Raw genomic sequence first — 565,488 nt, 5'->3', positions numbered from 1 at the left:
GCCGCACGTGTACGAGGTGTACGGAGCGGAGCCGCGCGTGTACGAGGAGTACGGAGCGGAGCTGTGTGTGTACTAGGTGTACGGAGCGGACCCGCGTGTGTACGAGGTGTACGGAGCGGAGCCGTGTGTGTACGAGGTGTGCGGAGCCGCGTGTGTACGAGGTGTACGGAGCAGAGCCGTGTGTGTACTAGGTGTACGGAGCGGAGCCGCGCGTGTACGAGGTGTACGGAGCGGAGCCGCGCGTGTACGAGGTGTACGGAGCGGAGCCGCGCGTGTACGAGGTGTACGGAGCGGAGCCGCGCGTGTACGAGGTGTACGGAGCGGAGCCGCACATGTACGAGGTGTACGGAGCTGAGCCGCGCATGTACGAGGTGTACGGAGCAGAGCCGCACGTGTACGAGGTGTACGGAGCAGAGCCGCGCGTGTACGAGGTGTACGGAGCAGAGCCGCACGTGTACGAGGTGTACGGAGCAGAGCCGCGTGTGTACGAGGTGTACGGAGCAGAGCCGCGTGTGTACGAGGTGTACGGAGCAGAGCCGCGTGTGTACGAGGTGTACGGAGCAGAGCCGCGTGTGTACGAGGTGTACGGAGCGGAGCCGCGTGTGTACGAGGTGTACGGAGCGGAGCCGCACGTGTACGAGGTGTACGGAGCGGAGCCGCGCGTGTACGAGGAGTACGGAGCGGAGCCGTGTGTGTACTAGGTGTACGGAGCGGACCCGCGTGTGTACGAGGTGTACGGAGCGGAGCCGTGTGTGTACGAGGTGTGCGGAGCCGCGTGTGTACGAGGTGTACGGAGCAGAGCCGTGTGTGTACTAGGTGTACGGAGCGGAGCCGCGCGTGTACGAGGTGTACGGAGCGGAGCCGCGCGTGTACGAGGTGTACGGAGCGGAGCCGCGCGTGTACGAGGTGTACGGAGCGGAGCCGCGCGTGTACGAGGTGTACGGAGCGGAGCCGCGCATGTACGAGGTGTACGGAGCGGAGCCGCGCGTGTACGAGGTGTACGGAGCAGAGCCGCGCGTGTACGAGGTGTACGGAGCAGAGCCGCGTGTGTACGAGGTGTACGGAGCAGAGCCGCGCGTGTACGAGGTGTACGGAGCAGAGCCGCGCGTGTACAAGGTGTACGGAGCAGAGCCGCGTGTGTATGAGGCATGTACGGAACGGAGCCGGGTGTGTACGAGGTGTACGGAGCAGAGCCGTGTGTGTACTAGGTGTACGGAGCGGAGCCGCGCGTGTACGAGGTGTACGGAGCAGAGCCGCACGTGTACGAGGTGTACGGAGCAGAGCCGCGCGTGTACGAGGTGTACGGAGCAGAGCCGCGCGTGTACGAGGTGTACGGAGCAGAGCCGCGCGTGTACGAGGTGTACGGAGCAGAGCCGCGCGTGTACGAGGTGTACGGAGCAGAGCCGCGTGTGTATGAGGCATGTACGGAACGGAGCCGGGCGTGTACGAGGTGTACTGAGCGGAGCCGCGTGTGTACGAGGTGTACGGAGCGGAGCCGGGCGTGTACGAGGCGTGCGGAGCGGAGCCGGGCGTGTACGAGGTGTGCGGAGCGGGGCGTGTACGAGGCGTACGGAGCGGAGCTGGGCGTGTACGAGGCGTACGGAGCGGAGCTGGGCGTGTACGAGGTGTACGGAGCAGAGCCGCGCGTGTACGAGGTGTACGGAGCAGAGCCGCGCGTGTACGAGGTGTACGGAGCAGAGCCGCGCGTGTACGAGGTGTACGGAGCAGAGCCGCGCGTGTACGAGGTGTACGGAGCAGAGCCGCGCGTGTACGAGGTGTACGGAGCAGAGCCGCGTGTGTATGAGGCGTGTACGGAACGGAGCCGGGCGTGTACGAGGTGTACTGAGCGGAGCCGCGTGTGTACGAGGTGTACGGAGCAGAGCCGGGCGTGTACGAGGCGTGCGGAGCAGAGCCGGGCGTGTACGAGGTGTGCGGAGCGGAGCCGGGCGTGTACGAGGCGTACGGAGCAGAGCTGGGCGTGTACGAGGCGTACGGAGCGGAGCCGGGCGTGTACGAGGCGTGCGGAGCGGAGCCGTGTGTGTACGAGGCGTACGGAGCGGAGCCGGGCGTGTACGAGGCCTGCGGAGAAGAGCCGGGTGTACGAGGCGTACGGAGCGGAGCCGGGAGTGTACGAGGTGTACGGAGCGGATGCTGCCCCTCTCCAGGAGCGATCACAGCAGCACGGCATGAGACGTTCTTGTACTACACAGACTGTCCTGACAGAACACAGCTCGTCAGGACATAGCCCCGACCTCCAGCGACAGCCGGACAGTCCCATTGGATCGGGGATGGTTGGGGGGTTTCTGTATATAAGTTGTGTGTGATAATTGTAGAATTATTAATGTCTTAGCATAAAATGATGGACCTGAGTGTTTGTGCCGGGGTCCACATGCATGGAGGGGTTGAGGCGGTGCTGGCTGTATTATGCAGACGGCATCTGCCTGTAACAGTAGTAACCAGAAACTACTAGAAACTCTGCACCAAAATGAAGCAAATCCTTATTCTGGGACCTTCGCCTTGTACGTAACACCCCCGGATCCGGTACAAGCCGGGCAGATGGTCTCATTCATGTCATTTTCTGCTTAAGGTTCTGCGGTTTTCTGGCAACTATAAAAAAGAAAAAGCGTAAAACAATATTTGTTTCTGCTGCATTGACATAAGTACAATCTTTCATTATATATAAATCTATTACACGTCGGGTCAATGCTGTAAAGGACAGTAAAGTGCCAGGGTTGTGGTTGTGGTTGTGGTTTTTGGGTCTCTCTACTTCCCTCCCAAAAATGCAATCAGAAACTTGTAACTACTGATCTCTCCACAAGAAAAAGCCGACAACTCCATCAATGGGATCATTTTATAAAATTAGGTCTTCGCAAGATGAAAATGGTCTCACAAACCACATTTTTTTTAAATGTTCATAAAAAATACCCAAACAAAAATAATAACCTTACTTTGATTTTTTTCCCCATTTTTCAATACTTTATGTGCTAAATTGAATGTTCTCATTCCTAACAACAACTAGTCCCACAAAACACAAGCCCTCCGTCTATGTGAATGAAAAAACAAAGTTATATTTTTTGGGAAAAAGGGGAGGAAAAAAACAAAAAATTGCTCTTGTCAGAATAATGTAATTGCTATATATATATTTTTTAAATTGAATAATTTTACCCCAAAATTGTGATCTCTTATAATATTATCATTCTTCATGCGAGATTAATCATTAGTCTGTAGATAAATCCAAACATCTGGGAGATGTAGAACAATATATCTCTGATTCTCTTCTGCCAGGATAAGCGCCTCCTTTCTGTTCTTTCTGTGATGGAGAAAACGCTTCAAAGATTCAGAAAGTCCGATGAGTTTTTGGAGCTTATTGTAAAGGGCCTTAATGACGACCTGGGAAAGAAACCACCAGAAACAAAGGATCCAACCAGGTAAGTTCTAATGATCCCGTCTGATAAAATGATCAGCTTTATTTCCATGGGATCGTTCTGTAGAAGAGATGGGACCTGCAGCATTTTGATCCTGAACTTCACTATGTATAGATGTAGCAAAGCTTAATGTGACAATTCACACAGCGCATTGATACATTGTCTCAGAAGGTTAGCTCTCATAACAGAATTAACATCACTTATAGTGGAACTAAACTTACAATTTGTTTTCAGAATTGTGAAAATTATGGCACTTTACAAAGCACTTCATTAGTTTCTTTGGCGTCATATCCATAAAATGATCATATTAAAGTGGCCTCCAGACCCTGTTTTTCCCAAGTGCAGGAGCGTTGCTGGGGTCCTAAGAGCTCAGGGACCCCAGCCCCAAAGTACATGTTTCCCCATATAACCTCCCTGCCACTTAAAAGAGGATTTATACATATATAATTACAGTATACCACTGTTACTAATCTAAAATACACTATACAAAGACCAATATTCCCAAAATTACTACTATACAAGGCCAAAATGATCCTGCTACACAATGTCCTCTACCATCACCACCACACAGTGAGTCCATATATGAAAGAAAACCCCGCAGGGTAAAAGACCATCAAAGGAGTCCAGGGAGTATAAAATCTATCATATTTATTCAGCTGTAGAACAATAGGATGATGGGGGAAGGGACACAACACATATGTGATTGTTAGACATGTAAGCCAAAAAAAGCAAGGCACGCAAGGAAGGGGCCATTCCAGGTATAATGGCTGTCTATAGTATCATCATGGGTATACTAAAATATCCCAAAATAGACACCGCATATATTCCACTGGGGGCAACAGTCATCATATGCAGGTGCATCTCACTAAATTAGAATATCACCAAAAAGTGAATTTATTTGAGTTCTTCAATACAAAAAGTGAAACTCCTATATTATATAGAGTCATTACACACAGAGAGATCTATTTCAAGTGTTTATTTCTGTTAATGTTGACGATTATGGCTTACAGCCAATGAAAACACAAAAGTCATTATCTCAGTAAATTAGAATAATTAACAAAAAACACCTGCAACGGATTCCTAAGTGTTTAAAAATGTCCCATAGTCTGTTTCAGTAGGCTCCACAATCATGGGGAAGACTGCTGACTTGACAAATGCCAAGAAGGCAGTCATTGACACCATCCACAAGGTCCCAGAGTTCCAATTTTCTTTTGGAAATCAAGGTCCCAGAGTCTGGAGGAAGAGTGGAGAGGCCACAATCCAAGCTGCTGAAGGTCTAGTGTGAAGTTTCCACTATCAGTGATGGTTTGGGGGGCCATGTCATCTGCTGGTGTAGGTCCACTGTGTTTTATCAACACCAAAGTAAGCGCAGCCGTCTACCAGGACATTTTACAGCACTTCATGCTTCCCTCTGCCGACAAGCTTTTTGGAGATGGAAATTTCATTCTCCAGCAGGACTTGGCCCCTGTCCACACTGCCAAAAGTACCAATACCTGGTTTAAAAACAACAGTATCACTCTGCTTAATTGGTCAGCAAACTCACATGACCTTAACCCCATAGAGAATCTATTATAGAGAATCTATGGGGTATTGTCAAGAAGAAGATAAGAGACACCAAACCCAACAAAGCAGACGAGCTGAAGGCTGCTATCAAAGCCACCTGGGCTTCCATAACACCTCAGCAGTGCCACAGGCTGATCGCCTCCATGCCACGCCGCATTGATGCAGTAATTGATGCAAAAGGAGCCCTGACCAAGTATTGAGTGCATTTACTGAACATACATTTCAGTAGGCCAACATTTTGGATTTTAAAAACATTTTTCAAGCTGATGTTATAAAGTATTCTAATTTACTGAGATAATGACTTTTGTGATTTCATTGGCTGTAAGCCATAATCAGTGGCGTACCGCCAATGGTGGCTGGCCACACCACTGCTATGGGGCCCGTGAGCCTCGGGCGAGCGAGGAGGATAGGTGAGTATTGGGGGGGGGTGGGAGGTTGCGGTGGAGGAGCGGGCACACGCCGTAGCGGCTGCTGTAGCTACCACGTGTGCCCGCTGCTAAAGGGACATGAATATTCCCTCTTCTCCACTTCCATGGGCGTGGAGAAGAGGGAATATTCATTCTCTTTAGTAGCGGGCACGGAGGAGCGCTGAGCCGTGGCTCCTGCTTACAGTGCCCGCTACTAAAGAGAATGCATATTCACGCTTGTCAACGCTCATAGTCCCGGCGTGGAGAGGAGTGAATATGCCGGCAGCAGCAGCAGCTCACCTCGGCAACTGAGAGCGCGCGCTGCTCAGATACCAACATGAGCGGCTGCAGACAGAAGACAGCAGCTCTGGAGCAGAGGTGAGGAAGGAAGGTGAGTATAAGTGTTTATTTTTTGTGTGTGCAGTGATGGGGCCACACATACCAGGATTGGGGGGTGAGGAGGCCACACATACTAGGATTGGGGGATGAGAGGGCCATGCATACCAGGATTGAAGGATGAGGGGGCCACACATACCAGGATTGGGGGATGAGAAGGCCACACATACCATTCTTGACCCCATTTCTGGCTATTGGATATTTCCCTGGATCTCGTGTATCCTGCTGCATATTGCTGTATATAACGTAGGCTTACGTCATGTGAACAATGGCCAAATAGCTGTTGGCTGAGAACTCGTCCTGTATGATAAAATCTGCATGGAGGTTCCTAATACGGCTTCCAACGAAGATGTGAAATCATCCAAATATGTATAAGAACTAGCGAGTGATAAAGGAGACAATGGCTGGTAGGTAATAAGTCATTACCTGTCTGCCAATATCTTCTTCTGGAAGACTTCAAGATATCATCTATTACATATTATTTTGAAAGAGCACCATGTAATACCACATGTGTCCTGGAGAGGCCACTACGTCCAGCAAAACACAGCTGATTGCTGAGGGTGGTCACTGCCAGACCCCCGACTATCAACTGATCGCCTGCAAGTCCTCATTTGGGGACAAGAGTTGTTCACACTTGGCATATTTTGTGATTCATGAGGGGAGGACAGTAGCCGGATATAGACTTTTTCTATAAAGTCAGATTAAAGGGGTTTTCAGGAATGTTTTTATGTAATATATAGGAGGTTCCCAGTGGTAGAGAAAACACACAGAGCTTTACTTTCTCCTGCTGCTCCAGCTCTGGATCTTCAGCGCTTCCTGTGCTCTATTGTGACTGGCTGCAGGGGTGATGGCTCAACTTCAGCACACATCATTGCTGCAGCCAATCACTGAGCTTAGAAGCCCTGTCGGCATGGCCCACTGAGCCAAGTGATTGGCTGCAGAACTGCAGTCATGATGTCACCCTTGAAGCCAGTGACTAAAGATCAGCGGCAGCGGTGAAGTGCTGGAACTGGAGCAGGAGGTAGTAAAGCTTCATCTCTTCTACTTAAGTGACGATTTCTAGGATTTATATTTAAGTGATGAAAAAAAAATTCAGAAATTTGTACCAAAAAAATAATAAAAATAATTTGCTTGTGTCGCCACTTTCCGAGATCCGAAAGCCGTGGCTTTTTCATGTTTCGGGAATGGGGCTGCGTGAGGGCTGTTTTTTTGCACCACAAACTGATGGTTATATTGATATCATTTTGGGGTATATACAATGTTTTGATTGCCTGTTATTATATATTTTTTTCTTGTTGCAACGACTGAAAATCTGTAATTCTGGCATTTTATGTAATTTTCTAGTTACGCCGTATACTAAATGGATTAATTTATTTTATATTTTGATGGATCTGACTTTTACAAACGCAGCGATACCAAATATGTGTATTTTTTAAATGTTTTATATTTCTTAATTTTTAATGGGGGGAAAACTGGGATGATTTGAACTTTTATACTTTTTTCAATTTTTTTTACTTTTCACTGTATTTGTTAGTCTCTTTAGGGGGCTTGAACCTGCAGTCATCTGATTGCTTGTGCTATATACAGCATTGCTATATATAGCAGAAATCACGGTGTCCTATGAACACTAGCAACAGGCTGGCTGTCACAGGAATACAGTGATGACAGACAGTGTGCGTTGATGGGGCCACACATACCAGGATTGGGGGATGAGGAGGCCATACATACCAGGATTGGGGGATGAGGGGGCCATGCATACCAGGATTGGGGGATGAGGAGGCCACACATACCAGGATTGGGGGATGAGGAGGCCACACATACCAGCATTGGGGGATGAGGAGGCCACACATACCAGGATTGGGGGATGAGGGGGCCACGCATACCAGGATTGGGGGATGAGGGGGCCACGCATACCAGGATTGGGTGATGAGGGGGGCATGCATACTAGGATTGAGGGATAAGGGGTGCCATGCATACCAGGATTGGGGATGAGGGGGGCCATATATACCAGGAATGGGAGATGAAGTGGCCATGCATACCAGGATTGGGGGATGAAGAGGCCATACATACCAGGATTGGGGGATGAGGAGACCATTCATATTAGGATTGAGGGATGAGGAGACCATGCATACCAGGATTAGGGGATGAGGGGGGCCATGCATGCCAGGATTGGGGGATGAGGGGTGCTATGCATAGCAGGATTGGTGGATGAGGAGTGGCCATGCATACCAGGATTGGAGAATGAGGGGGGGCCATGCATACCAGGATTGGGGGATGAGGGGTGTCATATGTACCAGGATTGGGGGATGAGGGGTGCCATACATACCAGGATTGGTGATGAGGGAGCCATACATACCAGGATGGTGAAATTTTCCAGTAGCTGCTGCATTTCCCACCCTAGGCTTATACTCAACTCAATACGTTTTCCCAGTTTTTTTGTGGCAAAATTAGGGACCTCGGCTTATACTCGGGTCGTCTTATTTAAAACATACGGTATTTTAAACTCAGTGAGTATGTGGTGCCCATAATACTGCAGGACTGTGTGGTGCATTATACTATATGGGGGCTGCATTTTACCCTTTGGGGTGTGAAATATACTGTATGGAGGACTATGGGGAGTGCATTACATTCTATCGAGGACCATGGGAAGTTCATTATACTATATGGAGGATTATGGGGGCTGCATTATACTATATGGAGGATTTTGGAGGGTGCATTATACTATATGGAGGATTATGGGTGGCATATTATACTATATGGAAGTCTATGTGGGGCCATTATGATATTTTGAGGGCTATGTGGGGGGCCGTTATACTGTATGAAAGCAATTATATGGTGTGAAGTTTTGTGTGGGGTCCATCATACTGTTTGGAGGGCTGTGTGGGGCCATTATACTGTTTGGAGGGCTAGTGTGGGCCATTATACTGTATGTAGGCCCATTATACTGTATGGAGGGCTGTGTGGGAGTCACAGTTGGGGGAATCATACAGTGTTAGGGTCACCATACTTTGCCTTGGGAGTTGAAGTGGGGTACAATAAGGTCATTATACTGTTCATGTAGAGGCTAATGTGGAGGAATGCACCATGGGGGTATCATACTGTGTTTGGGGGGCACTTTTATTGGCATCATACTTCATGGGGGCAATGAAAGAGGGATCTAGGACTTCAGTAGGAGGAAAATTAGAAAAACGAAGTAAAGGCTGGAAAGTTGTGAGATCGGCTCTTCTGTGACACAGACAAATATTTAGTTATTTTTTTGGTGCGGGGGGGTCCAATTAGAGCTTCTGCTATGGGGTCTCATGATTTCTATGTGCGCCCCTGGCCATCATCATCAACATTAATAGAAATAAACACTTGAAATAGATCACTTTGATTGTAATGACTTTATATAATATATGAGTTTCATTTTCAGCATTGAAGAACTAAAATAAATAAACTTTTTGATGATATTCTAATTCAGTGAGATCATAGAATCATAGAATGGTAGAGTTGGAAGGGACCTCCTGGGTCATCTGGTCCAACCCCCTGCTCAAAGCAGGATTCACTAGATCATCTCAGACAGATGTCTGTCCAGCCTCTGTTTGAAGACGTCCATTGAAGGGGAACTCACCACCTCTCGTGGCAGCCTGTTCCACTCATTAATCACCCTAACTGTCAAAAAGTTTTTTCTAATATCTAATCTGTGTCTCCTCCCATTTAGTTTCATCCCATTGCTTCTAGTCTTTCCTTGTGCAAATGAGAATAAAGATGATCCTTCTACAATGTGACAGCCCTTGACATATTTGTAGACAGCTATTAAGTCTCCTCTCAGTCTTCTTTTTTGTAAGCTAAACATTCCCAAATCCTGCAACCGTTCCTCATAGGACATGGTTTGCAGACCAGTCACCATTCTGGTCGCTCTTCTCTGAACTTGCTCCAGTTTGTCTATGTCTTTTTTAAAATGTGGTGCCCAAAACTGTACACAGTATTCCAGATGAGGTCTGACCAAAGAGGAGTAAAGACCGATAATGACTTCACGTGATCTAGACTGTATGCTTCTGTTAATACATCCCAGAATTGTATTTGCCTTTTTTGCTGCTGCATCACACTGTTGACTCATGTTCAGTCTATGATCTATTAGTATACATAAGTCTTTTTCACATGTACTGTTGCTTAGCTCTATTCCTCCCATTCTGTATATGCTTTTTTCATTTTTATTGCCCAGATGTAGTACTTTGCATTTTTCCCTGTTAAAGACCATTCTGTTGGTTGCTGCCCACTGCTCCAGTTTATTTAGGTCTTTTTGAATCCTCTCTCTCTCTTCTCTAGTATTAGCTATCCCTCCTAGCTTTGTGTCATCAGCAAATTTAATCAGCTTACCCTCAATTCCTTCATCTAAATCATTGATAAAGATGTTGAACAATACAGGTCCCAGGACGGAGCCCTGTGGTACCCCACTTGAGACATTCATCCAGCTGGATGTGAAGCCATTTACAACCACCCTTTGAGTCCGATCACTAAGCCAGTTATGAATCCACCTAACAGTTGCCTGGTCCATTGCATACTTGGTCATTTTTTCAATAAGGATGGTGTGAGATACTTTGTCAAATGCTTTGCTGAAGTCAAGATATACTATATCTACGGCATTTCCCTGATCCACCCAGTCAGTGATTCTGTCATAGAAGGAAATTAAGTTAGTCTGACATGACTTGTTAGTTACAAACCCATGCTGACTCTGGTTAATCACTTCATTCTTATCCATGTACTTACATACATGTTGTTTAATAATTTGTTCAAAGATCTTTCCTGGTATAGAAGTCAGACTCACCGGCCTATAGTTCCCTGGGTCCACCTTCTTCCCCTTTTTGAAGATAGGAACAACATTTGCTCTTCTCCAGTCTTCTGGGACTTCTCCTGTTCTCCAAGAATTTTCAAAGATTATGGAGAGTGGTTCTAAAATTTCTTCTACGATCTCCTTCAGTACTCTGGGGTGTAATTCATCTGGACCTGGAGACTTGAACTCATTTATGTTAGCTAAATATTCCCTCACAATCTTTCTGTTTACAGATAACTTGGATTCCTCTATTCCTTTAAAAGGACAGTGAAGATCAGTTGATGTTACATTTTCTTTCTGAGAGAAAACAGATGCAAAATAGGAATTAAAAAGTTTGGCCTTCTCAACATCCTCTCTTACCATTTCTCCATTTTCATCCTGTAAAAATCCTATAGCATCTTTGACTTTTCTTTTACTTTTGACATACCCCCAAAATCCTTTTTTATTGCTTTTGACATCTCTTGCAAGCCTTAATTCATTGTCAGCTTTAGCTAACCTGATACGTGCCCTGCAGGATCTGCAGACTGCATTATAATCTTCTTTAGATATGCCTCCCTCTTTCCATTTAATAAACATTTCTTTCTTTCTTTTTAGCATGTGTTTAAGTTCTGTGTTCATCCATCCTGGTTTCCTTAAAAGCTTCCCATTCTTCCTACTTTTCGGGATTGTTAACGATTGTGCTTTGAGAATCTCATTTTTAAAAATTTCCCATCCTTCCTGGACATTTTTGTCCTTAAGGACATCCAGCCATTGGATCCCTCCTATTCTCTTTCTGAGTCTCTTAAAATCTGCCTTTCTAAAATCTAACCTTGAAGTTTGAGTCTTCACATGTCTTCCTCCTCTAGTTATCCAAAATTCTATAATAGCATGATCGCTGCCTCCTAGGGTCCCAGCCACCTTTACCTCCTCAACCATTTCCTCCCTGTTTATAAGGATTAGATCCAAAGTAGCAGATCCCCTTGTTTTCTCCCCTACCTTTTGGAAGATAAAGTTGTCAGCAAGAGAGGATAAGAATTTGCTTGACCTGTTAGTTTTACTTGAGAGAGATTCCCAACAAATGTCTGGATAGTTGAAATCTCCCATGACCACTACGTCATATTTTTTGGAGAACTTGGTCATTTGATACATAAAGAGTTCATCCATATCTTCAGCTTGCCCAGGTGGCCTGTAGTAAATGCCTACAATGGTGTCTTTTCCGTTGTTCTCTCCTTGTATTCTTACCCAAACAGTTTCCACAGAACTCCCAGTCTCTGAAGCTTCAATCTCTGTGCAGATATACGCTTTTCTAACATACAATGCAACACCTCCTCCTCGTTTATCAAGTCTGTTTCTTGCAAATAAGTTGTATCCTTTTAGCCTTTTATTCCAATCATGTGTATCGTCCCACCAAGTTTCAGTGATTCCAATGACATCATATTCCTTTTCCTGCATTAGTAGTTCCAATTCTCCTTGTTTGTTGCCCATGCTTTGTGCATTTGTATAAAAACATTTTAGTTTGTGATTGGTTTCTCTTCCTCCCATATTTTTATTATTTAAATTGTTTTGTCTTTGTTCTTCCTTTCCACTTCCAGTAGCAGAGATCTCAATAGTATTTGTCAGCTGTATGGCTTTTTCTGGCCTTTTGCTTCCCTTCCCACATTGTTCTAGTTTAAAGCTCTTCTGATGAGTGTAGCAAGGCGACTTCCAAATACATGTTTTCCAGTCTTCGTAAGGTGCACCCCATCTCTAGCAAGTAGTCCATCGTATAGGTAATTCATTCCGTGATCCAGAAATCCAAATCCTTGTTGATGGCACCATCGACGTAGCCAGTTGTTCACCTGTAGAATCTTATTCCACCTCATTGTTCCATGGCCATCCACTGGGAGGATGGATGAGAAGACCACCTGCGCTCCCAATTCTTTCACTTTCTTGCCTAAGTCTTCAAAGTCACTGCAGATGGTTTCCAGGTCCTTTCTTGCGGTGTCATTTGTCCCCACATGTATTAGCAGGAATGGGTAGTGATCTGTAGGTCTGAAGAGTCTTGATATCCTGTCAGACACATCTTTAATTTTTGCTCCTGGAAGACAGCACATTTCTCTTGAGGTTATGTCTGGTCTGCAGATAGCGGCCTCTGTTCCTCTTAACAGGGAATCCCCCATAACCACCATTTTCCGTTTTTTCTTCACAACATTCTTCTTTCCCCATCCAGGAGGATTCTGAGGGCTTACAAGGTTATTCATTGCTGGCAAAGTCTTATTTTGCTGTATTTCTTCATGGTGCGTGAGAGCCTGGTACTGGTTCCTGAGCAGTATGGGTGCTGACTGCCTCTCGATCCTCCTGCTTCTGTGGGTCACAGGCTTCCATTCCTCTGTTTCGTCAGGTGCAGTTCGAATTTCTTCTCTTTCTGAATCATGAAGAGATAATTCTGCTCTGTCTAAGAACTCTTCACCTTCCTTAATGATTTTCAAGGTAGTTAACCTCTCTTCTAGATTTCGCAACTTTTCCTCCAACAGGGACACAAGCTTGCATTTCTGGCATGTGAAGTTTGGCTTTTCCACTGGCAAGTCTGTGAACATGTAGCAGGATATGCAGCTCACCAAATGGCTCCTGGACTCTTCCATGTTCTTATTGTTAATGTTCTGAAAACAGTGAAAAAAGCTTAAAAAAAAAATAAATAAAAAAAAGATGCACCTGTATATATAAGGGGTGTGGGTGCCATCATACTATAAGGGGCTATGGGAGTCATCATGCTATATATAAGGGGCAGTAGGGCCATCATATTATATAAAATGGGGAGTGGGTGCCAGAATACAGTTTATAAGGGGCTGTGGGGCCATCATACAGTATAAAGGGAGCTGTAGGGGCCATAATATAGTGTACAAGTGGGTGTGGGGGCCATCATACAGTATATATTGGGCTGCAGGGGCCATCATACAGTACTGTATATATGGGGCTGTGAGGGCCATTATACAGGATATAGGGAGTTGTAGGGACCATCATGCCAGTTATAAGGAGTTGTAGAGACCATCATGCAGTGCATAGGGAGCTGTGGGGACCATCAGACAATGCATAGGGAGCTGTGGGGACCATCATACAGGGCATAGGGAGCTGCGGGGACCATCATACAGGGCATAGGGAGCTGTGGGGGCCATCATACAGTGCATAGGGAGCTGTGGAGACCATCATACAGTGCATAGGGAGCTGTGGAGACCATCAGACAATGCATAGGGAGCTGTGGGGACCATTATGCAGTGCATAGGGAGCTGTGGGGACCATTATGCAGTGCATAGGGAGATGTGGGGACCATTATGCAGTGTATACGGAGCTGTGGGGACCATCATACAGGGCATAGGGAGCTGTGGGGACCATTATGCAGTGTGTAGGGAGCTGTGGGGACCATTATGCAGTGCATAGGGAGTTGTGGGGACCATTATGCAGTGCATAGGGAGATGTGGGGACCATCATACAGTGCATTGGGAGCTGTGGGGACCATCATACAGTGCATTGGGAGCTGTGGGGACCATTATGCAGTGCATAGAGAGCTGTAGGGTCCATTATGCAATGGATATAGAGCTGTGGGGTCCATCATACAGTGCATGGGGGAGCTGTGGGGACCATCATACAGTGTGTAGGGAGCTGTGGGGACCATCATATAGTGTATAGGGAGCTGTGGGGACCATCATACAGAGCGTAGGGAGAAGTGGGGACCCTGATACCAGTGCATATGGAGCTGTGGGTACCATCATACAGTGCATAGGGAGCTGTGGGGACCATCATACAGTGCATAGGAAGCTGTGGGGACCATCATACAGGGTAGGGAGCTATGGGGATCATCATACAGTGCGTAGGGAGCTGTGGGGATCATCATACAGTGCATAAGGAGCTGTGGGGACCATCATCCAGTGTATAGGGATCTGTGGGGACCATCATACAGTGCATAGGGAGCTGTGGGGACCATCATACAGTGTGTAGTGAGCTGTGGGACTATCATACAATATACAGGGTGCTATGGGGACACTCAGGACATTATTTCTTTTAAATGGGTGCATCATCAGAAATTTCTTCTTTCACCACCCCGAAATCATCGTCCATAGACTTGAAGAAGAACTTTGTATTGGGTGTAGTTTGATTGTGGCTTTAAGGGGACATTATTACTTAAAAGGGATACTCAACGGTATTTGTTGCTTGGAGGGAACACTTCAGATATTGAAACTTTCATAAGAGCATATCTGGCATTATTACTTGCTAGGTAGCACAGTGGGGCCTTTACTACTTTCTATGGGACGCTATTATTTTTATTGGTCCCCTCTATCTGGCACACAGTCTTTGTAGCATTAATTGGTGGAGGGTAATCATAGTAATGACATAATTTTTGAAGTATTGAGGTTCCTATTCCATGTCGGAAGAGCAGGCAGCATGGGGAGGTTGTGCAGGGTGGGAATAGATGGGGACGGTGCTGGAAATGTGAGAAGTCAGATGGTCTTTGTACAGTGTGTTTTTTATGCAGAGGCAATGGTCATATCATAATACTATGTACTCACTGTGTAGTGTTGATGGTAGAGGGCATTGTGTAGCGGGATTATTATTGCCTTGTATAGAAGTAATTTGGGGAATATTGGTCTTTCAGTTGTGTATTTTAGGTTAGCAACAATGGTGTACTGTAATTATATATTTATTGGTCCTCTTTTAAGTGGCGGGGAGGTTGTATGGGGAAACACCTACTTTGGCCCCTGATCTTTTAGGACCCTAGCAACGTCCCGGCATACAAGGGATATCGAGCACAAAGTGTTCTGGACGTTTCCTTTACAGTATGAAGCATTTTCCACACCGTATCCTTCCTCTGTAATATACTCCCAGGACTGGTGAGGCGCACTGTCGCTCCCTATTTCGCCATAACTCGGCCTCGGCACTGCAGTGCTGATCAGCAGGTCTGCTTACTTGTTCTTCGGTTTCGCGCACTATGTCTTCCACTACTGGCGCCCTTGAACCCTTGCACTCGTGGCTCCCACTAGTACATCATATTCAGTGCTGCTTTGGGGTCCGTAACTCAGCGTCCAATCCAAGGACCCTTCTCTGTAAGGCCACTCTGTCTCATCGGTCCAAAAAAGTCGGGCGCACTTCATGGCCGCCTCATATAGAATGAATGGAGCAGCATTTCAGCATGCGGACCACCGTTCCAATCTAAAGGGGGTGAAGGTTCCTGTAGATTGGAGCTTGTTTTCATTGGACAACCCCTTTAATTTTTCACACCCTGTTTCTGCATTTAAGTCTATTTTTTGGTAAATATTCGATGACCTGGTGTAATTTGTGATGTGTTGTTCTTCACCTGAGGTTGTATTGACCTCATTTTATAACTTCTAAGGACCAGACTTTTTTTTAATATATCCTGAATAGAACACAATAGAATTGTATGGAAAACATTATTGTGTTCTTCACAATTCAAGGCAACGTGTCCTTATGAGATCTTTTTCTTGAAGGTATATGGCCCTCAGGTTCTTTATCACCATGCAATCTGAAGAGCCAACTTGGACTAAGAGTGGCCACCACTGGGCATACACCATGGTGCAGCAAGGGCTAGCAATCTGTCCCTCCAATTGTGTGGGTACTTATTGCTTAGGGAATGCCAGTCCAATTCTTCTTTTTAAGAGGGTTCACTGTCTGTGCATCTCTGTGTCCGAAGAATATTAACCTGGTGTTACTGTATTACTGCTGTTCCAAGTGGCAAGCACATGGTTCTCTTAGAGACAGGACCCTTGTTTAACCCAAGTAGACTTGAATTGGAAAGGCCACTGGTCTGGACCAGGACTCTGGTTGTGTCCGGTGATGGCGGCATGCACGGTTTCTATGTACGTGTCTGTGTGTAGTCAGAAAAGAATTTCAGTGGTGGCCTAATAACTGCAAGGACCGACGGAGGTGTTGGACAAAGGTAAACGAGTGGCTGCAGAACGGTTGGTAAATGTGGGCCACTTCATGGGAATATTGGCCACTGATGACTGAGGCCTCCCTCCTGGTTTGGTCCTGGAGCCCCCCGGCCACTTGTTGAACATCTTTCCTGTTTTTTACTGTTACACAAGACCCTGTGTCTCCTGTATTATGCGGCTGCGTCCCGTTCTTCAGTCTTCTTTCTGTAGCATGGTGTGTACGACGTCCTGGATACAATGTTACTGCTCCATCACAGACTGAACCCCAGAACAATTGTCATGGAATTTGGTACCAGAGTTCTCTCTGTGTATGGAGCCCCCATATTTTGTGATTACTCTTATCATTCTCACGGTGTAAGGTGAAATCCAGAAAAAAAAACACACAAAACAATATATATATATATATAATAAATTTTTTTATTGAAATAGCAATAAGCAACATTGTAATGAAAATATTACTGGTCCTTTAAGAAATTAAACTATGGTCACAGTCACTCTCAGATTGGCCCCGGTGGAGACCACAAAACGAGCTGCGGTCATTGGGAACCACCTGAGAGTCATTGGGACCCAAAGATCCAGAAGAAGGCAAAGAAATCCCCCCAAAAGAATTCTGATTCAGGGGGGAAAAAAATTCCTTCCTAACCCCATTTCTGGCGATCGGATATTTCCCTGGATCTCGTGTATCCTGCTGCATATTGCTGTATATAACATAGGCTTACGTCATGTGAACAATGGCCAAATAGCTGTTGGCTGAGAACTCGTCCTGTATGATAAAATCTGCGATGGAGGTTCCTAATACGGCTTCCAACGAAGATGTGACATCATCCAAATGTGTATAAGAACTAGCAAGTGATAAAGGAGACAATGGCTGGTAGGTAATAAGTCATTACCTGTCTGCCAATATCTTCTTCTGGAAGACTTCAAGATATCATGTATTACATATTACATATTATTCTGAAAGAGCACCATGTAATACCACATGTGTCCTGGAGAGGCCACTACGTCCAGCAAAACACAGCTGATTGCTGAGGGTGTTCACTGCCAGACCCCCGACTATCAACTGATCGCCTGCAAGTCCTCATTTGGGGACAGGAGTTGTTCACACTTGGCATATTTTGTGATTCATGAGGGGGGGACAGTAGCCGGATATAGACTTTTTCTATAAAGTCAGATTAAAGGGGTTTTCAGGAATGTTTTTATGTAATATATAGCAGGTTCCCAGTGGTAGAGAAAACACACAGAGCTTTACTTTCTCCTGCTGCTCCAGCTCTGGATCTTCAGCGCTTCCTGTGCTCTATTGTGACTGGCTGCAGGGGTGATGGCTCAACTTCAGCACACATCATTGCTGCAGCCAATCACTGAGCTTAGAAGCTCTGTCAGCATGGACCACTGAGCCAAGTGATTGGCTGCAGAGCTGCAATCATGATGTCACCCTTGAAGCCAGTAACTAAAGATCAGCGGCAGCGGTGAAGTGCTGGAGCTGGAGCAGGAGGTAGTAAAGCTTCATCTCTTCTACTTAAGTGACGATTTATATCATTTATATTTAAGTGATGAAAAATAATTTGCTTGTGTCGCCACTTTCCGAGATCCGAAAGCCGCGGCGTTTTCATTTTTCGGGAATGGGGCTGCGTGAGGGCTCGTTTTTTGCACCACAAACTGATGGTTATATTGATATCATTTTGGGGTATATACAATGTTTTGATTGCCTGTTATTATATATTTTTTTCTTGTTGCAACGACTGAAAATCTGTAATTCTGGCATTTTATGTAATGTTCTAGTTACGCCGTTTACTAAATGGATTAATTTATTTTATATTTTGATGGATCTGACTTTTACAAACGCAGCGATACCAAATATGTGTATTTTTTAAATGTTTTAGATTTCTTAATTTTTAATGGGGAGAAAACTGGGATGATTTGAACTTTTATACTTTTTTCATTTTTTTTGTTACTTTTCACTGTATTTGTTCGTCTCTTTAGGGGGCTTGAACCTGCGATCATCTGATTGCTTGTGCTATATACAGCATTGCTGTATATAGCAGAAATCACGATCTCCTATGAACACTAGCAATAGGCTGGCTGTCACAGGAATCCAGTGATGACAGACACAGGGATCTTCAGTGATCAAGTCACGGGTGCGCCAATGAAGAGATGGAATGGTGCACCCCCTGCTGGCGCACATTAAATGCCGCTGTCACACACTGATAGCAAGATTTAATAGGCTAACTATCGTGGGCAGAGCTCCGCTCAACCTGCGACTGTTAGAGGCATATGATTGCTGAATAACACAGCCATCATCTGCCGAGAAAGATGCAGACTCGGCGTGTGAGCCTGCAAGAAATGCGGGGAGCAGAATTATGACGGATATAGTCCTTCATAAGTTAAGATGCATTTCTTAGTTAAAGAGTGACCGTCATTAACTGTATTTTCTAGACTATATGACGCACTTTTTAACAACAAAAAATCTTGCTGAGTATTGTGTGCGTCCTATAGACCAGAAGCAGCGTCCTATCAAGTATGCTTATCAGGTGTCTGGCACCTGCCGGAGCAGATTTCAGCTGATCGTGGGGGTGCCAGGTGTCAGACCCTCCGATCTCATACTGATCAGCTATCTTACAGATAGGTCATCAATTCTTAAGTCCCAAATAACCCTTTAAGGGGACTGGGAATGAAATCACCACCAAGGCACCAGCAGAATAATAAATATGTCCTTGTATAAACTGTTGGTTCATTATAAGCTCATTGTCTACACAATGCAGAAATGAATGATTTATACAGGGGCATCTTTATAAACTCATTACACAGTGGTATTTCACAATGATGGTGGTTTAGGGGCCTGAAATGAAGTGACGGGTTACCTTTAATACATACATGAACATTCACACACATACACACTCACCTCAACACACACATACATACACACACGGACACAAATACACACCTCTATACACATACAATAAACACACGTGCACACACCCCTTCTGTGCTGCAGTGCTCGGTAGACAAACACACAGACCAGGGACACAAAAACCATCACACAGCCACCCCGTTATTGATGGGGTCACAGACACACACATCTTCAGTGCTGGGGTCACAGACACACATCCCTTTGATGCTGAGGTCACACAAACAGACACAGACACACACCTTCAGTGCTGGAGCCACACACACAGCCCTTCAGTGCTGCATTTCAGGGGACATGTACACGTGTGCCAAACACACGTGCACACACCCCTTCAGTGTTGCAGTGATGAGGAAACAAGCACACACCCCATTAGTGCAGGGACACGCAAACCATCACACAGCCTCCCCGTTATTGATGGGGCCATAGAGACACACATCTTTATTGCTGGGGTCACAGACACACATCCCTTTGGTGCTGAGGTCACACAAACAGACACAGACACACACCTTCAGTGCTGGGGCCACACACACAGCCCTTCAGTGCTGCATTTCAGGGGACATGTAGACGTGTGCCAAACACGCGAGCACAAACCCCTTCAGTGCTGCAGTGTTGACGAAACAAGCACACACCCCATTAGTGCAGGGACACGCAAACCATCACACAGCCTCCCCGTTATTGATGGGGCCATAGAGACACACATCTTTATTGCTGGGGTCACAGACACACATCCCTTTGGTGCTGAGGTCACACAAAGACACAGACACACACCTTCAGTGCTGGAGCCACACACACAGCCCTTCAGTGCTGCATTTCAGGGGACATGTACATGTGTGCCAAACACGCGAGCACAAACCCCTGCAGTGCTGCAGTGTTGAGGAAACAAGCACACATCCCATTAGTGCAGGGACACGCAAACCATCACACAGCCACCCCTTTATTGATGGGGCCATAGAGACACAACCCCTTCATTGCCGGGGTCACAGACACATCCCTTTGGTGCTGAGGTCACACAAACAGACACACACCTTCAGTGCTGGGGCCACACACACAGCCCTTCAGTGTTGCATTTCTGGACACATGTACATGTGTGCCAAACACACGTGCACACACCCCTTCAGTGCTGCAGTGTTGAGGACACAAACACACACCCCATTAGTGCAGGGACACACAAACCATCACACATCCACCCCTTTATTGATGTGGTCACAGAGACACCCTTTCATTTCTGGGGTCACAGACACACATCCCTTTGGTGCTGAGGTCACACAAACAGATACAGACACACACTTTCAGTGCTGGGGCCACACACACAGCCCTTCAGTGCTGCATTTCTGGAGACATGTACATGTGTGCCAAACACACGTGCACACACCCCTTCAGTGCTGCAGTGTTGAGGACACAAACACACACCCCATTAGTGCAGGGACACACAAACCATCACACAGCCACCCCTTTATTGATGGGGCCATAGAGACACAGCTCTTCATTGCTGGGGTCACAGACACACATCTCTTTGGTGCTGAGGTCACACAAAAAGACACAGACACACACCTTCAGTGCTGAGGCCACACACACAGCCCTTCAGTGCTGCATTTCAGGGGACATGTACACGTGTACCAAACACACATGTACACACCCCTTCAGTGTTGCAGTGTTGAGGACACAAACACACACCCCATTAGTGCAGGGACACGCAAACCATCACACAGCCTCCCCGATATTGATGGGGCCATAGAGACACACATCTTTACTGCTGGGATCACAGACACACATCCCTTTGGTGCTGAGGTCACACAAACAGACACAGACGCACACCTTCAGTGCTGGGGCCACACACACAGCCCTTCAGCGCTGCATTTCATGAGACATGTACACTTGTGCAAAACACACGTACACACACCCCTTCAGTGCTGCAGTGTTGAGGACACAAACACCCACCCCATTAGTGCAGGGACACACAAACCATCACACAACCACCCCTTTATTGATGGGGCCATAGAGACACACCCCTTCATTGCTGGGATCACAGACACACATCCCTTTGGTGCTGAGGTCACACAAACAGACACACACCTTCAGTGCTGGGGCCACGCACACACCCCTTCAGGGCTGCATTTCAGGGGACATGTACACGTGTGCCAAACACACGTGCACACACCCCTTCAGTGCTGCAGTGTTGAGGACACAAACACACACCCCATTAGTGCAGTGACACGCAAACCATCACACATCCACCCCTTTATTGATGGGGCCATAGAGACACACCCCTTCATTGCTGGGATCACAGACACACATCCCTTTGGTGCTGAGGTCACACAAACAGACACACACCTTCAGTGCTGGGGCCACGCACACACCCCTTCAGGGCTGCATTTCAGGGGACATGTACACGTGTGCCAAACACACGTGCACACACCCCTTCAGTGCTGCAGTGTTGAGGACACAAACACACACCCCATTAGTGCAGGGACACGCAAACCATCACACATCCACCCCTTTATTGATGGGGTCACATAGACACCCCTTCATTTCTGGGGTCACAGACACACATCCCTTTGGTGCAGAGGTCACACAAACAGACACAGACACACGCCTTCAGTGCTGGAGCCACACACACAGCCCTTCAGTGCTGCATTTCAGGGGACATGTACATGTGTGCCAAACACACGTGCACACACCCCTTCAGTGTTACAGTGATGAGGAAACAAGCACACACCCCATTAGTGCAGGGACACGCAGACCATCAGACAGCCTCCCCGTTATTGATGGGGCCATAGAGACACACATCTTTATTGCTGGGGTCACAGACACACATCCCTTTGGTGCTGTGTTCACACAAACAGACACAGACACACACCTTCAGTGCTGGGGCCACACACACAGCCCTTCAGCGCTGCATTCCATGAGACATGTACACTTGTGCCAAACACACGTGCACACACCCCTTCAGTGCTGCAGTGTTGAGGACACAAACACACACCCCATTAGTGCAGGGACACGCAAACCATCACACATCCACCCCTTTATTGATTGGGTCACAGAGACACCCCTTCATTTCTGGGATCACAGACACACATCCCTTTGGTGCTGAGGTCACACAAACAGACACAGACACACACCTTCAGTGCTGGGGCCACACACACAGCCCTTCAGTGCTGCATTTCATGGGACATGTACACGTGTGCCAAGCACACGTTCACACACCCCTTCTGTGCTGCAGTGTTGAGGAAACAAGCACACACCCCATTAGTGCAGGGACACACAAACCATCACACAGCCACCCCTTTATTGAAGGGGCCATAGAGACACAGCCCTTCATTGCTGATGTCACAGACACACATCCCTTTGGTGCTGAGGTGACACAAACTGACACAGACACACACCTTCAATGCTGGAGCCACACACACAGCCCTTCAGTGCTGCATTTCAGGGGACATGTACACGTGTGCCAAATACACGTGCACACACCCCTTCAGTGTTGCAGTGATGAGGAAAGAAGCACACACCCCATTAGTGCAGGGACACGCAAACCATCACACAGCCTCCCCGTTATTGATGAGGCCATAGAGACACACATCTTTATTGCCGGGGTCACAGACACACATCCCTTTGGTGCTGAGGTCACACAGACACACACCTTCAGTGCTGGGGCCACACACACAGCCCTTCAGTGCTGCATTTCAGGGGACATATAGACGTGTGCCAAACACACGTGCACACACCCCTTCAGTGTTGCAGTGATGAGGAAACAAGCACAAACCCCATTAGTGCTGGGACACGCAAACCATCACACAGCCTCCCCGTAATTAATGGGGCCATAGAGACACACATCTTTATTGCTGGGGTCACAGACACACATCCCTTTGGTGCTGAGGTCACACAAACAGACACAGACACACACCTTCAGTGCTGGGGCCACACACACAGCCCTTCAGTGCTGCATTTCATGGGACATGTACACGTGTGCCAAACACACTTTCACACACCCCTTATGTGCTGCAGTGTTGAGGAAACAAGCACACACCCCATTAGTGCAGGGACACGCAAACCATCACACATCCACCCCTTTACTGATGGGGTCACAGAGACACCCCTTCATCTCTGGGATCACAGACACACATCCCTTTGGTGCTGAGGTCACACAAACAGACACAGACACACACTTTCAGTGCTGGGGCCACACACACAGCCCTTCAGTGTTGCATTTCTGGAGACATGTACATGTGTGCCAAACACACGTGCACACACCCCTTCAGTGCTGCAGTGTTGAGGACACAAACACACACCCCATTAGTGCAGGGACACACAAACCATCACACATCCACCCCTTTATTGATGTGGTCACAGAGACACCCTTTCATTTCTGGGGTCACAGACACACATCCCTTTGGTGCTGAGGTCACACAAACAGACACAGACACACACTTTCAGTGCTGGGGCCACACACACAGCCCTTCAGTGCTGCATTTCTGGAGACATGTACATGTGTTCCAAACACACGTGCACACAACCCTTCAGTGTTGCAGTAATGAGGAAACAAGCACACACCCCATTAGTGCAGGGACACGCAGACCATCAGACAGCCTCCCCTTTATTGATGGGGCCATAGAGACACACATCTTTATTGCTGGGGTCACAGACACACATCTCTTTGGTGCTGAGGTCACACAAACAGACACAGACACACACCTTCAGTGCTGGGGCCACACACACAGCCCTTCAGCGCTGCATTTCATGAGACATGTACACTTGTGCTAAACACACGTGCACACTCCCCTTCAGTGCTGCAGTGTTGAGGACACAAACACCCACCCCATTAGTGCAGGGACACACAAACTATCACACAACCACCCCTTTTATTGATGGGGCCATAGAGACACACCCCTTCATTGCTGGGGTCACAGACACACATCCCTTTCGTGCTGAGGTCACACAAACAGACACAGACACACACCTTCAGTGCTGGGGCCACACACACAGCCCTTCAGTGCTGCATTTCAGGGGACATGAACACGTGTGCCAAACACACGTTCACACACCCCTTCTGTGCTGCAGTGTTGAGGAAACAAGCACACACCCCATTAGTGCAGGGACACGCAAACCATCACACATCCACCCTTTATTGATGGGGTCACAGAGACACCCCTTCATTTCTGGGATCACAGACACACATCCCTTTGGTGCTGAGGTCACACAAACAGACACAGACACACACTTTCAGTGCTGGGGCCACACACACAGCCCTTCAGTGTTGCATTTCTGGAGACATGTACATGTGTGCCAAACACACGTGCACACACCCCTTCAGTGCTGCAGTGTTGCGGACACAAACACACACCCCATTAGTGCAGGGACACACAAACCATCACACAGCCACCCCTTTATTGATGGGGCCATAGAGACACAGCCCTTCATTGCTGGGGTCACAGACACACATCCCTTTGGTGCTGAGGTCACACAAACTGACACAGACACACACCTTCAGTGCTGGAGCCACACACACAGCCCTTCAGTGCTGCATTTCAGGGGACATGTACACGTGTGCCAAATACATGTGCACACACCCCTACAGAGTTGCAGTGATGAGGAAACAAGCACACACCCCATTAGTGCAGTGACACGCAAACCATCACACAGCCTCCCCGTTATTGATGGGGCCTTAGAGACACACATCTTTATTGCCGGGGTCACAGACACACATCCCTTTGGTGCTGAGGTCACACAAACAGACACAGACACACACCTTCAGTGCTGGGGCCACACACACAGCCCTTCAGTGCTGCATTTCAGGGGACATGTACACTTATGCCAAGCACACGTGCACACACCCCTTCAGTGCTGCAGTGTTGAGGACACAAACACACACCCCATTAGTGCAGGGACACGCAAACCATCACACAACCACCCCTTTTTTTGATGGGGCCATAGAGACACACCCCTTCATTGCTCGGGTCACAGACACACATCCCTTTGGTGCTGAGGTCACACAAACAGACACAGACACACACCTTCAGTGCTGGAGCCACACACACAGCCATTCAGTGCTGCATTTCAGGGGACATGTAGATGTGTGCCAAACACACGTGCACACACCCCTTCAGTGTTGCAGTGATGAGGAAACAAGCACACACCCCATTAGTGCAGGGACACGCAGACCATCAGACAGCCTCCCCGTTATTGATGGGGCCATAGAGACACACATCTTTATTTCTGGTGTCACAGACACACATCACTTTGGTGCTGAGGTCACACAAACAGACACAGACACACACCTTCAGTGCTGGGGCCACACACACAGCCCTTCAGTGCTGCATTTCAGGGGACATGTAGACGTGTGCCAAACACACGTGCACACACCCCTTCAGTGTTGCAGTGATGAGGAAACAAGCACACACCCCATTAGTGCAGGGACACGCAAACCATTACACAGCCTCCCCGTAATTGATGGGGCCATAGAGACACACATCTTTATTGCTGGGGTCACAGACACACATCCCTTTGGTGCTGAGGTCACACAAACAGACACAGACACACACTTTCAGTGCTGGCGCCACACACACAGCCCTTCAGTGTTGCATTTCTGGAGACATGTAGACGTGTGCCAAACACACGTGCACACACCCCTTCAGTGCTGCAGTGTTGAGGACACAAACACACACCCCATTAGTGCAGGGACACACAAACCATCACACAACCATCCCTTTTATTGATGGGGCCATAGAGACACACCCCTTCATTGCTGGGGTCACAGACACACATCCCTTTGGTGCTGAGGTCACACAAACAGACACAGACACACACTTTCAGTGCTGGGGCCACACACACAGCCCTTCAGTGTTGCATTTCTGGAGACATGTACATGTGTGCCAAACACACGTGCACACACCCCTTCAGTGCTGCAGTGTTGAGGACACAAACACACACCCCATTAGTGCAGGGACACACAAACCATCACACAGCCACCCCTTTATTGATTGGGCCATAGAGACACAGCCCTTCATTGCTGGGGTCACAGACACACATCCCTTTGGTGCTGAGGTCACACAAACAGACACAGACACACACTTTCAGTGCTGGGGCCACACACACAGCCCTTCAGTGTTGCATTTCTGGAGACATGTACATGTGTGCCAAACACACGTGCACACACCCCTTCAGTGCTGCAGTGTTGAGGACACAAACACACACCCCATTAGTGCAGGGACACACAAACCATCACACAACCACCCCTTTATTGATGGGGCCATAGAGACACAGCCCTTCATTGCTGGAGTCACAGACACACATCCCTTTGGTGCTGAGGTCACACAAACAGACACAGACACTCACCTTCAGTGCTGGAGCCACACACACAGCCCTTCAGTGCTGCATTTCAGGGGACATGTACATGTGTGCCAAACACGAGAGCACAAACCCCTTCTGTGCTGCAGTGTTGAGGACACAAACACACACCCCATTAGTGCAGGGACACGCAAACCATCACACAGCCTCCCCGATATTGATGGGGCCATAGAGACACACATCTTTATTGCCGGGGTCACAGACACACATCCCTTTGGTGCTGAGGTCACACAAACAGACACAGGCACACACCTTCAGTGCTGGGGCCACACACATAGCCCTTTAGTGCTGCATTTCAGGGGACATGTACACTTGTGCCAAACACACGTGCACACACCCCTTCAGTGCTGCAGTGTTGAGGACACAAACACACACCCCATTAGTGCAGGGACACACAAACCATCACACAACCACCCCTTTTATTGATGGGGCCATAGAGACACACCCCTTCATTGCTGGGGTCACAGACACACATCCCTTTGGTGCTGAGGTCACACAAACAGACACAGACACACACCTTCAGTGCTGGGGCCACACACACAGCCCTTCAGTGCTGCATTTCTGGAGACATGTACACGTGTGCCAAACACACGTGCACAAACCCCTTCAGTGCTGCAGTGTTGAGGAAACAAGCACACACCCCATTAGTGCAGGGACACGCAAACCATCACACAGCCACCCCTTTATTGATGGGGTCACAGACACACACATCTTCAGTGCTGGGGTCACAGGCACACATCCCTTTGGTGCTGAGGTCACACAAACAGACACAGACACACACCTTCAGTGCTGGGGCCACACACACAGCCCTTCAGTGCTGCATTTCAGGGGAAATGTACACATGTGCCAAACACACGTGCACACACCCCTTCAGTGCTGCAGTGTTGAGGACACAAACACACACCCCATTAGTGCAGGGACACGCAAACCATCACACATCCACCCCTTTATTGATGGGGTCACAGAGACTCCCCTTCATTTCTGGGGTCACAGACACACATCCCTTTGGTGCTGAGGTCACACAAACAGACACAGACACACACTTTCAGTGCTGGGGCTACACACACAGCCCTTCAGTGCTGCATTTCTGGAGACATGTACATTTGTGCCAAGCACACGTGCACACACCCCTTCAGTGCTGCAGTGTTGAGGACACATACACACACCCCATTAGTGCAGGGACACACAAACCATCACACAGCCACCCCTTTATTGATGGGGCCATAGAGACACAGCCCTTCATTGCTGGGGTCACAGACACACATCCCTTTGGTGCTGAGGTCACACAAACAGACACAGACACTCACCTTCAGTGCTGGAGCCACACACACAGCCCTTCAGTGCTGAATTTCAGGGGACATGTACACTTGTGCTAAACACACGTGCACACTCCCCTTCAGTGCTGCAGTGTTGAGGACACAAACACCCACCCCATTAGTGCAGGGACACACAAACTATCACACAACCACCCCTTTTATTGATGGGGCCATAGAGACACACCCCTTCATTGCTGGGGTCACAGACACACATCCCTTTCGTGCTGAGGTCACACAAACAGACACAGACACACACCTTCAGTGCTGGGGCCACACACACAGCCCTTCAGTGCTGCATTTCAGGGGACATGAACACGTGTGCCAAACACACGTTCACACACCCCTTCTGTGCTGCAGTGTTGAGGAAACAAGCACACACCCCATTAGTGCAGGGACACGTAAACCATCACACATCCACCCTTTATTGATGGGGTCACAGAGACACCCCTTCATTTCTGGGGTCACAGACACACATCCCTTTGGTGCTGAGGTCACACAAACAGACACAGACACACACTTTCAGTGCTGGGGCCACACACACAGCCCTTCAGTGTTGCATTTCAGGGGACATGTACACGTGTGCCAAATACATGTGCACACACCCCTACAGAGTTGCAGTGATGAGGAAACAAGCACACACCCCATTAGTGCAGTGACACGCAAACCATCACACAGCCTCCCCGTTATTGATGGGGCCTTAGAGACACACATCTTTATTGCCGGGGTCACAGACACACATCCCTTTGGTGCTGAGGTCACACAAACAGACACAGACACACACCTTCAGTGCTGGGGCCACACACACAGCCCTTCAGTGCTGCATTTCAGGGGACATGTACACTTATGCCAAACACACGTGCACACACCCCTTCAGTGCTGCAGTGTTGAGGACACAAACACACACCCCATTAGTGCAGGGACACGCAAACCATCACACAACCACCCCTTTTTTTGATGGGGCCATAGAGACACACCCCTTCATTGCTCGGGTCACAGACACACATCCCTTTGGTGCTGAGGTCACACAAACAGACACAGACACACACCTTCAGTGCTGGAGCCACACACACAGCCATTCAGTGCTGCATTTCAGGGGACATGTACATGTGTGCCAAACACACGTGCACACACCCCTTCAGTGTTGCAGTGATGAGGAAACAAGCACACACCCCATTAGTGCAGGGACACGCAGACCATCAGACAGCCTCCCCGTTATTGATGGGGCCATAGAGACACACATCTTTATTTCTGGTGTCACAGACACACATCACTTTGGTGCTGAGGTCACACAAACAGACACAGACACACACCTTCAGTGCTGGGGCCACACACACAGCCCTTCAGTGCTGCATTTCAGGGGCCATGTAGACGTGTGCCAAACACACGTGCACACACCCCTTCAGTGTTGCAGTGATGAGGAAACAAGCACACACCCCATTAGTGCAGGGACACGCAAACCATCACACAGCCTCCCCGTAATTGATGGGGCCATAGAGACACACATCTTTATTGCTGGGGTCATAGACACACATCCCTTTGGTGCTGAGGTCACACAAACAGACACAGACACACACCTTCAGTGCTGGGGCCACACACATAGCCCTTCAGTGCTGCATTTCAGGGGACATGTACATGTGTGCTAAACACACGTGCACACACCCCTTCAGTGCTGCAGTGTTGAGGACACAAACACACACCCCATTAGTGCAGGGACACACAAACCATCACACAACCATCCCTTTTATTGATGGGGCCATAGAGACACACCCCTTCATTGCTGGGGTCACAGACACACATCCCTTTGGTGCTGAGGTCACACAAACAGACACAGACACACACTTTCAGTGCTGGGGCCACACACACAGCCCTTCAGTGTTGCATTTCTGGAGACATGTACATGTGTGCCAAACACACGTGCACACACCCCTTCAGTGCTGCAGTGTTGAGGACACAAACACACACCCCATTAGTGCAGGGACACACAAACCATCACACAGCCACCCCTTTATTGATTGGGCCATAGAGACACAGCCCTTCATTGCTGGGGTCACAGACACACATCCCTTTGGTGCTGAGGTCACACAAACAGACACAGACACACACTTTCAGTGCTGGGGCCACACACACAGCCCTTCAGTGTTGCATTTCTGGAGACATGTACATGTGTGCCAAACACACGTGCACACACCCCTTCAGTGCTGCAGTGTTGAGGACACAAACACACACCCCATTAGTGCAGGGACACACAAACCATCACACAACCACCCCTTTATTGATGGGGCCATAGAGACACAGCCCTTCATTGCTGGAGTCACAGACACACATCCCTTTGGTGCTGAGGTCACACAAACAGACACAGACACTCACCTTCAGTGCTGGAGCCACACACACAGCCCTTCAGTGCTGCATTTCAGGGGACAAGTACATGTGTGCCAAACACGAGAGCACAAACCCCTTCTGTGCTGCAGTGTTGAGGACACAAACACACACCCCATTAGTGAAGGGACACGCAAACCATCACACAGCCTCCCCGATATTGATGGGGCCATAGAGACACACATCTTTATTGCCGGGGTCACAGACACACATCCCTTTGGTGCTGAGGTCACACAAACAGACACAGGCACACACCTTCAGTGCTGGGGCCACACACATAGCCCTTTAGTGCTGCATTTCAGGGGACATGTACACTTGTGCCAAACACACGTGCACACACCCCTTCAGTGCTGCAGTGTTGAGGACACAAACACACACCCCATTAGTGCAGGGACACACAAACCATCACACAACCACCCCTTTTATTGATGGGGCCATAGAGACACACCCCTTCATTGCTGGGGTCACAGACACACATCCCTTTGGTGCTGAGGTCACACAAACAGACACAGACACACACCTTCAGTGCTGGGGCCACACACACAGCCCTTCAGTGCTGCATTTCTGGAGACATGTACACGTGTGCCAAACACACGTGCACAAACCCCTTCAGTGCTGCAGTGTTGAGGAAACAAGCACACACCCCATTAGTGCAGGGACACGCAAACCATCACACAGCCACCCCTTTATTGATGGGGTCACAGACACACACATCTTCAGTGCTGGGGTCACAGGCACACATCCCTTTGGTGCTGAGGTCACACAAACAGACACAGACACACACCTTCAGTGCTGGGGCCACACACACAGCCCTTCAGTGCTGCATTTCAGGGGAAATGTACACATGTGCCAAACACACGTGCACACACCCCTTCAGTGCTGCAGTGTTGAGGACACAAACACACACCCCATTAGTGCAGGGACACGCAACCCATCACACATCCACCCCTTTATTGATGGGGTCACAGAGACTCCCCTTCATTTCTGGGGTCACAGACACACATCCCTTTGGTGCTGAGGTCACACAAACAGACACAGACACACACTTTCAGTGCTGGGGCTACACACACAGCCCTTCAGTGCTGCATTTCTGGAGACATGTACATGTGTGCCAAGCACACGTGCACACACCCCTTCAGTGCTGCAGTGTTGAGGACACATACACACACCCCATTAGTGCAGGGACACACAAACCATCACACAGCCACCCCTTTATTGATGGGGCCATAGAGACACAGCCCTTCATTGCTGGGGTCACAGACACACATCCCTTTGGTGCTGAGGTCACACAAACAGACACAGACACTCACCTTCAGTGCTGGAGCCACACACACAGCCCTTCAGTGCTGCATTTCAGGGGACATGTACACGTGTGCCAAACACACGTGCACACACCCCTTCAGTGTTGCAGTGATGAGGAAACAAGCACACACCCCATTAGTGCAGGGACACGCAATCCATCGCACAACCACCCCGTTATTGATGGGGTCACAGACACACACATCTTCAGTGCTGGGGTCACAGACACACATCCCTTTGGTGCTGAGGTCACACAAACAGAGACAGACACACACCTTCAGTGCTGGGGCCACACACACTGCCCTTCAGTGCTGCATTTCAGGGGACATGTAGACGTGTGCCAAACACACGTGCACACACCCCTTCAGTGCTGCAATGTTGAGGACACAAACACACACCCCATTAGTGCAGGGACACGCAAACCATCACACATCCACCCCTTTATTGATGGGGTCACAGAGACTCCCCTTCATTTCTGGGGTCACAGACACACATCCCTTTGGTGCTGAGGTCACACAAACAGACACAGACACACACTTTCAGTGCTGGGGCTACACACACAGCCCTTCAGTGCTGCATTTCTGGAGACATGTACATGTGTGCCAAGCACACGTGCACACACCCCTTCAGTGCTGCAGTGTTGAGGACACAAACACACACCCCATTAGTGCAGGGACACACAAACCATCACTCAGCCACCCCTTTATTGATGGGGCCATAGAGACACAGCCCTTCATTGCTGGGGTCACAGACACACATCCCTTTGGTGCTGAGGTCACACAAGCAGACACAGACACACACCTTCAGTGCTGGAGCCACACACACAGCCCTTCAGTGCTGCATTTCAGGGGACATGTACACGTGTGCCAAACACACGTGCACACACCCCTTCAGTGTTGCAGTGATGAGGAAACAAGCACACACCCCATTAGTGCAGGGACACGCAAACCATCACACAGCTTCCCCGTTATTGATGGGGCCATAGAGACACACATCTTTATTGCTGGGGTCACAGACACACATCCCTTTTGTGCTGAGGTCACACAAACAGACACAGACACACACCTTCAGTGCTGGAGCCACACACACAGCCCTTCAGTGCTGCATTTCAGAGGATATGTACACATGTGCCAAACACACGTGCACACACCCCTTCAGTGCTGCAGTGTTGAGGAAACAAGCACACACCCCATTAGTGCAGGGACACGCAAACCATCACACAGCCACCCCCTTATTGATGGGGTCACAGAGACACCCCTTCATTTCTGGGATCACAGACAGACATCCCTTTGGTGCTGAGGTCACACAAACAGACACAGACACACACTTTCAGTGCTGGGGCCACACACACAGCCCTTCAGTGCTGCATTTCAGGGGACATGTAGACGTGTGCCAAACACACGTGCACACACCCCTTCAGTGTTGCAGTGTTGAGGACTCAAACACACACCCCATTAGTGCAGGGACATGCAAACCATCACACTGCCACCCCTTTATTGGTGGGGTCACAGGCACACATCCCTTTATTGGTGGGGTCACAGACACGCATCCCTTTATTGGTGTGGTCACAGACACGCATCCCTTTATTGGTGGGGTCACAGACACACATCCTTGTAGTGCTGGGGTCACAGACACACTTCCCTTTAGATCTGGGGTCGCACAAACCTTCAATGCTGTGCCTACACACACACTCATATGCACGCACACCTACCTTCTTGCTGAATCCCAAAAAGTCTTCTCAGTTGATAATTGCCGGGCGTATGATAGTTACTCCACAGATCTCAGAACAGCCTTGAGGAAGGTCAGGAAGAAAGAAAACAATGCAGCTAATAATCATCTGGAAATATCATGGGGATGAGGACACAGTCCATACAGCACACACTGCAGATCTCTTCCTGATCTTACTCTGCTGTTTGTGCTGTGACACAATGCTGTGCAGCCAGTCCTCCTCCCTTTCTGATGTGAGCTGATCCCCAGCGTTCAGTGATGAGCTACTTACCTGGACTGGTCCTCTTCAAGCTGTGACACAAGATGGCTCAGGAATAGAACTTTGTACATTCTGTAGCAGTTATGATGTCATGTGAGGTCTATGATGTCATGTTCTTGGTGCTGTCATGTGCTTTGTGATGTCATCATAACGGACACTGCTGTTTTATGTATCAAGTTTACACTTCAGGAAATAAATTACTAAACAAAAAAGTCACAGACTGCAAATATCCCACAGCCCCATGTTATAATTCATGACAGCTATTTAAATGAACCTTTATTTTAATCCATATAACCTACTGCTATGTGAAAAAAACCTCGAGACCTGAACTGGAATTTAAATTGTCATGCATGCAGCATGTAAGAGCATGTTCACACATGGCCACTAACCAGAAAAAAACTAAGACAGAAATACAATACTCAAACACCCTGCAGTAAATAAATAAATCGCAATAGTGCATGAAAATAATAAAGCGTACTTAGTTAACATAATTTTGATCTAAATAATGCGAAAGCCATCCCGCCTCGTAACGGTGACCCTTATGGGACAGTCCTAACTCTAATATTTAAAACTTTACCGTTATTTGTGTATTGTGTTTCTGTCTTTGTCTTCTACTGCTATGTGAGTTACAGGAAAACACTGGACTAAAATCACTGACTGCGGTGGATTCCCCAATAAAATGTACATTTTATTTCCTTAAATAACATTTTCCTATACACACCTTACCTAATAATCGTGACATTTTGTGGAGCGTGCCAAATATTACCCTCCATTTAAAGTCTGCCAGCTGTGTTTTGTTGAACCTATTCACACTTGGTCGCAGACCAATACCACACTACAAGACCAGTGCCTAAAACCGTGATTTATACAGCTGACATGTGCCCACAACAGCCGCGGGTGGAATCGCGATCCACTTGCGGCTGTTAACATGTTAAATGCTGCTGTCTGTAGCGTCGGCGTCCCTGCCTCCTGCTAGGCAGGGACGCCGTTCCCCTCACCTCTCCGCTCCATGCCCGGCAGCTTCCTCACGCTCTGCTGGCAGCGCGCGCTGCTTCCCGGCCTCTGTGCTTAGGGCACGCGCGCGCTCTCCATCTCTTAAAGGGGCCGCGCGCACCGTCCTAAGGAGTCCCCGGCCAATGGCCGGAGGACCTCACCATATATAAGGCACCTCCTCCAAAATGGAGGTGCCTGAGCAATGTTGTTGCAAAGCCTTTCAACTCTGCTTCAGCCCTCAGGTCCCGTTACCAGATACCTGCCAGTTACCTGCCAGATCTCTGCTTGATACCTACCTGATTCCTGTCTATCTGCTTGCACTCCTGCGGTCCGACAGTCTGCCTTCCAACACCTGTCAGTCTGTCTATGGATCTGCCCGCCCACTCACCTGGGAGCGCTCACCTGCTACCTGCCTGCTAGCCTACCTGGAGGCTCTGCCGTCACTTGCCGTGACCACCTGCCTGTCCAGAGACTCCTGCCCGCTCACCTGGGAGCGCTCACCTGCTACCTGCCTGCTAGCCTACCTGGAGGCTCTGCCGTCACTTGCCGTGGCCACCTGCCTGTCCAGAGACTCCTGCCCGCTCACCTGGGAACGCTCACCTGCTACCTGCCTGCTAGCCTACCTGGAGGCTCTGCCGTCACTTGCCGTGACCACCTGCCTGTCCAGAGACTCTTGCCCGCTCACCTGGGAGCGCTCACCTGCTACCTGCCTGCTAGCCTATCTGGAGGCTCTGCCGTCACTTGCCGTGACCACCTGCCTGTCCAGAGACTCCTGCCCGCTCACCTGGGAGCACTCACCTGCTACCTGCCTGCTAGCGTACCTGGAGGCTCTGCCGTCACTTGCCGTGACCACCTGCCTGTCCAGAGACTCTTGCCCGCTCACCTGGGAGCGCTCACCTGCTACCTGCCTGCTAGCCTATCTGGAGGCTCTGCCGTCACTTGCCGTGACCACCTGCCTGTCCAGAGTCTCTTGCCCGCTCACCTGGGAGCGCTCACCTGCTACCTGCCTGCTAGCCTATCTGGAGGCTCTGCCGTCACTTGCCGTGACCACCTGCCTGTCCAGAGACTCTTGCCCGCTCACCTGGGAGCGCTCACCTGCTACCTGCCTGCTAGCCTATCTAGAGACTCTTATCCTGCTGTCACTTGCCGTGACCACCTGCCTGTCTAGAGACTCTTACCCTGCTGTCACTTGCCGTGACCATCCGCCTGTCAAGAGACTGTCCCCGTCACTTGCCGTGACCTCCTGCCCTTCTACCCAGAGACTGTCCCTGTCACTTGCCGTGACTACCTGCCCGCCTTCCCTGGGAGCCACCCGCTTCCTTACAAGGACTGCCCCTTTGTATAGTTGCTCTGAGGTTCCACCTCCCAGACCCGTTACACTGTCAATCTCTGACAGCGGCATTTAACAGCGCCGCGCCGGAAGCGCGTCACTTACCCCGCCCATCTGTGACCCCGTCACGTAATCGCGGGTCACTGATGGGTGGGCATGACAACCCTGGGTCTGCAGCAGACCCCAGTGATTGTCATGTACTGACTCTATGAGCGCCACCTAGTGGTCGGCGCTCATGGCACAGGAGCATTTCTGCTATATAGAGCTGATCTGCTCATCCCCTGTATGTAGCAGAGGTGATTGGACAGTTGCTGCTTCTAGTCTCCTAATGAGACTATAGAAGCAAGCAAAAAGTAAAAAAAAAAAAAAATGTTTTTAAAAATATTAAAAAAATGTAAAAATATATAAAAGTTTAAATCACCCCCCTTTCGCCCCATTCCAAATAAAATTCTAAAAATACCACCCACATACACATATTTGCTATTGCCGTGCTCAGAATCGCCCGATCTATCAATATAAAAAAATAATTAATCCAATCGGTAAACGGCGTAACGAGAAATAAATTCTAAACGCCAGAATTACGTTTTTTGGTTTCCGCAACATTGCAATAAAATGCAATAACTGGCAAAACATCGGATCTACCCCAAAATGGTATCAATAAAAACTTCAGCTCGGTGTGCAAAAAATAAACCCGGCCCCAGATCCCGAAAAATGGAGACGCTACGGGTCTTGTAAAATGGCGCCATTTTATTTTTTAATCATGGCACTTTGCAAAGCACTTCATTAGTTTCTTTGGCGTCATATCCATAAAATGATCATATTAAAGTGGCCTCCAGACCCTGCTTTTCCCCAGTGCAAGAGCGTTGCTGGGGTCCTAAGAGATCAGGGACCCCAGCCCCAAAGTACATGTTTCCCCATATAACCTCCCTGCCACTTAAAAGAGGATTTATACATATATAATTGCAGTATACCACTGTTACTAATCTAAAATACACTATACAAAGACCAATATTCCCAAAATTACTACTATACAAGGCCAAAATGATCCTGCTACACAATGTCCTCTACCATCACCACCACACAGTGAGTCCATATATGAAAGAAAACCCCGCAGGGTAAAAGACCATCAAAGGATTCCAGGGAGAATAAAATCTATCATATTTATTCAGCAATAGAAAAATAGGATGATGGGGGAAGGGACACAACACATATGTAATTGTTAGACATGTAAGCGAAAGAAAGCAAGGCACGCAAGGAAGGGGCCATTCCAGGTATAATGGCTGTCTATAGGATCATCATGGGTATACTAAAATATCCCAAAATAGACACCGCATATATTCCACTGGGGGCAACAGTCATCATATGCAGGTGCATCTCACTAAATTACAATATCATCAAAAAGTTAATTTATTTGAGTTCTTCAATACAAAAAGTGAAACTCATATATTATATAGAGTCATTACAGACAGAGAGATCTATTATATAGAGTCATTACAGAGAGAGAGATCTATTTCAAGTGTTTATTTCTGTTAATGTTGACGATTATGGCTTACAGCCAATGAAAACACTAAAGTCAATATCTCAGTAAATTAGAATAATTAACAAAAAGCACCTGCAACGGCTTCCTAAGTTTTTAAAAATGTCCCATAGTCTGTTTCAGTAGGCTCCACAATCATGGGGAAGACTGCTGACTTTACAAATGCCAAGAAGGCAGTCATTGACACCATCCACAAGGTCCCAGAGTTCCAATTTTCCTTTGGAAATCAAGGTCCCAGAGTCTGGAGGAAGAGTGGAGAGGCCACAATCCAAGCTGCTTGAGGTCTAGTGTGAAGTTTCCACTATCAGTGATGGTTTGGGGAGCCATGTCATCTGCTGGTGTAGGTCCACTGTGTTTTATCAAGACCAAAGTCAGCGCAGCTGTCTACCAGGACATTTTACAGCACTTCATGCTTCCCTCTGCCGACAAGCTTTTTGGAGATGGAAATTTCATTCTCCAGCAGGACTTGGCACCTGTCCACACTGCTAAAAGTACCAATACCTGGTTTACACACAACAGTATGACTCTGCTTAATTGGCCAGCAAATTTACCTGAACTTAACCCCATAGAGAAACTATTATAGAGAATCTATGGGGTATTGTCAAGAGGAAGATGAGACACCAGACCCAACAATGCTGTCGAGCTGAAGGCTGCTATCAAAGCCACCTGGGCTTCCATAACACCTCAGCAGTGCCACAGGCTGATCGCCTCCATGCCACGCCGCACTATGCAGTAATTGATGCAAAAGGAGCCTGACCAAGTATTGAGTGCATTTACTGAACATACATTTCAGTAGGCCAACATTTCGGATTTTAAAAACATTTTTCAAGCTGTTGTTATAAAGTATTTTAATTTACTGAGATAATGACTTTTGTGATTTCATTGGCTGTAAGCCATAATCAGTGGCGTACCGCCAATGGTGGCAGGCCACACCACTGCTATGGGGCCCGTGAGCCTCGGGGGAGCGAGGAGGATAGGTGAGTATTGGGGGGGTGGGAGGTTGCGGCGGAGGAGGAGCGGGCACATGCAGTAGCGGCTGCTGTAGCTACCACGTGTGCCTGCTGCTAAAGGGACATGAATATTCCCTCTTCTCCACTTCCATGGGCGTGGAGAAGAGGGAATATTCATTCTCTTTAGTAGCGGGCACGGAGCAGCGCTGAGCCGTGGCTCCTGCTTACAGTGCCCGCTACTAAAGAGAATGCATATTCACGCTTGTCAACGCTCATAGTCCCGGCGTGGAGAGGAGTGAATATGCTGGCAGCAGCAGCAGCTCACCTAGGCAACTGAGAGCGCGCACTGCTCAGATACCAACATGAGCTGCTGGCAGACAGAACACAGCAGCTCTGGAGCAGAGGTGAGGAAGGAAGGGGAGTATAAGTGTTTATTTTTTGTGTGTGCAGTGATGGGGCCACACATACCAGGATTGGGGGGTGAGGAGGACATACATACCAAGATTGGGGGATGAGGGGGCTATGCATACCAGGATTGGGGGATGAGGGGGCCATGCATACCAGGATTGGGGGGATGAGGAGGCCACACATACCATTCCTGACCCCATTTCTGGCGATCGGATATTTCCCTGGATCTCTTGTATCCTGCTGCATATTGCTGTATATAACATAGGTTTACTTTATGTGAACAATGGCCAAATAGCTGTTGGCTGAGAACTCGTCCTATATGATAAAATCTGCGATGGAGGTTCCTAATACGGCTTCCAACGAAGATGTGACATCATCCAAATGTGTATAAGAACTAGCGAGTGATAAAGGAGACAATGGCTGGTAGGTAATAAGTCATTACCTGTCTGCCAATATCTTCTTCTGGAAGACTTCAAGATATCATGTATTACATATTACATATTATTCTGAAAGCGAACCATGTAATACCACATGTGTCCTGGAGAGGCCGCTACGTCCAGCAAAACACAGCTGATTGCTGAGGGTGTTCACTGCCAGACCCCCGACTATCAACTGATCTCCTGCAAGTCCTCATTTGGGGACAGGAGTTGTTCACACTTGGCATATTTTGTGATTCATGAGGGGAGGACAATAGCCGGATATAGACTTTTTCTATAAAGTCAGATTAAAGGGGTTTTCAGGAATGTTTTTATGTAATATATAGGAGGTTCCCAGTGGTAGAGAAAACACACAGAGCATACTCAACTCAATACTTTTTCCCAGTTTTTTTGTGGTAAAATTAGGGGCCTCGGCTTATACTCGGGTCGTCTTATTTAAAACATACAGTATTTTAAAATCAGTGAGTACGTGGTGCCCATAATACTGCAGGACTGTGTGGTGCATTATACTATATGGGGGCTGCATTTTGCCCTTTGGGATGTGAAATATACTGTATGGAGGACTATGGTGAGTGCATTATATTCTATCGAGGACCATGGGAAGTTCATTATACTATATGGAGGATTATGGGGGATGCATTATAGTATATGGAGGATTATGGGGTGTGCATTATACTATATGGAGGATTATGGGGTGTGCATTATACTATATGGAGGATTTTGGAGGGTGCATTATACTATATGGAGGATTATGGGTGGCATATTATACTATATGGAAGTCTATGTGGGGCCATTATGATATTTTGAGGGCTATGTGGGGGGCCGTCATACTGTATGAAAGCAATTATACGGTGTGAAGGTTTGTGTGGGGTCGATCATACTGTTTGGAGGGCTGTGTGGGGCCATTATACTGTTTGGAGGGCTAGTGTGGGCCATTATACTGTATGTAGGCCCATTATACTGTATGGAGGGCTGTGTGGGAGTCACAGTTGGGGGAATCATACTGTGTTAGGGTCACCATACTTTGCCTTCGGAGTTGAAGTGGGGTACAATAAGGTCATTATACTGTTCATGTAGAGGCTAATGTGGAGGAATGCACCATGTGGGTATCATACTGTGTTTGGGGGGCACTTTTATTGGCATCATACTTCATGGGGGCAATGAAAGAGGGATCTAGGACTTCAGTAGGAGGAACATTAGAAAAGCGAAGTAAAGGCTGGAAAGTTGTGAGATCGGCTCTTCTGTGACACAGACAAATATTTCTTTATTTTTTTGGTGTGGGGGGGTCCAATTAGAGCTTCTGCTATGGGGCCTCATGATTTCTATGTGCGCCCCTGGCCATAATCATCAACATTAACAGAAATAAACACGTGAAATAGATCACTTTGATTGTAATGACTTTATATAATATAGGAGTTTCATTTTTAGCATTGAAGAACTAAAATAAATAAACTTTTTGATGATATTCTAATTTAGTGAGATGCACCTGTATATATATAATGGGTGTGGGTGCCATCATGCTATAAGGGGCTATGGGAGTCATCATGCTATATATAAGGGGCAGTGGGGCCATCATATTATATAAAATGGGGAGTGGGTGCCAGAATACAGTTTATAAGGGGCTGTGGGGCCATCATACAGTATAAAGGGAGCTGTAGGGGCCATAATATAGTGTACAAGTGGGTGTGGGGGCCATCATACAGTATATATTGGGCTGCGGGGGCCATCATACAGTACTGTATATATGAGGCTGTGAGGGCCATTATACAGGATATAGGGAGTTGTAGGGACCATCATGCCAGTTATAAGGAGTTGTAGAGACCATCATACAGTGCATAAGGAGCTGTGCGGACCATCACACAGTGCATAGGGAGCTGTGGGGACCATCAGACAATGCATAGGGAGCTGTGGAGACCATCATACAGTGCATAGGGAGCTGTGGGGACCATCATACAGTGTATAGGGAGCTGTGGGGACCATCATACTGTGTAGAGGGAGCTGTGGAGACCATCATACAGTGCATAGGGAGCTGTGGGGACCATTATGCAGTGCATAGGGAGCTGTGGGGACCATTATGCAGTGCATAGGTAGTTGTGGGGACCATCATACAGTGCATAGGGATATGTGGGGACCATCAGACAATGCATAGGGAGCTGTGGGGACCATTATGCAGTGCGTAGGGAGCTGTGGGGACCATTATGCAGTGCGTAGGGAGCTGTGGGGACCATTATGCAGTGCATAGGGAGTTGTGGGGACCATCATACAGTGCATAGGGAGTTGTGGGGACTATCATACAGTACATAAGGAGCTGTGGGGACCATCATACCGTGTATAAGGAGCTGAGGGGACCATCATACAGTGTATAAGGAGCCGTGGGGACTATCATACAGAGCGTAGAGAGCTGTGGGGACCATCATACAGTGCATAGGGAGATGTGGGGACCATCATACAGGGCATAGGGAGCTGTGGGGACCATTATGCAGTGTATAGGGAGCTGTGGGGACCATCATACCGAGCGTAGGGAGCTGCGGGGACCATCATACAGTACATAAGGAGCCGTGGGGACCGTCATACAGTGTATAAGGAGCCGTGGGGACCATCATTCAGTGCATAAGGAGCTGCGGGGACCTTCATACAGTGCGTAGAGAGCTATGAGGACCATCATACAATGCATAGGGAGCTGTGGAGACCATCATACAATGCATTGGGAGCTGTGAAGACCATCATACAGTGCATAGGGCACTGTGGGGACCATCATACAGAGCGTAGGGAGCTGTGGGGACCATCATACAGACCATAGGGAGCTGTGGGGACCATCATACAGAGCATAGGGAGCTGTGGGGACCATCATACAGTGTCTAGGGAGCTGTGGGGACCCTCATACAGTATCTAAGGAGCTGTGGGGACCATCATACAGTGTGTAGGGAGCTGTGGGTACCATCATACAGTGCATAGTGAGCTGTGGGTTCCATCATACGGAGCGTAGAGAGCTGTGGGTTCCATCATACAGAGCGTAGATAGCTGTGGGGACCATCATACAGTGCATAGGGAGCTGTGGGTTCCATCATACATGGCATAGGGAGCTATGGGGACCATCATACAGAGCATAGAGAGCTGTGGGGACCATTATGCAATGCATAGTGAGCTGTGGGGACCATCATACAGTGCATGGGGGAGCTGTGGGGATCATCATACAGTGTCTAGGGAGCTGTGGGGACCCTCATCCAGTATCTAAGGAGCTGTGGGGACAATCATACAGTGTGTATGAAGCTGTGGGGACCATCATATAGTGTCTAGGGAGCTGTGGGGACCATCGTACAGTATCTAAGGAGCTGTGGGGACCATCATACAGTGTGTAGGGAGCTGTGGGGACCATCATACAGTGTATAGGGAGCTGTGGGGACCATCATACAGAGCATAGGGAGCTGTGGGGACCATGTTACCAGTGCATATGGAGCTGTGGGTACCATCATACAGTGCATAGGGAGCTGTGGGGACCATCATACAGTGCATAGGGAGCTGTGGGGACCATCACACAGAGCGTAGGGAGATGTGGGGACCATGATACAGTGCATATGGAACTGTCAGTACCATCATACAGGGCATAGGGAGTTGTGGGGACCATTATGCAGTGCATACGGAGCTGTGGGGACCATCATACAGGGTATAGGGAGCTATGGGGATCATCATACAGTGCGTAGGGAGCTGTGGGGACCATCATACAGTGTCTAGGGAGCTGTGGGGACCATCATGCAGTGTATAGGGAGCTGTGGGGACCATCATACAGTGTGTAGTGAGCTGTGGGACTATCATACAATATACAGGGTGCTATGGGGGCACTCAGGACATTATTTCTTTTAAATGGGTGCATCATCAGAAATTTCTTCTTTCACCACCCCGAAATCATCGTCCATAGACTTAAAGAAGAACTTTGTAGTTGGGTGTAGTTTGATTGTGGCTTTAAGGGGGCATTATTACTTAAAGGGGATTCTCAACGGTATTTGTTGCTTGGAGGGAACACTTCAGATATTGAAACTTTCATAAGAGCATATCTGACATTATTACTTGCTAGGTAGCACAGTGGGGTCTTTACTACTTTCTATGGGACGCTATTATTTTTATAGGTCCCCTCTATCTGGCACACAGTCTTTGTAGCATTAATTGGTGGAGGGTAATCATAGTAATGACATAATTTTTGAAGTATTGAGGTTCCTATTCCACGTCGGAGGAGCAGGCAGCATGGGGAGGTTGTGCCGGGTGGGAATAGATGGGGACGGTGCTGGAAATGTGAGAAGTCAGATGGTCTTTGTACAGTGTGTTTTTTATGTAGAGGCAATGGTCATATCATAATACTATGTACTCACTGTGTAGTGTTGATGGTAGAGGGCATTGTGTAGCGGGATTATTATTGCCTTGTATAGAAGTAATTTGGGGAATATTGGTCTTTCAGTTGTGTATTTTAGGTTAGCAACAATGGTGTACTGTAATTATATATGTATAGGTCCTCTTTTAAGTGGCGGGGAGGTTGTATGGGGAAACACCTAGTTTGGGGCTTTGGCCCCTGATCTTTTAGGACCCTAGCATCGTCCCGGCATACAAGGGATATCGGGGGGCACAAAGTGTTCTGGACGTTTCCTTTACAGTATGAAGCATTTTCCACACAGTATCCTTCCTCTGTAATATACTCCAGGACTGGTGAGGCGCACTGTCGCTCCCTATTTTGCCATAACTCGGCCTCAGCACTGCAGTGCTGATCAGCAGGTCTGCTTACTTGTTCTTCGGTTTCGCCCACTATGTCTTCCACTACTGGCGCCCTTGAACCCTTGCACTCGTGACTCCCACTAGTACATCATATTCAGTGCTGCTTTGGGGTCCGTAACTCAGCGTCCAATCCAAGGACCCTTCTCTGTAAGGCCACTCTGTCTCATCGGTCCAAAAAAGTCGGGCGCACTTCATGGCCGCCTCATATAGAATGAATGGAGCAGCATTTTAGCATGCGGACCACCGTTCCAATCTAAAGGGGATGAAGGTTCCTGTAGATTGGAGCTTGTTTTCATTGGACAACCCCTTTAATCTTTCACACACTGTTTCTGCATTTAAGTCTATTTTTTGGTAAATATTCGATGACCTGGTGTAATTTGTGATGTGTTGTTCTTCACCTGAGGTTGTATTGACCTCATTTTATAACTTCTAAGGACCAGACTTTTTTTTAATATATCCTGAATAGAACACAATAGAATTGTATGGAAAACATTATTGTGTTCTTCACAATTCAAGGCAACGTGTCCTTATGAGATCTTTTTCTTGAAGGTATATGGCCCTCAGGTTCTTTATCACCATGCAATCTGAAGAGCCAACTTAGACTAAGAGTGGCCACCACTGGGCATACACCATGGTGCAGCAAGGGCTAGCAATCTGTCCCTCCAATTGTGTGGGTACTTATTGCTTAGGGAATGTCAGTCCAGTTCTTCTTTTTAAGAGGGTTCACTGTCTGTGCATCTCTGTGCCCGAAGAATATTAACCTGGTGTTACTGTATTACTGCTGTTCCAAGTGGCAAGCACATGGTTCTCTTAGAGACAGGACCCTTGTTTAAACCCAAGTAGACTTGAATTGGAAAGGCCACTGGTCTGGACCAGGACTCTGGTTGTGTACGGTGATGGCGGCATGCACGGTTTCTATGTAGGTGTCTGTGTGTAGTCAGAAGAGAATTTCAGTGGTGGCCTAATAACTGCAAGGACCGACGGAGGTGTTGGACAAAGGTAAACGAGTGGCTGCAGAACGGTTGGTAAATGTGGCCACTTCATGGGAATATTGGCCACTGATGACTGAGGCCTCCCTCCTGGTTTGGTCCTGGAGCCCCCCGGCCACTTGTTGAACATCTTTCCTGTTTTTTACTGTTACACAAGACCCTGTGTCTCCTGTATTCTGCGGCTGCGTCCCGTTCTTCAGTCTTCTTTCTGTAGCATGGTGTGTATGACGTCCTGGATACAATGTTACTGCTCCATCACAGACTGAACCCCAGAACAATTGTCATGGAATTTGGTACCAGAGTTCTCTCTGTGTATGGAGCCCCCATATTTTGTGATTACTCTTATCATTCTCACTGTGTAAGGTGAAATCCAGGAGAAAAATACACACAAAACAATATATATATATATATAATTAATTTTTTTATTGAAATAGCAATAAGCAACATTGTAATAAAAATATTACTGGTCCTTTAAGAAATTAAACTGTGGTCACAGTCACTCTCAGATTATCCCCGGTGGAGACCACAAAACGAGCTGCGGTCATTGGGAACCACCTGAGAGTCATTGGGACCCAAAGATCCAGAAGAAGGCAAAGAAACCCCCCCAAAAGAATTCTGATTCAGGGGGGAAAAAAATTCCTTCCTGACCCCATTTCTGGCGATCGGATATTTCCCTGGATCTCGTGTATCCTGCTGCATATTGCTGTATATAACATAGGCTTACGTCATGTGAACAATGGCCAAATAGCTGAGAACTCGTCCTGTATGATAAAATCTGCGATGGAGGTTCCTAATACGGCTTCCAACGAAGATGTGACATCATCCAAATGTGTATAAGAACTAGCGAGTGATAAAGGAGACAATGGCTGGTAGGTAATAAGTCATTACCTGTCTGCCAATATCTTCTTCTGGAAGACTTCAAGATATCATGTATTACATATTACATATTATTCTGAAAGAGCACCGTGTAATACCACATGTGTCCTGGAGAGGCCACTACGTCCAGCAAAACACAGCTGATTGCTGAGGGTGTTCACTGCCGGACCCCCGACTATCAACTGATCGCCTGCAAGTCCTCATTTGGGGACAGGAGTTGTTCACACTTGGCATATTTTGTGATTCATGAGGGGAGGACAGTAGCCGGATATAGACTTTTTCTATAAAGTCAGATTAAAGGGGTTTTCAGGAATGTTTTTATGTAATATATAGGAGGTTCCCAGTGGTAGAGAAAACACACAGAGCTTTACTTTCTCCTGCTGCTCCAGCTCTGGATCTTCAGCGCTTCCTGTGCTCTATTGTGACTGGCTGCAGGGGTGATGGCTCAACTTCAGCACACATCATTGCTGCAGCCAATCACTGAGCTTAGAAGCTCTGTCAGCGTGGGCCACTGAGCCAAGTGATTGGCTGCAGAGCTGCAGTCATGATGTCACCCTTGAAGCCAGTGACTAAAGATCAGCGGCAGCGGTGTGTGCTGGAGCTGGAGCAGGAGGTAGTAAAGCTTCATCTCTTCTACTTAAGTGACGATTTATAGGATTTATATTTAAGTGATGAAAAATAATTTGCTTGTGTCGCCACTTTCCGAGATCTGAAAGCCGCGGCGTTTTCATGTTTCGGGAATGGGGCGGCGTGAGGGCTAGTTTTTTGCACCACAAACTGATGGTTATATTGATATCATTTTGGGGTATATACAATGTTTTGATTGTCTGTTATTATATATTATTTTCTTGTTGCAACGACTGAAAATCTGTAATTCTGGCATTTTATTTAATGTTCTAGTTACGCCGTTTACTAAATGGATTAATTTATTTTATATTTTGATGGATCTGACTTTTATAAACACAGCGATACCAAATATGTGTATTGTTTAAATGTTTTATATTTCTTAATTTTTAATGGGGGAAAACTGGGATGGTTTGAACTTTTATACTTTTTTCATTTTTTTGTTACTTTTCACTGTATTTGTTCGTCTCTTTAGGGGGCTTGAACCTGCAATCATCTGATTGCTTGTGCTATATACAGCATTGCTATATATAGCAGAGATCACGGTCTCCTATGAACACTAGCAACAGGCTGGCTGTCACAGGAATCCAGTGATGACAGACACAGGGATCTTCAGTGATCAAGTCACGGGTGCGCCAATGAAGAGATGAAATGGTGCACCCCCTGCTGGCGCACATTAAATGCCGCTGTCACACACTGATAGCAAGATTTAATAGGCTAACTGTCGTGGGCAGAGCTCCGCTCAACCTGCGACTGTTACAGGCATATGATGGCTGAATAACACAGCCATCATCTGCCGAGAAAGATGCAGACTCGGCGTGTGAGCCTGCAAGAAATGCGGGGAGCAGAATTATGACGGATATAGTCCTTCATAAGTTAAGATGCATTTCTTAGTTAAAGAGTGACCGTCATTAACTGTATTTTCTAGACTATATGACGCACTTTTTAACAACAAAAAATCTTGCTCAGTATTGTGTGCGTCCTATAGACCAGAAGCAGCGTCCTATCAAGTATGCTTATCATGTGTCTGGCACCTGCCGGAGCAGATTTCAGCTGATCGTGGGGGTGCCAGGTGTCAGACCCTCCGATCTCATACTGATGAGCTATCTTACAGATAGGTCATCAATTCTTAAGTCCCAAATAACCCTTTAAGGGGACTGGGAATGAAATCACCACCAAGGCACCAACAGAATAATAAATATGTCCTTGTATAAACTGTTGGTTCATTATAAGCTCGTTTTCTACACAATGTAGAAATGAATGATTTATACAGGGGCATCTTTATAAACTCATTACACAGTGGTATTTCACAATGGTGGTGGTTTAGGGGCCTGAAATGAAGTGATGGGTTACCTTTAATACATACATGAACATTCACACACATACACACTCACCTCAACACACACATACATACACACACAAACACACAGACACAAATACACACTCACCTCTATACACATACAATAAACACACGTGCACACACCCCTTCAGTGCTGCAGTGCTCAGTACACAAACACACAGACCGTTAGTCCAGGGACACACAAACCATCACACAGCCACCCCTTTATTGAAGGGGTCACAGATACACACCCCTTCAGTGCTGGGGTCACAGACACACATCCCTTTGGTACTAAGGTCACACAAACAGACACCAACACACACCTTCAGTGCTGGAGCCACACACACAGCCCTTCAGTGCTGCATTTCAGGGGACATGTACACATGTGCCAAACACACGTGCACACACACCTTCAGTGCTGCAGTGTTGAAGACAGAAACACACTCCCCATTAGAGCAGGGACACACAAACCATCACACAGCCACCCCTTTATTGATGGGGCCATAGAGACACACCCCTTCATTGCTGGGTTCACAGACACACATCCCTTTGGTGCTGAGGTCACACAAACAGACACAGACACACACCTTCAGTGCTGGGGCCACAGACACAGCCCTTCAGTGCTGCATTTCAGGGGACATGTACACGTGTGCCAAACACACGTGCGTACACCCCTTCAGTGCTGCAGTGTTGAGGAAACAAGCACACACCCCATTAGTGCAGGGACACGCAAACCATCACACAGCCTCCCGGTTATTGATGGGGCCATAGAGACACACATCTTTATTGCTGGGGTCACAGACACACATCCCTTTGGTGCTGAGGTCACACAAACAGACACATGCACACACCTTCAGTGCTGGGGCCACACATACAGCCCTTCAGTGCTGCATTTCAGGGGACATGTACACGTGTGCCAAACACACGTGCACACACCCCTTCAGTGCTGCAGTGTTGAGGACACAAACACACACCCCATTAGTGCAGGGACACACAAACCATCACATATCCACCCCTTTATTGATGGGGTCACAGAGACACCCCTTCATTTCTGGGGTCACAGACACACATCCTTTTGGTGCTGAGGTCACACAAACAGACACAGACACACACCTTCCGTGCTGGGGCCACACACACAGCCCTTCAGTGCTGCATTTCTGGAGACATGTACATGTGTGCCAAACACACGTGCACACAACCCTTCAGTGCTGCAGTGTTGAGGACACAATACACACCCCATTAGTGCAGGGTCACACAAACCATCACACAGCCACCCCTTTATTAATGGGGCCATAGAGACACAGCCCTTCATTGCTGGGGTCACAGACACACATCCCTTTGGTGCTGAGGTCACACAAACAGACACAGACACACACCTTCAGTGCTGGGGCCACACACACAGCCCTTCAGTGCTGCATTTCAGGGAACATGTACACGTGTGCCAAACACACGTGCACACACCCCTTCAGTGTTGCAGTGATGAGTAAACAAGCACACACCCCATTAGTGCAGGGACACATAAACCATCACACAGCCACCCCGTTATTGATGGGGCCATAAAGACACACATCTTTATTGCTGGGGTCACAGACACACATCCCTTTAGTGCTGATGTCACACAAACAGACACAGACACAGACTTTCAGTGCTGGGGCCACAAACACAGCCCTTAAGTGCTGCATTTCTGGAGACATGTACATGTGTGCCAAACACACGTGCACATACCCCTTCAGTGCTGCAGTGTTGAGGACACAAACACACACCCCATTAGTGCAGGGACACACAAACCATCACACAGCCTCCCCTTTATTGATGGGGCCATAGAGACACAACCCCTTCATTGCTGGGGTCGCAGACACACATCCCTTTGGTGCTGAGGTCACACAAACAGACACAGACACACACCTTCAGTGCTGGGGCCACATACACAGCCCTTCAGTGCTGCATTTCAGGGGAAATGTACACGTGTGCCAAACACACGTGCACACACCCCTTCAGTGCTGCAGTATTGAGGACACAAGCACACACCCCATTAGTGCAGGGACACACAAACCATCACACATCCACCCCTTTATTGATGGGGTCACAGACACACATCCCTTTGGTGCTGAGGTCACACAAACAGACACAGACACACACCTTCAGTGCTGGGGCCACACACACAGCCCTTCAGTGCTGCATTTCTGGAGACGTGTACATGTGTGCCAAACACACGTGCACACACCCCTTCAGTGCTGCAGAGTTGAGGACACAAACACACACCCCATTAGTGCAGGGACACACAAACCATCACACAGCCACCCCTTTATTGATGGGGCCATAGAGACACAACCCCTTCATTGCTGGGGTCACAGACACACATCCCTTTGGTGCTGAGGTCACACAAACAGACACACACCTTCAGTGCTGGGGCCACCCACACAGTCCTTCAGTGCTGCATTTCAGGGGACATGTACACGTGTGCCAAACACACGTGCACACACCCCTTTAGTGCTGCGGTGTTGAGGAAACAAGCACACACCTCATTAGTGCAGGGACACGCAAACCATCACACAGCCTCCCCGTTATTGATGGGGCCATAGAGACACAGCTCTTCATTGCTGGGGTCACAGACACACATCCCTTTGGTGCTGAGGTCACACAGACACACACCTTCAGTGCTGGGGCCACACACACAGCCCTTCAGTGCTGAATTTCAGGGAACATGTACACGTGTGTCAAACACACGTGCACACACCCCTTTAGTGCTGCGGTGTTGAGGAAACAAGCACACACCTCCTTAGTGCAGGGACACGCAAACCATCACACAGCCTCCCCTTTATTGATAGGGCTATAGAGACACACATCTTTATTGCTAGGGTCACAGACACACATCCCTTTGGTGCTGAGGTCACACAAACAGACACAGACACACACCTTCAGTGCTGGGGCCACATGCACAGCCCTTCAGTGCTGCATTTCAGGGAACATGTACACGTGTGCCAAACACACGTGCACACACCCCTTCAGTGCTGCAGTGTTGAGGACACAAACACACACCCCATTAGTGCAGGGACACACAAACCATCACACATCCACCCCTTTATTGATGGGGTCACAGAGACACCCCTTCATTTCTGGGGTCACAGACACACATCCCTTTGGTGCTGAGGTCACACAAACAGACACAAACACACACCTTCAGTGCTGGGGCCACACTCACAGCCCTTCAGTGCTACATTTCTGGAGACATATACATGTGTGCCAAACACACGTGCACACTCCCCTTCAGTGCTGCAGTGTTGAGGACACAAACACACACCCCATTAGTGCAGGGACACGCAAACCATCACACAGCCGCCCCTTTATTAATGGGGCCATAGAGACACAGCCCTTCATTGCTGGGGTCACAGACACACATCCCTTTGGTGCTGAGGTCACACAAACAGACACAGACACACACCTTCAGTGCTGGGGCCACACACACAGCCCTTCAGTGCTGCATTTCAGGGAACATGTACACGTGTGCCAAACACACGTGCACACACCCCTTCAGTGTTGCAGTGATGAGGAAACAAGCACACACCCCATTAGTGCAGGGACACACAAACCATCGCACAGCCACCCCTTTATTGATGGGGCCATAGAGACACACATCTTTATTGCTGGGGTCACAGACACACATCCCTTTGGTGCTGAGGTCACACAAACAGACACAAACACACACTTTCAGTTTCTGGGGCCACACACACAGCCCTTAAGTGCCGCATTTCTGGAGACATGTACATGTGTGCCAAACACACATGCACACAACCCTTCAGTGCTGCAGTGTTGAGGACACAAACACACACCCCATTAGTGCAGGGACACACAAACCATCACACAGCCACCCCTTTATTGATGGGGCCATAGAGACAAAACCCCTTCATTGCTGGTGTCACAGACACACATCCCTTTGGTGCTGAGGTCACACAATCAGACACACACCTTCAGTGCTGGGGCCACCCACACAGTCCTTCAGTGCTGTATTTCAGGGGATATGTACACGTGTGCCAAACACACGTGCATACACCCCTTTAGTGCTGCGGTGTTGAGGAAACAAGCACACACCTATTAGTGCAGGGACACGCAAACCATCACACAGCCTCCCCGTTATTGATGGGGCTATAGAGACACACATCTTTATTGCTGGGGTCACAGACACATATCCCTTTGGTGCTGAGGTCACACAAACAGACACAGACACACACCTTCAGTGCTGGGGCCACATGCACAGCCCTTCAGTGCTGCATTTCAGGGAACATGTACACGTGTGCCAAACACACGTGCACACACCCCTTCAGTGCTGCAGTGTTGAGGACACAAACACACACCCCATTAGTGCAGGGACACACAAACCATCACACAGCCACCCCTTTATTAATGGGGCCATAGAGACACAGCCCTTCATTGCTGGGGTCACAGACACACATCCCTTTGGTGCTGAGGTCACACAAACAGACACAGACACACACCTTCAGTGCTGGGGCCACACACACAGCCCTTCAGTGCTGCATTTCAGGGGACATGTACACGTGTGCCAAACACACGTGCACACACCCCTTTAGTGCTGCGGTGTTGAGTAAACAAGCACACACCCCATTAGTGCAGGGACACACAAACCATCACACAGCCACCCCGTTATTGATGGGGCCATAGAGACACACATCTTTATTGCTGGGGTCACAGACACACATCCCTTTGGTGCTGAGGTCACACAAACAGACACACACCTTCAGTGCTGGGACCACACACACAGTCCTTCAGTGCTGCATTTCAGGGGATATGTACACGTGTGCCAAACACACGTGCACACACCCCTTTAGTGCTGCGGTGTTGAAGACACAAACACGCACCCCATTAGTGCAGGGACACACAAACCATCACACATGCACCCCTTTATTGATGGGGTCACAGAGACACCCCTTCATTTCTGGGGTCACAGACACACATCCCTTTGGTGCTGAGATCACACAAACAGACACAGACACACACCTTCAGTGCTGGGGCCACACACACAGCCCTTCAGTGCTACATTTCTGGAGACATGTACATGTGTGCCAAACACACGTGCACACTCCCCTTCAGTGCTGCAGTGTTGAGGACACAAACACACACCCCATTAGTGCAGGGACACACAAACCATCACACAGCCACCCCTTTATTAATGGGGCCATAGAGACAGAGCCCTTCATTGCTGGGGTCACAGACACACATCCCTTTGGTGCTGAGGTCACACAAACAGAAACAGACACACACCTTCAGTGCTGGAGCCACACACACAGCCCTTCAGTGCTGCATTTCAGGGGAGATGTACACGTGTGCCAAACACACGTGCACACACCCCTTCAGTGTTGCAGTGTTGAGGAAACAACCACACACCCCATTAGTGCAGGGACACGCAAACCATCACACAGCCTCCCCGTTATTGATGGGGCCATAGAGACGCACATCTTTATTGCTGGGGTCACAGACACACATCCCTTTAGTGCTGAGGTCAAACAAACAGACACAGACACACACCTTCAGTGCTGGGCCACATACACATCCCTTCAGTGCTGCATTTCAGGGGACATGTACACGTGTGCCAAACACACGTGCACACACCCCTTCAGTGCTGCAGTGTTGAGGACACAAACACACACCCCATTAGTGCAGGGACACACAAACCATCACACAGCCACCCCTTTATTGATGGGGCCATAGAGACACAACCCCTTCATTGCTCGGGTCACAGACACACATCCCTTTGGTGCTGAGGTCACACAAACAGACACACACCTTCAGTGCTGGGGCCACCCACACAGCCCTTCAGTGCTGCATTCCAGGGGAAATATACACGTGTGCCAAACACACGTGCACACACCCCTTCAGTGCTGCAGTGTTGAGGAAACAAGCACACACCCCATTAGTGCAGGGACACGCAAACCATCACACAGCCTTCCCGTTATTGATGGGGCTATAGAGACACACATCTTTATTGCTGGGGTCACAGACACACATCCCTTTGGTGCTGAGGTCACACAAACAGACACAGACACACACCTTCAGTGCTGGAGCCACACACACAGCCCTTCAGTGCTGCATTTCAGGGGAGATGTACACGTGTGCCAAACACACGTGCACACACCCCTTCAGTGTTGCAGTGTTGAGGACACAAACACACACCCCATTAGTTCAGGGACACACAAACCATCACATATGCACCCCTTTATTGATGCGATCACAGAGACACCCCTTCATTTCTGGGGTCACAGACACACATCCCTTTGGTGCTGAGGTCACACAAAGAGACACAGACACACACCTTCAGTGCTGGGGCCACACAAACAGCCCTTCAGTGCTACATTTCTGGAGACATGTACATGTGTGCCAAACACACGTGCACACTCCCCTTCAGTGCTGCAGTGTTGAGGACACAAACACACACCCCATTAGTGCAGGGACACACAAACCATCACACAGCCACCCCTTTATTAATGAGGCCATAGAGACACAGCCCTTCATTGCTGGGGTCACAGACACACATCCCTTTGGTGCTGAGGTCACACAAACAGACACACACCTTCAGTGCTGGGGCCACCCACACAGCCCTTCAGTGCTGCATTTCAGGGGAAATATACACGTGTGCCAAACACACGTGCACACACCCCTTCAGTGCTGCAGTGTTGAGGAAACAAGCACACACCCCATTAGTGCAGGGACACGCAAACCATCACACAGCCTCCCCGTTATTGATGGGGCCATAGAGACACACATCTTTATTGCTGGGGTCACAGACACACATCCCTTTGGTGCTGAGGTCACACAAACAGACACAGTCACACACCTTCAGTGCTGGGGCCACACACACATCCCTTCAGTGCTGCATTTCAGGGACATGTACACATGTGCCAAACACACGTGCACACACCCCTTTAGTGCTGCGGTGTTGAGAAAACAAGCACACACCCCATTAGTGCAGGGACACACAAACCATCACACATGCACCCCTTTATTGATGGGGTCACAGAGACACCCCTTCATTTCTGGGGTCACAGACACACATCCCTTTGGTGCTGAGGTCACACAAACAGACACAGACACTCACCTTCAGTGCTGGGGCCACACACACAGCCCTTCAGTGCTACATTTCTGGAGACATGTACATGTGTGCCAAACACACGTGCACACTCCCCTTCAGTGCTGCAGTGTTGAGGACACAAACACACACCCCATTAGTGCAGGGACACGCAAACCATCACACAGCCTCCCCGTTATTGATGGGGCCATAGAGACACACATCTTTATTGCTGGGGTCACAGACACACATCCCTTTGGTGCTGAGGTCACACAAACAGACACAGTCACACACCTTCAGTGCTGGGGCCACACACACATCCCTTCAGTGCTGCATTTCAGGGACATGTACACATGTGCCAAACACACGTGCACACACCCCTTCAGTGCTGCAGTGTTGAGGACACAAACACACACCCCATTAGTGCAGGGACACACAAACCATCACACAGCCACCCCTTTATTAATGGGGCCATAGAGACACAACCCCTTCATTGCTGGGGTCACGGACACACATCCCTTTGGTGCTGAGGTCACACAAACAGACACACACCTTCAGTGCTGGGGCCACCCACACAGCCCTTCAGTGCTGCATTTCAGGGGAAATATACACGTGTGCCAAACACACGTGCACACACCCCTTCAGTGCTGCAGTGTTGAGGAAACGAGCACACACCCCATTAGTGCAGGGACACGCAAACCATCACACAGCCTCCCCATTATTGATGGGGCCATAGAGACACACATCTTTATTGCTGGGGTCACAGACACACATCCCTTTGGTGCTGAGGTCACACAAACAGACACAGTCACACACCTTCAGTGCTGGGGCCACACACACATCCCTTCAGTGCTGCATTTCAGGGACATGTACACATGTGCCAAACACACGTGCACACACCCCTTTAGTGCTGCGGTGTTGAGAAAACAAGCACACACCCCATTAGTGCAGGGACACACAAACCATCACACATGCACCCCTTTATTGATGGGGTCACAGAGACACCCCTTCATTTCTGGGGTCACAGACACACATCCCTTTGGTGCTGAGGTCACACAAACAGACACAGACACTCACCTTCAGTGCTGGGGCCACACACACAGCCCTTCAGTGCTACATTTCTGGAGACATGTACATGTGTGCCAAACACACGTGCACACTCCCCTTCAGTGCTGCAGTGTTGAGGACACAAACACACACCCCATTAGTGCAGGGACACACAAACCATCACACAGCCACCCCTTTATTGATGGGGCCATAGAGACACAGCCCTTCATTGCTGGGGTCACAGACACACATCCCTTTGGTGCTGAGGTCACACAAACAGACACAGACACACACCTTCAGTGCTGGAGCCACACACACAGCCCTTCAGTGCTGCATTTCAGGGGAGATGTACACGTGTGCCAAACACACGTGCACACACCCCTTCAGTGCTGCAGTGTTGAGGAAACAAGCACACACCCCATTAGTGCAGGGACACGCAAACCATCACACAGCCTCCCCGTTATTGATGGGGCCATAGAGACACACATCTTTATTGCTGGGGTCACAGACACACATCCCTTTGGTGCTGAGGTCACACAAACAGACACAGTCACACACCTTCAGTGCTGGGGCCACACACACATCCCTTCAGTGCTGCATTTCAGGGACATGTACACATGTGCCAAACACACGTGCACACACCCCTTCAGTGCTGCAGTGTTGAGGACACAAACACACACCCCATTAGTGCAGGGACACACAAACCATCACACAGCCACCCCTTTATTAATGGGGCCATAGAGACACAACCCCTTCATTGCTGGGGTCACGGACACACATCCCTTTGGTGCTGAGGTCACACAAACAGACACACACCTTCAGTGCTGGGGCCACCCACACAGCCCTTCAGTGCTGCATTTCAGGGGAAATATACACGTGTGCCAAACACACGTGCACACACCCCTTCAGTGCTGCAGTGTTGAGGAAACAAGCACACACCCCATTAGTGCAGGGACACGCAAACCATCACACAGCCTCCCCGTTATTGATGGGGCCATAGAGACACACATCTTTATTGCTGGGGTCACAGACACACATCCCTTTGGTGCTGAGGTCACACAAACAGACACAGTCACACACCTTCAGTGCTGGGGCCACACACACATCCCTTCAGTGCTGCATTTCAGGGACATGTACACATGTGCCAAACACACGTGCACACACCCCTTTAGTGCTGCGGTGTTGAGAAAACAAGCACACACCCCATTAGTGCAGGGACACACAAACCATCACACATGCACCCCTTTATTGATGGGGTCACAGAGACACCCCTTCATTTCTGGGGTCACAGACACACATCCCTTTGGTGCTGAGGTCACACAAACAGACACAGACACTCACCTTCAGTGCTGGGGCCACACACACAGCCCTTCAGTGCTACATTTCTGGAGACATGTACATGTGTGCCAAACACACGTGCACACTCCCCTTCAGTGCTGCAGTGTTGAGGACACAAACACACACCCCATTAGTGCAGGGACACACAAACCATCACACAGCCACCCCTTTATTGATGGGGCCATAGAGACACAGCCCTTCATTGCTGGGGTCACAGACACACATCCCTTTGGTGCTGAGGTCACACAAACAGACACAGACACACACCTTCAGTGCTGGAGCCACACACACAGCCCTTCAGTGCTGCATTTCAGGGTAGATGTACACGTGTGCCAAACACACGTGCACACACCCCTTCAGTGCTGCAGTGTTGAGGAAACAAGCACACACCCCATTAGTGCAGGGACACGCAAACCATCACACAGCCTCCCCGTTATTGATGGGGCCATAGAGACACACATCTTTATTGCTGGGGTCACAGACACACATCCCTTTGGTGCTGAGGTCACACAAACAGACACAGTCACACACCTTCAGTGCTGGGGCCACACACACATCCCTTCAGTGCTGCATTTCAGGGACATGTACACATGTGCCAAACACACGTGCACACACCCCTTCAGTGCTGCAGTGTTGAGGACACAAACACACACCCCATTAGTGCAGGGACACACAAACCATCACACAACCACCCCTTTATTGGTGGGGTCATAGGCACACATCCCTTTATTGGTGGGGTCAGAGACACACATCCCTTTATTGGTGGGATCACAGACACACATCCTTTTAGTGCTGGGGTCACAGACACACATGCCTTTATTGGTGGGGTCACAGACACACATCCTTTTAGTGCTGGGGTCACAGACACACTTCCCTTTAGATCTGGGGTCACACAAACCTTCAATGCTGTGCCTACACACACAGTCACATGCACGCACACCTACCTTCTTGCTGAATCCCAAAAAGTCTACTCACTTGATAATTGCCAGATGTATGATAGTTACTCCACAGATCTCAGAACAGCCTTGAGGAAGGTCAGGAAGAAAGAAAACAATGCAGCTAATAATCATCTGGAAATATCATGGGGATGAGGACACAGTCCATACAGCACACACTGCAGATCTCTTCCTGATCCTACTCTGCTGTTTGTGCTGTGACACAATGCTGTGCAGCCAGTCCTCCTCCCTTTCCAATGTGACCCGATCCCCAGCGTTCAGTGATGAGCTACTTACCTGGACTGGTCCTCTTCAAGCTGTGACACAAGATGGCTCAGGAATAGAACTTTGTACATTCTGTAGCAGTTATGATGTCATGTGAGGTCTATGATGTCATGTTCTCGGTGCTGTCATGTGCTTTGTGATGTCATCATAACGGACACTGCTGTTTTATGTATCAAGTTTACACTTCAGGAAATAAATTACTAAACAAAAAAGTCACAGACTGCAAATATCCCACAGCCCCATGTTATAATTCATGACAGCTATTTAAATGAACCTTTATTTTAATCCATATAATCTACTGCTATATGAAAAACACTCGAGACCTGAACTGGAATTTTAATTGTCGTGCATGCAGCATGTAAGTAAGAGCATGTTCACACATGGCCACTAGCCAGAAAAAAAACGAAGACAGAAATACAATACTCAAACACCCTGCAATAAATAAATAAATCGCAATAGTGCATGAAAATAATAAAGCGTACTTAGTTAACATAATTTTGATTGAAATAATGCGAAAGCCATCCCGTGTCGTCACGGCGACCCTTATGGGACAGTCCTAACTCTAATATTTAAAACTTTACCGATGGCTTTCACATTATTTTGATCACAATTCTGTTAACTAAGTCCCCTTTGTTATTTTCATGCACTATTGCGGTTTATTTTACTGCAGGGGATTTGTGTATTGTGTTTCTGTCTTTGTCTTCTACTGCTATGTGAGTTACAGGAAAACACTGGACTAAAATCACTGACTGTGGTGGAATCCCCAATAAAATGTACATTTTATTTCCTTAAATAACATTTTCCTATACACACCTTACCTAATAATCGTGACATTTTGTGGAGCGTGCCAAATACTACTCTCCATTTAAAGTCTGCCAGCTGTGTTTTCTTGAACCTATTCACACTTGGTCGCAGACCAATACCACACTACAAGAACAGTGCCTAAAACCGTGGTCATCAGACGTGATCTCATATTACTGCCGTAAACATCCTGAAATTTTTGGGAACTGTCAAATATTATACTCCATTTAACCCCTTTAAAGCATGGGGCGTAATAGTACGCACTAGGCTATCACCCCCGGTTCAGTGAGGGCTCCGGCGCTGAGCCCCCACTGAACCGGGCACATGTCGGCTGATTTATACAGCTGACATGTGCCCCCAACAGCCGCGGGTGGAATCGCAATCCACCCGCGGCTGTTAACATGTTAAATGCCGCTGTCAATCTCTGACAGCGGCATTTAACAGCGCTGCGCCGGAAGCGCATCACTTACCCCGCCCATCGGTGACCCCGTCACGTAATCGCGGGTCACTGATGGGTGGGCATGACAACTCTGGGTCTGCAGCAGACCCCAGTGATTGTTATGTACTGACGCTATGAGCGCCACCTAGTGGTCGGCGCTCATAGCACAGGAGCATTTCTGCTACATAGAGCTGATCTGCTCATCACCTCTATGTAGCAGAGGTGATTGGACAGTTGCTGCTTCTAGTCTCCTAATGAGACTATAGAAGCAAGCAAAAAGTGTCCAAAAAAAATGTTTTTGAAAATATTAAAAAAAAATAAAAAATATATAAAAGTTTAAATCACCCCCCTTTCGCCCCATTCAAAATAAAATTCTAAAAATACCACCCACATACACATATTTGGTATCGCCGTGTTCAGAATCGCCCGATCTATCAATATAAAAAAGAATTAATCCGATCGGTAAACGGCGTAACGAGAAAAAAATTCTAAACGCCAGAATTATGTTTTTTGGTCGCCGCAACATTGCAATAAAATGCAATAACGGGTGATCAAAACATCGGATCTACCCCAAAATGGTATCAATAAAAACTTCAGCTCGGTGTGCAAAAAATAAACCCGGTCCCAGATCCCGAAAAATGGAGACGCTACGGGTCTTGTAAAATTGCGCCATTTTATTTTTTTAATTATGGCACTTTGCAAAGCACTTCATTAGTTTCTTTGGCGTCATATCCATAAAATGATGATATTAAAGTGGCCTCCAGACCCTGCTTTTCCCCAGTGCAGGAGCGTTGCTGGGGTCCTAAGAGATCAGGGACCCCAGCCCCAAAGTACATGTTTCCCCATATAACCTCCCTGCCACTTAAAAGAGGATTTATACATATATAATTACAGTATACCACTGTTACTAATCTAAAATACACTATACAAAGACCAATATTCCCAAAATTACTACTATACAAGGCCAAAATGATCCTGCTACACAATGTCCTCTACCATCACCACCACACAGCGAGTCCATATATGAGAGAAAACCCCGCAGGGTAAAAGACCATCAAAGGAGTCCAGGGAGTATAAAATCTATCATATTTATTCAGCAATAGAAGAATAGGATGATGGGGGAAGGGACACAACACATATGTGATTGTTAGACATGTAAGCCAAAAAAAGCAAGGCACGCAAGGAAGGGGCCATTCCAGGTATAATGTCTGTCTATAGTATCATCATGGGTATACTAAAATATCCCAAAATAGACACCGCACATATTCCACTGGGGGCAACAGTCATCATATGCAGGTGCATCTCACTAAATTAGAATATCATCAAAAAGTTAATTTATTTGAGTTCTTCAATACAAAAAGTGAAACTCCTACATTATATAGAGTCATTACAGACAGAGAGATCTATTTCAAGTGTTTATTTCTTTTAATGTTGACGATTATGGCTTACAGCCAATGAAAACACAAAAGTCATTATCTCAGTAAATTAGAATAATTAACATAAAACACCTGCAACGGCTTCCTAAGTGTTTAAAAATGTCCCATAGTCTGTTTCAGTAGGCTCCACAATCATGGGGAAAACTGCTGACTTGACAAATGCCAAGAAGGCAGTCATTGACACCATCCACAAGGTCCCAGAGTTCCAATTTTCCTTTGGAAATCAAGGTCCCAGAGTCTGGAGGAAGAGTGGAGAGGCCACAATCCAAGCTGCTTGAGGTCTAGGGTGAAGTTTCCACAATCACTGATGGTTTGGGGAGCCATGTCATCTGCTGGTGTAGGTCCACTGTGTTTTATCAACACCAAAGTCAGCGCAGCCGTCTACCAGGAAATTTTACAGCACTTCATGCTTCCCTCTGCTGACAAGCTTTTTGTAGATGGAAATTTCATTCTCCAGCAGGACTTGGCCCCTGTCCACACTGCCAAAAGTACCAATACCTGGTTTACACAACAGTATCACTGTGCTTGATTGGTCAGCAAACTCACATGACCTTAACCCCATAGAGAATCTATTATAGAGAATCTATGGGGTATTGTCAAGAGGAAGATAAGAGACACCAAACCAACAAAGCAGACAAGCTGAAGGCTGCCATCAAAACAACCTGGGCTTCCATAACACCTCAGCAGTGCCACAGGCTGATCGCCTCCATGCCACGCCGCATTGATGCAGTAATTGATGCAAAAGGAGCCTGACCAAGTATTGAGTGCATTTACTGAACATACATTTCAGTAGGACAACATTTCGGATTTTAAAAACATTTTTCAAGCTGATGTTATAAAGTATTTTAATTTACTGAGATAATGACTTTTGTGATTTCATTGGCTATAAGCCATAATGAGTGGCGTACTGCCAATGATGGCAGGCCACACCACTGCTATGGGGCCCGTGAGCCTCGGGGGAGCGAGGAGGATAGGTGAGTATTGGGGGGTGGGAGGTTCCGGCGGCGGAGGAGCAGGCACAGTCAGTAGTGGCTGCTGTAGCTACCACGTGTGCCCGCTGCTAAAGGGACATGAATATTACCTCTTCTCCACTTCCATGGGCGTGGAGAAGAGGGAATATTCATTCTCTTTAGTAGCGGGCACGGAGGAGCGCTGAGCCGTTCACCTGTTGGCATATTCACTCCTCTCCACGCCGGGACTATGAGCATTGACAAGCGTGAATATGCATTCTCTTTAGTAGCAGGCACTGTAAGCAGGAGCCACGGCTCAGCGCTCCTCCGTGCCCGCTACTAAAGAGAATGAATATTCCCTCTTCTCCACACCCATGGAAGTGGAGAAGAGGTAATATTCATGTCCCTTTAGCAGCGGGCACACGTGGTAGCTACAGCAGCCGCTACTGAGTGTGCCCGCTCCTCCGCCGCCGCAACCTCCCACCCCCCAATACTCACCTATCCTCCTCGCTCCCCCGAGGCTCACGTGCTACATAGCAGTGGTGTGGCCTGAGGGTGTTCACTGCCAGATCCCCGACTATCAACTGATCGCCTGCAAGTCCTCATTTGGGGACAGGAGTTGTTCACACTTGGCATATTTTGTGATTCATGAGGGGAGGACAGTAGCCGGATATAGACTTTTTCTATAAAGTCAGATTAAAGGGGTTTTCAGGAATGAGGGGTGCCATATGTACCAGGATTGGGGCATGAGGGGTGCCATACACACCAGGATTGGTGATGAGGGAGCTATACATACCAGGATTGGGGGATGAGGGGGCCACACATAACAGGATTGGGGGATGAGGGGTACCATATGTACTAGGATTGAGGGATGAGGGGTGCCATACATACCAGGATTGGTGATGATGGAGCCATACATACCAGGATGGTGATATTTTACAGTAGCTGCTGCATTTCCTACCCTAGGCTTATACTCAACTCAATACGTTTTCCCAGTTTTTTTGTGGTAAAATTAGGGGCCTCAGCTTATACTCGGGTCGTCTTATTTAAAACATACGGTATTTTAAAATCAGTGAGTATGTGGTGCCCATAATACTGCAGGACTGTGTGGTGCATTATACTATATGAGGGCTGCATTTTACCCTTTGGGGTGTGAAATATACTGTATGGAGGACTATGGGGAGTGCATTATACTATATGGAGGATTATGGGGGGTGCATTATACTATATGGAGGATTTTGGAGGGTGCATTATACTATATGGAGGATTATGGGTGGCATATTATACTATATGGAAGTCTATGTGGGGTCATTATGATATTTTGAGGGCTATGTGGGGGGCCGTTATACTGTATGAAAGCAATTATACGGTGTGAAGGTTTGTGTGGGGTCCATCATACTGTTTGGAGGGCTAGAGTGGGCCATTATACTGTATGTAGGCCCATTATACTGTATGGAGGGCTGTGTGGGAGTCACAGTTGGGGGAATCATACTGTGTTAGGGTCACCATACTTTGCCTTGGGAGTTGAAGTGGGGTACAATAAGGTCATTATACTGTTCATGTAGAGGCTAATGTGGAGGAATGCACCATGGGGTATCATACTGTGTTTGGGGGGCACTTTTATTGGCATCATACTTCATGGGGGCAATGAAAGAGGGATCTAGGACTTCAGTAGGAGGAACATTAGAAAAACGAAGTAAAGGCTGGAAAGTTGTGAGATCGGCTCTTCTGTGACACAGACAAATATTTCTTTATTTTTTTGGTGGGGGGGTCCAATTAGAGCTTCTGCTATGGGGCCTCATGATTTCTATGTGCGCCCCTGGCCATAATCATCAACATTAACAGAAATAAACACTTGAAATAGATCACTTTGATTGTAATGACTTTATAGAATATATGAGTTTCATTTTCACCATTGAAGAACTAAAATAAATAAACTTTTTAATGATATTCTAATTTAGTGAGATGCACCTGTATATATAAGGGGTGTGAGTGTCATCATACTATAAGGGGCTATGAGAGTCATCATGCTATATATAAGGGGCAGTGGGGCCATCATATTATATAAAATGGGGAGTGGGTGCCAGAATACAGTTTATAAGGGGCCGTGGGGCCATCATACAGTATAAAGGGAGCTGTAAGGGCCATAATATAGTGTACAAGTGGGTGTGGGGGCCATCATACAGTATATATTGGGCTGCGGGGGCCATCATACAGTACTGTATATATGGGGCTGTGAGGGCCATTATACAGGATATAGGTAGTTGTAGGGACAATCATGCCAGTTATAAGGAGTTATAGAGACCATCATACAGTGCATAGGGAGCTGTGGGGACCATCAGACAATGCATAGGGAGCTGTGGAGACCATCATACAGTGCATAGGGAGCTTTGGGGACCATTATGCAGTGCATAGGGAGATGTGGGGACCATTATGCAGTGCATAGGGAGCTGTGGGGACCATTATGCAGTGCATAGGGAGCTGTGGGGACCATTATGCAGTGCATATGGAGCTGTGGGGACCATTATGCAGTGCATAGGGAGTTGTAGGGACCATCATACAGAGCGTAGGGAGCTGTGGGGAGTATCATACAGTACTTAAGGAGCCGTGGGGACCATCATACAGTGTATAAGGAGCCGTGGGGACCATCATACAGTGTATAAGGAGCCGTGGGGACCATCATACAGTGTATAAGGAGCCGTGGGGACCATCATACAGTGTATAAGGAGCCGTGAGGACCATCATACAGTGCATAAGGAGCTGCAGGGACCATCATACAATGCGTAGAGAGCTGTGGGGACCATCAGAAAATGCATAGGGAGCTGTGGAAACCATCATACAGTGCCTGAGGAGCTGTGGGGACCATCATACAGTGCATAGGGAGATGTGGGGACCATCATACCGAGCGTAGGGAGCTGCGGGGACCATCATACAGTACATAAGGAGCCATGGGGACCATCATACAGTGTATAAGGGGCCATGGGGACCATCATTCAGTGCATGAGGAGATGCGGGGACCATCATACAGTGCGTAGAGAGCTATGAGGACAATCATACAATGCATAGGGAGCTGTGGAGACCATCATACAATGCATAGGGAGCTGTGAAGACCATCATACAGTGCATAGGCCACTGTGGGGACCATCATACAGAGCATAGGGAGCTGTGGGGACCATCATACAGAGCATAGGGAGCTGTGGGGACCATCATACAGTGTCTAGGGAGCTGTGGGGACACTCATACAGTATCTAAGGAGCTGTGGGGACCATCATACAGTGTGTAGGGAGCTGTGGGGACCATCATACAGTGTATAGGGAAGTATGAGGACCATCATACAGTATCTAAGGAGCAACGAGCTGTGGGGACCATCATACAGTGCATAGTGAGCTGTGGGGACCATCATACAGAGCGTAGATAGCTGTGGGGACCATCATACAGTGCATAGGCCACTGTGGGGACCATCATACAGAGCATAAGGAGCTGTGGGGACCATCATACAGAGCATAGGGAGCTGTGGGGACCATCATACAGTGTCTAGGGAGCTGTGGGGACACTCATACAGTATCTAAGGAGCTGTGGGGACCATCATACAGTGTGTAGGGAGCTGTGGGGACCATCATACAGTGTATAGGGAAGTATGAGGACCATCATACAGTATCTAAGGAGCAACGAGCTGTGGGGACCATCATACAGTGCATAGTGAGCTGTGGGGACCATCATACAGAGCGTAGATAGCTGTGGGGACCATCATACAGTGCATAGGGAGCTGTGGGTTCCATAATACAGAGCTTAGATAGCTGTGGGGACCATCATACAGTGCATAGGGAGCTGTGGGTTCCATCATACAGAGCATAGGGAGCTGTGGGGACCCTCATACAGAGCATAGAGAGCTGTGGGGACCATTATGCAATGCATAGGGAGCTGTGGGGACCATCATACAGTGCATGGGGGAGCTGTGGGGATCATCATACAGTGTCTAGGGAGCTGTGGGGACCATCGTACAGTGTCTAAGGAGCTGTGGGGACCATCATACAGTGTCTAGGGAGCTGTGGGGACCATCATACAGTGTATAGGGAGCTGTGGGGACCATCATACAGAGCGTAGGGAGCTGTGGGGACCATGATACCAGTGCATATGGAGCTGTGGGTACCATCATACAGTGCATAGGGAGCTGTGGGGACCATCATACAGTGCATAGGGAGCTGTGGGGACCATCATACAGAGCGTAGGGAGCTGTGGGGACCATGATACAGTGCATATGGAACTGTGGGTACCATCATACAGGGCATAGGGAGCTGTGGGGACCATTATGCAGTGCATACGGAGCTGTGGGGACCATCATACAGGGTATAGGGAGCTGTGGGGACCATGATACAGTGCATATGTAACTGTGGGTACCATCATACAGGGCATAGGGAGCTGTGGGGACCATTATGCAGTGCATACGGAGCTGTGGGGACCATTATGCAGTGCATACGGAGCTGTGGGGACCATCATACAGTGCATAGGGAGCTGTGGGGACCATCATACAGTGTGTAGTGAGCTGTTGGACTATCATACAATATACAGGGTGCTATGGGGGCACTAAGGACATTATTTATTTTAAATGCGTGCATCATCAGAAATTTCTTCTTTCACCTCCCAGAAATCATCGTCCATAGACTTGAAGAAGAACTTTGTAGTTGGGTGTAGTTTGATTGTGGCTTTAAGGGGGCATTATTACTTAAAGGGGATACTCAACGGTATTTGTTGCTTGGAGGGAACACTTCAGATATTGAAACTTTCATAAGAGCATATCTGGCATTATTACTTGCTAGGCAGCACAGTGGGGTCTTTACTACTTTCTATGGGATGCTATTATTTTTATAGGTCCCCTCTATCTGGCACACAGTCTTTGTAGCATTAATTGGTGGAGGGTAATCATAGTAATGACATAATTTTTGAAGTATTGAGGTTCCTATTCCACGTCGGAGGAGCAGGCAGCATGGGGAGGTTGTGCAGGGTGGGAATAGATGGGGACGGTGCTGGAAATGTGAGGAGTCAGATGGTCTTTGTACAGGGTGTTTTTTATGTAGAGGCAATGGTCATATAATACTATGTACTCACTGTGTAGTGTTGATGGTAGAGGGCATTGTGTAGCGGGATTATTATTGCATTGTGTAGAAGCAATTTTGGGAATATTGGTCTTTCAGTTGTGTATTTTAAGTTAGCAACAATGGTGTACTGTAATTATATATGTATAGGTTGTCTTTTAAGTGGCGGGGAGGTTGTATGGGGAAACACCTACTTTGGGGCTTTGGCCCCTGATCTTTTAGGACCCTAGCAACGTCCCGGCATACAAGGGATATCGGGGGGCACAAAGTGTTCTGGAGGTTTCCTTTACAGTATGAAGCATTTTCCACACAGTATCCTTCCTCTGTAATATACTCCAGGACTGGTGAGGCGCACTGTCGCTCCCTATTTCACCATAACTCGGCCTCAGCACTGCAGTGCTCATCAGTAGGTCTGCTTACTTGTTCTTCGGTTTCGCGCACTATGTCTTCCACTACTGGCGCCCATGAACCCTTGCACTCGTGACTTCCACTAGTACATGGGTCTCAAACTCGATAGAGTAAATGGGCCGCACTTAAAAAAAATTGTAAGCTGGCGGGCCGCATTCCTTTCAAATTTAATACAGTACAAAATTATTGTTAAACAATTATCTATTTGAACTACTATAACAATTCTCCATTACGTTACTATAATACTGCTAGGTTTAAACTTAACGGAAATTTGCCGGCTTACTCCACATGCTTATTTTAACAATCCAGTTTTCCACTTCAAGTGTCGCAGAATTCAGTCTGGCTGCTCAGTTGGCAGCATTTGCCAGATACGAGAATGTCAAGATTGGGCTTGAAATCATGAGTGTCGGCCAATCGCAATGTTGCACGAAGATGTTCATCTGTAAGTCTTGACCATAATGCTGATTTGTTAAGCTTCATTGAAGAGAAAAACTGTTCTTATACAGTACAGACCAAAAGTTTGGACACACCTTCTCATTTAAAGATTTTTCTATATTTTCATGACTATGAAAATTGTACATTCACACTTAGGCATCTAAACTATGAATTAACACATGTGGAATTATATACTTAACAAAAAAGTGTGAAACAACTGAAAATATGTCTTATATTCTAGGTTCTTCTAAGTAGCCACCTTTTGCTTTGATGACTGCTTTGCACACTCTTGGCATTCTCTTGATGAGCTTCAAGAGGTAGTCACCGGAAATGGTTTTCACTTCACAGGTGTGCCCTGTCAGGTTTAATAAGTGGGATTTCTTGCCTTATAAATGGGGTTGGGACCATCAGTTTTGTTGTGCAGAAGTCTGGTGGATACACAGCTGATAGTCCTACTGAATAAACTGTTAGAATTTGTATTATGGCAAGAAAAAAGCAGCTAAGTAAAGAAAAACGAGTGGCCATCATTACTTTAAGAAATGAAGATCAGACAGTCCGAAAAATTGGGAAAACTTTGAAAGTGTCCCCGAGTGCAGTTGCTAAAACCATCAAGCGCTACAAAGAAACTGGCTCACATGAGGACCGCCCCAGGAAAGGAAGACCAAGAGTTACCTCTGCTTCTTAGGATAAGTTTATCCGAGTCACCAGCCTCAGAAATCGCAGGTTAACAGCAGCTCAGATTAGAGACCAGGTCAATGCCACACAGAGTTCTAGCAGCAGACACATCTCTACAACAATTGTTAAGAGCAGACTTTGTGCAGTAGGCCTTCATGGTAAAATAGCTGCTAGGAACCCACTGCTAAGGACAGGCAACAAGCAGAAGAGACTTGTTTGGGCTAAAGTACACAAGGAATGGACATTAGACCAGTAGAAATCTGTGCTTTGGTCTGATGAGTCCAAATTTGAGATCTTTGGTTCCAACCACCGTGTCTTTGTGCGACTCAGAAAAGGTGAACGGATGGACTCTACATGCTTGGTTCCCACCGTGAAGCATGGAGGAGGAGGTGTGATGGTGTGGGGGTGCTTTGCTGGTGAGACTGTTGGGGATTTATTCAAAATTGAAGGCATACTGAACCAGCATGGCTACGACAGCATCTTGCAGCGGCATGCCATTCCATGCAGTTTGCGTTTAGTTGGACCATCATTTATTTTTCAACAGGACAATGACCCCAAACACACCTCCAGGCTGTGTAAGGGCTATTTGACCAAGAAGGAGAGTGATGGGGTGCTACGTCAGATCACCTGGCCTCCACAGTCACCAGACCTGAACCCAATTGAGATGGTTTGGGGTGAGCTGGACCACAGAGTGAAGGCAAAAGGGCCAACAAGTGCTAAGCATCTCTGGGAACTCCTTCAAGATTGTTGGAAGACCATTTCCGGTGACTACCTCTTGAAGCTCATCAAGAGAATGCCAAGAGTGTGCAAAGCAGTCATCAAAGCAAAAGGTGGCTACTTTGAAGAACCTAGAATATAAGACATATTTTCAGTTGTTTCACACTTTTTTGTTAAGTATATAATTCCACATGTGTTAATTCATAGTTTTGATGCCTTCAGAGTGAATGTACAATTTTCAAAGTCATGAAAATACAGAAAAATCTTTAAATGAGAAGGTGTGTCCAAACTTTTCGTCTGTACTGTACGTATGTACTTCCGAACATGGCCATGATCCTGGCAGCGGCTTTAAGAAGATTTGGAAATTTTTCTCGTGCGACAAACCTATAGCGATCTGGAACAGCAATGTCCATATACTTCTGTTTAAGAACAGCGTCGCATTGCAAGTCCACAATCTCCATCTGCAGATCTTCTGAAACACAAGCAATGTCTACCGCAAACGGAGTGGCAAAGAGTGTAAATTCAGCTTCAAGATCCTGAAACCCATGAAAACGTCTATCAAACTCTTGTAGTAACTGAGAAATTATATTGGAAGAGTAGTTCAAGCGTTCGGGTTCCGCTCGTACCAGCGACTGCACAGCTGAGAAATGAGCCAAATTGCCAGACTGCAGCTGCTGGGCCACATAGACAGCTACATCTGATTGCTTTTATACCAGCAATCATCATTGTAATCATCTGCTTTGGGCCCTGGAGCTTCAAGTTGAGTGCGTTGAGGTGTTCTGTGACATCTGTTAGAAACACTAAGTCAGATAGAAAAGCTGGGAAGGAAAGTTGGAAAGCGTCTTTATCTTTCAACGCCATAAAAATCTATCTCCTGTCTCAAAGCAAAAAATCTTTCCAACCCTCTTCACCGACTCAACCATCTGACCTCGGTATGCTACAGCAAGTCTCCATATTCACTGTCCATATCAGACAGGAATGAAGTGAACGGCCTATGGTTAAGACCTCTTGCCCGTATAAAGTTACCAGTCTTAAGCACAAAGTCCATAACTTCTTTCATTTGTACACTTTTTCCGCACAGCGCCCCCTGATGCAGAATGCGGTGTATAGCACTGAAAGGACCTGACAATGAACGCTGGCCTCGTTTTGCTTTCAATAATCCCACAACACCAATGTTTTCAGAACACATTGCTGGTGCCCCATCCGCTACCACAGACACCAGTTTATCCCATGGCGGTCCTGCTGGGTTACTACAACCTTCAAGTTCTTTAAAAATGTCCCGACCGGTCGTTGTGCCTTTCATTGGTAATAAATCCAATAATTCCTCGGTTATGTTTAGGTTTTCATCAACCCCACGAATGAACACAGCACAGTATGGAGTATCTGTTACCTTCAGTAAATGGTCGTGAATGATTTGCTCTCATGTTACTGAGTAACTCGCTTTTCCAGAAGCTTCACTTGACCTGTTAATACTTGGGAAGAAGTTTGGCTGTTTTTGAAGAGACGCTTTCAGCTGCTGAAGCTTTTCCTCTCTGTTTGCCAGACATTGCTCCATGCTGTCCTCCATGCTGCGTCATGTAATGTCCACGCACATTGTAGTCCTTAAGCTGCGACAAACTGAAGACAAATCAGACTCCGGGCTCTCTCTCCGACCTCTGTGACAAAATATAAGTTTTCCCACTTTTCATGAAATATTCGTTTTTCATCAGCAATCTTGCTCTTTTTTGATGACGATGCCATTTATGATGTTAAATAGGTGCTCTGTGTATTGAAAAATATGTCTGTTAGCAACTCCGTCCTGCTCCCATAGAAATGCATCATAGTCTGCGGGCGTATGCAGAGTATGGACTATAATGGTGCTGGCAGAGCGAACATGCGCTCTGTCGTGCATCGCCTACTTGAGGCAGACACTCGGACATAGTAGACTGCGTCCAGTAGGTGTATACGCCCGAAAATGATGCACGACAGAGCACACATTGACTCTGTCAGCACCATTATATATTCTATGGCCCTCGTCGGCACATACGTCCAAATCCCATTTTATATTGGTTCGGACATAAGCCCCGACGGGACCAACACACATGGGCAAGAACACAATGTGAAAGGGGCGTCAGCAATATATGAGGCTGCTGTGCTCTGCCCATACATTGCTTAGTTCACTGCCAGAGCAGTTTTCAGCTGATAAAGGGGTGTGCCGGGCGCCCGCACCCCACTGATCTCATATCACTGATTTATTCAATGAAGTGGCCATTTAATCATTAAAGGGGTTGTCAGACAATTTTATTTTGATGGCCTATCATTAGGACAGGTGATGGATATCTGATCGGTGGGATGCAACATCCAGCTCCCCCCACTGATCAGCAGTTCCCGGTGCCCGTGGTATGTGCTCACTTGCGGAGGGAACTACACAGCTCCATCAACTGCATAGTGGCCACGGCTCGGCACTTCATATCCACTCTTATTGAATAGGCGTAGATTTGCATTACCCAGTTGCAGCCATTATAAAGGATAGCCCATCAATATAAAAGCAATGGACAATCCCTTTAAGTCCTGCAGAATCTCTTTATGTAGTTTCTCACCATAGCAATGCCTTACATGTCAATATTAAAGAGAACCTGTAATGTCAGAAAACGCTATTTACCTGGAGATATAGAGTCAATCTGCAGGTAAATATCTTTACAATGCTACATGGCCGTCTTACTGTAAGTGCAGCTACCAGGAAAGAATTAACTTATTTCCTCCCGGGAGCTATGGGCTTTCAGTCATAGAAGTTACATTCATCACTCACAGCACTGCTCACTATACTGTAAGCACGCCCCAGAACTTTTGATTTTCTCCGCACAGATGCGCTGCACACTGAGCTGGCAACCCAAGTGCTGGAGCGTGCTTACAGCAACTACTCATAGTGTAGTAAGCAGGCTTAAGCAACTCCTTGCATGACTGAAAGCAAATGGCTCTTGAAAGAAATATAGTTCAGTTTCCCAGTAGCTGAACTTTTAGTAAAGCTGCCAGGAAACGTTGTAACACTATTTACCTGCAGATTATTCCTTTATCTGACGTTTTCAGCTATACCATTTTTGGTATATGGCTTTTTGATAATTTTTTATTCTACTTTCTGTCAGTATGATAGAAAAGCTACATTTTTCACATGTCAGTATCTCCAGTGCTGGAGACATTGATACACGTAGACCCATTCAAATGAATTGGTCTGTGCACATCTCAGTGTGTTTCCACAGACCGTGTGTCCATGTGCTCCACATACTGATATGGTAGTTTTTTTGTAGATGCACAGTCCGCAAAATGTACCACACGGATGACATCCGTGTGACACGTACCGATGCCTGGGAATCAGCGCTACAGTTAGCGCTGTTCCCAAACGCTGGGTGCTGAATGCTGCCCTCATCATGGTTCCCTGCTGGCGCTGCGATCAGCACTAGCAGGGACAATGATGACGGTAGTAGTGTCTGATCTCGCAGTGTCCACCTATAAAAATAATAAAATCCATATACTCACCTCTCCTAGGTGTCCCCCGCTGTAATCCTCTGACCGATGCTGCCAAGGAGCAGGAGAGAATGAGCTGCGCTCAGTGAGTGACAGGACACGGCTTCTGAGCTCAGCTCTGGAGCCACACATTCTCCCCGGCTCCTCGGTATCAGAGGATTACAGCGGGGGACACCTAGGAGAGGTGAGTATATGGATTTTATTGTTTTATTCTTAGTTTTACACAGGGACACAGCGGGAGCAGACACTACCACTACCCTCATCCTTGTCCCTGCTGGTGCTGATTGCAGCGCAGGCAAGGAATCATGATGAGGGCAGCATTCAGCACCCGGCGCTTGGGAACAGCACTAGCTGTACGCTGATTCCCTGGTGCCGGTATGCGTGATCCTGATGCAGCACATGGGCCGCACACGGATGCAACATGTAAAACGGATATCTCCGGTAACGGAAATATATTCGAAACCGGCCTAAAAAACAGGTTTTGTGGCGTTTTTTGGTGGAGATTATAGGAATCTACAGTACGTTTACTAAAGTCAGTTTTATTCACAAAAAAACTGCAAAATCAGTGTTTTCCCACTTTCTTATTGCTATGGGTGAAAAACGCTGCAAAAACGCTTTTGTTCAATGTCCCCGTTGGGGCATACGTTCAAACCCTACAAGAAAACGGGATACGGATATTTGTGCCTACAGGGCCATAGACTGTAATGATGTCGGCAGAGCAAACGTGTGCTCTGCATAATTTTTTAGGGAGTGCACGCCTACAGGAGGTGGACACTCAGACATAATAGACACTTCCGAAAATGATGCCAGCAGAACGCACGTTCGCTCTGTCGGCACCATTACAGTATATGGCCCCATAGGCACATATGTCTGAATCCCGTTTTGTGGGGGGGTCCGGACGTATGCCCCGACGGGGACATTGAGTATAATGTGAAAGCACAGTAAGCCAGGGATATGGTACAGATTTATACCACAAATGTGTACTTTTTTTTTTCACTTTCAAGTTTAGTAGCAGAATATTTTTATTTCATATTTTATTTAGATTTTTTTTATGTAGCTTTTAACTTTTACTTTATAGTCACTGATCTAATATCCTGCAATACTTCTGTACTGCAGAATATTAGGTCTGTCTGTCTTATATTGACAGTTCGCATGTAGGACCCTGCATATTCCTGTCCCCAAAGATGGCTAACCCAAAGGCCATTACTTGGCCTCAGGTTACCATAGGCTTAAGAGTAAGCCCCTCCCCTGAAATAGCCATCTAAATTCCGCTGTCACAATTGATGGCGGTATCTAAAGGGTTAAACGGCCGCGATCGGTGTTAATACCAATCGTGGCCGTTAAAGTAGGTTGTCAGCTGTGATGTACAGCTTACCTCAGCGGATGATAGTGTCGGCTCTGCATGTGAGCCGGCGCTATCATCTCGCTGTACACGCACAGCCACAGCGTATGTCACCTGCAACATCCAGCAATGGGGGGGGAAGTCACGCCTCCGCTCTCTGTGCACTGGCGTGATGTCATCACGCTGCGCCAGAGGAATTTCATAATGCAGGGCCGCAGCCACTACGGAGCGGCGCACTCCTCCTCTCTGCTAGGGTCAGACATGTGGTGCACCGCGGGCCGCAGATGCCTGCCTCAGGGGCCGCATGCGGTCCGCGGGCCGCGTGTTTGAGACCATTGAGTTAGCCAGATGTAACGCACAGACAAACACATGCCCTCTAATCGTATGTTACTTTATCTACTGACAAGGGTAACGGACACATATAGGCCATTATGCTCTGCGGTGTGGAACACATAACTACGGGAATGCGCAGTCACGGGTACGAGTGGCGCGGCGGCAATCAGTTTATCTGGCGTTTCAGTGTAAAGCACGTCACTTCCGGACATGCACACTAGGGGATGGACATTATCGGACCTCTAGCTCATGAGAAGTAGCACAGACGCTGTACATTATTGTAGACAGACTCAATTCTATATGTCCTATGACAATTCACCTTTAGGAATGGGAATGAGTCTCTTAGTCTGGGGAGGGTTTTTTTGCATGAAGTGGGATATTTAAACATGGACACCTGGCTATTAGGCACACTATGCTGAACATCATGAATTAACATCCCTGAATCAAGCCTCCTGATGAACCTGTTGAGGAAACACGTTGAGGCGGATTATTGAAACATTCTTTGATGAGTACCATACCCTTTCCTTTATATATACCCTGAGATATATCTGGTTTTATTTAATGTATCAGTGTATTTTTTGATATACACTACTGTTCAAAAGTTTGGGATCATTTAGAAAGTTCATTATTTTTGAAAGAAAAGCACATTTTTTTTCAATGAAGCTAACATTAAATGAATCAGAAATACACTCTATACATTGTTAATGTGGTAAATGACTATTCTAGCTGCAAACGTCTTGTTTTTATTGCAATATCTACATAGGTGTATAGAGGCCCATTTCCAACAACCACCACTCCAGTGTTTTAATGGTACATTGTGTTTGCTGTGTAAGAAGGCTAATGGATGTTTAGAAAACCCTAGAAAACCCTTGCACAAGTATGTTAGCCCAGCTGAAAACGGTTTGGCTGATTTGAGAAGTTATAAAATTGACCTTCCTTTGAGCTAGTTGAGAATCTGGAGCATTACATTTGTTTGTTCTATGAAACTGTCAAAATGGCCAGAAAAAGAGAACTTTCGTGTGAAACTCGACAGTCTATTCTTGTTCTTACAAATAAAGGCTATTCCATGCGAGAAATTGCCAAGAAACTGAAGATTTCCTACAACTGTGTGTACTACTCCCTTCAGAGGAGAGCACAAACAGGCTCTAACCAGAGTAGAAAGAGAAGTGGGAGGCCCCGCTGCACAACTGAGCAACAAGACAAGGACATTAGAGTCTCTAGTTTGAGAAATCGACGCCTCACAGCTCCTCAACTGGCAGCTTCATTAAATAGTGCACGTAAAACGCCAGTGTCAACGTCTACAGTGAAGAGGCGACTCCGGGATGCTGGCCTTCAGGGCAAATTGGCAAAGAAAAAGCCATAGCTGAGAGTGGCTAATAAAAGGAAAAGATTAATATGGGCAAAAGAACACAGACATTGGACAGAGGAAGATTGGAAAAAAGTTTTATGGACAGACAAATCAACATTTAAGGTGTTTGGATCACACAGAAGAACATTTGTGAGACGCAGAACAACTGAAAATATGCTGGAAGAGTGCCTGACGCCATCTGTCAAGCATGGTGGAGGTAATGTGATGGTCTGGAGTTGCTTTGGTGCTGCTAAAGTGGGAGATTTGTTCAAGGTAAATTGGATTTTGAATAAGGAAGGCTATCACTCCATTTTGCAATGTCATGCAATACCCTGTGGACAGCGCTTGATTGGAGCCAATTTCATCCTACAACAGGACAATGATCCAAAGCACACCTCCAAATTATGCATGAACTATTTAGGGAAGAAGCAGGCAGCAGGTATTCTATCTGTAATGTAGTGGCCAGTGCAGTCACCAGATCTCAACCCCATTGAGCTGTTGTGGGAGCAGCTTGACCGTATGGTAAGCAAAAAGTGCCCATCAAGCCAATCCAACTTGTGAAAGGGACTTCAGGAAGCATGGGGGGAAATTTCTCAAGATTACCTCAGCAAATTAACAGCTAGAATGCCAAAGGTCTGCAATGCTGGAATTGCTGCAAAGGGAGGATTCTGTGACGAAAGCAAAGTTTGAAGGAGAAAATTATTCTTTTTAATGAAAATCATTATTTCTAACCTTGTCAATGTCTGGACTATATTTTCTAATCATTTTGCAACTCATTTGATAAATAAAAGTATGAGATTTCATGGAAAACACAAAATTGTCTGGTTGACCCCAAACTTTAGAACGGTAGTGTATATCACAGTTAACTAGGGCTTCTGAGGTACAGCCACCCAGGGGTGGATTAAGAGTAGCAAGGGCCCCGGGCAGTTTAGAAGGCGCGGGCCCCCTCCACACACCTGATTTATCACGTGACATGTCACATGATCCCCTGTCATAGATCATGTGATAGTTCACGGGAAATTAATTTGGCACAATATTAATTGTGCTGCCTCATCTGAGAGCAGCACAATATTGGGGCAGATACCCTGATTCCAGCGATGTGTCACTTTTTCAGCTGCTTGTTGTCATTTTGAGAAAATCACCATTTTATCTGCTGCAGATCTAGCAGCTCTCTGAATGCTGCGCTCTGTATAGCCCCACCCACACCACTGATTGGCAGCTTTCTGCCCATGCTCAGTGTACACAGAAATCTACTGATCAGTGATGGGGGTGGGGTCCTACAGAACTTACTAGTCATCTAGTGATAATTACCTTCTGACAAATCAATGATTTTATCAAAACAACACTAAGCAGCCCAGTAAGTGACACATTACTGGAATCAGTGCCTCTAACCCTACACTATGCTGCTCTCAGATTAGGTGGCAAAAACCTGATGACAGATTCCCTTTAAAAGAGCTGTAAAGACAAAAAAGTTTGTATTAAAAAAAAATACAAGCCATTTGTGAAATTAACTTTTTTTCATTGTTAATTCACATTAGACTGTATCTTCAACACTTTTGTCAGCAGGTCTTATTACAGACTCTGAATAGGGCAGCTCTCTCCCTCTCCCTCAGCAGAAAGTCACAGCATGGTTAAAAAACGGGATCTTTTATGATTTTCTCATAATAAATAAAAAAGGACATGCAAGTCCTCCAAACTATTTTTTCTCTATAGGGGAGGTCCTAAATCTTTCTTGTTCTTTAGTTGATCACATGTCAAAAATGCAAAGCATTTACTATGAACTCGCCTAAAAAAATATACACTTGGAGAGTAATATCATCATCTGCATGTAAATATTCCTTGACTCTAAGGGCTCGCTCACACTGTCGTATAACACGGCCGAATGCTATGTGATGTTTTATCGGATAGGACTCGGCCCTATGTTATACTATGGGACAGTGCAGATCTGCGATTATTGGCATGAGAAAATAATCTCATTCGATATTCGGACCATGTGCACCCATACAAGTCTATGGGTGCACGTAAAACATTGGACTGCACTCGGATGTCATCCAAGTGCAGTCCGATGAACACTCACAGAGACTATGGAGAAGATGGAGAAATTAAGTTCTCCATCTTCTCCATATCTGTGCTGCGAGAGAATCGGATCACACTCAGTTGAAGCTCTGACAGAGTTTGAGCCCAGTGTCATTAGCATAATTGGCCCTATTCTCTTGCATGAGAGAATATATGGCTTAGTGAGTGGACCCTAAAACTGAATAGCAGTGACGGACAGGCACCTCACAAGCGGGATCCATGTAGCTCTCAGATGTCATGTAGGTAGGGCTTCATTCCATGGGGTAGGGCTTAATTTCAAGGTATATAAAAAAAAAGGACTTCAAATAAAAATTAAATGAACACAAAAAGCACTAATTGAATTATTTTTTTCGTATTTATGTTTGCAGCCCCTTTAAAAACCCTTTGAGGACCAAGGCACATATATGTCCCATAGTTTTAAACTGGAAAAAAATTTGATTGAATAAAATTTAAGGTCCTCGAAGGTTTAAGTAGGTCATAAATTCATATGAATACTTGCTCATACAATTGCACATGCCAAAAGATGAAGAAGAACAGAATCAAAAATATGACATTAAGTGGAGCACTTACAGGTATTCAAGGTGAAAGAGACCAGCAAAGGCATCGTCTCGAATGACAGTAAATGAGTTAGAATTCAGCAAGCTGAAAATGAAGACAGCAGGTTAGAAGCGAACCAGAGTTTATGGTGCTCAGAATTAGTCAAGCAGAATTTATTGACTGCTCTTGCAAAGCACTGAGACTCCCGCTGTGTATAGATGGCGCCGTGCGGCCTCCCGCTGTGTATAGATGGCGCACGGCGCTCCCCCCAGAGACAGCAGGAGGCCGCACAGCGCCATCTATACTCAGCGGGAGACCGCACGTAGCCATCTATACACAGCAGAAGGCCGCACGGCGACATCTATACTCAGCGGGGGGCCGCACGTAGCCATCTATACACAGCGGGGGGCGCACGTAGTCATCTATACACAGCGGGGGGCCGCACGGCGCCGTCTATACTCAGCGGGGGGCCGCACGTAGCCATCTATACACAGCGGGGGGCGCACGTAGCCATCTATACACAGCAGGAGGCCGCACGGCGCCCCTCCAGAGACATCAGGAGGCCGCACGGCGCCAACTATACTCAGCAGGAGGCCGCATGCAGTCATACACACACACAAACATATACAGACACGCATAAACACATTTGAAACACAAAAATACATACAAACAGACATCACACAATGACATCTGCCCACACACAAACAGACAGACATCACACACACACACACCTGCCCACACACACAGGCCAGCACAGGGAAGTTAACTGCTGCAGTGCTGGCCCGGCCGATGAAGAAGTAGCGGCGGCCGTTGCTGGGGGAGCGGTCCAGGCCCCCCCCCCTCCCGCCACTGCTACCGCTATGTGCCGCGGCGGCCCGCACACATAATAAGGGCAATCCGGCATTAGACACCATGCCTGGAGCCGCGGGCCCCCTGCAGGCTCGGGGCCCCGGGCGGTCTCCCTGCAGGCTCGGGGCCCCGGGCGGTCTCCCTGATTGCCCTCATTATAATCCGCCTATGCAGCCACCAGTGAGCGGGGGCACCATTATCGTCCCCTAGGGTGCCAACCTCCGCAGCTAGGCAGTATCTGCTTTGTTTAGGTAGGGGATCGGGTAAGGTAGTGACTATCAATTATTCAGCAGCATTATTGTTTACATCTGTTTATATACATCCACAGAAAGCCATTGAGCTTGTAATTTTGCTAGTATATATATATATATATATATTTATATAATAATGTTGTTAGTCCAGTTTTCAATGCATATATGTAAAAAAGGTTTAAGATTTCATTTTAGAGGGGTTTTCCCACAGTATTGTCCCCTACACACACAATATGGTACCATCCACCCCACCGACTACCCCACAGCTAATGAATAAATACTCACTGAGCCCCATTCTTGGTGCAGATACTAATGAACCCAGGACCTATGAGATATTTGCCACACAATAGGTAGCAGGGCTGTATCATCCATAGTGGCAGCCCTTGCGGCCTGTATGGTGCCCATGAATTGAGACGGCTCAGCACCGAGCACGCTCTCCCTACCCATCATCACAATTTCAGTGATATCGACTTTCCCATGGTGGGGATACCAGTGAATAGAATAGTAAATCAGGGAGTTGAAAGCTCGCCGATCCGCCATTCACCCTTCTCCTGTGAGTCTGAGACTCCGTGCACTGCAGGCACAATGGCGTCACTACATCACACCTGTAGTACGTAGCCTCAGTACTACTCACACTGCACAGACTGGAGAAGCGCAGCTCAGGAACAGAGATGGTTGAGTAGTGTGTGTTGTTTTTTTTTTTTTTATACCAGTAATTGTGGGGGCATCATTCTGTCTGGGAGCCCTCATTCTGGGCTAGATGGGCACACAGGAGAACAATTTCCTGGTGATGAGTCAGATAGGGATAAGTAAGTGAGTTCAGTCAGTTCATTCAGTCCATCTGGTTGCAGACTTGAATTGATATGGGGTTGTGTGCAGGAGGGAGACATCAAATAGTATGTTCTGAAGGAAAGCAAAGATATAATGGCAGTGGGAATCTGGATTCCAGGCAGGGAGCATAGTGGAGGCAAAGAGCCAGATAAGGTCCTTAACTCGGGCCAGGAGGCCTACTTAGATGGTACAGAACTTTGCCCTGAGTGGACAGTAGGCCTATTTAAAGAAGATTAAGTTAAGGAAGGATTCCATATCTTAAGCAAACAATTGTCTATACTAGAGAGGAAGCCACAGTATGGAGAACTGAAGATCCAGTGACCTAGAAAGGAGTGTGTGGCCCTCATCGAATGGACTTTCACATTACTAGTGAGGAGTCGTACCGATTCACCTCAGCCAGTGAGGTCCTCACAAATCAACTGGGAGCTGAGAGTAGGTCTGAGGGCCCATAGCGACACATCTCAACCTGTATGGTCCCCACAAGGGTGATGGGCCTTCCCATAATAGTTTACTGGACTGTTGTAGCTTGTAACTGACGCGCCCCCTGGGCCAGTGCTGTAGGGGATACCCGGAGCCGGATCTCGATGGGGGTAGTAGTCCTTGTGGCGGTGACCCGGTCCGTGCCCAGGGTGTCAAACTAAGTGGCAGTCTATGGCAACAGATGTTAACTTGATTGTTGACTACGCCACCCGTTGAGTGCGGCTTTGAAGCCGCCGCTGCAGAGCAGTCCACTGAGGCCGGTGGTATATGTGCAGCAGTGATGGTATAACCCCCAACGGGAGGGGTATGGCCTCAGGGCAGAAGGTGTAGATGATGGGGGTTGTGAAGATGCAGAAGGGAAGACTCAGAGTCAGGAGATGCAGTTCAGGGCTTTTACTTACTGGTGTTCTTTTGGTCACTCTGGCCTTGAGTGACCACCCGAGCCGTGCTGCGTCCACCAGGTCCTGGACTCGGCCAACCCCCAGGCAATTCTGGAGCGTGGTCCTGAGCTCCTTTCTGACTCTCCCTTCCTCTGGCCGTTCCCACCAGGGATCCACTTTTGGCCGGCTCCCTCGGGTCTCTTGGTGGTCAAGCCTCCTCTGGGCTCCCTGACCCTATGCTCGGTGTGCCTTTCTAGTGGATTTGGTGAGGGTCGTGGCAGATCCTGCCCACAACCTCCGGTTCCTGGTTAAGGTTCGTTTTGGCCTCTGCCAGCTTGGGTTCCGGTACCCTTGTGCGCCAACCCTTCACCCTTCTGTCCTTATTCTGGGATCTTGGGGTTCCTTCTTGTTTCCTCTCTAGGTCCTTCTGACTCCTCTCTCTCTCTCTCAGCAGGCTCTGTTCTGGAGCTGGGCCCAGCCGGAGCCACAGCTCCCTGTCAGCCCTCCTGGCTGAGCTCCTCTGCTCTGCTCCTCAGGCTAAAGACTCACTGACTGACTGACCCTGTTCTAAGATGGTGCCCACCTTATATACTCCCTCTATGTGTGAGCTCAGGTGACCAGCACCCAATGAGCTCCTATCTTTACCCAGACTACTCCCCCTATCTGCCCCTACACTACTGGGATGTTCCACCCCCCCTCCCACTCCAGCCAGGGACAGACGCTGTCGTACCTGCACATAAACTGGTGGGAGTACCGTCGTTCTGTCCCCCGGAAATGGGATGTATGTAGTGCATGCAGCCTACTAGCTCAGTTCCACACTCCATCCTTACCCGGGAGTGGAATACCACACCTCTGGCATGAGGTGTAATACCCCTGTAGCAGCCGAATCCTCAGGGTGCTACATTCCCCCCTGGTAAATCACAGCACGTCCTCGGGCTGTAAAAGAATAAAAACATCCACAAACATACAAATTTTCTTTCAAAAACATCATAAACATATAAAACATTATATATATATCATCAGCATAAAACTTTTCATATAAAACTTTTCATAGTAAACATTCTTGTTCCTCCGGCCACGGTGCAACTTGTGACCGGGTAAAGTGCAACAGTCTCTTGTAGTAAAAACAACAGTTTCCTATAAAACCGGTAGGGGGCGCCTTAGAAAGCGCAACTATATACAAGGGAAGGTATGGCCGCTCTCAGTCCTCGGCCAGTGGGATTAGAGATGGCTGCTCACAGTCCTCAGCCTGTGGGGAGATGGGACACACTGGAACAGTTCACTGGTCCCAACGGGGACTATAATGGTAACAGTTATTGTACCTTCACGGGTAACTATTTACAGTGCTCCTACTGTACTTTAGTAGCGACGTCCTCCAGCTCCTTCCTCCGTGTATTCTTCAGACCCGTCCGGGTCCTCTTGCTCCTCCTGACACCTCAGCTCTTTCTCTGTCAGTCGGTGCACATGAAGGGCATAGGGTCCTTTGGCACATTGGTGCCGGGTGAAGGTGACCTCATCACCCAGGTAAAGATCACGACCTCTGTGTCCCTCCGGTAGGTGGGACTCGACATCTCTTCTGGTCACGAAGATGTCGCCGGGGGTGTGATGATCTCGAATGAAGCCCCAACCGTGCTGCAACTGGAATTTAATTACAGTCCCGGTGGCACGGGGACCGTGGGCTGCATGGGGGTTCCTCCTGGTCCGGCTCTTCTGTTCTGCACTTTTTATTTGCAGCCGCTGCTCGCGGACCCGCCTCTCTCTTCTTTCTCGGTCAAAGGCTTCCAACTGCTGGCGGCAGCACTCTGCACGCTCCGCTGCAGCCGCCCGGGTTTCTTGAGTGAACCCGATGAGGTCTCCTCCTGCGGGGTCCCACTCAAACTGCGCTTCCTCCAGCGAGAGCGGGGTCATCTTGACGGGCGCCGGAACCGGGATTAGGGGCTCATCCAGGGGTCTTTCTTTCCGGAGTCGGGGATGGTGGAACTCCGGTGGCCACACAATGGGCTGCCCATCCGGGCATGTGTGCTGGGCAAATAGGTCTTCACCCAGGTGTGGCGCTGTGGACGTTGAGGGCGCTGTTTTGGTGGCGGCGCCCGGGTTCACCAGGCCTTGCGACCAGGCTTGGGGCACCCTGAATGTAAAGGGCACCGTGAAGACGGCGGCGCCCGGGGTCACTTGGCCCAGCGACCAGGCCGGTGGCTCAGTGGAGGTAGAGGGCGCTGTTGGTACTGCGGCGCCCGGGGGTACTCGGCCTTGCGACCAGGCCGATGGCGCTTCCTGTTTGGTCGCACTCTGATTTGAGGCGCGTGACGTCACGGGGAGCGCGGTCGCGGCTTCTGCTTGTGGCCTAGTCTGGAGCGGTAGCGGTGCGGCAACGGGCACGATCAGTGGGACTTCGGGCTCTGCGACGGGGAGCGGGGGTAGGCTTACGGTGGCTGGGCTTGGGGTAGTGACGTCCCCTTTACTTGCCTCCGTCTCTTCAGCTCCCTCTGCGGCGTCGTCTCCGGCCTCCGTCCCTTCTGCATCCTCTTCAGGGGCAGGCGTGCTCCTCGTTGCAGGTGGTGTGCTCCGCTGGCGGGTTCCAGCCTGCTGGGCCATCTCTCTGCTCCATGCGGCCAGTACGTCCCGCTGCACTCGGGCCATCCTCTGAGCCAAGCCCTCCAGTGCGGTCCGTGCATGCTCCCGATCTCTGGGGAGCTGCGCCAGGATCTCCACCAGGCCTTCTGGGGTTGTCGCTTGCAACAGGCTCCTGACCACTGGGTCGGTGCTGCCTGCCTCTCCCTCCATCTCCGGGTACGGCTCCTCCAGACTCCTCCAGGCTGCTCCCATCTTCTCTCTTTTGTTCTGTCTCCGCCCACATTGAGGGCGGTCCTGGGGCAACTTGGTGATTGTCAGTTCCAGGGGCAGACCCCTCACGCTGATGGACATCTCTAACATCACAGTCTCTGCTGGTGGGGGCGGTTTCCGCTTTTGGCGCCATTCCTTGACCTGGCCCACGATGGGAGGTGGCCTCTTGCCACCCTCCGACACGCCCATAATGGCGTCCGCTCTGCCAGGGCGGGAAATCTTCTGAAATGGCGGGAACCGCTTCCCAGTGGCGGGAAACTCCGTGGATGGCGGGAAAAGACTGCAGATGACGGGCAAATGGCGGGAAACGATCCGAGATGGCGTCCGATGGCGGGGACCCTCCGGAATTGGCGAGAGACTTCTTTTTGAGGTAAATGTGAACTTTTCTTCAGGCACGCAGTACCCGGTGGTTGCGGGCACGTTATCCTGCCGACTACGCCAAAGTTGACGCGCCCCCTGGGCCAGTGCTGTAGTGGATACCCGGAGCCGGATCTCGATGGGGGTAGTAGTCCTTGTGGCGGTGACCCGGTCCGTGCCCAGGGTGTCAAACTAAGTGGCAGTCTATGGCAACAGATGTTAACTTGATTGTCGACTACGCCACCCGTTGAGTGCGGCTTTGAAGCCGCCGCTGCAGAGCAGTCCACTGAGGCCGGTGGTATATGTGCAGCAGTGATGGTATAACCCCCAACGGGAGGGGTATGGCCTCAGGGCAGAAGGTGTAGATGATGGGGGTTGTGAAGATGCAGAAGGGAAGACTCAGAGTCAGGAGATGCAGTTCAGGGCTTTTACTTACTGGTGTTCTTTTGGTCACTCTGGCCTTGAGTGACCACCCGAGCCGTGCTGCGTCCACCAGGTCCTGGACTCGGCCAACCCCCAGGCAATTCTGGAGCGTGGTCCTGAGCTCCTTTCTGACTCTCCCTTCCTCTGGCCGTTCCCACCAGGGATCCACTTTTGGCCGGCTCCCTCGGGTCTCTTGGTGGTCAAGCCTCCTCTGGGCTCCCTGACCCTATGCTCGGTGTGCCTTTCTAGTGGATTTGGTGAGGGTCGTGGCAGATCCTGCCCACAACCTCCGGTTCCTGGTTAAGGTTCGTTTTGGCCTCTGCCAGCTTGGGTTCCGGTACCCTTGTGCGCCAACCCTTCACCCTTCTGTCCTTATTCTGGGATCTTGGGGTTCTTTCTTGTTTCCTCTCTGGGTCCTTCTGACTCCTCTCTCTCTCTCTCAGCAGGCTCTGTTCTGGAGCTGGGCCCAGCCGGAGCCACAGCTCCCTGTCAGCCCTCCTGGCTGAGCTCCTCTGCTCTGCTCCTCAGGCTAAAGACTCACTGACTGACTGACCCTGTTCTAAGATGGTGCCCACCTTATATACTCCCTCTATGTGTGAGCTCAGGTGACCAGCACCCAATGAGCTCCTATCTTTACCCAGACTACTCCCCCTATCTGCCCCTACACTACTGGGATGTTCCACCCCCCCTCCCACTCCAGCCAGGGACAGACGCTGTCGTACCTGCACATAAACTGGTGGGAGTACCGTCGTTCTGTCCCCCGGAAATGGGATGTATGTAGTGCATGCAGCCTACTAGCTCAGTTCCACACTCCATCCTTACCCGGGAGTGGAATACCACACCTCTGGCATGAGGTGTAATACCCCTGTAGCAGCCGAATCCTCAGGGTGCTACATAACAAAGTTATGTACCGCTACATGTAACCGTAAAGTTCCTGACTCTGCATAATGCAGAAGAAGCATTCATAAAGTGTTGAAAAGTTTAGTTTTGAACTTTGGTCTCCCTCATTCATCTCCATACTGTCTGGTCAGGGCCTGCCAGGTACAAAAGCAGCATGCGGTCTGCAGAGTTGGAGATATGACAAATATATATGTGTGTGTGTGTGTGTCTGTGTATATACACTGCTCAAAAAAATAAAGGGAACACTCAAATAACACATCCTAGATCTGAATGAATGAAATATTCTCATTGAATACTTTGTTCTGTATAAAGTTGAATGTGCTGACAACAAAATCACACAAAAATCATCAATGGAAATCAAATTTATTAACCAATGGAGGCCTGGATTTGGAGTCACCCCCAAAATTAATGTGAAAAAACACACTACAGGCTGATCCAACTTTGATGTAATGTCCTTAAAACAAGTCAAAATGAGGTTCAGTATTGTGTGTGGCCTCCACGTGCCTGTATGACCTCCCTACAATGCCTGGGCATGCTCCTAATAAGGTTGCGGATGGTGGGATCTCCTCCCAGAGCTGGACTAAAGCATCCGCCAACTCCTGTACAGTCTGTGGTGCAACGTGACGTTGGTGGTTGGAGCGAGACATGATGTCCCAGATATGCACAATCGGATTCAGGTCTGGGGAACGAGCGGGCCAGTCCATAGCTTCAATGCCTTCATCTTGCAGGAACTGCTGACACACTCCAGCCACATGAGGTCTGGCATTGTCCTGCATTAGGAGGAACCCAGGGCCAACCGCACCAGCATATGGTCTCACAAGGGGTCTGAGGATCTCATCTCGGTACCTAATGGCAGTCAGGCTACCTCTGGCGAGCATATGGAGGGCTGTGCGGCCCTCCAAAGAAATGCCACCCCCATACCATTACTGACCCACTGCCAAAACGGTCATGCTGAAGGATGTTGCAGGCAGCAGATCGCTCTCCGCGGCGTCTCCAGACTCTGTCACGTCTGTCACATGTACTCAGTGTGAACCTGCTTTCATCTGTGAAGAGCGCAGGGCGCCAGTGGCGACTTTGCCAATCCTGGTGTTCTGTGGCAAATGCCAAGTGTCCTGCACGGTTTTGGGCTGTGAGCACAATCCCCATCTGTGGACGTCGGGCCCTCATACCACCCTCATGGAGTCAGTTTCTAACCGTTTGTGCAGACACATGCACATTTGTGGCCTGCTGGAGGTCATTTTGCAGGGCTCTGGCAGTGCTCCTCCTGTTCCTCCTTGCACAAAGGTGGGGGTAGTGGTCCTGCTGCTGGGTTGTTGCCCTCCTACGGCCCCCTCCATGTCTCCTGGTGTACTGGCCGGGCTCCTTTATTGAGGGTGTCTTGATAGAACATTTTTCAAGATGATAATGCATCCTGCCATAGAGCAAAAACTGTGAAAACATTCCTTGAAAGAAGACACATAAGGTCAATGTCATGGCCTGCAAATAGTCCGGATCTCAATCCAATTGAAAATCTTTAGTGGAAGTTGAAGAAAATGGTCCATGACAAGGCTCCAACCTGCAAAGCTGATCTGGCAAGAGCAATCAGAGAAAGTTGGAGCCAGATTGATGAAGAGTACTGTTTGTCACTCATTAAGTCCATGCCTCAGAGACTGCAAGCTGTTATTAAAGCCAGAGGTGGTGCAACAAAATACTAGTGATGTATTGGAGTGTTCTTTTGTGTGTTTGTTTTTCATGATTCCATAATTTTTTCCTCAGAATTGAGTGATTCCATAATTTTTTTTCCCTCTGCTTGGTCTGACAACATCCGGGTCACCAGACAGCAGGAAGATTTTTTGGTCATGCTCAGTACATGACCAAACTATCTTCTCACTGTGCAGCGCTGACAGCCTGTATAGAACAGGGATGGTGCTCCATTCCTGTGCTATGCTGGCGATCAGAATAAAAAAAGTGAAAGTCTCATAGTGGGGCAAAGTAAACAAATAAAAAAACTGTCAGAAAGTGAAAAATTTTTTAAAAAAAAATTGTAAAAATATAAAAAAAAAAAAATAATAATAATCCACCAAAAATAAAAAATATAATGTACCCATCAATAAATATTATTATGAAAATAAAAAAAAACAATAAAAGTACACATATTTTGTATCGCCGCGTCCGGAACGACCTGACCTATAAAATTGTCCCACTAGTTAACCCCTTCAGTGAACACGGTAAAAAAAATAAATAAAGCATTGTTTTTTGCTTCATTTTTTATTATCATACCACCAAACAAAAAATGGAATAACACGCGATCAAAAAGACGAATATAAATAAAAATGGTACCGCTGAAAACGTCATCTTGTCCTGCAAAAAACAAGCCACCATACAGCTCCATCATCCGAAAAATCAAAAAGTTATGGCTCTCAGAATAAAGCGATGCAAAAAAATATTTTTTTTCTATAAAATAGCTTTTATTGTGTAAAAGCGCCAAAACATAGAAAAATGATATAAATGTGGTACCGCTGTAAACGTACTGACCCGAAGAATAAAGCTACCTCATCAATTTTACCACACGCAGCGTAGAATAAAAAAAAAAAAAAAAAAAAACAATTCCTGAATTGTTGGTTTTTGTTTATTCTGCCTCCCAAAAGCTGGAATAGAAAGCGATCAAAACATGTCACATGCCTGAAAATGGCACCAATAACAACGTCAACTCATCCCGCAAAAATCAAGCTGTTACATGACTGTCTGCCAAAATATGGAAAAATTATAGCTCTCAAAATATGGCGATGCAAATACTAGATTTTACAAAATATGTGTCTTTTAGTGTGTGACAGCTGTCAATCATAAAAACCCGATATGATTCTGGTATCTCTATAGTCGCACCGACCCGAAGAATAAGGTTGTCTAATCACTTATACCGCACTAGGAACGGCGTAAAAAATAAACGCTAGGGCTGGGGTTGGGGTTAGGGTTGTGCTAATGTTAGGGTTGGGGTCAGGGTTGGGCTAGGGTAGGGTTAGGGTTGGGGGTTAGGGTTGTTTTTTTTTAAAAAAAAAAAAAAAAAAAAAGAGATGATGATATGGTTACTAGTGTTGAACGCAAGTGCTCGCTACTTGAGTTTGCATCGGGTGCTCGGGTATGCATTGAGTATTGCGGGTGCTCGAGTCTCCGCCCCATATGCTTCGCGGCCAAAAAAACCTCGCGGGGATTGCCTGCCATGCACGAGCGATCCCCGCATGTTTTTTTTGGAGTGTCTAATAACCGTGAAGCATGCGAGCGGGGACTCGAGCATGTCACTCGAGCATGCACGATACATGGTGCATACCCATGTACCTGATGTAGACTCAAGTAGTGAGCACTTGCGCTCAAGACTAATGACAACTTATTCAATATGATGACCTAATGTCATCAAATTCTGTGTTGTACCTCTGGGTTCAAAATGTTCACTATACCCCTTGATAAAATCCTTGAGGGGTGTAGTTTCCAAAATGGGGTCACTTGTTGGGTGTTTCCACTATTTAGGCACATCAGGGGCTCTCCAAACGCGACATGGCGTCCGCTCTCGATTCCAGCCGATTTTGCGTTCAAAAAGTCACACAGTGCTCCTTCCCTTCTGAACTCTGCCGTGCGCCCAAACACTGTATTTTCCCCACATATGGGGTATTGGCGTACTCAGGAGAAATTGCACAAAAGTTTTTGGGGTCTATTTTTTCCTGTTACCCTTGTGAAAATAAAAAAATTGGGGCTAAAACATCATTTTTGCGGAAAAAGTTAGATTTTTTTATTTTCACGGCTCCATGTTATAAACTTCTGTGAAGCACCTGGGGGTTCAAGGTGCTCACCACACATCTAGATAAGTTCCCTGAGGGGTCTAGTTTCCAAAATGGTGTCACTTGCGGGGGGTTTCCACTGTTTAGGCACATCAGGGGCACTTCCGCTAATTATTCAAGCAAATTTTACAATCAAAAAGTCAAATGGCGCTCCTTCCCTTCCGAACCCTGCCGCGCGCCCAAACAGTGGTTTTCCCCAACATATGAGGGTATCTTCTAACTCAGGAGAAATTGCACAACAAACTGCATGGTGCAATTTCTCCTGTTACCCTTATGAAAATGCAAAAGTGGGGGCTGAAAAAACATTTTTGTGGGAAAAATGTGAAAATTTTATTTTTACGGCTCAATATTATAAACTTCTGTGAAGCACCTGGGCGTTCAAGGTGCTCACCACACATCTAGATAAGTTCCCTGAGGGGTCTAGTTTCCAAAATGCTGTCACTTGCGGGGGGTTTCCACTGTTTAGGCACATCAGGGGCACATCCGCTAATTATTCAAGCAAATTTTACATTCAAAAAGTCAAATGACGCTCCTTCCCTTCCGAACCCTGCTATGCGCCCAAACAGTGGTTTTTCCCCACATATGGGGTATCTGCATGCTCAGGGTAAATTGCACAACAAATTTTGGGGTCCATTTTTTCCTGTTACCCCTGCAAAAATAAAAAAAAAATGGGTCTAAAGTAACATTTTTGAGAAAAAAGTTAAATATTCCTGTGAAGCACCTGAAGGGATAATAAAGTTTTTGAATGTGGTTTTGAGCACCTTGAGGGGTGCAGTTTTTAGAATGGTGTCACTTTTGGGTATTTTCTGTCATAAAGACCCCTCAAAGTGACTTTACATATGATGTGGTCCCTAAAAAAATGGTTTTGTAAATTTTGTTGGAAAAATCAGAAATCTCTGGTCAACTTTTAACCCTTCTTTTTGGTTCCAAAATTGTGCTGATGTAAAGTAGACATGTGGGAAATGTTATTTATTAATTATTTTGTGTGACATATCTCTCTTATTTAAGGGCATAAAAATTCAAATTTTGAAAATTGCAAAATTTTCTAAATTTTCGCCAAATTTCCGTTTTTTTCACAAATAAACACAAGTGATATCGAAGAAATTTTTACCACAATCATGAAGTACAATATGTCACGAAAAAATAATCTCAGAATCAGGGGGATCCTTTGAAGCGTTCCAGAGTAATTACCTCATAAAGTGACAGTGGTCCGAATTGTAAAAATTGGCCTGGTCATTAACGTGCAAACCACCTCGGGTTGTAAAGGGGTTAAAAATGATGATAATCCTAATTGACCTAAAACTGGAAAGGTTTATTCTGATTTCATGTCAGATATTGAGTAAAACATGCAGATGTGTCTTTTTATATAGTGTCTGGAAACTTCTGGTTTCAAATGTATAAATCCAGGGGTGGGTTAAGGATAGCCAGGCCCCGGGCAGTTCAGACTGTGTGGACCCCCGACGGGTCACGTGACGGGTCATCATATACCTGAAACAGATTATTTCTGAAAAAAATAGCTGCTGAGTGAAACTATAACCAAAAAAAACATCAATTAATATAAAATTTACCTACAGTTAAAAGATTGTTTAAGCCATAGTATTGAACAGACCAATTGTAATATGTAACAAGTCTCTTTCCAATTGTCACAAGCTTTTCATATCGATAGTGCAGCACAAACACAGAATACTGTAGAAAACATTTACACTATCACATTTCCATTACAATAGAAACATCAGTCATTATATCAATAATAAAGTGTCAAATGTATAATGTAAAATAAATCTATATATATTTCATAAAGCTGCCAGGACCATAAACTGTAGAAAGTGTCCTCTCACTAAGCCTAAGCTCAAGCACACAGATAGTTTGGGGTTTGTTACTTGTTACATTTTATAGGTTAATTTGACCTTCAACCAATGGGACTTAGTAGAGATTTGTCTCTGGAAGCGTTACCCTTTTCCCCTGTATGATGCTGACCAATCATAAACTGGAGGCAACATGGAGGGAAAAGAAGAAAACCCCCCCAGATTAGGTAAGACCTGACCTTTTCTGTGTAATAGAAGACTTGTGTTTGAAGCACTACTCCAGGAACTTCGTTTAGTTGCACCATTCCAGCACTGAAATAATAAAAAACCAAAACACTAGACCGTAGCTTTAACCAGGTCACAAAACTCTCACTAGCGGTGATTACTGTGCAGGGGAGGAGAGCGGAGGTGTGTGATTCCATGTACTGCTCTGTATCTATCCCAGGCTGTGTGGAGTAATGTCCTGGGACCTGGGGTAAACGCTGAGCACTGTATGTGACACGTGCTGATCGGACACTGCAGCTCTCATCTCAGTCCTGTCCTGCTGCTGTGAGACTAGAGCTGCAGTGAGCGATCAGCATTTATCCCAGGTACCGGGAAGTTATTCCCCAAAGCCTGGGACGGATGCGGAGCAGTATATGGAATCTCACATCTCTGCATAGTAATCGCTGGAAGTGAGATTTTTTTTAACTAGTTAGACGTGTATTATATCAGATACAGAGAAAGCCAATTCTGATATTCTCTGGGGGTGTGCTTCTTATCCTCTGCATGACACCTCCTGCATATTATTGGACAACGTCATCCAGCGGAAAAGTAAACGCCCCCTTAGTTGAAGGGGAAATTGGCATAAAGTTTACAAGTTAATATCTCTGCAATGGAGATGAGAAATAAAAGAAACCATGTATTATTCATATCTTCAGACACTTGAATGTAAAGTAACTAGTTCCTCTTTAAAGGGAATCGTTTAATAATATGAACCTGGCTCAAACCACATATATAGACATGCAGATCCTTGAAACCTAAATCCAATGACAACTGTAGCATCAGCGTCTCTGCCCCTTGCTAGGCAGAGACGCCGTTCCCCTCACCTCTCTGCTCCGTGCTCGGCGTCCTCCTCCCGCGCTGCTGGCAGCGCGCGCTGCTTCCCAGGCACTGTGCTTAGGGCGCGAGCGCTCCCTCTCTCTTAAAGGGGCCGCGCGCGCCGTCCTAAGGAGTCCCCGGCCAATTGCCGGAGGATCTCCCATATATAAGTCACCTTCTCCAAAATGGAGGTGCTCGAGCAAAGTTGTTTGCACTGTGTCTTCCTGTGCTTCAGCCCTCAGGTCCCGCTGCTAGCCTGACTTCTCGTCCTGCCTGCCAGCCTGTTATCCATCAGTTACCTGCCTGTTACCTGCCTTGCCTGTCAGACCGCTCACCTGGGAGCGTCCACCAGTTACCTGCCTGTCACCTGCCTCGTCTGTCAGACCGCTCACCTGGGAGCTTCCACCAGTTACCTGCCTGTCACCTGCCTCGTCTGTCAGACCGCTCACCTGGGAGCGTCCACCAGTTACCTGCCTGTTACCTGCTGTCTCCGTCAGCCCGCTCACCTGGGAGCGCCCGCCAGTTACCTGTCAGGTATCCGCCTCGTCTGTCTGCCCGCTCTCCTAGGAGCACCTGCTTGCTTTCTGCCAGCCTGCCTGGAGATCCTGCCGTCACTTGCCATGACCTCCTGCCTGTCTACCCAGAGACTGTCCCCGTCACTTGCCGTGACCACCTGCCTGTCTACCCAGAGACTGTCCCCGTCACTTGCCGTGACCACCTGCCTGTCTACCCAGAGACTGTCCCCGTCACTTGTCGTGACCACCTGCCTGTCTACCCAGAGACTGTCCCCGTCACTTGTCGTGACCACCTGCCTGTCTATCTACCCAGAGACTGTCCCCGTCACTTGCCGTGACCACCTGCCTGCTTACCCAGAGACTGTCCCCGTCACTTGCTGTGGCTACCTGCCTGCCTTCCCTGGGAGTCACCCGCTTCCTTACAAGGACTTCCCCTTTGTATTGCAGCTCAGAGGTTCCACCTCACGGCCCCATTACAACAACTTTATATCTTTTATCTGTTGCAGCATACTCAAGAAATCAGTTTTGTAACTGGGCAATATGATAACTAGTGGGTGAGTGGTCTGGTGGGCGTTGTTTTCCTTAGACTAATTGTTGCACAGTTCCACTAATCATGTCATCATGCCCTGTGGGTTTGAGTGACATTATTTGCAAGAGCGGTGCCACTAACAGCTCTTTGTAAATTTCAGCATCCCTGATAATGCACAATAAGCCAGGTGTCTACCTTGGCTTCATGGGAACACTGAGCATGCCGGGTATGCAGCACGGACGCAGGACACAGCCAGCTGCGGAATTTGCAGAGAACCATCTGTGAAGGCTGGCTGTGTCCTGTCATCATTGCCTGCAGTTAATACACAGTGGCCTGATAAAGTTGGGGTGCATACGCCTGGCTGACTGCGCAATGTCAAAGAGCCAGTGGTAACAACGCTCTTCTAAATAATGTGACTCATGCTCACAGGGGTATAACGTGATTAGTGGGACAATTAGTCTGGGAAAACAACACCCCCACAACTAGTCCCCCACTACTTATCAAATTGCAAGCCCTGTTAAAAAACTGATTTTATGCATAGGCAGCAATTAATAAGCCCCAAAAAAAGCCTTGTAAGAAAGGTATAAAGGTATCAATAAATACGTGGTTACAGATTGGAGATCCTGACCGATTCCCTTTAAAGTTAAAATTTCTTGGAAATTAATAGACATGAATAATAGTGATGGGCGAGCACTAAAATGCTCGGGTACTCGTTGCTCGGGTCGAGCACATTGGAATACTCGGGTGCTCGACCCGAGTAATGAGCCCAATGTAAGTCTATGGGAAACTTGAGCATTTTTTAGGCGGCTCCCCCCAGCGGTCTGCAGAGGGCCTAAAAATTGCCCAAATCGATGGGAACAGTGCTCAAATAACAAGGGAACAGCATGGAGAAGACCCCTGGAAGCACTTCTGACTCCCATGTCACTGCTGTCAACAATGTTGTCAGAAGGTATTACGCCACTTTTACGGACTCACAATAAAACATATAAAAACGAAACCAAATGGATTTTCCTGGGAAATATGTTAAGGAACATCCTTTCCAGGGTAATGACTTGTATATAAGGCAAAACAAATAACCATAAACAAAAATACTCCTCTACACCATAGGCTATGTTCACACGTAGCGTTTTTGATGCGTTTTTGCACTTTTGTATTGCTTTCAACCTTGACATATGCATTCACCAGTAAATGTCATTTTAACATTTTACAACATTATCTGGCCATGTGGTGTGTGAGACATGATCAGACACATCCTGTTTCATTTATGAAGGAGGGACTCTGAAAGTCACAAAACCTATTTTTATAGGGCCATCAGGCGGCCTTTACTATTCTTAAAGGGCCAGCAATCGGCCCTCACTATTCTTAGAGAGCCATCAGCCGGCTATGCTTTGTTTTTCCCATTACTAAAGAGTGGGTCTCCTATAATGTTATTGCATATGCAGTGAGTGGCAGGGCTGCCTAAAATTTGGACGCACACCAATACCCCTTTGAAAATTTGGATGCACCCCAATACCCCTTTGAAGCAACTTAGAGGAGGGCCTCCTGAAAACAATGTTCCCATTATTAGGAAGTGTGTCTCCCATACTGTTTACCTATGCAGTGAATGCAAGGGTTGTCAAAAATTTGGAGGCACTCCAATGCCCCTTGGAAGAGACATGGAGGTCAGAGGGCCTCCTCAAAACAATGTTCCCATTATTAGGAAGTGGGTTTCCCATTGTGTTTGCCTATGCAGTGAATGCAAGGGCTGCCAAAAATTGGGAAGCACTCCAATGCCTCTTGAAAGAGACGCGGAGGAGGGCCTCATACAAAATGTTCCCATTAGAATGGAGCGGGTCTCCTATACTTGTAATGCCCATGCACTAAGTGTATGAGTGTATGGGCTGACAAACATTTACCCCTGGGGGGTATACATGAACATTTTTTTTTTACAGGCATCATAAACACCCTTTAAAAAAATTGGGTGGGTGTTGCATCACGGACCACGGTCACCCAGGTGATATGTGGTGGAGAAGGAGGAGAACAAGAGCAAATAGCCAAAATCAGGAAGCGTATACCCATGTGTGGGTGTGAAAAGGTGCATGGGAATCCACCTACCAAAAAAAGACACTGGATTTGAGTTTATGTTACGCTGCTATCATTCGGTGATGTTGAGAAGTCTGGTCCAATCCAGCCCTTGTTCATTTTTATAAGAGTCAGCCTGTCAGCATTTTCAGTTGACAGGCGGATGCGCTTATCAGTTATAATTCCACCAGAGGCACTAAAAACACGCTCTGATAAAACGCTAGCGGCAGGCAGGCCAGGACCTCCAAGGCGTAGAGAGCCAGTTCATTCCACGTGTCCAGCTTGGATACTCAATAATTATAAGGCACAGAGGAATCACGGAGGACGTTGGTACAGTCGGCAAGGTACTTCCTCAGCATCTTCCCAAACTTTGCACTCCTTCTGATAGTAACCAGCGCCTCAGGGCCTGTGCGATGGGAGGGGCTGAGAAAACTCTCCCAGAACTTTGAAAGTGTTCCCCTGCCTCTGTTGGAGTTGTCTCTCTCTCGACTGTACTGCCTGGTTGTCCAACGAACTGTGACCTCTGCCGCAAGCGTTTTCAGATCGGAATTTTTTTAATAGTTCCGCAACAAGGGCCTTCTGGTACTGTCCCATTTTTGTAGACCTGTCCGCCTCAGGAATAAGAGATATAAAGTTCTCCTTGTAGCGTGGGTCTAGAAGTGTCACCAACCAGTAATCACTGTCACCCAAAATTTTGAGAACGCGAGGGTCACGGGAAAGGCAGCATAACATAAACTCAGCCATGCGTGCCAGATTGCTAACAGGCAAGACTTCTATGTCCTCACCAAGAGGACGACTGACCATGCTCTCCTCCTCCTCCTCCCTGTCCTCAGGCCATGCACGCTGAACAGACGGTATGACAGTTGTAAAGGTAGTACCGTCTATAGCGCATGAAACTAGCTCCTGTTCTTCCTCCTCCTTTTCCTCATTGTCACCCAATCGACGTTGGGACGAGATGAGGCTGGGCTGTGTGTAATCACCCTGTATGGTTCCTTGCTCCATCTTATCGTGCTTCGCCTGCAATGCATCCTCTTTGATTGTGAGCAGAGAGCGTTTCAGAAGACAGAGAAGTGGGATGGTGAAGCTAATTATGGCATCATTGCGCTCACCATCTTGGTGGAGTCCTCAAAGTTTTGGAGGATGGTATAGATGTCTGACATCCTTGTCCACTCCTGAGGTCTTATGCGTGGAGTCTGAACTGAATACCGACGGCCTTGTTGATGCAGGTAGTCAACAACTGCCCTCTTTTCCTCACAAATCTTTCCCAACATCTGCAGTGTAGAGTTCCAATGCGTTGGGACATCACACACCAATAAGTGAGCCGGAAGCTGCAAACACTGCTGAAGCACAGCAAGGGCGGCGGAAGCTGTAGCCGACTTTCTAAAATGGGCACACAGGCGGCGTACTTTGACAAGCAGATCCGGCAGCTCTGGGTAGCTTTTGAGAAACCGCTGAAACACGAGGTTAAGCACATGGGCCAGGAATGGTACATTGCCTCACCTCAGAGCCGCCACCAGGTTCCGGCCATTGTCACACACGACCATGCCTGGCTGTAGGTTCAGCGGTGTCAGCCACAGATCTGCCTGCTCTTTCAGAGCTGTCCACAACTCTTCAGCATTGTGCGGTTTGTCACCTAAGCATATTAGCTTCAGCACAGCCTGTTGCCGCTTGGCCGAGGCAGTGCTTCCAGCTTGTGACTGATGTGGTCATTTCGGAGATGGAGGCTGAAGAGTAGGAGGAGGCTGAGGAGGATGAGGTGCAGGAGCAGTAGACTGTGGGGGCAACCCTGATTGACCTAGGGCCCACAATCCTCGGTGTCGGATGTGTTCCCTCCCAAGGTCTGGCTGGGTCCTGGCTTCCACTATGTTAACCCAGTGTGCCGTCAGCGACATGTACTGTCCCTGCCCACAAGCACTTTTCCACGTGTCCGTGGTTAGGTGGACTTTCCCTGTATCTGCATTGTTGAGGGCACTGCTAATGTTGTGGGACACGTGCTTGTGGGGACTGCACACTGGGAAAAATAGTGGCGGCTGGGGACTGAGTACCGAGGGACTGCCACTGCAATCAGGTTGCGGAAAGCTTCCATCTCCATGAGCCTAAAAGGCAACATTTCGAGCGCAAGCAATCGTGAAATGTGGGAATTTAGTTGGCTGCGTATTTGCGCTTACATACCAAGGACTGGGGTATGGACAACTGAACGCTGCGCTGGGACAAGGACATACTTGCTGATGGTGCTAGTTGAGAGTGTGCAACGACAGGTGCAGCGCAGGAGGCATCTTCGCATGGCATGCGCCATGGGCAGGGGATTGGCTTGCACGCACAACAGCAGAAGCAGTGGTGTCACCTGCAGACACTGTTCCTGGACCCTGGGATTCGGTCCACAATCTCGGGTGCTTTGCTGCCATGTGCCTGATCATGCTGGTGGTGGTCAGGCTGGTAGTTTTGCTACCCCTGCTGATGCTGGCCAGGCAGGTGGTGCAAATGGCCTTTTTGGGGTTATCGGCAGAGTATTTAAAAAACAACCAGTCTCGGGAAGACTTAACAGTTGTACTGGCAACTTCAGTAGTGTTGGTGTTACGGGGAACGGTTGCTCGCCTTCTGTCTGTGGTCACCTCACTGCTTTTTCCTGCCTGTTGGGGTGCTCTGCCTCCCTCCTCCTGTGTGCTGCTGTCCTTGCTCTGCATGTCCTCCTGCCAGGTTAGGTCAGTTACTATATCATTCACCACCTTGTCTTCCACTTCCGCACCCTGGTCTTCCTCCTGACTTTCTGGCAATTGTGTCTCATCATCATCCACCTCTTGTGACACTTTCCCACCGTCACCTTCGTATGACCGTGCCTGCTAAAATATTTGGGCATTGCTACATGCGATCTCCTTTTGCCCCGCTTAAAGAGGACCAGGTGAGACGTCCGAATCTATAAATGGAAAAGTGAACAGCTCTTCGGCGTGTCCAAGTATGGGATCAGTTGTCTCTGGGCACTCGGCATAGTGGGAGGAAGGAGGTTCAGGGTGAGGAATATGCAGTCCAGACTCACAGCTACTGAGACTTGACCGTGTGAAAGACAGGGTGGTAGTGGTGGCTTAGTGAAGGAAGCATTATTTGCTATCCAACCAATAGCCTTTTCACACTGCTCTGTGTTCAATAGTGGTGTATTGCGGTCCCCTATTAATTGGGACAGGAAGGTCGAGCGAGAAGATGTGGGTGTTTGTTGTGGCACAATTTCACGTTGCCCATGGCCTCGGCATGCACCATCACGTCCAGTTCCCCGTCCCTTCTCACGTGCCTTGCCCATTTTAAATGGAGGACAATATCTTCCACGCTCACTACAAATGGCTGAATTTGGAGCAAACTTATATGTGATCTGTGTGATGGACAAACCACAGTTTTAAATTGCTGGCCTGTAGGTAACTATTTTTAACAGCGTCGACCTCGTGTCAATAAGTTCACTGACACACTGCAACAAAATTTCAATGGAGGCCAAAAATGGCAGTATTTTCAGCACAATTATATGTGATCCGTGTGACGGACAAACCACAGTTTTAAATAGCTGGATTTTTAGCGCTTTAATATGGAAAGGACCTGGCTGTATTCTGCAGTGCCAACAAGCAAATGGCGCAGATAAACGGTGTTCTCTGGATTGCTTTTTAAGCAAATAATCAGGATTAAGATAAAAAATAAATTATTCCTGGCCCCTGATACTTGGGCCTATTTCTACAAATATCTGTAAAAGCACCAGCAGACAGAACTGGAATGGACCCTCTTGCTATGTGCACTGCAGTCTGCTATATACCCTGCCTGCCTGCTTAGCATGGCGGTGCCAGGTCTGATATAGACCTGATGACGCTGTGCGGCCAGCAATCACTGTAATGCAACAACCAACATGGCTGCGGCATTACAGTGTGTGGCAGAAAATCCCTGCATGTTGATTGGCAATATAAAGAGCGCCAAACATGCAGGGAGGGGACTCGAGCTCCCGCCGAGCAACCCCGGAAAGTGTCACAAGAGCAGTGAGATGCTCGGGCATGCACCGAGCAGTAGCGAGCATGCTCGCTCATCACTAGTTACGGTTCATTACAACATTCCACGCTAAAGCGACAGAATTACGTGACTGTCTTATCAAATCATGGCCCATCTTAATGGCTGACCCCATATTGGCAAAATATCTACCAGAGAGACAGCAAATCACCTTCAGAAAGGTAAAAAATCTCAAATGTATGTGTACCATGTGGTAGATGTGTGGCGTGTCCTAATGTCGAACATGCTAACTCTTTCACAGATTCCCAGGGCTCTAGGACCTATTACATCACCAAATCGATAACTTGTACTTCTAAAGCGGTGGTCTATTACGCGATATGCCTGTGTCCTAAAATCTATGTAAGGCTCACAACAAGACAACTTAAGACAAGAATACGTGAACACGTCCTAGGTATTGAAGCGGAGGTAAATGAAACTGATATTTCTACGTTAAAAACTATTCCCAAGCATTTTAGAATACACCATAAGTGTGACGCATCTAAACTTAAAGTTCGGGGTATTGACATGATCACCACTAATATTAGGGACGGTAGAGTGAGTCAACTATTGGCCCAGAAAGAGAGCAGATGGATTTGGACTTTAAAAGCACTCCATCCATTGGGCTTGAACGAAAATATTAGTTATGCCCCATTTCTCTGATCACCTATATCCACATTGTTTTAACTTTTTTTCTATTTCTTTAGTGTTCCTCCATGAGAGTTTGTCGTCTTTTTCTACCAAATATTCATAAAGGCATTACATGGTGATTGGCATGTTTGTATACGTGATATCTAAATTTATATCTGTGAATGATGTTGAGGACTTCCATTCTGCTATTGGATAACATGGACATAATTGCTGGCGCTGTATGGTCTCTCAAGATCTGTAACTTTTTTCTGTGTGCGCATTTTTTGTCCATACAGTTATTATTGTATATCTTTCGCTTTATAGATCAATATTTTGAGAGATATTTTCTTATATCTTATTATGCATTTATACTATGATCTCATATAATCATGTTATACTTCATGCTTTTCTTAAAGATATACTTTATTTGTTTTGTCATGGCCAATTAACTTCTCTGACTTATATATAATTGGCTATCGCCTATACCCCTTAGATATATATATACATTTGGGATGTGCAATTATTGACAGTTTACCCCATTATGCTTTTTTTCTCTCCGGTTGTATTTGACTATATATGTCTGTGGACTGGGCGGTACGCATGGCTTCACTGTTCTCTGTGGTGTCCTCGCTTGTCGTATCAATATGTGCTCCATGACGCCCGGTCACGTGGTTCCCCACGTGCTTGCGGCATCATGGATCATATGACGCGGTAGCCATGGATGCCGCAGTGTAGCGGTGATTGCCATGTGTCATGCCACGCCCTCCCTACACCCATTGGCGGAGAGACTACACCCCTCCTTTTCTATTGGCTCAAGGGTTTCTAAACCCTACCCACCTTCATTGACGCCACCTCCTGACGAAGGCAGCCGTGCTGAAACGCGCACCAGGGTGAGTGCCATTGAGGAGCGTGTTCACATCCACTGTGGCTGTAAGTATTCTATAGGATTCATGCTACACTCTTTTTGGTGCCGTTCTTTAATCTTTTTTCCTACTTAGGTGCATTTTCTAGGCTTTTATATCTATTAGGATATACTTTTACCCTGTAGCCTAAGAGGTCAGGGCACTGATACCACTTATAAAGATCTGCTACCCCCGGTATGAGCTATCTATATTAGTACCTATATATAGACAGCGGTATGACTAACCTCTTATATAGCAACTACTTCTGACCTACCTCATAAGCACCTGCACTTTTATTGAATGCTTCACTGCATTTTAACAATATATTCTTATTTTTTTGGCAGCCCAATTATGTATTTACATCAGAAAAGAATCATGTTTATTTGTCTCATGCTCCTCATTAGTGCTCCTCCATTGTTTTACTATTAACTGTCTCTGTGATTCATATTTTTTTCCTGTATAAATTATAATTAATACAATTTTGTAATTTTTTCACTATTATATGGGACTCTGACTTGAAGTTTTTTTCCTCTTGTTTCTTATGTATGGAGGACTATGTGGGGCCCATTATTCTGTATGGAGGACTATGTGGGGCCCATTATTCTGTATGGAGAACTATGTGGGGCCCATTATACTGTATGAAGGACTATGTGGGGCCCATTATTCTGTATGGAGGACTATGTGGGGCCCATTATACTGTATGAAGGACTATGTGGGGCCCATTATACTGTATGGAGGACTATGTGGGGCCCATTATACTGTATACTGGTCGGCCCACGACTTTGTCAAAGTTTTTCATTTTGGCCCTCTGCATGTTTTGTGTTTTACATCCCTGATGTAAAATCAGTATGGGTAATGTACATGGAAATGGCAATAATGGAAAGCTGCTAATTGGACTTTGCTACAAGCCTCCTAATATAGTTGAACACGTAGAGGATGATATGCTGCAACATATTAGAAAGGCAACAAAATAAAGTCATGGTCAAAAGTGTTGGATCCATTGAAATTGTTCCAGAAAATGAAGTCATTCTCCCAGAAAATTATTGAAATTACACTTTTTGTTATACACGTTTATTTCCTTTACATGTATTGGAACAACACAAGAAAACAGAGAAAAAAAGGCAAATTGAACATAATTTCACACAAAATAGGCTGAAAAAAATTGTTGACACCTTGCAAAAATTGTGGGTAAACAACTTTGTTTCAAGCATGTGAAGCTTGTTCAAACACAATTTTGGCAAGTAACAGTTGTGGACAATATGAAAGTCACAACTAAAACCAAATAAAAAAGGGAGAAGTTGATTCAATCTTTGCATTGTGTGCATATGTGTGCCACACTAATTTTGGAGAAAACAGAAAAAGGAGAAGAGAACTGTCTGAGGACTTAAGAACCAAAATTGTTGAAAAATATCAACAATTTCAAGGTTATAAGTCCATCTTTAGAGATCCACATGTTCCTTTGTCCAAGGTGCACAGATAATCAATATATTTACAACCCATACAGTCAAATATGGTGGAGGTTCAAAGGTGTTTTGGGGTTGCTTTGCTGCCTCCGACTGTGTGCAAGGCATCATGAAATCTGAAGATTAGCAAAGGATTTTGGGTCACAATATAGTGCCTAGTGTCAGAAAGCTGGGTTTGCGTCCTAGGTAGTGTTGAGCGAGCATGTTCTATTAACCCTTTCGCCGAGTATGCTCGGCCCGAGCTCCGAGTATTTACAGCTGCTCAGTGATATGTTTGAATCACTCCCATGTGCATGATTTGCAACTGTTTGACAGCTTTATTACATGTGAGGAATGTCCATTTCTTACACATTCCTCACATGTAATAAAGCTGCCAAACAGTCGCAAATCATGGACACTGGAGCGATTCAAACATAACACTGAGCAGCTGTAAATACTCGGAGCTCACCCTAGCATACTCGGAACAGAACATACTCGCTCAACACTAGTCCTAGGTCATGGATCTTACTGCATGACAATGAGCCCAAATATACTTCAAGAAGCACCCAGAAAATGGATGGAAACAAAGTGCTGGAGAGTTCAAACAAGCAATGAGTCTTGATCTAAATCCCATTGAACACCTGTGGAGAGATCTTAAAATTGCTGTATGGAGAAAAATATTAAAATTTGAGAGTCCTCAGTGGTTGATACCATTTTTTCAGTTAGCCATTAGTCAGTAAGCTTTCGAGACTACTCAGATCTCTTCAGCAGACATAGTATAACACAAAATCTGAAGAGTCACATATTTATACACAACAGGGCACAGGAATAATGCAATAGATAAGACAAGTGAAGTGAAGCAGAACTATCAGTATGGGAGAGGGATAAGCAGTTGTGGCCGTAAAAATGTGTGGACACAAGTAGATTTATTCTTTTTTTCGTTTTTTTGTGTGGTGATGAGAATTCATCCTTGTTTTAAATTTTTGCCCTGTCTTCCCTACATACAGACCCCCAGTTGGACATTTGGAACATATAATTAAGTTCATTGTGATGCAGCTGAAAGTACCTGGGATCTTGTGGTCCTGATGTGAGTTGGGAATCTTTATCTTGTCCGTGGTCTTTATAAATGGACGGGTTTTACATTTACAGTTGGTGAGGATGAATTTTATAAGTTTCACCACAAAGGTGAAACTATCCTCCCGGTCAGTTTGCTTTCCCTCCCAGTACCTTTTAATTCTAACAATGTTAGGTTTCTGGGAGATTATACTTGTTCCTTTTATTTTCGGTTCTCCTTAGCTTGCCTTCTTTGCCCTATATGAATGTGTTTTTCTTTCTCATTCAGGGTTTTCATATTTTACTTCATACTTTCCTTTCCCCTTGTTGACAGTGTGTTGCAGTGTCCCCTCTGGTTCCTCAGGAGGTATGAGAAACTCATCAACGACTTATTAGGGAGTTAGGTCTGTGGTGACGTTTTTAGTTGTACAGCTAGGGCATTTCTTGTCTGTACAGAGACTAGTTGGGTGTAGTTGCGGCATTCTCCCGTGTGGGTTCTCCGATGGTTATCAAGATGCGCTTTCTGTTTAAAACATTTCCCACATTTTGAACATGAAAAAGGCTTCTTCCCTGTGTGAGTTCTCTGATGTTTGAAAAGATTTGATTTCTTTGCAAAACATTTCCCACATTCTGAACATGAAAATGGCTTCTCCCCTGTGTGAGTTCTCTGATGCATATTAAGATATGATTTCTGGTTAAAACATTTTCCACATTCTGAACATGGAAAAGGCTTCTCCCCTGTGTGAGTTCTCACATGTTTGATAAGAGTAGATTTCTTTGCAAAATATTTCCCACATTCTGAACATGAAAATGGCTTCTTCCCTGTGTGAGTTCTCTGATGTTTATTAAGATGTGAATTCTGTCCAAAACATTTCCCACATTTTGAACATGAAAAAGGCTTCTTCCCTGTGTGAGTTCTCTGATGTTTATTAAGATGTGAATTCTGTCCAAAACATTTCCCACAATCTGAACATGAAAAAGGCTTTGCCCCTGTGTGGGTTCTCTGATGGTTGATAAGATTTGATTTCTCTGTAAAATATTTCCCACATTCTGAACATGAAAATGGCTTCTCTCCTGTGTGAGTTCGCTGATGGTTGATAAGAGTTGATTTCTCAGAAAAACATTTCCCACATTCTGAACATGAAAAAGGCTTCTCCTCTGTGTGGGTTCTCTGGTGTTTAAGAAAACTAGATTTATGGTTAAAACATTTTCCACATTCTGAACATGGAAAAGGCTTCTCCCCTGTGTGAGTTCTCTGATGTTTGATAAGAGTAGATTTCTCTGTAAAACATTTCCCACATTCTGAACATGAAAAAGGCTTCTCAACTGTGTGAGTTTTGTGATGCTTGATAAGATTTGATTTCTCTGTAAAACATTTTCCACATTCTGAACATGGAAAAGGCTTCTCCCCGGTGTGAGTTCTCACATGTTTGATAAGATTTGATTTCTTTGCAAAATATTTCCCACATTCTGAACATGAAAATGGCTTCTCCCCTGTGTGAGTTCTCTGATGTATATTAAGATTTGATTTCGGTACAAAACTTTTCCCACAATCTGAACATGAAAAAGGCTTCTCCTCTGTGTGGGTTCTCTGGTGTTTAAGAAAACTAGATTTCTGGTTAAAATATTTTCCACATTCTGAACATGGAAAAGGCTTCTCCCCTGTGTGCGTTCTCTGATGTGCGATAAGATTTGATTTCTCTGTAAAAAAATTCCCACATTCTGAACAGGAAAATGGCTTCTCTCCTGTGTGAGTTATCTGGTGCCTAACAAGACTTGATATCTGATTAAAACATCTCCCACACTTGGAGCAAGAAAATCTATTCTTCGCTGTGTGAATTTTTTGATGTTTAAAAAAAGACTTTTTGAGAAGAAAACGATTTCTATATTCTGAATGTGAAAATGGCTTCTTTGCATTAGGAGCAGTTTGTTTTTTAATGCTTATTTTGTGACTTTGATTTTCCTTAGTAGTCGGTAATGAATCAGAAGACGAGACCTGTTTCAAAGGATCAGATGGCAGATCTTTGCTGTGAAGGGATGATGGTAAATCTGGAGTAATGGCATTCACTTCAATTGCATCCTGTGGAATCTGAAAATTATCTGATTTGAAAATTGAAGATGTCAGCTGTCCCTCTGATCTCCTGGTACAGTCATCTGCCAAGAATAAAAACAATCATCATTTTTTAATAAAGAATCCTTGAATTTTATATTTTTGAACATTTCTACTTAAACGGTCCATTAAAAAAGGCAAGTTATATAAAAAAATTCACTTATTCACCAAGACAATGACCATCTAATAGAAAACCTCATAGGATGAAGCAGTGGAGCGTGGTGTTCAACTGTTTGTTCATTCTGGCTCCCAAATATGGAGTAAAAGGCGCAGGCTCTGTCCAGCCACTAAGATTAGGGTGCCTGGGACCTGTAGTACCATCCAGTCTGGCAGTATGGGTGTGTGTGCTGTCCAGCTGGAATAATCTGCTCCCTGCTTCAGCCATTTGGAAAGCACCGCACCCTACTAAAGCTGGAAGCATATTGCTGGAAGCTGCCAGATACAGCCTTGTTCTCCTCTGGTTCAGGCCTCTGTGCTCAGCTCCCGGCTTGTGGATTTGTTTCCTGTTGTGACCTCGGCCCGTTTACTGACTACTCGTGTCTTCTGATTTTGTATTTTCTCTGCCCTCCTGGTTCTGACCCGGCTACCTGACTATTCTTCTTTCCATCTCACTCCAAAGAATAGCAGGTAACACCGTGGCCCAAGCCTAGGGGTCTCTGTGTAGGTTCAGATCCATGTAGAGGGGTTAAAGGGTGATGATCAAAGTAATTTGTGAAATCTGTAAACAGGGTAGATAGTGACAAGCCTGTTCGTGGTAGCCATCTTTTGAGCATTCCTAATATCTAAATGGCGCTCCTTCCCTTCTTAACCTGCCATGTGCCCAGACAGTAGTGTACAACCGTATATAGGGGATTGTCAGATTCAAAAGAAGTTGGAAAATAATTTGTAAGGTCCATTTGTTTCCTATTATCCTTTGTGAAGAATTCCAAAGTTATCACCACATAAAGTGACACACGTCAGATTTGAAAAATGGGGCCTGATTAGAAACATAAAACTGCGGGAAGGGGTTAAATCAGAGGATTACAGAAGTTAAAAACTGTGACTATAGACAATAAAACATCGACTGAAATGATCAAACTGAACAGTCTTCATCAGAGAAAAATGAGTAACTAGTGGTGAAACCTCTCTGGGGTAATTGGAGTATGGGGCTCGGTGGCTCTTGGCAATCTAAACTATCATAAGAACCAATATTTTCTGTCAGATGAGTGTCAAGAAGAAATATTAGACATTTAAAGTGAACTTTTTTATAATACTGCAGAGCTGAGGTGTCTTAAATGTAGATCTCGGGCATTTGGAAGAGGTAATGGAGATCTTTTTGAAAAACTACCAGGGAGTTATAGAGTCACATAAGTGAGGCCGGCCGATCCCACCACAATGAAACTATCATAGAGAGGGAATTTGTAAAAAAAAGAAAGAATATAAAAACATGTAACATCCCCAACAACAACGTATGTATGAAGGGAGAAATCCAACACTAAACTGGAGTTGCACTCATTTATGGTGGACCATTTGGCTCGAACAAGCCGGAACCCCGAACACGAACCTGAATTTGAAATGCCGAACAAATTCGCTCAATACTATTTATGATGTGGAGTGAATCCATGAAACCAGGGCTCAAGCCAACACATCTCCTGCAGGCGTGAAAAAATGTATATTACAGCCATCAGCCACGCACAGCTTAGAGATATATCATGGCACAGGTGTAATGTTTTCTGTATAGTTTATCACAATCCAGTTTGAAGTTAGTTGGTTTTAAAATAAATTGAACAGTCAGGATAAAGGGAAACTCTGTAGTTATTGTACAGAAATTCACACTTGGCCTCACTGCACATTTAATGTTGTCGATCATAAAAGTGAAGTTTGGCCAAAAAGACTGGACCTGGTCTTGTAGGGACCATATGAGCACATTCAGCAGCACAGAAGGTAGATTCATCCAATAAGATATCAGGGATCTAGGAAGCCAACACCATCATTACCCTCCGCTTTCTCTTACAGGCCCATCATTATATTTTTCTTCAAGGGATTTTCTCACTAGTCAGCACATTCTACGTACGCTGTCATTTGGCTTTGTAGTTTACAGACCTGGGCAGGTAACGGTCAGCGTCTCCTAATCCCAGGGGGTAGGTGGATCCTCCAGGTTGTAAGTGCTACAGAAAAGGGCTTTCACAATTACACAAAGTAATCTGAATATTTTCGGACGGAGGAGAATGTTGTGGTCTAGCGGCAAAATGGTGATCACACGATTGTGATATGGCTGGACTACATCACCGATAAAGCAGCCACAGCCAGTGACTGAGAAGAATCTGTGACTTCTCTGCATTTAGTGGTTACTACTCACCTGGGTAGTCATATGTAGGAATCTCCTCTTTACACCGCTCATCACCCCTCACATATGTCTCTGTAGTATTAATATGGGTCAGATCTTCACCCTGAAACAAATATTATAAAAGTCAAAGACAGATGAAGAAGTCACATCTATGATCAGCTCTAATCCTGTTATCTCCACCGTTCTCATAACACAAATTTAAAACATAATAATGGTGGATAAAACAAGACTGAAGACAGGACCTTTACAGCCGTCTACACATCATAGGGGAAATCTCATGACATCTTCTCTCCATCTACCTGAAGAACATTGGTATCTTCTTGTTTACAGTCCTGTGGAAGAAGAGGATGGGGACATCTCTCTGGTGTTGTCCTCTTACTGGATAGATCTGGAGGAAACACATACAAGGACTGAATTCATTTTTTACATACAGATAATTATAGGCCGTGTGTATTTAGTCCTGTCTATTACCTGGTGATGTGAAGGGCTGGGGAACCTCCATCATGACGTCCTTGTACAGATCTTTGTGTCCTTCTAAATACTCCCACTCCTCCATGGAGAAATAGACAGCGACATCCTGACATCTTATAGGAACCTGACACATACAATGATACCGTCATCCCCCAGATCCCTTCATAGCATTACTGTATAATATCCCAGCATTCCCAGCAGTGTCACCTCTCCAGTCAGCAGCTCAATCATCTTGTAGGTGAGTTCTAGGATCTTCTGGTCATTGATGTCCTCATGTATCAGAGGGTGAGGTGGAAGCCCTGTGATTGGGCTCAGGGGTCTTCCCCATTCCTCAGACACAGGGTCCTGACAGCGCTCACTAGAGGTCTTCTTCACTACTGTGTAATCCTGGTTATGGAGAGACACATTAATAAATCTCACTACAGACATTTCCAGAGTCCTCACCTCTCCAGTTCTGTTCATCTGTTATTCCCATAGATAAGAATGATGTAATGGGACGTCATCAGAATCTCTCACCTCTCCAGTAAGACGGAAGAGGATCTCTAGGGCGAGGTGTAATATCCTCTCCGCCATCTTGTCCATCATTTTCCTGGATAAATCAGGAAAATTTTCTTATATAGATGATCTTCACTGAGAGGATCCGGTATTTTAGAGATCTGAATGAGAAAAAGATAAGCTGATGGATAAGACCATTTTTCACAGCTTACTAATTCTCCTACACATAAAGATGGAAATATTCTTTGACCTGATCTTCGCCCGGCTCTGTTCAATACATGATTTTACTAACTCTCCTCTTCCACTCTCTGATCACAACCTTCTTTCATTCTCTGTCAAGAACTGTCACCCTGCTCAAGACACCCCCACTTTCCACACTTATAGAAATATACATGCCATTAACACCCAGAAATTTATGAAAATGTTGCAATCATCATTGGCCCCAATCTCCTCCCTCTCATGCCCTGACTTTGAACTGAAGCATTATAACGAAACATTGCAATGCGCCCTGGATGAAGCCGCACCTCCTACACAGAGAACAACTCGGCACAGACGGCGACAACCCTGGAACACACTGCAAATACACTTTCTCCAGTGGTGCTCCAGGTGTGCCGAACGGCTGTGGACAAAATCTAATCTGGCCGAAGATTTCCTCCATTATAAATTTATGCTTAAAACCTATAACTCCGCCCTTCACCTCTCCAAACAAACCTACTTTAACAACCTCGTCATCTCATGGTCCAATAATCCTAAACACCTGTTTGACACTTTTCACTCTCTCCTTAATCAAACAGCACAGGCCTCAAACATCAACCTCAGCACTGACGATCAGGCCAATTATTTAAAAGAAAAAATTGACCATATCCGATAGGAAATTTTCTCTCAATCCCCAAATGTTATGCATACTCCTCCCTCCCACACTGCATCTTGCTAATTTTCTGACTTCAAACCAGTCACGAAAGAAGAAGTGAAAAGGCTCCTTTCTTCCTCTCGCTCTACCACCTGCACCAGTGACCCTATTCCCTCACATCTCCTTCAGTCCCTTTCTCCAGCTGTCACTACTCACCTAACTAAAATATTAAACCTCTACCTTTCATCTATTATTTTTCCCTCCTTTTTTAAACACGCCAGCATACATCCATTACTTAAAAAAACATCCCTCGACGAGAACTGTGCTGCTAACTACAGACCTGTTTCCAATCTTCCCTTTATCTCTAAACTACTCGAACAAGTGGTCCACTCCTGTCTAATCCGCTATCTCTCAGATAACTAACATTCTACTGAAACTGCACTCACTAAAGTTTCTAATGATCAACTAACAGTAAAATCTAATGGTCACTACTCCCTGCTGATTCTCCTGGATCTCTCTGCAGCATTCGACACTGTGGATCTACCTCTCTGACCGCTCCTTCACTGTGTCTTTTGTTGGCTTCTCTTCTTCTCCCCTTCCCCTTATTCTCGGGGTTCCTCAAGGATCAGTCCTAGACGCCCTTCTTTTCTACTTATACACCGCTTCTATTGGACAAAGAATTAGCAAATTCGGTTTTCAGTACCATCTCTATGCTGATGACACCTAATTAGACACCTCTTCTCTGGACATCACTCCTGCATTATTACAAAATACCAGTGATTGTCTTTCCGCTGTCTCTAACACTATGCCCTCCCTCTATCTAAAATTGAATCTGTCAAAAACTGGACTCCTCTTATTTCCTCCCTCCACTAACCTACCTGTGCCCGATATTGCCATTTCTGTTTGTGGCTCCATCATTACTCGCAAGCAACATGCCCGCTGTCTTGGGGTCATACTTGATTCAGATCTTTCCTTCACTCCTCACATCAAATCACTTGCTCGCTCGTGTCTTCTATACCTCAAAAACATCTCTAGAATTAGAAATTTTCTTTCCTTTGACTCTTACTGTAGCTCTTACTCATTCTCGTCTGGACTATTGCAACTCTTTACTTATCGGTCTCACCTACCGATACAACGATGTCTCTTCCCTGTGCCAGTCATTGCACTGATTGCTCATCCAATACAGAGTTCAATATAAACTTAGTGCTCTTACCCACAAAGCTATCCACGATTCAGCACCACTCTACATCTCCTCCCTCGTCTCAGTCTAGCAGAACGAAGGGCACTGGTAGGGTGGTAATGACTTAAAGCTGAAATCCTCAGTAAGCCGCACCTCCCACTCCCGTCTCCAAGATTTCTCGCATGCTGCACCAATTCTTTGGAATGCACTACCCAGGACAATTTGATTAATTCCCAATACCCACAGTTTTAAGCGTGCCGTAAAAACCCATTTATTTAGACTGGCCTATCACCTCAACATACTTATCTAACTGTCCCAGTTTTGGCCCATATTAAAATTTTCTTCAAAATCATGCTCATACCATCCATGCACTGCATAGCCTCTGTCTGTACTGTACACATACTGGCTGGCGATCAGTTCATGTAGTGTTATGTACTTACCCTATTTAGTATATTAAGGCTGTATTATACAATATATGTACATTTTACCTTTTGTGTCTCCCCTATTTCCTTATAGACTGTAAGCTTGTGAGCAGGGCCCTCACTCCTTTTAATATCTGAGTTATGCTTATTCTGTAAAGTCTGTATTGTCTGTGTAAGTCCCCCCTAAAATTGTAAAGTGCTGTGGAATATGTTGGCGCTATAAAAATTATTATTATAATTAAATTCAGATGTAAATCTCAGGCCCACTCTATTGATGTTGAGTTCCCTGACAAATTCAAAAGATTGTTCACTCGTCCCCGACCAGATGATAAAAATGTCATATATATATTTGTACCATACCCCAATATATGGATGCCATCACTTATGACCATCCCTGAATATTGTGGATTCCTCCCACCAGTCCAGGGATAAGTTAGCATATGAGGGGGCACAGAGGCTCCCCATCGCAGTACCCCTGAGCTGGTGGAAGTACTTCCCGTCAAAAAGAAAGAAGTTATGAGTAAGAGTGAATTTTAGAAGATCCTCCATGAAGTCATTATGTCTGCTACACTCTACTGATCTCGATTTCAGGAAATATCTTACTCCTCTGATACCATCCTCATGCGGTATATTACTGTACAAAGCCTCGATATCTAGTAAGGCCTGCTCCCCTACATGCATGTATACATGCTCGAGGGTCTACATGTAGGGGAGCAGGCAAAGGGAAAACCAACTCTAGAGGGACTATTCCAACTTCAAGACCTCAGGCGATACTATGGGAACATTACACTGTGTAGGGGCATCATACATCCTGCATAAGGGGGATAATGGGGGCATTACACTGTGTGGGGGCATCATACATCCTGCATAAGGAGCATAATGGGGGCATTACACTGTGTGGGGGCATCATACATCCTGCATAAGGGGCATAATGGGGGCATTACACTGTGGGGGCATCATACATCCTGCATAAGGGGCATAATGGGGGCATTACACTGTGTGGGGGCATCATACATCCTCCATAAGGGGCATAATGGGGGCATTACACTGTGGGGGCATCATACATCCTACATAAGGGGCATAATGGGGGAACATTACACTGTGTGGGGGCATCATACATCCTGCATAAGGGGCATAATGGGGGCAGTACACTGTGTGGGGGGCATCATACATACTGCATAAGGGGCATAATGGGGGCATTACACTGTGTGGGGGCATCATACATACTGCATAAGGGGCAAAATGGGGGCATTACACTGTGGGGGGCATCATACATACTGCATAAGGGACATAATGGGGGCATTACACTGTGGGGGGCATCGTACATACTGCATAAGGGGCATAATGGGGACATTACACTGTGTGGGGGCATCATACATCCTGCATAAGGGGCATAATGGGGGCATTACACTGTGTGGGGCATCATACATCCTGTATAAGGGGCATAATGGGGGCATTACACTGGGGCATCATACATCCTGCATAAGGGGCATTACACTGGGGCATCATACATCCTGCATAAGGGGCATAATGGGGGCATTACACTGTGTGGGGGCATCATACATACTGCATAAGGGGCATAACACTGTGGGGGCATCTTACATACCGCATAAGGGGCATAATGGGGGCATTACACTGTGGGGGCATCTTACATACTGCATAAGGGGCATAATGGGGGCATTACACTGTGGGGGGCATCATACATACTGCATAAGGGGCATAATGGGGGCATTACACTGTGTGGGGGCATCATACATCCTGCATAAGGGGCATAATGGGGGCATTACACTGTGGGGGCATCTTACATACTGCATAAGGGGCATAATGGGGGCATTACACTGTGGGGGCATCGTACATACTACATAAGGGGCATAATGGGGGCATTACACTGTGTGGGGGCATCATACATACTGCATAAGCGGCATAATGGGGGCATTACACTGTGTGGGGGTATCATACATCCTGCATAAGGGGCATAATGGGGGCATTACACTGTGTGGGGGCATCATACATACTGCATAAGGGGCATAATGGGGGCATTACACTGTGTGGGGGCATCATACATACTGCATAAGGGGCATAATGGGGGCATTACACTGTGTGGGGGTATCATACATCCTGCATAAGGGGCATAATGGGGGCATTACACTGTGGGGCAGTAAAGGGGCCCTGTACTATGAGAACAATACGTTTCCTCCCTTCCTGTCTCCATAGTTGGGTCGTATGTATCTATTATAGGAAACAGAACAAAAACCTTGATTCTTATAAAGGGGCAACACAAGACCCCAAAAGAGTCTCCGTGCTGAAGGGGTTAATGTCCCCTGCGCCCAGTAATGGGATCTCCACATACCTCCACCTGCAGAGCCGCCACCACATATATGGCTGCTCTGTGCGCACAGGAGCTGTGATGAGGTCACATGAGGGGAGGAGTCAGGGGTCACATGATCAGCGGCCTCAGTGGATGCAGGACTCTGCTGTGCTGGTTGTCATGGTGCAGGATGAGCTGAAGTTTATGTGTGGGGTCAGGAGGGGTTTACAGTGTGGATGTAGCAGAGCCGTGTGTACGAGGTGTACGGAGCAGAGCCGCGCGTGTACGAGGTGTACGGAGCGGAGCCGCGTGTGTACGAGGTGTACGGAGCGGAGCCGCGTGTGTACGAGGTGTACGGGGCGGAGCAGTGTGTGTACGAGATGTACGGAGCTGAGCCGCGTGTGTACGAAATATACGGAGCGGAGCCGCGCGTGTACGGAGCGGAGCCGGGCATGTACGGGGTGTATGGAGCGGAGCCGCGTGTGTCCGAGGTGTACGGAACGGAGCCGCATGTGTACGAGGTGTACGGAGCAGAGCCGCGTGTGTACGAGGTGTACGGAGCAGAGCCGCGTGTGTACGAGGTGTACGGAGCAGAGCCGCGTGTGTACGAGGTGTACGGAGCGGAGCCGCATGTGTACGAGGTGTACGGAGCGGAGCCGCGTGTGTACGAGGTGTACTGACTGGAGCCGCGTGTGTACGGAGCGGAGCCGCGCGTGTACGAGGTGTACGGAGCAGAGCCATGTGTATGAGGTGTACGGAGCGGAGCCGCGCGTGTACGAGGTGTACGGAGCGGAGCCGGGCGTGTACGAGGTGTATGGCGCGGAGCCGGGCGTGTACGAGGTGTACGGAGCGGAGTCGCGCGTGTACGAGGTGTACGGAGCGGAGCCGTGTGTGTACGAGGTGTACGGAGCAGATCCGGGTATACGGAGCGGAGCCGCATGTGTACGAGGTGTACGGAGCGGAGCCGCGTGTGTACGAGGTGTACGGAGCGGAGCCGCGTGTATACGGAGCGGAACCGCGTGTGTACGAGGTGTACGGAGCAGAGCCGCGTGTGTACGAGGTGTACGGAGCAGAGCCGCGTGTGTACGGGGTGTACGGAGCAGAGCCGCGTGTGTACGGGGTGTACGGAGCGGAGCCGCGTGTGTACGAGGTGTACGGAGCGGAGCCGTGTGTGTACGAGGTGTACGGAGCAGAATCGCGTGTACGAGGTGTACGGAGCAGAGCCGCGTGTGTACGAGGTGTACGGATCGGAGCAGCGTGTACGAGGTGTACGGAGCGGAGCCGTGTTTGTACGAGGTGTACGGAGCGGAGCCGCGTGTACGAGGTGTACGGAGCAGAGCCGCGTGTGTACGAGGTGTACGGAGCAGAGCCGCGTCTGTACGAGGTGTACGGAGCAGAGCTGCGTGTGTACGAGGTGTACTGAGCGGAGCTGCGTGTGTACGAGGTATACTGAGCGGAGCCGCGCGTGTACGAGGTGTACGGGGCGGAGCCGTGTGTGTACGAGGTGTACGGAGCGGAGCCGAGTGTATACGAGGTGTACGGAGCGGAGAAGCGTGTGTACGAGGTGTACGGAGCGGAGCCGCGTGTGTACGAGGTGTACGGAGCGGAGCCGCGTGTGTACGAGGTGTACGGAGCGGAGCCGCATGTGTACGAGGTGTACGGAGCAGAGCCGCGTGTTTACGAGGTGTACAGAGCGGAGCCACGTGTGTACAGAGCGGAGCCGCGTGTGTACGAGGTGTACAGAGCGGAGCCATGTGTAGGAGGTGTACGGAGCGGAGCCGCACGTGTACGAGGTTCACGGAGCGGACCCGCGCGTGTACGGAGCGGAGCCGCGCGTGTACGAGGTGTACGGAGCGGAGCCGCGCGTGTACGAGGTGTACGGAGCGGAGCCGCGCGTGTACGAGGTGTACGGAGCGGAGCCGCGCGTGTACGAGGTGTACGGAGTGGAGCCGCGCGTGTACGAGGTGTACGGAGTAGAGCCGCGCGTGTACGAGGTGTACAGAGCGGAGCCGTGTGTACGAGGTGTACGGAGCGGAGCCGCATGTGCACGAGGTGTACGGAGCGGAGCCGCGTGTGTACGAGGTGTACTAAGTGGAGCCGCGTGTGTACTTAGCGGAGCCGCGCGTGTATGAGGTGTACGGAGCAGAGCCGCGTGTGTACGAGGTGTACGGAGCAGAGCCGCGTGTGTATGAGGTGTACGGAACGGAGCCGCATGTGTACGAGGTGTACGGAGCAGAGCCGTGTGTGTACGAGGTGTACGGAGCAGAGCCGCGTGTGTACGAGGTGTACGGAGCAGAGCCGCGTGTGTACGAGGTGTACGGAGCAGAGCCGCGTGTGTACGAGGTGTACGGAGCAGAGCCGCGTCTGTATGAGGTGTACGGAGCGGAGCCGCATGTGTACGAGGTGTACGGGGTGTACGGAGCGGAGCCGCGTGTGTACGAGGTGTACGAGGCAGAGCAGTGTGTGTACGAGATGTACGGAGCGGAGCCGCGCGTGTACGGAGCGGAGCTGGGCATGTACGAGGTGTATGGAGCAGAGCCGCGTGTGTCCGAGGTGTACGGAACGGAGCCGCATGTGTACGAGGTGTATGGAGCGGAGCCGTGTGTATACGAGGTGTACGGAGCGGAGCCGCATGTGTACGAGGTGTACGGAGCGGAGCCGCGTGTGTACGAGGTGTATTGAGTGGAGCCGCGCGTGTACGGAGCGGAGCCGCGTGTGTACGAGGTGTACGGAGCAGAGCCGTGTGTGTACGAGGTGTACGGATCAGAGACGCGTGTGTACAAGGTGTATGGAGCAGAGACGCGTGTGTACAAGGTGTACGGAGCAGAGCCGCGTGTGTACGAGGTGTACGGAGCAGAGCCGCGTGTGTACGAGGTGTACGGAGCAGAGCCGCGTGTGTGCGAGGTGTACGGAGCAGAGCCGCGTCTGTGCGAGGTGTACGGAGCGGAGCCGCATGTGTACGAGGTGTACGGAGCGGAGCTGCGTGTGTACGAGGTGTACGGGGCGGAGCAGTGTGTGTACGAGATGTACTGAGCGGAGCCGCGTGTGTACGAAATATACGGAGCGGAGCCGGGCATGTACGAGGTGTATGGAGCGGAGCCGCGCGTGTACGAGGTGTACGGAGCGGAGCCGCGCGTGTACGAGGTGTACGGAGCGGAGCCGCGCGTGTACGAGGTGTACGGAGCGGAGCCGCGCGTGTACGAGGTGTACGGAGTGGAGCCGCACGTGTACGAGGTGTACGGAGCGGAGCCGCGCGTGTACGAGGTGTACGGAGCGGAGCCGCGCGTGTACGAGGTGTACGGAGCGGAGCCGTGTGTGTACTTAGCGGAGCCGCGTGTGTACGAGGTGTACGGAGCAGAGCCGCGTGTGTACGAGGTGTACGGAGCAGAGCCGCGTGTGTATGAGGTGTACGGAACGGAGCCGCATGTGTACGAGGTGTACGGAGCAGAGCTGTTTGTGTACGAGGTGTACGGAGCAGAGCCGCGTGTGTACGAGGTGTACGGAGCAGAGCCGCGTGTGTACGAGGTGTACGGAGCAGAGCCGCGTGTGTACGAGGTGTACGGAGCAGAGCCGCGTGTGTACGAGGTGTACGGAGCAGAGCCGCGTCTGTATGAGGTGTACGGAGCGGAGCCGCATGTGTACGAGGTGTACGGGGTGAACGGAGCGGAGCCGCGTGTGTACGAGGTGTACGGAGCAGAGCCGCGTCTGTATGAGGTGTACGGAGCGGAGCCGCATGTGTACGGGGTGTACGGAGCGGAGCCGCGTGTGTACGAGGTGTACGAGGCAGAGCAGTGTGTGTACGAGATGTACGGAGCGGAGCCGCGCGTGTACGGAGCGGAGCTGGGCATGTACGAGGTGTATGGAGCAGAGCCGCGTGTGTCCGAGGTGTACGGAACGGAGCCGCGTGTGTCCGAGGTGTACGGAACGGAGCCGCATGTGTACGAGGTGTATGGAGCGGAGCCGTGTGTATACGAGGTGTGCGGAGCGGAGCCGCATGTGTACGAGGTGTACGGAGCGGAGCCGCGTGTGTACGAGGTGTATTGAGTGGAGCCGCGCGTGTACGGAGCGGAGCCGCGTGTGTACGAGGTGTACGGAGCAGAGCCGCGTGTGTACGAGGTGTACGGAGCAGAGACGCGTGTGTACGAGGTGTACGGAGCAGAGACGCGTGTGTACGAGGTGTACGGAGCAGAGCCGCGTGTGTACGAGGTGTACGGAGCAGAGCCGCGTGTGTGCGAGGTGTACGGAGCAGAGCCGCGTCTGTATGAGGTGTACGGAGCGGAGCCGCATGTGTACGAGGTGTACGGAGCGGAGCTGCATGTGTACGAGGTGTACGGGGCGGAGCAGTGTGTGTACGAGATGTACTGAGCGGAGCCGCGTGTGTACGAAATATACGGAGCGGAGCCGCGCGTGTACGGAGCGGAGCCGGGCATGTACGAGGTGTATGGAGCGGAGCCGCGCGTGTACGAGGTGTACGGAGCGGAGCCGCGCGTGTACGAGGTGTACGGAGCGGAGCCGCGCGTGTACGAGGTGTACGGAGCGGAGCCGCGTGTGTACGAGGTGTACGGAGTAGAGCCGTATGTGTACGAGGTGTACGGAGCGGAGCCGTGTGTACGAGGTGTACGGAGCGGAGCCGCATGTGTACGAGGTGTACGGAGCGGAGCCGCGTGTGTACGAGGTGTACTGAGTGGAGCCGCGTGTGTACTTAGCGGAGCCGCACGTGTATGAGGTGTACGGAGCAGAGCCGCGTGTGTACGAGGTGTACGGAGCAGAGCCGCGTGTGTACGAGGTGTACGGAACGGAGCCGCATGTGTACAAGGTGTACGGAGCAGAGCCAGGTGTGTACGAGGTGTACGGAGCAGAGCCGCGTGTGTACGAGGTGTACGGAGCAGAGCCGCGTGTGTACGAGGTGTACGGAGCAGAGCCGCGTGTGTATGAGGTGTACGGAGCGGAGCCGCATGTGTACGAGGTGTACGGGGTGTACGGAGCGGAGCCGCGTGTGTACGAGGTGTACGAGGCAGAGCAGTGTGTGTACGAGATGTACGGAGCGGAGCTGGGCATGTACGAGGTGTATGGAGCAGAGCCGCGTGTGTCCGAGGTGTACGGAACGGAGCCGCATGTGTACGAGGTGTATGGAGCGGAGCCGTGTGTATACGAGGTGTACGGAGCGGAGCTGCATGTGTACGAGGTGTACGGAGCGGAGCCGCGTGTGTACGAGGTGTATTGAGTGGAGCCGCACGTGTACGGAGCGGAGCCGCGTGTGTACGAGGTGTACGGAGCAGAGCCGTGTGTGTACGAGGTGTACGGAGCAGAGACGCGTGTGTACGAGGTGTACGGAGCAGAGACGCGTGTGTACAAGGTGTACGGAGCAGAGACGCGTGTGTACAAGGTGTACGGAGCAGAGCCGCGTGTGTACGAGGTGTACGGAGCAGAGCCGCGTGTGTACGAGGTGTACGGAGCAGAGCCGCGTCTGTATGAGGTGTACGGAGCGGAGCTGCGTGTGTACGAGGTGTACGGGGCGGAGCAGTGTGTACGAAATATACGGAGCGGAGCCGCGCGTGTACGGAGCGGAGCCGGGCATGTACGAGGTGTATGGAGCGGAGCCGCGTGTGTCCGAGGTGTACGGAACGGAGCCGCATGTGTACGAGGTGTACGGAGCAGAGCCGCGCGTGTACGAGGTGTACGGAGCGGAGCCGCGCGTGTACGAGGTGTACGGAGCGGAGCCGCGCGTGTACGAGGTGTACGGAGCGGAGCCGCGCGTGTACGAGGTGTACGGAGCGGAGCCGCGCGTGTACGAGGTGTACGGAGCGGAGTCGCGCGTGTACGAGGTGTACGGAGCGGAGTCGCGCGTGTACGAGGTGTACGGAGCGGAGCCGCGCGTGTACGAGGTGTACGGAGCGGAGCCGCGCGTGTACAAGGTGTACGGAGCGGAGCCGCGCGTGTACGAGGTGTACGGAGCGGAGCCGCGCGTGTACGAGGTGTACGGAGCGGAGCCGCATGTGTACGAGGTGTACGGAGCAGAGCCGCATGTGTACGAGGTGTACGGAGCGGAGCCGTGTTTACGAGGTGTACGGGGCGGAGCAGTGTGTGTACAAGATGTACGGAGCGGAGCCGCGTGTGTACTAAATATACGGAGCGAAGCCGCACCTGTATAGAGCGGAGCCGGGCATGTACGAGGTGTACGGAGCGGAGCCGCATGTGTCCGAGGTGTATGGAACGGAGCCGCATGTGTACGAGGTGTACGGAGCAGAGCCGTGTGTGTACGAGGTGTACGGAGCGGAGCCGCGCGTCTACGAGGTGTACGGAGCGGAGCCACATGTGTACGAGGTGTACGGAGCGGAGCCGTGTGTGTACAAAGTGTACGGAGCCACGCGTGTGTACGAGGTGTACGGAGAGGAGCCGCGTGTGTACGAGGTGTACGGAGCAGAGCCATGTGTGTATGAGGTCTACAGAGTGGAGCCGCGTGTGTACGAGGTGTACGGAGCAGAGCCGTGTGTGTATGAGGTGTACGGAGTGGAGCCGCGTGTGTACGGAGCGGAGCCGCACGTGTACGAGGTGTACGGAGCATAGCTGCGTGTGTACGAGGTGTACGGAGCGGAGCCGCGTGTGTACGAGGTGTACGGGGCGGAGCAGCGTGTGTACGAGATGTACGGAGCGGAGCCGCGCGTGTACGAGGTGTGCGGAGCGGAGCCGTGTGTAGGAGGTGTACGGAGCGGAGCCGCACGTGTACGAGGTGTACGGAGTGGATCCGCGTGTGTACGAGGTGTACGGAGCGGAGCCGCGCGTGTACGAGGTGTACGGAGCGGAGCCGCGCGTGTACGAGGTGTACGGAGCGGAGCAGCGTGTGTACGAGGTGTACGGAGTAGAGCCGTATGTGTACGAGGTGTACGGAGCGGAGCCGTGTGTACGAGGTGTACGGAGCGGAGCCGCATGTGTACGAGGTGTACTGAGTGGAGCCGCGTGTGTACTTAGCGGAGCCGCGCGTGTATGAGGTGTACGGAGCAGAGCCGCGTGTGTACGGAGCAGAGCCGCGTGTGTATGAGGTGTACGGAATGGAGCCGCATGTGTATGAGGTGTACGGAGCAGAGCCGTGTGTGTACGAGGTGTACGGAGCAGAGCCGCGTGTGTACGAGGTGTACGGAGCAGAGCCGCGTGTGTACGAGGTGTACGGAGCAGAGCCGCGTGTGTACGAGGTGTACGGAGCAGAGCCGCGTGTGTACGAGGTGTACGGAGCAGAGCCGCGTCTGTATGAGGTGTACGGAGCAGAGCCGCATGTGTACAAGGTGTACGGAGCAGAGCCGCGTGTGTTCGAGGTGTACGAGGCAGAGCAGTGTGTGTACGAGATGTACGGAGCGGAGCCACGCGTGTACGGAGCGGAGCTGGGCATGTACGAGGTGTATGGAGCAGAGCCGCGTGTGTCCGAGGTGTACGGAACGGAGCCGCATGTGTACAAGGTGTATGGAGCGGAGCCGTGTGTATACAAGGTGTACGGAGCGGAGTCGTGTGTACGAGGTGTACGGAGCGGAGCCGCATGTGTACGAGGTGTACGGAGCGGAGCCGCGTGTGTACGAGATGTATTGAGTGGAGCCGCGCGTGTACGGAGCGGAGCCGCGTGTGTACGAGGTGTACGGAGCAGAGCCGCGTGTGTACGAGGTGTACGGAGCAGAGCCGCGTGTGTACGAGGTGTACGGAGCAGAGACGCGTGTGTACGAGGTGTACGGAGCAGAGACGCGTGTGTACGAGGTGTACGGAGCAGAGCCGCGTGTGTGCGAGGTGTACGGAGCAGAGCCGCGTCTGTATGAAGTGTACGGAGCGGAGCCGCATGTGTACGAGGTGTACGGAGCGGAGCCGCGTGTGTACGAGGTGTACGGTGCGGAGCAGTGTGTGTACGAGATGTACGGAGCAGAGCCGCGTGTGTACGAAATATACGGAGCGGAGCCGGGCATGTACGAGGTGTATGGAGCGGAGCCGCGTGTGTCCGAGGTGTACGGAACGGAGCCGCATGTGTACGAGGTGTACAGAGCAGAGCCGCGTGTCTACGAGGTGTACGGAGCAGAGCCGCGTGTGTACGAGGTGTACGGAGCAGAGCCGCGCGTCTACGAGGTGTACGGAGCAGAGCCGCGCGTCTACGAGGTGTACGGAGCAGAGCCGCGCGTGTACGAGGTGTACGGAGCGGAGCCGCGCGTGTACGAGGTGTACGGAGCGGAGCCGCATGTGTACGAGGTGTACGGAGCAGAGCCGCATGTGTACGAGGTGTACGGAGCGGAGCCGTGTGTACGAGGTGTACGGGGCGGAGCAGTGTGTTTACGAGGTGTACGGGGCGGAGCAGTGTGTGTACAAGATGTACGGAGCGGAACCGCGTGTGTACGAAATATACGGAGCAGAGCCGCACCTGTACAGAGCGGAGCCGGGCATGTACGAGGTGTACGGAGCGGAGCCGCGTGTGTCCGAGGTGTATGGAACGGAGCCGCATGTGTAAGAGGTGTACGGAGCAGAGCCGTGTGTGTACGAGGTGTACGGAGCGGAGCCGCGCATCTACGATGTGTACGGAGCGGAGCCGCATGTGTACGAGGTGTACGGAGCGGAGCCGTGTGTGTACGAGGTGTACGGAGCCACGCGTGTGTACGAGGTGTACGGAGAGGAGCCGCGTGTGTACGAGGTGTACGGAGCAGAGCCATGTGTGTATGAGGTCTACAGAGTGGAGCCGCGTGTGTACGAGGTGTACGGAGCAGAGCCGTGTGTGTATGACGGTGTACGGAGTGGAGCCGCGTGTGTACGGAGCGGAGCCGCGCGTGTACGAGGTGTACGGAGCATAGCTGCGTGTGTACGAGGTGTACGGAGCGGAGCCGCGTGTGTACGAGGTGTACGGGGCGGAGCAGCGTGTGTACGATATGTACGGAGCGGAGCCGCGCGTGTACGAGGTGTGCGGAGCGGAGCCGCGTGTGTACGAGGTGTACGGAGCGGAACCGCGTGTGTCTATGACGTGTACGGAGCAGAGCCGAGTGTGTACGAGGTGTACGGAGCAGAGCCGCGTGTGTACGAGGTGTACGGAGCAGAGCCGCGTGTGTACGAGGTGTACGGAGCGGAGCCGCGTGTGCGAGGTGTACGGGGTGGAGCAGTGTGTGTACAAGATGTACGGAGCGGAGCCGCCTGTGTACGAAATATACGGAGCAGAGCCGCACGTGTACAGAGCGGAGCCGGGCATGTACGAGGTGTACGGAGCGGAGCCGCATGTGTACGAGGTGTACGGAGTAGAGCCGTATGTGTACGAGGTGTACGGAGCGGAGCCGTGTGTACGAGGTGTACGGAGCGGAGCCGCATGTGTACGAGGTGTACGGAGCGGAGCCGCGTGTGTACGAGGTGTACTGAGTGGAGCCCCGTGTGTACTTAGCGGAGCCGCGCGTGTATGAGGTGTACGGAGCAGAGCCGCGTGTGTACGAGGTGTACGGAGCAGAGCCGCGTGTGTATTAGGTGTACGGAATGGAGCCGCATGTGTACGAGGTGTACGGAGCAGAGCCGTGTGTGTACGAGGTGTACGGAGCAGATCCGCGTGTGTACGAGGTGTACGGAGCAGAGCCGCGTGTGTACGAGGTGTACGGAGCAGAGCCGCGTGTGTACGAGGTGTACGGAGCAGAGCCGCGTCTGTATGAGGTGTACGGAGTGGAGCCGCATGTGTACGAGGTGTACGGAGCAGAGCCGCCTGTGTACGAGGTGTACGAGGCAGAGCAGTGTGTGTACGAGATGTACGGAGCGGAGCCACGCGTGTACGGAGCGGAGCTGGGCATGTACGAGGTGTAGGGAGCAGAGCCGCGTGTGTCCGAGGTGTACGGAACGGAGCCGCATGTGTACGAGGTGTATGGAGCGGAGCCGTGTGTATACGAGGTGTACGGAGCGGAGTCGTGTGTACGAGGTGTACGGAGCGGAGCCGCATGTGTACGAGGTGTACGGAGCGGAGCCGCGTGTGTACGAGGTGTATTGAGTGGAGCCGCGCGTGTACGGAGCGGAGCCGCGTGTGTACGGAGCAGAGCCGCGTGTGTACGAGGTGTACGGAGCAGAGCCGCGTGTGTACGAGGTGTACGGAGCAGAGCCGCGTGTGTACGAGGTGTACGGAGCAGAGCCGCGTGTGTACGAGGTGTACGGAGCAGAGCCGCGTGTGTACGAGGTGTACGGAGCAGAGACGCGTGTGTACGAGATGTACGGAGCAGAGACGCGTGTGTACGAGGTGTACGGAGCAGAGACGCGTGTGTACGAGGTGTACGGAGCAGAGACGCGTGTGTGCGAGGTGTACGGAGCAGAGCCGCGTGTGTGCGAGGTGTACGGAGCAGAGCCGCGTGTGTGCGAGGTGTACGGAGCAGAGCCGCGTCTGTATGAGGTGTACGGAGCGGAGCCGCATGTGTACGAGGTGTACGGAGCGGAGCCGCGTGTGTACGAGGTGTACGGGGCGGAGCAGTGTGTGTACGAGATGTACGGAATATACGGAGCGGAGCCGCGCGTGTACGGAGCGGAGCCGGGCATGTACGAGGTGTATGGAGCGGAGCCGCCTGTGTCCGAGGTGTACGGAACGGAGCCGCATGTGTACGAGGTGTACGGAGCAGAGCCGCGTGTGTACGAGGTGTACGGAGCAGAGCCGCGTGTGTACAAGGTGTACGGAGCAGAGCCGCGTGTGTACGAGGTGTACGGAGCAGAGCCGCGCGTGTACGAGGTGTACGGAGCAGAGCCGCGCGTGTTCGAGGTGTACGGAGCGGAGCCGCGCGTGTACGAGGTGTACGGAGCGGAGCCGCATGTGTACGAGGTGTACGGAGCAGAGCCGCATGTGTACGAGGTGTACGGAGCAGAGCCGCATGTGTACGAGGTGTACGGGGCGGAGAAGTGTGTTTACGAGGTGTACGGGGCGGAGCAGTGTGTGTACAAGATGTACGGAGCGGAGCCGCGTGTGTACGAAATATACGGAGCGGAGCCGCACCTGTACAGAGCGGAGCCGGGCATGTACGAGGTGTACGGAGCGGAGCCGCGTGTGTCCGAGGTGTATGGAACGGAGCCGCATGTGTACGAGGTGTACGGAGCAGAGCCGTGTGTGTACGATGTGTACGGAGCGGAGCCGCGCATCTACGAGGTGTACGGAGCGGAGCCGCATGTGTACGAGGTGTACGGAGCGGAGCCGTGTGTGCACAAGGTGTACGGAGCCACGCGTGTGTACGTGGTGTACGGAGAGGAGCCGCGTGTGTACGAGGTGTACGGAGCAGAGCCATGTGTGTATGAGGTATATAGAGTGGAGCCGCGTGTGTACGAGGTGTACGGAGCAGAGCCGTGTGTGTATGAGGTGTACGGAGTGGAGCCGCGTGTGTACGGAGCGGAGCCGCGCGTGTACGAGGTGTACGGAGCATAGCTGCGTGTGTACGAGGTGTACGGAGCGGAGCCGCGTGTGTACGAGGTGTACGGGGCGGAGCAGCGTGTGTACGAGATGTACGGAGCGGAGCCGCGCATGTACGAGGTGTGCGGAGCGGAGCCGCGTGTGTACGAGGTGTACGGAGCGGAACCGCGTATGTCTATGACGTGTACGGAGCAGAGCCGAGTGTGTACGAGGTGTACGGAGCAGAGCCGCGTGTGTACGAGGTGTACGTAGCAGAGCCGCGTCTGTATGAGGTATACGGAGCGGATCCGCATGTGTACGAGGTGTACGGAGCGGAGCCGCGTGTGCGAGGTGTACGGGGCGGAGCAGTGTGTGTACAAGATGTACGGAGCGGAGCCGCGTGTGTACGAAATATACGGAGCGGAGCCGCACGTGTACAGAGCTGAGCCGGGCATGTACGAGGTGTACGGAGCGGAGCCGCGTGTGTACGAGGTGTACGGAGTAGAGCCGTATGTGTACGAGGTGTACGGAGCGGAGCCGTGTGTACGAGGTGTACGGAGCGGAGCCGCATGTGTACGAGGTGTACGGAGCGGAGCCGCGTGTGTACGAGGTGTACTGAGTGGAGCCGCGTGTGTACTTAGCGGAGCCGCGCATGTATGAGGTGTACGGAGCAGAGCCGCGTGTGTACGAGGTGTACGGAGCAGAGCCGCGTGTGTATGAGGTGTACGGAATGGAGCCGCATGTGTACGAGGTGTACGGAGCAGAGCCGTGTGTGTACGAGGTGTACGGAGCAGAGCCGCGTGTGTACGAGGTGTACGGAGCAGAGCCGCGTGTGTACGAGGTGTACGGAGCAGAGCCGCGTGTGTACGAGGTGTACGGAGCAGAGCCGCGTCTGTATGAGGTGTACGGAGCGGAGCCGCATGTGTACGAGGTGTACGGAGCAGAGCCGCGTGTGTACGAGGTGTACGAGGCAGAGCAGTGTGTGTACGAGATGTACGGAGCGGAGCCGCGTGTGTACGGAGCGGAGCTGGGCATGTACGAGGTGTATGGAGCAGAGCCGCGTGTGTCCGAGGTGTACGGAACGGAGCCGCATGTGTACGAGGTGTATGGAGCGGAGCCGTGTGTATACGAGGTGTACGGAGCGGAGTCGTGTGTACGAGGTGTACGGAGCGGAGCCGCGTGTGTACGAGGTGTATTGAGTGGAGCCGCGCGTGTACGGAGCGGGGCCGCGTGTGTACGAGGTGTACGGAGCAGAGCCGCGTGTGTACGAGGTGTACGGAGCAAAGACGCGTGTGTACGAGGTGTACGGAGCAAAGACGCGTGTGTACGAGGTGTACGGAGCAGAGCCGCGTGTGTACGAGGTGTACGGAGCAGAGCCGCGTGTGTACGAGGTGTACGGAGCAGAGCCGCGTGTGTACGAGGTGTACGGAGCAGAGCCGCGTCTGTATGAGGTGTACGGAGCGGAGCCGCATGTGTACGAGGTGTACGGAGCGGAGCCGCGTGTGTACGAGGTGTACGGGGCGGAGCAGTGTGTGTACGAGATGTACGGAGCGGAGCCGCGTGTGTACGAAATATACGGAGCGGAGCCGCGCGTGTACGGAGCGGAGCCGGGCATGTACGAGGTGTATGGAGCGGAGCCGCGTGTGTCCGAGGTGTATGGAACGGAGCCGCATGTATACGAGGTGTACGGAGCAGAGCCGCGTGTGTACGAGGTGTACGGAGCAGAGCCGCATGTTTACAAGGTGTACGGAGCAGAGCCGCGTGTGTACGAGGTGTACGGAGCAGAGCCGCGCGTGTACGAGGTGTACGGAGCGGAGCTGCGCGTGTACGAGGTGTACGGAGCGGAGCCGCGCGTGTACGAGGTGTACGGAGCGGAGCCGCATGTGTACGAGGTGTACGGAGCAGAGCCGCATGTGTACGAGGTGTACGGAGCGGAGCCGTGTGTACGAGGCGTACGGGGCGGAGCAGTGTGTTTACGAGGTGTACGGGGCGGAGCAGTGTGTGTACAAGATGTATGGAGCGGAGCCGCGTGTGTACGAAATATACGGAGCGGAGCCGCACCTGTACAGAGCGGAGCCGGGCATGTACGAGGTGTACGGAGCGGAGCCGCGTGTGTCCGAGGTGTATGGAACGGAGCCGCATGTGTACGAGGTGTACGGAGCAGAGCCGTGTGTGTACGAGGTGTACGGAGCGGAGCCGCGCATCTACGAGGTGTACGGAGCGGAGCCGCATGTGTACGAGGTGTACGGAGCGGAGCCGTGTGTGTACAAGGTGTACGGAGCCACGCGTGTGTACGAGGTGTACGGAGAGGAGCTGCGTGTGTACGAGGTGTACGGAGCAGAGCCATGTGTGTATGAGGTCTACAGAGTGGAGCCGCGTGTGTACGAGGTGTACGGAGCAGAGCCGTGTGTGTATGAGGTGTACGGAGTGGAGCCGCGTGTGTACGGAGCGGAGCCGCGCATGTACGAGGTGTACGGAGCAGAGCCGCGTGTGTACAAGGTGTACGGAGCAGAGCCGCGTGTGTACGAGGTGTACGGAGCAGAGCCGCGCGTGTACGAGGTGTACGGAGCGGAGCCGCATGTGTACGAGGTGTACGGAGCAGAGCCGCATGTGTACGAGGTGTACGGAGCAGAGCCGTGTGTACGAGGCGTACGGGGCGGAGCAGTGTGTTTACGAGGTGTACGGGGCGGAGCAGTGTGTGTACAAGATGTATGGAGCGGAGCCGCGTGTGTACGAAATATACGGAGCGGAGCCGCACCTGTACAGAGCGGAGCCGGGCATGTACGAGGTGTACGGAGCGGAGCCGCGTGTGTCCGAGGTGTATGGAACGGAGCCGCATGTGTACGAGGTGTACGGAGCAGAGCCGTGTGTGTACGAGGTGTACGGAGCGGAGCCGCGCATCTACGAGGTGTACGGAGCGGAGCCGCATGTGTACGAGGTGTACGGAGCGGAGCCGTGTGTGTACAAGGTGTACGGAGCCACGCGTGTGTACGAGGTGTACGGAGAGGAGCTGCGTGTGTACGAGGTGTACGGAGCAGAGCCATGTGTGTATGAGGTCTACAGAGTGGAGCCGCGTGTGTACGAGGTGTACGGAGCAGAGCCGTGTGTGTATGAGGTGTACGGAGTGGAGCCGCATGTGTACGGAGCGGAGCCGCGCATGTACGAGGTGTACGGAGCAGAGCCGCGTGTGTACAAGGTGTACGGAGCAGAGCCGCGTGTGTACGAGGTGTACGGAGCAGAGCCGCGCGTGTACGAGGTGTACGGAGCGGAGCCGCGCGTGTACGAGGTGTACGGAGCGGAGCCGCGCGTGTACGAGGTGTACGGAGCGGAGCCGCATGTGTACGAGGTGTACGGAGCAGAGCCGCATGTGTACGAGGTGTACGGAGCGGAGCCGTGTGTACGAGGCGTACGGGGCGGAGCAGTGTGTTTACGAGGTGTACGGGGCGGAGCAGTGTGTGTACAAGATGTATGGAGCGGAGCCGCGTGTGTACGAAATATACGGAGCGGAGCCGCACCTGTACAGAGCGGAGCCGGGCATGTACGAGGTGTACGGAGCGGAGCCGCGTGTGTCCGAGGTGTATGGAACGGAGCCGCATGTGTACGAGGTGTACGGAGCAGAGCCGTGTGTGTACGAGGTGTACGGAGCGGAGCCGCGCATCTACGAGGTGTACGGAGCGGAGCCGCATGTGTACGAGGTGTACGGAGCGGAGCCGTGTGTGTACAAGGTGTACGGAGCGGAGCCGTGTGTGTACAAGGTGTACGGAGAGGAGCTGCGTGTGTACGAGGTGTACGGAGCAGAGCCATGTGTGTATGAGGTCTACAGAGTGGAGCCGCGTGTGTACGAGGTGTACGGAGCAGAGCCGTGTGTGTATGAGGTGTACGGAGTGGAGCCGCGTGTGTACGGAGCGGAGCCGCGCATGTACGAGGTGTACGGAGTATAGCTGCATGTGTACGAGGTGTACGGAGCGGACCCGCGTGTGTACGAGGTGTACGGGGCGGAGCAGCGTGTGTACGAGGTGTACGGAGCGGAGCCGCGCGTGTACGAGGTGTGCGGAGCGGAGCCGCGTGTGTACGAGGTGTACGGAGCGGAACCGCGTGTGTCTATGACGTGTACGGAGCAGAGCCGAGTGTGTACGAGGTGTACGGAGCAGAGCCGCGTGTGTACGAGGTGTACGGAGCAGAGCCGCGTCTGTATGAGGTGTACGGAGCGGATCCGCATGTGTACGAGGTGTACGGAGCGGAGCCGCGTGTGCGAGGTGTACGGGGCGGAGCAGTGTGTGTACAAGATGTACGGAGCGGAGCCGCGTGTGTACGAAATATACGGAGCGGAGTCGCACGTGTACAGTGCGGAGCCGGGCATGTACGAGGTGTACGGAGCGGAGCCGCGTGTGTCCGAGGTGTATGGAACGGAGCCGCATGTGTACGAGGTGTACGGAGCAGAGCCGTGTGTGTACGAGGTGTACGGAGCGGAGCCGCGCGTGTACGAGGTGTACGGAGCGGAGCCGCATGTGTACGAGGTGTACGGAGCGGAGCCGTGTGTGTACAAGGTGTACGGAGCCACGCGTGTGTACGAGGTGTACGGAGCTGAGCCATGTGTGTATGAGGTCTACAGAGTGGAGCCGCGTGTGTACGAGGTGTACGGAGCAGAGCTGTGTGTATGAGGTGTACGGAGTGGAGCCGCGTGTGTACGAGGTGTACGGAGCATAGCTGCGTGTGTACGAGGTGTACGGAGCGGAGCCGCGTGTGTACGAGGTGTACGGGGCGGAGCAGCGTGTGTACGAGATGTACGGAGCGGAGCCGTGTGTGTACGAGGTGTACGGAGCGGAACCGCGTGTGTCTATGACGTGTACGGAGCAGAGCCGAGTGTGTACGAGGTGTACGGAGCAGAGCCGCGTGTGTACGAGGTGTACGGAGCAGAGCCGCGTCTGTATGAGGTGTACGGAGCGGATCCGCATGTGTACGAGGTGTACGGAGCGGAGCCGCGTGTGCGAGGTGTACGGGGCGGAGCAGCGTGTGTACGAGATGTACGGAGCGGAGCCGTGTGTGTACGAGGTGTACGGAGCATAGCTGCGTGTGTACGAGGTGTACGGAGCGGAGCCGCGTGTGTACGAGGTGTACGGGGCGGAGCAGCGTGTGTACGAGATGTACGGAGCGGAACCGCGTGTGTCTATGACGTGTACGGAGCAGAGCCGAGTGTGTACGAGGTGTACGGAGCAGAGCCGCGTGTGTACGAGGTGTACGGAGCAGAGCCGCGTCTGTATGAGGTGTACGGAGCGGATCCGCATGTGTACGAGGTGTACGGAGCGGAGCCGCGTGTGCGAGGTGTACGGGGCGGAGCAGTGTGTGTACAAGATGTATGGAGCGGAGCCGCGTGTGTACGAAATATACGGAGCGGAGCCGCACGTGTACAGAGCGGAGCCGGGCATGTACGAGGTGTACGGAGCGGAGCCGCGTGTGTCCGAGGTGTATGGAACGGAGCCGCATGTGTACGAGGTGTACGGAGCAGAGCCGTGTGTGTACGAGGTGTACGGAGCGGAGCCGTGTGTGTACAAGGTGTACGGAGCCACGCGTGTGTACGAGGTGTACGGAGAGGAGCCGCATGTGTACGAGGTGTACGGAGCAGAGCCGTGTGTGTATGAGGTCTACGGAGTGGAGCCGCGTGTGTACGAGGTGTACGGAGCAGAGCCGTGTGTGTATGAGGTGTACGGAGTGGAGCCGCGTGTGTACGGAGCGGAGCCGCGCGTGTACGAGGTGTACGGAGCGGAGCCGCGCGTGTACGAGGTGTACGGAGCGGAGCCGCATGTGTACGAGGTGTACGGAGAGGAGCCGCACGTGTACGAGGTGTACGGAGCGGAGCCGCATGTGTACGAGGTGTACGGAGCGGAGCCGCATGTGTACGAGGTGTACGGAGCGGAGCCGCGTGTGCGAGGTGTACGGGGCGGAGCAGTGTGTGTACAAGATGTATGGAGCGGAGCCGCGTGTGTACGAAATATACGGAGCGGAGCCGCACGTGTACAGAGCGGAGTCGGGCATGTACGAGGTGTACGGAGCGGAGCCGCGTGTGTCCGAGGTGTACGGAGCAGATCCGCATGTATACGAGGTGTACGGGGTGGAGCAGTGTGTGTACGAGATGTACGGAGCGGAGCCGTGTGTGTACGAGATGTACGGCGCGGAGCCGCGTGTGTACGAGGTGTACAGAGCAGAGCTGCGTGTGTATGAGGTGTACGGAGCGGAGCAGCGTGTGTACGAGATGTAGAGGGCGGAGCAGCGTGTGTACGAGATGTAGAGGGCGGAGCAGCGTGTGTACGAGATGTACAGAGCGGAGCCGCGCGTGTACGAGGTGTGCGGAGCGGAGCCGCGTGTGTACGAGGTGTACGGAGCGGAACCGCGTGTGTCTGTGAGGTGTACGGAGCAGAGCCGCGTGTGTACGAGGTGTACGGAGCAGAGCCGCGTGTGTACGAGGTGTACGGAGCAGAGCCGCGTCTGTATGAGGTGTACGGAGCGGAGCCGCATATGTACGAGGTGTACGGAGCGGAGCCGCGTGTGTACGAGGTGTACGGGGCGGAGCAGTGTGTGTACGAGATGTACGGAGCAGAGCCGTGTGTGTACGAAATATACGGAGCGGAGCCACGCGTGTACGGAGCGGAGCCGGGCATGTACGAGGTGTACGGAGCGGAGCCGCGTGTGTCCGAGGTGTATGGAACGGAGCCCCATGTGTACGAGGTGTACAGAGCAGAGCCGCGCGTGTACGAGGTGTACGGAGCGGAGCCGCGCGTGTACGAGGTGTACGGAGCGGAGCTGCATGTGTACCAGGTGTACGGAGCGGAGCCTTGTGTGTACAAGGTGTACGGAGCCACGCGTGTGTACGGAGAGGAGCCGCGTGTGTACGAGGTGTACGGAGCAGAGCCATGTGTGTACGAGGTGTACGGGGCGGAGCCGCGTGTGTACGAGGTGTACGGAGCATAGCTGCGTGTGTACGAGGTGTACGGAGCGGAGCCGCGTGTGTACGAGGTGTACGGAGCGGAACCGCGTGTGTCTATGACGTGTACGGAGCAGAGCAGAGTGTGTACGAGGTGTACGGAGCAGAGCCGCGTGTGTACGAGGTGTACGGAGCAGAGCCGCGTGTGTACGAGGTGTACGGAGCAGAGCCGCGTGTGTACGAGGTGTACGGAGCAGAGCCGCGTATGCGAGGTGTACGGGGTGGAGCAGTGTGTGTACGAGATGTACGGAGCGGAGCCGTGTGTGTACGAAATATACGGAGCGGAGCCGCGCGTGTACGGAGCGGAGCCGGGCATGTACGAGGTGTACGGAGCGGAGTCGCGTGTGTCCGAGGTGTACGGAACGGAGCCGTGTGTGTACGAGGTGTACGGAGCGGAGCCGCGCGTGTACGAGGTGTACGGAGCGGAGCCGCATGTGTACGAGGTGTACGGAGCGGAGCCGTGTGTGTACAAGGTGTACGGAGCAGAGCCGTGTGTGTACGAGGTGTACGGAGCGGAGCCGCGTGTGTACGGAGCGGAGCCGCGCGTGTACGAGGTGTACGGAGCGGAGCCGCGCATGTACGAGGTGTACGGAGCGGAGCCGCATGTGTACGGGGTGGAGCAGTGTGTGTATAAGATGTACGGAGCGGAGCCGCGTGTGTACGAAATATACAGAGCGGAGCTGCGTGTGTACGAAGTGTACGGAGCAGAGCTGCATGTGTACGAGGTGTACGGAGCGGAGCCGTGTGTGTACGAGGTGTACAGGGCGGAGCAGCGTGTGTACGAGATGTACGGAGTGGAGCCACGCGTGTATGAGGTGTGCGGAGCAGAGCCGCGTGTGTACGAGGTGTACGGAGCGGAACCGCGTGTGTCTATGAGGTGTATGGAGCGGAGCCGCGTGTGTACGAGATGTACGGAGCGGAGCCTCGTGTGTACGAGGTGTGCGGAGCCGTGTGTGTACGAGGTGTACGGAGCGGAGCTGTGTGTGTATGGAGCGGAGCCGTGTGTGTACGAGGTGTACGGAGCAGAGCCGCGCATGTACGAGGCGTATGGAGCGGAGCCGCCTGTGTACGAGGTGTACGGAGCAGAGATGTCTGTGTACGAGGTGTACGGAGCGGAGACGTCTGTGTACGAGGTGTACGGAGCGGAGCCGCGTGTGTACAAGGTGTATGGAGCGGAGCCGCACGTCTATGAGGTGTACGGAGCAGAGCCGCGTGTGTACGAGGTGTATGGAGCAGAGCCGTGTATGTATGGAGCGGAGCCGCGTGTGTACGAGGTGTACGGAGTGGAGCCGTGTGTGCACGAGGTTTTTCCCTCATATCTTTACCATTTGGCGGTGTGACAATAATATTACATTTGTTCACCCACCATGCCGGCAGGTCCTATATTAGCCGGCAGGTCCTATATTAGGCCACTCCACCCACCGCTCTCTGCTGAATGTTGGTTCCTGGGCAGTTCACTCTGCTAGTGTCCAGTTTGTTGCTCCTGTTATACCTCGCACTCGTGTCTCTGACTCTTCCACCAGCTGCTGCGGTCCTGGGGACTACCATTGAGTAGTACCCGATGTCTACCAGCAGCCCATCCTATCCTCTCCACCAGAGGCTCTAGTGAAGACCTGGTAGACACCTAGTTATGCCCTCCAGGGTAAGCTCGGCCCGTGGCCCTGTGGGTCCACATCCACCAGCGTTACACCAAGTAACCGTGTGTACAATTACGGTGGCACAGCCTAATCATAGGTATAGGGGAACCTCCGCAGATGACTGCGCTGTTACTGAAAATCCCTATACAAAGATTAAGCCCACATTCACATGTTCAGTATTTGGTCAGTATTTTACAATAAAATTTGTAAGCCAAAACCTATTCTTTATAGTTCATCTCTCTTTGCAAATCCCTTCACTGGCTCCCAATTGCCCAGCGTATCCAGTTCAATCTACTAACACTGACCTACAAAGCCATCTATAACCTTTCTCCTCTGTTCATCTCTGAACTAATCTCCCAATATATTCCCTCATGTAATCTCCGGTCTTCCCAAGATCTCCTTTTCTCCTCCACACTTATTCATTCCTCACCCAATCGCCTCCAAGACTTCTCCCGAATTTCCCCCATCTTCTGGAATTCTGCGCCTCAACAAGTCCGATTATCTGCCACATTCGGATCCTTCAGACGGAACCTGAAAACCCATGTCTTCAAGAAAGCTTACAACTTGCAATGACCACGCTGCCGCCTCACCACCACCAGAGCTGCTGCAACCCCCCAACCTACTGTCTCCTTCCCCACCATCCTATAAATGTAAGCCCGCGAGGGCAGGGTCCTCTTCCCTCTGTACCAGTCTATCATTGTTAGGTCATTTACTGTAAGTGATATCTGTATTTCGTGTGTAACCCTTTCTCATGCACCATGGAATCAATGGCGCTATATAAAATAATAATATTTCAGTCTTGTGATTTTCCTGGATATTTAAGACCATTTAAGCGGACCCGTATAGACATTAATCTACGTATCCCTCTTATTCTATTGTTTTTTTATGCATATAAGAATTGTTCATGGGTACACACTTAATATATGTTTGCATGTGTAACTTTAGGTACATATTCTATATATATGTGTACAGTTATTATATTTCACATTGCACTTTATTTTTCATGCACATAGACAACTAATTCTGTCATAATATGTGCTTTTGTGTATATACAGAACAGACCAAACGTTTGGACACACCTCATTTAAAGATTTTTCTGTATTTTCATGACTATGAAAATTGTACATTCACACTGAAGGCATCACAACTATGAATTAACACATGTGGAATTATATACTTAACAAAAAAGTGTGAAACAACTGAAAATATGTCTTATATTCTAGGTTCTTCAAAGTAGCCACCTTTTGCTTTGATGACTGCTTTGCACACTCTTGGCATTCTCTTGATGAGCTTCAAGAGGTAGTCACCTGAAATGGTCTTCCAACAATCTTGAAGGAGTTCCCAGAGATACGTAGCACTTGTTGGCCCTTTTGCCTTCACTCTGTGGTCCAGCTCACCCCAAACCATCTCGATTGGGTTCAGGTCTGGTGACTGTGGAGGCCAGGTCATCTGGCGTAGCACCCCATCACTCTCCTTCTTGGTCAAATAGCCCTTACACAGCCTGGAGGGGTGTTTGGGGTCATTGTCCTGTTGAAAAATAAATGAGGGTCCAACTAAATGCAAATCGGATGGAATAGCAAGCGCTGCAAGATGCTGTGGTAGCCATGCTGGTTCAGTATGCCTTCAATTTTGAATAAATCCCCAACAGTGTCACCAGCAAAGCACCCCCACACCATCACACCTCCTCCTCCATGCTTCACGGTGGGAACCAGGCATGTAGAGTCCATCCGTTCACCTTTTCTGCGTCGCACAAAGACACGGTGGTTGGAACCAAAGATCTCAAATTTGGACTCATCAGACCAAAGGTCAGATTTCCACTGGTCTAATGTCCATTCCTTGTGTTCTTTAGCCCAAACAAGTCTCGTCTGCTTGTTGCCTGTCCTTAGCAGTGGTTTCCTAGCAGCTATTTTACCATGAAGGCCAGCTGCACAAAGTCTCCTCTTAACAGTTGTTGAAGAGATGTGTCTGCTGCTAGAACTCTGTGTGGCATTGACCTGGTCTCTAATCTGAGCTGCTGTTAACCTGCGATTTCTGAGGCTGGTGACTTGGATAAACTTATTCTCAGAAGCAGAGGTGACTCTTGCTCTTCCTTTCCTGGGGCGGTCCTCATGTGAGCCAGTTTCTTTGTAGCGCTTGATGGTTTTTGCAACTGCACTTGGGGACACTTTCAAAGTTTTCCCAATTTTTCGCACTGATTGACCTTCATTTCTTAAAGTAATGATGGACACTCGTTTTTCTTTACTTAGCTGCTTTTTTCTTGCCATAATACAAATTCTAACAGTCTATTCAGTAGGACTATCAGCTGTGTATCCAGCAGACTTCTGCACAACACAACTGATGCTCCCAAACCCATTTATAAGGCAAGAAATCCCACTTATTAAACCTGACAGGGCACACCTGTGAAGTGAAAACCATTTCCAGTGACTACCTCTTGAAGCTCATCAAGAGAATGCCAAGAGTGTGCAAAGCAGTCATCAAAGCAAAAGGTGGCTACTTTGAAGAACCTAAAATAGAAGACATATTTTCAGTTGTTTCACACTTTTTTGTTAAGTATATAATTCCACATGTGTTAATTCATATTTTTGATGCCTTCAGTGTGAATGTACAATTTTCATAGTCAAGAAAATACAGAAAAATCTTTAAATGAGAAGGTGTGTCCAAACTTTTGGTCTGTACTGTATATATCTGTAATAAATATAATATATAATATAAAATATATAATATAAAAAATATAATAATAGAGAAGTCCACAATGACAATGTGCAAAATAATGTGCAAACAGTGCAAAAGTGCAGGTATAATACTACTTGATGTCACAAAGTGACAAGTGCTATGATTTCACACATAAACTTTTCATATTTATATTTATTTTTATATACATAATTTTTTTCATTCTCTTATTATTTCTTCATTACCAATTTGGGGTATGTGCAATTTTTATTGTCATTAATACACACAGCTGTGCACTTTCATTTTTTTTTCATTTTTAGCACGTGTCACTTTGTGGTAACAATTTTAAACTATCTATTCAACTCTTTCAATTAATTGTTTTTCTTTTTTGTATTTTTTATTATTTATTTTTTATTTTTATCGTTTATTTTTAGCTTTCTTTATCATAGCACTTGTCACTTTGTGACATCAAGTAGTATTATACCTGCACTTTTGCACTGTTTGCACATTGTCATTGTGGACTTCTCTATTATTATATTTTTTATATTATTATATATTTTTTTATTTTTTTATTCTTAATCATATTGCATATCACTTTATGGCATTATATTTATTACAGATATATAAGTATACTTTTTGCACAAGTGACTGAACATGTACTGTGCCCATTGATCTATTTTCTCATCTATATACAAATTGCACATTATCACTTTAGGGGTGTATTACTGTTTATACATTCCTTTTTTCATTTTCATCTATTCCTTTGCCATTCATTTTTCACCATTTTCTTCACCTCCACTTACACCCACTCACACCACACTGTCTTTTCTCTTCTTTTATCTATATGCGTTCCAACTGTGGAGCGCACATTAACTCCGCCCACTTTAATGACGCTATATGCGTCTGTGGCGCCCTGCTACGCATTGGTGCCACAGATCCCAGAGGGGTGCATTGACGGATTTCTCCACAAGAGCCCCTCAGAGCATAAACACACCTCCATCCTACCACATCAGACCACCAGAGGGAGCCCGGATAGGGTTATATATATATAAGGAGGGTGGAGTTAGGCAGGCAGTCTGCTAGAGTACAGAGCTAAGTACAGATCCTAGTCAGACTCAGTGAGTCGAGTTCATCTAGTGAAAGAGTCTAGAGTGTAGCTCAGTGAACTCAGTAAGCTCAGGATAGTGAGCTTAAGGTGTGCCGACGCCATAAGAGCGGTGAAGAAGCAGTTAGCCTGCTGCTGTGTGTAGCCTAGTGAGGGCCCTGAGTAGGCCGAAGGCTAGTGGAGTGAGCAACATAGGGGGCAGAGGAGCTGTACCAGCTCACCCCAAAAGCATCTACCGGACACCGGGTCCGCGTCTACAGGGCCCTATATCCCCTGTAAAGACAACTGGAACCCCTGGAAGACTTCAGGTCCCAGGATCACCCAAGAGCTGATACATACCAGAGCCAGGAGTCACGGAGGCCCCGCAAGCAGGGAGAGTGATCTCCAACCAAAGGCCCTACCACAAGATCAGCCAGTGCAGGACAGAAACCAAGTTAGGCCTAGCTCCAAGCAGGTCAGAGACTTACTAAACAAAGACAAGAAACAGGAGGCCCTACACCCGCTCACTGGGGAGAGTCCTGATTTGCACCCCTCACCCTACAGTGCTCCGGAAGGTGCCTGAATTAACAACAGTAAAAGGTACTGAAGTGACTATCGTGTGTGTCCCTGTTCTTACTCTGACCTGGCTAGGTCCCCTCTGTCCTGCATCCCTGCACCCACGCTGCCCTGAGGCCCTGCTCCACCTGTGGGGAGCCATACCACCCAAGCTGCTTAACACCGGCCTCAGAGGACTGCTGCAGCGCTGGTGATCCTCACCAGGAACCACAGGTGGTGTCACGAACTTTCATTATCCCCTTTTGAAGAGTGACCCCAGGGTACAGGCCTGGGAAGCGACTACCGCGACATCCCCCAAGTCCATGCATTAAGGCCCGGGTGCCGAGTCATCCCCATCCCCTGGGCTCGTCACGTCATTTCCGCTTCTGCGTTCCAGGGTGACACGCACGCCGACACCGCCTTCTCCATATGCCCTGCGCTCTTTGGAGCCGCAGCTCACCATGGGGAGGCGGCGTTTGGCTTATTCAACATGGCGCCATACTCAAACACATGAGACCCATCAGGTATTTATTATGCACATTCATGATTGGCCCAATTCTTGTTAAATATCTCCTGTCTATTCTCTGACATCATATCATCGTTAAAGCCTCTGGCGAAACGCGCGTTGGATCTGGTCACTTGGGTCAGTATTGGCTATCTTACTTTCTCCATACATAGATTTGCTTTATATCACCTTTTCAATGACCGTGTAACTATGTTTTTGTCTCTTTAGACTTTACAATCAGCACTATGCACTTTAGCCTGTAATATATTTAGGGACCCTGTTGCACATTTATGTCTTGTTCTGGTTTATGATTGATTGATTTCTGTATGAACATAATGTAATAGCTACTACCCCTTTGTGACTTTTCTGTTGTGTTACTTTTCCCATACACACATAAATATAAATATATATATATTGTGACAGTGTCACTGGTTTTATATGTGAGGGGAGGTATGTGTCACTCAGGATGCTCTCCTGTGTGAACTAAGACCTACTTTATTTTTCTGCCAGCATGTTATATGCTGGTAGATTTACTCTGTTAAAGGGTGTGCGGTTTTATGGGAATGGCAAAGAGGGCGGGACGCCATTCCCCCTACCTCCCCTCAGGGTGTGGCTGAGCAATGTGTAAAAGCTCAGTCCTGTTTTTTTTTTCCTGTGAAGTGTGGTCTGGAGAGCTAAGTCTCCAGACAGTATTGTGGAAGCTGCAGAGCTTGTTACCTGTGCAGTTTATGCTACCGAGAGCGGGCGGAACCCGCTCAACTATGGACTGAGCTATACTTTGTTTTGTTTTTCCGTTTAACCCAGAGGGGTCTTGTTTATTTTTTCTGCGAAACCCTGCACGAGTTTATGCCAGACAATAAACCAGCAGAAAGGTAACCTTAGAACGTGTGTCCTGAGTCTGCCTCCTGGAGAGCCGAGCAAGTCGTCTTGCCACAGTTGGTGTGAGAGTGCGTGCAGGATTCCAGGAACACGTGTACCTGCCACAAAGACCGGTGGATGTCCTGGGTGAAGGCTGCCAGCCAGCCAGAGAAGTCCAGCAGCATGGAGGAGCTCGTTAAGCACCTGGTCCAGGCCCAGCAGAGCATGCAGCAGCAACACCTACAGGCCCAGCAGAGCATGTAGCAGCAGCACCAGGAGATGACCAAACTGTTGCTTCAGCAAATCCAGTTGCAGCAAAAGTCGCAGCAGCAGCACCAGCAGGAGGCGCAACAGCAGATACAGCTTTTGGCGGACGCCATCCAGAGCAGGGCGGCCGCCCCACCCCCAGGGCCGACTGATGATTCTCAGGTCAGGAAGGCGGTAAGGCGGGCCATGCAGAAGATGACCCCTGGGGATGATGTAGAAGCATTTCTGACTGTTTTTGAGAGGGTGGCTGATCGGGAGAGACTTCCACCAGCACAGTGGGCAGAGGTTCTGGCGCCATATTTATCGGGTGAACCCCAGAAGGTGTATTTTGACTTGGCGCTGCAAGATGCTAAGGAGTATCCCAAACTAAAGATAGAGATCTTAGCACGTCTGGGAGTAAATATGGCGGTGAGAGCCCAACGAGTTCATCACTGGGCGTATGCTAGCGACAAACCCCCTCGCTCGCAGATGTTTGACCTCCTGCACCTGGTTCAGAAGTGGCTACAACCGGAGTCCTCCACTCCGGCCCAGATGGTTGAGCGGGTGGTGATTGACAGATTCATGCATTCCCTTCCCAAGCCAGTACAGACCTGGGTTGCCCAGGGTGATCCCCAGAACGCAGATGACTTCATCGGCCTGGTAGTGAGGTACCAGGTAGTCGAGAGATCTCTTGGGAAACCGGATGCAGTCACTTCTCCCTACTGGGATACCGAAAGGGGGGCGGGTTCACCACGGAAGGACTCTAGAGCCACCACTGGGGGGGCGTCCCACTCCCACTGAAGGTGCCGTTAGAACAGTTGGTAAAGATCTAGTTTGCTGGTGGTGTCACAACCCTGGACATGTAGCAGCCAGGTGTCAAATATCCCCTGAGCCCATGGACTGCAGCCTAGGCAGGCGGGTCTCCTATTATGTCTATCCAGCCTGTAGCGTGGACTGTCGACCCGGTGAGGGGCCGCAGGCGTGTGCAGTGTCCATTAATGGAGTAAAAGTGCTTGGGCTGTTGGACTCCGGGAGTCTGGTGACCTTGATCAGAGCATCCCTTCCCCACCAGTTGATCCCTTCCAAAACCCTGGGCGTTCGGTGCATCCATGGTGACGCCAAGGACTATCCCGTGGCCACAGTAACAGTGGGGACAGACTGTGGTGCCCAGTCCCATGAAGTCGGGGTAGTAAAGGACCGGATACATCCCGTCATATTGGGCCGTGATTTTTCCTTATTCTGGGACTTGTGGGGGAAGGGAACTGGACTAAGTAGCATGGGGAAAATCCAGGTCCTTGAAGAAGAACCCCGGACGAAGTCTCAGATGGAGGAGTTCCCACTGTGCGTCCTTGTCGGTGATGAGGGTGAGATGGTGACCGAGGAGGCCGACCTCCCTGCGTTAGATATGTCCAGAGAGAACTTTTGGACTGCTCAAGTTCGAGACCTGACCTTAAAAGGGGCGTTCCTACCAGGTTACTGTATGTAATGGGGTTGCCCAAGAGCCAGGGGCCGACACCAGATTCCCCCACTTTGCAGTGCAGGGGGAGTTGCTATATCGGGTGGCCAAACTGAGGGGCGGTGAGATAGTGGAACAGCTGTTAGTGCCGGGGCCATACAGACGGCGGGTGCTACATATGGCCCATTCACATGTTCTGCGGGGACACCTAGGGGTCGAGAAAACTCAGGAGAGGATATTGAGAAGGTTTTATTGGCCAGGGTGTTATCGAAAAGTTCAAAACTATTGTAGGTCCTGCCCCACCTGCCAAATAACCGCTCCCTCCTTCCACTTCCGTAGCCCCTTAGTCCCACTACCTGTGATAGAGGTTCCCTTTGAGAGGATTGCCATGGACCTCGTGGGCCCCTTAGTTAAATCAGCTCGGGGCCACCAATATATCCTGGTCGTCATGGACTATGCGACTCGGTATCCGGAAGCGGTTCCCCTAAGGAACATGTCCAGTAAAAGTATAGCCCGAGAGCTGGTCCATATTTTTGCTCGGACAGGTCTACCAAAAGAGATTCTGACAGACCAAGGAACCCCCTTCATGAGCAAGGTGATGAAGGAGCTTTGCAGAGTCCTTCAGATAACTCAGCTTCGGACCTCGGTTTATCATCCACAGATGGCCGGCCTAGTAGAACGCTTCAACAAGACCTTAAAGGCGATGCTCAAGAAGGTTGTTGAAATGGATGGGCGAGACTGGGACTACCTGCTCCCATTTCTGCTTTTCTCGGTCAGAGAAGTTCCTCAAGCCTCCACTGGCTTCTCTCCATTTGAGCTCCTATATGGGCGGCATCCAAGAGGTCTCCTACACATCGCCAAGGAAACTTGGGAGGCTGAAGTCACACCACACCGGAGTATCATCGAACATGTCGCCCAGTTACAGGGGAGAATGTCAAAGGTGATGCCCATCGTGAAGGAACATCTCCTCCAGGCGCAGGAAGCCCAGGCGAGGGTCTATAACCGGTTGGCGAGACTAAGACAGTTCCAGCCCGGGGACCGTGTTTTGGTGCTGATCCCTACCGTCGAGAGCAAGTTCCTCGCCAAATGGCAAGGTCCATACGAGGTGGTGGAGAAAGTCAGCGAGGTTAATTATAAAGTCCACCAGCCTGGCCGAAGAAAGCCGCATCAAATATATCATGTAAATTTGCTCAAGCCGTGGCGGGACCGTGAACCTGTGGAAACTCCTTGCCTGGGAGCCGCACCAGAAGGCAAGGTGGAGGAGGTCACTATTGCAGAGACTCTATCACCGGCCCAGAAGCAACAGTGTCGAGAATTACTACAGCGGAATCGGGAGCTGTTCTCAGAGTTGCCGGGGCATACTCAAGTGGTAGAGCATGATGTGCTGACAGAGCCGCACGTACGAGTGAATCTGAAGCCGTATCAGATTCCAGAAGGACGCCGGGAGGTGATCTCGGCCGAGGTGAAGAGGATGTTAGACCTCGGAGTAATAGAGGAGTCAAAGAGTGGGTGGTTGAGCCCAATCGTCCTCGTGCCGAAACCCAATGGAGAGTGGAGGTTTTGTAATGACTACTGCAGACTGAATGAGGTATCCAAGTGTGACGCGTACCCGATGCCCCGTGTCGACAAACTCATCGAGAGGCTTGGACCGGCGAGGTACATCACCACTCTTGACCTGACGAAGGGCTACTGGCAGATCCCCATGTCCCAAATGGCTAAGGAGAAGACGGCTTTCTCGACACCTGATGGGTGTTTTCAATACACGCAGATGCCATTCGGACTACAGGGGGCCCCAGCCACTTTCCAGGGGGCTATGGATCGGATCCTAGCCCCACATAAGAAGTATGCCGCAGCCTACCTCGACGACATTGAGGTCTTTAGCCCAGACTGGGCTAGTCACCTACCTAAACTACAGGCCGTTCTGGACGCGCTAAGGAAGGCAGGATTTACCATAAATCCGAGAAAGTGTGCCATCGGAAAGGAGGAGGCCAAGTACCTGGGCTATGTTGTTGGGAGAGGCGAAATAAAGCCGCAAATCAAGAAAGTGGAGGCAATTCAAACCTGGCCGCAACCACTCTCGAAGAAGCAGGTGAGAGCATTCCTGGGAATGGTGGGATACTACCGGAGGTTTATCCCGAATTTCGCTATGATTGCCGCGCCACTAACGAATCTTCTAAAAGGCACCAAATCAATCATGGTGAAATGGACGGAAGAAACGGAGACCGCGTTTCAACAGTTGAAGCTAACACTGTGCAAGCAGCCGGTCCTGGTCTTCAAGAAAGAATTTGTAGTCCAGAGGGACGCTTCAGAGGTTGGTCTAGGGGCTGTACTCTCCCAAGAGATAAATGGGGAAGAACATCCCATTCTCTATCTAAGCCGAAAGCTGTCCTCCTGCGAGAAGAACTACGCCATAGTAGAGAAAGAGTGTTTAGCCATAAAATGGGCCGTGGATACACTGAAATATTACCTACTAGGCCGGAAGTTTAAATTAGTATCAGACCATGCCCCGTTGAGATGGTTGAGGGAGAAGAGGGGTAAAAATGCCAGGGTAACTAGATGGTTCCTAGGACTTCAAGAGTTTAACTTTCACGTGGAGCATAGGCCCGGGAAGTTACATGGGAATGCAGATGCCCTCTCTAGGATTCCCTGCCTGGTGTCAGAAGGTGCCCAAACCCCCGGCTTTGGGCAGAGGGGGGGAATATGTGACAGTGTCACTGGTTTTATATGTGAGGGGAGGTATGTATCACTCAGGATGCTCTCCTGTGTGAACTAAGACCTACTTTATTTTTCTGCCAGCATGTTATATGCTGGTAGATTTACTCTGTTAAAGGGTGTGCGGTTTTATGGGAATGGCAAAGAGGGCGGGACACCATTCCCCCTACCTCCCCTCAGGGTGTGGCTGAGCAATGTGTAAAAGCTCAGTCCTGTTTTTTTTCCCTGTGAAGTGTGGTCTGGAGAGGGAAGTCTCCAGACAGTATTGTGGAAGCTGCAGAGCTTGTTACCTGTGCAGTTTATGCTACCGAGATCGGGCGGAACCCGCTCAACTATGGATGGAGCTATACTTTGTTTTGTTTTTCCATTTAACCCAGAGGGGTCTTGTTTATTTTTTCTGCGAAACCCTGCACGAGTTTATGCCAGACAATAAACCAGCAGAAAGGTAACCTTAGAACGTGTGTCCTGAGTCTGCCTCCTGGAGAGCCGAGCGAGTCGTCTTGCCACAGTATATATATATTTTATTGTCTTTATCAATAAATGTTATATTTTATACTGCCCTAGTTCCTGTGTCACATATGTAGGTTATTATAGTTGCAGATACATGAACGTCTGATTATAGCACTATACTGACTTTGAGTAATTATCCAATAACTAGTGATCAGCAAATGATCTTTGGATAAGGGGTTAATCGAGCACGCTCAAGTATAACTGAGTATCTTTGGCGTGCTCGTATATCATGTTCGAGTCCCTGTGTCTGCATGATTTGCAGATGTTAGACAGCCTCAACACATGCAGGGATTCCCTGTTTATTGGGGAATCCTCACGTGTTGAAGCTGTTTAACAGCCGCAAATCATGCAGACACAGGGACTCGAACACAATATACGAGCACTCCGATGATACTCAGTTATGCTAGAGTGCGCTCTGTTAACCCCTTATCCGAGCACGTTCCCTCATCACTACCGATAACAAGATGCGGCCGGACAATCGCAGTAATGCCAGTAGAAAACATGGCTACAGCACTACAGTGTATGGCAGGCAATGCCCGAATGTATATTGGCCGTATAACAGACACAAGACATATGGGGCGCGGTCTAGAACTCCCCCGATACTCGTAATGGAGAGATAATCACTACTATCTACATTACTGTGCTGGAGCTAGGAGAGGAATAATGGCGCTGTGTGAGGACTTCTCTGGGCTTCTGTCCTTCATCCTGCAGTCGTCTGAATGGATCTAATGTGGACGGGAACCAGCTAAGCCGCATTCTGTCCACAGCTGTTACCTCACTGTTCACACCACACAGAGACCCCAAAAGAGTCTCCGTGCTGAAGGGGTTAATGCCCAGTAATGGGGAATCTCCACATACCTCCACCTGCAGAGCCGCCACCACACATATGACTGTTCTGTGCGCACAGGACCTGTGATGAGGTCACAGGAGGGGAGGAGTCAGGGGTCACATGATCAGGGGCCTCAGTGGCTGCAGGACTCTGCTGTGCTGGTTGTCATGGTGCTGGATGAAGTTGTCTACTAGATAGATAAAGTGTCTCTCCATAACCAGGATTACACAGTAGTGAAGAAGACCTCTAGTGAGCGCTGTCAGGACCCTGTGTCTGAGGGATGGGGAAGACCCCTGAGCCCAATCACGGGGCCTCCACCTCACCCCCTGATACATGAGGACATCAATGACCAGAAGATCCTAGAACTCGCCTACAAGATGATTGAGCTTCTGACTGGAGAGGTGACATTGCTGGGAATGCTGGGACATTATACAGTAACGCTATGAAGGGATCGGGGGATGACGGTATCATTGTATGTGTCAGGTTCCTATAAGGTGTCAGGATGTCGCCGTCTATTTATCCATGGAGGAGTGGGAGTATTTAGAAAGACGCAAAGATCTGTACAAGGACGTCATGATGGAGGTTCCCCAGCCCTTCACATCACCAGGTAATAGACAGGACTAAATACACACGGCCTATAATTATCTGTATGTAAAAAATGAATTCAGTCTGTTATGCACACGCCCGGACTGGCGTGTGCGTGATTAGTGATCCCACTGTACCATGAACCGAAGAGTGCCTGGAGGGGCATAACTAAGTATCAACCCGATCCGACCAAGGTCGCACGGCGGCTCAGTCGACTCCGTGCACCAGTGAGGAACCGAGCAGAGGGACCAGGTGCTACTCCAGGTCAGACCCCGGACACAGCTGTTGACCCACACTGGGGAATGCAGGAACAGGCAGGTTAGGCTGACATGCAGATAGGTGGGTATTGGCAGGCATGGCTGGTATGCAGACAGGTGGGTTTTGGCAAGCACGGCTGCTATGCAGACAGGTGGGTACTGGCAAGCACGGCTGGTATCCAGACAGGTGGGTACTGGCAAGCACGGCTGGTATGCAGACAGGTGGTTACTGGCAAGCATGGCTGGTATGCAGACAGGTGGTTACTGGCAAGCACGGCTAGACTGCAGACAGGGAGGTACTGGCAAGCACGGCTGGAGTGCAGACAGGGAGGTACTGGCAAGCTCGGCTGGCGTGCAGACAGGTGGATACTAGCAGGTTGGAGCGCAGGCTGGATAGGGTCCAGTACAGACTGGGATACAGGAACAGAGCCGCAGATGCGGTAGACAAGCAGAGTAAAGCGAAACCGCCGGAGCGGTGGACAAGGCAGAGCAGAGCGAAACCGCAGGTGCGGTGGACAAGGTAGCAGATCTGGTGAAGAAGAAGAAGAAACTGCTGACTGTCCTGAAAATATGGGGACTGGACACCCCTTGTACCTTAGCAGTCCCCTAGGATACACCATGCAGGATCTCCAGACCTGAGCGGGCACTAGATCTCTTGGCTCTGGACGACCTGTGAGTAAACCAGTCAGCACCTGGAATGTGAACTTCTTCATGTGTAATGCTCCAATCTGGAGCTTAATTTGTACAGACATATTTTGACTGTTTCTGCGTAGGGCTCGTCCTTCCGCTGACAATGCCCAAACTGACTTCTGGAGTTTTCGGACTGGAATCAAACACTGACTCTTCAAGGCTTTAAGCCCGAAACTTCCGGTTAATCCGAGGCTTTCACTTGCCATGGAGACAGTCATGGTCATCTGTGGAGAGGAAACACTAACGCCAAGGGCAGCCTCTCCTACAGGCCTAATGTCTTGGGATTCCCCAACCTTCGCTGGACAAAGACCGTCAGGGGGTCCCAAACAACTGCAGAGGGACCGCAATCCAATTTTGTGACTGAGTTCCGGCCTCTGCTTAGCCTGATGAACATGGTCAACCTTCATGGATTCAGTGCGGATAGCTGCCTCTACGGGCTTGGGAACAGGAGGTCTTTGGGAGGACAGAACCTGGCGTGATGGTTTACCTCTATGCCTTGCACGTCTGGACTGCCTCTTGAGGTTGGGAAGAGAAGTATTCTGTGGAGCATAGTTATCCTGTGTGGATTCTGGGTGGGCAGCTGTCTCTTCGGGCTGGAGAACTGGTAGGCTACCTACACACATTACTCATTGGGGCTGCTCCGGGATATTGGGAAGGGAAGCTTTAGCAGAGGCTTCAGGATTAGGGTCATCGAAGACCATTAGAAAGGCCACCAGGAAGGCCTGCAGGTCAGAGATGATAGGATCCCATGCTTCCCATAGGGGGGCGATCTATTTCAAGGCATCACCCGCTAGGTAGGACATCATAAATGCTACTTTAACCCGATCGGTAGGAAAATAGTGAGAATAGAACTTGAAATGCAGCATGCATTGCTCCACAAACACACGGCTTCGTTTTGGATCCCCATAGTACCGTGGCAGATCCGCAGGAACGAGTGTTGATAGCTCCATTTGGGCTGGTGCGTAAATCGCCTGGACCTCAGCTTGTGGAAAATTTTTTTCTTGGTGCACGTATTCGCCAGACAAGGATTCAAATGTCTCTGAGAGCGAAGGGCCGTGGGGCTCAACGGGAACCATGGCATGAGAAAACTGTTATGCACACGCCCGGACTGACTGGCGTGTGCGTGATTAGTGATCCCACTGTACCATGGGTACCATGAGTGCCTGGAGGGGCGTAACTAAGTATCAACCCGATCCGACCAAGGTCGCACGGCGGCTCAGTCGACTCCGTGCACCAGGGAGGAACCGAGCAGAGGGACCAGGTGCTACTCCAGGTCAGACCCCGGACATGGCTGTTGACCCACACCGGGGAATGCAGTACAGGCAGGTTAGGCTGGCATACAGACAGGTGGGTATTGGCAAACACGGCTGGTATGCAGACAGGTGGGTACTGGCAAGCACGGCTGGTATGCAGACAGGTGGGTACTGGCAAGCACGGCTGGTATGCAGACAGGTGATTACTGGCAAGCATGGCTGGTATGCAGACAGGTGGTTACTGGCAAGCACGGCTGGTATGCAGACAGGTGGGTACTGGCAAGCTCGGCTGGAATGCAGACAGGGAGGTACTGGCAAGCATGGCTGGAGTGCAGGCAGGGAGGTACTGGCAGGCACGGCTGGTGTGCAGACAGGTGGACACTAGCAGGTTGGAGCGTAGGTTGGATAGGGTCCAGTACAGATTGGGATACAAGAACAGAGCCGCAGATGCGGTAGAGAAGCAGAGTAAAGCAAAACTGCCGGAGCAGTGGACAAGGCAGAGCAGAGAGAAACCGCCGGAGTGGTGGACAAGGCAGAGCAGAGCGAAACCGCTGGTGCGGTGAGAAAGTAGAGCAGAGCGAAACCGCAGGTGCAGTGGACAAGGTAGAGCAAAGTGAAACCGCTGGAGCGGTGGACAAGGTAGAGCAGAGCGAAACCGCCGGAGCGGTGGACAAGGCAGAGCAGAGAGAAACCGCAGGTGCGGTGAGCAAACTGAGCATAGCGAAACCGCAGGTGCGGTGGACAAGGTAGAGCAGAGCGACACCGCCGGAGTGGTGGACAAGGTAGAGCAGAACAGGGCAGAAGGTGCAGGCAGAGAGGACAGGGCTCTGTTCACATGGAACAGACTGGAAAATACAGGAAGATGCTTAGAACACAGGAGGTAGATACGGAGGAAGGGAAAAGGGACAAGCAGAACCAGATACACACAAGGTACTTACAATGAAGTAGCTAGTGGACTCTAAACTCACAAACAGAAGTACAGAGACAACGAGTTGGAGTTAGGTGCAGGTTCAGACACTGCAGGAAAAGTGAAGGTACGGACATAGAGAGAAACAGGTAACAGGTTAGGAGACAGTTCAGACAAGAACTGACACTGGAACGAGATACAGGAACGAGCCTGGGTACTCAGCCCCCAGGAAGGCAGAAACAAACTAGAAGTCACAGGTAACAGTCCTGGGTATACAGCCCCCAGGGTGGCGGAAACAGACTAGCAGTCACAGATACAGGTAACAGAATCAGACAAGATGCAGAACAGGACCTGGCAACTCAGAGGCAAGGAGCACACTGATTGTTAGTGTTGCTCAGGCACCTCCTTCTGGGTGGGGGGGTTTAAATATCCAGTGACTCACAGCAATAGGCTGGGTACGCTTTAGGAGTGCGCCCACAGCAGCTATAAGAATCAGAAAGTAACTGGGCCACCGCCCTAAGCAATCAGACAAGACACATGCACACAGCATGTACTGGAGCAAGGTTTGCAGGCTGGACTGATCTGTAAGATTGCGGTCTTGTATGGTGAGAGGTGGTGCACTATGCAAGCACTGACGAGTGACTCTGACAAGTGATTCTGACGAGTGATTTTGACAAGTGATTTTGACGAGTGATTCTGACAAGTGATTTTGATGAATGATTCTGACGAGTGATTCTGACGAATGATTCTGATGAATGATTCTGAAGAGTGATTCTGAAGAGTGATTCTGACGAATGATTCTGAAGAGTGATTCTGAAGAGTGATTCTGACGAATGATTCTGACGAGTGATTCTGACAACTGATTCTGAGGAGTGATTCTGACAAGTGATTTTGACGAATGATTCTGACGAGTGATTTTGACGAGTGACTTTTACAACTGTAATAATAATAATAATAATAATAATATTAAAAAAAAAAAGTACCTGTTCGCTGATGGGACTTGAACACAAAAGTCTATGTCCCAAAGCCAGCGCACTAACCACTAAGCTATTAACTTAGCTGTAAAAACCTATGAGTTCTATTTGGTTATATGATTTTCAGTGCAAACTTGTCTAAAACTTATTGGGACTTATGCAGAGACTGCAAGCAAGCCAAATTCAAATCATGTTTGATTCTGATGTGTGAGTCTGATGTGTGACTTTCTTCAAACATCAGAATCATAATGACTTTTAGTCACCCTGAGTATTTTCATGGTTAATCTCATAAGACAAGAAAAGCTGCCAGCTACAATCACTTGACTGGATAGTTCAATGGTAAGGCAACAGTCTCTGAAACTACTTTGTCAGAGATCAAATCCTGACAGGCATAAGATTTTTTTTATTTTAATTATTCCTATTAAGCACACAAACTACAGGGGTGTTTTACTTTTAATATCTGACGTTCTGATTGTCATCCTGACGTGTTAAGAGTTTCGGACACGCTGTCTATTTGTATGGTAAATTACATAGCCAAACTAAATTGGGAGGCAAGAATTTACTACATATCTATTTCCAAGTGACTTTATATTTGCATAACTTCTTAAAGGGGTCTAATGATAAAATGTTTTTATTGTAAATTTTTATTTCCATCCACCCAAGTACTGGCTGCAAACTCCCAATTTACTTTTGCTATCTAATTTACCATGCAAATAGACAGCGTGTCCGAAACTCTTAACACATCAGGATGACAATCAAAACGTCAGATATTAAAAGTAAAACACCCCTGTAGTTTGTGTGCTAAATAGGCATAATTAAAAAAAAAATAAAAATCTTATTCCTGTCAGGATTTCAACTCTGACAAAGTAGTTTCAGAGGCTGATGCCTTACCATTGCACTATCAAGTCAAGTGATAGTAGCTGCCAGCTTTTCTTGTCTTATAAGATTAACCATGAAAATACTCAGGGTGAATAAAAGTCATTATGATTCTGATGTTTGAAGAAAGTCACACATCAGACTCACACATCAGAATCAAACATCATTTGAATGTGGCTGGCTTGCAGTCTGTGCATAAGTCCTAATGAGTTTTAGACAAGTTTGCACTGAAAATCATATAACCAAATAGAACTCATAGGTTTTTACAGCTAAGTTAATAGCTTATTGGTTAGTGTGCTGGCTTTGGAACACAGACTTTTGGGTTCAAGTCCTATTAGCGAACAGGTACTGTTTTTTTTATTATTATTATTACAGTTGTAAAAGTCACTCGTCAGAATCACTCGCCAGAGTCACTCGTCAGAATCATTCGTCAAAATCACTTGTCAGAGTCACTCGTCGGAGTCACTCATCAGAATCACTTATCAGAGTCACTCGTCAGAATCATTCGTCAAAATCACTTGTCAGAGTCACTCATCAGAATCACTTGTCAGAGTCACTCGTCAGAATCATTCGTCAAAATCACTTGTCAGTCACTTGTCAAAATCATTCGTCAAAATCACTCGTTAGAATCACTTGTCAAAATCATTTGACAGAATCACTTGTCAGAATTACGTGTCAGAATCACTTGTCAGAATCACTTGTCAGACAGGGTATTTAGCCTCAAACTGACATCATTCTGATGTTTGATTTTGATATCTGATCATGTCCTAAAATGGACACTGTAACAGAGACATATGTGAGGGGTGATGAGCGGTGTAAAGAGGAGATTCCTACATATGACTACACAGGTGAGTAGTAACCACTAAATGCAAAGAAGTCGCTGATTCTTCTCTTGGAAATATATATATGATGCGCCACATCAAAGGTAATTTGTATCTAATAAAATATAAGCTGGGTGACAGTTCTTTGTAAAACAACAACGATAAAGGATAAGACAAAATTACTTGGAGGGTGAGGGCTTTTTAGCTCCTTTACTTTAACCGGACAAAACCATCGGTCTGGAGGGATTTTTATACCATATAGATGTTTTTTTAGACTTAGATGCTTTTTAAAAACAAATAACATAAATAATGATGTAAATATGTAAGGCGCTTTCATGAATCTCCAGTTGATTGACAATTGAGATCAGAAGCAAATATTTAGCTCTTTTGTTCAGAACGGAACATGCATTATGGTTGTAGCTTTATTTTCTCCCATTCGATTAAAACTTGTGAACATTCGTCTTTTTTCATTCGTATTAACTATGTAAATATGTCAGATATTATTATTGTGCGATAACATGGAGATATATAGGCAAACAACAGAAGATTCCTAGGAGGATGGAAGGTCAGTGCCATGGGTGTCGAGAACGCTGCTCACCTTCCTTCTGCTGCAGATTTACTTCTGTTGAATCTGCTCAAAATATTCATCTGAAAGAGATTAAATGCTGGAAATATCTTCTGGTTTATCCAGCCTCAGAAAGCCTTTAATAATTAATAATAATAATAATTTTTATTTATATAGCGCCAGCATATTCCGCAGCACTGTACAATTAAGCGGGGACATGTACAGATACTAAATTCAATACAATTTAAGGACAGTTTAAACAGTTACATCAGGAGTGAGGTCCCTGCTCGCAAGCTTACATTCTACAAGGAAATGGTGGACACACTGGGTGAAAAGTGATTTGTTATTTCAGGTCAGGCAATTATAATAAATAGGGATATTCATGTAAAGCTGTATGATCCGGTCATCAGCCCATATGTTTAAGTGCAATACTCAAGTATTGAGTGCAGTTATCTTGTGCATGGAGAGTGTGGAGACAGATGAAGAGAAGGGAACAGATTCTGAATGATATTTAGAAGGAGGGAACAGGGGAAAGTTAATTTACTGAGTAGTTAAGGTGGTAGGATTGTTTAAAGAGATGGGTTTTTAAGGCGTGCTTTAAGACATCAGGGCTAGGCATCAGTCGGTTCCTCTGGGGTAGATTCCAGAGAACTAGCGCAGCATGGTAGAAGTCTTGGAGACGGAGATGCGAGGTTCTGATTATGGGGGATGTTAGTCTTAGGTCATTTCTAGAACGGAGGGCACGTGTAGGGCGATAGATAGAGACGAGAGAGGAGATATAAGACGGTGCAGAACTGTGGAGAGCTTTGTGGGTGAGAGCGATGATTTTATATTGGACCCTGTAGTCAATGGGCAACCAGTGTAATGACTGCCACAAGATGGAGGCATCGGTGAAATGACTGGACAGAAATACGACCCTGGCTGCCGCATTCAGGACGGATTAGAGAGGAGAAAGTTTGGTAAGAGGGAGACCGATCAGAAGAGAGTTGCAGTAGTCCAAACGAGAGTGAATCAGAGCGACTGTAAGACTTTTAGCAGTTTCCGAAGGGGTCGGATTCTGGAGATGTTTTTAAGATGCAGTTGACAAGAGCGAGTGAGTGATCGGATATAGGGAGAAAAGGAAAGGTTAGTGTCGAATATGACCCCAAGGCATCGGGCGTGCTGCTTGGGAGTTATGGTTGAACCCTCCAAGGTAATTTCGATGTGAGGTAGAGTTGGGTTAGTAGAGGGGAGAAACACAAAAAGGTCAGTTTTGGTGAGATTCAGTTTAAAATAGAGAGAGGACATGATGTTAGAGACAGCAGACAGACAATCCTTGATATTTTGTATTAGGGTAGGGGTGATGTTAGGGGGAGAAGTGTATAATTGGGTGTCATCAGCATAGAGATGATAATGAAACCCAAATCTGCTGATAGTTTGTCCAATAGGGGCAGTGTATAGAGTTAAGAGGAGGGGGCCTCTTCTCTCTGTACGTCTGTTTAAAGGGGGCTTTTAAACAGATGTATAGTGGGGAGAATAAGTATTTGATACACTACTAATTTTGCAAGTTTTCCCACCTACAAAGAATGGAGAGGTCTGTAATTTTTATCATAGGTATACTTCACCTGTGAGAGACAGAATCTAAAAATAAAAACCAGAAAATCACATTGTATGATTTTTAAACAATTAAATTGCATTTTGTTGCATAAAACAAGTATTTGATCACCTACCAATAAGCTAGAATTCTGGCTCTCACAGACCTGTTAGTTTTTCTTTATGAAACTGCGCTCATTACCTGTATTAACTGCAGCTGTTTGAACTCATTACCTGTATAAAAGACACCTGTCCACACACTCAACCAATCACACTCCAACCTCACCACCATGGCCAAGAATAAAGAGCAGTCTAAGGACACCAGGGACAAAATTTTAGATCTGCACAAGGCTGGGATGGGCTACAGGACAATAGGCAAGCAGCTTGGTGAGAAGGCAACAACTGTGGGTACAATTATTAGAAAATGGAAGAAACACAAGATGCCTTTCAATATTCCTTGATCTGGGCCTCCATACAAGATCTCGCCTCATGGGGTAAGAATGATTTTGAGAAAGGTCAGGAATCAGCTCAGAACTACAAGGGAGGACGTGATCAATGACCTGAAGAGAGCTGGGACCACAGTCTGAAACATTACCGTTAATAACACACTACGCCATCATGGATTAAAATCCTGCAGGCCATGCAAGATCCCCCTGCACATGCCAGCACATGTCTGGGAAACATCATTCTTTGGGGGTGCTTTTCTGCAGAGGGGACAGGACAACTGCACCGTATTGAAGGGAGGATGGATGGGGTTATGTATCGTGAGATTTTAGCCGACAACCTCCTTTGCTCAGTAAAAGCATTGAAGATGGGACGTGGTTGGGTCTGCCAGCATGACTTGATCTGAAACACACAGCCAGGGCAACTATGGAGTGGCTCCGTAAGAAACATTTCAATGTCCTGGAGTGTCCTAACCAGTCTCCAGACCTGAACTCAATATAAAATCTTTGGAGGGAGCTGAAACTCATGTTGCCCAGCGACAGCCCCGAAACCAGAAAGATCTGGAGAAAATCTGAATGGAGGAGGGGGCCACAATCCCCGCTGCAGTGTGTGCAAACCTGGCCAAGAATTACAGGAAACGTCTGACCTCTGTAATTGCAAACAAAGGTTTCTGTACCAAATATTAAGTTCTGTTTTTCTATTGTATCAAATACTTATTTCATGTAATAAAATGCTAATTAATTATGTAAAAATCATACAATGTGATTTTCTGGATTTTTTTTTATATTCTGTCTCTCACAGGTGAAGTGTACCTGGGAAATACAAGGAGGCCTTGTGTAGTAAGGTTGTAAGTCCATACTCTCAGTTTTGCACCGATTACCGCTGACCAATTCTTATTATTCTCTCTTTTCATGTTGTGTACATTATAATATTTAAGCCATATGACAAGAGCCTTGGGGCAGGGCCTTCATAACCCTTATCCCTTTTGCTGTATGAGGAGAAATTACTGGAAACCTCCGAGTATAGACCACTACTTTCAGAATGAGTTCCATCATTTAGACTGAATATAATTAGTTTGTCTCCTCTCTTTGTGTTATCCAGCAAACAAATGCAGGACAATTGTGACCTCTCTGAGCACAGGAGCGGCAGTTCAGTTTATTCAATAGTTTCATTAGGAAAGAAAATCCTCAGCTCTCACCGAATGTTGCAAATTATCCATTATTTTTTTAGTTAAAAGCCAGGAGTCGATTATAAGGGAAGGAAATATATGAAAAGTCCCCTTTTTATCCACTCCTAACTTTTTCTACATTCCCTTTTACAATTTTCCACTGAGGATTTAACTAGAAAAGACTGACGACGGCCAGCACTGATATATGAACCTACGAAAATAGTTTTGATTCATGAAAAATAAACTGCAGGAAAGTAGCATGAGGCGAAGTGTCATCTTCTGTTTTTGTTTTAAAGCCTACTGTTAGATTGTGGTCAGCGTTGCATCACTGTTTTTGTTAAAAAGCTAATTTTTCTGTATGCTTTGTAGTTTGGATGAAAACTTTTACATATTAAGGTTCTAAAATATCAGTAGCAGAGGCGTAGCTAGGGGTTTTGGTTCAGGGGGGGCGAAACTTCTGAGTAGGCCCCTAACCAGGTAATCCTGATTATAACTATGGTGGCGCACCCTAATAGTGGATGTAGGAGAACCTCAGCAGGTGACAGCGCTGTTACTAAAAATAATCTCTGCACTGATATTACCACCATATGGTGACATATATTGATAGATGCCAGTCCTGCAGAACATATAAGAGATCACAGTACAGTTATATATGGTGACTTACAGCTGACGTTCTTTCTGATTAAATTGTTCACTTTTCTCGTCTTTTCCATCTGGTCCAGACTGACACGACGACTTCTTCATCCAGGACTCAGAGTCTCAGGTCTGCAGAGATCACAACAAAGATACATTTGACTCCTTACATTTCAGGCACCGTCCCCCATCTATTCCGAACCTGCACAAACACCTCTTCCTGCTGATACCCCAATACTGAACCGCTGCTGCTGTATGTGTCCCTATAACTGCACCTACTGTGTGCTCTCTAGATGGTAAAACAAACCTCTAAAATATAGTAATGCTGTATGCAAGTGCCCTAGAAAACATTGCCAACATTTTGCCCCTAGAATGTTATAGTGCCCTCTGTGTGCCCCTCTCACTGTTATAATAACCTGAGTTCCCCTATAACGATAAGTGCCCACTTAAGATTTAATAATGTCCTGAGTCTCCCCCCATATACAGCCCCCTCTACACAGTATGATGCTCTCTTATACACAGTATAATTCCCCCTTACTGTATAGTACCCCCCACAGTATACTGACATCTTAGCAGCCTCCAAACTGATGTCTCCAACACTGTATGATGGCCCCCACACTGTGCAAAGACCCAACATTATCTCCCACACTGTATGATGGCCCCCACACTGTGCAAAGACCCCACATGTATGACCCAAATGTAATCCTCACACTGTATAAATAGCCCACATATAGTATAATGCCCCTCCCATAGGCAAAGTCTGTAGTATAATGTTCCCCCTCATAGGCAGAGTCTGTAGTATAATGTCCACCCCCCCATAGGCAGAGTCTGTAGTATAATCCCCCCCCCTCATAGGCCGAGTCTGTGGTATAATGTTTCTCCCCCCACCCCATAGGCAGAGTCTGTAGTATAATGTTCCCCCTCATGGGCAGAGTCTGTAGTATAATGTTCCCCCTCATAGGCAGAGTCTGTAGTATAATGTCCCCCCCTCATAGGCAGAGTCTGTAGTATAATGTTCCCCCTCATAGACAGAGTCTGTAGTATAATGTCCCCCCCCCATAGGCAGAGTCGGTAGTATAATTCCCCCCCCCCCTCATAGGCCGAGTCTGTGGTATAAAGTTTCTCCCCCCACCCCATAGGCAGAGTATGTAGTATAATGTCGCCCCCCTCTCACCCCCCGGCAAAAAATGACTAAGCAAATACTCACCTCTCCTCCTCGTTCCTTCACTGCTCCGAGTGCCGCTCCTGGCACGCACATCTTCAGAACAGCTGCCGGACGCCAAGTGATGAAGTCACTGATGTCAGACGCAGAGGGGACTGATGAGAGAGGGAGCATCGCGAGAGGGAACCATATACATGTTTGGAATGGGGAAAATGTTTTGACTGGAAATCAAAATTTATTCAACATAAGAGAAGTCACACAGGGGAGAAGACAATTTGTTGTGAAGATTGTGAGAAATGTTTTAGCGAAAGATCTTTTCTTTTTAGAGAAGCAACACAGGAGCAAAAACGTTTTCATTCTCACAATGTGGAAAATGCTTTAAATAGAAATGAGGCCTTGTAAAACATAAGAGAAGTCACACAGGGGAGAAGCCGTATTCATGTTCAGAATGTGATAAATGCTATAGTGATAAATCAAGTCTTGTGAGTAGTGTTGAGAAATATCGGGCATCGACCGATATTCGCTGTATCGGAGTTCCGATACTGAGTTCCGATACTTTTACAATATCGAATACCGGAATCGGAAGTTCCCATAATGCCTGCCCTCTGCAGTGTCTCTGAAGGATGACAAGCTGGATGGCAGCGCTCAGCTGCGATCCAGCCTGTCATCAGAATGCCATCCCAGCGTGAGAGAATTCTCCTGCTCAAGCGCTGACATTACATTATCTCCCTTACATTACAATTAAATGGAATAGCAGGAATTCATAATTTTTAAGACGTTAATGCCACAGCCATGGCGGTTGTGGCATTACAGTGGTTGCCCAAATCGATGGGAACAGTGCTCACAGTGAAACATGAAAAGCCGGCAATTCATCAGCGGCATATACAGGTACCCGACAATTTAGAACAGAAAGAATAGAGCTTCACACATAGATTAGATAGATAGAAACATGTTAGTCACATCTACTATATAATTGTCTTATCCCGTCTGTCTGTCTGTCTTTCTGTATGTCTGTCTGTCTGTCTGTCCTGGAAATCCCGGGTCGCTGATTGGTCTGGCCGCGTCCAATCAGCGATGCGGCATTTCTGAAAAACATGGCGGCCGTTAGCTGCTCATGTGTGGCACGGAGGTCAGCGGCGATGCAGCTGGGAGATGCAGCCGGCTACTCACAGCATAAGTCCCCCGACCGCAGGCGCCGCTGACCTACATGCGGCTATCATCGGGAGATCAGCGGCTATGGCCGCTTATCTCCCGAGGACAAGTGTGACGCCGATTCCCCTCCCCTCCTCTCCTCTCCTCTCCCCTCCACTCTCCTCCCGTCCCTCCCCCCGCTCGATCAGGACCCCGGCACCCGGCGTCATACTTACCCCTCCCCTCCCCTCCTCTCCCCTCCCCTCTCCTCTCCCCTCCCCTCTCTTCCCGTCCCTCCCCCAGCTCGATCAGGGCCCCGCCACCAGGCGTCATACTTACCCCTCCCCTCCCCTCCCCTCTCCTCTCCTCCCCCCTCCCCTCTCCTCCCGTCCCTCCCCCCACTCGATCAGGACCCCGACACCGGCGTCATACTTACCCCTCCCCATGCCTCCGCAGCAGCTCCTGTGTCTTCCGCTGATGCTCTGTGATGTCTCAGGTCAGAGGGCGCGGTGACGTCTTTACACCGCGTGCGCTCTCTCCTGACCGGTCACAGCGCACAGCGTCAACATGTGGGCTACGCTGGAGTCCAGAGAAGCAGCTGAGAAGGGAGGTGAGTATTGGATTTTTTTTTGTTTGTTTAGGGCCATAGGGGACCTGCATGGGGCACTATGGGGGGATGGATATACAGGGGATATGACTTCCTGCATGGGGCATTATATGGGGGGGAGAGGTGAAATCCTACATGGGGCATTATATGGGGGGAGAGGTGACATCCTACATGGGGCATTATATGGGAGAGAGGTGACATCCTGCATGGGGCATTATATGGGGGGAGAGGTCACATCCTGCATGGGCCATTATATGGGGGAGAGGTGACATCCTGCATGGGACATTATATGGGGGGAGAGGTCACATCCTGCATGGGGCATTATATGGGGGGAGAGGTGACATCCTACATGGGGCATTATATGGGTGAGAGGTGACATCCTGCATGGGACATTATATGGGGGGAGAGGTCACATCCTGCATGGGGCATTTTATGGGGGGAGAGGTGACATCCTACATGGGGCATTATATGGGGGAGAGGTGACACCCTGCATGGGGCATTATATGGGGGAGAGGTCACATCCTGCATGGGGTATTATATGGAGGGAGAGGTCACATCCTACATGGGGCATTATATGGGGGAGAGGTCACATCCTGCATGGGGCATTATATGGGGGGAGAGGTCACATCCTACATGGGGCATTATATGGGGGAGAGGTGACATCCTGCATGGGGCATTATATGCGGGGATGTGACATCCTGCATTGGGTATTATATACGGGGGATGTGACTTCCTGCATGGGGCATTATAAAGGAGGGTCGGGAGACATATGCTAGAATACCCGATGCGTTAGAATCGGGCCACCATCTAGTATATAATAAGTACAATGACAGTGTTGCTTACTGTACTTGTCATTTAGTGTAAAGGATTTATTTAAAAAAATATTAGTGTTTTCGTGCACCGTCTCTTTAAAAAAGCCGGCCGGCAATTCAGCAGCGGTACCCAACAATTTAGAACAGAAAGATAGAGCATCACACATAGATTAGATAGATAGAAACATGTCAGTCACATATATAAGAAGTACAGTGATAGTGTTGGTTATTGTACTTGTCATTTAGTGTTAAAATAAAAGATTTATTAAAAAAAAAAAAATTGGCGTGAGGTTCCCCCATAATTATAGTCTCTAGCGGAGGTTAAGCAGACAGCTGGGGCAGATGTTTGAAGCCTGGGAAGGGGGTAATACCCACGGAGCTTCCCAGGCTACTAATATCAGCCCCCAGCTAAATACCTAGTCTTTACTAGCTATTAAAATGGGGGACCCCCCCAAAAAATGACGTGGTGTCCCCCATATTTTAATAGCTAGCAAAGGCTAGGCAGACAGCTGGGGGCTGATATTAATAGCCCAGGAAGGGTGCCATAAATATTGGCCCCCTCCCAGGCTAGAAACACCAGCCGTCAGCCGCCCCAGAAATGGCGCATCCATAGGATGCACCAATTCTGGCACTTAGCCTCGCTCTTCCCACTGCCCTGTAGTGGTGGCAGTGGGGTAATAGGGCTGGGGTTGATGTCAGCTTATAATGCCAGCTGACATCAAGCCCAAGTTAGTAATGGAGAGGCGTCTATAAGACACCCCCATTACTAACCGCTTAGTCAAAGTTAAAAAAAAAACACAAACACCCAGAATAAAGTCCTTTAATTGAAATAAACACACAATTCTTTATTGTTCTAAATTAAACCATACTTACCGTCACGCCCATTCCAGCTGAAGCCAACGATCTCCTGCAATAAAAGTAAAATAATAAAGCAACATCATCCTTACCTTTCCATGGTTCCCACGACGGCTACAGCTCTGCTACATCGAGATGACAGGCTGGACCGCAGCAGAAAGCTGCCATCCAGCCTGTCATCCCGCAGATACTGAGAAGCGCAGGCATGCTTGCGCTCCTCAGTGTCTGGCTGTGACGGCATCCAGATGAGCCGACAATGAACTCAGCTCACCTCATGCACGTCACTGACAGTGTGGGAGAATTCTCCTGTGCATGCAGTGAGCGTGAGAGAATTCTCCTGCTGAAGCGCTGAGCGCAGGAGAATTTTCCCACGCTGTCAGTGACGTGCATGAGGTGAGCTGAGTTCATTGGACATGACCTCGGCTCATCTGGATGCCGTCACAGCCTGACACTGAGGAGCGCAAGCAAGCCTGCACTTCTCAGTGTCTGCGGGATGACAGGCTGGATGGCAGCTTTCTGCTGCGGTCCAGCCTGTCATCTCGATGTAGCAGAGCTGGAGCTGTCGTGGGAACCATGGAAAGGTAAGGATGATGTTGCTTTATTATTTTACTTTTATTGCAGGAGATCGTTGGCTTCAGCTGGAATGGGCGTGACGGTAAGTATGGTTTAATTTAGAACAATAAAGAATTGTGTGTTTATTTCAATTAAAGGACTTTATTCTGGGTGTTTGTGTTTTTTTTTTAACTTTGACTATGGGGTTAGTAATGGGGGTGTCTTATAGACGCCTCTCCATTACTAACCTGGGTTTGATGTCAGCTGGCATTATAAGCTGACATCAACCCCAGCCCTATTACCCCACTGCCACCGCTACAGGGCAGTGGGAAGAGCGAGGCTAAGAGCCAGAATTGGCGCATCCTATGGATGCGCCATTTCTGGGGCGGCTGACGGCTGGTGTTTCTAGCCTGGGAGGGGGCCAATATTCATGGCACCCTTCCTGGGCTATTAATATCAGCCCCCAGCTGTCTGCCTAGCCTTTGCTAGCTATTAAAATAGGGGGGACCCCACGTCATTTTTTTTGGGGGTCCCCCATTTTAATAGCTAGTAAAGGCTAGGTATTCAGCTGGGGGCTGATATTAGTAGCCTGGGAAGCTCCGTGGGTATTACCCCCTTCCCAGGCTTCAAACATCTGCCCCAGCCGTCTGCTTAACCTCCGCTAGAGACTAAAATTACGGGGAACCCCACGCCAATTTTTTTTTAAATAAATCCTTTATTTTAACACTAAATGACAAGTACAGTAACCAACACTGTCACTGTACTTCTTATATATGTGACTGACATGTTTCTATCTATCTAATCTATGTGTGATGTTCTATTCTTTCTGTTCTAAATTGTCGGGTACCACTGCTGAATTGCCAGCCGGCTTTTTTAAAGAGACGGTGCATGAAAACACTAATATTTTTTTAAATAAATCCTTTAACACTAAATGACAAGTACAGTAAGCAACACTGTCACTGTACGTATTATATATGTGACTGACATGTTTCTATCTATCTAATCTATGTGTGAAGCTCTATTCTTTCTGTTCTAAATTGTCGGGTACCGGTGTATGCCGCTGATGAATTGCCGGCTTTTCATGTTTCACTGTGAGCACTGTTCCCATCGATTTGGGCAACCACCTCCCCCAATACATTCTACATTATTGTTAGTTGTTTTCCTTCATGTAGAATTAACCTACAAGGAAAGAAAGGGTTTATTTTCATTCCGATATTTGTGTCCCATTGACTTGCATTGGTTTCCGGTATCGGAATCAGCGATATCCGATACCTTTTGAGTATCGGCCAATCCAATCCGATCCGATATTTCCTGATATCGGAAGGTATCGCTCAACACTACTTGTGAGACATCAGTGAATTCACACCGGGGCAAAGCCGCATTCATATTCAGAATGTGGGAAATGCTATAGTGATAAATCAAGTCTTGTGAGACATCAGTGGATTCACACAGGGGAGAAGCTGTATTCATGTTCAGAATGTGGGAAACTTTATAATAATAAAACACATCTTGCCACACATCAGTGGTGAAGCCATTTTCATGTTCAGAGTGTGGGGCATTTTTTACTGATAAATCATCTCTTGTTAACCATCAAAGCGTTCATACAGGATCAATGCCATATTCATGTTCAGAATATGGGAAATGTTTTATTAATAAATCAAATTTTGTTAGACATCAGTGGGTTCACAAGGAGGTGAAGCCGTTTACATGTTCAGAATGTGGGAAATGTTTTAGTCAGAAGTTGTAAGACATCAAAGAACTCACACAGGGGAGAAGCCATTTTCATGCAATAATGTCAGAAATATCTTACCAAGAAATCAAGTCTTAGGGTATGTGCTCACGTAGCGTTTTACAAGCGTATATGCTGCGGAATTTCCGCAGCATAAACGCTTGGGAAAAGCTTGGTAATCCGCCCCCCATGGTCCCCAATGACAAGCCGCAATGTCAATGCCCATGCTGCGGATTTTTCCGCAGCGTTTATGCTGCGCTCAAAAATCCGCAGCATGTCCATTAATTTGGCGGACACGCAGCGTAATCGCCGCCATTGACTTGCATTGAAACGCATAATATCCGTGTCAGTACATTTGTACACACGGATATTATGCGTTTCTATGTGCGGATGGTACCCAAGTCTGGAGGAGAGGAGACTCTCATCCAGACCTGGGTACCATAGAAACTGTAAAAAAAAGAATTTAAAATAAAAAATAAAGTTTATACTCACCTTCCGGTGTCCTCCCGGTGTTTTGTCTGCTCCTTCCGGTGTCTTTCACTGCTCGCGCTGTTGTGAAGGACCTGCCATGACATCACCGAGTCATGTGACCCATCACATGGCTCAATGACGTCACCACTGCGAGCATTGCAAGAGACCGAACGCAGCAGAGATAACACCGGGAAGACACGGGAAGGTGAGTATAATCTTTTTTTATTTTTTACCATTCTATTCTTTTTTTTAACTATTACTTGGTCACACTATATAAATCCATGCCGGTTGCATGGATTTATATAGTGTGAACAAGTTGTCAAGCACTTTCCAAGTGATGCTAAAATCGCTTGGAAAAGCGCTTGATAACCCGCATGCAGAAATGCATGCAAAGACGCTTGACAAACGCTTCTACCTGGCGGGAAAAACGCATGTAAAAAATGTTTTTCCTGCCAGGGAGAAGCGTAAAAAATATGCAGCATTTATGCATCGTGGGCACATAGCCTTAATAACTATTAAAAAACTCAAATATATCAGAGAAAACTTTCATCTACCCTATTCGGAGAGTGTTTTAATCAAAGCCAGCTCTAATTCTGCATCAGAAATCTTTTATCGGAAAACATTTCCAATTCCTGAATGTTTTACTCACAAATCAAATCTCCATTAAAAATAAATGGATTCATTCAGTGACAGCATTTTTTCAAGCTGTTTTATGTATTAAAATGATAATAGACATTCAATTTACAGTCAAAATAAATCATTGATGAGATAGGAAAAGATATAACATTGGTCAAGAACTTAAAGGGTTGTCCCCTTTCAGAAAATCCTCGTCCCATGCTGCCGTTTGTTATAAAATAACCATACACTCTTCACTCACCTTCTCTGGGTCCAACACTGAGTTTCTGGCTCTGCTCCCGGTGACCAGTATTGAATGCTGCGTTGACTTCATGGCAAAAGTGTGGCACCCAATCAGTGAGCTCAGCGACTCTGCACGTGTAGACTGAGCCCGCCCCATTCAGAGTTTCTGAGTTCTCTGATTGGCCGCCGCGCTGTCGACGTGGGGTCAGCACCGCAGCCAATACCAGACACCAGGAACAGGGGTAAAGACTTAGCGCTGGATCCTGGGACGGTGAGTAACGAGTGGTTGGTTATTTTATAACAAACTTCAGTTGGAGACGAAGATTTTCTAAAAGGGGATAACCCCTATAAAAATGTATATAAAAAAGTATTTGCCTTTTTGTAGTTTCTTTCAGTTTTATTTTTTTTGTCACATGTAAATGTTTGTGATCATCCAACTATTTTTACCATAAAATAAAGTTTAAACAAGTAACTACAAAATGCAGCTTCTAATTGATCATTCCATTTACTGAAGTTCAAAGATTTATACAAACCCTATAGATCCACCTTGTAAAAAAAGAATAATTGCTTTTCTAAACAAATAATTGGTCGTGCCATCCTCTACAGTAACAGATGCAAACCATTAGCTTGCGATAACCTGTAACCTGTGATGAGTTTTTTTACATCAATGTGGAGGAATTTTGGACACTTGCAGAATTGTTTTTATTCGGCTACATTGGAAGGTTCTCAAGCATAAACTGCCCGTTGAAAGTCTTACCACAGAATCTCAATGAAGTTCAAGTTAGGACTTTGACTAAGGCAATCCAACACCTTAGTTTTGTTTCTTTTTAGCCATTCAGAGAGAGACCAATTTCTGTGAATTTGTGATAGGGTTCAGAATACATGTTTCTGTCAATTCTGGTAACTCGACCACTTCTTGTAGAAGCAGCTCCACACCATCACAGTACCTCATTTGTCTCATTTTCTCCAGGTGTTCTCTGTTCTGGAGATTGCTACTTAACTGAGCTGTCTGCCATTGATCCCTGCCAGATGTAGTTTGTGCTTCCTGGTGAGTGTTTGCCTGGTTCTGTTCTGCTGAGTTCTGATCTTCCGCTGCCTGACCCTTTGTTATGACTATCCCTTCGTCTTGTCCTTTTGCCTTGATCCGCTCTCTCCTGGTATTTTGACCCCGGACCATTACCTGACTTATGTCTTTATCTATTCCCTATGGTTTTCTATGTGCTCTCTTGGTATTGACCCCGCAACGTCTGACTTCTCTGCCTCACGGTCTGTCCACAAGTAGTGACTAGTGTCACAAAACCTTTATGTTCTTTTTGGTCAGCCACGTTTTGCAACTCTCCCATGCAATTTCTGCCCATCTTTCTTATTGTGAAATTAAGGACATTTTACATTAACTGAGGAGAGAAACGAGGCCTTTAGTTCTTTAGACGTTCATCTTGGTTCTTTTGTGACATTCTGGATAAGTTCTAGGTGAAATTTTGGTAGGTTGGATCCTCCAAGGAAAATTCAACATGGTTCCAAATTTTTTTTCCATCTCACTCTCACTTTAATTCACTAGAATCCCCAGGGGCGGGCTGGGCCGGGTGGCAGAGGGCCAATTGCCTCCCCAGGCCGGTCCTCTAGCAGCGGTTTTGGGCCGCCCGGCTGTCAGCCATCGCCTCAGCCGGGCGACCCAAACTGTGCCGCCTGACTGCAATACTGCCGCGGCCACTCTCCTCTACGTGCACCCTCCCATCAGGGTGCGCGGCCTGATGGGAGGGCGCGCCGCCTGACAGGAGCTGCGGCGCTAGTGAAAGGGGGATGGCTCGTGGGCCCACAGGTAAGTAGGGATCAGCGCTGGAATGGCAGAGGTGAGTATTTATTTATTTTTTTAATCTGGGACTAATATACAATACACTATGCAGGGCCATATATACAATACCGAGCACTTTTCAGGGACATATATACAGTACAGAGCAATATGCGGGACCCTGTATACAGTACGGTGTCCAGAGCCCAAATCCAACGGGCTTCCAATTGTGCCAAACGTTGACTCCTCTTTCCACCTCTAGCAGTATTTGTAAGTAAATCTATACCCCGCACTTTAAGAAGTGTGCTGTCACAGTCATGATGTAATTGAAAGTGATGGGGAATGGTCCTAAGCGTCACTTAGGGCCATATATATAGTACGGAGAACTATGCAGGGCCATATATACAATATGGAGCACTATGCGGGGCCATATATATAGAACGGAGCACTATGCAGGGCCATATATACAGTACGGAGCACTATGCAGGGCCATATATATAGAACGGAGCACTATGCAGGGCCATATATACAGTACAGAGCACTATGCAGGGCCATATATATAGTACGGAGCACTATGCAGGGCCATATATATAGTACGGAGAACTATGCAGGGCCATATATACAGTATGGAGCACTATGCAGGGCCATATATATAGTACAGAGAACTATGCAGGGCCATATATATAGTACGGAGAACTATGCAGGGCCATATATACAGTACGGAGCACTATGCAGGGCCATATATATAGTAAGGAGAACTATGCAGGGCCATATATACAGTATGGAGCACTATGCAGGGCCATATATATAGTAAGGAGAACTATGCAGGGCCATATATACAGTACGGAGCACTATGCAGGGCCATATATATAGTACAGAGAACTATGCAGGGCCATATATATAGTACGGAGAACTATGCAGGGCCATATATACAGTACGGAGCACTATACAGGGCCATATATATAGTAAGGAGAACTATGCAGGGCCATATATACAGTACGGAGCACTATGCAGGGCCATATATATAGTAAGGAGAATTATGCAGGGCCATATATACAGTACGAAGCACTATGCTGGGCCATATATATAGAACGGAGAACTATACAGGGCCATATATACAGTACGGAGAACTATGCAGGGCCATATATATAGTACAGAGCACTATGCAGGGCCATATATATAGTACAGAGCACTATGCAGGGCCATATATATAGTACGGAGAACTATACAGGGCCATGTATATAGAACGGAGCACTATGCAGGGCCATATATATAGAACGGAGAACTATGCAGGACCATATATACAGTACAGAGCACTATGCAGGGCCATGTATACAGTACAGAGAACTATGCTGGGCCATATATATAGTACGGAGAACTATGCGGGGCCATATATACAGTACGGAGCGCTATGCGGGGCCATATATATAGAACGGAGCGCTATGCGGGGCCATATATATAGAACAGAGCACTATGCGGGGCCATGTATACAGTACGGAGCAATATGCAGGGCCATATATATAATACGCAGTACTATGCAGGGCCATATATACAGTACGGAGCACTATGCAGGGCCCTATATACAGTATGAAGCATTATGCAGGGCCATATATACAATACGGAGCACTATGCAGGGCCATATATATAGTACGGAGCACTATGCAGGGCCATATATACAGTACAGAGCACTATGCGGGGCCCTATATACAGTATGAAGCACTATGCAGGGCCATATATACAATACTGAGCACTATGCAGGGCCATATATACAGTACGGAGCACTATGCAGGACCATATATACAGTATGAAGCACTATACAGGGCCATATGTACAGTACGGAGCACTATGCAGGGCCATATATACAGTACGGAGCTCTATGCGGGGCCATATATACAGTACGGAGCACTATGCAGGGCCATATATACAGTACGGAGCACTATGCAGGGCCATATATACAGTACGGAGCACTATGCAGGGCCATATATACAGTACGGAGCACTATGCAAGGCAATATATACAGTATGGAGCACTATGCAGGGCCATATATACAGTACAGAGCACTATGCAGGACCATATATACAGTATGAAGCACTATACAGGGCCATATGTACAGTACGGAGCACTATGCAGGGCCATATATACAGTACGGAGCTCTATGCGGGGCCATATATACAGTACGGAGCACTATGCAGGGCCATATATACAGTACGGAGCTCTATGCGGGGCCATATATACAGTACGGAGCACTATGCAGGGCCATATATACAGTACGGAGCACTATGCAAGGCAATATATACAGTACGGAGCACTATGCAGGGCCATATATACAGTACGGAGCACCATGTAGAGCCATATATACAGTACGGAACTCTATGCGGGGCCCTGTATACAGTATGAAGCACTATGCAGGGCCATATATACAATACGGAGCACTATGCTGGGCCATATATACAGTACGGAGCACTATGTGGGGCCCTGTATACAGTACGGAGTAAATTTACTCAGCCTCAGAGCCAAAACCTCGGCCAATATTTTGATGTCTGTGGGTAGTAAAAATATTGGCCTATAAGAATCAGGTACAAGTGGATCCTTTTTTGGCTTCATGAAATGAGCTTGGTAAGCTATTGGCATCAGCAGCTTCATGGAAAGTGTGTAATACAAGGAAATTCACTCGAATGAGGCTCTGAATATTCTGTAACAACTCTTACTATGACAAAGCAATCTGATCTAAACAGATGCAATATGCACCTCAGTATATGGAGCTTCGAACAAGCCAGGATGCATTGAGGTAGAAGCTGTTGTAGCGTTTACCCTCCGTTTGCGACTTCCATCCATTGGTAAGGGACACAGCAGAAATTGAGTCCTTTTTCGGCAACAGGGTAATTGGCAATCACAGTTTCTGGATCTAACACCACCAGACTTCTTCCTTTTGGGGGATGCTCAAAGGAAGTTTATCAGAACTAGTCTTGCACTTCAGAAGTTTTGAAGGAAAATATCCAACGTGAAGTTACTGCTATACCCCCGATATTCTTGCCGATGCCTTCAGGAACATGGAACGCAACTTTGAAATGTGTCTGGCGGAAAACGAGTATCACTTCCAGCATGGCAAATGACGCAACCAATTATACATACGTCATGGTATATAGTATATTTTATTTTATTCAGATTACTTAATCTTAATGGAAATTACAACAGAATACATTGTTCTACATATTTTCAAAAGTTGTCAGGTTCATTTATGAAATGAGCCATTTGTTAATGATTTTGACCTCCTGAATTCAAATCTCACAATGAGAATTTTTAGTTGTCTCTTGTTTCTATGACATCAAAGAGTTTTCCTTTTACTGCTACATATAATGAAAGCTTAAAAGTTTCAGTACTTTGAAACATTATTATTTTTGCAAATATAAAAATGCAGAATATTTTGCTATGCCAATCTTCTGATATTTATGTAGAGGAAACTTAGCAACAATTCAAATAACTAAAACCTGTCTAAACACTATTGCGAATTATTGAGAGTTGCAGAAATTGCACTACAACATTTGCTCCTCAGTCAGTGACCACTCTTTCTTGCTTGTCTCTTGTACTCCTACACTGGATCATCTCTTACAATTGTATAACAGTAATCTGCAAGCATTGATGGCTTCCATTTTTCTTGATATCTTTCCTCCATAGCCGTAATATCTTGGTGAAATCTCTCACAGTGCTCTTCATTCACTGCTCCACAGTTTGGTGGAAAAAAGTCTAGATGCGAATGTAAGAAATTAATCTTTAAGGGCATGTTATAGCCAAGATCATTATATGTTTTGAGGAGAATTTCTCCCAATTTTTCATAGTTATCTACTCTGGAGTTTCCCAAAAAATTAGTTACCACTAATGTGAATGCTACCCATGCAGTCTTTTCATTGCCCTGCAATGGACAAACTGCTCATCTTGAAGAAGCTTAAGAATCTGAGGTCCAATAAAGAGTCCTTCCTTTATCTTTGCTTCTCTCAACCTTAGAAATGTATCAATGAGATACTTTTATGCTTTTGCATTTTTATCTATTGCCTTTACAAAGTTCTTCATTAGGCCCAACGTAATATGCAATGGTGGCAACAAAATCTTATCTAGGTCAAGAAGTGCTGGATGCAGGACATTTTTACTCCCTGGCTGAAGTGACTGTTGGAAAGGCAAGTCTTTTATTGTAGTGATATTCTCTTGCACAACTATTTCACTCAGAAAGAAGCAGTACTTTGTGTATCCAACCTGGAGACAAAGTTAGAGGGAAACCACCTTTAAGTCACCACAGAGGGGCTGCAAATGTTGGTCATAGTTCAGGCACCTCAACAGCTGTTTCATGTTGTTATAGGTTTCTTTCATGTGGACTGCATAACCTAATGGAATTGAAGGTAGCGGATGTTTTGGACGTTCGATGAAGAGCCTCCACTCCTCTGAATTATGACTTATCTTCAGAGCTTCCATTAAACTGTTCATGTTGTTACATAGACTGAAAAAAGATAATTAGCTCATATCACCTGATACTCACAGGAATCCCAGGCTCACGGATTAGTGTCCAGCATACACTTGCAAGGATATATAAGGAAGATAAAATCCGGTGCCACATGCGATAAATCCTTTTATTCCAAAATTAAAAATCACAACATGTCACTAGGAGGGGAACAACTGGACGCGTTTCGACGACACAGCCCCTTATTCATCAGTATCTTTTTATTTGCTAGTGTTTGTCTGAGAACGACGCTTACCACATATATGGCAGCCTCAGGCCACAGGAGATTGCAGAAGGCATCCGATCTCATTTCCTATGCTGTGGCTGCCATAGCAGTAGGGGAGTAAGGCACCATTTAATTGTATTATCACTGTATGCTCCAAAATGATACATAGCACTTCAATAACACTTGAAAGTTCACCAGTCTGTGACATAAAATGTCAAAGACAAAGAAAAGCTATATGATTATAATAAAATTTTAATTTTATTAAATTACATAATAAAAATTATAAAAGTGCAGACCATTAGATTGTGACTTTATCAGATTAGTAATATGCAGAAGTATATGTAAAATAAGAAAGAATTAATAAATTCTTAAATGCTAGTGCAATATATTATCCCTATATCTTAATAATTACCCGCAGTTTATATATCATTATTTAACCACTATTCCTATTTCATCACAGTTAAGCACCGCATAGGATCCTTATCAGGTAAACTTATTTCACTTGAATGAACATAGGGAATAGTAAATTTGTATACAAGTCAGTCCCCTTTTCCCCCGACGCGCGTTTCAGCGCTCTGGCTTCTTCCTTGCGGGCGTGTCTTAAGTGGGGGGCATGGCCTGGTTAAATATGTCACTGGACCAATCAGCTACAGATACGTTTTTACTCAATCAGCCATAGAAAATGGCATCTGACGTCATGAAGTGGGTGGTGTCGTTGGCGCATAACACTCCTGTGCCGCCCTATAAGGAAGTGATCTCCTTCATGTGCGAGGTGAACCACAAGCAGGATATGCTAGTGGTTACTATGATACGCACTGAGTTTGGTCTATGAGGTCCTCAGGAGACGCATGCGCACTACCGCCCATTATTACTTAGATGGTTCTCTGCGCTGTTTTTATATATGTTTGGATATTGAAGGGAGTAGTAGGGGGAAATAAAATAATTATATGTAGGAAAATGTTTGTATTACCAAAATAATCCAGACTATTTAGTATTTTTTGAATACTATATATGTGTTCAGATTACTATAAATTTTATACATTGTTATAGCCTATACCTATCACTAGGAAAACTGTACAACAAAAAGAGCCCATGGGAGAAGAATATTATTATACTTATTGTTTGGATAAGTGAAATTAGTATAGGAAAAATAATTTGCCCAAATGTGTGAAAAGAAATTGTGACTAAGGATGTATGATGGAAATGTCACGTGTTAAGCAGCAAATATGGAGAGGTGATGCTGAGAAATTGTAAGGAAAGAGCAAAAATATACAGACATGTAGAAGTGATGAAACGGGAATAGTGGATCAATAGAGAAAAGACTTTATATGATTTATAAACTGCGGGTAATTATTAACATCCAGGGAGAATATACAGTGCTGGCCAAAAGTATTGGCACCCTTGCAATTCTGTCAGATAATACTCAGTTTCTTCCTCAAAATGATTGCAATCACAAATTCTTTGGTGGTATTCTCTTCATTTAATTTGTCTTCAATGAAAAAAACACAAAAAGAATTGTCCTAAAGCCAAATTGGATATAATTCCACACCAAACCTAAAAAAGGGTGTGGACAAAAGTATTGGCACCCTTTGAAAAATCATGTGATGCTTCTCTAATTCGTGTAATTAACAGCACCTGTAACTTACCTGTGGCACCTAACAGGTGTTGGCAATAACTAAATCAAACTTGCAGCCAGTTAACATGGGTTAAAGTTGACTCAACCTCTGTCCTGTGTCCTTGTGTGTACCACATTGAGCATGGAGAAAAGAAAGAAGACCAAAGAACTGTCTCAGGACTTGAGAAACCAAATTGTGAGGAAGCATGAGCAATCTCAAGGCTACAAGTCCATCTCCAAAGACCTGAATGTTCCTGTGTCTTCCGTGCGCAGTGTCATCAAGAAGTTTAAAGCCCATGGCACTGTGGCTGACCTCCCAAGATGTGGACGGAAAAGAAAAATTTATGAGAGATTTCAACGCAAGATTGTGCGGATGGTGGATAAAGAACCTCGACTAACATCCAAACAAGTTCAAGCTGCCCTGCAGTCCGAGGGTACAACAGTGTCAACCCGTACTATCCGTCGACGTCTGAATGAAAAGGGACTGTATGGTAGGATACCCAGGAAGACCCCACTTCTTACCCCAAGACATAAAAAAGCCAGGCTGGAGTTTGCCAAAACTTACCTGAGAAAGCCTAAAACATTTTGGAAGAATGTTCTCTGGTCAGATGAGACAAAAGTAGAGCTTTTTGGGAAAAAGCATCAACATAGAGTGTACAGGGAAAAAAAGAGGCATTCAAAGAAAAGAACACGGTCCCTACAGTCAAACATGGCGGAGGTTCCCTGATGTTTTGGGGTTGCTTTGCTGCCTCTGGCACTGGACTGCTTGACCGTGTGCATGGCATTATGAAGTCTGAAGACTACCAACAAATTTTGCAGCATAAGGTAGGGCCCAGTGTGAGAAAGCTGAGTCTCCCTCAGAAGTCATGGGTCTTCCAGCAGGACAATGACCCAAAACACACTTCCAAAAGCACTATAAAATGGTTTTAGAGAAAGCACTGGAGACTTCTAAGGTGGCCAGCAGTGAGTCCAGACCTAAACCCCATAGAACACCTGTGGAGAGATCTCAAAATGGCAGTTTGGAGAAGGCACCCTTCAAATATCAGGGACCTGGAGCAGTTTGCCAAAGAAGAATGGTCTACAATTCCAGCAGAGCATTGTAAGAAACTCATTGATGGTTACGGGAAGCGGTTGTTCGCAGTTATTTTGGCTAAAAGTTGTGCAACCAAGTATTAGGCTGAGGGTGTCAATACTTTTGTCCGGCACTTTTTTGGAGTTTTGTGTGAAATGATCAATGATTTGATTTTTGCTTCATTCTCTTTTGTGTTTTTTCCTTGCAAGCAAATTAAATGAAGAGAATTATACCAAAGAATTTGTGATTGCAATCATTTTCAGGAAGAAACTGAGTATTATCTGACAGAATTGCAGGGGTGCCAATACTTTTGGCCAGCACTGTATTACACTAGCACTTAATCAGTTATTAATTCTTTCCTATTACACATATACTTCGGTATATTACTAACCTGATAGTCACAATCTAATGCTCTGCACTTTCCTGAGGTTTCCTTGTTTTTACATGATTTTTTGTAATCTTTTAAAAATATTTAAATTTGAGAGTCCTCAGTGGTTTATACCTTTTAATGACTAACTGAAAAGATAGTAACAGGTTGAAAGCTGGCTAACACAGTACAAAAAAAAATATATATATATATCGGGCCACCATCTAGTGTGTGTGTATGTATGTATATATATATATATATATATATATATATATATATACAGTGCCTACAAGTAGTATTCAACCCCCTGCAGATTTAGCTGGTTGACACATGCGGAATTAACTTGGCATTGTGACATTTGTACTGCAGATCAGCCTGGAAGTGGGAAATGCACTGCAGCAATTTTTTTTTTTTTAAAACGTAAAAAGTTAATTCAGAGTGTCATTTATTATTCAACCCCTCAAACCACAAGAATTAAAGTATTAAGAAGTAGTTCAGGCACCAAGAATAATGAGCTTCACATGTGTGGATTAAAGATCTCTTTTGCCAGCCTTTTCTGACTATTTAAGACCCTCCCCAAACTTGTGAACAGCACTCAGACATGGTCAACATGGGAAAGACAAAGGAGCATTCCAAGGCCATCAGAGACAAGATCGTGGAGGGTCACAAGGCTGGCAAGGGGTACAAAACCCTTTCCAAGGAGTTGGGCCTACCTGTCTCCACTGTTGGGAGCATCATCCGTAAGTGGAAGGCTTATGGAACTACTGTTAGCCTTCCACGGCCAGGACAGCCTTTGAAAGTGTCCTCCCGTGCCGAGGCCAGGCTTGTCCGAAGAGTCAAGGCTAACCCAAGGACAACAAGGAAGGAGCTCCGGGAAGATCTCATGGCAGTGGGGACATTGGTTTCAGTCAATACCATAAGTAACGTACTCCACCGCAATGGTCTCCGTTCCAGACGAGCCCGTAAGGTACCTTTATTTTCAAAGCGTCATGTCAAGGCTCGTCTACAGTTTGCTCATGATCACTTGGAGGACTCTGAGACAGACTGGTTCAAGGTTCTATGGTCTGATGAGACCAAGATCGAGATCTTTGGTGCCAACCACACACGTGACCTTTGGAGACTGGATGGCACTGCATACGACCCCAAGAATACCATCCCCACAGTCAAGCATGGTGGTGGCAGCATTATGCTGTGGGGCTGTTTCTCTGCCAAGGGGCTTGGCCATCTGGTCCGCATCCATGGGAAGATGGATAGCACGGCCTACCTGGAGATTTTGGCCAAGAACCTCCGCTCCTCCATCAAGGATCTTAAGATGGGTCGTAATTTCATCTTCCAACAAGACAACGACCCAAAGCACACAGCCAAGAAAACCAAGGCCTGGTTCAATAGGGAAAAAGTCAAGGTGTTGGAGTGGCCTAGTCAGTCTCCTGACCTTAACCCAATTGAAAACTTGTGGAAGGAGCTCAAGAATAAAGTCCACATGAGACACCCAAAGAACCTAGATAACTTTGAGAAGATTTGCATGGAGGAGTGGGCCAAGATAACTCCACAGACCTGTGCCGGCCTGATCAGGTCTTATAAAAGATGATTATTAGCTGTAATTGCAAACAAGGGTTATTCCACAAAATATTAAGCATAGGGGTTGTATAATAATTGACCCACACTTTTATGTTTAAAATTTAATAAAATTCAACTGAGCAACATAACTTTTTGGTTTGTAAGATTTATGCTTCTGTTCATAAAACCTACTCTCGTTTGCAGTTTGAAGGCTCTAACTTATTTGCATCTTATCAAACCAGCTAAATCTGCAGGGGGTTGAATACTACTTGTAGGCACTGTATATATATATATATATATATATATATATATATATATATACAGTATATAATATATATTTTATACTAGATGGTGGCTGTAGCGCCGGCGTCCCTGCCCTCTGCTAGGCAGGGACGCTGTTCCCCTCACCTCTCTGCTCCGTGCCCGGCGTCCTCCTCCCGCTCTGCTGGCAGCGCGCGCTCCTTCCCGGCCACTGTGCTTAGGGCGCGCGCGCGCGCTCTCCCTCCCTCTTAAAGGGGCCGCGCGCGCCGTCCTAAGGAGTCCCCGGCCAATGGCCGGAGGACTTCACCATATATAAGGCACCTCCTCCAAAATGGAGGTGCCCGAGCAATGTTGTTGCACTGTTCACTACTCTGCTTCAGCCCTCAGGTCCCGTTGCCAGTTACCTGCCAGCTTGCTGTCTTATTCCTGCCTGATATTCTGCTACCTGCCTGCTAGCCTGAGGTCCGACGGTCTGCCTTACAACTCCTGTCAGTCTGTCTAAGGACCAGCTTGCCCGCTCACCTGGGAGCGCACATCAGCTACCTGCCTGCTTGCCTGAGGTCCGACGGTCTGCCTTCCAACTCCTGTCAGTCTGTCTATGGACCAGCTTGCCCGCTCACCTGGGAGCGCACATCTGCTACCTGCCTGCTAGCCTACCTGGAGGCTCCGCCGTCACGTGCTGTGACCACCTGCCTGTCCAGTGACTCCTGCCCACTCACCTGGGAGCGCTCATCTGCTGCCTGTCTCCTAGCCTACCTGGAGGCTCTGCCGTCACGTGCTGTGACCACCCGCCTGTCCAGAGACTTCTGCCCGCTCACCTGGGAGCGCTCATCTGCCGCCTGTCTGTTGGTCTTCCTGGAGGCTCCGCCGTCACATGCCGTGACCACCCGTTTATCCAGAGACTCTCGCCTGCTCACCTGGGAGCTCACGTCTACCATCAGCCGCCACAGGTCGTACCAACCCTTTACCCAGAGACTGCCCCGGTCACTTGCCGTGACCATCTGCCCGTTCATCCAGAGACTGCCCCGGTCACTTGCCGTGACCATCTGCCCGTTCATCCAGAGACTGCCCCGGTCACTTGCCGTGACCATCTGCCCGTTCATCCAGAGACTGCCCCGGTCACTTGCCGTGACCATCTGCCCGTTCATCCAGAGACTGCCCCGGTCACTTGCCGTGACCTCCTGCCCGTTCTTCCAGAGACTGTCCCGGTCACCTGCTGTGACTGCCTGCCTGGTCGCCACCCGCTCCCTTACAAGGACCACCCCCTTGTATAGTAGCTCAGAGGTTCCGCCTCCCAGACCCGTTACAGTGGCCCGATTCTAACGCATCGGGTATTCTAGAATATGTATGCGGCCGACCGGGCGCGACTAATCAGCGAAGCAGTATTTAAATGGGTTGTGCACAGCTGGAAAGACACACAAGGGGGGTCCAAGTTGGACAGACACACAAGGGGGGGGCCCAGCTGGACAGAAACACAAGGGGGGACCCAGCTGGACAGACACACAAGGGGGGGCCAAGTTGGACAGACACACAAGGGGGGGGCCCAGCTGGACAGACACACAAGGGGGGGCCCAGCTGGACAGACACACAAGGGGGGGCCCAGCTGGACAGACACACAAGGGGGGGCCCAGCTGGACAGACACACAAGGGGGGCCCAGCTGGACAGACACACAAGGGGGGGCCCAGCTGGACAGACACACAAGGGGGGGCCCAGCTGGACAGACACACAAGGGGGGGCCCAGCTGGACAGACACACAAGGGGGGGCCCAGCTGGACAGACACACAAGGGGGGCCCAGCTGGACAGACACACAAGGGGAGGCCCAGCTGGACAGACACACAAGGGGGGGCCCAGCTGGACAGACACACAAGGGAGGCCCAGCTGGACAGACACACAAGGGGGGCCCAGCTGGACAGACACACAAGGGCGGGCCAAGTTGGACAGACACACAAGGGGGGGGCCCAGCTGGACAGACACACAAGGGGGGGCCCAGCTGGACAGACACACAAGGGGGGGCCCAGCTGGACAGACACACAAGGGGGGCCCAGCTGGACAGACACACAAGGGGGGGCCCAGCTGGACAGACACACAAGGGGGGGCCCAGCTGGAAAGACACACAAGGGGGGGCCCAGCTGAACAGACACACAAGGGGGGGCCCAGCTGGACAGACACACAAGGGGGGGCCCAGCTGGACAGACACACAAGGGGGGGCCCAGCTGGACAGACACACAAGGGGGGGCCCAGCTGGACAGACACACAAGGGGGGGCCCAGCTGGACAGACACACAAGGGGGGGCCCAGCTGGACAGACACACAAGGGGGGGCCCAGCTGGACAGACACACAAGGGGGGGCCCAGCTGGATGGACACACAAGGGGGGCCCAGCTGGATGGACACACAAGGGGGGCCCAGCTGGACGGACACACGAGGGGGGGCCCAGCTGGACGGACACACGAGGGGGGGCCCAGCTGGACGGACTCACGAGGGGGGGCCCAGCTGGACGGACACACGAGGGGGGGCCCAGCTGGACGGACACACGAGGGGGGGCCCAGCTGGACGGACACACGAGGGGGGGCCCAGCTGGACACACGAGGGGGGGCCAAGCTGGACACACGAGGGGGGAACCCTGGCTGGACACGCAAGGGGGGGGGCCCTGGCTGGACACGCAAGGGGGGGAGCCTTGGCTGGACACGCAAGGGGGGAGCCCTGGCTGGACACGCAAGGGAGGGGAGCCCTGGCTTGACACACAAGGGGGAGCCCTGGCAGGACACACAAGGGGGAACCAAGGTGGACCCAGGCAAAGGGGGGTGGGCAGGATGGGTATATGGGGGGCAGGCTTGACACATGGAGGCCAGGATGGATATATGGGGGGCAGGATGGATATATGGGGGGGCCAGGATGGATATATGGGGGGGGCAAGCTGGACTTATGGAGGCCAGGATGGATATATGGGGGAGGGGGGGCAGGCTGAACACATGGAGGCCAGGATGGATATATGGGGGGGGACAGGCTGGACACATGGGGGGCTAGGATGAATATGTGGGGGGGGCGGGCTCGATACACATGGGCTAGCATAAATATATGGAGGGGCACGCTGGATATATGGGGGGTGTCAGGATGGATATATGCAGGGGGTAAGGGCAGTATGGATATATGAGGGGAGAGGCTGGACACATGGAGGCCAGGATGAATATGTAGAGGGCAGGCTGGACACATGGAGGATATATGGGGGGGACATATGGGGGCGCAGGCTGGAAACATGGAGGCAAGGATGGATATGTGGGGGGGCAGACTGGCACATGGGGGGGCTAGGATGGGTATATGGGAGGGGGCAGGCTCGATACACATGTGCTAGGATAAATATATGGAGGGGTCACACTAGACAAATGGTGGCCAGAAGGGACATATGGGGGTGCCTGGCTAGACAAGGGACTTAATTACTGTTTGGGAGCCAGATTGAGGAACATACTTTATTAGTTTATGGTGACCAGTGGGGAACATTATTACTTTAGATTCCAATTATTATTACATTATTACTTCTGTAATATAATTTACTTTTTAGGAAATTGTTTTCCATGGGATGGGACAAAAGAGAGGTCCTGTTACTGTGCAGGACGGCACTATGTTGCTTTTTTTCTTCAACTGGTGTAGTGTAGAGGTCGGGGGGGGGGGGGAAGTGGGAATATTCTCTAGAAGAGATCAGTTATTAATAACTGTGTGTTATTTTCTGCAGAGATGATTCCTGGCTGGAAGAAGTGATGGCTGTCTGTGCCAGATGAAGAAGAAAAGCGAAGATGAAGGACTTCACCTAGAGACATCACTGGTGAGTCAGTGTATTACATGTACACTTACACTACACACGTGGTCAAAATTGTTGGTACTCCTCGTTTAATGAAAGAAAAACCCACAATGGTCACAGAAATAACTTCAATCTGATAAATTACAAATTTTTGAAAATGAAGAGATGAAGGTCAGACATTGATTTTCTGCTTCCACAGAATTTAAAAAAAAATTAACCTCTTCTTCTTAACTTAATATTTTGTTGAACCTTTTGAGGCAATCACTGCAATCAAACGATTCCTGTAACTGTCAATGAGACTTCTGCGCCTCTCGACAGGTATTTTGGCCGACTCCTCATGAGCAAACTGCTCCAGTTGTCTCGTGTTTGAAGGTTGCCTTTTCCAGAATGTTTCAGCTCTTTCCAAAGATGCTCCATAGGATTTAGGTCAGGGCTCATAGAAGCCACTTCAGAATAGTCCAATGTTTTCCTCTTAGCCATTCTTGGGTGTTTTTAGCTGTGTGTGTTTTGGGTCATTATCCTGTTGCTAGACCTGCGACTGAGACCAAGCTTTCTGACACTGGGCAGCACATTTCTCTCTAGAATCCCTTGATAGTCTTGAGATTTCATTGTACCCTGCACAGATTCAAGACACCCTGTGCCAGGTGCAGCAAAGCAGCCCCAGAACATAACAGAGCCTCCACCATGTTTCACAGTAGGGACAGTGTTCTTTTCTTGATATGCTTCATTTTTCCATCTGTGAACATAGAGCTGATGTGCCTTGCCAAAAACTTCAATTTTTGTCTCATCTGTCCATAGTACATTCTCCCAGAAGCTTTGTGGCTTGTCAACATGTAGTTTGGCAAATTCCAGTCTGGCTTTTTTACTATTTTTTTTTTCAACAATGGTGTTCTCCTTGGTCGTCTTACATGAAGTTCACTTTGGATCAAACAACGGTGGATAGTACGATCTGACACTGATGTTCCTTGAGCTTGAAGTTCACCTTTAATCTCTTTAGAAGTTATTCTGGGCTCTTTTGTTACCATTCATATTATCCGTCTCTTTGATTTGTCATCAATTTTCCTCCTGCACCCACGTCCAGGGAGGTTGGCTACAGTCCCATGGATCTTAAATTTCTGAATAATATGTGCACCTGTAGTCACAGAAACATCAAGCTGCTTGGAGATGGTCTTATAACCTTTACCTTTTAACATGCTTTTCTATAATTTTCTTTCTAATCTCCTGAGACAGCTCTTTCCTTTGCTTCTTCTGGTCCATGTTGAGTGTGGTACACACCATGTCACCAAACAACACAGTGAGTATCTGTAGCCCTATATACAAGCACAGTGAGTATCTGTAGCCCTATATACAAGCACAGTGAGTATCTGTAACCCTATATACAGGCACAGTGAATATCTGTAACCCTATATACAGGCACAGTGAGTATCTGTAACCCTATATACAGGCACAGTGAGTATCTGTAACCCTATATACAGGCACAGTGAGTATCTGTAGCCCTATATACAGGCACAGTGAGTATCTGCAGCCCTATATATAGCACAGTGAGTATCTGTAGCCCTATATACAGGCCCACTAACTGATTACAAGATTGTAGACACCTGTGATGCTAATTAGTGGACACAACTTTATTTAACATGTCCCTTTTGTCACATTATTTTCAGGGGTACCATCATTTCTGTCCAGGCCGATTTCATGAGTTTAATTTTTTTTTTAAATTCAGTGGAAGCAGAAAAGCAATGTCTGACTTTCATTTGTTCATTTTCATAGATTTTTAATTTATTATTACTTTTGTCAGATTCAAGTTATTTCTGTGACCATTGTGGGTTTTTCTTTCATTAAACGAGGGGTACCAACAATTCTGACCACGTGTGTATATAGTATATACAGAACTCCTGTGTATGTCACTGGTGATCACTATATTATGTATACACTATATACAGAGCTTCTGTGTATAATGTCACTTGTGACCACTGTATTACCTGTGCAATATATACAGAGCTCCTGTGTATAATGTCACTGGTGACCACTGCATTACCTGTACACTATATACAGAGCTCCTGTGTATAATGTCACTGGTGACCACTGTATTATCTGTACACTATATACAGAGCTCCTGTGTATAATGTCACTGGTGACCACTGTATTACCTGTGCACTATACACTATGTACAGAGCTCCTGTGTATAATGTCACTGGTGACCACTGTATTACCTGTACACTATATACAGAGCTCCTGTGTATAATGTCACTGGTGACCACTGTAATACCTGTACACTAAATACAGAGCTCCAGTGTATAATGTCACTGGTGATCACTGTATTACCTGTACACTGACACTCTATACAGAGCTCCTGTGTATAATGTCACTGGTGAACCCTGTATTACCTGTACACTGACACTATATACTGAGCTCCAGTGTATAATGTCACTGGTGGTCACTGTATTACCTGTACACTATATACAGAGCTCCTGTGTATAATGTCACTGGTGATCCCTGTATTACCTGTACACTGACACTATATACAGAGCTCCTGTGTATAATGTCACTGGTGATCCCTGTATTACCTGTACACTGACACTATATACAGAGCTCCTGTGTATAATGTCACTGGTGGTAATAACAGTGTTGTTAGTATTGTGGTTTGTATTCATGATCAGTATTGTAGTATTTGGTCACTTTGGGGTGGTAATATGTGGTCTGGTCATGGTGTGGCCGTATTTGTTCCTTGTATGTAGTATTATTCGGTCACTATGTGGTGGTAATATGTGATCTAGTCATGGTGTGGCGATATTTGTCTCTTTTGTAAGTGGTATTATTGGTGTTGATATAGTGGACTGTGTTGTGTATGGCAGTCATTTTGTTCTTGCTGATATTAACTAGGAAAAGATTTTTTTCCATTAGGCCACAGCCCCACCATCAGTATTCGGTCAGTATTTTTTCTCAGGAGTAGCTGCCAAAACCAGGAGTGGGTGATAAATACAGAATTGGTGACTTGTTTCTATTATACCTTTTCTCTGATTGTTCCTCACCTGGTTTTGGCTCCCACTCCTGAGAAAAATTACTGACCAAATACTGATAGTGGGGCCGCAGCCTTAGAGATTAAATACTTGGACCAGAGCGGCAGAGATGCACTTACAGGGGTTCTCTGGTGAAAACAAGTAATCACCTCTCCACAGGATCAGTGATGATATTGATTGGTGGGGGTCTGACTGCTGGGACACAATCGGCAGAATGTGGAGCTTTTCTCCCCATTAGACTGGAGCGGCATGTGAGATGCGACCACTCATCCAGTCATTCCCTCAGTGACTGTGAGCGCTGCTCTTTTTTGGAAGCTGCATTTTAAAATGGGGATAAGTGTCCTGTCAGGGATGAAACTTCCCCATTCTTCTGATAGGCGCCTTTTCCAATGTTCGGACCCAAACGATCAATAAGTGATCACCGATCCTGTGGATCCCATGGATCGGTGATAACTTGTTTTAACCAAAGAAGCCCTTTAATGCAAACTACCGTAATTGTACATCCCAGTTATAGTGGTGCACAGTAGATGTGCAGGAGCCGCCAGTCAATGCTCCACTATAACAGGGATAGCGGATAACAGATATTTGCATATGGCTGTAGGTGGGCCCCTAGAGTCAGTTCTCCCTGTGGGCCCCAGACACCCCAGTCCGACCCTGAGTATGTATATATTCTGTACTGTATGTATATAGGGTCAGTATGTATATATTCTGTACTGTATGTATATAGGATCAGTATGTACTGTATATATTCTGTACTGTATGTGTATAGGGTCAGTATGTATATATTCTGTACTGTATGTGTATAGGGTCAGTATGTATACATTCTGTACTGTATGTATATAGGGTCAGTATGTATATATTCTGTACTGTATAGGATCAGTATGTATATATTCTGTACTGTATGTATATAGGGTCAGTATGTATATATTCTGTAATGTATATATATATATATATATATAGGGTCAGTATGTATATATTCTGTACTGTATGTATATAGGGTCAGTATGTATATATTCTGTACTGTATGTGTATAGGGTCAGTATGTATATATTCTGTACTGTATGTATATAGGGTCAGTATGTGTATATTCTGTACTGTATATATATATAGGGTCAGTATGTATATATTCTGTACTGTATGTATATTGGGTCAGTATGTATACTATACTGTATGTGTATAGGGTCAGTATGTATATATTCTGTACTGTATGTGTATAGGGTTAGTATGTATATATTCTGTACTGTATGTGTATAGGGTCAGTATGTATATATTCTGTACTGTATGTGTATAGGGTCAGTATGTATATACAGTCATATGAAAAAGTTTGGGCACCCCTATTAATCTTAAGCTTAATGTTTTATAAAAATTGGTGTTTTTGCAACAGCTATTTCAGTTTGATATATGTAATAACTGTTGGACACAGTAATGTTTCTGCCTTGAAATGAGGTTTATTGTACTAACAGAAAATGTGCAATCTGCATTCAAACAAAATTTGAAAGGTGCATAAGTATGGGCACCCTTATCATTTTCTTGTTTTAAATACTCCTACCTACTTTTTACTGACTTACTAAAGCACTTTTTTTGGTTTTGTAACCTCATGGAGCTTTGAACTTTATAGCCAGGTGTATGCAATCATGAGAAAAGCTACTTAAAGTGGCCACTTGCAAGTTGTTCTCCTGTTTGAATCTCCTCTGAAGAGTGGCATCATGTGCTCCTCAAAACAACTGTCAAATGATCTGAAAACAAAGATTATTCAACATAGTTGTTCAGGGGAAGCATACAAAAAGCTGTCTCAGAGATTTAACCTGTCAGTTTCCACTGTGAGGAACATAGTAAGGAAATGGAAGAACACAGGGACAGTTCTTGTTAAGGCCAGAAGTGGCAGGCCAAGAAAAACATCAGAAAGGCAGAGAAGAAGAATGGTGAGATCAGTCAAGGACAATCCTCAGACCACCTCCAGAGAGCTGCAGCATCAACTTGCTGCAGATGGTGTCACTGTGCATCGGTCAACTATACAAGGCACTTTGCACAAGGAGAAGCTGTATGGGAGAGTGATGCGAAAGAAGCCGTTTCTGCAAGCACGCCACAAACAAAGTTGGCTGAGGTATGCAAAAGCACATTTGGAGAAGCCAATTTCTTTTTGGAAGAAGGTCCTGTGGACTGATGAAATCAAGATTGAGTTATTTGGTCATACAAAAAGGCGTTATGCATGGTGGCAAAAAAACACAGCATTCCAAGAAAAACACTTGCTACCCACAGTAAAATTTGGTGGAGGTTCCATCATGCTTTGGGGCTGTGTGGTCAATGCTGGCACTGGGAATCTTGTTAAAGTTGAGGGACGCATGGATTCCACTCAGTATCAGCAGATTCTTGACAATAGTGTTCAAGAATCAGTGATAAATATGAAGTTACAAAGTGGATGGATCTTTCAGCAAGACAATGATCCAAAACACCGCTCAAAATCTACTCAGGCATTCATGCAGAGGAACAACTACAATGTTCTGGAATGGCCATCCCAGTCCCCAGACCTGAATATCATTGAACATCTGTGGGATCATTTGAAGAGGGCTGTCCATGCTCGGCGACCATCAAACTTAACTGAACTGGAATTGTTTTGTAAAGAGGAATGGTCAAAAATACCTTCATCCAGGATCCAGGAACTCATTAAAAGCTACAGGAAGCGACTAGAGGCTGTTATTTTTGCAAAAGGAGGATCTACTAACTATTAATGTCACTTTTCTGGTGAGGTGCCCATACTTATGCACCTGTCAAATTTTGTTTGAATGCAGATTGCACATTTTCTGTTAGTACAATGAACCTCATTTCAAGGCAGAAACATTACTGTATCCAACAGTAATTACATATATCAAACTGAAATAGCTGTTGCAAAAACACCAATTTTTATAGAACATTAAGCTTAAGATTAATAGGGGTGCCCAAACTTTTTCATATGACTGTATTCTGTACTGTATGTATATAGGGTCAGTATGTATATATTCTGTACTGTATGTACATTTATAGAGATAAGCGATATACTGACCGTACACCTCGTACACGCGCGGCTCTGCTCCATACGCCTCGTACACGCGCGGCGGCTCCGCTCCGTACACCTCTCACACACAAGGCTCCGCTCCGTACACTTCGCACACGCGCGGCTCCGCTCCGTACACTTCGCACACGCGCGGCTCCGCTCCGTACACTTCGCACACGCGCGGCTCCGCTCCGTACGCCTCGTACACACGCGGCTCTGCTCCGTACGCCTTGTACACGCGGCTCCGCTCCGTACGCCTCGTACACGCGGCTCCGCTCCGTACGCCTCGTACACGCGCGGCTCCGCTCCGTACGCCTCGTACACGCGCGGCTCCGCTCCGTACGCCTCGTACACGCGCGGCTCCGCTCCGTACACCTCGTACACGCGCGGCTCCGCTCCGTACACCTCGTACACGCGCGGCTCCGCTCCGTACACCTCGTACACACGCGGCTCCGCTCCGTATACCTCGTACACACGCGGCTCCGCTCCGTACACCTCGCACACGCGGCTCTGCTCCGTACACCTCGTACACACGCGGCTCCGCTCCGTACACCTCATACACGCGCGGCTCTGCTCCGTACACCTCGTACACACGCGGCTCCGCTCCGTAGACCTCGTACACGCGCGGCTCTGCTCCGTACACCTCGTACACACACGGCTCTGCTCCGTAAACCTAGTACACACGCGGCTCTGCTCCGTGCACCTCGTACACACACGGCTCCGCTCGGTACTCCTCGTACACACGCGGCTCTGCTCCGTACGCCTCGTACACACGCGGCTCTGCTCCGTACACCTCGTACACACGCGGCTCTGCTCCGTACACCTCGTACACACGCGGCTCTGCTCCGTACACCTCGTACACACGCGGCTCTGCTCCGTACACCTCGTACACGCGCGGCTCTGCTCCGTACACCTCGTACACACGCGGCTCTGCTACATCCACACAGTAAACCCCTCCTGACCCCACACATAAACTTCAGCTCATCCAGCACCATGACAACCAGCACAGCAGAGTCCTGCATCTACTGAGGCCCCTGATCATGTGACCCCTGACTCCTCCCCTCCTGTGACCTCATCACAGCTCCTGTGCGCACAGAGCAGACATATATGTGGTGGCGGCTCTGCGGGTGGAGGTATGTGGAGACCCCATTACTGGGCGCAGGGGGCATTAACCCCTTCAGCATAGAGACTCTTTTAGGGTCTTGTGTTGCCCCTTTATAAGAATCATAAGGTTTTTGTTCTGTTTCCTGTAATAGATACATACGACCCAACTATGGAGACAGGAAGGGGGAAACGTATTGTTCTCATAGTACAGGACCCCTTTACTGCCCCACAGTGTAATGCCCCCATTATGCCCCTTATACAGGATGTATGATGCCCCCCACACAGTGTAATGCCCCCATTATGCCCCTTATGCAGTATGTATGATGCCCCCCACACAGTGTAATGCCCCCATTATGCCCCTTATGCAGGATGTATGATGCCCCCACACAGTGTAATGCCCCCATTATGCCCCTTATGCAGTATGTATGATGCCCCCACACAGTGTAATGCCCCCATTATGCCCCTTATGCAGTATGTATGATGCCCCCACACAGTGTAATGCCCCCATTATGCCCCTTGTACAGTATGTATGATGCCCCCCACACAGTGTAATGCCCCCATTATGCCCCTTATGCAGTATGTATGATGCCCCCACACAGTGTAATGCCCCCATTATGCCCCTTATGCAGGATGTATGATGCCCCCACACAGTGCAATGCCCCCATTATGCCCCTTATGCAGTATGTATGATGCCCCCCACACAGTGTAATGCCCCCATGATGCCTCTTATGCAGTATGTATGATGCCCCCCACACAGTGTAATGCCCCCATTATGCCCCTTATGCAGTATGTATGATGCCCCCCACACAGTGTAATGCCCCCATTATGCCCCTTATGCATGATGTATGATGCCCCCACAAAGTGTAATGCCCCCATTATGCCTCTTATGCAGTATGTATGATGCCCCCCACACAGTGTAATGCCCCCATTATGCCCCTTATGCAGTATGTATGATGCCCCCCACACAGTGTAATGCCCCCATTATGCCCCTTATGCATGATGTATGATGCCCCCACAAAGTGTAATGCCCCCATTATGCCCCTTATGCAGTATGTATGATGCCCCCACACAGTGTAATGCCCCCATGATGCCTCTTATGCAGAATGTATGATGCCCCCACAGTGTAATGCCCCTTATGCAGTATGCATGATGCCCCCACACAGTGTAATGCCCCCATTATGCCCCTTATGCAGTATGTATGATGCCCCCCACACAGTGTAATGCCCCCATTATGCCCCTTATGCAGTATGTATGATGCCCCCCACACAGTGTAATGCCCCCATTATGCATGATGTATGATGCCCCCACACAGTGTAATGCCCCCATTATGCCCCTTATGCAGTATGTATGATGCCCCCACACAGTGTAATGCCCCCATTATGCCCTTTATGCAGGATGTATGATGCCCCCACACAGTATAATGCCCCCATTATGCTGTTATGTAGGATGTATGATGCCCCCACACAGTGTAATGCCCTCATTATGCCCCTTATGCAGTATGTATGATGCCCCCCACACAGTGTAATGCCCCCATGATGCCTCTTATGCAGGATGTATGATGCCCCCACAGTGTAATGCCCCCATTATGCCCCTTATGCAGTATGTATGATGCCCCCACACAGTGTAATGCCCCCATTATGCCCCTTATGTAGGATGTATGATGCCCCCCACACAGTGTAATGCCCCCATTATGCCTCTTATGCAGTATGTATGATGCCCCCACACAGTGTAATGTCCCCATTATGCCCATTATGCAATATGTATGATGCCCCCACACAGTGTAATGCCCCCATTATGCCCCTTATGCAGTATGTATGATGCCCCCCCCACACAGGGTGTCGCTCCCATTATGCAGTGTGATGATGCCCCCCCCACACAGTGTAATGCCCCCATTATGCCCCTTATGCAGTATGTATGATGCCCCCACACAGTGTAATGCCCCCATGATGCCTCTTATGCAGGATGTATGATGCCCCCACAGTGTAATGCCCCCATTATGCCCCTTATGCAGTATGTATGATGCCCCCACACAGTGTAATGCCCCCATTATGCCCCTTATGCAGTATGTATGATGCCCCCCACACAGTGTAATGCCCCCATTATGCCCCTTATGCAGTATGTATGATGCCCCCACACAGTGTAATGCCCCCATTATGCCCCTTATGCAGGATGTATGATGCCCCCACACAGTGCAATGCCCCCATTATGCCCCTTATGCAGTATGTATGATGCCCCCCACACAGTGTAATGCCCCCATTATGCCCCTTATGCAGTATGTATGATGCCCCCCACACAGTGTAATGCCCCCATTATGCCCCTTATGCATGATGTATGATGCCCCCACAAAGTGTAATGCCCCCATTATGCCCCTTATGCAGTATGTATGATGCCCCCACACAGTGTAATGCCCCCATGATGCCTCTTATGCAGGATGTATGATGCCCCCACAGTGTAATGCCCCTTATGCAGTATGCATGATGCCCCCACACAGTGTAATGCCCCCATTATGCCCCTTATGCAGTATGTATGATGCCCCCCACACAGTGTAATGCCCCCATTATGCCCCTTATGCAGTATGTATGATGCCCCCCACACAGTGTAATGCCCCCATTATGCCCCTTATGCAGTATGTATGATGCCCCCCACACAGTGTAATGCCCCCATTATGCCCCTTATGCATGATGTATGATGCCCCCACACAGTGTAATGGCCCCATTATGCCCCTTATGCAGTATGTATGATGCCCACACACAGTGTAATGCCCCCATTATGCCCTTTATGCAGGATGTATGATGCCCCCACACAGTATAATGCCCCCATTATGCTCTTATGTAGGATGATGCCCCCACACAGTGCAATGCCCCCATTATGCCCCTTATGCAGTATGTATGATGCCCCCCACACAGTGTAATGCCCCCATGATGCCTCTTATGCAGTATGTATGATGCCCCCCACACAGTGTAATGCCCCCATTATGCCCCTTATGCAGTATGTATGATGCCCCCCACACAGTGTAATGCCCCCATTATGCCCCTTATGCATGATGTATGATGCCCCCACAAAGTGTAATGCCCCCATTATGCCTCTTATGCAGTATGTATGATGCCCCCCACACAGTGTAATGCCCCCATTATGCCCCTTATGCAGTATGTATGATGCCCCCCACACAGTGTAATGCCCCCATTATGCCCCTTATGCATGATGTATGATGCCCCCACAAAGTGTAATGCCCCCATTATGCCCCTTATGCAGTATGTATGATGCCCCCACACAGTGTAATGCCCCCATGATGCCTCTTATGCAGGATGTATGATGCCCCCACAGTGTAATGCCCCTTATGCAGTATGCATGATGCCCCCACACAATGTAATGCCCCCATTATGCCCCTTATGCAGTATGTATGATGCCCCCCCACACAGTGTAATGCCCCCATTATGCCCCTTATGCAGTATGTATGATGCCCCCCACACAGTGTAATGCCCCCATTATGCATGATGTATGATGCCCCCACACAGTGTAATGCCCCCATTATGCCCCTTATGCAGTATGTATGATGCCCCCACACAGTGTAATGCCCCCATTATGCCCTTTATGCAGGATGTATGATGCCCCCACACAGTATAATGCCCCCATTATGCTGTTATGTAGGATGTATGATGCCCCCACACAGTGTAATGCCCCCATTATGCCCCTTATGCAGTATGTATGATGCCCCCCACACAGTGTAATGCCCCCATGATGCCTCTTATGCAGGATGTATGATGCCCCCACAGTGTAATGCCCCCATTATGCCCCTTATGCAGTATGTATGATGCCCCCACACAGTGTAATGCCCCCATTATGCCCCTTATGTAGGATGTATGATGCCCCCCACACAGTGTAATGCCCCCATTATGCCTCTTATGCAGTATGTATGATGCCCCCACACAGTGTAATGTCCCCATTATGCCCATTATGCAATATGTATGATGCCCCCACACAGTGTAATGCCCCCATTATGCCCCTTATGCAGGATGTATGATGCCCCCCCACACAGGGTGTCGCCCCCATTATGCAGTGTGATGATGCCCCCCCCACACAGTGTAATGCCCCCATTATGCCCCTTATGCAGTATGTATGATGCCCCCACACAGTGTAATGCCCCCATGATGCCTCTTATGCAGGATGTATGATGCCCCCACAGTGTAATGCCCCCATTATGCCCCTTATGCAGTATGCATGATGCCCCCACACAGTGTAATGCCCCCATTATGCCCCTTATGCAGTATGTATGATGCCCCCACACAGTGTAATGCCCCCATTATGCCCCTTATGCAGTATGTATGATGCCCCCCACACAGTGTAATGCCCCCATTATGCCCCTTATGCAGTATGTATAATGCCCCCATTATGCCCCTTATGCAGGATGTATGATGCCCCCACACAGTGCAATGCCCCCATTATGCCCCTTATGCAGTATGTATGATGCCCCCCACACAGTGTAATGCCCCCATTATGCCCCTTATGCAGTATGTATGATGCCCCCCACACAGTGTAATGCCCCCATTATGCCTCTTATGCAGTATGTATGATGCCCCCACACAGTGTAATGTCCCCATTATGCCCCTTATGCAGTATGTATGATGCCCCCCACACAGTGTAATGCCCCCATTATGCCCCTTATGCAGTATGTATGATGCCCCCCACACAGTGTAATGCCCCCATTATGCCTCTTATGCAGTATGTATGATGCCCCCCACACAGTGTAATGCCCCCATTATGCCCCTTATGCATGATGTATGATGCCCCCACAAAGTGTAATGCCCCCATTATGCCCCTTATGCAGTATGTATGATGCCCCCACACAGTGTAATGCCCCCATTATGCCCCTTATGCAGTATGTATGATGCCCCCCACACAGTGTAATGCCCCCATTATGCCCCTTATGCAGTATGTATGATGCCCCCCACACAGTGTAATGCCCCCATTATGCCCCTTATGCATGATGTATGATGCCCCCACACAGTGTAATGGCCCCATTATGCCCTTTATGCAGGATGTATGATGCCCCCACACAGTATAATGCCCCCATTATGCTGTTATGTAGGATGTATGATGCCCCCACACAGTGTAATGCCCCCATTATGCCCCTTATGCAGTATGTATGATGCCCCCCACACAGTGTAATGCCCCCATGATGCCTCTTATGCAGGATGTATGATGCCCCCACAGTGTAATGCCCCTTATGCAGTATGCATGATGCCCCCACACAGTGTAATGCCCCCATTATGCCCCTTATGCAGTATGTATGATGCCCCCCACACAGTGTAATGCCCCCATTATGCCCCTTATGCAGTATGTATGATGCCCCCCACACAGTGTAATGCCCCCATTATGCCCCTTATGCAGTATGTATGATGCCCCCCACACAGTGTAATGCCCCCATTATGCCCCTTATGCATGATGTATGATGCCCCCACACAGTGTAATGGCCCCATTATGCCCTTTATGCAGGATGTATGATGCCCCCACACAGTATAATGCCCCCATTATGCTGTTATGTAGGATGTATGATGCCCCCACACAGTGTAATGCCCCCATTATTCCCCTTATGCAGTATGTATGATGCCCCCCACACAGTGTAATGCCCCCATGATGCCTCTTATGCAGGATGTATGATGCCCCCACAGTGTAATGCCCCCATTATGCCCCTTATGCAGTATGTATGATGCCCCCACACAGTGTAATGCCCCCATTATGCCCCTTATGTAGGATGTATGATGCCCCCCACACAGTGTAATGCCCCCATTATGCCTCTTATGCAGTATGTATGATGCCCCCACACAGTGTAATGTCCCCATTATGCAATATGTATGATGCCCCCACACAGTGTAATGCCCCCATTATGCCCCTTATGCAGGATGTATGATGCCCCCCCACACAGGGTGTCGCCCCCATTATGCAGTGTGATGATGCCCCCCCCACACAGTGTAATGCCCCCATTATGCCCCTTATGCAGTATGTATGATGCCCCCACACAGTGTAATGCCCCCATGATGCCTCTTATGCAGGATGTATGATGCCCCCACAGTGTAATGCCCCCATTATGCCCCTTATGCAGTATGCATGATGCCCCCACACAGTGTAATGCCCCCATTATGCCCCTTATGCAGTATGTATGATGCCCCCACACAGTGTAATGCCCCCATTATGCCCCTTATGCAGTATGTATGATGCCCCCCACACAGTGTAATGCCCCCATTATGCCCCTTATGCAGTATGTATGATGCCCCCACACAGTGTAATGCCCCCATTATGCCCCTTATGCAGGATGTATGATGCCCCCACACAGTGCAATGCCCCCATTATGCCCCTTATGCAGTATGTATGATGCCCCCCACACAGTGTAATGCCCCCTTTATGCCCCTTATGCAGTATGTATGATGCCCCCCACACAGTGTAATGCCCCCATTATGCCCCTTATGCATGATGTATGATGCCCCCACAAAGTGTAATGCCCCCATTATGCCCCTTATGCAGTATGTATGATGCCCCCACACAGTGTAATGCCCCCATGATGCCTCTTATGCAGGATGTATGATGCCCCCACAGTGTAATGCCCCTTATGCAGTATGCATGATGCCCCCACACAGTGTAATGCCCCCATTATGCCCCTTATGTAGTATGTATGATGCCCCCCACACAGTGTAATGCCCCCATTATGCCCCTTATGCAGTATGTATGATGCCCCCCACACAGTGTAATGCCCCCATTATGCCCCTTATGCAGTATGTATGATGCCCCCCACACAGTGTAATGCCCCCATTATGCCCCTTATGCAGTATGTATGATGCCCCCCACACAGTGTAATGCCCCCATTATGCCCCTTATGCATGATGTATGATGCCCCCACACAGTGTAATGGCCCCATTATGCCCCTTATGCAGTATGTATGATGCCCCCACACAGTGTAATGCCCCCATTATGCCCTTTATGCAGGATGTATGATGCCCCCACACAGTATAATGCCCCCATTATGCTCTTATGTAGGATGATGCCCCCACACAGTGTAATGCCCCCATGATGCCTCTTATGCAGGATGTATGATGCCCCCACAGTGTAATGCCCCCATTATGCCCCTTATGCAGTATGTATGATGCCCCCACAGTGTAATGCCCCCATTATGCCCCTTATGCAGTATGTATGATGCCCCCACACAGTGTAATGTCCCCATTATGCCCATTATGCAGTATGTATGATGCCCCCACACAGTGTAATGCCCCCATTATGCCCCTTATGTAGTATGTATGATGCCCCCCACACAGTGTAATGCCCCCATTATGCCTCTTATGCAGTATGTATGATGCCCCCACACAGTGTAATGTCCCCATTATGCCCATTATGCAGTATGTATGATGCCCCCACACAGTGTAATGCCCCCATTATGCCCCTTATGTAGGATGTATGATGCCCCCCACACAGTGTAATGCCCCCATTATGCATCTTATGCAGTATGTATGATGCCCCCACACAGTGTAATGTCCCCATTATGCCCATTATGCAGTATGTATGATGCCCCCACACAGTGTAATGCCCCCATTATGCCCCTTATGCAGGATGTATGATGCCCCCCCACACAGGGTTTCGCCCCCATTATGCAGTGTGATGATGCCCCCCCCCCACACAGTGTAATGCCCCCATTATGCCCCTTATGCAGTATGTATGATGCCCCCACACAGTGTAATGCCCCCATGATGCCTCTTATGCAGGATGTATGATGCCCCCACAGTGTAATGCCCCCATTATGCCCCTTATGCAGTATGCATGATGCCCCCACACAGTGTAATGCCCCCATTATGCCCCTTATGCAGTATGTATGATGCCCCCCACACAGTGTAATGCCCCCATTATGCCCCTTATGCAGTATGTATGATGCCCCCCACACAGTGTAATGCCCCCATTATGCCCCTTATGCAGTATGTATGATGCCCCCCACACAGTGTAATGCCCCCATTATGCCCCTTATGCATGATGTATGATGCCCCCACACAGTGTAGTGCCCCCATTATGCCCCTTATGCAGTATGTATGATGCCCCCACACAGTGTAATGCCCCCATGATGCCTCTTATGCAGGATGTATGATGCCCCCACAGTGTAATGCCCCCATTATGCCCCTTATGCAGTATGTATGATGCCCCCACACAGTGTAATGCCCCCATTATGCCCCTTATGTAGGATGTATGATGCCCCCCACACAGTGTAATGCCCCCATTATGCCTCTTATGCAGTATGTATGATGCCCCCACACAGTGTAATGCCCCCATTATGCCCCTTATGCAGTATGTATGATGCCCCCATTATGCCCCTTATGCAGGATGTATGATGCCCCCCCCACACAGGGTTTCACCCCCATTATGCAGTGTGATGATGCCCCCCCCACACAGTGTAATGCCCCCATTATGCCCCTTATGCAGTATGTATGATGCCCCCCACACAGTGTAATGCCCCCATTATGCCCCTTATACAGTATGTATGATGCCCCCCACACAGTGTAATGTCCCCATTATCCACCTTATGCAGGATGTATGATGCCCCCACTCAGTGTAATGCCCCCATTATGCCCTTTATGCAGGATGCATGATGCCCCCACACAGTGTAATGCCCCCATTATGCCCCTTATGCAGTGTGTATGATGCCCCCACACAGTTTAATGCCCCCATTATGCCCCTTATGCAGGATGTATGATGCCCCCACACAGTGTAATGCCCCCATTATGCCCCTTATGCAGTGTGTATGACCCCCCCCCCCCACAGTATAATGTTCCCCCAGTACCGCCTGAGGTCCTGCAGTTGGAATAATCCCTCTGGAGAATGTTTTTTCCTTTCCCTGCTCCCCTCCATATATACCCTCGAGCATGTATACATGCATGTAGGGGAGCAGGCCTTACTAGATATTGAGGCTTTGTACAGTAATATTCCGCATGAGGATGGTATCAGAGGAGTAAGACATTTCTTGAATTGAGATCAATAGAGTGTAGCAGACATAATGACTTGATGGAGGATCTTCTAAAATTCACTCTTATGCATAACTTCTTTCTTTTTGATAGGAAGTATTTCCACCAGCTCAGGGGTACTGCGATGGGTAGCCTCTGTACCCCCTTATATGCTAACCTATCCCTGGACTGGTGGGAGGAATCCTCAATATTCAGGGATGGCATCCATATATTGGGGTATGGTATAAATATATTGACTGCATTTTTATCACCTGGTCAGGGACGAGTGAACAATCTTTTTAATTTGTCGGGGAACTCAGCATCAATAGAGTGGGCCTTAGATTTACATCTGAATTTATTATAATAATAATTTTTATAGCGACAACATATTCCACAGCACTTTACAATTTTAAGGGGGACTTATATTGACAATACAGACTTTACAGAATAAGCATAACTCAGATATTAAAAGGAGTGAGGGCCCTGCTCGCAAGCTTACAGTCTATAAGGAAATAGGGGAGACACAAAAGGTAAAATGTACGTATATTGTATAATACAGCCTTAATATACTAAATAGAGTAAGTATATAACACCACATGAACTGGTCGCCAGCCAGTATGTGTACAGTACAGACAGAGGCTATTCAGTGCATGGATGGTATGAGCATGATTTTGAAGAAAATTTTAATATGGGCCAAACTGGGACAGTTAGATAAGTGTGTTGAGGTGATAGGCCAGTATAAAGAAATGGGTTTTTAGGGCACGCTTTAAACTGTGGGTATTGGGAATTAATCAAATTGTCCTGGGTAGTGCATTCCAAAGAATTGGAGCAGCATGCGAGAAATCTTGGAGACTGGAGTGGGAGGTTCGGATTACGGAGGATTTTAGTTTTAAGTCATTAGCAGAACGGAGGGCACGGGTAGGGTGGTAGACTGAGACGAGGGAGGTGATGTAGGGCGGTGCTGAATCATCAAGAGTTTTGTGGGTAAGAGCGATAAGTTTATATTGAACTCTGTATTGGATGGGCAATCAGTGCAATGACTGGCACAGGGAAGAGACATCGTTGTATCGGTTGGTGAGGAATATGACCCTGACTCCTGCGTTCAGGACGGATTGGAGAGGGGAAAGTTTATAAAGGGGGAGATCGATAAGTAAAGAGTTGCAATAGTCCAGACGAGAATGAATAAGAGCTACATAAGAGTTTTTACAGAGTCAAAGGTAAGAAAATTTCTGATTCTAGAGATGTTTTTGAGGTGTAGATGACACGAGCGAGCGAGTGATTTGATGTGAGGAGTGAAGGAAAGATCTGAATCAAGCTTGACCCCAAGACAGCCGGCATGTTGCTGGCGAGTAATGATGGAGTCACAAAACAGAAATGGCAATATCCGGCATAGATAGGTTAGTGGAGGGAGGAAATAGGAGTAGTTTAGTTTTTGACAGATTAAATTTTAGATAGAGGGAGGGCATAGTGTTAGAGACAGCGGAAAGACAATCACTGGTATTTTGTAATAATGCAGGGGTGATGTCCGGAGAAGAGGTGTATAATTGGGTGTCATCAGCATAGAGATGGTACTAAAAACCGAATCTGCTGATTGTTTGTCCAATAGGAGCGATATATAAGTAGAAAAGAAGGGCTTCTAGGACTGATCTTTGAGGAACCCCGACAATAAGGGGGAGGGGAGAAGAAGAGGAGCCAGCAAAAGACACAGTGAAGGAGCGGTCAGAGAGGTAGATCCACAGTGTCGAATGCTGCAGAGAGATCCAGGAGAATCAGCAGGGAGTAGTGACCATTAGATTTGGCTGTTAGTAGATCATTAGAAACTTTAGTGAGTTCAGTTTCAGTAGAATGTAAAGAGCGGAAACCAGATTGTAAAGGGTCAAGAAGGGAGTTATCTGAGAGATAGCGTATTATACAGGAGTGGACCAGTCGTTCCAGGAGTTTAGATATAAAGGGAAGATTGGAAACAGGTCTGTAGTTAGCAGCACAGTTCTGGTCGAGGGATGTTTTTTTAAGTAATGGATGTATGCTGGAGTGTTTAAAAAAGGAGGGAAAAATACAAGATGAGAGGTAGAGGTTGAATATTTTAGTTAGGTGAGTGGTGACAGCTGGAGAAAGGGACTGAAGGAGATGTGAAGGAATAGGGTGTAACGGGTCTGGGAGGCGGAACCTCTGGGCTACTATACAAGGGAGCGGTCCTTGTAAGGGAGCGGGTGGCGACCAGGCAGGCAGTCACAGCAGGTGACCGGGACAGTCTCTGGGTGTACGGGCAGGAGGTCACGGCAAGTGATCAGGGCAGTCTCTGGAAGAACGGGCTGGAGGTCACGGCAAGTGACCGGGGCAGTCTCTGGAAGAACGGGCTGGAGGTCACGGCAAGTGATCAGGGCAGTCTCTGGGTAAAGGGTAGGTACGACCTGTGATGGCTGAACCTCCAGGTAGGCTAGCAAGGCAGATGGAGGATGTGTGCTCCCAGGTGAGCAAGCGAGAGTCTCTGGAATAGCAGGTGGTCACAGCACGTGACGGCGGAGCCTCCAGGTAGGCAAGCAGGCAGGTAGCAGAGAAGCGCTCCCAGGTGAGCGGGCAAGAGTCTGGAATAGCTGGTGGTCACAGCACGTGACAGCGGAGCCTCCGGGCTGGCAAGCAGGCAGGTAGCGGAGAAGCGCTCCCAGGTGAGCGGGCAAGAGTCTGGAATAGCTGGTGGTCACAGCACGTGACAGCGGAGCCTCCGGGCAGGCAAGCAGGCAGGTAGCGGAGAAGCGCTCCCAGGCGAGCGGGCAAGCTGGTCCATAGACAGACTGACCGGAGTTGTAAGGCAGACCGTCGGACCTCAGGCAAGCAGGCAGGTAGCTGATGTGCGCTCCCAGGTGAGCGGGCAAGTTGGTCCTTAGACAGACTGACCGGAGTTGTAAGGCAGACCGTCGGACCTCAGGCAGGCAGGTAACAGGAAATCAGGCAGGATTAGGACAGCAAGCTGGCAGGAATCTGGCAGGTAACTGGCAAGGGACCTGAGGGCTGAAGCAGAGTAGAACGGTGCAACAACATTGCTCGGGCCCCTTCATTTTGGAGGAGGTGCCTTATATATGGTAAAGTCCTCCGGCCATTGGCCGGGGACTCCTTAGGACGGCGCGCGCGGCCCCTTTAAGAGGGAGGGAGGGCGCGCGCGCGCGCCCTAAGCACAGTGGCCGGGAAGGAGCGCGCGCTGCCAGCAGAGCGGGAGAGGGACGCCGGGCACGGAGCAGAGCGGTGAGGGGAACAGCGTCCCTGCCTAGCAGAGGGCAGGGACGCCGGCACTACAGTACCCCCCCCCCTTTAGGCCCCCCCTTTTTTAGGCCAGATAGAAATTTAGCTAGGATGAGAGGGGCATGGATGTTCTCCCGGGGCTCCCACGTTCTCTCCTCAGGACCAAACCCCTTCCAGTCTACCAGAAAAAAGGTCTTTCCTCTTACCCTTTTGGTGGCAAGAATGTTCTCTACCTCAAACTCGTCCTCAGCAGAAACCGGAGCAGGAGGCGTACCTGTAGACTTGGAAAAAGAGTTAAGCACCACGGGTTTGAGGAGAGATACATGGAAGGAGTTAGGGATCCGTAAGTTGGCCGGGAGTTTCAATTTATAGGCCACCGGGTTGATCTGACTGATGACCTCCAGAGGGCCGATGAACCGAGGTCCTAACTTGTAAGAAGGTATCTTGAGTCGAACATATTTAGATGAGAGCCAGACTTTATCTCCTGGACAAAATTGTGGAGGATCCAGGCGTTTTTTGTCAGCGTGTCTTTTCATACGCTCGGATGACAGAAGGAGTGCGGACCGGGTACTCTCCCATATGGAGGAAAATTTGCTAACGAGAGACTCCGCAGCCGGGTTGTCCACAGAGGTGGAGACAGGAAAAGGAATCCGAGGATGCTGACCAAAGACTACAAAAAACGGGGATTTGGAGGAGGATTCGCTCTCGTGATTATTATAAGAGAACTCGGCCCATGGTATGAGATCCACCCAGTCAGAATGGTGGGCATTAACGAAGTGCCGGAGGTAACTGGTCAGGTTCTGATTGATCCGCTCCACTTGACCATTGGACTGTGGGTGGTAAGCGGAAGAGAAGTCCAGGGTGACGTCTAGTAGTTTACAAGTGGCTCTCCAGAAACGTGAGGTGAACTGTACCCCACGATCCGACACGATGTGGAGGGGCAGGCCATGAACACGGAAGATGTGGCGGATAAAGTCTTTAGCCAGCTCGGGTGCAGACGGAAGGCCTGGCAGGGGAATAAAGTGAGCCATCTTGGAAAAGCGGTCAGCGACCACCCAAATGACCGTACAACCGGCAGAGACGGGGAGATCAGTTATAAAGTCCATTGCTATATGCTGCCAGGGGGCAGCAGGTACAGGAAGCGGAAGGAGGCGTCCGGCTGGCAGATGTCTCGGGACTTTGTTGCGGGCGCAGGACACACAGGCAGAAACAAAGTCTATTATGTCCTTGTGCAGGGTAGGCCACCAATAGTGCCGGGCAATAAGCTGGAGGGTCTTTTTCTGACCGGCGTAGCCAGCTAGTTTAGACGAATGGCCCCAGTGTAGGATCTTCTCCCGATCAGGTACTGAAACAAACGTCTTACCGGGAGGGAGACGATTTAGACTCACGGGAGCCACCTGCATTACTCTGGCGGGATCGATGATATGTTTAGGTTCTTCCTCGAGATCGGACACCAGAAAGGATCGGGACAAGGCGTCTGCTTTGACGTTTTTGTCAGCCGGGCGAAAATGAAGAACAAAATCAAAGCGAGCAAAAAACAAGGACCACCGGGCTTGGCGCGGGTTAAGTCTCTGGGCATGCTGGAGGTAAGCCAAGTTCTTGTGGTCAGTGTAAATTATTACCGGATGAAGAGCCCCCTCGAGTAGGTAACGCCACTCCTCCAACGCCAGCTTGATGGCCAATAACTCTCGGTCTCCTATGGAATAGTTGCGCTCAGAAGAGGAGAAGAGTTTGAAGAAGAAGCCACAAGTTACCATTCTCCCGGAAGATGATTTTTGAGTAAGTACCGCTCCGGCTCCAGAGGAGGAGGCGTCAACTTCCAGGAAGAACTGCTTGTTGCCGTCCGGGCGATGCAGCACCGGGGCGGAAGAGAAGGCCTGTTTTAGGGAAAGAAAGGCCTCCTCTGCTTCGGGCGGCCACTCTTTGGGATTAGTACCCTTACGGGTGAGCGCGGAAATTGGGGCAGTCCGGGAAGAGAAGTGCGGGATGAAGAGGCGGTAATAGTTGGCGAAACCCAGGAACCGTTGAATAGCCTTCAACCCCTCTGGTCAGGGCCATTTCTCGATGGCAGACAGTTTCTCAGGATCCATTTGTAGTCCGGTCTGAGAGATAATGTAGCCCAGAAACGGAAGTGAGGTCTGCTCAAAGAGGCACTTCTCATATTTAGCGTAGAGATGGTTCTGCCTGAGCCTGAGCAGGACCTGACGAACATCCCTCCGGTGAGTCTGGAGATCCGGAGAGAAGACCAAGATGTCGTCCAGGTACACCACTACGCAGGAGTAGAGAAGGTCCCGGAAGATGTCATTGACCAACTCTTGAAAGACGGCAGGAGCGTTACAGAGGCCAAAGGGCATTACCAGATATTCATAGTGGCCGTCCCGGGTGTTGAATGCCGTCTTCCATTCATCCCCCTGACGGATACGAACCAGGTTGTACGCCCCACGGAGGTCCAGTTTGGTGAAGATTCTAGCCCCCCTCAGACGATCAAATAACTCCGGAATGAGCGGAAGGGGGTACTTATTCTTCACCGTGATCTGGTTAAGGCCTCTATAGTCTATACAGGGACGGAGAGAGCCGTCCTTCTTTTTGACGAAAAAGAAGCCTGCTCCCGCCGGGGAGGTAGATTTCCGGATGAATCCCCTGGCCAGATTCTCCTCAATATATTCGGACATCGACCGGGTCTCAGCAGCGGATAATGGATAAATACGCCCACGGGGAGGAGAAGTACCAGGTAACAGGTCGATAGGGCAGTCGTATGGTCTATGAGGGGGTAGTGTCTCTGCCTCCTTTTTATTAAAGACATCAGCATAAGACCAATAAGGAATCGGAAGTCCAGGTAGATTAGCTGGGGTAGGAGAAGGACGGACGGGATGAACGGGAACCAGACAGGTCTTATGGCAGCCCTGTCCCCAGCGAAGGACTTCTCCGGTCTGCCAGTCAAGAACGGGTGCATGTTTCTGGAGCCAAGGTAGGCCTAGCAAGAGGGCGTGAGAGAGTCCAGGCAGAACATGGAAGGAGATACTTTCAGAATGCAGCATTCCCACCTGCAGAGTAATGGATTTGGTGATGAGTTGGATGGGGCGTGGTAAGAGCCCCCCATCCACGGCAGCAACAGACAAGGGTACAGCCAGAGGTTTGGTGGGGATGCGGTATTTCTCTACCAGGGACTGTGAAATAAGATTCCCGGCTGCTCCAGAGTCCAGTTGGGCTAGTTCGAAATAACGGTTCTCCCCGTAGACGATTGAAACTGACAACAGCAGGGATGGAGAGGATTTATTCTTGTCTAGGTGGACCTCTCTGAGCGAACCTAGACACAGGCGTTTCCCGACCTCTCCGGGCAGGCACGGATCCGGTGCTCCTTACTGCCACAGTAGAAGCAGGTCCCCTCGGCACGGCGTAAGTCCTGACGGGTCTTGACCATCTTGGTCTGGTCGACCTGCATAGGCTCAGGAGGGTGTACCTGGTTAGAGACAGAAGGAGTGACGGGTTTCTGAAAAGTAGGAGCTAGACGTGGTAACCTCCTCTCACGGGTGACCTCTCTGGCACGCTCCTGGAACCGTAGGTCAATCCGGGTGGCAAGAGTTATTAAGTCATCGAGAGTGGTAGGAATGTCCCGACCGGCAAGTTCATCTTTAATACGGCCGGACAGACCCTCCCAGAAGACGGAAACCAGAGCGTCGTTATCCCAGGCCAGCTCCGAGGCAAGGGTACGGAACCGTATGGCATATTGGCCCACGGTGAGATTTTCCTGACGGAGGCGTAGCAACGATGATGCGGATGAGGTCTTCCGTCCGGGTTCGTCGAAGACTTTCCGGAAAGCCGTGAGAAAAGCAGGCAAGTTGGACACCAGGGGGTCTCCTCTCTCCCATAGAGAATTTAGCCAGGCCAGGGCCTCCCCGGTGAGATGGGACATGATGAATGCAATTTTGGCTCGGTCGGAGTTAAACTGGTGGGACAATAGTTCAAAGTGCAGGGTGCACTGATTTATGAAGCCCCGAGCCTGGGCTGAGTCGCCTCCGAAGCGAGGAGGTGCAGAAAGCCGAGGTCCGGGGTAGGATATCATGGTGTTAGTGGACAGCGGAGCTGCCGGATTGCGAGACATGGCACTGGCGGAGGTTGTTGGTGGAGCAGTCAGAGTGTCCAGGCGAGTATTGACATTCCGCAGGTGACCCAGGATGGACTCCTGTTGGGACCTCTGACGGGACAGTTCATGACACAGGTCCGAGAGCGAGGGAGCTTGGGTGCCACCGGGTTCCATGGCCCGAGCAAACTGTAACGGGTCTGGGAGGCGGAACCTCTGGGCTACTATACAAGGGAGCGGTCCTTGTAAGGGAGCGGGTGGCGACCAGGCAGGCAGTCACAGCAGGTGACCGGGACAGTCTCTGGGTGTACGGGCAGGAGGTCACGGCAAGTGATCAGGGCAGTCTCTGGAAGAACGGGCTGGAGGTCACGGCAAGTGACCGGGGCAGTCTCTGGAAGAACGGGCTGGAGGTCACGGCAAGTGATCAGGGCAGTCTCTGGGTAAAGGGTAGGTACGACCTGTGATGGCTGAACCTCCAGGTAGGCTAGCAAGGCAGATGGAGGATGTGTGCTCCCAGGTGAGCAAGCGAGAGTCTCTGGAATAGCAGGTGGTCACAGCACGTGACGGCGGAGCCTCCAGGTAGGCAAGCAGGCAGGTAGCGGAGAAGCGCTCCCAGGTGAGCGGGCAAGAGTCTGGAATAGCTGGTGGTCACAGCACGTGACAGCGGAGCCTCCGGGCTGGCAAGCAGGCAGGTAGCGGAGAAGCGCTCCCAGGTGAGCGGGCAAAAGTCTGGAATAGCTGGTGGTCACAGCACGTGACAGCGGAGCCTCCGGGCAGGCAAGCAGGCAGGTAGCGGAGAAGCGCTCCCAGGTGAGCGGGCAAGCTGGTCCATAGACAGACTGACCGGAGTTGTAAGGCAGACCGTCGGACCTCAGGCAAGCAGGCAGGTAGCTGATGTGCGCTCCCAGGTGAGCTGGCAAGTTGGTCCTTAGACAGACTGACCGGAGTTGTAAGGCAGACCGTCGGACCTCAGGCAGGCAGGCAGGCAACAGGAAATCAGGCAGGATTAGGACAGCAAGCTGGCAGGAATCTGGCAGGTAACTGGCAAGGGACCTGAGGGCTGAAGCAGAGTAGAACGGTGCAACAACATTGCTCGGGCCCCTCCATTTTGGAGGAGGTGCCTTATATATGGTAAAGTCCTCCGGCCATTGGCCGGGGACTCCTTAGGACGGCGCGCGCGGCCCCTTTAAGAGGGAGGGAGGGCGCGCGCGCGCCCTAAGCACAGTGGCCGGGAAGGAGCGCGCGCTGCCAGCAGAGCGGGAGAGGGACGCCGGGCACGGAGCAGAGCGGTGAGGGGAACAGCGTCCCTGCCTAGCAGAGGGCAGGGACGCCGGCACTACATAGGGTCACTGGTGCAGGTGGTAGAGCGAGAGGAAGCAAGGAGTCTTGTCACTTCATCTTCCGTGACTGGTTCGAAGTCAGAAAATGATCAAGATACAATGTGGGAGGGAGGAGCATGCATAACATTTGGGGATTGAGAGAAAATTTCCTGTCGGATATGGTCAATTTTTTCTTTGAAATAATTGTCCAGATCGTCAGTGCTGAGGTTGTTGGTTGGGTCCTGTGCTGTTTGATTAAGGAGAGAATGAAAAGTGTCAAACAGGTGTTTAGGATTATTGGGCCATGAGATGATGAGGTTGTTAGGCTGCGTGCACACAATGCTTTTTTCATGCGTTTCCGCTGCGGAAACGCATCAAAAATGCATGGTAATCCGCACCCCATGGTCCCCAATGGCATTCCGCAATGTCAATGCACATGCTGCGGATTTTTCCGCAACGTTTCTGCAGCGCTCATAAATCCACAGCATGTTCATTAATTTTGCGGAAGCGCAGCGGAAGCCATGCCATTGGCTTGCATTGAGACGCATAGAATCCGTGTCTGTACATTTGTACAAGCGGATAATATGCGTTTCAATGTGCGGATGGTACCCAGTTCTGGAGGAGAGAAGACTCTCATCCAGACCTGGGTACCATTGTACCTGTAAAAAAAAAGAATAAAATAAAAAATAAAGTTTATATTCACCTGTCCGGCGGCCCCTGCAGCGCTTCTCCTTCCAGGACCTGAGATGACGTCGCGGTCATGTGACCGCAGGCTGTCTCGCGAGATGCCGGCAAGCCAGGAAGGAACCAGGAAGGAGCGCGACAGCACACACGGCGGCATCGGAGGTAAGTATAGCTTTATTTTTTTATTTTTACGTTCACACTGTATAAATCCATGCCGTTTGCATGGATTTATACAGTGTGACCTAGTTGTCAAGCACTTTCCAAGTGATGCTATCGCCTGGAAAGTGCTTGTCAGTCCGCATGCGGAAACACATGCGTTAACGCATGTGAATCCGCATGTATTCCGCATGTATTCTGCAGGAAAAATGCATGCACAATCTGCATGCGTTTTTTCCGCCAGGGAGATGCATAAATGCTGCAGAAATTTTCTGCTTCATTTCTGCATCGTGGGCACATAGCCTCAAAGTAGGTTTGTTTGGAGAGGTGAAGGGCGGAGTTATAGGTTTTAAGCATAAATTTATAATGGAGGAAATCTTCAGCCAGATTAGATTTTGTCCACAGCCGTTCGGCACACCTGGAGCCCCGCTGGAGAAAACGTGTTTGCAGCGTGTTCCAAGGTTGTCGCCGTCTGTGCCGAGTTGTTCTCTGTGTAGAAGGTGCGCCTTCATCCAAGGCACATTGCAATGTTTCGTTATAATTCTTCAGTGCAGAGTCAGGGCATGAGAGGGAGGAGATTGGGGCCAATGATGATTGCAACGTTTTCATAAATTTCTGGGTGTTAATGCCAATGTATATTTCTATAAGTGTGGAAAGTGGGGGTGTCTTGAGCAGGGTGACAGTTCTTGACAGAGAATGAAAGAAGGTTGTGATCAGAGAGTGGAAGAGGAGAGTTAGTAATGTCATGTATTGAACAGAGCCGGGTGAAGATCAGGTCAAAGAGTATTTCCATCTTCATGTGTAGGAGAATTAGTAAGCTGTGAAAGGCCGAAGGAGGAAGTTAGCGATAAAAGATGAGCGGCAGATGGGAAGAGGGAATCGCCTATTGGGATGTTAAAATCTCCCATGATGAGGGTGGGGATGTCATAGGATAGAAATTTTGGAAGCCAAGTGGCAAAGTGATCCACAAACTGACGGGAGGGGCCCAGAGGGCGATACACAACCGCCACTCGCAGGGAGAAGGGCCGGTAGAGTCTGACTGTGTGGACCTCAAAAGAAGGGATGAAAAGTGAGGGTACTGAGAATATAACCTGAAAAGTACATTTTATTTAAAGGAGCAGACCAACACCAATTATTACCAGTTGCCTTTCCTGCATGTACTGATCAAGAAGGATTGTAACGGGACCCTAGGGACACTCATCTACCAGAAACCTTCAAGCACTAATAAACTACTGAAGTGGGATAACCACCACCCCCATCCCCATAAAAAGAGGAAAATCCAAGGGACAATTTTTATGGTTGAGAAGGTACTGCTCGACTGTCACAGATTTTAATATACAGGCAATAGACCTGAACACCAGATTAAGGGATGAAGGGTACTCGTGGTACATTTTGGATTCCGCATCATCGTTTGCAGAAAAATGGTCTTATCCATCAGCTTATCTTTTCCTCATTCAGATCTCTAAAATACCGGATCCTCTCAGTGAAGATCGTCTATATAAGAAAATTTTCCTGATTTATCCAGGAAAATCATGGACAAGATGGTGGAGGGGATATTACACCTCACCCTAGAGATCCTCTTCCGGCTTACTGGAGAGGTGAGCGATTCTGATGACGTCACATTACAGCATTCTTGGAAATAACAGATGGACAGAACTAGAGAGGTGAGGACTCTGGAAATGTCTGTAGTGAGATTTATTAATGTGACTCTCCATAACCAGAGATTAATCACGGGGCCTCCACCTCACCCCCTAATACATGAGGACATCAATGACCAGAAGATCCTAGAACTCGCCTACAAGATAATTGAGCTGCTGACTGGAGAGGTGACACTGCTGGGAATGCTGGAACATTATACAGTAACGCTGTGAAGGGATCGGGGGGATGACGGTATCATTGTATGTGTCAGGTTCCTATAAGATGTCAGGATGTCGCCGTCTATTTCTCCATGGAGGAGTGGGAGTATTTAGAAGGACACAAAGATCTGTACAAGGACGTCATGATGGAGGTTCCCCAGCCCCTCACATCACCAGGTAATAGACAGGACTAAATACACACGGCCTATAATTATCTGTATGTAAAGAATGAATTCAGTCCCTGTATGTGTTTCCTCCAGATCTATCCAGTAAGAGGACAACACCAGAGAGATGTCCCCGTCGTCTTCTTCCACAGGACTGTAAACAAGAAAATCCAAATGTTCCTCAGGTAGATAGAGAGAAGGTGTCATGAGATCTCCCCTATGATGTGTAGACGGCTGTAAATGTCATGTCTTCAGTTCTGTTTTATCCATCATTATTATGTTTTATATTTGTGTAATGAGAATGGTGGAGATGGCAGGATTAGAGCTGATCATAGATGTGACTTCTCCATCTGTCAGTGACTTTTACAATATTTGTTTCAGGGTGAAGATCAGACCCATATTAATACTACAGAGACATATGGAAGGGCTGATGAGCAGTGTAAAGAGGAGATTCCTACATATGACTACTCAGGTGAGTAGTAACCACTGAATACAGAGAAGTCCCTGTCTGTGGCTGCTTTATCAGTGGTGTAGTCGTATCACAATCGTGTGATCACCATTTTGCCGCTAGACTCCAACATTCTCCTCTGTTCGAAAATATTCAAATTACTTTGTGTAATTGTGAAAGACCTTTTCTATAGAACTTACAACCTGAAGGATCCACCTACCCCCTGGGATTAGGAGACGCTGACCGTTACCTGCCCAGGTCTGTAAACTATAAAGCCAAATGACAGCGTACGTAGAATGTGCTGACAAATTAAAAAATCACTTGAAGAAAAATATGATGGGCCTGTGAGAGAAAGCGGAGGGTAATGATGCTGTTGGCTTCCTAGATCCCTGATATCTTATTAGATGAATCTACCTTCTCTCCCTTCTGTGCTGCTGAATGTCCTCATATGGTCCCTACAAGACCAGGTCCAGTCTTTCTGGCCAAACTTCACTTTTATGATCGACAACATTAAATGTCCAGTGAGGCCAAGTGTGAATTTCTGTACAATAAGAACAGAGTTTCCCTTTATCCTGACTTTTCAATTTCTTTTAAAACCAACTAACTTCAAACAGGATTGTCATAAACTACACAGAAAACATTACACCTGTGCCATGATATATCTCTAAGTTGTGCGTGGCTGATGGCTGTAATATACATTTATTCACGCCTGCAGGAGATGTGTTGGCATGGCTCCAGCCCTGGTTTCATGGATTCACTCCACGTCATAAATAGTATTGAGCGAATTTGTTCGGCATTTCAAATTCGGGTTAGTTTTCGGGGTTCCGGTTTGTTCGCGCCAAATGGTCCACCATAAATGAGTGCAACTCCAGTTTAGTGTTGGATTTCTCCCCTCATACATACGTGGTTGTTGGGGATGTTACATGTTTATATATTCTTTATTTTTTTTTACATATTTTTATTTATTTCACTCTTTATGATAGTTTCATTCTGGTGGGATCGGCCGGCCTCACTTATGTGAGTCTGTAACTCCCTGGTCGTCTTTCAAAAAGATCTCCATTACCTCTTCCAAATGCCTGAGATCTAAATTTAAGACACCTCAGCTCTTCAGTATTATAAAAAAGTTCTCTTTGAATGTCTAATATTTCTTCTTGACACTCATCTGCCAGAAAATATTGGCCCTTAGCGATAGTTTAGATTGAGAAGAGCCCCCGAGCCCCATACTCTAATTACCCCAGAGAGGTTTCACCACTAGTTACTCATTTTTCTCTGATGAAGACTGTTCAGTTTGATCATTTCAGTAGATGTGTTATTGTCTGTAGACACAGTTTTTGACTTCAGTAATCCTCTGCTTTAACCCCTTCCCGCAGTCAGTATTATGTTTCTAATCAGGCCCCATTTTTCAAATTTGACGTGTGTCACTTTATGTGGTGATAATTTTGGAATTCTTCACAAAGGATAATAGGAAACAAATGGACCTTACAAATTATTTTCCAACTTCTTTTGAATCTGACAATACCCTATATGCGGTTCTACACTACTGTTTGGGCACATGGGAGGTTGAGAAGGGAAGGAGCGCCATTTAGCTATTAGGAATGCTCAAAAGATGGCTAACATGAACAGGCTTATAACGATCTACCCTGTTTACAGATTTCACAAATTACTTTGCTCATCACCCTTTAACTCTTCTACATGGATCTGAACCTACACAGAGACCCCTAGGCTTGGGCCATGGTGTTACCTGCTATTCGGTGGAGTGAGATGGAAAGAAGAATAGTAAGGTAACCGGGTCAGAACCAGGAGGGCAGAGAAAATACAAAATCAGAAGACACCAGAGTAGTCAGTAAATGGGCCGAGGTCACAACAGGAAACAAATACACAAGCCGGGAGCTGAGCACAGAGGACTGAACCAGAGGAGAACAAGGCTGTATCTGGCAGCTTCCGGCAATATGCTTCCAGCTTTAGTAGGGTGCGGTGCTTTCCAAATTGCTGAAGCAGGGAGCAGATTACTCCAGCTGGACTGCACACACACCCATACTGCCAGACTCGATGGTACTACAGGTCCCAAGCACCTTAATCTTAGTGGCTGGACAGAGCCTGTACCTTTTACTCCATATTTGGGAGGCAGAATAAACAAACAGGTGAACACCACGCTCCACTGCTTCATCCTATGAGGTTTTCTATTAGATGGTCATTGTCCAGTGATTTTTTTTTTAATATAACTTGCCTTTTTTACAGACAATTTAAGTAGAAATGTTCAAAAATATAAAATTCAAGGATTCTTTATTAAAAAATAATAATTGTTTTTATTCTTGGCAGATGTCTGTACCAGGAGATCAGAGGGACAGCTGACACCTTCAATTTTCAAATCAGATAATTTTCAGATCCCACAGGATACAATTGAAGTGAATGCCATTACTGCAGATATACCATCATCCCTTCACAGCCAAGATCTGTCATCTGATCCTTTGAAACATGTCCTGTCTTCTGATTCATTACCGACTACTAAGGAAAATCAAAGTCACAAAATAAGCATTAAAAAACAAACTGCTCCTAAAGCAAAGAAGCCATTTTCACATTCAGAATATAGAAATAGTTTTCCTCTCAAAAAGTCTTTTCTTAAACATCAAAAAATTCACACAGCGAAAAATAGATTTTCTTGCTCCAAGTGTGGGAGATGTTTTAATCAGAAATCAAGTCTTGTTAGGCACCAGATAACTCACACAGGAGAGAAGCCATTTTCCTGTTCAGAATGTGGGAATTTTTTTACAGAGAAATCAAATCTTATCGCACACCAGAGAACCCACACAGAGGAGAATCCTTTTTCATGTTCAGATTGTGGGAAAAGTTTTGTACAGAAATCAAATCTTAATATACATCAGAGAACTCACACAGGGGAGAAGCCATTTTCATGTTCAGAATGTGGGAAATGTTTTATAGAGAAATCAACTCTTATCAACCATCAGAGAACACACACAGGGGAGAAGCCATTTTCATGTTCAGAATGTGGGAAATGTTTTGCAAAGAAATCAAATCTTATCAAACATCAGAGAACTCACACAGGGGAGAAGCCTTTTCCATGTTCAGAATGTGGGAAATGTTTTATAGAGAAATCAACTCTTATCAACCATCACAAAACTCACACAGTTGAGAAGCCTTTTTCATGTTCAGAATGTGGGAAATGTTTTACAGAGAAGTATACTCTTATTAAACATCAGACAACTCACACAGGGGAGAAGCCTTTTCCATGTTCAGAATGTGGAAAATGTTATAACCATAAATCTAGTTTTCTTAAGCACCAGAGAACCCACACAGTGGAGAAGCCATTTTCATGTTCAGATTGTGGGAAATGTTTTGTACAAAAATCATGTCTTAATATACATCAGAGAACTCACACAGGGGAGAAGCCATTTTCATGTTCAGAATGTGGGAAATGTTTTGCAAAGAAATCAAATCTTTTCAAACATCAGAGAACTCACACAGGGGAGAAGCCTTTTCCATGTTCAGAATGTGGAAAATGTTTTACAGAGAAATCAACTCTTATCAACCATCAGAGAACTCACACAGGAGAGAAGCCATTTTTATGTTCAGAATGTGGGAAATATTTTACAGAGAAATCAACTCTTATCATCCATCAGAGAACCCACACAGGGGCAAAGCCTTTTTCATGTGCAGATTGTGGGAAATGTTTTGGACAGAAATCACATCTTAATAAACATCAGAGAATTCACACAGGGAAGAAGCCTTTTTCATGTTGAAAATGTGGGAAATGTTTTAAACAGAAAGCGCATCTTGATAACCACCGGAGAACCCACACAGGGGAGAATGCCGCAACTACACCCAACTAGTCTCTGTACAGACAAGAAAGGCCCTAGCTGTACAACTAGAAACGCCACCACAGACCTAACTCCCTAATAAGTCGTTGAGGAGTTTCTCATACCTCCTGAGTAACCAGAGGGGAGGCTGCAACAAGGGGAAAGGAAAGTATGAAGTAAAATACGAAAACCCTGAATGAGAAGCAAAAACACATTCATATAGGGCAAAGAAGGCAAGCTAAGGAGAACCAAAAATAAAAGGAACAAGTATAATCTCCCAGAAACCTAACATTGTTAGACTTAAAAGGTACTGGGAGGAAAAGCAAACTGACCGGGAGGATAGTTTCACCTTTGTGGTGAAACTTTTATAAAATTCATCCTCACCTGTATACAGTGCCTACAAGTAGTATTCAACCCCCTGCAGATTTAGCTGGTTTGATAAGATGCAAATAAGTTAGAGCCTTCAAACTGCAAACGAGAGTAGGTTTTATGAACAGAAGCATAAATCTTACAAACCAAAAAGTTATGTTGCTCAGTTGAATTTTATTAAATTTTAAACATAAAAGTGTGGGTCAATTATTATACAACCCATATGCTTAATATTTTGTGGAATAACCCTTGTTTGCAATTACAGCTAATAATCATCTTTTATAAGACCTGATCAGGCCGGCACAGGTCTGTGGAGTTATCTTGGCCCACTCCTCCATGCAAATCTTCTCAAAGTTATCTAGGTTCTTTGGGTGTCTCATGTGGACTTTATTCTTGAGCTCCTTCCACAAGTTTTCAATTGGGTTAAGGTCAGGAGACTGACTAGGCCACTCCAACACCTTGACTTTTTCCCTCTTGAACCAGGCCTTGGTTTTCTTGGCTGTGTGCTTTGGGTCGTTGTCTTGTTGGAAGATGAAATTACGACCCATCTTAAGATCCTTGATGGAGGAGCGGAGGTTCTTGGCCAAAATCTCCAGGTAGGCCGTGCTATCCATCTTCCCATGGATGCGGACCAGATGGCCAGGCCCCTTGGCTGAGAAACAGCCCCACAGCATGATGCTGCCACCACCATGCTTGACTGTAGGGATGGTATTCTTGGGGTCGTATGTAGTGCCATCCAGTCACCAAACGTCACGTGTGTGGTTGGCACCAAAGATCTCGATCTTGGTCTCATCAGACCATAGAACCTTGAACCAGTCTGTCTCAGAGTCCTCCAAGTGATCATGAGCAAACTGTAGACGAGCCTTGACATGACGCTTTGAAAGTAAAGGTCTGGAACGGAGACCATTGCGGTGGAGTACGTTACTTATGGTATTGACTGAAACCAATGTCCCCACTGCCATGAGATCTTCCCGGAGCTCCTTCCTTGTTGTCCTTGGGTTAGCCTTGACTCTTCGGACAAGCCTGGCCTCGGCACGGGAGGACACTTTCAAAGGCTGTCCATGCCGTGGAAGGCTAACAGTAGTTCCATAAGCCTTCCACTTACGGATGATGCTCCCAACAGTGGAGACAGGTAGGCCCAACTCCTTGGAAAGGGTTTTGTACCCCTTGCCAGCCTTGTGACCCTCCACGATCTTGTCTCTGATGGCCTTGGAATGCTCCTTTGTCTTTCCCATGTTGACCATGTCTGAGTGCTGTTCACAAGTTTGGGGAGGGTCTTAAATAGTCAGAAAAGGCTGGCAAAAGAGATCTTTAATCCACACATGTGAAGCTCATTATTCTTGGTGCCTGAACTACTTCTTAATACTTTAGGGGGACCAAACAGAATTCTTTTGTTTTGAGGGGTTGAATAATAAATGACACTCTGAATTAACTTTTAACGTTTTTAAAGACAAAACAAAAACAAAATTTGCTGCAGTGCATTTCCCACTTCCAGGCTGATCTACAGTACAAATGTCACAATGCCAAGTTAATTCCGCATGTGTCAACCAGCTAAATCTGCAGGGGGTTGAATACTACTTGTAGGCACTGTATGTAAACCTGTCCGTTTATAATGACCACGGACAAGATAAAGATTCCCAACTTACATGAGGATTACAAGATCCCAGGTACTTTCAGCTGCATCAAATCTAATGTAATGTACTTAATTATATGTACCAATTATCCAACTGGGGGTCTGTATGTAGGGGAGACAGGGCAAAAACTTAAAACAAGTATGAATTCTCATCGCCACACAAAAAAAAGAATAGATCTACTTGTGGCCACACATTTTTACGGCCACAACTGCTTATCCTTTTCCGAAACTGATAGTTCTGCTTCACGTCACTTGTCTTATCTATTGCATTATTCCTGTGCCCTGTTGTGTATAAATATGTGACTCTTCAGATTTTGTGTTATACTATGTCTCATGAAGAGACCTGAGTAGTCTCGAAAGCTTACTGACTAATGGCTAACTCAAAAGATGGTATCAACCACTGAGGACTCTCAAATTGTAATATTTTTCTCCATACAGCAATTTTAAGATCTCTCCGCATGTGTTCAATGGGATTTAGATCCAGACTCATTGCTGGTCAGAACTCTCCAGCACTTTGTTTCCATCTATTTTCTAGGTGCTTCTTGAAGTATGTTTGGGCTCATTGTCATGCTGGAAGACCCATGACCTAGGACTAGTGTTGAGCGAGTGTGTTTTGTTCCGAGTATGCTCGGGCCGAGCTCCGAGTATTTACAGCTGCTCTGTGTTATGTGTGAATCACTCCCGTGTGCATGATTTGCGACTGTTTGACAGCTTTATTACATGTGAGGAATGTGTAAGAAATAGATATTCCTCACATGTAATAAAGCTGTCAAACAGTTGCAAATCATGCACATGGGAGTGATTCAAACATATCACTGAGCAGCTGTAAATACTCGGAACTCGGCCCGAGCATACTCGGCGAAAGGGTTAATCGAACATACTCGCTCAACACTACCTAGGATGCAAACCCAGCTTTCTGACACTAGGCACTATATTGTGACCCAAAATACTTTGCTAATCTTCAGATTTCATGATGCCTTGCACACAGTCGGAGGCAGCAAAGCAACCCCAAACCACCTTTGAACCGCCACTATATTTGACTGTATGGGTTGTAAATTCTTTATGCTGTGCACCTTGGGCAAAGTAACATATGGATCTCTAAAGATGGACTTATAACCTTGAAATTGTTGATATTGTTCAACAAATTTGGTTCTCAAGTCCTCAGACAGTTCTCTTCTCCTTTTTCTGTTTTCTCCATGCTTAGTGTGCCACACATTTTCACACAATGCAAATATTGAATCAACTTCTCCCTTTTTTATCTGGTTTTAGGTGTAATTTTCATATTGCCCACACCTGTTACTTGCCAAAATTGCATTTGACTAGGGGGTGCCGAAGCGGAAACAACGATCACATGGCCAATGATGTAGAAAACATGTATAAACTTTATTCAAAAAGATTTTTTACATAAAGAATAGAGCAGAGTGTCTAAGGAGACAAATCGGTGCCAAATCACCATACAAAACATTAAAACATAGATAAAAACAAGCAGGTAACACATAGGATGCCGGTATCTCGTCTCACAACTCCCTTCCTCCCCATTGTCAAATGTTTAAAGAGACTATAACGCATGTGAAGGGACAACATGAAAACAACCATCTATATGCTATAAATAGCTATATCTCAAAGATAGATATCCCTTCCCTTAGTATCTCACACGGTCAAAATCCAGCATAGTTACCTGAGTGGGAGACTGGGAACCTGCACGATGCGTGCTTCCCCAAAATTGCTTTTGAACAAGCTTCACATGCTTGAAACAAAGTTGTTTACCCACAATTTTGGCAAGGTGCCACCTATTTTGTCCGACCTATTTTGTGTGAAATTATGTTCAAAGTTGCCTTTTTTTTCTCTGTTTTCTTGTGTTGTTCCAATACATGCAAAGGAAATAAACGTGTATAACAAAACTTGTAATTGCAATAATTTTCTGAGAGAATGACTTCATTTTCTGGAACAATTTCAACACTTTTGACCATAACTTGTTTTTTTTGCCTTTTTAATTTGTTGCAGCATATCATCCTCTACGTGTTCAGCTATATTAGGAGGCTTGTAGCAAAGTCCAATTAGCAGCTTTGCATTATTGCCATTTCCATGTACATTACCCATACTGATTTTACATCAGGAATGTAAAGCGCAAAACATGCAGAGGGCCAAAATGAAAAACTTGGACAAAGTCGTGGGCCGACCAGTGTACAGTATAATGGGCCCCACATAGTCCTCCATACAGAATAATGGCCCCACATAGTCCTCCATACAGTATAATGGGCCCCACATAGTCTTCCATACATAAGAAACAAGAGGGAAAAACTTCAAGTCAGAGTCCCATATAACAGTGAAAAAATAACATTTTATTAATTATAATTTATACAGGAAAAAAATATGAATCACAGAGACAGTTAATAGTAAAACAATGGAGGATCACTAATGAGGAGCATGAGACAAATTAAGATGATTATTTTCTGATGTAAATACATAATTGGGCTGCCAAAAAAATAAGAGTATATTGTTAAAATGCCGTGAAGCATTCAATAAAAGTGCAGGTGCTTATGAGGCAGGTCAGAAGTAGTTGCTATATAAGATGTTAGTCATACCGCTGTCTATATATAGGTACTAATATAGATAGCTCATACCGGGGACAGCAGATCTTTATAAGTGGTATCAGTGTCCTGACCTCTTAGGCTACAGAGTAAAAGTATATCCTAATACATATTAAAGCCTAGAAAATGCACCTAAGTAGGAAAAAAGATTAAAGAACGGCAGCAAAAAGAGAGCATCATGAATCCTATAGAATACTTACAGCCACAGTGGATGTGAACACGCTCCTCAATGGCGCTCACCCTGATGCGCGTTTCAGCACGGCTGCCTTCGTCAGGAGGTGGCGTCAATGAAGGTGGGTAGGGTTTAGAAACCCTTGAGCCAATAGAAAAGGGGGTGTGTAGTCTCCGCCAATGGGTGTGGGAAGGGTGTGGCATGACACATGGCAATCACCGCTACACCGCCATCCACGGCAACCGCGTCATGTGAGCACATATTGATACAGCCAGTGAGGACACCACAGAGAACAGTGAAGCCATGCGTACCGCCCAGTCCACAGACATATATAGTCAAATACAAGCGGATAGAAAAAGAAACTAGCATAATGGGGTAAACTGTCAATAATAGCGTATCCCAAATGTATGTATGTATATATATATATATACAGTACAGACCAAAAGTTTGGACACATGTTCTCATTTAAAGATTTTTCTGTGTTTTCATGACTGAAAATTGTACATTCACACTGAAGGTATCAAGACTATTAATTAACACATGTGGAATTATATACTTAACAAACAAGTGTGAAACAACTGAAAATATGTCTTATATTCTAGGTTCTTCAAAGTAGCCACCTTTTGCTTTGATGACTGCTTTGCACACTCTTAGCATTCTCTTGATGAGCTTAAAGAGGTAGTCACCGGAAATGGTCTCCCAACAATCTTGAAGGAGTTCCCAGAGATGCTTAGCACTTGTTGGCCCTTTAGCCTTCACTCTGCGGTCCAGCTCACCCCAAACCATCTCGATTGGGTTCAGGTCTAGTGCCTGTGGAGGCCAGGTCATCTGGCGTAGCACCCCATCACTCTCCTTCTTGGTCAAATAGCCCTTACACAGCCTGGAGGTGTGTTTGGGGTCATTGTCCTGTTGAAAATTAAATGATGGTCCAACTAAACGCAAACCGGATGGAATAGCATGCCGCTGCAAGATGCTGTGGTAGCCATGCTGGTTCAGTATGCCTTCAATTTTGAATAAATCCCCAACAGTGTCACCAGCAAAGCACCCCCACACCATCACACCTCCTCCTCCATACTTCACGGTGGGAACCAGGCATGTAGAGTTCAACCATTCACCTTTTCTGCGTAGTACAAAGACACGGTGGTTGGAACCAAAGATCTCAAATTTGGACTCATCAGACCAAAGCACAGATTTCCACTGGTCTAATGTCCATTCCTTGTGTTCTTTAGCCCAAACAAGTCTCTTCTGCTTGTTGCCTGTCCTTAGCAGTGGTTTCCTAGCAGCTATTTTACCATGAAGGCCTGCTGCACAAAGTCTCCTTTTTACCAGTGTTGAGCATTCCGATACTGAAATATCGGGTATCGGCCGATATTCGCAGTATCGGAATTCCGATACTTAATTCCGATACTTTTACAATATCGTATACCGGAATCGGAAGTTCCCATAATGCAATGAGCCAGTTTCATTTTATTCAGCCAATGAGGATCCTAAGAAGTGTGGGCAGTTAAGGCATCTTAACTAATGGCATGGCTGTGATTGGCTGCTGAAATGATGTCATGATGCACTATAAAAGCCGCTGCCGCCATTTTGAGCTCACTCTGCTGTGAATTCAGTTAGGGATAGGACACTGTTGTTCTGAGGGACAGTTTTAGCTACCTATTTGGTCTATTCTGCTTTACCCAAGCTACTTTATAAATCGCTGTGCCTTGCAGCGCTACTGCACAGTTCTCTGTGCTGTTCACCGCTGTCTGCAAGGTCTCTGTGTGTGAGTGCAGCTCACCCTGTAGTGTGTGCTTCAGCCACGTCTGGTTGTAGTGCGCTCAGTGTGCATCACTGCCTCATACATTATCCTTTTTTGCTAATTGATAATTTTTCCTGATATCTCCTATTAGTGTGGTGGTTCCATCCGTATTCAGCTAAATTGGTTCCAAACACACTATATAGGAGTAGATAGAGAATTTTTTTTGGTCTTTCAGCGCTAGTGCACAGTGCTCTGCATCTGCACTGTTCACGCCTGTCTGCATGGTCTCTGTGTGTGAGTGCAGCTCACGCTGTAGTGTGTGCTTCAGCCACGTCTGGTTGTAGTGCACTCAGTGTGCGTCACTGCCTCATACATTGTCCTTTTTTGCTAATAGATCATTTTTCCTGATTTCTCCTATTAGTGTAGTGGTTCCATCCGTATTCAGCTACATTGGTTCCAAACGGCCCAAAAAGGAGGGAGGGGGAGGGGGCAGACTTGGTTGCCTGTAGCCTCCACTTCGGCACCCATTAGGAGCATGGCTCTTCCAAAATCCAAAGCGGGCGCTCCCAAGACTTGTAGTGCCTGGTCCTTTTTTGACACAGTTGCAGATGACATTTGCTTTGTCAAATGCAAGCTGTGTAATCAGAAGGTGAAAAGAGGGAAAAGTATCAGCAACCTCAATACGACAAATATGTGGAAACATGTGCGGACCAAGCACGTGGTGGAGTTACAAAAACACACTGAAGACCTAGGCCAACCTACAGCACCACCTACCACCTCTTCAGCTCGTGTTGTAGCCTCTTCCTCCAGCTCACACGCAGCTGGTTCGGCTTTCTCACAGGATCGCCATGGAAGAATCTCTGGCACTGTTGTACAGAGACACAGTGTAATTCCACCCACAGCACCACTTTCCCTGTCATCCTCACACTCCCAGGCCAGTCTACAGCCATCGTTAGCACAGGCATGGGAGAAAAGGCGCCCATACTCGGCAAACCACCCCCGAGCACAGGCTCTCAATGCTGGAATTGCTAAACTACTGGCCCTTGAAATGCTATGATTCAGGCTGGTGGAGACTGACACCTTCCGTAACTTTATGACATTGGCAGTCCCACAATACAACATGCCCAGCCGCTTTTATTTCAGCAGGCAAGCCGTCCCTGCCCTGCAACAGCATGTGGAGGAAAAAATTAAACATGCGCTACAAAACGCCGTCAGTAGCAAGGTCCACCTGACCACTGATGCGTGGACCAGTAAGCATGGACAGGGACGATACCTTTCCCTCACTGCCCATTGGGTAAATGTTGTGGAGCTGGGTACAGATCTTGAGAGTGGCGCTGTACGTGTTCTGCCAACTCCAAGGATTGCAGGAATCCAGTCTGTACACATTGACTCCTCCTCATACTCCAATTCCTCTGAATCAGCGCTGCAGGAGCCGTCACGGTCTACCTCCACATCGACCCGTGAACTGATGACCGATATGAGCACAGCCGTGGCCAAACGTCAACAGGCCGTATTAAAATTTATTTCTTTGGGGAATCGAAGCCACACAGCGCAGGAGCTCTGGAATGCCATCAAGCAGCAGAGCAACGTGTGGTTTGTGCCAGCGAATCTCCAGCCAGGCATGGTAGTGTGTGATAATGGCCGAAATCTGGTGGCAGCTCTGGGCCTATGCAACCTCTCTCACATCCCATGTCTGGCACATGTGCTCAACTTGGTCGTGCAGAGTTTTTTGAGGGACTATCCGGATCTTGATGCACTGCTTCACAAGGTCCCCATAGAGTGCGCTCACTTGCGGCGTTCCAGCAACGCAAGATCGCGCATTGCAGCTCTGCAGCGCCGATTATGTCTTCCGGAACATCGCATCATATGTGACCTACCCACCAGGTGGAATTCAACGTTACATATGTTGGAGAGGTTGTGTGAGCAGCAGGCAGCAGTAATGGAGTACCAGCTGCTGCAGGCGCAAACAAGTCGCAGTGCACGCCGTTCACACTTCACCACCACTGAGTGGGCCTCTATGAAGGACATTTGCCACGTTTTGCGTGCCTTCGATTATTCCACGCAGATGGCGAGTGCAGATGATGCACTAGTCAGCATGACTATCCCCCTTATCTGCCTGCTTGAAAAAACACTGCAAGCACTAAGGGACGAGGTTTTGGAGGATGAGGAGTCACAAATGCCATCTGCTTCTCTACAGTCTGCGCAACGTGGTTCCTCACAAAGGCCTAGGCAGGGGACACTCTGTGAGGAGGATGAGGAGGAAGACATCTGTCCAGAGGAGGGAGGTACACAATGCTCTAGTAGTCAGTATCTAGAGCGAGGGTGGGGTGATGCAGAGCAGGCAGAGATCACGCCTCAAGCAGGGGACAGCGTTTCTTGGCCAGTTGGCAGTCTGCAGCACATGGTTGATTTCATGCTGCAGTGCCTGAGAAACGACCGCCGCATCGCCCACATTCTCAACACGGCTGATTATTGGGTGTCCACCCTCCTAGATCCTTGCTACCGGGACAACTTACAAAGCCTCATAACACCGTTGAACCGGGAGCGTAAAATGTGGAGTACCAAGACGCACTGGTGCATTCCATCATGTTCTCCATTCCAACCGAGAGCAGTGCTGTTAGTGCTTTACAAAGCAGCTCAGTGCGTCGAGGCAGTGGAGGAAGCTCTGCACAAAGAGGGAGCAGAAGCAGCGCCTCAGCACAAGGCAAGACCAGTATGGCCCAAATGTGGCAAAGTTTTGTGTCCCCGCCGCCACAAATGTCTACACCATCACAGACGGCTCCAGTCAGCAGGAGGCAACGTTTCCGTCAGATGGTGACAGACTACATGTCTTGCCCTCTCAGTGTACTCCCAGACGGCTCTTCTCCCTTCAAGTTTTGGGTCTGTAAGCTGGATACATGGCCAGAGCTTAGCCAGTATGCATTGGAGGTGCTAGCTTGCCCTGCTGCTGGTGTATTATCGGAACGCGTCTTTAGTGCCGCAGGTGGTGTATAACAGACCGTCGCATGCGACTATCCTCCGATAACGTTGACCGACTTACTTTTCTCAAAATGAACAAGGCCTGGATCTCTCATGAATTTGCCAGTCCTCTTCCAGAATAAATAATTGGTTGGCAACAGTATCCAGGTCTCCTGTTGTGTTCATGTTTCTACCACCTGAACTGTAATCCCTGAGCTCCAACACCGCCAGTTGGCGCTCAGAAGTGCCATCTGCACAGTCAACACTTGCTGCCGTGTTATTGGGGTTCAGTAACGTCAGCTGTTCCCCTGCTGTGTGTCCGGCAAATTCTCCTGCTCTGTCCACATTCTCACTACTACAGATTTTAAAGTTGCTCCAATTACACCTCTGGCTCCTCTGTTTTCAGTATTATCCCTGAGCTCCAACACCGCCAGTTGGCGCTCAGAAGTGCTGTCTGCACAGTCAACACTTGCTGCCGTGTTATTGGGGTTCAGTAACGTCAGCTGTTTCCCTGCTGTGCGGACGGCAATTTCTCCTGCACTGTCTACATTCTCACTACTACAGATTTTAAAGTTACTCCAATTACACCTCTGGCTCCTCTGTTTTCAGTATTATCCCTGAGCTCCAACACCACCAGTTGGCGCTCAGAAGTGCTGTCTGCACAGTCAACACTTGCTGCCGTGTTATTGGGGTTCAGTAACGTCAGGTGTTCCCCTGCTGTGCGGACGGCAATTTCTCCTGCACTGTCTACATTCTCACTACTACAGATTTTAAAGTTGCTCCAATTACACCTCTGGCTCCTCTGTTTTCAGTATTATCCCTGAGCTCCAACACCGCCAGTTGGCGCTCAGAAGTGCTGTCTGCACAGTCAACACTTGCTGCCGTGTTATTGGGGTTCAGTAACGTCAGCTGTTCCCCTGCTGTGCGGACGGCAATTTCTCCTGCTCTGTCCACATTCACACTACTACAGATTTTAAAGTTGCTCCAATTACACCTCTGGCTCCTCTGTTTTCAGTATTATCCCTGAGCTCCAGCACCGCCAGTTGGCGCTCAGAAGTGCTGTCTGCACAGTCAACACTTGCTGCCGTGTTATTGGGGTTCAGTAACGTCAGCTGTTCCCATGCTGTGCGGACGGCAATTTCTCCTGCTCTGTCTTCATCCACTGTACTACTGATTTAAAACTTGCTCCAATCACACCTCTGGCTCCTCTGTTTTTAGTATTTACCCTGGCCTCCAATACCGCTAGTTGCTGCTCAGAAGTGCCGTCTGCACAGTCAACGCTTGCTGCCGTGTTATTGGGGTTCAGTAACGTCAGCTGATCCCCAGCTATGTGTCCGGCAAATTCTCCTGCTTTGTCCACATCCACTGTGCTACTGATTTAAAACTTGCTCCAATTACACCTCTGGCTCCTCTATGTTTAGTATTTACCCTGGGCTCCAATACCGCTAGTTGCTGCTCAGAAGTGCCGTCTGCACAGTCAACGCTTGCTGCCGTGTTATTGGGGTTCAGTAACGTCAGCTGTTCCCCTGCTGTGTGTCTGGCAAATTCTCCTGCTCTGTCCACATTCACACTACTACAGATTTTAAAGTTGCTCCAATTACGCCTCTGGCTCCACTCTGTTTTTAGTATTTACCCTGGGTTCCAGCACCGCCAGCTGTTTCCCAGCAGTGTCTTTGGCACGGGTACCCCTCCTGCCCAGCCTGGTTCCAGCACGTCAGCTGTTTCCGGGTAGTGTCAACGTCACTTTGCCTCCAATTCGTTGTCCTGTCGTGTTGCGGTCGGGTTAGCCGACTCTATGGTGCCTGCAGTTTAGGTGACTCCTATGTGGGCTGCGGGATCTGGCAATGAAGGCTGGTTCCATAGTGCCAATAGGACAAGCACCCCCTGTAGGACTGTGGGTTTTGGTATCTGCGGCCGGCTCGCGGCCTTGCAACTTTTTTTTTCATGGGTACCTTCTGCTACCCATCCGGCTTCCAGTGCCGTCAGCTGGTTCTCGGCAATGCCTTTGGCTTAGGTGCCTCCTCGGTATCCAAGTTCCACCAACGTCTGCTGGTCCTTGGTAGTACTTTCTGGCACAGGTACCTCCTGCTTAGTAACCGAGTTCCAGTACCGTCAGCTGGTCTTCGGTAGTTCCATTGGCTCTTGTACCTTCTGCTACCCATCCGGGTTCCAGTACCGTCAGCTGGTTCTCGGCAGTGTCTTTGGCACGGGTACTCCCTCCTGCCCAGCCTGGTTCCAGCACGCCAGCTGTTTCCGGGTAGTGTCAACGTCACTTTGCCTCCAATGCGTTGTGCTGTCGTGTTGCGGCCGGGTTAGCCGACTCTATGATGCCTTCAGTTTAGGTGACTCCTATGTGGGCTGCGGGATCTGGCAATGAAGGCTGGTTCCATAGTGGCAATAGGACAAGCACCCCCTGTAGGACTGTGGGATTTGGTAACTGCGGCCGGCTCGCGGCCTTGCAACTTTTTTTTTCATGGGTACCTTCTGCTACCCATCCGGGTTCCAGTACCGTCAGCTGGTTCTCGGCAGTGCCTTTCGGTTAGGTGCCTCCTTCGTGGTATCCAAGTTCCACCAACGTCTGCTGGTCCTTGGTAGTGCTTTCTGGCACAGGTACCTCCTGCTTAGTAACCGAGTTCCAGTACCGTCAGCTGGTCCTCGGTAGTTCCATTGGCTCTTGTACCTTCTGATACCCATCCAGGTTCCAGTACCGTCAGCTGGTCCTCGGTAGTTCCATTGGCTCTTGTACCTTCTGCTACCCATCCGGGTTCCAGTACCGTCAGCTGGTCCTCGGTAGTTCCATTTGCTCTTGTACCTTCTACTACCCATCCAGGTTCCAGTACCGTCAGCTGGTTCTCGGCAGTGCCTTTGGCTTAGGTGCCTCCTTCGCGGTATTCAAGTTCCACCAACGTCTGCTGGTCCTTGGTAGTGCTTTCTGCACAGGTACCTCCTGCTTAGTAACCGAGTTCCAGTACCGTCAGCTGGTCCTCGGTAGTTCCATTGGCTCTTGTACCTTCTGCTACCCATCCGGTTTCCAGTACCATCAGCTGGTTCTCGGCAGTTCCTCAGCCTTCTTGTACCTTCTGCTACATTTCCAAGTTCAAGCTTTTTGAAATGGTTCTTGGTAATCACACTGGATCTCCCTGACGAGGACCCTAAAGACGAGGACCCTGAAGACCAACCTGAAGAAGACGAGGACCCCGAAGACGACGACTCTGAACACGAGGACCCTGAAGACCACCCCGAAGAAGACAAGGACCCTGAAGACGACAACCCTGAAGACGACGACCCTGAAGATCACCCCGAAGAAGACGAGGACCCCGAAGATGACGACCCTGAACCTGAGGACCCTGAAGACCACCCCAAAGAAGACGAGGACCCCGAAGACGACAACCCTGAACACGAGGACCCTGAAGACCACCCCGAAGAAGACGAGGACCCCGAAGACGACGACCCTGAAGACGAGGACCCTGAAGACCACCCCGAAGAAGACGAGGACCCCGAAGACGACGACCCTGAAGATGACGACCCTGAAGACCACCCCAAAGAAGACCAAGAAGATGACCCTGAAGAAGTTGACCAAGAGGACAAAGAACAAGAAGACAACCACCAAGATACAGAAGAACAAGAGACAGAAAACCAAGAAACAGAAGTACAAGAAGCTGCAGAACAAAAAGCGGAAGAACATTAAGCATAAGACTAAAAATCAAAGCAAAAGATATTATCTAAATTATAAGCAGAAGATGACTAAGCAGTGTATGGGGGTGAGTCCGTTCCTCCTCGTGGTGCCCCTGGAAAAGACCTGCTGCTGCAGGCCAAACTGAATGCGGACAAATCCTGTTGTAAATCTTTTGTGACGGGCAGAACGAAAGGTGTAATGTTCAAACTTTTATAGATAACAACTACAGGAATGCCTGTCACAAATAAGAATATGATGAAGAAGAAGAATATGAAGAAGATGAAGAAGTAGAATATGAAGAAGAATAATAGTTGAATAAGAAGAATATGAAGAATGTAAAAAAAAAGAATAATACGAAGAAGGTGAAGAAGAAGTTGATGAAAAAGATGCTGATGCTGAGGATGATGAAGGAGAAAGTGTGGGAGTAGTAAAAAAGAAGGTGAAGAGCATGGAAGTAGTGAAACATAAATATCTGACAAAATATAAAAAAACTTAACATAGTCAATATTTCCGTAACTCAGAACGTCTTAAAAAAATATTAATTCCTGCTATTCCATTTGATTGGGCTAAACCTCTATGCCTTTATTGTCTCCCCCACCTCCCCCAATACATTCTACATTATTCTTAGTTGTTTTCCTTGATGTAGAATTAACCTACAAGGAAAGAAAGGGTTTATTTTTATTCCGATATTTCTGTCCCATTGACTTGCATTGGGTTCCGGTATCGGAATCGGCGATATCCAATACTTTTTGGGTATCGGTCCGATCCAATATTTCCCGATATCGGAAGGTATCGCTCAACACTACTCTTTACAGTTGTTGTAGAGATGTGTCTGCTGCTAGAACTCTGTGTGGCATTGACCTGGTCTCTAATCTGAGCTGCTGTTAACCTGCGATTTCTGAGGCTGGTGACTCGGATAAACTTACCCTCAGAAGCAGAGGTGACTCTTGGTCTTCCTTTCCTGGGGCGGTCCTCATGTGAGCCAGTTTCTTTGTAGCGCTTGATGGTTTTTGCAGTTGCACTTGGGGACACTTTCAAAGTTTGCCCACTCGTCTTTCTTTACTTAGCTGCTTTTTTCTTGCCATAATACAAATTCTAACAGTCTATTCAGTAGGACTATCAGCTGTGTATCCACCTGACTTCTGCACAACACAACTGATGGTCCCAACCCCATTTATAAGGCAAGAAACCCCACTTATTAAACCTGACAGGGCACACCTGTGAAGTGAAAACCATTTCCGGTGACTACCTCTTGAAGCTCATCAAGAGAATGCCAAGAGTGTGCAAAGCAGTCATCAAAGCAAAAGGTGGCTACTTTGAAGGACCTAGAATATAAGACATATTTTCAGTTGTTTCACACTTTTTTGTTAAGTATATAATTGCACATGTGATAATTCATAGTTTTGATGCCTTCAGTGTGAATGTACAATTTTCATAGTCATGAAAATACAGAAAAATCTTTAAATGAGAAGGTGTGTCAAAACTTTTGGTCTGTACTGTATATCTAAGGGGTGTAGGCGATAGACAATTATAAATAAGTCAGAGAAGTTAATTGACCATGACAAAACAAATAAAGTATATCTTTAAGAAAAGCATGAAATATAACATGATTATATGAGATTATAGTATAAATGCATAATAAGATATAAGAAAATATCGATCTATAAATGCGAAATATATACAATAATAACTGTATGGACAAAAAATGCGCACACAGAAAATAGTTACAGATCTTGAGAGACAATGCAGTGCCAGCAATTATGTCCATGTTATCAAATAGCAGAATGGAAGTCATCAACGTCATTGACGGATAGAAATGGAGATATCACGTATACAAACATGCCAATCACCATGTAATGCCTTTATGAAAATTTGGTAGAAAAAGACGGCGAACTCTCATGGAGGAACACTAAAGAAATAGAAAAAAGTTAAAATACAAAAAAAACTACCCAACCATACTAGATAAAAAGGTAAGACAAAATAGCTAAAACAATGTGGATATAGATCAGAGAAATGGGGCATAACTAATATTTTCCTTCAAGCCCAATGGATGGAGTGTTTTTAAAGTCCAAATCCATCTGCTCTCTTTCTGGGCTAATAGTTGGCTCACTCTACCTCCCCTAATATTAGTGGTGATCATGTCAATACCCTGAACTTTAAGTTTAGATGCATCACACGTATGGTGTATTCTAAAATGCTTGGGAATAGTTTTTAACGTAGAAATATCAGTTTAATTTACCGCCGCTTCAATACCTAGGACGTGTTCACGTATTCTTGTCCTAAGTTGTCTAGTTGTGAACCTTACATAGATTTTAGGACACAGGCATGTTGCATAATAGTCCACCGCTTTAGAGGTACAAGTTATCGGTTTGGTGATATAATAGGTCCTAGAGCCCTGAGAATCTGTGAAAGAGTTAGCATGTTCGACATTAGGACACGCCACACATCTACCACATGGTACACATCCATTTACTGGAGGTGGTCTTTTCATAAAATTAGGGGGAGTGGTAGGATAATAGTGGCTTCTCATAAGATGATCACAGAGATTTTTTGCCTTTCTGAAGGTGATTTGCTGCCTCTCTGGTAGATATTTTGCTAATATGGGGTCAGCCATTAAGATGGGCCATGATTTAATAAGACAGTCACGTAATTCTGTCGCTTTAGAGTGGAATGTTGTAATGAACCGTAACTAGTGATGAGCGAGCATGCTCGCTACTGCTCGGTGCTCGCCCGAGCATCTCACTGCTCTTGTGACACTTTCCGGGGTTGCTCGGTGGGAGTTTGGGTCCCCACCCTGCATGTTTGGCGCACTTTAGAACGCCAATCAACATGCAGGGATTTTCGGCCACACACTGTAATGCCGCAGCCATGTTGGTTGTGGCATTACAGTGATTGGCTGGCCGCACAGTGTCATCAGGTCTATATCAGACCTGGCGCCGCCATGCTAAGCAGGCAGGCAGGGTATATAGCAGACGGCAGTGCACATAGCAGGAGGATCCATTCAAGTTCTGTCTGCTGGTGCTTTTACAGGCAGCATGGTGGCGCAGTGCTTAGCACTGCAGCCTTGCAGCGCTGGGGTCCTGGGTTCAAATCCCACCAAGGACAACATCTGCAAGGAGTTTGTATGTTCTCCCCATGTTTGCGTGGGTTTTCTCCGGTTTCCTCCCACACTCCAAAGACATACTGATAGGGAATGTAGATTGTTAGCCCCGATGGGGACAGCGACAATAATGTATGTAAAGCACTGCGGAATATGTTAGCACTATATAAAAATAAAGATTATTATTTGTAGAAATAGGCCCAGGTATCAGGGGCCAGGAATAATTTATTTTTTATCTTAATCCTGATTATTTGCTTAAAAAGCAGTCCAGAGAATACCGTTTATCTGTGCCATTTGCTTGTTGGCAATGCAGAATACAGCCAGGTCCTTTCCATATTAAAGCGCTAAATATCCAGCTATTTAAAACTGTGGTTTGTCCGTCACACGGATCACATATAATTGTGCTGAAAATACTGCCATTTCTGGCCTCCATTGAAATTTTGTTGCAGTGTGTCAGTGAACTTATTGACACGAGGTCGATGCTGTTAAAAATAGTGACCTACAGGCCGGCTATTTTAAACTGTGGTTTGTCCGTCACACGGATCACATTTAAGTTTGCTCCAAATTCAGCCATTTGTAGTGAGCGTGGAAGATATTGTCCTCCATTTAAAATGGGCAAGGCACGTGACAAGGGACGGGGAACTGGATGTGATGGTGCATGCCGAGGCCGTGGGCAAGCTGAAATTGTGCCACAACAAACACCCACATCTTCTCGCTCGACCTTCCTGTCCCAGTTAATAGGGGACTGCAATACACCACTATTGAACACAGAGCAGTGTGAAAAGGCTATTGGTTGGATAGCAGATAATGCTTCCGTCACTTAGCCACCACCACCACCGTGTCTTCCACGCGGTCAAGTCTCAGTAGCTGTGAGTCTGGACCACATATTCCTCACCCTGAACCTCCTTCCTCCCACCATGCCGAGTGCCCAGAGACAACTGATCCCACACTTGGACAGGCTGAAGAGCTGTTCACTTTTCCATTTATAGATTCGGACGTCTCACCTGGTCCACTTGAAGCGGGGCAAGAGGAGATCGCATGTAGTGATGCCCAAATATTTGAGCAGCCACGGTCATACGAAGGTGACGGTAGGAAAGTGTCACAAGAGGTGGACGATGATGAGGTACAATTGCCAGAAAGTCAGAAGGAAGACCAGGGTGCGGAAGTGGAAGACAAGGTGGTGAATGATATAGTAACTGACCTAACCTGGCAGGAGGACATGCAGAGCAAGGACAGCAGCACACAGGAGGAGGGAGGCAGAGCGCCCCAACAGGCAGGAAGAAGCAGTGTGGTGACCACAGACAGAAGGCGGGCAACCGTTCCCCGTAACACCAACACGACTGAAGTTGCCAGTACAACTGTTACGTCTTCCCGAGTCTGGTTGTTTTTTAAATACTCTTCCGATAACCCCAAAAAGGTCATTTGCACCACCTGCCTGGCCAGCATCAGCAGGGGTAGCAAAACTACCAGCCTGACCACCACCAGCATGATCAGGCTCATGGCAGCAAAGCACCCGACTTTGTGGACCGAATCCCAGGGTCCAGGAACAGTGTCTGCGGGTGACACCGCTGCTTCTTCTGCTGTTGTGCATGCAAGCCAATCCCCTGCCCATGGCGCATGCCATGCGAAGATGCCTCCTGCCCTGCACCTCTCGTTGCACACTCTTAACTAGCACCATCAGCAAGCATGTCCTTGTCCCAGCACAGCGTTCAGTTGTCCATACCCCAGTCTTTGGAATGTAAGTGCAAATACGCAGCCGACGCCCCACAGGCCACACTATTAAATTCCCACATTTCACTACTCTTGCGCTCGAAATGTTGCCTTTTAGGCTCATGGAGACGGAAGCTTTCCGCAACCTGATTGCAGTGGCCATCCCTCTGTACTCGGTCCCCAGCCCCCACTATTTTTCCTGGTGTGCCGTCCCCGCATCACAGAAGCATGTGTCCCACAACATCAGCAGTGCCCTCAACAATGCAGATACAGGGAAAGTCCACCTAACCACGGACACGTGGAAAAGTGCTTGTGGGCAGGGACAGTACATGTCGCTGACGGCACACTGGGTTAACATAGTGGAAGCCGGGACCCACCAGATCTTGGGACGGAACACATCCTCCCAATGCCGAGGATTGTGGGCCCTAGGTCAATCAGGGTTGCCCCCACAGTCTACAGCTCCTGCACCTCATCCTCCTCCTACTCTTCAGCCTCCATCTCCGAAATGACCACATCACTCATAAGCTGGAAGCACTGCCTTGGCCAAGCGGTAACAGGCTGTGCTGAAGCTAATATGCTTAGGTAACAAACCGCACAATGCTGAAGAGTTGTGGACAGCTCTGAAAGAGCAGGCAGATCTGTGGCTGACACCGGTGAACCTACAGCGAAGCATGGTCGAGTGTGACAATGGCCGGAACCTGGTGGCGGCTCTGAGGCAAGGCGAGCTCACACATGTACCATGCCTGGCCCATGTGCTTAACCTCGTGTTTCAGCGGTTTCTCAAAAGCTACCGGAGCTGCCGGATCTGCTTGTCAAAATACGCCGCCTGTGTGCCCATTTTAGAAAGTCAGCTACAGCTTCCGCCGCCCTTGCCGTGCTTCAGCAGCGTTTGCAGCTTCCGGCTCACTGATTGGTGTGTGATGTCCCAACGCGTTGGAACTCTACACTGCAGATGTTGTGAACGATTTGTGAGAAGAAGGCAGTTGTTGACTACCTGCATCAACAAGGCCGTCGGTATTCAGTTCAGACTCCACACATAAGGCCTCAGGAGTGGATCCCGCTTCTCTGTCTTCTGAAACGCTCTCAGCTCACAGTCAAAGAGGATGCATTGCAGGCGTAGCACAAGAAGATGGAGCAAGGAACCATACAGGGTGATTACACACAGCCCAGCCCCATCTCGTCCCAACGTGGATTGGGTGACAATGAGGAAGAGGAGGAGGAAGAACAGGAGCTAGTTTCATGCGCTATAGATGGTACTATCTGTACAACTGTCATACCGTCTGTTCAGCGTGGATTGCCTGAAGACAGGGAGGAGGAGGAGGAGAGCATGGTCAGTCGTCCTCTTGGTGAGGACATGGAAGTCTTGCCTGTTAGCAATCTGGCACGCATGGCTGAGTTTATGTTATGCTGTCTTTCCCATGACCCTCGCGTTCTCAAAATTTTGAGTGACAGTCATTACTGGTTGGTGACACTTCTAGACCCATGCTACAAGGAGAACTTTATATCTCTTATTCTTGAGGCGGACAGGTCTGCAAAAATGGGGCAGTACCAGAAGGCCCTTCTTGCGGAACTATTAAAAAAATTCCCATCTGAAATTGCTGGCGGCAGAGGTCACAGTTCGTTGGAGAACCAAGGAGTACAGTCGAGAGAGACACAACTCCAACAGAGGCAGGGAAACACTGTCAAAGTTCTGTGAGAGTTTTCTCAGCCCCTCCCATCGCACAGGCCCTGAAGCGCTGGTTACTCTCAGAAAGAGTGCAAAGTTTGGGAAGATGCTGAGGAAGTACCTTGCCGACTGTACCAATGTCCTCCTTGATTCCTCTGTGCCTTATAATTATTGGGTATCCAAGCTGTACACGTGGAATGAACTGGCTCTCTATGCCTTGGAGGTCCTGGCCTGCCTGCCGTTAGCGTTTTATCAGGGCGGGTTTTTAGTGCCTCTGGTGGAATTATAACTGATAAGCGCATCCGCTTGTCAACTGAAAATGCTGACAGGCTGACTCTTATAAAAATGAACAAGGGCTGGATTGGGCCAGACCTATCAACACCACTGAACGATAGCAGGGTAACATAAACTCAAATCCAGTGTCTTTTTTTGGGAGGTGTATTCCCATGCACCTTTTCACACCCACACATGGGTATACGATTCCTGATTTTGGCTATTTGCTCTTGTCCTCCTCCTTCTCCTCATCCTCCACCACATATCACCAGGGTGACCATGGTCCGTGATGCAACACCCACCCAATTCTTTTAAAGGGTGTTTATGATGCCCGTAAAAAAAATTTTTTATACAGTATGTTCATGTATACCCCCAGGGGTAAATGTTTGTCAGCCCATACATTCATACACTTAGTACATGGGCATTACAAGTATAGGAGACCCACTCCATTCTAATAGGAGCATTTTTTTATGAGGCCCTCCTCCGCGTCTCTTCCAAGAGGCATTGGCGTGCCTCCCAATTTTTGTCAGCCCTTGCATTCACTGCATAGGCAAACACAATGGGAGACCCACTTCCTAATAATGGGAACATTGTTTTCAGGAGGCCCTCTGACCTCCGCGTCTCTTCCAAGGGGCATTGGAGTGCCTCCAAATTTTTGACAACCCTTGCATTCACTGCATAGGTAAACAGTATGGAGACACACTTCCTAATAATGGGAACATTGTTTTCAGGAGGCTCTCCTCTAAGTCGTCTCAAAGGGGTATTGGGGTGCATCGAAATTTTCAAAGGGGTATTGGGGTGCATCCAAATTTGGGGCAGCCCTGCCACTCACTGCATAAACAATAACAGTATAGGAGACCCACTCTTTAGTAATGGGAACAACAAAGCATAGCCGGCTGCTGGCCCTTTAAGAATAGTAAAGGCCGCCTGATGGCCCTATAAAAATAGGTTTTGTGACTTTCAGAGTCCCTCCTTCATAAATGAAACAGGATGTGTCTGATCATGACTCACACACCACATGGCCAGATAATGTTGTAAAATGTTAAAATGACATTTACTGGTGAATGCATATGTCAAGGTTGAAAGCAATACAAAAGTGCAAAACCGCATCAAAAACGCTACGTGTGAACATAGCCTATGGTGCGGAGGAGTGTTTTTGTTTATGGTTATTTATTTTGCCTTATATACAAGTCATTACCCTGGAAAGGATGTTCCTTAACATATTTCCCAGGAAAATCCATTTTGTTTTTGTATGTTTTATTGTGAGTCCGTAAAAGTGGCGTAATACCTCTGACAACATTGTTGACAGCAGTGACCTGGGAGTCAGAAATGCTTCCAGGGGTCTTCCCCATGCTGTTCCCATGCCATTTGAGCACTGTTCCCATCGATTTGGGCAATTTTTAGGCACTCTGCACACCGCTGGGGGGAGCCGCCTAAAAAATGCTCAAGCTTCCCATAGACTTACATTGGGCTCGTTGCTCGGGTCGAGAACCCGAGTATTCCAATGTGCTCGACCCGAGCAACGAGCACCCGAGCATTTTAGTGCTCGCCCTTCACTAATATTCATGTCTATTAATTTCCCCTAAATTTTCATTTTAAAGGGAACCGGTCAGGATCTCCAATCTGTAACCACGTATTTATTGATCCCTTTATACCTTTCTTACAAGGCTTTTTTTGGGCTTATTAATTGCTGCCTATGCATAAAATCAGTTTTATAACAGGGCTTGCAATTTGATAAGTAGTGGGGGACTAGTTGTGGGGGTGTTGTTTTCCCCAGACTAATTGTCCCACTAATCACGTTATACCCCTGTGAGCATGAGTCACATTAGTTACAAGAGCGTTGTTACCACTGGCTCTTTGACATTGCGCAGTAAGTCAGGCGTATGCACCCCAATTTTATCAGGGCACAGTGTATTAACTGCAGGCAATGATGACAGGACACAGCCAGCCTTCACAGACGGTTCTCTGCAAATTCCACAGTTGGCTGTGTCCTGCGTCCGTGCTGCATACCCCGCATGCTCAGTGTTCCGATGAAGCCAAGGTAGACACCTGGCTTATTGTGCATTATCAGCGATGCTGAAATTTACAAAGGGCTGTTAGTGGCACCGCTCTTGCAAATAATGTCACTTAAACCCACAGGGCATGATAACATGATTAGTGGGACTGTGGAACAATTAGTCTAAGGAAAACAGCGCCCACCAGACCAGTCACCCATTAGTTATATTTCAAGTCCAGTTGCAAAACTGATTTCTTGGGTATGCAGCAGCAGATAAAAGATATAAAGGTGTCATTGGATTTAGGTTTCAAGGACCTGCATGTCTATATATGTGGTTTTGGCCAGGTTCATATTATTAAATGATTCCCTTTAAAGAGGAACTAGTTACTTTACATTCAAGTGGCTGAAGATATGAATAAAACATGGTTTCTTTCATTTCTCATCTGCATTGAAGAGATATTTACTTGTAAACTTTACGCCAATTTTCCTTTCAACTAAGGGGGCGTTTACTTTTCCCCTGTATGACGTTGTCCAATAATATGCAAGAGGTGTCAGGCAGAGGATAAAGAGCACACCCCCAGAGAATATCAGAACTGGATTTCTCTGGATCTGATATAATACACGTCTAACTAGTTAAGAAAAAAATCTCACTTCCAGCAATTACTATGCTGAGATGTGTGATTCCATATACTGCTCTGCATCCGTCCCAGGCTTTGGGGAATAACTTCCCGGTACCTGGGATAAATGCTGATCGCACACTACAGCTCTCGTCTCACAGCAGCAGGACAGGACTGAGATGAGAGCTGCAGTGTCCGATCAGCACGTGTCACATACTGGAAATATGATACTGTAAATGTTTTCTAGAGTGTGTTGTGTGCTGCACTATTGATATGAAAAGCTTGTGACAATTGGAAAGAGACTTGTTTACATATTAAATTTGGTCTGTTCAATACTATGGCTTAAACAATCTTTTAACTGTAGGTAAATTTTATATTAATTGATGTTTTTTTTTGGTTATAGTTTCACTCAGCAGCTATTTTTTTCAGAAATAATCTGTTTCAGGTATATGATGACCCGTCATGTGACCTGTCGGGGGTCCACACAGTCTGAAGTGCCCGGGGCCTGGATCATTATGCCTTTTAACAATTCTGGACTGCCCATATAATTGGAAGTTGTTTTTTTTTTATTAACATCTGAGTTAATTTGAGACACACCTATTGATGTTTTTAAATGCACACCTGAAACACACTGCTTCTTTGTGTAGCATCATGGGAAAGTCTAAAGAAATCAGCCAAGATATCAGGAAGAGAATTGTGGACTTGCACAAGTCTGGCTCATCCTTGGGTACAATTTCAAGATACCTGAAGGTGCCTCGTTCATCTGTACAAACAATTATACGCAAGTACAAAAAAGATGGGAATGTCCAGCCATTATACCGCTGAGGAAAGAGATGGGTTCTGTGTTCCAGATATGAACATGCTTTTTTCTGATATTTGCATATCAACACAAGGACAAAAGAAAAAGACATTGTGAAGATGATGGCGGAAGCTGATAAGAGTGTGTCAATATCCACAGTGAAATGAGTAGTGTATCAACATGGGCTGAAAGGCCACTCTGCCAGGAAGAAGCCATTACTCCAAAAGAAACATAAAAAAGACAGATTAATGTTTGCAAATGCACACAGGAACATAGACCTTAATTTTTGGAGACGTCCTCTGGTCTGATGAAACTAAAATTTAACTTTTTGGGCATAATGACTATCGGTACGTTTGGAGGAAAAAGGGAGAAGCTTGTAAGCCTAAAAACACCATCCTAACTGTGAAACACAGGGGTGGAAGCATCATGGTGTGGGGTTGTTTTGCTGCAGGAGGGACTGGTGCACTTCACAAAATAGATGGCCGTGAAAACCCGGGGTTTTCAGACAACACAGGGTGAGGGTTAAACAGTGTGGCAATACTTTATTGAACCACAAAATAGGGCAATAAACACATAGAACAGTCCCAGCAAGTACACAAGATGGTGCAAATTACAGAATCCTCACCCTTCCACTGGCCCATCTGGGATAGAACAGTCGCGATTTTGGGGCTTCCAGGGCTGACTACCCCCACTAGTGGCACCCCGCATTTTGCGTGCCCCCAAAGAGAGGAGGTAATGACAAGCTTAGGAAACTAGCCGAGGGCAGTGAGATCTGGGGCCAGGTGACCTGTTTGTCCCAACCTGGATTCTTTAAGACGTCTCTGAGGGTTCAGCAATGGTCAATGGAGCCAATCTGTATTCCTCCAGCTGGGGCCGAAGTCCCCTAAGCTGACATGCTCACCGAATAGAGACAGAGACCCCCTTTTTATTGATCACAATTGTCCTTGCAGCCATCATTCACAAGTCAAGGGTCAGGGATGAAGGTGGAAAGAGCTCATGTTTGAGCATTTAATCAACTTGAATAGTTTGTCCTCTATTGCTCGGCAAATCAACAACTCCCTTTAGCTGGTATAATATGTAATCAGCATATTATCAAACAGTATTGCTCACCCTATCTTGCAAGATTTGCAGACAATAAGTTGTAGATCATCTTAACTCAAGTGTCAACAATCAGGATTATTCAAACAATAGTCTGTGTTAATCAACCACAGAAGATCACAGGTTAAAAAGTCAACATAAAAATAAAGGTATATTTCTCTTGCCATCAGAAAGTATGTCTGGCATAATTAAGAAGAAAAGCTGTGTTGTCACAATGACATCATGAGAAAAAAAGATTATGTGGCAATACTGAAACAATATCTCAACACATCAGCCAGGAAGTTAAAGTTTGGGCGGAGATGGGTCTTCCACATGGACAATGACCCGAAGTATACTGCCAAAATGGTAACAAAGTGGCTTAAGGGTAACAAAATCAATGTTTTGGAGCGGCCATCACAAAGCCCTGATCTCAATCCTATTGAAGATTTATGAGCAAAGCTGAAAAGACAGGTGCGAGTAAGGCGACCTACAAACCTGGATCAGTTACACCAGTTTTCTCCGGAGGAATGGGCCCAAATTCCAACCAACTATCGTGAGAAGCTTGTGGAAGGATATCTCAAACGTTTGACCCAAGTCATTCAGTTTAAGGGCAATGGTACCAAATACTAATGAAATGTATGGAAACTTTTGACTTTGCAGTAAGTAATAAAAATGCCTTAAACATTCTCTCTCTCTCTCATTATCCTGGCATTTGGCAAATATTGCAAATTATTGTAATCCTAATTGACCTGAAACGGGAAAGGTTTATTCTGATTTAATTTCAGATATTGAGAAAAACATGCAGATGTGTCTTTTTATATAGTGTATGTAAACTTCTGGTTTCAACTGTATATGTGTTATATTAAATTAACTCACAGCTGACGTTTTCTTTCTGATGTAGTCATTCACTTTTCCCGTCTTCTCCATCTGGTCCGGGCCGATATCACGACTTCTCCAGCAATGACTGCAGAGATTACAACTAAGACACATCTGACTTCTCACACCTCCAGCACCGTCCCCATCTATTCCCAACCTGCACAAACTCCTCATTCCACTGTCACCCCAATGCTGAACCGCTGCTGTGTCCCTATTCCTGATCCTCTTAGTGCCCACATAATAATGCCAACCAATGTGCCTCTTACAAAGTAAAATGCCTCCTTTGTGCCCTTAGATGGTAAAACTGTGCTCCCGAAAACAGTGCCCACATTTTTCCCATAGAAAATAATAATGCCTCCAGTGGGCACATTTGGCATTCACAATACCCTGAGTGTCCCTATATTAATTATGCATCTTAAGTGCACACTTAAAATGTAATAATGTCCCAAGTCCCCCATATATATTTCCCCTCTATACAGCATTATGGCCCCTACAGCTCCCACATACACAACATGTTGGGCCCACCGCTCCCTATACACAGTATGATGGCCCCCACAGTAGTTCTCCTACACTGTATGATGGCCCCCAGTAGTCCCTACACACTGTAAATGGCCCCCAGTAGTCCCCTACACTGTATGATGGTCCCCAATAGTCCCCCACACTGTATAATGGCCCCCAGTAGTTCCCCCACACTGTAAGTGGTCCCCAGTATTCCCTCCACACTGTATGGATGGCCCCCAGTTTCCTCCTACACTGTGTGGATGGCCTCAAGTAGTCCCCCTCACTGTATGGATAGCTCCCTGTAGTTCATTAGTCCCCCTACACTATGGATGGCCCCCAGTCTTTCCACACAGCGCATGGATGGCCCCCAGTAGTCCAGTAGCCCCTTACACTGTATGGCTGGAGCTCAGTCTTCCCCCCACAATGTATGATGGCTCCAGTAGTTGCCTCACACTGTGTGGATGGCCCCCAGTAGTCCCCCCTTGAGCGCTATTAAAATAAAAAGAAACATCTTATACTCAACCATGGTTCCCGAAAGTCCGCTGGCAGACCGGACCAAGGCATGAGAGGACCAATAGGGTGATATCATCATGCTGGGGCATGTAGAATCCACTTTGTCCTATCTCCCTACTTTTCTGTAGACCACAGGATTAATCGTTAAATCGACCTGCAGTCTACAGAATGTGAAGCGGAAGTGCAGAGAGATCATGTGTCCCCGCTCCACTGCAGTTTAACCAGATCGGCGCACTGCACACAGTGATAGTTTAGAGTAGCAGTTTCTCCGGGTGGGCCTGTCTGAGCAAGGAACCAGGAGCGACGCATCCTCTCCCCCCCAGTAGCTATGCTACCGCATTTGTTACAATTTTGTAGATATCCTAGAGATGAAAAAGTTCAAGGGTGATTTGAGAGGTTTTCCAACTCTAACTCTTATGCATAAAATTTGGTGGCCCTGCAAGAAATGGTTGAGAATGGATGTGTACTCGAAATATACTTCTATGTGGACCAACCCCTATTTGAAAGAATTACAAAAGGTCGGAGGGCTTTGGGACATGGAAAAGTAAGGGAATGAAATATCTACACCAATTATACGTGGAAGGGCACTTTTGCTCATCCGAATATTTAAAGCAAACTTTTAATTGGGATAACTCAGAATTTTTCAGATATTTACAATTGCGTCACGCCGTTAGAGCTCAGGAGTCTATCTCAGATTTGACCATTTCTCTTAATGGGATACTGGACTCAGTAATAAATGCAAAGAACATGAGAGATCTTATCTCTCTGATGTATAATTCTCTGCTATTAAAGATTGTGGGAGATCTTCTGGCTACAATTAAACCTAAATGGGAGAGGGATGTGAGATTAGTCACTCAGGAGGAGTGGGAGGAAAGCCTGGAGTCACCAGGAAAATTATCTATAAATTGGACCCAAAGAAGATCTCAATTATTTCTTTTACACAGAGCCTATAGAACTCCTAGAACACTGTTTAGAATGGGCATTAGAGCAGATGATCGGTGTCCATGGAGGGGAGGAAGGGGCAGATTTCATCCATATGTTCTAGCTCCCAAGGTATGTGTGCTGGGTATGTGGAGGAGGCTAGGGATTTGCCTCCTATACAATTGCCAATAGCCAAGATTCTATATCATACTAGAAAGACTATACATAGGCATTGGTTGGCAAGCAATGCTCCCTTAATAGAAGAAGTAGTGGAGCTTTAAACAGTACTATTCTAATGGAAAAACGGGTCTATATAAAAAGGGGCCACAGCTAAATTTGGGAAACAGTGGGGGGATTGGGTTAAATGCTCAAGTGTGGCGTTGGATGAGTTGGTCAGAGACATAATATTTAACATGCTAGTTCTTTAATAGCAACATAATAGGACGGATAGAATGTTGTGCAATTCATGATACATTTAGTATTTCTACATCAAGGAGGGACGATAGTCTTATGCAAAATCAGATGGGTAAGGGATGAAAAGGGGGGGTTCTGGAGGGGAAGGTTGAGGGTGTTTTTTTAAATCCTGTAAATGTGATGTTTTATTATATGTTATATTTTCTTTATCAAACAGTCTGTAAGATTTGTATCAAACCTCCGATGCCGGCGCCATTCTAGCGGTGTCGGCACGTGCGTTCCCGGGGCTCATGTGAGGTTGTTACGTCGTCTGAGCCCAGTGAGTGCTGGAATCACTGTCTCCACCTTCAGAAAAATCGAACATGAGGAAATCTGAGAGCAGCTGCAGCCCTGGCTCCCTGTTGATGTTCAATATGTCCGAAGGTGGTGACAGGTGATAGTGAAGTCAGCACTGACTGGGCGCAGGGCTCATGTGATGTAACAACCCCGGTAATGTGAGTCCCGACACCGCTGGAACGGCGCTGGCATGGGAGCTGAGTATGAGTGTTTTTATTTTAACTAGGCCAAACATGAGGAATGACACGGGTTGTCCTAGTAGTGAACAACCTCTTTAAGATTGTACAACTTTCAGTTAAAACATTTCCAACATTCTGGACATGGAAAAGGCTTCTCCCCTGTGTGACTTCTCTAAAGTTTATTAAGAGTTTATTTTCAAGAAAAACATTTCCCAAATTAAGAATATAAAAAAAGCTTCTACCCTGTGTGACTGCTCTGGTGACTAAGAAGAGATGATTTCTTCACAAAACATTTCCCACTTTCTGAACATGAAAAAGGCGTCTCCCCTGTGTCAGTTCTCTGATGTCTGATAAAACTAGTCATGTGTGGAAAACATTTTCCACATTCTGAACATGAAAAAGGCTTCTCCCCTGTGTGACTTCTCTGATGTCTGATAAAAGTTGATAACTGTGTAAAACATTTCCCACATTCTGAACAAGAAAAAGGCTTCTCCCTTGTGTGAGTTCTCTGGTGTATAACAACAGATGATTTCTGGTTAAAATATTTCCCACATTCTGAACATGAAAAAGGCTTCTCCCCTGTGTGAGTTCTCTGGTGTATAACAGCTGATTTCTGGTTAAAACATTTCCCACATTCTGAACATGAGAAAGGTTTCTCCCCTGTGTGAGTTCTCTGATGTCTGATAAAAGTTGATAACTGTGTAAAACATTTCCCACATTCTGAACAAGAAAAAGGCTTCTCCCTTGTGTGAGTTCTCTGGTGTATAACAGATGATTTCTGGTTAAAATATTTCCCACATTCTGAACATGAAAAAGGCTTCTCCCCTGTGTGAATTCTCTGATGTCTGATAAAATTAGTCATGTGTGGAAAACATTTTCCACATTCTGAACATGAAAAAGGCTTCTCCCCTGTGTGAATTCTCTGATGTCTGATAAAACTAGTCATGTGTGTAAAACATTTCCCACATTCTGAACATGAAAAAGGCTTCTCCCCTGTGTGAGTTCTCTGGTGTATAACAGCTGATTTCTGGTTAAAACATTTCCCACATTCTGAACATGAGAAAGGTTTCTCCCCTGTGTGAGTTCTCTGATGTCTGATAAAAGTTGATATCTGTGTAAAACATTTTCCACATTCTGAACATGAAAAAGGCTTCACCCCTGTGTGAATTATCTGATGTTTGATAAAACTAGTCATGTGTGGAAAGCATTTCCCACATTCTGAACATGAAAAAGGCTTCTCCCCTGTGTGAATTCTCTGATGTCTGACAAAACTAGTCATATGTGGAAAACATTTTCCACATTGTGAACATGAGAAAGGCTTCTCCCCTGTGTGGGTTCTCTGGTGGCTCTTAAGACTCTTTTTCTGGCTAAAACATTTCCCACATTCTGAACAGGAAAAAGGCTTCTCCCCTGTGTGTGTTCTCTGGTGAATAACAAGATTTGATTTCCTGCTAAAATATTTCCCACACTTGGAACAAGAAAATCTGTTCTCTGTCGTATTAATTTTTTGATGTATAGGAAAAGACTTTTCGTGGGGAAAACTATTACCACATTCTGAACGTGAAAATGGCGTCTTTGCTTTAGGAGCAGTTCGTTTTTTAATGCTTATTTTGTGACTATGATTTTCCTTAGTAGTCGGTAATGAATCAGAAGACAGGACCTGTTTCAAATGATCAGATGACAGATCTTTGCTGTGAAGGGATGATGGTATATCTGCAGTAATGGCATTCACTTCAATTGTATCCTGTGGGATCTCAAGATCATCTGATTTAAAAATTGAAGATGTCAGCTGTCCCTCTGATCTCCTGGTACAGTCATCTGCTATGATAAAAATCAATTATTATGTTTCAATAAAATATCCTTGAATTTTATATTCTTTAACATTTCTACTTAAACGCTCTGTAAAAATATGAATTATTCAGCAAGACAATGACAGTTCACAATCTAATAGAAAACCTCATAGGATGAACCTGTTATGTTGGGAAAAATAATACCAATAAAAAGTTCCACTCATTCCGCAAAGAACAAGCCCCCACTCAGGCCTATCATCTGTCGGTGGAAAAACGGAGGTTTCCACATTATTAGTGTCTCAAAGGCTCTTGAAGAGCAACATGGCTTCCATAAACCAATTAAGCAATATCTGCTCTCCCAAAGTAAAATCTCCCCCTCACTTCAGAGCCTTGCAGTGTGCTCAAACCACATTTAGCCTCCATGTATTTGGCATTACTATAGTGAGAAGAACCCATTTAATTTACAGAGTGTGTCTCCTGGAGCACAATCTGGGCACTATGTGTTGGGTAACAAAATGGCAAATGTGCAATTTTCACTCTATAACATCCACTGCGTGCTAATTTCTGGAAAGAGGCTGTGGAGTCAAAATATTCCCTACTTCTAAAGAGTAATTCATTCAGGGTTATAATTTCTAAAATGGAGTCACTTTATGGGGATTTCTACTGCTCTAGTTTTCAGCCTTTTGTCATATTATGGCTTCTGCAAATGGTGGGTCCCATCTCCTTTGGGTTCTGCTCCTGCGAGGTCTGCTTCTGTCACCAGGTGCCATCTTATTCATCCTGCAGGCAGCGCTGGTGATGGAGGAGACATCAGAACCAGAAGCTCTGGGCGGCCCAGGCCCTGTCCAGCCACTAAGATTAGGTTGCCTGGGACCTGTAGTACCATCCAGTCTGGCAGTATGGGTGTGTGTACTGTCCAACTGAAGTAATCTGCTCCCTACATCAGCCATTTGGAAAGCACCGCACCCTACTAAAGCTGGAAGCATATTGCCGGAAGCTGCCAGATACAGCCTTGTTCTCCTCTGGTTCAGTCCTCTGGGCTCAGCTCCTGGCTTGTGTATTTGTTTCCTGTTGTGACCCCGGCCCGTTTACTGACTACTTTTGTGTCTTCTGATTTTGCATTTTCTCTTCTCTCCAGGTTCTGACCCGGCTACCTGACTATTCTTCTTCTCATCTCACTCCACCGAATAGCAGGTAACACCGTGGCCCAAGCCTAGGGGTCTCTGTGTAAGTCCAGATACGGAGAAAACGGAGTAGATCGCGCCAAGCCTGTTCATGGTGACCATCTTTTGAGCTGTCAGGTGACCATGAACAGCGCCCCCAATACATTGTATCTGAAATATATTCCAGCAAAATCTGCATTCAAATAGCTAAATGGCGCTCCTTCCCTTCTTAACCCTCCGTCAGGGGCAATATGTTTCATAACGAGTTTAGGGGCATTGCGCCTGTCAGGCACAGCCTAGAAAATTGACTATATTTTCCTTTTTTTTAAATTTCAATGCTCTAAAAGTGATCAGTTACCTTAATAGGAATGTAATAAATGAGAATACACATAATCAGGTGGAAAAAAAATGTTTACTAACCAGACAAACCACTGAAAATAGAGAAATGAAACTAAGTGAGCTGCGCCTGTCAGATCAATTGCCCCTGACGGAGGGTTAACTCTGCCATGTGACCAGATAGTAGGATATAACCGTATATAGGGTATTGTTGGTGGAAGGTGGAAAATAATTTGTAAGGTCCATCTGTATCTTATTATCCTTTGTGAAGAATTCCAAAGATATCACCATTTAATGTGACACACGTCAGATTTAAAAAATGGGGCCTAATTAGGAACAGAAAACTGGCTGCGGGAAGTGGATTAATCAGAGTATTTTGGGAACTAACCACTGTAGTCGAAAACTGTAAGTATAGACAGTAACATCTACTGAAATGATCAAACTCAACAGTCTCCATCAGTAAGAAGTGAGTAACTAGTGGTGAAACCTCTCGGGGGTAATTAGAGTATGGGGCTCGGTGGCTCTTGGCAATCTAAACTATCGTAAGGGACAATATTTTCTGTCAGATGAGTTTCAAGATGAAATATTAGACGTTCAAAGAGAACTTTTTATAATAGTGCAGAACTGAGGTGTCTTAAATTTAGCTTAGAGATATATCATGGCACAGGTGTAATGTTTTTTATGTAGTTTATCGCAATCTTGTTTGAAGTTAGTTGGTTTTAAAATAAATTGAAAAGTGAGGATAAAGGCAAACTCTGTTGTTATTGTACAGAAATTCACACTTGGCCTCACTGCACATTTGATATTGTCGATTATAAAAGCAAAGTTTGGTCAAAAAGACTGGACCTGGTCTTGTAGGGACCATATGAGCACATTCAGTGGCACAGAAAGGACTTTTAATGCCCAAAGTCATTTGAACAGTTTTGTTTTGGGTCGAGGAGAATGTTGTGATCTAGCGGCAAAATGGTGATCACACAATTGTGATACAGCCGGACTACACCACTGATAAAGCAGCCACAGCCGGTGATTGAGAAGAATCTGTGACTTCTCTGCATTTAGTGGTTACTACTCACCTGGGTAGTCATATGTAGGAATCTCCTCTTTACACCACTCATCACCCCTCACATATGCCTCTATAGTATTAATATGGGTCGGATCTTCACCCTGAAACAAATATTGTAAAAGTCACAGACAGATGAGAAGTCCCATCTATGATCAGCTCTAATCCTGCCATCTCCACCGTCCTCAGTACACAAGTATAAAACATACAATACTGGTGGATAAAACAAGACTCAACACAAGACCTTCACAGCCGTCTACGCATCATAGGGTGTAACGGGTCTGGGAGGCGGAGCCTCTGAGCAACAATACAAGGGGGCGGTCCTTGTAAGGAAGCGGGTGGCTCCCGGGGAAGACGGGCAGGTAGTCACGGCAAGTGACAGGGACAGTCTCTGGGTAGAAGGGCAGGTAGTCACGGCAAGTGACAGGGACAGTCTCTGGGTAGAAGGGCAGGTAGTCACGGCAAGTGACAGGGACAGTCTCTGAGTAGAAGGACGGGTACTCACGGCAAGTGACAGGGACAGTCTCTGGGTAGAAGGACAGCAGACAGGTGGCTGGTGAGAGCTCCCTGGTGAGCGGGCGAGAGTCTCTGGACAGGCAGGTGGTCACGGCAAGTGACAGCAGAGCCTCCAGGTAGGCTAGCAGACAGGTAGCAGGTGAGCGCTCCCAGGTGAGCAGGCAAGAGTCTCTGGACAGGCAGGTGGTCACGGCAAGTGACGGCAGAGCCTCCAGGAAGGCTAGCAGGCAGGTAGCAGGTGAGCGCTCCCAGGTGAGCGGGCAGGCTGGTCCATAGACAGACTGACAGGTGTCGGAAGGCAGACCGTCGGACCGCAGGCTTGCAAGCAGGTAAACGGATATCAGGCAGGTATCAAGCAGGAATCTGGCAGGTGACTGGCAGGTAACTGGTAACGGGACCTGAGGGCTGAAGCAGAGTGAAGGCTTTGCAACAACATTGCTCGGACACCTCCATTTTGGAGGAGGTGCCTTATATATGATGAGGTCCTCCGGCCATTGGCCGGGGACTCCTTAGGACGGCGCGCGCGGCCCCTTTAAGAGAGGGGGAGCGCGCGCGCGCGCCCTAAGCACAGTGGCCGGGAAGCAGCGCGCGCTGCCAGCAGAGCGGGAGGAGGACGCCGGGCACGGAGTGGAGAGGTGAGGGGAACAGCGTCCCTGCCTAGCAGGAGGCAGGGACGCCGACGCTACAGTACCCCCCCCTTTAGGCCCCCCCCTTTTTTAGGCCAGACAGAAATTTATCAAGGATGAGAGGGGCATGGATGTTCTCACGGGGCTCCCACGTTCTCTCCTCAGGACCAAACCCCTTCCAATCTACCAGAAAAAAGGTCTTTCCTCTTACCCTTTTGGTGGCCAGAATGTTCTCTACCTCAAACTCGTTTTCAGCGGAAACCGGAGCAGGAGGCGTACCTGTAGACTTGGAAAAAGAGTTAAGTACCACGGGTTTGAGGAGAGATACATGGAAGGAGTTAGGGATCCGCAAGTTGGCCGGGAGTTTCAATTTATAGGCCACTGGGTTGATTTGTTTGATAACTTCTAGTGGGCCGATGAACCGAGGCCCTAACTTGTAGGAAGGAATCTTGAGCCGGACATACTTGGACGAGAGCCAGACTTTATCTCCAGGACGGAATTGTGGAGGATCCAGGCGTTTTTTGTCAGCGTGTTTTTTCATCCGCTCGGACGACTGAAGGAGTGCGGATCGGGTACTCTCCCAAATGGAGGAAAATTTGCTAACGAGAGATTCCGCAGCCGGATTGTCCACCGAGGTGGAGACGGGAAATGGGATCCGAGGATGCTGACCGAAGACTACAAAAATCGGGGATCTGGAGGAAGATTCGCTCTCGTGATTATTGTAAGAGAATTCGGCCCATGGCAGGAGATCCACCCAGTCTGAATGGTGGGCATTAACGAAGTGCCGGAGGTAACTGGTCAGGATCTGATTGATCCGCTCCACTTGACCATTGGACTGTGGGTGGTATGCGGAGGAGAAGTCCAGGGTGACGTCTAGCAGCTTACATGTGGCTCTCCAGAAGCGTGAGGTGAACTGAACCCCACGATCTGACACGATGTGGAGGGGCAGGCCATGGAGACGGAAGATGTGGCGGATAAAGTCTTTAGCCAGCTCGGGTGCAGACGGGAGGCCTGGCAGGGGAATGAAATGAGCCATTTTGGAAAAGCGGTCAGCGACCACCCAAATGACCGTACAATCGGCAGAGACAGGGAGATCTGTTATGAAGTCCATTGCTATATGCTGCCAGGGGGCAGCAGGTACTGGAAGAGGAAGGAGGCGACCGGCTGGCAGGTGTCTCGGAACCTTGTTGCGGGCGCAGGACACACAGGCAGAAACAAAGTCTATTACGTCCTTGTGCAGGGTAGGCCACCAGTAGTGCCGGGTGATAAGCTGGAGGGTCTTTTTCTGACCGGCATGGCCAGCAAGCTTAGACGAGTGACCCCAGTGTAGGATCTTCTCCCGATCAGGTACCATTACAAACGTCTTACCGGGAGGGAGACGATTTAGACTCACTGGGGCCACCTGCATTACTCTGGCGGGATTGATGATGTGTTTAGGTTCCTCCTCAAGATCAGACACCAGGAAGGATCGGGACAAGGCGTCAGCTTTGATGTTTTTGTCAGCCGGGCGAAAATGAAGAACAAAATCAAAGCGAGCAAAAAACAAGGACCACCGGGCTTGGCGCGGGTTAAGTCTCTGGGCAGTCTGGAGGTAAGCCAAGTTCTTGTGGTCTGTGTAAATTATTACCGGGTGAAGAGCCCCCTCGAGCAGGTAACGCCACTCCTCCAATGCCAGCTTAATGGCCAATAATTCTCGGTCTCCTATGGAATAGTTGCGCTCGGAAGAGGAGAAGAGTTTGGAGAAGAAGCCGCAAGTTACCATTCTCCGGAAGACGATTTTTGGGTAAGTACCGCTCCGGCTCCAGAGGAGGAGGCGTCAACTTCCAGGAAGAATTGCTTGTTGCCGTCCGGGCGATGCAGCACCGGGGCGGAAGAGAAAGCCTGTTTTAAGGAAAGAAAGGCTTCCTCAGCTTCGGGCGGCCATTCTCTGGGATTAGTGCCCTTACGGGTGAGCGCAGAGATTGGGGCAGTCCGGGAAGAGAAGTGCGGTATGAAGAGGCGGTAGTAGTTGGCGAAGCCCAGGAACCGCTGAATAGCCTTCAACCCCTCTGGTCGAGGCCACTTCTCGATGGCAGACAGTTTCTCAGGATCCATTCGTAGGCCGGTCTGAGAAATTATGTAGCCCAAAAACGGAAGCGAGGTCTGCTCAAAGAGGCACTTCTCATATTTAGCGTAGAGGTGGTTCTGCCTGAGCCTGAGCAGAACCTGACGAACATCCCTCCGGTGTGTGGGGAGATCCGGAGAGAAGACCAAGATGTCGTCCAGGTACACCACTACGCAGGAGTAGAGAAGGTCCCGGAAGATGTCATTGACCAACTCTTGAAAGACGGAGGGAGCGTTACAGAGACCGAAGGGCATTACTAGGTATTCATAGTGGCCGTCCCGGGTGTTGAATGCCGTCTTCCATTCATCCCCCCGACGGATACGGACCAGGTTATACGTCCCACGGAGGTCAAGCTTGGTGAAGATTCTAGCCCCCCTCAGACAGTCAAATAATTCCGGAATGAGCGGAAGGGGGTATTTATTCTTCACCGTGATCTGGTTAAGGCCTCTATAGTCTATACAGGGACGGAGTGAGCCATCCTTCTTTTTGACGAAGAAGAAGCCTGCTCCCGCCGGGGAAGTAGATTTCCGGATGAATCCCCGGGCCAGATTCTCCTCAATATATTCTGACATGGATCGGGTCTCAGCAGCGGACAAAGGGTAAATGCGCCCACGGGGAGGAGTAGCGCCGGGCATCAGGTCGATTGGGCAGTCGTATGGTCTATGAGGGGGTAATGTCTCTGCCTCCTTTTTATTAAAGACGTCCGCATACGACCAATAAGGAGCCGGAAGACCAGGTAGATTGGCTGGAGTAGGAGAAGGACGGACAGGATGGACGGGAACTAAACAAGTCTTATGACAGTCCTGTCCCCAGCGAAGGACTTCTCCGGTCTGCCAATCAAGCACGGGTGCATGTCTCTGAAGCCAAGGTAGGCCTAGCAATAGAGCGTGAGAGAGTCCAGGCAGAACATGAAAGAAGATGCTCTCAGAGTGCAGCATTCCCACCTGCAGGGTTATGGATTCGGTGATGAGTTGGATGGGATGTGGTAAGAGGCCCCCATCCACGGCAGCGACAGATAAGGGTACAGCTAGAGGTTTGGTGGGAATGCGGTATTTCTCTACCAGAGACTGAAAAATGAGATTTCCGGCAGCTCCAGAGTCAAGTTGGGCTAGTTCAAAATAACGGTTCTCCCCACAGATGATAGAGACCGACAGCAACAGAGATGGAGAGGGTTTACTCTTGTCTAGGACAACCTCTCTGAGCGATCCTAGACACAGGCGTTTCCCGACCTCTCTGGGCAGGAACGGATCCGGTGCTCCTTACTGCCACAGTAGAAGCAGCTCCACTCGGCACGGCGTAACTCTTGACGGGTTTTGACCATCTTGGTCTGGTCGACCTGCATAGGCTCGGGTGAGTGCGCCTGGGGAGTAGCGGGAGAAGGGACAGGTTTCTGAAAGGTAGGGGCTAGACGTGGAAACCTCCTCTCATGGGTGACCTCTTTGGCGCGTTCCTGGAACCGGATGTCAATCCGGGTGGCAAGAGTTATTAAGTCGTCGAGAGTGGTAGGTATGTCCCGACCGGCGAGTTCATCTTTAATACGGCCGGATAGACCCTCCCAAAAGACAGACACCAGGGCGTCGTTATCCCAGGCCAGCTCCGAAGCAAGGGTACGGAACCGTATGGCATATTGGCCCACGGTGAGATTTCCTTGATGGAGGCGTAGCAGAGATTATGCGGATGAGGTCTTCCGTCCGGGTTTGTCGAAGACTTTCCGGAAAGCCGTGAGAAAGGCTGGCAGGTTGGACACCAGGGGGTCTCCTCTCTCCCACAGAGGATTTAGCCAAGCCAGTGCCTCCCCCGTGAGATGGGACATGATGAAGGATACTTTGGCCCGGTCGGAGATAAACTGGTAGGACAGGAGTTCAAAGTGCAGGGTGCACTGGTTTATGAAGCCCCGAGCTTGAGCGGGGTCGCCTCCGAAGCGAGGAGGTGCAGAAAGCCGGGGTCCGGGGCAGGATGCCATGGTATTGGTGGGCAGCGGCGCTGCCGGGCTGCGAGTCATGACACTAGCGGTGGTTGCTGGTGGAGCAGTCAGAGTGTCCAGGCGAGAGTTGACATTCCGCAGATGACTCAGGATGGACTCCTGTTGGGACCTCTGACGGGACAGTTCATGACATAGGTCTGAGAGCGAGGGAGCTTGGGTGCCACCGGGTTCTATGGCCCGAGCAAACTGTAACGGGTCCGGGAGGCGGAACCTCTGAGCAACTATACAAGGGGGCAGTCCTTGTAAGGAAGCGGGTGGCTCCCGGGGAAGACGGGCAGGTAGTTACGGCAAGTGACAGGGACAGTCTCTGGGTAGAAGGGCAGGTAGTCACGGCAAGTGACAGGGACAGTCTCTGGGTAGAAGGGCAGGTAGTCACGGCAAGTGACAGGGACAGTCTCTGAGTAGAAGGACGGGTACTCACGGCTTCTACCCAGAGACTGACAGGGACAGTCTCTGGGTAGAAGGACAGCAGGCAGGTGGCTGGTGAGCGCTCCCTGGTGAGCGGGCGAGAGTCTCTGGACAGGCAGGTGGTCACGGCAAGTGACGGCAGAGCCTCCAGGTAGGCTAGCAGGCAGGTAGCAGGTGAGCGCTCCCAGGTGAGCAGGCAAGAGTCTCTGGACAGGCAGGTGGTCACGGCAAGTGACAGCAGAGCCTCCAGGTAGGCTAGCAGACAGGTAGCAGGTGAGCGCTCCCAGGTGAGCAGGCAAGAGTCTCTGGACAGGCAGGTGGTCACGGCAAGTGACAGCAGAGCCTCCAGGTAGGCTAGCAGACAGGTAGCAGGTGAGCGCTCCCAGGTGAGCAGGCAAGAGTCTCTGGACAGGCAGGTGGTCACGGCAAGTGACGGCAGAGCCTCCAGGAAGGCTAGAAGGCAGGTAGCAGGTGAGCGCTCCCAGGTGAGCGGGCAGGCTGGTCCATAGACAGACTGACAGGTGTCGGAAGGCAGACCGTCGGACCGCAGGCTTGGAAGCAGGTAAACGGATATCAGGCAGGTATCAAGCAGGAATCTGGCAGGTGACTGGCAGGTAACTGGTAACGGGACCTGAGGGCTGAAGCAGAGTGAAGGCTTTGCAACAACATTGCTCGGGCACCTCCATTTCGGAGGAGGTGCCTTATATATGATGAGGTCCTCCGGCCATTGGCCGGGGACTCCTTAGGACGGCGCGCGCGGCCCATTTAAGAGAGGGGGAGCGCGTGCGCGCGCGCCCTAAGCACAGTGGCCGGGAAGCAGCGCGCGCTGCCAGCAGAGCGGGAGGAGGACGCCGGTCACGGAGTGGAGAGGTGAGGGGAACAGCGTCCCTTCCTAGCAGGAGGCAGGGACGCCGACGCTACATAGGGGAGATCTCATGACACCTTCTCTCCATCAACCTGATGATCCTGAGGAGCAATGGGATCTTCTTGTTTACAGTCATGTGGAAGAAGAGGATGGGGACATCTCTCTGGTGTTGTCCTCTTACTGGATAGATCTAGAGGAAACACATAGAGGGACTGAATTCATTCTTTATATACAGATAATTATAGGCCGTGTGTATTTAGTCCTGTCTATTACCTGGTGATGTGAGGGGCTGGGGAACCTCCATCATGACGTCCTTGTACACATCTTTGTGTCCTTCTAAATACTCCCACTCCTCCATGGAGAAATAGACAGCGACATCCTGATACCTTATAGGAACCTGACACATACAATGATATCGTCATCCCCCCGATCCCTTCATAGCGTTACTGTATAATGTCCCAGCATTCCCAGCAGTGTCACCTCTCCAGTCAGCAGCTCAATCATCTTGTAGGCGAGTTCTAGGATCTTGTGGTCATTGATGTCCTCATGTATCAGGGGGTGAGGTGGAGGTCCTGTGATTGGGCTCGGGGGTCTTCCCCATCCCTCAGACACAGGGTCCTGAGAGCGCTCACTAGAGGTCTTCTTCACTACTGTGTAATCCTGGTTATGGAGAGACACATTAATAAATCTCACTACAGACATTTCCAGAGTCCTCACCTCTCCAGTTCTGTCCATCTGTTATTCCCATAGATAAGAATGATGTAATGTGACGTCATCAGAATCTCTCACCTCTCCAGTAAGCCGGAAGAGGATCTCTAGGGTGAGGTGTAATATCCTCTCCGCCATCTTGTCTCTGTCCATATCCCTCTTTGATGGGTAAATCAGGAAAATTCTCTTATATAGAAGATCTTCACTGAAAGGATCTGATATTGTAGAGACCTGAATGAGAAGATGATGAGCTGATGGAACATCATAAAAATCCTGTGTAATAATACAATTACTGGAGATAATAAGGGGAAACATATGAGGAGATTTATTATTACAGTATTTTGTTTTCTTGTATACATCTAGTAATAAAACCTATATATTTTAGGCCACAGACAACAAGCAGTTTCTTCCTCGGAGTCTGCAGCTAAACACCTTTCTCACAAGATGGTGGTCTGATAGTTTTATGAGATGGTTGTTTGTTCTCGGCCCCGACCCTTTCACAACTCCTGTCTCCTGGTTTAATCGGAAGAGAAACACATAATGAGAACCTGGCTTACACCTCTGGGGTTTCACAGATGCGGCATTGATAAATGTCCACCATGTAAATATGCCGAACACAAGAAATAGATTTAATCACATTAAATAAAACATTTCATTACACTATGTATCACCTGCAGCAGAGAATTTGTAGTATATTGTATTCAGTGTCTGGGATGTAATGTCAGATATGTCGGCTGCACCTCCTGTAAATAAGGCAGAGAATTAATGAGCACATAGGAGACCCCACTAATCCCGCGGCCATTAACCCCTCCAACATTCCTAAGAGAACACAATGGTGACTGAAAGAACTTTCAGTTTTGTGGCATTGAAAGGGTAAATAGTTCAGGTGGAGGGAGATGGCAGAGGAGCATTGCTGAACCGTGAAGCTTCCTGGACTCTAAGGGTAAATCCATCGTACCGGAGGTTGTAAAGAGAAGGACGGATCTGATCTTACATTACTAGACAGGTGAAGGGGCCATATTGTGATGACCGGTGACTACCTCTTGAAGCTCATCAAGAGAATGCCAAGAGTGTACAAAGCAGTCATCAAAGCAAAAGGTGGCTACTTTGAAGAACCTAGAATATAAGACATATTTTCAGTTGTTTCACACTTTTTTGTTAAGTATATAATTCCACATGTGTTAATTCATAGTTTTGATGCCTTCAGTGTGAATGTACAATTTTCATAGTCATGAAAATACAGAAAAATCTTTAAATGAGAAGGTGTGTCCAAACTTTTGGTCTGTACTGTACGTATTAGTACGCCCTGGGCTGTAAAGGGGTTAAGACCCGTAGTGGTGGAGATTGGTTCCCATGGTGAAACATTAAGTGCTTGGATGGATTTTTACCTACAGCCTCTGGTTCAGGAAACTCCGAGTTACATTAGGGATTCAAAATTCATAGTGACCATTTTTGATAAATTTGAATGGCCAAAAAACTTTGGATGATTGTCCTGTGATGTGGTGGCATTATACCCCCTCAATTCCACACCATATTGCTTTAGCATGTTTAACCTACCACCTTGACACATACAGTTCGTACACTATAGAAATAAAAGAATTTCTGGTCATAGCAGTACAGTTCCTCTTAGAGCGTAATTATTTTAGCTTTGATAAAAGTTTTTTTTTACAGAAAAGAGGAGTCAGCATGGGCAGTAAATTTTCTCCTTCGCTAGTCAACATAGTGATGTGTAGGTGGAAGGAGCTTTTCATTTACCATAATGATAACACATATAGTGGACACATTGTGTGGTACGGTAGATTTATTGATAACCTCCTCCTGGTGTGGGGGGCACACAGGAGGAGGTGGTACAATTTGTACAGTACATCAACTGCAATCATTTTAATCTTAAATTCACTTAGTTCTACCATTCATCCAAAATTACTTTTTTGGATCTCGAACTTGAGGCTACCAAGGAGAAAGAATTGGTCAAAATTAATCCCCACAGAAAATCTACAGCCTCAAATTCTATTCTATCAGCTAAATGTTGTCATCCGCCACATATTAAGAGAAATATCCCTTACGGTGAGCTAATACGAACAATACGAAATTGTTCAGATAACATCACTTTTCAGAAGGAATCAGAAAAAATTTGTACCAGACTATCCAATAGGTGCTATCCCGAGTGGTCTTTAAGAAAAGCGAGTAGAATTGTCTCCAATATAAATCGGAAAGATATACTCCGAAATAAACAGAAAAATAACATTAACACATTGGATACTAGGGTAACGTTTTCTACCACCTATAGTCCTCAGTATAATAAAATTACATCTAGAATTAAAAAGTATAACCCTATTATATATCAGAGCAAGAAACTAAAAAACCTACTTTCTAATGCCATCCGCTTTGTAGCCAGGAAAGCGCCCGCTCTGGGAACCATCCTTTCTCCTAGCTTATACACCAGTGAGACTAATACTGTACAACCAAATTGGCTCAGCACAAAAGGTTTCTTCAGATGTGGAGCCAATCGGTGCAAAGCGTGTCTACATGCGGTTAAAACAGATCGTTTTATGTCCTTAAGTAATGATAGAGAATATAAAATTCATGATTTCCTCAATTGTAATTCATCAGGGGTTATATACCTTATAGAATGCACCTTGTGTAAGGTCCACTATGTGGGTTGTACCACAGGTGCGCTGAAAGTCCGTATCAGAAGACATCTTTCTGATGCGATTAATTTGGAAGCCATAAATACATCAGCAGTATCGAGGCATTTTGCGAGAGTTCATAAAAGTGACGCCTCATTCTTTAAATATATGGAGATAGAGAAGGTATATAGATCCACACGAGGGGGGGATCATAAGTGCAAACTTCTGAACCGGGAGTCCCGGTGGATTTTCACATTGGATACCACAGGGGTTAAATTCAAGACAGGATCTGATACTGCAGTATTAAGAAATATAATTCTGCATTTATTTCCATGCATGTACACTGGGTACGGAAAGTATTCAGACCCCTTTACATTTTTCACTCTTTGTTTCATTGCAGCCATTTGGTAAATTCTAAAAAGTTCATTTTTTCTCATTAAAGTACACTCTGCACCCCATCTTGACTGAAAAAAACAGCAATGTAGAATTTTTTGCAAATTTAATAAAAAAGAAAAACTGAAATATCACACGGGCATAAGTATTCAGACCCTTTGCTCAGTATTGAGTAGAAGCACCCTTTTGGGCTAGTACAGCCATGAGTCTTCTTGGAAATGATACAAGTTTTTCACACCTGCATTTTGGGATCCTCTGCCATTCTTCCTTGCAGATCCTCTCCAGTTCCGTCAGGATGAATGGTAAACGTTGGTGGACAGCCATTTTCAGGTCTCTCCAAAGATGCTCAATTGGGTTTAGGTCAGGGCTCTGGCTGGGCCAGTCAAGAATGGTCACATAGTTGTTCTGAAGCCACTCCTTTGTTATTTTATCTGTGTGCTTAGGGTCATTGTCTTGTTGGAAGGTGAACCTTTGGCCAAGTCTGAGGTGCAGAGCACTCTGGAAGAGGTTTTCATCCAGGATATCTCTGTACTTGGCCGCATTCATGTTTCCTTCAATTGCAACCAGTCGTCCTGTCCCTGCAGCTGAAAAACACACCCATAGCATGATACTGCTGTTATGATCTGCTACAAGAACTAAGGAAAGAGAGGAAATCTGTCCATACAATAGGACTAAGCTGATTCTCTACGATGCAGCGGGCAAACTGTTCCTTGTGAACAGACCCGTCTTCGTCCGCGGCTTGTCTGAACGCAGACCTATAGATTAAAGGGAGGGGTCCCTTATCTGCATCTCCAGAAGTTTCCCATTTCTCTATTATACTCTTCAAATTACATTTTGAGACTTTCTCCTCCTGTTGTTGCACATATTTTTTTTCCCTTCATCTGCACAGGTATCATTAATCTATCAACTATAATGGCCGTACCAGGTCCTGCAGGTCCTGTATCACGCACACATGACGTGGGCAGTGCACGGCATGCCGCTAGTTTTTATTCTGAGTGCTCTTATATACGGTGGTAGTTTTACACAATGTTGAGCCTGTGATCTGCAGAGTGAAATGTCTGACTACTAGAACAGAAGTATACGGCAGATTCTACAGCATGGATACATAAAGGACGTCCTGGGGGAATATACCTCCCTCCAACACTCGTCCAGTCCCTGCCTCACACTAGAGACATTTATAATAACTCCAGGACTATGGAGCTGGTCATTTTCTCATAATCTGTGGCCATTATTAGTGATCTCGCATTGTACGGTAATATCACCCTGGAGGTTGTGTTGTATTTAGTGTAATAGCGCCATCTAGAATATACAGTATATATCAGGCGATACCATGCTTTCTATAGTTAGTCGTCTTCTGTGACCTCTATAGCTATCTATTATACTTTATATTTCTTTATAATAATTTATAATAAATTACTCGATAGTTTTACAGCTTTATGATGTTTATTAATCTGCTGTAATTATAAAAGAAAGTCCAACCTTACAGTGGACACAGGTGGAAGTGTCCTCCATGATGGTGTAGGCTGAGGTAGAGCAAGTATATAGTCAGTGGGGGATCAAGATGACCAGTATTCCCCAGGGTTCCTTGTTATCAGGGAGGGACCCGGTGTATGCAATCAAAAGATCTTGTCCTCTGACCGGCTGTGTGCCATCAACAGGTAATGATCCTCTTTCCGGCTGTGTGCCATCAACAGGTAATGACCATCCGGCAGTGCGCCATCAACAGGTAATGACCCTCTGGCTATGGCCATCAATAGGTCATCACCCTCCGGCTGTGTGCCATCAACAGGTAATGACCATCCGGCAGTGCGCCATGAACAGGTAATGACCATCCGGCTGTGTGCCATCAACAGGTAATGATCCTCTGCCCGGCTGTGTGCCATCAACAGGTAATGACCCTCTGGTTATGGCCATCAATAGGTCATCATCCTCCGGCTGTGTGCCATCAACAGGTAATGACCATCCGGCAGTGCGCCATGAACAGGTAATGACCATCCGGCTGTGTGCCATCAACAGGTAATGATCCTCTGTCCGGCTGTGTGCCATCAACAGGTAATGACCCTCTGGCTATGGCCATCAATAGGTCATCACCCTCCGGCTGTGTGCCATCAAATGTTTTTATCTTCTGTCCAGTTTTGTGCCATCAAGAGGTAATGACTCTCCAGCTGTGGGCCATCAACAGGTCATCACCCTTCGGCATTTAGGCTTCTTGTCTTCTGTAAGATGCGATTCTTGAGTCTCCTGATGTTAAAAAATGTTTAAAAAATCACCGATTAAACTAATAATCTATCTAGTACATAAGCATCACAATTTATAATCTATCTAGTTCATAAGTATGACAATTTAGCTCACAGAACATACACTATGCTAAAACATTAGACCCTACAAGCAGAAATTTGCTAAACTAACATAAATATAACTGACAAATCAGTAGAAAAATCGCTACCAATGGCACAGCTCTCTTCACATCAACCTGTAACCATAGTAGATAAGAAATAGAGGACAATGCTCATAGTCAGTTATCAACAATTCGGCATGGGGCATCTCACCAGAGACATTATAATATCTAGTAGATTATAGATGGCAATAGAATTTACCAACAAGCACATAGTACGCCAAACTCAAGTACATAGTATGCCAAACCTCGACACGTTTTCCTAAAATAGGGATAAGCACTCCTGATATCCAGAAGATATATATAACCATATCATATTATTGATACAAAATATAAATGCACAGAGTCAATAAAATCACTTAAAAACACCAAACCCCATCCTTACTTTGCAAGATACCTATTCCAAAGGTGTATCTAGGTTTTCTGGCACCCGGTGCAGCAGGGGCTGGCTGGCACATTTTAGCCTGGGGGGCAAGCACACAGCAGTGGCCCATGAGTAGCGGCCCATCCTTAACATGTTTATTACCAGATGCATCATAAGCCTATATTCACACGACCGTATTGTCTAAGTGTTGCCCGTGAAAAAAGTTGACAGCACTTGGACCAGTTCAGATGAGTGTTTGTAGTGGTCAGACATAGTACATATTATTCTTATGTATTACTATTTTTAAAGCAGATATACCTTTTTAGAGATGTAGTACCAGGGGCGGACCTACCGCCCGTGCAGCCGGTTCATTGAATGGGGGCCCCCGAGGGAGAGGGGGCCCCTCCAGCCTCCAGCAGGGCCGCCATCGTGGCATGACTGCACTGACTCCAGCATGGGGCCCTCGGAGCCCCCCTCTTGTGCCTCTCCTCATGGGCCCCCCCCCGCAGGACCCCCCGCCGTCACATGACCGGAGATGTGCCTGCGCTCAGCATGGGCCCCATGCTGAGCGCAGGGACATCTCCGGTCATGTGACGGCGCCGGTACAATACTTACCCCTCCCCGTGCCTCCGCAGCGTCTGCCGCGTCCTCTGACTGTGACGTCTCAGGTCAGAGGGCGCGGTGACTTCTTTACACCGCGCGCTCTCTCCTGAGCTGTCACATCACAGAGCGGGAAGACGTGCGCAACGCTGGAGTCCGGATCAGCAGCAAGTAAGTATTTGATTTTTTTTTTTTTATGTATGGGGGCATGGGGCATTTAATGTTGGGGGGAGAGTGGGTGTGACATCCTGCATGGGGCATTATATGGGGGGGGTGACATCCTGCATGGGGCATTATATAGGGGGGGGATTGGCATCCTGAATGGGGCATTATATGGGGGAGGGGGGAATTGACATCCTGCATGGGGGAATTATATGGGGGTGGGGGGGAGGGATGTGACATCCTGCATGGGGCATTATAAGAGGGGAAGGGGGAAGTGACATCCTGCATGGGGCATTATAAGAGGGGAAGGGGGGAAGTGACATCCTGCATGGGGCATTATAAGAGGGGAAGGTGGGAAGTGACATCCTGCATGGGGCATTATAAGAGGGGAAGGGGGGAAGTGACATCCTGCATGGGGCATTATAAGAGAGGGGGGGCGTGACATTCTGCATGGGGCATTATAAGGGAGGTGGTGTGACATCCTGCATGGGGCATTATAAGGGAGGGGGAGGGGGGAATTTACATCCTGCATGGGGCATTATATAGAGGGTGGGTGTGTGACATACTGCATGGGGCATTATAAGGAGGGGGGGGTGACCTCCTGCATGGGGCATTATAAGGGAGGGGGTGGTCTGACATGCTGCATGGGGCATTGAAAAGGGGGGAAGTGACATCCTGCAAGGGGCATTATATGGGGGGAAGAGGTGACATCCTGTATGGGGCATTTTATGGGGGGTAGATGTGACATCCTGCATAGCGCATTAAAAGGGGGGTGTCATCCTGCATGGGGCATTATAAGGGGGGAACAGCTTGCATGGAGCGGTACATGGGGGCCAATATTCTGTATGGAGAGTTATATGGGGACCAGTATCCTGTATGGAGCATTATATGGGGACCAGTGTCCTGTATGGAACATTATAAGGGGGTCAGTATCCTGTATGGAGCATTATATGGTGCCCATATTACTGCATGGAGGACTATACTGTCCGGTCTGCACTGTGCACTATGAGGATTCGCCGGTTTCTGAGCTATTGTAGAATTTACAATAGATATCGCTTGTGTAATGGGGCATTATAAGGGGGGAACAGCCTGCATGGAGCGTTATATGGGGGCCAATATTCTGTATGGAGTGTTATATGGGGGTCAGTATTCTGTATGGAGCGATATATGGGGGACAGTATTCGGTAGGGAGCGTTATATGGGGGCCAGTATTCTGTATGCAGTGTTATATGGGGACCAGTATCCTCTATGGAGCGTTATATGGGGACCAGTATCCTGTATGGAGCATTATATGGGGACCAGCATCCTGTATGGAGCATTATAAGGGGGTCAGTATCCTGTATGGAGCATGATATGGTGCCCATAATACTGTATGGAGGACTATACTGTCCGGTCTGCACTGTGCGTTGTGAGGATTTGCCGGTTTCTGAGCTATTGTAGAATTTACAATAGATATCGCTCATGTAATGTAGTAAGTGAAATCCTTGGCCTTGTACTATATATATATATTTCTCTGCGGTATCTGTGCATCATGAATCATGGTATGTGTTAAAGGGGCCCACTGAAACTCTGTCACCCAGGGCCCACAAAAACCTGGAGCCGGCCCTGGGGGTAAGTATAACAAGTTGTATTTTTTTTTACATACAATTAATTAACTTGGAGTGGGGGGAATCAGAGATGCACGGGGGGGATGAGAGATGCACTGGGGGGGGGGGCCCACTACAGTCTGTGTCCGCCCCTGTGTAGTACGCTGTGTTTTTCTGCACTCCTAAAATAACATATCAGCAGAGTAAAGGTGGTCACACATAAGCCCAGGTCTGCTAGATAGATACCTATGAATTATTATTTTGTATATGTTTTCAAACATACTTGATCAATGAAATCTTCATTGTAAACTTCAACTCCACATAATAGTATATGATGTAGCAGTCACTAATTATCTTGAGTGCTTCGTCTGATGTCCGTGCACATAGTATACATAGTATACCACATACAGTACAATATATATAGGAGAATATACAGTATGACTGGTATATAGAGACGAGCAATTTGTAGAACCGTGGTCCAGTGGTCAGATGAATATTCTGTGGCTGCTGAACAGGAGCCACCACATAGTCTCCTTTTTACAGCCCCACATAGCCTTCCATATACTGTACAGTGTGAGCCCCACATAGCCTCCTATATACAATGTGAGCCCTCACACAACCTCCTATATGAGTATGAGCCCTCACATAGCCTCCTATATACAATGTGAGCCCTCACACAACCTCCTATATGAGTATGAGCCCTCACATAGCCTCCTATATACAATGTGAACCCTCACACAACCTCCTATATGAGTATGAGCCCTCACATAGCCTCCTATATACAGTATCAGTCCTCACACAGCCTCCTGCATATAGTGTGAGGACCCACACAGCCTCCTGCATACAGTGTGAGGACCCACTGTGTGAGTACAGTGTGAGGACTGGTCGTCGGATATGTTGCACGCTTATTGAGATGTGTTATTGACAGCTCTATCATTTTTCTTGCCACTGTCTTGTTAAATATACAGGTTGGATACATTTGGTGTTCATGCCATATAAATTCCTGTTTATAACGAGTACATATTTATGATAGGTAGCTTTGTTTTTCTACCATTGGCAGGCATTAACTGGATTTTAGGTCCTAGTGACGTTTTATATCTATTTTACCTACGTATTCATTAAAGGTTATGTTTTAACCTCGTTCACTACTTTAATTGCTTCATATTACCTTTATTGAGTGGTGACCTGTATGATAGTGTGTGAGCACCAGCTCCAGGCGTCCCTGAAGAGGGGCAGGGAAAAAGTAAAGGGGGCAGTGGAAAGGGGGTTTATCCAAGGAGGGGTGAGTTCAGCAGAGTATGAGAGACAGACTCATCCTAAACCAGAGGTCTCAAACACGCAGGTCGCATGTGGCCCTTCAGACTGGTTCATGCGGCCTGTGTGCACCATAGACCCCGATCGCGGCCCGGTCCAGGAGCTGCCGACAGCTGCACTTTAGTTCAGTGTATTGCTGCGCAGAGACCGGCTCTCTGCATGATACAATACCAATGCCAGCCACCGGCCTATCAGAGGCCAGCAGCGGACATCCGCGTCCCAGCGCAGCGGTGCATGACATCACTAACATGGGTAGATGTCAGCTGCTGTCCTCTGATAGGCCGTGGCAGGCATTGGTCTCTGCGCAGCAATACATTGAACTAAAGCGCAGCAGCCGGAAGCTCCTGGACCAGGCCGCGATCGCCAAGGGGTCTATGGTGTCTGCGCCCGCATATGCAGAAAGGACACCGAGGGAACGGAGGACAGGTGAGAAGAGACTTTTTTTTTTTTTTATATATATGCATGTGAAGAATGGAACAGCGGACATTCCTACAATATAGGGACCTGAATGGGGACATTCCTACAATATGGGAACCTGGATAGGAACATTCCTACAATGTGGGACCTGGATGGGGACATTCCTACAATATAGGGACCTGAATGGGGACATTCCTACAATATGGGGACCTGGATAGGAACATTCCTACAATGTGGGACCTGGATGGGGACATTCCTACAATGTGGGACCTGAATGGGGACATTCCTGCAATATGGGGACCTGGATGGGGACATATCTACAATGTGGGGACCTGGACATGGACATTCCTACAATGTGGGGACCTGGATGGGGACATATCTACAATATGGGGAACTGGATTGGGACATATCTACAATGTGGGGACCTGGATAGGAACATTCCTACAATGTGGGGACCTGGATAGGAACATTTCTACAATGTGAGGACCTGGATGGGGGACATTCCTACAAGATTGGGACATTATAACAAGATGGGGACCTAGATGGGGGATATTATGACAAGATGGGGACCTGGATGGGGGACATTACGAAAAGTTGGGGACCTGAATGGGGGACATTACGACAAGATGGGGACCTGGATGGGGCATTACTACAAGATGAGGACCAGGATGGTGCATTACTACAAGTTGAGGACCAGGATGGGGCATTACTACAAGATGAGGACCAGGATGGTGCATTACTACAAGATGAGGACCAGGATGGGTCATTACTAAAAGATGAGGACCAGGATGAGACATTACTACAAGATGAGGACCAGGATGAGGCATTAGATGAGGCATTACTACAAGATGAGGACCAGGATGAGTCATTAACACCTTTACAACCCAAGGTGGTTTGCACATTAATGACCAGGCCAATTTTTACAATTCTGACCACTGTCATTTTATGAGGTAAATACTCTGGAATGCTTCAACAGATCTCCCTGATTCTGAGATTGTTTTTTTGTGACATATCGTACTTCATGATTGTGGTAAAACTTCTTCGATATCACTTGCATTTATTTGTGAAAAAAATGGAAATTTGGCAAAAATTTTGAAAATTTTGCAATTTTCAAAATTTGAATTTTTATGCCCTTAAATCAGAGAGATATGTCACACAAAATAGTTAATAAATAACATTTCCCACATGTCTACTTTACATCAGCACAATTTTGGAACCAAAATTTTTTTTTACTGGGGAGCTATAAGGGTTAAAATTTGACCAGCGATTTCTCATTTTTCCAACAAAATTTAGAAAACCATTTTTTAGGGACCACATCATATTTAAAGTCACTTTGAGGGGTCTTTATGACAGAAAATACCCAAAAGTGACACCATTCTAAAAACTGCACCCCTCAAGGTGCTCAAAACCACATTCAAGAACTTTATTAACCCTTCAGGTGCTTCACAGGAAATTTTGGAATGTGGAAGAAAAAAATTCACATTTAACTTTTTTCACAAAAATGTTACTTTAGACCCAATTTTTTTTATTTTCGCAGGGGTAACAGGAAAAAATAGACCCCAAAATTTGTTGATCAATTTCTTCTGAGTAAGCAGATACCCCATATGTGGGGGAAAACCACTGTTTGGGCGCACGGCAGGGTACGGAATGGAAGGAGCGCCATTTAACTTTTTAAATGTAAAATTTGCTTGAATAATTAGCGGACACCATATTGCATTTGGGGAGCCCCTGATGTGCCTAAAAAGTGGAAACCCCACACAAGTGACCCCATTTTGGAAACTAGACCCCTCAGGGAACTTATCTAGATGTGTGGTGAGCACATTGAACCCCCAGGTGCTTCACAGAAGTTTACAACATTGAGCCGTAAAAATAAAATTTTCACATTTTTCCCACAAAAATGTTTTTCAGCCCTCACTTTTGCATTTTCATAAGGGTAACAGGAGAAATTGCACCATGCAGTTTGTTGCTCAATTTCTTCTGAGCAAGCAGATACCCCATATGTGGGGGAAAACCACTGTTTGGGCGCATGGCAGGGTTCGGAAGGGAAGGAGCGCCATTTGACTTTTTAAATGTAAAATTTACTTGAATAATTAGCGGACGCCATATTGCATTTGGGGAGCCCCTGATGTGCTATTATACCACTATTATACCACTGATAATCATACTATGTTTATGGCTAGGTACCCATTGGGGTTGTATCCGTGCGCCAAGTATATGTTTTCGTTATCTGATATATATTACATTCAGTATAATGTGTGTTACTCATTTGACACTTTGTAATATAGGTACCTTGCAAACCAGATAGGGTGAAGTTTAGGACCGCATACAGGTCTAGTAACCCCATAAGTATTTATATTATACCTGTGTGTAATTATTATACTTTGGTGCCGGAACTTTCTATGTCATCTACTTGCTGTACTATGAGTACCTTGTGACCACACTGCCTCATTTTTAATGGGGTTTTCCTTTTGGTTTTAGGAGCTTAACTGTCAATTTATGGGGTGTCTAATAGTTTTTTGTGACAATAAAGATTTTTTTCGATTTAATATATTTATTGAGTATTTGATCTCTTTATTTATTTACTAATTTGAATATGAGGAATGAGAATTAATATATCGCATTTTGGATATCCTCAATTTTTCAATTGTATATATGCATATATCTGAGATGAATCTTAGTATCCTTTTTTGCTTACAATTGTTTGTTTTTCTGGTGGATATAGGTTCTACAATGGACTTTCGCAGTCGAGATGCTAATTGGTCCACAAAACTTACAGACATTTTTGGTAATGGGGACACAGCCATGGGTGAGTCATCATCGCAACAGTGTCATGAATTACAAAATAGTCTTTCCAAACTCCTATATAAACGTACCAGAACCTGGTGGAACAAGGCTTCACTAGAGCAATATCTCAGTAAAGAAATTATCCCTAGAGGACTCCGGATACAGGTATTCCCATCATTTCCTATAGACGATGTTAACTTTAAATTACGATGGGAGGAAGCAAGTAAGAACTGTTCACGCATTATGCTCGAACTCCTGATAGGTCATGATAAAAAACAATTGGACAATCAGGAAATAGAAATTGAGGGTATACAAAAAGAGTTGAAAAAAACATTATCTAAGGAGGCATGGGATACTTTAGATAAAGAACTCATGAAGGATCTTGATAAATGGGAGCAAGAAATTAAGCATTACAAAATGAAAAAATTCCATCGAGGCACATTGGACTATAAAAATGGGCGCGTCTATAAATGGTATCAAGGCCAACCCTCTGCTCGAATATCTCGCCCCCAGTCTAGACATAGCTCGATCTCTTCTAGCGACAGTTCTTCTGCGGTTCATTTTTTGGACATGCGCCAAACATCGGAAGACGATCCAGATCCAAAAGAACCAAACGGACGAATGGTAACCCGTTATACAGCCTCCAAGAATTACAAAAAGAATCAGGGACCTCAATGGAGGAAACGTTAAAGCGGGATGAACTCAAGGTAATTAATTTATCTGACAAAGTTCTTAGTACTGGACAAATAGAGGTATTAGAGAAGGGATTGACCTTCTCACCTGTGGCTAATTTTGATTGTTTTACGACCATAAAGGACGTTCAACTTTTTGGCCGTAAACTTATGCTCAAGAGATATTTCTCTGGATCACAAGATGAGTTTTGTCGTGATGCCACCGTGAGGAAAAAGAGGCTATTTTAGCTCTAGATTCCCTTCTAAAGGAGCAGGAAGATATACCTAACTTCCCAACCTTTGTAAAGAAAAAATCAACGACCTTTCCCCCTCTGTCCGCCTGTCCCCCAATTGAGTTATTCACGAGATTGGTTACACAGGATCTGAGAATGCTTCCTAGCTATAGATCCCATGATAACCTTAATTATAAACAAAGGATTGCCTTAAAGGAACTTAGAACAATGAATGACATAGTCATTAAGAGGGCGGACAAAGGGGGAAATGTCATTATTTGGCCGACTGATAAATATGAAAAAGAAGTTTATCGACAACTTTCAGATACATCTTGTTACCGGAAACTTGATTATAACCCAACATTGAAGTTTTGTAAGGAATTGGTTACAATTTTGGAAACTGCGGTGGATCAGAATATTATCCCTAAATCCATACTTGACGGCCTAATTGCCAAAAATCCCATCATACCTAGACTGTACCTTCTCCCGAAGGTTCACAAAGACACCACCGATCCTCCTGGATGACCAATAGTGTCAGGAAGGAATGGATTATGTGAGCCGGTCTGTAGATTTTTGGATTATTATCTTAAACCATTAGTGCAAAATTTGCCATCTTACATTAGGGACTCAACGGATCTGCTGGTCAGACTCCAGGACATTGCACTGGATTCCAATACCATTATGGCCACTGCAGACGTTGAGTCCCTATATACGTCTATTAATCATGATGATGGACTAAAAGCAGTAAAATTTTTTCTTGATTCGACTAATATGGAGTATCAACTGATTGAATTGTTGCTTCAGTTGGTGCGTTATGTTCTTACGCATAACTTTTTCCTTTTTAAGGATCGGATATATTTACAGAAGAGGGGCACGGCTATGGGGGCGTCTTGTGCGCCCTCATATGCGTGCCTCTTCCTAGGATATTGGGAACACTATATCGATTTTCCGGACTATGAAGATGGGGCGGTCCATATGTGGGTCCGCTTCATTGATGATGTTTTTCTGATATGGCAAGGAAGTGAACAAAATTTAAGATGCTTTCTTGAGAAATTGAATGACAATAGGCAGAACATAAGACTGACATACTCTTTGAGCCCTGTGGAAATAGACTTTTTGGATATACATATCAGAAGGAGGAGTGATGGTTATATTTCAACCGACATTCATAGCAAAAAAAACGGTAAATTCCTTATTAAATGCTAAATCCTCCCATCCTCCTCAAGTGATTAAATCAATCCCAACGGGACAATTCCTTCGGGCTCGGAGAGTATGTTCCTCGGATGTCCTGTTCGAAGGTCAGGCTAGCGAATTGAAAAAGCGCTTTAAAGCCCGTAATTATAATTCTGATATTATCCAACAGGGCTACATGAGGGCAAAGGCAACCCCAAGAGAACAGCTGTTGAGGAAAAGTAGAAAGGACAAAGACGATCAGGTGAGACTGATTACACCTTACCATACACATTGGAGAGAAATGGCGGCAATTTTCACCAGATATTGGCCCATTCTCTTATCAGACCCTGTTCTTAAAAACATTATTTCTCCAAAACCTCTAATAACTCCTAGAAGATCTAAGAATCTGACTGATATATTAGTGAGGAGTCACTATATACCACCCTCAGTAGACGGCCCTTTCTCTGGCCATGTAAAACCAAAATGGGGCTGCTATCCTTGCGGCTCGTGCAGTGCCTGTTCACAGATAGATAGGGCATTTACTTTCCATGACTCTCCAAATACTCGTAATTTCAAGATCCTCCAACGGTTAACCTGTCGATCTATTAATATTATTTACTGGGCAATTTGCCCATGTAAATTGATCTATGTTGGATTAACGTCAAGAGAGTTTCGTGTGAGAGTTCTGGAACATCTGAGAGACATTAAAAATGCGGCAAAAATGACAGATCCGGAACAAATAGTAAAGCTTAAAAATATCCCAAAACATTTTCGCGAATCTCATAATTGTAACTGGCGGCTTCTACGTTTTCGAGCAATAGATCAGATCCATTTAGGAGCAAGGGGAGGTGATGCCAGAAATCTACTTTATAAAACAGAGACTAAATGGATTACTATTCTTGACACTATTAAACCAAAAGGTCTAAAAGACTCAGTGAGTTTTGCACCATTTCTGGTATAATTACCTTTTATAATTACCCTTTATAGGACTAGTTATCATGATGTTGTTGCGACTGTGGCTGTCCCAATTTAACTGTGTTTATGCTTTGTTACATTGCTATTCCTGGTCTATTTGTGTTTCTCATTTAGATTTAATATGGTGGAGCTGTATTATTTATGCTGCTATATGGCATGTTATCATATGGGGTAGTGATTTATATTTATTAAATAAACTTTGTATGACATGGATTAAGCAATGGTATTGGTATACTGATATGGTTATGTCACTTTTTACATACAGTCTGATTCTTATATAATTGGTGTTAACTTGAATATTTATTATTATTATCTCCTTTTACTCTTTAAGATTGTGATTCGGACTGAACAGTATCTCGCCATTCAAGAAACTTAGTTCATCTACCTCAATATGAAACATCTTTGTAATCGTCTGTTTATGCACTGCCTAATAATGTTGATTTATGTCTATGGGAAAAGGGCAACATTGCCCATACTTAAAATGGGGCTCGCACACACCCTGTGAGGTGCGCGTGCGCACCGCATCATTGGGGCCTCGCCGGGCGAGAGCGATGCGCAATGAGCGGTGCGCGCGCCCAATCACGCAGGGTAACCAGATGTGTTGTGCCCACATTTGTTCATAAATGACCAGGTCTGGCACTGCCTCCGTTCCCCCCGACAAAGCAGCACGCGAAACGCGCGTTGGGGTACGAGGCAGTGTGGTCTTCTCACTTACTTGGTAATCAATGTCTACCATATTTACTTGTGGCCACTATGGTCTATTATACCACTGATAATCATACTATGTTTATGGCTAGGTACCCATTGGGGTTGTATCTGTGCGCCAAGTATATGTTTTCGTTATCTGATATATATTACATTCAGTATAATGTGTGTTACTCATTTGACACTTTGTAATATAGGTACCTTGAAAACCAGATAGGGTGAAGTTTAGGACCGCATACAGGTCTAGTAACCCCATAAGTATTTATATTATACCTGTGTGTAATTATTATACTTTGGTGCCGGAACTTTCTATGTAATCTACTTGCTGTACTATGAGTACCTTGTGACCACACTGCCTCATTTTTAATGGGGTTTCCCTTTTGGTTTTAGGGGCCTAACTGTCAATTTTATGGGGTGTCTAATAGTTTTTTGTGACAATAAAGATTTTTTTGATTTAATATATTTATTGAGTATTTGATCTCTTTATTTATTTACTAATTTAAATATGAGGAATGAGAATTAATATATTGCATTTTGGGTATCCTCAATTTTTCAATTGTATATATGCATATATCTGAGAGGAATCTTAGTATCCTTTTTTGCTTACAAATGCACCATGTATCACAGGTGCTCAAGTGAAATGCTCGAGTCCCCTCCGCATGTTTCACGGTTATTAGACACCCCCAAAAAAACATGCGGGGATCGCTCGAGCATGACAGGCAATCCCCGCGAGGTTATTTTGTCCGCGAAGCATATGGGGCGAGACTCAAGCACCCGCGATACTCAATGCATACCCGAGTACCCGATGCAAACTCAAGTAGCGAGCACTTGTGTTCAACACTAGTGTTGAGCCACCCCCATAGTGTTCGAGTTCGGTTCGGTTCGTCGAACACCCGTGTGTTCGCCGAACTGTTCGTCGAACACCTTCGAACACTGTTAAAACCAATGGCAGGCAAACAAAAACACATAGAAACACATAGAAAACACCTTCAAAGGTGTCCAAAAGCTGACAAACTGCTCAGAAGACATAACTAACACATGGAAAAGTGACAAGTACATATAGTCATGCGAAAATAAAAGAGGTGGAGGAGTAAAAGGAGGGGGAGACACAGATATAGGCATGTCATGCCCTTCTAAAATCCAAAAAGTGAGAAGCCGACACGGCCAGTCCGCTCCTGCCCGTGCCACCTCCGTGTCGCCGGGTTTGTGCCAGAGCCGCGGTGAACCCTGATGGCCAGCCCCCCTCTCCCAATACTGGTGCCTGTCCGCTGGTGGGTCGAGCGAGCCCCCCTGTGGTGGAGGCAGCTCTAAGCTTTTTAATTTAAATTGTCTCTCTAATTTGAATGAATACACTTTAAATCCATTTACAAGGATCTATTGGAGGGCAAGTCTCATGCCAACAGCCGCGTAATTCCAGCTCCAGTAGCGTCCACTAAAGCTGCTGCAGTTAAAAAGCTTTTATAAGGATCGAGCTCGGCTGTCCACCGCAAGGCATCCTACTGCCAGTCCCAGCCCCTATGCCTTGGGGTGCCTCCTGATGCTCTTCACTGAGTATCCCATGGTCCCGAAGCATTTCCTTTGAAAAAATTAAGTGTCTAAACTACAGGTGGTGTAGCTTGCTTAACAGCCGGGATAATCCGCTGACTAGCAGACACTGCTACTAGGCACAAAGTATTTCCTGGGCTAGATGCAGTTAAAAATTTGTAATTAGATACTCTCGTTGGATGCTGAGAAAGCATTCCATAGAGTCTCCTGGCACGCCATATATGATTCTCTTAAAAAGCTTGGGGTAGGGGTCTAGGGGACCCTTTTATAGCCAAAATCACGGCCCTGTATCACAATAAGTCACCTAGGCTGAAGATAAATGGAACTGTAGCACCCTGAGGGCTCGGTTGCTACAGAGGTATTGCACCTCACCCAGAGGTGTGATATCTCACTCTCAGGTAAGGATGGAGTGTGGATCAGGACCCGACACCTGCATGCATTACACCACATTGCCGTGGGGCAGGGCGACCAATATGCCTCTGAGATGGACACGACAGTCCCTGTCCCTGGCTGGAGTGGGGGGAGGGAACACTGAGGAAGGGGAACCCTGTAGTGCAGGAGCAGGGAGGAAGCAGTTCCTGGGTGCATTGAGAAGGGAGTATAAAAGGTGGGCACCATCTTAGTTCAGTGCAGAGAAGTCTGAGCAGAAGTGGCAGGGAGCAGGGGCTCTGCATGAGCTCTGCTCCGGAGGCGGGCCTAGTAACAGAGGCCCAGGCCTGGAAGAGGGAGAAGGAAGGAAGAGGAGCGGAGAAGGCTCCAGGAACGAGGAATGAAGGGATCCCAGGGGTGCGGACGGGCGAGTCGCCACCGCACGCCCGAATCCACCTGCGTGGAGGGGTCAGGCCAAAGGGGGAGACCGGTCCCCGAAACTAGTGGAGGCAGGAAACGACCCTCAGCTAGAAACTGGAGGCTGTGACATTTTATGTGGCGCAGCCCCTCGCTACACCCGCTAGGAAGGCACCACATAGGGTCAGGGAAACTGGCGCCAAGTTTACCAAGAGGAGGCCCGAGGCAGCCGGACAGAAGGGTTGGTAAGAAAGGCCAGACAAAGGACACACAAAGGGGGTCCTGTGAAGCGCTCCAAAGTTATCTGGGAGTTGTCTGAGCCCCTCACCTGGTGAGCACAGTACGACGTGGGCAGCCGTTACCTGCAGACGTGGTCTGGATAATAAGAACTGTGAGTAAAGGCCCTGGACTGCATCACTGACTCCGTGTCGTTACTGCTGCTGCCCTGCACCATCACCCCCATCCTCCGCATACACTGCCCTGAGGCTATACTCCTCCCGTGGGGAGTTATGCTACGCTCTGCTGCACCCACAACACCAGCCTCAGCGGTCTGCCCTGCAGCGGCGGTTCACTCTGACCGCAATCCACGGGTGGCGTAGTCGGACATTTAAACATCAAAACCACATAAATAGTTCCGCCACTAGTTTGACCACCCTGAGCCACGGAACCGGGTCGCCGCCACGAAGACTACAACCACCAGCATCCACCAAAAAGGGTCCGGCTCCGGGTGTCCCAAGGCCCAGGGGGTGCATCAGAACATTTTCATCACCTTTCACAATCACCAATGGGACAAGGCAGGGATGTCCTCTGTCCCCTCTCTTATACATCCTAGTGACGGAGCACCTGCTCTCATCAATTCGCCATAACCCCAATATTAGGTGGATTGAGGTGGGAGGCACCGAGTACAAGTGCTCTCTATTTGCTGATGATGTCCTAGTATATATCACTCAATCACATATATCCATCCATGCTGTTATGGCTGAAATAGATCACTTTGTTACATGGTCAAATTTTAAAATCAATGCAGCGAAGTCTGAGGCCCTCGATGTCTCCCTCCCCAAATCCATATAGGATTCCATCCAGTCCAACTTTCCCTTTGCCTGGCCCTCACAGGGTATCAAATACTTAGGAATTCCTATTCATAGAGACCTCTCCCATCTATGTTATCTTAATTTTGGGCCCTTTATTGAACAACTCCATACAGACCACGGTTGGCAAGTTAGAACTGTAAGATTCACTACGTGAACCACTGGTGTTTTGTGGAAAAGCACATGTACACTGCGTTCCAAATTATTATGCAAAAAGTGTTTAGGAGTGATAAGGGAAGAATTTGTTTGTTTGTCACTTAAACTCATTGATGGTGATGTGTGTCAGGGCTCTTTATATCACTGTAAGCAATTGCAGACACCTGTGCTAATTAGTTTGGCAGGTGTGTCCAATGAAAGGCAAGACTACTTAAGAAGGCTGTCTCACATTATTAAGCAGCCTACATTTTCTGCCAAAATGGGAAAGAAAAAGGATGTGTCGGCTGCTGAGAAGCAACAAATTGTGGAGTGTTTAGGTCAAGGCATGACTACAATCAACATTGTGCGATGATCAGGATGAAGTGTCTTGGCAATCAAGAAGTATGTAGCTGATTCACAGTACACACGTGTGCGTGCTGATAAGGGCAAATTGAGGACTCTTTCCTACAGGCAATTACGTCAGGTTGAAAGAGCAGCGGCAAAAAAGCCTTGTCATAGCAGCAGACAAGTTTTTGAAGCTGCTTGTGCCTCCAACGTCCCCCGAACAACAAGATGCAGGGTCCTTCAGAGGTTTGCAGCTGTGCATACGCCATCCTGTCGACCTCCTCTATCCACTTCACACAAGCAGAAACGGCTCCAGTGGGCCAAACATTACATGAAGACTGATTTCAAAACTGTTTTGTTCACGGATAAGTGCCGTGCAGCGCTCGATGGTCCAGATGGATGGAGTGGAGGATGGTTGGTTGATGGACACCCCACGCAAACACGGCTACAGCGCCAACAAGGAGGAGGTGGAGTAATGTTTTGGGCTGGAATCATGGGGAGAGAGATTGTCGGCCCCTTTAGGATCCCTGAAGGCGCTAAAGATGAACTCCATAATGTATGTGGATTTTCTCAAACAGCACTTCCTGCCATGGTTCAAGAAGAAGAACCGTGTATTTCACAGCAAGATCATTTTTCTGCATGATAATGCACCATCTCATGCTGCACATAAAACATCTGCATCTCTGGCTGATATGGGCATAAAAGGGGATAAACTTATGGTGTGACCCCCATGCTCCCCTGACCTGTACCCCATTCAGAACCTTTGGAGCATCATTAAAAGGAGTGTCTATGATGGCGGGAGGCAGTTCACATCTAAGCAACAGCTCTGGGAGGGTATTCTGTCCTCATGCAAAACAATTGAAGCAGAAACCATCCAAAACCTGACAAATTCAATGGACGAGAGAGTTCAGAAGCTCCTTTCGAACAAGGGGTCCTATGTGAAAATGTAACATCACCTAGAATAAAGTTTTGAGTTGAAAACTGTTTGATTTCAGTTTCTAACAACCTGCTAATGCTTATAATTTCAAAAATGACCATTTTTTTGGTCTTTATTAAAATGAAAAGGTTGATCGAAAAGTTTGGGGGATCTAAGAGTGTGGCAACCCAGTAGTCATGATTACTTCGAATTCTGACAATATGAGGGTCATGCTGCAGGTAGTGCAGCAAGAAGGCACTTATGTGTCTTGCGCATCTCGGAGCCCCAAAATTATTTTCCGGGCTAGATGCACTAAAAATTATTATTAATTTTAAATCTGGTGAAGCTTTAGTATAGATGGCCTAATAGGATCAGTGCTGCACACTGCTACAAAGCCCAAATTATTTTCCAGCCAAGATACAGATAAACATGATTAGTAATTTGAAAGCTTAAAACGGTTGGTAGGGTGATTTTAACCAATCATCAAGCTTTTACTCTCCCCAGGATGACACAGGGGTAGAAAAGTCGTTTCGGATCTGACGCGCCCCTGGGCCTGTGTCGCGCTGCGTTGCGCACGTGGGAGCCTACCCGGAGCCGGATCAGTGGAGGGTTGTAGTCTCGTGGCGGTGACCCGGTCCGTGCCCAGGGAGTCAAACTAGACGGCTGTCTATTAGTAGTAAATAGTTGATGACTACGCCACCCGTTGAGTGCAGCCAGGGAGCTGCCGCTGCAGGGCAGACCGCCGAGGCCGGTGGTAGGATTGTGCAGCGTGATAGTATAACCCCCAACGGGAGGGGTATGGCCTCAGGGCAGCCGACGTGGATGATGGGGGTAGCAGGAACCACTCAGAGACGGTACGGTGTAGTTCAGGGTCTTTACTGGTAACAACGATAGACCCTCCCGGAGTACTTGCTAGCAAACGGGGCCTGGTCAGTCTTTGAGCAGATGGGATCTCCCCTGGCCAGGCGTAGTTGTAGGCCTCCCAAACTGACTGTACTCTTCTGGCTACCTTGCTAGAAGCTGATGTAAGTAGCCCACGTCCCTGAGTGTACCGTGTGGTGCTCACCCGTATGGCCGGTGACTCGGGGCCTTCTAATGGCTTCCGCTTCACGATGGCGGTGCTGGTCCCACGCGTGTGACCGTGCCTTCGGGCTTCTGGGCCAGAGGACCTGAAATCCCCTGCCTGACGGATTCTGCTGCTGGGTAGGAGTTAGTCCCCACAGCCTCGGACTCCGGGTCCGGTAAAGAATCTTCTTAGTCAGGGCGAACTCTACAGCTGCCAGCCCCTGACTCCTTGTAACTCTGCTGTTTCCTATGCTGCTTCTTGTCTCCACTCTCCTTGTCTGACTCACCCTGCCTCAGCCCCGGGTTTATACAGGGGAAGTTCTTCCCCTCCCAAGACTGGGCAGGAGGTGTGGCATGCACAGGATCCCTGACCAAAGGACCTCCCACCTGCTCTCAGACATAACATTACATTACTGTGGAAAACCAGACCCCTGGGGTGCCACACATCCATGATTTGTTCATCTTTATGAACGTGAGTCTGTCTACATTATCAGTGGGGAGCCGCGTGCGCTTATCTGTCAGCACACCACCAGCAGCGCTGAACACACGTTCAGACAGAACGCTGGCTGCGGGGCATGACAAGATCTCCAAGGCGTAAGTGGCTAGCTCCGGCCATTTATCCAGATTGGAAGCCCAAAAAGAGCAAGGGTCCAGTGACACAGTCGTGGCTTCAATGTTTACTTGGAGATACTCCTGTACCATCGTCTCTAGGCGTTGACTATGTGTCAGACTTCTTGTCTCCTGTGGCCTTGCAAAGGATGGGCTAAAAAAGTGGTGAAATGATTCCGCAAAATTGATGTTACCAGCAGATACTGTGGTTCTGTTACGGTTTGAGTGCTGAACACTTGACGGTCCCACGGTTGGCAAGTTGGAACTGTGAGATTCACTACGTGCACCACTGGTATTTTGTGGAAAAGCACATGTAAGATTCTGCAACAGTCTCTGCTGATACTCCTGCATGCGTGCATCCCTTTCTATGGCAGGAATAATTTCTGCAAATTTACTTTTGTACCGGGGATCTCACAGTGTGGCAACCCAGTAGTCAGGATTATTTCTAATTCTCACAATTCGAGGGTCATGTTGCAGGTAGTGCAGCAAGAAGGCACTCATGTGTGTTGCGCATCCAGGAGCACCAAGTCCCTGTTGTGTTGATGGCGAGGTAACAATCATGCTTCCTTCCTCTGTCCTCTCCCCCCGACCTCGCACAACAGAAATGTGATCAAGGTCTCCCTCATCTGATGAGTCTTCCATCAGTTCGTCCTCCACTTCTTCCTGGGCTCCTGCACCTTCCTCACTAGTTTGGCTGCTACCATGCGCCCTGGTAAAACCATCTCCCCCACCCTCACATGCCTGCCGCCTTGGTGCTGCCGACCGTCTGGACCTTGCAGATATTAGCCCTTCCGCATACAACTCCTCCTCCTCTACTTCCTCCACCTCCTCTTGTGCCACCACCTGACTCCGAATTCTGTTTAACATGTGCTCCAGCATGTAAATCACCGGAATAGTCATGCTGATAATGGCATCGTCAGCACTAAACATCTTCGTCGCCATTTCAAAACTGTGCAGAAGGGTGCATAGGTCCCTGATCTGAGACCACTCCTCCAGCGTGATTTGCCCCACCTCTGAATCTCGTTGGCCCAGGCTATACGTCAGAACGTATTGCACCAGGGCTTGTCGGTGCTGCCACAGTCGCTGCAACATGTGCAGAGTTGAATTCCACCGGGTAGGCACATCGCATTTTAGCCGGTGAAGTGGCAGGCCCAACGACTTCTGTAGAGATGTAAGTCGCTGAGCTGCGGGATGCAAACGGCGGAAGTGAGCACACAGCGACCGTGCCCTCTGCAGAAGGCCATCTAGTCTGGGATAGTGGGCTAAAAATTGCTGGACAACCAGGTTCAACACGTGAGCCATACAAGGCACGTGTGTGACATTGCCCCGGCGAAGGGCCGCACCCAGGTTTGCAGCATTGTCGCACACGGCCTTCCCTGGTTTCAGGTCCAGTGGAGACAACCATTCATGAAATTGGTTCTCCAGAGCTGACCACAACTCCTCAGCTGTGTGACTCACATTTCCCAGACATTTCAATGTAAAAACCGCCTGATGACGTTGAGCCCTACTGCCAGCATAGTAAGGAGGTGTGCAGGATCCCTTCTGCGCAGTTAGAAAGATTGTGGCATGACCAGACAGGCTTTGGGTGGAGGTGGAAGACCGAGAGGAGGTTGAGGAGGCAGAAGCAGTGGAGGAACTTTGACATAAAGAGGATTGACGCACAACTCGTGGGGACGGCAAGACTTGGACAGCAGCCCCTTGTCCTGCTGTCACCATAGTTACCCAGTGCCCAGTCAGCGACATGTAACGCCCCTGTCCATGCCTACTCGTCCAAGTGTCTGTGGTGAAATGCACCCTGTCACACACAGAGTTTCTCAAAGAAGCAGTGATGTTGTGTGCGACATGCTGGTGGAGCGCAGGCACACCTTTCTTTGAGAAGTAGTGCCGACTGGGCATCTGGTACTGGGGCACTGCGACGGACATAAGGTCTCGAAAATCCTCTATGTCCACCAGGCGGAAAGGCAGCATTTCTGTAGCCAAGAGCTTGCAGATGGTGAAATTCAACCTCTTAGCTTTCTCATGGCTAGGAGGAAATGGTCTTTTACTTGTCCACATCTGAGGGACCGAGGGCTGGCTATTGTGCTTAGACGGGGTTGATAAGGGTGTCCCCGGCAAACTGCCGGTCTGTGAGGAAGATGCAGGCGGACATGTTAGGTTGCCTTGATCCAAAGGTGGTGCTATCGATGTCGGACAGCGCTCAACACCAGCTGGTGTTACCACCTCCAAAGAAAATGATGACCTGCCAATCACGCTGGCTGTTGCGGGTAAAGAGGTGGCAGGTCTGCGCCCCAAAACAGGTGTGACTGCTGTCCCCCCAGTCACAGAGGATGAAGAGGCCGCGGATGCACAAGATATGGCAGACGGTGGTTGGCCCGGCCGGCTAGACCGCATTGTAGCACACTGAGCTTCCCACTGCAACTTATGCTTCATGTCCATGTGCCGGTTCATGCATGAAGTACTCAAATTATGTATTTTTTGGCCTCTACTTAGCTTTTGCTGACAAATGTTACAGATAACACGAGTTGGGTCATCTTTATCGATCTGAAAAAATGCCCAGACTATGCAAGGCTTAGCACCCATGCGACCTGAAGTGCCACCACGACTTGTGGTGAGAGGCAGAGTTGTGTTTGAGGATGCAGTTGTTGACGTGCTTCCAGTACTACGTCTCTGTCCAGGAAGGCGCAACCTGACCTCGTCGTCACTAGCATCTTCCTCCACCTCCTCTGCTGACCTCATCTCTTGGCTGACTGTGGGTTGACAGTAAGTGGGATCTCCAACCTCATCATCATCACCCTGTGCGTTATCACACCCGTCGTCCTCAGAGCCAACCTGTTCCTGCCCTGACAAAAAACTAAAGTTGTCGCTCCAATCAGGTATTTGAGTCTTATCATCGTCTACATTATGGTCAGAACCTTCTGCGTCTGGTCCTGGATCCGACTCATAAAGATTCTGGGCATCAGTGCAGATCATTTCCTCGTCTGGATTCACAGAAGCGCTGGAGTCGACCTCTGATTCCCAGGCTATAGTATGAGTAAACAGCTCTGCAGACTCAACCATCTGTTCTACCTCATACTCAGACGGGCAGCTGGAGATTTGGGAGCTGTGAGGAAGCAAGTGCGATTGGGGTGACACCTTTGAGGACTGGAGTATTTGTGATGTTGAAGTTGATGTGGAGGAGAGCCCACTTAAAGGAGCACTTGATATCCGTTGAAGCACCTGCTGTTTTTGTGTCTCATCTGGAATTTGTAGCGATTGGCGTGGCCGTAAGAAAGGGATCTTATCACATTGTCCGCTAAAAGAAGTAGACATTTTAGTTTGGCTGGAAGATGGTCTTTCTTCTGCAGATGTTACTGTTGCTTTAACACCTACCCCACGGACACAACCTTTTTTCCCCTTCCCAACACGCCTATTCCCCTTTCCACCACCAGCAGGCCTTTTTCCACTCATTTTGGTGATTAACTAATTCACAACTCTGGAGTTGTTTGCACAAAAAAGCAATGGATGGGAACCGAGCAGAGCTGAGTGGCCAAACTGTGGTATTAGGCCAAAACTATTGGCTGGGTTAGATGCAGAAAAAAATTATATTCAATTTGCAACCTGATGGAGGTCTGTATAGATGGATTAATAGAACAAGTCCCACACACAGCTAGAAGCCCAATATTTTTTCAGAGGTAGATGCAGAAAAAAATATATTCAGTTTGCAACCTGATGGAGGTCTGTATAGATGGATTAATAGAACAAGTCCCACACACAGCTAGAAGCCCAATATTTTTTCAGAGGTAGATGCAGAAAAAAATATATTCAGTTTGCAACCTGATGGAGGTCTGTATAGATGGATTAATAGAACAAGTCCCACACACAGCTAGAAGCCCAATATTTTTTCAGAGCTAGATGCAGAAAAAAATATATTCAGTTTGCAACCTGATGGAGGTCTGTATAGATGGATTAATAGAACAAGTCCCACACACAGCTAGAAGCCCAATATTTTTTCAGAGGTAGATGCAGAAAAAAATATATTCAGTTTGCAACCTGATGGAGGTCAGTATAGATGGACTAATACAACAAGTCCCACACACAGCTAGAAGCCCAATATTTTTTCAGAGGTAGACGCAGAAAAAAATATATTCAGTTTGCAACCTGATGGAGGTCAGTATAGATGGACTAATACAACAAGTCCCACACACAGCTAGAAGCCCAATATTTTTTCAGAGGAAGATGCAGAAAAAAATATATTCAGTTTGCAACCTGATGGAGGTCTGTATAGATGGATTAATAGAACAAGTCCCACACACAGCTAGAAGCCCAATATTTTTTCAGAGGTAGATGCAGAAAAAAATATATTCAGTTTGCAACCTGATGGAGGTCTGTATAGATGGATTAATAGAACAAGTCCCACACACAGCTAGAAGCCCAATATTTTTTCAGAGGTAGATGCAGAAAAAAATATATTCAGTTTGCAACCTGATGGAGGTCTGTATAGATGGATTAATAGAACAAGTCCCACACACAGCTAGAACCCCAATATTTTTTCAGAGGTAGATGCAAAAAAAATATATTCAGTTTGCAACCTGATGGAGGTCAGTATAGATGGACTAATACAACAAGTCCCACACACAGCTAGAAGCCCAATATTTTTTCAGAGGTAGATGCAGAAAAAAATATATTCAGTTTGCAACCAGATGGAGGTCAGTATAGATGGACTAATACAACAAGTCCCACACACAGCTAGAAGCCCAATATTTTTTCAGAGGTAGATGCAGAAAAAAATATATTCAGTTTGCAACCTGATGGAGGTCAGTATAGATGGACTAATACAACAAGTCCCACACACAGCTAGAAGCCCAATATTTTTTCAGAGGTAGATGCAGAAAAAAATATATTCAGTTTGCAACCTGATGGAGGTCAGTATAGATGGACTAATACAACAAGTCCCACACACAGCTAGAAGCCCAATATTTTTTCAGAGGTAGATGCAGAAAAAAATATATTCAGTTTGCAACCTGATGGAGGTCAGTATAGATGGACTAATACAACAAGTCCCAAACACAGCTAGAAGCCCAATATTTTTTCAGAGGTAGATGCAGAAAAAAATATATTCAGTTTGCAACCTGATGGAGGTCTGTATAGATGGATTAATAGAACAAGTCCCACACACAGCTAGAAGCCCAATATTTTTTCAGAGGTAGATGCAGAAAAAAATATATTCAGTTTGCAACCTGATGGAGGTCTGTATAGATGGATTAATAGAACAAGTCCCACACACAGCTAGAAGCCCAATATTTTTTCAGAGGTAGATGCAGAAAAAAATATATTCAGTTTGCAACCTGATGGAGGTCTGTATAGATGGATTAATAGAACAAGTCCCACACACAGCTAGAAGCCCAATATTTTTTCAGAGGTAGATGCAGAAAAAAATATATTCAGTTTGCAACCTGATGGAGGTCAGTATAGATGGACTAATACAACAAGTCCCACACACAGCTAGAAGCCCAATATTTTTTCAGAGGTAGATGCAGAAAAAAATATATTCAGTTTGCAACCTGATGGAGGTCAGTATAGATGGACTAATACAACAAGTCCCACACACAGCTAGAAGCCCAATATTTTTTCAGAGGTAGATGCAGAAAAAAATATATTCAGTTTGCAACCTGATGGAGGTCTGTATAGATGGATTAATAGAACAAGTCCCACACACAGCTAGAAGCCCAATATTTTTTCAGAGGTAGATGCAGAAAAAAATATATTCAGTTTGCAACCTGATGGAGGTCTGTATAGATGGATTAATAGAACAAGTCCCACACACAGCTAGAAGCCCAATATTTTTTCAGAGGTAGATGCAGAAAAAAATATATTCAGTTTGCAACCTGATGGAGGTCTGTATAGATGGATTAATAGAACAAGTCCCACACACAGCTAGAAGCCCAATATTTTTTCAGAGCTAGATGCAGAAAAAAATGATATTCAATTTGCAACCTGATGGAGGTCAGTATAGATGGACTAATAGAATGATGCTATGCCCAAAAGATTTTACTTCACTAGGTGCAGTAAAAAAATTGGTATTCTATACACAGGTGGTATATCTTGCAACACAGATAGGCTACTCCACTGACTAACACACTCTGGAATAGGCCAAAAAGGATTAGCTTTGCTAGATTCAGCCAAATGCTGTGAAAAAAACTTGCACAGCACTGGCACAGACCTGCCTGGCAAAAACTGATAGGAACTGATGTAACCTAGTCCTGAAAAGGACTCCAATTACAATTAGTCTTTACTCCCACAACCTATCTATTTAAGAGCACAGACCTGCCTGATAAAAGTCGTAGGAAATGCTGTAACCTAGTCCTTAAAAGGACTGCAATCACAACTATTCCCTACTCCCAAGCTATCTGTAGATTTGTGCGAAAATTGGCTTGAAATTAACAAGGTATAGCGCACACAGCAACAGCGGTGCCGTCTAACACGCAGCTGCAGCAGTGAGAAAATGGTGGCGACGGGGAAAATGGCTTGGTCTTATAGGGCAAGGACGTGTGACATACACTGCCAATGACACATGCCCTTGCTTGTGTGAAAAAAAGCACTTCGCTCCGTGTGTGCGCTGCTGATAGGCTGACAGATTGCACCTCCCCACTGCAAATGCGGGAAAGAGAAAAAAAAATGGAGATCTTCATTGTTCCTGCAGAGAGCCATCCCCTGCCCCTCCCCCCACCCCGCTGTACACTCAAACTGCGTATTAACATTAATTTTCATCATTACTGAGAAAAAATCCAGTTATGATTTTGGTGCACGAACAGTTATCGAACATAACCTCGAACAGCCGAATTTTTCTCAAATTGTTCGTGTTCGCCGAACGGCTCGAACACCGCCCAAAACAGCTCGAATTTGAGATTGGCGAACAGTTCGAGTAGAACAACGCTCATCTCTATTCAACACTAGTTGCCATATCGTCATATTTTTTTTTTGTAAAAAAAAACAACCCTTACCCCCAACCCTAACCCTACCCTAGCCCAACCCTGACCCCAACCCTAACATTAGCACAACCCTAACCCCAACCTCAGCCCTAGTGTTTATTTTTTACGCCATTCCTCGTGCGGTATAAGTGATTAGACGACCTTATTCTTCGGGTCGGTGCGACTACAGAGATACCAGAATGATATCGGGTTTTTATGATTGACAGCTGTCACACACTAAAAGACACATATTTTGTAAAATCTAGTTTTTGCATCGCCATATTTTGAGAGCTATAATTTTTCCATATTTTGGCCGACAGAGTCATGTGATGGATTTTTTTTTGCGGGACAAGTTGACGTTTTTATTGGTGCCATTTTCAGGCACGTGACATATTTTGATCGCTTTCTATTCCAGCTTTTGAGAGGCAGAATAAACAGAAACCTACAATTCAGGAATTGTTTTTGTTTTTTTATTCTACTCCGTGTGTGGTAAAATTGATAAGGTAACTTTATTCTTCGGGTCAGTACGTTTACAGCGGGCCCACATTTATATAGTTTTTCTATGTTTTGGCGCTTTTACACAATAAAAGACATTTTATAGAAAAAATTATTTTTTTGCATCGCTTTATTCTGAGAGCTATAACTTTTTAAATTTTCGGATTATGGAGCTGTATGGCGGCTTGATTTTTGCGGGACAAGATTACGTGTTATTCCATTTTTTGTTTGGCGGTATGATGATAAAGTATTGTTTTTTGCTTTTTTTTTTTTTTTTTTTTTTACCGTGTTCAATGAAGGGGTTAACTAGTGGGACAGTTTTATAGGTCAGGTCGTTCCAGACGCGGCGATACCAAATATGTGTACTTTTATTGTTTTGTTTTTTTTCATAATAATATTTATTGATGGGTACATTATATTTTTATTTTTGGTGGATTATTATTATTTTTTTTTTTTTTAATATTTTTACAATTTTTTTTAAACATTTTTTTCACTTCCTGAGAGGTTTTACACTTTTTTACTTTGTCCCACTCTGGGACTTTCACTTTTTTTATTCTGATCGCCTGCATAGCATAGGGATGGAGCACCATCCCTGAGCCATGCAGGCAGTCAGCGCTGCACAGTGAGAAGATTGTTCGGTCATGCACTGCGCATGACCAAACAATCTTCCTGCTGTCTGGTGACCCGGATGTTGTCATGACGATATCGGGTCATCATGGCAACACCCGGGAAGCCGCGGCAGACAGCGCTGGAGGCCGGAAGAGGAGGCGAGTATTGCGATCCCCTCCCCTTGCCACCGCAATAATGCGATCGACTTCGATCGCAGCATTGCAGGGGTTAATGTGCCGGGAGCAGTGCGGGACCGCTCCCTGCACATAGTACCGGGTGTCAGCTGTGACAATCAGCTGACACCCGGCGGCGATCGCGCCCGCACAGCCTGTGTGCGCGCACGATCGCCATGACGTACTAATACGGGTCAGGCTCTTGAAGCCCAGGGCACAGACGCGTATTAGTACGTCATGGGCTGTAAAGGGGTTAATACAAGATGAGGACAAATTCAAAAGGTGTATAGAAAAAAAAATGATATCACTAAAAATGTCATTTTGTCATGCAAAGAATGCGGACCATCTACCCAGCCGAGTTTGAGACCCTTGCTTTATAAAGTATCTTTGCTTAACACACAGTTGTTTCTGAGAAGCTAATGATAGCAAATGATCAGGCAATATTTTCTGTGCATTTTCCCATTTCATTCTACTTGTGCCTCCTTTTCGCAAACATTCTGTTGCAATTTTTGGGTTAACTCCTTTATTTTGGATTTTATCTTATTGATCTCCCCTATGCATATTCCCCGTACATATGCTTTCATAGCATCCCATATAAATCTCGTAGATGACGACCCATTATTAAAACGAAAATATTCTAAGATTCTAGAGCTAAGAGTAGGACCAATTAGTTGCAGCCAAAAAGGATTGATGTGCCGTGTATATTCCCCCGGAGACCTCACAACACCCATCTGCAGTTGTACTTGTATAGGCGAGTGGTCAGAGACACTCCTTGGCAGATACCTCACCGATTTAATATAGGGTATGATTGATTCAAAGCCAATAGCTTGGTCTATTCTTGACAAAGAATAATGGGAGGCGAAGTAACAGGAATATTGTCTGACATCAGGGTGCCGTATTCTCCATAGGTCCACTATGCCTACCTCCTCTAGCAGATAATGTAGAGATGTATATTGTGCATTTTGAAAAATATTTCCAGTATGGAATTTATCCCAGAAAGGGTGGAGGTAGGTGGTAACATCCCCTCCCCCTGCGAGGTTTGGATTTAGGAGGATGTTAGTTTTAGATCAGTTGCAGAACGGAGGGCACGGGAGGGGTGATAGACAGAAATGAGGGATGAGATATAGGGTGGTGCAGAACTGTGGAGGGCTTTATGGGTGAGAGAGATGAGTTTGTATTGTATTCTGTGGTGAATGGATAACCAGTGCAATGACTGGCACTGGTTAGAGGCATTGGTGAAGCGGCCTGATAAAAATACGACCCTGGCTGCTGCATTCAGAATGGATTGGAGAGGAGAGAGTTTGTTTAGAGAGAGACCGATTAGAAGAGAGTTGCAGTAGTCCAGACGAGAGTGAATAAGAGTGACAGTAAGAGTTTTTGCAGTATCAAAGGTGAGAAATGTGGGGTTCTGGAGATGTTTTTAAGGTGCAGGTGACATGAGTGAGTGAGTGATTGTAGCCCAGTCAAGAGAGCTTGTAAAAGAACTTCTACATGATGTTTCAAGGATGGAAAGAGACTGCCATCTACTGGCCAGACGCAGTCAAGCGGAACCAAGATATGCAAGGGAAGTTGCAGGGAGAGCAAGTTCAGACGCTGGACCTGATCAGGTGACTTCCAGGAAGGAGTTCCGCAAATTAAGAGGCCAGCGCGCCAAACCTGAGGGGTCTTTGGCGCCAAGCAGCAGAAAGGAGCAGATGTGTTCCCTGCGTCCTGAGAAACCCCGCGTGACAGGCCTAAGCTAGAGGCCTGTGAGGTGCCACAGCCGGGCACCGGTAAAAGAGCTCCGGATATCTCGCGGATGTTACCTGAGTGTTGTGCCTGCTGAGGAGACTAGGAACCTAATTGCGGTGCTGAGTGAGTTCGCGGAACCTGACGTCGCCCGCCGACAGACGAGGCCTGGACCCCCCTATCCAAGGCTCGAGAGACTGCCTCCAACAGCCAAGCAGAGAGGAGTTGAGAGACGGTTGCCCCAGGAAAGTCACGGCAGCGGAAGCGGAGGAGCTGCATACGTGAACAGGGCCGTCACTTCCACTGTTCACCCACAGTACCGGGGACAATTGGGTTTAGATAATCAGGTTGGTAGGGGACCGGTCTGGCTCCGTGAGCAAGAACGAGCCTTTCCCTAGGTGGAGGTACCTGGACTAAGCGGCCCCGGAGGCTGTACCTTTGAGTTGACTTGTTGATTGTTTATGTTTATTACCATGTTTTCCTCCCGGTTTAGAGAGACATTTGTCCCTGCGGACTGACAGTAGACAGACTCTATTGTATATAGTTATGCATCTATTTAGGTACTCCCTATTGGTTTTATACAAAACCCACTTCTACTTCTACCTCAGACCTCAGAAGCAAAACCTGTCTGGAGTGGCTCTCCTGGAGGTCCAACACAGGATCTCCATGCCCTGCAGCCACCCCAGGGCCTACGTTGAGGGTTTGGGACAGGTCCCTCTTGCTGCTGAACTGCCTCTTTTTCTATTTTCCTACCAAGCTGTCTACATGCATAATGTCTCTTTGATGTTTTTATAATTTTGTACTATTTATCTGCAACGTTTAAGAATCAGAGCCTCCCATAATGGGAAGATTGATGATTGTTGTGAAAAAGCATATAAAAAGTCTGTACCATGTTTTGCTCTCTTTGCAGCCCGCGGACGTGCGGTGTTTCACCAGGGGGGAATGTGGCGCCCCTGAAGGTTCGGTCGCCACAGGGGGGTACTGCATCTTGTGAAAGAGGTGTTGTATCTCCTCTCCCAGGTAAGGATGGAGTACCTGTCAGGACCCCACCTCATAACTCAACACTACACACTCATGTCCTATGGGGGGCTAGTATGCACTAGTGTGCTGCCCCAGCAGGATAATGGAGATGAGGGAACCAAAGATAGGGGGAACCAAGTAGTGGGTGAGGGTGGAGGACGCACTTTTAGGTTACACTTGTAGATACAGTACATATTTAATGGCCAGCCATCTTAAGTTCAAGGTTGTTTGATTGTGGTCTTCACAGCTGGCAGTTGCCTTGTGTAGGAGCCTGCAGCGTGCTGGAGATGCACGGTCCTCGTGCTCTGGCCTTGAGACGAGGAGCGGGTTAGAGTTAACGGAGGTCTCTACCCGGTCAAGGTCCCTGCTTAAGAAGGCCTGGAGGGGAGCTGAGGAGGAGAGCTCCGCAGGCAAAAGGATCCCAGGGAATACGGACAGAGTGGCATACGCCACCTGTACTCTCCATTTTGGCCTAGTTAGAGGGACTCCTGCTGCAAGAGGGGTACTGGCCCCCAATATCTGACTTTGTTACTTCACGTCTCAGTCGGAAAAGCCCGGAGGCTAAGTGGTTCCCACTGGGTAACGGACGGAGCGGAGTCGCCACCCATGCCCTTGTTCTGTGTATAGCCAGAGGGAGACACAGCCTTGCAACACGCACCGCACACGGACAGGAGAGGCCCAAGGGGGAGATTTCTAGGAACACGCTGGTGCTGGGGGTCCTGATAGACGCACCTGAACTACCGGGGTGTGCCGAACCCCCTTCTCTGGTGGCCACAGCACGCCATGAGGAGCAAGGAGAAGCCTTGCAGCTGACCTCTAACAACGTGAGTAAAGCTTGGAAGACTACATTCATTACCTCCGGTCCATTATTGCAGCGCGACACCACACCGCACCACTGCACCTACTACGACTCCCCTCATCCTCCTTTTTCCTCTGCCCTGAGGCCCTGCTCCGCCTGTGGGGAGTAGTACTACCATCGGCTGCCACAACATCCCGCCTCAGAGGACTGCAGCAGCGCTGGTGGCGCATCACCAGACACCACAGGTGGCGTAGTCGTTTATCCACTCATAATTGCCACTCATCAACTGGCTACTATTTTTAATGTGTGCGCCCTGGGCACGGACCGGTCCGAGGCCGCGACTGCATCCCCATTCTACCAACTGGGCCCGACGTCCGAGTACACCACTTTCCAAGGGAGGGCTAGCCGCTACTGAAACAGCTAGTGGCGGGTCACACAAGGGCGGGACGTAAGCGTAAATGCAAACAAGTACCCAACACAGAGCAAAAAATGGCATTATTAGAGTCACCTGTTTGGAATCTCTCTAGCTACATCTTATCTGAGAGTCAAATTTCTCTCCTGGCTAAAGGCCTGAGCTTTTCACCTTCTAACGAATTCGACATTTTCAGAACAATTCTGGATGTTAACAAACTAGCACGTAACCTCACCATCCGATGTCATTTTATGGACATGAAAAATCCACAGAATACAGCTTCAGAAGAAGTTTCTCCTAGGACAAGCCAGGATTCCATGTTATTATTCACAGAACAACAGTCTTTATTACAAATGAAACAATTCGAGACGGAATCTTTAATTCCAAATGTAAATTTAAATGACGACTTTCGGGCTGGTAATCCTTTCTTTTACCCACTTCAGTCCAGACCATTGGTTCTGGATCAGTTCCAGGACTTAATTGAAAAAGAACTAGTGGATAGTGTTGAGCCACCCCCGTAGTGTTCGAGCTCGGTTCGGTTCGTCGAACACCCGTGTGTTCGTCGAACTGTTCGTCGAACTGTTCGTCGAACACCTTCGAACACCGTTAAAACCAATGGCAGGCAAACAAAAACACATAGAAACACATAGAAAACACCTTCAAAGGTGTCCAAAAGCTGACAAACTGCTCAGAAGACACAACTAACACATGGAAAAGTGACAAGTATATATAGTCATGCGAAAAGAAAAGAGGTGGAGGAGTAAAAGGGGGGGGAGACACAAATATAGGCATGTCATGCCCTTCTAAAATCCAAAAAGTGAGAAGCCGACACGTTCAGTCCGCTCCTGCCCGTGCCACCTCCGTGTCGCCGGGTTTGTGCCAGAGCCGCGGTGAACCCTGACGGCCAGCCCCCCTCTCCCAATACTGGTGCCTGTCCGCTGGTGGGTCGAGCGAGCCCCCCTGTGGTGGAGGCAGCTCTAAGCTTTTTAATTTAAATTGTCTCTCTAATTTGAATGAATACACTTTAAATCCATTTACAAGGATCTATTGGAGGGCAAGTCTCATGCCAGCAGCCGCGTAATTCCAGCTCCAGTAGCATCCACTAAAGCTGCTGCAGTTAAAAAGCTTTTATAAGGATCGAGCTCGGCTGTCCACCGCAAGGCATCCTACTGCCAGTCCCAGCCCCTATGCCTTGGGGTGCCTCCTGATGCTCTTCACTGGTCCCGAAGCATTTCCTTTGAAAAATTTAAGTGTCCAAACTACAGGTGGTGTAGCTTGCTTAACAGCCGGGATAATCCGCTGACTAGCAGACACTGCTACTAGGCACAAAGTATTTCCTGGGCTAGATGCAGTTAAAAATTTGTAATTAGATACTCTCGTTGGATGCTGAGAAAGCATTCCATAGAGTCTCCTGGCACGCCATATATGATTCTCTTAAAAAGCTTGGGGTAGGGGTCTAGGGGACCCTTTTATAGCCAAAATCACGGCCCTGTATCACAATACGTCACCTAGGCTGAAGATAAATGGAACTGTAGCACCCTGAGGGCTCGGTTGCTACAGAGGTATTGCACCTCACCCAGAGGTGTGATATCTCACTCTCAGGTAAGGATGAAGTGTGGATCAGGACCCGACACCTGCATGCATTACACCACATTGCCGTGGGGCAGGGCGACCAATATGCCTCTGAGATGGGCACGACAGTCCCTGTCCCTGGCTGGAGTGGGGGGAGGGAACACTGAGGAAGGGGAACCCTGTAGTGCAGGAGCAGGGAGGAAGCAGTTCCTGGGTGCATTGAGAAGGGAGTATAAAAGGTGGGCACCATCTTAGTTCAGTGCAGAGAAGTCTGAGCAGAAGTGGCAGGGAGCAGGGGCTCTGCATGAGCTCTGCTCCGGAGGCGGGCCTAGTAACAGAGGCCCAGGCCTGGAAGAGGGAGAAGGAAGGAAGAGGAGCGAAGAAGGCTCCAGGAACGAGGAATGAAGGGATCCCAGGGGTGCGGACGGGCGAGTCGCCACCGCACGCCCGAATCCACCTGCGTGGAGGGGTCAGGCCAAAGGGGGAGACCGGTCCCCGAAACTAGTGGAGGCAGGAAACGACCCTCAGCTAGAAACCGGAAGCTCTGACATTTTATGTGGCGCAGCCCCTCGCTACACCCGCTAGGAAGGCACCACATAGGGTCAGGGAAACTGGCGCCAAGTTTACCAAGAGGAGGCCCGAGGCAGCCGGACAGAAGGGTTGGTAAGAAAGGCCAGACAAAGGACACACAAAGGGGGTCCTGTGAAGCGCTCCAAAGTTATCTGGGAGTTGTCTGAGCCCCTCACCTGGTGAGCACAGTATGACGTGGGCAGCCGTTACCTGCAGACGTGGTCTGGATAATAAGAACTGTGAGTAAAGGCCCTGGACTGCATCACTGACTCCGTGTCGTTACTGCTGCTGCCCTGCACCATCACCCCCATCCTCCGCATACACTGCCCTGAGGCTATACTCCTCCCGTGGGGAGTTATGCTACGCTCTGCTGCACCCACAACACCAGCCTCAGCGGTCTGCCCTGCAGCGGCGGTTCACTCTGACCGCAATCCACGGGTGGCGTAGTCGGACATTTAAACATCAAAACCACATAAATAGTTCCGCCACTGGTTTAACCACCCTGAGCCACGGAACCGGGTCGCCGCCACGAAGACTACAACCACCAGCATCCACCAAAAAGGGTCCGGCTCCGGGTGTCCCAAGGCCCAGGGGGTGCATCAGAACATTTTCATCACCTTTCACAATCACCAATGGGACAAGGCAGGGATGTCCTCTGTCCCCTCTCTTATACATCCTAGTGACGGAGCACCTGCTCTCATCAATTCGCCATAACCCCAATATTAGGTGGATTGAGGTGGGAGGCACCGAGTACAAGTGCTCTCTATTTGCTGATGATGTCCTAGTATATATCATTCAATCACATATATCCATCCATGCTGTTATGGCTGAAATAGATCACTTTGTTACATGGTCAAATTTTAAAATCAATGCAGCGAAGTCTGAGGCCCTCGATGTCTCCCTCCCCAAATCCATATAGGATTCCATCCAGTCCAACTTTCCCTTTGCCTGGCCCTCACAGGGTATCAAATACTTAGGAATTCCTATTCATAGAGACCTCTCCCATCTATGTTATCTTAATTTTGGGCCCTTTATTGAACAACTCCATACAGACCACGGTTGGCAAGTTAGAACTGTAAGATTCACTACGTGAACCACTGGTGTTTTGTGGAAAAGCACATGTACACTGTGTTCCATATTATTATCCAAAATGTGTTTAGGAGTGATAAGGGAAGAATTTGTTTGTTTGTCAGTTAAACTCATTGATGGTGATGTGTGTCAGGGCTCTTTATATCACTGTAAGCAATTGCAGACACCTGTGCTAATTAGTTTGGCAGGTGTGTCCAATGAAAGGCAAGACTACTTAAGAAGGCTGTCTCACATTATTAAGCAGCCTACATTTTCTGCCAAAATGGGAAAGAAAAAGGATGTGTCGGCTGCTGAGAAGCAACAAATTGTGGAGTGTTTAGGTCAAGGCATGACTACAATCAACATTGTGCGATGATCAGGATGAAGTGTCTTGGCAATCAAGAAGTATGTAGCTGATTCACAGTATACACGTGTGCGTGCTGATAAGGGCAAATTGAGGACTCTTTCCTACAGGCAATTACGTCAGGTTAAAAGAGCAGCGGCAAAAAAGCCTTGTCATAGCAGCAGACAAGTTTTTGAAGCTGCTGGTGCCTCCAACGTCCCCCGAACAACAAGATGCAGGGTCCTTCAGAGGTTTGCAGCTGTGCATACGCCATCCTGTCGACCTCCTCTATCCACTTCACACAAGCAGAAACGGCTCCAGTGGGCTAAACATTACATGAAGACTGATTTCAAAACTGTTTTGTTCACGGATGAGTGCCGTGCAGCGCTCGATGGTCCAGATGGATGGAGTGGAGGATGGCTGGTTGATGGACACCCCACGCAAACACGGCTACAGCGCCAACAAGGAGGAGGTGGAGTAATGTTTTGGGCTGGAATCATGGTGAGAGAGATTGTCGGCCCCTTTAGGATCCCTGAAGGCGCTAAAGATGAACTCCATAATGTATGTGGATTTTCTCAAACAGCACTTCCTGCCATGGTTCAAGAAGAAGAACCGTGTATTTCACAGCAAGATCATTTTTTTGCATGATAATGCACCATCTCATGCTGCACATAAAACATCTGCATCTCTGGCTGATATGGGCATAAAAGGGGACAAACTTATGGTGTGACCCCCATGCTCCCCTGACCTCTACCCCATTCAGAACCTCTGGAGCATCATCAAAAGGAGTGTCTATGATGGCGGGAGGCAGTTCACATCTAAGCAACAGCTCTGGGAGGGTATTCTGTCCTCATGCAAAACAATTGAAGCAGAAACCATCCAAAACCTGACAAATTCAATGGACGAGAGAGTTCAGAAGCTCCTTTCGAACAAGGGGTCCTATGTGAAAATGTAACATCACCTAGAATAAAGTTTTGAGTTGAAAACTGTTTGATTTCAGTTTCTAATAACCTGCTAATGCTTATAATTTCAAAAATGACAATTTTTTTGGTCTTTATTAACATGAAAAGGTTGATCGAAAAGTTTGGGGGATCTAAGAGTGTGGCAACTTCGAATTCTGACAATATGAGGGTCATGTTGCAGGTAGTGCAGCAAGAAGGCACTTATGTGTCTTGCGCATCTCGGAGCCCCAAAATTATTTTCCGGGCTAGATGCAGCTAAAAATTATTATTAATTTTAAATCTGGTGGAGCTTAGTATAGATGGCCTAATACGATCAGTGCTGCACACTGCTACAAAGCCCAAATTATTTTCCAGCCAAGATACAGATAAACATGATTAGTAATTTTAAATCTGGCGGAGCTTATTATAGATGGCCTAATAGAATCAGTGCTGCACACTGCTACAAAGCCCAAATTATTTTCCAGCCAAGATACAGATAAACATGATTAGTAATTTGAAAGCTTAAAACGGTTGGTAGGGTGATTTTAACCAATCATCAAGCTTTTACTCTCCCCAGGATGACACAGGGGTAGAAAAGTCATTTCGGATCCATGATTTGTTCATCTTTATGAACGTGAGTCTGTCTACATTATCAGTGGAGAGCCGCGTGCGCTTATCTGTCAGCACACCACCAGCAGCGCTGAACACACGTTCAGACAGAACGCTGGCTGCGGGGCATGACAAGATCTCCAAGGTGTAAGTGGCTAGCTCCGGCCATTTATCCAGATTGGAAGCCCAAAAAGAGCAAGGGTCCAGTGACACAGTCATGGCTTCAATGTTTACTTGGAGATACTCCTGTACCATCGTCTCTAGGCGTTGACTATGTGTCAGACTTCTTGTCTCCTGTGGCCTTGCAAAGGATGGGCTAAAAAAGTGGTGAAATGATTCCGCAAAATTGATGTTACCAGCAGATACTGTGGTTCTGTTACGGTTTGAGTGCTGAACACTTGACGGTCCCACGGTTGGCAAGTTGGAACTGTGAGATTCACTACGTGCACCACTGGTGTTTTGTGGAAAAGCACATGTAAGATTCTGCAACAGTCTCTGCTGATACTCCTGCATGCATGCATCCCTTTCTATGGCAGGAATAATTTCGGCAAATTTACTTTGTACCGGGGATCTAACAGTGTGGCAACCCAGTAGTCAGGATTATTTCTAATTCTCACAATTCGAGGATCATGTTGCAGGTAGTGCAGCAAGAAGGCACTCATGTGTGTTGCGCATCCAGGAGCACCAAGTCCCTGTTGTGTTGGTGGCGAGGTAACAATCATGCTTCCTTCCTCTGTCCTCTCCCCCCAACCTCGCACAACAGAAATGTGATCAAGGTCTCCCTCATCTGATGAGTCTTCCATCAGTTCGTCCTCCACTTCTTCCTGGGCTCCTGCACCTTCCTCACTAGTTTGGCTGCTACCATGCGCCCTGGTAAAACCATCTCCCCCACCCTCACATGCCTGCCGCCTTGGTGCTGCCGACCGTCTGGACCTTGCAGATGTTAGCCCTTCCGCATACAACTCCTCCTCCTCTACTTCCTCCACCTCCTCTTGTGCCACCACCTGACTCCGAATTCTGTTTAACATGTGCTCCAGCATGTAAATCACCGGAATAGTCATGCTGATAATGGCATCGTCAGCACTAAACATCTTCGTCGCCATTTCAAAACTGTGCAGAAGGGTGCATAGGTCCCTGATCTGAGACCACTCCTCCAGCGTGATTTGCCCCACCTCTGGATCTCGTTGGCCCAGGCTATACGTCAGAACGTATTGCACCAGGGCTTGTCGGTGCTGCCACAGTCGCTGCAACATGTGCAGAGTTGAATTCCACCGGGTAGGCAAATCGCATTTTAGCCGGTGAAGTGGCAGGCCCAACGACTTCTGTAGAGATGTAAGTCGCTGAGCTGCGGGATGCGAACGGCGGAAGTGAGCACACAGCGACCGTGCCCTCTGCAGAAGGCCATTTAGTCTGGGATAGTGGGCTAAAAATTGCTGGACAACCAGGTTCAACACGTGAGCCATACAAGGCACGTGTGTGACATTGCCCCGGCGAAGGGCCGCACCCTGGTTTGCAGCATTGTCGCACACGGCCTTCCCTGGTTTCAGGTCCAGTGGAGACAACCATTCATGAAATTGGTTCTCCAGAGCTGACCACAACTCCTCAGCTGTGTGACTCACATTTCCCAGACATTTCAAAGTAAAAACCGCCTGATGACGTTGAGCCCTACTGCCAGCATAGTAAGGAGGTGTGCAGGATCCCTTCTGCGCAGTTAGAAAGATTGTGGCATGACCAGACAGGCTTTGGGTGCAGGTGGAAGACCGAGAGGAGGTTGAGGAGGCAGAAGCAGTGGAGGAACTTTGACATAAAGAGGATTGATGCACAACTCGTGGGGACGGCAAGACTTGGACAGCAGCCCCTTGTCCTGCTGTCACCATAGTTACCCAGTGCCCAGTCAGCGACATGTAACGCCCCTGTCCATGCCTACTCGTCCAAGTGTCTGTGGTGAAATGCACCCTGTCACACACAGAGTTTCTCAAAGAAGCGGTGATGTTGTGTGCGACATGCTGGTGGAGCGCAGGCACACCTTTCTTTGAGAAGTAGTGCCGACTGGGCATCTGGTACTGGGGCACTGCGACGGACATAAGGTCTCGAAAATCCTCTGTGTCCACCAGGCGGAAAGGCAGCATTTCTGTAGCCAAGAGCTTGCAGATGGTGAAATTCAACCTCTTAGCTTTCTCATGGCTAGGAGGAAATGGTCTTTTACTTGTCCACATCTGAGGGACCGAGGGCTGGCTATTGTGCTTAGACGGGGTTGATAAGGGTGTCCCCGGCAAACTGCCGGTCTGTGAGGAAGATGCAGGCGGACATGTTAGGTTGCCTTGATCCAAAGGTGGTGCTATCGATGTCGGACAGCGCTCAACACCAGCTGGTGTTACCACCTCCAAAGAAAATGATGACCTGCCAATCACGCTGGCTGTTGCGGGTAAAGAGGTGGCAGGTCTGCGCCCCAAAACAGGTGTGACTGCTGTCCCCCCAGTCACAGAGGATGAAGAGGCCGCGGATGCACAAGATATGGCAGACGGTGGTTGGCCCGGCCGGCTAGGCCGCATTGTAGCACACTGAGCTTCCCACTGCAACTTATGCTTCATGTCCATGTGCCGGTTCATGCATGAAGTACTCAAACTATGTATTTTTTGGCCTCTACTTAGCTTTTGCTGACAAATGTTACAGATAACACGAGTTGGGTCATCTTTATCGATCTGAAAAAATGCCCAGGCTATGCAAGGCTTAGCACCCATGCGACCTGAAGAGCCACCACGACTTGTGGTGAGAGGCAGAGTTGTGTTTGAGGATGCAGTTGTTGACGTGCTTCCAGTACTACGTCTCTGTCCAGGAAGGCGCAACCTGACCTCGTCGTCACTAGCATCTTCCTCCACCTCCTCTGCTGACCTCATCTCTTGGCTGACTGTGGGTTGACAGTAAGTGGGATCTCCAACCTCATCATCATCACCCTGTGCGTTATCACACCCGTCGTCCTCAGAGCCAACCTGTTCCTGCCCTGACAAAAAACTAAAGTTGTCGCTCCAATCAGGTATTTGAGTCTCATCATCGTCTTCCTCATTGTCTTCACCAACAGGAGTTACAGTTTGGGAATGAGGGTCTACATTATGGTCAGAACCTTCTGCGTCTGGTCCTGGATCCGACTCATAAAGATTCTGGGCATCAGTGCAGATCATTTCCTCGTCTGGATTCACAGAAGCGCTGGAGTCGACCTCTGATTCCCAGGCTATAGTATGAGTAAACAGCTCTGCAGACTCAACCATCTGTTCTACCTCATACTCAGACGGTCAGCTGGAGATTTGGGAGCTGTGAGGAAGCAAGTGCGATTGGGGTGACACCTTTGAGGACTGGAGTATTTGTGATGTTGAAGTTGATGTGGAGGAGAGCCCACTTAAAGGAGCACTTGATATCCGTTGAAGCACCTGCTGTTTTTGTGCCTCATCTGGAATTTGTAGCGATTGGCGTGGCCGTAAGAAAGGGATCTTATCACATTGTCCGCTAAAAAAAGTAGACATTTTAGTTTGGCTGGAAGATGGTCTTTCTTCTGCAGATGTTACTGTTGCTTTAACACCTACCCCACGGACACAACCTTTTTTCCCCTTCCCAACACGCCTATTCCCCTTTCCACCAGCAGCAGGCCTTTTTCCACTCATTTTGGTGGTTAACTAATTCACAACTCTGGAGTTGTTTGCACAAAAAAACAATGGATGGGAACCGAGCAGAGCTGAGTGGCCAAACTGTGGTATTAGGCCAAAACTATTGGCTGGGTTAGATGGAGAAAAAAATTATATTCGATTTGCAACCTGATGGAGGTCAGTATAGATGGACTAATAGAACAAGTCCCACACACAACTAGAAGCCCAAATATTTTTTCAGAGGTAGATGCAGAAAAAAAATATATTCAGTTTGCAACCTGATGGAGGTCAGTATAGATGGACTAATAGAGAAAGTCCCACACACTGCTAGAAGGCCAAATATTTTTTCAGAGCTAGATGCAGACAAAAAATTATTTTGAATTTGCAACCTGATGGAGGTCAGTATAGGTGGACTAATAGAACAAGTCCCACACACTGCTAGAAGGCCAAATATTTTTTCAGAGCTAGATGCAGAAAAAAATTATATTCAGTTTGCAACCTGATGGAGGTCAGTATAGATGGACTAATAGAACAAGTCCCACACACAGTTAGAAGCCCAAATATTGTTTTAGAGGTAGATGCAGAAAAAAATTATATTCAGTTTGCAACCTGATGGAGGTCTGTATAGATGGATTAATAGAACAAGTCCCACACACAGCTAGAAGCCCAATATTTTTTCAGAGGTAGACGCAGAAAAAAAATATTTTTAATTTGCAACCTGATGGAGGTCAGTATAGATGGACTAATAGAGAAAGTCCCACACACTGCTAGTAGGCCAAATATTTTTTCAGAGCTAGATGCAGAATAAAATTATATTCAGTTTGCAACCTGATGGAGGTCAGTATAGATGGACTAATAGAACAAGTCCCACACACAGCTAGAAGCCCAAATATTTTTTCAGAGGTAGATGCAGATAAAAATTATTTTTAATTTGCAACCTGATGGAGGTCAGTATAGATGGACTAATAGAGAAAGTCCCACACACTGCTAGAAGGCCAAATATTTTTTCAGAGCTAGATGCAGATAAAAATTATTTTTAATTTGCAACCTGATGGAGGTCAGTATAGATAGACTAATAGAACAAGTCCCACACACAGCTAGAAGCCCAAATATTTTTTCAGAGGTAGATGCAGATAAAAATTATTTTTAATTTGCAACCTGATGGAGGTCAGTATAGATGGACTAATAGAGAAAGTCCCACACACTGCTAGAAGGCCAACTATTTTTTCAGAGCTAGATGCAGAAAAAAATTATATTCAGTTTGCAACCTGATGGAGGTCTGTATAGATGGATTAATAGAACAAGTCCCACACACAGCTAGAAGCCCAATATTTTTTCAGAGGTAGATGCAGAAAAAAAATATATTCAGTTTGCAACCTGATGGAGGTCTGTATAGATGGATTAATAGAACAAGTCCCACACACAGCTAGAAGCCCAATATTTTTTCAGAGGTAGATGCAGAAAAAAAATATATTCAGTTTGCAACCTGATGGAGGTCAGTATAGATGGACTAATAGAGAAAGTCCCACACACTGCTAGAAGGCCAAATATTTTTTCAGAGCTAGATGCAGAAAAAAATTATATTCAGTTTGCAACCTGATGGAGGTCAGTATAGATGGACTAATAGAACAAGTCCCACACACAGCTAGAAGCCCAAATATTTTTTCAGAGGTAGATGCAGATAAAAATTATTTTTAATTTGCAACCTGATGGAAGTCAGTATAGATGGACTAATAGAGAAAGTCCCACACACTGCTAGAAGGCCAAATATTTTTTCAGATCTAGATGCAGATAAAAATTATTTTTAATTTGCAACCTGATGGAGGTCAGTGTAGATGGACTAATAGAGAAAGTCCCACACACTGCTAGAAGGCAAAATATTTTTTCAGAGCTAGATGCAGAAAAAAATTATATTCAGTTTGCAACCTGATGGAGGTCAGTATAGATGGACTAATAGAACAAGTCCCACACACTGCTAGAAGCCCAAATATTTTTTCAGAGCTAGATGCAGAAAAAAATTATATTCAATTTGCAACCTGATGGAGGTCAGTATAGATGGACTAATAGAATGATGCTATGCCCAAAAGATTTTACTTCACTAGGTGCAGTAAAAAAATTGGTATTCTATACACAGGTGGTATATCTTGCAACACAGATAGGCTACTCCACTGACTAACACTCTGCAATAGGCCAAAAAGGATTAGCTTTGCTAGATTCAGCCAAATGCTGTGAAAAAAACTTACACAGCACTGGTACAGACCTGCCTGGCAAAAACTGATAGGAACTGATGTAACCTAGTCCTGAAAAGGACTGCAATTAGTCTTTACTCCCACAATCTATCTATTTAAGAGCACAGACCTGCCTGATAAAAGTCGTAGGAAATGCTGTAACCTAGTCCTTAAAAGGACTGCAATCACAACTATTCCCTACTCCCAAGCTATCTGTAGATTTGTGCGAAAATTGGCTTGAAATTAACAAGGTATAGCGCACACAGCAACAGCGGTGCCGTCTAACACGCAGCTGCAGCAGTGAGAAAATGGTGGCGATGGGGAAAATGGCTTGGTCTTATAGGGCAAGGACATGTGACATACACTGCCAATGACGCATGCCCTTGCTTGTGTGAAAAACAGCAGTTCGCTCCGTGTGTGCGCTGCTGATAGACTGACAGACTGCACCTCCCCACTGCAAATGCGGGAAAGAGAAAAAAAAATGGAGATCTTCATTATTCCTGCAGAGATCCATCCCCTGCCCCTCCCCCCACCCCGCTGTACACTCAAACTGCGTATTAACATTAATTTTCATCATTACTGAGAAAAAATCCAGTTATGATTTTGGTGCACGAACAGTTATCGAACATAACCTCGAACAGCCGAATTTTTCTCAAATCGTTCGGCTCGAACACCGCCCAAAACAGCTCGAATTTGAGATTGGCGAACAGTTCGAGTAGAACAACGCTCATCTCTACTAGTGGAATTAAAGAATGAATTATCTTCTACTAATCATTTGGACTCTAATCTGACATATAGAGAAAAAGACGCTCTGAAAAAATTAAAGGATAATTCAGACATACTAGTCCGCTCAGCGGATAAAGGTGGCACTATAGTACTGAATGCAGGATTGCATAAAAAATTGAATTTGATGGATTTAGAAAATAGGGATGTTTATTTGGAGTTAGCTAGAGATCCTACTGTTGAGTTTAATGCTGCTATGTATAATCTATTAAACGAAGGTTTGCACTGAGGGGCCCTAAAAAAAAATTAATGGAATATTTATACGTAGATCACCCAATTGTTCCAGTTTACCATTCGCTGCCAAAAATACATAAAAATATTTTCCCACCACCTTTAACCCCTTTACTACCCAAGGTGGTTTGTGTAGCACCCTGAGGATTCGGCTGCTACAGGGGTATTACGCCTCAACCCAGAGGTGTGGTATTCCACTCCCGGGTAAGGATGGAGTGTGGAACTGAGCTCAGTAGGCTGCATGCACTACATACATCCCATTTCCGGGGGACAGATCAATGGTACTCCCACTAGAGAAATGTGCAGGTACGACAGTGTCTGTCCCTGGCTGGAGTGGGAGGGGGGTGGAACATCCCAGTAGTGTAGGGGCAGATAGGGGGAGCAGTCTGGGTAGTGCTAGGAGCTCATTGGGTGCTGGTCACCTGAGCTCACACATAGAGGGAGTATATAAGGTGGGAACCATCTTAGATCAGGGTCAGTCAGTCTGTCAGTCTTTTGTCAGAGTAGAGTCAGAGGAAGAGAGCAGAGGAGAAGAGCAGCTCCAAGGCCCAAAGAGAGAGAGGAGAAAGAAGGACCCAGAGGGGGAGAAGAGAGAACTCCAAGAACCCAAGATTAGATCAGAGGGTGAAGAGTTGGCACAAGGGTACCGGATCCCAAGCTGGTGGAGGGCACTAATCCTTAGCCAGAGACCGGAGGTCGTGGGCAGGATCTGCCACGACCACCCACTAAATCCACCCGGAAGGCAAACCAAGAATAGGGTCAGGGAACCCAGAGACAAGGGTTTACCAACAAGAGGCCCAAGGGAGCCGGACTTAGGTGGATCCCTGGTGGGGAAGGCCAGAGAGAAGGAACGTCAGAAAGGGAGCTCAGGATCACGCTCCAGAATTGCTTGGGAGTTGGCCGAGTCCAGGACCTGGTGGACGCAGCACGGCTCGGGCGGTCACTCAAGGCCGGAGTGACCAGCATAACAGCAGTAAGTAAAGACCCTGAACTGCACAGCCCGACTCTGAGTCTCATTACCATCCTCACTGCACCTCCACAACCACCATCCTCTACACCTGACCCCCTGAGGCTATACCCATCCCGTTGGGGGTTATACTATCAGAGCTGCACAAACACCACCAGCCTCAGAGGACCCTGCTGCAGCGGCGGCCGTATTGACCGCAAATCAACGGGTGGCGTAGTCGACACAAAAGAACATCCAGTAACATCTGTAGGACTGCCACACACGGAGCTTGACACCCTGGGCACGGACCGGGTCACCGCCACTCGGAGACTACAACCCCCATCTGATCCGGCTCCGGGTATCCCCCAAACAACACTGGCCCAGGGGGCGCGTCAACTTTGGCGTAGTTGGCAGGATTACGTGCCCGCAACCACCGGGTACTGCGTGCCTGAAGAAAAGTTCACCGTTACCTTAAAAAGAAGTCTCCCGCCGGTTCCGGAGGGTCCCCGCCAACGGACCCCATCACAGGTCGTTTCCCGCCGGTTGTCCGCCATTTGCAGCTTTTTCCCGCCATCCATGGAGTTTCCCGCCACTGGGAGACGATTCCCGCCATTTCCAAAGATTTCCCGCCTTGGAAGAGCGGACGCCATTATGGGCGTGCCAGAGGGTGGCAAGAGGCCACCTCCCATCGTGGGCCAGGTCGAAGAATGGCGCCAAAAGCGGAAACCGCGCCCACCAACAGAGACTGTGATGCTGGAAGTGTCCATCAGCGTGAGAGAACTGCCCCTGGAACTGACAATCACTAAGTTGCCCCGGGACCACCCCAAATGTGGGCGGAGACAGAACAAGAGAGCAAAGATGGGTGTCGCCTGGAGCAGTCTGGAGAGAGCGCACCCGGAGACAAGAAGTCTGGAGAGGAGTCCAGAGAAAGCCTACCCGGAGATGGAGGGAGAGACAGGCAGCACCGACCCAGTGGTCAGGAGCCTGCTGCAAGCAACGACCCCACTAGGCTTAGTGGAGATCCTGGCACAGCTCCCCCGAGACCGGGAGTGGGCACAGACTGCGCTGGAGGGCCTCGCACGGAGGATGGCCCGGGTGCAGCGAGAGACGTTGGCGGAGTGGAGCCGAGAGATGGCCCAGCAGACCGAAACCCGTCAGCGGAGCACGCCACCCGAGACGAGGAGACAGACCGCCTCTGAGGATGGTGCAGGAGGAGTGAAGGCCGGAGACGGCGCCGAGAAGGGAGCCGAACGGACGGAGGCAGGTAAAGGGGACGTCTCTACCCCGAGCCGGGAAACCGTGTACCTGCCCCAGCTCCCCGTCGCAGAGCCCGAAATTCCCCCTGCCGTGCCCGTCGCTGCATCGTCACCGCCGCAGACTAGGCCTCAACCGGAAACCGCGGCCGCGACCCCTGTGACGTCACGCGCTTCGACCCTGAGCGCGGCAAAGCAGGAAATACCATCGGCCTGGTTGCAAGGCCTAGCACCCCCGGGCGCCGCCATTCCAACAGCGCCCCCTACCTCCGCGGAGCCACCAGCCTGGTCGCAGGGCCGAGTAACCACGGGCGCCGCCGTTCTTACGCTGCCCTTTTCCTTTAGCGTGCCCCAAGCCTGGTCGCAAGGTCTGGTCAACCCGGGCGCCGCTACCACCACAGCGCCCATAACACCTAAAGTACCGCACCTGGGTGAGGACCTGTTCGCCCAGCATACGTGCCCGGATGGGCAGCCCTTTGTATGGCCCCAGGAGTACATTCAGCTGGAACTCCAGAGAGCAAGGCCCATGTGCGAGCCCCTGATTCCGGCTCCGAAGCCTGTAAAGAGGACCTCACCCCCGCTGGAGGAGGCACAGTTCGAGTGGGACCCCACCGGAGGAGACCTCATGGGGTTCACTCAAGAAACGCGGGCAGCCGCAGCAGAGCGAGTGGAGTGCTGCCGCCAGCAGTTGGCAGCCTTCGAGCAAGAGCGGAGAGAGAGGCGGGTCCGGGAACAGCAGATGCAGATAAGAAGCGCGGAGCAGAAGAGCCGGACCAGGAGGAATCCCCGTGCAGCTCATGGTCCCCCTTCCACCGGGACTGTGATTAAATTCAACCTGCACCATGGGTGGGGCTTCATTAGAGACCATCATACCCCCGGCGACGTCTTTGTGACCCGCAGAGACGTAGAAAGCCATCTGCCAGAGGGACACAGAGGTCGTGACCTGTATGTAGGGGACGAGGTCACGTTCACCCGGCACAAATGTGCCAAAGGACCCTACGCCCTCCATGTGCATCGCCTGACGGAGGAGGAGCTGCGGTGTGAGGAGGAGCAAGAGGACCCGGACGGGTCTGAAACTGAAACCAACCAACAAGAAAGAGCAGGAGGATGCCGTCGTTGAAGTACGGTAGAGAGAGACTGTATAAAGTTGCCCGTCGGGGTACCAAGAACTGTTACTTATTTAAAATATGTTCCCCGTTGGGACAAAGTGTGAACTGATGCCCGTGTGTCCCTAGTTCCTAATAGCTGGCCGAGGACTGAGAGCGGCCATATCCCCTTTGTATATAGTTGCGCTTCCTAAAGCGCCCCCTACTGGTTTTATGGGAAAACCATTTTTCTTCAAGAGACTGTCGCACTTTACCCGGTCACAAGTTGCACCGTGACCGGAGGAACCAGCGACAGGAATGTTTACAAGAATGTTATTTATGAAAACGTTTTATTGCTGATATATATATGATGTTTTATATGTTTATATGTTGATGTTTATGAAAAATAATTGTATGTTTTGGATGTTTTTATCTTTAACAGCCCGAGGACGTGCTGTGATTTACCAGGGGGGAATGTAGCACCCTGAGGATTCGGCTGCTACAGGGGTATTACGCCTCAACCCAGAGGTGTGGTATTCCACTCCCGGGTAAGGATGGAGTGTGGAACTGAGCTCAGTAGGCTGCATGCACTACATACATCCCATTTCCGGGGGACAGATCAATGGTACTCCCACTAGAGAAATGTGCAGGTACGACAGTGTCTGTCCCTGGCTGGAGTGGGAGGGGGGTGGAACATCCCAGTAGTGTAGGGGCAGATAGGGGGAGCAGTCTGGGTAGTGCTAGGAGCTCATTGGGTGCTGGTCACCTGAGCTCACACATAGAGGGAGTATATAAGGTGGGAACCATCTTAGATCAGGGTCAGTCAGTCTGTCAGTCTTTTGTCAGAGTAGAGTCAGAGGAAGAGAGCAGAGGAGAAGAGCAGCTCCAAGGCCCAAAGAGAGAGAGGAGAAAGAAGGACCCAGAGGGGGAGAAGAGAGAACTCCAAGAACCCAAGATTAGATCAGAGGGTGAAGAGTTGGCACAAGGGTACCGGATCCCAAGCTGGTGGAGGGCACTAATCCTTAGCCAGAGACCGGAGGTCGTGGGCAGGATCTGCCACGACCACCCACTAAATCCACCCGGAAGGCAAACCAAGAATAGGGTCAGGGAACCCAGAGACAAGGGTTTACCAACAAGAGGCCCGAGGGAGCCGGACTTAGGTGGATCCCTGGTGGGGAAGGCCAGAGAGAAGGAACGTCAGAAAGGGAGCTCAGGATCACGCTCCAGAATTACTTGGGAGTTGGCCGAGTCCAGGACCTGGTGGACGCAGCACGGCTCGGGCGGTCACTCAAGGCCGGAGTGACCAGCATAACAGCAGTAAGTAAAGACCCTGAACTGCACAGCCCGACTCTGAGTCTCATTACCATCCTCACTGCACCTCCACAACCACCATCCTCTACACCTGACCCCCTGAGGCTATACCCCTCCCGTTGGGGGTTATACTATCAGAGCTGCACAAACACCACCAGCCTCAGAGGACCCTGCTGCAGCGGCGGCCGTATTGACCGCAAATCAACGGGTGGCGTAGTCGACACAAAAGAACATCCAGTAACATCTGTAGGACTGCCACACACGGAGCTTGACACCCTGGGCACGGACCGGGTCACCGCCACTCGGAGACTACAACCCCCATCTGATCCGGCTCCGGGTATCCCCCAAACAACACTGGCCCAGGGGGCGCGTCATTTGCACATTAATGACCAGGCCAATTTTTACAATTCTGACCACTGTCACTTTATGAGGTAATTACTCTGGAACGCTTCAACGGATCCCCCTTATTCTGAGAATGTTTTTTCGTGACATATTGTACTTCATGATTGTTGTAAAATTTCTCCGATAACACTTGCATTTATTTGTGAAAAAAACTGAAATTTGGCAAAAATTTTTGAAAATTTAGCAATTTTCAAAATTTGAATTTTTATGCCCTTAAATCAGAGAGATATGTCACACAAAATAGTTAATAAATAACATTTCCCACTTGTCTACTTTACCTCAGCACAATTTTGGAACCAAATTTTTTTTTTATTAGAGAGCTATAAGGGTTAAAAGTTGACCAGAGATTTCTCATTTTTCCAACAAAATTTACAAAACCATTTTTTTAGGGACCACATCACATTTGAAGTCACTTTGAGGGGTCTTTATGACAGAAAATACCCAAAAGTAAGACCACTCTAAAATCTGCACCCCCAAGGTGCTCAAAACCACATTCAAGAAATTTATTAACCCTTCAAGTGCTTCACAGAAATTTTTGGAATGTGGAAGAAAAAAATTAACATTTAACTTTTTTCACAAAAATGTTACTTTAGACCCATTTTTTTTTTTTATTTTCACAGGGTTAGCAGAACAAAATGGACCCCAAAATTTGTTGTGCAATTTCCCCTGACCACGCAGATACCCCATATGTGGGGAAAAACCACTGTTTAGGCGTACGGCAGGGTTCGGAAGGGAAGGAACACCATTTGACTTATTGAAAGTAAAATTTGCTTGAATAATTAGCTGACTCCATGTTGTGTTTGGGGAGCCCCTGATGTGCCTAAACAGTGGAAACCCCTCACAAGTGACACCATTTTGGAAACTAGACTCCTCAGAGAACCTTTACAGAAGTTTATAACATGGAGCCATGAAAATAAAAAATTATGTTTTAGCCCCAATTTTTTTATTTTCACAAGGGTAAGAGGAGAAAATAGACCCCAAAAACTTTTTGCAATTTCTCCTGAGTACGCCAATACCCTATATGTGGGGAAAATACAGTGTTTGGGTGCACGACAGAGTTCAGAAGGGAAGGAGCACTGTGTGACTTTTTGAACGCAAAATTGGCTGGAATTGAGGGCGGACGCCATGTCACGTTTGAAGAGCCCCTGATGTGCCTAAATAGTTGAAACCCCCCACAAGTGACCCCATTTTGGAAACTACAACCCTCAAGGATTTTATCAAGGGGTATAATGAACATTTTGAACCCGGTACGACACATAATTTGATAACATTAGGTCATCATATTGAATAAGTTGTCATTAGTCTTGAGCGCAAGTGCTCGCCACTTGAGTTTGCATCGTGTACTCGGGTATGCACCATGTATCGCACGTGCTTGAGTGACATGCTCAAGTCCTGCCCACATGTTTCACGGTTATTAGACACCCAAAACAAACATGCAGGGATTGCTGGTGCATGGCAGGCAATCCTCGCACGTTTTTTTTGACTGTGAAGCATATGGAGCAGAGACTCGAGCACCCGCGATACTCAATGCATACCCGAGCACCCGATGCAAACTCAAGTAGCGAGCACTTGTGCTCAACACTAGTCGCCATATCGTCATCTTTTTTTTTTTTTGCTTTTGAAAAAAATCCCAACCCTAGCACAACCCTAACCCTAGAGTTTATTTTTTACATCGTTCCTTGTGCAGTATAAGTGATTAGACGACTTTATTCTTTGGGTCGGTGCGATTACAGCGAAGCTCATCAAGAGAATGCCAAGAGTGTGCAAAGCAGTCATCAAAGCAAGAGGTGGCTACTTTGAAGAACCTAGAATATAAGACATATTTTCAGTTGTTTCACATTTTTTTGTTAACTATATAATTCCACATGTGTTAATTCATAGTTTTGATGCCTTCAGTGTGAATGTACAATTTTCATAGTCATGAAAATAGAGAAAAATATTTAAATGAGAAGGTGTGTCCAAACTTTTGGTCTGTACTGTACGTATTAGTACGCCCTGGGCTGTAAAGGGGTAAAGACCCATAGTGGTGGGGATTGGTTCCCATGGTGAAAAATTAAGTGCCTGGATGGATTTTTACCTACAGCCTCTGGTTCAGGAAACTCCGAGTTACATTAGGGATTCGAAATTCATAGTGACCATTTTTGATAAATTTGAATGGCAAAAAAACTTTGGATGATTGTCCTGTGATGTGGTGGCATTATACCCCCTCAATTCCACACCATATTGCTTTAGCATGTTTAACCTACCACCTTGACACATACAGTTCGTACTCTATGGAAATAAAAGAATTTCTGGTCATAGCAGTACAGTTCCTCTTAGAGCGTAATTATTTTAGCTTTGATAAAAGTTTTTTTTTTTTACAGAAAAGAGGAGTCAGCATGGGCAGTAAATTTTCTCCTTCGCTAGCGAACATAGTGATGTGTAGGTGGAGGAGCTTTTCATTTACCATAATGATAACACATATAGTGGACACATTGTGTGGTACGGTAGATTTATTGATGACCTCCTCCTGGTGTGGGGGGCACACAGGAGGAGGTGGTACAATTTGTACAGTACATCAACTGCAATAATTTTAATCTTAAATTCACTTAGTTCTACCATTCATCCAAAATTACTTTTTTGGATCTCGAACTTGAGGCTACCAAGGAGAAAGAATTGGTCAAAATTAATCCCCACAGAAAATCTACAGCCTCAAATTCTATTCTATCAGCTAAATGTTGTCATCCGCCACATATTAAGAGAAATATCCCTTACGGTGAGCTAATACGAACAATGCAAAATTGTTCAGATAACATCACTTTTCAGAAGGAATCAGAAAAAATTTGTAACAGACTATCCAATAGGTGCTATCCCGAGTGGTCTTTAAGAAAAGCGAGTAGATTTGTCTCCAATATAAATCGGAAAGATATACTCCGAAATAAACAGAAAAATAACATTAACACATTGGATACTAGGGTAATGTTTTCTACCACCTATAGTCCTCAGTATAATAAAATTACATCTAGAATTAAAAAGTATAACCCTATTATATATCAGAACAAGAAACTAAAAAACCTACTTTCTAATGCCATCCGCTTTGTAGCCAGGAAAGCGCCCGCTCTGGGAACCATCCTTTCTCCTGGCTTATACACCAGTGAGACTAATACTGTACAACCAAATTGGCTCAGCACAAAAGGTTTCTTCAGATGTGGAGCCAATCGGTGCAAAGCGTGTCTACACGCGGTTAAAACAGATCGTTTTATGTCCTTAAGTAATGATAGAGAATATAAAATTCATGATTTCCTCAATTGTAATTCATCAGGGGTTATATACCTTATAGAATGCACCTTGTGTAAGGTCCACTATGTGGGTTGTACCACAGGTGCGCTGAAAGTCCGTATCAGAAGACATCTTTCTGATGCGATTAATTTGGAAGCCATACATACATCAGCAGTATCGACGCATTTTGCAAGAGTTCATAAAGGTGACACCTCATTCTTTAAATATATGGAGATAGAGAAGGTATATAGATCCACACGAGGGGGGGATCATAAGTGCAAACTTCTGAACCGGGAGTCCCGGTGGATTTTCACATTGGATACCACAGGGGTTAAATTCAAGACAGGATCTGATACTGCAGTATTAAGAAATATAATTCTGCATTTATTTCCATGCATGTACACTGGGTACGGAAAGTATTCAGACCCCTTTACATTTTTCACTCTTTGTTTCATTGCAGCCATTTGGTAAATTCTAAAAAGTTCATTTTTTTCTCATTAAAGTACACTCTGCACCCCATCTTGACTGAAAGAAAACAGAAATGTAGAAATTTTTGAAAATTTAATAAAAAAGAAAAACTGAAATATCACACGGGCATAAGTATTCAGACCCTTTGCTCAGTATTGAGTAGAAGCCCCCTTTTGTGCTAGTACAGCTATGAGTCTTCTTGGAAATGATGCAACAAGTTTTTCACACCTGCATTTTGGGATCCTCTGCCATTCTTCCTTGCAGATCCTCTCCAGTTCCGTCAGGATGAATGGTAAACGTTGGTGGACAGCCATTTTCAGGTCTCTCCAAAGATGCTCAATTGGGTTTAGGTCAGGGCTCTGGCTGGGCCAGTCAAGAATGGTCACATAGTTGTTCTGAAGCCACTCCTTTGTTATTTTAGCTGTGTGCTTAGGGTCATTGTCTTGTTGGAAGGTGAACCTTTGGCCAAGTCTGAGGTGCAGAGCACTCTGGAAGAGGTTTTCATCCAGGATATCTCTGTACTTGGCCGCATTCATGTTTCCTTGCAACCAGTCGTCCTGTCCCTGCAGCTGAAAAACACACCCATAGCATGATACTGCTGTTATGATCTGCTACAAGAACAAGGAAAGAGAGGAAATCTGTCCATACAATAGGACTAAGCTGATTCCCCAAGATGCAGCCTGTTCCTTGTGAACAGATCCGCCTTCGTCCGCGGCTAGTCTGAACGCAGACCTATGTATTTAAGGGAGGGGTCCCTAAAAGAACTAAGGACTGGGACAAAATTGGACACCTCCTGGCAGAAGTAGTAGCAGAACAAGACAAACAGACAAAAGTACTTAGTGGTCCAAGGACCAAACAAACTAGAGAGATACAGTAGGTACAAAGCACCTGGCTAGATTAAGAGTCAAAGTAACACTGAAGTCCAGCAAAGCCTGAAGGGCGGAGCTGGAATAAAGAGGCAGAAGGTCACGTGACCACAAAATAGAAAAAACTAACAGGAGGGTTCTAACAACTGCCACCACCATGTTTCACTGTTGGGATTGTATTAGGCAGGTGATGAGCAGTGCCTGGTTTTCTCCACACATACCACTTAGAATTATCACCAAAAAGTTCTATCTTTGTCTCATCAGACCAGAGAATCTTATTTCTCAGAGTCTGGGAGTCCTTCATCTGTTTTTGAGCAAACTCTATGAGGGCTTTCATATGTCTTGCACTGAGGAGAGGCTTCCGTCTGGCCACTCTGCCATAAAGGCCCAACTGGTGGTTGATAGTTGACTTTGTGGAACTTTCTCCCATCTCCCTACTGCATCTCTGGAGCTCAGCCACAGTGATCTTGGGGTTCTTCTTTACCTCTCTCACCAAGGCTCTTCTCCCACGATTGCTCAGTTTGGCTGGATGGCCAGGTCTAGGAAGACTTCTGGTGGTCCCAAACTTCTTCCATTTAAGGATTATGGAGGCCACTGTGCTCTTATGAACCTTGAGTAATGCAGAAATTCTTTTATAACCTTGGCTAGATCTGTGCCTTGCCACAATTCTGTCTCTGAGCTCCTTGGGCAGTTCCTTTGAGCTCATGATTCTCATTTGGTCTGACATGCACTTTGAGCTGTGGCGTCTTATATAGACAGGTGTGTGCCTTTCCAAATCAAGTCCTATCAGTTTAATTAAACACATTTGGATTCCATTGAAGGAGTAGAACCATCTCAAGGAGGATCACAAGGAAATGGACAGCATGTGACTTAAATATGAGTGTCTGAGCAAAGGATCTGAATACTTATGACCATGTGATATTTCAGTTTTTCTTTTTTAATAAATTTGCAAAAAAATTCTACATTGCTGTTTTTTTTCAGTCAAGATGGGGTGCAGAGTGTACTTTAATGAGAAAAAAATGAACTTTTTAGAATTTATCAAATGGCTGCAATGAAACAAAGAGTGAAAAATTTAAAGGAGTCTGAATACTTTCCGTACTCACTGTATGTATCTATATACACTGCTCCAAAAATAAAGGGAACACTTAAAACAACAGAATATAACTCCAAGTAAATCAAACGTCTGTGAAATCAAACTGTCCACTTAGGAAGCAACACTGATTGACAATCAATTTCACATGCTGATGTGCAAATGGAATAGACGATAGATGGAAATTATTGGCAATTATCAAGACACCCTCAATAAAGGAGTGGTTCTGCAGGTGGGGACCACAGACCACATCTTAGTAACAATGCGTTCTGGCTGATGTTTTGGTCACTTTTGAATGTTGGTTGTGCTTTCACACTCGTGGTAGCATGAGACAGACTCTACAACCCACAGAAGTTGCTCAGATAGTGCAGCTCATCCAGGATGGCACATCAATGCGAGCTGTGGCAAGAAGGTTGGCTGTGTCCAGAGGCTGGAGGCGCTACCAGGAGACAGGCCAGTACACCAGGAGATGTGGAGGAGCCCGTAGGAGGGCAACAACCCAGCAGCAGGACCGCTACCTCCGCCTTTGTTCAAGGAGGAACAGGAGTAGCACTGCCAGAGCCCTGCAAAATGACCTCCAGAAGGCCACAAATGTGCATGTGTCAGCACAAACGGTTAGATACCGACTCCATGAGGGTGGTATGAGGGCCCGACGTCCACAGATAGGGGTTGTGCTCACAGCCCAACACCATGCAGAACGCTTGGCATTTGCCACAGAACACCAGGATTGGCAAAGTCGCCACTCACGCCCTGTGCTCTTCACAGATGAAAGCAGGTTCACACTGAGCACATGTGACAGACGTGACAGAGTCTGGAGGCGCCGTGGAGAGCGACATCCTTCAGCATGACCGGTTTGGGAGTGGGTGAGTAATGGTGTGGGGTGGCATTTCTTTGGAGGGCCGCACAGCCCTCCATGTGCTCGCCAGAGGTAGCGTGACTTCCATTAGGTACTGAGATGAGATCCTCAGACCCCTTGTGAGACCATATGCTGGTGCGTTTGGCCATGGGTTCCTCCTAATGCAGGACAATGCCAGACCTCATGTGGCTGGAGTGTGTCAGCAGTTCCTGCAAGATGAAGGCATTGAAGCTATGGACTGGCCCGCCCGTTCCCCAGACCTGAATCCGATTGAGCACATCTGGGACATCATGTCTCGCTCCATCCGCCAACGTCACGTTGCACCACAGACTGTTCAGGAGTCGGCGGATGCTTTAGTCCAGGTCTGGGAGGAGATCTCACCAGAGACCATCCGCAACCTCATCAGGAGCATGCCCAGGCGTTGTAGGGAGGTCATACAGGCACGTGGATATATATATATATATATATATATATATATATATATATGCCTTTTTGTCATTCTAGTAGTAGGGCCATAATTAAGATATGATTTGTTGAAACGCGTAGGTCTGTAAGCTATGATAGTTGCACATTTGCTGTATTCTTTGTGGAGCAGTGTTTTATATGGCTAATAAAAGCTAAGTTTTAATATTTTTTCTACTAAACAAACCTTCACGCTGGATCATTTGCACTTTTCCCTTGTCTGACTACACTTACGTTTCGCCCTGGTACCACTTATCTGCATCTCCAGAAGTTTCCTATTTCTCTATTATACTCTTCAAATTACATTTTGAGACTTTCTCCTCCTGTTGTTGCACATATTTTTTTCCCTACATCTCCACAGGTATCATTAATCTATCAACTATAATGGTCGTACCAGGTCCTGCAGGTCCTGTATCCCGTACACATGACGTGGGCAGTGCACGGCATGCCGCTAGTTTTTATTCTGAGTGCTCTTATATACGGTGGTAGTTTTACACAATGTTGAGCCTGTGATTTGCAGAGTGAAATGTCTGACTGCTAGAACAGAAGTATACGGCAGATTCTACAGCATGGATACATAAAGGACGTCCTGGGGGAATATACCTCCCTCCAACACTCGTCCACTCCCTGCCTCACACTAGAGACATTTATAATAACTCCAGGACTATGGAGCTGGTCATTTTCTCATAATCTGTGGCCATTATTAGTGATCTCGCATTGTACGGTAACATCACCCTGGAGGTTGTGATGTATTTAGTGTAATAGCGCCATCTAGAATATACAGTATATATCAGGCGATACCATGCTTTCTATAGTTAGTCGTCTTATGTGCCCTCTATAGCTATCTATTATACTTTATATTTCTTTATAATAATTTATAATAAATTACTCGATAATTTTCCAGCTTTATGATGTTTATTAATCTGCTGTAATTATAAAACAAAGTCCAACCTTACAGTGGACACAGGTGGAAGTGTCCTCCATGATGGTGTAGGCTGAGGTGGAGCAAGTATATTGTCAGTGGGGGATCAAGATGACCAGTATTCCCCAGGGTTCCTTGTTATCAGGGAGGGACCCGGTGTATGCAATCAAAAGATCTTATCCTCTGACCGGCTGTGTGCCATCAACAGGTAATGATCCTCTTTCCGGCTGTGTGCCATCAACAGGTAATGACCATCCGGCAGTGCGACATCAACTGGTCATCACCTTCCAGCTGTGTGCTATCAACAGGTAATGACCATCCGGCAGTGCGCCATCAACAGGTAATGACCCTCTGGCTATGGCCATCAATAGGTCATCACCCTCCGGCTGTGTGCGATCAACAGGTAATGACCATCCGGCAGTGCAACATCAACTGGTCATCACCCTCCAGCTGTGTGCCATCAACAGGTAATGACCATCCGGTAGTGTGCCATCATCAGGTAATGACCCTCTGGCTATGGCCATCAGTAGGTCATCACCCTCCGGCTGTGTGCCATCAACAGGTAATGACCATCCGGCAGTGCGCCATGAACAGGTAATGACCATCCGGCTGTGTGCCATCAACAGGTAATGATCCTCTGTCCGGCTGTGTGCCATCAACAGGTAATGACCCTCTGGCTATGGCCATCAATAGGTCATCACCCTCCGGCTGTGTGCCATCAAATGTTTTTATCTTCTGTCCAGTTTTGTGCCATCAAGAGGTAATGACCCTCCAGCTGTGGGCCATCAACAGGTCATCACCCTTCGGCATTTAGGCTTCTTGTCTTCTGTAAGATGCGATTCTTGAGTCTCCTGATGTTAAAAAATATTTAAAAAATCACCGATTAAACTAATAATCTATCTAGTACATAAGCATCACAATTTATAATCTATCTAGTGCATAAGTATGACAATTTAGCTCACAGAACATACACTATGCTAAAACATTAGACCCTACAAGCAGAAATTTGCTAAACTAACATAAATATAACTGACAAATCAGTAGAAAAATCGCTACCAATGGCACAGCTCTCTTCACATCAACCTGTAACCATATTAGATAAGAAATAGAGGACAATGCTCATAGTCAGTTATCAACAATTCGGCATGGGGCATCCCACCAGAGACATTATAATATCTAGTAAATTATAGATGGCAATAGAATTTACCAACAAGCACATAGTACGCCAAGCTCAAGTACATAGTATGCCAAACCTCGACACGTTTTCCTAAAATAGGTTCATCAGAAGCACATACTAGACAGTGATACTTAGCAAAGCGTTCATAGATATATGCGCCATATGATAAGGTGCTAAAGTGCAAGTGTGTGACAAAATATCCATTCGATTTCAGGTGCAATGCTGCATTGTATGTAGTAAGATGGTGCCCATCAGACAGCATGTATAGGACTAACCTGTGATGAAGACACGAGCAATGGGAAAGTTCAAGCAGTTGCCTTCTCAATCTTCCTCGCCTCTAAGACATCTAAGGAAACATCTTCTCCTCTTGATTTTGGGTGGAGGTGTTGTAGGCATTTCAGGCTCTGGCATTCTAGGTTCTGACATACTAGGTTCTGACATGGTAGGTTCTGGTGTTCTAGGTTCTGGTGCTCTTGGCTCTGGAATTCTGGGTTGTTGGCTTCTCTGAAAAATCAGTAACCTCTCTTTATGCTCTGTGGAACTTCGAGCTCTTCTTCCTATATTGTTGTGAGGGATCGTTCTGAACGCCTCTTTATAGTTGCAACTAGGAACCTTTTTCGCATCCTGCGGTGCAGGAGCCATGGATGGAGTAGAACATTTGCCATTGGGCAGGACAGGTGTTCTCCTGGAGTCTTGCTCCTGAATCTGAGGGATGCAAATCGGCTCCTTACAAGCACTTTGTTCCTTCAGAATGGTTTTGTTCTCATGAGTTTTCTGATTGTTTCACCAGGTTCAGACATTGCCCACTTGCTCAGGACAAGACTTAAGGCCAAATACTCTAGTATTGTCAGTAGTGTCATCACCGCAACAAAAACTGCGTCACGGAAGAGCCAAAGAGGAAGATTGATGGAAGCTTGATAGGTGCTTCTCCTGAGATCCACGGGTAGTGGGTCATCCTATAATAAAGAAAAAAAACATAATAAAGTCCTGTATTTTTATACCCAATCCAGTCAAACAGAGAGCCCTTGTTAATATACAGTGATGGATACATTATCAAGCAACTTTCAGAAATATCCCATTGAGAAGATCAGGAAGAAGTTTGGGATTCACCTCCAGGGTCCATGGAATATTATTTACAGTTGGACTTTCATATGACTGACGGTCACGTGTCCAGTATGAGAAGTCCTGCAAGAGGCGATATTCTCATTAGCTGATCCTTGTGACCTCCATATTGATGAGAACATACTCGCCCTCAGTGTACTGTAATGTGGGGGGTAGAGCAACGTAAAGCACAGAAATGATAGGGTGATACTCATCATCTCCAGAGGTCTCTCAGCACCAAGGTATGGTCAATGAGATACAAGCTGCAGATGGGCCGAGGCTTCTAATATACCCAGGGGTGACATCACAAAGCCCTCTGTGACATCATTGCACAGTTCTATCCATCATGTCACTGATACTTTGGACCTAACTAAATGTCTAAAAGAGAACCCTTCCACATGATTTCCAATCACGGAGCAGCTTCAGTTTTTCAAGAAAAGTTTAAAAAATATAATCTGTGCTGTGATTGGTCACAATGGCACATGAAGCAGAACGTCTTTAGATCTTTTAAAGGGAAAGTGTCAGCAATTTTTTTACAATTGTAAAATTGTAAAGTATTTATATTTATATATAAATACACATATATATTTAAAAAGGTTTCAATGGTATAAAATCTGAAAAAATATTTTAACTGTTTTAATGTTTTCATCTTGTAAACACTAGGGGGAGCAGCTGCTGACATTTCCATGAAAACAGAACACAGCTAGCTCGCATTACGACTGCAGTAAAAGTGGGCGGGATCTGCTCACATGGGTGTGATGTCACTCCTCCCCTTCTGGGCATTTGCAAAAAGGTAAATGAGACTGTAGTTTAGGATCACAGTGCGGAGCGATCACTGGTGACTGCAAAGTGATATATAAGGGACAACACCAAAGTCATTAATCACTACAAGGACAAGGCAGGAATGTGGGAGTCAGAGGGGTCACCCCACACTTATATCCCCTCTGACTGTCACTTCCTAAGCTCCTTTCCCTGCCATAACCTCTTATTCCCGCAGGTAAATTCTTACAGGACCCTCCTCCCCATCCCCTTCCCCTGCCGCAGCTGATTCTAAACGTCCTCCATATGTAATAATAGACAGGTACTCACCGGCAGCCTATGGTAATTCACAGGGTAGAACAGGGTACAGCACAGAAACAATATGGCGATCCTCATTGTCTCCAGGGGGTATCTCAGCACCAAGATATGGCCAATGAGATATGAGCTCCAGGTGGATGGAGCCCCCTTATATACCCCAAGGGTGACATCACAACGCCCTCTGTGACATCATCACCCACAACATTCCGTCACATGACATCACCCAGCACCAGCATCATGTGACCCAGCGTAAATAGAAATGGTCCCTGTTGCCTATAGCAACTATTCAAAACTAAGTTTAAACTTTTCCAACAGCTAAAGGCGGCTCTGTGATGGCAGTTTCTTCTTGTGGACGGTTGTGATAAATCTGCAGAACATCTACATAACGCGACATGTAGAAAATCCTGTCTTTTCCCCTCTGTTCTTCCTCTGGTGCTACAGAGACGGATAGAAGGAGCTTTTCCAGACCTTACAGTGCACAATATGGGACCTAATCACTGATATCCCAGATCTCCTCAGTACAAGCATACCGCCAACCTATGAGGACTAGAAAGAGGGCGAAACCATGCGGCACGCGTAGTCTGACCACACCCCTATCCACACCCCAAGCTACTCCCATTACCATGTCTTTCTCCCCCGGCAGGAAGAGTTATCAGAGGGGCGGTGGCAGTGAGGGACATTCAGCAGAAACTCGGGACTGCAGGGCATAGACCTAAATCCGGGACTGTCTGCTGTATCCAGGACGGCTGGGACTAGAGATGAGAGGATCGACTCATGGGACTCAGGTCCAGCATCCAGGTCAGTGGTAATTGGTGGCTGGACGGGAGGCCCTGTCGCGGCTTTAGATTAGCCCGGGCTGCTGCAATATCATCTGTGCGTCCTGCTCTTCTCTAGTTGGGACCTGTGGATTATTTTTTGTTCCCTCATTCACAGTCGGACCCTTCAGAACTTTCTCATCTCTGTGTAGTTTCACTATATGACATCTGGCTTTTTTGTGTCTGTAAGGCCGTGTTCACACGTAGCATAAATACTGTGCACCAATCTACACAATAACAATCTCCTCTGGTTATTGCATCTTTGGTGCACTATTTTAGGCTTTTTCCCCCTTATTTGATGCATTTTGGTGCAGATGTGAAACCGCGTTTTTAATTGTTTTTTACAGTACAGAAAAGCTTTGATTCTGCACTTAAAAAAGTATCTGCAGTTTCTTACAGACGTTTTTTTATACTCCACATAGAAGTCTATAGAGGAAAAAAAAATCACCAAAACCGCACAGGGTGGGGGCAGGGTGAGGGACACTGAGGGCAGAATGGAGGCATGGGGGGGTCGAATGGGAAACATGGAGGCAGAATGGGAGACATTGGGGGCAGAATGGAGTCACATTTGGGGAGAATGGAGTCATATTGGAGGCAGAATGGAAACACATTGAGGGCAAAATGGAGACATGGGGGGCAGAATGGAGACGGGGCAGAATGGAGACAGGGGAGAAGAATGGAGACATGGGGGGCAGAATGGAGACGGGGCAGAATGGAGACAGGGGAGAAGAATGGAGACAGGGGGGCAGAATGGAGACAGGGCAGAATAGAGACCGGGGGGCAGAATGGAGATAGGGGGCAGAATGGAGACAGGGGGCAGAATGGAGACAGGGGGGCAGAATGGAGATAGGGGGCGGAATGGAGACATGGGGACAGTATGGAGACATTGGGGGCAGAATAGAAACCAAAGGGCAATGTGGATGGAGACAAGGGTGGCAGAATAGAAACATGGGGGAAGAATGGAGACAGGGGGGCAGAATGGATACAGGGGGGCAGAATGGAGAGGGGGCAGAATAGAGACCGGGGGGCAGAATGGAGATAGGGGGCAGAATGGAGACAGGGGACAGAATGGAGACATTGGGGGCAGAATCGAAACCAGAGGGCAGTATGGATGGAGACAAGGGTGGCAGAATAGAAACATGGGGGCAAAATGGAGACAGGGGAGAAGAATGGAGACAGGGGGGCAGAATGGAGACGGGGCAGAATGGAGACGGGGGGCAGAATGGAGATGGGGCAGAATAGAGACCGGGGGGCAGAATGGAGATAGGGGGCAGAATGGAGACATGGGGACAGTATGGAGACATTGAGGGCATAATAGAAACCAAAGGGCAGTATGGATGGAGACAAGGGTGGCAGAATAGAAACATGGGGGAAGAATGGAGACAGGGGGGCAGAATGAAGACGGGGCAGAATAGAGACCGGGGGGCAGAATGGAGACAGGGGGCAGAATGGAGATAGGGGTCAGAATGGAGACGGGGCAGAATAGAGACCGGGGGGCAGAATGGAGATAGGGGGCAGAATTGAGACATGGGAACAGTATGGAGACATTGGGGGCAGAATAGAAACCAAAGGGCAGTATGGATGGAGACAAGGGTGGCAGAATAGAAACATGGGGGAAGAATGGAGACAGGGGGGCAGAATGGAGACGGGGCAGAATAGAGACCGGGGGGCAGAATGGAGATAGGGGGCAGAATGGAGACGGGGCAGAATAGAGACCGGGGGAAGAATGGAGATAGGGGGCAGAATGGAGACATGGGGACAGTATGGAGACATTGGGGCCAGAATAGAAACCAGAGGGCAGTATGGATGGAGACAAGGATGGCAGAATAGAAACATGGGGGCAGAATGGAGACAAGGAGGACAGAATGGAGACATGGAGGGAAGAATAGAAACATGGGGGGCAGAATGGAGACGGGGGCAGAATGGAGACATTGGGGGCAGAATAGAAACCAGGGGGTAGTATGGAGACAAGGGGGGCAGAATGGAGACAGGGGGGCAGAATGGAGTCACATTGGGGGAGAATGGAATCATATTGGAGGCAGAATGGAAACACATTGAGGGCAGAATGGAGACATGGGGGGCAGAATGGAGACGGGGCAGAATGGAGACATGGGAGAAGAATGGAGACAGGGGGGCAGAATGGAGACGGGGCAGAATAGAGACCGGGGGGCAGAATGGAGATAGAGGGCAGAATGGACACAGGGGGCAGAATGGAGACAGGGGGGCAGAATGGAGACGGGGCAGAATAGAGACCAGGGGACAGAATGGAGATAGGGGGCATAATGGAGACATGGGGACAGTATGGAGACATTGGGGGCAGAATAGAAACCAAAGGGCAGTATGGATGGAGACAAGGGTGGCAGAATAGAAACATGGGGGAAGAATGGAGACAGGGGGGCAGAATGGAGACGGGGCAGAATAGAGACCGGGGGGCAGAATGGAGATAGAGGGCAGAATGGAGATAGGGGGCAGAATGGAGACGGGGCAGAATAGAGAACGGGGGGCAGAATGGAGATAGGGGGCAGAATGGAGACATGGGGACAGTATGGAGACATTGGGGGCAAAATAGAAACCAGAGGGCAGTATGGATGGAGACAAGGGTGGCAGAATAGAAACATGGGGGCAGAATGAAGACAAGGGGGACAGAATGGAGACATGGAGGGAAGAATAGAAACATGGGGGGCAGAATGGAGACGGGGGCAGAATGGAGTCATTGGGGGCAGAATAGAAACCAGGGGGTAGTTTGGAGACAAGGGGGGCAGAATGGAGACAGGGGGGCAGAATGGAGACAGGGAGGGCAGAATGGAGACAAGGGGGACAGAATGGAGACATTGGGGCAGAATAGAAACATTGGGGCAGAATGGAGGCAAGGGGGGCAGAATGGAGAAAGGGGAGCAGAATGGAGACATTGGATGCATAATAGAAACATGGAGGCAGAATAGAAACATGGTGGCAGAATGGAGACGGGGCAGAATGGAGAGACATTGGGGCAGAATGGAGATGGGGCAGAATTGAGACGGGGCAAAATGGAGACATTGGAGGCAGAATGGAGAGACATTGGGGGCAGAATGGAAACATGTTGCAAAATAGACACATGGAGGCAGAATGGAGACGTGGGCAGAATGGAGAGACATTGGCAGAATGGAAAGAAATGGGGGCAGAATGGAGAGACATTGGGGCAGAATGGAAAAACATTGGGGCTGAATGGAGATACATTGGGGGCAGGATGGAGAGACATTGGGGGCAGAATGGAGTGACATTGGGGGCAGAATGGAGACATGGGGCAAAATAGACACATGGAGGCAGAATGGAGACGCGTGCAGAATGGAGAGACATTGGCAGAATGGAAAGAAATGGGGGCAGAATGGAGAGACATTGGGGCAGAATGGAATGACATTGGGGCAGAATGGAGAGACATTGGGGGCAGGATGGAGAGACATTGGGGGCAGGATGGAGAGACATTGGGGGCAGGATGGAGACAAATGGAAACATGGGGGCAGGATGGAAACTATGGAGGCAGAATGGAGACAATGGGGGCAGGATGAAGACAATGGGAGTAGGATGTGGGACATTATTACTGTAGGGGCTAATTAAAGGATATTATTACTGCTGTAATGTATTTTATTTTTGAGGATACTGTTTTCTGTGGGGGGTTCATGTTACTGTGCAGGGCGGCACTATATCACTTTTTTTCTTCATCTGGTGTAGTGTAGAAGTTTGGGAAATATTGGGGAATGTGCTCTGTAAGCTGCTCTAGATGACTGTGTTATTTTATGCAGAGACGAGTCCTGGCGAGAAGAAGTGATGGCGGTCTGCGATGGATGAAGAGGAAAAGTGGAGATGAAGGACTTCAACTAGAGACATCACCAGTGAGTCAGTGTGTTATCTGTACACTGACACTATACACTGTATACTATACACAGAGATCCTGTGAATAATGGCACTATTAGTAATGGTAATATTAGTATTCTGTTTTTGTATTAATGCTCAGTATGGTAGTATTCGGTCACTATGTGGTGGTAATATGTGATCTGGTCATGGTGTGGCGGTATTTGTCCCTTGTCCACTACAGGATATTGGCCCCTCATGCCGTCCACATGGAGTTTGTTTCCGTCCTCTTGAGACTGTGCTGCGAGATATAGCAAACCTTCTTGTGACGGCTCGTATGGATGCCGTCCTGGCAGAGCCAGACCACCTGTACAACGTGAATGGGCCGCCTCATGTTACCCACAATTACCAAGACACAACAGAAATGGAAAACTAGAGAAGTCAGGGAGGAGGAAGAGAGAGGAATTGTCTGTAGCAATGTCATGCTCCAGGATTTGATCCCTTCAGTTTGTGCTCTGTGGTCGGCTTCTCTTTCTGCCGAGCCACATGACACACACCTTTTCACTGGGTGTTTGGGTTATGCTTTTCTGGCTGCAGCCTGCTTAGCTTTACACATTTGTATTTTTATTTGGATGCCTATCACATTTTGGGTGCAGCTTTATAGTCTGCGTTTCCTGCTGGTGATAGATTCATTTGGATATTCTGACTTTCTGTTGATATTAGGAGCTAGGGTTTTTCACTTTGCTGTTTATTTGCTATACTTTGCACTTTTCTTCTTTTTATCATTTGAAAATAGGCAGTATATTTGTTAACTGTAATTGCTGTATTCTTTGTTTGGTATTTTGTTTCTTACTTTACTTGCTTTGGGATTATTCCTTTGTTCAGCACACTTCTCTTCTTTTAGATAATTCACTCTCTGCTCTGCCCTATGGTTCTTTAGGAGGAACGTGAAGCAACTTGTCTGCCTCTTAGGCAGTTAAGGCCATAGTTGCCATCTCCTAGTCTGTGGTTAGGTCTATCTCTTCACCCGCAGGTACCGCTGGGGACTGTGTAGTCAAGGTATCTAGTCTGTACAGGAGCAAGCAGGGTCAGTTGTAGTTTTTAGTGTTTAACCTATTTTCCCAAGTAAGTTGCTACACAAGCATAGATAAACTAGGAGTTGTTAGGAGCATTCAGGGTGAGCCACTATTGATAGGGGGCGCTGACGCGCCCCTGGGCCTGCTGTGTCGTGCGGCATCGCGCGCACGGGGGCTTACCCGGAGCCGGATCAGATGGGGGTAGTAGTCTCGTGGCGATGACCCGGTCCGTGCCCATGGAGTCAAACTGAGCGGCAGTCTTAGCAGTAGATGTTAGAATGTTCAACTACGCCACCCGTTGAATGCGGCTATGAAGCCGTCGCTGCAGGGCAGACCGCTGAGGCCGGTGGTACGGATGTGCAGCGTGGATGGTATAACCCCCAACGGGAGGGGTATGGCCTCAGGGCAGCAGATGTGGATGATAGTGGTAGTGATGGTGCAGCAAGGAAGCTCAGAGACGTGTGGTGCAGTTTCAAGGCTTTTACTCACAGGTGTTGCTCCGGTCACTTCGGCCAGCAGTGACCACCCGAGCCGTGCTGCGTCCACCAGGTGCGGGACTCGGCCAACTCCCAGGCAGTTCCAGAGCGTGGTCCCAAGCTCCCCTCTATTCCTTCCTACAGGCCGTCCTCACCAGGGACCCCCCTTTGTCCGGCTCCCTCGGGTCTTTTGGTGGCGAAACCTTTCCCGGCTTCCCTGACCCTATGCGTGGTTTGCCTTCCTGGTGGATATGGTGAGGGGTCGCGCCAAAACTTGTCCACGACCTCCGGTTCCTGGCTAAGGATGTTTAGCCTCTACCAGTTTGGGATCCGGTACCCTCTGCTGCCAACCCTTCACCCGTCTTAGTTCACTTGTGGGATCTCAGGGTTCCCTCTGCTTGTGTCTCTGGGCCTTTCACTGGGTTTTTCCTCTTCTTCCTCTTTCTCTGCGCTTCAGGCCTGGCCCTGGAGCTGGGCCCAGCCGGAGCCACAGCTCCCTGTCAGCCCTCTCTGGCTGAGCTCCTCTCTGCACAGGCTCTCCTCTGAACAGGACCCTGTCTAAAGATGGTGCCCACCTCTTATACTCCCTCTGACACCCGAGCCCAGGTGACTAGCACCCAATGGGCTCCTTCCTATGCCCAGGGTCCCTCCCCTGACTGCTCCTACACTACTGGGATGTTCCTCCCCCCCTCCCACTCCAGCCAGGGACAGACGCTGTCGTACCTGCACATCTACCTAGTGGGAGTACCGTTGTTCTCTCCCCCGGAAATGGGATGAGTGTAGTGCATGCAACTAACTGAGCTTGGTCCCACACTCCATCCTTACCCGGGAGTGGAATACCACACCTCTGGTTTGAGGTGCAATACCCCTGTAGCAGCCGAGTCCTCGGGGTACTACAGCGCCATTGCGTTATCTTAGGGTGCCAACCTCCACCATCATGTAGGGACAGACCAGGGTCAGAGTAGTGCTTCTACCTGTCTGAATTTGGATCTGCCAGGTTCAGGTATTTGTTCCCCTTGTTCGTACGCTACCAATGTACATGGGCTTGTGCAGTCATAATAGGCCACTATCTGCACCATTCCCTCTTTCGGGGTGTCTCGCTGTTCCTCTCCCGGGCTCCTGTTGTCACTTTCATCTGCACCAGAAGAGGTGACATTGATTCACAATCACTTCTGCCCCTAACTAGACAGATCGATGTCCCTGACATTTAAGTGACTCGTGGTTATACAGTAAAAGTGTGTGAAGATGTCGGACACAGTCCCAGAAGACTTTTACAGTTTGTGTCATTATAACATGTATAATGGTTGAGCAATGTTTAATGCTGAATTTAATGTAATATCTCCCATCAGAGCTGTAGTAGATTGGACATCTGGGTAAGGAAGACTTAACAGTCAGCTGGCCCTACAGATGGGTGGAGTGTTTGGAAGTAAGAAGAAAGTTTCTTCCTGCTTAGAGAAGTCAGCACTGGAATGAGTAGTGAGGTGACGCCAAATACAGAGAGTGTGACAGATGAGGCCGCATAGTGAGGAGTGTGAGACTGGAAGGAAGCAGAACAGAGATAGCAAGATTCTGTAACTGGATCCAGTGGCAGAGTAATATGGCCAGAGCAGCCTGTACCCTGTGTGGTGAAGTGGACTATAGACAGAAAGAGGTCAGCTGCACTGGATACGGCCAGGAGCTTAAGGAGGTAGAGCTGTGGGTTAGCGGGTAACCCTGAGACAGCACAGGCAAAGTAACATAGTAACATAGTTTTTAAGGTTGAAGGAAGACTAAGTCCATCTAGTTCAACCCATAGCCTAACATGTTGATCCAGAGGAAGGCAAAAAAAAACCATGTGGCAAACACTAAGCTCCACATTGGGGAAAAAAATTCCTTCCCGACTCCATACGACAATCAGACTAGTTCCCTGGATCAACGCCCTATCAAGGAATCTAGTATATATAACCTGTAATATTATACTTTTCAAGAAAGGAATCCATGCCCTTCTTAAATTTTATTAGTGAATCACTCATTACAACATCATGTGGCAGAGAGCTCCATAGTCTCACTGCTCTTACAGTAAAGAATCCCCGTCTGTGATTATGATTAAACCTTCTTTTCTCCAGACATAGAAGATGCCCCCTTGTCCCCGTCTCTGGCCTCAGAGTAAAAAGATCAGTAGACAGGTCTTTGTACTGTCCTCTCATATACTTGTACATAGTAATAAGATCACCCCTAAGCCTTCGTTTTTCCACAGTAAATAACCCCAAGTGTAATAACCTGTCTTGGTATTGCAGACCCCCCAGTCCTCTAATAAGCTTTGTCGCTCTTCTCTGCACCCTCTCTAGTTCAGCTATGTCTTTCTTATACGCCGGAGACCAGAACTAAACACAGTATTCTAAGTGTGGTTGCACTAGTGACTTGTATAGAGGTAAAATTATGCTCTCCTCATGAGCATCTATGCTTCTTTTAATGCATCCCATTATTTTATTTGCCTTTGCAGCAGCTGCCTGACACTGGCCACTAAACGTGAGCTTGTCGTCCACCAATACACCCAGGTCTTTTTCAGTTACAGTTTTGCCCAGTGTTTTACAATTAAGCATATAATTATACATTTTATTTCCTCTGCCCAAGTGCATTACCTTACATTTATCCCCATTAAAGTTCATTTACCATTTATCAGCCCAAGCTTCTAGTTTACATAGATCCTCCTGTAATATAAAATTGTCCTCCTCTGTATTCATTACCCTGCAGAGTTTAGTGTCATCTGCAAATATTGAAATATTACTCTGTATGCCCCCTACAAGGTCATTAATAAATATGTTAAAAAGAAGGGGGCCCAATACTGACCCCTGTGGTACCCCACTGTTAACTGAGACCCAGTCTGAGTGTTTTCCATTAATAACCATCCTTTGATTCCTATCACTGAGCCAATTCTTAACCCACATACATATATTTTCCCCTATCCCCATTGTTCTCATTTTATGTATCAACCTTTTGTGTGGAACCGTATCAAAAGCTTTTGAAAAGTCCATATACACAACATCCACTACATTTCCTCGGTCCAGTCCGGAACTTGCCTCCTCATAAAAGCTGATCAGATTAGTCTGACAGAAACGGTCCCTCACAAACCCATGTTGATATTGGGTCATGAGGTTATTCTTCTTCAGATACTCTAGTATAGCATCTCTTAGGAAACCCTCCAGGATTTTACCCACAGTAGAGGTTAAGCTTACTGGCCTATAATTTCCAAGTTCAGTTTTTGTCCCCTTTTTGAATATTGGCACCACATTTGCTATACGCCAGTCCTATGGTACAGACCCTGTTATTATGGAATCTTTAAAGATTAAAAATAATGGTCTATCTATGACGTTACTTAATTCCTGCAGTACTCGCGGGTGTATCCCATTGGGGCCCGGGGATTTGTCAACTTTAGTGATTTTTAGACGCCGCCATACTTCCTGCTGGGTTAAGCAAGTGACATTTAATGGAGAATTTTTGTTATCACTGATCATGTTTTCTGTCATGCGATTTTCTTGTGTAAATACGGTTGAAAAAAAATCATTTAGCATATTGGCTTTTTCCTCATCCTCATCCACCATTTCCCCCAGACTATTTTTAAGGGGGCCAACACTATCATTTTTTAGTTTTTTACTATTTATGTAGCTAAAGAATATTTTGGGGCTATTTTTACTTTCTCTGGCAATGATTCTCTCTGCCTCAATCTTTGCTGCCTTGATTTGGTTTTTACAGAATTTATTTAATTTTCTATATTTATTTAATGTCTCATCACTACCTACTTGCTTTAGTTCTCTAAATGCTTTCTTTTTCTCACATATTGCGCCCCTTACAGTTCTATTTAGCCATAGTGGTTTCCTCCTATTTCTAGCATGTTTATTCCCATAGGGTATATATTGTGCACAGGTCCTATTCAGGATGCTAATAAATGTCTCCCATTTGCTTTGTGTAGCTTTATGTCTCAGGATATCGTCCCAGTTTATTGCACTAAGATCATCTCTCAACCGTTGGAAATTTGCCTTCCTGAAGTTTAGTGTCCTTGAAACCTCTCTACTACACATCTTATTAAAGGTTACATGAAATTGTATTATTTTGTGATCACTATTACCCAAGTGACCCCCAACTCGTATATTTGATATGCGGTCTGGCCTGTTGGTTAATATTAGGTCTTGCAGTGCCCCCCTTCTTGTTGGGTCCTGAACCAGTTGTGAAAGGTAATTGTCTCTCATAGTTGTCAAAAACCTATTACCTTTGCTTGAACTACAGGTTTCTGTCCCCCAATGTATTTCAGGGTAGTTGAAGTCCCCCATAATAATGACTTCTCCTTGAGTCGCTGCTTCATCTATTTGCTTTACGAGGATATTCTCCGCTGCTTCCATTATTTTTGGAGACTTATAACAAACCCCTATCAGTAATTTATTATTTTTTCCCCCTCCCCTTATCTCCACCCACAGGGACTCTACATTTCCATTAGATTCATATATATCCTCCCGCAAGATGGGTTTTAAGGATGATTTTACATATAAACAACCCCCCCCCCCATTGTTTGTACGGTTATTTCTGAACAGACTATAGCCCTGTAAATTAACTGCCCAGTCATGGTTCTCGTCCAGCCACGTCTCAGATATCCCCACCATGTCATAATTATTTTCCAACAAAATTAATTCTAATTCCTCCATTTTGTTGGTGAGGCTTCTGGCATTAGTGTACATGCATTTTATGTATCTCTCTGTACCTCTATTCCTTCTTACTTTATTGACTGTTCTAACCCCACCCCCAATTTCTTTATTTGTGCCCAGGTCACTATCTGCACTATCTTCCCCACCTATAAAATGAATACCCTCCCCCCAATCCCTAGTTTAAACACTCCTCCAACCTTCTAGCCGTTTTCTCCCCCAGCACCCATTGAGGTGCAGCCGGTCCCTAGCGTAGAGTCTGTAGCCAACTGAGAAGTCAGCCCAGTTCTCCAGGAACCCAAATCCCTTCTTCCTTCACCAGTTCTTGAGCCACTTATTTATCTTCCTAATCTCCGGTTGCCTCTCTGGCTTGGCACATGGTACCGGTAGTATTTCAGAGAATACCACCTTGGAGGTCCTTGCTTTCAGCTTGCAGCCTAATTCCCTGAAATCATCTTCAAGGACCTTCCATCTACCTCTACCTTTGTCATTTGTTCCAATGTGCACCATGACCGCTGGGTCCTCACCAGCCCCTCCCAGTAATCTGTCAACCCGATCAGCGATGTGCCGGACTCGAGCGCCAGGTAGGCAGCACACTGTTCGACGATCCCTGTCTTTGTGACAGATTGCCCTATCTGTTTCCCTAATAATTGAGTCCCCCACTACCAGCACCTGCCTGTCCTGCCCTGCTCTCCTATTTCTTGACACTCCTCTGGCTTTCAGGGGACATGTCTTGCTGAAGCAGTGCTACCCCTGTACCGTCACCCCCCTCATATGCCAACTTTGCAAACTTATTGGGGTGTGCCAGATCATGACTAGCCTCCCTGGTACTCTTCCCTCTACCCCCCCTCACTGTCCTGCAGCTCCCTACTGCCACCCTCCCCCACATCTACCCCAGTGAGCAGCAGACTCCTTTCCATATTGTCAATGGACAGTACGACTGAAGAGAAGGTAACGTGTAGGCTACACCTGGGAGTCATAGTGAGTAAATACTGGATTTTCCAGGCTGGGGCAAGGGAATTACTGGAAGAGCAGTGGTCAGTGAAGGGCAGAAAAAAGGAATGGAGTTTTCAGGCCCAGCAACTGTACTGCTTTAAAGTCATTTACAAGTGAAGCACCACCACCAGGATATAAAATGATTCTGCCTCTATGTAAAACAGATGAAGATGTGAGTAATAAGTGTTGTGGCTGCTATCTCTTGTACAGGCGTTACACCAGTTTCATCAGTGTGAGGAGCTGGCCACGGACTAAAGACTATTGGACCAATGGACGTAGAGCAGAGTGCACGTCTCTAAGGGATACAGACTTTTTCCAGCACGGAGCACTGGTTATGTCGGTCTTATTGTTGTGTTTTATTGGAGATTTGCTTGCTCATGAGATTGAGGTGCACGGGTCTCTCCTGGAGAGCGTTCAGTGTCGGGAATCACTGTTTCCATTCAGTAATAGTAAGCAGAGAAAAACATGCAAGCTGGATCTTATGTATCCATAAGGCCAGACACAAAATTGGTAATCAGGTAAATCAATCGTTCCATTACTCTTGTTAGTCTCTCAGAGGCCTCAATTGAGTCATTGTTTCATATGAGACTGTACGTTCACTCTTGTGGTATGTTCATTTGTAAATGCCTGCTGAGTATATATTGCATCAGCCCACTGCAGTTTACTAATTACACAATTTAGGACAAATATGCTGGTTAGTTGAACAGTGAAGTATCACCTCCCCCCAACTTCTCCAATCCTGTGGAGGAATGTCCTGAATGGGAACTGTGGGTATAAAGTCTCTGACTCCCACTCCAGAGGGTCTCTTCAGTAACAGTCCAAAACACCATGGCTCCATCTGGTGGAATGCAGGTCTGCTCCTCTGCCCAACACTGAACCCACAAATAAGTTTGGAGAACCCCAGTTGAGACTGTACTATATGTTGCTGGAGTTAGATAGATGTTCTGCGGTCATGGTATCCATCGTCTTTATGTGATGAACTATGTATGTGAGAACTGTAGTTGCTGACTGGATACATGTGCGATGGACGTGATATCTGTTGTCTGGACTAGCATGAACTGTAACCAGGGCTGGACTGGAGAAATGGGACCATAGGCGGATTATAATGAGGGCAATCCGGGCGACCGCCCAGGGCCCCGAGCCTTCAGGGGGCCCGAGGCTCCGGACGGGGAGTCTATGGCCGGATTGCCCTCATTATATGTGCGGGCCGCGGCGGCACATACCGGCAGCAGTGGTGGGAGGGGGGGGGGCCCGGACCGCTCCCCCAACAGCGAGCGGCTACTTCTTCATCGGCCAGGCCAGCACTGCAGCAGTTAACTTACCTGTGCTGGCCCGGCCGCGTCACTGCTAGGAGACACGGCCCTGTGCGCGGCCGTGTCTCCTAGCTGTGACGTCACACGGTGTGCGCCCGGCCTGCACTGCTGCCCCAGAGAAGTCAGAGCAGGCAGGAGGAATGGAGCCGGGGGATGGTGAGTCTGTCTGTCTGTCTGTCTGTGTGTGTGTGTGTGTGTGTGCGTGCGTGCGTGCCTGCGTGCATGTATGTATGTATGTATGTGTGTGTGTGTGCTGGTGTGCAGGCAGATATCATTGTGTGATGTCTGTTTATATGTATTTTTGTGTTTCAAATGTGTTTATGCGTGTATGTATATCTGTATATGTTTGTGTGTGTGTGCGTGACTGCGTGCATGACTGAGTGCGGCCTCCTGCTGAGTATAGATGACTGCGTGCGGCCTCCTGCTATCTCTGGGGGGGGGCGCCATGCGGCCTCCCACTGTGTATAGATGGCGCCGTGCGGCCCCCTGCTGTGTATAGATGGTGCCGTGCGGCCCCCTGCTGTGTATAGATGGCGCCATGCGGCCCCCTGCTGTGTATAGATGGCGCCGTGCGGCCCTCTGCTGTGTATAGATGGCGCCGTGCGGCCCCCTGCTGTGTATAGATGGCGCCGTGCGGCCTCCTGCTGTGTATAGATGGCACTGTGCGGCCCCCTGCTGTGTATAGATGGCGCCGTGCGGCCCCCTGCTGTGTATAGATGGCGCCGTGCAGCCCCCTGCTGTGTATAGATGGCGCCGTGCGGCCCCATGCTGTGCATAGATGGCGTCGTGCGGCCCCATGCTGTGTATAGATGGCACCGTGCGGCCTCCTGCTGTGTATAGATTGCTACGTGCGGCCTCCTGCTGTCTCTGGGGGGGAGCCGTGCGGCCTCCCGCTGGGTATAGATGGCTATGTGCGGCCTCCTGCTGTGTATAGATGGCTACGTGCGGCCTCCTGCTGTCTCTGGGGGGGCTACGTGCGGCCTCCTGCTGTGTATAGATGGCTACATGCGGCCTCCTGCTGTCTCTGGGGGGGCGCCGTGCGGCCTCCTGCTGGGTATAGATGGCTACGTGCGACCTCCCGCTGTGTATAGATGGCACCATGCTGCCTCCCGCTGTGTATAGATGGCACCGTGCTGCCTCCCGCTGTGTATAGGTGGCACCGTGCTGCCTCCCGCTGTGTATAGATGGCACCGTGCTGCCTCCCGCTGTGTATAGATGGCACCGTGCTGCCTCCCGCTGTGTATAGATGGCTACGTGTGCTCAATATTGAGTCATACAATTAATGTAAGGCTATGTGCCCACGATACCGAAATGTTCCGGATTTTTTTTGAGCGTTTCTGCATCTCCCTGGCAGAAAAAACGCATGCGGATTGTACATGCGGATTTTACATGCGCATTGTACATTCGTTTTTCCTGCCAGGGACAAGCGGATGTGAAGCGTTCTTCACATGCATTTCCGCGTGCGGGTTGACAAGCGCTTTCAAAGCGATTTTAGCATCACTTGGAAAGTGCTTGACAACTTGGTCACACTATATAAATCCATGCAACCGGCATGGATTTATATAGTGTGCCCGTAAAAGAATGGTAGAAAATAAAAAAATATATACTTACCTTCTGATGGCCTGCCGACGTCAGCAGTCGCGTGACCCGTCACATGACTAAATGATGTCACGGCAGGTCCTTTTCAGACCATCGCGAGCTGCCGGCAAGCCAGGACGCATCGGATAAAGACACCGGGGGCCATCAGAAGGTAAGTATAATATTTATTTTTTATTTTATTCTTTTTTTACAGGTTCTACGGTACCCGGGTCCGGAGGAGAGTCTCCTGTCCTCCACACCCGGGTACCATCCGCACATTGAAACGCATGGAATCCGCATGTACAGATGCAGTGATGCGGATTCCATGCGTTCTAATGCAAGTCAATGGCGGCGAAAACGCAGCTCTTCCACAAAATAATTGGTAATGCTGCAGATTTTACCGCAAAGATAATCCGCAGCGGAAATTTCCGCAGCATGTACACAGCACATGCGGATTATCATTGGGGAACATGGCAGACCTTCTACCAAGCGTTTTTTAAGCGTTTCTGCAGCGGAATTGCCGCTGCGGAAACGCTTAAAAAATGCATAGTGGGCACACAGCCTAAAAAGAAAATATTATAATTAATATTGTGCCAAATTAATTTCACGTGAACTATCACATGATCTATCACAGGGGATCATGTGACATGTCAAGTGATAAATCAGGTGTGTGTGTGTGTGTGGGGGGGGCCCGCGCCTTCTAAACTGCCCGGGGCCCTTGCTACTCTTAATCCACCCCTGAATGGGACATCGGACAACTCTTCGGTGGGCCCAGATCTTTGGCGTGTCCCCGAGCAGGACATAGAGTGGGCCCACTGGTTTCAACTGAATGTATATCCGAGGACACACATTCAATTGAAATGTATTGGTGTTCCATGGGGGATACAAAAGGGAGGTCCTGTTACTGTGCAGGGCTGCACTACATCGCCTTTTTTCTTCATCTGGCGTAGTGTATAAGTCAGGGAATAAGTGGAGACCGTGCCACCTGACGAAGGCTGGTTCGAAATGCGCGTCAGGGGTGGACGCACTAATAGTTAGAGCTCCTGCATATTTGGTGTCCAAAGTATTTCATAATGCTAATTGTTTGGTGCATTAGCATAGTTCTAGTGGGATAATTTGTCACATATACCTTGATAACGCTATTTATTGGTATAACGGCAGGATTTCTTTTTTATGACATAGTATTCCTTTACATCTGTTATGATAGTGTGACACCCCAGGGGTCTGGTTGCCACAGTAATAGAGATATTATGTCTGAGAGCAAGTGGGAGGTTTCTCTGGTCAGGAGCCCTAAGCATGCAACACGGCCCACCCAGACCTAGGAGGGGAGGAATCTGCCCTTATAAACTGGGTCTGGGGCGGGATTAGGTGAGACAGAGCCTGCAGAACAAGCAGAGCAGTCAGAGCCTGGAAAGGGAAAGTGACAACAGGAGCTCTGTAGGAGCAGGAGCGAGTGCCAGAGGCTGGAAGCTAGAAAGCTCGCCTTGGCTGAAGACACTAACCCGGACACGGAGTCCGAGGCTGTGGGGACATCCAGGTCCAGCAGCAGAATCCAACCGGCAGGGGATTCCATGTCCTCTGGCCTTAGAAACCCGAAGGCACGGTCACAAGCAAGGGACCAGCACCGCCATTGTGAAGCGAAGGCTAACGGAAGGCCCCAAGTCACCGGCCATACAGATGAGCACCGCACGGTATACTCAGGGACGTGGGCTACTTCTACCCGCATAGAGCAAGGTAGCCAGGAAAGAGTGCAGATAGTCTGGGAGGCCTACAACTCCACCTGGCCAGGGGAGATCCTGCTTGCTCACAGACTGACCAGGCCCCTACTGCTAACCAGTACTCCCGGGAGGGTCTGCTTTATACCATCAGTAAAGACCCTGAACTGCACCACACGTCTCTGTGATTCCTTGCCGCACCAGCACCATTACTACTGGGACGCTCACACCATCACTCCCATCATCCACATTAGCTGCCCTGAGGCAATACTTCTCCCGTGGGGAGTTATCCCATACTCGGCTGCGCAAACAACATCAGCCTCAGCGGTCGGCAGCGCAGCGGCGGTCCCCACTGACCGCAATCCACGGGTGGCGTAGTCGGACATTGCTCTTACTTAAGGCCGCCACTGGTTTGACCGCCCTGGGCACGGACCGGGTTACCGCCACGGAGAACTACAACCCCCAGCGATCCGGCTCCGGGTATCCCCCTGCACAGCACAGGCCCCAGGGGGTGCGTCAACTTTGGCGTAGTCGGCAGGATTTCGTGCCCGCAACCTCCGGGTACTGCGTGCCTGAACAAGAGACTTTTATACTTACCTGTGGGGAAGTTTCCCGCCGTCCGGAGTCGTTTCCCGCCATCCGGAGCCGATTCCCGCCATCAGACGCCATCTTGGACCGTTTCCCGCCGTCTTCTGCCTTCTTCCCGCCATCCGCAGCTGCTTCCCGCCTTCGGACGCCATCTTCGGGACGCCGCGCGGGAAGAAGAGGGGCGTGGACGGCGAAAGCGCGCGAGATCCGAAGCTCCGCCCCACGCTCCGCCCCACACTCCGACGCTGCGTAAGGTCCTGGAAGGAAGGAAGAGCGACGCTGACGTCATCGGAGCGCGACGCCAGGTCCTCAACCCCGACGATCGACTGTGGAGCCGCGGCCTACGGAAGAAGAGCATCGCAAGGTAGGCCACGGTCCACTAGGGGGGAAGGAGGATGTCAGACACCGAGGGGAGCTCCACCACCACACCGGCCGCCAGCGCAACCGCTGCAGCGGTCATGCCATTCACCATGCCCTATATCCCGGGGGCAACCTGGCTACCCCAGTACTCAGGAGAGTCACATACCCTGAGTGACTTTAGGGAAAGACTTGATAGCCTCTTCCAGGTATACCCCCTCACAGAAGAGCAAAAAGTGAGCATTCTGGTGGCCCAGTTAATCGGGGCAGCCCAAAGGGAGGTAAAGTCCTGGTCACCTGGGAAGAAGAGGACTGTCAGAGAGATACTAGCCCGGCTGAAAGACACGTTTGACACCCGCACCTCAGCCGAGATAAAACTAATATTTTATGGGTGCAAACAACGGGCACATGAAAGTATAAGAGACTATGCTCTAAACCTACAAGAGGCCCTGAGAGCCATTAAGCAGGCAGACCCTGACAACGTGGGAAATGAAGACAAGCTGTTGACCGAACAATTTATAGAGGGTCTAATGTGCAATGCCCACCGAACCCAGTTGCGGGCAATGGCCTTACAGGACCCTGACCTGGACTTTGCACAGTTCAAGGACAGAGCCATCCGGGTGCTCTGAGAACCAGCACCAGGTGGCGCTGTGACCCACAGGCGCCCTGCTATCACTTATTACCAGGACACGGCGCCCTTGTCTGCAGGGCCTGTGGGAGCTGATGCGCAGGCTTTGAACAATGACCCGGCAACAGACCTGCACCATCAGGTCCAAGAGCTGACTAAGAGTGTTGCCGCGCTAACCAGAACTGTGCAGTCTTTACAGGTCTCTTCTCCAGAAAAGATCCAGCTGGCATCCGGACCGGAGGACGTTCCGTGGCGCCGACTGAGGAGGACCCCACCGGCCAGAGGAAGACCCCACCGACCAGAGGAAGACCCAGCGACCGGTACAACGAGGACGGACGACCAATCTGCCGCCGCTGCAATCAACCCGGACATATGGCAAGGTACTGTCATTTAAACGGGCACAACCTGGGGTAGAGGGCCAACCCCCAGGCATAAGATCATCAGGCCCATCGAACTGGCGTGAAAAATATGTAGGGGGACGTCCGGTCTTGCCTGTGGTACTGGATGGCATTCCTATGAGTGCCCTACTAGACACCGGGTCACAGGTCACCACCATCCCGTACGTGCTCTTCAAGCGGAACTGGAATGACTCGGACATAACCCGCTACCCAGATGACGACCTGAGCATTATCGCCAGCAATGGTCAGCCCGTGCCACAGATAGGATTTAAGGAAGTGACCATCAAGGTCGGTAAAGTTGAACTGCCGGCACAAGGACTGATCATTGTGGACATTGACCGTCGCGAGAGTCACCCAAAAATAACCCTAGGTACTAATGTAATCGAAAACTGTCTTGCAGAGGTGATTCTTATTTTGCAGCAGGTTGCCAAGAACGCCAGTTCCAGCCAGCAGCGTGTGCTCCAAAAAGAGATCCGGGCACTGATGAAGCGGCAACAAGTGGAACTATCTGGTGGTGAGATAGGTAGCGTCAGAATGTGTGACCCGTTCCCTATTGCCATGCCCCCGAAAAGTGAGATGATGATTTGGTGCCGGGCAGCTATTGGTCTAAGAGGTAGAGACTACCAAGCAATGGTAGAACCCGTCTACTCAGACCATTTTGACAGCACGGGGGGTGGTCGATGTACGCCATGGGAGGGTGCCCGTCCGCATCATAAATATCGGGGAGAGAGAAGTATACCTGCCCCGGTATGCCACGCTAGCCAAATTGTTCACCATCAACCAGAACTCTGTACAGGCCGTGGAACCCTTGCCTCCATCTCAACCAGAAGAGGGTAACGGCTCTAAGAAACCAATGGAGGACTGGTGTCAGCAACTGCATTTGGGTACTGACTCCACTCCCTCACACCAAAAACAGGGAGTCTATCGGGTGGTTCAAGAGTACGAGAGAGTGTTTAGCAAACACCCGTTAGACTTTGGGCGAGTAAAGGGGGTAGAACATCACATCCCAATGGGAGACCACCCTCCTATAAAGGAGAGATACCGACCCGTACCCCCTGCACACTATCAACACGCCAAGGGGATGCTAAAAGACATGAAGAAGACTGGGGTAATTAGGGACAGCTGTAGCCCCTGGGCAGCTCCACTAGTCTTAGTGAAAAAGAAAGACAACACCATGAGAATGTGTGTAGACTACAGGAAGGTCAACCGTATCACACACAAAGATGCGTACCCGTTACCAAGGATAGAAGAGTCCTTAGCTGCATTAAAATCTGCTAACTTCTTCTCTACTTTGGATCTCACTAGCGGGTACTGGCAGGTTCCTGTAGCAGAGGCGGACCGGGAGAAAACCGCATTCACCACCCCAATGGGACTCAGCGAATTTAACTGTATGCCGTTCGGGCTCTGCAACGCACCAGGAACCTTCCAACGGTTGATGGAATGCTGTCTGTGACACCGGAACTTCGAGACGGTCCTATTATACCTGGACGACGTCATCGTCTATTCCAAGACCTATGAGGACCATCTGGAACACCTGGCAGAAGTGTTTGAAGCCCTGGCAAACTATGGCCTAAAGGTAAAACCCTCAAAGTGTCATCTACTGAAGCCAAAGGTACAATACCTGGGACACGTGGTGAGTGCTGACGGAGTAGCCCCCGACCCTGACAAGATCACCGTGATTAAGGACTGGCCAAGACCATCCAGCATAAAGGAAGTGCGGCAGTTCCTCGGGTTGGTAGGCTACTACCGAAGATTCATTCCCGGTTTTACCAAGAAGGCAGCTCCTATGCAGGACCTCCTGATATGCCAGTCCAGGAAGGCCAAAAACCAGAAGCCACCCTTCAAATGGGAAAAGCTGGAAGAGGAGTCCTTCCGCCAGCTGAAGATGGCCCTCACGGGGGATGAAATCCTGGCGTACCCTGATTACAGCCAGCCCTTTATCCTCTACACGGACGCAAGCAACATCGGGCTAGGAGCCGTACTGTCCCAGATCCAGCAGGGGAGAGAACGGGTAATTGCTTACGCCAGCCGAAAACTGCGACCCACGGAAAGAAACCCTGAGAATTACAGCTCGTTCAAGCTAGAGTTCCTGGCAGTGGTGTGGGCAGTAACCGAACGTTTCAAGCATTACCTTGCCTCTTCCAGGTTCACCGTGTACACGGACAACAACCTGTTGACACACCTGGACACTGCAAGACTGGGTGCCCTGGAGCAGAGATGGATGGCCCGCCTGTCCAATTTTGAGTTCACCATCAAATACCGGGCAGGACGCTCCAATACCAACGCGGACGCCCTGTCCAGGATGCCAAACCTACCTGACGAAGGGGAGGATCCAGAAGAATTGGAAGAGTTCGAACTCCCTGCGTTTCAACGTCATGGGATTACCCAGTATTCCCACCGTGTGAGGGGCCAGCGAACCGCTACGTTCAACCCCTTACCCCACTACAACTGGGCGGAGACGCAAGATAGTGACCCCGCAGTCCGTCTAGTGAAGGAGATGCTGACCCAGGCTGACGCCCGCCTGGACCCAGACGCTCCGGAAGAGACCAAGCAACTGTGGACGGAGAAGAGCAGACTGTTTCTCTACAAGGAGAAGTTGTGCCGCAGAATGGTCAATTCCCGGACACATGAGCTGATCTGGCAGGTGGTGGTACCGAGACGGGACGCGGCTATGGTGCTGGAGGCCTACCACAATGGAGCCGGGCACTTCGGATGGAAGAAGCTGGAGTTCCTGCTGCGTGAACGGTTCTACTGGATAGGCATGAGAGGAGCCATTGAGAGGTGGTGTAGAGACTGTGGCCCGTGCAATCTAAGAAGAAAGGACCGTGCCAGCCAGAGGACTTCCCTGCAGCCCATCATCACCAGGCAGCCGCTGGAACTGGTCGCTCTGGACCATGTTAAACTGGCTCCAAGCAGAAGCGGGTATGTCTACGCCCTAACCATCGTGGATCACTACTCCCGATTCCTAGTGGTGGTCCCCGTCAAAGACTTAACAGCACAAACAGCAGCTAGAGCCTTCCAGCTGCACTTCTGCCGCCCACACGGGTACCCGGACCAAGTGCTGACGGACCAAGGACCAGCCTTCGAAGCGGAGGTCTTCCAGGAGTTCTGCAACCTGTATGGCTGCAAGAAGATAAGAACAACACCCTATCACCCCCAAACCAATGGACTCTGCGAGAAGATGAACCAGGTGGTGATAGATCTGCTAAAAACATTGCCCCTGGAAGAACGCAGTCTGTGGCCTGAGAAACTGCCCGATCTGGTGGACCTGTATAACCACATCCCGGTAGGTTCCACCAACTGTACCCCAGCTTACCTAATGCGAGCAAGACCTGGTAAGCTGCCTGTTGACCTGGATATGGGAGTCCTGATATCCGAGGACACCTCACCAGAGACAGACTGGGATACAGAACGGCAGCAGCAGTACCGGAAAGTACAGGAGAGCGTCGAGCGAAGTCTCTGTCAATCAAGAGAAAGGCAGGAGAGAACTTATAACCAACATGCTCCCGCTGTTCCCCTGGTACCTGGAGAGCAGGTCTTGAAAAGAAAAAGGCGGCTCCATAAGTTGGACGACCAGTGGGAAAAGGACCCGTACACCGTACTGCCCTCAAGCCACCATAATCCAAAGGTGTACGTCATCAGCAAGGATGGAGGAGAGACCACAGCCACTGTCTCCAGAGACCACCTGAAAAAGTGCCCCGAGAAGTTGCAAAGCACGGATGAAGATCAGGAAGACCCTCAACCCGTAGAGGAAAAGGAGGAAATGATCACCACCGTACTCGGAGACTTTCCCCGGTCCTGGACACAAGTAAACAACGCTATCGTGGTGCCCATCCTCACCTTTCTCCAGCCAGCCCCTCAAGTGCCTACAGAAGACCAGGTAGAGCTGGAAGAGCAGCCGGCCCAGGAGGCAGAAGAGTCCACACCAGCAGCACAGGAGAATCATCCCTCTGCTAGTAGTGAGCCTGCCGTGCCCCTAGTGAGCCAAAGAGTGCGCAGACAGCTGCCCAGCTTACCCATAACACCTCCTACACCCTGTAGTGCAGGACCAGTTAGTGAGCTCCGTAGGTCCACTAGAGTCACTAGAGGTCAAATGCCCGCTCGCTGGAGAATATAACTAATGCACTGTGAGTTTACCTGTTTCTTGAAAATGTTTATGGTTTATGTTTGTTGCCTGTTATTAATTATGTTTCTCAGTTACCCTGCAGATTTATTTGGACTAACAGGTTATGGACACTGGATAACCGGAACAATCTTGTAGATAGTTGCACCATTTGTGCCTCTTGTGAAGACGGCCGCGGAAGAGAAAACCTGTCTGGCGTGGCCTACTTGCGGCCCAAAGTAGCTAGCTCCAGCCTTGCAGCCACGCCCAAGGACAACGCAAGGGGTTTGCTTTGGACAGGTCCCCTACTTCGCTTAAAGCTTCACCTTGGGTGATATGGACACCCGGTTGCGGACACGCCGTGACCTTTAAAGAACTAAAGCTTCTTGTAAATATGTTATTGTGTTATTGTTATACCCTGTATTTATGTTTCTTTAAAAAATGTGTTTAGTCCCGGAGTACTAAAATTTACTAGGGGGGAATGTGACACCCCAGGGGTCTGGTTGCCACAGTAATAGAGATATTATGTCTGAGAGCAAGTGGGAGGTTTCTCTGGTCAGGAGCCCTAAGCATGCAACACGGCCCACCCAGACCTGGGAGGGGAGGAATCTGCCCTTATAAACTGGGTCTGGGGCGGGATTAGGTGAGACAGAGCCTGCAGAACAAGCAGAGCAGTCAGAGCCTGGAAAGGGAAAGTGACAACAGGAGCTCTGTAGGAGCAGGAGCGAGTGCCAGAGGCTGGAAGCTAGAAAGCTCGCCTTGGCTGAAGACACTAACCCGGACACGGAGTCCGAGGCTGTGGGGACATCCAGGTCCAGCAGCAGAATCCAACCGGCAGGGGATTCCATGTCCTCTGGCCTTAGAAACCCGAAGGCACGGTCACAAGCAAGGACCAGCACCGCCATCGTGAAGCGAAGGCTAACGGAAGGCCCCAAGTCACCGGCCATACGGGTGAGCACCACACGGTATACTCAGGGACGTGGGCTACTTCTACCCGCATAGAGCAAGGTAGCCAGGAAAGAGTGCAGATAGTCGGGGAGGCCTACAACTCCACCTGGCCAGGGGAGATCTTGCTTGCTCACAGACTGACCAGGCCCCTACTGCTAACCAGTACTCCCGGGAGGGTCTGCTTTATACCATCAGTAAAGACCCTGAACTGCACCACACGTCTCTGTGATTCCTTGCCGCACCAGCACCATTACTACTGGGACGCTCACACCATCACTTCCATCATCCACATTAGCTGCCCTGAGGCAATACTTCTCCCGTGGGGAGTTATCCCATACTCGGCTGCGCAAACAACATCAGCCTCAGCAGTCGGGAGCGCAGCGGCGGTCCCCACTGACCGCAATCCACGGGTGGCGCAGTCGGACATTTTTCTTACTTAAGGCCGCCATTGGTTTGACCGCCCTGGGCACGGACCGGGTTACCGCCACGGAGAACTACAACCCCCAGCGATCCGGCTCCGGGTATCCCCCTGCACAGCACAGGCCCAGGGGGTGCGTCAATAGTACATATGATAATGTATATGATATTTGATATATACTATTATTAATGTTCCTATGTTGCGTGCCCCTTTTTTCCACAGTTTGTCTTCACACGTGGATGTGTGTCCTATTCCCCCCTGCCCTGTTCATGTATATTTTTATCCATCAATAAATTTTCTACTTTTGAACATTGAAACAAAAGAGGAAAAAAAAGTCAGCTCAACTTACTCAGACATCAGGTGCACGGAACAGCCGGCAGTGCCCCGGGAGATTAGCAGGAAAAAACAAGGAGTGATCCGGCATCCAAAAGTCTTCTTTAATATCAATAATCCTATATTAGAAAACTATTTTAAAAATCATATGCAGAGAAGTCACAGCCCCCACAGGAGGAGGTGATGTACAGACGAGTTTCAGACCTTATGGTCCTTAATCATTGTATGATGTGACTTTTCTGCATATGATTTTTAAAATAGTTTTCCAATATAGGATTATTGATTTTAAAGAAGACTTTTGGATGCTGGATCACTCCTTGTTTTTTCCTACTTTTGGACATTACCCTGGACTATTGCTCGTCATTTTTTGTCTCCGTATATATGTATTTCATGACGAGTTGTCCACCTGAGTCCTTCAATACCTGCATGTGTATTATGCCATTATATAACCTTTGATTTTTTTATACTGGGTTTAACATGCTACTATTTCCTATGAGTTATTACTAAGAACTAACAGGCAGGTAATTGCTAACTACCTGCCTGTTTTAGCCGGTGGCGACTCAGATCGCTCCTGAACTGCTCCTAACAGCAATTCTGGTGTTTCACGTCAACAGGACAGCTCTTCCTTTTCCTATCTGCTCTGTCATGGAGGCATGACTGCCAACTTCATGCTGATTGGCAGCCGGCTCCCTGCTGTTAGGCAGCGGGGAGCCAGCTGTCAGTCAGCATGACACCAGCAGTCATGCCCCATCAACAGAGCAGAGCGGGAGCTGGAGAATCACCTGCAGGAGCGGGCTGTGACCACTGTTAGCAGGCAAAGATCGGCCTGTAAGTTCTTAGGTCCACGGTAAAAAAAAAAAAATAGTCCCGGACAACCCCTTTAAATATTAAGGAGCAGGAATTCTCCGAATGATTCTATAATCAAAAGAACATAAAATTCTCTCCTGCCCAGTCAGTCTGCCCGGTCTGTTACACCATGATTACCAAAACTTCGACTCATTTCCCTGCCCATTTATTATAACCACATACCCGACTCTGCTTGACCCGTTTCCAGGTCATTGTGTTGTCTGACTACACTTACGTTTCTCCCTGGTACCACTTATCTGCATCTCATACTCTTCAAATTACATTTTGAGACTTTCTCCTGTTGTTGCACATATTTTTTTCCCTTCATCTGCACAGGTATCATTAATCTAATCTATCAACTCTAATGGCCGAACCAGGTCCTGCAGATCCTGTATCCCGTACACATGACGTGGGCAGTGCACGGCATGCCGCTAGTTTTTATTCTGAGTGCTCTTATATACGGTGGTAGTTTTACACAATGTTGAGCCTGTGATCTGCAGAGTGAAATGTCTGACTGCTAGAACAGAAGTATACGGCAGATTCTACAGCATGGATACATAAAGGACGTCCTGGGGGAATATACCTCCCTCCAACACTCGTCCAGTCCCTGCCTCACACTAGAGACATTTATAATAACTCCAGGACTATGGAGCTGGTCATTTTCTCATAATCTGTGGCCATTATTAGTGATCTCGCATTGTACGGTAATATCACCCTGGAGGTTGTGATGTATTTAGTGTAATAGCGCCATCTAGAATATACAGTATATATCAGGCGATACTATGCTTTCTATAGTTAGTCATCTTATGTGCCCTCTATAGATATATATTATACTTTATATTTATTAATAATAAAATTACTCGACACTTTTTCAGCTTTATGATATTTATTAATCTGCTGTAATTATAAAAGAAAGTCCAACCTTTCAGTGGACACAGGTGGAAGTGTCCTCCATGATGGTATAGGGTGAGGTGGAGCAAGTATATAGTCAGTGGGGGTTCAGAATGATCAGTATTCACTAGGGTCCCTTGTAATCAGGGTGGAACCTGGATGTGTCCCATCAAAAGTTATTGACCCACTGTCCAGCTGTGTACCATCAACAGGTAATGAACCTCTGGCTGTGGGCCATCAATAGGTCATCACCCTCCAGCATTTAGCCACCCAGAAATCTGAACTTCAAGTTTATCGTCATCTGTAGGATGTGAACCACAGATGGTTACGATGCTGATGACATCAGTAGGTATCCCTCAAATCTGTGATGGATCGGGAATAGGTGAGATGCAAGCGATGGAAACTACAGGCAGATGTTTTCTCAATCTTTTTTGCCTCTTAGACATCTGCAGAAAATTCTTCTCCTCTCGATTCTGTGTTGCAGTATCGTGGGCTTTCTAGGCTCCAGCATTCAAGGTTCTGAATCTCTAGGCTCTGGTATTCTTGGTACTGGTGTGCTCAACTCTGGCGTTCTCGGCTCTGAAATTCTAGGTTATTGGTTATTGGTTTCATTCAAAGATCAGAAACCTCTTTTTGCTCTGTAGAACTTCGAGCTCTTCTTCTGCTGTAATATGGTACAGTATGGACCCAGACAATATCACTGAAACCCTCTTTATAGTTGCGTCTAGGAACTTTATTCGCATCCTATGGTGCAGGAGCCATGGATGGACCAGAACATTTGCCATTTGGCAGAACAGTTATTCTCCTGGAAACTTGCTCCTGAATCTGAGGGAAACAAATTGGTTCCTTACAAGTACTTTGTTCTTCCAGAATGTTTTTGCTCTTAGGAGTGGGTTTTATAGTTGTTTCACCAGGTTTAGACTTTGCCTTCTTGCTCAGGACAAGCCTTAAAGCGCACATGTGAGCAGGACTGTGCTTAGTAAACTACATACACTGACCGGTGGGCGCCATTACACTGAGTAAAATGATACCTTTGTTGATGAAATCCGTCCAGAGGTTCTTTTGTAATCTTTATTTTCAGTTCTGCCATAATGATATGCTCTTGCTCTGGGGTGGGACTTTAGGGAGGGGCTGTAAGTGGTGCTCTCATTATGTATTCCTATCTCTGGGCTCTGACAGGTCACTGTGCTTCTGCTTCTATTTTAAATATTGCCTTTGTAATTTCTCTGTCAATTTGAAATTTACATCCCCCAAAATGGCCGCCGGGGCCCGCGCATGCGCAGTAGCATCTTTCGGTTGCTGGGTGCCATATTGCTGCAGGCAAGTTTCTTTTTCCTTTAGCAAAATGGCAACTGCGTGTGTGCAGTAGCATCTTTCGGCCACCGAAAGATGCTATTGCGCATGCGCGGGCCTTTGCTGCCATTTTGGGGATGTAAATTTCAAATTGGCAGAGAAATTACAAAGGCAATATTTAAAATATTAGGCCGGCGACTGAAAGCACAGTGACCTGTCAGAGATAGGCATACATAATGAGAGCACCAGCTACAGCACCTCCCTAAAGTCCCGCCCCAGAGCACGAGTATCTTATTATGGCAAAACTGAAACTAAAGATTATAAAAGAACCTCTGGACGGATTTCATCAACAAAGCTATCATTTTACTCAGTGTAATGGCGCCCACCGGTCAGTGTATGTGGTTTACTAAGCACAATCCTGCTGACAGGTGCGCTTTAAAGCCAAGTTCTCTAGTATTGTCACAAGTGTCATCAGCGCAACAAAAACTGTGGCACAGAAGATCCAAAGAGGAAGCTTGATGGAATCTTCAGAGGAATTTTTCCAGGGAACCGCACGTAGTGGGTCATCCTGTAATAAAAAAAAAAACATTTAGAAATTCTCTTATACATAATCTAATCAACCAGAGAGCCCTTGTTATTATACAGTCATGGATAAAATATAAAGCAGCTTCATGAAAATCCCATAGAGAAGATCAGGGAGAAGTTTGGGATTTACCTTGAGGGTCCATGGAATATTGTTTATGGTTGGACTTTCATATGATGGGCGGTGATGTATCCAGTATGAAAAGCCCTGCAAAAGGCGATAACATTAGCTGAACCTTTGTGACCCCATATGGATGAGACCATACTCAACGTCAGTGTACTGTGAAGAAGGGAGTAAAGCAACGTAAAGCTCAGAAATGGATAGTATAATACTCATCATCTTCAGGGGTCTCGCAGCAACAATTGAAAAAATGTAAAGCACTAAAGTTTTAATTTAAAAAAAAAAATCTTTTAATGGTAATAAAATATAAAAATTGTAAAAGTTTTGATATTTTCAACTTTTAAACACTAGGGGGAGCAGCTGCAGACATTTCCCATGAATCTAGTGTAGTGTTAGATTGCATTAAGACTGCAGTAAAAGTGGGCGGGATGTGCTCACATGGTGTGATGTCTCCTCCCCTCTTTTTCTGGTCCTTTGCAAAAAGATAAGTGAGAATATAGTTTAAGGTCACAGTGCGGAGACATTCTGTTGGCTGCTGCAAAGTGATACCAAGAGGTAAACAGTGTAAAACTGTAAAGGGCAGGTAGGATCCAGCATTAATTAAAAGCCTTAGGCACGTTCATAAATTCATATAAAACCGTTACCGGAAAAACACCATCTATAATATAACACTGCAAGCGTGCCTCTGTCTGAAGCCTCGATAGACTGCGCATGCGCGACGCGCTGTCTGGCTCCAGACAGAATCACCCATCCAGCCGTTACAGGTAAGAGGAGTGTATGGCGCCGGAGATCGCGGTATGCGTAGGCACTGAACGCATACCGCGATCTCCGACGCCATACTTACATACTTAGCTGACCGGGAGAAGTGTTGCCGCAGCGCCTTTCTTCGCCGGAGACCGGGGCAGGAGTGGGGTGCCGGATCGGCGCATACACATAGCGCTATCTTGCGCCATTTTACTGAAGACACATTTGCAGTGTGTCTTCAGCAAAATGGCGCCGGACAGCGCGGTGCTCCGTCGCCACACTCCTCCCCCGGCCTCCGGCAGAACAGGACGCAGCAGCGCTGGAGCACAGAGAAGAAAGGTGAGTATAACTGTTTCTTTTTTTGTATGTGTGTACAGTGTGAAAGGGATGAGGGGGCCACACATACCAGAATTGTGGGGTGAGGGGACCATGCATACCAGGATTGTGGGGTGGGGGGATCAAGCATACCAGGATGAGGGGTACCACGCATACCAGGATTGGGGGGTGAGGGGACCATGCATACCAGGATTGGGGGGTGAGGGGTACCACACATAACAGGATTGGAGGGTGAGGGGTACCACACATGCCAGGATTGGGGGGTGAGGGGACCATGCATACCAGGATTGGGGGGTGAGGGGACCATGCATACCAGGATGAGGGGCACCACACATACCATTATTGGGGGGTGAGGGGACCACGCATACCAGGATTGAGGGTTGAGGGGACCATGTATACCAGCATTGGGGGGATGAGGAGACCATGCATATCAGGACTGGGGGTGAGGGGACCATGCATACCAGGATTAGGGGGTGGGGGGACCATGCATACCAGGGTTAAGGGGTGAGGGGACCATGCATACTAGGATTGGGGGGTGAGGGGACCGTGCATACCAGGATTGGGGGGTGAGGGGACCATGCATACCAGGATTGGGGGGTGAGGGGACCATGCATACCAGGATTGGGGGGTGAGGGGACCATGCATACCAAGATTGGGGTGTGAGGGGTGCCATGTATAACAGAATAGGGATGTGAGGGGTGCCATGCATACCAGAATAGGGATGAGGGGTACCATACATACCAGGATAGGAATGCGGGGTACCATGCATACCAGGATGAGGGGTACCATACATACCATGATAGGGATGAGGGGTACCATGTATGCCAGGATTGGGGATGAGGGGTACTATGTATACCAGGATTGGGGATGAGGGACCCATGCATACCAGGATAGGGATGAGGAGTGCCATGCATACCAGGATGGGGATGAGGGGTGCCATGCATACCAGGATGAGGGTGAGCGGCCCATGCATACCAGGATCTGGGATACCATACATACCAGGATAGGGATGAGGGATGGGGTACCACACATACCAGGATTGGGGGTGAGGGGTGCCATGCATACCAAGATTGGGGGTGAGGGGTGCCATGCATACCAGGATTGGGGGTGAGGGGTGCCATGCATACCAGGATTGGGGGTGAGGGGTGCCATGCATACCAGGATTGGGGGTGAGGGGTGCCTTGTATACCAGGATTGGGGGTGAGAGGTGCCATGCATACCAGGATGGGATGGTGGGGACAGGATGGGGGCAGCACAAATACCAGGAGGGGGGCAGCACATACCAGCATGGGAGACCATATACCAATAAAAATGCTTGCCACCCGGGCGTAGAACGGGTTGAATAGCTAGTAGGTTATAATTGGCACGTGTGGTATCCATGAAAAAAACGGATGACACACGTAACTCAGACACGTACATGTGAAGGGGGCCTTAGGCTGATCAGAGGAGTGCACAGTCAGAAAAGGAGGCTGTCACAATTAGAGATGAGCGGTGTTCGACTAGAACTGTTCGCCAATCTCAAATTCGAGCTGTTTTGGGCGGTGTTCGAGTTGTTCGACGAACCCGAACGATTTGCAAAAAATTCGGCTGTTCGAGGTTATGTTCGATAACTGTTCGTGCACCAAAAGCGTGTCCTGCATGTCTGGCGCTATTTAGAGCACCAATCATGCAGGGATTGTCTGCCACTCACTGTAATGCCACAGCCATGGTGGTTGTGGCATTAGAGTGATTGCCCAAATCGATGGGATCAGTGCTCACAGTGAAACATGAAAAGCCGGCAATTCAGCAGCGGCGTACACCGGTACCTGACAATTTAGAACCGAAAGAATAGAGCTTCACACATAGATTAGATAGATAGAAACATGTCAGTCACGTATATAAGAAGTACAGTGACAGTGTTGCTTACTGTACTTGTCATTTAGTGTAAAGGATTTATTAAAAAAATATATTAGTGTTTTCATGCACCATCTCTTTAAAAAAGCCGGCCGGCAATTCAGCAGCGGTACCCGACAATTTAGAATGGAAGGAATAGAGAATCACACATAGATTAGATAGATAGAAACATGTCAGTCACACATATAAGAAGTACAGTGACAGTGTTGATTACTGTACTTGTCATTTAGTGTAAAGGATTTATTAAAAAAAATATTAGTGTTTTCATGCACTGTCTCTTTAAAAAAGCCGGCCGGCAATTCAGCAGGGTACCCGACAATTTAGAATGGAAGGAATAGAGCATCACACATAAATTAGATAGATAGAAACATGTCAGTCACATATATAATAAGTACCGTGATAGTGTTGGTTACTGTACTTGTCATTTAGTGTTAAAATAAAGGATTTATTTTAAAAAAAATTGGCGTGGGGTTCCCCCTAATTTTAGGCTCTAGCGGAGGTTAAGCAGACGGCTGGGGCAGATGTTTGAAGCCTGGGAAGGGGGTAATACCCACGGAGCTTCCCAGGCTACTAATATGAGCCCCCAGCTGAATACCTAGCCTTTACTAGCTATTAAAATGGGGGACCCCCCAAAAAAATGACGTGGGGTCCTCCCTATTTTAATAGCTAGCAAAGGCTAGGCAGACAGCTGGGGGCTGATATTAATAGCCCAGGAAGGGTGCCATGAATATTGGCCCCCTCCCAGGCTAGAAACACCAGCCGTCAGCCGCCCCAGAAATGGCACATCCATAGGATGCGCCAATTCTGGCACTTAGCCTCGCTCTTCCCACTGCCCTGTAGCGGTGGCAGTGGGGTAATAGGGTTGGGGTTGATGTCAGCTTATAATGCCAGCTGACATCAAGCCCAGGTTAGTAATGGAGAGGCGTCTATAAGACACCCCCATTACTAACCCCATAGTCAAAGTTAAAAAAACCCACAAACACCCAGAATAAAGTCCTTTAATTGAAATAAACACACAATTCTTTATTGTTCTAAATTAAACCATACTTACAATCACGCCCATTCCAGCTGAAGCCAACGATCCCCTGCAATAAAAGAAAAATAATAAAGCAACATAATCCTTACCTTTCCATGGTTCCCACGACAGCTTCAGCTCTGCTACATCGAGATGACAGGCTGGACCGCAGCAGAAAGCTGCCATCCAGCCTGTCATCCCGCAGACACTGAGAAGCGCAGGCATGCTTGCGCTCCTCAGCGTCTCTCTGTGACGGCATCCAGATGAGCCGAGTTCATGTCCAATGAACTCGGCACACCTCATGCACGTCACTGACAGCGTGGGAAAATTCTCACGCTGAAGCGCTGAGTGCAGGAGAATTCTCCCACGCTGTCAGTGACGTGCATGAGGTGAGCTCATGTCCAATGAACTCATTAACTCGGCTCATCTGGATGCCCTCACAGAGAGACACTGTGGAGCGCAAGCAAGCCTGCGCTTCTCAGTGTCTTCGGGATGACAGGCTGGATGGCAGCGTTCTGCTGTGGTCCAGCCTGTCATCTCGATGTAGCAGAGCTGAAGCTGTCATGGGAACCATGGAAAGGTAAGGATGATGTTGCTTTATTATTTTTCTTTTATTTCAGGAGATCGTTGGCTTCAGCTGGAATGGGCGTGACGGTAAGTATGGTTTAATTTAGAACAATAAAGAATTGTGTGTTTATTTCAATTAAAGGACTTTTTTCTTGGTGTTGTGTTTTTTTTAAATACTTTACTAGAAATTCATGGTGGTCATGTCTAATATTGGCGTGACCCCATGAATTTCGGGCTTAGGGCCAGCTGATAATGCCAAGCTGGCCCTAACCCCTTTATTACCCAGTGAGCCACCGCACCAGGGCCCTGGATGAGTTGGGTACAGCGCCAGAAGATGGCGCTTCTATGAACGCGCCATTTTCCGGGGCGGCTGCGGACTGCAATTTGCAGCGGGGGTGGCCCAGAAAGCTTGGTCCTCCCTGCGCTGCGGATTCCAGCCCCCAGCTGCCTAGTTGTACCTGGCTGGACACAAAAACAGGGCGAAGCCCCACGTCAATTTTCTTTAAATTATTTCATGAAATAATTAAGAAAAAAAGGGCTTCCCTACATTGTTGTGTCCGGCCAGGTACAAATAGGCAGCTGTTGGTTGGGGGCAGCCCGTTCCTGCCTGCTGTACCTGGCTGGACACAAATATAGTGCGAAGCCCCACGTCAATTTTTTTTTAATTATTTCATGAAAGAATTAAAAAAAAAAGGCCTTCCCTATATTGTTGTGTCCGGCCAGGTACAAATAGGCAGCCGGTGGTTGGGGGCAGCCCATTCCTGGCTGCTGCACCTGACTGGACACAAGTATAGTGCGAAGCCCCACGTCAATTTTTTTTTAATTATTTCATGAATTTCCTGAAGTAATTTAAAAAAATTGAAGGGGGACTTCGCCCTATATTTGTGTCCAGCCAGGTACAGCAGGCAGGAACGGGCTGCCCCCAACCACCAGCTGCCTATTTGTACCTGGCCGGACACAACAATATAGAGAAGGCCTTTTTTTCTTAATTATTTCATGAATTTCATGAAATAATTAAAAAAAAAATACGTGGGGCTTCGCCCTATTTTTGTGTCCAGCCAGGTACAACTAGGCAGCTGGGGGCTGGAATCTGCAGCGCAGGGAGGCCCAAGCTTTCCGGGGTGGCAAATTGCAGTCCGCAGCCACCCCGGAAAATGGCGCGTTCATAGAAGCGCCATCTTCTGGCGCTGTACCCAACTCATCCAGGGCCCTGGTGCGGTGGCTCACTGGGTAATAAAGGGGTTAGGGCTAGCTTGGTATTATCAGCTGGCCCTAAGTCCAAAATTCATGGGGTCACGCCAGTATTAGACATGACCGCCATGAATTTCTAGTAAAGTATTTAAAAAATACACAACACCCAGAATAAAGTCCTTTAATTGAAATAAACACACAATTCTTTATTGTTCTAAATTAAACCATACTTACCGTCACGCCCATTCCAGCTGAAGCCAACGATCTCCTGAAATAAAAGAAAAATAATAAACCAACATCATCCTTACCTTCCCTTGAATCCCACGACAGCTTCAGCTCTGCTACATCGAGATGACTTGCTGGACCGCAGTAGAACGCTGCCATCCAGCCTGTCATCCCGCAGACACTGAGAAGAGCTGGCATGCTTGCGCTCCTCAGTGTCTCGCTGTGACGGCATCCAGATGAGCCGAGGTCATGTCCAATGAACTCGGCTCACCTCATGCACGTCACTGACAGCGTGGGAAAATTCTCACGCTGAAGCGCAGAGTGCAGGAGAATTCTCCCACGCTGTCAGTGACGTGCATGAGGTGAGCTCATGTCCAATGAACTCAGCTCACCTCATGCACGTCACTGACAGCGTGGGAAAATTCTCCTGCACTCAGCGCTTCTGCGTGAGAATTCTCCCACGCTGTAAGTGACGTGCATGAGGTGAGCTGAGATCATTGGACATGAACTCACCTCATGCACGTCACTGACAGCGTGGGAAAATTCTCACGCTGAAGCGCTGAGTGCAGGAGAATTTTCCCACGCTGTCAGTGACGTGCATGAGGTGAGCTGAGTTCATTGGACATGAGCTCACCTCATGCACGTCACTGACAGCGTGGGAGAATTCTCCTGCACTCAGCGCTTCAGCGTGAGAATTTTCCCACGCTGTCAGTGACGTGCATGAGGTGAGTTCATGTCCAATGATCTCAGCTCACCTCATGCACGTCACTGACAGCGTGGGAAAATTCTCCTGCACTCAGCGCTTCAGCGTGAGAATTCTCCCACGCTGAAGCGCTGAGTGCAGGAGAATTTTCCCACGCTGTCAGTGACGTGCATGAGGTGAGCCGAGTTCATTGGACATGACCTCGGCTCATCTGGATGCCGTCACAGCGAGACACTGAGGAGCGAAGCAAGCCTGCTCTTCTCAGTGTCTGCGGGTTGACAGGCTGGATGGCAGCGTTCTGCTGCGGTCCAGCCTGTCATCTCGATGTAGCAGAGCTGGAGCTGTCCTGGGAACCATCGAAAGGTAAGGATGATCTTGGTTTATTATTTTATTTTTATTGCAGGAGATCGTTGGCTTCAGCTGGAATGGGCGTGACGGTAAGTATGGTTTAATTTAGAACAGTAAAGAATTGTGTGTTTATTTCAATTAAAGGACTTTATTATGGGTGTTTGTGTTTTTTTTTAACTTTCACTATGGGGTTAGTAATGGGGGTGTCTTATAGACGCCTCTCCATTACTAACCTGGGCTTGATGTCAGCTGGCATTATAAGCTGACATCAACCCCAGCCCTATTACCCCACTGCCACCGCTACAGGGCAGTGGGAAGAGCGAGGCTAAGTGCCAGAATTGGCGCATCCTATGGATGTGCCATTTCTGGGGCGGCTGACGGCTGGTGTTCCTAGCATGGGAGGGGGCCAATATTCATGGCACCCTTCCTGGGCTATTAATATCAGCCCCCAGCTGTCTGCCTAGCCTTTGCTAGCTATTAAATTAGGGGGGACCCCACGTCATTTTTTTGGGGGGTCCCCCATTTTAATAGCTAGTAAAGGCTAGGTATTCAGCTGGGGGCTGATATTAGTAGCCTGGGAAGCTCCGTGGGTATTACCCCCTTCCCAGGCTTCAAACATCTGCCCCAGCCGTCTGCTTAACCTCCGCTAGAGACTAAAATTACGGGGAACCCCACGCTAATTTTTTTTTTAATAAATCCTTTATTTTAACACTAAATGACAAGTACAGTAACTAACACTATCACTGTACTTATTATATATCTGACTGACATGTTTCTAACTATCTAATCTATGTGTGATTCTCTATTCTTTCTGTTCTAAATTGTCGAGTACAGATGCTGAATTGCCGGCCGGCTTTTTTAAAGAGACAGTGCATGAAAACACTATTATTTTCTTAAATAAATCCTTTACACTAAATGACAAGTACAGTAACCAACACTGTCACTGTACTTATTATATATGTGACTGACATGTTTCTATCTATCTAATCTATGTGTGAAGCTCTATTCTTTCTGTTATAAATTGTCGGGTACCGCTGCTGAATTGCCGGCCGGCTTTTTTAAAGAGACGGTGCATGAAAACACTATTATTTTTTTTAATAAATCCTTTACACTAAATGACAAGTGCAGTAACCAACACTGTCACTGTGCTTCTTATATGTGTGACTGACATGTTTCTATCTATCTAATCTATGTGTGATGCTCTATTTCTTCTTGTCTAAATTGTCGGGTACCGGTGTATGCCGCTGCTGAATTTGCCGGCCGGCTTTTTTAAAGAGAGTGTCTTCTGAGCAGTTTGTCAGCTTTTGGACACCTTTGAAGGTGTTTTCTATGTGTTTTTGTTTGCCTGCCATTGGTTTTAACGGTGTTCGACGGTGTTCTAAGGTGTTCGACGAACAGTTCGACGAACAGTTCCTCGAACATCCCGGTGTTCGACGAACCGAACCGAACCCGAACACTATGGGGGTGGCTCAACACTAGTCACAACCTCCAAAAGTGAACTATAAAAAAAACTTGACCAGCTCCTCCGAACAGAATAAAGCAAGTGTGAACAGGTGCAAGCTGCCTTAAGCTACAAGACTGCAGTCACTTTATGTGACTGCAGACTTGTGAATCCTCACATTGCACGCCCTGCTCGCTGTGAGGATTTTCAGGTGTCGGGTGTGTGACCACAAGCATGTGATACGCATACTTCTACTTCTGGCCACATTCTGACTAGACTGTGTTCGGCTGCACTCAATTCACATCGGGCACCGACACCTGAGAATCCTCACAGCGCGCACAGAGAAATTGCAGGCTTGTAGCCTAAAGCTGGACAACCCCTTTAAGGTTGTTTTTCTTTTTCTTAAAACAAACCCTGTCCCCTGTAAAATTTTCAAGAAGGTTGGAAATTCTCTTTAAAGGAATTTTCCTTTAAATGTATGTTATTTACATACTTGCAGTCATGTGCGGACGAGACTCATCTTGCTCCACTCAATATAAGAGAATTGAAAGAATCTGGATGAGACTAGTCGGCATGTGACTGCAAGTATGTAAATCGCATACATGAGGTCAAGTGACCGCCCTCCCGCATTAAAATACAGGAAAATCGAGACAGTGTGTGGAAATCGTGACAGTGTGATAATTCAGCTGTCTGCAGTCAGAGTAACTGCAGACTTTTCTCTTGTGACCAGAAAACAACTATAAGAGAGTAAAGGATATTTCCGGGCATATGGGATTGATGACCTCTCTACATATACAGGATAGGTCATGAAAAGCAGATAGGTGGGGTCTGACAGCTGGTGCCCCCATCGGTCAGCTGTTACAAGCTCCGGAGCAAGCGCAGCTCTATCCAGAGTGTAGTGGCCTCTGCCAGTCGCTGCTGGTACTGTAGTCACTACTATTCAAATGAACAGGAGCTGAGCTGCAGAACCAGCAGCAGCCGCTCAGTAATGCCGCCTGAGCAAACAGCTGCTCTTGGGGGCGCCAGGTGTCGGACCCCCACTGATCTGCTATTGATGACCTATCCTGTAGATGTAGATAGGTCATCAATACTGTATGCCCGGACATCCCTTTATATCTTATAGGGTTTTCTGCTTGCAAAAGAAAAGTCTGCAGTCTCTCTCTGTGACAGCTGAATTATGACGCAGTGCGATATGGCAATACTGTATGCCCAGACATCCCTTTATATTTTGTTAAACTCAAATACCCGGAGGGCCAAAATGAAAAGCTTGGACAAAGTTGCAAGACAACCGTGATATTTATTTAAAAAATGTCTACAATTGAGGAAGTTTTCCCTTATCAAATATAACATTGAATAGTCCTCCATACAGCATAATGGCCCCGCATAGTCCTTCATACAGTATAATGGCCCCGCATAGTCCTCCATGCAGAATAATGGCCCACATAGTCATCCATACAGTATAATGGCCCCACATAGTCCTCCATACAGTATAATGTGTCCCACATAGACCTCCATGCAGAATAATGGCCCCACATAGTACTCCATACAGTATAATGGGTCCCACATAGTCCTCCATGCAGAATAATGGCCCCACATAGTCCTCCATGCATAACAATGGCCCCACATAGTCCTCCATGCAGAATAATGGCCCCACATAGTCCTCCATACAATATAATTGGTCCAGCATAGTCCTCCATGCAGAATAATGGCCCCACATAGTCCTCCATGCAGAATAATGGCCCCACATAGTCCTCCATACAGAATAATGGCCCCACATAGTCCTCCATACTGAAAAATGGGCCCCACATAGCCCTCCATATCAGAATAATGGGTCCCACATAGTTCTCCATACAGTATAATGGGCCCCACATAGTGTTCCACACAGTATAGTGGGCCCCACATAGTGCTCCATACAGTATAATGGGCCCCACATAGTGCTCCATACAGTATACTGGCCCCACATAGTGCTCCTTCAGTATAATAGCCCCACATAATCCTCCATACAGTATAATGGGCCCCACATAGTGCTCCATACAGTATACTGGCCCCACATAGTGCTCCTTCAGTATAATGGCCCCACATAATCCTCCATACAGTATAATGGGCCCCACACAGTGCTCCATACAGTATAATTGGCCCCACACAGTGCTCCATACAGTATAATGTGGCGCCCCTGAGGGTTCAGTCGCCACAGGGGTACTGCTCCTCAGACCGAGGTGTGGTATCTCCTCTCCAAGGTAAGGATGGAGTACTACACAGGACCCCTGCCAAGGACTCAACACTACACCACTCCAGTTCAGGACAGGGATCTAAAGCCCTGGGTCTGAATGGAGGCGTTGGGGGGAACCAAAGTAAGGGGGAACCAAGTAGTGAGTGAGGGTGGAGGAAGCACTTTATAACACACCTTAATAGACTCATATATAAACAGAGGCCATCTTTAGTACCGGGTCTTTGGTCGCAGTTCCCTGGAGTGGTTAGTCAGTACAAGCTGCAGCTGTTCTAGGATTCTGTGATTCCCGGTCTCAGGCCTCGAGACTGGGGATTGGGGCAGAGTTGAGTTATAGCCAGCTCTGTTCCAGGTCTTAGTCCACACAAGAAGGCAAAAGAGGGGAGCAGAGGAGATAGGCTCCACAGGCGAAAGGATCTCAGAGGGTGCGGACGGAGCGGAGTCGCCACCTGCATGCCTCATTCTGGCTTAGTCAGAGAGACCCTGCCGCAAGAGGGGGTACCGGTCCCCGATTATCTGACCTTGCACTTCACGTCTCTGTCAGAAAAGTCCGGAGGCTTATGTGGATCCCAGGGGGATACGGACGGAGCGGAGTCGCCACCTGTATCCTCTAATCTCCGTTTATCCAGAGGGACCCGGCCTTACAACAAGTTCTCACCACTAGTCACCAATAAGGGCACCCAGTCGGTCTGGGGGCTACACGCCACCCGTAAAGGGCATCGCAGTACCCGTACGGGACTCAGTGGGGAACACAAGGAGGGAGAAGGAGAATTAAGAGAAGAGAGGAACACACTAGAGCTTGGGGTCCTGTCAAGTGCACCTGAAGTACTTGGAGTGTGCTGAACCCTGTGGCGCCAAGGGGATGGGGACTACTCGGTGCCCGGGCCTTAATGCCTGTTCTTGGGGGATGTCGCGTTGGTCGGCTCCCGGGCCCGTACACTGAGGTCTCTCTTAAAAAGGGGAAAATTAAATGTCAAAGTTCGTGACGCCACCTATGGTGTCTGGTGAGGATCACCAGCGTTGCGACCGTCCACTGAGGCCGGTGTTGTGGCAGCTTAGATGGAATCACTTCCCACAGGCGGATCGGGGCTTCAGGGCAGCGTAGGAGTTGGGAATGCAGGACCGAGGGGACCCAGCCAGAGTAAGAAGGGGAAGCACACACAAAAGTCACTTCTGTACCTTTACTGGAAATAGTTCAGGAACACTCCGGAGCTCTGTAGGGTGAGGGGTGCACGTCCGGATTCTCCCCAGTGAGCGGGTGTACGGCCTCCTGTTTCTTGCCTCTCTGTAGTAAGTTTCTGACTTGCCTGGAGCTAGGCCTAACTTATTTTCTGTCCTGCATCGGCTGATCCTGTGGTAGGGCCTTCTGTTAGAGTACACACCCCCTGGTATATGGGGCCCCGGTAACTCCTGACCCTGGTATAACAGTCAGCGTTTGGTATTCCTGAGACATGTAGTTCACCAGGGGTTCTGGTTGTCCTCTGCTGGGTGTAAAGAATCCCTGCAGACTCGGACCCGTTGTCCGGTATATGGTTTCTGGGGTGAGCTGGTAAAGCCCCTCTGCCCCCAATGCTACTCGCTCCTCTAGCCTTCGGCCTACTCGGGCCCTCACTAGGCTATACACACTGGCAGTTAGCTGGCTGCCTCTTCTACTGCTCTCTGAGTGTCAGCAACGCTCCTAGCTCACTTAACTCGAGATGCTTGAGTCTGACTGAGCTCCACTGCAGACTGACCTGTTTCTCTGTGTCTCACTCTGCAGGAACTGGCTGTGGACTCCAGACTGTTCTGTCTCCACTCACTTCCTGAGGAGAACTAACTCACAGACCGCCTCTGCCTAGCTCCACCCTCCGTATTTATATCCCTATCCGGACTCCCTCTGGTGGACTGAGGTAGGGTGGAGGTGTGTGTATGCTCCGAGGGCCTCTTGTGGAGAAATCCTTTAATACACCCCTCCAGGATCTGTGGCTCCATGCACAGCAGGGCATCACATTCCCCCCTAGTTGAACTCAGCACTCCCGGGCTGAAGCACATTTTGTAACAACAACAATAACAGGCTTCCCTTTATGGGAGGTTAGGACACTTGAACATTGCATAACCAGAACATGGATAAATATACATATATAGTTCAATAAACAGTAGGCAATGAGCAACCAGAAAGTCCAAGTCACTTCCGGAGAGGTTGCGCAAAGGGGCACTCAGGGAGTGCAAATATGTACAAATAAAGTCTTTGAGCTGCACATAGTCCTCAGCCACAGAGTTCTTAGATACCCAAGCGGGTAATGGGAAGCAAATAAGTAAAGTGTCCGTTTCACTTGGATTGTCCATTAGAGGGGCAAGGTATAAGCTAAAGGCCTGTAAAAGGCAATAAATACATAGCTATACATACACAGGATAATCCAATAATATACAGTATTATACAATACAATACCATACCCCAGGGATAACTATCTACATCTGTCGGGGTTTAACTATTTTACTTAGTGTACCTGACAGGGAGTTGACCTTTCATGCTACGTGTAGATCTGCGTAGTGCGGTGGTCTGTGTAGTGTCAGTGTTTCTCTCAGCTACCCTGTTTGTTCTACTAGTGATGGTATTGAAAAACTGCCTTAACCTCGCTAATGGGCTGGCAAGTTCACCATTGGCTGGGCCTTCTTGCTCTGTTTCTGCCGGGGATCCTTCTTCCTGGGATTCTTCCTGAGCAGGCTTTTCTGCGGCACTAGGCTCTTCTGCAGCACTTAAAGGTTCAACTTGCTGTGGAGGGTCTTCTGGCTGTTGGAAGAATTGGAGTACTGGAATTATGACTGCTCCTCCGATTTGAGGCCAATCTGCCGAGAAGTCTCCTAAATCAGTATGTATTACTGCTTCATCAGGTTCCTCCGGGAAAATGAGAGGCACTTCTTCTTGGGGTTTTAGCAGATCTGGACACAACTTCAGGTGGTCCCTAGATACTGTTGCAGTTGTTCTTCCTCCATCTTTGCTGATCAGACATGTCTTCCTGTTGTCAAACCTTGAATTCAACACAGTGTAGGGTTCTCTCTCCCACTGGTCATCAAGCTTGTGGTTCCTCCGCTTCCTTTTCAATACCACTTCTCCTGGTGTGACTGGTTCTGCTGGTGCACTTCTGTTGTATTGTGCTTCTTGTTTATCCCTCACCCGAGTGAGACTGTCTTCGACACATGCTTGTGTGGCACCCCAGGGGTCTGGTTTCCACAGTAATAGCAATATTACGTCTGTGAGCAGGTGGGAGGTCTCCTGGTCAGGAATCCTATGCATGCCACACCTCCTGCCCAGTCCTGGGAGGGGAAGAACTTCCCCTATATAAAACTGGGGCTGAGGCAGGGTTAGTGAGAAGAGAAAGAGCAGAGAACACAGACAGAGACACAGTCTGGTCTGGAGAGGAGCAGCTATAGGAAAGAAAGATCAGGAGCTCAGTGGGAGCAGTGCTAAAAGAGAATCAGGGGCTGGAAGCTGTAGAGCTCGCCCTGATTGAAGAGTTCTTACCGGACCCGGAGTCCGAGGCTGTGGGGACTAATCCTTACCCAGCAGCAGAAACCGCCCGGCAGGGGATTTCAGGTCCTCTGGCCAAGAAACCCGAAGGCACGGTCACACGCAAGGGACCAGCACCGCGACGTGGAGCGGAAGCTACCAAAAGGCCCCGAGTCACCGGCCATACGGGTGAGCACCACACGGTACACTCAGGGACGTGGGCTACTTTTACCCGCCTCTAGCAAGGTAGCCAGAAGAGTACGATTAGTTGGGGAGGCCTACAACTCCGCCTGGCCAGGGGAGATCCCATCAGCTCACGGACTGACCAGGCCCCGATCGCTAGCCAGTACTCCGGGAGGGTCTACCTTGTCACCAGTAAAGACCCAGAACTACACCGCACCGTCTCTGAGTGGTTCCTGCTACCCCCCTTCAAACACGTCGGCTGCCCTGAGGCCATACCCCTCCCGTTGGGGGTTCTACCAGCTACGCTGCACAACCTTACCACCGGCCTCAGCGGTCTGCCCTGCAGCGGCGGCTTCATAGCCGCATTCAACGGGTGGCGTAGTCGAACACCGTACCATCTTCTGCTAAACTCTGCCACTTAGTTTGACTCCCTGGGCACGGACCGGGTCACCGCCACGAGACTACTACTCCTATCTGATCCGGATCCGGGTAGGCTCCCGCGTGCGCAACGCTGCGCGACACAGGCCCAGGGGCGCGTCACTTGTACTCTTCTGTACTGCTCCTGTCTGGTCGTGTCCCAGTCTTCAGTGGTCACATCTGCTTCTGGTTCTACAACACCAAGCTCCAGGTCCATGGGCAGCTTTCTTGGTCTTGCTCGCATGAGATATGCCGGAGTGCAATTGGTGGAACTTACTGGTATGTGATTATACAGATCCACTAGGTCAGGTAGTAGGTCTGGCCACTGGTTTCTCTCTTCTAGTGGTATAGTCTTCAGTAGATCGATGATGATGTTATTCATCTTTTCAAAGAGACCGTTAGTTTGGGGGTGGTACGGTGTAGTCCTGATCTTTTTACACCCGTACAGATGGCAGAACTCTTTGAACAATTCAGCCTCAAAGGCCGGGCCTTGGTCAATCAGTACCTGCTCAGGGTATCCATGGGGTCTGCAGAAGTACGCTTGGAACGTCTTCGCTGCTGTCTTTGCTGTCAGGTCTTTGACAGGGGCGACCACCAGGAACCTGGAGTAGTGATACACCATGGTCAGGGCATAGGCATATCCTGACCGGCTGGGTGACAACTTGACATAGTCCAGGGCCACGATCTCCAGGGGTCGAGTCGTCTTGATGGGCTGCAGGGGTGCCTTCTGGCTGCTGTAGTCTTTTCTTCTGAGGCTACAGGGTCCACAGTCTCTGCACCACCTTTCAAAGGAGCTGCACATTCCCACCCAGTAGAATCGACACTTCAACAGGGTCTCTAGCTTTTTCCAGCCAAAGTGCCCCGCCTGATCGTGGTAGGCCTCCAACACCATCTGGATGTCCGCCTTGGGGACCTCTATCTGCCATACCATCTCATGGGTTTTTGGATTGACGTACCTCCGGCACAGCTTCTCACGGTAGATAAACAGCCGGCTTCTCTCATTCTACAGCTGTTTTGCTTGGAGAGATGCATCCTTCTCCAGGAAGGAACCTTCTTGGGTTATCAGCTCTTTGATACGGCTGACAACCGGGTCACTGTCCTGGGTCTCTTTCCAGCTGTGGTGAGGCAAAGGGTTTAACGTCTTACCACGCTGCCTCCTGGAGGCTCGTTGCTCATGGATCATCCCATTCCGATGAAAGGCAGGTAGCTCAATCTCTTCCAGGTCATCCACTTCTTCTTCTGTGTCTGACTGGTGAGGCATCCTGGACAAGGCATCGGCGTTGGCGTTCTTGCGGCCCGCCCAGTACTTTATTGTGAATTGGTAGTTTGACAGCCGAGCCATTCATCGTTGTTCCATGGCTCCCAGCTTGGCTGTTTCAAGATGAGTTAAGGGGTTATTGTCAGTGTAGGCAGTGAACTTGCTGGAGGCTAAGTAGTGCTTGAACCTTTCTGTGATGGCCCAGACCAAGGCCAGGAACTCTAACTTAAAGCTGCTATATTTCTCTGGGTTCCTTTCAGTCGAGCGGTGCTTCCTGCTTGCATATGCGATGACTTTCTCCTGGCCATTCTGCTTCTGACTTAGGACAGCTCCCAATCCTTCATTGCTGGCATCAGTATACAGCAGGAACGGTTGGCTGTAGTCAGGGTAGGCTAGAATCTCATCACCTGTCAGAATCTCCTTCATTTCTTGAAATGATTCAGCCTGTTCTTTACTCCAGTGGAATGGGGGATTTCTGCCCTTGGGGGACTGTCCTACCAGGAGGTCTTGCAGAGGCGCTGCTTTCTTAGTATAGTCTTGTACAAACCTCCGGTAGTATCCTATCAGTCCCAAGAACTGACGCACCTCTTTGAAGTTCTTCAGCTCCGGCCATTTCTGTATGGCAGTTACCTTCTCCGGGTCTGGTGCTACCCCTTCTGGGCTGACAATGTGCCCCAGTTATTGTACCTTTCTCTTGAGCAGGTGGCACTTTGAGGGTTTCAACTTCATCCCATACTGGGACAGTGACTCAAATACCTCTGCCAGGTGCTTCAAGTGGTCCTCATACGTCTTGGAGTACACTATCACGTCATCCAGGTATAGCAACACAATCTCGAAGTTGCGGTGTCCCAGGCAGCTCTCCATCAATCTCTGGAACGTTCCAGGGGCATTGCAGAGTCCAAACAGCATACTGTTGAACTCGCAGAGTCCCATTGGGGTGGTGAAGGCCGTCTTCTCCCGATCCTCCTCAGCCACAGCTACTTGCCAGTACCCACTAGTAAGGTCAAGGGTGGAAAAATAATTTGCAGACTTTAAGGCAGCCAGGGATTCCTCAATACGGGGTAAAGGGTATGCATCTTTATGTGTAATGCGATTTACTTGTCTGTAATCTACACACATTCTCATGCTTCCATCCTTCTTCCTGACTAGAACTAGGGGAGCTGCCCAGGGACTACGAATATCCCTTACTACCCCTGCCTTCTTCATGTCATGCAACATCTCCTTGGCTTTCTGGTAGTGTGCTGAAGGTATAGGCCTGTACCATTCCTTGATGGGGGGATGGTTGCCTGTGGGGATGTGATTTTGTTCCCCCTTAATCCTCCCAAAGTCAAGTGGGTGTTTGCTGAATACCTGCACGTATTCCTGAACCACCCAGTGTACTCCTTGTTTCTGGTGGGCAGGAGTGGTGTCTGTCCCAACGTGGAGCTGTTGACACCAATCCTCAACCTGTGTTGTAGGATCATTATCCTCCACTTGGTCTGGGGAGATTAAGGACTCCGCCGTGTGAATAGAGTTATTATTTACAGTGTAAAGTTTGGCAACAGTGGCATAACGTGGTAATCTGACCCCGTCTTCCCCATAGTTGAGAAGACGGACGGGCACCCTCCCATTGCGTACATCTACTACCCCCCTGGCAGTTAAGAGTGTAGGTCTGTGTTCTGAGCTAAGGGGTTCTACTACCGCCTGGTAGCTATGTCCTTTAAGACCTATTGCTGCTCTACACCAGATAAGCATTTCACTCATTGGGGGAATCACAATGGGTACGGGGTCTGTTACCTGCACCACCGGTTAGCTTTACTTGCTGCTGGTACATCAGGGCTCGAATCTCCCTCTGGAGTGCTCTCCGCTGCCCCGGTCTGGCGGTGTCAGCAAGCTGTTGGAGTAAAAACACAACCTCCTCCAAACAGTTACCCACAATGTTAGTGCCTAGTACTACATTCAGTCCATTTTCCTCATTGACAGTCTTCACTACAATGAGCCCCTCGTCCTTTAACTCCACTCTCCCCACTTTTACTGCTACATTCTTAACCCCAAGTAGGTCAAGAGGGAGGCCGTTAGAGGCATATACTGAAAAGTCTGGGTTTGGGGGTTGGAGACTGTCCATGGACCAGTATTTGCTATAGAGGATATCAGGTATGATTGTTACCTGGGATCCGGTGTCCAGCAGGGCAGGTATCGCAATGCTGTCCAGTATGATGGATAGGAAAGGTCTTCCTCCCACGAACCTGTGGTGCCAGTGTGAGGGGCCTGCTGAGTCTATTCCTGGGTGTTGGCCCTCAGACCCAGGGTTTTCTTGTTTAAAGGACACTGGTGCACTGTGTGACCTGCCTTCTGGCAGCGGTGGCAGACGAACTCTTGGTGACGATGGCGCTGGTTGTTGGTCCTTCCTGGGGGCGGCGTTGTCCTGCTCCGGGTTGGCGATGTCCTCCTCCGGAGTGGCAACGTTCTCCTTCTCCTCCGGTTCATCCAGGGGACATCCTCAGGGCAGTCGGCTAGCAGGATATTTCCCTCCGTCTCTGGCTACGTCCGTAGTTGCAGGGCACTCATTACAGTGGCCAGGTTTTTGGTCAGCTGGCGCACTTCTGAGCGCAGACAGTCCAGCTCAGTAGGGGGCGCTGCCTGCACTTTTGCTTCAGCAGCCAGCGGGGAAAAGGTGGGTGCTGCTGGCGTTGGAGTGGCCCCACCCTGGTAACGTTGGATTGCAGTATCTGCCGACTCTAGGGGTTGCAGTCCCTTTATAGCCATATCCTTAAGGGTGTCAAAGGTAGCATCTGGATGATCCAAGGACCACCAACGCACAGTCCTGCTCTCCGCTTGGGACCTCAGCCCCTGGACAAATTGTTCTTTTAGCATTTTACTCTCATTTGTTATGCTAATTGGACTAACCTGTTTTAGAGCTCGCAGGGCCCCTTGTAAACGGCAAGCATAGTCCCGAACGCTGTCCTTCGGTTTCTGAGAGCATTGGTAGAACCTCATCTGGAGGTCTGCTTCAGTGCGGTCCTCAAAGGCAGTCTGTAATTTTTTGAAAATTGCGGACACTGACTCCTGGTCTGCGGCCGACTTCTCTCTCCGCAGTACCAGTCAATTGTCCCACAACAACTGCTGCTCTTTGTTTGCCCGTCATAGAATACATGTCCAGGATGCTGCATATTTTGCGCTTGAATCCAGACAGGGTGTCTGGCTTGCCGCTGTACTGGGGGAGCCACTTTGCTCCAGGCATGTATGGTAAAGTCAATGGTACGATAGGGGCTACAGGCCCTGGTGATGGAGCGTCTGCTCCGTCTTGCGCGGCGGCGGCCGCGGGTGCATCATCGGGGCTGTCAGCCTGGGCCGCGACGTCGGGTTGTTGCTGCAACATCTTGGCACCCCCCTAGTGAACCGTGGCCTACCTTCCTTCTGTAGGCCGCTGCTCCGCAGGTGGCTGTCTTCTGGTAGGACCTTGCGTCACTTGCGTCCGACGTCAGGGCGTCCTCTGGCTCCTTCCAGGACCTGACGTTTCCTGATTCGACGTCAGGGGCGGGGCGTGTCCTCGACTTCGCGCGCTTCCAGCGGTTACGCCCTTCTTCTTCCCGTGCGGCGACCGGAAATATGACGGCCAGTGGCGGGAAACTCCAGAAAATGGTGGGAAAATCTTCACCACTGTGAGTTTTACAGTTTCTTAAGGCGCACAGTACCAGGTGGCAACGGGCACGCAATCCTGTTCGTGACGCCAGTTAGAGAGATGTGGCGCCCAGGGGATGGGGACTACTCGGCGCCCGGGTCTTAATGCCTGTTCTTGGGGGATGTCACGGTGGTCGGCTCCCGGGCCCGTACCCTGGGGTCTCTCTTAAAAAGGGGAAAATGAAATGTCAAAGTTCGTGACGCCACCTGTGGTGTCTGGTGAGGATCACCAGCGCTGCGTCCGTCCACTGAGGCTGGTGTTGTGGCAGCTTAGATGGAATCGCTCCCCACAGGCGGACGAAGGCCTCAGGGCAGCGTAGGAGTTGGGGATGCAGGACAGAGGGGACCCAGCCAGGTCAGAGCAAGAAGGGGAAGCACACACAAAAGTCACTTCTGTACCTTTACTGGAAATAGTTCAGGAACACCCCGGAGCGCTGTAGGGTGAGAGGTGCACGTCCGGATTCTCCCCAGTGAGCGGGTGTATGGCCTCCTGTCTCTTGCCTCTCTGTAGTAAGTTTCTGACCTGCATGGAGCTAGGCCTTACTTGGTTTCTGTCCTGCACCGGCTGATCCTGTGGTAGGGCCTTCTGTTGGAGTACACACCCCCTGGTATATGGGGCCTCGGTAACTCCTGACCCTGGTATAACAGTCAGCGTTTGGTATTCCTGGGACATGTAGTTCGCCAGGGGTTCCGGTTGTCCTCTGCTGGGTGTAAAGAATCCCTGCAGACTCGGACCCGTTGTCCGGTATATGGGTTCTGGGGTGAGCTGGTAAAGTCCCTCTGCCCCCAATGCTACTCACTCCTCTAGCCTTCGGCCAACTCGGGCCCTCACTAGGCTATACACACTGGCAGTTAGCTGCTGCCTCTTCTGCTGCTCTCTGAGCGTCAGCAGCGCTCCTAGCACTCTTAACTCGAGCTGCTTGAGTCTGACTGAGCTCCACTGCAGACTGACCTGTTTTTCTGTGTCTTACTCTGCAGGAACTGGCTGTGGACTGCAGACTGTTCTGTCTCCACTCACTTCCTGTGGAGAACAAACTCACAGACCGCCTCTGCCTAGCTCCACCCTCCGTATTTATATCCCTATCGGGCTCCCTCTGGTGGACTGAGGTAGGGTGGAGGTGTGTGTATGCTCCGAGGGCTTCTTGTGGAGAAATCCTTTAATACACCCCTCCAGGATCTGTGGCTCCATGCACAGCAGGGCACCACAAACCCCATCCTGGTGGCCGCAACACGCCGTGTGACAGCAGAGAGAAGCTCTGAGCTGAACCACTACACCTGTGAGTAAAGACTTGGATGACTTTAACCTTTGTCTCTGTCTGTTCCTTACTCCGCGGCTCTGCACCCGCCAACGCTCTATTCCACGCTCTCTCTCTCTCTATGCTGCCCTGAGGCCTTGCTCCACCTGTGGGTAGCCGTACCATCTGAGCTGTCTGAACAGCGGCCTCAGAGGACTGCCACAGCGCTGGTGACCCTCACCAGAAACCACAGGTGGCGTAGTCGAACAACCACTCATCCAGAAGCCCATAATTTTTCATGTGACAGCCCTGGGCACGGACCAGGCCAAGGCCACTACGACATCCCCCACAACTACAGGCCCGCCGTCCGAGTTCACCTACCCAGGGAGGGCTAGAGCATCACAACTTGGCGTAGTCGGCAGGATTTCCTGCCCGTGGCAACGGCAAAAGTCTATACCCATTGCCAACGGCTACTGTGCGCCTTTCTAAAGACTGTATTTTCACATTCCATGTGGCACCCGCCCAAGAAGAACGGACGCCATTATGTGCAGGGAAAACAACAACCTCTTAAGACCTCCCACCGTGGGCAAGGTTCTCAAATGGCGCCAAAAATACAGACTGCCCCTTGCTTCAGAGACTGTCTTCATGGATGTGTCCGTCAAAACAGATGGGACGTCCCAGGGAATGCCCGTCTGCAAGCAGCCATTGAACCGCCCCTGAAAGAGGAGGAGAAAGAGAGGGAGACAAGGCGTGGTTCGAGCAAGTCTAGACAGACCACACCTGGAGGCGGCAATGGAAGGAGACCAGGAATCACCCTCCGCCGCTGGCCCACCGCCAACCACCTCCCTCACCCTGGAGGGATACAGCACTCGATTAGCACCGGAGGAGGCCGAGTTCCTCCGCGGCGAGACGCAGAACTTGACCCGGAGAGTGGAAGAGGCCCAGCGGAGAGCAGTCGAGGAATGGAGGAAGGAGATGTGGGAGAAGCTTGCAGCCCGACACCCGGAGGTTCCGCGCCCTGTCAGCGATACTCCAGCCCCGGCGGAAATGGAACAAGACCAGGAGGCCGCATCCAGCCTAGGAGCGGGTAAGGAAACAACCCCTGTCCCGGGCGCCAAGTGCGTCAACCTCCTCCTAGACTTCCTGCCGCCACCTCCATCCCCGGGCGCTACCCTTTGGGAGCAGCTACTAATCCCGGACCGTGAGGCCTAAGCTGTCGCAGACTCCGGAAGCCTACTGCCCCTCACACTCCAGGAGCAGTCACCACCTGCCCTCGCCTGGGTGTACTCACACACCAACCCGGACTGGTCCGCCAAGATGGAGGACCAACAGCGGCCCCCGCTAACACCGTTACCAGCACCCCCGGTTACAAGCCCAAAGGGAGAGGAGTTTAGATGGGACAACCGAGGGGGGGATCTAATGAGGTTTCCCCGGGAGACCCAAGCTGACTCAACAGCAGGAGGAGTATTGCCGGCATGAGCTCCTCCAGCTAGAGCGATAACGGCATGCACGGAGGGTCCGCTGCGAGCAGCTGGAGGTGCGGTCAAAAGCCGCTAAGGCCCAAGCCCGCCAGGCGCAGGCCTCCCGCTTCAGCCCCCGGGAGGAAGGACTCATAGTCAGATTCCACCAGGAGGCGGGATGGGACTTTATCCGCAGCCCCCAGTTCGTTCAAGACGTGTTTGTAAATAGGCGGGACGTGGAGCCCCATCTGGAGGAAGGAGACCCTGACCGCAACCTATACCCGGGAGACTTGGTCTCCTACACCCGCCACCACGGGGTGCGCGGGTGGTACGCCCTGGAGGTACGCCGGGTGTTTAAGGAAGACGCCTCTCCGCGCGTTCCCACAAGTAACCGGTCAAGATCAGTGGGAAAGCATGAGTCATACCCCCGGTGGGGATACCACCTGTAATGCAGCCTCTGCGGCTGAACTTCCTTGTTATTGTTTTTTTTTTTTGTTCTCCTTGTTGCCGTTCATTTTGAAAAGACGTTATGCCAGCGGACGGTGAGCAGTCAACAGACTGGATTGTAAATAGTTGTAAATAGTGCTCCCTATTGGTTTTATATGTGCAACAACAGACCTCAGAACAAAAACCTGTCTGGATGGCACCATTGGAGGTCCAACTCAGGATCGCCATGCCCTGCGGCCACTCCAGGCCCTACGTGGAGGGTTTTCTTTGGACAAGTCCCTTATGCTGCTGAGCCTGCACTTGCACAAGAATTTCTACTGTTTTTCTATATTTATATAATGTCTTAATATATATTTAATCTGCAACGTTTAAGAAAAATGCCTCCCATAATGGGAAGATTGTTTCTGTTGTTTACAAAAGCATTTAAAAATTTTTGAAGTCTGAAATATACCATGTATTTACTCTATTGCAGCCCGCGGACATGCTGTCTTTCACCGGGGGGGAATTTGGTGCCCCTGAGGGTTCAGTCGCCACAGGGGTACTGCACCTCAGACCGAGGTGTGGTATCTCCTCTCCAAGGTAAGGATGGAGTACTACACAGGACCCCTGCCACGCACTCAACACTACACCACTCCAGTTCAGGACGGGGATCTAAAGCACCATAGTGCAACCCTGGGTCTGAATGGAGGAGCTGGGGGGAACCAAAGTAAGGGGGAACCAAGTAGTGAGTGAGGGTGGAGGAAGCACTTTATAACACACCGTAATAGAATCATATATAAACAGATGCCATCTTTAATAACGGGTTTTTGGTTGCAGTTCCCTGGAGTGGTTAGTCAGTATAAGCGGCAGCTGTTCTAGGATTCTGTGATTCCCGGTCTCAGGCTTCGAGACTGGGGATTGGGGCAGAGTTGAGTTATAGCCAGCTCTGTTCCCAGTCTTAGTCCACACAAGAAGGCCCAGGAGGGGAACAGAGGAGATAGGCTCCACAGGCGACAGGATCTCAGGGGGTCGCCACCTGCATGCCTCATTCTGGCCTAGTCAGAGAGACCCTGCCACAAGAGGGGGTACCGGTCCCCGATTATCTGACCTTGCACTTCACGTCTCTGTCAGAAAAGTCCGGAGGTTTATGTGGATCCCAGGGGGATACGGACGGAGCGGAGTCGCCACCTGTATCCTCTTATCTGCGTTTTTCCAGAGGGACCTGGCCTTACGCCAAGTTCTCACCACCAGTCACCAATAAGGGCACCCAGTCGGTCCGGGGGCTACACGAAACCCGTAAAGGACATCGCAGTACCCGTACGGAACTCAGTGGGGAACACAAGGAGGGAGAAGGAGAAGTAAGAGAAGAGATGAACACACTAGAGCTTGGGGTCCTGTCAAGTGCACCTGAAGTACTTGGAGTGTGCTGAACCCCATCCTGGTGGCCGCAACACGCCGTGTGACAGCAGAGAGAAGCTCTGAGCTGAACCACTACACCTGTGAGTAAAGACTTGGATGACTTCAACCTTTGTCTCTGTCTGTTCCTTACTCCGCAGCTCTGAACCCGCTAACTCTCTATTCCACGCTCTCTCTCTCTCTATGCTGCCCTGAGGCCTTGCTCCACCTGTGGGGAGCCGTACCATCCGAGCTGTCTGAACACCGGCCTCAGAGGACTGCTGCAGTGCTGGTGACCCTCACCAAAAACCACAGGTGGCGTAGTCGAACAACCACTCATCCAGAAGCCCATAACTTTTTATGTGACAGCCCTGGGCACGGACCGGGCCAAGGCCACGATGACATCCCCCACAACTACAGGCCCGCCGTCCGAGTTCACCTTCCCAGGGAGGGCTAGAGCGTCCCAATAACAGGGCCCTACATTGCTTATTATATACTGTATAATGGTCACACAGTGCTCCATACAGAATAATGAGCCCCACATAGTGCTCCATACAGTAAAATGGGCCCCACATAATCCTCCATACAGTATAATGGCCCCACATAATCCTCCATACAGTATAATGGGTCCCACATAATCCTCCATACAGTATAATGCCCCCACATAGTCCTCCATGCAGAATAATGGTCCCACATAGTCCTCCATACAGTATAATGGCCCCGCATATTCCTCCATACAGTATAATGGCCCCACACAGTCCTCCATACAGTATAATGGCCCCACATAGTCCTCCATACAGTATAATGGCCCCACATACTCCTCCATACAGTATAATGGCCCCATATAATCCTCCATACAGTGTAATGGTCTCACATAGCCCTCCATACAGAATAATGGGCCCCACATAGTACTCCATACAGGATAATGGCCTCGCATAGTCCTCCATACCGTATAATGGCCCCACATAATCCTCCATACAGTATAATGGCCCCACACAGTGCTCCATAGAGTATAACAGGGCCCTACATTGCTTTCCATACAGTATAGTGGCCCCACATAGTGCTCCATACAGTATAATGGGCCCCACATAGTGCTCCATACAGTATAATGGGCCCCACATAGTGCTCCATACAGTATAATGGGCCCCACATAGTGCTCCATATAGTATACTGGCCCCACATAGTGCTCCATACAGTATAATGGCCCCACACAGTGCTCCATACAGTATAATGGGCCCCACACAGTGCTCCATGCAGTATAACAGGGCCCTACATTGCTTTCCATACAGTATAATGGCCACACGGTGCTCCATACAGAATAATGAGCCCCACATAGTTCTCCATATAGTATAATGGGCCCCACATAATCCTCCATACAGTATAACTGGGCCCTACATTGCTTTTGTGGCGCCCCTGAGGGTTTAGTCGCCACAGGGGTACTGCACCTCAGAATGAGGTGTGGTATCTCCTCTCTTAGGTAAGGATGGAGTACTGCACAGGACCCCAACCACACACTCAACACTACACCACTCCAGTTCTGAAGGGGGCCTAATGCACCATAGTGCTGCCCCGGGCCTGAATGGAGGAGTTGGGGGGAACCAAAGATTAGGGGGAACCAAGTAGTGAGTGAGGGTGGAGGAAGCATTAATCTACAGCACTTAACTAGAATCATATATAATCAGAGGCCATTTTAGCAACAAGGTCTTTGGTCGTGGGTCTTTCTGTCGGCAAGTCAGCACAAGGCTGCGGCAGGCTGAGGGTCCACGGTTCCCAGTCTCAGGCCTCGAGACGGGGGGTCGGGGCAGAGTTATAACTGGCTCTGTCCCCGGTCAGGGTCCAACTAAGAAGGCCTAGGAGGGGAGCAGAGGAGACAAGCTCCACAGGCGAAAGGATCTCAGGGGGTGCGGACGGAGCGGAGTCGCCACCTGCATACCTCATTCTGGCCCAGCCAGAGAGACCCTGCCGCAAGAGGGGGTACCGGTCCCCAATTATCTGACTTTGCACTTCACGTCTCTGTCGGAAAAGTCTGGAGGCTTATGTGGATCCCAGGGGGATACGGACGGAGTCGCCACCTGTATTCCCTAACCTGAGTTTATCCAGAGGGACCCGGCCTTACACCACGTTCTCACCACAAGTCACCAAAAAGGGCACCCAGTCGGTCCGGGAGCTTCAAGTTACCCAAAAAGGACATTTCAGTACCCGTACGGGACTCAGTGGGGAGAAGGAGAGAGAAGGTGAAGTAGGAGAAGAGAGGGACACACTAGAGCGGGGATCCTGTCAAGTGCTCCTGAACTACCTGGAGTGTGCTGAGCCCCACCCTGGCGGTCGCAGCTCGCCGTGTGACAGCAGAGAGAAGCTCTGAGCTGAACGATCAAATCTGTGAGTAAAGACTTGGATGACTGCAACTACTGTCTCTGTCTGCTCTTTCCTCCGCGGCCCTGCACCCGCCAACGCTTTACTTCACTCTCTCTTCTCTACGCTGCCCTGAGGCCCTGCTCCATCTGTGGGGAGCCGCACCAGCTAAGCTGCCTGAACACCGGCCTCAGAGGACTGCCGGAGGGCAGGTGATCCTCACCAGAAACTACAGGTGGCGTCACGAACATTCCCCTTTTTCCTACACAACCCCCCCCTCCTTCTTTTTCCCTTTTTAAAGAGTGACCCCAGGGTACGGGCCCGGGAGCCGACCACCGCGACACCCCCCCCCCCCCCAAGGTCAGGCAAGCAACAACTAAGGCCCGGGCGCCGAGTCGTCCCTCCCCCAATCCCTTGGGCGCGTCATCTCCCATACAGTATAATGGCCCCACATAGTCCTCCATACAGTATAATGGCCCCACATAGTCCTCCATACAGTTTAATGGGCCCCGCATAGTCCTCCATACAGTATAATGGCCTTGCATAGTCCTCCATACAGTATAATGGCCTCGCATAGTCCTCCATACGGTATAATGGACCACACATAGTGCTCCATACAGTATAATGGTCTCACATAGTGCTCCATACTGTATAATGGGCCTCACATAGTCCTCCATACAGTATAATGGGCTCTGCATACTCCTCCATACAGTATAATGGCCCCACATAGTCCTCCATACAGTATAATGGCCCCATATAGTCCTCCATACAGTATAATGGTCTCACATAGTCCTCCATACAGTATAATGGGCCTCAGATAGTCCTCCATACAGTATAATGGGCCCCACATAGTCCTCCATACAGTATAATGGTCCCACATAGTCCTCCATACAGTATAATGGCCCCACATAGTCCTCCATACAGTATAATGGGCCCCGCATAGTCCTCCATACAGTATAATGGCCTCGCATAGTCCTCCATACAGTATAATGGCCTCGCATAGTGCTCCATACTGTATAATGGACCACACATAGTGCTCCATACGGAATAATGGTCTCGCATAGTGCTCCATACTGTATAATGGGCCTCACATAGTGCTCCATACTGTATAATGGCACAACACAGTGCTCCATTACAGACCTCCCTTGAAATCCTGACTATAGCCGTGCTTAAAAGGAGACCATGATTTTCACTAACTGCAGCAATACTGTGGCATCGCTGTATATAGCACAAGCTATAAGTGAAAAGCTATTTTAAAAAGTTTTAAAAGATATTTTAAAAAAACAACATTAAAGTTCCAATCGCCCCCATTTTCCTGCATTAAAAATAAAGATATTAAAAAATTTAAAAAATACACATATGAGATATCGCTGCATTCAGAAAAGTTTGATCTATCAAAATAAAACCACAAGCAACATGATTCGTAAACACCATAAAACAGAAAAATATTCAAAAACGCCAAAATAACATTATTTTCTGCAATACCCCTAAAAATGCTGTAACAAGTGATCAAAATGTCATATCCATTCCAAAATGGTATCAATAAAAATATAGAAACGTTACGGGTCTCGGAAAATGGCGACAACCCAAAAATGGTTTTATTTCAAACTTCTGATTTATTTTCACCCGTAAAATAATGAAAGAACTGGACTTGTTTGGTGTCGCTGTAATCGTACCGATGAGCAGTATCACACTGCAAGGTCATTTTTACCACAAAATGTACACTGTAAAAATAATTTCCAAGAAACTATGTCAGATTGCGTGTATTTCTCAATTTCACCGAACTTGGAATTTTTGTTTCCTGTTTTCCAGTACAAAGTGGTAAAATCAATGGTGTCAATCAAAATTACAATTCGTCCCCCAAAAAACAAGCCCTCATATGTCTATGTGGACAGAAAAGTAAAAAAGTTATGGCCGTGGGAAGAAAGGGAGGAAAAAACTATAGTTCAAAAACAGAAATTGGCCCTGACAGGAAGGGGTTAACTGCTTCTGCACTCTGGAGCCCGAGAGATTAGAGCTTTGGGTTTGGGCATATTTAAGTATTTGTTGCAGCATTTCCTCGTACCAACAATGTGAATGAGATTCCTGAGGCCTCGTGCACACGCTGCTTCTTTTTTCCTTGCAGATTAGAAGCAGTTTTATATTTGCAGCCTGTCAATCCATTCAGCGATTTACATCAGATGCATGGGGGGGGAAATGCAAGTAAAAAATACGGTAAAAGTGTGCGAATTTATGTTATGTTGTGTTTTTCCTGCCACAAGACGTTTTTGGTTCAGAAATGTCTGCAGAAAGTACTTAACGTGTGCACATACAGCACAGACCAAAAGTTTGGACACACCTTCTCATTTAAAGATTTTTCTGTATTTTCAGGACTATGAAAATTGTACATTCACACTGAAGGCATCAAAACTATGAATTATCACATGTGGAATTATATACTTAACAAAAAAGTGTGAAACAACTGAAAATATGTGAAATCGAAGAAGGAAAATTATATTATCCAAAAGATAATAGTCCTCTTAATATAGATCAGCCTGAACAATGTACGGCCATAGTCAAATTAGACGTCCTTACAAAGGGTTTTACTCTAAACATGGGAGATGTCTCAGGTAAGGGTCATGAATGTGAATGTTTATGGTGTTATCAAAAGAATGGACCCCTGGAAGGCGATGTGAAGTATATCCATAAAATACACCCAGAATGTGCAAAGTATGGGGACAGATGGGAGAAAAGGTTTGGATTTGATGATAAACTTAGTTTGATGAAATGTGAAAATTTGGTGGAAGAAATAGGAAAGTGCAGTGAGAAATTAAAAAAGTCTGGACTTACAAGTGCAAATATATGGTTGTGTGAAGCCTGAAAGAGAGAAAATGGCCGACATGCCGAAAAATATTATAAAGACAAAAAGAAGGATAAAAAGGGACTGGTGTTAGTAATACAGGATGGGTGTGATATTGTCCTCACACAGAAAGACTTGAATGAAGAACAGGGTTATAGAGGTAGGGGAGAGGTAGAGGAAGAGGTAGGGGAGTGGGCCACAAAACATCTTGTTGGCATTGCAGGAAGATTGGGCATTTTCTTCGAGAATGCCCTGACAGACAAAAAATAACCCAGATGGCACAAATGCCACAAAATATGCAGTAGTAACTCAGGATAATGTCCTGATGGCCAAAGCACCCCGAAACACCTATCAGCACAAGCAGCCATCGCAACATACTGACATTACATGAGACTAGTCTTATTGACCTACAAATCCTCAAAGAGATGCAACAAGCATCCCCAAAATCTGAACAAACTACATGGGTAATAAAAGGTGCTATCTTCAAAGATGGCATATACGTATCTGCAGAAAACAAATATATATTGCCCAGTAACCTCTTTAGATGTGCTGCAGTATTGAGCCATAGCACAGGAGAGATGGTAAAGATCATAAAGTATTTACAGCATGCGACTTTACTAACTACTCAAAGTTTTGTCTCACCTGCTTTCTTGTCCATTATTGGAAACATTGTCTGTCGTAAGTGTTGAAGTAGAATACACCTGAGTGTTATTGTCACCTGGCATGTTATATGTTATACCAAATCTCTTAAGATGCCTGATTGACTCATTTCACAAGTTATTATATAATATTGGCTAAGTGTCTGTATGTCAGTGTTCATGATAGATATTGATTTTTATAGTTGTTGGCTACATGTGTGATAGGCACCGGACCGCAGGGCCTAGACCCTCCAGTATGCCGGGCATGGGTCGGATACTCTCTGCGGTCCCCTGGTCGCAAGGACGGTGGTGGCTGTGCCCGACGCCTGGAGCTGCGGAGTCACATTTGTAGGGAGACATGGCTGCGGGGGTTAAACGTCGTTCTCCTGTGCCTTCACAGTGGTGTACGATGTGGTTTACATTCCCTATGGTGTTTTGGTGATGGAGGGAGACAGGGTTGAGGGAGAGAAGTAGGCGAGAGGTATTGAAGCCAGGAGACTTTGGCAACGGTAAAACAGATGGTAACTTTTTACTCGTTCACAGCCAAAGAAGAGTATAGTACAGGCAAGCACGTGCTGGTGGTAAAACAGTTCTTTATTACAGATAAACATCCGGCAATGGAGACAGAGCAATGGGAAAACAAATGAGTAGCTTACAAGTAAGTCCCTCTATGTGTCTAATGTCTGGTGTCCAGTACTGACGCTATAGAGGTTCCCTGCCGATTCTCTATCCATATTAGGCCTCACTGTCCCATCCCCACTATCCATCATATTACATGAAGTGCAAATACAGAATGACGTTATCCCCACAGTCCTCTGTGTGTAACCACCAAAGGCCAAATGTAGCTCCTGCGTCCTGGGCACACCTGCAATAGCAGGAGACAAATGTGTGCTCTAGAGCAGTGGTCCCCAACCTTTTTTGCACCAGGGACCGGCTTCAAGGAAGACCATTTTTCCATGGCCCGGCAGGGTGGGGGTAGGGAAGGGGAGGGGCTTTTGTCATATGAGGGTGGGGTTATGGAGGGATTTGGAGTTTATTGCATACTTATCATACAGCCTAGACCAGGTCCCCGCCAGGAGCCCCACATAACGTGCTGTACCGGGAGCTGCATCACTGAGGCCCCGTCACGCCCTGCAGCAGGATGGGGCAGCTGTGTCTTGAGAGCTGCTGTTCAGCTGCATTCACTTCATCCTGCTTCAGGACCTGTGGTGACATCAGTCATGTGACCTTGATGTCATCACAGGTCCTCTATTGGTCTACCCTGCGGGAGTCTAGAACAGCGGGCAGCATCCACTCCACATTGTGCTCTGAGCTGGCGCCGCGGACCGGCAAAACCCCCCAACGGCCAGGTCCTGATCCGCGGACCGGTGGTTGGGGACCCCTGCTCTAGAGGACCAGGCAATCACTCACCCCGATTGGCAGACGTTTTGCTCCCTCATGTTTGGTCCTCAAGTTAGCTGCTCCGTTTGAAGGTTGATAGGAACAAGGGAAAGAATCCCCTACATGCTTGACTGTGTAATGATGCTCACTGAGCTTCTCTTAACTCCCATTATAGACTCTGTCTTCCCCCTCTCCTCCTCTGTAGTCTACATCTTCTTCTCTCAGACCACCACTGTTCACTTGGCAACCTGCCTTGGTGAAGAGGATATTAACTGTTTCTGTACAAACTAGTATTAAAAGTGCTAAATCCCTATGACATTAATATACATTTAACGAATACAGAGTTTTCTAGGAATAATAATAATAATAATTTTTATTTATATAGCGCCAACATATTCTGCAGCACTTTACAATTAAGCGGGGACATGTACAGACAATAAATTCAATACAAGGTGAGACAGTTTAAACAGTTACATTAGGAGTGAGGTCCCTGCTCGCAAGCTTACATTCTACAAGGAAATGGGGGGGACACAATAGGTGGAAAGTGCTTGTTGTTTCAGGTCTGGCAATTATAATAAGTCGGGATTGTCATATAAAGCTGTATGATCCGGTCATCAGCACGTATGTTCAAGTGCAATACTCAATTGCCGAGTGCAGTTATCGTGTGCATGGAGGGTGTGGAGACAGATGAAGAGAAGGGAACAGATTCTGAATAGTATTTAGGAGGGAACAGGGGAAAGTTAGTTTACTGAGTATTTGAGGTGGTAGGCTTGTTTAAAGAGATGGGTTTTTAAGGCGTGCTTTAAGACATCAGGGCTAGGCATCAATCGGTTCGTCTGGGGTAGAGCATTCCAGAGAACTGGCGCAGCACGAGAGAAGTCTTGGAGACAGAGGTACGAGGTTCGGATTATGGGGGATGTTAGTCTTAGGTCATTTGTGGAACAGAGGGTACGTGTAGGACGATAGACTGAGATGAGAGAGTTGATATAAGGTGGTGCAGAACTGTGGAGAGCTTTGTGAGTGAGAGCAATGAGTTTATAGTGGACCCTGTAGCGAATGGGTAACCAGTGTAATGACTGGCACAAGGTGGAGGCATCAGTGAAACGGCTGGACAGAAATACGACCCTGGCTGCCGCATTCAGGACAGATTGGAGAGGGGAAATTTTGGTAAGAGCGAGACCGATCAGAAGAGAGTTGCAGTAGTCCAGACGAGAGTGAATAAGAGCGACAGTAAGAGTTTTAACAGTTTCAAAAGTGAGAAAAGATCGGATTCTGGAGATGTTTTTAAGATGCAGGTGACAAGAGCGAGTGAGTGATCGGATATAGGGAGTAAAGGAGAGGTTAGTGTCGAATATGACCCCAAGGCAGCGGGCGTGCTGCTTGAGAGTTATGGTTGAACCCTCCAAGGTAATTTCGATGTTAGGTAGAGTTAGGTTAGTAGAGGGGGAAAACACCAGAAGTTCAGTTTTGGAGAGATTCAGTTTAAGATAGAGGGAGGACATTATGTTAGACACAGCAGACAAACAATCCTTGGTATTTTGTATTAGGGTAGGGGTGATGTCAGGGGAAGAAGTGTATAATTGGGTGTCGTCAGCATAGAGATGATACTGGAACCAAAATCACCTAACTCTGGGTTAAGTTGTCTCTCTGTTTCCGGATAAATAGACCCCATGTCATGATACACTCAGGTGGGACAATGTTGACTGTACTGAAGGTTTTGCTCCGATCCTACACCTATTCCAACACATTTGGTTACCTTACTTTCTGTTACCTCAGCAAAAATCCTTCAAGAGAATAGATGTGGAATCAGACTGTACATTAGCAGAATAATTGGCTAAGATAACAACACTCAAATAAGTCTCTACCCCTATTTTTTTCTCAGGAGAACTCCTACCGAAACCTGAGGTTGTGAAACGTGCTGACTGGGTCCTTGTGAAGGTGATAAAGAAGAAACACTGGCACCAGCCTAAGTGGGAAGGTCCTTACCAAGTCCTATTGACCACTCCCACTGCTGTCAAAATTGCTGAACGTACATCACGGATACATCTGTCCCACTATTAAAAGGGTTGACGGAAGTCTAGGGAAAGTTAGGCAGGGAACAAACCCAGTCTCCTGAAGCATAAACCCGGCTACAAAGGGGGGTTCTCCAAAAGGGAGAATTCATCTCAAACCAGTGAAGACACCCACTTCCATTTTCCCGGTGGATGGAGACAGGGTAGGCAGTAGAAGAAAAAAAAGATGTACTAGGGACAGTTATTTTGGGAATCCTACACATGGTTATGGGAAATTGGAAGGTAATAGATCCAGCAGGGTGGGAAAGTCCAGAGGGTTGGAGAGGTTTAGATTTAATAATTTAAATCTCATTTTTGAAGTAGGTCAGATGGTCACCTTTTTGATGGACTTCTGCCTGTTATATAAAGGACGTGAAGATGGAGAACAAGCTGCCAAACTAACTGGGTCAGAAAAATATGTTTGTGTTATAAACCAAAATAACAGGGGAGTCCGAATGTTTACTAGTTGGTCCCTTGCTAGATGGACAACCAAGACTATGGGTATAAAATTTATGGCCACACAGATTTGAAATCCAGGTTCCTCATTAGGAAAAAATAAACTTCCCGTTGCACAAAAAAGGATGATTGTAGAAAAATTAGTATTAATCTTAAAAAAAAACTAAGATGAGAGACCAAAGGTTATATGGTATTGGATCTGATGCATCAGGAACAGACCCAATAGGACATTTCTACATAGAAGTTCAGAATAATACCAAAACACGCCCCAAGGAAAGTATGTCAGAAAGAACCATAATGGAGTCCATGGGTCCCACAGTTGGGTTCACTAACTTAATCTATGAAGATAAACTAGCTCTAGAGACAATCTATGAGGAGAAAAATGAATGGTTAGAATTGCTTAGATATACTGCAAAAAGCCTTAACAAACTAAACTGTGTAGCTTGAGCAACAGCCAGACCACAGCTAGGTACTGTCCCTTTTCCCCTACATGATCAGGAGGACCCAGAAGGGTTACAGTACATAATTAAACTATATGGAAAACTTCCTGTCCCCTCAGATAAGGAAAGAAAATGCAAAACATTATCACTTTTATTTCCTCCACTTAAAAAAAACAGATATCCAACAACAGGTGATTGCTTATCCTGGTAACTATACTTGTTTCAGTCTTCCTGGGAACGGACATGACGAACTCCAGGACGACTTTTGTAGAGAACTAATCAATGTTTCCCACAACACCAACTACTCAGTCATATGGTCAAAACGGACCACCCTGAGAGAAGACATATGGTGGTCATGTGGTGACAAAAGAATACCAGCCAGATTGCCGTATGGTTCTAAAAGGGATTGTGCGGTTATCCAGCTAGTCATGCCCTTCCACCTATTGTCAACAGGAACATGGTCAAAGGTATGTGGTGGGAGTAGACAGAAGCGTGACACCCCCCCGAGAATCCTTAGATTTTAGTGTATACATAGATGACATTGGAGTTCCCAGAGGAGTGCCCAACGAATACAAGGCTAGGAACCAGGTAGCAGCTGGGTGGGAGTCCATCATATGGTGGGTGACAATAAATAAAAATGTAGACTGGATAAACTACATATACTACAACCAACAGAGATTTGTTAATTACACTCGAGATGCAGCTAAAGGGATAGCTGAGCAGCTAGGACCAACTTCCCTCATGGCTTGGCAGAACAGAATGGCATTAGGCATCCTCTTAGCAGAAAGAGAAGATGTCTGTAGTATGTTGGAGGATTTTGTTGCAATTTCATCCCTAATAATACTACAGCTCCTGATGGTAGCATCACCAATGCCCTTGATGGACTGACTGCCCTATCTAATAAACTGGCTGAGAACTCTGGATATGTTGACAATTTTTCTTCCTGGATTGAAGGATGGTTTGGGAAATGGTCTGGCCAGGTCACTTCCGCGCTGATATCTCTGGCCATTGTGGCCAGTGTACTCCCTGTTTGTGGCTGTTGTGCTATACTGTGCATTAGTGGACTCGCACAAAGACTTATTGACTCTGCCATAACAAAGACTATGTATCGAGGAATGGAGACTTTGGAACCTGATGATAATGATTCTGAACATTATACCTTCCCCGAAAATAACCAAGACTCTGAAATCCGATGGGTCCTGTGAAAACCGTAAGAAGAGAACAAAAGCCCTGATGGGTACAGAGATGTGATATTGAAATTTACAAAAGGGGGGAATGTTATAATCATTTTTGTAATAACTATATAATGTGTGTCTATATATATGTGTGTGTGTATATATATATACAGTATATATACAGTATATATAGTTTTACTGAAAGGTCCTAGAATGAGTGGAAAGTAGACAGATGTTATCTTTGCGGTCAGAAACAACTGACTCTGAGATGTGTAGAGACACTAATCATTTCTTTGGAGAAACAGGATGCTTAGAATATAATCTATAGTCGGCTGCAAGAATTCATTTCCGTTGCCTCTTATCTGATTTTGCATTATATATATACTAGAAATAGGCCCGATGTTATTGCATGGGGAGTGCGGTGAAATGAACCTCTGTGTACCCTTAGTGGTGCTAACAGGAGCAGTGGCCATGTGTCCCACCATTTGCGCTTTCCAGCATCCCTGTTCTATATCATCCTTCCGCATTTGTGTCTTGTATTTGTGGCATCATTTGACGTCGTTCACACCTGTGCACTGTCTCTTCCTTGTTGTGTGCTGTATTTTGGGATCTGGTGTTGTGTTTCTTGAGTGATGGTCACTATGTGGTGTCTCCTGTGTGCGGGTTTACACTATATGGTCTCTTGGAAGCTGTTGTGACTAGAATTGGATGTGGTCCATTGTTTTGTGTAGTTTGATGTGTGTGTGATTGTCCGTTTCCAAGGTGGAGCAAAAAAACAGAAAGGAAGTGAAAGGATCCAATTTATTATCATGTCACAAATAATGGCAAAGCTTCATACTTTACATAATAGGAACAGAAAGACAATCCATAGAAATGTTATTAGATTCTATTTTTATGTATTAGATAGATAGATGGAACTATGAAACCTGAAAGACATACTGATAGGATGTTTAGATTGTGAGCCCCAATGGGGACAGTGCTGCAAATGTATGTAAAGCACTATGGAATTAATAGTGCTATATAAATGAATCAATATTATTATATGATATAAATATATTATTTATGTATATATGGTGAAACAATGTAAGTATGTATCTATAATGTCTCCTCAATCTATATATATATATATGATATGTCTAAGGGGTAGCGCTTCTCCTTATGGAGAGTGACACACCGGCTCTGGCACGTCAAGGTAAGGAGGCTTATTCGCCATGCAATGCTTCTCTGGGAAATTGAATATGCAAATTGCCTCTTCAGAGAAAAAGACCTCAGTCCAGAGCCTCTCACCAGCCAAATCAGTTCTCATACTTTGCACTGACGAGGGCCGACAGCCCGAAACGCCGTGTCTGCAAATTGAGATTCTGATTTGGCTTTTATCCTAAGTCATATTGCACGACTCGTTAAAGGGTTGATTGTGACTTGTAGGATTGCTGCTTCCAATAGGTGGCGCTATAGAGTACAAGTCCTCTTTTTCTCTGAAGAGGCAATTTGCATATATATATATAACAACATTAACAAACATATACAGTGCTGGCCAAAAGTATTGGCACCCCTGCAATTCTGTCAGATAATACCCAGTTTCTTCCTGAAAATTATTGCAATCACAAATTCTTTGGTATTATTCTCTTCATTTAATTTGCTTGCAAGGAAAAAACACAAAAGAGAATGAAGCAAAAATCAAATCATTGATCATTTCACACAAAACTCCAAAAAAGGGCCGGACAAAAGTATTGGCACCCTCAGCGTAATACTTGGTTGCACAACCTTTAGCCAAAATAACTGCGAACAACCGCTTCCGGTAACCATCAATGAGTTTCTTACAATGCTCTGCTGGAATTGTAGACCATTCTTCTTTGGCAAACTGCTCCAGGTCCCTGATATTTGAAGGGTGTCTTCTCCAAACTGCCATTTTGAGATCTCTCCACAGGTGTTCTATGGGATTCAGGTCTGGACTCACTGCTGGCCACCTTAGAAATCTCCAGTGCTTTCTCTCAAACCATTTTATAGTGCTTTTGGAAGTGTGTTTTGGGTCATTGTCCTGCTGGAAGACCCATGACCTCTGAGGGAGACCCAGCTTTCTCACACTGGGCCCTACATTATGCTGCAAAATTTGTTGGTAGTCTTCAGACTTCATAAAGCCATGCACACGGTCAAGCAGTCCAGTGCCAGAGGCAGCAAAGCAACCCCAAAACATCAGGGAACCTCCGCCATGTTTGACTATAGGGACCATGTTCTTTTCTTTGAATGCCTTTTTTTTTTTCCCTGTACACTCTATGTTGATGGTTTTTCCTAAAAAGCTCGACTTTTGTCTCATCTGACCAGAGAACATTCTTCCAAAACGTTTTAGGCTTTCTCAGGTAAGTTTTGGCAAACTCCAGCCTGGCTTTTTTATGTCTCGGGGTAAGAAGTGGGGTCTTCCTGGGTATCCTACCATACAGTCCCTTTTCATTCAGACGCCGACGGATAGTACGGGTTGACACTGTTGTACCCTCGGACTGCAGGGCAGCTTGAACTTGTTTGGATGTTAGTCGAGGTTCTTTATCCACCATCCGCACAATCTTGCGTTGAAATCTCTCATCAATTTTTCTTTTCCGTCCACATCTAGGGAGGTTAGCCACAGTGCCATGGGCTTTAAACTTCTTGATGACACTGCGCACGGAAGACACAGGAACATTCAGGTCTTTGGAGATGGACTTGTAGCCTTGAGATTGCTCATGCTTCCTCACGATTTGGTTTCTCAAGTCCTCAGACAGTTCTTTGGACTTCTTTCTTTTCTCCATGCTCAAGTCAACTTTTCTCCATGCTCAAGAGGTTGAGTCAACTTTAATCCATGTTAACTGGCTGCAAGTGTGATTTAGTTATTGCCAACACCTGTTAGGTGCCACAGGTAAGTTACAGGTGCTGTTAATTACACGAATTAGAGAAGCATCACATGATTTTTCAAAGGGTGCCAATACTTTTGTCCACCCCCTTTTTAGGTTTGGTGTGGAATTATATCCAATTTGGCTTTAGAACAATTCTTTTTGTGCTTTTTTCATTGAAGACAAATTAAATGAAGATAATAATACCAAAGAATTTGTGATTGCAATAATTTTCAGGAAGAAACTGAGTATTATCTGACAGAATTGCAGGGGTGCCAATAATTTTGGCCAGCACTGTATATGTATGTGTTTAGCTATGATGTATGTACTGTATGTACTAAAAATATAGAATTATTTAACCCCTTAACAACATTTGACGTACTAATATGCGTCTGTGCCCTGGGACTTAACACTAGAACTACTGATGGAGTCATTTTGACTCCTTTCGTTTTTTATTTCTCTTCTGTGACTACATTTTTCAGAATTCCGGCTTGAAACTCGGTGACTTTTCCTCAAATATGATGTGAAAAAAGATTTTGTGAGAATAAATAATTTTGGTGAAAAATTTGCGCGTTTTTTTCAAAATTTACCAAGAACTACTGAAGGGAGTCATTTTGACTCCCTACTATATTTTGAGGTCCTTTTGTCACTAAATGTTGCTATAAAGTTTTGTGCATAATTTTTTCACTCTGTCTTATTTACCCTGATGTTCATATAGATGTAGTTCAATTTACATGTCAACTTTTCACATTTTCCTTGTGTTTTACCTGCTTGTATTACTGTGTAATGCTGAACAAAATAGCTTGTTTACTCTAGGCTCTTATCTTATGCTAATGAAGGGTGGTGTTTTTCTAAGGTCCTAGCAGGAGACAGTATTCTGGATAGTAACTTTACTTTCAGTTCAGCTGAAGAGACAAAGAGAACAGACGCAGACATACGAGCTCTGAAGACTCATACAGGTATGAATTGTTATGAAATAGTTTAGCTGTCTGTCAACTGATTCAGCCCACCTACTTTTGAAGGTGGCAGAACAGTTATTATTTCTTTTAGTTTTCATTTCATTTCTATTTTTCAGCAGGGAACTATATAGAATTATGGAATTTGTGAGGAATATGGAGAGAAGACGTTTGATAAAGCCTCAGGATATTCTGGCTACTTTCCAATCCATACCGGAGGATGAATCGGAATCCGAATTGCAGGAACATGTATTTGATTCTGACAGTGATGAAGATTTCATTCCTCAGAACATATCAAGTGAATCTGAAGACTCAGAAGGAACAAATCCAGAAGGTAAGTAGTTATGTGTATTTATTTGTTCTTCCACACACTGAGTTAGGGCCTGTGCACACTAGCAGAATTCTGGCTGAATAGCCATCTGGATATTCTTGCCGCAATACAGGCCGTACCTGCCCGCTCATGCCTGAAGCTCCGCTCCGAACCCCGGGCTGGAGCCGCTGTCAGGGACAGAGCAGCGCTTGCTTACACGCGAGCACGGCTCCGTCCCAGACAGCGGCTCCAGCCCGGGGTTCGGAGCGGAGCTTCAGGTATGAAACTCCGCTCTGTACCTGAGCGGGCAGGTACGGGCCGGATTGTGGTGAGAATATCCGGTCGGATATTCCGCCGCTAATCCAGCCAGTGTGCACGGACCCTTACAAAACAAAAATTCTAAATATTCATCAACTTTTTTACAGATATTCCAAGCACATCAACTGGGGATCGGGCTCATGCAGTTATGTTGCCTCGTGACCATCCTCCTAGTCGTGGACAGAAAAAATCAGCAAAACGTCCCAGAAATGAAAGAACAACAGATAACGATGGCGGCGAAGGTAATGCAACAACAAACACCAGAGAAGGCGAATCTGAAGGAATACTAGTTTCAGCGGATGGTATTCAATGGAAACCTGTTGAAATTGGAGAACACTTGCCTGGTAGGCGTGACAGCCAAAATATTCTTCGAGAAGCACCTGGCCCTACAGGATACGCCAGAAGAAATATCATTATCGATAGTCCTTTGAGCGCATGGCGTTTATTTTTTGATTCATATATATTGACACATATAAAGAACTGTACGCTTGCAGAAGCATGCAGGAACAATAATTTACAGTTTACTCTATCTGATGAGGAGCTAGATGCATTCATTGCGATATTCTATGCTCGTGGAATATCTGGCACGAACCGTCACTCGATTAGCAGTATTTGGTGCAATGACTGGGGAATACCGTTTTGCAAAGCGACAATGTCTAGGGACCGCTTTGTTGAAATTATGAGGTTTCTCAGATTTGATGAGAAATCTACTCGATCGGAGAGACTGCAAACGGACAAGTTTGCTCTATTTTCTACTGTGTGGGACAGGTTTATTGAAAATTGTATTGCGTGTTACAAACCTGGCCCATACATAACGGTGGTTGAGCAACTTTTCCCAAGCAAAACTAGGTGTCCATTCATGCAGTACATGCCTTCCAAACCAGATAAATATGGCCACAAATATTGGCTAGCTGTTGATAAGAGGAGCAAATATCTGGCAAATGGCTTCCCTTATCTAGGCAAAGATGACACACGCCGTGCTGAGGACCGTTTAGCTGACCATGTGGTAATGAAGTTATTGGACCCGTTTTTGAAAAAAGGTCGCAATGTTACAACCGATAATTATTTTACTTCAGTAAAATTAGCTAAACAGCTAAAAAGCTAAGGAACAACCATCATGGGAACACTGAACAAGATAAGGCGAGAAGTGCCTAAAGAAATAAAATCCATGAAAGAGGAATTGTACAACACTAAAGTGTTTAGAAATGAAGACAATTTTACACTTACAGTATATCAAGGAAAGCCCAACAAAAATGTTGTCATTTTGAGTTCCGTCCATCCAGATGTTGTTGTTGCGTCTGATTCCGCTAAAAAAACTCCAGAAACGGTAAAGTTTTACAATGAAACAAAATATGGAGTAGATGTAGTGGATCAGATGGCACGAAAATATACCACACGAACATGCACAAGGAGATGGCCTGTTCATGCATTTGAAAATGCCTTAGACTTTGCGGGTATAAATGCATGGATAATATTCAAGGAGATTACCCACCAAAAAATGTCACGCAAGGCATTTTTGCAAATGCTTGTGAGAGAGTTGAGTGGTCCTTATGTCACAGATAGGGAAAAGGGTTCCACGTCCCAAGTTTCTACATGCTCAGAAGTGATGGTTCAAACAAAATTTTGCCAGATCAAAGAAAAGTGCAAGAAAAATAGATCTGTCGGAAATTGTAAGACTTGTGGTAAGTCTTTGTGTGGGCAATGTACTGCCATAAATCAAAGGCAATGCCTAAAATGCGAAACACCAAATGTTTAGAAGGTGAATTCTGCGCCATATTTTCATTTTTATGCTCCTCCACCTACATTTTCTCTGCTTTTTGTTCTTCAGTTGTTGTTTATATGTGTGCACTTGAATAAAAAAAAATGTTTGAAAAACGTCTATTATAATTATTGTTATTTTCTGTAGAAAAATAAGAAAAGCAGAAAAAAAACAATCAAAAGCATTACTGTTGGATCTCACAATAATAATACATTACAAAAAATATAATTATTAATAAATAACCACAAATTAAACTCTAAAAATAAACGAAAACAAGCAAGGAGTCAAAATGACTCCTTTCAGTAGTTCTAGGCGGGGTCACGAGTCCAGTAGTCCTAGTGTTAAAGCGCTTGATAACCCGCATGCGGAAATGCATGCAAAAACGCTTGACAAACGCTTCTATATGGCCGGAAAAACGCATGTAAAATCCGCATGCGTTTTTCCTGCTAGGGAGATGCGGAAAAAATCTACAGCATTTCTGCATCGTTGGCACTTAGCCTTAGGAGGTATTTTTGTCCACTTTGATCTTAATGAACAACATGGAGCATATAGTGGCTACTGTGATCCATTTACTAACAAGGATTTCATCTTCAAGTTCTAAAGTGGGAAAAAGCTGGATTCTCAGACTCCCAGGAATTATTTTTTGATCTAGATAATTCTCAAGTGAAGTTTTGGTCCACCAAAGTTTGGTTTTCTTGAATAATAGATTTTTGTATTGATGTATGGTTTCTTTATTTGAGGTGGAGGTGTCACTAAAACCACATGTACTACCTTTTTTAAAAATGTCTATAGCCTTAGATTGCCAGACCTGTTCTCTGCCTTTAAGATCCATTTTGGATTTAATCAAACAATTTTTTACTTGGACACTCTGTAACGACAGAAATAATTCAGATATCAAAAAACGTCCAATATCACTAAGAATTTAAATTCAGTGGTCACCCTACATGTGGAACAGCATAAAAAAAAACTTCCTGAACTGTTGGTTTTTGTTTATTCCTCCCAAAAATTGGAATAAAAAGCCATTAAACAATGTCACATGCCAGAAAATGGCACCAATAAAAACTTCAAATTGTCCGGCAAAAAGCAAACCTTTACATGACTTTGTCGGTCGAAATATGGAAAAATTATAGCTATCAAAATATGGCGATGCAAAAACTAGTCTTTGCAAAAATAAGTGTATTTTAGTGTGACAGCAGCCAAACATAAAAACCCGATATAAATCTGGTATCACTAATCGCACCGACCCAAAGAATAAAGTAGTCTAATCACTTACCGTATTTTTCGGACCATAAGACGCACTTTTTTCCTCCCAAATTTTGGAGGAAAATGGGGGGTGCGTCTTATGGTCCGAATGTTGGGGGTGGGTGGTGTTTATATATGTGGGGTGTGGGGGGAGCGGTAGCGGTGGAGGAGCGGGGCACAGGAGGCAGCAGCCGCCCGCTGCAGCCTACACTGTCCCTGCTGCTAAAGAAAATGAATATTCACTGCTCCCCACGCCCCATGGGACGTGGGGAGCACTGAATATTCATGCTCCTTAATAGCGGTACACAGTGTAGCCACGCTGCGGCTCCTGCTGCTGCCGGAATCACCTGTGCACTCTGTTAAAGGGCATGAATATTCAACCTCTCTCCACGCCCATGGGCGTGGGGAGGGTTTGAATATTCATGCCCTTTAATGAGCGAGCACAGGAGATAGCCAGCAGCAGCCGCAGCGCAGCTCCGCTGTGTGCCGCTATGAAGGAGAGTGAAGTCACTGCTCCCCGTGCACACAGTCCCGGCGTGGGGAGCAGTGTCTTCCGGCAGCTGAGCTTTCTATGTGAGCCGCGCATCGCAGTGACGTCATGCGCGGCTCACATGGAAAGATCAGTGCAGGCAGACAGGACGCAGCGCTGGAGGAGAGAAGAGAGGTGAGTAGGAGTGTTTATTTTTTTTTAATGTGCAGCATGATGGGGATTAGGGGTGCCTTGTATACCAGGACAGGGATGAGGGGTGCCATGCATACCAGGACAGGGATGAGGGGTGCCATGCATACCAGGACAGGGATAAGGGGTGCCATGCATACCAGGACAGGGATGAGGGGTGCCATGCATACTAGGACAGGGATGAGGGGTGTCGTGCATATCAGGATAGGGATGAGGGGTGCCATGCATACCAGGATAGGGATTAGGGGTGCCATGCATACCAGTATAGGGATGAGGAGTGCCATGCATACCAGGATAGGGATGAGGGGTGCCATGCATACCAGGATGGAGGGATGTCAGGCATACCAGGATGGGGATGGGGACCACATATAAAAGGAAGGGGGGCGGCACATATATCAGAATATGGGATATTGTCAGAATTGGGGGACATTACCCCTATACCAGTGTCAGCAGAAGACCCCCTCCCCCTTAAAAGTGCATCATGACCACATTTTTTGCTTACATTTTTTTTTTCCTCCTCTAAAACCTAGGTGCGTCTTATGGTCCAGTGCATCTTATAGTCCGAAAAATACGGTATACCACATGAGGAACGGTATAAAAAATAAATAAAATCAATTCTTTACCTGCTGCTGATTTGTTCATTCTGCCTCCCAAAGATCGCAGGATGGCTCAGCTCACATTTATCCTGTATTCTGCGCTGAGGGCTTACACCGGGGTTTCTGTGTAAATCTCTGAAATACATGATTCAGATGGAACCCCCTGCGGAAGACTCCCTGTAATGAGTCAGATGGAGGCAACGTGGACGCAGTCTTGCCTGTGATCCCACGGTGTCTGTCTTTTAATTAGATGTGCATAAAAGTGCCATTAGCCACAGTTTTGTGAACCTCTGAAAAAAAGGACAGCGCTAAACAGAGGCCAGATAGAGTCCAGAGAAACTCTGCTGCCTCTTTATAGTGAATAGATCCCTTGGGGTAGGGTTAGGGTTGTGTTAGGGTTAGGGTTGGGGTTAGGATTAGGGTTACAGTTAGGACTAGAGTTGTGTTAAGGTTAGGGTTATGTTAGGGTTGGGATTTTTTCAAAAGTAAAGAAAAAAATGATGAGGATATGGCGATGTCACGGGTGTGTCGCCACGAAGATCGTCACGATTACACAGCCTGACTTCTCGCAGCTGAGTTTTTGGTGCTTTGTGTTTTTCGGCAGTGAGGGAGTTAATTCTCTCTCTCTCTCTGTGCTAGAGGAGGTCCAGCCTCGCCCAGCTGCAATCAATGCTGCTGTAGTGAGACTCCTTCAAATGCCTGCCGGTCTGTTAGGGAAGTGTCGGTGAAAGCATTTCATGCAGACTAACAGAGCGGATCGTGGTATTTGGAGTTTCAGAGATAAGTGTATTCGGAGAGTTTTTTCCCTTCCTCGCTTTATCATTTATCTCCTTTCCCGTTGGTGTTCCCTCTGTTGTAGTTGTGTAGTTTTTGTATGCAAGGTGGTTTTGGTTTTTCCCTTGTACTGTCTCGTTCATCAAAGTACTGAGTGTGGGCATATTATTACTTAGTCCCCTTTTGTTGTGATCGGGGTCCTTCTCAGGACTAGATTACTTAGGTGCAGGGATCCTCAGGAGGTAGGGGTTACGCTGGCGGCCTGGACCTCTGTACCTTTAACAGTACCTCCAGGTAGAGGGATTAGTCAGGGCCCCAGCTTAGGGTCAGCTTAGGCCCCCTACCTCCAGTACACAGAGACAGCGTGACAGGCGACTAGTGTTGAGCGCAAGTGACATACATAACATAGTAACATAGTTTGTAAAGCCGAATAAAGATTTGCGTCCATCAAGTTCGACCTGTTAGTTCTGTAATTGCTAAAGTTGATCCAGAGGAGGGCAAAAACCCCAAATGATTTATCCAATCTTCACCTGAGGAAAAATTCCCTCCCGACTCTGAAACCAGCAGTCAGAATAAATCCCTGTATCAACCTACTATTTTATTTTATTTTTAAGTATATGCTGAAATCTGCCTGGTATCTAGAAATGCATCCAGTCCCCGCTTGAACTGGTGTAGTGAATCTGACATTACCGTCTCCTCACTCAGTGAATTCCATATTCTCACTGCTCTTACCGTAAAGAACCCCTTCCTATGCTGGTGCTGGAACCTTTTCTCTTCCAGTCTTAGTGAATGCCCTCTTGTTACCGTAATATCCCTCCTTTTGAACAAATCCCGGGCAAGATCTCTATACTGTCCCCTAACATATTTGTACACATTTATTATGTCCCCCCTCAACCTTCTCTTTTCCAGGCTGAATAGTCCTTGTTTTGCCAACCTCTCTGGGTATTGCAGTCCCTCCATTCCCTTTATTAATTTTGTTGCCCTCCTTTGTACCTTTTCAAGCTCATTTATATCCTTTCTATATATTGGGGCCCATAACTGAGCACAGTATTCCAAGTGTGGTCTGACCAGAGCTTTGTACAGTGGAAGAACAATGTTCTCATCCTTTGCAGCTATACCTCTTCTGATACATCCCATTACCCTGTTTGCCCTTACAGCAGCTTCCTGACTTTGGGCACTCCAATTTAGTTTGCTATCAATTAAGATGCCCAAGTCCTTCTCCATCTCTGAATGCCCCAATGATTTCCCATTCAGTGAGTACTGGTGACTTCCATTTTTCCTTCCCATATGTATGACCTTACATTTCTCCTCGTTAAACCTCATTTGCCATTTAATGCTCCACCTACCCAGCTTATCCAAATCCCTCTGTAGGTCTGCACTGTCCTCTTTTGTATTAATTGTTTTACATAACTTTGTGTCATCTGCAAATATTGATATTTTACTATTTATCCCGTTGACTATGTCGTTAATAAAGATATTAAATAACATTGGGCCTAGTACAGACCCCTGTGGTACTCCACTAGTGACGCTTACCCAATCTGAGTATATTCCATTTATAACCACCCTCTGCCTTCTATGCTTTAGCCAGTTAGCTACCCACTTGCAGACATTTTCCCCCAGCCCCATCATTCTCATTTTGTATACCAACCTATTATGTGGCACGCTATCGAACGCTTTTGAGAAGTCGAGATACACGACATCCATTGGTTCCCCCTGATCTACTCGAGAGCTAACCTCCTCGTAGAAGTCAATCAGGTTTGTTTGGCAGGAGCGATTCCTCATGAATCCATGTTGGTTCGGGATTAAAAGATTATTAGCATCAAGATGCTCCGTAATTGCCTCTTTAATGAAGCTTTCAAAAATTTTGCCCACAACGGACGTCAGACTCACCGGCCGATAGTTTCCGGCGTCACTTTTCGCTCCCTTTTTGAATATTGGCACTACATTCGCCTGTCGCCAATCAAGTGGTACAGACCCAGTCTCAGAGTCCTTAAATATAAGATATAACGGTCTATCACATTACTTAGTTCCCTTAGTACCCGTGGGTGTATGCCATCAGGTCCTGGTGATTTGTTCATTTTAATGTTACTGAGGCGTTTCTGTACCCCAGCTTGGGTTAGATTTGTCATACTTAGTGGAGGATTAAGCTTGTCACTTCTCATTTCTCCTGTTAGTTCTATTTCCTTTGTGAAAGTTGTCGAAAAAAAATTATTTAATAGATTAGCTTTATCCTCATCTTTCTCTATGATTTTGCCTTCCTCACTTTTTATCGCTCCAATATTATCCGATTTAATCCTTTTACTATTTGTATACGTAAAGAACAGTTTGGGATTTGATCTACTTTCCCTAGCAATACGTTTCTCTGTTTCCTCCTTCGCTATTTTTATTTGTTTTTTACAGGTTCTCGTTTTTTCCTTGTAACACATTAGTGCCTCCTTACTGTTTTCCTGTTTTAATCTCTTGAATGCCTCTTTTTTGCTATTTAACGCCCCTTTTACGTTCTTGTTCAACCATATTGGTTTCCTCTTATTTCTGGCCCTTTTATTCCCATATGGTATATACCTCTCGCACTGAGTATTCAGAATTCTTTTGAAGGTTTCCCATTTACTATTCGTATTTCCTTGATTAAGAACTTTGTCCCAGTCAATAAGTTGAAGGTTTTCTATCAGCTGATCAAACTTCGCCCTCCTAAAGTTTAATGTTTTTGTTGTTCCCTTATTGATAACCCTACTGAAGGGCATTTTGGTGTTTTCAGAAATACTGCTGATACCACTACGTCACTAGAAAGTCAGCGGGAACTTAAGGAGATAATTGTCAGGAAGAAAGTGTTTAGGTTCATGGAGAACTGGGCTGACTTCTCTGTCGGCTACAGGCTGCACCTCAATGGGGAGAAAGCAGATGTGCTGGGGAAAAAAAATGGTCAGATGGATGGAGGAGCTTTCAAACTAGGATCTGGGGGAGGGAGGGTAGCCGTGCAAATAAGGGGGTAGAATAGACAGAGTGAAACATTCAAGGAAAGTAAGGAGGCGAGTAGCAGTAATAAATGTGCTAATAGTATTAAATGTCTGCAGGCAAATGAAAGAAGTCTTGAAAACAAAATGAATGAATTAGACTCTTAGGTCAGCCGCAGATTACAGAAACCTGGTTGGATGAAAGCCATGACTTGGTGTCAAACATAGATGGTTACACTACATTCAAATGGATAGGAAAGAAAAATAGGTAGACGGGTGGGTATTTTCGTTAAAACCAACTTAAGACCTCAAGCTCAATGACGACATGGGGGGCAGTTTCGACAATGTACAGCACACATGCCCAACTCTTGGTGATTATATTTGACCCACGACACCAGAACCACCACACCTATGTGGGGCCATTATTCTGCATGGAGGACTTTGTGGGATCCATTTTACTGTATGGAAAGCTTTGTGGGGCCAATCATACTGAATGGAGGACTTTGTGGGGCCCATTATTCTGTATGGAGGACTATGTGGGGCCCATTATACTGTATACTGGTTGGTCCACAACTTTGTCCAAGTTTTTCATTTTGGCCCTCTACATGTTTTGAGCTTTACATCCCTGATGTAAAGTCAGTATGGGTAATGTACATGGAAATGGCAATAATGGAAAGCTGCTAACTGGACTTTGCTACAAGCCTCCTAATATAGCTAAACATGAAGAGGATGATATGCTGCAACAAATTAAAAAGGCAACAAAAACAAGTCATGGTCAAAAGTGTTGGATCCCTTGAAATTGTGCCAGAAAATGAAGTAATTCTCCCAGAAAATTATTGCAATTACATGTTTTATTATACACGTTTATTTCCTTTGCGGTTATTGAAACAGCACAAGAAAACAGAGAAAAAAAAGGCAAATTGAACATAATTTCACACAAAACCACATAAAATAGGTCGGACAAAATTATTGACACCTTGCCAAAATTGTGGGTAAACAACTCTGTTTCAAGCATGTGAAGCTTGTTCAAACGCAATTGTGGCAAGTAACAGGTGTGGGCAATAAGAAAATCACAACTAAAACCAGATAAAAAAGGGAGAAGTTGATTCAATCTTTGCATTGTGTGCATATGTGTGGCACACTAAGCATGGAGAAAACAGAAAAAGGAGAAGAGGACTGTCTGAGGACTTGAGAACCAAAATTGTTGAAAAATATCAATAATTTCAAGGTTATAAGTCCATCTTTTGAGATCCGGATGTTCCTCTGTCCAATGTGCAACATAATCAATAAATTTACAAACACATACAGTCAAATATGGTGGAGCTTCAAAGAGGTTTTGGGGTTGTTTTGCTGCCTCAGGTCAGGTACCTTGACTGTGTGCAAGGAATCATGAAATCTGAAGATTAGCAAAGGATTTTGGGGCACAATGTAGTGCCTAGTGTCAGAAAGTTGGGTTTGCGTGCTAGGTCATGGGTCTTCCAGCATGACAATGACCCCAAACATACTTCAAGAAGCACCCAGAAAATGGATGGAAACAAAGTGCTGGACAGTTCTGACTAGCAATGAATCCGGATCTAAATCCCATTGAACACCTGTGGAGAGATCTTAAAATTGCTGTTTGGAGAAAAACTTTAAAATTTGAAAGTCCTCAGTGGAGGATACCATCTTTTCAGTTAGCCATTAGTCAGTAAGCTTTCTAGACTACTCAGGTCTTTCATCAGGCATAGTATAACACAAAATCTGAAGAGTCACATATTTATACACAACAGGGCACAGGAATAATGCAATAGATAAGACAAGTGACGTGAAGCAGAGCTATCAGTTTCGGAAAGGGATAAGCAGTTGTGGCGGTAAATATGTGTGGACACAAGTAGATCTATTCTTTTTTTCTTTTTTTGGGTGGTGATGAGAATTCATCCTTGTTTTAAGTTTTTGCCTGGTCTCCCCTACATACAGACCCCCAGTTGGACATTTGCTACATATAATTAAGTACATTACATTAGTTGTGATGCAGCTGAAAGTCCCTGGGATCTTGTGGTCCTGATGTGAGTTGGGAATCTTTATCTTGTCCGCGGTCATTATAAATGGATGGGTTTTACGTACACAGTTGGTGAGGATAAATTTTGTAAGTTTCACCACAAAGGTGAAACTATCCTCCCGGTCAGTTTGCTTTCCCTCCCAGTACCTTTTAATTCTAACAGTGATGAGTTTCTGGGAGATTATACTTGTTCCTTTTATTTTTGGTTCTCCTTAGCTTGCCTTCTTTGCCCTATATGAATGTGTTTTTGTTTCTCATTCAGAGTTTTCATATTTTACTTCATACTTTCCTTTCCCCTTGTTGAGAGTGTTTTGCAGCCTCCTCTCTGGTTCCTCAGGAGGTATGAGAAACTCCTCAACGGCTTATTAGTTAGTTAGGTGTGTGGTGGCATTTTTAGTTGTGCAGCTAGGTTTTTTTTCTAGTTTCTACAGAGACTAGTTGGGTGTAGTTGCGGCATTCTCCCCTGTGTGGGTTCTCTGGTGGCTATCAAGATGCGCTTTCTGGTTAAAACATTTCCCACATTTTGAACATGAAAAAGGCTTCTCCCCTGTATGAGTTCTCTGGTGCTTATCAATATCTGATTTCTGGTTAAAACATTTCCCACATTCTGAACAAGAAAAAGGCTTCTCTCCTGTGTGAGTTCTCTGATGTTTGATAAGACTTGATTTCTCTGTAAAACATTTCCCACATTCTGAACATGAAAAAGGCTTCTCCCCTGTGTGAGTTTTGTGATGTTTGGTAAGAGTTGATTTCTCTGTAAAACATTTCCCACATTCTGAACAGGAAAATGGCTTTTCTCCTGTGCGAGTTCTCTGATGGTTGATAAGAGTTGATTTCTCTGTAAAATATTTCCCACATTCTGTACAGGAAAATGGCTTCTCCCCTTTGTGAGTTCTCTGATGTTTATTAAGATATGATTTGTGTCCAAAACATTTTCCACAATCTGAACATGAAAAAGGCTTTTCCCCTGTGTGAGTTCTCTGATGTTTGGTAAGATTTGATTTCTTTGCAAAAGATTTTCCACATTCTGAACATGAAAATGGCTTCTCCCCTGTGTGAGTTCTCTGATGTACAATAAGATTTGATTTCTCTGAAAAACATTTCTCACATTCTGAACAGGAAAATGGCTTCTCTCCTGTGTGAGTTCTCTGATGGTTGATAAGAGTTGATTTCTCTGTAAAATATTTCCCACATTCTGAACAGGAAAATGGCTTCTCCCCTGTGTGAGTTCTCTGATGTATACTAAGATACTGTACAAAACATTTCCCACAATCTGAACATGAAAAAGGCTTCTCCTCTGTGTGGTTTCTCTGGTGCTTAAGAAAACTAGATTTCTGGTTAAAACATTTTCCACATTCTGAACATGGAAAAGGCATCTCCCCTGTGTGAGTTCTCTGATGTATATTAAGATTTGATTTCTGGTTAAAACATTTTCCACATTCTGAACAGGAAAATGGCTTCTCCCCTGTGTGAGTTCTCTGATGTGCGATAAGATTTGATTTCTCTGTAAAACATTTACCACATTCTGAACAGGAAAATGGCTTCTCCCCTGTGTGAATTCTCTGATGTGCGATAAGATTTGATTTCTCTGTAAAACATTTACCACATTCTGAACAGGAAAAAGGCTTCTCCCCTGTGTGAGTTCTCTGGTGCCTAACAAGATCTGATTTCTGATTAAAACATCTCCCACACTTGGAACAAGAAAATCTATTCTTCGCTGTGTGAATTTTTTGAGGTTTAAGAAAAGACTTTTTGAGAGGAAAACTATTTCTATATTCTGAACGTGAAAATGGCTTCTTTGCTTTAGAAGCAGTTTGTTTTTTAATGCTTGTTTTGTGACTTTGATTTTCCTTAGTAGTCGGTAATGAATCAGAAGACAGGACCTGTATCAAAGGATCAGATGACAGATCTTTGCTGTGAAGGGATGATGGTAAATCTGGAGAAATGTCATTCATTTCAATTATATCCTGTTGGATCTGAAAATTATCTGATTTGAAAACTGAAAATGTCAGCTGTCCCTCTGATCTCCTGGTACAGACATCTGCCAAGAATAAAACCAATTATTATTTTTAATAAAAAATCCTTGAATTTTATATTTTTGAACATTTCTACTTAAACTCTCCATAAAAAAGGCAAGTTATATAAAAAAAAATTCACTTATTCACCAGGACAATGACTGTCTAATAGGAAACTTCATAGGATGGATCAGTAGAGCGAGTTCCACTGTTTTTTCATTCTGCCTCCAAAATATGGAATAAAAAGCCACCAAACAATGTTATGTAGGCGAAAATAATACCAATAAAAACTTCTACTTATTTGACAAAAAACAAGTCCCCACTCAGATCCATCATCTGTCAATGGAAAAACAGAGGTTTCCATATTACTAGTGGCTCAAAGGCTCTTGAAAAGCAACATGGCTTCCATAAACCAATCCAGCAATATCCACTCTCCCAAAGTCAGATCTCCCCCTCACTTCTGAGCTTTGCAGTAGTTTATGTGCCTAAGTCACATTCAGCATCCATGTATTTGGTATTACTATAATGAGAAGAACCCACTTAATTTACGGTGTGTGTCTCCTGGAGCACAATCTGGGCACTATGTGTTGGGTAATAAAATAGCATATTTGCAATTTTCACTCTCCAACATCCACTGCGTGCTAATTTCTGGAGAGTGACTGTAGAGTCAAAATAGTCACTTCTCCTATAAATTAATTCACTGAGGGTTATAATTTCCAAAATGGAGTCACTTTATGGGGATTTCTACTGCTTCTGCAAAAGGTGTGTCCCAACTCCTCTGGGACGTCTACTTCTCCTCCTGCTTCGACTTGTGTGAGGTCTACTTTTGACACCAGAAGCCGCCTTATTCATTCTGCAGGCGGCGCTGGTGATGGAAGAGACGTCAGAACCAGAAGCTCTGCGAGGCGCAGGCTCTGCGCAGCCACTAAGATTAGGGTTGCAGGGACCAGTAGTACCATCCAGTTTTGCAGTATGGGTGTGTGTGCTGTCCAGCTGGAATAATCTGCTCCCTACTTCAGCCATTTGGAAAGCACCGCACCCTACTAAAGCTGGAAGCATATTGCCGGAAGCTGCCAGATACAGCCTTGTTCTCCTCTGGTTCAGTCCTCTGTGCTCAGCTCCCGGCTTGTGTATTTGTTTCTGTTGTGACCTCGGCCCGTTTACTGACTACTCTTGTGTCTTCTGATTTTGTATTTTCTCTGCCCTCCTGTTCTGACCCGGCTATCTGACTATTCTTCTTCCCATGTCACTCCACAGAACAGCAGGTAACACCGTGGCCCAAGCCTAGGGGTCTCTGTGTAAGTCCAGATCCATGTAGAGAGGTTAAAGGGTGATGAGGAAAGTAATTTGTGAAATATGTAAACGGGGTAGATAAGACAAGCCTGTTCGTGGTAGCCATCTTTTGAGCTGCCAGGTGACCATGAACAGCGCCCCCAATACATTGTGTCTGCAAACTATTCCAGCAAAATCTGCATTCCTAATAGCTAAATGTCGCTCCTTCCCTTCTTAACCTGCCATGTGCCCAGACAGTAGTGTACAGCTGTATATAGGGTATTGTCAAATTCAAAAGAAGTTGGAAAATAATTTGTAAGGTCCATTTGTTTCTTATTATCCTTTGTGAAAAATTTCAAAGTTATCACCACATAAAGTGACATCTGTCAGATTTGAAAAATGGGGCCTGATCATCTGCACATTCTGCGTACGCTGTCATTTGGCTTTGTAGTTTACAGACCTGGGCAGGTAACGGTCAGCATCATCTAATCCCAGGGGGTAGGTGGATCCTCCAGGTTGTAAGTTCTATAGAAAAGGGCTTTCACAATTTCCCAAAGTAATCTGAACATTTTCGGACGGAGGAGAATGTTGTGGTCTAGCGGCAAAATGGTGATCACACGATTGTGATACAGCCGGACTACACAAACGATAAAGCAGCCACAGCCGGTGACTGAGAAGAATCTGTGACTTCTCAGTATTCAGTGATTACTACTCACCTGGGTAGTCATATGTAGAAATCTCCTCTTTACACCGCTCATCATCCCTCACATATGTCTCTGTAGTATTACTATGGGTCAGATCTTCACCCTGAAACAAATATTGTAAAAGTCACAGACAGATGGAGAAGTCACATCTATGATCAGCTCTAATCCTGCCATCTCCACCGTTCTCATTACACAAATATAAAACATAATAATGGTGGATAAAACAAGACTGAATCCAAAAATACAAAACCTTTACAGCCGTCTACACATCATAGGGGAGATCTCATGACTCCTTCTCTCCATCTACCTGATGATCCTGAGGAACATTGGGATCTTCTTGTTTACAGTCCTGTGGAAGAAGAGGATGGGGACATCTCTCTGGTGTTGTCCTCTTACTGGATAGATCTGGAGGAAACACATACAGGGACTGAATTCATTCTTTACATACAGATAATTATAGGCCGTGTGTATTTAGTCCTGTCTATTACCTGGTGATGTGAGGGGCTGGGGAACCTCCATCATGACGTTCTTGTATAGATCTTTGCGTCCTTCTAAATACTCCCACTCCTCCATGGAAAAATAGACGGCGACATCCTGACACCTTATAGGAACCTGACACACACAATGATACCGTCATCTCCCCGATCCCTTCATAGTGTTACTGTATAATGTCCCATCATTCCCAGCAGTGTCACCTCTCCAGTCAGCAGCTCAATCATCTTGTAGGCGAGTTCTAGGATCTGGTCATTGATGTCCTCATGTATCAGGGGGTGAGGTGGAGGCCCCGTGATTAATCTCTGGTTATGGAGAGACACAGTAATAAATCTCACTCCAGACATTTCCAGAGTTCTCACCTCTCCAGTTCTGTCCATCTGTTATTTCCATAGATAAGAATGATGTAATGTGACGTCATCAGAATCTCTCACCTCTCCAGTAAGCCGGAAGAGGATCTCTAGGGTGAGGTGTAATATCCTCTCCGCCATCTTGTCTCTGTCCATATCCATCTTTGATGGGTAAATCAGAAAAATTTTCTTATATAGAAGATCTTCACTGAGAGGATCCGATATTGTAGAGACCTGAAGGAGAAAAAGATAAGCTGATGGAACATTATAAAAATCCTGTGTAATAATACAACTATTGGAGATAATGAGAGGAAACATATAAGGAGATTTATTATTTTACAGTATTTAGTTTTCTTCTTTATATCTAGTAATAAAACCTTTATATTTTAGGACACATACAACAAGCAGTTTCTTCCTTGGAGTCTGCAGCTGAATACGTTTCTCATAGACGCACTGTCAGGGAAATATTGAGAAAATATTAACAATTTCTCCCAAACCCCTCTTAAACAGTGTATAATATTTCGTCAAACCCCATTAATGCGGATACAACATCATAGTATAGAGCAAGTATATATACAAATTGAAGAGAGGCGACACCTACTAGCCTCCTGGATGGTATTCAAAGGTAGGAATTCAAAAGTGTGGAGATATGGTGACACTGGTTACTTGGGTCTGCAGAAAAGAGCAGAGAGTGGCAGACTCAGAGTTATCAGCTGAGAGGGACTGTGGAGGCAGAGATAGACCGAATAGAGCTGGACGTAGCATACCTGTGACCCCTAGTTCCTGGTTATAAGGTGGTACTGCACGTAGTGGCTTAGAGGAACGCGGTGTCCACCGCTAGTTCCTGGTGCTGTGAGCGTTGTCAGGGGCAGGATGGTATCAGCTGACCAATTGCCACCAATCCCGCAGTGCTGTGTAGTGTGCACTTCGGAAGTGCACGTGTGACGTCACCGGAAGTGACGCGTTGCTCCCAGGAAGCTGTGCGTTCCGCAGGCTGGTGTAAATGCGTTCCAGTGAGCCGGAAGTTTGAGTGCCAGGGAGAGAGAATGTGCGTTGCACCAGTATAGAGCATAAGACCCAATGGGCATGAGGCAGAGCCTTTGTTGGAGTGGAGAAGGATCCAGGAGAGGGGACAAGAGTGTGCCAGAGAGGAATAATCTGCAATAAAGGATACAATATATGAGTAGGATATGGAGATCAAAACATGTATATTATTGACCTATTCAAATTGAAGACCACATTTCCAAATGTCAAATACATTTCAACATAGGGTCACATAAAATCCCTGGGTGACAAGTTTCTCTATACCAATTGTTCAATGAGAACCAAACTCCAATCATAAAAAAACCTTATATAAAAAGCCAGTAGTTCATAGTCCCTATTAAGGCCTTTCGACTCTAAGAACTGTAATTCATGAATCCAGTAGGCTTATCTACGTTTGAGAAGGCTCACTCGGTCGCTTCCCCGACGTGGTGTCAAAACTTGTTCCAATAACTGGTATTTGAATTGAGAAATACTATGTCCTGCCGTGATAAACTGTTGGGGAATGGGTAACATTAGGTTTTTGCACCAAATTGTGGACTTGTGCTTTGAAATCCTATCCATTATGGGCTGTGTCGTCTCCCCCACATAGATTCGGCCGAATGCACATTTAATAAGATATACCACATATGAACTGTCACATGTAAAGTACCCTTTGATGTTGTATATTTTGCCAGTTTGTGGGTGATGAACAATGCTACCCCTGAGGACATTGTTGCATTGACGACATTGGAGACATGGGAATGTGCCCATTTTGGGATTCTGCAAAAAACATTGTTTAGGACCTAGGTACGCTGCGCCCAAATCGGCACATACCAGAGAGTCTCTAATATTGGTTGCTCTCTTAAAACACGGTAGGAAGGGTTGTTGGAACGCAGGGATCGTGGAATAACCGGTTTGTAAGATGTTCCTGTGTTTCCTAATGGTTTTATGTAAGATGTAGGCGAAGGGCTGTAACGTGTGAACAAAGGGGATTCTGTCCTTCTGTCCTGTTTGGACGATCAGTTCTGGAATTCGACGCCTGGGGATGCAAGAAGCTAGGTGGATAGCCTCGTTCAGTGAATTTGGTCGACATTTCTTGTAACCTCTGATTGCGGATAGTTTCACTGGACACAATCCGTTTGACCCTCTGAAATCGTGATGTAGGTATAGATTTCTTCATCGACCTTGGATGATTGCTAGAAAAGTGTAATAGGCCATTGAGATCGGTGGGCTTGGAATAGTGGTCAGTTAGGTGGCCCTGTGTATCCTTGATCACCATGGTATCAAGGAAACTAACACGGCTTGAATCATATGTCATGGTGAAGCGTCTTGAAACCACAGACGTTTAATGTTGTGGGATTGATTGCATCAGATAAATGTCTTCTAATACATTTTTTTTAGCGACTCTGACGTGCATCCCACATATTATAGTTTACTCACTATACATTCTATTAAATGCACTGCTCAAAAAAATAAAGGGAACACTCAAATAACACATCCTAGATCTGAATGAATGAAATATTCTCATTGAATACTTTATTCTGTACAAAGTTGAATGTGCTGACAACAAAATCACACAAAAATCATCAATGGAAATCAAATTTATTAACCAATGGAGACCTGGATTTGGAGTCACCCCCAAAATTAAAAGTGGAAAAACACACTACAGGCTGATCCAACTTTGATGTAATGTCCTTAAAACAAGTCAAAATGAGGCTCAGTATTGTGTGTGGCCTCCACGTGCCTGTATGTCCTTCCTACAACGCCTGGGAATTCTCCTGATGAGGTTCCGCAAACTCCTGGACAGTCTGTGTTGTAACGTGACGTTGGTGGATGGAGCAAGACATGACCCAGCTTTCGTCCTTCTCCATCACAGCAACATCCCTTTAAAAACATATAAAAACTCGATACTGAGACTCTTGATCACGTCTGCTAGAGCATGTATTCCCTCGCTATGGAAAAGTAACACTATCCCGACAATCTCACTATGGTTCTCCAAAATAAATGAGATTATGTTAAGGGAGGAGCTCACCTACACGATCAATAACTCCCATGATAAATTTTATAAAACATGGTCCTACTGGAGTTTAAATCTTCCGCTGATAACTTTCCCCTATGAGGTCAAGGTAAAGTCTATACTTCAGGAGCCTCTCTGACGTTACCCTAACCCTTTTACCCATACATCCCTTCCCCCACTTCCCTTTGTCTTTCTGTATATTTGTGTTTTTGGTTTTAACTACTCGTTTTTTCTTTTATAACCCTTATTTGTTAACCAACATGAATATGTAATGACTTAATGTTTAAGTCAGAGTCACCACGCTGGTATATCCTAAAACACATTGAACCAATGTTCTACCAGCGACTCTACTTTGGATTGTGTTAACTTCTTTCATTTTGTTTTCAAATGTTTTGGAAATACTGGTTATTGTTATGGTTATGTGGTCATGTTTGACCTACTACTTGTTACACAACTAGTACCCGGCGTTTGTATTTGTATTTCCTTTTCAAAACTTAATAAAGATAAATTTATGAAGGATAACCAAGTCACAATGCGTTTGATATTTGTTTCTTGAAAAAAAAACTAGGTGAAAGTTTTCCGCCTTTTTGGATACAAAACTCAAACAAAATATGTAAAAGAATTTACAAAGTCTGGAGGATGGATCTGAGACATCGAAAAAACTAAGTTTGAAAGAGATATCAAAGACGAGTCAAATTCAATTTACACATGGAAATGAAAAACCAAGAGCTACTGTTCTGAAATACAGGTCGCACAATAAATTCAAAGGAAATAGAGGAGAGCGGAGGTCAGCTTCACAAATCCTAATGTGTCCATGGGTTCCTCTAATTATAATTCTCTGAGGACTTATCTGATGTATCAGTGGGATCAACTAAAGACAGATGGAACAAAAATAAATTCTCAAGTATTCCCCACAATTCAGCACAAAACAACAGGCCGGAAGAAAGCTCAAATGTGACCGGACATGTGCGTTCCATGCTGGAGTGCATCACGGTCTCCTATCTGCGAATGCGCATGTCCGGAAGCATGCGTTCCACGCTGGATCGCATAATGGTTTTGGATTGCATACCACCAACATAGAAAAGTCCTATCTCTGAGATCAGCGTCATGGGAGACTAAAAACAAGTATTTCACATCCTCCCATCATGCAATAGGCACGTAGATCTACTTTATCACTACATAAAATATGGGATGATGGCCCACAGTATATTCCTAAATGATCACATTAGACCCCCATTGCATAATTAGAGATACACAAGGATCATCACATTTGCTAGTTACTAAATAGTATATGTAGGATATAACTGATAAGAAATAATTCTGATATAGAAGCTCAGATATCTCGATGACGTACAATAATATGTGAACTCCAATCACTGGGAACTGAGTAGCAATGAATAGAGTATAAAATCCAAAATGTAATCCGGAATGGGGCTGTATTCACACAAAACAAGCATAGGAAATTGGCTCATTCAGTCCCTTAGGGTCTAGTCAATCCAGTCTGGAAATCCACTCACTTTCCTTTTTGAGGATATATCTATTGTGATCACCTCCTATCACATTGGGTTTAACCACATCAATGATACAAAAGGAGATGTCTCTGGTTTCACCTCGATGTACACTATTCATGTGTCTCGCTAATCGGGTGTCCTGACCATGGTATATGTCATTCAAATGCCCCCCACCCTCCTCCTAGACTCCCTCTTGGTCTTGCCTACATAATCTGTCCAAACACAAAAAATAAAACAAGAACCGGCAACTTTGTACGGGGAAGACAATTGGTCCAGGAATAGTGTACCGATGTCATACAATAAAGAAGTACGTTTTACGGACCGGTGAGTGCTACCCTTTCTTCTTATTTGCTTACATGTTACCTACATAATCTAGGGGGCAGGTGCATGTGGCCATATATACAAGTCCTGAGGTTTTACAGTTGGAATAACCCCTCTGAAAAAAGTTTTTACTCGTGGAGGAACTCGAGAAAGATTTACATGGTCTCATCCAATTACATGTACAACATTCTCCACATCTAAAGAAACCACAGATTCTTCTATCTAGCCAAGTCCCCTTGGGTGCAGTTTTTTGGTAGAAACTATGCACTAAACGGTCCCTAATTGACCAACCCTTTCTGAAAGTTATTGTGGGAGTAGATCACACAGCACCCTCCGAGCTGGGTCGGCCACAAGTATATCCCAGGTCACTCTGATTGTCATAAGTTTTTCTTACTCGTGCTACCCCATCTTTTTCTTGGTCTCTTGGTTAGGTATGGAGGAGTCTGTTTCTCCCATTTTTCTGCAAACGATGATGTGGAATCCAAAATGTACCATGAGTACCCTATAATCCCTTAATCTGGTGTTCAGGTCTATTGCCAGTATATTCTATTGCCAGTATATTAAAATCTGTGACATTATGGCAGTACCTTCTCAACCATAAAAATTGACCCTTGGGTATTCCTCTTTTTATGGGGATGGGGTGGTGGCTATTCCACTTCAATAGTTTATTAGTGCTTGTAGGTTTATGGTAGATGAGTGTTCCTAGGGTCCCATCCCGTTCTATCTAGATTAGTACATCCAGGAAAGTCAACTGGTTATAATTAAACTCCGATGTAAATCTCAGGCCGACTCTATTGATGTTCAGTTCTCTGACAAATTCAAAAGATTGTTCACTCGTCCCTGACCAGATGATTAAAATGTAGTCTATATATTTGTACAATACCCCAATATATGAATGCCATCACTTATGATCATCCCTGAATATTGTGGATTCCTCCCACCAGCCAAGGAATAGGTTAGCATACGAGGGGGCACAAGGGCTCCCCATCGCAGTACCACTGAGCTGGTGGAAGTACTTCCTGTCAAAAATAAATAAGTTATGAGTAAAAGTTAATTTTAGAAGATCCTCCATGAAGTCATTATGTCTGCTACACTCTATTGATCTCGATTTCAATAAACGTCTTACTCCTCTGATACCATCATCATGTGGTATATTACTGTACAAAGCCTCGATATCTAGTGAGGCCTGCTCCCCTACATGCATGTATACATGCTCGAGGGTCTACATGTAGGGGAGCAGCCAAAGGGAAAACCAACTCCAGAGGGATTATTCCAACTGCAGGACCTCAGGCGGTACTGGGAGAACATTACACTGTGTGGGGGCATTACACATACTACATAAGGGGCATAATAGGGGCATTACAATGTGTGGGGCATCATACATACTGCATAAGGGGCATAATGGGGGCATTACACTGTGTGGGGGGCATCATACATACTGCACAAGGGGCATAATGGGGGCATTACACTGTGTGGGGGGCATCATACGTACTGCATAAGGGGCATAATGGGGGCATTACACTGTGTGGGGCATCATACATACTACATAAGGGGCATAATGGGGGCATTACACTGTGTGGGGGCATCATACATACTACATAAGGGGCATAATGCATTACAATGTGTGGGGCATCATACATACTGCACAGGGGGCATAATGGGGGCATTATACTGTGTGGGGGCATCATACATCCTGTATAAGGGGCATAATGGGGGCATTACACTGTGAGGGGGCATCATACATACTACATAAGGGGCATAATGCATTACAATGTGTGGGGCATCATACATACTGCACAAGTGGCATAATGGGGGCTTTACACTGTGAGGGGGCATCATACATCCTGCATAAGGGGCATAATGGGGGCATTACACTGTGTGGGGGCATCATACATCCTGCATAAGGGGCATAATGGGGGCATTACACTGTGTGGGGGCATCATACATACTGCATAAGGGGCATAATGGGGGCATTACACTGTGTGGGGGCATCATACATACTGCATAAGGGGCATAATGGGGGCATTACACTGTGTGGGGGCATCATACATCCTGCATACGGGGCATAATGGGGGCATTACACTGTGGGGGCATCATACATCCTGCATAAGGGGCATAATGGGGGCATTACACTGTGTGGGGGCATCATACATCCTGCATAAGGGGCATAATGGGGGCATTACACTGTGTGGGGGCATCATACATCCTGCATAAGGGGCATAATGGGGGCAGTACACTGTGTGGGGGGCATCATACATCCTGCATAAGGGGCATAATGGGGGCATTAAACTGTGTGGGGGCATCATACATCCTGTATAAGGGGCATAATGGGGGCATTACACTGTGTGGAGGCATCATACATCCTGCATAAGGGGCATAATGGGGGCATTACACTGTGGGGGGCATCATACATCCTGCATAAGGGGCATAATGGGGGCATTACACTGTGTGGGGGCATCATACATCCTGCACAAGGGGCATAATGGGGTCATTACACTGTGTGGGGGCATCATACATCCTGCACAAGGGGCATAATGGGGTCATTACACTGTGTGGGGGCATCATACATCCTGCATAAGGGGCATAATGGGGGCATTACACTGTGTGGGGGGCATCATACATACTGCATAAGGGGCATTACACTGTGTGGGGGCATCATACATCCTGTATAAGGGGCATAATGGGGACATTACACTGCGTGGGGGCATCATACATCCTGCATAAGGGGCATAATGGGGGCATTACACTGTGTGGGGGGCATCATACATACTGCATAAGGGGCATTACACTGTGTGGGGGCATCATACATCCTGTATAAGGGGCATAATGGGGACATTACACTGCGTGGGGGCATCATACATCCTGCATAAGGGGCATAATGGGGGCATTACACTGTGTGGGGGCATCATACATCCTGCATAAGGGGCATAATGGGGGCATTACACTGTGGGGGGGCATCATACATCCTGCATAAGGGGCATAATGGGGGCATTACACTGTGGGGGGGCATCATACATCCTGTATAAGGAGCATAATGGGGGCATTACACTGTGTGGGGGCATCATACATCCTGCATAAGGGGCATAATGGGGGCATTACACTGTGTGGGGAGCATCATACATCCTGCATAAGGGGTATAATGGGGGGCATTACACTGTGGGGCATCATACATCCCGCATAAGGGCATAATGGGAGCATTACACTGTGGGGGGCAGTAAAGGGGTCCTGTACTATGAGAACAATACGTTTCCTCCCTTCCTGTCTCCATAGTTGGGTCGTATGTATCTATTACAGGAAACAGAACAAAAACCTTATGATTCTTATAAAGGGGCAACACAAGACCCCAAAAGAGTCTCGGTGCTGAAGGGGTTAATGCCCCCTGCGCCCAGTAATGGGGAATCTCCACATATCTCCACCTGCAGAGCCGCCACCACATATATGGCTGCTCTGTGCGCCCAGGAGCTGTGATGAGGTCACAGGAGGGGAGGAGTCAGGGGTCACATGATCAGGGCCTCAGTGGATGCAGGACTCTGCTGTGCTGGTTGTCATGGTGCTGGATGAGCTGAAGTTTATGTGTGGGGTCAGGAGGGGTTTACAGTGTGGATGTAGCAGAGCCGCGTGTGTACGAGGTGTACGGAGCGGAGCCGCGCGTGTACGAGGCGTGCGGAGCCGCGCGTGTACGTTGCGTACGGAGCGGAGCCGCGCGTGTACGTTGCGTACGGAGCGGAGCCGCGCGTGTACGAGGCGTACGGAGCGGAGCCGCGCGTGTACGAGGCGTACGGAGCGGAGCCGCGCGTGTACGTGGCGTACGGAGCGGAGCCGCGCGTGTACGAGGCGTACGGAGCGGAGCCGCGCGTGTACGAGGCGTACGGAGCGGAGCCGCGCGTGTACGAGGCGTACGGAGCGGAGCCGCGCGTGTACGGGGCGTACGGAGCGGAGCCGTGCGTGTACGGGGCGTACGGAGCGGAGCCGCGCGTGCACGAGGCGTACGGAGCGCAGCCGCGCGTGCACGAGGCGTACGGAGCGCAGCCGCGTGTGTCCGAGGCGTGCGGAGCCGCACGTGTACGAGGCGTACAGAGCGGAGCCGCGCGTGCACGAGGCGTACGGAGCGGAGCCGCGCGTGCACGAGGCGTACGGAGCGGAGCCGCGCGTGCACGAGGCGTACGGAGCGGAGCCGCGCGTGCACGAGGCGTACGGAGCGCAGCCGCGCGTGCACGAGGCGTACGGAGCGCAGCCGCACGTGTACGAGGCGTGCGGAGCCGCGTGTGTACGAGGCGTACGGAACGGAGCTGCGCGTGTACGAGATGTACGGAGCCCAGCCGCGTGTGTACGAGGTGTACGGAGCGGAGCCGCGTGCACGAGGCGTACGGAGCGCAGCCGCACGTGTACGAGGCGTGTGGAGCCGCGCGTGTACGAGGCGTACGGAACGGAGCTGCGCGTGTACGAGATGTACGGAGCCCAGCCGCGTGTATGAGGTGTACGGGGCGGAGCAGCGCGTGTACGAAATGTACGGAGCAGAGCCGCGCGTGTACAAGGTTTACGGAGCGGAGCCACACGTGTATTAGGTTACGGAGCAGAGCCGCGCATGTGTACGAGGCGTATGGACTCCGGCGATGACACCGCACCTTTCCAGGGACATGACAGCTGATCAGTACAGCTGTCACGTGCCCCTAACAGCCACAGGTGCAGTTGCGATCCATCCATGGCTGTTAACATGTTACAGGGAATTTGTCACCCCTGGGACCTATCTGACCTCTAATATTGGGATCCAGGTGATAGAAGTATGAATCTATACTCACCTGTATGTCCCATATTAGAGGTCTATTTGCTGTGTAATAGCTTTTTATTAAATTAGTTTTGGCAAGCTTCACGCCTATTAGCTTCCTTTCCTTATCCCCCCTCCTCCCCTGCTCGTCACAGGGGCCTGTGACGTGCAGTTCCCGGCCGGATCCCGCGCCTGCGCAATTTGCCCTGTATGGACGGCGCTCTTCTTCCTGCCATCTGTGTAGCCAGGTGGAGCAGGAAACTTGTGCGCAGGCGCCGGTGAGTCACAATTGTGAAATTGCACTTTTTTTGCAATTTCACCACACTTTGAATTATTTTCCTGTTTTCCAGTACACAATATGGTAAAACCAATGGTGTTGTTCAAAAGTACAACTCGTCTTGCAAAAAACAAACCCTCACATGGCCATTGACGGAACAATAAAACATTTATGGCTCTGGAGAGAAAGGGAGCAAAAAACGAAATGGAGAAGCCCAAAGTGGTAAAGGGGTTAATATCAAATAATTATAAAAAAAAAAAATAGAAAAGCGTTAGAAAATATTTGTTTTTATTTCTTTCATATAGGAATCGAAGAAAACCAGCGTATGGATCTTTTCCAGCCTGGGTGCCGGGTTATCTGGGCCCATCCATCCAGTGTTGTTCATATGGTGCGAAATCCCTTCCCAGATCCCCTGAATTCCTACCTGGGATGTAAATTCCCTCAGGACCGACCCGCTGAATTCACGTCTTATCAATGAACATTTACATTTTGTTCATATTTATCCGGAACTTTTCGAAAACCGTTTAAATGGTTAACATTTCTGATTAATTCTATCATTTATTTCAGTTAAATGTACAATATAGATTTTTGGCAATGTTCACACTCTGCATCTGAGGCTGAATGGTCCACAATGTACATTATATAATCATTGTCATAGATCATTTTATAGAGAAATTCATAAACATTTTGAAATATAATAAATAGATAGTGTGGAGACATGAGGGTCAGTGGGTGGTCTCATCTTTAGAAAACCATATGGACCACGGCTCACCCCACTGAACGCCCGCTCTCCTTTCCCGTGGACACTACTCAGACCAGACAGGGTGAGGGTAACACAGTGCGCCAATAACTTATTGCACCAACACCAGCCGGTCACATACAATACAGCCCCAGCAAGTACATAAGATTGTGCAGATGACATAATCTCACCTTTCCGCTGGCTCTGAGCAGCTGTGACTTTGGAGCGTCCAGGGCCGACTATCCCAACTTCTGGCCGGCAACCAGGGAGGAGGTAGCGGCAAGCTTAGGAAGCTGAGTGAGTGCAGTGAGGTACATAGCCAGGTGACCTGATTGTCTCAACCTGGATTCTCCAGCGTCTTTGAGGGGTCAGTGATGATCAGTGGAGCAGATCTGTGTTCCTCCAGCTGGTCGGTGGCTTGCTGTAGAGTGTGTGGGAAAAGAGGCAGATGCTACTTTTCTAGGTCACACCTCATATTCAGGTATTTTCCCACTGGATTGGGAGAAGGTCGTCTCTCATTGCTCCAGTGTTCATAGTTTGTCCTTCAATATTTGCAGAACAACCTTGAACTCACTAATACAATAGGTAGACAGCAAAACTAACAATGATCAATCTGTCAGTTAGCATGTGCCTTTGTTCCACGATGACAGCAGGACAATAAGCTGCAGGGGGCGCTATAATCTGTACACAGCAGCCATTCAAGATTCCAACAATTATTTACATCTACAACTAGAGTCACCAACAATAGCTCATGTCCCTGTGCCGACTGACTAATTGCATTTGGCAGAATTAAGAAGAAATGCTGGGTCCTCACATAGATATATATATATAAATATTCAACTATATACAGTATATATAGATATGGACATAAAGTTCAAGTACAGTTGAAACCAGAAGTTTACATACACTATATAAAAAGACACATCTGCATGTTTTTCTCAATATCTGACATGAAATCAGAATAAACCTTTCCCGTTTTAGGTCAATTAGGATTACCATAATTTATAATATTTGCCAAATGCCAGAATAATGAGAGAGAATGTTTTAAGGAATTTTTATTATTTACTGCAAAGTCAAAAGATTCCATACAGTACATTTCATTAGTATTTTGTACCATTGCCCTTAAACTGAATGATTTATGTCAAGCGTTTGGAATATCTTTCCACAAGCTTCTCACAATAGTTGGTCGGAATTTGGGCCCATTCCTCCTAACAAAACTGATGTAACTGATCCTGGTTTGTAGGTCGCCTTGCTCGCACCTGCCTTTTCAGCTTTGCCCATAAATTTTAAATAGGATTGAGATCAGGGCTTTGTGATGGCCACTCCAAAACATTGACTTTGTTATTCTTAAGCCACTCTCTTACCATTTTGGCAGTATGCTTCGGGTCATTGTCCATTTGGAAGACCCATTTCCGCCCAAGCTTTAACTTCCTGGCTGATGTCTTGAGATGTTGCTTCAGTATTGCCACATAATCTTCTTTTCTCATGATACCATCTATTTTGTGAAGTGCACCAGTCCCTCCTGCAGCAAAAAAAATCTACAACATGATGCTGCCACCCCCGTTTTACAGTTGGGATGGTGTTCTTATGCTTCCAAGCTTCTCCCCTTTTCCTCCAAACGTAACGATGGTCATTAAGCCCAAAAAGTTCTATTTTAGTTTCATCAGACCACAGGACATGTCTCCAAAAATTAAATGAGTTGTCCAGTACTTTTTACTATGGCCCAAATGTATTTACCCTGTTAAGATAAGGGTTTTTGTAAATACTTTTCGTTGTCGTTCTGACCTGTGAGCGGCGCTATCGCTGGCCACTCTCAAGCATCACGTGACCCCCAACTGCAGCCGGCTCTTCCTTCTGCTGATGTCACGTCAAGTGAGGTGAGACATCAGTGACAAGGTCCCCGCATTGGATAACGGGCTGTGGGCAGGGTTACCCTGCGAGTCGCACCCAGCATCCACTGCACGCTTTCCCAATGAGGAGAGGGAAAGTGCGCGGTGGATGCTGGGTGTGACGCTCGGGGTAACCCCACCCACAGCCCATCACTCACTGTGGAGCGCAGCACTGAGTCACGCCCGGCTGCAGCCAGAATTTGACGTGACATCAGTGGATGTCAGAGCCGGCTGCAGCCGGGGGTCACCAGAGCGGCCAAAAGGACAACGAAAGGTATTTACAAAAACCCTTATCTGAACAGGGTAAATACATTGGGGGATATTTGGGCCATAGTAAAAAGTACTGGACATCTTTAAGGTCTTTGCTACTGTGCAGATTTGCTAACATTAATCTGGCTCTTTTATGTTTCTTTTGCAGTAATGGCTTCTTCCTGGCAGAGTGGCCTTTCAGCCCATGTTGATACAGTACTCATTTCACTGTGGATATTGACACAATCTTACCAGCTTCCGTCATCATCTTCACAAGGTCTTTTGCTTTTGTCCTTGGGTTGATATGCACATGTCGGACCAAAGCAAGTTCATCTCTGGGACACAGAACCAGTCTCCTTCCTGAGCGGTATGATGGCTGGACATTCCCATCTTGTTTGTACTTGCGTATAATTGTTTGTACAGATGAACGAGGCACCTTGAGGTATCTTGAAATTGTACCCAAGGATGAGCCAGACTTGTGCAAGTCCACAATTCTCTTCCTGATATCTTGGCTTATTTCTTTAGACTTTCCCATGATGCTACACAAAGAAGCAGTGTCTTTCAGGTGTGCATTAAAATACAGCCACAGATGTGTCTCTAATTAACTTTGCAGTAAGTAATAAAAATGCCATAAAACATTCTCGCTTCCTCATTATTCTGGCATTTGACAAATATTATAAATTATGGTAATCCTAATTGACTTAAAACGGGAAAGGTTTATTCTGATTTCATATCAGATATTGAGAAAAACATGCATATGTGTCTTTTTATATAGTGTATAGAAACTTCTGGTTTCAACTGTACATAGAACTTTATTCACACAGATACAGTTGAAACCAGAAGTTGGGCCCCGCTTTATGTATAATTTGATCTCATTGTTTCCTTATTGTCTTAATTAATTCACTTAGACGGGCATTTTATAGGTAGCTTTTAGACGGGTAGCTACCTTCTGTCCTCGAATCATCATGATTTTATTATGTCTTGCTAATATCTTAGGCCTAATATATCAGGCCTTCTTGCCCCTTTTGGGGGCATGATTAATTTTTACATATTACTGACTTAGACATGTAAACATTAGTTTATCTTAGATCTCTTGCTATGAATTTTTATATATTTTTAATCATGATGTCCATTAGATACATATATACCCGCAATTATGTGCTCACTTGCCCTATATTGATTATTTTATATTGATATGCTGTTCTCCAGCACATGTCACTTTATCTTAGTATGCCTGTGCACTTGTCACTTTATCTTAGTATCCCTGTGCACTTGTCACTTTATCTTAGTATCCCTGTGCACTTGTCACTTTATTAAAATGCCTATTGATTTTCACATATGTGTTATTTGCTGTATTTTCAGCACTAGTCACTTTTTTGCCCCTATGGTAATGCCACTACATGGAGATAACTTTAAAGGGCATTATCATTTTTTCATTCTTATCCTATCCTACTCTTTCCTGGCACCGGCCCTGGTGCCGGTCCATTCATATAACTTTAATTAGCATCTTCACTTTCACCACACTCATCATTGTATTCACTTTCCACCAGTAAGAGGCTAGGCAGCTTTATTTATTCTTTATTTTTCATATTTTCAAAGTGATTTATTACACATCATTATGTTTCTCATTAGATATAATCCCCTCAGTGTATCATTGTGCATCATTTTCCCTGCAACACGGCCCCCCTTAAATTATTCTAATATATTCATAACTCATCATTTCATAATCTATAATTCATTATATACCTACAGTACAGACTAAAAGTTTGGACACACCTTCTCATTTAAAGATTTTTCTGTATTTTCATGACTATGAAAATTGTACATTTACACTGAAGGCATCAAAACTATGAATTAACACATGTGGAATTATATACTTAACAAAAAAGTGTGAAACAACTGAAAATATGTCTTATATTCTAGGTTCTTCTAAGTAGCCACCTTTTTGCTTTGATGACTGCTTTGCACACTCTTGGCATTCTCTTGATGAGCTTCCAGAGGTAGTCACCAGAAATGGTCTTCCAACAATCTTGAAGGAGTTCCCAGAGATACTTAGCACTTATTGGCCCTTTTACCTTCACTCTGCGGTCCAGCTCACCCCAAACGATCTCGCTTGGGTTCAGGTCTGGTGACTGTGGAGGCCAGGTCATCTGGCGTAGCACCCCATCACTCTCCCTCTTAGTCAAATAGCCCTTACACAGCCTGGAGGTGTGTTTGGGGTCATTGTCCAGTTGAAAAATAAATGATGGTCCAACTAAACGCAAACCGGATGGAATAGCATGCCGTTGCAAAATGCTGTGGTAGCAATGCTGGTTCAGTATGCCTTCAATTTTGAATAAATCCCCAACAGTGTCACCAGCAAAGCACCCCCACACCATCACACCTCCTCCATGCTTCACGGTGGGAACCAGGCATGTAGAGTCCATCCGTTCACCTTTTCTGCGTCGCACAAAGACACGGTGGTTGGAACCAAAGATCTCAAATTTGGACTCATCAGACCAAAGCACAGATTTCCACTGGTCTAATGTCCATTCCTTGTGTTCTTTAGCCCAAACAAGTCTCTTCTGCTTGTTGCCTGTCTTTAGCAGTGGTTTCCTAGCAGCTATTTTACCATGAAGGCCTGCTGCACAAAGTCTCCTCTTAACAGTTGTTGTAGAGATGTGTCTGCTGCTAGAACTCTGTGTGGCATTGACCTGGTCTCTAATCTGAGCTGCTGTTAACCTGCGACTTCTGAGGCTGGTCAATCGGATAAACTTATCCTCAGAAGCAGAGGTGACTCTTGGTCTTCCTTTCCTGGGGCGGTCAACATGTGAGCCAGTTTTTTTGTAGCGCTTCATGGTTTTTGCAACTGCACTTGGGGACACTTTCAAAGTTTTCCCAATTTTTCGGACTGACTGACCTTCATTTCTTAAAGTAATGATGGCCACTCGTTTTTCTTTACTTAGCTGATTTTTTCTTGCCATAATACAAATTCTAACAGTCTATTCAGTAGGACTATCTGCTGTGTATCCACCTGACTTCTGCACAACACAACTGATGGTCTCAACCCCATTTATAAGGCAAGAAATCCCACTTATTAAACCTGACAGGGCACACCTGTGAACTGAAAACCATTTCCCGTGACTACCTCTTGAAGCTCATCAAGAGAATGACAAGAGTGTGCAAAGCAGTCATCAAGGCAAAAGGTGGCTACTTTGAAGAACCTAGGATATAAGACATATTTTCAGTTGTTTCACACTTTTTTGTTAAGTATATAATTCCACATGTGTTAATTCATAGTTTTGATGCCTTCAGTGTGAATGTACAATTTTCAAAGTCATGAAAATACAGAAAAATCTTTAAATGAGAAGGTGTGTCCAAAATTTTGGTCTGTACTGTACATCGTTTCCTATTGAGTTCCCCTTTTTGTATTATTGCATCATTTCATCTACACAACCCTTAGTAATCCATTGATTTCAATCCGCATTTATCTGCGTCACAGAGACAGTGTGCATGCTCCGCTCTCGATGTCTCCGGGACTTCTGATGGCGCTCATCACATGACCCGCTTGCGTTCCACGCTTGCGGTCATTGGGCGCCGGAAGGAAGATTCTCATTCAAAGAAGCAGGTACAACAGCGTCATGCATCTATTAAGTCTCACATGAGTCGGGCACTCTGGGACTCCCATTGGCCACCTTTATATTTAAATATTTTAGTCACCCTCCACCCTGACACGCCCCCGGAAGAAGCTGGCAGCAAAACGCGCGTCGGGGTGAGAGGACACAGCTGGTGACTTCTTCCACCGTCCAGGATTACTACGCTCAGCCTTACATACAAGTGTCACCTCTAGGTTACCCTCTGATTATACCTATAGGCATTTGCCATTCATATCCCTAGGCTCCCATACCAATGTTGCATCTATGCCTCACTTGTTCACTACACGAACACTGATCCTAATCACTTAGCATTATCCCTGTCAGGTCTATACTGTATGCATTTGCATTTGATATTTGTACTTTCTGGTTTGGAATTTTTTTGCTATCTAAGGCCCCTTTCACACGTTCATGTTTCTAGTACGTGTGGTGACAGTTTCTACGCGTACTGGAGACACTGACACATGTAGACCCATTCAAATCTCTGTGTCTGCGCACGTCAGTGTGTTTTTACGGATCATGTGCTCCACACGCTGACATGTCAATTTTTTTGCGGATACACGGTCCTCAAAACGTCCCACATGGATGACATCTGTGTGTTATCAGTGTGACACGTACCGGCGCCAGGGAATCAATGCTACAGTTTGCGCTGTTCCCAAGCGCCAGGTGCTGAACACTGCCCTCATCATGGTTACTGCCGGCACTGCGATCAGCACCAGCAGGCACAATGATGAGGGTAGTAGTGTCTGCTCCCCCAGTGTCCACCAGTGTAAAAATAAGATTAAAATAATAAAATTCATATAGTCACTTGACCAGAGATGTCCCCTGCTGTAATCGAGTGACTGCTGACGCTGAGGAGCCGAGGAGAATGAGCTCAGGAGCGGTGTCCTGTCACTCAATGAGTGCAGCTCCGGAGCCGCTCGCTGGAGCAAGTCATTCTACCAGGCTCCTCTGCTGAATGTCCCTCACTACCAGCGCCCCTATGACAATGACTCGCCCCCTGGGCCGTGGGGCACTCGGATCCGGGTAATAGGGGGAACGATGGGAGTAGTAGTGGCAACCCGGTTCCGTGGCTCAGGGTGGTCAGGCCTGTGGTAGTCCGTTATGTGCTGATGTTTATGTCCGACTACGCCACCCGTGGATTGCGGTTATTAGGAACCGCCGCTGCATGCAGACCGCTGGGGCTGATGAGGTGTGCAGCTAGGGTAGTGTGACTCCCCACGGGAAGAGTGCGGCCCCAGGGCAGTATAGTGGATGGTGGGAGTGATGGTAGTGAGAGTCCCAGTGCTGGTAGTGCTGGAGGAGCAAGGAGCACACAGACAACAGGTTGCAGTCCAGGGTCTTTACTAGAACAGGTAAACTGACCCACAAACAGTCCCGGCTAGGAGGGGACCTGGATGTCTGAGAGCAACGGGGAAATTGGCCCTGGTCAGGGTGAGGGTGTAGGCCTACCGTGCTTTCTGCGCACCTTCTGGCTATCTCCGCCTGATAGGGTAACAGCCCACGTTTCCGAGCTTTCCGTGTATTCTCGCCTGTATGGCCTGCGATGTGGGTTCCTTTCTGCTCCCAGCCTTGTACGGCTTTACTGGTCCCTTCGGTTGTGGCAGGGCCTCCAGGCTTCTTAGGCCAAGGAATATACAGTCCCTTGCGGACTGGTTCTCTGCTGGGGGATGTGGAATCCTTCCAGCCTCAGACACCAAAGTCTGGTAAAGTCAGTCTCTGATTTGCCAAGACAGGCCTGCTTCGCCTCTTGTCTCTGGCTGGTGGCTCTCCTACTGCCACACTTCCTCTTAGGTGCAATCAACTTTCTGTCCCTGCTCCACTCTGGGACACGTCTCAGTGCTGAGACAGGCCATCCAGTTCTCTCTAACCCTGCCCCCAGTACCAGCTTTTATAGGGGCAGCCTGCTCCCCCTACTGGCCTGAGACAGGAGGCATTGCATGCTAATGTTCCCCTGACTAGAGAACCTCCCCCTTGCTCTCAGACACAGCTTTAATTACACTTGTGGCATCCAGGCCAGGGTGACACATTCCCCCCTAGTGAAATTTAGTACTCCGGGACTAAACAATAAACAAGGACAATATGCATAACCATAAAACAATAACAGAGAGACGACGCACAGATTGAGTTCTTAAGGTCACAGTGTGGCCTGTGACCGGGTGTCCATGTCACCAGAACAAAGGGAGCCTTAACCAGGTGGGGGTCTGTCCTACCCCAAGTCCTTTACAGTCTTAGTTCATTCCTGGGTTAGGCTCTGAACGCAGTCCATACAAGTTCCCGGTTATAAAAAGTCCATAACCTTTGAGTCCTTACGGTAGCTGCAAGAAACTGAAACACAGAATTACCAAACATGCATGTAACTTGGCAAACAATTCAACATTTGGCAACAGGGTTATTTACAATCTTAGTACACTCTATATCTTCCAGCGAGCGGGTATCTGTCCCTTTGTGCTCCTGGTTGACCTACGTAGCCCACTGTCTGGTGGTGGACCAACCTGGCTTTCCCCACTAGCGTTAGGGGTACAGCTACCAGCTGGGTGTACAGGTAGGGCAGGCAGCTGTCTGCGGGTTCTTTGGCTTACCGCAGGCATGGCAGGCTCACTGTCAGCAGAGGGTTGACTCTCCTGGGCTGCTGGTACAGGCTCTTCTGCCTCTGGAACCGCTTGCTCCTCTTCACCTTCCGGCTCTGGTGTTGGTTGTTGCTGTGCCGGTTGCAGGAAATGCAGGACGGGTACCACTATGGCATCATTTATGCGAGTCCAGGACTGAGGGAACTCTCCGAGAACGGTGCTGATCTTTTCTTCCTTGTCCTCTGCGGGTTCAAGGTCACTCTAATCCTCTTCTGCACTACGGAGTTGCTCGGGGCATCTTTTGAGGTGGTCTCTGGAGACGACACTAGTGGTTTCTCCTCCATCCTTGGTGATTACGCACACCTTTGGGTTGTCGTGGTCAGACTGCAGTACGGTGTAGGGTTCCCTTTCCCACTGGTCGTCCAACTTATGTAGCCTTCTTTTTCGCTTTAGGACTTGCTCATCAGGTTCTAGGGGACCAGCAGGGGCATGTTGATTGAAGAGTCTTTCTTGCTTCTCTCTCACCTGGGCCAGGCTCTTCTCCACACTCTCCTGTACCTTCTTGTACTGCAGTTGCCTTTCCGCATCCCAGTCCGCATGCGAGGAGGTGTCCTCAGGTATTAGGACTCCCATCTCCAGGTCTACGGGCAGCTTACCCGGTCTGGCTCGCATCAGGTAAGCCGGGGTGCAGTTTGTAGCATTCACCGGGATATTGTTGTATAGGTCTATCAGGTCCGGCAGTTTTTCTGGCCACAGGCTGCGTTCCTCCAGGGGCAACGTCTTCAGGAGATCAATGACTATATTGTTCATCTTCTCACACATCCCGTTGGTTTGTGGATGGTAAGGCGTTGTCCGAATTTTCTTACAGCCATGGAGGTTGCAGAACTCCTGGAAGATTTCAGCCTCGAACGCTGGACCCTGGTCTGTCAGGACCTGTTCCGGATACCCGTGTGGACCGCAGAAATATTGCTGGAAGGCTCTGGCCGCTGTTTGGGCTGTCAAGTCCTTTACCGGGACCACCACTAGAAAACGGGAATAGTGGTCCACGATTGTCAGGGCATAGATGTATCCTGACCGGCTTGGAGCCAATTTGACGTGGTCCAGAGCTACCAGCTCAAGAGGCTGCGTGGTGACGATGGGCCTCAAGGGTGTCTTCTGGCTGGTGCGGTCCTTCCTCCTTAGGTGACAAGGGCCACAGTCTCTGCACCATTTTTCTACAGCTCCTCTCATGCCGACCCAAAAGAACCTTCCTCTTAGTAGGAACTCCAGTTTCTTCCAACCGAAGTGTCCCGCTCTGTCATGGTAAGCCCCCAGGAGCATAGCTGCATCCCGCCTTGGGACCACGACTTGCCAGATCAGCTCGTGCGTCCGGTGGTTGACAATCCTTCTGCACAACTTGACTTCGTAGAGGAACAGCTTGCTCTTCTCCTTCCATAGCTGCTTGGCTTCCTCTGGGGCATCTGGATCTAGGTGGGCATCTTCCCGGGTCAGCAGATCTTTCACCAGGCGGACTGCAGGGTCACTATCATGGGTCTCGGCCCAGCTGTGGTGAGGTAGGGGATTCATCATCACAGTTGTTAGATCCTCCTCCTTCATGCGGTGAGAGTGTTGAGCGGCTCCATACCGGTGAAACGTGGTGAGTTCTACCTCCTCCAGCTCTTTTGGGTCTTCGTCACCTTCAGGTAAGTGAGGCATTCTTGATAGGGCGTCCGCGTTGGCGTTGGTTTTGCCTGCCCGGTACTTGATCACGAAGTCATAGTTGGAGAGACGGGCCATCCACCGCTGTTCCAGGGCACCCAGTCTTGCATTGTCCAGGTGTGTCAACAGGTTGTTGTCTGTGTACACGGTGAACTTTGCGGAGGCCAGGTAATGCTTGAAGCGTTCCGTCACGGCCCACACCACCGCCAATAATTCTAGCTTGAAGGAGCTGTAATTCTCCGGGTTCCTCTCGGTGGGCTTCAGCCTCCGACTGGCGTATGCGATCACCCGTTCTCTGCCCTGTTGGTTTTGGGACAGTACGGCTCCCAGTCCCACATTACTGGCATCTGTGTGGAGAATGAAAGGCTGGCCGTAATCAGGGTAGGCCAGGATCTCATCCCCCGTGAGGGCCATCTTTAGCTGGCGGAAGGACTCCTCTTCCGGTTTATCCCACTTGAAGAGTGGCTTTTGACTTCGGGACTTAGACTGTCCGATCAGGAGGTCCTGCATAGGAGCTGCCATCTTAGTGAACCCGGGGATGAACCTTCGGTAGTAGCCTACCAACCCGAGAAACTGTCTCACCTCTTTGATGTTCGAGGGGCTTGGCCAGCTCTTGATTGCCGTGACCTTGTCAGGGTCGGGGGCCACTCCTTCCGCGCTTACCACGTGCCCTAGGTACTGGACCTTTGGTTTCAGCAGGTGACACTTCGATGGTTTCACCTTCAGGCCATAGCCTGCCAGGGCTTCGAACACCTCAGCCAGGTGCTTGAAATGGTCCTCGTAGGTCTTCGAATAGACGATCACGTCGTCCAGGTAAAGGAGGACCGTCTCGAAGTTTCGGTGCCCTAGACAGCATTCCATCAGCCGCTGGAAGGTCCCTGGTGCGTTGCAGAGCCCGAAAGGCATACAGTTGAATTCGATCAGTCCCATCGGGGTGGTGAAGGCGGTCTTCTCCTTGTCAGCCTCTGCCACAGGAACCTGCCAGTACCCGCTAGTAAGGTCCAAAGTAGAAAAGAAGTTAGCAGATTTTAGTGCGGCTAAAGACTCCTCTATTCTAGGCAGCGGATATGCGTCTTTGTGGGTGATACGGTTGATTTGTCTATAGTCCACGCACATTCTCATGGTGCCGTCTTTCTTTTTCACCAGAACCAAGGGGGCTGCCCAGGGGCTACAGCTATCTCTAATGACCCCAGCTTCTTTCATCTCTCTTAGCATGCCCTTGGCGTTCTGATAATGTGCAGGGGGTACAGTCCTGTGTCTCTCTTTTATTGGTGGGTGGCTCCCTGTGGGGATGTGGTGTTCTATCCCCTTTACTCTGCCGAAGTCTAGCGGGTGCTTACTAAAGACTCTCTCGTACTCCTGTACCACCCGGTAGACTCCTTGTTTTTGGTGCACGGGAGTGGAGTCAGCACCCACGTGGAGTTTCTGGCACCAGTCCTCCTTTTGTTTCTGGGAGCCATTACCCTCCGCCTGTGGAGATGGAGGCAAGGGTTCCACGGCCCTGATAGCTTTGTGTTCGACAACAAACAGTTTGGCGAGTGTAGCGTACCTGGGTAAGTGTACTTCCCTCTCCCCAATGTTGAGGATGCGGACGAGCACCCTCCCATGACGGACATCAACCACCCCCCAGGCTGTCAAAATGGTGGGCCTGCTGTCTGAGTACACGGGTTCTACCATGGCTTGGTAGTCTCTACCTCTCAACCCGATTGCAGTCCGACACCAGATCATCATTTCACTTTTGGGAGGCATGGAAATGGGGAATGGGTCACTCAGTCTTACGCTACCGATCTCACCACCAGACAGTTCTACCTGCTGCCGTCTCATCAGGGCTTTTATCTCCTTGTTGAGGACTCTCTGTTGGCTGGAACTAGCATTCACCGCCACCTGTTGTAGAATTACAATTACCTCTGAAAGACAATTTTCAGTTACGTTAGTACCCACAGTTATTTTAGGGTGACTTTCATGACGGTCAATGTCCACAATAATCACTCCCTGTGCCGGCAGTTCAACTTTACCAATTTTAATGGTCATCTCCTTGAACCCCATCTGCGGCACGGGTAAGCCATTACTGGCGATGATGCTCAAGTTACTGTATGGATACCGTGTGATATCAGCATCAGTCCAATACTGCTTAAAAAGTACATAAGGGATTGTGGTTACTTGCGACCCAGTATCCAGCAAGGCGCTCATGGGGAGACCGTCCAGCACCACGGGTAAAACCGGGCACCCCCCAATGTACTTATCACGCCAATTATAAGGGCCTGGTGATCTTATGCCTGGGGGTCGGCCCTCTGCCCCAGGTTGGACCCGTTTAAATTACAGTACCTGGAAATGTGTCCGGGCTGGTTGCATCGACGGCAAATGGGCTGTCCATCCTCTGCGTAGCGGTCTGTGGGCCTCCCTCGGAACGACGGGATCCTCCTCTGTCGATGCCATGAAGAAATACAGCAAGATAAGACTTTGCCAGCAATGAATAACCTTGTAAGCCCTCAGAATCCTCCTGGATGGAGAAAGAAGAATGTTGTGAAGAAAAAACGGAGAGTGGTGGTCATGGGGGATTCCCTGTTAAGAGGAACAGAGGCCGCTATCTGCAGACTAGACATAACCTCAAGAGAAATGTGCTGTCTTCCAGGAGCAAAAATTAAAGATGTGTCTGACAGGATATCAAGACTCTTCAGACCTACAGATCACTACCCATTCCTGCTAATACATGTGGGGACAAATGACACAGCAAGAAAGGACCTGGAAACCATCTGCAGTGACTTTGAAGACTTAGGCAAGAAAGTGAAAGAATTGGGAGCGCAGGTGGTCTTCTCATCCATCCTCCCAGTGGATGGCCATGGAACAATGAGGTGGAATAAGATTCTACAGGTGAACAACTGGCTACGTCGATGGTGCCGTCAACAAGGATTTGGATTTCTGGATCACGGAATGAATTACCTATACGATGGACTACTTGCTAGAGATGGGGTGCACCTTACGAAGACTGGAAAACATGTATTTGGAAGTCGCCTTGCTACACTCATCAGAAGAGCTTTAAACTAGAACAATGTGGGAAGGGAAGCAAAAGGCCAGAAAAAGCCATACAGCTGACAAACACTATTGAGATCTCTGCTACTGGAAGTGGAAAAGAAGAACAAAGACAAAAAAATCTAAATAATAAAAATATGGGAGGAAGAGAAACCAATCACAAACTAAAATGTTTTTATACAAATGCACAAAGCATGGGCAACAAACAAGGAGAATTGGAACTACTAATGCAGGAAAAGGAATATGATGTCATTGGAATCACTGAAACTTGGTGGGACGATACACGATTGGAATAAAAGGCTAAAAGGATACAACTTATTTGCAAGAAACAGACTTGATAAACGAGGAGGAGGTGTTGCATTGTATGTTAGAAAAGCGTATATCTGCACAGAGATTGAAGCTTCAGAGACTGGGAGTTCTGTGGAAACTGTTTGGGTAAGAATACAAGGAGAGAACAACGGAAAGGACACCATTGTAGGCATTTACTACAGGCCACCTGGGCAAGCTGAAGATATGGATGAACTCTTTATGTATCAAATGACCAAGTTCTCCAAAAAATATGACGTAGTGGTCATGGGAGATTTCAACTATCCAGACATTTGTTGGGAATCTCTCTCAAGTAAAACTAACAGGTCAAGCAAATTCTTATCCTCTCTTGCTGACAACTTTATCTTCCAAAAGGTAGGGGAGAAAACAAGGGGATCTGCTACTTTGGATCTAATCCTTATAAACAGGGAGGAAATGGTTGAGGAGGTAAAGGTGGCTGGGACCCTAGGAGGCAGCGATCATGCTATTATAGAATTTTGGATAACTAGAGGAGGAAGACATGTGAAGACTCAAACTTCAAGGTTAGATTTTAGAAAGGCAGATTTTAAGAGACTCAGAAAGAGAATAGGAGGGATCCAATGGCTGGATGTCCTTAAGGACAAAAATGTCCAGGAAGGATGGGAAATTTTTAAAAATGAGATTCTCAAAGCACAATCGTTAACAATCCCGAAAAGTAGGAAGAATGGGAAGCATTTAAGGAAACCAGGATGGATGAACACAGAACTTAAACACATGCTAAAAAGAAAGAAAGAAATGTTTATTAAATGGAAAGAGGGAGGCATATCTAAAGAAGATTATAATGCAGTCTGCAGATCCTGCAGGGCACGTATCAGGTTAGCTAAAGGTGACAATGAATTAAGGCTTGCAAGAGATGTCAAAAGCAATAAAAAAGGATTTTGGGGGTATGTCAAAAGTAAAAGAAAAGTCAAAGATGCTATAGGATTTTTACAGGATGAAAATGGAGAAATGGTAAGAGAGGATGTTGAGAAGGCCGAACTTTTTAATTCCTATTTTGCATCTGTTTTCTCTCAGAAAGAAAATGTAACATCAACTGATCTTCACTGTCCTTTTAAAGGAATAGAGGAATCCAAGTTATCAGTAAACAGAAAGATTGTGAGGGAATATTTAGCTAACATAAATGAGTTCAAGTCTCCAGGTCCAGATGAATTACACCCCAGAGTACTGAAGGAGATTGTAGAAGAAATTTTAGAACCACTCTCCATAATCTTTGAAAATTCTTGGAGAACAGGAGAAGTCCCAGAAGACTGGAGAAGAGCAAATGTTGTTCCTATCTTCAAAAAGGGGAAGAAGGTGGACCCAGGGAACTATAGGCCGGTGAGTCTGACTTCTATACCAGGAAAGATCTTTGAACAAATTATTAAACAACATGTATGTAAGTACATGGATAAGAATGAAGTGATTAACCAGAGTCAGCATGGGTTTGTAACTAACAAGTCATGTCAGACTAACTTAATTTCCTTCTATGACAGAATCACTGACTGGGTGGATCAGGGAAATGCTGTAGATATAGTATATCTTGACTTCAGCAAAGCATTTGACAAAGTATCTCACATCATCCTTATTGAAAAAATGACCAAGTATGCAATGGACCAGGCAACTGTTAGGTGGATTCATAACTGGCTTAGTGATCGGACTCAAAGGGTGGTTGTAAATGGCTTCACATCCAGCTGGATGAATGTCTCAAGTGGGGTACCACAGGGCTCCGTCCTGGGACCTGTATTGTTCAACATCTTTATCAATGATTTAGATGAAGGAATTGAGGGTAAACTGATTAAATTTGCTGATGACACAAAGCTAGGAGGGATAGCTAATACTAGAGAAGAGAGAGAGAGGATTCAAAAAGACCTAAATAAACTGGAGCAGTGGGCAGCAACCAACAGAATGGTTTTTAACAGGGAAAAATGCAAAGTACTACATCTGGGCAATAAAAATGAAAAAAGCATATACAGAATGGGAGGAATAGAGCTAAGCAACAGTACATGTGAAAAAGACTTAGGTATACTAATAGATCATAGACTGAACATGAGTCAACAGTGTGATGCAGCAGCAAAAAAGGCAAATACAATTCTGGGATGTATTAACAGAAGCATACAGTCTAGATCACGTGAAGTCATTATCGGTCTTTACTCCTCTTTGGTCAGACCTCATCTGGAATACTGTGTACAGTTTTGGGCACCACATTTTAAAAAAGACATCGACAAACTGGAGCAAGTTCAGAGAAGAGCGACCAGAATGGTGACTGGTCTGCAAACCATGTCCTATGAGGAACGGTTGCAGGATTTGGGAATGTTTAGCTTGCAAAAAAGAAGACTGAGAGGAGACTTAATAGCTGTCTACAAATATGTCAAGGGCTGTCACATTGTAGAAGGATCATCTTTATTCTCATTTGCACAAGGAAAGACTAGAAGCAATGGGATGAAACTAAATGGGAGGAGACACAGATTAGATATTAGAAAAAACTTTTTGACAGTTAGGGTGATTAATGAGTGGAACAGGCTGCCACGAGAGGTGGTGAGTTCCCCTTCAATGGACGTCTTCAAACAGAGGCTGGACAGACATCTGTCTGAGATGATCTAGTGAATCCTGCTTTGAGCAGGGGGTTGGACCAGATGACCCAGGAGGTCCCTTCCAACTCTACCATTCTATGATTCTATGATTCTATGACATCCTTCGGACTTGAAGCCAGCTCGATGGGTCTTGACGGGTCCACTTGCAACGCCTGGACGGTCCTGGTCAACGCCGCGACGCTCCTGGTTAGCTCCTGGACTTGGTGGTGCAGGCCTTTCGACGGGGCTTGGTTCAGGGCCTGTGCATCAGCCTCCACGGAGTCCATAGAGGAGAGCGCCTTCTCCTGGTGGTAGGTGATAGCAGGGCGCCGGGGGTTTATAGCGCCACTGGTTGCAGATTCACGGAGCACCCTTATGGCCCTGTCCTTAAATTGGGCAAAGGTCAGGTCGGGGTTCTGAAAGAACATGAGGCGCAGTTGGGCCCTGTGGGCGCTAGACAGCAGACCTTCTATGAATTGTTCTGTTAGCAGCTTATCGGTTTCCTGCACACTGCCAGGGTCAGTTTGTTGAATAGCCCTCAAGGCTTCCTGCAGATTTAGAGCATAGTCTCTGATGCTGTCCTGTGCCCGCTGCTTACATCCATAGAACCTCATTTTAATCTCAGCGGAGGTACGTGTATCAAAGGTACCCCGCAGCCGGGCCAGAATACCCTTCACAGTCCTTTTCTCCTCAGTGGGCCATGATTTTACCTCCCTTTGGGCTGCGCCAGTTAACTGCCCTGTCAATATGCTGACCTTCTGCTCCTCTGTCAGGGGGTAAACCTGGAACAAACTGTATAGCCTTTCCTTAAAGTCAGTTAGGGCATGGGGCTCCCCTGAGTACTTGGGCAACCAGGCCGCTCCAGGGATGTAGGGCAAGGAAAAGGGCATCACCGCTGCTGCAGCTGCGTTGGTGGTAGTGCGCGCCTCTGTGTCCGACATCTTCCTCCCCCCTAGTTAAGCGTGGCCTACCTTCCGACGATCCTTTTCTGTAGGCCGCGGCTCTGCTGCTGCTGCTATGGACGAGGACCTGGCGTCGTGTCCTGATGACGTCAGCGTCGCTCTCTCTCCCTTCCAGGACCTTGCGCAGCCTCGGTGCGGTTTTGACGTCCACGCCCCTCTTCTTCCCGCGCAGCGTCCTGAAGATGGCGTCTGATGGCGGTAAGCAGCCGCGGATGGCGGGAAGACGGCAGAAGACGGCGGGAAACGGTCCAAGATGGCGTCCGATGGCGGGAATCGGCTCCGGATGGCGGGAAACGACTCCGGACGGCGGGAAACTTCGCCACAGGTAAGTTACAAAAGTCTTTTTCAGGCACGCAGTACCCCGTGGTTGCGGGCACGAAATCCTGCCGACTACGCCAAAGCTGACTCGCCCCCTGGGCCGTGGGGCACTCGGATCCGGGCAATAGGGGGAACGATGGGAGTAGTAGTGGCAACCCGGTTCCGTGGCTCAGGGTGGTCAGGCCTGTGGTAGTCCGTTATGTGCTGATGCTTATGTCCGACTACGCCACTCGTGGATTGCGGTTATTAGGAACCGCCGCTGCATGCAGACCGCTGGGGCTGATGAGGTGTGCAGCTAGGGTAGTGTGACTCCCCACGGGAAGAGTGCGGCCCCAGGGCAGTATAGTGGATGGTGGGAGTGATGGTAGTGAGAGTCCCAGTGCTGGTAGTGCTGGAGGAGCAAGGAGCACACAGACAACAGGTTGCAGTCCAGGGTCTTTACTAGAACAGGTAAACTGACCCACAAACAGTCCCGGCTAGGAGGGGACCTGGATGTCTGAGAGCAACGGGGAAATTGGCCCTGGTCAGGGTGAGGGTGTAGGCCTACCGTGCTTTCTTCGCTCCTTCTGGCTATCTCCTCCTGATAGGGTAACAGCCCACGTTTCCGAGCTTTCCGTGTATTCTCGCCTGTATGGCCTGCGACGTGGATTCCTTTCTGCTCCCAGCCTTGTATGGCTTTACTGGTCCCTTCGGTTGTGGCAGGGCCTCCAGGCTTCTTAGGCCAAGGAATATACAGTCCCTTGCGGACTGGTTCTCTGCTGGGGGATGTGGAATCCTTCCAGCCTCAGACACCAAAGTCTGGTAAAGTCAGTCTCTGATTTGCCAAGACAGGCCTGCTTCGCCTCTTGTCTCTGGCTGGTGGCTCTCCTACTGCCACACTTCCTCTTAGGTGCAATCAACTTTCTGTCCCTGCTCCACTCTGGGACACGTCTCAGTGCTGAGACAGGCCATCCAGTTCTCTCTAACCCTGCCCCCAGTACCAGCTTTTATAGGGGCATCCTGCTCTCCCTACTGGCCTGAGACAGAAGGCATTGCATGCTAATGTTCCCCTGACTAGAGAACCTCCCCCTTGCTCTCAGACACAGCTTTAATTACACTTGTGGCATCCAGGCCAGGGTGACACAACAACTCCTCCTGACAGGGGAGAAAGAAATGGTAAATGGCATGGCTAAAATTTGCCTCAACATCCGTCCCTCTTTCTATTCTACTTGTACACACACGGCTCCGCTCCGTACACCTCGTACACGCGTGGCTCCGCTCTGTACACCTCGTACACGCGCGGCTCCGCTCCGTACGCCTAGCACAAGCGCGGCTCCGCTCCGTACTCCTCGCACACGCGCTGCTCCGCTCCGTACGTCTCGTACACACAATTTTGGGCAAAGTAGCAGTGTGTGGTACTCATTGTATTAGGCTCATTGTATTAGGCTGCATCTAGCCTGGAAAATAATTTTGGGCATAGTAGCAGTGTGTGGTACTCATTGTATTAGGCCATCTATACCAAGCTACACCTGCTTTGAAATTAATAATAATTTTTAGCTGCATCTAGCCCGGAAAAATACCAAGCTCCACCAGCTTTGAAATTAATAATAATTTTTAGCTGCATCTAGCCCGGAAAATAATTTTGAGCCTGTAGCAGTGTGTGGTACTCATTCTATTAGGCCATCTATACCAAGCTCCACCACCTGTGTATGTAATAAAATTGTTTTACTGCTTCTAACCCAGCCAATCCTTTTGGGCTAGTACCACAGTTTGGCCACTCAGCTCTGCTCGGCTTCCATCCATCGTTTTTTGTGCAAACAACTACAGAGTCGTCAATTAGTTAACCACCAAAATGAGTGGCAAAAGGCCTGCTGCTGGTGGAAAGGGGAACAGGCGTGTTGGGAAGGAAAAAAAAGGTTGTGTCCGTGGGGTAGGATTTAAAGCAACAGTAACATCTGCAGAAGAAAGACCATCTTCCAGCCAAACTAATATGTCTACTTCTTTTCGTGGACAATGTGATCCAATCCCTTTCTTACGGCCACGCCCATCGCTACAAATTCCAGATGAGGCACAAAAACAGCAGGTGCTTTAACGGATATCAAGTGCTCCTTTAAGTGGGCTCTCCTCCACCTCAACTTCAACATCACAAATACTCCAGTCCTCAGAGGTGTCACCCCAATCGCACTTGCTTCCTCACAGCTCCCAAGTCTCCAGCTGCCCATCTAAGTATGGGGTAGCACAGATGGTTGAGTCTGCAGAGCGGTTTACTCATACTATAGCCTGGGAATCAGAGGTCTGCTCCAGAGCTTCTGTGAATCCAGACGAGGAATAGATCTGCATTGATGCCCAGAATCTTTATGAGTCAGGTCCAGGCCCAGATGAAGAAGGTTCTGAGCATAATGTAGACCCTTGTTCCCAAACTGTAACTCCTGTTGGTGGAGACAATGATGAAGACAATGATGAGACTCAAATACCTGATTGGAGTGACAACTTGTGTTTTCGGTCAGGGCAGGAAGAGGTTGCCTCTGAGGATGACGGGTGTGAGAACACACAGGGTGATGATGACGAGGTTGGAGATTCCACTTACTGTCAACCCACAGTCAGCCAGTCAATGAGGTCAGCAGAGGAGGTGGAGGAGGATGCTAGTGGTGACGAGGTTAGGTTGCGCCTTCCTGGACAGAGACGTAGTACTGGAAGCACGTCAACAACTGCATCCTCAAACACAACCTGCCATCTCTTTACCCGCAACAACGCCAGTGTGATTGGCAGGTCATCATTTCATTTGGAATTGAAACACCAGCTGGTGTTGAGCACTCTCCGACATCGAGAGCACCACCTTTGGACCAAGGCAACCTAACTTTTCCGCCTGCATCTTCCTCACAGACCGGCAGTTTGCCGGGGACACCCTACTCAACCCCGTCTAAGCACAACAGCCAGCCCTCGGTCCCTCAGATGTGGACAAGTAAAGGACCATTTCCTCCTAGCCATGAGAAAGCTAAGAGGTTGAATTTCACCATCTGTAAGCTCTTGGCTACACAAATGCTGCCGTTCCGTCTGGTGGACACAGAGGATTTTCGAGATCTTATGTCTGTCGCAGTGCCCCAGTACCAGATGCCCAATCGGCACTACTTCTCAAAGAAAGGTGTGCCTGCGCTCCACCAGCATGTCGCACACAACATCACTGCTTCTTTGAGAAACTCTGTGTGTGACAGGGTACATTTCACCACAGACACTTGGACGAATAGGCATGGACAGGCATGGACAGGGGCGTTACATGTCGCTGACTGGGCACTGGGTAACTATGGTGACACCAGGACAAGGGGCTGCTGTCCCCACAAGTTGTGCGTCAATCCTCTTTATCTCAAAGTTCCTCCACTGCTTCTGCCTCCTCAACCTCCTCTCGGTCCTCCACCTACACCCAAAGCCTGTCTGGTAATGCCATCCGCCTTCTAACTGCGCAGAAGGAATCCTGCACACCTCCTTACTATGCTGGCCGCAGGGCTCAACGTCATCAGGCGGTTTTTACTTTGAAATGTCTGGGAAATGTGAGTTACACAGCTGAGGAGTTGTGGTCAGCTCTGGAGAACCAGTTTCATGAATGGTTGTCTCCACTGGACCTGCAACCAGGGAAGGCCGTGTGCGACAATGCTGCAAACCTGGGTGCGGCCCTTCACCGGGGCAATGTCACACACGTGCCATGTATTGAACCTGGTTGTCCAGCAATTTTTAGCCCACTATCCCGGACTAGATGGCCTTCTGCAGAGGGCACAGTCGCTGTGTGATCACTTCCGCCGTTCACATCCCGCAGCTCAGCGACTTACATCTCTACAGAAGTCGTTGGGCCTGCCACTTCACCGGCTGAAATGCGATGTGCTGACACGGTGGAATTCAACTCTGCACATGTTGCAGCGACTGTGGCAGCACCAACAAGCCCTGGTGCAATACGTTGTGATGTATAGCCTGGGCCAACGAGATCCAGAGGTGGGGCAAATCACACTGGAGGAGTGGTCTCAGATCAGAGACCTATGCACCCTTCTGCACAGTTTTGAAATGGCGATGAAGATGTTTAATGCTGACGAAGCCATTATCTGCATGACTATTCCGGTGATTTACATGCTGGAGCACATGTTAAACAGAATTCGGAGTCAGGTGGTGGGACAAGAGGAGGTGAAGGAAGTAGAGGAGGAGGAGTTGTATGCAGAAGGGCTAACATCTGCAAAGTTCAGACGGTCGGCAGCACCAAGGCGGCAGGCATGGGAGGGTGGGGGAGAGGGATTAACCAGGGCGCATGTTAGCAGCCAAACTGTTGAGGAAGGTGCAGGAGCCGAGGAAGAAGTGGAGGACGAACTGGCGATGGGCATGGAAGACTCATCAGATGAGGGAGACCTTGATCACATTTCTGTTGTGCGAGGTTGAGGGGAGAGGGCAGAGGAAGGAAGCATGATTCTTACCTCGCCACCAACACAACAGGGACTTAGTGGTCCTGGATGCGCAAGACACATGAGTGCCTTCTTGCTGCACTACCTGCAACATGACCCTCGGATTGTCAGAATTCAAAATAATCCTGACTACTGGGTTGTCACACTCTTAGATCCCCGGTACAAAAGTAAATTTGCAGAAATAATTCCTGCCATAGAAAGGGATTCACGCATGCAGGAGTATCAGCAGAGGCTGTTACAGAATCTTACATCTGCTTTTCCACAAAACACCAGTGGTGCACGCAGTGAATCTCACAGTTCTAACTTGCCAACCGTGGGACTGTCGAGTCTTCAGCACTCAAACCGTAACAGAAACACAGTATCTGCCGGTAACAGCAATTTTGTGCAATCATTTCACCACTTTTTTAGCCCAACCTTTGCAAGGCCACAGGAGACAAGAAGTCTGACACATAGTCAACGCCTAGAGACGATGGAAAAGGAGTATCTCCAAGTGAACATCGAAGCCATGACTGTGTCACTGGACCCTTGCTCATTTTGGGCTTCAAATCTGGAAAAATGGCCAGAGCTCACCACTCACACCTTGGAGATCTTGTCGTGCCCCGCAGCCAGCGTTCTCTCTGAACGTGTGTTCAGCGCTGCTGGTGGTGTGCTGACAGATAAGCGCACGCAGCTGTCCACTGAGAATGTAGACAGACTCACGTTCATAAAGATGAACAAATCATGGATCCGCAAGGACTTTTCTACCCCTGTGTCATCCTGGGGAGAGTAAAAGCTTGAGGATTTGGTAAAATCACCTCACCAACCGTTTTAAGCAATTCTGGGGCAATTGATGCCACTTAAGTGGTGTCTGTGCCACAATTTTTGGAAAAAATGGAGACTCCTTTTGGAGTCCCCTTGCTGTGTTTTACGTGACGTTGGCATCGTCAATTCCAGGTGGGTTGGGTCGCCCCCCCCCCCTTTTAACTGTAAGAAACTACATACACTATGGCTTGGGGTAACACAGATGGTTGAGTCTGAAGACCTGTTTACTCAGAGGTCTGCTCCAAAGCTTCAGTGTCTGCTAGTCAGCGTAGAATTTTTAACTGCATCTAGCCTAGGCAATACTTTGGGCGTAGTAGCCCAGCTGCGAAGCAAGCTGCACTGCCTGTGTATCTAATAAGAATTTTTAAATGCATCTAGCCTAGGCAGACTGTGAAGACCCCCAACCAAACCCAGACGCTCAGCCCCCCTACCGCCCCCCTTTCCTTGACAATACAATAATGTAACTCTTACAACTGGATGGGTGAGGATCGGTCACAGCTTTATTAACTCTTTATACTCATTCCATTATAAAGGCATTTTATTTCTAAAATAATTCAGCTTGTTGCAGCATGCCCTGGGTCTCCACACCGGCAAGTTGGCCAACAAGTGTAACTCTCCAACATGTTCTTTCTATTTCCAGGCCACGGAGGATCCTGCGTACTCGTATGCAGGACTCTGACCCCCATCCATCACTCTTAACGCTTGTTCCACTCCGTCCTGGAGTCCTGACAGGAATATGTCCAGTCCAATATCCATTAAGTGAACACCGTCGGGCCGTATGAGGCCTGCTTTATCTCCTTCCAGTTGTCGGTGTTGTATCACTACACAGCCTCTGTCTCTTCTAAATTTTGCCATCCCAATATTTATTACCCGCCTTGTCCGTTCGATGGCCGTGATGTCTCGCGCACCTTGCCATACCGCTATCGGCACAATCTCTGACCATACTATAGTTAGTTTTGTGAAAAATTCTGTGAAGCGCTCAGTGTCTAGTTTCATTATTGCCATTAGTTATGCGCTCTTGTGATGACCTAGGTCGTTTCCCCTGGCCTGTATAACTAAGATGACCGGACCTCTTGCCTCTTTCCCTACCTTGATTACCTCCATTAGTACCCGTGGCCATAGCAGGCCTCCAATACCTCTCCAGTTGAAATATGTGTTAAGAAACTAATTTCCTCCCGCCTGGGCGGATTTTCGCCCTTTTTCTGCCAAATATATATACGAGTGGCCTATCACCCACACTGTTGGCTTAGCATCACCTGTAAAAGAAACAAACCACGTTAGGATAACAAGTCCGATCTTATGTATCTCGCCAAACACGTGGATCGCCATCTCCCTATCCTCTGAACTTCCGTTTCTGACAGTCCTGCTCTTGCTGCTTCCGTGGCCGCGCCTATGCGGAATGAGTGTGTCCCATAATCTTTGGGGTGGTTCCCTGCCGATGTTATGCATTTATTAAATATAGCTTGGAACTGGTATCTTGATAATGGCATTCAATCAATGTGTGATAGGAAGAAATTACTTTGTGATCTGATGGTTATATATGTTTTTACTATTGTTACCCAACTCAGTGTACCGTTTGTGGGTTGTAGAAGTACCCAAGTGCCCCTGCCCGCTGGAACTGTTTTCGATTGACGTATGCGTAGAAGTATTGCATTATTGGCTATGACTACGTCCTGGTGTAATAAGCCTGCACTGGTGGTAATTTTGGATTGAGGGACTAATTTGCTTATGCATAGCGTCTCGAAGAAGGCGATCGCAAATGCAGTAGACAGTAGTGTTGCTTCAAATTGTGAGTGTCATGTTAATGGTGTTAGGGATATGATGTGAGAAATCAGTTTTAGAGACACGGAACGGGACGTCTACACTCGACTTGGCTGACCCCTTTTCCACCCTTTTATGGATTGTCTGATGATGAATCTCTTTGTCACATCTCCCCAATTCAGTAGTTGGAAGTGAAATGCTACTCCGGTCAGACACCGCTGCGCTGACGCCCCTGATATGCCCCTCATCATTAGCTGGTGGAGAAATTCTATGGTGACTTGTAATCTGGCTTGTTCACATTGGTCAACCCGTCTGCCTGCTACTAGTCGTGTCCACTCTTCCCATGCCTTACCGTATGCTTGCCACGTCGACGGGGCAACTGACGCTCTGATTAATGGCATCAACTATTCGCCACTAGATCCCATAGGGAGGGTGGGCAACTGTTGCCCGATGGGTGGGCGTTGGGGATAAGCTCTGTGAAAATCTGCCAATTGAATTGTGATGAAGCGTTAGCAGCAGCTTTAGACCCCTCAGCATCGTGGCTAACACGGACCCATACATTGTGTTTTAGGCACAGGAATGCTAGCCGGCGTAGTAGGCCTAGCACTGGGAGAGACGATGATGCCATCTTATTAATGCAGTGCGCTAGGCTGGTGTTTTTTGTTATGAAGCATATATTTTTGTTAGCCAGGCGTGCGCCCCATATTTCTATTGCTACCACTATTGGGAAGAAAAATTATTTTCCGGGCTAGATGCAGCTAAAAATTATTAGTAATTTCAAAGCTGGTGGAGCTTGGTATAGATGGCCTAATACAATGAGTACCACACACTACTACTATGCCCAAAATTATTTTCCAGGCAAGATGCAGCTAAAAATTATTAGTAATTTGGAACTGGTGGGGCTTAGTATAGATGGCCTAATAGCATGAGTACCACACACTGCTACTATGCCCAAAATTATTTTACAAGCAAGATGCAGCTAAAAAATATTATTAATTTCAAAGCTGGTGGAGCTTGGTATAGATGGCCTAATACAATGAGTACCACACACTGCTACTATGCCCAAAATTATTTTCCAGGCAAGATGCAGCTTAAAATTATTATTAATTTCAAAACTGGTGGAGCATGGTATAGATGGCCTAATACAATGAGTACCACACACTGCTACTATGCCCAAAATTATTTTCCAGGCAAGATGCAGCTAAAAATTATTAGTAATTTGAAAGCTGGTGGAGCTTAGTATAGATGGCCTAATAGAATGAGTACCACACACTGCTAATATGCCCAAAATTATTTTACAGGCAAGATGCAGCTAAAAATTATTATTAATTTCAAAGCTGGTGGAGCTTGGTATAGATGGCCTAATACAATGAGTACCACACACTGCTACAGGCCCAAAAGGTTTTACTTGGCTAGGTGCAGTAAAAAATTTGTATTACATACACAGGTGGTGTAGCTTGCAACACAGATAGGCTACTCCACTGACTAACACACACTGCAAGAGGCTCAAAAGGATTTGCTTAGCTAGATTTAGCCAAATGCTGTGAAAAACACTTGCACAGCACTAAAACAGACCTGCCTGGTAAAAAGTGATAGGAACTGATGTAACCTAGCCCTCAAAAGGGCTGCAATTACAACTAGTCCTTACTCCCAACCTATCTGTCGATTTAAGAGCACAGACCTGCCTGCTAAAAGTGCTAGGAACTGCTGTAACCTAGCCCTCAAAAGGGCTGCAATTACAAACTAGTCCCTACTCCCTACACCTTTCTGTCTATTTAAGAGAAAATTTGCTTGCAATTCAGTTACACAATATAGCGCTAACAGCAGCAGCAGTGCCGTCTAACACTCAGCTGCAGCAGTGAGAAAATGGTGGCGACGGGGAAAATGGCTGGGTCTTATAGGGCAAGGACATGTGACATACACAGCCAATGACACATGCCCTTGTTTGTGTGAAAAAAAGCACTTTGCTCCGTGTGTGCGCTGCTGATAGGCTGACAGACTGCACCTCCCCACTGTAAATGCGGGAAAGAGAAAAAAAAATGGAGATCTTCATTATTTCTGCAGAGATCCATCCCCTGCCCCTCCCCCCGCCCCGCTGTACACTCAAACTGCGTATTAACATTGATTAACAGTATTACTGTGAAAAAATCCAGTTACGATTTTGGTGCACGAACAGTTATCGAACATAACCTCGAACAGCCGGATTTTTTTCAAATCGTTCGGGTTCGTCGAACGGCTCGAACACCGCCCAAAACAGCTCGAATTTGAGATTGGCGAACAGTTCGATTCGAACACCGCTGGGAGGAACAATTTAATGATCAAGACATTGGTGTTAAGATAAGAGAAGGTTGGGGAAAAACCTGTAAAGCAATAACTTATGAAATGTGGAGGGAAACCCAATTTAAGATCATTCATAAAGCAAGATCCGCCTTTGATCTCCCCAAAACGCCCCTTAAACCTGATAGAATTACTTATTGTCCTAAATGTAAAATTCTTTCTATGGTCTTGTTACATGGACTTTTGCTGTATCCAGAATTATGCATCTGGGGGGCTATTCTAGATTGCATTAAAGAAATGTGGAACTTTAAAACACAACTCCCTCTTGTTTGTTTAAGATCCCCCATTATTATTATATGTTTTGGTTCTATTGGCAAAGCGTATGTTACTAGGTTGTTGGTTGGAACCTTCAATCCCGACTTTACAGGATTTTATCTCACAATTAAATCTATTATATCTAGAAAGAATAGACGCAGAAAAAAATAAACTCACGAGCAAATACTTTGTTAAATGGAAAAGTTTTATTGGAAAACACTGTAATCAAGAAGAAATCACACATATTGTAACGCCGTTTGTTAACTCTGTTTGGTGTCACACTGAGACATTGAGAGGGTCCCTAGGAAAACTCCTGCAAGACCCAACAGATGATTCTGCAAATATTGTTTGATACATAAGAATCTATTGGGAAAAGTAATAGATATTAGAACACATAATGAGAAACCAACTTGCATAAAGGTGTGAAATGGTTAGACAAAGATTAATAATGAATAGCATGTAGATCAGGGAAAGGAAGGAGGATGAGAATAAGAACAAATTAGAAAGGAAGGATTGATCCATGTCACAACGTATGGCTGAAAGCTCAAGAATCAACAGCAAGACCCATTTGGATTGATTTTTTCTTGTGTTTATGTTTGGATGTGTTTTGAATTATCTTTACAATAAAAACAATAAAATGTTTTAAAAAAATAATAATAATAAAACTATGGGAGGCCATGAAGGCCTATGGTAGAGGAACACTTATAAGAGATATTATTAGATACAAAGCTAAAACTAAATAATTCACACAAGATTTCCAAAATGGGGTGCAACAGGCTGAGGTGCAATACACCCTAAACCCATCAGCTGGTAATGGCCGGGAGTAAGAGGCAGCTCAGAGATTATTTCATGATCATCTTATCTCTAAGGCAGAAAACAAGCAGTTCTTTACAAAGAAAAATATTTTTAACAGGGGGAAAGTGTGGAGCATCTTCTTTATACCGTAGATAAATCACAGGAGGGTCCATCTTATGTCACGGAAAATAGAGACACCACAACAGGAAACAATAATGTGCTAAATGCCTTTCATACTTACTATTCTAATATTTATGAATCAAGATTTAGAGGAAATGAGGATGAACTTGGATTGTTTCTTGAGGATAAAAAATTACCTAAGTTTAAAGAGGAAAGTAGCTCCTAGGAAATCCACTGACAATGTCTGATCTTGAGGATGCATTACAGTCCCTTGCTAATGAAAAGGCACCCGGCTCTGATGGACTGTCATGAGTTTTTAAAAAAATATAAGGATCTCCTAATCCCTAAACTATGAGATACTTTTAATGAAGCATTAGAATAGGGTCACATACCAAAATCTACGAATGAGGCAATTGTAGTGATCCTTTTGAAACCAGGGAAAGACCTGCTGTCATATCGTCCCTTTTTTCTTCTATCGGTAGACACTAAAATTATTGCAAAGGCCCTGGCAAATAGATTGTTTCACATTATTACAGAGATTATTCATCAGGATCATAATTGCATGTGAAACAAGAGGAAAGAAGGAAATAATGTATGCTATGCAAAGAATAATAACATGATTTTAGCAAACAGCAAAAATGAAGTAACTATAAAAGTAATTATAGCATGGATATCGATATGTCCTTTACAGCGGAAGCTGGTAAGATTGTGTCAATATCCACCATGAAACGAGTACTGTATCAACATGGGCTGAAAGGCCACTCTGCCAGGAAGACGCCATTACTCCAAAAGAAACATAAAAAAGGCAGATTAATGTTTGCAAATGCACACAGGAACACAGACCTTAATTTTTGGAGACATGTCCTGTGGTCTGATGAAACTAAAATTGAACTTTTTGGACATAATGACCATTGTTGCGTTTGGAAGAAAAAGGAAGAAGCTTGGATGCCTAAGAACACCATCCCAACTGTGAAACACGAGGGTGTCAGCATCATGTTGTTGGTTTGTTTTGCTGCAGGAGGGACTGGTGCACTTCATAAAATAGATGGCATCATGAGGAAAGAACATTATGTAGCAATACTGAAGCAACATCTGAAACATCAGCCAGGAAGTTAAAGCTTGGGCGGAAATGGGTCTTCCAAATGGACAATGACCGAAAGCATACTGCCAAAATGGTAACAAAGTGGCTTAAGGATAGCAAAGTCAATGTTTTGGAGTGGCCATCACAAAGCCCTGATCTCAATCCTATTGAAGATTTATGAGCAAAGCTGAAAAAGCAGGTACGAGCAAGGTGACCTATAAACCTGGATCACTTACACCAGTTTTGTCAGGAGGAATGGGCCCAAATTCCGACCAACTATTGTGAGAAGCTTGTGGAAGGATATCCCAAACGTTTGACCCAAGTCATTCAGTTTAAGGCTAAGTGCCCACAATGCAGAAATGCTGCAAATTTTTTCCGCATCTCCCTGGCAGGAAAAATACATGTTAATTTTACATGCATTTTTCCTGTCAGGTAGAAGCGTTTGTCAAGAGTTTTTGTATGCATTTCTGCATGCGGGTTATCAAGCGCCTTTCCAAGAGATTTTAGCATCACTTGGAAAGTGCTTGACAACTTGGTCACACTATATAAATCCATGCAACCGGCATGGATTTATATAGTGTGACCAAGTTAATAGTTAAAAAAAAGAATAAAAATGGTAAAAAATAAAAAACAAACATTATACTTACCTTCCGATGGCCCCCGGTCTTTCCTCCGATATCTTGTACAGTTCGCAATGGTGTAAAAGGACCTGCGGTGACATCATTTAGTCATGTGACAGGTCACACGACCGCTGACGTCAGCGGTCGCGTGACCTGTCACATGACTAAATGACATCACCGCAGGTCCTTTTACACCATTGCGACCCGTACAACTGACCGGACGCATTGTACAGGAGATCGGGGGCCATCGGAAGGTAAACATAATATTTATTTTTTATTTTAAATTCTTTTTTTAACAGGTACTATGGTACCTGGGTTAGGAGGAGAGTCTCATCTTCTCCAGACCCGGGTACCATCCGCACATTGAATTGCTTAAGATCCGCATGTGCACATGTAGTGATGCGAGTAGTAAGCGATTCAATGCAAGTCAATGGCGGCAATTACGCTGCATGTCCGCAAAATTAATGGATATGGTGTGTATTTTTCCGCAATGATAATGGGGACCATGGGGCACGTATTACCAAGCATTTTGTAAGCGTTTTCGCTGTGGAAATTCCGCTGCAAAAATGCATGAAAAACGCATATTGGGCACGCAGCCTAAGGGCAATGTTACCAAATACTAATGAAATGTATGTAAACTTTTGACTTTGCAGTAAATAATAAAAATTCCTTAAAACATTCTCTCTCTCTCATTATTCTGGCATTTGGCAAATATTATAAATTATGGTAATCCTAATTGACCTAAAACCGGAAAGGTTTATTCTGATTTCATGTCAGATATTGAGAAAAACATCATATGTGTCTTTTTATATAGTGTATGGAAACTTCTGGTTTCTACTGTAGGTGATATCCAGAAGTCTACTGATCCTATTCTGAACATTATTGGATAGTTTGGAGAATGGTCAGGACTGTCCATTAATTGGGATAAGTCGGTTATTCTACCATGTGATGATATCCCTGATTCCAGCATATTAGAACATACACGAATACAAAGGGTTGAGAAATTCTAATACCTTGGTATAAATATAACAATAAGATCTCCGGATTACATTGTACTGAATCTTTATCTTCTTCTGGAAAAGTATAAAAAGAAAATCGATGTGTGGTGGAGATTACCATTATCAGCTGTAGGAAGAGGGAACTTATTAAAAATGATATTGATGCCCCAACTCTTATACATTCTGCATAATGCCCCTATTTGGATCCATAATTCCCATTTTCAGAAAATTCATAGCAAGTTTCATTCTCTTATATGGAAAAAGAAATCGTCTAGGATAAAATGTGAATATCTACAAAGTGACGAGGAATCTGGTGGATTGGCGATTCCTAATGCACTAATATATTATATTGCAACATTTGGGTGGGTGGCAAAGCGCTGCAAACCCAAATAGTATTAAGGGGTTAATTACCTCAGGACACCGTGGAATATTCCTATTTATATAGTGGAACTGAATGACCTCGCACACAAGAAATCACTATACCCTACACTTGCTCTACTCTACAAGGTCTGGGATAGGGGTAAAGATATAATGGAAATAGGAGACGGCAATGAATCTACACCTATATGGTTTAATAATAAATATGCAGAGGTCTATAAATTAGAGGGATTCCGGAGTTGGGTGGATAAAGGAATATATACGATATAAAACATATTGTCTGAAGGGATACTTAAGTGCTTTGATCAATTTTGGTTGACAAATAAACAATTGTATAAATATCTATAGTTTCGGCATTCATTTAATGCACAATCAAGATGGACGCCCTTTTGGGTAGAAAATAATACTTTTGTTAAGTTGGTATTAGAGAAGGGAAATACTAAGGGTCGTATTTCTGATATTTACTGAGTCCTTCTTGATAATTATTTTAAAAAATTTCCTTCTGCAGCTAGACAAAAATGGATGGAGATATAGGTTCAATTTCTGAGGATTAGTGTTGAGCGAGTAAGTTCTGTCCGAGTATTTACAGCTGCTCGGTGATATGGTTGAATCGCTCCCATGTGCATGATTTGCGACTGTTTGACAGCTTTATTACATGTGAGGAATGTGTAAGAAATAGACATTCCTCCCATGTAACAAAACTGTCAAACAGTCGCAAATCATGTACACAGGAGCGATTCAACCATATCACCGAGTAGCTATAAATACTCGGAGCTCGGCCCGAGCATACTCGGCGAAAGGGTTAATAGAACATACTCGCTCAACACTACTGAGGATCAATGGAGAGCGGTATTAGAACTGGTTCCCCAATTATCTTTACATGAGGCTCAGAGATTCTCCCAGATCATATTAATACATAGGAAATATAAGACGCCTAGATTCCTATGTAACATAGGATACCGGACTGCTGCTGAATGTCCAAGATGTAACATGGATGCTGCGGCCTATTACATCCGCTATGGGAATGCCGGGAGTTAGGTAAATACTGGAAAGGAGTTCTGTCTATTATAAAGAGGGTATATAAAATAGATATTCAACCAGACCCCACAAAATGCCTATTAGGTATATTAGAAGATGATATGGAATTTGACCCAATTTCAATAGGGATTTCACGTATTTTATTTCAAGCTAGGAAACATATTGCATCCAAATGGATTAACCCCTCACCTCCAGAAATTAGTGAACTCAAAAATAGGATAAATAATATTATCAGATTAGAAAAAGGGGTATATAAAAAACAAAACTGAATGAATACATTTGAGAAAATATGGGGCTTATGGTTGGATACACCGGGAATGTCATCAAGGGGGTTATTGTTGGAGAGACAATGACTTATGGGAGAAGGGTATTGGCGAGGTCTAATGTTTCATTGTAATGTACAGTATATTGGAATTCCTTAAATGTGGTATGGGTAATATAGCACACCTATATGTGTATAGGATTATAATGTTTATTACAATATTATGGTTTTATAAGAAATTTCAAGAACGTAGAATGTTAATTGTAAGATATAGTCACTGCAAGTTATCAGACGGTAATGGGCAAGCTGAAAGGATATATAGGAGAGATGCATATGTCATCCCTATGGTATGTTATTTTATTATTGTATGTACTGGTTTCTTGTTTTGTAAAAAAAAAAAAAAAAAACCTAATGAAAAAAATCTCAAAAATTTATTGGATTAAAAAAAAAAAAAAAAGATTAGAAAAAAGGCTTCTCCCCTGTGTGAGTTCTCTGGTGCTTTACCAAAGCTGATTTATGGTTAAAACATTTCCCACATTCTGAACATGAAAATGGCTTCTCCCCTGTGTGAGTTCTCTTGTGTTTATTAAAATATGATTTATGGTTAAAACATTTCCCACATTCTGAACATGAAAAAGGCTTCTCCCCTGTGTGGGTTCTCTGGTGGTTTTCAAGATTGATTTTACGATTAAAACATTTCCCACATTCTGAACATGAAAAAGGCTTCTCCCCTGTGTGGGTTCTCTGGTGTTTATTAAGATGTGATTTATGGTTAAAACATTTCCCACATTCTAAACATGAAAAAGGCTTCTCCCCTGTGTGGGTTCTCTGGTGTTTATTAAGATGTGATTTATGGTTAAAACATTTCCCACATTCTAAACATGAAAAAGGCTTCTCCTCTGTGTGAGTTCTTTGGTGATTAACAAGATTTGATTTCTGGGTAAAACATTTCCCACATTCTGAACAGGAAAAAGGCTTCTCCCCTGTGTGAGTTCTCTGATGCTTAATCAAAACTGATTTTTGGTTAAAACATTTCCCACATTCTGAACAAGAAAAAGGCTTCTCCCCTGTGTGGGTTCTTTGGTGACTAACAAGATCTGATTTAAGGTTAAAACATTTCCCACATTCTGAACATGAAAAAGGCTTCTCCCCTGTGTGGGTTCTCTGGTGACGAACAAGATCTGATTTAATGTTACAACATTTCCCACATTCTGAACATGAAAAAGGCTTCTCCCCTGTGTGGGTTCTCTGGTGGATATTAAGAGGTGTTTTCCGGTTGAAACATTTCCCACATTCTGAACATGAAAAAGGCTTCTCGCCCTTGTGGGTTCTCTGGTGATTAACAAAAACTGATTTCTGGTTAAAACATTTTCCACGTTTGGAATAAAAAAATCTATTCTCCGCTGTGTGAATGTTTTGATGTTTAAGAATAGACTTTTTGAGGGTAAAACTGTTTCCATTTTCTGAATGTGAAAATGACTTCTTTCCTTTAGGAGAAGTTTGTTTTTTAATGCTTATTTTATTTTGATTTTCCTTAGTAGTCGGTAATGAATCAGAAGATAGGACCTGTTTCATAGAAGAAGTAATGGTATTCACTTCAATTGTATCCTGTGGGATCTCAAGGTCATCCAATTTAAAGATCTCCTGTCCATCTGATCTTCTGGTACAGTCATCTGCCAAGAAAAAAAAAACAATTATTAATTTTGAATAAAATATCCTTGAAATTGATATTTTTTAACATTTCTACTTAAAATGTCTAAACAATCAGATCCCTGGGCTACATGCTAATCCAGGGAAATGAAGAAATACATGCTCAAGTTTAAAAATCAATTTTATTAGACACAAATCTAAAAAATAGAGGATTTTAAATATTCCTCTATTTTTTAGATTTTTGCCTAATAAAATTGATTATTAAACTTGAGCATATATTTCTTCATTTTCCTGGACTAGCATGTAGCCCAGGGATGTGTTTGTTTAGATTAATTTAGAAGTGGTATGCAATCTTTATTTATTTTTCTATGGGATTCTTGTGTTAATTGTACTTAAAATGTCTGTAGAAATTGGAAGTTATTGACAGAATGACAGTTCACAGTCTAATAGAAAACCTCATAGGATGAACCAGTAGAGCGTGGTGTCCAACTGTTTGCTTATTCTGTCTCCAAAATATGGAATAAGAAGCCATCAAAAAATGTTATGTAGGCAAAAATGATACCAATAAAAACTTCTACTCATCTCACAAAAAACAAGCTCCCACTCAAGTCAAGGATTCCACATTATTAGATTCTCAAAGGCTCTTTAGAATCAACATGGCTTCCATAAACTAATCCAGCAAAATCCGCTCTCCCGAAGTCAAATCCCCCCTCGCTTCTGCGTCCAAACAACATTTAGCATCCATGTATTTGGCAATACTATAGTGAGAGGAACCCACTTAATTTAAGGTGTGTGTCTCCTGGAGCTCAATCTGGGCACTATGCGATTGGTAAAAAATGGCCAATGTGCAATTTTTTCTCTCCAACATCCATTGAGTGCTAATGTTCAGAAAGTGCCTATGGAGTCAAAATAATCAAAACTCCTATAGATTAATTCACTGAGAGTTATAATTTCCTAAATGAAGTCACTTTATGGGGATTTCTACTGCTTTGGTTTTCTGACATTTTGTCATATTACGGCTTCTGCAAATGGTGTGTCCCATCTCCTCTGGGATCTTCTCCTGCGAAGTATGCTTCAGTCACCAGGAGCCGCCTTATTCATCCTGCAGGCGGTGCTGGTGATGGAGGAGACGTCAGAACCAGAAGCTCTGGGCGGCGCAGGCTCTGTCCAGCCATTAGGATTCGGGTGCCTGTGACCTGTTGAATCATCCTGTCTGGCAATATGGGTGTGTGTGCTGTCCAGCTGAAGTAATCTACTTCAGCTAATTGGAAAACACCACACCCTACTAAAGCTGGAAGCATATTGCCGGAAGCTGCCAGATACAGCCTTGTTCTCCTCTGGTTCAGTCCTCTGTCCTCAGCTCCCGGCTTGTGTATTTGTTTCTGTTGTGATCCCGGCCCGTTTACTGACTACTCTTGTGTCTTCTGATTTTGTATTTTCTCTGCCCTCCTGTTCTGACCCGGCTATCTGACTATTCTTCTTGCCATCTCACACCACAGAACATCAGGTAACACCATGGCCCAAGCCTAGGGGTCTCTGTGTAAGTCCAGATCCATGTAGAGGGGTTAAATGGTGATGAGCAAGACAATCCCTGGGATCTAGAAAATGGAGTAGATAGCGCCAAGCCTGTTCGTGGTAGCCATCTTTTTAGATGTCAGATGACCATGAACAGTGTCCCCAATATATTGTGTCTGTAAACTATTCCAGCAAGATCTGCATTCATATAGCTAAATGTTGCTCCTTCCCTTCTTAACCTGCCATGTGTCCAGACAGTAGTGTACAACCGTATATAGGGGATCGTCAGATTCAAGAGAAGTTGGAATATTATTTGTAAGGTCCATTTGTTTCCTATTATCATTTGTGAAGAATCTCAAAGTTATCACCTCACCACATAAAGTGACACACGTCAGATCTGAAAAATGAGACCTGATTAACAACACAAAACTGGCTGCGGGAAGGGATTAAATCAGAATATTTTGGGCACCAACTACTGTAGTCAAAAACTGTGACTATAGACAATAACACATCTACTGAAATGATCAAACTCAACAGTCTCCATCAGTAATAAATGAGTAACTAGTGGTGAAACCTCTCTGGGGTAATTAGAGTATGGGGCTCGGTGGCTCTTGGCAATCTAAACTATTATAAGGGACAATATTTTCTGTCAGATGAGTTTCAAGAAGAAATATTAGACATTCAAAGAGAACTTTTTATAATAGTGCAGAGATGAGGTGTCTTAAATTTAGCCCTCGGGCATTGGGAAGACGTAATGGAGACCTTCTTTTAAAGACTACCAGGGAGTTACAGAGACACATAAGTGAGTCAGGCCGATCCCACCACAATAAAGGTATTATACAGAATGAACCTGGAAAAAAATACAGAATAAAAGATATGTTACATCCCCAATAACAACGTATGTATGAGGGGAGAGCTCCAACACTAAACCGAACTTGCACTCATATATGGTGGACCATTGGAGCTACTATAACTCCTGAGCAGAAGAGTAGAGAAAGTATTAGCGCCCCCATTTCAGGAGAGATTGTGCAGTAATCTGAATTCTTTAGGATTGAAAACATAACGAAATTTATGACGTGGAGTGAATCCATGAAACCAGGGCTGGAGCCAACACATCTCCTGCAGGGGTGAATAAATGTATATTACAGCCATCAGCCACGCACAGCTTAGAGATATATCATGGCACAGGTGTAATGTTTTCTGTATAGTTTATCACAATCCTGTTTGAAGTTAGATTTAAAATAAATTTTAAAGTTTAGATAAAAGGAAACTCTGCTGTTATTGCATCATTACCCTCCGCTTTCTCTTACAGGCCCATCATATTTTTCTTCAAGTGATTTTCTCACTTGTCAGCACATTCTACATACGCTGACATTTGGCTTTGTAGTTTACAGATCTGGGCAGGTAACGGTCAGCGTCTACTAATCCCAGGGGCTAGGTGGATCCTCCAGATTGTAAATTCTACAGAAAAGGTCTTTCACAATTCACAAAATCATTTGAACATTTTCAGATGGAGGTGAATGTTATGCTCCAGGGGCAAAATGGTGACCACACGATTGTGATACAGCCGGACTACCGAACTGATAAAGAAGCCACAGCCGGGGACTGAGAAGAATCTGTGACTTCTCAGCATTTAGTGGTTACTACTCACCTGGGTAGTCATATGTAGGAATCTCCTCTTTACACCAATCATCACTCCTCATATATGTCTCTGTAGTATTAATATGGGTCAGATCTTCACCCTGAAACAAATATTATAAAAGTCAAAGACAGATGGAGAAGTCCCATCTATGATCAGCTGTAATCCTGCCATCTCCACCGTTCTCATTACACAAATATAAAACATAATAATGGTGGATAAAACAAGACTGAATACAAAACCTTTACAGCTGTCTACACATCATAGGGGAGATCTCATGACACCTTCTCTCCATCTACCTGATGATCCTGAGGAACATTGGGGTCTTCTTGTTTACAGTCCTGTGGAAGAAGAGGACGGGGACATCTCTCTGGTGTTGTCCTCTTACTGGACAGATCTGGAGGAAACACATACAGGGATTGAATTCATTCTTTACATACAGATAATTATAGGCCGTGTGTATTTAGTCCTGTCTATTACCTGGTGATGTGAGGGGCTGGGGAACCTCCATCATGACGTCCTTGTACAGATCTTTGTGTCCTTCTAAATACTCCCACTCCTCCATGGAGAAATATACAGCAACATCCTGACACCTTATAGGAACCTGACACATACAATGATACCGTCATCCCCCGATCCCTTTATAGTGTTACTGTATAATGTCCCAGCATTCCCAGCAGCGTCACCTCTCCAGTCAGCAACTCAATCATCTTGTAGGCGAGTTCTAGGATCTTTTGGTCATTCATGTTCTCATGTACCAGGTGATGAGGTGGAGGCCCTGTGATTGGGCTCAGGGGTCTTCCCCCATCCCTCAGACACAGGGGCCTGACAGCGCTCACTAGAGGTCTTCTTCACTACTGTGTAATCCTGGTTATGGAGAGACACATTAATAAATCTCACTCCAGATATTTCCAGAGTCCTCACCTCTCCAGATCTGTCCATCTGTTATTCCCATAGATAAGAATGATGTAATGTGACGTCATCAGAATCTCTCACCTCTCCAGTAAGCCGGAAGAGGATCTCTAGGGTGAGGTGTAATAACCTCTCCGCCATCTTGTCTCTGTCCATATCCACGTTTGATGGATAAATCAGGAAAACTCTCTTATATAGAAGATCTTCACTGAGAGGATCTGATATTGTAGAGATCTGAATGAGAAGAAGATAAGTAGATGTAACATCATAAAAATCCTGGGTAATAATACAATTACTGGAGATAATAAGAGAAAAATATGAGATTTATTATTTTACAGTATTTAGTTTTCTTCTTTACATCTAGTAATAAAACCTATATATTTTAGGCCACAGACAACAAGCAGTTTCTTCCTCGGAGTCGGCAGCTGAATACGTTTCTCATAGACTCATCTTCCATAAAGCTAATTCTCATCTAATTTACCGACACTACAATCGGCATTAGCAATACTGTAGGAGATATTCATTACACGTGACAGGAGAAATAACTACTTCACGATGAGGACGGCATTAGGCTTTCCTGTACTGCAAGAAAAACACCAGAAATAAAGCAGATATTAAAATGTTTCAAAAGAAAATTGGTACCAACAATTCTTGTAAAAAGAAAAAAACATGAAAAAAGAAATTTTCTTATTTTTAATACGTTAAACATTTAAGAAAAACAAAAAACCTCTTTTGGGCACCAGAACATAGATGTACACCGCAGGGATGGCACAGATGCGGCTGCAACAAAATCCCTGACAGTTTAACCACTTGCTGCTGACAATTACAAACATGGCATCTAAGAAGGTTTGGTAGAGTTTTGCTGAATGTCCCTCCTCCCCCAAGGTCTTGATAATATGGGGCTTCCTAGTTAAGGCCCTGTCACACATAACGAGATCGCTAGCGAGATCATTGATACGTCACGGGTTTTGTGACGCAATAGCGACATCGCTAGCGATCTCATTACGTGTGACAGGTAGCAACGATCAGGCCCCTGCTGTGAGATCGCTGATCGTTACAAAGCTTCCTGGACCATTCCTGGGTCGTTGAGCTCCCGCTGGGCAGTGTGCATCGCTGTATTTGACACCTTATCAATGACCTCGTTAGCAATTCAGAACTGAGACACTTAGGCGTGCATAAATTAGACTTTTCCGCGCCCCTCGTCCCCGATTGGTGGTCGCTACAGCGTTCTCATTAAAGAAGGCAACAGGATAGCGATTCCGTCCTTTGTTTCTGACCTCGTGCTTGATTGCAGATCCTAGCAGAGTTCTCCGGGCTGTTAATATCCGTTCATTGGACTAGTGCTGATTTTTGCGGATCATTGTAGCGTTCTCCAGCTGTCACTCCGCTTTGAAGAAATCAGGCATCTTTAGCAAGGTAGGTATTGTTTGAGGTCTCAAATGAGTTTCCATTTTTAATTCATTTATAGGACATTTACCAATTATCTGCTATCATTGTTCTTCAGGGAGGGAGGGCTTGGCTTCTATCTGTATATATATGCTTTTGAATGGACAGATATTTTAGGGGTCTCATGCACACGCACCCACACAGCACGTTTTCTGTCACGCTCACTAACGGAATGGAACATGGTTTTCCATGATATTTTTTATGTACAGTTTAAATACTTGCGTTGTTTTGTTGAAAGTGTTCTCATCTTTTCATGTTATGTTTGCAGTTTGCACATCATGGACGACGGGCAGTGTGCTATTGTGGTTGCTGCATTGCTGGTTGAGGAAGCTCGGCGTCAAGATGAGGCACGAGAGCTACAGAGGCGTTCCAAACTAAAGCGTCGCATGTGGACCAGAGAGTGGCTGCAGAAGAGGTCTGAATTGTCCCACATGCAACTTGTAAGAGAGCTTCAGGAGAAGAATCCTCATGATTTTAGCAACTATCTGAGGATGTCAGAGGAATCATTTAAAGAGTTACTGGAACGAGTTACGCCACGTATTCAACGGAAGGATACAGCGATGCGTGCTGCCATTCCGGCAGATGAAAGATTGGCAGTCACACTGAGATTCCTGGCCACCGGACGCTCACTCCAAGACTTGCATTTTTCTGCAGCCATTTCAAGGCCCATGCTCAGCGTTCTAATTCCGGAGACATGTAATGCGATTTACCACAGTCTACGTAGTTACATACAGTTTCCCAACACGGAGGAGGAATGGAAAAAGATTGCCTCTGATTTTGAGCAGCTGTGGCAGTTCCCTAACTGTGGTGGGGCTTTGGACGGGAAACATGTCCGAATCACTCAGCCACCAAATAGCGGATCCTATTTTTATAATTATAAGGGCTATTTCAGCATCATCATGATGGCCCTTGTTAACGCCAATTACGAATTTATAAATGTAGATGTTGGCATGAACGGCAGGGTTTCTGATGGTGGTGTTTTAGAGCACACACTTTTTGGAGAGCGAATGGACAACTGTGACCTACACTTGCCTCCCAACTCAGAGACTACAGGTAACCTTAATTTTGTTTTTGTCGGCGATGAAGCCTTCCCACTTCATCCCAATCTTATTAAACCGTTCCCCCAAAAAAGTCTTACCCAGGAAAGAAGAATTTTCAATTATCGTTTGTCAAGGGCACGTCGTGTTGTAGAAAATACCTTCGGTATCATGGCCAACCGCTTCAGAGTTTTTCATACGCCAATTAACATGAAGCTTACATCAATAGACGGTGTTGTTTTGGCCTGTTGCACGCTTCACAACTTTCTGCGTCGACGTGATGCAATTACGTACTGTCCGGCTCGCTTCGTGGACTCTGTGGACCTAGCCAATGGGGAAGTGGAGCTCAGTGAATGGCGTGCAAACGATCCTGCAATTGCAGGCCTTCAACCAGTGGGACATGGCAGAAACACCCATGATGCGAAGATCTGCCGCGACAACTACTGCCAGTATTTTAACGGTCCTGGTGCTGTTCCTTGGCAGCATCAGAACCTATAGTGGGCAGCTACTCATGTTTCTACACTACTGACATTTCTGTACAGATGTGTCTAATAAACTGTGTGTTCTACTATGCAAAAGCTTTGTTTCTCATTCTTTCAGTAGTAGCAGTAGTCACCGCAGTAAGCAGTCCATATATATACAGTACAGACCAAACGTTTGGACACACCTTCTCATTTAAAGATTTTTCTGTATTTTCATGACTTTGAAAATTGTACATTCACACTGAAGGCATCAAAGCTATGAATTAACACATGTGGAATTATATACTTAACAAAAAAGTGTGAAACAACTGAAAATATGTCTTATATTCTAGGTTCTTCAAAGTAACCACCTTTTGCATGGATGACTGCTTTGCACACTCTTGGCATTCTCTTGATGAGCTTCAAGAGGTAGTCACCGGAAATGGTCTTCTAACAATCTTGAAGGAGTTCCCAGAAATGCTTAGCACTTGTTGGCTCTGTTGCCTTCACTCTGCGGTCCAGCTCACCCCAAACCATATCGATTGGGTTCAGGACTGGAGACTATGGAGGCCAGGTCATCTGACGTAGCACCCCATCACTCTCCTTCTTGGTCAAATAGCCCTTACACAGCCTGGAGGTGTGTTTCGGGTCATTGTACTGTTGAAAAATAAATGATGGTCCAACTAAAAGCAAACCGGATGGAATAGCATGCCGCTGCAAGATGCTGTGGTCGCCATGCTGGTTCAGTATGGCTTCAATTTTGAATAAATCCCCAACAGTGTCACCAGCAAAGCACCCCCACACCATCACACCTCCTCCTCCATGCTTCACGGTGGGAACCAGGCATGTAGAGTCCATCCGTTCCCCTTTTCTGCTTCGCACAAAGACACGGTGGTTGGAACTAAAGATCTCAAATTTGGACTCATCAGACCAAAGCACAGATTTCCACTGGTCTAATGTCCTTCCTTGTGTTCTTTAGCCCAAACAAGTCTCTTCTGCTTGTTGCTTGTCCTTAGCAGTGGTTTCCTAGCAGCTATTTTACCATGAAGGCCTGCTGCACAAAGTCTCCTCTTAACAGTTGTTGTAGAGATGTGTCTGCTGCTAGAACTCTGTGTGGCATTGACCTGGTCTCTAATCTGAACTGCTATTAACCTGTGATTTCTGAGGCTGGTGACTCGGATAAACTTATCCTCAGAAGCAGAGGTGACTCTTGGTCTTCCTTTCCTGGGGCGGTCCTCATGTGAGCCAGTTTCTTTGTAGCGCTTAATGGTTTTTGCAACTGCACTTGGGGACACATTCAAAGTTTGCCCAATTTTTCGCACTGACTGACCTTCATTTCTTATGTAGTAAGTTCTTAAGTAATGATGGCCACTCATTTTTCTTTACTTAGAATTTGTATTATGACAAGAAAAAAGCAGCTAATAGTCTATTCAATATGACTATCAGCTGTGTATCCACCTGACTTCTGCACAACACAACTGATGGTCCCAACCCCATTTATAAGGAAAGAAAACCCACTTATTAAACCTTACAGGACACACCTGTGAAGTGAAAACCATTTCCGGTGACTACCTCTTGAAGCTCATCAAGAGAATGCCAAGAGTGTGCAAAGCAGTCATCAAAGCAAAAGGTGGCTACTTTGAAGAACCTAGAATATAAGACATATTTTCAGTTGTTTCACACTTTTTTGTTAAGTATATAATTCCACATGTGTTAATTCCTAGTTTTGATGCCTTCAGTGTGAATGTACAATTTTCAAAGTCATGAAAATACAGAAAAATCTTTAAACGAGAAGGTGTGTCCAAACTTTTGGTCTGTACTGTATATACATATGTATACACATGCGTATACAGATACATACATACACGCATATACATTCGTGTACTCGTATGTAAACAGATTCATCCATGTACTCATACATATTTTTAAGTACATAAATATATACACACACACTCATATACACATACGTATACAGGTAACTATATATACACATACATACTCTCAAACATACAGATATGCATACACATAAATGGCCATTTACATCTCTATATATATATTCATATAAATATATGGACATCCATACATCTGTACAGGAACAATGCACACACCAGTGTTCCCATCTGACTGGAGATCCAGTAGCGATCCCGTCTGGTGGGTGATCTTGTGTTAAAAGAAGGCCGCCCAATCAGAACGCAGTAGCGTTCACCAATCGGAGATGAGGGGGCGCGGAAAAGTAATTTTATGCACGCCTTTGTGACACAGTACAGTCCCTATCAAGGTGTGGATTGTTGAAATAGCTGCTGTGTGAAAGCGTCCCAACGACCACCGAGATCATTAGTTAGATCGCTGGGGCGGCCGAAATCATTGGGAAGTTCTGCATGTTTGACAGCTCCCCAGCGATCATGAAACGAATCTCCAGCGATCCCAAAACCGTGACCTACTAACGATCTCGCTAGCGATCTCGTTATGTGTGACAGGGCCTTTTGTGACACAGTACAATTCCTATCAAGGTGTGGATCGTTGAAATAGCTGCTGTGTGAAAGCGCCCCAACGACCACCAAGATCGTTAGTTAGATCGCTGGGGCCGCCAAAATCGTTGGCAAGTTCTGCATGTTTGACGGCTCCCCAACGATCACGATAAGACTCTCCAGCGATCTCAAAACCGTGACGTAGTAACGATCTCGCTAGCGATCTCGTTATGTGTGACAGGGCCTTTACTACGATATATAAATGCCTAATAATGGTGCCTGGGCCTGTAATGTACAAAAGTCTATTAGGCCGGGCCAGAGGCAGTGTTCCATAAGTTACTTTTTAACCCCTTAAGCCCCGGAGCATTTTCCGTTTTTGCATTTTCGTTTTTTGCTCCCCTTGTTCCCAGAGCCATAGAGTTTTTATTTTTTGGTCAATATGACCATGTGAGGGCTTATTTTTTGCGGAACGAGTTGTACTTTTCAACGCCATTACTAGTTTTACCATATCCTGTACGGGAAAACGGGAAAAAAATTCCAAGTGCGGTAAAATTGCAAAAAAAGTGCAATACCACAGTTGTTTTTTATTTATTTTTTTTATCACGTTCACTGAATGCTAAAACTGACCTGCCATTCTTATTCTACAGGTCATTACAAGTTCATAGACACCAAACATGTATAGGTTCTTTTATATTTAAGTGGTGAAAAAAAAATCCAAAATTTGGTAAAAAAAAAAAAAAGGCGCCATTTTCCGAGACCTGTAGCGTCTCCATTTTTTGTGATCTGGGGCTGGGTGAGGGCTTATTTTTTGCGCGCCGGGCTGACATTTTTATTGATAACATTTTGGGGTAGATCCGATGTTTTGATCACCCGTTATTGCATTTTATTGCAATTTTGCGGCGACCAAAAAAACGTAATTCTGGCGTAATTCTGGAATTTTTTTCTCGTTACGCCATTTACCGATCGGATTAATTCTTTTTTTATATTGATAGATCGGGCAATTCTGAACGGGTTTTTTTTATATTTTATTTTGAATGGGGCGAAAGGGGGGTGATTTAAACTTTTATATTTTTTTTATATTTTTAAAAACTTTTTTTTTTTTTACTTTTTGCTTACTTCAATAGTCTCCATAGGAGACTAGAAGCAGCAACTGTCCGATCGGCTCTGCTACATACAGGGGACGAGCAGGTCCGGTCCTGTGCTATGAGCGCCGACCACTAGGTGGCGCTCATAGCGACCAGATCATGACAACCACAGGCGTCTGCTGCAGACCCTGGGTTGTCATGCCCACTCATTGGTGACCCACGATCAAGTGACGGGGTCGCCGGTGGGCGGGGCTTAGGACGCGCTTCCAGGAAGCGCGCGTTAAATGCCTCTGTCGGAGATTGACAGCGGCATTTAACATGTTAACAGCCGCGGGTGGATCGCGATTCCACCCGGGGCTGTTGCGGGCACATGTCAGCTGTAAGAATCAGCTGACATGTGCTCGGTTCAGTGAGGGCTCAGCGCAGCAGCCCTCACTGAACGGGGGGTACGCAAATGTGCGTACTAATACGGCAAGGGTAGTTAAGGGGTTAAAGCCCCCAGACACATTAGACTAAAGCTGCATGAAAGTTGGTTGACTATATAATGTATTTGGGGGCCTCCTGACAGATGATTTCAGGGCAGAGAAAGATCTGGCATCCTGAATTTCAGAGGCTAATCCGTTTGTTCTTCCTGTAGATAATCCTCCGCTAGAGGAGTCTGGAGGTGACTCTCTCATACAGATCACAGGAAAGCTGGAATATTTGTGTGTATGGGGGAGGGAGTCAGGAGAGATAGCCGTCTGCCAAATGACTGTTCAGTCAACACTTATCTCATGTGTACGGGCCCTTAGTATTACACTGACAGGCAGTGATAATACACGGCACTACAGTAGTACAGTGCATTATCTGAGCAAGCAGAGGCTTGTATGTTGTATGATGGCACTAATGAGAGTTGTTTAAAAAAAGTTTTAAAAAAAGTTTAACATGAAAAAAAAAAAAAATCAGTTTTAGCAACAACAGACTCACTGCACAATATTGGTTGAGTCACGTCCATAACAACAGTGGAGTAGACTGAAATCACAGATCCCAATATAAAATAAAAATATAACCATATATACATAACCCGGACCAGATGGTATGGAGATGAATGAGGGAGACCAAAGTCCAAAAATAAACTTTACTTTACAAGAACTTGATATACATCAGATAGCAGGCACAACACTTCATGGATGCTTCTTCTGTATTATGCAGAGTCAAGAACCGGTTACACGTGTCGATACTTAACTTTTGTTACAAGCTAAAACAGTCCAGCAAATCATTATAAGTAGGCCAAACATCCCCTGTGGGGACCATACAGGTAACCTCAGCTCCCAGTTGATTTCCGAGTACAGTTTATAAGACGCAATATATACAGGGTGGGCCATTTATATGGATACACTTGAATTAAATGGCAATGGTTGGTGATATCAACTTCCTGTTCATGGCACATTAGTATATGGGAGGGGGGAAACTTTTCCAGATGGGTGGTAACCATGGTGGCCATTTTGAAGTCGGCCATTTTGGATCCGACTTTATTTTTTTTTTAATGGGAAGAGGGTCATGTGACACATCAAACCTATTGAGAATTTCATAAGAAAAACAATGGTGAGCTTGCTTTTAACATAACTTTATTCTTTCATGAGTTTTTTTACAAGTTTATGACCACTTATAAAATGTGTTCAAAGTGCTGCCCATTGTGTTGGATTGTCAATGCAACCCTCTTCTCCCATTCTCCCACTCTTGACACACCGATAGCAACACCACAGAAGAAATGCTAGCACAGGCTTCCAGTATTCGTTGTTTCAGATGTTGTACATCTCGTATCTTGATGGTATCTGGTGTGGTATATGGGATACAAATGTTAGGGTGAACACTTTGGTATGTTCACTAGTTTCCTGCTCCTGGCCTAATAAATATGATCAAGTGCATGCACGAAAGAATAACATCAGACACCCACACAGTCGGATGTAAGCTCTCCTTGATCAGCTATGGCACAGCTCCAAGTGTCTTTATTGAACCCGAACATAGACTTATATAAACACTGTATGTGGGCTCGGTTAGCCCAGAATGTGAGTAACCAGCTGTATTGATTGGTTAGTCCAGGGGGGCGTGGTCCATGAGGTCATCAGGAGGCGTGATCCATGAGGTCATCAGGGGGGCGTGATCCATGAGGTCATCTGGGGGGCGTAGTCCATGCGATGTGTCGCTCTGTGGTTGATTACTCCTTCTATAGAATGCAGCTTTCTCCCATGGTGTGATGAAACAGGAAATGGCCGCCATCTTTTGATCTATACAACCTTATGTAAGGTGAAATAATACACTTTGTGGGTCTTTCCTCTCAAACTCCTATGTCTGGAGGTTAATTAAGTATTTGAGCCTATGGCTCTCCTCAACAGTCCCCCCTAAATACTTTATTAACCTTTTGTTCCTACTGTGGTTCCCTCACCCATCAGTGCGTGATCACCCCTCTTGCTTGGGTGATTGCGACCTGTTGTGCTCCTACAAATAAGTATAGAATGGCACAACACACAAAGTAGAGGATATGTAACATTATGGAGAAGGTTCTGATGGAGGCATAAACTTATTGCAGTGGGAGGCGTGTATCCACGTCGGTCTTCCTTCAACTTTGACTGAAGTAGGAGTGGTCAGGAGCACTTGGTAGGGACCCTCAAATCTCAACCCCAGGGATGTCTTTCTGGTGAACTTCTTTACCAGCACGTAGTCACCAGGTTGGAAAGTGTGAGCACCTTCACTAAAATCTGTATCTGGAATAGATGATAAAACTCGAGCATGTGTTAGTGACAATTCTTTAGTAAGGGCGATGACATAATTTACAAGAGTATCACTTCCTAAGGCTAGCTGTTGTGGAAAATATTGACCAAACCTTGGAGGCCCCCCAAAAAGAATCTCCTATGGTGTAAGTTTAGTGGGACCCCTCGGAGTATTTCTGACTAAATATAGGGCAATGGGCAAAATGTCTGTCCAAGGAAGTTTGACCTCCTGACTGGCTTTCAATATTTTGTTTTTCAAGGTGCCATTTAGCCTTTCTACTTTACCACTGCTCTGGGGGTGATTAAGGAGTATGTAAACCCAAATCGGCCCCTACCAATGTCCATAGTTCCTTAGTCAGTGCTGCAGTGAATGCGGGTCCTTGGTCACTCTCAACTACCTCTGGGATTCCATATCTGCACACTACCTCAGGTCATGAGTCTCTTAACAGTCACTCTGGCAGTCATGTTGGTTACTGGATAGGCTTCAGGCCATCCGAGAACATGTCAGTCACTACCAGTACATACTCGTACTTCCCTACTTTTGGCATTTGAATATGATCGATTTGAATTCTTTGAAAGGGATAGAGTGGTTTAGCTAAATATTTCTGAGTAACTTTCTGAGGCAGTGCTGGATTGCATGTTGCACACACAAAGCAGGACTTGCAATATTTTTGGGTGACAGTAGAAATTCCAGGTGCCATATAGGTCTTCCAAATCAAGTCATTCATCTGATTCTTGCCTCTATGGGTGATACCGTTTGCCCATTCTGTCACCGAGGGGTACAGATTACGAGGTAGACAGATCTTTTTGTTCTTCCTCCAGACTCCATCTTCATCCTTTTTTAGCTCCTGCTTCTTGCCAAGACTTATTTTCATCATCCGTTGTCTTGCCTTGATGTAAATAGATAAATTTCATAAGAGGGCTTTGAGGCCCTTCTTCAGTGTCTTGGAGACACGTACACCGCTGGTTTCTCTTTTCTAAATGAATCCTTGTCATGTGTAACCATGGCATATCCCATATGGAATCTTCCTGTTTCATCTGCATATCTGAAACCATTGGTGAAGAACGTCAGGTCAGCATGCGGGAGTGGGTCTTCAGACACATTTCTCTTGGAGGCAGCTTCTTCCTGCATCTGTTTGAGACAATCATGATCCTCTGAGTGTGTAAAGGCATCTTCATCTAGAGCATCAGTATCATCATCCACATCCCCCCTGGAAAGAGGAAGTAGCATGGACGGGTTGAGGATGGTGCAGCGGAGATCTTGAACCATACGGTACTTCGGGGCTTCTCCCTTTAATGTCCTTTTTTTTACTGGAAACAAGGGCGTGTTACAGCGAGAGTTACATTTGACAAGTGCCCAATTTTCCAGGATGGCCTTGATTTGAGTGAGTATTGGGGCACACTAGGGAGTTGAGCTCCAGGTTTGAGAATGACCCGTACCGGAGGTACAGCAAGACGTCCAATATGTTCAGGGCCAGTAGACCATAGAGTAGATGGGACCTGTGACATCACTTCTGGCGGAACACTTGAGGTGGTATTAGCAGCTTTGTCCATCATCATGAGCAGAGGTGCAGCTTGAAGTTGACACTCTTCACTCGGATCGAGCGGGTCAGTGATGGTGATGGTGAGACCATCTGATGAATAGGCAATGGTCACTCTTAACTTTTGAAGAAGGTCTGCTCCCCGAAAGGTTAGTAGGACAAGTGGGGGACACCACAAGAAGCATAAACACATCTTCGTATGGTCCAACCTGTATTTTGCGGGTGAGCTTGTTAGAAGTAGGCTTGCCATCTACTCCCACGCATGTCATGGCTTCAGAGGATATCAGGTTGGGAAAAGGCAGGTCCTGTAATCTGATAACACTTCTGGCTGCATCGGTGTCCACAAGGAACGGTAAGGGTTTGTCTTGAACGTTGATAGTTACTTTGGCTATTGGACCAGATATAGAAGCCAAAGTAGTGGACACGGGCTTGACCTTGTCCTATTGGATATTTAGATCCATCAGAGCAGCGGTGTGATTGGTATCTGGATGTATCCGAGCTTGTGGTGGTCGTTCGTAGTATTGGTCATTGCGTCGAGGATAGTTGAATCTGCGATTATCCTCATTGCGGTTTCTGAAGCTGCGTCCTTGAAGAGGGGCCCTACAATCCCATCTTTGGTGATCCGGATTACCACAATTGAAACAGACATCTTTGGTACGAGATAATGGGGTTTCTGGGTTTGGTGTTGCACCTCAGTCCATAGAATATGGGTCTTTCTGTTTGAGGTTGTCATAGATTTCTCAGGGAGTGTTTTTTCGAATCCCTTAGCTATCATTAAGACATCCTTAGGATCCAATGTAGCATATTCAGGTCTAACTGCTTGAAATTGCTTCCTCAGAGCTTCCCGAAGGCCCTCAACAAAAGAGGAAATGAACAGTGTCCGTTGAATTTTTATTTAGTTACTGAAGCCAAGGTCATTAAACATTTGCATTAGACGAGCATGATATCTCTCCACCGATTCCCCTGGTTCTTGCGTGACGGCCAGTTGACTGATCGGCCAATTTATCCGAGGCAAATGTCTTAAGCTGTTGGCAGAACTGAACACCAGAGTCCCATGTAGTGTCACTGACAAGTGAGGCATCATTAAATGCAGTGTCCATAACAGGCCAATATGCATCGTCTGCTTTAAGATTTGCCAGGGAAATGAGATCTTGCCATGTGGCTGAGTAATTCCTTTGGATTTGAAGCATGCTTCTATAGAAAGGCATCGGCAGTTTTTCTGGATCTGGGAGTTGGTTCAGCAGAGTAACAGCTTGCTGGGGTGTAAACTTGACATAAAGGGTGGGCTCCTCAGGACGTGGACGTTGGCACGGTTGGTGGTGGCAACCGAGGCGGGAGTAGAGATGGCACAGGAAGTACAGGTGTAATTACTTGTGTATGAGGAGCAGGAGGAGGTAACAGTCCTGGAATGAGGGGCTCTATTTGGGCAGCTCCTATATCATGGGGTGGAGTGCAGGTCATGCAGGCAGTCTTAAAAGCTTTAACAGTCCTGTCCTCATTACTAATTAACCTGATTTCAGAGAGGCAGCAAATGCTTGGAGGGTTACACTTGCTCATTATAATGCCAACAATCTCCCTTGCACATGCATGAACAGGGAACCCGAAGATGCCAACACCAATGGCAGGAATTGTCAAGGTCTCAATCTGCTCACTAATATTCTAAGATACGAGTTATTGCCGCGCGTAGTTGTCAAGCACTGACATCTGGATGAATAGGGTCAAAAGTAGGGATTACAGCGTGTATGATCATTCTACAAGGAAGATTTCCAGATTTAGTCACCGCTATGTCCCCAACAGCTATCTGACCAAGCGACTCAACAATGATTCGACTGTCAGTTTGAATAGTCGCCCCTCCTGCTTCCACTATGGCTCTAGCCACACCTCCGTTGTGCTCTAACCGAGGGTTGGCAGCATTAACAATAGCGTCCGTTTCCATTGTCGTTATGTCACCCTTACCCACCACTAACAAGGGTCCCTCAGGAAGTTCCTTGTCAAAAATGGGTTGCCAACATTCCCTCCCCTTCGTGCTTCCTGTGATGTTGGTGTCCCCTCCCCAGATTGAGCCCCTCCTTGGTTCAGTGGCCACCGTTCCATACAGGTGTGCGCTCGGCTGCGAGAGAGGCTGTGAGGTACTGGGAATAGAGTTAGGTAGACTGCCTGAGAGTGCTGTTATAGCGGAAATGTTGGGAGGAGAAGTCGCTGCTTGAAGTAACTTGTGTGGACGTGCGGCTGAGTTGCCAGTGGAAGGGACAGTGGAAAGGGTCGGTGCTGGGGATGATCCAGGTGGGAGAATAGCTGGGCTCACGATGGGACTGTTAGGTGAAAAGGTCGGTGGCCCACTGGACACCGTTGTGACAGGGAACATGGGTAAAGCCTGTTCACTTCCCGAAGGAGTATAGTACTGGCCATTAGTGGTCATTACTGGGTAAAAAGGATCTGGTCTTGTGGTGTGTAGCATTTGCCTAGTATGTTCACCACCGAAAGTCGTGTGTATATTCCTGGATTGTGCCTCACTCGATTTAGCCAGATCTCTGTCAGTTACATGATGATATGGCTCAGTTTGTATGATCTGAGGCAACGTTCCAAGACTGCCGCCACCGGAGGCAGCACATTTGCCATCCACAAAATGGCTGCCGCCAGAGACAGCACATTTGCCATCCACAAAATGGCTGGTGCCAGAAACCGCACATTTGCCATCCACAAAATGGCTGCTGCCAGAAACAGCACATTTGCCATCCACAAAATGGCTGCTTCCAGAAACAGCACATTTGCCATCCACAAAATGGCTGCCGCCACAACAGTACATGTGCCATCCACAAAATGGCTGCCGCCAGAAAGAGCACATGGCAATGTGCCACCATCACCACCATTATATGGCGGTGGCCGCTCACAGGATACATTTTTGTAATACATATAACTCAAAACTCTGTCCATTGTCCTTTCCTCTTCTACCCAATATTCTCTATACAAACTTTCAGAGACTCTTTCCCATGCCCTAGCAGTAGACAACAATCCATTATCTTCTAAAATACCTTTTCTTTGTTTTAAGACAGTCTTCCACTCCAGGGTCTGTAACCTCCCCCCTTCTGGCATTCCACACAACTCCATAAGCTTTTTACATTGTTTAACATGAACAAGATAACAAAACACAAAACAAACAATAAGATGGGGGAGGATGACTCAAACCTGATATTCTAAAGGAAAACTGAGTCTGCAGCACACACTTTCTATCTGTCTCCGTCCTGCCACGTGGTCCCTGTCTGATTTCCGTATATATATAAAAATAAATAAATAAATAAAACACCTCATATTAATCCAATTAACAGGCCCCGTACCGAGTCACTCACTCTAGGCTACGTGCTGAAAATCAATTTACTAGGCTCCGGGCCGAGTCCCTCACTCCAGGCTCCGTGCCGGTACCAGGCCGAGTCAAATCACTCCAGGCTAAGTACCCCTACTTTCTCCACCAGAAAGGAAATCGTATCGCAGGCGACAAACGTGAACTATACCACAGACAAATATCCTTTTTTTTTTTTCCAGATACCGCTCAAAAAACCACTTGTACCCTTTAAATACCAGTCAATCTCCCCTCAACACGACACATAAGAGGCAGCAGGCAACTGAGCATGTGACGGTTCTTCCGCAATTAAAATGGCCAGCAGCGGAGAGACCCTTCTGCCGTCTTACAGATACCTCGAAAACCAGACACAGTCAGGCAATCTGCACAGCATACACCAAGGAACACAGGAAAAAACTACAGATTATAAAAATCAGCAGACTTACAGTGTTTGGTTATGGAGGTGATCAGTCTCCTGGCTCGGAGTATTCAGTGCGTCCTGCCGTTCAAATTGCTGGTCCTAAAAGTATAGGGCTCTCACTCTGCTGGCCCCATGTTGGGCGCCAAAAATGTTAGGGTGAACACTTTGGTATGTTCACTAGTTGCCGGCTCCTGGCTTAATAAATATGATCAAGTGCATTCATGAAAGAATAACATCAGACACACACACAGTCGGATGTAAGCTCTCCTTGATCAGCTATGGCACAGCTCCAAGTGTCTTTATTAAACCCGAACATAGACTTATATAAACACTGTATGTGGGCTCGGTTAGCCCAGAATGTGAGTAACCAGCTGTATTGATTGGTTAGCCCAGAGGGCGTGGTCCATGAGGTCATCAGTGGGCGTGATCCATGAGGTCATCAGAAGGCATGATACATGAGGTCATCAGGGGGGCGTGATCCATGAGGTCATCAGGGGGGCGTAGTCCATGCGATGTGTCGCTCTGTGGTTGATTAGTCCTTCTATAGAATGCAGCTTCCTTCCAGAACAGAGCATGGTGTGATGAAACAAGCAATGACAGCCATCTTTTGATCTATACAACCTTATGTAAGGTGAAATAATACACTTTATGGGTCTTTCCTCTCAAACTCCTATGTCTGGAGGTTAATTAAGTATTTGAGCCTATGGCTCTCCTCAACACAAAGATAGTGGGGCAATTCTTCATCAATGGAAACCTCAATGCCACTGGATATCTGAAATTGCTACATGATGATGTGCTGCCCTCTTTATGCACTGAAGATGGCACGTTCCCTGAGTTTTTCTAACAAGATAATGCACCACCACATTATGGGTGTCAGGTCCGAGAATTCCTACATGAACAGTTTCCTGGAAAGTGGATTGGTCGTCGTGGGCCAGTTGAATGGCCACCAAGGTCTCCAGATCTGACCCCCTTAGACTTTTAGCTTTGGGGTCATCTAAAGGCAATTGTCTAAGCTGTGAAGATACGAGATGTGGAGCATCTGAAACAACGGATACTGGAAGCCTGTGCTAGCATTTCATCTGCGGTGTTGCTATCAGTGTGTCAAGAGTGGGAGAAGAGGGTTGCATTGACAATCCAACACAATGGGCAGCACTTTGAACAGATTTTATAAGTGGTCATAAACTTGTAAAAAACTCATGAAAGAATAAAGTTATGTTAAAACCAAGCACACCAATGTTTTTATGAAATTCTGAATAAGTCTGATGTGTCACATGACCCTCTTCCCATTGAAAAAATAATGTTGGATCCAAAATGGCCGACTTCAAAATGGCCGCCATGGTCACCACCCATCTGGAAAAGTTTTCCCTCTCCCATATACTAATGTGCCACAAACAGGAAGGTGATATCACCAACCATTCCCATTTAATTTAGATGTATCGATATAAATGGCCCTATATATATATATATATATATATATATATATATATATATATATATATATATATATATATATATATATATATATATATATATATATATATATACACACACACACACACACAAAGGATGATCCAAAATTAGGTGGTCAGAAAATAATACATATAATTTTATATATGAATCAAAATAAATGTTACTAACACAAGCATAACATTGACAATTAAATTTTATTCTGAACAATAATACAAAAGCCCTTAAATTTTATCAACACAGGTGCTCAAACTGTTTTCCATTACAATTTGCACAGCTTTGAAGTCTGCCTCTTACACTTTGACAAACTTTTTTGCACACGTCTCTTTGGGTATTAATTTCTTGAAATGACTCTCTTATGTAATTTTTCAAATCAATGACACTTTTTGGTTTTCGACTATAAACTTTGTCCTCAAGTACTTCCCAAAAGAAAAAATCCATTGGGGTCAAGTCTGGTGAACGTGCCGGTCAATCAAGTGGGTCTCTTCGGCCAATCCATTTATTAGGAAATGTTTCATCAAGATACTCGCCACTACATTGTGGCTGGTGGGGTCTGTGGGGGGAGCGGCAGGTGCACAATCCCCACTCCACAAACCTGCACACCCTCGCAGAAATCTTAAACACCTTGATCTACATTCACTTTCCGAGTCTCTTCTCCCTCTTGCAAACATAAGTTCCTTACACAATGCAGATGCTGCCGCTTTATGTAACACCACTATATCTGCATCTCTCAAATCGGCTTTCCCTCTCAGACATACCAAAGCTCACAAAATTAACAGGCAACCCTGGTACACTAGCCTGCCTAAAGAACTAAAGGCGGGCTTCCAGAGTTGCTGAGAGGAGATGGAAAAGATCCCACTCCAAAGAGCACTTCATCGCAATCAAACAGGCCCTCACTACTTTCAAGTCCACACTCACTGCAGCAAAACAAACATACTTCTCATCTGTCATAGCTTCCCTGTCTCCTAACCCTAAACAGCTATTCAACACTTTCAATTCTCTCCTCCATCCCCCATCATCTCAGCTGAAGACTTTGCCTCATTCTTCAAGCAGAAGATTGATAACATCAGAGAAAGCTTTGGCCGACAACCCCCACAGCCCCTGCTCATATCTACTCAGCCCTCCTCCTTCAAAACCAGCTTCTCCGCCATCACGGAAGGTCAACTTTCTGCTCTACTCTCAAGATCACATCTCACCACAATGACTGCTCATTCTCCCTAGTCCTGCAAGCTAGCTTCCCCGGGGTAACCTTGGATTCTGATCTCTCCTTCAAACCACATATCTAAGCCCTTTCTACTTCCTGCCGAATCCAACTAAAAAATATTTCCCGCATCCGTACAATTCTTACTTAATAATCTGCAAAAACCATAGTCCATGCCCTCATCATATCCTGCCTCGACTCCTGCTCTGTGTGGCCTCCGTTCTAACACTCTCGCACCACTCCAATTTATACTAAACTCTACTGCCTGACTAATCCACCTGGTCCCTCACTATTCCCCAGCCTCTCCCCTCTGTCAATCCCTTCACTGATTACCCATTACCCAGAGACTCCAGTACAAAGCCCTACCCATGACATACAAAGTCATCTACAACCTGTCTCCTCCATACATCTGTGACCTAGTCTCCCGGTACTTCCCTACACACAACCTCCGATCCTCACAAGATCTCATTCTCTACTCCACTCTCTGCTCTTTGTCTCTGCTATGCTCTCGCCTTGGAATCCAGATTCCCACTGCTATTATATCTTTGTTTTCCTTCAGAACGTACCATCTGATGTCTACCTTTGGTCACACAAAACCATATCAATTCAAGTCACCAGGTAGACCAAAAATTTGTATTTCTCACTTAATTATCACTATCTGACTCATCACCAGGAAATTGTTCTACTGTATGCCAATGTAACTCAGAATGAGGCTCCAACAAAGTATGATGGCCCCCACAGCCCCTCATAGAGTATTATGGCCACAATAGCCTGCTAAACAAAATGAGGACACACACTCAGTATGGAGGCCATTAAAGTCCATCAAAGCACACAACACAGTTTAATGGCCCCCACCAGCCGCCCACTCTGTATGAGAGCCCCAAAGGCCCTTCACTTAATATGATGCCCCCATAATTCTTGATATTAAGAAAAAAAAACACACACACACTCTACTCAACCAACCCCGTTCCCGAGTGCACTGCTCCGGTCTGTGCAGTGTGAGTACTATACTATCCATACTACAGGTGTAATGTAGTGACATCATTGTGCCTGCAGTGCACAGAGACTCAGATTCACAGGCGAAGGCTGAATGATGAATCAGTGAGCTTTCGAATTCCTGATTCATTAACCTATTCATTGTATTACCGTCACGGGAATGTGTATATAGCTGAAATTTTGATGATTGGGAAGGAGAGGGTGCCCGTTGCTGACCCACACCGAGCCCTCTCAATTCACAGGCATTATAGTGGCTACATGGGCTGCCACTATGGATGATATGCCTTTGCCTATCCAACTATTGTGTGGTAAATATCTCAGAGGTTCTGGGTTCATTAGTATCTGCACCAAGAATGGTGCTGAGTTTTTATTAATTGCCGTGGGGTAGTCGGTGAGATGGGTGGTACAAAATTGTGTGTCTAATGAACAGTACTGTGGGAAACCTCCGCCCCCCAAATTAAAATATATGCACTAAAAACTGGACTAACAACATATATATACTTAAAACTACAAGCTGAATGGCTTACCCTATCCTGTACCTAAACAAAACTGTTACAGCCTAAGTGCGGAGTTTGGCACCCTAAGAGACGACAATAGCATCCCCACACACCATTGGCTGTCCCTCAGAAGCCCTAGATAACCCTGATATACACTGCTCAAAAAAATAAAGGGAACACTCAAATAACACATCCTAGATCTGAATTAATGAAATATTCTCATTGAATACTTTGTTCTGTACAAAGTTGAATGTGCTGACAACAAAATCACACAAAAATCATCAATGGAAATCAAATTTATTAACCAATGGAGGACTGGATTTGGAGTCACCCCCAAAATTAAAGTGGAAAAACACACTACAGGCTGATCCAACTTTGACGAAATGTCCTTAAAACAAGTCAAAATGAGGCTCAGTATTGTGTGTGGCCTCCACGTCCCTGTGTGACCTCCCTACAATGCCTGGGCATGCTCCTGATGAGGTTGCGGATGGTCTCCTGTGGGATCTCCTCCCAGACCTGGACTAAAGCATCCGCCAACTCCTGGACAGTCTGTGGTGCAACGTGACGTTGGAGGATGGAGCGAGACATGATGTCCCAGATGTGCTCAATCGGATTCAGGTCTGGGGAACGGGCGGGCCAGTCCATAGCTTCAATGCCTTCATCTTGCAGGAACTACTGACATACTCCAGTCACATGAGGTCTGGCATTGTCCTGCATTAGGAGGAACCCAGGGCCAACTGCACCAGCATATGGTCTCACAAGGGGTCTGAGGATCTCATCTCAGTACCTAAAGGCAGTCAGGCTACCTCTTGCGAGCACATGGAGGGCTGTGCGGCCCTCCAAAGAAATGCCACCCCACACCATTACTGACCCACTGTCAAACCGGTCATGCTGAAGGATGTTGGAGGCAACAGATTGCTCTCCACGGCGTCTCCAGACTCTTTCACATCTGTCACATGTGCTCAGGAAAGACAAATTGGAGCTAGAGAGGGTACAAAGGAGGGCGACTAAGGTAATAAAGGGAATGGAGGGACTAGAATACCCAGAGAGGTTGTCAAAATTAGGCCTATTTACGTTGGAAAAGAGAAGGCTTAGGGGAGATCTCATAAACATGTATAAATACATCAGGGGGCAGTACAGAGAGCTCTCCCATGACCTGTTTATACCAAGGATGGTGACAAAGACGAGGGGGCACACTATGCGTCTGGAGGAAAGGAGGTTCCTGCACCAGCATAGAAGGGGATTCTTTACGGTCAGAGCCGTGAGACTCTGGAACTCTCTGGGAGAGGAAGTGGTGATGTCCAACTCACTTAATGAGTTCAAGAGAGGCCTGGACGCCTTTCTTGAGAACAATAAAATTACATCTTATGCTTAGTGATAGTTAATTAATCCAGGGATTTAATCTGACTGCCAGATTGGAGTCGGGAAGTGAATTTTTCCTCAATGATGTAAATTGGCCTATACCGCATGGTTTTTTTTTGCCTTCCCCTGGATCAACGCTGCGGAATAGCTGCAGTGCACAAGAAATAGGCTGAACTCGATGGACGCTTGTCTTTTTTCGGCCTTATAAACTATGTAACAGTGTGAACCTGCTTTCATCTGTGAAGAGCACAGGGCGCCAGTGGTGACTTTGCCAATCCTGGTGTTCTGTGGCAAATACCAAGTGTCCTGCTTCACTGTGTTGGGTTGTGAGCACAACCCCCATATGTGGAAGTCGGGACGTCATACCACCCTCATGGAGTCGGTTTCTAACAGTTTGTGCAGACACATGCACATTTGTGGCCTGCTGGAGGTCATTTTGCAGGGCTCTGGCAGTGCTCCTCCTGTTCCTCCTTGCTCAAAGGCGGAGGTAGCGGTCCTGCTGCTGGGTTGTTGCCCTCCTACGGCCCCCTCCATGTCTCCTGGTGTACTGGCCTGTCTCCTGGTAGCGCCTCCAGCCTCTGGACACTACGCTGACAGACACAGCAAACTTTGCCACAGCTCGCATTGATGTGCCATCCTGGATGAGCTGCACTACCTGAGCAACTTCTGTGGGTTGTAGAGTCCGTCTGATGCTACCACGAGTGTGAAAGCACAACCAACATTCAAAAGTGACCAAAACATCAGCCAGAAAGCATTGGTACTGAGATGTGGTCTGTGGTCCCACCTGCAGAACCACTCCTTTATTGACGGTGTCTTGATAATTGCCAATAATTTCCATCTATAGTCTATTCCATTTGCACAACAGCATGTGAAATTGATTGTCAATCAGTGTTGCTTCCTAAGTGGACAGTTTGATTTCACAGAAGTTTGATTTACTTGGAGTTATATTCTGTTGTTTAAGTGTTCCCTTTATTTTTTTGAGCAGTGTATATATCAAAAAATACACTGATACATTAAATAGGACCACTTATGTCTCAAGGTATATGTAAAGGAAAGTGTATGGTACTCTTCAGAGAATGTTTCAATAATCCGCCTCAACGCGTTTCCCCAACAGGTCCATCAGGAGACTTGATTCAGGGATGTTAATTCATGATGTTCAGCATAGTGTGCCTAATAGCCAGGTGTCCACGTTTAAATATCCTACTTCATCCAAAACCCCTCCACAGACTAGGAGACCCATTCCCTTTCCTAGAAGTGAATTGTCATAGAATATATAGAATGGAGTCTGTCTATAATAATGTACTGCACCTGCGCTACTTCCCATGCACGAGAGGTCCGATAATGTCCATCTCCTAGTGTGCATGTCCGGAAGTGACGTGCTATAAAGTTTAATGGCAGATAAACTGATTGCTGCCAAACTACTCGTACCCTTCACTGCGCATGACCCTAGTTATGCATTCCACGCCGGAGAGCATCTAGGGTAATTTTTGGTGATTGTGCATGTCCGGACGTATCCGGACGCATACTGAATCTGGATTGCATTCCTCCCATATAGAAAAGTCCTGTCTCTGAGATCAGTATCATGGGAGACTAAAATCAAGTATTGCACATCTTCTCATTATGCAATAGGCATGTAGATCTACTTTATCACTACATAAAATATGGGATGGTGGCCCACAGTATATTCCTAAATGGCCAAATTTGACCCCTATTACATAATTGGAGATATACAATGATCACCACACGTGTTAGTTACTAAATAGTATATATGGGATATAACTGATAAGAAATAATTCTGATATAGAAGCTCAGATATCTTGATGAAGTACAACAATATGTGAACCTCATTCACAGGGAACTGAGTAGAAATGGGTAGAGTATAAAATCCAAAAGTGTAATTCAGAATATGGATGTATTCATACAAAACAGGCATAGGAAATTTGCTCATCGAGTCCCTTAGAGGCTCGTCAATCCAGTCTGGAAATCCACTCTCTTTCCTTTTTGAGGATACATCTATTGTGATCACCTCCTCTGACACTGGGTTTAACCACCGCAATGATAGAAAAGGAGAGGTTTCCGGTTTCACCTCGATGTGCACTAATTGGGGTGTCCTGACCATGGCATAAATTACCCAAATGCCCCCTCCCCCTAGACTGCCTCTTGGTCATTCAAACATAATCTAGGGGACAGGTGCATGTGGCCATATATAAAAGTCCTGAGGTTTTACAGCTGGAATAATCCCTCTGGAAAAAGGTTTCACCTGTAGAAGAACTCGAAGAAGATTTACATGGTCTCATCCAATTACATGTACAACTTTATCCACATCTAAAGAAACCGCAGACTCTTCTATCTAGCCATGTCCCCTTGGTTGCAGGTTTTTATAGAAACTATGCACTAACGGTCTCTAATTGACCGACCCTTTCTGAAAGTTATTGTGGGAGTAAATCATGCAGCACCCTCAGGTCCAGGTCGGCCAGGGTTTTCTGAGGATATTAAAGATATGGTCACTCTGATTCTCGTAAGTTCCTATTACTTGTGTTATCCCATATTTTCTTGCTCTCGTGGTTAGGTATGGAGTGTCTGTCTCTCCCGATTTTCTTCAAACAATCGTGTGGAATCCAAAATGTATTGTGAGGACCTTTTTCCATGAATCTAGTGTTCATGTCTATTGCCTGTATATTAAAATCTGTGACATTAGAGCAGTCTCTTCTCAACTGTAAAAATTGGCCCTTGGATATTGCTTTTTTAAGGAGGATGGGGGTGGTGGCTATCCCACTTCAATAGTTTATTAGTGCTTGTAGGTTTATGGTAGATGAGTGTCCCTAAGGTCTCATCCTGTTATTTCTTGATTAGTACATGCAAGAAAGGCAACTGGTAATATTTAAACTCTGATATAAATCTCAGGCCGACTCTATGGATATTGAGTTCCCTGACAAATTCAAGAAACTTTTCACTCATTCCTGACCAGATGATAAAAATGTCGTCAATATATCTATACCATGCCCCAATATATGGATGCCACCACTTATGATCATCTACGAATATTGTGTTTTTGCTCCCACCAGCCCAGGAATAGGTTAGCAAATGAGGGGACACAGCAACTTCCCATCGCAGTACCCCTGAGCTGGTGGAAGTACTTCCTGTCAAAAAGAAAGAAGTTATGTGTAAGAGTGAATTTTAGAAGATCCTCCATGAAGTCATTATGTCTGCTACACTCTATTGATCTCGATTTTAAGAAACGTCTTACTCCTCTGATACCATCTTCATGCGGTATATTACTGTACAAAGCCTCAATATCTAGTAAGGCCTGCTCCCCTACATGCATGTATACATGCTCGAGGCTATACATGGAGGGGAGCAGGCAAAGGGAAAACCAACTCCAGAGGGATTATTCCAACTGGAGGACCTCAGGCGCTACTGGGGGAACATTATACTGTGTGGGGGCATCATACATACAGTATAAGGGGCATAATGGGGGCATTACACTGTGTGGGGGCATCATACATACTGCATAAGGGGCATAATGGGGGCATTACACTGTGTGAGGGCATCATACATACTGCATAAGGGGCATAATGGGGGCATTACACTGTGTGGGAGCATCATACATCCTGCATAAGGGGCATAATGGGGGCATTACACTGTGCGGGGGCATCATACATACTGTATAAGGGGCATAATGGGGGCATTACACTGTGTGGGGCATCATACATCCTGCATAAGGGGCATAATGGGGGCATTACACTGTGTGGGGGCATCATACATACTGCATAAGGGGTATAATGGGGGCATTACACTGTGTGGGGGCATCATACATCCTGTATAAGGGGCATAATGGGGGCATTACACTGTGTGGGGGCATCATACATCCTGTATAAGGGGCATAATGGGGGCATTACACTGTGTGGGGCATCATACATCCTGCATAAGGGGTATAATGGGGGCATTACACTGTGTGGGGGCATCATACATACTGTATAAGGGGTATAATGGGGGCATTACACTGTGTGGGGGCATCATACATCCTGTATAAGGGGCATAATAGGGGCATTACACTGTGTGGTCATCATACATCCTGCATAAGGGGCATAATGGGGGCATTACACTGTGTGGGGGCATCATACATACTGCATAAGGGGCATAATGGGGGTATTACACTGTGTGGGGGCATCATACATCCTGCATAAGGTGCATAATGGGGGCATTACACTGTGTGGGGGCATCATACATACTGCATAAGGGGTATAATGGTGGCATTACACTGTGTGGGGGCATCATACATCCTGTATAAGGGGCATAAAGGGGGCATTACACTGTGTGGTCATCATACATCCTGCATAAGGGGCATAATGGGGGCATTACACTGTGTGGGGGGCATCATACATCCTGCATAAGGGGCATAATGGGGGCATTACACTGTGTGGGGGCATCATACATCCAGCATAAGGGGCATAATGGGGGGAATTACACTGTGGGGGCATCATACATACTGCATAAGGGGCATAATGGGGGCATTACACTTTGTGGGGGCATCATACATCCTGTATAAGGGGCATAATGGGGGCATTACACTGTGTGGGGGCATCATACATCCTGCATAACGGGCATAATGGGGGCATTACACTGTGTGGTGGCATCATACATCCTGCATAAGGGGCATAATGGGGGCATTACACTGTGGGGCCAGTAAAGGGGTCCTGTACTATGAGAACAATACGTTTCCTCCCTTCCTGTCTCCATAGTTGGGTCGTATGTATCTATTACAGGAAACAGAACAAAAACCTTATGATTCTTATAAAGGGGCAACACAAGACCCCAAAAGAGTCTCCGTGCAGAAGGGGTTAATGCCCCCTGCGCCCAGTAATGGGGTCTCCACATACCTCCACCTGCAGAGCCGCCACCACATATATGGCTGCTCTGTGCGCACAGGAGCTGTGATGAGGTCACAGGAGGGGAGGAGTCAGGGGTCACATGATCAGGGGCCTCAGTGGATGCAGGACTCTGCTGTGCTGGTTGTCATGGTGCTGGATGAGCTGAGGTTTATGTGTGGGGTCAGGAGGGGTTTACAGTGTGGATGTAGCAGAGCCGTGTGTGTACGAGGTGTACGGAGCAGAGCCGCGCGTGTACGAGGCGTACGGAGCAGAGCCGCGTGTGTACGAGGTGTACGGAGCAGAGCCGCGTGTGTACGAGGTGTACGGAGCAGAGCCGCGTGTGTACGAGGTGTACGGAGCAGAGCCGCGTGTGTACGAGGTGTACGGAGCAGAGCCGCGTGTGTACGAGGTGTACGGAGCAGAGCCGCACGTGTGCGAGGCGTATGAAGCGGAGCCGCGCGTGTACGAGGCGTACGGAGCGGAGCCGCGCGTGTACGAGGCGTACGGAGCGGAGCCGCGCGTGTACTAGGCGTACGGAGCGGAGCCGCGCGTGTACGAGGCGTACGGAGCGGAGCCGCGTGTGAACGAGGTGTACGGAGCGGAGCCGCGTGTGTATGAGGTGTACGGAGCAGAGCCGCGTGTGTACGAAGTGTACGGAGCTGAGCCGCGTGTGTACGAGGCATACGGAGCGGAGCCGCGCGTGTACGAGGCGTACGGAGCGGAGCTGCGTGTGTACGAGGCGTACGGAGCGGAGCCGCGTGCGTACGAGGTGTACGGAGCGGAGCCGCATGTGTACGAGGTGTACGGAGCTGCATGTGTACGGAGCGGAGCCGCGCGTGTACGAGGCGTACGGAGCGGAGCCGCGCGTGTACGAGGCGTACGGAGCGGAGCCGCGCGTGTACGAGGTGTACGGAGCCGTGTTATGAGGTGTACGGAGCCGTGTTATGAGGTGTACGGAGCCGCGTGTGTACGAGGTGTACGGAGCAGAGCCGCGCGTGTACGAGGCGTACGGAGCGGAGCCGCGCGTGTACGAGGCGTACGGAGCGGAGCCGCGCGTGTACGAGGCGTACGGAGCGGAGCCGCGCGTGTACGAGGTGTACGGAGCCACGCGTGTACGAGGTGTACGGAGCCGCGCGCGTACGAGGTGTACGGAGCGGAGCCGCGCGCGTACGAGGTGTACGGAGCGGAGCCGTGTGTACGAGGTGTACGGAGCTGCGTGTGTACGAGGTATACGGAGCGGAGCCGCGCGTGTACAAGGTGTACGGAGCAGTGCCGTGCTTACGAGGTGTGCGGAGCGGAGCCGCGCGCGTACGAGGTGTACGGAGCGGAGCCGCGTGTGTACGAGGTGTACGGAGCGAAGCCGAGTGTGTACGAGGTGTACGGAGCGGAGCCGCGTGCGTACGAGGTGTACGGAGCTGCATGTGTACGGAGCGGAGCCGCGCGTGTACGAGGCGTACGGAGCGGAGCCGCGCGTGTACGAGGCGTACGGAGCGGAGCCGCACGTGTACGAGGTGTACGGAGCCGTGTTATGAGGTGTACGCAGCCGCGTGTGTACGAGGTGTATGGAGCAGAGCCGCGCGTGTACGAGGCGTACGGAGCGGAGCCGCGCGTGTACGAGGTGTACGGAGCGGAGCCGCGCGCGTACGAGGTGTACGGAGCGGAGCCGTGTGTACGAGGTGTACGGAGCTGCGTGTGTACGAGGTATACGGAGCGGAGCCGCGCGTGTACAAGGTGTACGGAGCAGTGCCGTGCTTACGAGGTGTGCGGAGCAGAGCCGCGCGCGTACGAGGTGTACGGAGCGGAGCCGCGTGTGTACGAGGTGTACGGAGCGGAGCCGAGTGTGTACGAGGTGTACGGAGCGGAGCCGCGCGCGTACGAGGTGTACGGAGCGGAGCCGCGTGTGTACGAGGTGTACGGAGCGGAGCCATGTGTACGAGGTGTACGGAGCTGCGTGTGTACGAGGTGTACGGAGCGGAGCCGCGCGTGTACAAGGTGTACGGAGCAGAGCCGTGTGTACGAGGTGTACGGAGCGGAGCCGTGCGTGTACGAGGTGTACGGAGCGGAGCCGCAGGTGTACGGAGCGGAGCCGTGTGTGCACAAAGTGTACGGAGCGGAGATGCATGTGCACAAGGTGTATGGAACAGAGCCACGTGTGTACGGAGCGGAGCAGCGCGTGTACGAGGTGTACGGAGCGGAGCCGTGCGTGTACGGAGCGGAGCCGCACGTGTACGAGGTGTGCGGGGCGGAGCCGCGCGTGTACGAGGTGTACGGAGCGGAGCCGCGCGTGTACGAGGTGTACGGAGCGGAGCCGAGCGTGTACGAGGTGTGCGGAGCCGTGTGTGCACGAAGTGTACGGGCGGAGATGCATGTGCACAAGGTGTATGGAACGGAGCCACGTGTGTACGAGGTGTACAGAGCGGAGCCACGTGTGTGTACGAGGTGTACGGAGCAGAGCCGCGTGTGTACGGAGCCGAGCCGCGTGTGCACGAGGTGTACGGAGCGGAGCCACGTGTGTAAGAGGTGTGCAGAGCGGAGCCGCGTGTGTACAATGTGTACAGAGCGGAACAGTGTGTGTGTGAGGAGTACGGAGCAGAGCCGTGTGTGTATGGAGCGGAGCCATGTGAGTACGGAGCGGAGTTCTGTGTGTACGCTGTATACAGCTGTAGAATCCCCAGGTTCAGTCGGAGACACTGCGGCTCTTTATCAGACTGTAGAAGAACTGACTCTGGACACTCGGTAAAACTGCGCTCGGACGTCTCCTGTTTCTCGCACAGATTTTAATAACATAAGGTGGAGTCAGACGAACCCTCCTACAAAACCTGATAACAAAGTCATTACTACAGGACTGGATGAGAAAGGTATTTATTCTACAAGAAACGCTGGGGCCACAAATGAGAGAATCCGGGCCCCGTGGCTGGATATGGCGGGCCCCCAGTGTGTTAGGATCAGATGGGGTCATTGTCCCTGGAGCTTCTCTTCTCAGTATAATGAGACTCTGATCTTGTTCATACTAAGAGGGTTTCAGTAAAATAGAAACTGCGTAAATCTGAGGAGTGTGAGGAGCTGGCCATGGACTAAAGATTACTGGACCAATGGACGTAGAGCAGAGTTCACATCTCTAAGGGATGCAGACTTTTTCCAGCACGGAGCACCGGTTACGTCAATCTTATTGTTGTGTTTTATTAGAGATTTGCTTGCTCGTCAGTTGAGATGGGTGAACCCGAACAGTAAAGTTCGGGATCTGTTCCGAACACCTAGTGATCGAACATGGATCCAGAACTCGGACTTCATCTGACAGCGTGAGTCCGCAGCGCTGTGACCGGTAGTAACAATATTTCCGCCAATCAGAGCCTGTGTTTCCCACGCTGTCACGCAGATGACAGAGTGGGAAACCACAGATGTTTGGGCCCCCCATTCATAAGACTGAGGTTCAGGTTCAGATACCGTTCAGGTACCCAAACCGAAGTTTTTTTAGATGTTCTGCCGAACCCGCTGAACCCAAACATCCACGGGTTCTCTCATTACTACTCGTGAGTTTAAGGAGCACAAATCTCTCCTGGAATGTGTTCAGGCCCAGGAATTGATGTTTCCATTCAGTTACAGTAAGCAGAGGAAAACGTGCGTGCTGGATCTTATGAATATATAAGGCCAGACAGGAGATAGGTAAAGATAAAGCAATCATTCCATTACTCTCATCAGTGTTTCAGGGGCCTCAATTAAGCTATTCACCCAGTCACTAGGAGGAGATGGAAGACGTGCCCTTCATTAGGCGCCTTTCAGACGTCAGTGTTGTGAGTATGAGTGGTGTCCTTTTCCACACGTACTGGAGACACTGACACTCGTAGACCCATTAAAATGAATGGGTATGTGCACATGTCAGTGTGGTTCTACGGACAGTGTATCTGTTTGCAAAACACGCTGATATGTCAGTTTTTTTCTCACAGCACGGGCGGCAAAATGTCTTGCACACATGCACAGTGATGACACATGGATGACATCTGTGTCTCATCAGTATCACACGTATCGGCGCCTGGGAACCAATGGTACCGGTAGAGCTGTTCCTAAGCGCCAGGTGCTGGCCTCATCATTGTCCCCTGAATACGCTATGATCAGCACGAGCAAGGGACAATGTTGAGAGTAGTATTTTGCTCCCGCTGTGTCCTGCTGTAAAACTAAGAATACAATTAAAAAATCCTTATATTCACCTGTCCGAAGATGTCCCCCACTGGAATCCAACTGACCGCTCAAGCCGGGGAGAATGACTAGCTACAGCGAGCAGGCCCCTGCTCTGTGCTGAGCTCAGCGAGAGCAGAATACTACTCTCATCATTGTCTCATCATCGCTGATCGCAGTGCAAGCAGGGGACAATGATGAGGGCAGCATTCTGCACCCGATGCGTGAGAACAGCGCTAACTGTACCACTGATTCCCAAGTGCCGGTACTGATGGGGCACATGGGTGACACACGGTTGCTATACATATCACACACATGGACACGGATATCTCCGGTACTGTTTTTTCCAGACAATCAGTGTTTCACTGCTAAACACAGTAAGTCATCCTCACCCTCTTTGTCCGGTCTGCAGTGGTCTATAGGCCTTCATGTTGTAGCTTTTGATTCAAAAGTGTAATGTGATTGTGCACACGAAGACTCAGAAGGATGAACAGACCAGCTTCTCAGTTTATAAAAAGTCTCCTTTTTTAGTTTTCTTACATTTTTTTTAAAAGAGGCAAATTCAGTCTTGTGCCTAACTGCTCCTGAATTCTGTGCCCATGACATGATATGGGCCCATACTGATTCTCTATATGCCCTTAATGTTTTATCCAATTGATTTTATGATAACAATATGGATCGCTGCAACTAATGTCATATTAATAATGAAACAAAGCTCCTTGAGGAGACACAAAGAAATATAGAGCTTCATATTAATCAGGTTGCAAAGTAATTTAATGCAAACTGATTGAAGGGAACCTGTCAACAGGATTTTGCTAAGTAAACTACAGGCATTGTCATGTTGGGGCTGTTGCTGTGGTCCTTGTTACATGGAAATTGCTGCTGTTGCCGTTAGATGGAAGTTGTTGCTGCCGTTAGATGGAAGTTGTAGTTGTTATCGTAAATAGATGTTGCCGTTACATGGAAGTTGCCGTTGTTGCCGTTACATGGCAATTGCAGTTGTTGTTGCCTTTAGATGGAAGTTGTTGGTGTTGCGTTAGATGGAAGTTGTTGTCGTTAGATGGAAGTTGTTGTTGTCGTTAGATGGAATTTGTTGCTGCCGTTAGATGGAAGTTGTAGTTGTTACCGTTAAATGGATGTTGCTGTTGGTGTTGCCGTTAGGTGGAAGTTCCCGTTGTTGTTGCTGTTACATGGAATTTGCTGTTGTTTTTGCCTTTAGATGGAAGTTGTCATTGCCGTTAGATGGAAGTTGTTGTTGCCATTGTTGCCATTAGATGGAAGTTGTTGTTGCCATTAGATGAAAGTTGTAGTTGTTGCCGTTAGATAGAAATTGTTCTTGTCGTTAGATGAAAGTTGTAGTTGTTGCTGTTAGATGGAAGTTGTTGCCATTACATAGAAGTTGTTGTTGCTGCAGTTAGATGGAAGTTGTTGCCGTTAGATGGAAGTTGTTGTTGCCATTAGATGGAAGTTGTTGTTGCCGTTAGATGGAAATTGTTCTTGTCGTTAGATGAAAGTTGTAGTTGCTGCAGTTAGATGGAAATTGTCATTGTTGTTGCCATTTGATGTAAATACAATTCATGGAATAAATGGTAGTATATGTACCCAATGGGGAACATATATTAAACTATATTATAACCTGACTATGTATATATAATTAATTCTGTACTACCATAGTACGGACCAAGTCAGGGCCAAATCTTCAGTAACACAGAAAAACAAATAAAAAATACGAAAAATAGCCCACTTAATTTATGCAAAAGAATCAAGGTTTATTAAGGGGTAATAACAAGCACAAGAGGGGGGTAAAGTGCAAAGTGCAGATGGTAAAAACCATAGAGATAGCACCACGTGGCAGCTGCCATAAATAATATATATGATTATACCCAATTTGCAAGCATGCTTGATGGGTGGTACAAAAAGCAGATTTACAATCAAAAGAGTGTGTATCAATTAATACATATTATCCAACTCGATGTACCAGATAGTATTACCTATGAAGCCCTGTACGAGTGCCTAAATAGTTGAAGACATTATATATTGTAAGCCTAGCCCTAAATAATTGATTTTGTATAATTCAAAGTACCATCCACACACATGTCAAAATAGTAGAGGGGTCACCATAGCCCTGTGTATACATACCAGGGAATAAAGCGTGGAAAGGCACGGCAGGTACAGGGACATAAGATGTAAGCTGCACACGTGGAGCTATCGCCCTGACGCGTGTTTTGATTTCCCTTCGTCAGGAGGCATGGGAAAGTGCACGGTGCAGGAGTATATAAAGGTGGCAGAGCTCACCGCAGACTGGAAGTGGCCAAAGAGACCGGGACACCAGCCGGCGTCCGCGTCACATGACAGCCATCGGCAGGGAACACGAGCATGTGACCTGACGTGAGACGCCACCTTAGATACGGAGAGCGCCCCGGAATGCACGCATGCGTACAAGGTTACAATCACAGTATGTAGCAATATATATGCTAGATCCGTGCATTCATTATAGATCAGCAAAATGAATTAGAATGCATATATATGTACCAGAATGCAGAAACAGAGGAAGAGAACACAATCCCTCAACCATATGCACACATTATTATTATTCCAAATCAATCACATGTAGACCCCATCTTAATTACTATCAAAAGATGCAAAAACATGATGAATAACAATTATATTAAAAATTTGCATACAGATGGCAGCAAATAATGAAAACCTTATTCAGAAAAGTGCCATAGGGTAAACAACAAACCTGTAATACATCACATGATTATTTAATAAAAACTAAGGAACAATATATAATCTGCATAGAGTTTCCACGGGCCCAAATAGTGACAGCAGTGTCCATACATTATAATATGAAGTGGTTTCAGATTGTTCAAGGTAATGTTGAGATAATTCATTGCATCCAAATCAAATGAAGGGACCAGAAAAAAGGTCCTAAACAACATAGAAAAAATGATATAATAGTGAGTAAATGAATAAAAACAATAAAAACACGGTTAAACCATCAAAACCTGCACAGACGGAAAAGAATAAAATAGAGCGGAGAAGAGTGGATGATCAAAGGAAGGGTACATCACTAATGCTTTCGTTTAGTCCGTTCGGATGGAGTGTATCCAAAGTCCATATCCAACGTGATTCTAGTTGGGCCAATCTCTGTCCAACCTTACCTCCACGTATATTAGGTATAGAATCAACACCCCTAATCCTGAGGAAAGAGGCATCACAATTGTGATAGATTTAAAAGTGTCGTGGTATTGTCTTCAATGTGGATGTGTGGAGCCGCGTGTGTACGAGGTGTACGGAGCGGAGCCGCATGTGTGCGAGGTGTACGGAGCAGAGCCGTGTGTGTACGAGGTGTACGGAGCAGAGCCGTGTGTGTACGAGGTGTACGGAGCAGAGCCGCGTGTGTACGAGGTGTACGGAGCGGAGCCGCACGTGTGCGAGGTGTACGGAGTGGAGCCGCGTGTGTACGAGGTGTACGGAGCGGAGCCGCGTGTGTACGAGGTGTACGGAGCGGAGCCGCGCGTGTACGAGGTGTACAGAGCAGAGCCACGCGTGTGCGAGGTGTACGGAGCAGAGCCACGCGTGTACGAGGTGTACGGAGCAGAGCCGTATGTGTACGAGGTGTACGGAGCGGAGCCGTGTGTGTACGAGGTGTACGGAGCAGAGCGGTGTGTGTACGAGGTGTATGGAGCAGAGCCGCGCCTGTACGAGGTGTACGGAGCGGAGCCGCACGTGTGCGAGGTGTACGGAGCAGAGTCGCGTGTGTACGAGGTGTACGGAGCAGAGCCACGCGTGTGCGAGGTGTACGGAGCAGAGCCGTGTGTGTACGAGGTGTACGGAGCGGAACCGTGTGTGTACGAGGTGTACGGAGCAGAGCCGTGTGTGTACGAGGTGTACGGAGCGGAGCCGCACGTTTGCGAGGTGCACGGAGCAGAAACGCGCGTGTACGAGCTGTACAGTGCAGAGCCGCGAGTGTGCAAGGTGTATGGAGCGGAGCCGCGCGTGTACGAGGTGTACGGAGCGGAGCCGCACGTGTACGAGGTGTACGGAGCGGAGCCGCACGTGTACGAGGTGTACGGAGCGGAGCCATGTGTGTACGAGGTGTACGGAGCGGAGCCGCACGTGTGCGAGGTGTACGGAGCAGAGACATGTGTGTATGAGGTGTACGGAGCGGAGCCACGTGTGTACGAGATGTACGGAGCGGAGCCGCGTGTGTACGAGGTGTACGGAGCGGAGCCACGTGTGTACGAGATGTACGGAGCGGAGCCGCGTGTGTACGAGGTGTACGGAGCGGAGCCACGTGTGTACGAGGTGTACGGAGCGGAGCCACGTGTGTACGAGGTGTACGGAGCAGAGCCGTGTGTGTACGAGGTGTACGGAGCAGAGCCATGTGTGTACGAGGTGTACGGAGTGGAGCCGCGTGTGTACGAGGTGTACTGAGCGGAGCCGCACGTGTGCGAGGTGTACGGTGCAGAGGCGCGTGTGTACGAGGTGTACGGAGCAGAGCCGCGTGTGTACAAGGTGTACGGAGCGGAGCCACGTGTGTACGAGGTGTACGGAGCAGAGCCGTGTGTGTACGAGGTGTACGGAGCAGAGCCATGTGTGTACGAGGTGTACGGAGCGGAGCCACGTGTGTACGAGGTGTACTGAGCGGAGCCGCACGTGTGCGAGGTGTACGGTGCAGAGCCGCGTGTGTACGAGGTGTACGGTGCAGAGCCGCGTGTGTACGAGGTGTACGGAGCGGAGCCACGTGTGTACGAGGTGTATGGAGCGGAGCCACGTGTGTACGAGGTGTACGGTGCAGAGCCGCGTGTGTACGAGGTGTACGGAGCGGAGCCACGTGTGTACGAGGTGTACGGAGCAGAGCCGTGTGTGTACGAGGTGTACGGAGCGGAGCCGCACGTTTGCGAGGTGCACGGAGCAGAAACGCGCGTGTACGAGCTGTACAGTGCAGAGCCGCGAGTGTGCAAGGTGTATGGAGCGGAGCCGCGCGTGTACGAGGTGTACGGAGCGGAGCCGCACGTGTACGAGGTGTACGGAGCGGAGCCGCACGTGTACGAGGTGTACGGAGCGGAGCCATGTGTGTACGAGGTGTACGGAGCGGAGCCGCACGTGTGCGAGGTGTACGGAGCAGAGACATGTGTGTATGAGGTGTATGGAGCGGAGCCACGTGTGTACGAGATGTACGGAGCGGAGCCGCGTGTGTACGAGGTGTACGGAGCGGAGCCACGTGTGTACGAGATGTACGGAGCGGAGCCGCGTGTGTACGAGGTGTACGGAGCGGAGCCACGTGTGTACGAGGTGTACGGAGCGGAGCCACGTGTGTACGAGGTGTACGGAGCAGAGCCGTGTGTGTACGAGGTGTACGGAGCAGAGCCATGTGTGTACGAGGTGTACGGAGTGGAGCCGCGTGTGTACGAGGTGTGCTGAGCGGAGCCGCACGTGTGCGAGGTGTACGGTGCAGAGGCGCGTGTGTACGAGGTGTACGGAGCAGAGCCGCGTGTGTACGAGGTGTACGGAGCGGAGCCACGTGTGTACGAGGTGTACGGAGCAGAGCCGTGAGTGTACGAGGTGTACGGAGCAGAGCCATGTGTGTACGAGGTGTACGGAGCGGAGCCACGTGTGTACGAGGTGTACTGAGCGGAGCCGCACGTGTGCGAGGTGTACGGTGCAGAGCCGCGTGTGTACGAGGTGTACGGTGCAGAGCCGCGTGTGTACGAGGTGTACGGAGCGGAGCCACGTGTGTACGAGGTGTACGGAGCGGAGCCACGTGTGTACGAGGTGTACGGTGCAGAGCCGCGTGTGTACGAGGTGTACGGAGCGGAGCCACGTGTGTACGAGGTGTACGGAGCGGAGCCACGTGTGTACGAGGTGTACGGAGCGGAACTACGTGTGTACGAGGTGTACGGAGCAGGGCCGTGTGTGTACGAGGTGTACGGAGCAGAGCCATGTGTGTACGAGGTGTACGGAGCGGAGCCACGTGTGTACAAGGTGTACTGAGCGGAGCCGCACGTGTGCGAGGTGTACGGAGCGGAGCCGTGTGTGTACGAGGTGTACGGTGCAGAGCCGCGTGTGTACGGTGCAGAGCCGTGCGTGTGCGAGGTGTACGGTGCAGAGCCGTGCGTGTGCGAGGTGTACGGTGCAGAGTCGAGTGTGTACGAGGTGTACGGTACAGAGCTGCGTGTGTATGAGGTGTACGGTGCAGAGCCGCGTGTGTACGAGGTGTACGGTGCAGAGCCGCGTGTGCGAGGTGTACGGAGCAGAGCCATGTGTGTACGGTGTATGGAGCAGAGCCGTGTGTGTACGAGGTGTACAGTGCAGAGCCGTGAGTGTACTAGGTGTACAGAGCAGAGCCGCGTGTGTACGAGGATACGGAGCGGAGCTGTATGTGTACGAGGATGTGCAGCGGAGCTGTGTGTGTAGGCGTGTACGGAGCGAAGCCGAATGTGTATGGAGCGGAGCAGTGTGTATACAGTATACAGTATAAATATATGAATATAGGTAGGTCCAGAAATATTTGGACAGTGACTGAATCTTTATGATTTCAGCTCTGCAGGCCACTAATTTGGATTTAAAATGAAACAACTGAGATGCAATTGAAGTGGAGACTTTTAGGTTTAAAGGTGTTAAACAAAATTATCCTGTGAAACATTTAGGAATTACAACCATTTTTCTATAGGGAAAATATATATTCTTGTACCGTGTTAGCCAGTAGATCTAAAAATATTTAGATTTGAGAGACCTCAGTGGTTGATACCTTTTAATAGCTAACTGAAAAGATGGTAACAAATTGCAATCTTTCGAGACGACTCAGGTCTCTTCATCAGGCATAGTATAACACAGAATCTGAAGAGTCACATATTTATACACAGCAAGACACAGAAATAATGCAATAGGTAAGGTAAGATAAGTGATGGAAAGCAGAGTTATTATGGAAGAGATAACCATTTTTCTACAAATCCTTCTCATTTCAGGGGCTCAAAAGTAATTGGACAAATTACCTTTACAATAAATAAAATGTTAATGTTTAATGCTTTGTAGAGAATTCTTTGCAACAATGACGGCCTGAAGTCTGGAAGCCATGGACGTCACCAAACGTTGGGTCTCCTCCTTTGTGAGGCTTTGCCGCCTTTACTGCAGTGACTTCAGTTGTTGCTTGTTTGTGGGTCTTTCTGCTTATGTTTTGTCTTCAGCCTGTGAAATGCAGATTAATGGGGTTGTGATCTGGTGACTGACGCGGCCATTGCAGAATATTCCACTTGTTTGCCTTAAAAAAAAACCTCCTGGGTTGCTTTTGCACTGTGTTTTGGGTCATTGTCCATCTCTACTGAGAAGTACCATCCAATCAACCTTACTGTATTTGGTTGAACCTGAGGAGAAAGTATCACCTTGTACACTTCAGAATTGGTCCATCTTTCACCAAGATGGGGTCTTGACCATTGACCGGGTGCAGTGTTGGCATAGGTATATTGGTGACATATTTTTTATTTGGCAGGGAACCGAATCGGAATTGGCATCTTTAATGGAGCTGAACAAAAATCCCTATAATATAAGATTGACATAAAAGGCACATCAGAGAAAGATTGAATTTTTGGACATCCTATTGGAAGTAGATAATGATGGTATGATTCAGACGGATGTATTTAGGAAGGAAACTTCCATTAATGCCTTATTACATGCATCAGCAGCTCATACTCATCATGCCATCAAGGCCGTCCCAGTTGGACAATTTCTCAGGTTGAAGTGAATCTGCTCTACCAATGGGAGATTCGAACAACAAGCCAAAGATCTTAAAGATATATTTAGGTCTAGAGGATACAGGAATCGCACTCATCATCCATCAAAAATGAATAAATATAAGCCCAAACAAAAAAAAACACGACAAACATTATTGTTTAAGTCTGAAAGTCCTTCTGATTTTTACTCCAAGGTGAGATTCATTTCAACATACCCTGTGTGCAGAATTATTATGCAAGTTGTATTTTAGAGGATTATTTTTATTATTGATCAACAACTATGTTCTCAATCAACCCAAAAGACTCATAAATATCCAAGCTTAATATTTTTGGAAGTTGGAGTGTGTTTTTTTTTAGATTTGGCTATCTTAGGAGGATATCTGTTTGTGCAGGTAACTATTACTGTGCAGAATTATTAGGCAACTTAATAAAAACCAAATATAATCCCATCTCACTTGTTTATTTTCACCAGGTGAACCAATATCAGTGCACAAAATTTAGAAATAAATATTTCTGACATGCAAAAACAAAAACCAAAAAAATTAGTGATCAGTATAGCCACCTTTCTTTATGATGACACTCAACAGCCTTCCATCCATAGATTCTGTCAGTTGCTTGATCTGTTTTCGATCACCATTGCGTGCAGCAGCCACCACAGCCTCCCAGACACTGTTTCGAGAGGTGTACTGTTTTCCCTCCCTGTAGATCTCACATTTTATGATGGACCACAGGTTTCTCTATGGGGTTCAGATCAGATGAACAAGGGGACCATGTCATTATTTTTTCTATTTTTAGACCTTTACTGGCAAGCCACGCTGTGGAGTAGTTGGATGCATGCGATGGAGCATTGTCCTGCATGAAAATCATCTTTTTCTTGAACGATACCGACATCTTCCTGTACCACTGCTTGAAGAAGTTGTCTTCCAGAAACTGGCTGTAGGTCTGGGAGTTGAGCTTCACTCCATCCTCAACCCGAAAAGGTCCCACAAGTTCATCTTTGATGATACCAGCCCATACCAGTACCCCACCTCCACCTTGCTGGCGTCTGAGTCGGAGTGAAGCTCTCTGCCCTTTACTGATCCAGCCTCTGGCCCATCCATCTGGCTCATCAAGAATCACTCTCATTTCATCAGTCCATAAAATCTTTGAAAAATCAGTCTTAAGATATTTCTTGGCCCATTCTTGATGTTTTATCTTATGTTTCCTGTTCAAAGGTGGTCGTTTTTCAGCCTTCCTTACCTTGGCTATGTCCCTGAGTATCGCACACCTTGTGCTTTTTGATACTCCAGTAACGTTGCAGCTCTGAAATATGGCAAAACTGGTAGCGAATGGCATCTTGGCAGCTTCACGCTTGATTTTCCTCAGTTCATTGGCAGTTATTTTGCGCCTTTTTTGGCCAACACGCTTCTTGCGACCCTGTTGGCTATTTGCCATGAAACGCTTGATTGTTTGGTGATCACGCTTCAAAAGTTTGGAAATTTCAAGACTGCTGCATCCCTCTGCAAGACATCTCACAATTTTGGACTTTTCAGAGCCCGTCAAATCTCTCTTCTGACCCATTTTGCCAAAGGAAAGGAAGTTGCCTAATAATTAGGCACACCTTATATAGGGTGTTGATGTTATTAGTCAACACCCCTCCTCATTACAGAGATGCACATCACCAGATTTACTTAATTGATAGTTGGCTCTCAAGCCTACGCAGCTTGGAGTAGGACAACATGTATAAAAAGAATCGAAGTGATCAAAATACTCATTTGCCTAATAATTCTTCACACAGTGTATAATAACCAGCGGAATAAAGTTCGCAATAGTATTCAAATGCATTGGTCTATATTAATAACAAATCCCACCTTGGCTGTAAAATTACCAAATGCGCTCTTATTTATGGCCAAAAAGGGCAAGAATCTGAGGGACATTCTAGTGGCTAGCCACTATGTAGTGAAAATAAAAAATCCTTTATATCGAGACAACAAAAAATGGGGATGCTATCCATGTGGCGATTGCTTGGCATGCAAAAATAAAAACATTGTAAGGCTGTGTGCCCACGATGCATTTTTTAAGCGTTCTCTCAGTGTCAATTCCACTGTGGAAACGCATGAAAAACGCTTGGTAGAAGGTCTGCAATGGTCCCCAATGATAATCCGCATGTGCTGTGCACATGCTGCGGAAATTTCCGCTGCGGATTATTATTGCGGAAAAAAACGCAGTACTACCAATTATTTTGCGGAATCGCGGCGATTTCACCGCCATAGACTTGCATTGAGCCGCTTCAAATCCGCAAATATGTAAAACTACTTGCGGATTTGAAGCGCATTTGCTGTGATTTTGGAGACCCAAACTGCAGCAAATGGGAAGTGACCTCATGTGGGGGGGCATTCCAGCCATCCCATAAATCTAGGAAGACGAGAATCCCATACCATTCCCGTCTTCCTGGATCATGGCTGAGCACCTGGGATGGTACAAGAGGATGGACCTGAATGTGCCTTTTATGATTAGTGTGGTAAGTGTCTGTCTGTGTCTGTGTGTGTCTTCGTGGGGTCTGCGTGGTGTCTGCGTGGGCTCTGTGTGCAGGCAGACATAGGCCGATGTGACACTACTAATCCCATCGGCCTATGTCTGTCCCCCGTCCACTATTGCCAGCAGGATCAGCTCGATGGGAGCAGTAGTTCCCATCAGCCTGATCCTGCTGTTAAAAGTGCCCTAATGTACCCCTTACACTGCCCCCATATGTTTATTTTTTGCCCTTATAGGTTTTTATTTTTGCCCCCATACTTTTTTATTTTTTTTTATGCCCCCATATTATTTTTAATTTTTTTTCAAATTAAGTTTTTATTAATTTATTGTACACATTTTTTTCGGTCCCCAAAAAATTAAATCAATACATTTAATTGGTGGCCAGTGGTTACCTTACAATAACTTTAGTTCATACATTACCTGTCCCCGCTGATCGCCACCTAAAATAAAATAAAAAATAAAAAAATACACCTATACTCACCTAGACACCTAATTCCCCGAAGCCATCGATATCCTGTAATAAAAAATAAAATAAAACAACACAACCGTATCCTTACCCCTCCGTAGTAGTCCACGAGTATCCCACGAAGATCTCCAGTTTAGAGTTGCCACATAAAATATGACCGCTCTAAACGAGCGCCGCCGCTACAATGACGGGGCCGTAAAGCGTCCCCGTCATTGCATAAGAGAGTTCACCGGAGTTCAGGCAGTGCCGTAAAGGAGGTCACCGGAGCTGCGCTGACTGAATGGACTCCGGTGACCTCAGTCAGTGGCTCACGCTGCCGGGAGCGGACGTGTTCCCGGCAGTGTGAGCATACAGCAGCCATGACAGCTGTCACATCTACAGATGTTACAGCTGTGCATGGGAGATCAGCGCAGGAACGTGGACAGGTAATTATTATTTTTTTAGTAAATTAAGAATGAAATAAAATGGTGTGATTTATTTAAAATAAATAATTTTTTTCTGGGTGTAGTGTTTTTTTTTTGTTAACTCTTTGTAGGTTAGTAATGGGGGTATCTTATAGACGCCCCTCATTACTAACTTGGGCTTCATGGCACTGGTGCTGACATGAACCCCACTGCTATTACCCCCTCCACTGCGCCACGGCAGCGTGGAAGAACGAGGCTAAGCGCCAGCTTTGGCACACAAATAAGATGCGCTAAATCTGAGGCGGCTGAGGGCTGATATTATAGCCTGGGAGGGGGCCTATAACTATGGCCCCTTTCTAGGCTATTAATATCAGGTCGCAGCTCTCCGCCTAGCCTTTGGTGGCTTCAATTTATATGGGGACCCCACGTTTCTTTTTTGTGGTGGTCCCCCTGTATAATGGCCAGTAAAGGCTAAGCTAACTGCTGTGGCCTGGTATTAATAGCAAGGGAAGGGGCCATGATTATTGGCTACTTCCCAGACTATAACATCAGCCCTCTACCGTCTGCTTTCTCTCTGCTAGTTATTAAAATTATGCGGGAGCCCACTTTTTTTTTTTTTTTTAATTATTTATTGAAATGAAAGATTATTGCACAGCGTATGCAGGTTCATGCACTGAAAGCTCCTGCATACGCTGTAAGGCCAATTTCTCACGTCCACATATCCACATTACTGCAGATATGTGTGACCGAGCATGCTTCAGAATGGGTCTATGTGTGGAAAATGTCATCACCAGGTGAGGGGTTGGTATGGATGTGTGTGTGTGTGTGTGGGCACATGTATACACACATAGATATTTCCATATGTTTTGCGTGTGTGTGTGTTTGTGTATGTATTTTTTTTTTTACTCTTTTATTCCACCCTTTTTTTAAAGAAAATATATTCACAGACGTTATGTTATTCACTCTAGATTGAAAAATACCCCGAAATCTGGGACAGAGCAACTGATCTACACTGTGTATATAAAGATAAATAGAAGAAAACGGACGCCTGGGCCTCTGTGTTGAGGGAAATCTATCCCCAGTGGGTGGATGCAGAGCCACATGCCCAAGAGGAAATTACTAAGTTTTGATTTTTGCATTTATTTTTACAATATTTTTATATCTATTTGTAATTGCATTTTTGTTGTTAAAGCAGTACATAAATTGTTTTTTGTTTTGTTATTGCAGTGTCTGATATAAAAAGTCGTTGGCGATCGGTCACTGACCGGCTGGTGAAGTATCACCAGTCGGTGAAAAGTGGCGCATCGCCACGGAAACGAAAGGTTCCTTTTGCGGACGAGCTGTCCTTCATGCTAAGCAGCAGGCGTTTGCGGAGGTAATTTCCCAAAAAATATTAATTGAAATGTTTACAAAAATGTTGTATTTACATTATTTTTTACCTTTTATTTTATACAGAACTGAAGGCAATATCAGGGCCCCAACACCAGGTCCACAAGATGACACAACTACTGATCATGCAGCGGAGGAATCCGAGGACTTGTTTCAGCTTTCCTCGCCGGATCGATCAGCTTGTGCGTCCACTTCAACGTCTGTTTGGACCACTGCCGGTTGTCCCGCACCTTTTTGTTCAACTCATGCGGACGTCGTGCCAGGGTCGGGTACTGCTGCTCCTGCTACAAGCGCTGCCGGTAGCTCTACTGGTGATGTGTCGAGGCCCACTGGGAGGGGGTCTGCTTCTGCTCGTCCCGTGGCATGCGACTAGTGTGTTTGAAGCCCTCACTAATCGTACTCTCAGTCTTGTGGACAGGACAGCACAGGAAGATGACCTGGATAAATTTGGGTTATCCATAGCTGGATGCATCAGATCCATGCCATGAGATAAGCAGAATATGTACATGACTGCAGCAAACGCTCTGGTCATGGCGATTGATGGCACATCAGTTATGCCCTCGCCCCCAGCCATACATCATGGGATATTTAATCTGTTTCATCCCAGTGGGCCTCCAACAGCAGCTGCAACCCAGCGTTTTGGGCAGGTTGCAGTATACCGGCCTGAACATACGCAAGGCAATTATGCTCGACAACCGGCCCCTGGTGCTTCATCAGTTCTCCGAGGACCATCACCAAATTCAAGCTTTTCGCAAGAACTGTTTCCTGGGTACGGCTACGAACAAGAATTTAAGAATTTTTAGTTCAATGATTTCACCCCTCCCTGTCATCATTTTTGGACCATAGCAAATACAGACAGCACCTGTAGGTCGTTAGATACACAATTTTTTAGAGAATGAGACAATGAGCTAACAAACACCTTTTCTTATGGTCACCTATACTAATCTTCAGGTGTAGGGGACTGTACGAAAAGGTGTTTAGTTTTATATAATTAAACAACCTACAGGTGCTGCCCGTATTTTATGGCCCTAAACTGATGACAGGTCTGCCGTACACAATGTGTCATTTATTCCCAAGTTATGGGCAATGTTTGTCCGAAAAAAATTTCTACTAGTTTGTTGTTTTTTGGTTTTAAAAAATGTAAAAAGTTTTTCTATATTATGTATTAAAAAAAAATTAGTTAAACTATTTGTGTTCATTTTACTTTTCAAGTGTATATGTCGTTGGATTGGATTTAAATGAAAAAGTAGTACCCTGATCTGCGCTGACCATAGCGCAGGTCAGGGGAACTCTAAATTTTGAAAGTTATTCAGCTACTCTACGTGTGTGGTCGGCTGTATACAGTCGTTTTTTAAATTAGAAATATACTTTGATATTTTTGTCCACAACTAAGTGTTGGATGGATACTACTCTCAACATTGTTCTGTGCTAGTTCTGCTCTTAGCGCAAGCAAATAACAATGGTGAGTAATGACTTTAGCAGACAGTACTTGGGAAGAGCGCTCTAGGTAGTAACGCAAATTTCCAGGCACTGATACGTGTAGGTTGTTCACTTTAGTGTTGACGTATGGTCCTAAAACAATACGTAGAAGGTGACAAGATTAAAAATTAAACAAAATTTATTTTTTTTAAACACATTTTTAGGAAAAAAAAAAAAAAAATGAAGTTCTTCTTCTTTTATTGGTCATCAGATCTTCTCTGCTGGTCAGGCTGCTCAACACCAGCACAGGAGTATTGCCAGTGCACGGCACCTTCAGGACTCATGAAGTAGTCAGCGAAGGTTTCTCGCACCCTGGCACCAGAGTTGAATTGCCTTCCCTGACCCGAGTTGACAAATGGAATTAATTCAGACAGCTGTAACTCATCTATCTCTGTGCTGTATTCACGAGAATAGTTGTGGAGTACACAGAATGCCTTAATTACATTGTCAACGGTCTCCGTATCCAACTGGATGGCAGTGTGAAAGATCCTCCACTGACTACACATGTTTCCGAAGGTGCATTTCACATATCTGCGTGCACGACTCAGCCGATAATTAAAAATCCTCCGCCGGAAAGTCAGTGCCCTTCATGGGTATGGGCGGAGCAGGTTGGTCTGTAAGGGAAATGCCTCATCTGATACCATCACAAAAGGAACTGGATGTGTGGAACCCAGCAAAAGTCTGGGGGCTGGGAGCCTTCTGCCGTCTTGAATAATTTGCAGCCCAATCTGTGATGATCTAAACACCCGAGAGTACCCTGTACTGCCATAAGCACCAACGTCAATGGCAACAAATTTGTAATGTGCATCAGCCACCGCCATCAGGACCACAGAAAAATACTTCTTATAATTAAAGAAGCGTGATCCTGATCGTGGTGGCTGCTGAACTCTCACATGTTGTCACGGGTGTGTCGCTGCGAAGATCGTCGCGACTACACAGCCTGACTTCTCGCAGCTGAGTTTTTGGTGCTTTGTGTTTTTTGGTAGTGAGGGAGCTAATTCTCTCTCTTTGTGCTTGACGAGGCTCAGCCTCGCTCAGCTGCAGTTAATGCTGCAGTATTGGGATTCCTTCAAATACCTGCCGATCTGATAGGGAAGTTGTCGGTGAAAGCATTTCTTGCAGACCTTCAGAGCGGATTGTTGTTTGGTGGAGTTCGGAGCGAAGTGTATGCGGTGTGGTTTTTTCCCTTCCTCGCTTTATCATTTATCTCCTAACCTGTTGGTGTTCCCTCTGTAGTTGTGGTGTGAGTTTTTGTATGCAAGGTGGTTCTTGGTTTTCCCCTTGTACTGTCTCGTTTGTCTAGTACTGTGTTTTGGGCATTTTCTATCCTGTCCCCTATTGTTGTGATCGGGGTCCTTCTCAGGACTAGATTACTTAGGTTCAGGGATTTTCAGGAGATAGGGTTACGCTGGCGGCCTGGACCTCTGTACCATTAACAGTACCTCCAGGTAGAGGGATTAGTCAGGGCCCCCGTTTAGGGTCAGCTCAGGCCCCTGACCTCCTGTACGCTGAGACAGCGTGACATTTTCACCGACCGACAAAAAAATTCTTTCCAGCCACCATGGATCCAGTAGTCAGTCTAGCTCTGAGTTTGTCCATGGAGCTGGCGGACGTTAAGTCCAAGGTTTTGTATCCCCTGGAGCAAGCCGGACCAGAACCTAAAGTAGCTCTCCCTGACAGGTTCACTGGGGGGCGGGACAAGTTTTTTGTTTTCCGGGAGGCATGCAAGTTGTACTTTCGGCTGCGGCCTCGGTCATCGGGGAGTGAGGAGCAAAGGGTCGGAATTGTCATCTCGCTCCTACAAGGGGACCCACAATCTTGGGCGTTCTCTCTTCCCCCGGGCTCCCCGGCTCTCCAGTCAGTGGATAGGTTCTTCGCTGCTCTGGGACTCGTATATGATGACCCGGATCGGATCTCCCTTGCTGAATCTAAGTTACGTAGGATCCAACAGGGAGATCGTCCGGCGGAGGAATTCTGTTCGGAGTTCCGTAGGTGGGCCACGGACACCCAGTGGAATGACCCGGCTCTTAGGAGCCAGTTTTGTCAAGGGTTATCTGACAAATTAAAGGATGTGTTGGCACAGTATGACCCTCCCGCCTCACTGGAAGCCGCTATGGCCCTTGCTATTCGCATTGACAGACGGCTTCGGGAGAGGTGCGGGGTAACTCCGCCCCCTGTGATGACTCCACCTCCTACAAGGTCCCCTCATATGGAGGTTCCCCTGGTCAGTCCAGAGGAGCCTATGCAGTTAGGAGGGACATCATTTCGGGGGAGGGGACCGGCGGTGCGCCACAAGACTGGAAGGTGCTTCTTCTGCGGGAGAAAGGGACATTTTATTGGGGGGTGTCCATCCCGTCCTTTGCAGAGTAAAGAGTCGTCGGAAAACTATTGATCCCAGGTTGTGTGTTGGACGGCAATCTGAGAGTAGGTATTTCGTCCCTAGGTTCGTCTCAGTTTCTCGTACCGGCGGAGGTGGTGGTGGGTACGAGAACTGAGAGGATATCTGTTCTTCTAGATAGTGGGGCCGGGGCTAATCTGGTGGACGCTCGGTTTGCCTGGGTTCAAGGTATGCTATTGAATATGTTGGTTAAACCCATCTCCATATTTTTGAACGATGCCAGGCCTCTCGGTCAGGGAAGTTTTTTGCAAGTGGTGCATAACGTAAATCTTCAAGTGGGGGCGATACATAAAGAACTGTTGTCTTGTTACGTGTTGGAGGGTCTTCCCACTCCTATTGTGTTGGGCCTTCCTTGGTTAACTAAGCATAACCCGGTTATTAATTGGCAATCCAGGGAGATAAGCCAATGGAGTGAATTCTGTAATAAAAACTGCATGAATACGGTCATCGGTGCGGTCGCTCCTAGGGTCTTACCTCCATTTCTGGCGGACTTTGAGGATGTATTCTCGGAGAAAGGGTGTCAGGAACTACCTCCTCATCGTGTGTATGACTGTTCTGTAAAATTGCTCCCTGGGGCCAAGTTACCTAAATCTAGGTTGTATAACCTATCTGGTCTGGAGAGGCAGGCCATGAAGGATTATATTTCAGAGAGTCTGGCTAAGGGGCATATTAGACCTTCATCTTCCCCGGTGGCCGCAGGGTTCTTCTTTGTGAAGAAGAAAGATTGAGGCCTACGCCCTTGCCTGGATTTCCGTGAACTTAATCGGATTACGGTCCGAGATCCGTATCCGCTCCCACTTATCCCCGATCTCTTCAATCAGATCGTGGGCGCCAAATGGTTCTCTAAGTTGGATCTCAGGGGGGCGTACAATCTGATTAGGATGAAGGAGGGGGATGAGTGGAAGACGGCGTTTAACCTTGTCATGCCATTCGGTCTGACTAATGCCCCGGCGGTGTTCCAACACTTTGTTAATGACATTTTTCGCCGCCTGGTGGGACAGTTTGTTGTCATATATCTGGATGACATCTTGATTTACTCGCCTGATCTTGTGTCTCATCAGGAGCATGTTAGGCAGGTGTTACAGATCTTGCGGGATAATAAACTGTACGCCAAATGGGAGAAGTGTGTGTTCGCCGTACAGGAACTCCAGTTTTTAGGTTTCCTGGTGTCAGCGTCCGGTTTTCATATGGACCCAGGGAAAGTGCGGGCAGTTCTTGAGTGGGATCTGCCAGAGAATCTTAAGGCACTACAACGTTTCCTGGGGTTTGCTAATTATTACCGGAAATTAATTCGTAATTTCTCGTCCATGGTTAAACCTCTCACAGACATGACAAAAAAAGGGACGGATTTTTCTAGGTGGTCTGACAAGGCTTGTCAAGCATTCTCCTCCTTGAAAAAATGTTTTGCCTCGGCACCCATACTCATTCAACCTGATGCGTCACAGCCGTTCATTGTACAGGTAGACGCTTCTGAGGTAGGGGTGGGAGCAGTATTATCACAAGGTTCGTCCCCTGGTAAGTGGCATCCATGCGCTTTTTTCTCTAAAAAATTGTCGTCCGCTGAGAGGAATTACGATGTCGGCAATAGGGAACTCTTGGCCATTAAGTTAGCTTTTGAGGAGTGGCGCCATTTTTTGGAGGGGGCAGTCCATCCGGTCACCGTCATCACCGATCACAAGAACCTGCTATATCTGGAGTCCGCAAAACGTCTGAATCACAGACAAGCCAGGTGGTCGTTGTTTTTTACCAGGTTTAAATTTGTCGTTACATATCGTCCTGGGTCAAAAAATGTGAAGGCGGATGCCTTATCTCGTAGTTTCCCTGGGGCCGGGAATACGGATGACCCGGTTCCTATCCTTCAAGAGGGGGTGGTGGTGTCGGCAGTATGCTCTGAGCTTGAGGAGGAGGTATTGGAGGCTCAGGGGGACGCCCCTGTTGGACCTCCAGGGAGACTGTTTGTTCCAGATCAGCTACGACAAAAGGTGATCGAGGCACACCATAACTCAGCTTTGGCAGGACACCCAGGGAGTAAAGCAACTGTGGATCTCCTCTCACGTCGGTTTTGGTGGCCTAACTTACATAAGGAGGTGGTAACTTTTGTTGTGTCCTGTGGGGTTTGTGCGCGCTCTAAGACCCCACATACCCGTCCGTCTGGGGCCCTCTTACCTTTGAAGATCCCGGAGCGTCCTTGGACTCATCTGTCTATGGACTTTATTACGGACCTCCCGCCGTCTTCGGGTAAAACGGTCATACTCGTTGTAGTAGACAGGTTCAGCAAGATGGCACATTTTATCGCTCTTCCTGCTCTTCCTAATGCTAAAACTCTTGCGCAGGTGTTCATTGGGGAGATTGTGAGGCTTCACGGGGTACCCTCCGATGTGGTGTCGGATCGGGGGTCTCAGTTTGTGTCCAAATTCTGGAAGGCATTTTGTACTCGGTGGGGGATGCATTTATCGTTTTTCATCGGCTTTTCATCCTCAGACCAATGGTCAGACGGAACGTCTGAACCAGAGTTTGGAGACATATCTCTGGTGTTTTGTGTCAGAGAACCAGGAGGACTGGGCTTCTTTCTTACCTCTGGCGGAGTTTGCTCTTAATAATAGGCAGAGCGAATCCACTGGTACGTCCCCATTTTTTGGGGCATATGGTTTTCACCCCCAGTTTTGTACTTTCAGTAGAGGGGGCTCTTCGGGGGTTCCTGAGGAGGAACGATTTTCATCATCACTCGCTTCAGTGTGGAGAGGGGTGCTGAATAAACTGAGTACTATGGGGAACCGATACAAACGTATGGCTGATAGGAGGAGAGTGTCTGGTCCGGACCTAAGTGTGAACGATCGGGTATGGTTGTCTACCAAGAATATAAAACTCAAGGTTCCCTCCTGGAAACTGGGTCCCAGGTTCATCGGGCCGTACAGGATCAGTTCTATAATTAATCCGGTGGCATTCCGTCTTGACCTCCCCCCTACGTTTAAAATTCATAACGTGTTCCACAGATCTTTGCTTAAGAGGTATGTGGCGCTGATGATACCGTCACCTTTACCTCCTCCTCCAGTGGTGGTCAATGGAAATTTGGAGTTTCAGGTATCGAAAGTCATCGATTCACATTTTAGTCGCCGGTCCCTTCAGTACCTGGTTCATTGGAAGGGGTATGGCCCTGAGGAGAGAATGTGGATTCCTGCGTCAGATATTAACGCAGACCGGTTAATTCGGGCCTTCCACACGACTCACCCGGATAAACCTGGCCCTGAGGGTCCGGAGGCCCCTCGTAGAAGGGGGGGTACTGTCACGGGTGTGTCGCCGCGAAGATCGTCGCGACTACACAGCCTGACTTCTCGCAGCTGATTTTTTGGTGCTTTGTGTTTTTTGGTAGTGAGGGAGTTAATTCTCTCTCTTTGTGCTTGATGAGGCTCAGCCTCGCTCAGCTGCAGTTAATGCTGCAGTATTGGGATTCCTTCAAATACCTGCCGGTCTGATAGGAAAGTTGTCGGTGAAAGCATTTCTTGCAGACCTTCAGAGCGGATTGTTGTTTGGTGGAGTTCGGAGCGAAGTGTATGCGGTGTGGTTTTTTCCCTTCCTCGCTTTATCATTTATCTCCTAACCTGTTGGTGTTCCCTCTGTAGTTGTGGTGTGAGTTTTTGCATGCAAGGTGGTTCTTGGTTTTCCCTTTGTACTGTCTCGTTTGTCTAGTACTGTGTTTTGGGCATTTTCTATCCTGTCCCCTATTGTTGTGATCGGGGTCCTTCTCAGGACTAGATTACTTAGGTTCAGGGATTTTCAGGAGATAGGGTTACGCTGGCGGCCTGGACCTCTGTACCATTAACAGTACCTCCAGGTAGATGGATTAATCAGGGCCCCTGTTTAGGATCAGCTCAGGCCCCTGACCTCCTGTACGCTGAGACAGCGTGACACATGTTTGCCATCAACAGCACCTATACAGTAGGGGAAATTGGCCACAGTTTGAAAGCCTGCTGCGACCTGCAGCCAAGTCTCCTTGGTTGGGGAAGGCATCACGATGGGCTGCAACTTCTGCCAGATGACGCTACATGTGCACCTCACAATTCTGGAAATGGTGGATTTACCAACCCTAAATTGGAGGTGCAGTGTTGTATGCCTCTCACTTGTGGCCAAAAACCTGAAAAGGAAAAATATAAAATTAGAAAAGCCAGAAAAAGAAAAGAAATACAAGCCAACAGTAATTCTCCATTATTGATTACTCTGGAAAAAATTATGGACTTTATTACAAAATACTATTCCAGCAATGAGCGCCTTATTTTTTGGGGGTTTGGACACACATTTTGTAGTTGTTTTTTCATCTTTTGTTTGCTCTTGAGTTCAGACATATCAATTCTATTCTGTTTTCATTTTGTGTATGTGTTTGCCTACGATGTTTGCTCTAGAGTGTGTGACATCAGTGACCTTTTCAATCTGATCTTGGTGCATTGTTATATGATGGCCAAGCCAAAAATAGGTACACAAAGACAGACACAGGGGAGCTGTCACCACAGGGTGACTAACAAAACCAGGTACACCTGATGGAAGGGATGAACTGCTGTGCCCATTCATGGGTGGTGGAACTACTGTCATTGTTCCTATGTGATTATTAAACTACAAAACCTCACAAGGGCTCTTTCACACGTCAGTTTCTCCAGTATGAGTGGTGACAGTTTACAGACATACCGGAGACAAGAGACATAATGATTGCTATTGCTTTATTCTTAATTTTTACAGGTGGGGACACACTACTAACCCCCTCATCAAGGTCTCTGCTGGTGCTGAGCACAGCGCTAGCAGAAAACCATGATGAGGACAGCGCTCAGCACCGACTCGTGGGATTAGCGACTGCAGTGCTGACTCCCAGAAGGCCGTCCATGTGAACCAGGTGAAGCAGACGTAACGCACACAACTACAACACGGAAAACACACGACACATGGGGAACGGATATCTCTGGAACATTTTTTGGTAAGGTGCTAGAGATATGTGTACATGTGAAACCGGCCATGGATGATAAATGTAGAATTGGTGAGGTGTTTCTATTTTAAAAATTTATTATAGTCCTAAACTGGAGAAAAAAACACGTGCTGAACAAGATAATGTGGAAATACTGAATCAAGAATTATTCTGACCATGGCAGCATATGTTGTTTAGATTTTAAAAAAAATGTTATATATATATATATATATATATATATATATATATATATATAACATTCAACTTACTGCAAGGTGATGAGCAGCCTTTCCTCAGCCCTTCGCATTTTGGTGTCACTGTAGTCCAGGTCAGGAGAGATAAGGCTTAGCAGCGGATCAAACGCAGCAATGGTCAGACGGCAAAACTGCTGAAATTTTTCTGGAAAACTTTAGTAAACAGAAATAAAAAACACGGATTAAAATATAATTTTGTACCAACAAAACCTCCTTCAAAAAGAAAAATGGTACACACGGGTGACATTATACTTTATTCCCATATATCTTACCTCCTTAAATCCTGATAAAGAACATTGAAGTGGCCCTTGTCCGCCCGCTCCTGCAAGATAGGGTGCACCCACATCTTTTTTGGTCTTCTTCTCCTCCTTAACCGCTCCTATGGAACAATAATAGATTAGTACACACACTACATAAAAATAATGTAACCCAAAAAAACATCTACTTTATATTACCTGCTCAACGCAGATTTATCAGCAGCAAAAGGTTTATGCATGGTCTGCTGAGACGCAGGGGCTGCAGTTCCTGTGGCATCCTGTCTATTGCAAAAACCAAACTGGTGAAGAGGGGTTGAACTAGGAAATGACATCTGAATTTTCCCTTTTTTTTCACTAACTTTATTTATGCTCAAAAATGCTTGAAATATGCTTACAAAAACGCAATAAAAATCCGCATGCAAAAACGCATCAAAAACTCGTCAAAAACGCGCATAAAAAACGCATGCATTTTTCTGGCAAGGGAGATGCAGAAATGCTTAGGAAAATTTCTGCTTCATTTCTGCATTGTGGGCACATAGCCTTATGGCACAACTATAACTTACTAGAGCTACAGAAACTAAAAAATATTAGTGAATGGGAGGATAGGGGTATATGTTTGGTACCAAAACTCTTAAGGGATGGATTATTCAAGAGTTTTGAACAAATAAAGGCAGATTTTAACCTTCAATATCTGCAAATACGTCATGCGTATAGTACACAATTAGAATTAACGCCATACTGATTGATAGACATCACCCAATAGATACCATTGCTACAGTGGTGGATACAAAATGTCTAATATCCCTTATTTATAGGCAGTTACTGGCCCTACATTTGATAGTTAAAACAAAATAGGAGGAGGATGTGGGTCCCTTATCTCAGGAGCAATGGGGGAAATACTGATATAATAGCTAAGCTTTCCTTGTCGGAGTCACAAAGATTGTCCCAAATTCTTCTCATTCATGGGGTATGTAGATCCCCAAGTATTTTATTTAAAATTGGAACACAAACAGATGACACAGGCCCTAGATGTGGTTAAAATGACGCCCACCTGATGTACAGTACAGACCAAAAGTTTGGACACACCTCATTTAAAATTTTTTCTTTATTTTCATGACTATGAACATTGTACATTCACACTGGAGGCATCAAAACTATGAATTAACACATGTGGAATTATATACTTAACAAAAAAGTGTGAAACAACTGAAAATATGTCTTATATTCTAGGTTCTTCAAAGTAGCCACCTTTTGCTTTGATGACTGCTTTGCACACTCTTGGCATTCTCTTGATGAGCTTCAAGAGGTAGTCACCGGAAATGGTCTTCCAACAATCTTGAAGGAGTTCCCAGAGATGCTTAGCACTTGTTGGCCCTTTTGCCTTCACTCTGCAGTCCAGCTCACCCCAAACCATCTCAATTGGGTTCAGGTTTGGTGACTGTGAAGGCCAGGTCATCTGGCGTAGCACCCCCATCACTCTCCTTCTTGGTCAAATAGCCCTTCACAGCCTGGAGGTGTGTTTGGGGTCCTGTTGAAAAATAAATGATGGTCCAACTAAACGCAAACCGGATGGAATAGCATGCCGCTGCCAGATGCTGTGGTAGCCATGCTGGTTCAGTATGCCTTCAATTTTGAATAAATCCCCAACAGTGTCACCAGCAAAGCACCCCCACACCATCACACCTCCTCCTCCATGCTTCACGGTGGGAACCAGGCATGTAGAGTCCATCCGTTCACCTTTTCTGCGTCGCACAAAGACACGGTGGTTGGAACCAAAGATCTCAAATTTGGACTCATCAGACCAAGGCACAGATTTCCACTGGTCTAATGTCCATTCCTTGTGTTCTTTAGCCCAAACAAGTCTCTTCTGCTTGTTGCCTGTCCTTAGCAGTCGTTTCCTAGCAGCTATTTTACCATGAAGGCCTGCTGCACAAAGTCTCCTCTTAACAGTTGTTGAAGAGATGTGTCTGCTGCTAGAACTCTGTGTGGCATTGACCTGGTCTCTAATCTGAGCTGCTGTTAACTCGCGATTTCTGAGGCTGGTGACTCGGAAAAACTTATCCTCAGAAGCAGAGGTGACTCTTGGTCTTCCTTTCCTGGGGCGGTCCTCATGTGAGCCAGTTTCTTTGTAGCGCTTGATGGTTTTTTGGGGACACTTTCAAAGTTTGCCCAATTTTTCGGACTGACTGACCTTCATTTCTTAAAATAATGATGGCCACTCGTTTTTCTTTACTTAGCTGCTTTTTTCATAATACAAATTCTAACAGTCTATTCAGTGGGACTATCAGCTGTGTATCCACCAGACTTCTGCATAACACAACTGATGGTCCCAACCCCATTTATAAGGCAAGAAATCCCACTTATTAAACCTGACAGGGCACACCTGTGAAGTGAAAACCATTTCCGGTGACTACCTCTTGAAGCTCATCAAGAGAATGCCAAGAGTGTGCAAAGCAGTCATCAAAGCAAAAGGTGGCTGCTTTGAAGAACCTAGAATATAAGACATATTTTCAGTTGTTTCACACTTTTTTGTTAAGTATATAATTCCACATGTGTTAATTCATAGTTTTGATGCCTTCAGTGTGAATGTACAATTTTCAAAGTCACGAAATTACAGAAAAATCTTTAAATGAGAAGGTGTGTCCAAACTTTTGGTCGATACTGTATATGATGTGGGAATGTGTAAATATTGACGACTACTGGAAGGGGGTGATCGCTCTTGTACTATCTGTATTTGGGATACAACTTCAGTTGGAACCTGAAATCTGTATCCTAGGACTCCTGGGAGAGGACGTAGACCCAGACTCCATATGGCAATAGATAGCTCAAGAAAATTCTTCCATGCCAGAAAGTTGTTGGCACTACATTGGATAGACAATTCTCCCCCAACGATAACAGAACTAAAATCCAGGATAAATAACACTCTATGCTTAAAAAGGGGATCTTATATTGAAGGAACGCTCTCAAGAAATCCATACACATATGGGAGCAATGGTTAATTACCCCAGGTATTGCTTCCGAAATAATATACTGGACCATTTGTACATATCCCTGCAGTAAACCAGGAATTTATATCCTTATACCTAAGGTGTCAGCAAATAATAATTGTCTCAGTCCACACAATTGTCCCTTCTTAGATATATTCTTTTCCTTTTGATGTCTGAATAGGGAAAAAAATAAGCCGTCAGGAAGTATTCAGATATTTATGTACAGATGTAAAATTACTATTCCAAACCATTGTACTATAGAGCGGTATTGGGTTTTATATCATTGTAAACCGGTTCTTGTATTGTTACTGTTTTTTCTTTCTTTTTATTTTTTTTGTCACAAAGTTTATATAAGAAAAACAAAATGTTGGTAATTCCTTTCTTTTGTTAAATACAGTTATATGAAAAAGTTTGGGCACCCCTATTAATCTTAAGCTTAATGTTTTATAAAAATTGGTGTTTTCGCAACAGCTATTTCAGTTTGATATATGTAATAACTGTTGGACACAGTAATGTTTCTGCCTTGAAATGAGGTTTATTGTACTAACAGAAAATGTGCAATCTGCATTCAAACAAAATTTGACAGGTGCATAAGTATGGGCACCTCACCAGAAAAGTGACATTAATATTTAGTAGATCCTCCTTTTGCAAAAATAACAGCGTCTAGTCACTTCCTGTAGCTTTTAATGATTTCCTGGATCCTGGATGAAGGTACTTTTGACCATTCCTCTTTACAAAACAATTCCAGTTCAGTTAAGTTTGATGGTCGCCGAGCATGGACAGCCCTCTTCAAATGATCCCACAGATGTTCAATGATATTCAGGTCTGGGGACTGGGATGGCCATTGCAGAACATTGTAATTGTTCCTCTGCATGAATGCCTGAGTAGATTTGGAGCGGTGTTTTGGATCATTGTCTTGCTGAAAGATGCATCCCCTGCGTAACTTCAACTTTGTCACTGATTCTTGAACATTATTGTCAAAAATCTGCTGATACTGAGTGGAATCCATGCGTCCCTCAACTTTAACAAGATTCCCGGTGCCGGCATTGGCCACACAGTCCCAAAGCATGATGGAACCTCCACCAAATTTTACTGTGGGTAGCAAGTGTTTTTCTTGGAATGCTGTGTTTTTTTGCCGCCATGCATAACGCCTTTTTGTATGACCAAACAACTCAATCTTGGTTTCATCAGTCCACAGGACCTTCTTCCAAAAAGAAATTGGCTTCTCCAAATGTGCTTTTGCATACCTCAGCCGACTCTGTTTGTGGCGTGCTTGCAGAAACGGCTTCTTTCGCATCACTCTCCCATACAGCTTCTCGTTGTGCAAAGTGCGTTGTATAGTTGACCGATGCACAGTGACACCATCTGAAGCAAGTTGATGCTACAGCTCTCTGGAGGTGGTCTGAGGATTGTCCTTGACTGATCTCACCATTCTTCTTCTCTGCCTTTCTGATGTTTTTCTTGGCCTGCCACTTCGGGCCTTAGCAAGAACTGTCCCTGTGTTCTTCCATTTCCTTACTATGTTCCTCACAGTGGAAACTGACAGGTTAAATCGCTGAGACAGCTTTTTGTATCCTTCCCCTGAAAAACTATGTTGAATAATCTTTGTTTTCAGATCATTTGACAGTTGTTTTGAGGAGCCCATGATGCCACTCTTCAGAGGAGATTCAAACAGTAGAACAACTTTCAAGTGGCCACTTTAAGCAGCTTTTCTCATGATTGCATACACCTGGCTATGAAGTTCAAAGCTCAATGAGGTTACAAAACCAAAAAAAGTGCTTTAGTAAGTCAGTAAAAAGTAGGTAGGAGTATTTAAAACAAGAAAATGATAAGGGTGCCCATACTTATGCACCTGACAAATTTTGTTTGAATGCAGATTGCACATTTTCTTTTAGTACAATAAACCTCATTTCAAGGCAGAAACATTACTGTGTCCAACAGTTATAACATATATCAAACTGAAATAGCTGTTGGAAAAACAACAATTTTTATAAAACATTAAGCTTAAGATTAATAGGGGTGCCCAAACTTTTTCATATAACTGTAAAAATGATCTGAATGAAAAAAAGAAAGGAGGGAAGATCTTTACTAGATCAAACGTATACAAAATGCCAAGATCATATGTGAAGGTACTCGTAGGGATTCACAGATAAATGTGGTCTCTCATTGACAAGGAAGTTACATCCACGGATGCAAAGGACATACGTATCCAAAATAAAATTAGCACCGCGGATATAAATTCATAACCCCACTAACATAGCTGAAGCATTTCATTGCTGTTACAGTTCACTATATAATATTCATGGACAAGACCACGATATTTCACCTAATAATCTTGAAACAAAAATTGACAAATATATTATGGACACTGCCGTTCCTTCCTTACAGACCCCTGAGCAGGAGATACTAGACAAAGCTTTCACTGAACAAGAGACAGGAGAGGCCAATAAATCATTACCTATCAGGAAGAGCCCTGGGCCAGATGGATTCAATAATAGATTTTATAAGATGTTTTCCCCCCAGTTATTACCATTAGTGTTCAATAATATCTCAGAAGACTCCCCCTTTGCCCTCAATCACTTGAGGCTCATATAATGGTTTTATCAAATCCTGGAACATAATCAAATACCTACCCTAATATTCATCCAATATCATTAATGTAGACGTCAAAATATTCTCTAAAATGATTGCAACACGGCTCTCCCACTATCTACCCTCAGTTGTTGGCAACGATCAGGTTGGCTTCGTTAAGGGCAGAGAAGCTCGTGATAATAAAAATAAAACGTTGTTGTTAGTTTCACGTGCAAAAAAACAGGGGATCCCAATGTGCCTTGTTTCTGTGGACGCTGAAAAGGCGTTCAACACTATGTACTGGAATTTCTTATTTGTTATGAAAGCCATAACATAACACAACAGCTAATTTTTAACTTTGCCTTTAAGTGGCATAAAGACACACCTAAGTACCTCGGTACACAAATTCCAGGCAACATGAATGATCTGTATAGTTTAAATTATATCACTGTCCTTGAACAAACTCTTCAAAATGTAATGAATTATAAATTCAAACTCTTGTCCTGGTTTGGTTGTATTTATGTGATAAAATGGACATTTTGCCAAAAACTTCTTTATATATTCCGGATCGTTCCTGTCTGCGTTCCTGAGACCTTTTTCTCCCATCTCGACAATGCTATTAGGTAGAATGGGGAACGCCGAGGTCTAGGATACGTTTTAAAATATTGTGATGTTCCAAAAATAAAGGGAGGTACTAGTATGCCTGATCTAAAAAAATGACCATCAATCTTTGATTCTTATGAGAGCAGTGGACTGGTTCACGTCTGTGGAACATAAGCAATGGGTAAAACTGGAAGGGGACGTCTATCCCTGGATACTCACATCTCTACCTTGGATTGACTAAATACATGTACAAACTAAACAATTGCCAATACCCATTCAACACTTTTTGAAAACATGGGATCAAGTCTTAATCTTTTCATCTATACCACATAGGTTGGGTCCATTAACGCCCTTGTTTGGTAACCCAGATTTTCCCTCTGCTCCAGGTACGGACTCATTTCTAATCTGGGACTGATCTGATGAGATTAGATTGAGACACGTTCTCATGGGATCAGGCTCTTTTCCTTCCGTTATAGAACTTTGTGGCTCCTTTCCAATTAGGAGTCTATCCTGCCTGGCTTATTTCCAGCTCAGGTCATTTATAAATTCTCACATATTTCTAGTATAAAGGATGAACTCACTCCGTTTGAACCGTTAACCACTCAAGTAGGTCCTTGTACTAAACTTCTATCTTGCATACACAAAGCAACACAAATGGACACCAGCAATGACCCTCTACCCTTTACTGAGGTTGGGAGAAGGAATTTGGTAATCAAATTTCAGAGAAGGATAGGCAAAAAACATTCATACTCTCCCACAAATTATCTATTACTTGCTGTGCCCAGGAGAAAAACTATAAGATTTTATCTAGATGGCACCATTGTCGCACTATGGTTCGTAGCATTTTCGGACTTGTGCTGGCGGTGTGGTGGTGCAGACGGGTCTGTGTTACATATATGGTGGGAATGCCCATCATCGTCGGATTCGGTGGACTACGTTGGACCTGCATGCTTTTTTTTTGGTGGGGGGGGGGTTAATAAATTAGCGAACCAGGAAAAGTGTTGGGGAGTGTTTATTCAAATTAAGTATTTTTTCGTGGGTGTTTTTATTTTTGATTACTGGGTCAGTAATGGGTTTGTCTGATAGACACATCTCCGTTACTATCACCAGGGTTTGATGCCAGCTGTGATTTTTGACAAACCACAGCTGACATTAACTCCACGATACTTTACACCAATTGTCAATGCATCTGGGTAATTGGGAAGAGCAAAGGCAAAAATCCATAATTGGTGCATCTCATGTGATGTGCTACTTCTGTGTCGGCTACGAGCTGGTATTTTTAGACTGGGGAGGGCCCAATAACCAGGGACCTTCCCAACTTGATAATATCAGCTCTCAGCTGTCTGCTTTACCTTTGCTGGTTACAAAAAAATAGGGGGACCCCATGACACTCGGCCAATTATTCAGGATGGACATCGGAGCGATTTATAATCCGCTGATGTGAGCGAACTCTCAGCCGGACTCTGAATATAGTCTATCAAGGCCGCCCTCCATGGAAGGAGTTAAACATACGAGATTTCGGCCTTTTAGCTCCTGGTATGAAGTGGATAGCACAATCTTATGCCGCCACATAGTAGACGTCCGGTAACTGGTGATAATCACCTCATGTGTCGTCTATTTGTCTCCAAGCAGGAAAATCCCACGTTACATTCCTCACATAAAACTGTAGAAAAGGCGGCGCGGGGTAATTGTGCCAGTAGTGAGGGGCAAATAATGCCGGAAATGTCACTGACTGTAGCGTCTCCATGTAGCGTCTTCACTCTGGATATCACTGTACAGGAGCCGCACAGTTCACACTGTACATTCACTGAGGCCCCTGATCATGTGACCCCTGACTCCTCCCCTCCTGTGACCTCATCACAGGTCCTGTGTGCACAGAGCAGCCATATATGTGGTGGCGGCTCTGCAGGTGGAGGTATGTGGAGACCCCCATTACTGGGCGCAGGGGGCATTAACCCCTTCAGCACGGAGACTCTTTTGGGGTCTCTGTGTGGTGTGAACAGTGAGGTAACAGCTGTGGGCAGAATGCGGCTTAGCTGGTTCCCGTCCACATTAGATCCATTCAGACGACTGCAGGATGAAGGACAGAAGCCCAGAGAAGTCCTCACACAACGCCATTATTCCGCTCCTAGTTCCAGCACTGTAATGTAGATAGTAGTGATAACCGTCCACACATAGAGGACGATCCAGGACCTCAAATAACATAAAACCTTTATTCCTTCATTTTATAACCTTATGTCACAATAATGATGGGACGTCATCAGAACATTGGAGGAAAGAATCCAGAGAGAATTAAGGTGGAGGTGACGCGTTTCGGAGTGATACTTCTTACCCAGAACCGAAGGTAAGAATGAAACCCGAGCAGGATATAAATGTCTCTGGAGCAGCCGCTCCTGTGCACAGGATGAATGGCGGCATTAATAGATGTAATAGATGTGATACAAAGAAAGACAATGATGAAACACAATCATCTTACAGTCATCACAATATGGCCCCTTCACCGGTCTGGTAATGTAAGATCAGATCCGTCCTTCTCTTTATACCCTCCGGTGCGATGGATTTACCCTCAGTGTCCAGGAAGCTTCACAGTTCAGCAATGCCCCTCTGCCATCTCCCCTCCACCTGAACTATTTACCCTTTCAATGCCACAAAACTGAAAGTTCTTTCAGTCCCCATTATGTTCTCTTAGGAAATGTGTGGAAACATTGGAGGGGTTAATGGCTGTGGGATTAGTGGGGTCTCCTATGTGCTCATTAATTCTCTGCCTTATTTACGGGTGGTGCAGCCGACATATCTGACATTACATCCCAGACACTGAATACAATATATTACAAATTCTCTGCTGCAGGTGATATATTGTGTAATGAAATGTTTTATTTAATGTGATTAAATCTATTTCTAGTGTTCGGCATATTTACATGGTGGACATTCATCAATGAAAACCCAGAGGTGTAAGCCAGGTTCTCGTTATGTGTTTCTCTTGCGATTAAACCAGGAGACAGGAGTTGTGAAAGGGTCGGGGCAAAGAACAAACAACCATCTACTAATAACCATCAGATAACCATCTTGTGAGAAACGTATTCAGCTTCCGACTCCGAGGAAGAAACTGCTTGTTGTCTGTGGCCAAAAATGTATAGGTTTTATTACTAGATGTAAAGAAGAAAACTAAATACTGTAAAATAATAAATCTCCTCATATGTTTCCCCTTATTATCTCCAGTAGTTTTATTATTACACAGGATTTTTATGACGTTACATCGGCTCATCTTCTTCTCATTCAGGTCCCTACAATATCCGATCCTCTCAGTGAAGATCTTCTATATAAGAGAATTTTCCTTATGGACCCATCAAAGATGGATATGGATAGAGACAAGATGGCAGAGAGGATATTACACCTCACCCTAGAGATCCTCTTCCGGCTTACTGGAGAGGTGAGAGATTCTGATGACGTCACATTACATCAATCTTATCTATGGGAATAACAGATGGACAGAACTGGAGAGGTGAGGACTCTGAAAATGTCTGGAGTGAGAGTTATTAATGTGTCTCTCCATAACCAGGATTACACAGTAGTGAAGAAGACCTCTAGTGAGCGCTGTCAGGCCCGTGTGTCTGAGGGATGGAGAAGACCCCTCAGCCCAATCACTGGGCCTCCACCTCACCCTCTGATACATGAGGACATCAATGACCAGAAGATCCTAGAACTCACCTACAAGATGATTGAGCTGCTGACTGGAGAGGTGACACTGCTGGGAATGCTGGGACATTATACAGTAACGCTATGAAAGGATCGGGGAGATGACGGTATCATTGTATGTGTCAGGTTCCTATAAGGTGTCAGGATGTCGCTGTCTATTTCTCCATGGAGGAGTGGAAGTATTTAGAAGGACACAAAGATCTGTACAAGGACGTCATGATGGAGGTTCCCCAGCCCCTCACATCACCAGGTAATAGACAGGACTAAATACACACGGCCTATAATTATCTGTATGTAAAGAATGAATACAGTCCCTGTATGTGTTTCCTCCAGATCTATCCAGTAAGAGGACAACACCAGAGAGATGTCCACATCCTCTTCTTCCACAGGACTGTAAACAAGAAGATCCCAATGTTCCTCAGGATCATCAGGTAGATGGAGAGAAGGTGTCATGAGATCTCCCCTATGATGTGTAGACGGCTGTGAAGGTCTTGTGCTCAGTCTTGTTTTATCCACCAGTATTATATGGTTTATAGTTGTGTAATGAGAGCGGTGGAGATGGCAGGATTAGAGCTGATCATAGATGGGACTTTTACAATATTTGTTTCAGGGTGAAGATCTGACCCATATTAATACTACAGAGACGTTTGTGAGGGGTGATGATCGGTGTAAAGAGGAGATTCCTACATATGACTACCCAGGTGAGTAGTGACCACTAAATGCAGAGAAGTCACAGATTCTTCTCAGTCACCGGCTGTGGCTGCTTTATCGGTGGTGTAGTCCGGCCATATCACCATCGTGTGATCACTATTTTGCCGCTAGATCAAAACATTTTCCTCTTCCAAAAACAAAACTGTTAAAATGACTTTGGGCATTGAAAGTCCTTTCTGTGCTGCTGAATGTGCTCATATGGTCCCTACAAGACGAAGTCCAGTCTTTCTGACCAAACTTTGCTTTTATTATCGACAGCATTAAATGTGCAGTGAGGGCCAAGTGTGAATTTCTGTCCAATAACAACAGAGTTTCCCTTTATCCTGACTTTTCAATTTATTTTTAGGCTATGTGCCCACGATGCAGAATTGAAGCAGAAAATTTCTGCAGCATCTCTGCATCTCCCTGGCAGAAAAAACGCATTCAGATTGTGCATGCGTTTTTCCTGCAGAATACATGCGGATCCACATGTGGATTCACATGCGTTTCCGCATGCAGATTGACAAGCGCTTTCCAGGCGATAGCATCACTTGGAAAGTGCTTGACAACTAGGTCACAGTGTATAAATCCATGCAAAGAGCATGGATTTATACAGTGTGAACCATAAAAATTAAAGCAAATAAAGCTATACTCACCCCCGATGCCCGGCGTGGCTGCAGTGCTCGTTCCTGACTGGTTCCTGGATGCCGGCATATCGCGAGACAGAGCGGTGAAGGGCCTGCGGTCACATGACTGTGACGTCACCGCAGGTCTTCAAGCGATGCCGGCATTCAGAGAAAAGCCTTCGGAAAGGTGAGTATAAACTTTATTTGTTATTTTATTCTTTTTTTACAGGTACAATGGTACCCAGGTCTGGATGAGAGTCTTCTCTCCTCCAGAACTGGGTACCATCCGCACATAGAGACGCATAGAAGCCGCTTGTACAAATGTACAGTCGCGGTTTCTATGCGTCTCAATGCAAGTCAATGGCGGGAGTTCCGCTGCGCTTCCGCAAAATTAAATGACATGCTGCGGATTTTTGTATGCAGCATAAACACTGCGGAAAAATCCGCAGCATGTGCATAGAACATGCGGAATCCCCTTGGGGACCATGGGGTGCGGATTACCTAGCGTTTCACAAGCGTTTATGCTGCGGAAATTCCGCAGCATAAACGCTTGAAAAACACTACGTGGGCACCCAGCCTAAAACCGACTAACTTCAAATAGTATTGCGATAGACTGCATAAATACATTACACCTGTGCCATGATATATCTCTAAGCTAAATTTAAGACGCCTCAGCTCTGCACTATTATAAAAAGTTCTCTTTGAACGTCTAATATTTCTTCTTGAAACTCATCTGACAGAAAATATTGTCCCTTACGATAGTTTAGATTCCCAAGAGCCCCCGAGCCCCATACTCCAATTACCCCAGAGAGGTTTCACCGCTAGTTACTCACTACTTACTGATGGAGACTGTTGAGTTTGATCATTTCAGTAGATGTGTTATTGTCTATACTCACAGTTTTTGACTACAGTGGTTAGTTCCCAAAATACTCTGATTAATCCACTTCCCGCAGCCAGTTTTGTGTTCCTATCAGTGCCCATTTTTTAAATCTTACATGTGTCACATTATTTGGTGATATCTTTGGAATTCTTCACAAAGGATAATAGGAAACAGATGGACCTTACAAATTATTTTCCACCTTTTCTTGAATCCAACAATACCCTGTATACGGTTGTATCCTACTATCTGGGCACATGGCAGGTTAAGAAGGGAAGGAGCGACATTTAGCTATTTGAATGCAGATCTTGCTGGAATAGTTAGCAGACACAATGTATTGGGGGCACTGTTCATGGTCACCTGGAAGCTCAAAAGATGGTCACCATGAACAGGCTTGGCTCTATCTACTCCGTTTTCTCTGTATCTGGACTTACACAGAGACCCCTAGGCTTGGGCCACGGTGTTACCTGATGTTCTGTAGTGTGAGATGTGAAGAAGAATAGTCAGGTAGCCGGGTCAGAACCTGGAGAGCAGAGAAAATACAAAATCAGAAGACACAAGAGTAGTCAATAAATGGGCCGAGGTCACAACAGGAAACAAATACACAAGCCGGGAGCTGAGCACAGAGGACTGAACCAGACGAGAACAAGGCTGTATCTGGCAGCTTCCAGCAATATGCTTCCAGCTTTAGTAGGGTGCGGTGCTTTCCAGTTGGCTGAAGCAGGGAGCAGATTACTCCAGCTGGACAGCACACACACCCATACTGCCAGACTGGATGGTACTAAAGGTCCCAGGCACCCCAATCTTAGTGGCTGGACAGAGCCTGCGCGGCCCAGAGCTTCTGGTTCTGACGTCTCCTCCATCACCAGCGCCTCTTGTAGAATGAATAAGGTGGCTCCTGGTGACAGAAGGAGACATCGGGGGAGCAGATCCCAGAGGAGATGGGATACACCATTCGCAGAAGCCCTTAATATGACAAAAGGCAGAAAACTAGAGCTGTAGAAATCCCCAAAAAGTGACTCCATTTTGTAAATTATAACCCTGAATGAATTAATCTTTAGAAGTAGGGAATATTTTGACTCTACAGGTACTTTTCGGAAATTAGCACGCAGTGGATGTTGGAGAGTGAAAATTGTGCATTTGCCATTTTGTTACCCAACACATAGTGCCCAGATTGTGCTCCAGGAGACACACTCTGAAAATTAAGTGGGTTCTTCTCACTATAGTAATGCTAAATACATGGAGGCTAAATGTGGTTTGGGCACACTGCAAGGCTCAGAAGTGAGGGGGAGATTTGACTTTGGGAGAGCGGATATTGCTGGATTGGTTTATGGAAGCCATGTTGCTCTTCAAGAGCCTTTGAGACACTAATAATGTGGAAACCTCCGTTTTTCCACTGACAGATGATGGACCTGAGTGGGGGCTTGTTCTTTGCGGGATGAGTGGAAGTTTTTATTGGTATTATTTTCCCCAGCATAACAGGTTCATCTTATGAGGTTTTTTATTAGACTGTGAACTGTCATTGTCTTGCTGAATAATTCATATTTTTACAGACAGTTTAAGTAGAAATGTTAAAAAATATAAAATTCAAGGATATTTTATTGAAAAATAATAATTGATTTTTATCATAGCAGATGACTGTACCAGGAGATCAGAGGGACAGCTGACATCTTCAATTTTTAAATCAGATGATCTTGAGATCACACAGGATACAATTGAAGTGAATGCCATTACTCCAGATTTACCATCATCCCTTCACAGCAAAGATCTGTCATCTGATCCTTTGAAACACGTCCTGTCTTCTGATTCATTACCGACTACTAAGGAAAATCATAGTCACAAAATAAGCACTAAAAAACAAACTGCTCCTAAAGCAAAGACGCCATTTTCACGTACAGAATGTGGTAATAGTTTTCCCCACGAAAAGTCTTTTCCTATACAGCAAAAAATTCATACGATAGAGAATAGATTTTCTTGTTCCAAATGTGGCAAATATTTTAGCAGGAAATCCAATCTTGTTATTCACCAGAGAACTCACACAGGGAAGAAGCCTTTTTCCTGTTCAGAATGTGGAAAATGTTTTAACCAGAAATCAGCTCTTGTTATACACCAGAGAACTCACACAGGGGAGAAGCCTTTTTCCTGTTCAGAATGTGGGAAATGTTTTCCACATATGACTAGTTTTATCAGACATCAGAGAATTCACACAGGGGAGAAGCCTTTTTTATGTTCAGAATGTGGGAAATGTTTTCCACATATGACTAGTTTTATCAAACATCAGAGAATTCACACAGGGGAGAAGCCTTTTTCCTGTTCTGAATGTGGAAAATGTTTTACACAGATATCAACTTTTATCAGACATCAGAGAATTCACACAGGGGAGAAGCCTTTCTCATGCTCAGAATGTGGAAAATGTTTTACACACATGACTAGTTTTAACAGACATCAAAGAATTCACACAGGGGAGAAGCCTTTTTCATGTTCAGAATGTGGAAAATGTTTTCCACACATGACTAATTTTATCAGACATCAGATAATTCACACAGGGGAGAAGCCTTTTTCATGTTCAGACTGTGGGAAATATTTTAACCAGAAATCATCTGTTGTTATACACCAGAGAACTCACACAAGGGAGAAGCCTTTTTCTTGTTCAGAATGTGGAAAATGTTTTACACAGTTATCAACTTTTATCAGACATCAGAGAACTCACACAGGGGAGAAGCCTTTTTCATGTTCAGAATGTGGGAAATGTTTTAACCAGAAATCAGCTGTTGTTATACACCAGAGAACTCACATAGGGGAGAAGCCTTTTTCATGTTCATAATGTGGGAAATGTTTTAACCAGAAATCAGCTGTTGTTATACATCAGAGAACTCACACAGTGGAGAAGCCTTTTTCATGTTCACAATGTGGGAAATGTTTTGTGAAGAAATCATCTCTTCTTAGTCACCAGAGCAGTCACACAGGATAGAAGCCTTTTTATATTCTTAATGTGGGAAATGTTTTCCTTGAAAATAAACTCTTAATAAACTTTAGAAAAGTAACACAAGGGAGAAGCCTTTTTCATGTCCAGAATGTTGAAAATGTTTTAACTGAAAATTGTACAATCTTAAAGGGGTTGTTCACTACTAGGACAACAGGTGTCATTCCTCATGTTTGGCCTAGCTAAAATAAAAGCACTGATACTCAGCTCCCATGCCAGCTCCGTTCCAGCGGTGCTGGGACTCACATTCCCAGGGTTGTTACATCACATGAGCCCTGCGCCCAGTCAGTGCTGACTTCACTGCCACCACCTTCGGACATATTGAACATCAACAGGAAGCCAGGGCTGCAGCTGCTCTCAGATTTCCTCATGATGTTCGATTTTTCTGAACGTGGAGACAGTGATTCCAGCAGTTACTGGGCTCACACGACGTAACAACCTCACATGAGCCCCGGGAACGCACGTGCCGACACCGCTGGAATGGCGCCGGCATCGGAGGTTTGATACAAATCTTACAGACTGTTTGATACAGAAAATATAACATATAATAAAACATCATATTTACAGGATTCAAAAAAACACCCCCAACCCTCCCCACCAGAACCCCCCCTTTTCATCCCTTACCCATCTGATTTTGCATATGACTATCGTCCCTCCTTGATGCAGAAATACCAAATGTATCATGAATTTCACAACATTCTATCCGTCCTATTATGTTGCTATTAAAGAACTAGCATGTTAAATATTATGTCTCTGACCAACTCATCCAACACAACACTTGAGCATTTAACCCAATCCCCCCACTGTTTCCAAAATTTAGCTGCGGCCCCTTTTTGAATAGACCCATTTTTCCATTAGAATAGTACTGTTTAAAGCTTCACTACTTCTATTAAGGGAGCATTGCTTGCCAACCAATGCCTACTTATAGTCTTTCTAGTATGTGTGAGGCAGTGACTGGGGTCTTATACGAGGGACGTTATATATCCCCCAGAATGTGTACAGAGACCTATTAAACCTGTTGGAGTGCATTGCAGTCACAGACACAGTTGCGGCTGCAATGCAGGAATGAAGATGAGCATTGACCTGGTCAGGCTATCTGGCTAAGGCAGATTATGTAAAACCCGGCAGGGCCTTCATTTCTTGGAGGAGGCTACAGGAAGCCAGTGGGGTGGCATCCTCCCTCCAACCCGGGTTTTCCAGTGGCTCTTGCCACAGGTCCTTTAAAAACCCTGCATTAAGGGTTAGTGTTGTTCAGTGTTGGTACCTGCTAGGAGGATAGCAGGAAATCTCGGCGGACCTGTGAGTAGCTGAACCCATGCCTGGGAAGGCTCTGCATCCGTCAGCTCTGAGCAGCCTGGCGCGGCCGTTGCCCCCGGCAACCATTGTTTATGGACTTGTGTTAAACCGGCTGCTAACCGGAGGACTTTCTATTTTACCTGTGAGTTTGCTGAATAAAAGCTGCTTATGTTGGACTTGCTTGAGTCACTGCCTCAGTTACTGCACGGTGTGAACACCGACGCCTTACATATATAGAATCCTGGCTATTGGCAATTGTATAGGAGGCGAACCTCTAACCTCCGCCACATACCCAGCACACATACCTTGGGAGATAGAGGAATAGGAAAATTAAAAACCTCCGAGATCAGTTTACCAACATCTCCCCACAGCCCAGCTACATGATACAGGATCAGAACGTATGGACGAAATCTGCCCCTTCCTCCCCTCCATGGACATCGATCTTCTGCCCTAATGCACATTCTAAACAGTGTTGTAGGAGTTCTATAGGCTCTGTGTATAAGAAATAATTGAGATCTTCTTTGGGTCCAATTTATAGATAATTTTCCTGGTGACTCCAGGCTTTCCTCCCACTCCTCCTGAGTGACTAATCACACATCCCTCTCCCATTTAGGTTTAATTGTAGCCAGAAGATCTCCCACAATCTTTAATAGCAGAGAATTATACATCAGAGAGATAAGACCTCTCATGTTCTTTGCATTTATTACTGAGTCCAGTATCCCATTAAGAGAAATGGTCAAATCTGAGATAGACTCCTGAGCTCTAATGGTGTGACGCAATTGTAAATATCTGAAAAATTCTGAGTTATCTTTAAAGTTTGCTTTAAATATTCGAATGAGCAAAAGTGCCCTTCCACGTATAATTGGTGTAGATATTTCAATCCCTTATTTTTCCATGTCCCAAAGCCCTCCGACCTTTTGTAATTCCTTCAAATAGGGGTTGGTCCACATATAAGTATATTTCGAGTACACACCCATTCCCAACCATTTCCTGCAGGGCCACCAAATTTTATGCATAAGAGTTAGAGTTGGAAAACCTCTCGAATCGCCCTTGAACTTATTCGTCTCTAGGATATCTACAAAGTTTTCACCACCACCCACAAATTTTAGTACTGAAACCCCTGCACCTTCTGTCCCATCTAGCGCCATCTTCTAAAATGTTGAAACTGAGATGCTAAGAAATAACCCCAGGCATGTGGAAAGATCTGTCTCAGGGGTATCATTATTCTCCATTGGCAACAAAGCAGATGTTGACCAATTTATGGTCAAACCTGAGAAAATCCCAAAGGTCTTAATAATTTCCATTATGATTGGAAGTGAATCTTTCATCATGTTGACAAGTAATAACACGTCATCCGCATATAGAGCGACTCTTTCTTCTTTATTCCCATATCTAAACCCTTCCAGCCCAGGATGTTGTCTGATTTTAGAAACTAAGGGCTCAATTGCCAGAGCAAAGAGTAGAGGGGACAGCGAGCACCCCTGTCTTGTCCCCCTGAAAACCTCTAGATTGTCAGAAGTATCTCCATTCACTCTAATTTTAGTCATTGGAGCTTTATATAGTATCTTAACTAGTGATGATCGAGTATGTTTCATTAACTCTTTCGGCGGTGCTCGCCGAGTATTCTGGCGTGCTCTGCATTTCTTTAACGTCACCGTGCCTGCAAGTGTCACGGCTGTTAGACAGCTGTGACACATGTAGAGATTGCCTGTCGAACATACTCGATCATCACTAATCTTAACCCATTTAATGAAATTAGGGCTAAACCCCATTTTCTCCAGCACAGCCCAGATTTAGCTGCACTCTACACTATAAAAAGCTTTAGTGGCATCCAGGAATACTATTGCTTTTTGTTTAGGGTGTTAGGGGCACACAAAATGTGTGTTCTCGTCTTGGTTGTTTGCCGCCAAATTGTATATAGGATATATACGGTCGGAGAACTCACAAAACACACCAGGTCGTGTCTTAATGAGTTCTGGTTATTGATTGGAATACACCGCCTTTTATAGGAAAAAATCAGGGACTTAGCCACACATTACCTCATTGCTTTATCTCATAATTATTACTAATTGTTGCTGGTATCTGTTGCTCATATGTCATTATCCATATTACTCTAATAATTAATCAATTAAGTCAAGCTGACCTCTGTCTCACACGTAAGGTTCAAAGTTCAGTATAGTCAGTTATCTTTTATTATCCTGTAATTTCCCTAAAGTAATAAAGATAATTAGTAAAGCTCTTATTATCAGATTAATGTGTTAGTCAATAATCATTAGGGTTTTTCCTATTGCTCAGTAGCATGCGGATCTTTGATTAATATGAGGTAACAGGTACAATGTGTCACGGGCATACGGGAGGCCATTTCGGATTGTCTGCAATTCTTAATACACATAAGTAGGAAGTTACATATTCATATAACCTCCATAATCCTACATATATTTGTATCCTCAACAGTCCCTTGTTTGGAGACATTCAAAATGTAATCCTGTCTCACCCGAACTTCTGTCAAACCTACTGATTTGACCCAGTGCACCTATTTAACTATTTGGACCAAATTTGGGCAATGAAATTAACTAAGCTAATCTTCACCGTGTATATGAGATGACCCATCCCTTGTGGATGGACCCCCTCCTAACAGACTCAAGTGTGCGGAAGGTCAGATCATATCCCTTACTAAACAGTCCATATTTGGCAGGCTGGGCAAGTGTCCTTCTGATTTAGGGGATGTTGGGAACACAGTGTTTTCAGGGCCTCTGGATAGAGTTCATCATCTGGATTCCCAAAATCTGCTAGTATCATCATCATGGATCATCAGCATGGATCCATTGGGATGTCATCTTTAGGCTCGAGGATCCATCACTTGAACTTTTGGATGAGGAACCAGTCTTTGAATTGGATCTCACGGGTCCTTTCTAGATTTTGAGAATCTGGGAGAAGAAAACTCGAGAACATATTTTAGCCACATGTAATTCAACAACAAATTTAGTCTGCATATCAACAACTATCGTGGGTAAATATAATCCTAACCTGTGAGCATTTACAAATAGGATCTTATAGGGGCTAATTTTAGTTGGGCCTACTGGCGTGTGTCTGAGACTAAATGACCCAAGGGGAAGACTAAGACTCTTATGCTGTGGCTTCCCTGTTTCTTGTGCAGTATTAAGTGTGTAGGATTAACTCTGTTCTAAGGCCTTAAAAAAAAATTGGGGTTGGATTTGCTGTGAATGCAGATTCTTGATCATTTTCTATAGTCTCTGGAAGTTCATATGTGCAAATTATTTAAGAGAGCAGTTTGTTAGCTGTGGTCCTGGCCAATTGATTTTCCACGGGAAAAGCTTTTGGCCTGGCCATCCTGGGAAGTTCTGAGGGGTCTTTCCTGGGTTGCAGCTGTTGTTGAAAAGACTGGTAAGTGGTAATATTGTCTCTCAAGGTTATTCATCTTCATTTTTGATTGGTGGATGGTGCCATAAGCCCATCTGGCTATCATTGGGTAAAGGGCTCTTGGCAGGCATAGGTTTCCATTTCGTAACCGTCTGTATTAATGTTCTTCATCCTGTCTGGCTCCATCTTGAATCCATTTGTCTTTTTCTTCCTTGGATGCTTGTTCCTTGGCCAAAAGCATAATCTTTTCGTTTTTCTGTTTCAGGGTCAGTCAAAGAGCATAGATGAGATGTTTCTGTGCCAAGTGATAATATTATGGCTTCTTTTGCTGCTTCTTTTGTTGTTTTGTCTACCAAACTGTTGCCCACTGCTTCCTTTGAGGTTCCTTCAGTGTGTGCCTTAACCTTTATCACAGCAACTCTTTTTGGCATCAACAGGAACTCCATCAGTTCTTGAATGGCTTTATGGTGTCTTATTGGGGTTCCATTAGCCGTGATGAAATCTCTTGTCCTCCAGATCGGTCCATGGTCCTGTGACACACCCCAAGCATAACGGCTATCTGTGTAGATGTTCGCTTTCCTCTGGGTGGCCATCTTGCAGGCTTCTGTCAAGGCAAGTAGCTGTTTCCTGTGCAGACAGAGATGCAGGCAGTGACTGTGCTAGCAGCACAATGTCTTCTGTGACCACTGCCATACACGTGTGAGAACGGTCTTCTTGGTCTGCATATCTTGATCCATCCATGGAGTCAGGTCAGGGTGTTGAGGCACATCTGTGAGTGTCAAATCCAGAGGTTTCTTGTCTCATGAGGGCGAGACAATCATACTGAGCCATTTCAGAGTCGACTACCTCTTCCATCAGAGTGTTAGAGATGTGATCCTCCTGCCCCCTTGGTAGAGGTAGGAAGATGGCTGGGTTAAGGACATCACATCTGGAGATAGTGACGGTATCTGGGAGCAGAAGTGAGCACTGTAGGCGTAGATGACAGGCAGCAGATAGGTGCTTTGGCTGTGTCTGGGCCAGAATGGCAGTGATGTCATGAGGTGCCATTATCTTCAGCTTGAAGCCCAAAATGATGTTCTAGAGCTGGGAAAGACATGATTGTCTTTTTCAGTGCATAGAATCCATCAATGGCTTCTTTGGTCAGACTGAAGGGAATATTCTTGAGACAGTCATACAGCGGCTGCATGTGTACAGAGGCATCTAGAATCCAGGGACGACAGGATACTAGACCAAGAAATGACTGAAGCTGTGTTGTGGTTGTTGGCAAGGACATGTTATTTACAGCCATCTTCCTATCTTCAGTGAGATGCTTTGTTTGGTGTGAGATGCTGTGTCCTAGAAACACAACTTTATCTTTGCAGCCATTGTGTGTGCCAGGAACTGGAGTAGTGAGATTGACTCTTCCTGACCTTCTTCCTTGGAGTCTGAGCATAGGAGGAGGTCATCAATATACTGTGGGAGCGTGACGTTGGGGTGTGTCATCTTCCAGGGCTCCAAGACAGTAGTCATGGCTTGGCTGATCATGGAAGGACTGTTCTGGGCCCCTTGAGGTATCACAATCCATGTGTAGTGCTGTCCTTCATAGGTGAAGGCAAACAGGTATTGGCTGTCAAGGTGTAGTAGCTTCACTGTAGAAAGCATTAGCTAAGTCAATCACTGTAAACCATGGGAAAGTAGATGAAATCGATGATAAAAGAGTATGTGGGTTTGGCACAATTGGAGTGTCCAGTACTGTGGCTTCATTGACTTCCCATATTTCCTGTACCATGTGATACTTGGTAGGCTGACCCTTTAGTGTCATCCTTTTGACTGGGAACAATGGAGTATTGCATGGTGACTTAGTAGGGACAATGTTTCCATTCCTAAGGTAGATCTTGAGTTGCTGAGCAATACCAGCAGATTGTGGAATGGAGAGTGGATACTGAGGTTTCTTTGGTAACAGGGCTCCTGGCTTTAGTTTCACTTCAACAGGTTTGACATGGAGTCTTCCAATGTCTTCTGGGCCTTGTGCCAGTAGAGTAGCATCCACTGGGTCCTCACGGGTGTCCTGTAGGGTGAAGAAGCCATACCATTTAACTGAGTCTTCTTGTGATAGTGGAGTAGTCAGAGTCACAGTTCCATCTTCATGAAATCGAATATTGGCCTGAAGCTTTGCTAGTAGATCTACTTCTAGTAGATTTACTGGGCAGATTTGTAATGATAATTAATCGGGACAGCATACTCTGTGTAGGTTGTAGGCCTATGTGTAGGTGGTTTGGTCATTGGTGTATAGAGGGTAGCTCCACCCACCCTCACACAAGGTATCACTTCATCTGTGATGCAATCTGGGTTGGCTACACTGGTGAATCAATAGTTATTATTACACTTCTGGCTGCACCAGTATCCACCAGGAAATTGAGAGCTTTTTATCTTTAACTTAAATGGATGATGAGGGTTAATATACTCAGTTGTCTTGTGAAGCGTAAGAGTATATGTGCTTCTGGTGTGTGAGGACTCAGCTTGCCAATATCCTATTTTGGTCTGGAGCTCGGTGGTGGTCCTAGGAATGGCTGATGCTGTTGTCCAAGGGAGACCGACTTGTATTTCAAATCCGAGATCCTGGAACATCTGATTTAATCGGTGGAAGACCCTCTCCACAGTTTCTCCCTTTTCCTGCATGACATCCTGAAGAGCGGGGGCATGTCCTGGTAGGCGATTCTTAGCCCAGACATAAAGCTTATGGAGGAAATCTTCTTCAGATACACGCAATTCATGCCATTCTACATGCAGGTTGTCAGGTTCAAGGGCTTGTCGCATTTGGGCCAAAAGGAGTTTCCTGCTTTCATTTGAGTGAACCCCTCTAAGTCTATCCATGAGGCATAATGTGCCTTCTGTATCTGACACATCTTCTTGTAAAAAGGCATTGGATGCTTTACTGGGTCTGGTAAGCTGTTCATCAGGGTACCTGTCTCTGGGTATTTCCAGGAGTCATTGCGGGAAACAGGTCGAGAGCCAGGATGTAAGCTTTAGGGCTTATATGGACAGGACTGAGATGATGATATCCCCCCACTATATAGTGGTAGGTGCTGGGTCTTATTCATGGGGTACTGCGGAGTGTCAGTGTCAACTGCTGATTCCTGTCCTCCCTGTTCCTCCTGATCATGTACTGCTAGGTCATCCTTATTTTCTTCATTATTCTTTTTATAGACTGCATTAATTGAGGAGGCCACACATACCGGGGTTGAGGAGGCCACACATACCAGGATTGAGGGGTTGAGGAGGCCACACATACCAGGATTGAGGGGTTGAGGAGGCCACACATACCAGGATTGGGGGATTGAGGAGGCCACACATACCAAGATTGGGGGATTGAGGAGGCCACACATACCAGGATTGGGGGATTGAGGAGGTCACACATACCAGGATTGGGGGATTGAGGAGGCCACACATACCAGGATTGGGGGATTGAGGAGGCCACACATACCAGGATTTGGGGATTGAGGAGGCAACACCAGGATTGGGGGACTGAGGAGGCCACGCATACCAGGATGGGGGGATTGAGGAGGCCACACATACCAGGATTGAAGAGGCTACACATACCAAGGATTGTGGGATTGAGGGGGCCACACATACCAGGGATGGGGGATTGAGGAGGCTACACATACCAGGGATTGTGGGGGCCACAGATACCAGGGATTGTGGGATTGAGGGGGCCACACATACCAGGATTGGGAAATTTAGCTGCTGCTGCATTTCCCACCCTAGGCTTATACTCAAGTCAATAGGTTTTCCCATTTTTATGTGGTAAAATTAGGGGCCTCGGCTTATACTCGGGTCGTCTTATTTAAAATATACGGTATTTTAAAATCAGTGAGTACATGGTGCCCATAATACTGCAGGACTGTGGCGTGCATTATACTATATGGGGGCTGCATTTTACCCTATGGGGTGTGTAATATACTGTATGGAGGACTATGGGGAGTGCATTATATTCTATGGAGGACCATGGGAAGTTCATTATACTATATGGAGGATTATGGGGGGCGCATTATACTATATGGAGGATTATGGGGGGCGCATTATACTATATGGAGGATTATGGGGGCGCATTATACTATACGGAGGATTATGGGGGGAGCATTATACTATATGGAAGATTATAGGTGGTGTATTATACTATATGGAAGGCTATGTTGCGCCATTATAATATTTGAGGGCTATGTGGGGGGCCATTATACTGTATGAAAGCAATTATACAGTGTGAAGGTTTGTGTGGGGTCCATTATACTGTTTGGAGGGCTGTGTGGGGGCCATGAGAGTGTATGGAGGGCTCTGTGGGGTTCACAGTTGGGGGATTATACTGCGTTAGGGTCACCATACTTTACCGTGGGAGTTGAAGTTGGGTACAATAGGGTCATTATACTGTGCATGTGGAGGAATGCACCATAGGGGTATCATACTGTTTGGGGGGCACTTTTGTTGGCATCATACTTTATGGGGCAATGAAAGAGGAATCTACGACTTCAGAAGGAGGAAAATTTCTATGTAAAGGCTGCAAAGTTGTGAGATCGGCTCTTCTGTGACACAGACAAATATTTATTTATTTTTTGTGGGGGGGGTCCAATTAGAGCTTCTGCTATGGGGCCTCATGACTTCTATGTACGCCCCTGTGCACAAGCTATACAGTTTAATTTTTTTAAGGCTTTTTGCAGTATATTTAAGCCATTCTCACCATTCATTCTTCTCCTCATAGCCTGTCTCTGCAGCTAGTTTATCTTCATAAGTTAGGTTAGAAAATCTAACTATTGGTCCTATGGACTCTACTATGGTTCTGTCTGACATACCTTCTTTGGATCTTGGTTTAGTATTATTCTGAACTTCTATGTAGAAATGTCCTATTGGATCTGTTCCTGATACATCAGCTCCTATGGCATCTAACCTTTAATCCCTCGTCTTAGGGTTTAAAGTTATCAGTAGCTGGTTACAATTATCCTTATTTGTGCAAGGGGAGGTTTCTTTTTTCCTAATGGAAGGGTCGGGCTTTTAAGTCTGTGTAGCCATAAGGCTTATACCCATAATCTTGGGCCGCAGTTGTCCATAAAGCTTTATGCCAGTCAACACACATTCGGTCTCCCCTGCTATTTGAACTTATGATTAGAGATGAGCGTTGTCCTACTCGAACTGTTCGCCAATCTCAAATTCGAGCTGTTTTGGGCGGTGTTCGAGCCGTTCGGCGAACACGAACAATTTGAGAAAAATTCGGCTGTTCGAGGTTATGTTCGATAACTGTTCGTGCACCAAAATCATAACTGGATTTTTTCTCAGTAATGATGAAAATTAATGTTAATACGCAGTTTGAGTGTACAGCGGGGCGGGGGGAGGGGCAGGGGATGGATCTCTGCAGGAACAATGAAGATCTCCATTTTTTTTTCTCTTTCCCGCATTTGCAGTGGGGAGGTGCAATCTGTCAGCCTATCAGCAGCGCACACACGGAGCGAAGTGCTTTTTTTCACACAAGCAAGGGCATGTGTGATTGGCAGTGTATGTCACATGTCCTTGCCCTATAAGACCAAGCCATTTTCCCCGTCGCCACCATTTTCTCACTGCTGCAGCTGCGTGTTAGACGGCACCACTGTTGCTGTGTGCGCTATACCTTGTTAATTTCAAGCCAATTTTCGCACAAATCTACAGATAGCTTGGGAGTAGGGAATAGTTGTGATTGCAGTCCTTTTAAGGACTAGGTTACAGCATTTCCTACGACTTTTATCAGGGAGGTCTGTGCTCTTAAATAGATAGGTTGTGGGAGTAAAGACTAATTGTAATTGGAGTCCTTTTCAGGACTAGGTTACATCAGTTCCTATCAGTTTTTGCCAGGCAGGTCTGTGCCAGTGCTGTGCAAGTTTTTTTCACAGCATTTGGCTGAATCTAGCAAAGCTAATCCTTTTTGGCCTATTGCAGAGTGTGTTAGTCAGTGGAGTAGCCTATCTGTGTTGCAAGATATACCACCTGTGTATAGAATACCAATTTTTTTACTGCACCTAGTGAAGTAAAATCTTTTGGGCATAGCATCATTCTATTAGTCCATCTATACTGACCTCCATCAGGTTGCAAACTGAATCTAATTTTTTTCTGCATCTAGCTCTGAAAAAATATTGGGCTTCTAGCTGTGTGTGGGTCTTGTTCTATTAATCCATCTATACTGACCTCCATCAGGTTGCAAACTGAATATAATTTTTTTCTGCATCTAGCTCTGAAAAAATATTGGGCTTCTAGCTGTGTGTGGGTCTTGTTCTATTAATCCATCTATACTGACCTCCATCAGGTTGCAAACTGAATATAATTTTTTTCTGCATCTACCTCTGAAAAAATATTGGGCTTCTAGCTGTGTGTGGGTCTTGTTCTATTAATCCATCTATACTGACCTCCATCAGGTTGCAAACTGAATATAATTTTTTTCTGCATCTAGCTCTGAAAAAATATTTGGCCTTCTAGCAGTGTGTGGGACTTGTTCTATTAGTCCACCTATACTGACCTCCATCAGGTTGCAAACTGAATATATTTTTTTCTGCATCTACCTCTGAAAAAATATTGGGCTTCTAGCAGTGTGTGGGACTTGTTGTATTAGTCCATCTATACTGACCTCCATCAGGTTGCAAACTGAATATAATTTTTTTCTGCATCTAGCTCTGAAAAAATATTTGGCCTTCTAGCAGTGTGTGGGACTTGTTCTATTAGTCCACCTATACTGACCTCCATCAGGTTGCAAACTGAATATATTTTTTTCTGCATCTACCTCTGAAAAAATATTGGGCTTCTAGCTGTGTGTGGGACTTGTTGTATTAGTCCATCTATACTGACCTCCATCAGGTTGCAAACTGAATATAATTTTTTTCTGCATCTAGCTCTGAAAAAATATTTGGCCTTCTAGTAGTGTGTGGGACTTTCTCTGTTAGTCCATCTATACTGACCTCCATCAGGTTGCAAACTGAATATATTTTTTTCTGCATCTACCTCTGAAAAAATATCGGGCTTCTAGCTGTGTGTGGGTCTTGTTCTATTAATCCATCTATACTGACCTCCATCAGGTTGCAAACTGAATATAATTTTTTTCTGCATCTAGCTCTGAAAAAATATTTGGCCTTCTAGTAGTGTGTCGGACTTTCTCTATTAGTCCATCTATACTGACCTCCATCAGGTTGCAAATTAAAAATAATTTTTATCTGCATCTACAGTACCTCTGAAAAAATATTTGGGCTTCTAGCTGTGTGTGGGACTTGTTGTATTAGTCCATCTATACTGACCTCCATCAGGTTGCAAACTGAATATATTTTTTTCTGCATCTACCTCTGAAAAAATATTGGGCTTCTAGCTGTGTGTGGGTCTTGTTCTATTAATCCATCTATACAGACCTCCATCAGGTTGCAAACTGAATATAATTTTTTTCTGCATCTAGCTCTGAAAAAATATTTGGCCTTCTAGTAGTGTGTGGGACTTTCTCTGTTAGTCCATCTATACTGACCTCCATCAGGTTGCAAACTGAATATATTTTTTTCTGCATCTACCTCTGAAAAAATATTGGGCTTCTAGCTGTGTGTGGGACTTGTTGTATTAGTCCATCTATACTGACCTCCATCAGGTTGCAAATTCAATATAATTTTTTTCTGCATCTAACCCAGCCAATAGTTTTGGCCTAATACCACAGTTTGGCCACTCAGCTCTGCTCGGTTACCATCCATTGTTTTTTTGTGCAAACAACTCCAGAGTTGTGAATTAGTTAACCACCAAAATGAGTGGAAAAAGGCCTGCTGCTGGTGGAAAGGGGAATAGGCGTGTTGGGAAGGGGAAAAAAGGTTGTGTCCGTGGGGTAGGTGTTAAAGCAACAGTAACATCTGCAGAAGAAAGACCATCTTCTAGCCAAACTAAAATGTCTACTTCTTTTAGCGGACAATGTGATAAGATCCCTTTCTTACGGCCACGCCAATCGCTACAAATTCCAGATGAGGCACAAAAACAGCAGGTGCTTCAACGGATATCAAGTGCTCCTTTAAGTGGGCTCTCCTCCACATCAACTTCAACATCACAAATACTCCAGTCCTCAAAGGTGTCACCCAAATCGCACTTGCTTCCTCACAGCTCCCAAATCTCCAGCTGCCCGTCTGAGTATGAGGTAGAACAGATGGTTGAGTCTGCAGAGCTGTTTACTCATACTATAGCCTGGGAATCAGAGGTCGACTCCAGCGCTTCTGTGAATCCAGACGAGGAAATGATCTGCACTGATGCCCAGAATCTTTATGAGTCGGATCCAGGACCAGACGCAGAAGGTTCTGACCATAATGTAGACCCTCATTACCAAACTGTAACTCCTGTTGGTGGAGACAATGAGGAAGACGATGATAAGACTCAAATACCTGATTGGAGCGACAACTTTAGTTTTTTGTCAGGGCAGGAACAGGTTGGCTCTGAGGACGACGGGTGTGATAACACACAGGGTGATGATGATGAGGTTGGAGATCCCACTTACTGTCAACCCACAGTCAGCCAAGAGATGAGGTCAGCAGAGGAGGTGGAGGAAGATGCTAGTGACGACGAGGTCAGGTTGCGCCTTCCTGGACAGAGACGTAGTACTGGAAGCACGTCAACAACTGCATCCTCAAACACAACTCTGCCTCTCACCACAAGTCGTGGTGGCTCTTCAGGTCGCATGGGTGCTAAGCCTTGCATAGCCTGGGCATTTTTTCAGATCGATAAAGATGACCCAACTCGTGTTATCTGTAACATTTGTCAGCAAAAGCTAAGTAGAGGCCAAAAAATACATAGTTTGAGTACTTCATGCATGAACCGGCACATGGACATGAAGCATAAGTTGCAGTGGGAAGCTCAGTGTGCTACAATGCGGCCTAGCCGGCCGGGCCAACCACCGTCTGCCATATCTTGTGCATCCGCGGCCTCTTCATCCTCTGTGACTGGGGGGACAGCAGTCACACCTGTTTTGGGGCTCAGACCTGTCACCTCTTTACCCGCAACAGCCAGCGTGATTGGCAGGTCATCATTTTCTTTGGAGGTGGGAACACCAGCTGGTGTTGAGCGCTGTCCGACATCGATAGCACCACCTTTGGATCAAGGCAACCTAACATGTCCGCCTGCATCTTCCTCACAGACCGGCAGTTTGCCGGGGACACCCTTATCAACCCCGTCTAAGCACAATAGCCAGCCCTCGGTCCCTCAGATGTGGACAAGTAAAAGACCATTTCCTCCTAGCCATGAGAAAGCTAAGAGGTTGAATTTCACCATCTGCAAGCTCTTGGCTACAGAAATGCTGCCTTTCCGGCTGGTGGACACAGAGGATTTTCGAGACCTTATGTCCGTCGCAGTGCCCCAGTACCAGATGCCCAGTCGGCACTACTTCTCAAAGAAAGGTGTGCCTGCGCTCCACCAGCATGTCGCACACAACATCACCGCTTCTTTGAGAAACTCTGTGTGTGACAGGGTGCATTTCACCACAGACACTTGGACGAGTAGGCATGGACAGGGGCGTTACATGTCGCTGACTGGGCACTGGGTAACTGGTGACAGCAGGACAAGGGGCTGCTGTCCAAGTCTTGCCGTCCCCACGAGTTGTGCGTCAATCCTCTTTATGTCAAGGTTCCTCCACTGCTTCTGCCTCCTCAACCTCCTCTCGGTCTTCCACCTGCACCCAAAGCCTGTCTGGTCATGCCACAAGCTTTCTAACTGCGCAGAAGGGATCCTGCACATCTCCTTACTATGCTGGCAGTAGGGCTCAACGTCATCAGGCGGTTTTTACATTGAAATGTCTGGGAAATGTGAGTCACACAGCTGAGGAGTTGTGGTCAGCTCTGGAGAACCAATTTCATGAATGGTTGTCTCCACTGGACCTGAAACCAGGGAAGGCCGTGTGCGACAATGCTGCAAACCTGGGTGCGGCCCTTCGCCGGGGCAATGTCACACACGTGCCTTGTATGGCTCACGTGTTGAACCTGGTTGTCCAGCAATTTTTAGCCCACTATCCCAGACTAGATGGCCTTCTGCAGAGGGCACGGTCGCTGTGTGCTCACTTCCGCTGTTCGCATCCCGCAGCTCAGCGACTTACATCTCTACAGAAGTCGTTGGGCCTGCCACTTCACCGGCTAAAATGCGATGTGCCTACCCGGTGGAATTCAACTCTGCACATGTTGCAGCGACTGTGGCAGCACCGACAAGCCCTGGTGCAATACGTTCTGACGTATAGCCTGGGCCAACGAGATTCAGAGGTGGGGCAAATCACGCTGGAGGAGTGGTCTCAGATCAGGGACCTATGCACCCTTCTGCACAGTTTTGAAATGGCGACGAAGATGTTTAGTGCTGACGATGCCATTATCAGCATGACTATTCCGGTGATTTACATGCTGGAGCACATGTTAAACAGAATTCGGAGTCAGGTGGTGGCACAAGAGGAGGTGGAGGAAGTAGAGGAGGAGGAGTTGTATGCGGAAGGGCTAACATCTGCAAGGTCCAGACGGTCGGCAGCACCAAGGCGGCAGGCATGTGAGGGTGGGGGAGATGGTTTTACCAGGGCGCATGGTAGCAGCCAAACTAGTGAGGAAGGTGCAGGAGCCCAGGAAGAAGTGGAGGACGAACTGATGGAAGACTCATCAGATGAGGGAGACCTTGATCACATTTCTGTTGTGCGAGGTTGGGGGGAGAGGACAGAGGAAGGAAGCATGATTGTTACCTCGCCACCAACACAACAGGGACTTGGTGCTCCTGGATGCGCAACACACATGAGTGCCTTCTTGCTGCACTACCTGCAACATGACCCTCGAATTGTGAGAATTAGAAATAATCCTGACTACTGGGTTGCCACACTGTTAGATCCCCGGTACAAAAGTAAATTTGCAGAAATTATTCCTGCCATAGAAAGGGATGCACGCATGCAGGAGTATCAGCAGAGACTGTTGCAGAATCTTACATGTGCTTTTCCACAAAATACCAGTGGTGCACGTAGTGAATCTCACAGTTCCAACTTGCCAACCGTGGGACCGTCAAGTGTTCAGCACTCAAACCGTAACAGAACCACAGTATCTGCTGGTAACATCAATTTTGCGGAATCATTTCACCACTTTTTTAGCCCATCCTTTGCAAGGCCACAGGAGACAAGAAGTCTGACACATAGTCAACGCCTAGAGACGATGGTACAGGAGTATCTCCAAGTAAACATTGAAGCCACGACTGTGTCACTGGACCCTTGCTCTTTTTGGGCTTCCAATCTGGATAAATGGCCGGAGCTAGCCACTTACGCCTTGGAGATCTTGTCATGCCCCGCAGCCAGCGTTCTGTCTGAACGTGTGTTCAGCGCTGCTGGTGGTGTGCTGACAGATAAGCGCACGCGGCTCTCCACTGATAATGTAGACAGACTCACGTTCATAAAGATGAACAAATCATGGATCCGAAACGACTTTTCTACCCCTGTGTCATCCTGGGGAGAGTAAAAGCTTGATGATTGGTTAAAATCACCCTACCAACCGTTTTAAGCTTTCAAATTACTAATCATGTTTATCTGTATCTTGACTGGAAAATAATTTGGGCTTTGTAGCAGTGTGCAGCACTGATCCTATTAGGCCATCTATAATAAGTTTCACCAGATTTAAAATTAAAAATAATTTTTAGCTGCATCTAGCCCGGAAAATAATTTTGGGGCTCCGAGATGCGCAAGACACATAAGTGCCTTCTTGCTGCACTACCTGCAGCATGACCCTCATATTGTCAGAATTCGAAGTAATCATGACTACTGGGTTGCCACACTCTTAGATCCCCCAAACTTTTCGATCAACCTTTTCATTTTAATAAAGACCAAAAAAATGGTCATTTTTGAAATTATAAGCATTAGCAGGTTGTTAGAAACTGAAATCAAACAGTTTTCAACTCAAAACTTTATTCTAGGTGATGTTACATTTTCACATAGGACCCCTTGTTCGAAAGGAGCTTCTGAACTCTCTCGTCCATTGAATTTGTCAGGTTTTGGATGGTTTCTGCTTCAATTGTTTTGCATGAGGACAGAATACCCTCCCAGAGCTGTTGCTTAGATGTGAACTGCCTCCCGCCATCATAGACACTCCTTTTAATGATGCTCCAAAGGTTCTGAATGGGGTAGAGGTCAGGGGAGCATGGGGGTCACACCATAAGTTTGTCCCCTTTTATGCCCATATCAGCCAGAGATGCAGATGTTTTATGTGCAGCATGAGATGGTGCATTATCATGCAGAAAAATGATCTTGCTGTGAAATACACGGTTCTTCTTCTTGAACCATGGCAGGAAGTGCTGTTTGAGAAAATCCACATACATTATGGAGTTCATCTTTAGCGCCTTCAGGGATCCTAAAGGGGCCGACAATCTCTCTCCCCATGATTCCAGCCCAAAACATTACTCCACCTCCTCCTTGTTGGCGCTGTAGCCGTGTTTGCGTGGGGTGTCCATCAACCAGCCATCCTCCACTCCATCCATCTGGACCATCGAGCGCTGCACGGCACTCATCCGTGAACAAAACTGTTTTGAAATCAGTCTTCATGTAATGTTTGGCCCACTGGAGCCGTTTCTGCTTGTGTGAAGTGGATAGAGGAGGTCGACAGGATGGCGTATGCACAGCTGCAAACCTCTGAAGGACCCTGCATCTTGTTGTTCGGGGGACGTTGGAGGCACAAGCAGCTTCAAAAACTTGTCTGCTGCTATGACAAGGCTTTTTTGCCGCTGCTCTTTCAACCTGACGTAATTGCCTGTAGGAAAGAGTCCTCAATTTGCCCTTATCAGCACGCACACGTGTGTACTGTGAATCAGCTACATACTTCTTGATTGCCAAGACACTTCATCCTGATCATCGCACAATGTTGATTGTAGTCATGCCTTGACCTAAACACTCCACAATTTGTTGCTTCTCAGCAGCCGACACATCCTTTTTCTTTCCCATTTTGGCAGAAAATGTAGGCTGCTTAATAATGTGAGAGAGCCTTCTTAAGTAGTCTTGCCTTTCATTGGACACACCTGCCAAACTAATTAGCACAGGTGTCTGCAATTGCTTACAGTGATATAAAGAGCCCTGACACACATCACCATCAATGAGTTTAACTGACAAACAAACAAATTCTTCCCTTATCACTCCTAAACACTTTTTGCATAATAATTTGGAACGCAGTGTACATGTGCTTTTCCACAAAACACCAGCGGTTCACGTAGTGAATCTTACAGTTCTAACTTGCCAACCGTGGTCTGTATGGAGTTGTTCAATAAAGGGCCCAAAATTAAGATAACATAGATGGGAGAGGTCTCTATGAATAGGAATTCCTAAGTATTTGATACCCTGTGAGGGCCAGGCAAAGGGAAAGTTGGACTGGATGGAATCCTATATGGATTTGGGGAGGGAGACATCGAGGGCCTCAGACTTCGCTGCATTGATTTTAAAATTTGACCATGTAACAAAGTGATCTATTTCAGCCATAACAGCAGGGATGGATATATGTGATTGAGTGATATATACTAGGACATCATCAGCAAATAGAGAGCACTTGTACTCGGTGCCTCCCACCTCAATCCACCTAATATTGGGGTTATGGCGAATTGATGAGAGCAGGTGCTCCGTCACTAGGATGTATAAGAGAGGGGACAGAGGACATCCCTGCCTTGTCCCATTGGTGATTGTGAAAGGTGATGAAAATGTTCTGACGCACCCCCTGGGCCTTGGGACACCCGGAGCCGGACCCTTTTTGGTGGATGCTGGTGGTTGTAGTCTTCGTGGCGGCGACCCGGTTCCGTGGATCAGGGCGGTCAAACCAGTGGCGGAACTATTTATGTGGTTTTGATGTTTAAATGTCCGACTACGCCACCCGTGGATTGCGGTCAGAGTGAACCGCCGCTACAGGGCAGACCGCTGAGGCTGGTGTTGTGGGTGCAGCAGAGCGTAGCATAACTCCCCACGGGAGGAGTATAGCCTCAGGGCAGTGTATGCGGAGGATGGGGGTGATGGTGCAGGGCAGCAGCAGTAACGACACGGAGTCAGTGATGCAGTCCAGGGCCTTTACTCACAGTTCTTATTATTCAGACCACGTCTGCAGGTAACGGCTGCCCAAGTCGTACTGTGCTCACCAGGTGAGGGGCTCAGACAACTCCCAGATAACTTTGGAGCACTTCACAGGACCCCCTTTGTGTGTCCTTTGTCTGGCCTTTCTTACCAACACTTCTGTCCGGCTGCCTCGGGCCTCCTCTTGGTAAACTTGGCGCCAGTTTCCCTGACCCTATGTGGTGCCTTCCTAGCAGGTGTAGCGAGGGGCTGCGCCACATAAAATGTCAGAGCCTCCGGTTTCTAGCTGAGGGTCGTTTCCTGCCTCCACTAGTTCGGGGACCGGTCTCCCCCTTTGGCCTGACCCCTCCACGCAGGTGGATTCGGGCGTGCGGTGGCGACTCGCCCGTCCGCACCCCTGGGATCCCTTCATTCCTCGTTCCTGGAGCCTTCTCCGCTCCTCTTCCTTCCTTCTCCCTCTTCCAGGCCTGGGCCTCTGTTACTAGGCCCGCCTCCGGAGCAGAGCTCATGCAGAGCCCCTGCTCCCTGCCACTTCTGCTCAGACTTCTCTGCACTGAACTAAGATGGTGCCCACCTTTTATACTCCCTTCTCAATGCACCCAGGAACTGCTTCCTCCCTGCTCCTGCACTACAGGGTTCCCCTTCCTCAGTGTTCCCTCCCCCCACTCCAGCCAGGGACAGGGACTGTCGTGCCCATCTCAGGGGCATATTGGTCGCCCTGCCCCACGGCAATGTGGTGTAATGCATGCAGGTGTCGGGTCCTGATCCACACTCCATCCTTACCTGAGAGTGAGATATCAGTCCAGGAGCCATTTGGTGAGCTGCATATCCTGCTACATGTTCACAGACTTGCCAGTGGAAAAGCCAAACTTCACATGCCAGAAATGCAAGCTTGTGTCCCTGTTGGAGGAAAAGTTGCGAAATCTAGAAGAGAGGTTAACTACCTTGAAAATCATTAAGGAAGGTGAAGAGTTCTTAGACAGAGCAGAATTATCTCTTCATGATTCAGAAAGAGAAGAAATTCGAACTGCACCTGACGAAACAGAGGAATGGAAGCATGTGACCCACAGAAGCAGGAGGATCGAGAGGCAGTCAGCACCCATACTGCTCAGGAACCAGTACCAGGCTCTCACGCAGGAGAACCATGAAGAAATACAGCAAAATAAGACTTTGCCAGCAATGAATAACCTTGTAAGCCCTCAGAATCCTCCTGGATGGAGAAAGAAGAATGTTGTGAAGAAAAAACGGAGAGTGGTGGTTATGGGGGATTCCCTGTTAAGAGGAACAGAGGCCGCTATCTGCAGACCAGACATAACCTCAAGAGAAATGTGCTGTCTTCCAGGAGCAAAAATTAAAGATGTGTCTGACAGGATATCAAGACTCTTCAGACCTACAGATCACTACCCATTCCTGCTAATACATGTGGGGACAAATGACACCGCAAGAAAGGACCTGGAAACCATCTGCAGTGACTTTGAAGACTTAGGCAAGAAAGTGAAAGAATTGGGAGCGCAGGTGGTCTTCTCATCCATCCTCCCAGTGGATGGCCATGGAACAATGAGGTGGAATAAGATTCTACAGGTGAACAACTGGCTACGTCGATGGTGCCGTCAACAAGGATTTGGATTTCTGGATCACGGAATGAATTACCTATACGATGGACTACTTGCTAGAGATGGGGTGCACCTTACGAAGACTGGAAAACATGTATTTGGAAGTCGCCTTGCTACACTCATCAGAAGAGCTTTAAACTAGAACAATGTGGGAAGGGAAGCAAAAGGCCAGAAAAAGCCATACAGCTGACAAATACTATTGAGATCTCTGCTACTGGAAGTGGAAAAGAAGAACAAAGACAAAACAATTTAAATAATAAAAATATGGGAGGAAGAGAAACCAATCACAAACTAAAATGTTTTTATACAAATGCACAAAGCATGGGCAACAAACAAGGAGAATTGGAACTACTAATGCAGGAAAAGGAATATGATGTCATTGGAATCACTGAAACTTGGTGGGACGATACACATGATTGGAATAAAAGGCTAAAAGGATACAACTTATTTGCAAGAAACAGACTTGATAAACGAGGAGGAGGTGTTGCATTGTATGTTAGAAAAGCGTATATCTGCACAGAGATTGAAGCTTCAGAGACTGGGAGTTCTGTGGAAACTGTTTGGGTAAGAATACAAGGAGAGAACAACGGAAAGGACACCATTGTAGGCATTTACTACAGGCCACCTGGGCAAGCTGAAGATATGGATGAACTCTTTATGTATCAAATGACCAAGTTCTCCAAAAAATATGACGTAGTGGTCATGGGAGATTTCAACTATCCAGACATTTGTTGGGAATCTCTCTCAAGTAAAACTAACAGGTCAAGCAAATTCTTATCCTCTCTTGCTGACAACTTTATCTTCCAAAAGGTAGGGGAGAAAACAAGGGGATCTGCTACTTTGGATCTAATCCTTATAAACAGGGAGGAAATGGTTGAGGAGGTAAAGGTGGCTGGGACCCTAGGAGGCAGCGATCATGCTATTATAGAATTTTGGATAACTAGAGGAGGAAGACATGTGAAGACTCAAACTTCAAGGTTAGATTTTAGAAAGGCAGATTTTAAGAGACTCAGAAAGAGAATAGGAGGGATCCAATGGCTGGATGTCCTTAAGGACAAAAATGTCCAGGAAGGATGGGAAATTTTTAAAAATGAGATTCTCAAAGCACAATCGTTAACAATCCCGAAAAGTAGGAAGAATGGGAAGCATTTAAGGAAACCAGGATGGATGAACACAGAACTTAAACACATGCTAAAAAGAAAGAAAGAAATGTTTATTAAATGGAAAGAGGGAGGCATATCTAAAGAAGATTATAATGCAGTCTGCAGATCCTGCAGGGCACGTATCAGGTTAGCTAAAGGTGACAATGAATTAAGGCTTGCAAGAGATGTCAAAAGCAATAAAAAAGGATTTTGGGGGTATGTCAAAAGTAAAAGAAAAGTCAAAGATGCTATAGGATTTTTACAGGATGAAAATGGAGAAATGGTAAGAGAGGATGTTGAGAAGGCCGAACTTTTTAATTCCTATTTTGCATCTGTTTTCTCTCAGAAAGAAAATGTAACATCAACTGATCTTCACTGTCCTTTTAAAGGAATAGAGGAATCCAAGTTATCTGTAAACCGAAAGATTGTGAGGGAATATTTAGCTAACATAAATGAGTTCAAGTCTCCAGGTCCAGATGAATTACACCCCAGAGTACTGAAGGAGATCGTAGAAGAAATTTTAGAACCACTCTCCATAATCTTTGAAAATTCTTGGAGAACAGGAGAAGTCCCAGAAGACTGGAGAAGAGCAAATGTTGTTCCTATCTTCAAAAAGGGGAAGAAGGTGGACCCAGGGAACTATAGGCCGGTGAGTCTGACTTCTATACCAGGAAAGATCTTTGAACAAATTATTAAACAACATGTATGTAAGTACATGGATAAGAATGAAGTGATTAACCAGAGTCAGCATGGGTTTGTAACTAACAAGTCATGTCAGACTAACTTAATTTCCTTCTATGACAGAATCACTGACTGGGTGGATCAGGGAAATGCTGTAGATATAGTATATCTTGACTTCAGCAAAGCATTTGACAAAGTATCTCACACCATCCTTATTGAAAAAATGACCAAGTATGCAATGGACCAGGCAACTGTTAGGTGGATTCATAACTGGCTTAGTGATCGGACTCAAAGGGTGGTTGTAAATGGCTTCACATCCAGCTGGATGAATGTCTCAAGTGGGGTACCACAGGGCTCCGTCCTGGGACCTGTATTGTTCAACATCTTTATCAATGATTTAGATGAAGGAATTGAGGGTAAGCTGATTAAATTTGCTGATGACACAAAGCTAGGAGGGATAGCTAATACTAGAGAAGAGAGAGAGAGGATTCAAAAAGACCTAAATAAACTGGAGCAGTGGGCAGCAACCAACAGAATGGTTTTTAACAGGGAAAAATGCAAAGTACTACATCTGGGCAATAAAAATGAAAAAAGCATATACAGAATGGGAGGAATAGAGCTAAGCAACAGTACATGTGAAAAAGACTTAGGTATACTAATAGATCATAGACTGAACATGAGTCAACAGTGTGATGCAGCAGCAAAAAAGGCAAATACAATTCTGGGATGTATTAACAGAAGCATACAGTCTAGATCACGTGAAGTCATTATCGGTCTTTACTCCTCTTTGGTCAGACCTCATCTGGAATACTGTGTACAGTTTTGGGCACCACATTTTAAAAAAGACATAGACAAACTGGAGCAAGTTCAGAGAAGAGCGACCAGAATGGTGACTGGTCTGCAAACCATGTCCTATGAGGAACGGTTGCAGGATTTGGGAATGTTTAGCTTGCAAAAAAGAAGACTGAGAGGAGACTTAATAACTGTCTACAAATATGTCAAGGGCTGTCACATTGTAGAAGGATCATCTTTATTCTCATTTGCACAAGGAAAGACTAGAAGCAATGGGATGAAACTAAATGGGAGGAGACACAGATTAGATATTAGAAAAAACTTTTTGACAGTTAGGGTGATTAATGAGTGGAACAGGCTGCCACGAGAGGTGGTGAGTTCCCCTTCAATGGACGTCTTCAAACAGAGGCTGGACAGACATCTGTCTGAGATGATTTAGTGAATCCTGCTTTGAGCAGGGGGTTGGACCAGATGACCCAGGAGGTCCCTTCCAACTCTACCATTCTATGATTCTATGATTCTATCACACCTCTGGGTGAGGTGCAATACATCTGTAGCAACCGAGCCCTCAGGGTGCTACAGTTCCATTTATCTTCAGCCTAAGTGACGTATTGCGATACAGGGCCGTGATTTTGGCTATAAAAGGGTCCCCTAGACCCCTACCCCAAGCTTTTTAAGAGAATCATATATGGCGTGCCAGGAGACTCTATGGAATGCTTTCTCAGCATCCAACGAGAGTATCTAATTACAAATTTTTAACTGCATCTAGCCCAGGAAATACTTTGTGCCTAGTAGCAGTGTCTGCTAGTCAGCGGATTATCCCGGCTGTTAAGCAAGCTACACCACCTGTAGTTTAGACACTTAATTTTTTCAAAGGAAATGATTCGGGACCATGGGATACTTAGTGAAGAGCATCAGGAGGCACCCCAAGGCATAGGGGCTGGGACTGGCAGTAGGATGCCTTGCGGTGGACAGCCGAGCTCGATCCTTATAAAAGCTTTTTAACTGCAGCAGCTTTAGTGGACGCTACTGGAGCTGGAATTACGCGGCTGCTGGCATGAGACTTGCCCTCCAATAGATCCTTGTAAATGGATTTAAAGTGTATTCATTCAAATTAGAGAGACAATTTAAATTAAAAAGCTTAGAGCTGCCTCCACCACAGGGGGGCTCGCTCGACCCACCAGCGGACAGGCACCAGTATTGGGAGAGGGGGGCTGGCCGTCAGGGTTCACCGCGGCTCTGGCACAAACCCGGCGACACGGAGGTGGCACGGGCAGGAGCGGACTGGCTGTGTCGGCTTCTCACTTTTTGGATTTTAGAAGGGCATGACATGCCTATATCTGTGTCTCCCCCTCCTTTTACTCCTCCACCTCTTTTATTTTCGCATGACTATATGTACTTGTCACTTTTCCATGTGTTAGTTATGTCTTCTGAGCAGTTTGTCAGCTTTTGGACACCTTTGAAGGTGTTTTCTATGTGTTTTTGTTTGCCTGCCATTGGTTTTAACGGTGTTCGAAGGTGTTCGACGAACAGTTCGACGAACAGTTCGGCGAACACACGGGTGTTCGACGAACCGAACCGAACTCGAACACTACGGGGGTGGCTCAACACTACTTATGATACAAACATACTTATCGGACTTTGCTAATTTGACAGCTTGTTCTTTATCTCTGCATCCTTTATATAACAGGCAGATGTCTACTATGCGAGTCTGCTAGTCCTGTCTGATTTCAAAAGTAAGATTTAAGGTCTTAAATCCGAGACCATTCCACCACCCTTGACTTTCCTTTCCTGCTGGATCCATTATTCTCCAATCTCCCATTACCCTGGACACGAAAAATATACATGTAACTAATCCTGATATACACATCCTAGATCTGACCGTCCCGTCCGGGAAGGGGATGGGAGACTTCACCAGTTTGAGACAAGCTTCCCCCTATGGAAAACCTCCCTTTTTAGCTGGACTTTGACAGGCAAGTGAGATCCTACTCTGCCCCTACCTGTCTGACAAGTTTACAGTGTGAGAGATGGATCCAGGAGGAGCGCTCAGCAATTTTGATCGCAGTAGGAGTAGTCAACAGGTTAAACAAAATAGTTTTTTGTTTTTTTAATAGTTGGTAAAGCCATACATCGTAAATCCCTTAGATATGATCTCTACCATCCCTCCTGTTAAGACATCGCTAATGCCATGGCTCAATACTACGGCATATCTGAAGAGGTTACTGGGCAGTATATACTTATTTTCTGTAGATACATATAGACAATCTTTTTGTTACGTGTATGTGCTGCACATTTACATATTGCTATTTTCTTAGAGGCAATACAGCTTCCCAACAGGTTTAAAATAAGATTTTTATGATTTATTTCTTTACCTGTGGAAGTAACCAAACCCATATTCTTCCACTGTTGTGCAAACCCATGTACTAGAAAAGACATATTGACTATCAGTGTATATAGTCACAATTGTATCTTTAGCTTTTTTACAAGCTTCTGTGAGTGCTACAAGTTCTGCTGCTTGTACTGATAGGTGTTTTTTATTATTATTGTTATTATTATTATTATTTCCTTGCTCCCATAAGAACCACAGCAAGGCTTTAGTATCTGTTTCACAAATTTCCTCATGGAATGTCTCCCACATATAAGAGTATCTGGCTCCCCGGGTGGCTCAGATTGAGCTAGGTTAGCCGATATTGCCTGTAAGAAAATGGTAGGAGATTCACAGTACCCTTGTGGGATTCTGGTGAAAGTATACCTTTTCCTTTATATGTAAATGTAAACCAAAACTGGATGTACCGGGATGCTGAAGAAGGCATCACTGATATCTATCACTGTAAAGACTTTATTTTCCGGTCACAAGTCGTTTAGCAGAGTATGGGGGTCTGGCACTGTGGGAGCTCTTGGAATCACAGCCTTGGTTACTGTTTGAAGGTCCTGCACCAAGCACCATCCAACAGATGGGGGCGCCTTATTACTGGAAACAAGGGTGTGTTACAAGGTGAGCTGGGACAGGGTACAATCACCCCTGCCTGCAGGAGGCGCTGTATAATGGGTTCTGTACCCTGCTCAACTTCTGGCTTAAGGGGATACTGCCTTTGATGGGGTCTAAAAGTGGATTTTGGTGTTATAGTGACAGGTTCTACCCCTTTCATTAACCCCACATCTGCAGGTCCTGTGGACCACAAAGCTTCTGCACATGTGATCAATTCCTCCTCTAGTTCTGGAGAGAGGATCATCATTTCTCCACTAGTTCTCCTGTCTTGCTGCAGGTGGACACTGGGTTTAGAGATGGTGTCCAATTCAGCACTTTTCAGTATGCCTGCAGTTTGGCATTAATACAATGAGTCCTCACTCAAATCCTCCCATTGTTTACTTTCCTTACATTCTTCCACAAAATTACCAAGCAGGGGCGTACATAGAAATCATGGGGCCCCATAGAAGAAGCTCTAATTGCCCCCTCCACAAAAATAGATATTTGTCTGTGTCACAGAAGAGCAGATCTCACAACTTTCCAGCCTTTATACAGTAATTTTCCTCCTGCTGAAGTCCTAGATTCCTCTTTCATTGCCCCATAAAGTATGATGCCAACAAAAGTACCCCCCAAACACAGTATGATACCCCCATGGTGCATTCCTCCACATTAGCCTCCACATGCGCAGTATAATGACCCTACTGTACCCCATCTCAATTCCCAAGGCAAAGTACGGTGACCCTAACACAGTATGATCCCCCAACTGTGACCCCCACAGAGCCCCCCATACACTATAATGTGCCTACATACAGTATAATGGCCCGCACTAGCCCTCCAAACAGTATAAAGGACCCCACATAACCCTTCACACTGTCTAATTGCTTTCATACAGTATAATGGCCCCCACATAGCCCTCAAAATGTTATAATGGCTCCACATAGCCTTCCATATAGTATAATACACCCCCCATAATCCTCCATATAGTATAGTGCGCCCCCCATAATCCTCCATATAGTATAATGAACTTCCCATTGTCCTCCATAGAATATAATGCACTCTCCATAGTCCTCCATGCAGTTTATTACAAACCCCATAGGGTAATATGCAGCCCCCATATAGTATAATGCACCGCACAGTCCTGCAGTATTATGGGCACCACGTACTCACGGATTTCAAAATACTGTATATTTTAAATAAGCCGACCCGAGTATAAGCCGAGGCCCCTAATTTTACCACAAAAAACTGTGAAAACTTATTGACTTGAGTATAAACCTAGGGTGGGAAATGCAGCAGCTACTGGTAAATTTCCCCATCCTGATATGTATGGCACCCCTCAATCCCCCAGTCCTGGTATGTGTGGCACCCCTCATCCCCAGCCCTAATATGTGAGGCATTCTCAATCCTGGTATGTGTAGCCTCCTCAATCCCCCCAAATCCTGGTATGTGTGGCTTCCTCAGTCCCCCAAACCTGGTATGTGTGGCCTCCTCAATCCCCTAATCCTGGTATGTGTGGCCTCCCTAATCCCCCAATCCAGGTATGTGTGGCCTCCCCAATCCCCTAATCCTGGTATGTGTGGCCTCCTCAATCCCCCAATCGTGGTATGTGTGGCCTCCTCAGTCCCCCAATCCTGGTATGTGTGGCCTTCTCAATCCCCCAATCCTGGTATGTGTGGCCTCCCCAATCCTGGTATGTGTGGCCTCCTCAATCCTCCAATCCTGGTATGTGTGGCCTCCCCAATCCTGGTAAGTGTGGCCTCCTCAATCCCCCAATCCTGGTATGTGTGGCCTCCCCAACCGTGGTAAGTGTGGCCTCCTGAATCCCCCAATCCTGGTATGTGTGGCCTCCCCAATCCTGATAGGTGTGGCCTCCTGAATCCCCCAATCCTGGTATGTGTGGCCTCCTGAATCCCCCAATCCAGGTATGTGTGGCCTCCTTAATCCCCTAATCCTGGTATGTGTGGCCTCCTCAATCCCCCAATCGTGGTATGTGTGGCTTCCTCAGTCCCCCAATCCTGGTATGTGTGGCCTCCTCAATCCCCTAATCCTGGTATGTGTGGCCTCCTCAATCCCCCAATCGCGGTATGTGTGGCTTCCTCAGTCCCCCAACCCTGGTATGTGTGGCCTCCTCAATCCCCTAATCCTGGTATGTGTGGCCTCCCTAATCCCCCAATCCAGGTATCTGTGGCCTCCCCAATCCCCTAATCCTGGTATGTGTGGCCTCCTCAATCCCCCAATCCTGGTATGTGTGGCCTCCTCAATCCCCCAATCCTGGTATATGTGGCCTCCTCAATCCTCCAATCCTGGTATGTGTGGCCTCCCCAATCCTGGTATGTGTGGCCTCCTCAATCCCCCAATCCTGGTATGTGTGGCCTCCCCAATCGTGGTATGTGTGGCCTCCTCAATCCCCCAATCCTGGTATGTGTGGCCTCCCCAATCCTGATATGTGTGGCCTCCTGAATCCCCCAATCCTGGTATGTGTGGCCTCCTGAATCCCCCAATCTTGGTATGTGTGTCCTCCTGAATCCCGCAATCCTGGTATGGGTGGCCTCCTGAATCCCCCAATTCTGGTATGGATGGCCTCCTGAATCCCCCAATCCTGGTATGTGTGGCCTCCTGAATCCCCCAATCCCGGTATGGGTGGCCTCCTGAATCCCCCAATCCTGGTATGTGTAGCATCCCAATCACCCAATCCTGGTATGTGTGGCCTCCCCAATCCTGGTATGTGTGGCCTCCTCAATCCCCCAATCGTGGTAAGTGTGGCCTCCTCAATCCCCCAATCGTGGTATGTGTGGCCTCCTCAGTCCCCCAATCCTGGTATGTGTGGCCTCCTCAATCCTCCAATCCTGGTATGTGTGGCCTCCCTAATCCCCCAATCCAGGTATGTGTGGCCTCCCCAATCCCCTAATCCTGGTATGTGTGGCCTCCTCAATCCCCAAATCGTGGTATGTGTGGCCTCCTCAGTCCCCCAATCCTGGTATGTGTGGCCTTCTCAATCCTCCAATCCTGGTATGTGTGGCCTCCCCAATCCTGGTAAGTGTGGCCTCCTCAATCCCCCAATCGTGGTATGTGTGGCCTCCTCAGTCCCCCAATCCTGGTATGTGTGGCCTCCTCAATCCTCCAATCCTGGTATGTGTGGCCTCCCCAATCCTGGTATGTGTGGCCTCCTCAATCCCCCAATCCTGGTATGTGTGGCCTCCCCAACCGTGGTAAGTGTGGCCTCCTCAATCCCCCAATCCTGGTATGTGTGGCCTCCCCAATCCTGATATGTGTGGCCTCCTGAATCCCCCAATCCTGGTATGTGTGGCCTCCTGAATCCCCCAATCCAGGTATGTGTGGCCTCCCCAATCCCCTAATCCTGGTATGTGTGGCCTCCTCAATCCCCCAATCGTGGTATGTGTGGCTTCCTCAGTCCCCCAATCCTGGTATGTGTGGCCTCCTCAATCCGCTAATCCTGGTATGTGTGGCCTCCCTAATCCCCCAATCCAGGTATGTGTGGCCTCCCCAATCCCCTAATCCTGGTATGTGTGGCCTCCTCAATCCCCCAATCGTGGTATGTGTGGCCTCCTCAGTCCCCCAATCCTGGTATGTGTGGACTTCTCAATCCTCCAATCCTGGTATGTGTGGCCTCCCCAATCCTGGTAAGTGTGGCCTCCTCAATCCCCCAATCGTGGTATGTGTGGCCTCCTCAGTCCCCCAATCCTGGTATGTGTGGCCTCCTCAATCCTCCAATCCTGGTATGTGTGGCCTTCCCAATCCTGGTATGTGTGGCCTCCTCAATCCCCCAATCCTGGTATGTGTGGCCTCCCCAACCGTGGTAAGTGTGGCCTCCTCAATCCCCCAATCCTGGTATGTGTGGCCTCCCCAATCCTGATATGTGTGGCCTCCTGAATCCCCCAATCCTGGTATGTGTGGCCTCCTGAATCCCCCAATCCTGGTATGTGTGGCCTCCTTAATCCCCCAATCCTGGTATGTGTGGCCTCCTCAATCCCCCAATCGTGGTATGTGTGGCTTCCTCAGTCCCCCAATCCTGGTATGTGTGGCCTCCTCAATCCCCTAATCCTGGTATGTGTGGCCTCCCCAATCCTGGTATGTGTGGCCTCCTCAATCCCCCAATCCTGGTATGTGTGGCCTCCTCAATCCTCCAATCCTGGTATGTGTGGCCTCCCTAATCCCCCAATCCAGGTATGTGTGGCCTCCACAATCCCCTAATCCTGGTATGTGTGGCCTCCTCAATCCCCCAATCCTGGTATGTGTGGCCTCCCCAATCATGGTATGTGTGGCCTCCTCAATCCCCCAATCCTGGTATGTGTGGCCTCCTCAATCCTCCAATCCTGGTATATGTGGCCTCCCCAATCCTGGTATGTGTGGCCTCCTCAATCCCCCAATCCTGGTATGTGTGGCCTCCCCAATCGTGGTATGTGTGGCCTCCTCAATCCCCCAATCTTGGTATGTGTGGCCTCCCCAATCCTGATATGTGTGGCCTCCTGAATCCCCCAATCCTGGTATGTGTGGCCTCCTGAATCCCCCAATCTTGGTATTTGTGTCCTCCTGAATCCCCCAATCCTGGTATGGGTGGCCTCCTGAATCCCCCAATTCCGGTATGTGTGGCCTCCTCAATCCCCTAATCCTGGTATGAGTGGCCTCCCTAATCCCCCAATCCAGATATGTGTGGCCTCCCCAATCCCCTAATCCTGGTATGTGTGGCCTCCTCAATCCCCCAATCCTGGTATGTGTGGCCTCCCCAATCGTGGTATGTGTGGCCTCCTCAATCCCCCAATCCTGGTATGTGTGGCCTCCTCAATTCTCCAATCCTGGTATGTGTGGCCTCCCCAATCCTGGTATGTGTGGCCTCCTCAATCCCCCAATCCTGGTATGTGTGGCCTCCCCAACCGTGGTAAGTGTGGCCTCCTCAATCCCCCAATCCTGGTATGTGTGGCCTCCCAAATCCTGATATCTGTGGCCTCCTGAATCCCCCAATCCTGGTATGTGTGGCCTCCTGAATCCCCCAATCCTGGTATGTGTGGCCTCCTTAATCCCCCAATCCTGGTATGTGTGGCCTCCTCAATCCTCCAATCGTGGTATGTGTGGCCTCCTCAGTCCCCCAACCGTGGTAAGTGTGGCCTCCTCAATCCCCCAATCCTGGTATGTGTGGCCTCCCCAATCCTGATATGTGTGGCCTCCTGAATCCCCCAATCCTGGTAAGTGTGGCCTCCTGAATCCCCCAATCCTGGTATGTGTGGCCTCCTTAATCCCCCAATCCTGATATGTGTGGCCTCCTCAATCCCCCAATCGTGGTATGTGTGGCTTCCTCAGTCCCCCAATCCTGGTATGTGTGGCCTCCTCAATTCCCTAATCCTGGTATGTGTGGCCTCCCTAATCCCCCAATCCAGGTATGTGTGGCCTCCCCAATCCCCTAATCCTGGTATGTGTGGCCTCCTCAATCCCCCAATCCTGGTATGTGTGGCCTCCCCAATCCTGGTATGTGTGGCCTCCTCAATCCCCCAATCCTGGTATGTGTGGCCTCCTCAATCCTCCAATCCTGGTATGTGTGGCCTCCCCAATCCTGGTATGTGTGGCCTCCTCAATCCCCCAATCCTGGTATCTGTGGCCTCCCCAATCGTGGTATGTGTGGCCTCCTCAATCCCCCAATTCTGGTATGTGTGGCCTCCCCAATCCTGATATGTGTGGCCTCCTGAATCCCCCAATCCTGGTATGTGTGGCCTCCTGAATCCCCCAATCTTGGTATTTGTGTCCTCCTGAATCCCCCAATCCTGGTATGGGTGGCCTCCTGAATCCCCCAATTCTGGTATGTGTGGCCTCCTCAATCCCCTAATCCTGGTATGTGTGGCCTCCCTAATCCCCCAATAGTGGTATGTGTGGCCTCCCCAATCCCCTAATCCTGGTATGTGTGGCCTCCTCAATCCCCCAATCCTGGTATGTGTGGCCTCCCCAATCCTGGTATGTGTGGCCTCCTCAATCCCCCAATCCTGGTATGTGTGGCCTCCTCAATCCTCCAATCCTGGTATGTGTGGCCTCCCCAATCCTGGTATGTGTGGCCTCCTCAATCCCCCAATCCTGGTATGTGTGGCCTCCCCAACCATGGTAAGTGTGGCCTCCTCAATCCCCCAATCCTGGTATGTGTGGCCTCCCCAATCCTGATATGTGTGGCCTCCTGAATCCCCCAATCCTGGTATGTGTGGCCTCCTGAATCCCCCAATCCTGGTATGTGTGGCCTCCTGAATCCCCCAATCCTGGTATGTGTGGCCTCCTCAATACCCCAATCGTGGTATGTGTGGCTTCCTCAGTCCCCCAATCCTGGTATGTGTGGCCTCCTCAATCGCCTAATCCTGGTATGTGTGGCCTCCCTAATCCCCCAATCCAGGTATGTGTGGCCTCCCCAATCCCCTAATCCTGGTATGTGTGGCCTCCTCAATCCCCCAATCCTGGTATGTGTGGCCTCCCCAATCCTGGTATGTGTGGCCTCCTCAATCCCCCAATCCTGGTATGTGTGGCCTCCTCAATCCTCCAATCCTGGTATGTGTGGCCTCCCCAATCCTGGTATGTGTGGCCTCCTCAATCCCCCAATCCTGGTATGTGTGGCCTCCCCAATCGTGGTATGTGTGGCCTCCTCAATCCCCCAATCCTGGTATGTGTGGCCTCCTGAATCCCCCAATCTTGGTATTTGTGTCCTCCTGAATCCCCCAATCCTGGTATGGGTGGCCTCCTGAATCCCCCAATTCTGGTATGGGTGGCCTCCTGAATCCCCCAATCCCGGTATGGGTGGCCTCCTGAATCCCCCAATCCTGGTATGTGTAGCATCCCAATCCCCCAATCCTGGTATGTGTGGCCTCCCCAATCCTGGTATGTGTAGCCTCCTCAATCCCTCAATCGTGGTAAGTGTGGCCTCCTCAATCCCCCCAATCGTGGTATGTGTGGCCTCCTCAATCCCCCAATCCTGGTATGTGTGGCCTCCTCAATCTTCCAATCCTGGTATGTGTGGCATCCCCAGTCCTGGTATGTGTGGCCTCCTCAATCCCCCAATCCTGGTATGTGTGGCCTCCCCAACCGTGGTATGTGTGGCCTCCTCAATCCCCCAATCCTGGTATGTGTGGCCTCCCCAATCCTGATATGTGTGGCCTCCTGAATCCCCCAATCCTTGTATGTGTGGCCTCCTGAATCCCCCAATCCAGGTATGTGTGGCCTCCCCAATCCCCTAATCCTGGTATGTGTGGCCTCCTCAATCCCCCAATCGTGGTATGTGTGGCTTCCTCAATCCTCCAATCCTCGTATGTGTGGCCTCCTCAATCCACTAATCCTGGTATGTGTGGCCTCCCTAATCCCCCAATCCAGGTATGTGTGGCCTCCCCAATCCCCTAATCCTGGTATGTGTGACCTCCTCCATCCCCCAATCCTGGTATGTGTGGCCTCCTCAATCCCCCAATCCTGGTATGTGTGGCCTCCTCAATCCCCCAATCCTGGTATGTGTGGCCTCCTCAATCCTCCAATCCTGGTATGTGTGGCCTCCCCAATCCTGGTATGTGTGGCCTCCTCAATCCCCCAATCCTGGTATGTGTGGCCTCCCCAATCGTGGTATGTGTGGCCTCCTCAATCCCCCAATCCTGGTATGTGTGGCCTCCCCAATCCTGGTATGTGTGGCCTCCTCAATCCCCCAATCCTGGTATGTGTGGCCTCCCCAATCGTGGTATGTGTGGCCTCCTGAATCCCCCAATCTTGGTATGTGTGTCCTCCTGAATCCCCCAATCCTGGTATGGGTGGCCTCCTGAATCCCCCAATTCAGGTATGGGTGGCCTCCTGAATCCCCCAATCCCGGTATGGGTGGCCTTCTGAATCCTCCAGTCCTGGTATGTGTAGCATCCCAATCCCCCAATCCTGGTATGTGTGGCCTCCTCAATCCCCCAATCATGGTATGTGTGGCCTCCTCAATCCCCCAATCGTGGTATGTGTGGCCTCCCTAATCCCCCAATCCAGGTATGTGTGGCCTCCCCAATCCCCTAATCCTGGTATGTGTGGCCTCCTCAATCCCCCAATCCTGGTATGTGTGGCCTCCTCAATCCCCCAGTCCTGGTATGTGTGGCCTCCTCAATCCCCCAATCCTGGTATGTGTGGCCTCCTCAATCCTCCAATCCTGGTATGTGTGGCCTCCCCAATCCTGGTATGTGTGGCCTCCTCAATCCCCCAATCCTGGTATGTGTGGCCTCCCCAATCGTGGTATGTGTGGCCTCCTCAATCCCCCAATCCTGGTATGTGTGGCCTCCCCAATCCTGATATGTGTGGCCTCCTGAATCCCCCAATCCTGGTATGTGTGGCCTCCTGAATCCCCCAATCCTGGTATGGGTGGCCCCTGAATCCCCCAATTCTGGTATGGGTGGCCTCCTGAATCCCCCAATCCTGGTATGTGTGGCCTCCTGAATCCCCCAATCCCGGTATGGGTGGCCTCCTGAATCCTCCAATCCTGGTATGTGTAGCATCCCAATCCCCCAATCCAGGTATGTGTGGCCTCCCCAATCCCCCAATCATGGTATGTGTGGCCTCCTCAATCCCCCAATCCTGGTATGTGTGGCCTCCTCAATCCCCCAATCCTGGTATGTGTGGCCTCCTCAATCCTCAAATCCTGGTATGTGTGGCCTCATCAATCCTCCAATCCTGGTATGTGTGGCCTCCCAAATCCTGGTATGTGTGGCCTCCTCAATCCCCCAATCCTGGTATGTGTGGCCTCCCCAATCGTGGTATGTGTGGCCTCCTCAATCCCCCAATCCTTGTATGTGTGGCCTCCCCATTCCTGATATGTGTGGCCTCCTGATTCCCTCAATCCTGGTATGTGTGGCCTCCTGAATCCCCCAATCTTGGTATGTGTGTCCTCCTGAATCCCCCAATCCTGGTATGGGTGGCCTCCTGAATCCCCCAATCCTGGTATGTGTGGCCTCCTGAATCCCCCAATCCTGGTATGTGTGGCCTCCTGAATCCCCCAATCCTGGTATGTGTGGCCTCCTGAATCCCCCAATCCCGGTATGGGTGGCCTCCTGAATCCTCCAATCCTGGTATGTGTAGCATCCCAATCCCCCAATCCTGGTATGTGTGGCCTCCCCAATCCTGGTATGTGTGGCCTCCTCAATCCCCCAATCCTGGTATGTGTGGCCTCCCAAATCGTGGTATGTGTGGCCTCCTCAATCCCCCAATCCTGGTATGTGTGGCCTCCCCAATCCTGATATGTGTGGCCTCCTGAATCCCTCAATCCTGGTATGTGTGGCCTCCTGAATACCCCAATCTTGGTATGTGTGTCCTCCTGAATCCCCCAATCCTGGTATGGGTGGCCTCCTGAATCCCCCAATCCTGGTATGGGTGGCCTCCTGAATCCCCCAATCCTGGTATGTGTGGCCTCCTGAATCCCCCAATCCCGGTATGGGTGGCCTCCTGAATCCCCCAATCCTGGTATGAGTAGCATCCCAATCCCCCAATCCTGGTATGTGTGGCCTCCCCAATCCTGGTATGTGTGGCCTCCTCAATCCCCCAATCGTGGTATGTGTGGCCTCCTCAATCCCCCAATCGTGGTATGTGTGGCCTCCTCAATCCCCCAATGCTGGTATGTGTGGCCTCCTCAATCCCCCAGTCCTGGTATGGGTGGCCTCCTCAAACCCCCAATCCTGGTATGTGTGGCCTCTTCAATCTCCCAATCCTAGTATGTATGGTCCCAACCACTGCACACATAAAACAATAAACACTAATACTCCTTCCTCACCTCTGCTCCAGCGCTGCTGCATCCTGTCTGCTGCAGCTCATGTCGGCATCTGAGGCGCAGTGCATGCTCTCAGATGCTGAGGTGAGCTTCTGGCGGTACATTCACTCTTCTCCACGCCGGGACTATGGGCGTAGAGAAGAGTGAATATGCACCTCCACCGCCGCAACCCGCTCCTCCGCCGCCGCCGCATCCTCCCTCCCCCCAATACTCACCCTATCCTCCTGGTTTCCACGCTGCTTGGTGCCCTCCTGACTCACGGGCCCCCCTCCGGTAACAGGCCCCATAGTAGTGGCTTGGCCTGCCGCTATTGGCGGTACGCCACTGTTACCAAGGAATTTCCATGATCTACCTTTACATCTGGAGAGGGAAACTTGTGCCTTGGTACCTCTAAAAAGCAAATTCATTTGTTCTGACAGTTTACAGCTGGCAGCGCAGTTCCCTTTCTGATCCCAGTACAGGGTGTCCAAGAACAGCATAGATATGGTTCATGGAAAAACCTATTTTCATATTTTAAATCAGGACACCTAAAATACCTGTAATACATGGTGCAGTGTAGTTCTTCAAGTGTGTGAAAATCTGCACATGGGTACCCTTTATCTCTTGCTTCCTCGATTAAGGACTCCGTACCTGAGGATGGTCCTGCAGTTATTAGATCTAGACTGTAATAGTATCTGGGTTCCCCATACCCTTGGAGCACCATTGTCTCAGCCATGGATTTTACCTGAAGTCCTGAAGCAGTAGGAATTATTCCCAGGCTCAGGGCTTACATCATATCCCTCCCACATAGTTGATAATATAATTTGTGCAATTGCACCTTTACCTGTACCAGGGTCCCGTATCTCCACTGGTGTAGACAATGGTTCTCTGTGTGCCTCACCATTTGCTCCTAGGCAGCAGACTGTCCAATAGTGGGTACCTCTTCTAGTGGCCCCTGAATCAACAAGAAAAATGACCTCATGGGCTCCCAACGAGGAGGGTTACTTCTGGAAGTGAAGTGTTTTGTAAATGCATGTATATTTCAGCCAAATTAAATATTTCCCCATGAATCTTATTTTTTTATTTTGGCCAAAAGGGATCTGATATTTGAGGTGTGATGTTTTTTGCATCAGTTCCATCTAGTCATTTGTTCTGTTTGTCTGGGTCGTTTTGTCTGTCAGGGCATTCTCGGAGAAGGTGTCCAGTCTTCCCACAATACCAGCAGGATAGTCTGTCACCTACTCTCTTACCTCTCCTTCTGCCTTTCCCTTACCCCTGTGTCCTTATCCTTTATTTGGATCTTTTTGAGTGAAGAAGATCTCACACCCATCCTCGACTAGAAATACCTGTCCCTTCTTAGCCTTTTTCTTGAAGTACCTTTCTGCATGTCTGTCGTAATCTAAAACTTCAGTCAGTCAGTCAGGCTGTCCTGTGTGTAACCATGTGTTTGGTAATATATCCACTTATTTGGGATTGACAGCCTTTTAAGAATGCGTTCTTTAATTGCTGTTCATAGGGAGTATCATTCATCATGTTGGCAGGTTGGACTATACCACTATGGATGTCAAATACCTCTTTAATTCTGTGATAATATCTATCAACATCTTCATCATCCTGTTGTATAGTCCTGTTTATTTCTGTCCAGTTTGCTGTACCTGTGTATCTTGTCCTGACCCTGTCCATTAAGTTCCCTAGGGCTGCACTTAACAATCCTGCTTCATCAAATGCAATTGGGATTGGAGGGTTACCATTCACACCTCTGAAGTCTACACAGATAGAAAACCAATCAGTACCCATTATCTTTTTTACCACCCTTTCCAATTCCACACCATTCCATCTAAAATTTTGATAAAGTCCTCTCTCACCTTCCTCAAATTCTCTCACTTTCACCTTTGGGTAAGGAATATTCTGAGTGGCATCTATAATGTCCTTGTCAGTCCAAGGTCTGTACACATGGAACATTCCTCCTTGACCATTGGGGACCTCAATCATGGGGTAACTCTGTGCCTCATCTATTCTAAGGAGTTTGGGACTAGTCACACTCCAATGGCTATAGGCAGTACCACTGCGGGTCAAACTATGGTCTAACCTTATAGGAGACACTACATCCAGGTCTAGAGTTAATCCCCAGTCTGAGTTAACTCTATGGTAGGAGGAATGTCTCCAGACTCTGAAGCAGAGGGTGGTTTCATTTGCGGGGCAGGAGAGGAAGCGTGATAAGGTGGGGGTCTATTCGCAGCCATACATCTTCCTTATCACACAATGGCATTATCTCAGTCCTTTTCTCCTGTTTTTTCTTTTATTTACCATTTTCTCTCTTCTTGCCTCACTCAACCATTTATTTGCACTGGTGTAAGGGGGAAGACCGGGTGTAAGTACTGTCAGAGCAAGGGATCCGGAACTGCCAGGGCCGTGCCTCTGGTTGCAGGGGGAAGACAAACTGCGAGCACAGGAGTCAGGTGACTGGGAAGCTGGGTGCGTGTCCAGAGTGAGAGCTGGGAGGTCAGGTGACCGAGAGACTGGTGGCGTGGCTAGAGAGAGGAAGAGACGAGGACGTTTGCGCGGGAAAGCGGAGCTGGGTCCTGCTCAGCAGAGTAGTGTGAGAGGGTCCAGGCTCCTGGCTCTAGGACTGGGCGCAAAAGCTGAGTGCAGTGGACCGGAGTAGTCAAGCCGACTAGAGAAGAGACGCAGGGTCGGTGGAGCCGGGAACGTGAGGTGCCGTGTTATGGACTAGGGGCTCAGCGGGTAAAACCGAAGACCGCCCGCTACCGCCAGAAAACGGAGCATTGTTTGGGCGGGGAAGCCTGAAGAAATCAACACCGGCCTCAGCTGGCAACTGCCTTGCGGAGAAAAAGAGTCAGCTAAGTGTAAAAACTGTCGTTTACAACCGGTTCTACTCTGCTATATCTAGTTAAACTGTGAACTGTCAGTTACAGACTTTTACCTGCTACTTCCCTTGTTTTCCCCCATATTTTCCCCTGATACTCCCTGCGTGGAGATTTAGCCTGTTATTATAAACTTCCCCTGTTTATTAACCCTGTATTGGCTCTGTGTTTCTGTGTCGCTGCATCTAAAATACCCGTGTTACACTGGCAAGACCATACTTTCTTTTTTCCTTCTCATTACATTGTTCTATTTCTTGTACCAAATTTTCACATTTTGTCAAAGTAAGTTTACCATCAAATCTAAACTTTTTATGCCATTCATCAAGGTACTTCACACATTCAGGGTCTATTTTATGCATATACTTAATATCCCCTTCTAGTGTTCCCTTTTTATTGTCACTCCAGACACAACCACAATCCACACTATTGCCTGAAACATTTCCCATGTTCACAACTTATATCCCAAACTCAAGACTGTTTGTTCAGCTTTGGTGGTATGTTATTCTTGGTTGTGCAAGATTAAAGGGACACCTGAATGGTCTATTTTTTAGAAACATACAATTTTTCACTCTATTTGTGTAAGAGTTAGGCCTATAAGTTTATGGCCAACAAGAACACAATGTATATTTAATCTGAAGACTGTTATTTCCATGTATCATGATGAAAAGGGACCATATCCAGTTTCATTCAAGGGATACCCTTGAATATTTTATTGATCACAGCCATGGTAATAAAGCAATTCCAGGTAAATGGCCAAAATACAGTTCTCTCAGTCCTCAAGTTCCCAATCTGGGTTCAGTAGTTCCACTGGCTTTGTATAAGGCAATACTCACTATCTCCCAACTTTTGGTTGGCCCAGAGATTTCGTATCTCCAGCCAGTATAGTCTGTAGCCACAGTCCATGATCCTCTAGACGGCACATAAACAATGAAAGCACAGGTATCCAGTAGCAACAGTCCTTTTAAGAAAGTTTAAATCCAACCGACATAATCCATAATGGTAACATGTTTATCCATCCATCCTTCCAAGTCCATGGTCTCCATCCTCTTCCTTCAATCCTTCCACACAACACTTACTGTGTGGTGGAACCTCTGTGCTTCGGTGCAAGGAGGGACCAGAGGGGCATGACTAAGTGCCTACTCGGCCTGACCAAGGTCATACGGCGGCTCAATCGACTCAGTGAACCAGGGAGGGACCGAGCAGGGGGACCAGGTGCCACTCTGGGACTGACCTTGTGTGAGAGCAGGGTCAGATGGCAGAAACTGACCGGTACAGCAGATGAGCACAGCTGGAAGGCTGACGGGTGGTCCGAGTAGATAAGCAGGCTGGTTTGCAGATAGCCAGACGGGTGCTCTGGGTATGCAAGCTAGCGGGCACGACAGGTAACAGGCAGGTGTTCCAGGTAGACAGGCAAGCGGGCATAGCAGGTAACTGGCAGGTGCTTCCAGGTAGGCAGGCTGGAGAGCAAGGCAGGTAACTGGCAGGTCGACTGGCGAGCAGGACTGACAGGCAGATTGGCGGGCAGGACTGACAGGCAGCGGGACCTGAGGGCTGAAGCAAGCCGCACGGAACAACAGCCTTGCAAAGGCACCTCCATTTTGGAGGCAGTGTCTTATATAGGGGCAGTCCTCCAGCCATTGGCCGGGGACTCTATAGGACGGCGCGCGCGGCCCCTTTAAGAGTGAGGGAGCGCACGGGAATCTGCGCGCAGTGTGTGCCACAGCAGCAGGGGAGCGGGAGGACGCCGGACCTGGACCGCAGTGGTGAGGGGAACGGCGTCTCTGCCCGGCATGAGGCAAAGATGCCGATGCTACACTTACTAAAACATGACTCTCCTTTCACTGGGATCAGTCCCCACCCAGGTCAGAAGTGATCACCCTCCCCCTTAAGCATTTACTGTTAGCTAAAAACAATGAAGAATATTCTAGAAGCCTTCATCTGAGACTACAGGTAAGACCCCCTGTGGTGACGGCTCCACTGTGTCTACAATCTACACACACATAAAGAGATTATTGGCTGTTGGAACAATGGTTAGATACTCCTGAGATGCAGATATCCTGAGATACCGATTAGTGGAATGCTGGACATTTTACAAGTGAATCTAGTGCACATACTGACAAGTTAGCAGAACTACAGTACAGACCAAAAGTTTGGACACACCTTCTCATTTTAAGATTTTTCTGTATTTTCATGACTATGAAAATTCTACATTCACACTGAAGGCATCAAAACTATGAATTAACACATGTGGAATTATATACTTAATAGTGTTGAGCGAGCACTAAAATGCTCGGGTGCTCGAAGCTCAGGCCGAGGTCGCCGTGATACTAGGGTGCTTGACCCAAGCAACGAGCCCAATGTTAGTCTATGGGAGACCCGAGCATTTTTGCGGCGGCACCCCCGGCAGTCTGTAGAAAGCCTAAAAGGTGCCCAAAACGATATTGACAGTGCTCAAAACACATGGGGACAGCATGGGCATCGCCCCAGGAAGCATTTCTGACCCCCAGGTCACTGCTGTCAACAATGTGGTCAGAGGTATTAAGCCACTTTAACGGGCTCACAATAAAACGTTCAAAAACAAAACTGAAATGGTTTTCCTGTGAAATATGTTAAGGAACTTCCTTTCCAGGGTAAAGACTTGTGTATAAGGTAAAATAAATAACCAAAAAAAAAATACTCCTCCACACCTTGGGCTATGTTCACAAGTAGCATTTTTTATGCGTTTTTGCACTTTTGTATTGCTTTCAACCGTGACAAATGCATTCACCGGGAAATGTCATTTTAACATTTTACAATCTTATCTGGCCATGTGCTGTGTGACACATGTATACAGTGCTGAAAAGACATGGAAACAGCATGGGGAAGACCCCTAGAAGCATCTCTGACACCCAGGTTACTGCCTAAAAGTGTGCCCATCAGAAGTGATCCTTTCCGCATCAGTAGATGCAGACTTGCAACTATCCCCGTGCAAGTCCTTGTTCCAGGGCAGTGTTGAATTGTACCTCTCCCATTCCTTGCAATGCAAGCGCAAGTATGCAGCCTGCCACCCACCCACCCCAGGCTGCAATACCATACTGCTAGCTTGCTTGCACTTGAAATGGGGCCTTTTAGTTTGGAGGAGGCCGAAACTGGCCACTACCTCATGGCTGCTTCGGCAGCATGGTATCCATACTCAGTCCCCAGCCGCCCGGCGGCAGGGTGTCCATACTCGGTCCCCAGCCGCCTGGGGGCGGCCGGGTGTCCATAAACGGTCCCCAGCCGCCCCTATTTCTCATTGGAACATCCCCCCACACACTTTTCTTAGCCCGGTCTGCTTTAGGGCAGCAGTGGACAAGCCCACCAGAGAACCAGACTCCTCCGGTGGGCCCTGGCTTCTCCATCAGGGGAGTTGAGAGTGCCAAGGTGAGGAGCATGATGATGATGATAGAAGTTAGCATCTGCTTTGTTTTCTTGATATGCAAACGCATGTATGTAGTAGTGGCTAGGCCTGAGGTGGTCAGCGTTTTGGAGCATATCCTACCTCCTCCGAGGATTGCTGGATGTTTTCATGCTACTATCCCAGTTCTATGACTCCCGTTAAAACAAAGCTTCAGGTGATGAATGATGGATGAGGTGGTGGCAAAGGAGAAAGATCAGGAGGAACAGGGACCATTCACATCAATATCAGGCCAGTCAACCACATATGTCTAGTAGGATATGTTTCTGTACCAAAAGGAGAGGTTCAGCTACACAGTTATAGGGCATGCAGTGAGTGCAATGCCTACCAAAAATTTTGAGGCACTCCAATGCCCCTTGGAAGTGACATGGAGGTCAGAGGGCCTTAACTAAACCGTTTTTTCCATTTATATCAACTGGGTCTCCTGTGCACTGTTGGCCTAAGCAGTGAATGGAAGGCTTTCCAAAAATTATGAGGAACTGCAATGCCCCTTGAAACAGACGTGGCTTACAGCATACTAAAAACCTTTTACCCATTATTGGGGAGTGGGTCTCCCTTAGTGTTCGCCTATGCATTGAAAAGCAAAAGCTGACTAAAATTAGGAGGAAATGCAATGCCCGTTGGAAGAATGGTGGAGTTCACAGTGGAATAAAAAGACAATATCAATGCCCCTTGAAAAAGTGGTGGAGGTCGCAGTAGCTTAACAAGACAGTTTTAATTTCCCTTGGAAAAGTGGTGGAGGTCGCAGTGGCTTAACAAGACAGTTTTAATGCCCCCTGGAAGAGACGTGGAGGTCGCAGTGGAAAAAAAAGACAATATCAATGCCCCTGGGAAAAGTGGTGGAGGTCGCAGTAGCTTAACAAGACTGTTTTAATGCCCCTTGGAAGAGTGGTGGAGGTCACAGTAGCTTAACAAGACGTTTTAAGGCCCCTTGGAAGAGACGTGGAGGTCGCAGTGGAATAAAAAGATAATATCAATGCCCCTGGGAAAAGTTGTGGAGGTCGCATTAGCTTAACAAGACGGTTTTAATGCCCCTTGGAAGAGCGGTGGAGGTCGCAGTAGCATAACCAGACTGTTTTAATGCCCCTTGGAAGAGTGGTTGAGGTCACAGTAGCTTAACAAGACAGCTTTAATGCCCCTTGGAAAAGTGGTGGAGGTCGCAGTAGCTTAACAAGACAGCTTTAATGCCCCTTGGAAAAGTGGTGGAGGTCGCAGTAGCTTAACAAAACAGTTTTAATGCCCCTAGGAAAAGTGGTGGAGGTTACAGTAGCTTAACAAGACAGCTTTAATGCCCCTTGGAAAAGTGGTAGAGGTCGCAGTAGCTTAACAAGACGGTTTTAATGCCCCTTGGAAAAGTGGTGGAGGTCGCATTAGCTTAACAAGACGGTTTTAATGCCCCTTGGAAGAGACGTGGAGGCTGCAGTAGCTTAAGAAGACGGTTTAAATGCCCCTTGGAAGAGACGTGGAGGTCGCAGTAGCTTATCAAGACGGTTTTAATGCCCCTTGGACATGTGGTGGAGGTCGCATTAGCTTAACAAGATGGTTTTAATGCCCCTTGGAAGAGACGTGGAGGTTGCAGTAGCTTAACAAGACAGTTTAAATGCCCCTTGGAAGAGTGGTGGAGGTTACAATAGCTGTAGCTTAACAAGACAGTTTTAATGCCCCTTGGAGAAGTGGTGGAGGTCGCAGTAGCTTAACAAGACGGTTTTAATGCCCCTTGGAAGAGCCATGCAGTACAGCATATTAAAAACATTATTCCCATTATTGGGGAGTGGGTCTCCCATAGTCTTTGCCTATGCCTTCCAAGCAAAAGCTGCCAAAAATTAGGACGGAGGAACTTGCAATGCTGGCAACACGGACCACGGTCACCCTGGTGGTATAGTGGTGGTGGAGGCTGAGGATAAGGAGAAGAGCAAAAAAAAGCCGAATTGAGGAAGCGTATACCCATGTGTGGGTGTGAAGCGGTGCATGGGAATACAACTCCCGAAATAACACAGTGGATTTGACTATATGTTACCCTGCTGTCATTTGGTGGTGATGAGAAGTCTGGCCCAATCCAGCCCTTGTTCATTTTGATAAGGGTCAGCTTGTCAGCATTGTCAGTTGACAGGCGAGTGCGCTTATCAGTTATAATTCCCCCAGCGACACTAAAAACACGCTCCGATAACACGCTAGCGGCAAGGCAGGCCAGGACCTCCAAGGCGTACAGAGCGAGTTCATTTCAAGTGTCCAGCTTGGATACCCAATAATTAAAAGGCACAGAGGAATCACGGAGGACGCTGGTACGGTCGGCAAGGTACTCCCTCACCATCTTTTGAAACTTTCCACTCCTTGTGAGAGTACCCTGCGCCTCAGGGCCTGTAAGCTGGGCGGGTCTCAGAAAACTGTCCCAGAATGTTGACAGTGTTCCCCTGCCTTTGCTGGATTGGAGTTGCGTCTCTCTCGCCTGTACGCCTTGGTTGGTCAACGAACTGTGACCTCTGCCGCTAGCGTGTTCAGATGGGAATTTTTTTAACAGTTCTGCAGCAAAGGCCTTCTGGTACTGCCCCATTTTTGTAGACCTCTCCACCTCAGGAATAAGAGAGTGAAAGTTCTCCTTGTAGCGGGGGTCTAAAAGTGTCACCAACCAGTAATGACTGTCACCCAACATTTTGGCAACGCGAGGGTCACGGTTAAGGCAGCGTAACATAAAGTCAGCCATGCGTGCCAGACTGGTAACGGGCAAGACTTCGTGTCCTCACCAAGATGACGACTGACCATGCTCTCCTCCTCCTCCTCCTCCTCCTCCCCCCTGTCCTCAGGCCACCCACGCTGAACCGACTGTATGACAGTTGTACAGGTACTACCGTCTACAGCGTATGATACCAGCTCCTGTTCTTCCTCCTCCTCTTCTCCCTCATTGTCCCCCAATGCACGTTGGGATGAGATGAGGCTGGGCTGTGTGTTATCGCCCATTACGGGTTCTTGATCCATCTCATCAGACTCTGGCTGCAATGCCTCCTCTTTAATTCTCTGCAGAGAGCGTTGCAAAAGACAGACAAGTGGGATGCTGACGCTAATGATGGCGTCATCGCAACTCACCATCTTGGTGGACTCCTCAAAGTTTGTCAGGATGGTACATATGTCAGACATCCAGGTCCACTCCAGAGGTCTTATGTGTGGAGTCTGACCTGAATATCGACGGCCTTGTTGCAGCTGGTACTCCACAACTGCTCTCTTCTGCTTTGGAAGTGCATTGAGGTGAAGGGTGCATTGCTGGAAAGGGAAAAAAAAAAAACTCTTTAAATCTCTTAGTTTGCGAGTGTGAACGAGCTGCGTGTGTCCGGAGCGTAAGTGCGAACGAAAGTAAGTGTGTGACTTGTTTTTCAGTGACTTTGTATTCAGGGAGTTTGGAAGGGAGGACTTTGGACTGAATTGCTGACTGTATTTCATTAATTTCTTTACTTTACTTTTTACTTAACATTCTGTATATTGCAATCCCCATTAGGAAATGAGCTCCATTATTGACAATGCTATCCAGTGTACATCTTGCCACATGTATGTATTCCTTGAACAGCCGGTCGAGGTTGCTTACTGCTGCGCGAGATGTGTGCACGTTGTGCATTTGGAAGCCCAGATACTGGATCTAAATGAGCAGCTGGCAACACTGAGATCCATTGACAATATGGAAAGGAGTTTGCTGCTCACTGAGCAGCAGCTCACTGGGGTAGATGTGGGGGAGGGTGGTAGTCGGGAGCTGCAGGACAGTGAGGTCGCTAGTTGGGTGACAGTTAGAAAGGGTGGTAGAGGGAAGAGTGCCAGGGAGGCTAGTCCTGATCTGGCACACCCCAATAAGTTTGCAAAGTTGGCAGATGAGGGGAGTGATGGTACAGGGGTAGCACTACTGCAGCAAGGCATGTCCCCTGAAAGCCGGAGGAATGTTAGCTCCAGTAAAGAGGGAAATAGGAGAGTAGGGCAGGTAAGGCAGGTGCTGGTAGTGGGGGACTCAATTATTAGAGGAACAGATAGGGCAATCTGTCACAAAGACAGGGATCGTCGAACAGTGTGCTGCCTACCTGGCGCTCGAGTCCGGCACATCGCTGATCGGGTTGACAGATTACTGGGAGGGGCTGGTGAGGACCCAGCGGTCATGGTGCACATTGGCACAAATGACAAAGTTAGAGGTAGGTGGAAGGTCCTTACAGATGATTTCAGGGAATTAGGCTGCAAGCTGAAAGCAAGGACCTCCAAGGTGGTATTCTCTGAAATACTACCGGTACCATGTGCCACGCCAGAGAGGCAACGGGAGATTAGGGAGATAAATAAGTGGCTCAAGAACTGGTGTGGGAAGGAGGGATTTGGGTTCCTTGAGAACTGGGCCGACTTCTCAGTTGGCTACAGACTCTACGCTAGGGACCGGCTGCACCTTAATGGGGAGGGTGCAGCTGTGCTGGGGGAGAAAATGGCTAGAAGGTTGAAGGAGTGTTTAAACTAGGGATTGGGGGGGAGGGTATTCATTTTATAGGTGGGGAAGATAGTGCAGATAGTGACCTGGGCACAAATAAAGAAATTGGGGGTGGGGTTAGAACAGTCAATAAAGTAAGAAGGAATAGAGGTACAGAGAGATACATAAAATGCAAGTACACTAATGCCAGAAGCCTCACCAACAAAATGGAGGAATTAGAATTAATTTTGTTGGAAAATAATTATGACATGGTAGGGATATCCGAGACGTGGCTGGGCGAGAGCCATGACTGGGCAGTTAATTTACAGGGCTATAGTCTGTTCAGAAATGACCGTACAAACAAGCGAGGGGGGGGGGTGTGTTTATATGTAAAATCATCCTTAAAACCTGTCTTGCGGGAGGATATATGTGAATCTAATGAAAATGTAGAGTCCCTGTGGGTGGAGATAAGGGGAGGGGGAAAAAATAATGAATTACTGATAGGAGTTTGTTATAAGTCTCCAAAAATAATAGAAGTAGCGGAGAATATCCTCGTAAAGCAAATAGATGAAGCAGCGACTCAAGGAGAAGTCATTATTATGGGAGACTTCAACTACCCTGAAATACATTGGGGGACAGAAACATGTAGTTCAAGCAAAGGAAATAGGTTTTTGACTACTATGAAAGACAATTACCTTTCACAACTGGTTCAGGACCCAACAAGAAGGGGGGCACTGCTAGACCTAATATTAACCAATAGGCCAGACCGCATATCAAATATACGAGTTGGGGGTCACTTGGGTAATAGTGATCACAAAATAATACGTTTTCATGTAACCTTTAATAAGATGTGCAGTAGAGGGGTTACAAGGACACTAAACTTCAGGAAGGCAAATTTCCAATGGTTAAGAGATGATCTTAGTGCAATAAACTGGGACAATATCCTGAGACATAAAACTACACAAAGCAAATGGGAGACATTTATTAACATCCTGAATAGGACCTGTGTACAATATATACCCTATGGGAATAAACATGCTAGAAATAGGAGGAAACCACTATGGCTAAATAGAGCTGTAAGGGGCGCAATAAGTGACAAAAAGAAAGCATTTAGAGAACTAAAGCAAGTAGGTAGTGATGAGGCATTAAATAAATATAGAAAATTAAATAAATTATGTAAAAAACAAATCAAGACAGCAAAGATTGAGGCAGAGAGAATCATTGCCAGAGTAAGTAAAAATAACCCCAAAATATTCTTTAACTACATAAATAGTAAAAAATTAAAAAATGATAGTGTTGGCCCCCTTAAAAATAGTCTGGGTGAAATGGTGGATGAGGATGAGGAAAAAGCCAATATGCTAAATGATTTTTTTTCAACCGTATTTACACAAGAAAATCGCATGACAGAAAACATGATTAGTGATAACAAAAATTCTCCAGTAAATGTCACTTGCTTAACCCAGCAGGAAGTACGACGGCGTCTAAAAATCACTAAAGTTGACAAATCCCCGGGCCCGGATGGGATACACCCGCGAGTACTGCTGGAATTAAGTAACGTCATAGATAGACCATTATTTTTAATCTTTAAAGATTCCATAATAACAGGGTCTGTAACACAAGACTGGCGTATAGCAAATGTGGTGCCAATATTCAAAAAGGGGACAAAAACTGAACTTGGAAATTATAGGCCGGTAAGCTTAACCTCTACTGTGGGTAAAATCCTGGAGGGTTTCCTAAGAGATGCTATACTAGAGTTTCTGAAGAAGAATAACCTCATGACCCAATATCAACATGGGTTTACGAGGGATCGTTCCTGTCAAACTAATTTGATCAGTTTTTATGAGGAGGCAAGTTCTGGACTGGACCAAGGAAATGCAGTGGATGTTGTGTATATGGACTTTTCAAAAGCTTTTGATACGGTTCCACACAAAAGGTTGATACATAAAATGAGAACAATGGGGATAGGGGAAAATATATGTATGTGGGTTAAGAATTGGCTCAGTGATAGGAAACAAAGGGTGGTAATTAATGGAAAACACTCAGACTGGGTCTTGGTTAACAGTGGGGTACCACAGGGGTCAGTATTGGGCCCCCTTCTTTTTAACATATTTATTAATGACCTTGTAGGGGGCATACAGAGTAATATTTCAATATTTGCAGATGACACTAAACTCTGCAGGGTAATCAATACAGAGGAATACAATTTTATATTACAGGAGGATCTATGTAAACTAGAAGCTTGGGCTAATAAATGGCAAATGAGCTTTAATGGGGATAAATGTAAGGTAATGCACTTGGGCAGAGGAAATAAAATGTATAATTATATGCTTAATTGTAAAACACTGGGCAAAACTGTAACTGAAAAAGATCTGGGTGTATTGGTGGACGACAAGCTCACGTTTAGTGGCCAGTGTCAGGCTGCTGCTGCAAAGGCAAATAAAATAATGGGATGCATTAAAAGAGGCATAGATGCTCATGAGGAGAACATAATTTTACCTCTATACAAGTCATTAGTGCGACCACACTTAGAATACTGTGTACAGTTCTGGTCTCCGGTGTATAAGAAAGACATAGCTGAACTAGAGCGGGTGCAGAGAAGAGCGACCAAGGTTATTAGAGGACTGGGGGGTCTGCAATACCAAGACAGGTTATTACACTTGGGGTTATTTACTGTGGAAAAAAGAAGGCTTAGGGGTGATCTTATTACTATGTACAAGTATATGAGGGGTCAGTACAAAGACCTTTCTACTGATCTTTTTACTCTGAGGCCTGAGACGGGGACAAGGGGGCATCTTCTACGTCTGGAGGAAAGAAGGTTTAAACATAATCACAGATGGGGATTCTTTACTGTAAGAGCAGTGAGACTATGGAACTCTCTGCCGCATGATGTTGTAATGAGTGATTCACTGTTAAAATTTAAGAAGGGCATGGATGCCTTTCTTGAAAAGTATAATATTACAGGTTAGAAATACTAGATTCCTTATAATAATAATAATAATAATAGTTTATTTTTATAGCGCCAACATATTCCGCAGCACTTTACAAATTTTAGGGGGGACTTATACAGACAATACAGAATAAGCATATCTCATATCGAACGGAGTGAGGGCCCTGCTCGCGAGCTTACAGTCTATGAGGAAGTGGGGGAGACACAAAAGGTAAAAAGTACATATATTGTATAATGCAGCCTTGATATACTGAATAGGATAAATAATAATACATGGACTGGTCGCCAGCCAGTATGTGTGCAGTCCTGACAGAGGCTTTTATGTGCATGGTTGGTTTGAACCCGAAGTTGAAGAAGATTTTAATATGGGGGAAAGCTGGGATGGACAGAGTGTGTTTAGGTGATACGCCAGTCTAAAGAAATGTGTTTTTAGGGTTCGCTTGAAACTGTGGGTATTGGGAATTAATCGAACTGTCCTGGGTAGTGCATTCCAGAGAATTGGCGCAGCACGCGAGAAATCTTGGAGACGGGAGTGGGAAGTTCGGATTATGGAGGATTTTAGTTTCAAGTCATTTGCAGAACGGAGGGCACGTGTAGGGTGGTAGACTGAGACAAGGGAGGAGATGTAGGGGGGTACTGAAGCATGGAGCGCTTTGTGGGTAAGCGTGATAAGTTTAAAACAAACTCTATATTGGATGGGCAACCAATGCAATGACTGGCACAGGGAAGAGGCATCTGAGTAGCGGTTGGCGAGGAATATGATCCTGGCTGCTGCGTTCAGGACGGATTGGAGAGGGGAGAGTTTAGTAAGAGGGAGACCGATTAGTAGAGCGTTGCAATAGTCAAGACGAGAATGAATAAGAGCGACAGTAAGAGTTTTTGCTGAGTCAAAGGTGAGAAAAGTCCTGATTCTTGAGATGTTTTTGAGGTGTAGATGACATGAACGAGCGAGTGATTTGATGTGAGGAGTGAAAGAAAGATCTGAATCAAAAATGACCCCAAGACAGCGGGCTTGTAGCTGGGGAGTAATGGTTGAGCCACAAACGGAGATGGCAATATCGGGCACAGGTAGATTAATGGAGGGAGGAAAGACGAGTAGTTCAGTTTTTGACAGATTCAGTTTTAGGTAGAGGGAGGACATAATGTTAGACACAGCAGAAAGACAATCACTGGTCTTTTGTAGTAATGCAGGGGTGATGTCCGGAGCAGAGGTGTATAATTGGGTGTCATCAGCATAGAGATGGTACTGAAAAGGAGAACCAGGAGAGAACCGTGTCCTTGAGGCCAATAGTGCGGAGCATAGTGAGGAGGAGCTGATGATCCACAGTGTCGAATGCTGCAGAGAGATCCAGGAGAATCAGCAGGGAGTAGTGACCATTAGATTTAGCTGTTAGTAGATCATTAGAGACTTTAGTGAGGGCAGTTTCAGTAGAATGTAAAGAGCGGAAACCAGATTGTAAAGGGTCAAGAAGAGAGTTGTCTGAGAGATAGCGGATTAGACGGGAGTGGACCAGGCGTTCCAGGAGTTTAGAGATAAAGGGAAGATTGGAAACAGGTCTGTAGTTGGTCGTGCAGTTCTGGTCGAGGGATGGTTTTTTAAGTAATGGTTGTATGCTGGCGTGTTTAAAAGAAGAGGGAAAGATACCAGATGAGAGGGAAAGGTTGAAAATTTTAGTTAGGTGAGAGGTGACAGCTGGAGCAAGGGACTGAAGGAGATGTGAGGGAATAGGGTCGCTGGTGCAGGTGGTAGGGCGAGAAGATGCAAGAAGCCTGATCACTTCATCTTCCGTGACTGGTTCGAAGTCAGAAAATGAGCAAGATACAATGTGGCGGGGGGGAGCATGCATAACATTTGGGGATTGGGAGAAAATTTCCTGTCGGATATGGTCAATTTTTTCTTTGAAATAGTTAGCCAGATCGTCAGCGCTGAGGTCGGTGGTCGGGGCCTGTGCTGTTTGATTGAGGAGAGAATGAAACGTGTCAAAGAGTCGTTTAGGATTATTGGAAAGTGAGATGATGAGGTTGTTAAAGTAGGTTTGTTTGGAGAGGTGAAGGGCAGAGTTATATGTTTTCAGCATAAATTTATAGTGGAGGAAATCTTCGGGCAGATTTGATTTTCTCCACAGCCGTTCAGCGCACCTGGAGTACCTCTGGAGAAGACGTGTTTGAGGCGTGTGCCAGGGTTGTCGCCGTCTATGCCGAATTGTTCTTTGTGTAGGAGGTGCGGCTTCATCCAGGGCGCATAGCATTATTTTGTTATAATGCTTCAATGCAGATTCGGGACATGAGAGGGAGGAGATTGGGGCCAATGATGATTGCAACTTTTTTATAAATTTCTGGGTGTTAATGGCGCGTAAATTTCTATAAGTGTGGACGGTGGGAGTGTCTTGAGTAGAGTCACAGTTCTTGACAGAGAATGAAAGAAGATTATGGTCAGAGAGTGGAAGGGGAGAGTTAGTAAAGTCATGTACTGAGCAAAGCCGGGAGAAGATCAGGTCCAATGTGTTCCCGTCCTCATGTGTAGGAGAATTAGCAAGCTGTGAAAGGCCGAAGGAGGAGGTTAATGATAAAAGATGCGTGGCAGATGGGGAAAGAGGATCGCCAATTGGGATGTTAAAGTCTCCCATGATTATCGTGGGGATGTCGCAGGATAGAAAATTTGTAAGCCAGGCAGCAAAGTGATCCAGGAATTGACGGAGGGGACCTGGGGGGCGATAGACAACCGCCACTCGCAGGGAGAAGGGCCGGTAGAGTCTGACTGTGTGGGCCTCAAAGGACGGGAAGATAAGGGAGGGTACAGGGGGGATAACCTGAAAAGTACATTTTGTTGAAAGAAGCAGACCAACACCTCCACCTGATCTGTTGTCAGGTCGCGGGGTATGAGAGAAATGTAGGCCACCATAGGAGAGAGCTGCAGCGGCGGTGGTGTCCGACTGCTGGATCCAGGTTTCAGTGAGAGCCAGAAGGTTGAGGGAATTAGATAGGGCGTTGATCCAGGGAACTAGTCTGATTGTCGTAAGGAGTCGGGAAGGAATTTTTTTCCCCAATGTGGAGCTTAGTGTTTGCCACATGGGTTTTTTTTGCCTTCCTCTGGATCAACAAGTTAGGCTATGGATTGAACTAGATGGACTTAGTCTTCTTTCAACCTTAAAAACTATGTTACTATGTTACAAATCCTTTGCAACATGTGGAGGTTAGAGTTTCAACGTGTGGGGACATCACACACCAGTCGGTGTGCCGGAAGCTGCAAACGCTGCTGCAACACAGCAAGGGCGGCGAAACCTGTAGCCGACTTGTGAAAATGAGCTGACAGGCGGCGTACTTTGACGAGCAGATCTGGCAACTCGGGGTACGATTTAAGAAACCGCTGAACCACGAGGTTGAGCACATGAGCCAGGCATGGTACATGTGTGATCTCGCCTCGTCTCAGAGCCGCCTCCAGGTTACAGTCATTGTCACACACGACTATGCCTGGATCTGCCTGCTCTTTCACAGCTGTCTGCAACTCACAAGCAGTGTGAGGTTTATCACCTAAGCTTATGAGTTTCAGCACAGCCTGTTGCCGCTTGGCTGAGGCAGTACTGCAGTGCTTCCAGCTTGTAACTGATGTGGTGATATCTGAGATGGAGGCTGAACATGAGGAGGAGGAGGATGATGCGCAGGAGCTGTACAATGTGGGGGCAACTCTGACTGACATAGGGCCTGCAATCCTCGGTGTGGGGAGGATGTGTTCCGTCCCAAGGTCCGACTGGGTCCCGGCTTCCACTATGTTTACCCAGTGTGGCGTCAGGGAGATGTACCGTCCCTGGCCACAAGCACTTGTCCACATGTCCGTTGTCAGGTGGACTCTCCCAGTAACTGCGTTGTTGAGGGCACGGCAGATGTTTTGGGACACGTGCTTGTGTAGTGCAGGGATGGCACACCGGGCAAAATAGTGTCGGCTGGGGACCGAGTACCGAGGGACGGCCACCGCCATAAGGTTGCGGAAGGATTCCGTCTCCACCAGCCTAAAAGGCAGCATTTCCAACGCAAGCAGTCGTGAAATGTGCGAATTTAGGACTGTGGCCTGTGGGGCGTTGGCTGCGAATTTGTGCTTTCGTTCAAAGCTCTGGGATATGGACAATTGAACGCTGCGGTGGGAGATGGACGTTGATGCTGTTTCTTGAGAAGTGAAGACTGAGAGGAGGGGGCATCTTTGCATGTAGTATGGACAGGGGATTGCCTTGCACGCACAACAGGGGGTTATATTACGTGCACAACAGTGGAAGAAGCAGTGGTGACACCCGCTGACACTGGTCGTGGACCCTGGGTTTCACCACACAAAGTCGGGTGCTTTGCTGCCATGTGCCTGATCATGCTGGTGGTGGTCAGGCTGGTAGTTTTGTCAGCCCTGCTGATGCTGGCATGGCAGGTGG

The 565,488-nt window shown here is 47.0% G+C and overlaps 5 protein-coding genes and 1 pseudogene across 9 annotated transcripts; 2 read left to right on the top strand and 4 right to left on the bottom strand.

Annotated features, from left to right (window-relative positions):
- Window positions 1-103,306: 103,306 nt before the first annotated feature.
- On the bottom strand, window positions 103,307-405,613 carry LOC141191618 (uncharacterized). Of its 2 annotated transcripts, none has more exons than XM_073661545.1 (7): window positions 405,551-405,613; window positions 109,322-109,463; window positions 109,013-109,192; window positions 108,806-108,929; window positions 108,634-108,722; window positions 108,347-108,437; window positions 103,307-106,052 (listed from the first exon to the last, which is right to left on the bottom strand). In XM_073661545.1, exons 2-7 carry the CDS (start codon window positions 109,388-109,390, stop codon window positions 104,299-104,301), a joined length of 2,307 nt encoding a protein of 768 aa, XP_073517646.1. In that variant the 5' UTR covers window positions 109,391-109,463; window positions 405,551-405,613; the 3' UTR covers window positions 103,307-104,298. The 2 variants fall into 2 exon arrangements, with proteins under 2 accessions (XP_073517646.1, XP_073517647.1); XM_073661546.1 differs by lacking the exon at window positions 405,551-405,613 and adding an exon at window positions 145,478-145,547 and having other exon boundaries at window positions 109,322-109,461.
- On the top strand, window positions 186,655-214,081 carry LOC141191620 (uncharacterized). The gene is made up of 6 exons (XM_073661549.1): window positions 186,655-186,723; window positions 206,602-206,969; window positions 207,053-207,176; window positions 207,260-207,348; window positions 207,545-207,635; window positions 209,931-214,081. Exons 2-6 carry the CDS (start codon window positions 206,790-206,792, stop codon window positions 211,367-211,369), a joined length of 1,923 nt encoding a protein of 640 aa, XP_073517650.1. The 5' UTR covers window positions 186,655-186,723; window positions 206,602-206,789; the 3' UTR covers window positions 211,370-214,081.
- On the bottom strand, window positions 239,708-263,766 carry LOC141191671 (uncharacterized). The gene is made up of 2 exons (XM_073661617.1): window positions 263,658-263,766; window positions 239,708-241,362 (listed from the first exon to the last, which is right to left on the bottom strand). The coding sequence occupies exons 1-2, from the start codon at window positions 263,764-263,766 to the stop codon at window positions 239,783-239,785; spliced, it is 1,689 nt and encodes a 562-aa protein (XP_073517718.1). The 3' UTR covers window positions 239,708-239,782.
- On the bottom strand, window positions 391,582-398,431 carry LOC141191615 (uncharacterized). Of its 4 annotated transcripts, XM_073661540.1 has the most exons (9): window positions 398,034-398,431; window positions 397,868-397,938; window positions 397,666-397,719; window positions 397,351-397,500; window positions 397,120-397,221; window positions 396,913-397,036; window positions 396,732-396,829; window positions 396,437-396,527; window positions 391,582-394,474 (listed from the first exon to the last, which is right to left on the bottom strand). In XM_073661540.1, exons 4-9 carry the CDS (start codon window positions 397,426-397,428, stop codon window positions 392,868-392,870), a joined length of 2,100 nt encoding a protein of 699 aa, XP_073517641.1. In that variant the 5' UTR covers window positions 397,429-397,500; window positions 397,666-397,719; window positions 397,868-397,938; window positions 398,034-398,431; the 3' UTR covers window positions 391,582-392,867. The 4 variants fall into 4 exon arrangements, with proteins under 4 accessions (XP_073517641.1, XP_073517640.1, XP_073517643.1 ...); XM_073661539.1 differs by lacking the exon at window positions 397,666-397,719; XM_073661542.1 differs by lacking the exons at window positions 397,666-397,719; window positions 397,868-397,938.
- A 34,792-nt stretch (window positions 405,614-440,405) lies between the features above and the next one.
- On the bottom strand, window positions 440,406-444,893 carry LOC141191670 (uncharacterized). The gene is made up of 2 exons (XM_073661615.1): window positions 444,842-444,893; window positions 440,406-441,698 (listed from the first exon to the last, which is right to left on the bottom strand). Exons 1-2 carry the CDS (start codon window positions 444,891-444,893, stop codon window positions 440,485-440,487), a joined length of 1,266 nt encoding a protein of 421 aa, XP_073517716.1. The 3' UTR covers window positions 440,406-440,484.
- Window positions 444,894-506,113: 61,220 nt separating this feature from the next.
- LOC141191669 (uncharacterized) lies at window positions 506,114-516,945 on the top strand (annotated as a pseudogene).
- Window positions 516,946-565,488: the final 48,543 nt, after the last annotated feature.

The sequence above is a fragment of the Phyllobates terribilis genome, unplaced genomic scaffold (assembly GCF_046119375.1).
Source record: "Phyllobates terribilis strain yellow unplaced genomic scaffold, ASM4611937v1 Scaffold_49__1_contigs__length_9717188, whole genome shotgun sequence".
NCBI lineage: Eukaryota > Metazoa > Chordata > Amphibia > Anura > Dendrobatidae > Phyllobates > Phyllobates terribilis.
This window is presented reverse-complemented; position numbering and strand designations above follow the sequence as displayed.

Bases quoted from the DNA above. Each gene is read 5' to 3' on its own strand.
- LOC141191670 (XM_073661615.1), bottom strand. From the start codon at position 444,893: ATGAGGAGTGATGATTGGTGTAAAGAGGAGATTCCTACATATGACTAC. The intron at 441,699-444,841 runs GTGAGTAGTAAC...TTTTCTTGGCAG, and splicing joins TCCTACATATGACTACCCAG to ATGACTGTACCAGAAGATCA.
- LOC141191620 (XM_073661549.1), top strand. From the start codon at position 206,790: ATGGACAGAACTAGAGAGGTGAGGACTCTGGAAATGTCTGTAGTGAGA. The intron at 206,970-207,052 runs GTGACACTGCTG...TGTATGTGTCAG, and splicing joins TTGAGCTGCTGACTGGAGAG to GTTCCTATAAGATGTCAGGA. The intron at 207,177-207,259 runs GTAATAGACAGG...TGTTTCCTCCAG, and splicing joins CCAGCCCCTCACATCACCAG to ATCTATCCAGTAAGAGGACA.
- LOC141191671 (XM_073661617.1), bottom strand. From the start codon at position 263,766: ATGGCTGTGTCCCCATTACCAAAAATGTCTGTAAGTTTTGTGGACCAA. The intron at 241,363-263,657 runs GTAAGCAAAAAA...TTATCATAGCAG, and splicing joins CACCAGAAAAACAAACAATT to ATGACTGTACCAGGAGATCA.
- LOC141191615 (XM_073661540.1), bottom strand. From the start codon at position 397,428: ATGGATATGGACAGAGACAAGATGGCGGAGAGGATATTACACCTCACC. The intron at 397,222-397,350 runs GTGAGAGATTCT...CTCCATAACCAG, and splicing joins TCTTCCGGCTTACTGGAGAG to AGATTAATCACGGGGCCTCC. The intron at 396,830-396,912 runs GTAATAGACAGG...TGTTTCCTCCAG, and splicing joins CCAGCCCCTCACATCACCAG to ATCTATCCAGTAAGAGGACA.
- LOC141191618 (XM_073661545.1), bottom strand. From the start codon at position 109,390: ATGATGGACAAGATGGCGGAGAGGATATTACACCTCGCCCTAGAGATC. The intron at 109,193-109,321 runs GTGAGAGATTCT...CTCCATAACCAG, and splicing joins TCTTCCGTCTTACTGGAGAG to GATTACACAGTAGTGAAGAA. The intron at 108,723-108,805 runs GTAATAGACAGG...TGTTTCCTCCAG, and splicing joins CCAGCCCTTCACATCACCAG to ATCTATCCAGTAAGAGGACA.